Raw genomic sequence first — 576,716 nt, 5'->3', positions numbered from 1 at the left:
ATGAAAGAATAAAAAAAAATCTGTGCATTATAAACAATAAGAATTTTTAAAATGGAATAACGAGGGTGTGATATTCATCTCTTCCCTGTTTTTTAAATTGACATTCTTACATTCTTAAATTGACATTCTTACATTGCCCCACACCTCAGGAAGGACATACTGGCACTGGAGCGGGTCCAGCGGAGATTCACACGGATGATCCCAGGAATGGTAGGCCTGACATACGATGAACGTCTGAGGATCGTGGGATTATATTCATTGGAGTTTAGGAGGTTGAGGGGAGATCTGATAGAAACTTACAAGATAATGAACGGCTTAGATAGGATGGACGTAGGGAAGTTGTTTCCATTAACAGGGGAGACTAGGACGCGGGGGCACAGCCTTAGAATAAAAGGGAGTCACTTTAGAACAGAGATGAGGAGAAATTTCTTCAGCCAGAGAGTGGTGGGTCTGTGGAATTCATTGCCACAGAGGGCTGTGGAGGCCGAGACGTTGAGCGTCTTCAAGACAGAAATTGATAAATTCTTGATTTCTCGAGGAATTAAGGGCTATGGGGAGAGAGCGGGTAAATGGAGTTGAAATCAACCATGATTGAATGGTGGAGTGGACTCGATGGGCCGAATGGCCTTACTTCCGCTCCTATGTCTTATGGTCTTATGGTCTTATTCCTCTAATATCACAGCACACTTCTGATTTAATGGAGGATAGATAACCTGTTTTCATTCACACACTTACAGGAAATATATATGGGTGAGACAGATCAATTTCTCTCTGTGGAACTTCAACTTTAATGACTTAGGCGGCCAGGATTGCCCCCGTTTACTTAACATGCATGAGGGAGAAGAGTTTATATTTAAGGCGGAGACCCTTTTAAGAACACATAATGATGGAGAAAGGAGGACATGGCTATCTGTAGCCATGGTAATGGCTACCCTTTGCTCTGTTTAGAATTAGCATATGTGTTTTGCTAGACATTTCTATTTCAATCTCAGTGATCTCAAGATATCTCTCTTTTTGATCTCTGGCATTTCCTCACTTTACCTATTCATACACTCCATGACCCTGTATTACCATTAATTAATGTCATGCAGCTTTCTATTCTCTTATGAAAAGATCACCCATCATCTAACAATTTCTTTTAAATTGGTTCCAGAATTTCACCAATGTCTCTTCTCTGTTTGCTTGTCCCTCCATTTTGCTTCTGATTTTATGAAAGATCTTGTTCATTTTTCAGTTGTCAGCCCAACCCTTGCACTGACATTTTCGCCACAGTTTCTGATTAATTTTTGCAGTACCTCTGGTTTTATTTTCACTGTGATTTCCCTCATCTCCTTGAGCAAATTGACCTCGGGAAGGACAAGGTATTAGACACTCCGCCTCACTGTTAACCACAGGTACTGGCAGCCTTAAAAGTGGATAAATCTCCAGGTCCAGATGAATTGTGCCCTAGGCTGCTGTGGGAGGCAAGGGAGGAGATTGCAGGGGCTCTGACCCAAATTTTCAATTCCTCTCTAGCCCCAGGGGAGGTGCCAGATGACTGGAGAGCAGCTAATATGGTTCTGCTATTTGAGAAGGGTTGTAGAAATAAACCAGGGAACTACAGACCAGTGAGTCTCACGTCAGTGGTAGGGAAAGTATTAGAGAAACTTCTGAAGGAGAGTGTCTATCTCCACTTGGAGAGGCAAAGCTTGATCAGGGATAGTCAGCATGGCTTCGTCAGAGGGAGGTCATGCCGAACAAATTTGATTGAATTTTTTGAGGAGGTGACCAGGTGTGTAGACGAGGGGAGTGCAGTTGATGTAGTTTATGTGGATTTCAGAAAAGCCTTTGACAAGGTCCCACATGGGAGACTTGTAAAGAAGGTAAATTCACATGGGATACAGGGTAATTTGATAAAGTGGATTCAAAATTGGCTCAGTTATAGGATACAGGATGATGATAGAAGGCTGCTTTAGTGACTGGAAGCCAGTGTCCTGTGGTGTACCACAGGGATCTGTGTTGGGCTCCCTATTATTCATCATGTAGATAAATGACATTGATGACTAGGTAAGGGGTAGGATTAGTAAGTTTGCGGATGCCACAAAGATTGGCCGGGTGGTTAACAGTGAGGCGGAGTGTCTTGGGCTACAAGAAGATATAGACGGAATGGTCAAATAGGCAGATAAGTGGCAGATGGAATTTAACCCTGAAAAGTGTGAGGTGATACACTTTGGAAGGAGTAATTTGAAAATAAAGTACTCAATGAATGGCAGGACACTAGGAAATTCTGTGGAACAAAGGGACCTTGGCGCGTTTGTCCACAGATCTCTGAAAGCGGAAGGGCATGTTAGTAGGGTGGAGACAAAGGCATATGGGACACTTGCCTTTATCAATCGAGGCATAGATTACAAAAGCAGGGAAGCCATGTTGGAGTTGTATAGAACTTTGGTGAGGCCACAGCTGGAGTACTGTGAGCAGTTCTGGTCACCACATTATAGGAAGGATGTGGTTGCACTGGAGGGGGTGCAGAGGAGGTTCACCAGGACGCTGCCTGGGATGGAACATTTAAGTTATGAAGAGAGGTTGGATAGGCTTGGGTTGTTTTCATTGGAGCAGAGAAGACTGAGGGGGGCGACCTGATCGAGGTGTACAAGATTATGAGGGACATGGACAGAGTGGATAAGGAACAGTTGTTCCCCTTAGTTGAAGGGTCAGTCATGAGGGGACATAGGTTCAAGGTGAGGGGCAGGAAGTTTGGGGGGATTTGAGGAAACACTTTTTTACCCTGAGGGTGGTGACAGTCTGGAATGTGCCGCCCGGGAGGGTGGTGGAGGCGGGTTGCCTCACATCCTTTAAGAAGTATCTGGATGAACACTTGGCACATCATCACATTCAGGGCTATGGGCCGAATGCGGGCAGATGAGATTAGGTGTGAGTTCAGGTGTTTCTAATGTGTCGGTGCGGACTCGATGGGCTGAAGGGCCTCTTCTGCACTTCATGGGTCTTTGATTCTCTTCCTTCATTATTAGAACTCAAGCCCAGCCATGCACATCAGCTCCCTGAGTTACCAACACCCTGCCCCATGTACCACAGCTCACTGAGTTACCAACACCCTGCCCCATGTACCACAGCTCACTGAGCTGTCAACACCCTGCCCCATGTACCACAGCTCACTGAGTTACCAACACCCTGCCCCATGTACCACAGCTCACTGAGCTGCCAACATCCTGCCCCATGTACCACAGCTCACTGAGCTGTCAACATCCTGCCCCATGTACCACAGCTCACTGAGTTACCAACATCCTGCCCCATGTACCACAGCTCACTGAGCTGCCAACACCCTGCCCCATGTACCACAGCTCACTGAGCTGCCAACACCCTGCCCCATGTACCACAGCTCACTGAGCTGTCAACACCCTGCCCCATGTACCACAGCTCACTGAGCTGCCAACACCCTGCCCCATGTACCACAGCTCACTGAGCTGTCAACACCCTGCCCCATGTACCACAGCTCACTGAGCTGCCAACACCCTGTCCCATGTACCACAGCTCACTGAGCTGCCAACACCCTGCCCCATGTACCACAGCTCACTGAGCTGCCAACACCCTGCCCCATGTACCACAGCTCACTGAGCTGCCAACACCCTGCCCCATGTACCACAGCTCACTGAGCTGCCAACACCCTGCCCCATGTACCACAGCTCACTGAGTTACCAACACCCTGCCCCTTGTACCACAGCTCACTGAGTTACCAACACCCTGCCCCTTGTACCACAGCTCACTGAGTTACCAACACCCTGCCCCATGTACCACAGCTCACTGAGTTACCAACACCCTGCCCCATGTACCACAGCTCACTGAGCTGTCATCATCCTGCCCCATGTACCACAGCTCACTGAGTTACCAACACCCCGCCCCATGTACCACAGCTCACTGAGCTGCCAACACCCTGCCCCATGTACCACAGCTCACTGAGTTACCAACACCCTGCCCCATGTACCACAGCTCACTGAGCTGCCAACACCCTGCTCCATGTACCACAGCTCACTGAGCTGTCAACACCCTGCCCAATGTACCACAGCTCACTGAGCTGCCAACACCCTGCCCCATGTACCACAGCTCACTGAGCTGTCAACACCCTGCCCCGTGTACCACAGCTCACTGAGCTGCCAACACCCTGCCCAATGTACCACAGCTCACTGTGCTGCCAAAACCCTGCCCCATGTACCACAGCTCACTGAGCTGTCAACACCCTCCACCATGGACTGGCAGTGTGTGGATTCATAGCTGTATCCCTCTCCTGCGGTCTTATTGCCCGGACAGTCTGGGCAAACACAGAGCCGGAGTAAGCTTCTTCTACACAAAAAAGAACAGATGGAAGGGAATGTCACTCTGAACCACTCGTATTAATGTCCCATGTTCATTAATGTTCATGTTGCAGCTTTATAGAACCTTCGTTCGGCCACACTTGGAATATAGTGTTTAATTCTGGTCGCCACACTACCAGAAGGATGTGGAGGCTTTGGAGAGGGTACAGAAAAGATTTACCAGGATGTTGCCTGGTATGGAGGGCATTAGCTATGAGGAGAGATTGGAGAAACTTGGTTTGTTCTCACTGGAGCGATGGAGGTTGAGGGGAGTCCTGATAGAAGTCTACAGGATTATGAGAGGCATGGACAGAGTGGATAGTCAGAAGCTTTTTCCAAGGGTGGAAGAGTCAATTACGAGGGGGCATAGGTTTAAGGTGCGAGGGGCAAGGTTTAAAGGTGATGTACGAGGCAGATCTTTTACACAGAGAGTAGTGGGTGCCTGGAACTTGTTGCCGGGGTAGGTAGTGGAAGCGGATACGGTAGTGACTTTGAAGGGGCATCTTGACAAGTACATGAATAGGATGGGAATAGAGGGATGTGGTCCCCGGAAGGGTAGAGGGTTTTAGTTAAGTCGGGCAGCATGGTTGGTGCAGGCTTGGAGGGCCGAAGGGCCTGTTCCTGTGCTGTAATTTTCTTTGTTCTTTGTTCTTTGTCCCAGAGGCCAGTCACAGAGCAACATTGTTGGAGGCAAGGGGCAGTTTATGCATTTGTTCCTTCATCAGCAAGGATGGAGTGGAACAGGATTCTTCAACACAATAAATAAGTAAGAGAATTTTCTAAACCTGCAACACGGAGATAACAGAGACACCTATGTAAGACTCTTATTTGTTGACTACAGCCTTTAGCACCATTATTCCTATGAAACTCATCTCCAAACTCCGTGGCCTGGGCCTCAGCTCCTCCCTATGCGACTGGATCCTGAACTTCCTAACCCACCGACCACAATCAGTAAGGATAGGCAACAACACCTTCTCCACGATCATCCTCAACACTGGTGCCCCACAAGGCTGTGTTCTAAAGCCCCTACTATACTGTGTGGCCAAATCCCCTCCCCCAATGCAATTTTCAAGTTTGCTGACGACACCACCACAGTGGGTCGGATCTCAAACAATGACAGACAGAGTACAGGAATGAGATAGAGAATCTGGTGAACTGGTGCGGCGACAATAATCTCTCCCTCAATGTCAACAAAATGAAGGAGATTGTCATCAACTTCAGGAACCGTAGTGGAGAACATGCCCCTGTCTGCATCAACGGGGATGAAGTAGATATAGTTGAGAGCTTCAAAGTTTTTAGGTGTCCAGATCGCCAACAACATGTCCTGGTCCTCCCATGCTGACACTATAGTTAAGAAAGCCCACCAATGCCTCTACTTTCTCAGAAGACTAAGAACATTTGGCATGTCAGATACGACTCTCACCAATTTTTGCAGATGCACCATAGCAAGCATTCTTTCTGGTTGTATCATAGCTTGGTATGGCTCCTGCTCTGCCCAGGACTGCAAGGAACTACAAAAGGTTGTGAATGTAGCCCAATGCATCGCACAAACCAGCCTCTCATCCATTGACTCTTCCCGCTGCCCCGGCAAAGCAGCCAGCATAATTAAGGACCCCACGCACCCCGGCCATTCTCTCTTCCACCTTCTTCCGTCGGGAAAAAGATACAAAAGTCTGAGGTCATGTACCAACCGACTCAAGAACAACTTCTTCCCTGCTGCTGTCAGACTTTTGAATGGACCTACCTTGCATTAAGTTGATCTTTCTCTACACCCTAGCTATGACTGTAACACTACATTCTGCACTCTCTCCTTTCCTTCTCTATGAATGGTATGCTTTAGAATCTTAGAATCCCTACAGCACAGAAAGAGGCCATTCGGACCATCGAGTCTGCACCGACCACAATCCCACCCAGGCCCTACCCCCATATATTTACCCACTAATCCCTCTAACCTATGCATCCCAGGACACTAAGGGCAATTTTTAGCATGGCCAATGAACCTATCCCGCACATCTTTGGACTGTGGGAGGAAACCGGAGCACCCGGAGGAAACCCACGCAGACACCAGGAGAATGTGCAAACTCCACACAGACAGTGACCCAAGCCAGGAATCGAACCCCGGTCCCTGGACCTGTGAAGCAGCAGTGCTAACCACTGTGCTACCGTGCCGCCCTTTGTCTGTATAGTGCACAAGAAACAATATTTTTCACTGTATCCCAATACACGTGACAATAATAAATCAAATCAAATCAAATCAAACCAATGTGGATCGGATTGGAGGAACTGAAATGCTTTTTCAATCCTCAAAAGCTGAAGAACTGATACAGATTCGATACATTAACTGTATTTCACTCTCCACAGACGCTGCCAGACCTGCTGAGATTTTCCATCAATTTCTGCTTTTGTCTCAAAAGATTAATTATTTATCCTTTGAATTCTGATCAATATTACAAACTGACCTGTGACCCTGATGTCCACTTCCTTCTCATCAATTCCATATGGATTGGTAGCTGTACATTTATAAATTCCTTGATGTTCTGATGTTGCGTGGAAAATACGGAGGATTCCAGGAGGAGCAATCTCGACGTTGCTGCCATTACTGGGATCTTCCCATTTTAATGTAGGTGTGGGATTTCCATTGGAATTGCAGATCAGTGTAACCTCATCACCTTTACTGACACTTACTGGAAATCCTGACACAGTTTTGTTATTTACTGAAATGGTTGTGTCTCCTGGTTTATCTGGAAAAGAAAAGTGAAATAGTATGAAAAAGAAGGTGTTTGGAGAAGCAGTAGTGATGGGACACAAGTTCAACCCCATTGCCAGTGAGTTCCCAATTCCAGCCGTGTCAGTGTGGGACATTGAATCCCCACAGGTGTGAAAGAGGCCATTTGGCCCATCGAGTCTGCACTGACTCACCGAAAGATCATCCCTGCCAGTCCCTCCCTTCCACGCTATCGTCTTAACCCCATGCATTTACCATGGCTAGTCCACCTAACCTACACTTCTTTGGACACAAAGGGGCAGTTCAGAATGCCCAATCCACCTAATCTGCACATCCTTTGACAGTTTGAGGAACCCGGAGGAAACCCACACAGACAGGGGGTGAACATGCAAACCCCACATGGAGAGTCACCCAAGGCCAGAATCGAGCCCAGGTCCTTGGCATTGTGAGGCAGCAGTGCTAACCACTGTGCCAGCTTGCTACCCTTCATCAGCAAGGATGGAGTGGAACAGGAAACTTAAACAAAATAAATAAATAACACAATTTCACAAACCAATGGACATTCAGGATTTAATGGGAGGAACTGAACTGATTTTTCAATCCTCCAAAGATTAATTATTTATCCTTTGAATTCTGATCAATATTACAAACTGACCTGTGACCCTGATGTCCACATCCTTCTCATCAATTCCATATGGATTGGTAGCTGTACATTTATAAATTCCTTGATGTTCTGATGTTGCGTGGAAAATATGGAGGATTCCAGGAGGAGCAATCTCGACGTTGCTGCCATTACTGGGATCTTCCCATTTTAATGTAGATGTGGGATTTCCATTGGAATTGCAGATCAGTGTAACCTCATCACCTTTACTGACATTTACTGGAAATCCTGACACAGTTTTGTTATTGACTGAAATGGTTGTGTTTCCTGGTTTATCTGGAAAAGAAAAGTGAAATAGTATGAAAACGAAGGTGTTTGGAGAAGCAGCAGTGATGGGACACAAGTTCAACCACATTGCCACTGAGATCCCAATTCCAGCTGTGTCAGTGTGGGACACATTCCACAGTCTGTCCAGAAACCAAGGCCTAGAAACTCAATGGGTGGAATTTTATTTGAAAAAATTCAAAGTGCTGAACAAGCGTGAAAACGGGGGAGAATCCACACCAATTTTAGGGTGAGCTCGAGTGGCAATCATATGGCACTTAGTGAAAAAGAAAAGCCCAGGTACGATTCTCGTTATTAGGGGAGGGGCGGGGCCTAATCTCACCAGTGAAGCCTGCTCCTGAGCTTTAGGGGCACCATTGCGCATGCGCCCTGATTTCCCGGTGAACTGGGCGATCTCCTACTGGCCGCTCCCCCAACACTCCTCCGCACGGACATCAGGACCCACCACTGATCATTCCCTGTGCCAGTCTCCCCACCCCCCCCCACCTCCCCCCCACCCCTGAACCCTGATCACCGTCCCCACTGATCAAACCCCCCTGTAGAGGAGTTTCCCCCTTCCCTCCCCACCTAGAGAGCACCTCTCCTCAGGCCCCACCCCCTTGGCACTGCCCCTGTCACTGCCCCCGACTACCAGGAGGATTCAGTGGCCTGTAGCCTCACTGGTGAAGTCTGCATTTGTCTAAACGATTGGTGGTTGTATCCTGAATGATTATTTTTAGATGTTTCCCATCATTGGAATTCATTTTTATGCTTGCTGCTAATCTCATTAAATATTCGCTGTTGCTTCTCTTATTTGCTTTTTCTGTTTTCCATTGCATTATCCACCTGACATCTGTCAGAAGCACACCTTTGCGTCCTCATTTTATTTTCATACTGTTTTCTATCCCCTATTTTGAATTTTCATTGTATTTAATATTTCAGACAGTGGGACAAGCTGGTGAGATAGGGTGAGAGGCGGGAAATCAGGATGGCGCCCAGTTTTTTGCTCTCGCGATCTTACCAGAACTGATTTGCCAGCAAAATCAGCGGCCAGAAAGAAGGTGAAGCCGATTTCAATATTCATGACATTATTTAAGTGTCATTAGTGAGCCCCCGTTGGTGGGGACCATATGTTGTCCTTGCCAGTGAGGACCTTGACCAGTGATGGGCGAAGTACAAGTGAGCTCGTAGCGGTCATGTCGAACGTCCTTAGCCTCCTGAGAAAAGTAGACGCGTTGGTGGACTTTCTTAACTATAATGTCAGCGTGGAGTTTTGCGTCCAGTTCTGGCCACACTTCTGGACAGATGTGAAAGCATTTAAGTGGGTGCAGAAAAGATTCATGAGTATTATTATTGGGATGAGGAACTTCAGTTACCAGGATAGATTTTAGAAGTTGGGACTATTTTCCTTGAATTCAGATGGCTGAGGAGATATTTGATAGAGGTATTCAAAATCATAAAGGGTCCAAACATGTAGATAGGGAGAAACTGTTCCCATGCATGAACAGATCAAGAAAGAGAGGACACAGGATTAAGGTGATTGACAAAAGTGACATGAGGAATAACATTTTCACGCAGTGTGTTTAAGATTGGGACTGGACTGCCGAAGAGTGAGGTGCAAGCAGATTGACGTATTCAAACTGATCACCCCTTCCTTCCTACTCTGACCGATCCCACTTGCAGTTGGCAGCGGGTTCCCCCCCACTAATCGCACCCCCAATAGGCCGTGCTCCCCCAGTATGCCCTGCCCCTCTAGCCCCGCTCCCTTAGCACTGCCCGGTGACCGGTGGGCAGTGCCAAAGTGCCCAGTGGAGAGTGCCAGTTTGCCCCTTGGGCAGTGCCAGGGTGCCAGGCTGGCCACTGCCCGAGTGGCGCCCTCTCTTGCCACTGACCTCCCGGAGGGGAGCCTCAATGGCCTCTGTCCGTACCAGCGGAGTCACAAAACTTGTTCCTCGTTAGTGGGGAGTAGTTGTAAACCCCACTGGAGGAACCACTCCCGGCAGGGCAGTGTGGAGGGGAGAGACGCTAGTGTGCCCAGTGATACCGTCTCAGGCCTGCTAATTATTTTAATAATTTTAATATGATAATCAGCCCCACGCAGGAGTTGATTACACTTTAAAAAAGCACTTGGGAGACTCACAACCAGCATAACACCAGCCATGAACCTTACTAAGACCCCCTGCTGGTGTCTTCAGCCCGCTGGGCTGCTTAAGCATGTGGGAGAATCCCTGGCCGATATCTTTCCCAAAATTTCATTTGATATTGCTTATTCAGTTTATGCGACAGTGTGATGACACTATGCCTTTAAGAAATGTATTTTTAATCATATTTCTTGTGAGGGGTATGTTTAAAATTCAGCTCTGTTTTACACGGTGCCGATTTGTCTGCACCAGGCAGCTCACGTGCTGAGATTGCAGGCTAATGATTGGTTTTAACTGGGGATGTGTTTGTTTTAATCTGAGCTAATGCATTTTTTGTTTATTTGGCTTTTCCCCGGGGTTTCAAAGTCAGGTTTAAGTTAGGTTAATTGACAGAGGCAGAGCCATGTGAATGGGTGGAGCAAAGCTTGTAGGGAAAGTACACATTTCACTTTTATTTTCAAATAGTCAGTTTGTGCCTGGTCCTGAAAGAAGCAAGAGGTGTCTCTCTCTGTTTCCCTCTCTCTGGAGGCTGCTGTTTGGGGCTGTCAGAAGACAGGTGTCTCTTTCTCTGACTCTCTGTCTTTAGGACTGCTAACAAGTACAAGCACGTGGGCCAGTGATGTTTGCTAACTGATTTTGAAGAGGAGTTTACATCTATAAGAGGAATATTACTTGAATTGGAACTAATAGAGATAACATAGCAGTTAAGTATTGTATCATGTCATGTTTAAGTCCTTCAATTGGTAAGTTAAGCTAATTCATTTGTTATAGTTAAACTGTATTGTTAAATAAAATTTGTTTTGTAAGAGCTTCCTAGTATGTCAATTGAATCACACCTGGAGTGAAATACTTTATCCTCACACTAATGCCAAAGTTGGGGTCTAGTCAGGCTTCATAACATACTCTGGGGTTTCTGCTCTGGCACTCTAACAACAATTTTACCAATTTGTACCTCTACATGAATATTCCAAACATACAAACAAGGAGCAGGAACAACCTGCCTTCCCCCAAAAATCTATCACCCCCTTGCTTACCAAGAATCTATCCTCCTCTGCCTTAAAAATATTCAGACTCTGCTCCCGCCACCTTCTCAGGAAGAGAGTTTCATAAACTCGCCACCTTCTGAGAGAAAACATTATGCTTCATCTCTGTTTTAATTGGGTGATCCTTTATTTTTAGCAGTGACCCCTAGTTCTCTAGAGCAAGCATTCTCTCCACACCCACCCCGTCAAGATCCCTCAGGATCTTATATGTTTCAATCAAGTTGCCTCTGGGTGGCAAAGTGGTTAGCACAGCTGCCTCACAGCGCCAGGTACCCAGGTTCGATTCATGGATTGGTCACTGTCTCTGCGGAATTTGCACATGTCTGCGTGGGTTGCCTCTGGGTGCTCCAGTGAATACAAGCCTCGCTTGTCCAATGTTTCCTCATAAGACAGCCAGCACAGTGCGGGTATCAGTCTGGTAAACCTTCTCTGAATTGCTACCAATGCATCTATATCTTTCCTTAAATAAGGTGACCAATGCTCCAAATGTGGTTTCACTGGTACCCCGTACAAGTGAAGCATAATCTCCATACTTTTGTATTCAACACCCCTCGCAAGAACTGATAATATTCTATTAACTTTCCGAATTACTCCCTGTGCCTGCATACTAGCCATTTGTGATTCATACACGAGGGCACCCAAGGTCCCTATGCACCTCAGAGCTCCCCAATCTTTCACCATTTAGATAAATGCTTATTTTCATTCTTCCTGCCAAAATGGACAATTTCACATTTTCTCACATTATAATCCAATTGGTCCACTGATCTTTGCCCACTCACTTAACCTATCGATATATTTTTGTAATCTCCTTACTTTCATCAAAAAAATTGGCAACCATTTCTTCAATCCCTTCATCCAAGTCATTTATATAAATTATAAACAGTTGAGGTCCCAGCACTGATTCCCATGACACATCGCTCGTTACACAACTTGCCAACCTGAAGAAGACCTATTTATGCCTACTCTCAGTTTCCTGTTAGCCAGCCAATCTTCTATCCATGCTAGTATGTAATCCCCTATAACATGAGCTTTGATTTTCCACAATAACCTTTGATGTCGCACTTTATAAAGCACCTCATCGACATCTAAGTACAGTACATCCACTGACAAACTGGGAAGCTTTTATCAAAACAAACGTTATTTAATAACACAGTGTAATTATAACAAATGTATTGGCTTAACTTCTCATGCTTGAACAATATTTAAACATGACAAGATACAATTTTTAGCTGCTAACCTATCACCATGAGTTCCAGTCAAGCAATATTCTTCTTACAGACTCAAATATCTCTTCAAAAGTAGTTAGAAAAACACAGGTATGCTCGCTTGTCATAGGTTAACAGTCCTGGAGCAGAAGAGGGATTTTAGTACAAGGTTAAGTTGAAGAAGCTGGTGTTGTTCTCATTGGTGCAATCGAGTTCTCATTGGAGACAGAGGTGTACAAGTTTATGCTAAGTTTAGATGAGGTAGATAAAAAAAATTGTTCCATTAGCTGATGATTCAAAGACCAGAAATTACAGATTCAAGGTTTTGAACATGAGGCGCAGGTATGAGGTATGAGAAACGACTTTTTTACTCAGTGACAAGTTATGACCTGGAACTTGCTGACTACTAGGGTGGGGACGTGATGACAATCAATGATTTCAGAAGAAAATTGGCAGTACATGAAGGAAATAAACTTTCAGATCTACAGGGATAGAGAGAATGAAAGTGACTGGCTTGCTTTACAAAGAGCTGACATAAACTCAATATGCAGAATGACCTCCTAATGTGCTATAATGACTCTGTGACTCTATCAAGAAACAAACCTATTACTATATAAATGCTACTTACAGTGAGTTTGCAGAGTCACAGAGGAGTTTGCGATTATTTTTCTGTCGCTAGAGCCCGAATCCACTTCGGCCAAGCAGGTGTACACCTGTCCATCATCTGACACACTTGCAGTGAAACTGAAGACATTCCTCAATCTTTTCTCTTCATCTGGATAACCTTGTTCTCCTGTGGAACTGTTCTGAACAATCTCACTCCCCCTCAGCCATGTGAGTATGAGTTTATTGTTTGGATAGACCCTCGGACCAATGCACTCCAGACTATATGTTCTGTTAGCTTCCAGCACATCCGGAGGTGAAGTAATGTTTATCTCTCGATCTGTTAAAGGGAGTTAACACAGTTAACAGAATTCCCTGAAATAATCAATCTAAATATTTATACCATTCTCCCTGAATTTCAAAAGGGGTTACCACTGCTGCCTCACAGCTCCAGGGACCCAGGTTCAATTCCAGTCTTGGGTCACTGTCTGTATGGAATTTGCACGTTCTCCCTGTGTCTGCGTGGGTTTCCTCCATGTGCTGCAGTTTCCTCCCACACTCCAAAGATGTGGAGGGTAGATGGATTGGCCATGCTAAATTGCCCCTCAGTGCCCCAAAATATGTAGGTTAGATGGATTTGCGATGGTGAATGCATGGTTACAGGATTAGGGCAGAGTAGAGGGCCTGGGTGTGATGTCGGAGTGTTGATGCGGACTTGATGGATTGAATGGCTTCTTCTGCACTGTAGGGATTTTATCCTATTCTATTCTATGAACTTCCAGCACTTCAGGAGGTGAAGTAATGTTTATCTCTCAATCTGTTAATACAGAATCACAGTTAATAGAATTCACTGAGAAAATGTGTGGAATTTAATTTAGCCTGCTGTTGTGACATCAGGAGAATCAGGTGGGAGGCAGCATTGTATTCCTGGCATCAGCAAAACTATCCCCAATTAAGTTGAAGGCAGGGAGGGTCCGACATGGGTATCATACCTGTTGGTGGTGGGACGTCTATTAGATTAATTAATGAACCATTTGACACAAATGATCTCTGAGCTAACCAGAATTCAGTGGTGCATTCAGGTATTGATCAGGACTTGTATGATTCTCACATGCACACCATCTCCCCACCCCCACCCCAACCACCCACTGCTTGGCTACCTCATAAGTCCTGTCAGGTTTGCCTGTGGCCGCTTGGGGTTGCAGGGGAGGTTGGTAGTGGTGCCTTCTTTGACAGATACTCATTGTCTGATTGAGGGATCTGACATTGAGAAGGAGATGCTGCTAAAAACTAAGCTTCTGCTCTTCTCTCTGACCATCCCTGCTTCCACCACGCACATCTCCCCATCCCTGCCCACTCACCTGTGTCCAGGGATCTAGTGTTTTTCCTCAGGCTAAGTCTTGGAGCAATGCTGGCAGGAAACATTGTTTCCACACATACAGCTGACAGTGGACAACTGGCCAGCTGCATCAGTGGCCAGCAGCTTTCAGTGGATATCAACCACCCTGGGCCCCTTAAGATAATTTTCTGTCGCGGGCACTTAACTGTGGCCAATGTGCCCGCTGAGGTGAGGAATGGAATTGCTCTGCACCCAAAAGTGACACTGCTGGCCAGTGTGCCAGTGTGTGGACAATTCCCAGCACTGGGCTGTTCAGCCAAGGTGGATACAGACCCTGAAATGTTCCCCACACTCAGGCAGGTAACCAATTAGATTCATTCATAGCCTTGTTATGAGCAATTAAAGGAGGCCAGCTGGAATTTTCCAGCCATCCTCCAGTTTTCCAACACAACAAGGGCTGAATGACTGCCTGGTGGCATGTACCTCGAGGCAGATTGGAGTGCCAGCACTCCTGGCATACCTGTAGGCCCTCCCTGTCTGCCATGTAGCAAACTCCCCATGGCACTCCATACTATTAGCCTAGCTGCTGTCTTTTCTCTTTTTTAATTAAGCCTTCCAAACAATTGGTGCTTGTGGACAAGTCAAAGACTGATTTGTGTATCTATTTGAACTGACTTCTCATTTCTAATCTGTGTGAATGTATGAGCATGTGTTTTATTAATTTTCTTGCATTTATTAGCTAATAAACACTCTTTCTTTAACTCAAGAAAGCCTGCTTAAATTGACTCCTTTTAAAACATAAGTACATTGGGACTGGGAAATGGGGAGGGATCCTTTTTGAAGCAATCTTGTTGTAACCAACCAAGGAGATTGAATAAAGAAAGGGAGCCAGCTCATCCATCCTCAGCCAGAGGTATACATATCTGGGGGTATCCCATCCAGAATTTAACAAATTGGGACTTGTGCTGAGATAGTTCCCACAGAGGGTATGGAGTGCAACAAATTTGGGGACCTCACCTGGGGACCTCTTGAAACAATGACTTGGATGGAGGAACTGAAGAGATGGTTGCTAAATTTGCTGATGCCACAAAGATAGGTAGGAAGGTAAGTTGCGAATAGGATGTAAGGTGAGTTAAAAAGGGACATAGATAGGTTAAATAAACAACCAAAGGTTTGGCAGATTGAATATAATGTGAGAAAGCATGAACCTGCCCATTTTGGCAGGAAGAATAGAAAAGCGAAATATTATTTAAATGGAGAGAGAGTTTCAAAAGTTGGTGGTACAGAGGGATCCAGGTGTTAAAGTACAAGAAGTTAGTATGCAGGTACAGCAAGTGATTAGGAAGGTCAGATGGAATGTTGTCATTTATTACACGGGGTATGGAATATAAAAACAGAAGTTTTAATGTAGTAGTACAGGATATTGGTGAGACCATATCAGGAGTATTGTGCGCAGTTTAGGTCTATTTAAGAAAGGACATAATTGCTTTCTCTGCTGTTCAGAGCAGGTTCACAATCGATCCCTGGGATGGGAGAGGGTGATCTTATGAGGAAAGATTGGAGAAGTTGGGTCTGTATCTATTTGAGCTGAGAAGATTGAGGAGCAAACTTCTTGAAATGTGTAAGATCCTGAGGGGACTCGACAGGGTAGAAACTGAAAGGATGAATACTCTTGTGAGAGAGATTAGAACTAGGGGACACAATTTCAAAATAAGGGCTCTCCCATTTAAGATGGAGATGAGAATTTTTTTCTCTCAGAGATTCTTCAATCCGTGCAACTCTCTTCTCCAGTGAACAGTGGAGGCTGGCTCATTGAATAATTATAAGGTGGAAGTAAGTAGATTCCTCTTGTCTAACAAAGAAATCAACGGGCATCGGGGGTCGGCAGAAAAGTGGAGCTGAGGCCACAAACAGATGAGCCAAGATCCTGTCGAATGGTTGAGCAAGTTCAAGTGACTGAATGGCCTTCTCTTGCTTCTAATTAATATGTGGAGCATGGACATCTTCAATACCTGAGGAGTTGCAAGTGAAATAGAACACTGTGCAATCATTAGCAAACAACCCTACTTCTGCCTCTGTTGAATGGAAAGTCATTGATGAAGCAATTAAAGATGGTTGGTAAGGCACGTTCTTGAGGAACTTCTGTAACAATCAGATTTAGCTTGTATCTTGTTGACAGCACATAGAACCATGGAAAAGTTACATCACAGAAGGAGGCCATTTGGCCTATCATGTCTATGTCAACCCGAAGACACCCAGGTGCTCTCTCTAATCCCACCTTCCATGGTAAATGCGCAGGCTTATGGGGATAGGGACGGTCTTGGTTAAAATGCTCTTATGGAGAGTTGGTGCAGACTTGATGGGCTGAATGGCTTTTTCTGCACTGTAGAGATTCTATGGTATCTTGTTTGCTTGACCGTTTCTTGATGTCACATGGAACAAATTGAATTTGCTGAAGCTTTGTATCTATTCTGATGGGAACTCAGGAGAAGGCCGACATGGATCATTTGCTTAGTATTTTTGGCTGAATATGTTGCTAACACTTTGGCACATTCACACAAGTGCTGATCTCTGACAACATTGGGTATGGGGACATTTGTTGAAACTCCTCCTCCCATTAGTTATTCAATTGTCGACCAGAATCCACAATGGGATGGTTAGGACTGTGGTATTGTTGCTCCCTTTGCTCCCTTTAGAGCAAAAATTTACCAAACTGAGAAGGACCTAAAAAATAAATGGACCCAATAAATGCTGGCCAGCCAGCGATGCCCATGTCCCATCAATGAATAAAAAAACACCTGAGGACAATTCAGCTGCTATATTGTGAAAGCGTCAACGTCCTGAGGTGAGATAAAGGCAGTTTGTATTTGGATAAGGAAGATGAAAAGGTGGATAAAGTAACAAATGATGCTTTTTCAAACACTGCTCAGGTACTTGAGTTTCCAAAGGTTTCACTATATCTTTACTCAAAAGGCCAGCTCAATGATACACAATGGAATGGTAGGTATGAACTTTCTGCTATAGACTCTAAGATCTGTTTCACCTGCTTCTTCAATCAATGACTGATTATTAATCCAGCTGAGAACAGGATCAAACTGTGTCTGATCCACTTTAGACCACTCTGACCAGCACCGGGCTACCCTAAATCAGTCAGATTCTGGTTCTCACTAAAGACTTTCCCCTGACACCAGCTTCCTTTAATGCCGGGTAATCAACTATGTTAGAACAAGAGTTTTCACTTACTGTATACCGTGACCACCATTTTCTCCTCCTTCAGCTGAGAACTCTCCGATTTACAGGTCACAGTGCATGGTGCTGCAAAATCCCATGTGTGGACACTCGGGAAATAGTCTGTGTACCAATTACTGCCAGTTGTTCTGTGATGCTGTGTCCCTGGTTTATATTCCACATTGATTATTGGGTCTGTACATGTGGTAGTACAGTTCACCTCTAAAGAATCTCCAAATTCCACAGCTGAGGGGTTTGTGTTGACTCTAATCTCAAATCCAGTTACAATAGCTGCCAAGGAAACAAATTAGAATAGATGCAGGAAAAGAAAATGCATTTAATTACAAAATTCATCATTAACTCTCCACAGTAACGGCAGTTTCATTTTGAAACCATGCACTTTTACATGGGAAACTGATGGAAATTAAATCTGGATCTGTAAAGAAAACAACAGGAGGTAGCTAAGAATTCAAATTCACGAACTGCTGTGAAACCCAGCGGCTAATAAATGTATTTACCGATTGATAGAGTTAAATTTGCTGTAAAAGTGTAAAGAGCTGTAAATGATGCAAGTGTTAGTTTAGCCTTGGGTTCAATAAGCAGGCATTAGAAAGACCCAATAATGTGGCAACAACGACTGCAATATGGAAGGGAAAGCAGCAGATTGCGAATATTTACAAGATCACACAATAGGTTCAGATAAAGATAGCTCTCTCCATCTTACTGTCCACATTTAGTCATTTCAAATGCAGTGATGTACAAGATAATTCTTCTGGTGCAGGCCACTGCTTGAGAGGAGGTCATGATGTGGAGATGCCGGCGTTGGACTGGGGTGAACACAGTAAGAGTTTTAACAACACCAGGTTAAAGTCCAACAGATTTATTTGGTACCAAATAAACCTGTTGGACTTTAACCTGGTGTTGTTAAAACTCTTACTGAGAGGAGGTCAACAGAAGAATGGACAAGTTCAGCACCCTTAGCATTTCAGCATTTAAAAAGTAGGAAAATGGGCTAAAATCAAGATCTGTCCTCCGGGTGAGTGCGGCCTGAGGCTGGGATAGGGAACACTTTTATATCAATAGTGTGACATTCTTACAGTCCACAGATTAAAGCCGCTCAGTTTACTAACAGCAATACTGAAAACCCTTGCATTTATATCGAGCCTTTAACATGGTAAAATGTCACAAAGTGACAGGAGTGTTATTAAAGAGTGTTATTAAACTGGATACTGTTTCCATTACCCAGTAGGAGGGACAGGAAGGAATGTGTGAATGACAGAGGCACTGGCCTGCTTTGAAGCGCCCAGGAATTCTTTGTGTGACAGCATGATCACTGAACTCTAATGCTTCGCCCACTTCAATGTTCCTCATTGCAGCCTCGTACAGATCTGCACAACTGCTGGTTTCATTGTGATGCCAGTAACAACACGCACTAACCGCCAGCAAGACGAAGTCCACTTGGAAACTTTGTTATTTTATAAAATACTCTGGGGACCGTTTCATTGAGTCAAATGTCCGGCCTGTTGTTCCTAAACTGACCAGAGTTGGGGTGAGTGTGGAACCTCCGTTCAAGGAATCCGCCCCGAGCACTGCAATGAAGCCAGCACCTTAAAAAATCATAGAAACCCTACAGCACAGAAAGAGGCCATTCGGCCCATCGAGTCTGCACCGGCCACAATCCCACCCAGGCCCTACCCCATATCCCTTCTGTCTTCTTCTGCCCTCAGAGTACAGAGGAACGGCCACTGCTCTCAGTGTTTTATACACTAGTAAAATAATGGCAGAACAGAATGTGTCAAAGTCACAAATGAGGCTTTTAGTCGGTGTTGAGCCCCTGTCCCCGACTCGCCGGAGCGGGGCTTTGTAGTTCTTTATCGCTGGAAGAAATCAGACATCCCCAAAGTAATGTTTCCCAATGCTGAATTTAAACAGAATAGGAAATTCCACCAAATTAACCATCAGGCAAAGTGTAGCCACTCTGAATATAATGCAAATAGGAATTGACATTGTTTATTTTATCCTACCTGTTATACTGAAAATTACCGGGGAAATGTAAATACATCCAACCGCTGAATTCAGTTTAAAATCCATAATTGCGGAGTTTGGAGAGAATGGTTCCTCACGGTTCCCCCAGGCTGTAGTCTGAAACTGAAAGAGCTCTTCCTGTCTCTGAGAGAGATTCCGTTATGGATCATTGTGATGGAATGCATTACCTTTCCGGGACAAGTTTGGGACTTACTGTGGGAAATTCCAACAGTACTTTCATTTCACCATTAATCAGGCTTTTAAAAGTTATTTTTCCCACTTTCTCTGAAAGAGTGGAGAGTGTTTTAAGGCATAGCATCAATGGGTTTAAGGCTCATGTTAAGAAAAACATTGTTGCCATAAGGAGTTTAAAACTCACCGTGAGACAGTGGGGACCAGAATGGAATGTGTCTGTGTACGAATTTTAGACTCTGAGATTCAGGCTGCCGCCCCTGGCGCTTTCATAGAGTCATAGAATCCCCACAGTGCAGAAGGAGGCCATTCAGCCCATCGAGTCTGCACCGACAACCATCCCATCCAGAAACTATCCCCATTACCTCACGTATTTTCCTTGCAAATCCCCCAACACTAAGGGAAAATTCAGCATGGCCAATCCACGGAATCTGCACACCTTTGGACTGTGGGAGGAAACTGGAGCACCCGGAGGAAACCCAGACGAGATACTGAATATGTGCTGTAAATACTGTAACACTTCATGAATATAACTTCCATTGTGTAAAAATGCTGGACAAACTCAGCAGGTCTGGCAGCATCTGTGGAGAGAGAAACAGAATTCATGTCCATCTATCTGGTCTTTATTTTAGTGCTTTTATTTGATTCCATTCTATGAAGCTGTTTCTCTGCAATCTCTCAAGATATTTGCACAAATAAACTAACATTCAGGATAATAATGTAACAACTGTTTGGGCAAAATAGTAATTTTCATAGCCCACCAATGTGGTGTATTTGAACAAATAAACTTGTTTTTGAAGAAATATTGTACTAAAACACTTTGCTTTAACAGTGAATTAAGATCAAATGCAAATGCTGGATTAATTATGTTTTTAAACTAATGTCTGCTCTGAAAGTAATTGTTCCCTCACCCCTGTTTTCAATGTTCTTGCTCTCATCAGACCATCCACTGTCTCCCATTCGTGCTGTTGATGGTACAATTCCCTGAAGTCTAAAGGATCATGATATGTACCCAGCATTACCCACTTATTCAGCACCAGATCAGCTCACCCGTATTAAATTCATCATTGAGTCACTCTCCTCACCTAAAACCTATCTCGACAGAATTGCCCTAAATTTCAAGGATACCCGTCACTCCTTCAGCTCTCTGAATTCACCTGTTGTCCTTGCTGACCTACACTGTCTCAATGTCCTGGATTTTTCATCCATCAGGCAGGCCTGGGAATGGGCACAAAATGCACTCCGAGCCATCAACAGCCACCAGAACGTCATTTCACGCTGGCTGGACAATTACTGGGCAGCCAGGATCTGAAAGCTGAACCGTTGATCCTGTTAATGGGTGGGGACACATATATGGGGCAGGCTCAGTGGAAGTTCACACATGGAGGTGTCCTATCTGATAACTGCCAGAACAGTGAGATAACTTCATAGGATGAAGTTGTGATGAGTCGAGAGTTTCTGAATCCCGTGAGGTTTCGGTATAAAAGAGCTGTCAACCAACTTTTGTGACCCTGGTCCTCAAGTTGCAATCAGGAGAAGCAGTAGAAGATGTAGAAGTTATTGAATAGGCAGCTGAAGGTGCCAAATACTCCTGCTCCTAATGCATATGTACATATGTGCATAACTGAGGAATCAAATGAATACTTTGCATCTGTCTTTACCAAGAAAGAAAATACTACCAGACCATGGTGAAAGAGGGGAAATTCAGTTACTAAAAGGGTTTAAAATTGATAAGGAGGAGGAATTGGACTAGCTGCCTGTTCTTAAAGGGACAAAGCACCAAGGATACTGAGGGAAGTGAGAGTAGAAATTGCAGAGTCACTGGCCATAAATTTTCAGTCTTCCTTGGACTCAGGGAAGATGCCAGCGGACGGGATGATTGCAAATGTCGCATCTTTGTTCAAAAAAGTTGTGTAAGGGTAAACTCAGCTACTACAGGCCAGTCAGTTTAACTTCAGTGGTGCATAAACGTCCAGAAACAATAATTCAGAGTCACATGGATTAATGCGGGTTAATCAAAGAAAGCTAGCACAGATTTGTTCAGGGAAAATCATATTGAATTAATTTGCTCGAGTTTTTGGAAGAGGCATCAAAGAGGGTTGATGAGGGCAATGCTGTTGATGTGGTGTATATGGACTTCCAAAAGGCATTTCATACAGTGTTACACAACAGGAAATAAAAAGGAACAGTGGCAAAATGGATACTGAATTGGATGAGTGACAGGAAACAGAGTAGTAGTTAATGGATGTTTTTTGGGTGGAGGACGGTTTGTAGTGGAGTTCCCTAGGGTCAGTGTTCAGACCCTTGCTTTTCCTGATATGTATATTAATGGCCTAGACCATGGTGTACTAGGCATAGTTTCAAAATTTGAATTTGGATGCACTGAATTATGAAGAGGATAGTGTAGAACTTCAAAATGAGATCGACAAGTTGATGGAATGAGTGAAAATTGAAAATCAATGCAGGGAATGTGAAGTAATTAATTTTGGCAGGAAGAACATGAAAAGACAACATAAAATAAAGGGTACAAATCTAATGGGGGAGCGAGGGCAGAGGGATCTGGATATATATGTGCATAAGTCATTGAAGGTGGCAGGATAGAGCAAGGTGGTCAATAAAGCACGCAATATTTTAGCTTTATTAATAGGGGCTTAGAGTACAAGAGTAAGGAGGTTATGTTGATCTTATATAGGACACTAGATCGGCCTCAGCTGGAATATTGCATCCAGTTCTGGGCGCCACTCTTTGGGAAGGACGTGAAGGCATTGGCGAGAGCGCAGAAAAGAATGGTTCCCGGGGTGAGGAACTTCAGTTGTGAAGATAAATTGGAGAAATTAGAACTCTTTTCCTTGTAGAAAATAATGCAAGAAGGAGATTTGATCGAGATATTGAAAATAATGATGTCTCTGGACAGAGCAGAGCAAACTGCTCCCACTTGTGAAACGATCGAAAATGAGATGGAACAGACTTAAAGTAATTGTCAAAAGAAGCAAATGCAACATGAAGAAAATCTTTTCATGCACTGAGTGGTTAGGTTTTGGAAAGCATTGCCTGAGTGTGTGGTGGAAGCAGTTCAAATGATGCATTTGAAAGGAAATTAGGTAGGGGAATGACGCATTCAAGCATGATGAGCAAAATTGTCTCCCTTCAGTGTTGTTACAATTCTATGATGGTAGGGCAGTCACTTCCTGATTCCCGAAAGCCTCTCCACCATCCAGAAGGGATATATTCAGGAGTGTGCTTGAAATTAATACTGGAACAACATTCAAGAAACGCAACCCAATTCCAAGCAAAGCTGATTCAATATCCACCCTCCTATCACCATCTCATTGTGGTTCTAGTATGCACCATTTACACAATGCACTGAAGCAAGTCACCAATGTGCTTTTGAAAGTACCTCCCTTCCCTGTTGGAGGGAAAAGTCATATTTTCTACCAATTATTCATTTGTCATTGTTAGGCAGAACAAACAAAGAACAAAGAAAAGTACAGTACAGGAACAGGCCTTTCGGCCCTCCAAGCCTGCGCCGATCATGATGTCTGCCTAAACGAAAACCGGATGCACTTATGGAGTCCATATGCTTCCATTCCCATCCTATTCATGTATTTGTCCAGTTGCCCCTGAAGTGCAACTATCGTGCTTGCTCGCACCACCTCCCTGGGCAGTACGTTCCAGACATTCCACCACCCTCTGCGTAAAAAACTTGCCTTGCACATCTCCTCTAAACTTTTCCCCACACACCTTAAACCTATGTCCCCTAGTACTTGACTTTTCTACCCTAGGAAAGAGCATCTGAGTATCCAAGGCAAGGACTTCTGAATTATTATAATGCAACAATCTTCTTGCCTGTTTCATAGTCACTTACTACTTTGCCTCCTGTTATCCACATGAATGCCCATTCATGTCTGCTTGTACTGGCTGTAATGTATGACAAACTGAGTCCTCCTCAAATATCTCACCTTTCTTCAGTAGCTCCCACCTCTTTTCACATTGATTTCAAAATCTTCATCATTTTCAAATCCTTTCATGGTCTCACCCAATCTTACCTCTGTCAGCTCCTCACATCTTTCACTCCTTTCCTTTGGCTCACCCGCCAGACCCTACTCCCCCTGGAGGTAGATCCTTGTTGACCTTTGCACTGTGGAATTTTTATCCTGAAAGGCAGCGCCTGGATCTGCTGTTTCTCATCTTCAATATTCATATTTATGGGTTATGTAAAGTTTATTTATTATTAGTCACAAGTGGACTTACATTCACACTGCAATGAAATTACTGTGAAAATCCCCTAGTCACCACACTCTGGCGCCTGTTCGGGTACACTGAGGGTGAATTTAACATGGCCAATGCACCTAAACCAGCACATCTTTGGACTGTGGGAGGAAACCGGAGCACCTGGAGGAAACCCACGCAGTCAAGGGGAGAACGTGGAAACTCCACACGGACAGTGACCCAAGCCGGGAATCGAACATAGATCCCTAGCACTGTGAGGCAGCAGTGCTAACCACTGTGCTACCGTGGTTTGATTACAGGAACAAGAAAATTGAAAGAAGGTACAGTATCTATTTCTCCCAGCGTTTGTGAAATGCTTTGGGACATTTTGCCACATTAAAACAAGTTGCTGCTCAAATTTGATCTTGTATTACAAAGAACATGGTAAACAGGAATTAGATGTGACATAGATTGCATGGCAAATGCCATCTTGCTCCACACCCTCTCCTGTCTGGTGCCCAATGACCAAAACACAGCCTTTCAGTTTTGTCTGTCATTTCTTTCCAGTCTTCACCTTCCACTTTTGGAAAACAGAAGGAAATATCTTTTGAATTTTTCCAAGATCTTTAACCTTCCATTTTGCCATTTCCTTGTCCAAAACATGACTCTCCGCCCTGCACATGTTGAACGCTATCCCTGAGACAGTGCAGAGTTATAACAATAAGCTGATCATGAGAAATGGTTTGCATTCAGAAAATGGGCCTTTGCAATTTGCACTAATTTCTCGCCTGTCACAATGGAATTGCAAATACATTAGAAAATCTGTGACTGGAAACAGCTGATCTTCCTTTATTAGATATTGAAAAAATTAGGAAGAATGATGGTTACAGCTGACGCAGATATATTACTGCACTAATACATCTCCACTACTTTGCTATCACCCATTTACAAGCAATCCATTTGCTGGAACTACATTTGCTTATTGCATTCTCTGACTTTCCTGGGCTCTGCAGTTTAAACTGTTTGAACTCACATAAATGGAAGATGCAAATCCAAGGTTTTATTCGCAGTAAAAAAGGGAGATTTTGATAATACGTACCAAATTCTGCAAAGTTGCTGCTAAAAGACCAATGCAATAACTTCTCTGATGACCCTATTTTTCACTGAAGTCTCCCAAGACTTTTCATTTCTCCCGCTGTTGGTTATTCAAAAGCGGAATCATTACGGTGATGGGACAGAGGGGTTCATTTGCCGCAGGTAATCAGATTTGCTGTGTACTATCAGGCTATCCTGGCAGCCAGTTCTTTAAACTGAAAGATCCAAGATAAACATGATGTTCAGTCACCAAATCTCACAAAGATGAAGTGTGGTTTTGGAAATTAGATTAATTTTAACCTCAGTTTATACAAAGGAATTCCAATTGCTTATTTTTGGACTAGATATACTGTTATCGGCTAACTATGGGCAGTGGATTCAGAGAAATAGAGAAACTGACTAAACAGGTCTTTGAGGACTGGGGTTTGTGTTTGAATGAGCTACCTAAACACTCTTTGCAGCATTTTTCCATTATAATTTATTATTCACAGGTCTGCAGCACACTGAGACAGCTCCACAGTGGCTGTACCCATGAGGGAGTCATGATGTGGAGATGCCGGCGTTGGACTGGGGTAAACACAGTAAGAGGTTTAACAACACCAGGTTATGAAACTCATCTCCAAACTCCGTGGCCTGGGCCTCAGCTCCTCCCTATGCGACTGGATCCTGAACTTCCTAACCCACCGACCACAATCAGTAAGGATAGGCAACAACACCTTCTCCACGATCATCCTCAACACTGGTGCCCCACAAGGCTGTGTTCTAAAGCCCCTACTATACTGTGTGGCCAAATCCCCTCCCCCAATGCAATTTTCAAGTTTGCTGACGACACCACCATAGTGGGTCGGATCTCAAACAATGACAGACAGAGTACAGGAATGAGATAGAGAATCTGGTGAACTGGGGCGGCGACAATAATCTCTCCCTCAATGTCAACAAAATGAAGGAGATTGTCATCGACTTCAGGAACCGTCGTGGAGAACATGCCCCTGTCTGCATCAACGGGGATGAAGTAGATATGGTTGAGAGCTTCAATGTTTTTAGGTGTCCAGATCGCCAACAACATGTCCTGGTCCTCCCATGCTGACACTATAGTTAAGAAAGCCCACCAATGCCTCTACTTTCTCAGAAGACTAAGAACATTTGGCATGTCGGCTACGACTCTCACCAATTTTTGCAGATGCACCATAGCAAGCATTCTTTCTGGTTGTATCATAGCTTGGTATGGCTCCTGCTCTGCCCAGGACTGCAAGGAACTACAAAAGGTTGTGAATGTAGCCCAATGCATCGCACAAACCAGCCTCTCATCCATTGACTCTTCCCGCTGCCCCGGCAAAGCAGCCAGCATAATTAAGGACTCCACGCACCCCGGCCATTCTCTCTTCCACCTTCTTCTGTCGGGAAAAAGATACAAAAGTCTGAGGTCATGTACCAACCGACTCAAGAACAGCTTCTTCCCTGCTGCTGTCAGACTTTTGAATGGACCTACCTTGCATTAAGTTGATCTTTCTCTACACCCTAGCTATGACTGTAACACTACATTCTGCACTCTCTCCTTTCCTTCTCTATGAATGGTATGCTTTGTCTGTATAGTGCACAAGAAACAATATTTTTCACTGTATCCCAATACACGTGACAACAATAAATCAAATCAAATCAAATCAAACCAATGTGGATCGGATTGGAGGAACTGAAATGCTTTTTCATTCCTCAAAAGCTGAAGAACTGATACAGATTCGATACATTAACTGTATTTCACTCTCCACAGACGCTGCCAGACCTGCTGAGATTTTCCATCAATTTCTGCTTTTGTCTCAAAAGATTAATTATTTATCCTTTGAATTCTGATCAATATTACAAACTGACCTGTGACCCTGATGTCCACTTCCTTCTCATCAATTCCATATGGATTGGTAGCTGTACATTTATAAATTCCTTGATGTTCTGATGTTGCGTGGAAAATACAGAGGATTCCAGGAGGAGCAATCTCAACGTTGCTGCCATTACTGGGATCTTCCCATTTTAATGTAGGTGTGGGATTTCCATTGGAATTGCAGATCAGTGTAACCTCATCACCTTTACTGACATTTACTGGAAATCCTGACACAGTTTTGTTATTTACTGAAATGGTTGTGTCTCCTGGTTTATCTGGAAAAGAGAAGTGAAATAGTATGAAAAAGGTGTTTGGAGAAGCAGTAGTGATGGGACACAAGTTCAACCCCATTGCCAGTGAGTTCCCAATTCCAGCCGTGTCAGTGTGGGACATTGAATCCCCACAGGTGTGAAAGAGGCCATTTGGCCCATCGAGTCTGCACTGACTCACCGAAAGAGCATCCCTGCCAGTCCCTCCCTTCCACGCTATCGTCTTAACCCCATGCATTTACCATGGCTAGTCCACCTAACCTACACTTCTTTGGACACAAAGCCCATGCCCAATCCACCTAATCTGCACATCCTTTGACAGTTTGAGGAACCCGGAGGAAACCCACACAGACAGGGGGTGAACATGCAAACCCCACATGGAGAGTCACTGTTGTAGGTAAAAAACCTCTGACACTATTAGTGGTTCAAAATACAGTGTTTATTTTCACAATTGTGGGAGAAGTGAGGTTCCTAACAGTGGACCCAGGCCTTCTCTTCGAACACAAGTAAGAACAGAGTTTATATATGTCCCTGTTCCCGCCCTCATTACATTGCAATTTTCTGAGATGGCTGTCATTGTTCATGGTGAGATTCTTGTTGGTTTAGCAGTATCTTCCTCTGCGTAGTTTGTTCAATCTCCAAGGCCACGATTGTTCGTCATTTATATCCTTGAAACAACATCACAGGTTTTGCACAAACAAGTTAACTAATATACACACAGGTTTGTATAATACTTTATATCAGGATAAGATGAATAACGTATGATGAATATATATATATATTAATCTATGGTGATTCAAAGACAGAAGGCATACATGTCAACTCCATTGTGTTAAACAAAGGTACATAAAAATGGAGACTGTTTCGCTTATTTCGAGCTGGGTTAATTGCATTTCTTGATAACAAATGGAGACAGAGGAATAGCTGTTCCTCTTATCTGGCACAGACATGAAAAACACCGAACTCTGACGAAAACATGAACTCTGCAGTGTTCTCAACAAAATCACAGAGTTCGGGTCTTAATGCTTAAGTGTGACAAAGTTCATTAACCCATTCCCGACTTCACTCCCCCCTTCTGGTCGGATGCCAGGTCCAAACATGGCACCTATGACCAACTCAGAACCATATGTTATCGGGGAATGGGCCTAGCTCCTTAGTCGGGAGGTCTGCTCCCTCCACCTGTACACTTGCGACTGTCATAATTCGCGCTGTTACTGTTTTGCAACAGGCGTTCAATAATGCCACACAAACACAGCAAGTAATTACAATTACAATTAATACAATCAATCCATGCATCAGGTATGAATCCCACGACCCGAATCATTGCCCCAGTCAGCCCGGAGGGTTATAATCATGATATTGGTTCCCTTCTTCCTGTATTGCTTTTGCTACTTGTTTAATATGATCTGCTAAGCGAGTTATATTCTCAGAAGCTTCGGGAATATACGTACAGCATTTCGAGCCAACTATGGCATATGTTCCACCTTGGGAGGCTAGCACATAATCGAGTTCCAAACAGTTCTGTAACGCCACAGTTCGAATAGCTACGACCTCTGCTGACATTTCAGAGATGGCCGTGCTCACCTCCTCGAACCCATCCTTAGTCTTATTTGCAACTTTCTCTAGGGTTGAGGCCATCCGTATAAGTTCCTGTGCTGCCTTTGCCGTCCCAAAAAATGGGTAGGTTATCATGAAGAACTGTTCTGTCTCACTAATGGCTCGCTTAGCCCTAAGCAGGTGTATCTCGGGGTGGTCCCGTAAGTCAATGTAATGGTGAATATAAGGCACCACATATGCCAAATAGCACGATCCTGTCCAATTCCAGGGAAGCCACGGATAGGCATTTTTTCCACAGACAAAATAGGTAACATTATATGCAGTCATCTCGCTTATATAAGCGGAGGAGAGGTTAACCGGGACGGTGGCTATGGGGCACTGGATTGTGACCTGTATCATGGCCTCAGCGTCATTAGTGATATCAATCTGCTGTATACAGTAGTTACGGCCAACAGGTATGGTTCCATTTCTTATCAGGCAGATAGATCCCCTCTGTTTATTTTTCACAATGAAGTAGGGTGGGGAATCTGATCTGTCGTAGCTGGGCTGGTAATTCTTCTTAAAGGACGATAAAGTGCACCCTCCGCCCCCTAGCCTTGAAACAACATCACTGTTGCTGATACCCTGCATAGTGGTACCCGATGGGGTTTTAAATATCAGTTGCCTTGTCCCTTTCTGGGTTCCATTCCTTATTTAAAACCCATTCAATTACTTCTGGAGCTGATAAAGGGATAGGGAATAAAGGATTTCCTCCCTTTCCTCCGTGCGTGGGAGTGTGTGAACAGACCCAGCACTTGCTCAGATTCGATTGTGATGCATACAGATAAGACATATACACAAAGGTGTTCATACAATAGACAGAGTCATCATTACAGAGATGATCACTGTGCTTCATCCCTAACTCCTCATAATTCAATTTATATTCTCCCGCTATGGCTAACAGGGCCAGAGTTGTGATCATGAGCATGAGAAGCATCTTATCACTTACTAATATCCCGCGCGACTGTTATACAATGGTTCAAAGGCTATATTGCCCACGCGCAAAGTTTCTGCGCGCCCGTTCAGCTTGCTTGGAGGTCAGTTGTTGTTTGTTTATATCTGCAATTGGAGTATATCACATATTTTTCCAATTAATTTCAGCATATTCAACTGAGTATATACAGGCACAGATATCATACTTCATGCGGCTCATTTCATTTTTGTACTAGCCCTGATTTGTTAGGTAATATTTTTACTAGGACATCCCACTGTTGGGACTGTCAGGGAGCATTTCAAGCTCTCTCTGCATCTCTTATTTCTTGATTGTCTTTTACCGATTTATGCATCCCTTTTAGTTGGGTGCTTAGTTCCAAAACATATCTCCTGATTTTATCTTTTAGTGGACCTACATCGGTCCCACCTGTTATGATGCTTTCTGGTAATTGCGTCGTCCGACCTGTCATTAGCTCATAAGGGGTTAATCCAGTTGTTTGGTTTGTAGCGACCCTTAATCTCATTTAGTATGGTGGGCAATACCTTCATCCACGTTTTATTTTCCCGATGTCTGTATGGCCTTCGCCAGTGCAAAGTATTTTTGCCCAATGTAATTAATTGTGCTATGCTTTAAGTTAATTGAAGCTAATTTGGCCTCAGCAGCTTGGAATCCTGAGTCCAACTTAGAAACTTAGCTGCATTCTCTGAAAGTACAATGTAAGGTAAACAAACTTTCTCATGGCCAAGTTGTTGATGTAGCTGGAGACTGCTTGTATGTAATAATAATATCTAATTTAGTTATGCTTTAGAAACAGATGTTTTTTTTAAAATCTCAGCGCTGGGTTTTGGTTGGTCTCTCTCTCTCTCCTTTTTCTAAAATAACCGTTATTTCAAAAGCAATACTTAAAGAAAGGCATATTTACTTCAGATCAGTCGAGTTTATTCTGAAGAAATAAACAGACCCTTCAGTTGGCTTGCTGCAAATCAAACAACACTTTGCACTGGCTGCAGCCGGACATTCTATCAAAAGACATCGCTTTTCTCATTTAAATCACATACCATACTACTCCGATCTTTGTATGATGTATTCTTACATTATATCAAATTTGATCATTTGTTTGTCCACATTTGAAAGTGCAATGATTAAGCAGAAATGATTCTTCTATAGACAGATTGTCTCACAAGGTAAACACCAGTGTTTTGTGGTCATAGATGCCAATTGTATGCTGCCATACACAGCTCTTTAAAAACACAGATAACCGAATAAGCCGTTTGTTGTGTGCAGTCGAATGCTGCAAGATTTTTGAGTCTGGCTGCAAAGCCAGTCTTCAACTCTTTTTTTTTCTCTCTCTCTCTCTCTCTTACGTAATCCGGTTTCACTTCCTGTCATGTGAATGTTAATTGTGCAAGCTATTACAAATTATGCCAAAGAATGGTTACATGTTTGGAATAATGAGCCTTTTTTTTCACAGACTTATGTTTTTATCAATACACAATATATATTATATCGGGTATCTCAAAACCCTCTTAATTTAATTTTTAAATTAATCTGTTTCCATTTTTAAACTGAGCTCCAGATCAGAATTCCTTCAGAACGATAACAAGCACAATACATATAACAATAACAAGAGTTACTTGATTAGAAATGTTTTGGTTTGCTTCCTAGCTGGCTAGGTTTTAAGCTTTGCAGTGTTCTTAGATTTGGAAAACCTAGAACAATAGATGGAACAATTCCAACGGCAGTCACCCAAGGCCAGAATCGAGCCCAGGTCCTTGGCTTTGTGAGGCAGCAGTGCTAACCACTGTGCCAGCTTGCTACCCTTCATCAGCAAGGATGGAGTGGAACAGGAAACTTAAACAGAATAAATAAATAACACAATTTCACAAACCAATGGACATTCAGGATTTAATTGGAGGAACTGGACAGATTTTTCAATCCTTCAAAGATTAATTATTTATCCTTTGAATTCTGATCAATATTACAAACTGACCTGTGACCCTGATGTCCACTTCCTTCTCATCAATTCCATATGGATTGGTAGCTGTACATTTATAAATTCCTTGATGTTCTGATGTTGCGTGGGAAATACGGACAATTCCAGGAGGAGCAATCTCAACGTTGCTGCCATTACTGGGATCTTCCCATTTTAATGTAGGTGTGGGATTTCCATTGGAATTGCAGATCAGTGTAACCTCATCACCTTTACTGACATTTACTGGAAATCCTGACACAGTTTTGTTATTTACTGAAATGGTTGTGTCTCCTGGTTTATCTGGAAAAGAAAAGTGAAATAATATGAAAAAGGTGTTTGGAGAAGCAGCAGTGATGGGACACAAGTTCAACCCCATTGCCAGTGAGATCCCAATTCCAGCTGTGTCAGTGTGGGACACATTCCACAGTCTGTCCAGAAACCAAGGCCGAGAAACTCAATGGGTGGAATTTTATTTGAAAAAATTCAAAGTGCTGAACAAGCGTGAAAACGGGGGAGAATCCACACCAATTTTAGGGTGAGCTCCAGTTGCAATCATATGGCACTTAGTGAAAAAGAAAAGCCCAGGTACGATTCTCGCTATTAGGAGAGGGGCGGGGCCTAATCTCACCAGTGAAGCCTGCTCCTGAGCTTTAGGGGCACCATTGCGCATGCGCCCTGATTTCCCGGTGAACTGGGCGATCTCCTACTGGCCGCTCCCCCAACACTCCTCCGCACGGACATCAGGACCCACCACTGATCGTTCCCTGTGCCAGTCTCCCCACCCCCCCCACCTCCCCCCCGCCCCCTGAACCCTGATCACCGTCCTCACTGATCAAACACCCCTGTAGAGGAGTTCCCCCCTTCTGAGAGAAAACATTATGCTTCATCTCTGTTTTAACTGGGTGACCCTTTATTTTTAGCAGTGACCCCTAGTTCTCTAGAGCAAGCATTCTCTCCACACCCAGCCCGTCAAGATCCCTCAGGATCTTATATGTTTCAATCAAGTTGCCTCTGGGTGGCAAAGTGGTTAGCACAGCTGCCTCACAGCGCCAGGTACCCAGGTTCGATTCACGGATTGGTCACTGTCTCTGCGGAATTTGCACATGTCTGCGTGGGTTGCCTCTGGGTGCTCCAGTGAATACAAGCCTCGCTTGTCCAATGTTTCCTCATAAGACAGCCAGCACAGTGCGGGTATCAGTCTGGTAAACCTTCTCTGAACTGCTACCAATGCATCTATATATTTCCTTAAATAAGGTGACCAATGCTCCAAATGTGGTTTCACTGGTACCCCGTACAAGTGAAGCATAATCTCCATACTTTTGTATTCAACACCCCTCGCAATAACTGATAATATTCTATTAACTTTCCTAATTACTCCCTGTACCTGCATACTAGCCATTTGTGATTCATACACGAGGGCGCCCAAGGTCCCTATGCACCTCAGAGCTCCCCAATCTTTCACCATTTAGATAAATGCTTATTTTCATTCTTCCTGCCAAAATGGACAATTTCACAATTTCTCACATTATACTCCAATTGGTCCACTGATCTTTGCCCACTCACTTAACCTATCGATATATTTTTGTAATCTCCTTACTCTTATCAAAAACATTGGCAACCATTTCTTCAATCCCTTCATCCAAGTCATTTATATAAATTATAAACAGTTGAGGTCCCAGCACTGATTCCCATGACACATCGCTCGTTACACAACTTGCCAACCTGAAGAAGACCTATTTATGCCTACTCTCAATTTCCTGTTAGCCAGCCAATCTTCTATCCATGCTAGTATGTAATCCCCTATAACATGAGCTTTAATTTTCCACAATAACCTTTGATGTCGCACTTTATAAAGCACCTCATCGACATCTAAGTACAGTACATCCACTGACAAACTGGGAAGCTTTTATCAAAACAAACGTTATTTAATAACACAGTGTAATTATAACAAATGTATTGGCTTAACTTCTCATGCTTGAACAATATTTAAACATGACAAGGTACAATTTTCAACTGCTAACCTATCACTATGAGTTCCAGTCAAGCAATATTCTTCTTACAGACTCAAATATCTCTTCAAAAGTAGTTAGAAAAACACAGGCATGCTCGCTTGTCATAGGTGCCAGTCCTGGAGCTTCTAGAAAGTCTTTTGGAGAGAGAGACACACACAGAGAGACACTGCTTTCACTGAAAGCCCAGGCAGCAACTGCTTGTATTTTAAGATGAAAATGAAACTGGTCTGTCCCTGCAAGACCCTGGTCTGTCCCTGCAAGAAACTGGTCTGTCCCTCCTCCCGTTAAGAACACAAGTCTATCCCTGTCAATCAATCTAATCAAAACTCTACTTGAAACCCCAGGCAAAACCTAACTAAACACAAAAGTAATAGCTCTGCTTAAACAAACACTCTGTTGTGGGGAAATTAAAGAAATGGTTACCTGGCACACAAAATGGTTACCTGGGAAGGGACATTAAACAGGCACTAGCTTTTAGCATAGACAAGTTACTTAAAGTTAAAACCTGCAGGAACCGAAATGCTGCAGGAAGCTAGTCAGAGTTTAAGGCACTTTAAAGATAAGAGCAGACCCAGAACAATGAATCTGGTAAACAAGATCAGCCACAGATGGGAACATAAATACATAAGTGCAACAACATCAGCCACTGAATGTATAGATCGAAACCAGTCATTGATAGAGGAAATGTATCCATTCTATGAACAATGCTATGTTAACTGCCGATGTCTGTACCTGTCTGCTTGTAACGATGTGTTAACTACCGATGTCCATAATCTGACTACTCAACCTATAACGATGTGTTAAACGGCTAATGTCCGGACTACCTATTGTCTAAAAGGTATAAAAATGATCAACTGCTATTGTGTAGTTGAGAAGGTAGCTGCCAAGTACTGCGGAGTACCAGTGCTTTCTCCCAAAGCTTCGTATCCGAAATAAAACTGTATTGTTGAACCTCCAAGTCTGACTCCGGTGGTAAATTTCCCACAACAACTCCATGTCTTAAATAAGTACTATCTGGTTCTCCCAGCTAACTAATTTAAAGATTTCCCTAGACAAACCGCCACCCTGCTAAACATACCCCTTACAAGAAACATGATATAAATATATTTCCTAAAGGCCATCACAACTTTATAAAACTCTATTTAGGCCAGAATTAGAGGATTGCATCCACCTTTGGTCACCATTACTTAGTGAGGATGTAAGAATGGTTGAGAAGGTACAGAAGAGGGATTTTAGTACAAGGTTAAGTTGAAGAAGCTGGTGTTCTCATTGGTGCAATCGAGTTCTCATTGGAGTTTGTGGGGAGACAGAGGTGTACAAGTTTATGCTAAGTTTAGATGAGGTAGATAAAGAAAATTGTTCCATTAGCTGATGATTCAAAGACCAGAAATTACAGATTCAAGGTTTTGAACATGAGGCGCAGGGAGGGTATGAGAAACAACTTTTTTACTCAGTGACAAGTTATGACCTGGAACTTGCTGACTACTAGGGTGGGGACGTGATGACAATCAATGATTTCAGAAGAAAATTGACAGTACATGAAGGAAATAAACTTTCAGATCGACAGGGATAGAGAGAATGAAAGTGACTGGCTTGCTTTACAAAGAGCTGACATAAACTCAATATGCAGAATGACCTCCTAATGTGGTATAATGACTCTGTGACTCTATCAAGAAACAAACCTATTACTATATAAATGCTACTTACAGTGAGTTTGCAGAGTTACAGAGGAGTTTGCGATTATTTTTCTGTTGCTAGAACCCGAATCCACTTCGGCCAAGCAGGTGTACACCTGTCCATCATCTGACACACTTGCAGTGAAACTGAAGACATTCCTCAATCTTTTATCTTCATCTGGATAACCTTGTTCTCCTGTGGAATTGCTCTGAACAATCTCACTCCCCCTCAGCCATGTGAGTATGAGTTTATTGTTTGGATAGACCCTCGGACCAATGCACTCCAGACTATATGTTCTGTTAGCTTCCAGCACTTCCGGAGGTGAAGTAATGTTTATCTCTCGATCTGTTAAAGGGAGTTAACACAGTTAACAGAATTCACTGAAATAATCAATCTAAATATTTATACCATTCTCCCTGAATTTCAAAAGGGGTTACCACTGCTGCCTCACAGCTCCAGGGACCCAGGTTCAATTCCAGTCTTGGGTCACTGTCTGTATGGAATTTGTACGTTCTCCCTGTGTCTGCGTGGGTTTCCTCCATGTGCTGCAGTTTCCTCCCACACTCCAAAGATGTGCAGGGTAGATGGATTGGCCATGCTAAATTGCCCCTCAGTGCCCCAAAATATGTATTGAATATAATGTGAGAAAGCATGAACCTGCCGATTTTGGCAGGAAGAATAGAAAAGCGAAATATTATTTAAATGGAGAGAGAGTTTCAAAAGTTGGTGGTACAGAGGGATCCAGGTGTTAAAGTACAAGAAGTTAGTATGTAGGTACAGCAAGTGATTAGGAAGGTCAGGTGGAATGTTGTCATTTATTACATGGGGTATGGAATATAAAAACAGAAGTTTTAATGTCGTTGTACAGGATATTGGTGAGACCATATCAGGAGTATTGTGCGCAGTTTAGGTCTATTTAAGAAAGGACATAATTGCTTTCTCTGCTGTTCAGAGCAGGTTCACAATCGATTCCTGGGATGGGAGAGGGTGATCTTATGAGGAAAGATTGGAGAAGTTGGGTCTGTATCTATTTGAGCTGAGAAGATTGAGGAGCAAACTTCTTGAAATGTGTAAGATCCTGAGGGGATTAGACAGGGTAGAAACTGAAAGGATGAATACTCTTGTGAGAGAGATTAGAACGAGGGGACACAATTTCAAAATAAGGGCTCTCCCATTTAAGATGGAGATGAGAATTCTTTTCTCTCAGAGATTCTTCAATCCGTGCAACTCTCTTCTCCAGTGAACAGTGGAGGCTGGCTCATTGAATAATTATAAGGTGGAAGTAAGTAGATTCCTCTTGTCTAACAAAGAAATCAACGGGCATCGGGGGTCGGCAGAAAAGTGGAGCTGAGGCCACAAACAGATGAGCCAAGATCCTGTCGAATGGTTGAGCAAGTTCAAGTGACTGAATGGCCTTCTCTTGCTTCTAATTAATATGTGGAGCATGGACATCTTCAATACCTGAGGAGTTGCAAGTGAAATAGAACACTGTGCAATCATTAGCAAACAACCCTACTTCTGCCTCTGTTGAATGGAACGTCATTGATGAAGCAATTAAAGATGGTTGGTAAGGCACGTTCTTGAGGAACTTCTGTAACAATCAGTTTTAGCTTGTATCTTGTTGACAGCACATAGAACCATGGAAAAGTTACATCACAGAAGGAGGCCATTTGGCCTATCATGTCTATGTCAACCCGAAGACACCCAGGTGCTCTCTCTAATCCCACCTTCCATGGTAAATGCGCAGGCTTATGGGGATAGGGACGGTCTTGGTTAAAATGCTCTTATGGAGAGTTGGTGCAGACTTGATGGGCTGAATGGCTTTTTCTGCACTGTAGAGATTCTATGGTATCTTGTTTGCTTGACCGTTTCTTGATGTCACATGGAACAAATTGAATTTGCTGAAGCTTTGTATCTATTCTGATGGGAACTCAGGAGAAGGCCGACATGGATCATTTGCTTAGCATTTTTGGCTGAATATGTTGCTAACACTTTGGCACATTCACACAAGTGCTGATCTCTGACAACATTGGGTATGGGGACATTTGTTGAAACTCCTCCTCCCATTAGTTATTCAATTGTCGACCAGAATCCACAATGGGATGGTTAGGACTGTGGTATTGTTGCTCCCTTTGCTCCCTTTAGAGCAAAAATTTACCAAACTGAGAAGGACCTAAAAAATAAATGGACCCAATAAATGCTGGCCAGCCAGCGATGCCCATGTCCCATCAATGAATAAAAAAACACCTGAGGACAATTCAGCTGCGATATTGTGAAAGCGTCAACGTCCTGAGGTGAGATAAAGGCAGTTTGTATTTGGATAAGGAAGATGAAAAGGTGGATAAAGTAACAAATGATGCTTTTTCAAACACTGCTCAGGTACTTGAGTTTCCAAAGGTTTCACTATATCTTTACTCAAAAGGCCAGCTCAACGATACACAATGGAATGGTAGGTATGAACTTTCTGCTATAGACTCTAAGATCTGCTTCACCTGCTTCTTCAATCAATGACTGATTATTAATCCAGCTGAGAACAGGATCAAACTGTGTCTGATCCACTCTGACTGGCACCGGGCTACCCTAAATCAGTCAGATTCTGGTTTTCACTAAAGACTTTCCCCTGACACCACCTTCCTTTAATGCCGGGTAATCAACTATGTTAGAACAAGAGTTTTCACTTACTGTATACCGTGACCACCATTTTCTCCTCCTTCAGCTGAGAACTCTCCGATTTACAGAGCACAATGCATGCTGCTGCAAAATCCCATGCGCGGACACTCGGGAAATAGTCTCTGAACCAATTACTGCCAGTTGTTCTGTGATGCTGTGTCCCTGGTTTATATTCCACATTGATTATTGGGTCTGTACATGTGGTAGTACAGTTCACCTCTAAAGAATCTCCAAATTCCACAGCTGAGGGGTTTGTGTTGATTCTGATCTCAAATTCAGTTACAATAGCTGCCAAGGAAACAAATTAGAATAGATGCAGGAAAAGAAAATGCATTTAATTACAAAATTCATCATTAACTCTCCACAGTAACGGCAGTTTCATTTTGAAACCATGCACTTTTACATGGGAAACTGATGGAAATTAAATCTGGATCTGTAAAGAAAACAACAGGAGGTAGCTAAGAATTCAAATTCACGAACTGCTGTGAAACCCAGCGCTAATAAATGTATTTACCGATTGATAGAGTTAAATTTGCTGTAAAAGTGTAAAGAGCTGTAAATGATGCAAGTGTTAGTTTAGCCTTGGGTTCAATAAGCAGGCATTAGAAAGACCCAATAATGTGGCAACAACGACTGCAATATGGAAGGGAAAGCAGCAGATTGCGAATATTTACAAGATCACACAATAGGTTCAGATAAAGATAGCTCTCTCCATCTTACTGTCCACATTTAGTCATTTCAAATGCAGTGATGTACAAGATAATTCTTCTGGTGCATGCCACTGCTTGAGAGGAGGTCATGATGTGGAGATGCCGGCGTTGGACTGGGGTGAACACAGGAAGAGTTTTAACAACACCAGGTTAAAGTCCAACAGGTTTATTTGGTACCAAATAAACCTGTTGGACTTTAACCTGGTGTTGTTAAAACTCTTACTGAGAGGAGGTCAACAGGAGAATGGACAAGTTCAGCACCCTTAGCATTTCAGCATTTAAAAAGTAGGAAAATGGGCTAAAATCAAGATCTGTCCTCCGGGTGAGTGCGGCCTGAGGCTGGGATAGGGAACACTTTTATATCAATAGTGTTACATTCTTACAGTCCACAGATTAAAGCCGCTCAGTTTACTAACAGCAATACTGAAAACCCTTGCATTTATATCGAGCCTTTATCATGGTAAAATGTCACAAAGTGACAGGAGTGTTATTAAAGAGTGTTATTAAACTGGATACTGTTTCCATTACCCAGTAGGAGGGACAGGAAGGAATGTGTGAATGACAGAGGCACTGGCCTGCTTTGAAGCCATGATGTGGAGATGCCGGCGTTGGACTGGGGTGAACAAAGTAAGAAGTCTCACAACACCAGGTTAAAGTCCAACAGGTTTATTTGGCAACAAATACCATAAGCTTTCGGAGCGCTGCTCCTTCGTCAGATGGAGTGGAAATGTGCTCTCAAGCAGTGCACAGACACAGAAATCAAGTTACAGAATACTGATTAGAATGCGAATCCCTAAAGCCAGCCAGGTCTTAAAGGTACAGACAATGTGTGTGGAGGGAGCATTAAACACAGGTTAAAGAGATGTGTATTGTCTCCAGACAGAACAGCTAGTGAGATTCTGCAAGCCCAGGAGGCAAGCTGTGGGGGTTATTGATAGTGTGACATAAATCCAACATCCCGGTTTAGGCTGTCCTCATGTGTGCGTTCAGGCAAGCGTTCTCCAAGGCGTTCTCATAAGACAGCCAGCACAGTGCGGGTATCAGTCTGGTAAACCCTCTCTGAACTGCTCCCAATACATCTATATCTTTTCTTAAATAAGGTGACCAATGCTCCAAATGTGGTTTCACTGGTACCCCGTACAAGTGAAGCATAATCTCCATACTTTTGTATTCAACACCCCTCGCAATAACTGATAATATTCTATTAACTTTCCTAATTACTCCCTGTACCTGCATCCTAACCATTTGTGATTCATACACAAGGGCACCCAAGGTCCCTATGCACCTCAGAGCTCCCCAATCTTTCACCATTTAGATAAATGCTTATTTTCATTCTTCCTGCCAAAATGGACAATTTCACATTTTCTCACATTCTACTCCAATTGGTCCACTGATCTTTGTCCACTCACTTAACCTAGCGATATATTTTTGTAATCTCCTTACTTTCATCAAAAAAATTGGCAACCATTTCTTCAATCCCTTCATCCAAGTCATTTATATAAATTATAAACAGTTGAGGTCCCAGCACTGATTCCCATGACACATCGCTCATTACACAACTTGCCAACCTGAAGAAGACCTATTTATGCCTACTCTCAGTTTCCTGTTAGCCAGCCAATCTTCTATCCATGCTAGTATGTAATCCCCTATAACATGAGCTTTAATTTTCCACAATAACCTTTGATGTCGCACTTTATAAAGCACCTCATCGACATCTAAGTACAGTACATCCACTGACAAACTGGGAAGCTTTTATCAAAACAAACGTTATTTAATAACACAGTGTAATTATAACAAATGTATTGGCTTAACTTCTCATGCTTGAACAATATTTAAACATGACAAGGTACAATTTTCAACTGCTAACCTATCACTATGAGTTCCAGTCAAGCAATATTCTTCTTACAGACTCAAATATCTCTTCAAAAGTAGTTAGAAAAACACAGGCATGCTCGCTTGTCATAGGTGCCAGTCCTGGAGCTTCTAGAAAGTCTTTTGGAGAGAGAGACACACACAGAGAGACACTGCTTTCACTGAAAGCCCAGGCAGCAACTGCTTGTATTTTAAGATGAAAATGAAACTGGTCTGTCCCTGCAAGACCCTGGTCTGTCCCTGCAAGAAACTGGTCTGTCCCTCCTCCCGTTAAGAACACAAGTCTATCCCTGTCAATCAATCTAATCAAAACTCTACTTGAAACCCCAGGCAAAACCTAACTAAACACAAAAGTAATAGCTCTGCTTAAACAAACACTCTGTTGTGGGGAAATTAAAGAAATGGTTACCTGGCACACAAAATGGTTACCTGGGAAGGGACATTAAACAGGCACTAGCTTTTAGCATAGACAAGTTACTTAAAGTTAAAACCTGCAGGAACCGAAATGCTGCAGGAAGCTAGTCAGAGTTTAAGGCACTTTAAAGATAAGAGCAGACCCAGAACAATGAATCTGGTAAACAAGATCAGCCACAGATGGGAACATAAATACATAAGTGCAACAACATCAGCCACTGAATGTATAGATCGAAACCAGTCATTGATAGAGGAAATGTATCCATTCTATGAACAATGCTATGTTAACTGCCGATGTCTGTACCTGTCTGCTTGTAACGATGTGTTAACTACCGATGTCCATAATCTGACTACTCAACCTATAACGATGTGTTAAACGGCTAATGTCCGGACTACCTATTGTCTAAAAGGTATAAAAATGATCAACTGCTATTGTGTAGTTGAGAAGGTAGCTGCCAAGTACTGCGGAGTACCAGTGCTTTCTCCCAAAGCTTCGTATCCGAAATAAAACTGTATTGTTGAACCTCCAAGTCTGACTCCGGTGGTAAATTTCCCACAACAACTCCATGTCTTAAATAAGTACTATCTTGTTCTCCCAGCTAACTAATTTAAAGATTTCCCTAGACAAACCGCCACCCTGCTAAACATACCCCTTACAAGAAACATGATATAAATATATTTCCTAAAGGCCATCACAACTTTATAAAACTCTATTTAGGCCAGAATTAGAGGATTGCATCCAACTTTGGTCACCATTACTTAGTGAGGATGTAAGAATGGTTGAGAAGGTACAGAAGAGGGATTTTAGTACAAGGTTAAGTTGAAGAAGCTGGTGTTCTCATTGGTGCAATCGAGTTCTCATTGGAGTTTGTGGGGAGACAGAGGTGTACAAGTTTATGCTAAGTTTAGATGAGGTAGATAAAGAAAATTGTTCCAATAGCTGATGATTCAAAGACCAGAAATTACAGATTCAAGGTTTTGAACATGAGGCGCAGGGAGGGTATGAGAAACAACTTTTTTACTCAGTGACAAGTTATGACCTGGAACTTGCTGACTACTAGGGTGGGGACGTGATGACAATCAATGATTTCAGAAGAAAATTGACAGTACATGAAGGAAATAAACTTTCAGATCGACAGGGATAGAGAGAATGAAAGTGACTGGCTTGCTTTACAAAGAGCTGACATAAACTCAATATGCAGAATGACCTCCTAATGTGGTATAATGACTCTGTGACTCTATCAAGAAACAAACCTATTACTATATAAATGCTACTTACAGTGAGTTTGCAGAGTTACAGAGGAGTTTGCGATTATTTTTCTGTTGCTAGAACCCGAATCCACTTCGGCCAAGCAGGTGTACACCTGTCCATCATCTGACACACTTGCAGTGAAACTGAAGACATTCCTCAATCTTTTATCTTCATCTGGATAACCTTGTTCTCCTGTGGAATTGCTCTGAACAATCTCACTCCCCCTCAGCCATGTGAGTATGAGTTTATTGTTTGGATAGACCCTCGGACCAATGCACTCCAGACTATATGTTCTGTTAGCTTCCAGCACTTCCGGAGGTGAAGTAATGCTTATCTCTCGATCTGTTAAAGGGAGTTAACACAGTTAACAGAATTCACTGAAATAATCAATCTAAATATTTATACCTTTCTCCCTGAATTTCAAAAGGGGTTACCACTGCTGCCTCACAGCTCCAGGGACCCAGGTTCAATTCCAGTCTTGGGTCACTGTCTGTATGGAATTTGTACGTTCTCCCTGTGTCTGCGTGGGTTTCCTCCATGTGCTGCAGTTTCCTCCCACACTCCAAAGATGTGCAGGGTAGATGGATTGGCCATGCTAAATTGCCCCTCAGTGCCCCAAAATATGTATTGAATATAATGTGAGAAAGCATGAACCTGCCGATTTTGGCAGGAAGAATAGAAAAGCGAAATATTATTTAAATGGAGAGAGAGTTTCAAAAGTTGGTGGTACAGAGGGATCCAGGTGTTAAAGTACAAGAAGTTAGTATGTAGGTACAGCAAGTGATTAGGAAGGTCAGGTGGAATGTTGTCATTTATTACATGGGGTATGGAATATAAAAACAGAAGTTTTAATGTCGTTGTACAGGATATTGGTGAGACCATATCAGGAGTATTGTGCGCAGTTTAGGTCTATTTAAGAAAGGACATAATTGCTTTCTCTGCTGTTCAGAGCAGGTTCACAATCGATTCCTGGGATGGGAGAGGGTGATCTTATGAGGAAAGATTGGAGAAGTTGGGTCTGTATCTATTTGAGCTGAGAAGATTGAGGAGCAAACTTCTTGAAATGTGTAAGATCCTGAGGGGATTAGACAGGGTAGAAACTGAAAGGATGAATACTCTTGTGAGAGAGATTAGAACGAGGGGACACAATTTCAAAATAAGGGCTCTCCCATTTAAGATGGAGATGAGAATTATTTTCTCTCAGAGATTCTTCAATCCGTGCAACTCTCTTCTCCAGTGAACAGTGGAGGCTGGCTCATTGAATAATTATAAGGTGGAAGTAAGTAGATTCCTCTTGTCTAACAAAGAAATCAACGGGCATCGGGGGTCGGCAGAAAAGTGGAGCTGAGGCCACAAACAGATGAGCCAAGATCCTGTCGAATGGTTGAGCAAGTTCAAGTGACTGAATGGCCTTCTCTTGCTTCTAATTAATATGTGGAGCATGGACATCTTCAATACCTGAGGAGTTGCAAGTGAAATAGAACACTGTGCAATCATTAGCAAACAACCCTACTTCTGCCTCTGTTGAATGGAAAGTCATTGATGAAGCAATTAAAGATGGTTGGTAAGGCACGTTCTTGAGGAACTTCTGTAACAATCAGCTTTAGCTTGTATCTTGTTGACAGCACATAGAACCATGGAAAAGTTACATCACAGAAGGAGGCCATTTGGCCTATCATGTCTATGTCAACCCGAAGACACCCAGGTGCTCTCTCTAATCCCACCTTCCATGGTAAATGCGCAGGCTTATGGGGATAGGGACGGTCTTGGTTAAAATGCTCTTATGGAGAGTTGGTGCAGACTTGATGGGCTGAATGGCTTTTTCTGCACTGTAGAGATTCTATGGTATCTTGTTTGCTTGACCGTTTCTTGATGTCACATGGAACAAATTGAATTTGCTGAAGCTTTGTATCTATTCTGATGGGAACTCAGGAGAAGGCCGACATGGATCATTTGCTTAGCATTTTTGGCTGAATATGTTGCTAACACTTTGGCACATTCACACAAGTGCTGATCTCTGACAACATTGGGTATGGGGACATTTGTTGAAACTCCTCCTCCCATTAGTTATTCAATTGTCGACCAGAATCCACAATGGGATGGTTAGGACTGTGGTATTGTTGCTCCCTTTGCTCCCTTTAGAGCAAAAATTTACCAAACTGAGAAGGACCTAAAAAATAAATGGACCCAATAAATGCTGGCCAGCCAGCGATGCCCATGTCCCATCAATGAATAAAAAAACACCTGAGGACAATTCAGCTGCGATATTGTGAAAGCGTCAACATCCTGAGGTGAGGTAAAGGCAGTTTGTATTTGGATAAGGAAGATGAAAAGGTGGATAAAGTAACAAATGATGCTTTTTCAAACACTGCTCAGGTACTTGAGTTTCTAAAGGTTTCACTATATCTTTACTCAAAAGGCCAGCTCAACGATACACAATGGAATGGTAGGTATGAACTTTCTGCTATAGACTCTAAGATCTGCTTCACCTGCTTCTTCAATCAATGACTGATTATTAATCCAGCTGAGAACAGGATCAAACTGTGTCTGATCCACTCTGACTGGCACCGGGCTACCCTAAATCAGTCAGATTCTGGTTTTCACTAAAGACTTTCCCCTGACACCACCTTCCTTTAATGCCGGGTAATCAACTATGTTAGAACAAGAGTTTTCACTTACTGTATACCGTGGCCACCATTTTCTCCTCCTTCAGCTGAGAACTCTCCGATTTACAGAGCACAATGCATGCTGCTGCAAAATCCCATGCGCGGACACTCGGGAAATAGTCTCTGAACCAATTACTGCCAGTTGTTCTGTGATGCTGTGTCCCTGGTTTATATTCCATATTGATTATTGGGTCTGTACATGTGGTAGTACAGTTCACCTCTAAAGAATCTCCAAATTCCACAGCTGAGGGGTTTGTGTTGCTTCTGATCTCAAATCCAGTTACAATAGCTGCCAAGGAAACAAATTAGAATAGATGCAGGAAAAGAAAATGCATTTAATTACAAAATTCATCATTAACTCTCCACAGTAACGGCAGTTTCATTTTGAAACCATGCACTTTTACATGGGAAACTGATGGAAATTAAATCTGGATCTGTAAAGAAAACAACAGGAGGTAGCTAAGAATTCAAATTCACGAACTGCTGTGAAACCCAGCGGCTAATAAATGTATTTACCGATTGATAGAGTTAAATTTGCTGTAAAAGTGTAAAGAGCTGTAAATGATGCAAGTGTTAGTTTAGCCTTGGGTTCAATAAGCAGGCATTAGAAAGACCCAATAATGTGGCAACAACGACTGCAATATGGAAGGGAAAGCAGCAGATTGTGAATATTTACAAGATCACACAATAGGTTCAGATAAAGATAGCTCTCTCCATCTTACTGTCCACATTTAGTCATTTCAAATGCAGTGATGTACAAGATAATTCTTCTGGTGCATGCCACTGCTTGAGAGGAGGTCATGATGTGGAGATGCCGGCGTTGGACTGGGGTGAACACAGGAAGAGTTTTAACAACACCAGGTTAAAGTCCAACAGATTTATTTGGTACCAAATAAACCTGTTGGACTTTAACCTGGTGTTGTTAAAACTCTTACTGAGAGGAGGTCAACAGGAGAATGGACAAGTTCAGCACCCTTAGCATTTCAGCATTTAAAAAGTAGGAAAATGGGCTAAAATCAAGATCTGTCCTCCGGGTGAGTGCGGCCTGAGGCTGGGATAGGGAACACTTTTATATCAATAGTGTGACATTCTTACAGTCCACAGATTAAAGCCGCTCAGTTTACTAACAGCAATACTGAAAACCCTTGCATTTATATCGAGCCTTTATCATGGTAAAATGTCACAAAGTGACAGGAGTGTTATTAAACAGTGTTATTAAACTGGATACTGTTTCCATTACCCAGTAGGAGGGACAGGAAGGAATGTGTGATTGACAGAGGCACTGGCCTGTTTTGAAGCGCCCAGGAATTCTTTGTGTGACAGCATGATCACTGAACTCTAATGCTTCGCCCACTTCAATGTTCCTCATTGCAGCCTCGTACAGATCTGCACAACTGCTGGTTACTGGCATCACGCCAGTAACAACACGCACTAACCGCCAGCAAGACGAAGTCCACTTGGAAACTTTGTTATTTTATAAAATATTCTGGGGACCGTTTCATTGAGTCAAATGTCCGGCCTGTTGTTCCTAAACTGAGTAAGAAGTTTAACAACACCAGGTTAAAGTCCAACGGGTTTATTTGGTAGCAAAAGCCACACAAGACCAGAGTTGGGGTGAGTGTGGAACCTCCGTTCAAGGAATCCGCCCCGAGCACAGCAATGAAGCCAGCACCTTAAAAAATCATAGAAACCCTACAGCACAGAAAGAGGCCATTCGGCCCATCGAGTCTGCACCGGCCACAATCCCACCCAGGCCCTACCCCATATCCCGTCTGCCTTCTTCTGCCCTCAATTCCATCGCTGAACGATAGAGTACAGAGGAACGGCCTCTGCTCTCAGTGCTTTATACACTAGTAAAATAATGGCAGCACAGAATGTGTCAAAGTCACAAATGAGGCTTTTAGTCGGTGTTGAGCCCCTGTCCCCGGACTCGCCGGAGCGGGGCTTTGTAGTTCTTTATCGCTGGAAGAAATCAGACATCCCCAAAGTAATGTTTCCCAATGCTGAATTTAAGCAGAATAGGAAATTCCACCAAATTAACCATCAGGCAAAGTGTAGCCACTCTGAATATAATGCAAATAGGAATTGACATTGTTTATTTTATCCTACCTGTTATACTGAAAATTACCGGGGAAATGTAAATACATCCAACCGCTGAATTCAGTTTAAAATCCATAATTGCGGAGTTTGGAGAGAATGGTTCCTCACGGTTCCCCCAGGCTGTAGTCTGAAACTGAAAGAGCTCTTCCTGTCTCTGAGAGAGATTCCGTTATGGATCATTGTGATGGAATGCATTACCTTTCCGGGACAAGTTTGGGACTTACTGTGAGAAATTCCAACAGTACTTTCATTTCACCATTAATCAGGCTTTTAAAAGTTATTTTTCCCACTTTCTCTGAAAGAGTGGAGAGTGTTTTAAGGCATAGCATCAATGGGTTTAAGGCTCATGTTAAGAAAAACATTGTTGCCATAAGGAGTTTAAAACTCACAGTGAGACAGTGGGGACCAGAATGGAATGTGTCTGTGTACGAATTTTAGACTCTGAGATTCAGGCTGCCGCCCCTGGCGCTTTCATAGAGTCATAGAATCCCCACAGTGCAGAAGGAGGCCATTCAGCCCATCGAGTCTGCACCGACAACCATCCCATCCAGAAACTATCCCCATTACCTCACGTATTTTCCTTGCAAATCCCCCAACACTAAGGGAAAATTCAGCATGGCCAATCCACGGAATCTGCACACCTTTGGACTGTGGGAGGAAATTGGAGCACCCGGAGGAAACCCAGACAGATACTGAATATGTGCTGTAAATACTGTAACACTTCATGAATATAACTTCCATTGTGTAAAAATGCTGGACAAACTCAGCAGGTCTGGCAGCATCTGGGGAGAGAGAAACAGAATTCATGTCCGTCTATCTGGTCTTTATTTTAGTGCTTTTATTTGATTCCATTCTATGAAGCTGTTTCTCTCAAGATATTTGCACAAATAAACTAACATTCAGGATAATAATGTAACAACTGTTTGGGCAAAATAGTAATTTTCATAGCCCACCAATGTGGTGTATTTGAACAAATAAACTTGTTTTTGAAGAAATATTGTACTAAAACATTTTGCTTTAATAGTGAATTAAGATCAAATGCAAATGCTGGATTAATTATGTTTTTAAACTAATGTCTGCTCTGAAAGTAATTGTTCCCTCACCCCTGTTTTCAATGTTCTTGCTCTCATCAGATCATCCACTGTCTCCCATTTGTGCTGTTGATGGTACAATTCCCTGAAGTCTAAAGGATCATGATATGTACCCAGCATTACCCACTTATTCAGCACCAGATCAGCTCACCCGTATTAAATTCATCATTGAGTCACTCTCCTCACCTAAAACCTATCTCGACAGAATTGCCCTAAATTTCAAGGATACCCATCACTCCTTCAGCTCTCTGAATTCACCTGTTGTCCTTGCTGACCTACACTGTCTCAATGTCCTGGATTTTTCATCCATCAGGCAGGCCTGGGAATGGGCACAAAATGCACTCCGAGCCATCAACAGCCACCAGAACGTCATTTCACGCTGGCTGGACAATTACTGGGCAGCCAGGATCTGAAAGCTGGACCGTTGATCCTGTTAATGGGTGGGGACACATATATGGGGCAGGCTCAGTGGAAGTTCACACATGGAGGTGACCTATCTGATAACTGCCAGAACAGTAAGATAACTTCATAGGATGAAGTTGTGATGAGTGGAGAGTTTCTGAATCCCATGAGGTTTCGGTATAAAAGAGCTGTCAACCAACTTTTGTGACCCTGGTCCTCAAGTTGCAATCAGGAGAAGCAGTAGAAGATGTAGAAGTTATTGAATAGGCAGCTGAAGGTGCCAAATACTCCTGCTCCTAATGCATATGTACATATGTGCATAACTGAGGAATCAAATGAATACTTTGCATCTGTCTTTACCAAGAAAGAAAATACTACCAGACCATGGTGAAAGAGGGGAAATTCAGTTACTAAAAGGGTTTAAAATTGATAAGGAGGAGGAATTGGACTAGCTGCCTGTTCTTAAAGGGACAAAGCACCAAGGATACTGAGGGAAGTGAGAGTAGAAATTGCAGAGTCACTGGCCATAAGTTTTCAGTCTTCCTTGGACTCAGGGAAGATGCCAGCGGACGGGATGATTGCAAATGTCGCATCTTTGTTCAAAAAAGTTGTGTAAGGGTAAACTCAGCTACTACAGGCCAGTCAGTTTAACTTCAGTGGTGCATAAACTTCCAGAAACAATAATTCAGAGTCACATGGATTAATGCAGGTTAATCAAAGAAAGCTAGCACAGATTTGTTCAGGGAAAATCATATTGAATTAATTTGCTCGAGTTTTTGGAAGAGGCATCAAAGAGGGTTGATGAGGGCAATGCTGTTGATGTGGTGTATATGGACTTCCAAAAGGCATTTCATACAGTGTTACACAACAGGAAATAAAAAGGAACAGTGGCAAAATGGATACTGAATTGGATGAGTGACAGGAAACAGAGTAGTAGTTAATGGATGTTTTTTGGGTGGAGGACGGTTTGTAGTGGAGTTCCCTAGGGTCAGTGTTCAGACCCTTGCTTTTCCTGATATGTATATTAATGGCCTAGACCATGGTGTACTAGGCATAGTTTCAAAATTTGAATTTGGATGCACTGAATTATGAAGAGGATAGTGTAGAACTTCAAAATGAGATCGACAAGTTGATGGAATGAGTGAAAATTGAAAATCAATGCAGGGAATGTGAAGTAATTAATTTTGGCAGGAAGAACATGAAAAGACAACATAAAATAAAGGGTACAAATCTAATGGGGGAGCGAGGGCAGAGGGATCTGGATATATATGTGCATAAGTCATTGAAGGTGGCAGGATAGAGCAAGGTGGTCAATAAAGCACGCAATATTTTAGCTTTATTAATAGGGGCTTAGAGTACAAGAGTAAGGAGGTTATGTTGATCTTATATAGGACACTAGATCGGCCTCAGCTGGAATATTGCATCCAGTTCTGGGCGCCACTCTTTGGGAAGGACGTGAAGGCATTGGCGAGAGTGCAGAAAAGGATGGTTCCCGGGGTGAGGAACTTCAGTTGTGAAGATAAATTGGAGAAATTAGAACTCTTTTCCTTGTAGAAAATAATGCAAGAAGGAGATTTGATCGAGATATTGAAAATAATGATGTCTCTGGACAGAGCAGAGCAAACTGCTCCCACTTGTGAAACGATCGAAAATGAGATGGAACAGACTTAAAGTAATTGTCAAAAGAAGCAAATGCAACATGAAGAAAATCTTTTCATGCACTGAGTGGTTAGGTTTTGGAAAGCATTGCCTGAGTGTGTGGTGGAAGCAGTTCAAATGATGCATTTGAAAGGAAATTAGGTAGGGGAATGACGCATTCAAGCATGATGAGCAAAATTGTCTCCTTCAGTGTTGTTACAATTCTATGATGGTAGGGCAGTCACTTCCTGATTTCCGAAAGCCTCTCCACCATCCAGAAGGGATATATTCAGGAGTGTGCTTGAAATTAATACTGGAACAACATTCAAGAAACGCAACCCAATTCCAAGCAAAGCTGATTCAATATCCACCCTCCTATCACCATCTCATTGTGGTTCTAGTATGCACCATTTACACAATGCACTGAAGCAAGTCACCAATGTGCTTTTGAAAGTACCTCCCTTCCCTGTTGGAGGGAAAAGTCATATTTTCTACCAATTATTCATTTGTCATTGTTAGGCAGAACAAACAAAGAACAAAGAAAAGTACAGTACAGGAACAGGCCTTTCGGCCCTCCAAGCCTGCGCCGATCATGATGTCTGCCTAAACGAAAACCGGATGCACTTATGGAGTCCATATGCTTCCATTCCCATCCTATTCATGTATTTGTCCAGTTGCCCCTGAAGTGCAACTATCGTGCTTGCTCGCACCACCTCCCTGGGCAGTACGTTCCAGACATTCCACCACCCTCTGCGTAAAAAACTTGCCTTGCACATCTCCTCTAAACTTTTCCCCACACACCTTAAACCTATGTCCCCTAGTACTTGACTTTTCTACCCTAGGAAAGAGCATCTGAGTATCCAAGGCAAGGACTTCTGAATTATTATAATGCAACAATCTTCTTGCCTGTTTCATAGTCACTTACTACTTTGCCTCCTGTTATCCACATGAATGCCCATTCATGTCTGCTTGTACTGGCTGTAATGTATGACAAACTGAGTCCTCCTCAAATATCTCACCTGTCTTCAGTAGCTCCCACCTCTTTTCACGTTGATTTCAAAATCTTCATCATTTTCAAATCCTTTCATGGTCTCACCCAATCTTACCTCTGTCAGCTCCTCACATCTTTCACTCCTTTCCTTTGGCTCACCCGCCAGACCCTACTCCCCCTGGAGGTAGATCCTTGTTGACCTTTGCACTGTGGAATTTTTATCCTGAAAGGCAGCGCCTGGATCTGCTGTTTCTCATCTTCAATATTCATATTTATGGGTTATGTAAAGTTTATTTATTATTAGTCACAAGTGGGCTTACATTCACACTGCAATGAAATTACTGTGAAAATCCCCTAGTCACCACACTCTGGCGCCTGTTCGGGTACACTGAGGGTGAATTTAACATGGCCAATGCACCTAAACCAGCACATCTTTGGACTGTGGGAGGAAACCGGAGCACCTGGAGGAAACCCACGCAGACACGGGGAGAACGTGGAAACTCCACACGGACAGTGACCCAAGCCGGGAATCGAACATAGATCCCTAGCACTGTGAGGCAGCAGTGCTAACCACTGTGCTACCGTGGTTTGATTACAGGAACAAGAAAATTGAAAGAAGGTACAGTATCTATTTCTCCCAGCGTTTGTGAAATGCTTTGGGACATTTTGCCACATTAAAACAAGTTGCTGCTCAAATTTGATCTTGTATTACAAAGAACATGGTAAACAGGAATTAGATGTGACATAGATTGCATGGCAAATGCCATCTTGCTCCACACCCTCTCCTGTCTGGTGCCCAATGACCAAAACACAGCCTTTCAGTTTTGTCTGTCATTTCTTACCCGTCTTCACCTTCCGCTTTTGGAAAACAGAAGGAAATATCTATTGAAATTTTCCAAGATCTTTAACCTTCCATTTTGCCATTTCCTTGTCCAAAACATGACTCTCCGCCCTGCACATGTTGAACGCTATCCCTGAGACAGTGCAGAGTTATAACAATAAGCTGATCATGAGAAATGGTTTGCATTCAGAAAATGGGCCTTTGCAATTTGCACTAATTTCTCGCCTGTCACAATGGAATTGCAAATACATTAGAAAATCTGTGACTGGAAACAGCTGATCTTCCTTTATTCGATATTGAAAAAATTAGGAAGAATGATGGTTACAGCCGACGCAGATATATTACTGCACTAATACATCTCCACTACTTTGCTATCACCCATTTACAAGCAATCCATTTGCTGGAACTATATTTGTTTATTGCATTCTCTGACTTTCCTGGGCTCTGCAGTTTAAACTGTTTGAACTCACATAAATGGAAGATGCAAATCCAAGGTTTTATTAGCAGTAAAAAAGGGAGATTTTGATAATACTTGCCAAATTCTGCAAAGTTGCTGCTAAAAGACCAATGCAATAACTTCTCTGATGACCCTATTTTTCACTGAACTCTCCCAATACTTTTCATTTCTCCCGCTGTTGGTTATTCAAAAGCGGAATCATTACGGTGATGGGCAGAGGGGTTCATTTACTGCAGGTAATCAGTTTTGCTGTGTACTATCAGGCTATCCTGGCAGCCAGTTCTTTAAACTGAAAGATCCAAGATAAACATGATGTTCAGTCACCAAATCTCACAAAGATGAAGTGTGGTTTTGGAAATTAGATTAATTTTAACCTCAGTTTATACAAAGGAATTCCAATTGCTTATTTTTGGACTAGATATACTGTTATCGGCTAACTATGGGCAGTGGATTCAGAGAAATAGAGAAACTGACTAAACAGGTCTTTGAGGACTGGGGTTTGTGTTTGAATGAGCTACCTAAACACTCTTTGCAGCATTTTTCCATTACAATTTATTATTCACAGGTCTGCAGCACACTGAGACAGCTCCACAGTGGCTGTAACCCATGAGGGAGCACATGGGAAGCGCCGGCCTACACCCTTCCTTTTCTCCACTCCCGCCCTTTCCTGCTCTCCCTGGTGGCGTTCCGCCTTCCCAGCGTGTGTTTCACATGGCTGCCCATTAATTGGCCAGCCAGCGTGAAATTGAGTTCCGCGGGCCACGAATGGCTTGGAGTGCATTTTGTGCCCACTTCCAGATCTGCCTGATGGGTGAAAAATCCAGGCCATTGAGACAGTGTAGGTCAGCAAGACATTCAGAGAACTGAAGGAATGATGGGTATCCTTGAAATTCTGGCGAGATAGGTTTTAGGTGAGGAGAGTGACTCAATGATGAATTTAATACGGGTGAGCTGATCTGGTGCTGAATAGTGGGTAATGCTGGGTACATATCATGATCCTTTAGACTTCAGGGAATTGTACCATCAACAGCACGAATGGGAGACAGTGGATGGTCTGATGAGAGCAAGAACATTGAAAACAGGGGTGAGGGAACAATTACTTTCAGAGCAGACATTAGTTTAAAACATAATTAATCCAGCATTTGCATTTGATCTTAATTCACTATTAAAGCAAAACGTTATTGCAATATTTCTTCAAAAACAAGTTTATTTGTTCAAATATACCACATTGGTGGGCTATGAAAATTACTATTTTGCCCAAACAGTTGTTATATTATTCTCCTAAATGTTAGTTTATTTGTGCAAATATCTTGAGAGATTGCAGAGAAACAGCTTCATAGAATGGAATCAAATAAAAGCACTAAAATAAAGACCAGATAGACGGACATGAATTCTGTTTCTCTCTCCCCAGATGCTGCCAGACCTGCTGAGTTTGTCCAGCATTTTCTGTTTTGTTTGAGACAATGGAAGTTACATTAATGAAATGTTACAGTATACACAGCACATGCTCAGAAAACATTAGTGATGATAGTTCAAAAATGCAACTGTTCGAAAATATACATTGATAGTAACAATATTTATGCCGCAACAGAAACAGTGCATTGTGTGGTATAAATAACTGGCATTTATATAACATATGTAGTAAAATTTCTTCAGCATCTTCACAGGAGAATTTTCAAACAAAATGTATCACTGAGTCACATTAGCAGATATTAGGATAGAAAGAGTAAGAATTGCTTTGATGTTATGTCTTTCAATGACCACATGACATTCCAAAGCTCTTTCAGCTGGTGTTTTTTGAAGTTTTCTCACTGTTTTACTGTGGAAATACAGCAGCCAGTTTGTGTACAACAAGCTCCCACAAACAACAATGAAATAACCAATAGATATGGGTGAGATCTTCTAGCCGTTCACACGGGCAGGATCCCCTGCTCCTGCCGATGGCACACCCCCGTTGTGTGTTTCCCTGCGTCGTGGGGTAGATTCAATGGGAAATCCCATTGACAGTGTGGGGATCAGAAGATTTCGCTGCCAGTCAATGGTGGGCCACCGCCTGCCACTGAGAAGCACGCTGCAAGCGGGGAGGCCGGAGAATCTCATCGTGGAGCCCCGTCAGATCCTACTTTGGTGAAGACTGGGGTCAAATAAAGCTATGTCATTGCACCAATTCTCTTCCATTTTCTCAGCTGCAATAATTAACCTCACCACAGGTATGGAGATAATCTACAGAACAGACAAAAAACTGTTCAATCTATGCGCTTTAAACCCAAAACTAAAGTCACTCCAATTGAGCTCAGAACACAGATGACACTTGTGCGTGCGCTCACTAGCAATTCCAGGTCATAGTCAAATTTTTCATCATGGAGTAGGGCTTAATGTCCAGGCAGCTGAAGACACAGCGACTAATGGCAGGGCAAAGAAAATTGGGTTGTGCAACAGACCAGAATTAGAAGACTGCAGAGCTCTCTGAAAGTTATAAGGCTGAGGGTGTTAAATCTCTGAGTACTGAGGGATTTCTTCAAGATCTATTCCACAGCCAGGAAGCACATATCTTTATTCAATCTACTCGTTCCGTACTCCAAATGTTGACTGTCTACTCCGGGCGGTTCCCAAGCAGCTTACCCCACATCCCAGATCACACGACCCGTTCCCTTAAAGGGGCTATGCCCCAACAAACATAACACCCCCCTCCAAACAAAAATCTCCCCCATAACAGCAATGGCATACTTCAACTATTTACATACAATTATACTTTGTTTTCTGTACATAACACAAATACTTGGTGAGGTACCCACAGTATATTTACAGTATGATACAGTCCATAGTCAGTTCCCCACTCTGACATCCATTTTACACAGACATGATCAATCCTGGGGGGATGACAATCCCATAGGGGTTGTTTCCTGGGAACTGGATTCAGCCTTAGGTTCCTCTCCAGCAAGCGTGGTCTGGATGAAGCCAGCAAAGGTGGCCCCTCTTCCCGCATGTCATCAGCCATCAATGTCGAGTCCCTAGTTCCCTCTGTGGATGGAGGAGCTATCCAGGGCTTCCTCTCCTGGTACTTCTGCTGGCACTGTTCGAAGCACCTCCAAACTTGTAGGGGTCCTTACCGCTTGGTGTGGAGCCAGTACCAACTTATCCTTCTGAAACGCCCTCAGCTTGGCATGTTCAGCTCGATGATGCATCTGCACCTCCTGGTTCCTCACTGCCACTTGTCTCATCTCAGGCCTCAGTAGGTCTCCCAAACATCAATGCCACCGGGCAGCATTTCCTTGTTGCACGGGGAGGTGTTCCTGTACACACTCAAGAACTGGTTTAATCTTTGCATCAATGACCCTCCCCCATGAAGCCCCCAATGAATGTTCACAGTAAGAAGTCTCACAACACCAGGTTAAAGTCCAGCAGGCTTATTTGGTATCATGAGCTTTCAGAGCGCTGCTCCTTCATCAGGTGAGCCCACCTGATGAAGGAGCAGCGCTCCGAAGGCTCGTGCTACCAAATATGAATGTGCGTTGACGGCCACTACAGCCACTGCTACTGGCCCTGCAAAACCTATGTGGACTCACTTCCAGTGCGATGCAAGTGCTGCCTTCTGGATCTTGGCACACGACTGCTTTCTCCTCAATGCAGCCATCGACCTTTGGCCATCACACATAACTATGCACCACCTCTTTCATCCGCACCACCCCTGGGTGCCTTTGGTGCAATTGCTTCAACACCTTCCTCCTCAAGGACTGGGGAATGACGATCCGCATATCCCACAGTCAACGATCTTCCTGCGCTGGCAATTTCCACTGTTGACTTAAATATGGTCTCAGTTCTGGAGCCTTCAGTTGACTTGTCCACCCCTTGTGGACCGGATTGACTACTTGACTCAGTATGGGATCGTTTTTTGTCACTTGTTTCACTTTAGCAGCTGTAATTGGTAGCTTATCATCTTGTGCAAAGTACATGATCTGGATAACCTCATCTGGGATCTCTTTTTGACATGGCAACAGCAGTCTGGATAACGCATCCGCATTTGATGTTGCTCTGACTGTCGATAGTGGATTTCATATGAATGGTCTGACAATATAAACGCCCATCACTTCAACCGAGCTGCGGCCATAGATGGAGGTCCCAAAATCTTGGTCTGCTGTCTGTGGTCCATCAGCAAGACAAACTTCCTGCTGTACAGGTAGTGGTGGAACTTGGTCACGCCAAAAATGATGCCCAATGCCTTCGAGAGTGAACATCCCATGGGATATCACCTCTCCTACCATACAGTGACGCATCACAGGTCAGATGTCGAGGTAACTTGTGGTTGAAATGGACTAAGACACTGGACTCCTTCAATACTTTTTCGCTGCTTGGTAAGCCTTTTCACACTCCGGCGCCCACAGCCACATCTTCCCCTTCATCAACAACCAGCAGAGGCACAAACTTGCCATAATAATTTGAGTCCCAGGAAAGACCTCAGCTGGGACACATTTTCCAGTCTCGGCGCCTCCATTATGACTGCTACCTGCTTTGGTGCTATATGCAACCCTTCACCATCGATAACATGACCTAAGTACTCGACTAAGTCCTTAAAAAACTTACACTTGTCTTTCCTAATCTGCAGTCCATGTTCCTGCAATCTCTTCAACATCTCTTCTAAGTTCCGCAAATGTTCTTTGTCTGTGGAACCCGTCACCAGGATGTCATCCAAGTAACATTGGACTCCTGAGAGACCATTCAAAATCTGATCCATTGCTCTTTGTTTAATATGGTCTAACCCTTTTGGGTGATGATGGTTAATGGTGGCTGAGAGCTTTCGGCCACCCCCACCTGCAAATACACTCGTGAGAGATCTATTTTGGTAAACTTCTGACCACCAGCAAGGCCACTAAATAAGTCTTCAATAAGGGGCGATGGATATTGATCCGCACATAAGTCAGAGTTCACGCTGACTTTAAAATCCCCACAGAGCTTCACTGATCCGTCAGTCTTCATGACAAGAATGGTGGGTGTGCCCACTCACTCTTGGCCACTGGTTCCAATACCCCCAAACATACTAATCTCTCGAGCTCAGCCTCCACCTTGGGTCTAATTGGGTCCGCAACTCCACTTTCCTGCCTGTTCTCCATAACCCCTAACTCTCCTAAAATGTTTCTATCTCAAATATCTCAGGCAATGATTCAAAATTCAAAACATTCACCACCCTCCAAGAAGTAATTTGTCTCATTGCCATCTTATATGAGCAATTCCTTATTCTAACGCTGTGCCCTGTAGTTCCAGATTGTATCACAAGGTTAAAGATAGTGAAGGTCGAGGTCTCGGAGACATCTAAACACAAGGATGACAATTTTAAAATTTGTGTCTAGTCTTGATTTCATCTGTTTGCGCAATTGATTTTAATTCTTTCACAGGATATGGGCATCGCATTGCACATGGCACACATTATGTAATTAGTTCAGTCACAACAGGTGTAGATTAGGCTTCATGTCAGCTAGTGGAAAAGCCAGTTGCTTTCACAGAGCTCTTTTGTTACCAGTGCCGACCCCATCTGGATACCACAGTCCAGGTGACTATCCAATGTTTGTGGAAATTAAAGTCAAATTTTAACCACAATAATTCAAAAATAGACCAACAATACAGAGGATTGTCAGTAATGAGCTGTCTTTACAGTTAGTACATTAATTACCATGAATAATCTTTAACACTGCAATGAGCAGTGTCCCTCAGTAACAATATTAACACCAAGATCTTTGAAATTTCTCAAAGAAAGGGAATGTAATCATTTTATTTGTAAAATCCGTTTGTAGTTTTTCCATCAGGATATGGATCAAGTTCAAGGTGTTCACTTCCATTGGGGATCTGTGGATTGTTGTTGGGTTTTGCTTTGTATACTTTATATAATCCTCTTTTATGGCCTCTACATTTCCAGTACAAGATAAAGGCTGTGATTATGATGAATGATAATATTCCTGCCATCACTACACCTGGTATACATGTTTCACCTATGAAAACATTCAAAAACATAGTTAATCAAATCTTTGGCACTCCCAGGGCAATATATATATATGACAAAGCAAAGCAAAATCTGTTACAAACAATGTTTTTTTTAATAGAATGTCTATTGTGCTATATTCACTCTTCCCCATTTCTCAACTTCAGCTCCTTTCATTTTTCCCACACCACAGGGCACGTCTGATTTTTATGGAGGACAGTTCTAGGTCCCTATCTTTTTACCATACACATCTACAGGAATGATCTGTTAGTGATGCAGATCAATTTCTCTCTGTAGAGCTTCAACCTTAGTGATGTCAATATTGCCTCCATTTTCTTCCCTGGCATGGGGGATAAGAGTTTATATTTAGAACAGAGAATAATAGGAAAAGGTGTGGGTGGGGGAGGGGAGTGGGGGGTCGGGGGGGGGGGTCGGGGGGGGGTGCTAAGAGGTGTTGGTAGCCATGTTATTGTCTTTCCGCCCCCTCCCCCCTCTTTTTGGAAGTTTTTGTTTAGGCTTTTCTATTTCAATCACAAACCTGATTCACAGGTGTTCAAATTTTTAATCTCTCCCAATTTGTCACTTGATCAAATCATACTTTAGTTCCCACATTTGTAGGCAAGATGGTTTCCTAGAGCTGTATGTTGAGGAACCAACTAGGGAATGCGCTATTTTAGATCGAGTATTGTGCAATGAAAAAAGGTTGATTAATAATGTTGTTGTAAAGGAGCCTTTAGGAAAGAGTGATCATAATAGGATAGAATTTTACATTAAGTTTTAAAGTGAAGTAGTTCAATCAGAGACTCAGGTCTTAAGTCTAAAGAAAGGAAACTATGAACGTATGCTGGGCATATTAGCTATGGTAGATTGGGAAACTATTTTTCAAAGCACGATGGCAGACAGGCAATGGCTAATATTTAAAGAACCAATACATAGGCCGGAATTCTCCAGCTGTTCATGCCCCACTGTCACTGCCAGCAAGAATGGAGAATTTGGCCCTCAGCGGATGCATTGGTTATAACTTTCCAAAAATCCTTGGATTCTGGAGAAGTACCGGAGGATTGAAAAACTACCAATGTGACACCCCTATTCAAGAAGGGAGGGAGGCAAAAAGCGGGTAACTATAGTGTGACTAACCTAACATCTAACATGAGAAAAATGTTGGAATGAATTATTAAGAAAGCAATGGCTGCACGTTTGGAAATCATAATCTAATCAAGCAGAGTTAGCATGGCTTCATGAAAGGGAAATCACGTCTGATCAATTTGTCAGAGTTTTTCAAAGACGTCTCAACCAGAGTGGATAGAGGGGAACCAGTAGATGTATTGTATTTGGACTTCCAGAAGGCGTTCGACAAGGTACCTCACAAAAGGTTAAGTTACAAGGTAAGAGCCTATGGTATTGCAGGTAGTATATTGGTATGGATAGAGAATTGGCTGATGGGCAGGAAACAGCGAGTGGGGATAAGGGGTTCTTTTTCAGGTTGGTGACCTGTAACCAGTGGAGTTCCACAGGGATCAGTGCTGGGACTGCGTCTGTTTACAATATATATTACTGACTTGGAGGAAGGAAGCGAATGTATTGCAGCCAAATTTGCAGACAACATAAAAATTGGTGAAAAAGCAAGTTGCGAGGGTGATACAAACAGTTTCCAAAGAGATATTGATAGGTTAAAGAGGGGCTTAGGAGAACTAGGAGGGGACACGAGAAGTCCTTGGCGGGTCGGATCAAGAAAAACCCCAAGGCTTTTTACTCTTATGTGAGGAATAAAAGAATGACCAGGGTGAGGTTAGGGCCGGTCAAGGACAGTAGTGGGAACTTGTGTATGGAGTCAGTAGAGATAGGCGAGGTGATGAATGAATACTTTTCTTCAGTGTTCACCAAGGAGAGGGGCCATGTTTTTGAGGAAGAGAAGGTGTTACAGGCTAATAGGCTGGAGGAAATAGATGTTCGGAGGGAGGATAAACTGAAGGTCGATAAGTCCCCTGGGCCTGATGAAATGTATCCTAGGATTCTTTGGGAGGCAAGGGATGAGATTGCGGAGCCTTTGGCTTTGATCTTTGGGTCCTCGCTGTCCACGGGGATGGTGCCAGAGGACTGGAGAATGGCGAATGTTGTTCCTCTGTTTAAGAAAGGGAATAGAAATGACCCTGGTAATTATAGACCGGTTAGTCTTACTTCGGTTGTTGGTAAATTGATGGAAAAGGTCCTTAGAGATGGGATTTACGACCATTTAGAAAGATGCGGATTAATCTGGGATAGTCAGCACGGATTCGTGAAGGGCAAGTCGGGCCTCACAAATTTGATAGAATTTTTTGAGGAGGTAACTAAGTGTGTTGATGAAGGTAGGGCAGTTGATGTCATATACATGGATTTTAGTAAGGCGTTTGATAAGGTCCCCCATGGTCGGCTTATGATGAAAGCGAGGAGGTGTGGGATAGAGGGAAAGTTGGCTGATTGGATAGGTAACTGGCTGTCTGATCGAAGACAGAGGGTGGTGGTGGATGGAAAATTTTCGGATTGGAGGCAGGTTGCTAGCGGAGTGCCGTAGGGATCAGTGCTTGGTCCTCTGCTCTTTGTGATTTTTATTAATGACTTAGAGGAGGGGGCTGAAGGGTGGATCAGTAAATTTGCTGATGACACCAAGATTGGTGGAGTAGTGGATGAGGTGGAGGGCTGTTGTAGGCTGCAAAGAGACATAGATAGGACGCAAAGCTGGGCTGAAAAATGGCAAATGGAGTTTAACCCTGATAAATGTGAGGTGATTCATTTTGGTAGGACTAATTTAAATGTGGATTACAGGGTCAAAGGTAGGGTTCTGAAGACTGTGGAGGAACAGAGAGATCTTGGGGTTCATATCCACAGATCTCTAAAGGTTGCCACTCAAGTGGATAGAGCTGTGAAGAAGGCCTATAGTGTGTTAGCTTTTATTAACAGGGGGTTGGAGTTTAAGAGCCGTGGGGTGATGCTGCAACTGTACAGGACCTTGGTGAGACCACATTTGGAATATTGTGTGCAGTTCTGGTCACCTCACTATAAGAAGGATGTGGAAGCGCTGGAAAGAGTGCAAAGGGGATTTACCAGGATGCTGCCTGGTTTGGAGGGTAGGTCTTATGAGGAAAGGTTGAGGGAGCTAGGGCTGTTCTCTCTCGAGTGGAGGAGGCTGAGGGGAGACCTAATAGAGGTTTATAAAATGATGAAGGGGATAGATAGAGTGAACGTTCAAAGACTATTTCCTCGGGTGGATGGAGCTATTACAAGGGGACATAACTATAGGGTTCGTGGTGGGAGATACAGGAAGGATATCAGAGGTAGGGTCTTTACGCAAAGAGTGGTTGGGGTGTGGAATGGACTGCCTGCAGTGATAGTGGAGTCAGACACTTTAGGAACATTTAAGCGGTTATTGGATAGGCACATGGAGTGCACCAGGATGATAGGGAGTGGGATAGCTTGATCTTGGTTTCAGATAAAGCTCGGCACAACATCGTGGGCCGAAGGGCCTGTTCTGTGCTGTACTGTTCTATGTTCTATGTTAAGTAAGTGAATAAAATGATGGTAAATGGAATATAATGGGGGAAAATGTGAAGTTGTTCATTTTGGAAGGGAGAACAAAAGAACAGAGTATTATTTAAATGGAAAAAAACTGCAGAAAGCTGCAACACAAAGGGACTCATGCACAAAACACAGAAAGCTAGCACACAGGTACAGCAGGTATCAGGAAGACTAATGGAATGTTGGCCTTTATTTCAAGGGGGTTGGAGTGTAAGAGTCGGGAAGTCTTGCTGCAGCTGTACAAGGTACTGGTGAGACCACATCTGGAGCACTGTGAGCAGTTTTGATCCCCTTATTTAAGGAGAGATATTATTTCATTGGAGACAGTTCAGAGAAGGTTCACCAGAATGGTCTCTGATATGGAGGGATTGTCGAATGAGGAAAGGTTAAACAGGTTGGGACTCTACTCATTGGAATTTAGAAGAATGAGAGGTGATCTCACTGAAACATATGGGATTCTTAAGGGGCTTGGCAGGGTAAATACTGAGAGGATGTTTCCCCTCATGTGAGGGTCTAGGACCAGAGGGCATAAACTCAGAATAAAGGGGTGCCAATTTAAGACTGAGATGAGGAGGAATTTCTTCTCTCAGAGGGCGGAGAGTCTTTGGAACTCCTTGCCACAGAGAGCTGTGGGGGTATAGTCACTGTGTATATTTAAGGCTGAGATAGATAGATTTTTGATCAGTGAGGGAATCGAGGGTTACGGGGCATGGGTAGGAACGTGGACATGAGGAATGTCAGATTGGCCGTGATCCTAGTGAATAGCAGAACAGGCTCGAGGGACCAAATGGCCTCCTCATGCTCTTATGGTCTAATGGTCTTATTCTAGCCTGAATAATTGTTTCTAGAAGCTTTCCCACCACCAAAGTTAAACTGCCTGGTCTGTAATCGTTGAGCTTATTCTTACAAGCATTTGTGAACAAGAGCATAATGTCTGTAATTCATCAGTCCTCTGGCACTTCCCACGAATCGAGAGAGTACAGCAAAATTTGGCCAATGACCCCACAACTTTCCCTCTCGCTTTCTTCAATATCCTTTGATGCATCTCATCCAGTCCTGGTGCCTTATCAATTTTGAATCTTCCCAGTGACAGAATTTCATCATCTGTCACCCTGACTTGGGTAGCATCTGCTTCCAGATGAGTGATTTCCCTGAATTCTTACTGACTTCAGTTTTTGCTATGGCTCACTGATGCCACATTCAGTCAAATACTTCCTCAATGTCAAAGTCTGTGGGTGGGGCTTTCCGACTGTGTTTGCTCCAAAACCAAAAAATCCTGTCCGAGGTCAACAGACCTTTGCATGTCCCCAGCCCGCTCCAATTTCCTTGGAGGGCGGGATGGGAAAATTCCTCCCAAGTATCTCTGGTTTCATTTTTCACTGATTTCAATCGCCTCTCCCCTCACTGTGAGAATTGAAGACCAGCAATGCACTGCAGCTCATTGAGTTACCAACACCCTGCCCCATGTACCACAGCTCACTGAGCTGCCAACACCCTGCCCCGTGTACCACAGCTCACTGAGCTGTCAACACCCTGCCCCATGTACCACAGCTCACTGAGCTGCCAACATCCTGCCCCATGTACCACAGCTCACTGAGCTGCCAACACCCTGCCCCATGTACCACAGCTCACTGAGCTGCCAACACCCTGCCCCATGTACCACAGCTCACTGAGCTGCCAACACCCTGCCCCGTGTACCACAGCTCACTGAGCTGCCAACACCCTGCCCCATGTACCACAGCTCACTGAGCTGTCAACACGCTGCCCCATGTACCACAGCTCACTGAGTTACCAACACCCTGCCCCGTGTACCACAGCTCACTGAGCTGTCAACACCCTGCCCCATGTACCACAGCTCACTGAGTTACCAACACCCTGCCCCGTGTACCACAGCTCACTGAGTTACCAACACCCTGCCCCATGTACCACAGCTCACTGTGCTGCCAACACCCTGCCCCGTGTACTGGCAGTGTGTGGGTTCACAGCTGTACCTCCTCTCTTGCGGTGTTACTGCCCGGGCAGTCTGGGCAAACACAGAGCCGGAGGAAGGTGTTTCTACACAAAAAGGAACAGGAAGTGTCACTCTGAACCACTTGTACTAATGTCCCAGAGGCCAGTCACAGAGCAACATTGTTAGAATCAGCGAGTTTGTCCATTTGCCTCTTCATCAGCAAGGATGGAGTGGAACAGGAGTCTTCAACACAATGGCCGGAATTTTACCGGCCCACCTGCCAGGGGAATCGGAGCAGGCGAGGGGTGGAGTGTGGGAAGGTCCGTTGACCTCGGGCAGGATTTGATGGTTTCAGGATGGGTAAGGCTGTAAAAACTCAGCCAATGAATAAAGAGAAGTTCCTAAACCAATGTGACACTCAGGATTGGGTTGGAGGAACTGAAATGCTTTTTCAATCCTCAAAAGCTGAAGAACTGATACAGATTCGATACATTAACTGTATTTCACTCTCCACAGACGCTGCCAGACCTGCTGAGAATTTCCATCAATTTCTGCTTTTCTCTCAAAAGATTAATTATTTATCCTTTGAATTCTGATCAATATTACAAACTGACCTGTGACCCTGATGTCCACTTCCTTCTCATCAATTCCATATGGATTGGTAGCTGTACATTTATAAATTCCTTGATGTCCTGATGTTGTGTGGGAAATACGGAGAATTCCAGGAGGAGCAATCTCAACGTTGCTGCCATTACCGGGATCTTCCCATTTTAATGTAGGTGTGGGATTTCCATTGGAATTGCAGATCAGTGTAACCTCATCACCTTTACTGACATTTACTGGAAATCCTGACACAGTTTTGTTATTTACTGAAATGGTTGTGTCTCCTGGTTTAGCTGGAAATGAAATAAAAAGATTAAAATACCCAGTCACACTCGCAGAGTCAATGATGCAGTTTTAGACTGGCTGAGTGCCCAAACTTAACCACATATTCATCTTCTAAGAACCATTTCAAAACAGCTAAACGTTTCAGTTGCAGCTTTCAGTGCTGTCACTGCCTGAAAATGACTCCTTGGCCTCGGTTCTTTTGTATAGTCAAATAGTGTTTTTGTGTAAATGTAAGTCCTCGGAATTGGAAGTCCCTTCACCAAAATTTCTTTCTGTACAAGATCCAACAACACTACACAGAGTGCTCCCAGTCTGCATCCGGAGTGTCAGAGGAACTGACACTCTTTTTTAAATACAGAGCATGGGGCTTCCTGATTGGACCATCAATTTGGCCCTTTATCAGGGAGTTCATATTCAAGCAGGCCCACCTCAATTGCCTGGTTAAAATCATTACAGTAAATACAAAATCAACATGGCAGCCACTGGGCTGAATCTTCTGGTCCTTCCTGCCGGCTGAATCTTCTGGTCCCCCCGCTGCCAGGGCGGGTTTCCCAGTGGCGCACTGGCATACAATACAAAACGTGATTGACGTCGGCAGGATTGGCCGCTGGCCAATGACAAGCCACCTCTGCCACTGGAAAACTGTAGAGATTTGCATTCTAATCAGTATTCTGTAATTTGATTTCTGTGTCTGTTTGCACTGTTTGAGAACAGATAACCACTCCATCTGACGAAGGGGCAGCGCTCCGAAAGCTTATGGTATTTGCTACCAAATAAACCTGTTGGACTTTAACCTGGTGTTGTGAGACTTCTTACTGGAAAACAGGCCATGGGGGTTCACTGAAAATCGGATTGCTTAAAAACATCACAATGCTCAGAATAAAGGAAGATTCAAATGTTACATTTCCTGTAATATGTTACTCACATGAAATGACTGCACTTACAGTGAATGAATGCTTTCTTCTATATTCATTGGTGACTGTGCTCTTGAACAGACCACCCTGCTGCATTGATACTAATGGGATGTGGAGAATCTCTCTGCTGAGTATCTTTCCATCTTTGGTCCAGAACGTCTGGGGAACTGGAGGCAGAAATCTCCCATCTGGGACTAAATCCCATGGCGGTGACAGATGTGTTTCCCACTGTGGGGAATCACGGGAGACCATACCATGCCTTACAACCCCCAACCTTGTTTGTTATGAATCTGGGGGTTTAGCGCCATGTTCTGTGGCGGGGCGGGCTTGATTGCACACATCCCTCCTTCATATCTGGGTGCCCTTTTGAAAAGGCAGCCAACATCACTGACCCACCATCGAAGAAAGAAGGTGGATCTCCAGGAATACACTGAGGTTGGACGATGGAATCCCTCGATGACACTGAAGATGGACGATCCACCTAATAGATGCTCTCCCCACCCAATGCTGTGTTGTTCCAGGGTTCAGGGTCATTGACGGCCTCTGTGTTAATTCTGGAGGCAGCCCCAGGCATTCTTCAGGTAAGTTCCAACTTCTGTACGCTACATTGTTCCAGACATGTTCTGGACTAGTGTACTTTCCTACTGATGTCACAGAGAATCAAGCATGGGGGAGAATTCTAGTCAGGTCTTTAACTGCATCCATTATCTGGATGTATATCAGTTTCACACTGGCCATGAGCAAGTTTCGGCATCCGCCCTGGTGAACTCCGGTAAAAGATACCCTAGGGGATTCATGTCAGCATAAAACTGATTTCTGGGCCTGGGAAAATCCCACCCTGGATTCCCACAGTATTCTAAATGTGGCCTCAATGGTACCTTGTACAGTTGCAGCAACACCTCCGTATCTTTATACTCCAGCCCCCTTGAAATAAAAGACAGCATTCATTTGCCTTCCTTATTACCTTCTGCACCTGTAGGCTAGCTTTCTGGGTTTCATGCACAAGGACACCCAAGGACAAGGACACTTTGTGCTACAGATTTTCTGCCCATTTATTTAACCTATCAATATCTCTGTTAGCTATTTATTTCCTCCTTATATCCTGCCCTCCCTCCCACCATTGTATTGTAAAGGGAAAAATACAAGGGAGCACACTTTAAAATGGCTGCCTGGCACATAACGGGTTAACTGGGAAAGAAGCCAGAAAGCAGACACAGGCTCCCGCTGTTCAGAAATCACTTTAAATCAAAACCTAACAGACAAGCCATTCCCAAATCACAGACAGTGACTCATAGCAAACAAACACCTCAGGAAGCCAAGCCAAGGGTCAAGACATCTTTTAAGATCAGGAAAACCCGAAACAAAGAGCTTAGATTAACGTTAGGGAAGCAGGAAAATATGAATGCGAGGAAACCAATTAGCACCTGAATGAGACGAAACTGACCATTGACAGATACAGACATGAGGAAATGTACCCATTCATATTATGTTAAATGTCTATACCTGCTTGTACTCGCTTAAACATGAAGGGATGTACCCATTCATAAAATGTTAAATGTCTATACCTGCTTGTACTCACTTAAACGATGTGATAATGTTCGAATCACCGGTTTACCTATTGTGTAAAGGGTATAAAAATGAACCGCTCCCGACATACTAGTGAGAAAAGGTGTTCTACGAACAATGTGCCTTCACTCCCAGAGCTCCGTTTAATAAATCGTATTTTCTGAATCTCGAAGTCTGACTACTAGTGGATTTTTCCCACAACAATTGGCGTAGTCGGCAGGATCCTATTACTGGTGAGACCGATTGGCCACGGTCGCAACCGGGGTAGAGATCGCGGAATCTGTAAGAGTCGGACTGGATCAGAAAATACGGTTTATAAGGGGGAAATATTTGTACTGTGTATTTGTGATAGTATTTGTTATAGTGATAAGTACTAACTGCTGATAGTAATAAATAACTGTGATTTGTGCTGATCGACAAAAGGACAAGGTAGTGCCTGTCTCAAAACCTCTGCCTTAGACTGGCTATTAAGAGCAGAAATCTGCCACGTGAAGGTGAGGAATTGAAGTGAGTGAGAGACACCAAGGGCACTAAAGGATTGTGAAGCACAAAAGGGCAGAAGTCGGTTTAACATCACCCTCTGTAGTGGCGAACAGACGCAGAGTTGCCAGCTGATTGCCTGAAAGTATTGAGAAGTTGAGAACTGTACTGTCAATGTTGTGAAAAGCGGGGCGGAACAGGAGTTTGATCAACTCTGACCTAAACTGGACTCCGGTGGAGAAGCACATTGCCGAAGTGGTAATCGTGGAAGCTGTGAGTATAACTTGAAACCCTGTAACGGCAGTGAAACACGGTGTGAGAATAGTAAAAGTGGCCGGGGGTAGTGAAGTCCCTACGGTAGTTAGCACACTTTACTAAAGAATAATCGTGGCCGGGGTTAGTGAAATCTGCGAAATGGCAGATAGTGAAGTTAAAAGGGGATCTGCAGGTTCCCTAATTGAAATCTACATGACAGACAGGAAGGAGTTAATAAAGAGAATGCAAAAGGATGGCTGGGATACTTCTCAAACCTTAGAGCAGCAGAGAAAGTGGATAGATAAAGAAAAAAGAAACAGAACGAAGAAAATAGGAATAATGTTAACAGATCAGTTAGCAGGTCTAATTGAACAAGTAGTTGCCTCTATGAGGAAATGGAGGGAAGATAAAGAAAGAATTAGAGAATTAGAATCCCGAGTGAGGGAACTGGAAAAACAAAATCAGGTTTTAGAAAGGCAATGGGGAGGAGAAACTGATCCTCTACCTTCTTATGAGTCTACCCAGCAAGGACCAACCGCTCCCTCAGAAGAATGGGAACAGCTGGAACACAACTTAGCGCCCATAACTAGAGGGGGGACAGCAGCGCGACCAAAGGCAAATTATAAACCCTTTACCCCAGGTGAGAGACAGCAGATAATGGCTTCCCTGGGCAAATTACAAACTAGAAGCGCAAACACTACATTCTGGGAAGAATTAGACACAATCTGGGTCGGACATCAATTACACCTAAGAGACGTACACCAGCTGGTCAGGGCAGCCTGTCCAGCGGATAAGTGGAGGCAGGTAGCAGGGGGACCCGTTGCCCCTATAGCACAGGATTATAATGGGGGACGGTGGACACATGTAATTCCCCTAACAGCAGAGATAGATGCCCAACAGGCACCCTTCTTACAGTTTAAAGAAGAAATTCAGAGGGTCTTAGGGATTGCTCCCACTAACTGGAGCAGAATTACCACCACAAGGCAACTAAAGGGAGAAGGAGCCTCTGAGTACGGGGAACGACTGTTCCGGATATACCAAGAGTGCTCAGGACAAGGGAATCCAGGGCGAGGAGATCGAGCGTTCATCCAGGCTTTTAAGGATGGACTCTCTAGTTCTCACCAGGTCATCCTAAAAATGGGAGTGATTATGTCCCAAGATTACGATGAATTGGTAGAATGGGCTAGTGGCATACCTGGAGATGGATAGGAGAGATCTTAGTTTTTGTATTTCAGTGTGTTTGTGAGATCTGGTAGCTTGTCGAATGTAGGTGGTTGTTGTTGTATTAGATTGAGAGCAGGGAGCTGCAGAAGCCTGTTTGTTCCTGTGGAATGTCTGTTGCAGGCAGTGGGTGCAGTGCATTGCACCTTGGTTTAGCCTCAGGGGGGCTGGGGGAGCGTTAAAACTGTTAAAGATTAAAGTGATAAGATTCCTTGAATTTACTTCTGTTTTGAGTTAATTACAGTTTGGAAGAAAGAAGAATAAAAGCGACTGTCTTAATCAACGTTCTGTATTCTCTTTGAATGTTTTATACTCATCCCAGTTTGAAATGATAAGTTTGAATGAAAAAGGATGTGCTGTGGAATGACTTTTGGAAGCTTCCATGTGTGTCTGTGTGTGTTTAAACAAAGTGGTTGCGTGGATGTTTTGTTGTTGTTTGCTTTAATGTTTTAATGTTAAGAAAGGATTTAAACCTTGGAAGGAAGCATGTGCTCTTTCCTTTGTCTTGAAGTAGAAATTATAAGAGTTAGTTGAGGAGTTAAGAGAAGAAAATAAGTTATTTTGTGGAAAGGTAGAAAAGCAGGAACAAAAGACTGAGGTAAACATATTGTCTATGAGTCAGTTTAAAGTATATCAAGTCAGTGAAATACAGTATTAATCGCAGAATATCGCGATTTACGAACGTCAGATAGTTTAGTATTCTGAACTAGTTAAAATTATGTATTGCCGTCGGAATTTCATGTGCCATTTATTGTTCAAGGTTTGCCAAATATAAAAACACTGCAAAGCTGAAAACCTAGCCAGTTAAGAAGCCAAAATGTTCCTAATCAAATAACTGGTATGTATTGTACCTACTTTGATTTTGAGTCGGCGCCTGTTATTTTTCCTAGAGTGTGGGGGTTTTGATCTGGAGCTCAGTTTAAAAATGGAAACGGCTTGAATTAAAAGGGTTTGGATATCACGGTTACGATGTGTAAAGTGGTATGATACAACTGCCGCTTGATTATTTTTAGTATACAGTATAGCACTGCCATATAGACACAAGAATAACATCAAATCCTGAAAAGCCTTAACCAACTTTATATTCATATACTATATTGTGTATTGATAAAGACATAATTATTTTGTGAAGTACTGTGGTGCGGCGCTTGCACGCAAACAAATGATCAAATTAGAGATAATGTAAGAGTACATCATATAAAGATCGGAACTGTATGGCATGTGATTTTAATGGGGAAAGCGATGTCTTTTGATAAGATTATATACAAATGAAACTGCAGCCAAATAAAAAAGGCCAGTACAAAGTGTTATTTAATTCACACTAAGCTTTCTATGGAAGGGGGATATATAGTTAAAATGTATAATGCACTAGCTAAAGCCATACAAACATCAGGGAGAAGGTGGACAGAGGCATTGCCCACTATTTTAAAGAAATTAAGAGCGACCACAAACCGGACAACCAGATTAACCCCTTATGAACTAATGACAGGACGGGTGATGCAATTACCAGAAAGCATCATAACAGGTGGGACCGATGTCGGTCCACTAAAAGATAAAATCAAGAGATAGGTTCTGGACCTGAGCACCCAGCTAAAAGGGATGCGCAAATTGGTAAGAGATAATCAGGAAATAAAAGACGCAGAGAGAATGCTGGAAATGCTCCCTGACGTCCCAACAGTGGGAAGTCGCGTCCTAGTGAAAACACTACCTGACAAACCAGGGTTTGCACCAGAAGTGGAATGGGCCATATGAAATTATAATTAGTGGGGACACCTGTGCCTGTATAGACATAAGAGGGAAAGGTGTCTGGAAGCACTGGACGCAGCTGAAATTACACAAAGGAGATAAGTAGCTAAATTGATGAACTAACAGAACTGCTTTCCTCAACACAGGCAAAGACTGCAAACAAGAGCCGGCGTGCGCGGGTTAATAAATAAAATAACTTGTAAAAAATTGAATTATAGTGTTAAGTTTTATGACTGTTGCGGATATGTATGTAATCACGTATGTAACTGTATTATTTTGTGTTGTGGCAACTGTAAATTTGACTGGGCTGGAAGATAATTTGTTTTACAAAGCTCACATACATTTACACGGGAATCGAACTGTATGTTACCCATTAACACAATCTGTAGAAGCCCTATTTGTAGCCACCCCTGGGTGGACCCCTCATCAGAGACACCCTGTAAGGGACAAATTGGCAAATATAAAAGAGGTTTACAGGGGAGATGTGTGGGACTTGTAAACCCCACAGATCCTACATGCGGGGGGTCCCAAAAGGAGGGAGGAAAAGCTTGCCCAGATACTGCAAGCTATCCGCTTTGTTTCACGGGGCAGGGATGGGGATGTGCCTATGCCTTAGTCCCCAAGAATGATTCTTGTGTACAGACACAGTGTGTCCGTCAACATTGTCGGATTAACAAGGGACAGATTACTTGTATTTGTGATGAACGGAAATGTTTAAATATAACCGCGGGAAGACAGCTTATTTGCGGGCAATATAATGGAACTCACGTAAGCTCAGCCAAATGGACATACCCCTTTGATACTTACCAGTTGGTGGGATCAAACGGGAAGCCAAATAAACTGAACAATTGGCAGTATGAGCAAACTCATAATCAGGACACTAAATGTTACCGGGCTAAGAAGGGGTATGTATTCCTCTTCAATAGTACCTACATGACAGAAACACCAAACCTCCCAAACTGTTTTGCGGTAGGAACAATCGGGCCACTGACTGTTTCATGCCCTCAGAAGGGGTACATTCGGAGGAGAATAGTAACCCGGGCTATTAGCAGAGAATTCTGCGCTGACTGGGAAGCCCCGGGTACACTGGGATCCTCACTGGGGTATGGGTTCCTCGGAGCTTTATCTCTAGGGGGGTCAGCCGGGGTAATTGGAGCAAAGAATAGAAACCATATTGTTTGTGGACTAACAATCCTGGGAAACAGCACTTCAAAAGCATTGGAGGCTGTTAACCAAGAAATGGCTGAACTAAGATTGTATGCTCAGCAGACACGATACGCAGTGGACTACCAGTTAGCACAACAAGGGGGAGTATGTGCAATCATAGGCAACAAATGCATAACCCATGTCACAGATGAGTCTTACAATATTACACAGGTCATCAATGACATCAGGACGCAACTTGATAACTTTAGACAGGGACCCAAGAGAGGAAGTAGTTGGCTGGCATGGCTGGTGGGAGAGTCCTGGGAATCGTACCTGTTACATGGATTGGTCATACTCATTGTCATTATACTTGTCTGTTGTCTGACTGTGGGATGCCTTAAAGTCTGTTTTAAAATAATGTTGACAAGAATTGTGCCAGGAGCCAGTGTGTACATCGAAGAAGAGCCCCTAATGAAGATCCCCGAAGACGTCAGAAGAACTGAAGATACTGGAAGAAATGAAGACATCAAAAGATGCAAAGAAGGAGAGAAGAACGAAGACCTGTATATGTGAATGTATGATTGTTGGTCTGGGGATTGTCCAAGCTATAATCCGACCAAAAAAAGGGACTGTAAGGGGAAAGATACAAGGGAGCACACTTTAAAATGGCTGCCTGGCACATAAAGGGTTAACTGGGAAAGAAGCCAGAAAGCAGACACAGGCTCCCGCTGTTCAGAAATCACTTTAAATCAAAACCTAACAGACAAGCCATTCCCAAATCACAGACAGTGACTCATAGCAAACAAACACCTCAGGAAGCCAAGCCAAGGGTCAAGACATCTTTTAAGATCAGGAAAACCCGAAACAAAGAGCTTAGATTAACCTCAGGAAAAGCGGGAAAATATGAATGCGAGGAAACCAATTAGCACCTGAATGAGACGAAACTGACCATTGATAGATACAGACATGAGGAAATGTACCCATTCATATTATGTTAAATGTCTATGCCTGTTTGTACTCACTTAAACGATGTGATAATGTTCGAATCACCGGTTTACCCATTGTGTAAAGGGTATAAAAATGAACCGCTCCCGACATACTAGTGAGAAAAGGTGTTCTACGAACAATGTGCCTTAACTCCCGGAGCTCCGTTTCATAAATCGTATTTTCTGAATCTCGAAGTCTGACTACTAGTGGATTTTTCCCACAACAGTATCATGGGAACCTTTGCAAGGATTCAGAGAAGGGAAATTAAGAACAAGAGGAAAAAACAGTAAGAAGAATAAGGAAAGTGACGGGCAGAGAAATCAAGGGCCAGAGTCAGATAAGGACCGAATAAAAACTAGTAGGAAGGGGAAAAGAAATGTTAAAAGTGCCCACCTTCAGGTTTTGTACCTGAATGCTTGGAGCATTTGAAACAAAATGGATGAATTAGTTGCACAGATAGATGTAAAGAGGTATGATATTGTTGACATTACAGAGACGTGACTCCAAGGTGAGTAAGGATGGGAACTAAACATTGAGGGCTATTCAGACAGACAGAAAGGAAAAGGTGGTGGAGTTGCATTGTTGATCAAAGATGACATTGATACGATATTGAGGAATGATATTAGCATAGATGATGTGGAATCTGTATGGGCCGAGTTAAGAAACAACAAGGGGCAAAAAACATTGGTGAGGGTGGTTTACAGACTACCAAACTGTCATGGTAATGTTGGTGTGGTGAACCATAGCTGGTTATCACTATGGGTACTTGTACATATGTTACTCTTGTTACTGTTGGGGTTAGGGTTGGGGTGTTCCACCTGTTGGTATTGTTCTGTGGTACACTCCGTTTGGCTCCACCTTCCTATAGGAGTATAAAGGTCACTGCACTTCCTAGTGACCCTTTAGTCTGGGATTGTATTGTTAAGCAGTATGCTCTATTCTTGTTGCTAATAAAAGCCTTTATTCCCGGGTACGATCTAGCCTCCCGAGTGGATTAATCGCGCATCAGTTGGGAAAAGCACTAGACAGGAAATCAGAGAAGCATGTGTTAAAGGAACATCTGTGATTATGGGCGACTTTAATCTGCATATAGATTGGGAGAGTCAAATCAGTTACAGTACAATAGAGGAGGAATTTCTGGAGTGTATACGGGATGGTTTTCTGGAGCAATACATTGAGGAACCAACAAGGGAGCAGACCATCTTGGGCTGGGTGTTGTGCAATGAGAAAGGATTAGTTGGCAATCTAGTTGTGAGAGAACTCTTGGGTACGAGTGACCATAATATGGTAGAATTCTTTATCAAGGTGGATAATGATGTAGTTGATTCTGAGACCAGGGTCCTGAATCTCAATAAAGGTAACTATGATGGAGTACAATATAAAGGAGTACAATATAAAGGCAAAGGCTCTTAGTACTGTAGAGGATCAGAAGGACCTTGGGGTCCGGGTCCATAGGGCTCTAAAATCGGCCCCGCAGGTGGAGGAGGTGGTTAAGAAGGCGTATGGTGTGCTGGCCTTTATTAATCGAGGGATTGAGTTCAGGAGTCCGGGGATAATGGTGCAGCTATATAAGACCCTCGTCAGACCCCACTTGGAGTACTGTGCTCAGTTCTGGTCGCCTCATTACAGGAAGGATGTGGAAAAGATTGAAAGGGTGCAGAGGAGATTTACAAGGATATTGCCTGGATTGTGTGGCATGCCTTATGAGGATAGGCTGAGGGAGCTCGGTCTTTTCACCTTGGAGGGACGTAGGATGAGAGGAGACCTAATAGAGGCATATAAGATGTTGAGAGGCATAGATCAGGTGGACTCTCAGAGGCTTTTTCCCAGGGTGGAAATGGCTGCTACAAGATGACACAGGTTTAAGGTGCTGGGGGGTAGGTACAGGGGAGATGTTAGGGGGAAGTTTTTCACACAGAGGATGGTGGGCGAGTGGAATCGGCTGCCATCAGTGGTGGTGGAGGCAAACTCAATAGGGTCTTTTAAGAGACTCCTGGATGAGTACATGGGACTTAATAGGATGGAGGGTTATAGGTAGGCCTAAAAGGTAGGGATATGTTCGGCACAACTTGTGGGGCCGAAGGGCCTGTTTTGTGCTGTAGTTTTTCTATGTTTCTATGATGGTCTGAGGCATGAATTGGCCATGATGGACTGGGAAACATGATCGAAAGAAAAGACAATGGACAGGCAATGGCAGGCATTTAAAGAACAAATAGAACATAGAACATAAAACAGTACAGCACAGAACAGGCCCTTCGGCCCACGATGTTGTGCCGAGCTTTATCTGAAACCAAGATCAAGCTATCCCACTCCCTATCATCCTGGTGTGCTCCATGTGCCTATCCAATACCCGCTTAAATGTTCCTAAAGTGTCTGACTCCACTATCACTGCAGGCAGTCCATTCCACACCCCAACCACTCTCTGCGTAAAGAACCTACCTCTGATATCCTTCCTGTATCTCCCACCACGAACCCTATAGTTATGCCCCTTTGTAATAGCTCCATCCACCCGAGGAAATAGTCTTTGAACGTTCACTCTATCTATCCCCTTCATCATTTTATAAACCTCTATTAAGTCTCCCCTCAGCCTCCTCCGCTCCAGAGAGAACAGCCCCAGCTCCCTCAACCTTTCCTCATAAGACCTACCCTCCAAACCAGGCAGCATCCTGGTAAATCTCCTCTGCACTCTTTCCAGCACTTCCACATCCTTCTTATAGTGAGGTGACCAGAACTGCACACAATATTCCAAATGTGGTCTCACCAAGGTCCTGTACAGTTGCAGCATAACCCCACGGCTCTTAAACTCCAACCCCCTGTTAATAAAAGCTAACATACTATAGGCCTTCTTCACAGCTCTGTCCACTTGAGTGGCAACCTTTAGAGATCTGTGGATATGGATCCCACGATCTCTCTGTTCCTCCACAGTCTTCAGAACCCAACCTTTGACCCTGTAATCCACATTTAAATTAGTCCTACCAAAATGAATCACCTCACATTTATCAGGGTTAAACTCCATTTGCCATTTTTCAGCCCAGCTTTGCGTCCTATCTATGTCTCTTTGCAGCATACAACAGCCCTCCACCTCATCCACTACTCCACCAATCTTGGTGTCATCAGCAAATTTACTGATCCACCCTTCAGCCCCCTCCTCTAAGTCATTAATAAAAATCACAAAGAGCAGAGGACCAAGCACTGATCCCTGCGGCACTCCGCTAGCAACCTGCCTCCAATCCGAAAATTTTCCATCCACCACCACCCTCTGTCTTCGATCAGACAGCCAGTTACCTATCCAATCAGCCAACTTTCCCTCTATCCCACACCTCCTCACTTTCATCATAAGCCGACCATGGGGGACCTTATCAAACGCCTTACTAAAATCCATGTATATGACATAGGTGAACTCCAGAAATTGTTTATTCCTGTTTGGCGCAAGAATGGTAAGTTAACTGTGGCCAAACCATGGCTTACAAGGGAAATTAGTGATAGTACTAGATTCAAAGAAGAAGCATACAAATAGCAAAAAAAAATCAATAGACTTGAGCACTGCGGGCAGTTTAACATTCAGCAAAGGCAGACCAATGGTTTTAAGAAGGGGAAAATAGAATATGAAAGTAAGCTAGTGGGGAACATAAAATCTGACTGTAAAAATTTGTAAAGAGGAAAAGATTGACAAAAACAAAAGTAGGCCTCATACATTCAGAAACAGGGAAATTCATAATGGGGAACAAAGAAATGGCTGAGGAACTAAATTTGTACCTTGTTTCTGTTTCCATAAATGATGACATGAACAACATACCAGAAATTCTGAGAAACACAAGTTTTAGTGAGGAGCTGAAAGTATGAGTAGAGAAATGGTTTTGGGGAAGTTAATGGGATTGAAGGTGGATAAATCTCCAGGGTCTGATAATATTCATCCCGGAGTACTTAAAGAAATGGCCTCAGAAATGGTAAATCCATTGGTGGTCATTTTCCAAAATTCTTTGGACTCTGGAATGGTTCCTACAGATTGGAACAGATGTATCCTGCTAATCAAAAAGGGAGGTAGAGGGAAAACAGGGAACTATAGATTAGTGAGCCTACCATCGGTAGTCGGGAAGTTGCTAGAGTCCATTATCAAGGTTTCCATAGCACAGCATTTGGAAAGCAGTGGTATAATCAGACAAAGTCAGCATGGATTTGTGAAAGGAAACTCATGCTTGACAAATCTACTAGAAATCTTTGAGGATTTAACTGGTAGAATTGACAAGGGAGAACTGGTGGATGTGGTTTATTTAGCTTTTTAGAAAGCTTTCAACATGGTCTCACATAGAAAATTACTATGTAAAATTAAAGCACATGGGATTATGGGTAGTGTCTTGAGATGGTTAGCAGATAGGAAGCAAAGAGTTGGAATAAATGGGTCTATTACCGACTGGCAGGCAGTGACTAGTGAGGTTCCGCAGGGATCTATGCTAGAACCCCAACAGTTCACATTATATATTAACAACTTGGACAAGGGAATTAAATGTATGGTCTCCAAATTTGCAGATGATACAAAGTTGGGTGGGTGGGTGAGCTGTGAGGAGGATGCAAAGATGCTTCAGCATGATTTGGACAGGTTGAGTGAGTGGGCGTATGCATGACAGATACAGTATAACGTAGATAAATGTGAGGTTATCCACTTTGGTAGCAAAAATAGGAAGACAGATTATTATTTGAATGGTGTAAATTGAGAAAGCTGGATACTCAGAGAGACCTGGGTGTCCTCGTGCATCAGTCTCTGAAAATAAGCTTCAGGCTCAGCAAGCAGTGAAGAAGGAAAATGGTATGTTGGCCTTTATAGCGTTCAACCATGCAGTTGAGTATAGGGATGTTTTGCTGCAATGAAACAGGGCATTGGTGAGGCCACATCTGAGGCCCTATTTTACCATTTTGATTCTAAGTGCTGGGCAGACTTGAAACTGGGAGTGTTTCAGATCCGACTTTTAGATCTGTTCAAAGGTGCCCCCATACGCACTCTGCCTGCAAAAATATCAGCACAAGCCTGTGGGCGGAGCTTAACGCGCCCAAACCCCTACAGCTCCAACCGGAACCTCCAACCGTGCATGGGCAGAAAAAAATGATAGAATGCGGCTCCCTACCACATCCCTCCGGGGCCGGATGATGTCTCCCTCTGGCCACCACAGACATTGCCCCATCTCCAAAACATTACTGACCCCCTTATCCCCCCACCTCCTCCGCCACCCAGACCGATCGTGGCCCCTTCCCATTTCCCCTCCACTGATCTCAGGCAGAGTGACAGCGGACCCCTCCTTCCCCCTCTCCCCCACCGATCTCAAACTGAGAGCCGTTGGACGCTCGGCACTTACCTCCTCACTAACTGGAGCGCCCAAATTGGACTTTTGTGGAGCACCAATTCTGCATGGTTGAACGCGGTGGTAAAGAGGGAAGTGCCAGTAAGGTTGGGCATGCAGCTCATTCAGTCAATTTAAATGCATGCAAATGTTTTGGGCGTGGTCCCAATAGCAGCCATTTTCAGGCTTTGGTAAAGGGGGAACCGGCACGGAGGCGGGTGCGGATCATGCTCCTCGTCTCACGCCCGACTTTACCAAGTTTTCACGCCCAAAAATGGGTGCAACACGATGGTAAAATCGGGCCCCTGGAGTTTTGTGAGCAGTTTGGGTCTGAGGAAGGATATCCTTGCTACAGAGGGAGTGCAGCAAAGGTTTACCAGGCTGATTCCTGGGATGGCAGGTCTGTCATATGAGGAGAGACTAAACTGGTTAGGATTATATTCACTGGAGCTTAGAAGAGTGAGAGGGGATCTCATAGAAACTTATAAAATTCTAACAGGGTTAGACTGGTAGATTCAGAAAGAATGTTCCCAATGGTGGGGGAATCTAGAACTAGGGGTCATAGTTTGAGGATAAGGGGCAAACCTTTTAGAACTGAGGTGAGGAGAAATTCCTTCACCCAGAGAGTGATGAATGTGTGGAATTCACTACCACAGAAAATAATTGAGGCCAAAACATTGTGTGATTTCAAGAAGAAATTAGATATAGCTCTTGGGGCTAAAGGGATCAAGGAATATGGGGGGAAGGTGGGATCCGGGTATTGAATTTGATGACCAGTCATGATAATGCATAACAGTTACCTGCAGTAGCACTCACACCTGGAGTTGCCATTGTTCGATATTTATAACACTGAAAGATATGTTATACAGATCTGTTAGTGCCAGCCAAGCTGTGGAACTGTTTTCTGTTTTTGAAGTCAGCCTTGTGTAAGCCAGCAGCTCCATTACAGATCCACTGGGTGGCATTGTATAATAAATTTCCAACAGAGCCTCTCACTGCAATTCAGAAAATGGCTATTTCAAACTTCCATTTCCCCAAAGACTGGATCCCACCTGAACAAAATGGTGGGCCCCGCAGATATTGCATCTTTAATATCAGCACAATGAAAAATGGGAACCAAGAGTGTACCAGGCATAGATTCCATTCACTTCATATTTCCCCAACACTATACTCCACAATGAACTCAGGAATATACATTACCTCATGTCAGGAATATACATCACCACATGGTCAGAACATTGAATACAGGAGTTGGGACGTCTTGTTGAAGTTGTACAAGACATTGGTAAGGCCACACTTGGAATACTGTGTACAGTTCTGGTCACCCTATTATAGAAAGAATATTACGAAACTAGAAAAAGTGCAGAAACGATTTACTAGGATACTACCGGGACTTGATGGATTGAGTTATAAGGAGAGGCTGGATAGACTGGGACTCTTTTCTCTGGAGCGTAGGAGGCTGAGGGGTGATCTTATAGAGGTCTATAAAATAATGAGGGGCGTAGATCAGCTAGATAGTCAATATCTTTTCCCAAAGGTGGGGAGTCTAAAACTGGAGGGCATAGGTTTAAGGTGAGAGGGGAGAGATACAAAAGGGTCCAGAGGGGCAATCTTTTCACACAGAGAGGGTGGTGAGTGTCTGGAACAAGCTGCCAGAGGTAGTAGTAGAGGCGGGTACAATTTTGTCTTTTAAAAAGCATTTAGACAGTGTGGTAAACCACTGTTAGCTTATTGCCTGTGTGTGTGTGACATGCCTGGACATGCCCCTGCCGGCCCTGCCTGGAACTCCTCCCCCCCTGGTCCAGGTATAAAGGTGACTGCTCCCCACCCCCTGCCTCAGTCTCTGGACCAGTTCATCGGCATGGGTGTGCTCCAAGTCTTTTGCTAATAAAAGCCTATTTGTTCTTGCATACAAACTAGTCTTTGCTTGATTGACGGTGCATCAGACAGTTACATGGGTAAGATGGGTGCAGAGGGATATGGGCCAAATGTGGGTAATTGGGACTAGCTTAGGGGTTTAAAAAAAGGGCGGCATGGACAAGTTGGGCTGAAGGGCCTGTTTCCATGCTGTAAACCTCTATGACCTCTCTCTGCTCCTGACGGGAATTCCACATTTCAGCATGAGCTCAAATTCCCAGTGATTCTCCACTTCTCTGCTGCACTCCCATTGACAAACCCCTGAACCCACTTCACCCATCTCAGGCCAGCGTATCTTAGATTTATTACAAACTCAAATTAGATGAAACATTAGAAGAGCAATAAGCTGCAGAGGACTGGAAGAGGCAAATCGCACAGGAATAACGAATATTCCGGAAATAGGAGGGATCGGAGAGTGAGGTAATCTAAAATTGGAGGGAATTCTCCTGCCATTCACGCCAGCGTGATTCTCCAGCACACTGGCAGTGTACCCCCTCCCACTGGACACGCCCCTGCGTGTGTCACTGCGGCGTGGGGTAACGTCAATGGGCAATCCCATTGTCAGCAGCAGGCCCAGAGAATCCTGCCACCAGCAAACAGTGCGCCACCTCCCGCTGCTGAGAAACATGCACTGGGAGGCCAGAGAATCCCCCCCCACCCCCGGCCCCGGCCCTGCCACCGCAAGCTTTGGAGCATACATGCTCATTTATAAAGCATGGTAAATAAGGTTGGTGAGCTACATGGAGAAGAAACATAGAAAAACTACAGCACAAAACAGGCCCTTCGGCCCCTCAAGTTGTGCCGAACATATCCCTACCTTTTAGGCCTACCTATAACCCTCCATCCTATTAAGTCCCATGTACTCATCCAGGGGTCCCTTAAAAGACCCTATTGAGTTTGCCTCCACCACCACTGACGGCAGCCGATTCCACTCGCCCTCCACCCTCTGTGTGAAAAACTTCCCCCGAACATTTCCCCTGTACCTACCCCTGATGCGCGATATAACTCACGAGGCTAGAGATGCTCGAGGAAATAAAGGCTTTTATTGACTACTACAATAGAGCTACCATATATAATACACGATCCCAGACTGAGGGGTCCCAGACAGAGCAGTGACCTTTATACCTCTCCCAGGAGGCGGAGCCCGACTGGGATGTACCATAATAACTATAATACAGGTAGAACAGCCCAACCCTAACCCCAACAGTAACATGTAGAACAACCCAACCCTAACCCCAACAGCAACATCTATACAGACTCATAGTACTGGCCAGACCCTGGCTCAGTACTACCTGGTGGGAACCAACGATGGTTCACCACAACCCCCCAGCACCTTAAACCTGTGTCCTCTCGTAGCAGCCATTTCCACCCTGGGAAAAAGCCTCTGAGAGTCCACCCGATCTATGCCTCTCAACATCTTATATACCTCTATTAGGTCTCCTCTCATCCTACGTCTCTCCAAGGAGAAAAGACCGAGCTCCCTCAGCCTATCCTCATAAGGCATGCCACTCAATCCAGGCAACATCCTTGTAAATCTCCTCTGCACCCTTTCAATCTTTTCCACATCCTTTCTGTAATGAGGCGACGAGAACTGAGCACAGTACTCCAAGTGGGGTCTGACGAGGGTCTTATATAGCTGCATCATTATCCCCGGACTCCTAAACTCAATCCCTCGATTGATAAAGGCCAGCACACCATACGCCTTCTTAACCACCTCCTCCACCTGCGGGGCCGATTTTAGAGTACTATGGACCCGGACCCCAAGCGAAGTGATGTATTTTGGTAGAACTAACGTAGGGGGGAGCTATACGATAAATGACAGAACCATAAAGGGTGTAGATACGCAGAGGGACCTGGGTGTGCAAATCCACAGATCCTTGAAGGTGACGTCACAGGTGGAGAAGGTAGTGAATAAGGCATATGGCATGCTTGCCTTTATAGGGCGGGGCATAGAGTATAAAAATTGGGGTCTGATGTTGCAGTTGTATGGAACATTGGTTCGGCTGCATTTGGAATACTGCACCCAGTTCTGGTCGCCACACTACCAGAAGGACGTGGAGGCTTTAGAGAGAGTGCAGAGAAGGTTTACCAGGATGTTGCCTGGTATGGAAGGGCTTAGTTATGAGGAGAGATTGGGTAAACTGGGGTTGTTCTCACTGCAAAGACGGAGGATGAGGGGTGACCTAATAGAGGTGTATAAAATTATGAAAGGCATAGATAGGGTGAACGGTGGGAAGCTTTTTCCCAGGTCGGTGGTGACGTTCACGAGGGGTCATAGGTTCAAGGTGAAGGGGGGGAGGTTTAACACGGATATCAGAAGGACGTATTTTACACAGAGGGTGGTGGGGGCCTGGAATGCGCTGCCGGGCAAGGTGGTGGAGGCGGACACACTGGGAACGTTTAAGACTTATCTAGATAGCCACAAGAACGGAGTGGGAATGGAGGGATACAAAAGAATGGTCTAGTTTGGACCAGGGAGCGGCGCGGGCTTGGAGGACCGAAGGGCCTGTTGCTGTGCTGTATTGTTCTTTGTTTGTCCTTCTGATCTTCTACAGTACTAAGAGTCTTTCCCTTTATATTGTACTCCTTCATCCCATTTGACCTGCCAAAATGGACCACTACGCATTTATCTGGGTTGACGTCCATCTGCCACTTCTCCGCCCAGTCTTGCATCCTATCTATGTCCCTCTGTAACTTCTGACATCCTCCAGACTATCCACAACCCCACCAACCTTGGTGTCGTCGGCAAACTTACCAATCCATCCCTCCACTTCCTCATCCAGGTCATTTATGAAAATGACAAACAGCAAGGGTCCCAGAACAGATCCCTGGGGCACACCACTGGTGACCGACCTCCATTTAGAAAAAGACCCATCTATACCCACTCTCTGCCTCCTTTGGGCAAGCCAGTTCTGGATCCACAGGGCAGCAGCCCCTTGGATCCCATGCCCACTCACTTTTTCTAGAAGCCTTGCATGGGGGACCTTATCGAACGCCTTGCTAAAATCCATATAAACCACATCTACCGATTTCCCTTCGTCAATGTGTTTAGTCACATTTTTGAAGAACTCCACCAGGCTCATAAGGCACGATCTGCCTTTGACAAAGCCATGCTGAGTATTCTTGAGCATACTAAACCTCTCTAAATGCTCAGGCACAAATGACCACATGAAGTGACAGAAAGAGAAACCTTGCTTAAAGGAGGAAAATTGGAAATTTATTAGTCCTGGTTACAATTGCAGTGTTAATGTAAGCCTACTTGTGACTAATAAATAAACTTTAACTTTAAGACATTCAGGAAAGAAAGGAAAAGAAAAAATGAAGCCGTGATATGTGATATATATTTGTGATATTTATAAATGATTTGGAAGAAGGTGTAACTGGTGTTATCAGCAAGTTTGTGGATGACATGAAGATGGCTGGACTTGCGGATAGCGAAGAGCATTGTCGGACAATACAGCAGGATATAGATAGGCTGGAAAATTGGGCGGAGAAATGGCAGATGGAATTTAATCCAGATAAATGCGAAGTGATGCATTTTGGAAGAACTAATGTAGGGGGGAGTTATACAATAAATGGCAGAGCCATCAAGAGTATAGAAACACAGAGGGACCTAGGTGTGCAAGTCCACAAATCCTTGAAGGTGGCAGCACAGGTGGAGAAGGTGGTGAAGAAGGCATATGGTATGCTTGCCTTTGTAGGACGGGGTATAGAGTATAAAAGCTGGAGTCTGATGTTGCGGCTGTATAGAACGCTGGTTAGGCCACATTTGGAGTACTGCGTCCAGTTCTGGTCGCCGCACTACCAGAAGGACGTGGAGACTTTAGAGAAAGTGCAGAGAAGGTTTACCAGGATGTTGCCTGGTATGGAGGGTCTTAGCTATGAGGAGAGATTGGGTAAACTGGGCTTGTTGTCCTTGGAAAGATGGAGAATGAGGGGAGACCTAATAGAGGTGTACAAGATTATGAAGGGTATAGATAGGGTGAACAGTGGGAAGCTTTTTCCCAGGTCGGAGGTGACGATCACGAGGGGTCACGGGCTCAAGGTGAGAGGGGCGAGGTGTAACTCAGATATCAGAGGGACGTTTTTTACACAGAGGGTGGTGGGGGCCTGGAATGCGCTGCTAAGTAGGGTGGTGGAGGCAGGCACGCTGACATCGTTTAAGACTTACCTGGATAGTCACACGAGCAGTCTGGAAATGGAGGGATACAAACGAATGGTCTAGTTGGACCAAGGAGTGGCACAGGCTTGGAGGGCCGAAGGGCCTGTTTCCTGTGCTGTACTGTTCTTTGTTCTTTGATGAAAGAAACGTAATAGCATTGGAGAGTGATGATGCTGGAATTTTATATTTCCTGGGTGTGGGCAGGGGAATGTAAAAAAAGCCAGGTCGGATGCTGGGGGTTTGTACCATGCCCACCACATACCTGCCTCCATTAGTATTTTAGCAGTGGCAGGGTAGGTGTTGGGTGGCATACCACCCACCCTTGAGCAAGTGCCCAAGTAAGAGCCTCTTCCAGGCACAGCCGGTGATAGTGAGGACGCCACATGATTGTGGGGTTGCACGACAGTTACGGCAGCAGGGTTCCACCTGCTGCTACTGCCCTATGTCCAAAGGAGGATACCCAACCAGTGGAAAAGGAGCCACATCTTGATTACACCCTCACCTGGCCTCCCAACCCCCATTCCCATCCCACATCAAGGCTTTCCTGACTGGCCCTGCCGATCTGCACCATCTCCCTGCTTCACTGCCCGGCTTCACTCTTTCCAGTCCAGGACTAGCTCTGTGGCCACCACTCCCAGTGCAAGAGCTGTTGGTCCTCTGACTGGCTGAAGCTATTGAAGGCATGACATCAGCCACAACCTAAAGCAAATAATTTCCTGACCAGCACCAAATGGCTTCATGGCTTCCAGGGCCAGAGTGGCAGCTTTAGCCTGACTTTCCAGCCAGTGGATGGGGCCACTACCCCCACATTAAATCATGTCTCAAGGTGGTTGAGGGACAACAGAATCTGCTTGTTCAGAATTAAGGATCAATTGAAGAGATATTATGCTCCTGATTGGACAGTATAGACCTCCAAATAGTGGCAAGGAGATAGAGGGTCAAATTTTCAGACAAATTACAAGATGCAAGAACTACACAATAATAATAATGGGGGGACATCAATTTTAGAATGTGGGAGACCAGTCAGGAGTGCGATAGAATAATTAAGTCAGGATAGAAAAAAGATGAATGGTGAACATTGGTGTTTCCTCGGGCTCAATATTAGGATTGCTGCTTTTTTCTATATACTGTACATTAATAACCTCAACCTGGGCAAACAAGGCACAACTTTTGCAGATGATACAAAACTTGGAAAAAATAGTAAAGAATGAGGAGTACATTAACAGGCCTTTCTTTGGAGGACATAGACTAGTGAGATGGGCAGATCTGTGGTCGATAAAATTTAATGCAGAGAAGTGTAAAGTGATACCTTTCCATGTTCTTCCTACTGAAGTGTAATATGAATTAGATGGCGCAAATATAAAAGGGATGAAGGAATGGTGAGCTGTGGGTGTTTATACAGAAATCTTTGACAGCAATTGGATCAGTTCTGAAGATTATTAGAAAATAATATGGAACCCTTGGCTTTATTTTAGAGGCATAGAGAACAAAAGCAAGGTAGATATGCTAAACGTATATAACCTTATAAATCACTAGCTAGGCCTCAGCTGGAGGACTATATTCAATTCTGGAAATAACACTTTTAGAATGCCTTGGAGAGGATGCAGAAGAGAGTTGTAGAATGGTACAAGGGATGAGGGATATGTGGAAAGCCTGAAAAAGCTGGGATCGTACCTCTTAGTACAGTGAAAGCCAAGAGGAGATCTGACCAAAGTGTTCAAAATTTTGAACCAATTTAGTAGAGAAATAAGGAGAAGCAGTTTTCAGTGGCAGAGCGTTGACCAGGGACCCAGATTTAAAGTGATAAGAAAGAGAACCAGAGGTCAGATGTGGAAACTACTTTCTGAAACAACAATTGGTTGTGATCTGGAATGCATCGCCTATAAATACAGTAGAAGCAGATTCAATAGTGACTTTCAAAAGCGAGTTAGATAATTACTTGAGCTACATACACACATGTAAATCAGGAGCAGGATTAGGCCATTCGGCCCCACCATTCAATAACATCGTGGCTGATCTCTTTGTGGCATCACCTCCACATTCTGTAAACACCCAATTTTCAGTACAATCTTTCTCCACAAGGTTTGGGTAATTAGATCTGTCCTTCAGTAGTGCTCATAAGCTAAACGTTAACCACTCATTCTTCACAGCCATGTATAATTACCTCCATTGAAAATACTATTCTAACATTCTCCATCCCTCATTAAATAGGTTCTATTATTATCGTTTACATTACAGCAGCCCACTATGGCTCAGTTTTCCCCACACCTTTCCATGTGGATGTGTCTTGTCTTCACTTAATATCTTTCCCACTGGTCTATCCAGGACATGCACCTTGTTATATAGAGGACTGAGGACACTCATAGAAATCATAGAATTCCTACAGTGCAGAAGGAGGCCATTCGGCCCATCAAGTCTGCACCGACCACAATCCCACCCAGGCCCTACCCCCACATATTTACCCACTAATCCCTCTAACCTACGCATCTCAGGACTCTAAGGGGCAATTTTTTTTTTTAACCTGGCCAATCAACCTAACCCGCACATCTTTGGACTGCGGGAGGAAACCGGAACACCCCGGAGGAAACCCACACAGACACGAGGAGAATGTGCAAACTCCACACAGACAGTGACCCGAGCCGGGAATCGAACCCGGGACCCTGGAGCTGTGAAGCAGCACTGCTAACCACTGTGCTACTGTGCCGCCCACTCACTCAGACGATTGCACTTTGTGGCACAATGCACTGGCATAGTTATGCACAGTGGCGGGAATTTTCCCACCTCACCCACAGCTGGGATTCTCCAGTTTTGCTACTGGGAACAGAGATTTGGCTGAGTGCCAAATTCTCCATTCTCACTGGCAGCGGTAGAGGAATGTGCAGGACCAAGAGTTCCAGCCAGGGTTTCCACATAGCCTATCCTGTAGCTTGTGTTTCTCTTCAACCAAAAAGAACCACTGGAAAGCAGACTATGTGTGAAGAACATATGAATTAGGAGCAGGAATAGGTCACTTGGCCCTTTGAGCTGGTTCCCTCTTTCAATGATTTTGCAGCTGATCTGATTGTAACCTTAACTCCACATTCCCATCTTTCATCCCCTTGTTTATCAAGAATCTATCTAGCTCTGCCTTAAAAATATTTAAAGGCTCTGCTTCCACTGCCTTTTGAGGAACAAACTTCCAGAGCCTCAGAACCCTCAGAGAAATGAATTCTCCTCACCTCTGTCCTAAATTGGTGACCCCTTACTTTTAAACAGTGACCTCAGTTCTAGATTCTCCCACCAGAGGAAACAACCTTTCCACATCCATCGTATCAAGATCCCTCAGGATTTATATGTTTTAACCAAATTGCCTCTTACTCTTCTAAACTCCAGCAGATACAAGCGTAGCCTGTCCTACCTTTCCTCATAAGACAACTCTCCCATTCCAGCCATTGGTCTGGTAAACCTTCTCTCAACTTCCAAGAGATCAATTAAATTTGTTTAGGCCTGGAAGAAAAATTGTCATGAGACTTTCATTGGTCTCTATTTAGAAAATGATGCTACTTACACAAGACTTGGAGGGTGATAACCTGTTTTTTAACAATAGAGCTTGTCATTGGCTGAACTTGAAGTTTCATTTCAGCCTCACATATGTACTGCTGTTTATCCAGCTGTGCTTGTACATCGAGAGTATGATAGATAGTGAGCCCAGTATTGCTCAATTCATTCACTAACACGTCACTTCCATTCTTCAATCTGAGTTGAAGTTGTCCTGAGACGTTAAACACACTGCACGTAATATTAACCCGGTTTCCTACAAGGGTGACTGGTACTTGGATTTCAGGTTCAGAGAAAACTGTAAAAATAATAGAAAGACATGATTAGAAATATTCCCAAAGTTTATCTTGCTGCCCCTCATTGCGATAATAATATTGAGACAAAGGAGGGTATGCTCATTGCTTACTGCTCACTATCCACCTCACTGATGTATCAGATAGATGTCCCAGGCCTCATGGCATCTTTCACAGGGACATAGGAAATAGGAGCAGGAGTGGCCATATGGCCCTTTGAGTTTTCTCCGCCATTCAACTAGATCAAGGTTAACCTTCTACCTCAACTCCATTTTCCCCACTTTCCCCACATCCCTTTATGTCTTTAATATCTAGAAATCTATGGACCTCTATCTTGAACTTACTTAATGACTGAAACTCCACAGCCCCCAGGATAGAAATATAGAAATTAGGAGCAGGAGGAGGCCATTTGGCCCTTCAAGCCTGCTCTGCCATTCAGTATGATCATGGCTGATCCTCAGTCTCAATGCAATATTCTCACTTTCTCCCCATAATCCTTGATGCCATTAAAATCTAAAAGAGATCTATCTCTTTCTTGAATACATTCAGTGACTTGGCCTCCACAGCTTTCTGGCGTAGCGAATTCCACAGGTTCACCACCCTCTGAGTGAACAAATGTTTCCTCATCTCAGTCTTAAATGGTTCACCCCTTTATCCTGAGTTTGTGTCCCCTGGCTAGATTCCCCATCCAGGGAAAACATTCTCCTTGCATCTAGTCTGTCCAGTCCTGTTAGAATTTTATATGTTTCAATCTGATCTCCTCTCATCTTTCTAAACTCTAGTGAATGCAGGCCCAGTCAAACCAATCTGTCCTCATAGGACAGTTCCACCAACCCCGATATCAGCCTAGTGACCCTCCGCTGCACTCCGTCTATGGCAAGTATATCTTTTCTTCGGTAGGGAGATCAAAACTGCACACAATACTCCAGGTGTGGTCTCACCAAGGCTCTGTATAACTGCAGTAAGACATCCCTACTTCTGAACTCAAATCCTCTTACAATGAAGAACAACATACCATTTGTATTTCTAATTGTTTGCTGAACCTTCCTCTCCATTTTCATTGATTGGTGTACAAGGACACCCTTTGTCCTTGTACATCCACACTTCCCAATATATCACCATTTAAATCATACTTTTCATTTCTGTTTTTCATATCAAAGTGTATAACTTCACATTTAGCCACATTGTACTGTATCTGTCATGTGTTTGCCCATTCAATCAATTTGTCTAAATCATCTTGAAACTTCCTTGCATCCTCCTCACAACTACAATTCCATCCCGTTTTGTGTTGACAGGGAATTTGGAAATTTTATATTTGGTTCCTTCATCCAGGTCACTTATATATTTTGTGAACAGTTGGGACCCAAACACTGATCCCTGTGGTACCCCACTAGTCACTGCCTGCCACTGGGAAAAAGACCTATTTTTTCCCACTCTCTGCTTCCTGTCTGTCAACCAATTCTCGATCCATGTCAATATATTATCCCTTTTCCCATGTACTTTAATTTTGCCCACTGACCTCATATGAGAGATCTTATCAGAAGCCTTCTGAAAATCCAGATACACCACATCCACTGGCTCTCCCTTATCTATTCTACTAGTTACATTCTCAAAAAACATCAGGGTACGATTTTCCTGGGCTGCTGTGGTGCTCGATTAGCACATCAGGCCAGGAAATACCAGCAGGAGGGGTTACAGGGATAGGGCGGGGGTGGGCCAGAATAAGATGTTCTGTTCGAGAGTTGGTGCAGGCTTGATGGGCCGAATGACCTCCTTTTGCACTCAAGGGATTCTGTGATTCTATGATCAGCGTGAGGCGATGCACTTGGGCAGGACAAACAAGGCAAGGAAATACATGATAAATGGCAGGACCTTAGGAAACACTGAGGACCAGAGGGATCTTGGTGTGCATGTACACGGTCCCTTCAGGTAGGTGAATAAAGTGGTTAAGAAGGCATATGGTATTCTTGGCTTCATTAGCAGAGGCATAGAGTTTAAGATCAGGGAGGTTACGCTGGAACTAAGTAAAACGTTGTTAGACCAGAGCTAGAGTATTGTGTGCAGTTCTGGAATCCACAGTATAGGAGGGATGTGATAGCACTGGAAAGGGTAGAGGGATTTACCAGGATGTTGCCTGGACTGGGGTTATGAAGAAAGGTTGGATAGACTGGGGTTGTTTTCATTCAGAAGACTGAGGGGGAACATGATTGCAGGGTGTAGAATTATGAGGGGCACAGATAGAGTATGATGTGGAGTATGACAGAATTCCCACTCACCTGAAGAAGGGGCTTGGAGCTCCAAAAGCTTGTGTGGCTTTTGCTACCAAATAAACCTGTTGGACTTTAACCTGGTGTTGTTAAACTTCTTACAGATAGAGTAGACAGGAAGAAACTTTTTCCCCTGGTGGAGGGATCAATGACCAGGGGGCATAGATTTAAGTTAAGGGGCAGGAGGTTTAGAGGGGATGTGAAGAAAATCTTTTTCACTAAAAGGGTGGTGGGAGTCTAGAACTCACTGTCTGAAAGATGGTAGAGGCAGAGACCCTCACAACATTTAAGAAGTATTTAGATGTGTACTTGTGATGCCAAGGCACACAAGGCTATGGACTAAATGCTGGAAAATGGATTGGAATAGTTGGGTGGTTTGCCTTTGACTGGCATGGATGCAATGGTCCGAAGGGCCTTTTTTAGTGCTGTAGACCTCTAGGGACTGTCTGATAGATGATTATTTTTAGTGGAATTAATTAAAATATCATTCTAGCCTTACCAAATATATAATCTTCATCACTGAACATAACTCTTTCTCTTGCTAAGTAATGATTTCTTTAGTTAAGATGAAACAGATCACTGTGTTTGCAATCCAAACTACGCAGTCACTGGTTTCAACATTTTCTTATGATCCTCAAGTGTCAGCAACATTTCCTGAAAATCAGGCAATAGCAAGTGTCACAAATACTCTCTGAAGCAGCTTCTCTTTGATTACATCGGATATATGGCCCAGCAACAGGCCCTCCCGCCCAATTAGCCATCTCTTATGTTCCACTCAGGCTCATTATCTGAATATGTAAACGCGTCAATAAACTTCCAAACTCAATGGGAGGGATTTTATTGTTTGAAATGATGTAAATCTGACACGCTGCAATATTAACTACCATGAACTATCCGAACGTTATCTGATTGTAATGAACAAAAGAACAAAGAACAGTACAGCACAGGAAACAGGCCCTTCGGCCCTCAAAGCCTGTGCCGCTCCTTGGTCCAACTAGACCAATCGTTTGTATCCCTCCATTCCCAGGCTGCTCATGTGACTATCCAGGTAAGTCTTAAACGATGTCAGCGTGCCTGCCTCCACCACCCTACTTGGCAGCGCATTCCAGGCCCCCACCACCCTCTGTGTAAAAAACGTCCCTCTGATGTCTGAGTTATACTTCGCCCCTCTCAGCTTGAGCCCGTGACCCCTCGTGATCGTCACCTCCGACCTGGGAAAAAGCTTCCCACTGTTCACCCTATCTATACCCTTCATAATCTTGTATACCTCTATTAGATCTCCCCTCATTCTCCGTCTTTCCAAGGAGAACAACCCCAGTCTACCCAATCTCTCCTCATAGCTAAGACCCTCCATACCAGGCAACATCCTGGTAAACCTTCTCTGCACTCTCTCCAATGCCTCCACGTCCTTCTGGTAGTGCGGCGACCAGAACTGGACGCAGTACTCCAAATGCGGCCTAACCAGCGTTCTATACAGCTGCATCATCAGACTCCAGCTTTTATACTCTATACCCCGTCCTATAAAGGCAAGCATACCATATGCCTTCTTCACCACCTTCTCCACCTGTGTTGCCACCTTCAAGGCTTCAATGCTGCCAATAAACAGGATTCTTACCATACACCATAATGAAAATGGTGTTATTCTTTGGTGGAACTGATGGATACTCCTCAAAATCAGCCGTACAGACAACTTCCGTCAGACCCGACACCTGTGGTGTCCATGCTGCTGTTTCCCGGACCGTATTGGAATTTGGTCTTGTTGTCGTTGAATTCAGTTCTTTACCATCCTGAGACCATCTTACCCTCATTTTCTCAGCAGGATAGACATTCGAGACTTCACATGTTAACGTGGTTTCTCGCTTCACTTCTATGGGTCTTTTGTCAAGGATTCTAGGCGGATCCATAAAAGCTGCAACACGGATAAGAAATTCACTTCATTTGGATTTTTGCTGTGATGCGTTTGAATTCCTAAAGGACAGAGCGGAAACTGACCCACACAGCCAATACACACATTGCAGGAATCCATCACACTTGCTCACTGTGAGAAAACCAGAGCCATCATCAGAGGGTCACATTCTTTATTTTTGAAATTTATTCTGCAGACAGCCCAAGTATCTAACTCTACTACTTTTGCATCAGTCACTATGAGTAGAACAGGCTGATGTACTCACTAATTTTCCTTTACTGTGAGCTTTAATTGAATCTGTCTACACCATCCCAGTTGAGGCTTGGATGTCAGTGTGTGGGGTTCTGGGTGTGAGCCTTTCCAGTTTGTTTTGTTCTCCCTGCATCACGAGATTGGCTGATCTGCTCCATGACCATCACCTCCTCTGACTACTGAGATGTGGAAGGCAGCCAGATGGATTTCCTTTAGACATTTCTGTCACTGTGAGGAAACCTCTGACAGTGAAGAAAGCAGGAGAGTGATAGTAACATCAGCACGTGGGCCATTCTGGAAATAAACATACCTTGCACCAATTTGTTTGTTGTAATCGTAAGACCATAAGATATAGGAGTAGAATTAGGCCACTCGGCCCATCGAGTCTGCTCCGCCATTCAATCATGGCTGATATTTTTCTCATCCCCATTCTCCTGCCTTTTCCCCATAACCTCTGACCCCCTTATTAATCAAGAACCTATCTATCTCTGTCTTAAAGACACTCTGTGGAGATGCCGGCGTTGGACTGGGCCACAGCCTTCTGCAGCAAAGAGTTCCGCAGATTCACCACTCTCTGGCTGAAGAAATTCCTCCTCATCTCTGTTTTAAAGGATCGTCCCTTTAGCCTGAGGTTGTGCTCTCTGGTTCTAATCAGCAGAAGGAAAAGTCATTTGGACCTAAAGCTTGTTTCACTTATTGGTTATCTCTCAGAGTCTAGTATCTCTGCATTGCCTGAAAGAATATTCTGAGTAAAATATACCTACTATTATCTTCTTCTCTCTCATAGGGCTGGCTTTAGTGTTCCTCTCTCTCCCTACGCTGTAGAGTTGGGTTTGATTTTTGACTACCCAGGGAACGTATGTGGAAGGGGTTGTGGTTGTCGAGATTAATGGAAGTTTGCTATGAAAATAATGGCTTGTACACCTCTGGGATTCTCTGCTACGTTCAATGTTTAAGGGTGTGTGCTGAGAGAAAGGTGGAGAAGCCAAGAGCCCATTCACCTTAAATTAATTGCCCATAAAGCTCCATGAGGAGCTGGGGAAGGCCACAACAGTCTGGTGCAAGTTAGTGCACAGCAGTTGCAATGTGGGAAGCCATCACTTCATGCTAATGGTCAAATCCTTTTTCCCATATAGGGTTTCTATGTCAGCGTGGGTGTAGTACCTTCTTGTTCTCTGGTTTACTACTCGTCTCACCACGTTTCTGCTGGCCGTCTGATCTCCTGCCTTCTCTGTTTTGTAATGCAGCTGTAAATCCATGGGATTTGTACTCAGGAATCAGTTCCCATCTTTGGAAGGACTTAATGCCACTGAGCCAGTGCCAAACTCACCAGAGGCCCAAACAGAAGCTGCATTTGAGGAAAGCATACCAGGAACGTGGTTGGGATCCAGGAATGATCCAGATGTCAGGTTGCCATTCCCAGATTGAGGATCGAGCCCCTGAGCACGGCTGGGCCTTGGATGTCCTTTTGGAGTCAATTTTTAATAACACTCAGATTGGCGTAACAGATGTTGCGAAATGCTTGTTGCTCCTAGCTTTCAAACTAAGTTTTGAATGCTCCCTGACCCATTGAAAGATGTGTGGATAATTTACAGTTAGAAGTTTAACAACACCAGGTTAAAGTCCAACAGGTTTATTTGGTAGCAAAAGCCACACAAGCTTTCGGAGCTGCAAGCCCCTTCTTCAGGTGAGTGGGAATTCTGCTCACAAACAGGGCATATAAAGACACAGACTCAATTTACATGAATAATGGTTGGAATGCGAATACTTACAACTAATCAAGTCTTTAAGAAACAAAACAACATGAGTGGAGAGAGCATCAAGACAGGCTAAAAAGATGTGTATGGTCACGGGCATTCGGCCTCTGATATTCGGGTAAGCGTTCTCCAAGGCGGCCTTCGCGACACACAACGGCGCAGAGTCGCTGAGCAGAAACTGATAGCCAAGTTCCGCACACACGAGGACGGGATATTGGGTTCATGTCCCACTATTTGTAACCCCCACAGAGTTTCACTGGCTGTCTTGTCTGGAGACAATACACATCTTTTTAGCCTGTCTTGATGCTCTTTCCACTCACGTTGTTTTGTTTCTTAAAGACTTGATTAGTTGTAAGTATTCGCATTCCAACCATTATTCATGTAAATTGAGTTTGTGTCTTTATATGCTCTGTTTGTGAACAGAATTCCCACTCACCTGAAGAAGGGGCTTGCAGCTCCGAAAGCTTGTGTGGCTTTTGCTCCCAAATAAACCTGTTGGACTTTAACCTGGTGTTGTTAAACTTCTTACTGTGTTTACCCCAGTCCAACGCCGGCATCTCCACATCATAATTTACAGTTACACATTGAACAAATTAGAAAGCTTCATGATCCAAGATGTGCAAATTTTATCCATCAAATTTTGTGGTGTGGAAATAACAGGAACTAATGAGAAGTGCATTGCTATAATATTTCCCCTTATTTATCCTCTACAAATTAGAGATAATTAACCCATTCTTAAAAAGAGGCCAGTGTTTCTCACTCAAATGGAACTTACAGCAAGTTTGCAGAGTTACAGAGGAGTTTGCGATTAGTTTTCTGTCGCTAGAGCCCGAATCCACTTCGGCCAAGCAGGTGTACACCTGTCCATCATCTGACACACTTGCAGTGAAACTGAAGACATTCCTCAATCTTTTATCTTCATCTGGATAACCTTGTTCTCCTGTGGAATTGCTCTGAACAATCTCACTCCCCCTCAGCCATGTGAGTATGAGTTTATTGTTTGGATAGACCCTCGGACCAATGCACTCCAGACTATATGCTCTGTTAGCTTCCAGCACTTCCGGAGGTGAAGTAATGCTTATCTCTCGATCTGTTAAAGGGGAATCACAGTTAACATAGAACAGTACAGCACAGAACAGCTTGACGGAATTCACTGGAATAATCTCCCTGAGCACTCTCTGTTCCAGCTCCTCGCACACTGGGTGGAATTGTACTGTCTTGCCCTTGCCCATCGATAGGCGGAGCGAGACAATAAAATCATGCGTGGGCTGTGAAATCAGGACCATGCCCGATTTCTCGGCTCTCGCGATCTTACCAAAATCGGATTTCCGGCAAGGTCAGCCACTTGCCTATTTCTGTCAAGAGGCTGAATAAATTATTTAAATATATGATGCATGCCATCAGCACGTGATTAGTGAGCCCGGCACGCAGTTGTCCTGGTTCACTTGCCTTTATGGCCTCGCCGGGAAAGGTTCCCTCCGGCGAGGAAAACACCTGCTCCCCATGAACAGGGAACAGTTGTGTTGCCCTTGTCGGTAGAACCGGAGGCCATTGAGGCCAACGGCAAAGGGGGGTGCCCCTTGGGCAGTGCCAACCTGACAATGTCAGCCTGGCACCTTGGCATTGGCAGCCTGGCACCTCAGCAATGCCCACCAGGCATTGGGGCAATTGGTGGGGGAGAGGAACGTGATTGGTCTGGGCGGTGGGGGTGCAGCGGGGCTATGTTTCCGGACGGTGTGGGACTCACGATTTGCCATGAGCCCTTGCGATTGCGGGCAGGAGGTGGGGAGTTGGTTGAAGCTGGCTGCAACAGCAGGGGCCTGACAGCTCTCCCTCTCTCTACTATTGTGCATGTGCAGCATCAGAGGTCTACACGTGTGCAAGAGCTCCCACTACTGTTGCTATTGTGCATGTGCAGCATCAGAGGTCTACACGTGTGCAAGAGCTCCCACTACTGTTGCTATTGTGCATGTGCAGATACAGAGGTCTGCGCATGAGCAAAAGCTCCCTCTGCTGCTCGCTAATAAATTAAGCCCCGCCCACTGCCTGTGGCAACTAGAAATGGTCGAGCCCATTTGTTCATGCACTATGTGCTCAAGATTGGGTGTAAAAACTAGCTCAAAAAACAGATCCGCAACTCTCCCAGTTTCACACCAGCTGGACACTTGGAATCATTCTCATAAAATTCCATGCATGGGTAGTGTAACGTGTAAGAAGGATTTGTTCCAACAAATATTCAATCTCCCCCCATTAAGAATTAGTATATTGAACCCTCTTCATTCTAAATTACCAACATCAGGAATAATTAAATCATTAATTGTAAACAACAGCAATTGGCATTAACATAGAGCCTTTAATGTAGTAAAAATCCCTAAGTCCAACACTGGAACATTACCAAAAAACTTTAACACCAAGCCTAAGAAGAAGGTATGAGGGCAGATGTCCCAAAGTTTGAACAAAAGGGCAGATTTTTAGGAGGAGAAAGATAGATAGCTAGAGAGATAGAAAGAGACAGCGCGCAAGAACAACAGAGAGATGTAGGGAGTGATTCCAAAACCCAGAACCTCAACCATTGAAGCCATAGTTGCGACCTATGGAGTTAAAGTCAGATGCAGAATTGAAGCAGGGCCGCAATCAGGCAGGGCTGTCGAGCTGGAAGAGGTTCCAAGGAGAGAGGCGGCATCATGGAGAGTTCTGGATGTTTATTTTAAACCACCCAGCCGTGTATTGGTGAGGTAATGAACTGTGAAACTAATCTTTTCACTCAGAAACAAACAGGAAGGAAAGGCTAACAATGATGACATGGCAGGAGGAAGGAGAAATTCGGAGAATTAGGGACTGGTCTTGGTGGGTCATTATGCTGCATCTTTTGGCTGGGCTTAAAATTCTGAGATAAAGAATGTTACTTATCATAATCTATTGCAACATCACAGCATTTCAGTAGGGAGCTACTCGACCTGTATTCTTTATTACTAAGCATCAGCTCGTTAGAAGAGTTTTCACTTACTGTAAACAGTGATCACTTTGTTTGCAGTCTTTGCTCCTTTGCAGTTCACATAACATGGTACAGAGATATCCCATGCTTTGACACTTGGGAAAAAGTCAGCTATCCAATTATCACTGGAATTTCTGATAGGATCTGTCCCTGATTTATACTCCACCGTAATTAATGGCTTAGGAAATGCACATGTTGTGCTGCAGTTTATCTTCAGTGAGTCTCCAAATTCCAGCACTGGGGGGTTTGTGTCAATCAAAACCTCAAAGCCAACCACGTTTTCTGCCAATAAAAAAACAAAGTAAATACAGGGACATGGAAGCCATTCAATGTCGGATGTATTCTGAATAACTTGCAGAGGTAAAACAAAAACAAGCCTCTCGTCAAAATAGAACATATTGACCTGAAGTAATTTGGAGGCTCTCAAAACTTAACATTATCAAGTTAATTTTAATAAGTAAGTCAGGCAGCAAATACAGGTCAATGCAGAAATCAGGAAGTTGCTGTCCAAGTTGTCCTACTCTTCAGCCATTTAAAGACATGAAGATTGTAAAGTTGAGGTACAAATTCACAAGCGATTGTCCATTCCAGTGGATTTCTATTAGTCTTAATTCATGCAAAAGGACTTGTCTTGTATTGTTGGCTTTTACAAGTTTGGAGTTTCATTCTTTCAGATTTTAATTGGTTTTGAAAACTCAATTTTTAAAAACTTTTTCTTACTCTATTGCCTTAATCTCATCTTTCATTTCCTTGATTTGAATTATACACATGATTTGACCTTCAAATAAATATACTTATACTCTTGATTCAGACTAATTGGCTGAAATTTTAGGTGAAGGCTGGAGTCCCACCACAGGGACCAAAGGTGGAAACCAATCATCTCACCCCACCTCCCCGCCCTGGTCAGGGCAGCAGGATCTGGGGTTGCATTTTGCCAATAGAGGCCAATTAACAGACCCACTCCCAAGAGCTGCCGACAAAATGCCACCCCAGGGAATTGTCACCCTCAATGCTTGGCCTCAAAGACATGTATGATTCTCTTAAGAACTGGAGCCTGGCAGGCTGGCCTGGCAACTAGGAAAGTGGAGAGGAAGGTCTTCATGACAGGAGAGGAGGGGGGGGAGGTGGCCTTGTGTGCTGGGGGTTCCCCATACCTGTCCGGGGGAGGGGTTTCCCTTGCCCACATTGGGGGAGGTTCTCCTTATCCATAGGGTGAGGGTTGCACTCGAACATATTGAGTGGCGGAGTTCCCCTTATCCATGGTACGGGATATATTTTTATTATTGCACTTTGGAGTGCCTTTTAAAATGGTGTCCCAATGTCTGCAGAGCCAGTGTTGCCGGCTCTAATAGACCCCACCCTGTGAGTGTGACATTGTGGGCCCAGCCAGCTGATGTCCTCTGCACACAGAGCTGCAGACTATTGTGAGAAAATCTAGCTGTGCAGCCTGCAAGCTGCATATCAGTTTTCTTGCCTCATTCAGAACTCCATGCAAATAACTGAAAATTATGCCCCTTGTCTTTCTAGATGACAACAGTCACGGGTTTGGGAAGTGCTGTCTAAGGAGACATGATGACTTCCTACAGTGCATTTTGTAGTTGCTATACACTTCTACCACTGTACACCAGAGGTGGAGGGAGTGAATGGTTCAAGTGACCGATTGGATGTCAAACAAGCTTTGTCCTGTATGGTGTCAAACTTCTTGAGTGTTGTGTTGCTCTCATCACTCATCCAGGCGAGTGGAGAGCATTCATCACCCTCCTGACTTGTGCCTGTAGATGCAGGACCAGATTTGGGAAGTCTGAGTTACTCTCCACAGAATGCCCAGTCTCTGACCTGCTTAGGTACCACAATATTTATATGGTTAATCCAGTCCCGTTTCTGGTCATTAGTAACCCTCAGGATGTTAATAGTGGGGGATTCAGTGATGGTAATGCCATTGGATGTCAAGGGGAGATGGTGTGATTCTCTCTTGTTGGAGATGTTCATTACATGGCACATCTTTGGCTTGAATGTTACTTGCCACTTGTCAGCCCAAGCCTGGATATTGTCCAGTTTTTCCTGCATATGGGCACAAACTACTTCAGTATCTAAGGAATCACGAATGGTACTGAAAATTATGCGATCATCAGCAAATATCCCCACTTCTGACTTTATTTTGGAGAGAAGGTCATTGGTGAGGCAGCTGGAGATGGTTGGGCCTAGAACACTATCCTGAGGAACTTGTGCAGTGATGTTCTGGAGCTGAGATAACTGACCTACAACAACCACAACCATCTTCTTTTGTGCCAAGTATGACTTCAACAAGTGGATTGCCATTGATTGCAGTTTTGTTCAGGCTCATTGATGCCATCCTCAGTGAAATGCTGCCTTGATGTCAATGGCAGTCGCTATCACCTCACCTCTTCAGCTCAGCTCTTTTGTCCATGTTTGGACTTTAAAGGCTGGAGTGACGTCAAGAGCTGAGTGGCCCTGGCTGAACCCAAACTGAGGGTCAATGAATAAGTTAATGCTGAGTAAGTGCCACTTGATAGCACTGTGGATGATCCCTTCTATAATTTCCCTGATCATCTGATGGGGTGATAATTGGCAAGGTTGGATTTGTCCTATTTTTGTGTACAGGACATTCCTGGGCAATTCTCCACATTGCTGGGTAGATGCCAGTGTTGCAGCTGTACTGGAACAGCTTGGCTTGTGCAGTTGTTCTGGAGCACAAGTCTTCAATACCTTCTCTCTGTATAACCATGCATGTTCTTCCTTTTCAGATAATAATCCAATTCCCTTGACTGCCTTGACTGAACTTACCACCACCACAATGCCAGGCAGTGTATCCCAGATCTCAGCTGCATAAGACAGTTTCTTCTCATGTCTCCATTGCTTCTTTTGCTAATTACCTTAAATCTGTGCCTTCTGGTTCTTCATCCTTCCATCAGTAAGAACAGTTTCTCTGCATTAACTTTATCCTGCTCATTCCACCAACGTGTCCAAGTTCTATATTATCCTCCTCACCGGTCACAATGCTACCAGGTTTTGTATCACCTGCAAATTTTGAAATTGCGTCCTGTACACCAAAATAGGTCATTTCTATACATAAGGAAAAACAAGGATCCCAACACCAACCACTGGGGAACTCATTCTAAATCTTCCTTCTTTACAAAAACATCCATTAACCACTTTGTTTCCTGTCACTCATCCAATTCTATGTCCATTTTGCCACTGCTCCTTTTATTCCATGAGCTATAATTTTGCCCACAAGTCTGTTGTGTGGCACTGTAGAAAATGTCTTTTGGAAATCCATATACAACACATCAACCTCACTGGCCTCATCAAACCTCCTTTCAATTCTCCAGAGATGTAACTGGGGTTTTAAGGGAGTACTAACTTGCTAATCACTACTGAACAGCCACACTCATTTATACGTGGAATATCACATTTCTCCATGATGATAAAACATTTACATTTTTGATTTTGTTAAAGTTCATATAAAGTTCACAATCCAATGTGTATGCCCCAATCATTGATGTTGCTCTGTGGAAGTTTTTAAAGTACAAACTTGATGTTGCCTTTGACTTTCTGGTTTGCAGTTTGAATATTTCAGGATTAACTGCATGCCATCATCGTTACTGGACACTTGGAAATTCCCAGGGCTTGACATTGCGAAAAGGGAAATTCATTGCCACATTTTGATGGGCGGTTTTCTCTGCAGTCAGAGGCGAACTTCATCCACAAAACCAGGGTAAAGACAAACTGCCCACCCGTGTAGAACCCAAAGGATCACTCATTGTTACTGATCTACTGGAGTGCTGAAAACTGAAGGTCCGGGACGTCTGTGTACACAATCGCCCATATACCGCACAATCACTCCCTCACTTACAAATCAGCTACAAGAATCTGGATAACAAGCCTGGCAACCTCCCAGCTCGCTTTTACTGAAGAGCGACTTTAGCTCCCTTTGATGTCAGTCCCAAAGCTGTACAGGCGCCGTTAAACCAGATCCCCATTTCCCGAACCCATTACAGCTTCCTCTGTGCTGCAGCTTGTTGCATGTTGGGTTTTATGTAGTCACAGAATCGTCAGAGTGCAGAAGATGCCATTCGGCCCATCGAGTGTTGCACTGGCTCTCTCAGAAAGAGAAAGCAAGACAAACTCTCTCGATAAGCTTGTGGAGTACCGTTTGTTTCTTGAAACTGGAGCTGGATCGTTGCAGAGGAATGTACAGAGGAATGCAGAGTTAAATCTAATATCTCTGGATACTGCTTCTTTACTAACACTGACACACAAATTATCTGTGGCGCAGAGACCTCTTCTTCAACTGAGTGAAAAACAGCGTTACTATTCTCAATGGAATCTCAGTGTGACCAATGACTTCCCGGAGAAACTGCTTCATTTGCTCGGGCTAACGTGAGCAGAGGTTGCCCGTCAGTGGGAAACAACTTATAATCTATAATAAATGTATTACTACAAAACACAAGAAACATGGAGGGGAGGGGGGGGGGGGCGTTAGTTAATGCGATACTCTTTTATTACAAGACAACATAGGTGTGAATCGGAACAACATTTCAAACCTGAACTTAAATAAATCATTCTCTTGGCTTCTTTGAGAACATTGCAGAAACTTGCCCAATATTCTTGTTCCAGATGTTAATGAAGAACTAATTACATGGCAGGAAAGTTAATAGATTACAAAACAAAGGCACTGAATTGTCCTAACTCCAAACGTTGTCGATACAGTACGAATTTACCCCGAAAATAATACCAATATATTTTAAATAGTGTTTCTTTTACCTACTTGTCACAGTAAAAATCAAAACGGCGAAGAAGAAACTGGAACCATCAGCTGAAGTGAGGCTGAAATCCATGATTCTGATTTTGAGACAGGAGGCAATGCCGTCGGAAACTCACTTCAATGGTAATGGAAGTCCTTTCCCGGAAACGATAGGAATCTATCCGCAGAATTCCAGACTCTACAAACTGGCAAACTGCAAGCGAAAGGTTATTGCAATCTGCACAGGCGGTCAGATAATAAAAGCAGAAATAAACTCCACAGATATAATCTCTGCATGAAATGGGGAAGAGAAGAGAGTTCTGATTCTGGTTACTCCCATTGAGAGGAAGAAAATGCTGCGGTTACCCACATACTCCAGAAACATCCTGATTGAGGTTCCCTCCTCATTCCCAGTCACTCATTGAGGTTCTCTCCTCATTCCCCAGTCACTCATTGAGGCACTCTCCTCATTCCCACTCATTCATTGAGGCTCCCTCCTCATTCCCAGTCACTCATTGAGGTTCCCTCATTCCGAGTTACTCATTGAGGCTCCCTCCTCACTCCGAATCACTCATTGAGACCCCCTCTTCATTTTGAGTCACTCATTGAGGCTCCCTCCTCATACCAGTCACTCATTGAGGTCCCCCCTTCATACCGAGTCACTCATTGAGGCTCCCTCCTCAGCCCGAGTCACTCATTGAGGTTCCCTCATTCCCAGTCACTCATTAAGGCTCCCTCCTCATTCCGAGTCACTCATTGAGGCTCCCTCCTCATTCCGAGTCACTCATTGAGGTTCCCCCATTCCGAGTCACTCATTGAGACTCCCTCCTCACTCCAAATCACTCAATGAGGTTCCCTCATTCCTAGTCACTTATTGAGGCTTCCTCACTCCGAATCACTCAGTGAGGTTCCCTCATTCTGAGTCCCTTATTGAGGCTTCCTCATTCCGAGTCACTCATTGAGGCACCCTCCTCACTCTGAGTCGCTCATTAAGGTTCCCTCATTCCAAGTCACTCATTGAGGCTCCCTCATTCCGAGTCACTCATTGAGGTTCCCTCATGTCGAGTCATTCATTGAGGTTCCCTCATTCCAAGTCACTCATTTAGGCTCTCTCCTCATTCCCAGTCACTCATTGAGGTTCCCTCATTCCGAGTTACTCATTGAGGCTCCCTCCTCACTCCGAATCACTCATTGATACCCCCTCTTCATTTTGAGTCACTCATTGAGGCTCCCTCCTCATACCGAGTCACTCATTGAGGTTCCCCCTTCATACCGAGTCACTCATTGAGGCTCCCTCCTCACTCCGAGTCACTCATTGAGGTTCCCTCATTCCCAGTCACTCATTAAGGCTCCCTCCTAATTCCGAGTCACTCATTGAGGTTCCCTCATTCCAAGTCACTCATTGAGACTCCCTCCTCACTCCGAATCACTCAATGAGGTTCCCTCATTCCGAGTCACTCATTGAGGCTTCCTCACTCCGAATCACTCAATGAGGTTCCCTCATTCCGAGTCACTCATTGAGACTCCTTCATTCCGAGTCATCCATTGAGGCTCTCTCATTCTGACTCATTCATTGAGGCTCCCTCATTCCGAGTCACTCATTGAGGTTCCCTCATACCGAGTCACTCATTGAGACTCCCTCATTCCAAGTCACTCATTGAGGTTCCCTCATGTCGAGTCATTCATTTAGGCTCTCTCCTCATTCCGAGTCACTCATTGAGGCTTCCTCACTCTGAATCACTCATTGAGGCACCCTCCGCACTCTGAGTCGCTCATTAAGGTTCCCTCATTCCAAGTCACTCATTGAGGCTCCCTCATTCTGAGTCACTCATTGAGGTTCCCTCATGTCGAGTCATTCATTGAGGTTCCCTCATTCCAAGTCACTCATTTAGGCTCTCTCCTCATTCCGAGTCACTCATTGAGGCTTCCTCACTCCGAATCACTCAGTGAGGTTCCCTCATTCCGAGTCCCTCATTGAGGCTTCCTCATTCCGAGTCACTCATTGAGGCACCCTCCTCACTCTGAGTCGCTCATTAAGGTTCCCTCATTCCAAATCACTCATTGAGGCTCCCTCATTCCAAGTCACTCATTGAGGCTTCCTCACTCCGAGTCCCTCATTAAGGTTCCCTCATTCCAAGTCACTCATTGAGGCTCCCTCATTCCAAGACACTCAGTGAGGTTCCCTCATTCCGAGTCACTCATTGAGGCATCCTCTTTCCGAGTCACTCATTGAGGTTCCCTCATTCCGAGTCACTCATTGAGGCTCCTTCATTCCGAGTCACTCATTGAGGTTCCCTCATTCCGAGTCACTCATTGTGGCTCTCTCATTCCGAGTCACTCATTGTGGCTCTCTCATTCTGAGTCACTCATTGAGGTTCCCTCATTCCGAGTCACTCATTGAGGTTCCCTCATTCTGAGTCACTCATTGAGGTTCCCTCATTCTGAGTCACTCATTGAGCTTCCCTCATTCCGAGTCATTCATTGAGGCTCCCTCGTTCCGAGTCACTCATTGAGGTTCCCTCATGTCGAGTCATTCATTGAGGTTCCCTCATTCCGAGTCACTCAATCAGGCTTCCTCACTGCGAATCACTCAGTGAGGTTCCCTCATTCCGAGTCCCTCATTGAGGCTTCCTCATTCCGAGTCACTCATTGAGGCACCCTCCTCACTCTGAGTCGCTCATTAAGGTTCCCTCATTCCGAGTCACTCATTAAGGTTCCCTCATTCCGAGTCACTCATTGAGGTTCCCTCATTCCGAGTCACTCATTTAGGCTCTCTCCTCATTCCGAGTCACTCATTGAGGCTCCCTCACTCCGAGTCACTCATAGAGGTTCCCTCATTCTGCGTCACCCATTGAGGCTCCCTCACTCCGAGTCACTCATAGATGTTCCCTCATTCCGAGTCACTCATTGAGGCTCTCTCATTCTGAGTCATTCATTGAGCTTCCCTCATTCTGAGTCACTCATTGAGACTCCCTCATTCCGAGTCACTCATTGAGGTTCCCTCATACCGAGTCACTCATTGAGACTCCCTCATTCCGAGTCACTCATTGAGGTTCCCTCATTCCGAGTCACTCATTGAGGCTCTCTCATTCTGAGTCATTCATTGAGCTTCCCTCATTCTGAGTCACTCATTGAGACTCCCTCATTCCGAGTCACTCATTGAGGTTCCCTCATGTCGAGTCATTCATTGAGGTTTCCTCATTCCGAGTCACTCATTTAGGCTCTCTCCTCATTCCGAGTCACTCATTGAGGCTTCCTCACTCTGAATCACTCAGTGAGGTTCCCTCATTCCGAGTCCCTCATTTAGGCTTCCTCATTCCGAGTCACTCATTGAGGCTCCTTCACTCCGAGTCACTCATTGAGGTTCCCTCATTCTGAGTCATTCATTGAGGTTCCCTCATTCCAAGTCACGCATTGAGTCTCCCTCCTGACTCGGAATTACTCATTGAGGTTACCTCATTGCGAGTCACTCATTGAGGCTCCCTCATTCCAAGTCACTCATTGAGGCTCACTCCGAGTCACTCATTGAGGTTCCCTCATTCCGAGTCACTCATTGAGTCTCCCTCCTCACTCGGAATCACTCATTGAGGTTACCTCATTCTGAGTCACTCATTGAGGCTCCCTCATTCCAAGTCACTCATTGAGGCTCACTCCGAGTCACTCATTGAGGTTCCCTCATTTCGAGTCACTCATTGAGGCTCCCTCATTCTGAGTCACTCATTGAGGTTTCCTCATTCCGGGTCACTCATTGAGGCTCTCTCATTCCGAGTCACTCATTGAGGTTCCCTCATTCCAAGTCACTCATTGAGTCTCCCTCCTCACTCGGAATCACTCATTGAGGTTACCTCATTCCGAGTCACTCATTGAGGCTCACTCCGAGTCACTCATTGAGGTTCCCTCATTCTGAGTCACTCATGAGGCTCCCTCATTCCGAGTCACTCATTGGGTTTCCCTTATTCTGAGTCACTCATTGAGGCTCACTCCAAGTCACTCATTGAGGCTCCCTCATACCGAGTCACTCATGAAGGCTTCCTCCTCACTCCGAGTCACACATTGAGGCTCCCTCATTCCGAGTCACTCATTGGGTTTCCCTTATTCTGAGTCACTCATTGAGGCTCACTCCGAGTCACTCATTGAGGTTCCCTCACTCCGAGTCACTCATTGAGGTTCCCTCATTCTGAGTCACTCATTGAGACTCCCTCATATCAAGTCACTCATTGAGGCGCCCTCATTCTGAGTCACTCATTGAGGTTCCCTCATTCCGGGTCACTCATTGAGGCTCTCTCATTCTGAGTCACTCATTGAGGCTCACTCCGAGTCACTCATTGAGGCTTCCTCATTCCGAGTCACTCATTGAAGTTCCCTCATTCCAAGTCACTCTTCGAGTCTCCCTCCTCACTCTGAATCACTCATTGAGGGTCCCTCATTCCGAGTCACTCATTGAGGGTCCCTCATTCCGAGTCACTGATTGAGGTTCCCTTATTCCGAGTCACTCATTGAGGTTCCCTCATTCCGAGTCACTCATTGAGGTTCCCTCATTCCGAGTCACTCATTTAGGCTCTCTCCTCATTCTGAGTCACTCATTGAGGCTTCCTCACTCCGAATCACTCAGTGAGGTTCCCTCATTCCGAGTCCCTCATTGAGGCTTCCTCATTCCGAGTCACTCATTGAGGCACCCTCCTCACTCTGAGTCGCTCATTGAGGTTCCCTCATTCCGTGTCACTCATTGAGGCTCCCTCATTCCAAGTCACTCATTGAGGTTCCCTCATTCCGAGTCACTCATTGAGGTTCCCTTATTCCGAGTCACTCATTGAGGTTCCCTCATTCCGAGTCACTCATTGAGTCTCCCTCCTCACTCTGAATCACTCATTGAGGCTCCCTCATTCCGAGTCACTCATTGAGGTTCCCTTATTCCGAGTCACTCATTGAGGTTCCATCATTCCGAGTCACTCATTGAGGTTCCTCATTCCGAGTCACTCATTGAGGCTCCCTCCTCATTCCCGGTTACTCTTTCCAGGTACCTCCTCATTCCCGGTTACTCTTTCCAGGTACCTCCTCATTCCCGGTTACTCTTTCCAGGTACCTCCTCATTCCCGGTTACTCTTTCCAGGTACCTCCTCATTCCCGGTTACTCTTTCCAGGTACCTCCTCATTCCCGGTTACTCTTTCCAGGTACCTCCTCATTCCCGGTTACTCTTTCCAGGTACCTCCTCATTCCCGGTTACTCTTTCCAGGTACCTCCTCATTCCCGGTTACTCTTTCCAGGTGCGTCCTCACGCCCGGTTGCTGGTTTCTGGTATCTCAGATTATCCTATCTCAATGTTAGGTGTGGCTTGAAAAAAGCTGCTCCAGCCATTGCCAATATTAAAACTCTGGATTCATTCATACCAGCGTTTGCTAATCTGTCTCAAAACCTAAACTAAGGTCATGGTTTAGTGAGTGGCAGTGCTTTGCAGACTTGGACAACTGATAACAGGCACCTCCAAGCACCTGAGATGTACCAGTGGGGCCTCTGCAAGATCCTCCAAATCTGGTAGCAAGTAAGAGGGTCTAAAACAACGCCTTCTTCCAAGCCAACCTGCCGAGCAGTGGGGCACTGTAGAGGGAAAAATACAAGGGAGCACACTTTAAAATGGCTGCTTGGCGCATAAAGGGTTAACTGGGAAAGAAGCCAGAAAGCAGACACAGGCTCCCGCTGTTCAGAAATCACTTTAAATCAAAACCTAACAGACAAGCCATTTCCAAATCACAGACAGTGACTCATCGCAAACAAACACCTCAGGAAGCCAAGCCAAGGGTCAAGACATCTTTTAAGATAAGGAAAACCCGAAACAAAGAGCTTAGATTAACCTCAGGAATAGCAGGAAAATATGAATGCGAGGAAACCAATTAACACCTGAATGAGCCGAAACTAACCATTGATAGACACAGACATGAGGAAATGTACCCATTCATAAAATGTTAAATGTCTATACCTGTTTGTACTTGCTTAAACGATGTGATAATGTTCGAATCACCGGTTTACCCATTGTGTAAAGGGTATAAAAATGAACCGCTCCCGACATTCTAGTGAGAAAAGGTGTTCTATGAACAATGTGCCTTAACTCCCGGAGCTCCGTTTAATAAACCGTATTTTCTGAATCTCGAAGTCTGACTACTAGTGGATTTTTCCCACAACAAATTGGCGTAGTCGGCAGGATCCTATTACTGGTGAGATCGATTGGCCACGGTCGCAGCCGGGGTAGAGATCGCGGAATCTGTGACAGTCAGACTGGATCAGAAAATACGGTTTATAAGGGGGAAATATTTGTACTGTGTATTTGTGATAGTATTTTGTTATAGTGATAAGTACTAACTGCTGACAGTAATAAGTAACTCATTTGTGCTGATCGACAAAAGGACAAGGTAGTGCCGGTCTCAAAACCTCTGCCTTAGACTGGCTATTAAGAGCAGAAATTTGCCACATGAAGGTCAGGAATTGAAGTGAGTGAGAGACACCAAGGGCACTAAAGGATTGTGAAGCACAAAAGGGCAGAAGTCGGCTTAACATCACCCTCTGTAGTGGCGAACAGACGCAGAGGTGCCAGCTGATTGCATGAAAGTATTGAGAAGTTGAGAAATGTACTGTCAATGTTGTGAAAAGCAGGGCGGAACAGGAGTTTGATCAACTCTGACCTAAACCGGACTCCGGTGGAGAAGCCCATTGCCGAAGTGATAATCGTGGAAGCCGTGAGTATAACTTGAAACCCTGTAACGGCAGTGAAACACGGTGTGAGAATAGCAATAGTGGCCGGGGGTAGTGAAGTCCCTACGGTAGAGAGCACACGCTGCTAAGAATAGTAATAATGGCCGGGGGTAGTGAAGTCCCTATGGTAGATGGCACACTTTACTAAAGAATAATCGTGGCCGGGGCGGGGTTAGTGAAATCTGCGAAATGGCAGATAGTGAAGTTAAAAGGGGATCTGCAGGTTCCCTAATTGAAATCTACATGACAGACAGGAAGGAGTTAATAAAGAGAATGCAAAAGGATGGCTGGGATACTTCTCAAACCTTAGAGCAGCAGAGAAAGTGGATAGATAAAGAAAAAAGAAACAGAACGAAGAAAATAGGAATAATGTTAACAGATCAGTTAGCAGGTCTAATTGAACAAGTAGTTGCCTCTATGAGGAAATGGAGGGAAGATAAAGAAAGAATTAGAGAATTAGAATCCCGAGTGAGGGAACTGGAAAAACAAAATCAGGTTTTAGAAAGGCAAGGGGGAGGAGAAACTGATCCTCTACCTTCTTATGAGTCTACCCAGCAAGGACCAACCGCTCCCTCAGAAGAATGGGAACAGCTGGAACACAACTTAGCGCCCATAACTAGAGGGGGGACAGCAGCGCGACCAAAGGCAAATTATAAACCCTTTACCCCAGGGGAGAGACAGCAGATAATGGCTTCCCTGGGCAAATTACAAACTAGAAACGCAAACACTACATTCTGGGAAGAATTAGACACAATCTGGGTAGGACACCAATTACACCGAAGAGACGTACACCAGCTGGTCAGGGCAGCCTGTCCAGCGGATAAGTGGAGGCAGGTAGCAGGGGGACCTGTTGCCCCTATAGCACAGGACTATAATGGGGGACAGTGGACACATGTAATTCCCCTAACAGCAGAGATAGATGCCCAACAGGCACCCTTCTTACAGTTTAAAGAAGAAATTCAGAGGGTCTTAGGGAATGCTCCCACCAACTGGAGCAGAATTACCACGACAAGGCAGCTAAAGGGAGATGGAGCCTCTGAGTACGGGGAACGACTGTTCCGGATATACCAAGAGTGCTCAGGACAAGGGAATCCAGGGCGAGGAGATCGAGCGTTCATCCAGGCTTTTAAGGATAGACTCTCTAGTTCTCACCAGGTCATCCTAAAAATGGGAGTGATTATGTCCCAAGATTACGATGAATTGGTAGAATGGGCTAGTGGCATACCTGGAGATGGATAGGAGAGATCTTAGTTTTTGTATTTCAGTGTGTTTGTGAGATCTGGTAGCTTGTCGAATGTAGGTGGTTGTTGTTGTATTAGATTGAGAGCAGGGAGCTGCAGAAGCCTGTTTGTTCCTGTGGAATGTCTGTTGCAGGCAGTGGGTGCAGTGCATTGCACCTTGGTTTAGCCTCAGGGGGGCTGGGGGAGTGTTAAAACTGTTAAAGATTAAAGTGATAGGATTTCTTGAATTTACTTCTGTTTTGAGTTAATTACAGTTTGGAAGAAAGAAGAATAAAAGCGACCGTCTTAATCAACGTTCTGTATTCTCTTTGAATGTTTTACTCTCATCCCAGTTTGAAATGATAAGTTTGAATGAAAAAGGATGTGCTGTGGAATGACTTTTGGAAGCTTCCATGTGTGTCTGTGTGTGTTTAAACAAAGTGGTTGCGTGGATGTTTTGTTGTTGTTTGCTTTAATGTTTTAATGTTAAGAAAGGATTTAAACCTTGGAAGGAAGCATGTGCTCTTTCCTTTGTCTTGAAGTAGAAATTATAAGAGTTAGTTGAGGAGTTAAGAGAAGAAAATAAGTTATTTTGTGGAAAGGTAGAAAAGCAGGAACGAAAGACTGAGGTAAACATATTGTCTATGAGTCAGTTTAAAGTATATCAAGTCAGTGAAATACAGTATTAATCGCAGAATATCGCGATTTACGAACGTCAGATAGTTTAGTATTCTGAACTAGTTAAAATTATATACTGCCGTCGGAATTTCATGTGCCATTTATTGTTCAAGGTTTGCCAAATATAAAAACACTGCAAAGCTTAAAATCTAGCCAGTTAAGAAGCCAAAATGTTCCTAATCAAATAACTGGTATGTATTGTACCTGCTTTGATTTTGATTCGGCGCCTGTTACTTTTCCTAGAGTGCGGGGGTTTTGATCTGGAGCTCAGTTTAAAAATGGAAACGGCTTGAATTAAAAGGGTTTGGATATCACGGTTACGATGTGTAAAGTGGTATGATACAACTGCCGCTTGATTATTTTTAGTATACAGTATAGCACTGCCATATAGACACAAGAATAACATCAAATCCTGAAAAGCCTTAACCAACTTTGTATGATATATTCATATACTATATTGGGTATTGATAAAGACATAATTATTTTGTGAAGTACTGTGGTGCGGCGCTTGCATGCAAACAAATGATCAAATTAGAGATAATGTAAGAGTACATCATATAAAGATCGGAACTGTATGGCATGTGATTTTAATGGGGAAAGCAATGTCTTTTGATAAGATAACATACAAATGAATGGATGTCCAACTGCAGCTAAAAAAAAAGGCCAGTACAAAGTGTTATTTAATTCACACTAAGCTTTCTATGGAAGGGGGATATATAGTTAAAATGTATAATGCACTAGCTAAAGCCATACGAACATCAGGGAGAAGGTGGACAGAGGTATTGCCCACCATACTAATGAAATTACGAGCTACCACAAACCGGACAACCAGATTAACCCCTTATGAACTAATGACAGGACGGGCGATGCAGTTACCAGAAAGCATCATAACAGGTGGGACCGATGTCGGTCCACTAAAAGATAAAATCAAGAGATACGTTCTGGACCTGAGCACCCAGCTAAAAGGGATGCGCAAATTGGTAAAAGATAATCTGGAAATAAAAGACGCAGAGAGAGAGCTGGAAATGCTCCCTGACGTCCCAACAGTGGGAAGTCGCGTCCTAGTGAAAACACTACCCGACAAACCAGGGTTTGCTCCAAAGTGGAATGGGCCATATGAAATTATAATTAGTGGGGACACCTGTGCCTGTATAGACATAAGAGGGAAAGGTGTCTGGAAGCACTGGACGCAGCTGAAATTATACAAAGGAGATAAGTAGCTAAATTGATGAACTAACAGAACTGCTTTCCTCAACACAGGCAAAGACTGCAAGCAAGAGCCGGCGTGCGCGGGTTAATAAATAAAATAACTTGTAAAAAATTGAATTATAGTGTTAAGTTTTATGACTGTTGCGGATATGTATGTAATCACGTATGTAACTGTATTATTTTGCGTTGTGGCAACTGTAAATTTGACTGGGCTGGAAGATAATTTGTTTTACAAAGCTCACATACATTTACACGGGAATCGAACTGTATGTTACCCATTAACACAATCTGTAGAAGCCCTATTTGTAGCCACCCCTGGTGGACCCCTCATGACTTATATACTGTAGATACATCAGAGACACCCTGTAAGGGACAAATTGGCAAATATAAAAGAGGTTTACAGGGGAGATGTGTGGGACTTGTAAACCCCACAGATCCTACATGCGAGGGGTCCCAACAGGAGGGAGGAAAAGCTTGCCCAGATACTGCAAGCTATCCGCTTTGTTTCACGGGGCAGGGATGGGGATGTGCCTATGCCTTAGTCCCTAAGAATGATTCTTGTGTACAGACACAGTGTGTCCGTCAACATTGTCGGATCAACAAGGGACAGATTACTTGTATTTGTGATGAACGAAAATGTTTAAATATAACCGCGGGAAGACAGCTTATTTGCGGGCAATGTAATGGAACTCACGTAAGCTCAGCCAAATGGACATACCCCTTTGATACTTACCAGGTGGTGGGATCAAACGGGAAGCCAAATAAACTGAACAATTGGCAGTATGAGCAAACTCACAATCGGGACACTAAATGTTACCGGGCTAAGAAGGGATATATATTCCTCTTCAATGGTACCTACATGACAGAAACACCAAACCTCCCAAACCGTTTTGCGGTAGGAACAATCGGGCCACTGACCGTTCCATGCCCTCAGAAGGGGTACATTCGGAGGAGAATAGTAACCCGGGCTATTAGCAGGGAATTCTGCGCTGACTGGGAAGCCCCGGTACACTGGGATCCTCACTGGGGTATGGGTTCCTCGGAGCTTTATCTCTAGGGGGGTCAGCCGGGGTAATTGGAGCAAAGAATAGAAACCATATTGTTTGTGGGCTAACAATCCTAGGAAACAGCACTTCAAAAGCATTGGAGGCTGTTAACCAAGAAATGGCTGAACTAAGATTGTATGCTCAGCAGACACGATACGCAGTGGACTACCAGTTAGCACAACAAGGGGGAGTATGTGCAATCATAGGCAACAAATGCATAACCCATGTCACAGATGAGTCTTACAATATTACACAGGTCATCAATGACATCAGGAAACAACTTGATAACTTTAGACAGGGACCCAAGAGAGGAAGTAGTTGGCTGGCATGGCTGGTGGGAGAATCCTGGGAATCGTACCTGTTGCATGGATTGGTCATACTCATTGTCATTATACTTGTCTGTTGTCTGACTGTGGGATGCCTTAAAGTCTGTTTTAAAATAATGTTGACAAAAATTGTGCCAGGAGCCAGTGTGTACATCGAAGAAGAGCCCCTAATGAAGATCCCTGAAGACGTCAGAAGAAATGAAGATACTGGAAGAAATGAAGACATCGAAAGAAGCAAAGAAGGAGAGAAGAACGAAGATTTATATGTGTGAATGTATGATTGTTGGTCTGGGGATTGTTAAAGCTATAATCCGACCAAAAGGAGGGACTGTAGAGGGAAAAATACAAGGGAGCACACTTTAAAATGAAAATACAAGAAATCACACTTTAAAATGGCTGCCTGGCACATAAAGGGTTAACTGGGAAAGAAGCCAGAAAGCAGACACAGGCTCCCGCTGTTCAGAAATCACTTTAAATCAAAACCTAACAGACAAGCCATTCCCAAATCACAGACAGTGACTCATAGCAAACAAACACCTCAGGAAGCCAAGCCAAGGGTCAAGACATCTTTTAAGATAAGGAAAACCCGAAACAAAGAGCTTAGATTAACCTCAGGAAAAGCGGGAAAATATGAATGCGAGGAAACCAATTAACACCTGAATGAGCCGAAACTGACCATTGATAGATACAGGCATGAGGAAATGTACCCATTCATAAAATGTTAAATGTCTATACCTGTTTGTACTTGCTTAAACGATGTGATAATGTTCGAATCACCGGTTTACCCATTGTGTAAAGGGTATAAAAATGAACCGCTCCTGACATTCGAGTGAGAAAAGGTGTTCTACGAACAATGTGCCTTAACTCCCGGAGCTCCGTTTAATAAATCGTATTTTCTGAATCTCGAAGTCTGACTACTAGTGGATTTTTCCCACAACAGGCACGAAGCTCTCAAACGCAGCTCTGTTGGGTAGGTTATGCCACTTGTGTGCCTGACACCAGTCCTGAAGCAGCTGCTCTATTCGAATCTTAGTTACGGCAGGAGACGCCCAGGAGGACATTGGAAATCCTTTAGGGAAGTCATTCCTGAAGAGGTCAAACATTCCTGCTGATAAGTGTGACCAACCAATATGGAGAAAGCTCATTCAGAAAGGCACTGAACACATTAAGACAAACTTTCATTGGGAAAATGCGAAGGGAAGGCCAGGTGTCAGAGGAAGTGCACATTGGTATTCGAATGCGGATTACAGGGTCAAAGGTAGGGTTCTGAGGAATGTGGAGGAACAGAGAGATCTTGGGGTTCATATCCACAGATCTCTGGAGGTTGCCACTCAAGTGGATAGAGCCGTGAAGAAGGCCTATAATGTGTTTGCGTTTATTAACAGGGGGGTTTGAGTTTAAGAGCTGTGGGGTTATGCTGCAACTGTACAGGACCTTGGTGAGACCACAGTTGGAATATTGTGTGCAGTTCTGGTCACCTCACTATAAGAAGGATGTGGAAGCACTGGAAAGAGTGCAGAGGAGATTTACCAGGATGCTGCCTGGTTTGGAGGGTAGGTCTTATGAGGAAAGGTTGAGGGAGCTCGGGCTTTTCTCTTTAGAGCGGAGGAGGTTTATAAGATGATGAGGGGGATAGATAGAGTGGACGTTCAGAGACTATTTCCTCGGGTGGATGTAGCTGTTACTAGGGGGCATAACTATAAGGTTCGTGGTGGAAGATATAGGAGGGATGTCCGAGGTAGGTTCTTTACTCAGAGAGTGGTTGGGGTGTGGAATGGACTGCCTCCTGTGATAGTGGAGCCGGACACTTTAGGAACTTTCAAGCGGTTATCGGATAGGCACATGGAGCACACCAGGATGATAGGGAGTGGGATAGCTTGATCTTGGTTTCGGAAAAGGTTCAGCACAACATCGTGGGCCGAAGGGCCTGTACTGTGCTGTACTGTTCTATGTTCTATGTTCTATATGTAACCCTCAAAGTTATCTATCTACTCAATCCTTGAAGCAGCACCTGCCTCACATGTGACAGAGTCTGCAGACCGTGCACAGGACTTACCAGCTATTCAAAACCCAGTGTGGAAACAAATATCCTCAATCCCGAGGGATTGCCTGGGAGAAGAAGACTGTAGTTACATTGTCAATAACACCAGAGGGAGCAGTCTATTTGGAGATAGCAAAAACAGCCTTGAAAATCAGGACATTAGTAAACAATTTGTATCAGTCTTCACTGTGTAGAATGAGAATAAAGTGACAAGTGGCAAAGGTAATGGGGAAAATCATGAGGCAAATAATAGATAAATCTCCGGGATTTCCGTCCTACTGGACAACTTGAAAGTGCTGTACATGTAGAACCTGAGAAGCAAGCAACCTTCTGCACAGACTGATTCTATCCACTAAGATACCTGTGAAAGCAGCCTCTGGAAAGTCATAGAAACTGGTCAAATTCTAACTGGGTTAGACAGGGTAGATTCAGAAAGAATATTCCCAATGATGGGGGAGTCCAGAATTAGGGGGTCATAGTTTGAGGATAAGGGGTAAACCCTTATCGTAAATTAATATTTCTCATCAGTATTTACTGTTGAGGAAAGGCATGGATATTAGAGAACTTGGGGAAATAAATAGTGATGTCTTAAGGAGTGTACATATTACAGAGAAGGAGGTGCTGGAAGTCTTAAAGCACATCAAGGTAGATAAATCCCCGGGACCTGATGAAGTGTGATGCACCAGCAATTGACGAGGACTCCAGCGAGTGAGTGAAAACAACAGGCTTTTAATCGCAAAGAACTGGAACACACCCTTGTAGCTAGCCTGGCCCAGACTGAGGCAGAGGGGAGGAACTGTTACCTTTATACCTTGATCATGTGGAAAGGGAGGAGTCTCGGGTCAGGTGCAGCAGGGGTGTGTCCAGGCATATAATACATAGTTACAGTGGGTCACCACATTCACCCCCTGTTTAAGAAAAAGAGTCCGGCGGGGGTGAGATGGGTGGAACAATATATACAGAGGCACGAAAATATATACAAGAGTCACGGCTGAAGTAAGACGTCGACCCCTCACAGGTTCAGCCTGTCGGGCGGTTTGATCCGTCGCTGCGACCGCCATAGTACTGGTTGTGGTGTTGTTTCAGGTGGCAGGGTGAAACCGCTCGAGTCCGCCGTCATCCCTCCTGGTCGGGTCCTGCGTGGTGACTCTGGGGGCTCAGGCGAGCTGCATGCAGGGGACAAAGAAGTAAGCGGACCTGGTGCTACCTGAACAACAGAGGGGTCTAGGGATGTGGGATGGGAGGTCATAGTGGGCTCCGGGGCACCCGCAGGTGCCAGGTCCCGGATAGAGACCGTGTCCTCCCGCCCATCGGGGTACGCCACATAGGCATATTGGGGGTTGGCGTGGAGGAGCTGGACCCTTTCAACCAGGGGGTCCGACTTATGGGGCCGCACATGCCTCCGGAGCAGAACGGGGCCTGGGTATGTCAGCCACGACGGTAGTGAGATCCCCGAGGAGGACTTCCTAGGGAAAGCAAACATCCGCTCATGAGGGGTGGCATTGGTAGCCGTACACAGGAGTGACCTAATTGAGTGCAGTGCATCAGGGAGGACCTCTTGCCAGCGGGTGACTGGAAGACCTTTAGACCGTAGCGCTAGTAAAACGGCCTTCCAGACTGTCGCATTCTCCCTCTCTACTTGTCCGTTTCCCCTGGGGTTGTAGCTGGTAGTCCTACTCGAGGCTATGCCTTTAGAGAGTAGGTACTGACGCAGCTCATCACTCATGAAGGAGGATCCCCGGTCGCTATGGATGTAGCTAGGGAAACCGAACAGGGTGAAGAGGCCGTGCAGGGCCCTGACGACCTTGGCTGAAGTCATATCCGGGCAGGGAATGGCGAAAGGGAATCGGGAGTACTCATCTATAACGTTGAGGAAATAGATGTTGCGGTCAGAAGAAGGAAGGGGCCCTTTGAAATCAATGCTGAGGCGTTCAAAGGGGCGGGTGGCTTTGATGAGGTGTGCCCTGTCTGGCCGATAGAAGTGCGGCTTACACTCCGCGCAGACCGGGCAGTGTCTGGTTATAGACCGGACGTCCTCAACAGAATAGGGCAGGTTATGGGCCTTAATGAAATGGTAGAGCCTGGTGACCCCCGGGTGACAGAGGTCATTGTGGAGAGTCTGTAGCTGGTTCACTTGTGCGCTGGCACATGTTCCGCGAGACAGGGCGTCCGGAGGCTCATTGAGCTTCCCGGGCCGGTATAAGATATCATAATTGTAGGTGGAGAGCTCAATCCTCCACCTCAGTATCTTATCGTTCTTAATCTTGCCCCTCTGCGCGTTGTTGAACATAAAAGCCACCGAACGTTGGTTGTGAGCAAAGTGAACCGTCGGCCAGCTAAGCAGTGGCGCCAGTGTCGCACTGCTTCAACGATGGCCTGAGCCTCCTTCTCGACAGAGGAGTGTCGAATTTCCGAGCCTTGGAGGGTTCGTGAGAAGAAGGCCACGGGTCTGCCCGCCTGGTTAAGGGTGGCGGCCAGGGCGAAGTCAGACGCATCGCTCTCCACCTGGAAGGGGATTGACTCATCCACAGCGTGAATTGTGGCCTTCGCGATGTCCGCTTTGATGCGGTCGAAGGCCAAGCGGGCCTCTCCCGACAGGGGAAAAAGCGTGGATTTGATAAGCGGACGGGCCTTATCCGCATAAGTAGGGACCCACTGGGCGTAGTATGAGAAGAAGCCCAGGCACCTCCTCAATGCTTTGAGATTGGTGGGAAGGGGAAGTTCCAGGAGGGGACGCATGCGGTCAGGATCGGGACATATGACCCCGTTTTCCACTACATACCCCAGGATGGCGAGGCGGTGAGTGCGGAAGACACACTTCTCCTTATTGTAGGTCAGGTTAAGGAGAGCGGCCGTGCGGAGGAATTTATTGAGGTTTGCGTCGTGGATCTGCTGATCATGGCCGCAGATGGTGACGTTATCCATGTACGGGAAGGTGGCCCGCAGCCCGTTCTGGTCCACCATTCGGTCCATTTCACGCTGGAAAACCGAGACCCCATTGGTGACGCTGAAGGGGACCCTAAGGAAGTGATAGAGGCGGCCATCTGCCTCGAAAGCAGTATATTTGCAGTCCTCCAGGCAGATGGGGAGCTGGTGGTAGGCCGATTTAAGGTCAATAGTGGAGAACACCCGGTATTGCGCAATCTGATTGACCATGTCAGATACGCGCGGAAGGGGATACGCGTCCAGCTGCGTGTACTGATTGATGGTCTGACTGTAATCGATGACCATACGGTGTTTCTCCCCAGTTTTGACCACCACCACTTGTGCTCTCCAGGGGCTAGTACTAGCCTCAATGATCCCTTCCTTCAGGAGCGCTGGACCTCGGACCAAATGAAGGTCCTGTCCCCCGCACTGTACCGTCTGCTCTTGGTGGCAATAGGCTTACATTCGGGGGTGAGGTGTTCAAATAGTGAGGGAGGGGTGACTTGAAGGGTCGAGAGGCTACAGGTGGTGCGCAGTGGGCAGTCTAAGAACGGTGGGTTGCAGACGGAGAGCGGGGGAAGAGGCCCGTTGTACTGCAACGTGACACTCCTGAGATGGGTCAGGAAATCGAGCCCCAGGAGTACAGGAGCGCAGAGGTGTGGCAGCACCAGGAGCTTGAAATTTTCGTACTCGGTCCCCCGAACCGTAAGGGTCTTGGAAACATAGAAAACTACAGCACAAAACAGGCCCTTCGGCCCCACAAGTTGTGCCGAACATATCCCTACCTTTTACGCCTACCTATAAACCCTCCATCCTATTAAGTCCCATGTACTCATCCAGGAGTTTCTTAAAATACCCTATTGAGTTTGCCTCCACCACCACTGACGGCAGCCGATTCCACTCACCCACCACCCTCTGTGTGAAAAACTTACCCCTAACATTTCCCCTGTACCTACCCCCCAGCACCTTAAACCTGTGTCCTCTCGTAGCAGACATTTCCACCCTGGGAAAAAGCCTCTGAGAGACCACCCGATCTATGCCTCTCAACATCTTATATACCTCTATCAGGTCTCCTCTCATCCTACGTCTCTCCAAGGAGAAAAGACCGAGCTCCCTCAGCCTATCCTCATAAGGCATGTCACTCAATCCAGGCAACATCCTTGTAAATCGCCTCTGCACCCTTTCAATCTTTTCCACATCCTTCCTGTAATGAGGCGACCAGAACTGAGCACAGTACTCCAAGTGGGGTCTGACGAGGGTCTTATATAGATAGCTGCATCATTATCCCCGGACTCCTGTGATCCTCCACAGTACTAAGCGTCTTTCCCTTAATATTGTACTCCTTCATCCCATTTGACCTGCCAAAATGGACCACGACGCATTTATCTGGGTTGAAGTCCATCTGCCACTTGTCCGCCCAGTCTTGCATCCTATCTATGTCCCTCTGTAACTTCTGACATCCCTCCAGACTATCCACAACCCAACCAACCTTCGTGTCGTTGGCAAACTTACCAACCCATCCCTCCACTTTCTCACCCAGGTCATTTATGAAAATGACAAACAGCAAGGGTCCCAGAACAGATCCCTGGGGCACACCACTGGTGACCGACCTCCAATTAGAAAAAGACCCATCTATACACACTCTCTGCCTCCTTTGGGCAAGCCAGTTCTGGATCCACAGGGCAGCAGCCCCTTGGATCCCATGCCCTCTCACTTTTTCTAGAAGCCTTGCATGGGGGACCTTATCGAACGCCTTGCTAAAATCCATATAAACCACATCTACCGCTTTCCCTTCGTCAATGTGTTTAGTCACATTTTTGAAGAACTCCACCAGGCTCGTAAGGCACGATCTGCCTTTGACAAAGCCATGCTGAGTATTCTTGAGCATACTAAACCTCTCCAAATGCTCATAAATCTTGTCCCTCATGATCTTCTCCATCAGCTTCCCAACCACTGAGGTTAGACTCACCGGTCGGTAATTTCCTGGGCTATCCCTTTTTCCCTTCTTGAAAATAGGAACCATATCCGCAATCCTCCAATCCTCTGGCACCTTTCCCGTCTCCATCGACGACGCAAAGATCATTGCCAGAGGCTCTGAAATCTCTTCCCTCGCCTCCCACAGTAACCTGGGGTACATCCCATCCGGACCCGGCGACTTATCTATCTTGATGCCATTTAAAGATTCCAGCACAACCTCTTTGTTAAATTCCACATACTCAATCTTTTCAGTCCACCGCAAGCCCACAGTACATCCACCCATGTCCTTCTCCTCTGTGAAAACCGAGGCAAAATACTCATTAAGCACCTCTGCCATTTCTACTGGTTCCGTACTGATTTTCCCGCCTTCACCTTTTATAGGCCCTATTCCTTCACGTCTCATCCTTTTACTCTTCACATATTTATAGAACGCCTTAGGGTTTTCCTTAATTCTACTTGCCAAAGCCTTCGCGTGACCCCTTCTGGCTCTCCTAATTTCCTTCTTTAGTCCCTTCCTACAAGCCGTATACTCATCTAGATCCCTATCTTCACCAAGCTCTCTGAACCTTTTGTATGCTTTCCTTTTTTTCTCGACTAGGTCCCGCACAGCTTTCGTGCACCACAGTTTCTTTAACCTACCAACTACTCCCTGTCTGCTCGGAACATTGTCCTGTAGAACCCTAGACAGACATTCCTTGAAAAACTGCCACCTCTCTTCAGTCAGATTTCCCCGAGAATACCTCCTTCCAATTTACTCCTCTAATTTGCTGCCTTATGTCTTCATGTTTCCCCTTACTCCATATAAACGCTTTCCTATCTTGCCTGATCTTCTCTTTTTCCAACGCAAGCATAAAGGAGATAGAGTTATGATCGCTATCCCCAAGATGCTCTCCCACTGAGAGATCTGACACCTGTCCAGGCTCATTGGTCAGTATCAGATCAAGTACCGCCTCTCCTCTTGTAGGCTTGTCCACATGCTCTGTCAGGAAACCCTCCTGAACACACCTAACAAACTCCTCCCCATCCAATCCTCTTACCCTAGGGATATTCCAATCTATGTTTGGGAAACTAAAGTCTCCCATCACAACAACTCTGCTATTATTGCAACTCTCCAGGATCTGTTTCCCTATCTGCTCCTCCACCTCCCTGTCACTATTGGGCGGCCTATAGAAAACTCCCAGCAAAGTGTTCGACCCCTTCCCACTCCGAACTTCCACCCACAGAGACTCTGTAGACAATCGCTCCACAGCATACACCTTCTCTACAGCTGTGACACTATTCCTGATCAGCAGTGCCACTCCACCCCCTCTCTTGCCTCCCTCCCTGTCCTTCCTGAAACATCTGAATCGCGGCACCTGGAGTATCCAGTCCTGTCCCTGAGACATCCAAGTCTCCGTAATGGCCACCACATCACACTTCCAGGCATCGATCCACGCTCTGAGCTCATCCCCTTTATTCACTATACTCCTGGCATTAAAGTAAACACATCTCAATCCTTTTGTCTGAGCTCTCCCCTTCTCTATCCCCCGTCCATCCTCACTCTTGCACTGTCTATAACCCTTCTCTGTTTGCGAGCTAACTTCCTCGCTCCCAGTCACCTCGTCTTGATCCCCTCTCCCCAACCTATCTAGTTTAAACTCTCCCCAGTAGCCTTAGCCAACCTTCCCGCCAGGATATTCGTCCCCCTGGGATTCAAGTGCCACCCGTTTTTTGTGTACAGGTCACACCTGCCCCTAAAGAGGTCCCAATGGTCCAGGAACCTGAATCCCTGCCCCCTGCACCAGTCCCTCAGCCACACATTCATCCTCCACCTCACTCCATTCCTGCCCTCACCCTCCCGTGGCACAGGCAGCAATCCTGAGATTACTACCTTTGCTTTCCTCCTCCTCAGCTGTCTCCCTAATTCCCTATACTCTCTTTTCATGACCCCTTCCCCCTTCCTTCCCACATCAGCAGTACCAATATGTACCGCTACCTCTGGCTCCTCTCCCTCCCCCCTCAGGATTTCTGGGAGTCGACCAGCGACATCCTGGATCCCGGCCCCAGGGAGGCAGACCACCATCCGAGACTCCCGCCTGCCTCCGCAAAAACGCCTGTCCGACCCCCTTACCATCGAGTCCCCGATTAACACTGCCTTCCTCCCCTTTTCCTTAGCCCTCTGAGTTCCAGGACCAGACTCCACTCCGGAGACACGGCCACTGCTGCTTCCCCCAGGCGGGCTGTCCCCCCCAGCAGTACTCAGGCAGGAGTACTTGTTGTGTAGGGGCACATCCACCGGGGTGCTCTCAATCACCCGAGCTTTACCCTTCCTGGCCGTCACCCACTTGGCCTCCACGCATGGCCCTGGTCTGACCACCTGATGATAGCTCTTGTCTATCACCTCCTCATTCTCCCTTAACAGCCTAAGATCCTCGAGCTGCAGTTCCAGCTCCTTAACACGGGCCCTCAGGAACCGCAGCTCGACACACCCCTCACAGATGTGGATGTCCGGGAGGCCAGGTGCCTCCAGGACCTCCCACATCCTACACTGGGAACAACACACTGGCTTCACACTCATATTTGCCCCTTTATACCAAGGTACACAGAGAAAAGTAAATAAGAATGAAAGGAAAACCTCACCCCCTGCTCGCCCTGTCCCCCGAAGCCCTGTGAGCCAAAGCCCTTATAGCTCACACTCTGCTCCCTGCTCACTACGCTGCCCGCTCCCGACGCTGCCCGCTGTATACTGCAGCCTACCTTTTATACTTCGTGCGCTTAAAAAACCCTTCCCAGACTCCTTAGCGGCCCCCTTCCGGTTTTCAGTTTAAAATTAAGAAAAATACTGCTACAAAAATAAAGGCAAAAAAAACACACTAACTGACTAAATAAATAAATATTTAAATCTCTCACCAGCACTCCTGCCACAAATCACTCCCTCTCTGCTTGCTCCAGTGGAACCACACAGTACCCGAGGACATCCACCGAGCGGGACTTTGAGGCCAAGGAAATGGTTTGTTTAACTGGCCACACGGAAAGGGCGTCGCGGCTCACCGTATCGGGGTGGATGAAACTCTCCGTACTCCCGCAGTCGAACAAACAATTTCCCACGTGGCCGTTTACCTGGATGTCCATCATGGACCTGGCGAGTTGATGTGGACGGGATTGATCTCGCTGGACAGCTGCCACCGTGGATCCTGGAGGGTGGTCGACCGCAGTTGCCGGCGTCCAAAATGGCGGCTCCCTTGTCTCACATGCGGTCGATGGCGTCCAAAATGGCGGCTCCCTTGTCTCACACGCGGTCGATGGCGTCCGAAATGGCGGCTCCCTTGGGTCGCACGTGGCACTGTTTGGCTTTGAGGACGACTTTGCCCTGCAGACTTTAGCACAGTGGCCCTTCTTCCCGCACCCAGAGCAGAACACCTCCCTCGCCGGGCAGCGTTGTCGGGGGTGCTTCCCCAGGCCGCAAAAATAACACTTCGGACCTGCAACAGCCGCAGCAGTCGAGTCGTTGGTGAGGCGCGGTGTGGCGTACGTCTGCGGCCCTCCTAGATACTGGGGTGGCAGCGGCCGTGGTGCCCACGATGCAACCGTGTGGTCGGGTGCGTAAGCCTCGAGGTTACGGGAGGCCACCTCTAAAGATTCAGCGAGCGCCACTGTTTTTGGTAGGTCCAGCCCACCTTGCTCCAGCAGTCGCTGCCAAATGTAGTTGGACGCGATGCCCGTAACATAGGCATCGTGGATTAAGTCCTCCGTGTACTGCCCGGCGGATACAGCCTTGCAGTTACAGGCCCTGCCGAGTACCCGTAGTTCGCGGAGAAACTGTGCACTCGATTCTCCCGGCCGTTGTCTTCGAGTAGCCAGAAGGTGTCTGGCGTAGACTTCATTTGTCTGTTTACGATACTGGCTCTTTAGGAGCTCGAGCGCGTCCCTGTACGTCTCAGCGTCACGGATGGTGGCATAAACCACATCGCTTACCCGGGCGTGGAGCACGTGCAGCTTGTCTGATTCGGACTGGACGACAGCGGAGGCTTCGAGGAAGGCTTCAAAGCACTTCAGCCAGTGATCGAAGCTGTTAGCCACTCCCACAGCTTGCGGATCCAGGTCTAACTTATCCAGGTCTAAATTTGTTCCATCCTAGGAGTTTTGTTTTTCTTTGCGATTAAAATTGATGCACCATCAATTTACGAGGACTCCAGCGAGTGAGTGAAAACAACAGGCTTTTAATCGCAAAGAACTGGAACACACCCTTGTAGCTAGCCTGGGCCAGACTGAGGCAGTGGGGAGGAACCGTTATCTTTACACCTCAATCAAGTGGAAAGGGAGGAGTCTCGGGTCAGGCGCAGCAGGGGTGTGTCCAGGAATATAACATGTAGTTACAGTGGGTCACCACAAAGTGTATCCCAGGACGTTGTGGGAGGTTAGAGAGGAAATTGCAGGTCCCCTTTAATTTGAATCATCGACAGCCACAGGTGAGATGCCTGAAGATTGGAGGGTGGCAAATGTTGTGCCTTTGTTCAAGAAGGGCTGCAGGGAAAAGCCTGGGAACTACAGGCCGGTGAGCCTCACATCTGTAGTGGGTAAGTTGTTAGAAGGTATTCTGAGAGACAGGATCTACAGGCATTTAGAGAGGCAAGGACTGATTAGGGACAGTCAGCATGGCTTTGTGAGTGGAAAATCATGTCTCACAAATTTGATTGAGTTTTTTGAGGGAGTAACCAAGAAGGTAGATGAGGGTAGTGCAGTCGATGCTGCCTACATGGACTTTAGCAAGGCCTTTGACAAGTTACCGCATGGTAGGTTGTTGCATAAGGTTAAGTCTCACGGGATCCAGGGTGAGGTAGCTAAATGGATACAAAATTGGCTTGACGACAGAAGCCAGAGGGTGGCTGTAGAGGGTTGTTTTGTTTTTCAAACTGGAGGCCTGTGACCTGTAGTGTGCCTCAGGGATTGGTGCTAGGTCCACTGTTATTTGCTATTTATATTAATAATTTTGATGAGAATTTAGGAGGCATGGTAGTAAGTTTGCAGATGACACCAAGATTGGTGGCATAGTGGACAGTGAAGAAGGTTATCTCGGATTGCAACGGGATCTTGATCAGTTGGGTCAGTGGGCTGACGAATGGCAGATAGAGTTTAATTTAGATAAATCTGAGGACTTACTCAGTTAATGGTAGGGCGTTGAGGAGACTTAGAGAACAAAGAGATCTAGGAGCACAGGTTCATAGCTCCTTGAAAGTGGAGTCACATGTGGACAGGGTGGTGAAGAAGGCATTCGGCATGCTTGGTTTCATCGGTCAGAACATTGAATACAGGAATTGGGATGTCTTGTTGAAGCTGTACAAGGCCACACTTGGAATGCTGTGTACAGTTCTGGTCACCCTATTATAGAAAGGATGTTATTAAAATAGAAAGAGCGCAGAAAAGATTTACTAGGATGCTACCGGGACTTGAGTTATGAGGAGAGGCTGGATAGACTGGGACTTTTTTTCCTGGAGCATTGGAGGCTGAGGGGTGATCTTGTAGAGGTCTATAATGAGGGGCATAGATAAGGTAGATATACAACATCTTTTCCCAAAGGTAGGGGAGTCTAAAACTAGAAGGCATAGGTTTAAGGTGAGAGGGGAGAGATACAAAGGGCCCATGGAGGCAATTTTTTCACTCAGTGTCTGGAACAAGCTGCCAGAGGCAGTAGTAGAGGTGGGTACAATTTTGTCTCTTGAAAAGCATTTAGAGTTTCATGGGTAAGATAGGTATAGAGGGATATGGGCCACGTGCGGGCAATTGGGACTAGCTTAGTGGTAAAAACTAAGTGGCATGGTAGGGCCGAAGGGCCTGTTTCCATGCTGTAAACCTCTATAACTTTATAACTGAGGTGAGGAGAAATTTCTTCACCCAGAGGGTGGTGAATGTGTGGAATTCACTACCACAGGAAGTAGTTGAGGCCAAAACGTTCTCTGATTTCAAGAAGAAGTTAGATATAGCTCTGGGAGCTAAAGGGATATGGGGGGAAGATTGGATATTGAATTCGATGATCAGCCATAATCAAAATGAATGGCGGAGCAGGCTCGAAGGGCCAAATGGCCTCCTCCTGCTTCTAGTTTCCGTGTTTTTCATTTTTAAGTAACAAGGCATTGTGGCTGGGCTATTTTTTTAAATTGAATTTCTCAATCCCGGAGTAAGAAAATACACACACACAACACACACACACACAATACACACAACACTCAGACAACACTCACACAGTACACACACACACAACACACACACAGACACACACACAACACTCAGACAACACTCACACAGTACACACACACACAATACACACACACAGACACACAACACACACACACACAATACACACAACACTCAGACAACACTCACACAGTACACACACACACAACACACACACACAGACACACAACACACACACACACAATACCCACAACACTCAGACAACACTCACACAGTACACACACAATACACACAACACACACACAACACTCAGACAACACTCACACAGTACACACACACACAACACATACTCACACAAACATATGCAACACACACAAACACACATGCGCACACATATACAAACACACGCGCGCACACATACACACACACAGACAAACACACACAGATTCAACAGACACACATATACATGCACCCGCCCTACACAGACTCACACAGACATACAGACATAGATGCATACAGACACACACACAGACACATGCACAGAAAAATTGCTCAGAGATGACAGTGACTTTGGTGTTTAACAGGTGTTGAAACATTAGGGACACAATCCTAACTTAAGCCTTGTAGCTGGTGGAGGGGCTTTCAAGGCTGAGGAGGTGAGCAGTCCACAGAATCCAGCTAGCTGTTGTAACTTTGTTTTTAATATTCCTGGTCCACAAGTCTCGGTTAAATTGTGACTTCTGGGTGCTTGATGGTGAGGAATCCAGTGATGTGGGTGTATCTCAATCTCGAGTAGAAAATGTTGGGGTCTTTTTTTGATGAAGATGGTCATTGCCTGGAACTGAAGAAGCATGAATATTGTTCTTGTACCACTGGACTGGTGTTCCAGTCCTTCTGTAGCTGAGCACGGCCCACTGCATTCTTGGAGCAGTTGTGGATGAACAGAATATTGTCTCATTTTGAATTTATGGTCGTTAATTTATTTATACAACAAGGGAAGATGGGTGTCATTGGAATACAAGGATTGGCTTTCAACAATCACAATCCTGAACATCTGTGTCAGCTATGCCTCAGTCATGGAAGATTTTTTCCTTGATGCCTGTTGGGCTCAGTTTTGCTCAGATGGCAACAGTCATTAAACACCACCTGGATGTCAGTTTCTGGTGAATGATAATTCCAGGGATGATGATGGTGGGAGATTCAGCAATGGTAAGGATCGTGGGACAAAATACATTGAAGCTGCAGTGATGAGAAAGGAAGCTTTATTTATTTTTACCTATCCTATCTATTTTTACGACCCTATCCACAGGTGGATAGGGTCGTAAAGAGTGCCTTTGGTACATTGGCCTTTATAAATCGGAGTATCGAGTATAAAAGTTGGAGTGTTATGGTAAGGTTATATAAGGCATTGGTGAGGCCGAATTTGGAGTATTGTGTACAGTTTTGGTCACCTAGTTACAGGAAGGATGTAAATAAGATTGAAAGAGTGCAGAGAAGGTTCACAAGGATGTTGCCGGGACTTGAGAAGCTGAGTTACAGAGAGAGATTGAATAGGTTGGGACTTTATTCCCTGGAGCGTAGAAGATTGAGGGGAGATTTGGTAGAGGTGTATAAGATTTTGATGGGTATAGATAGAGTGAATGCAAGCAGGCTTTTTCCGCTGAGGCTAGGGGAGAAAAAAAAACCAGAGGGCATGGGTTAAGGGTGAAAGGAGAAAAGTTTAAAGGGAATATTAGGGGGGGCTTCTTCACGCAGAGAGTGATGGGAGTGTGGAATGAGCTGCCGGATAAAGTGGTAAATGCGGGGTCACTTTTAACATTTAAGAAAAACTTGGACGGGTTCATGGATGAGAGGAGTGTGGAGGGATATGGTCTAAGTGCAGGTCAGTGGGACTAGGCATAAAATGGTTCGGCACAGACAAGAAGGGCCAAAAGGGCCTGTTTCTGAGCTGTAATTTTCTATGGTTCTATGGTTCTAAGAGATAAAATGTGCCAGGCTTCTTTGTCCATCTTTATTGTTTGATTTTATAAACTGAACTCTGGCCTTATTTCCTATCTGTGTCCTGACAACACAATAGAGATCACAGCAGAATAAGGTTGTTTGACCCGTTCAGTTTGTGTTAGCATTTATCCTCCCCATAAGCAGCGGTTCTGATAAACTGTGCCCACCCAAGTTCCCCTGAGACTTTATCACCTCTCACTTTGTTGCTTCAATGACTAACTCTGCTCCATAACCTCACAGTCTCCTGTGTAAAGACATTTTCCTGATCTATGTCCTAAATCTCCTCCATTCAATCTTATTTACAAATCTTATTTCTTGGTTAAAGATCCTTTCAAGCACTGGGAACAATCTGTTTCTATCTACACAACTCCATTGTTTTTTAATTTTAAACACCTCCATCAAATCGTCCCTAAGCTCCTCTGTCCTAATAAAAATTGACTCTGTGGTTTGTTGTCTATTGTCAGAGTGCTCCAAAAACAGACACCAATGGAAACAAGAACTTATTTTGACTTTAACTAAAGTTTCTTATAAGGTGTGCATTAATATTTTGCAGTTCAATAGTGGGCGATTCCACATTGCTGGAACATTAAACTTGTTCATCTCATCTGCAATATATTTTGCTTATTTTTAACATTTAAATTTATTGTATTCAATCGTGGGATTGGGTATCACTGGCTCGGCCAGCGTTTTTTGGGCATCCTTTATTGAACTGAGTGACATTTCAGAGTCAACCACATTGCTGTGGATCTGGAATCACATGTAGGCCAGACCAGACAGATTTCCTTCCCCAAAGGACATTACTGACCATATGGGTTTTTACAACAATTGACAATGGTTTAATTTCAGATTTTTATTGAATTCAAAATTCACCATCCGCTCCGGTTGGATTCAAACCCGGGTCCCCAGTGCATTTACTCTGGGTCCAGTGACAATACCACGATGTCATCACCTCCCCACAAACGCACCTGTAAAAGCAGCAATATCACAGCATTCTTGCTGATGATGCTATAGGCTGTAGCCAGATGTGTAATTAGCAGAAAGGGAAGAATATCCAGCCTGGCAGTCTTTGTTCACACCTTCCTGTAGCGTGACAGCACTGGGCTATGTTCATCATAACTGCTCTTTATGTAGCAATGAAATCATGTGGCCAGGAGTGAAAATAGAAACCTGACCGCAGAGACCGGCTTCTGTATTGTCACATTATGAATTCTTCTGTCTTTACAGAAGACAGACTGAAAAACACTCAAGTGGGCCAAGATTCAAATGTAAAACAAACTGATATATTGCGCATGATATGTAGAAATTCAGAGAATTTAGGTTTTACACTGAAGAATATCTTTACTTTTCTCCAATACAGTGAAAGGAAGTAAAACACAATGCTCACTTTCCAGATGCAGATTCACGTTGCCTGCCCTGAGCTAACTGTACAACCATCAATAAGTAGTGGCTTCTACAGAAAAATGGAATAATATGAGACAATGTTAACGCTACTTTTGAAAATAAAATTTTGAAAAGTTACTTCATCTAATATTTCCAATTGATCTTTCTTTATTATTGACAAAATCAAAAACCTTTAAACAAAATCCCAAGGAGTAATCACATTGCTTTTTGTCACTATTTACAATCTTTTTTTACTTTTACAATCCTGTTGTGCCTTTGTTTAAAAAGGGCTGCAGGGAAAAGCCTGGGAACTACAGGCCAGTGAGCCTCACATCTGTGGTGGGTAAATTGTTGGAAGGTATTTTGAGAGACAGGATCTACAGGCATTTAGAGACGCAAGGACTGATTAGGGACAGTCAGCATGGCTTTGTGAGTGGAAAATCATGTCTCACAAATTTGATTGAGTTTTTTGAAGGGGTAACCAAGAAGGTAGATAAGGGCAGTGCAGTTGATGTTGTCTACATGGACTTTAGCAAGGCCTTTGACAAGGTACCGCATGGTAGGTTGTTGCATAAAGTTAAATCTCACAGGATCCAGGGTGAGGTTATCTAAATGGATATAAAATTGGCTTCTTGACAGAAGCCAGAGGGTAGTTGTAGAGAGTTGTTTTTCAAACTGGAGGCCTGCGACCAGCGGTGTGCCTCAGGGATCAGTGCTGGGCCCACTGTTATTTGTCATTTATATTAATGATTTGGATGAGAATATAGGTGGCATGGTTAGTAAGTTTGCAGATATACCAAGATTGGTGGCATAGTGGACAGTGAAGAAAGTTATCTCCAATTGCAACAGGATCTTGATCAATTGGGCCAGTGGGCTGATGAATGGCAGATGGAGTTTAATTTAGACAAATGCAAGGTAATGCATTTTGGTAGATTGAACCAAGGCAGGACTTACTCAGTTAATGGTAGGGCGTTGGGGAGAGTTACAGAACAAAGAGAGCATAAGGTACAGGTTCATAGCTCCTTGAAAGTGGAGTCACAGGTGGACAGAGTGGTGAAGAAGGCGTTCGGCATGCTTGGTTTAATCGGTCAGAACATTGAATACAGGAGTTGGGACGTCTTGTTGAAGTTGTACAAGACATTGGTAAGGCCACACTTGGAATACTGTGTGCAGTTCTGGTCACCCTATTATAGAAAGGATATTATTAAACTAGAAAGAGTGCAGAAAAGATTTACTAGGATGCTACCTGCACTTGACGGATTAAGTTATAAAGAGGCTGAAGAGACTGGGACTTTTTTTTTCTCTGGAGCATAGGAGGCTGAGGGGTGACCTTATAGAGGTCTATAAAATAATGAGGGGCACAGACAAGGTAGATAGTCAATATTTTTTCCCCAAAGGTAGGGGGGTCTAAAACTAGAGGGCATAGGTTTAAGATGAGAGGGGAGAGTTACAAAAGTGTCCAGAGGGGCAATCTTTTCACACACAGGGTGGTGAGTGTCTGGAACAAGCTGCCAAAGGTAGGAGTAGAGGCGGGTACAATTTTATCTTTTAAAAAGCATTTAGATAGTTACATGGGTACGATGGGTATAGAGGGATATGGGCCAAATGCAGGCAATTGGGGTTAGTTTAGCGGTTTAAAAAAAAAGGGCGGCATGGACAAGTTGGGCCGAAAGGCATGTTTCCATGCTGTAAACCTCTCTGCCTGTACAAATCTGGAACCATTCTGTCACATTAAGTGCCATCTGTCTATTCACTAAATTAGTATAGCATTAATGAATGTACATTTACCAACATTTAACCCAGGCATTTATATTTTTTCTACTCTTGCAATAGCAATGCAGAAACAAGCTCATCTGGGGGAGGCAGCATCATAGTGGTATTGGCACTGGACTAGTAACCTAGAATAAGATCTGGGGACTAGGGTTCAAATCCCACCACGGCAGATGGTGAAATTTGAATTCAATAAAAACATCTGGAATTAAAAAGTCTAATGGTGACCATGAAATCATTGTCAATTATCAGAAAAACCCATTCACTAATCTCCTTTAGGGAAGGAAATCTGCCATGCTTACCTGGTCTGACCTACATGTGACTCCAGAGCCAAAGCAATGTGGTTGACTCTCAAATACCCTCTGAAATGGAGGGAGTTAGGAATGGGCAATAAATGCTGACTCAGCCAGCGACATACACATCCAAATCATGAATTTTAAAAAAGAAGGCATGACTTTTAAATGGAATGTGCGCCTTGGTCCAAGTATCCAATACCCTATAATCCCACTTTGTCTGAAGGCAAAAGAAATCAACTAATGCATAACAAAATGATTGATTTTGTTGTTGCTTTTCCTACACCACACCTATATGCACAAGATCCATAGCCAGATTTTCCTGGAACAGGTTGCTAGCCTGTCACCAGAGGCATTTAGGTCGAGGAGGCCGATTAGCTCAGTTGGTTGGATGCCTGATTCATGATGCAGAGCAATGGCAACAGCGTGGGTTCAATTCCCGTACCAGTTGAGGTTATTCATGCCTTCTCAATCTTGCCCCTTGCCGGAGGTGTGGTGCTCCTCAGGTTAAAATCACCACCATCAGCCGAAGGTCATGTGGGACTATGGCGACATTACCATAACTTGAGGGACGTCACTCCACATCAAACACAGCTGACCAGGAGTCCCTCCTGCTCTTGCCACCTGCCATTGGCATGTGTTGGAAGAATTTTGCAGATTAATACTCAAAGTGTTAAAAACACACTTTCAAGTTCTGGGGTGGGACTCAAACCCAGAGGCAGGGACACTATCCAATGCGCCACAAGATGTCCTTATAAAACTGTAGGTATACCATTAAGGTATCATTCATTAGTTACATAAAAATTATTTTAGTTAAAGATAAATTTCTCTCCTAAGGGATAATTCTGTAATACAGTGAATGGAGTAGCTCTTAAGTGGGTGGAGGCGGAGAGATTCTTTCCACTTAGTAAGGAAGTTAAAACTAGAGGACACAGCCTCAAAATAAAGGGGGGTTGGTTTAAGACAGAGTTGAGGAGGAACTTCTTCTCCCAGAGGGTGGTGAATCTCTGGAATTCTCTGCCCACTGAGGTGGTGGAGGCTACCTCGCTGAATATGTTTAAAGCGCGGATGGATGGATTCCTGATCGGTAAGGGAATTAAGGGTTATGGGGATCAGGTGGGTAAGTGGTACTGATCCACGTCAGATCAGCCATGATCTTATTGAATGGCGGGGCAGGCTCGAGGGGCTAGATGGCCCACTCCTGCTCCTATTTCTTATGTTCTTATGTTCTAAGTAGCATGTGTCTAAGAACTGGGTGACAGTATTATAGCCCTGTTACTGATCAGCGCTCGCTCTGTGAATAGTTCCCTGCTGACAGCATAGAATCAATCTCATGTGAGCTGGAAAGAAAATTCCTGTAACTTTTCCACAGAAAGGTTGGGGAAATATGGAACACCACCCCAACAGGCTGAGGATGCTGGGGCTCAACTCAAAAAATATCAAGACAGAAATAGGTAACTGATTGGAACAAAAGCAAGTACATGGAGTTAAGGTAGAGATCAATCATGATCCAAATGAATGGAGACAGGCCCAAGACATTGAATGGCCAATGGTGTCACTGTACCTCTGTGCTATCATTGATTCTAAGATGTTTGAGTTCAGATGATCCTCCAGTATGTGAAAATAAGATAATTTATAAAAACAAATGATTCATTAAACTCCCCAAAATCGAGAGTATATTACATATAAAGTACATCAATCGTCTCCTCGACTTTCTGGCTTCTGGCAAGTGGTATTTGTTAGAACCCCAGCTGATGTTACCACTGGACAAGTTGATCCCAGGGTGCACTCTTGCTTCATAGAATAGAATAGAATCTTAGAATCCCGACAGTGCAGAAGGAGGCCATTTGGCCCACCAACCACAATCCCACCCAGGCCCTATCCCCATAACCCCACATAATTATCCTGCTAATCCCCTGACACTGAGGGTTAATTTAGCATGGCCAATCCACCTAACCCACACATCTTTGGACTGTGGGAGGAAACCAGAGCACCCGGAGGAAACCTACACAGACACGGGGAGAACATGCAAACTCCACACAGACAGTGACGCAAGGCCAGAATTGAACCCAGGTCCCTGGCGCTGTGAGGCGGCAGTGCAAACCACTGTGCCACCGAGCTGCCTGGCTTGATCGATATTAAATTTTATTTTTGTTTACAAACATAGAGGGCAGCTACTGACCAGAGTTATAGAGACTGCTGATGTAGTTTTGGGAAAAGAGTAAAACACTTACTGAACAAGGAAAGCACTATATTACACTATTCCTTCATGCACAACTATAACTTTATCATATACACACAAAATTGTAAGGATAACAAAAGGTACCAATTTAGCTTATACTCTAATGTTCATGGTGAGTACACAGAACATGTAAACCATCTGGCAAACTGTGACAGATGGCACCAAAGTAGATGCTATGGCTTTCTCACCAACTTCCCCGGATACTTGTCATACCAGGAGCCAATTGGTTGCACTGAGACTCTGTCTTTCACATGAGGGGTTTCCAATCGTTGCTCTTAAAGAACTCTCTTTGGACTTCTTTCCCAAATAACACTTTCTCTTGGATGTCTTTGTCGAGGATTCACCTCCAAGGTTGCAACAGCTCCTTCTGATGTTCCTGTCCTCTGGACCACCACATGTGTTCCAGCTTTGCCTTCCATGCAATCTCTTAGATATTATGTCAACAGAACACTAGTGCTTCACAGGTCCACAGTAAGGAGGTATAGACCTTCAGCTCTCTCTCTCGTCTCCGGCTTCTTGCAAGCCTATATTGCTTCCTATTTGCTTTCTGCAACTTTGTCTTTTATCTTGGAGACCTTTTCCTCTAAAACTCACTCTTCACTTCACTGAACAAGATCTGTGCACAATGCCTGTACTTGTTCCTTGACTTAGCTGTTGTCTTGGGATTTTATCCTCTCTATCCCTGGTTTCTGGAACTTTCTTCTTTAGTTTGGGACATGTTCTCTGTCCCTTTGCATGCCCTGCCTGTGCCAGAAGTTTCTATGAGCTGGTGTTTTCTTCTGGGTCTTTCTCCAACTGAATTAAAACTGCTTTTTTCTGTCTCTGTTGACCCCTTTAGACTAAGAAAAATAGTTTTCCTTAGTCTAAAAGTTATTAAAACCTCATTAAAATTTACATCTCCTTTAAAGTCCTTTACAGTGAATTTAAAACTCAAGTTGCCTCAACACACAACTGCAGAAATATAAACTAAGCTTAAACTTGAAGGGAACACATAATCTTAAAGCTCCAGCTTACGTGCAACACACACAAATACAAACATCATTGCCACAAATTTGCATAGCCATTCACCATGAGTGCAAAAGCGAAACCCAGAAAACGAGAATTTTGCCAGCAAGCTCTTGTTTCCGGATTCTCCCTGTGCCTCCCCTGCTGGGATGTGAGGAGGAAGGCTGGAAGCCTCATTTCAATATGTTTAAACACAATTAGCATGCGTTCCACCCACATTAGGAACTTCCTCTTTGCTGATGTGATGTCACATTGGTGAGGTTTACAACTGTGATGCGCGATAAATCACACGGGAGGCTGGATGTACCCGGGAAATAAAGGCTTTTATTGCCAACAATAACGGAGCTACTATATACAATATACAATCCCAGACGAAAGGGTCACCAGGCAGAGCAGTGACCTTTATACCTCTCCCGGAAGGCGGAGCCAACTGGAGTGTACCATAGGACTATATTAACAGGTAGAACAGCCCAACCCTAACCCCAACAGTAACATATCTACAGACTCATAGTACTGGCCAGACCATGGCTCAGCACTCCAACAATGGTTCACCACAAACTGCTTTTATAAAAATGGGAACCGAGGTGAAGGGAACTCGCCCGGGGGTGCATCAGTAGGTTTAACCCCCCCGGGGGGAAAGGGACATGAATGGGGCAGTATCCTAGCACTGCCCCTTGGCACTGGCAATGCCAAAGAGCTCCAGTGGGGAGGTTGGGTTCACCTTATCGGTTGGGAGGGTTCCCCTTGTGCATGTGGAAAGAGGCTTTCCCGTGTCCATGGAGGAGATGGGGTGAGGGGGGGCGGGCTGGGGGTGAAGTTCCCCCATTTCCAATGGGGAGAGTCTCCCCTGTGCGATTTGAAGTGGGCGGGGGGCGGTTTCTATATTGCCTTTTTGAGATTGGGGGGCCCTTAATTCGGGATTCCCGGCTGCTGGCTCTTTCCAGTCCCGCCCAGCCAGTGTTACGGCATGGGTCACCTCCAGAATTGTTTCTGCACAGACTGCTGGATTATCCGGCGGGAAGACTCGGCTGTGCATCCAGAAAGTTGCACGCTGTGTGTTTTTTTTACACTCTGTGCAGAGCGTGGAAAATTCCAAACAATAACCAAAAAGTACAGCCCAGATTTTCCAGCCTCACCCGCTGCTAGGATTGTCCGGTCCCTCAGCTACAAATGGCTGAGTGCCAAATTCTCCATTCTCACTGGCAGTGATGACGTGGCATACGACATTGGAGAACCCCAGCCTAACTCTATTTCCAAACACATTCTACCCTACAAACAGTCATTGCACTCAATAAGGAAAATGTCGTTTCAGTTTCTTGATTAAACAATCACCAAATGTCTTTTTGGCTAAATTTGTTTGCATTTGTTGTTGTCCCATGGTATTATTGGCTCATATTATTCAGAGGGATAGTATTCTGATTTCCATTGCACACCAGTGAATTTCTGGTAACATCATAGATCCCTTTTCTTTTGGCAGTGTACAAACACCAGGACAGCATGGCGATTAAAATGATGACGATTGAGATGATTATGATGATTGTTGCATAAATTGGCCAGCTAGCCTTTATTTCATCTGTAAAAACATGAATAAAAATACAAATCAGTTGATTTCAAAGCAAAATATTCTGAAACTCCTGATAATTTCCAAGATCCATAGCTCATTTACAATATGAAAATATTTACCAGGTAAACTGCAGTAGTTCAGAAATGCAGTTCAGCACTACCTTCTCAAAGGTCATTCTCAAGGGATGGGCATTAAGTGCTGGCTGGGCCAAAGACACAAGCATCCCGTGAAAGAATAAATAAATATATTTCATGGAATCCCCAAGTCTGCATATTCTCAACTATTGGCTGTATTTCAAGTTGTATTCTTTAACTTATTTAACTCCAGCCCACAACGTGGACCATTCTGAGTTGCTCATACACTCCTTGTCCCTCTGATGCATCTAGTTCATTTATTTATTTGATCCATTCTCCTCCACAACCTCTGATGATGAGTGAACAGGATTTGGTGTGGGTGAGTTTCAGATGACCTCAAGTTTATGTCGGGTAGAAGTCAAAATGGCAGCCATAAGGAATAGCGGGGGTTTCAGCAGCAGACTAATTCAGGCAGTCCATCAACCTTACACAGATGAAAATAGTGATCTTAGTAATGGTGTGGATATGTGGTTGAAAGCACATGAAATAAGATACCAGGGCCCGGACTTTTGCTGCTCAGGCAGGTAGCTCAGGTCAGGAAATTTCCCAAGTTGCTGGACTGATTTTGGTAGAAAAGCCCTGAATGGCGCAATTTTCTGTCAGGCCGGGGGGGCTGTGGTATAAAATTGGGCCCACTGCTCCTGGAAGCAGATCAGAAGTGACCGCAGAGGTGGCTGAAGGCTGGTTAAAAGGCCTACATTGGTTCTCTGGAATATTGCCCCTGTTGTATTAAAGGCTATTCAGACATTCATCCCTACTTTTCAAACCCCTCACTCCCCATGGCCCCTTAGACTCCCATACCAACTCAATGACAATTCATGCCTGCCATCCACCCCAGTTTGATCCCTCATACCCTTCATGCCAAATTATGACTCTTCTAGGATCATTAATCCAATATACATTCTGTACAGAATCCATGGACCCTACTGTAACTGGCATATGTAAAACTGCCCTGTTAAAAGAATACAACCATTCACAAATCTTCTTTGGAAAAATACTGCAGTTCCTACAATGCTATAAAACTGTCGGTATTTAAAGTATAAATAACAGAAGGTTCATAAGCTTTTGCAAGTAAATATTGAGACATCGACAAAAGAGATCACAGAAAGAATAACTTAATATAATCACTTAAAGATGTCAATCAAGCAAAGTTGACTATTTTCTCTACATGTCAAAACAGAATCCTCCTGAAAAATTCCATTCATGCAACTGGCATCTCACCCAGCAATCCTAATGAGGAAGGGTTTAAGAATTTTCAGTAGAAGTGGATGGCCTCATTAGCAACATTTAACAGGCATCTTGACAGATACATGAATGGGCAGCGAATAGAGGGATACGGACTGCGTAGAGGGAAAAGGCCTTTAGTTTAGAAAGGTGTGACATGTCGGCACAGGCTTGGTGGGCCAAAGGGCCTGTTCCTGTGCTGTACTGTTCGTTGATCTTTGTTATGCCTGCTTGGCTGAGAGCCAGGGCTCGTGAATGAATTAGAGTATCTTGGGCCAATGGGCGTGGAAAGGGCATGAGCTAAGAGTATGAAAGGCCATTGGGTTTGGGTGGGGCCATGAATTGGCATTGAGTTAGTATGGAGGCTAAAAGAGATCATGGAGTTTTATGAGGACCATGATGTCTCATGGGGAGCATGGGTGCTCATGGATAAGTTGGCCCAACTCCATTAAATTTGTTGACAGTGTGGGCTAGGATTTACTTACCCCTGAAATAAAGCTGGCCGGGTCGGGAGGGGTGCACAATGCAGTCTTGCTCCCCTCTCCTTATTCTCTGCCGGCAAAAATAGGGGCATCAGGAATGACGTTTGGAATCCTTGGAATTTACTCCAATCTGCCATGTTTAAAAGGCTCCAGAATCATTGCAAAAATTGGGACCAAGGACTAGAAAAATTTTACTTTGCAGCAAAAGGAATAGCAATGGTTAGGAAATGACCTCTTTCCAATATTCCCAATCTCCTTTCACAGTTTCTTTAAAACCTACTTCTTTGATTAAGCTTTTGTCACCAATCCAAGGCTTGGTACCATGAGGTTAGTAACAAAAAAAAAAACTGCTTCTGTAAAACACCTTGAGTGCTTAGGAATGCAAGTAGAGGAATGCATTTTCCAAAATTTCACTGATACTTCCTCTCCGTTTGCTTATCTCTCCAGTTTGATTTTATGAGAGATCTGGATCATTTTTCAGTTTTCATCGAAAAGCATTCACTAACACTAACAATGTACCACAGCTCACTGAGTTACCAACACCCTGCCCCATGTACCACAGCTCACTGAGTTACCAACACCCTGCCCCATGTACCACAGCTCACTGAGTTACCAACACCCTGCCCCATGTACCACAGCTCACTGAGTTACCAACACCCTGCCCCATGTACCACAGCTCACTGAGTTACCAACACCCTGCCCCATGTACCACAGCTCACTGAGTTACCAACACCCTGCCCCATGTACCACAGCTCACTGAGTTACCAACACCCTGCCCCGTGTACCACAGCTCACTGAGTTACCAACACCCTGCCCCGTGTACCACAGCTCACTGAGTTACCAACACCCTGCCCCATGTACCACAGCTCACTGAGTTACCAACACCCTGCCCCATGTACCACAGCTCACTGAGTTACCAACACCCTGCCCCGTGTACCACAGCTCACTGAGTTACCAACACCCTGCCCCATGTACCACAGCTCACTGAGTTACCAACACCCTGCCCCATGTACCACAGCTCACTGAGTTACCAACACCCTGCCCCGTGTACCACAGCTCACTGAGTTACCAACATCCTGCCCCATGTACCACAGCTCACTGAGCTGCCAACACCCTGCCCCGTGTACCACAGCTCACTGAGCTGCCAACACCCTGCCCCATGTACCACAGCTCACTGTGCTGCCAACACCCTGCCCCATGTACCACAGCTCACTGAGCTGTCAACACCCTGCCCCGTGTACCACAGCTCACTGTGCTGCCAACACCCTGCCCCGTGTACTGGCAGCGTGTGGGTTCACAGCTGTACCTCCTCTCTTGCGGTGTTACTGCCCGGGCAGTCTGGGCAAACACAGAGCCGGAGGAAGGTGCTTCTACACAAAAAGGAACAGGAAGTGTCACTCTGAACCACTTGTACTAATGTCCCAGAGGCCAGTCACAGAGCAACATTGTTAGAATCAGCGAGTTTGTCCATTTGCCTCTTCATCAGCAAGGATGGAGTGGAACAGGAGTCTTCAACACAATGGCCGGAATTTTACCGGCCCACCTGCCAGGGGAATCGGAGCAGGCGAGGGGTGGAGTGTGGGAAGGTCCGTTGACCTCGGGCAGGATTTGATGGTTTCAGGATGGGTAAGGCTGTAAAAACTCAGCCAATGAATAAAGAGAAGTTCCTAAACCAATGTGACACTCAGGATTGGGTTGGAGGAACTGAAATGCTTTTTCAATCCTCAAAAGCTGAAGAACTGATACAGATTCGATACATTAACTGTATTTCACTCTCCACAGACGCTGCCAGACCTGCTGAGATTTTCCATCAATTTCTGCTTTTCTCTCAAAAGATTAATTATTTATCCTTTGAATTCTGATCAATATTACAAACTGACCTGTGACCCTGATGTCCACTTCCTTCTCATCAATTCCATATGGATTGGTAGCTGTACATTTATAAATTCCTTGATGTTCTGATGTTGCGTGGAAAATACGGAGAATTCCAGGAGGAGCAATCTTAACGTTGCTGCCATTACTGGGATCTTCCCATTTTAATGTCGGTGTGGGATTTCCATTGGAATTGCAGATCAGTGTAACCTCATCACCTTTACTGACATTTACTGGAAATCCTGACACAGTTTTGTTATTTACTGAAATGGTTGTGTCTCCTGGTTTATCTGGAAAAGAAAAGTGAAATAATATGAAAAAGGTGTTTGGAGAATGTGGTGAACCATCGTTGGTTCCCACTAGATAGTACTGAGCCAGGGTCTGGCCAGTACTACAAGTATGTATATATGTTGCTGTTGGGGTTAGGGATGGGTTGTTCTACTTGTTGCTGTTGGGGTTAGGGTTGGGCTGTTACACCTTGTATTATAGTTATTATGGTGCATCCCAGTCGGGCTCCGCCTCCTGGGAGAGGTATAAAGGTCACTGCTCTGTCTGGGACCCCTCAGTCTGGGATCGTGCATATAATTAGTAGCTTCGTTGTAACAGCAAATAAAAGCCTTTATTTCCTGAGCATCTCAAGCCTCGTGTGTGATAACGCGCATCAATTTTATTTGCTGTTACAACGAAGCCAGTAATTATATACACGATCCCAGACTGAGGGGTCCCAGACAGAGCAGTGACCTTTATACCTCTCCCAGGAGGCGGAGCCCGACTGGGATGTACCACAATAACTATAATACAAGGTGTAACAGCCCAACCCGAACCCCAACAGCAACAAGTAGAACAACCCATCCCTAACCCCAACAGCAACATATATACATACTTGTAGTACTAGCCAGACCCTGGCTTAGTACTATCTAGTGGGAACCAACGATGGTTCACCACAGAGAAGCAGCAGTGATGGGACACAAGTTCAACCCCATTGCCAGTGAGTTCCCAATTCCAGCCGTGTCAGTGTGGGACATTGAATCCCCACAGTTCTGAAAGAGGCCATTTGGCCCATCGAGTCTGCACCGATTCTCCGAAAGAGCATCCCTGCCAGTCCCTTCCTCTGCGCTATCGTCTTAACCCCATGCATTTACCATGGCTAGTCCACCTAACCTACACTTCTTTGGACACAAAGGGGCAGTTTAGCATGCCCAATCCACCTAATCTGCACATCCTTTGACAGTTTGAGGAACCCGGAGGAAACCCACACAGACAGGGGGTGAACATGCAAACCCCACATGGAGAGTCACCCAAGGCCAGAATCGAGCCCAGGTCCTTGGCATTGTGAGGCAGCAGTGCTAACCACTGTGCCAGCTTGCTACCCTTCATCAGCAAGGATGGAGTGGAACAGGAAACTTAAACAAAATAAATAAATAACACAATTTCACAAACCAATGGACATTCAGGATTTAATGGGAGGAACTGAACTGATTTTTCAATCCTCCAAAGATTAATTATTTATCCTTTGAATTCTGATCAATATTACAAACTGACCTGTGACCCTGATGTCCACTTCCTTCTCATCAATTCCATATGGATTGGTAGCTGTACATTTATAAATTCCTTGATGTCCTGATGTTGCGTGGGGAATATGGAGAATTCCAGGAGGAGCAATCTCGACGTTGCTGCCATTACTGGGATCTTCCCATTTTAATGTAGGTGTGGGATTTCCATTGGAATTGCAGATCAGTGTAACCTCATCACCTTTACTGACATTTACTGGAAATCCTGACACAGTTTTGTCATTTACTGAAATGGTTGTGTTTCCTGGTTTATCTGGAAAAGAAATGTGAAATAGTATGAAAACGAAGGTGTTTGGAGAAGCAGCAGTGATGGGACACAAGTTCAAGCCCATTACCAGTGAGTTCCCAATTCCAGCCGTGTCAGTGTGGGACACATTCCACAGTCTGTCCAGAAACCAAGGCCGAGAAACTCAATGTTGCAAAACAGGTACCTCCGGTCCAGTATGGTGCTGGGAGTGCACAGCCCATCATATTAGATCAAGCTGCTCCTTAGTAATCCAGAACACACACTGGAATTATTTAAAACAATGAATAAAATATTCAGATTAGTATCTTATGCTCATTGTATCAACCTTTTGTGATATCAAAAAAGGCTGAAGGCATTGGATGCTGTGAAGGCTATGAGCCCTGGTAATATTCTACTACAGTCATGATGTGGAGATGCCGGCGTTGGACTGGGGTAAACACAGTAAGAAGTTTAACAACACCAGGTTAAAGTCCAACAGGTTTATTTGGTAGCAAAAGCCACACAAGCTTTCGGAGCTGCAAGCCCCTTCTTCAGGTGAGTGGGAATTCTGCTCACAAACAGAGCATATAAAGACACAGACTCAATTTACATGAATAATGGTTGGAATGCGAATACTTACAACTAATCAAGTCTTTAAGAAACAAAACAACATGAGTGGAGAGAGCATCAAGACAGGCTAAAAGGATGTGTATTGTCTCCAGACAAGACAGCCAGTGAAACTCTGTGGGGGTTACAAATAGTGGGACATGAACCCAATATCCCGGTTGAGGCCGTCCTCGTGTGTGCGGAACTTGGCTATCAGTTTCTGCTCAGCGACTCTGCGCCGTCGTGTGTCGCGAAGGCCGCCTTGGAGAACGCTTACCCGAATATCAGAGGCCGAATGCCCGTGACCGCTGAAGTGCTCCCCAAGTGCTCTTCACAGCACGGGACCTTCAACCGATGCTATACACTAGATACATCGATGACATTTTCTTCCTTTGGACTCATGGTGAACAATCACTGAAACAACTCTATGATGACATCAACAAGTTCCATCCCACCATCAGACTCACCATAGACTACTCTCCGGAATCGGTTGCATTCTTGGACACACGCATCTCCATTAAGGACGGTCACCTCAGCACCTCACTGTACCGCAAGCCCACGGATAACCTCACGATGCTCCACTTCTCCAGCTTCCACCCTAAACACGTTAAAGAAGCCATCCCCTACGGACAAGCCCTCCGAATACACAGGATCTGCTCGGATGAGGAGGATCGCAACAGACACCTCCAGACGCTGAAAGATGCCCTCATAAGAACAGGATATGGCGCTCGACTCATTGATCAACAGTTCCAACGCGCCACAGCGAAAAACCGCACCGACCTCCTCAGAAGACAAACACGGGACACAGTGGACAGAGTACCCTTCGTCGTCCAGTACTTCCCCGGAGCGGAGAAGCTACGGCATCTCCTCCGGAGCCTTCAACATGTCATTGATGAAGACGAACATCTCGCCAAGGCCATCCCCACACCCACACTTCTTGCCTTCAAACAACCGCACAACCTCAAACAGACCATTGTCCGCAGCAAACTACCCAGCCTTCAGGAGAATAGTGACCACGACACCACACAACCCTGCCACAGCAACCTCTGCAAGACGTGCCGGATCATCGACACAGATGCCATCATCTCACGTGAGAACACCATCCACCAGGTACACGGTACATACTCTTGCAACTCGGCCAACGTTGTCTACCTGATACGCTGCAAGAAAGGATGTCCCGAGGCATGGTACATTGGGGAAACTATGCAGACGCTGCGACAACGGATGAATGAACACCGCTCGACAATCACCAGGCAAGACTGTTCTCTTCCTGTTGGGGAGCACTTCAGCGGTCACGGGCATTCGGCCCCTGATATTCGGGTAAGCGTTCTCCAAGGCGGCCTTCGCGACACACAACGGCGCAGAGTCGCTGAGCAGAAACTGATAGCCAAGTTCCGCACACACGAGGACCGCCTCAACCGGGATATTGGGTTCATGTCCCACTATTTGTAACCCCCACAGAGTTTCACTGGCTGTCTTGTCTGGAGACAATACACATCTTTTTAGCCTGTCTTGATGCTCTCTCCACTCATGTTGTTTTGTTTCTTAAAGACTTGATTAGTTGTAAGTATTCGCATTCCAACCATTATTCATGTAAATTGAGTTTGTGTCTTTATATGCTCTGTTTGTGAACAGAATTCCCACTCGCCTGAAGAAGGGGCTTGGAGCTCCGAAAGCTTGTGTGGCTTTTGCTACCAAATAAACCTGTTGGACTTTAACCTGGTGTTGTTAAACTTCTTACAATATTCTACTACCACAGAAAGTAGTTGAGGCCAAAATGTTGCGTGATTTGAAGAAGAAATTTGTACGGCCGCATTTGGAGTATTGTGTGCAGTTCTGGTCGCCACACTACCAGAAGGATGTGGAAGCTTTGGAGAGAGTGCAAAGAAGGTTCACCAGGATGTTGCCTGGTCTCAAGGGCGTTGGCTATGAGGAGAGGTTGAATAAAGTAGGATTATTTTCACTGGAAAGACGGAGGCTAAGGAGAGATATGATAGAGGTCTACAAAATTATCAGAGGCAGAGACAAGGTGGATAGTCAGAGGCTTTTTCCCAGGGTGGAAGTGTCAATTACAAGGGGGCTCAGTTCAAGGTGAGAGGGGGAAAGTTTAAGGAGATGTTTAGGTTACGTTTTTCATGCAGAGAGTGGTGGGTGCCTGGAACGAGCTGCCAGAGGTGATGGTGGAAGCAGGAACATTAGCAACATTTAAGAGGCATCTGGATGGGTTCATGAATAGGGAGGGAATAGAGGGATACGGACCGAGTAAGGGCAGAAGTTTTTTTTATAGTTTAGTTGGGGCATCATGATTGGCACTTGTGGTTGATGTTTCTTCAAATACGATATATTCCTGATCACTGTGTATCATTGTGTCTACACAGCTTAGAGGAACATTTGTGGATAGAGAACGTGAATCACTTTGATGAAATGATTATCTGATAGGTGATTTGTTCGTTGATCCCAGATGGGACGTACCCCGGGTTACTGTGGGAGGCGAGGGAAGAAATTGCAGAGCCTCTGGCGATGATCTTTGTGTCGTCGATGGAGACGGGAGAGGTTCCGGAGGATTGGAGGATTGCAGATGTGGTTCCTATATTCAAGAAAGGGAATAGGGATAGCCCAGGAAATTACCAACCGGTGAGTCTAACCTCAGTGGTTGGTAAGTTGATGGAGAAGATCCTGAGGGACAGGATTTATGAGCATTTAGAGAAGTTTAGTATGCTCAAAAGTAGTCAGCACGGCTTTGTCAAAGGCAAATCGTGCCTTACGAGCCTGGTGGAGTTCTTTGAAAATGTGACTAAACACGTTGACGAAGGAAAAGCAGTAGATGTGGTTTACATGGACTTCAGCAAGGCGTTCGATAAGGTCCCCCATGCAAGACTTTTCGAGAAAGTGAGAGGGCATGGGATCCAAGGGGCTGTTGCCTTGTGGATCCAGAACTGGCTTGCCTGCAGAAGGCAGAGAGTGGTTGTAGATGAGTCTTTTTCTGAATGGAGGTTGGTCACCAGTGGAGTGCCCCAGGGATCTGTTCTGGGACCCTTGCTGTTTGTCATCTTCATAAATGACCTGGATGAGGAAGTGGAGGGATGGGTTGGCAAGTTTGCCGACGACACGAAGATTGGTGGTGTTGTGGAAAGTTTGGAGGGATGTCAGAAGCTGCAGAGTGACATAGATAGGATGCAAGACTGGGAGGAGAAGTGGCAGATGGACTTCAACCCGGATAAATGTGTAGTGGTACATTTTGGCAGGTCAAATGGGATGAAGGAGTACAATATAAAGGGTAAGACTCTTAGTACTGTAGAGGATCAGAAGGACCTTAGGGTCCGGGTCCATAGGATTCTTAAATTGGCCTCGCAGGTGGAGGAGGTGGTTAAGAAGGCGTATGGTGTGCTGGCCTTCATCAATCGAGGGATTGAGTTTAGGAGTCCGGGGATAATGATGCAGCTTTATAAGACCCTTGTCAGACCCCACCTGGAGTACTGTGCTCAGTTCTGGTTGCCTCATTACAGAAAGGATGTGGAAGCCATAGAAAGGGTGCAGAGAAGATTTACAAGGATGTTGCCTGGATTGGGTCGCATGCCTTATGAGGATAGGTTGAGGGAGCTCGGTCTTTTCTCCTTGGAGAGACGAAGGATGAGAGGTGACCTGATAGAGGTTTACAAGATGTTGAGAGGTATAGATCGGGTGAATTCTCAGAGGCTTTTTCCCAGGGCTGAAATGGTTGCTACGAGAGGACACAGGTTTAAGGTGCTGGGGAGTAGGTACAGAGGAGATGTCAGGGGTAAGTTTTTCACTCAGAGGGTGGTGGGTGAGTGGGATCGGCTGCCGTCAGTGGTGGTGGAGGCAAACTCGATAGGGTCTTTTAAGAGACTTCTGGATGAGTACATGGGACTTAATGGGATTGAGGGTTATCGGTAAGCCTATATATAAGCCTAGGTAGGTAGGGACACGACTGGCGCAACTTGTGGGCCGAAGGGCCTGTTTGTGCTGTGGTTTTTCTATGTTCTATGTTCTACCATAATGAAAATGGTGTTATTCTTTGGTGGAACTGATGGATACTCCTCAAAATCAGCCGTACAGACAACTTCCGTCAGACCCGACACCTGTGGTGTCCATGCTGCTGTTTCCCGGACAGTATTGGAATTTGGTCTTGATGTCGTTGAATTCAGTTCTTTACCATCCTGAGACCATCTTACCCTCATTTTCTCAGCAGGATAGACATTCGAGACCTCACATGTTAACGTGGCTTCTCGCTTCACTTCTATGGATCTTTTGTCAAGGATTCTAGGCGGATCCATAAAAGCTGCAACACGGATAAGAAATTCACTTCATTTGGATTTTTGCTGAGATGTGTTTGAATTCCTAATGGACAGAGTGGAAACTGACCCACACTGCCAATACACACATTGCAGGAATCCATCACTGAACCCCGCCAGTGTGAAAGACTCCTGGCGGGGTGGGAGATGCTTTCGGGCACAGACAATTCCGTGCTGGGCCCGATAATCACATTTAAAATAAGATTTAAGTTACTTACTGTGGTGAACCATCGTTGGTTCCCACTGGATAGTACTGGGCCAGGGCTGGCCAGCACTATGGGAATGTATATAGGTTACTGTGGGATTGTACTAATGTTGTTGTTGGGCTAGGGTGGGATTGATACACCTGTGGTTGTTACTGTTGTGGCACATCCCAGTCGGGCTCCGCCTCCTGGGAGAGGTATAAGACCCCCTGCTCGGACGGGACCCCTTCAGTCTGGGATAGTGTGTTAAAGTTCTGATAGTTCCATTGTTAGTTAATAAAAGCCTTCTTTTACCGAAGCTTTGAGCCTCGTGTCCAATTGATGCGCATCAGTTACCTCTCCTCCCACCTGTTTCCAGTGCGGTCCCGATTGCGCCTGTTCTCCAGCTGTGGGAGATGCGCCTGCATCGGGAACGCGTGCACGAATCCCACGAAATGGCCGACACGCGATTCTCCCATCCCGATGCACCAAAGAATGTGCGTGTCGGGATGGGAGAATCGGGCTCCTCGTCTCAGTAACACTGCCCATGAAACTATCACTGATTTTTCTAAAAACCCATCTGGTTCACGAATGTCCTTTAGGGAAGGAAATCTGCTGTCCTTACCTGGTCTGGCCAACATGTGACTCCAGAGCCACAGCAAAGTGGTTGACTGGCTTTTAATTGTCCTCTGAAATGGGCCAGCAAGCCACTCAACTGGCCAACAAGTGCTGGCCTTGCCAGTGGCACCAATGTCCCATTAAAGAAGAAAGAAAACAAGTTGACGGGGTTGCCTGGCTATTCTTGCTCCAATTCCTCAAGTTCTTATGTCTTGCAAAATCATTCTCGGTCCTTTCAAACTAATTTTGCACATTCCCCGGCTGACTAAAAAACTAAAACTTCCAGTTACACTTTGGGGAAATAAGAGCATTGCAAATTTGCTCCTGGATTCAAGATGCACAATTTTTGATCCAATGATTTTTGTGCAATGGATAAAACAGGAGCTACTGAGAAATTTATTGCTAGAATGCCTCCCATTACTTATTCTCCACAAATTAGAGATATTAAACCCATTCTTAAAAAAAGGAGAGTGTTTCTCACTGTGGTGAACCATAGATGGTTACCACTATGGGTACTTGTACATATGTTACTCTTGTTACTGTTGGGGTTAGGGTTGGGGTGTTCCACCTGTTAGCAGTGTTCTGTGGTACACTCCGGTTGGCTCCGCCTTCCTATAGGAGTATAAAGGTCACTGCACTTCCTAGTGACCCTTTAGTCTGGGTTAGTATTGTTAAGCAGTATGCTCTATTCTTGTTGCGAATGAAAGCCTTTATTCCCGGGTACGATCTAGCCTCCCAAGTGAATTAATCGCGCATCACTCACGCAAGTAGAACTTACAGTGAGTTTGCAGAGTTACAGAGGAGTTTGCGATTAGTTTTCTGTCGCTAGAACCCGAATCCACTTCGGCTGAGCAGGTGTACACCTGTCCATCATCTGACACACTTGCAGTGAAACTGAAGACATTCCTCAATCTTTTATCTTCATCTGGATAACCTTGTTCTCCTGTGGAATTGCTCTGAACAATCTCACTCCCCCTCAGCCATGTGAGTATGAGTTTATTGTTTGGATAGACCCTCGGACCAAGGCACTCCAGACTATATGTTCTGTTAGCTTCCAGCACTTCCGGAGGTGAAGTAATGCTTATCTCTCGATCTGTTAAAGGAGATGAGCAGGAATTATGGAAACAGAATATATCTGAAAGCTTCTCTTCACTTCTCCTTTCACTCATCACACACCATTTTCACCAAGTTTGTCAATAGTCAATGTGTACAATAGAGGCTATTAGAACATAGAACAGTACAGCACAGAACAGGCCCTTCGGCCCACGATGTTGTGCCGAGCTTTATCTGAAACCAAGATCAAGCTATCCCACTCCCTATCATCCTGGTGTGCTCCATGTGCCTATCCAATAACCGCTTAAATGTTCCTGAAGTGTCTGACTCCACTATCACTGCAGGCAGTCCATTCCACACCCCAACCACTCTCTGCGTAAAGAACCTACCTCTGATATCCTTCCTATATCTCCCACCACGAACCCTATAGTTATGCCCCCTTGTAATAGCTCCATCCACCCGAGGAAATAGTCTTTGAACGTTCACTCTATCTATCCCCTTCATCATTTTATAAACCTCTATTAAGTCTCCCCTCAGCCTCCTCCGCTCCAGAGAGAACAGCCCTAGCTCCCTCAACCTTTCCTCATAAGACCTAGCCTCCAAACCAGGCAGCATCCTGGTAAATCTCCTCTGCACTCTTTCCAGCACTTCCACATCCTTCTTATAGTGAGGTGACCAGAACTGCACACAATATTCCAAATGTGGTCTCACCAAGGTCCTGTACAGTTGCAGCATAACCCCACGGCTCTTAAACTCCAACCCCCTGTTAATAAAAGCTAACACACTATAGGCCTTCTTCACAGCTCTATCCACTTGAGTGGCAACCTTTAGAGATCTGTGGATATGGACCCCAAGATCTCTCTGTTCCTCCACAGTCTTCAGAACCCTACCTTTGACCCTGTAATCCACATTTAAATTAGTCCTACCAAAATGAATCACCTCACATTTATCAGGGTTAAACTCCATTTGCCATTTTTCAGCCCAGCTTTGCATCCTATCTATGTCTCTTTGCAGCCTACAACAGCCCTCCACCTCATCCACTACTCCACCAATCTTGGTGTCATCAGCAAATTTACTGATCCACCCTTCAGCCCCCGCCTCTAAGTCATTAATAAAAATCACAAAGAGCAGAGGACCAAGCACCGATCCCTGCGGCACTCCGCTAGCAACCTGCCTCCAATCCGAAAATTTTCCATCCACCACCACCCTCCGTCTTCGATCAGACAGCCAGTTACCTATCCAATCAGCCAACTTTCCCTCTATCCCACACCTCCTCACTTTCATCATAAGCCAACCATGGGGGACCTTATCAAACGCCTTACTAAAATCCATGTATATGACATCAACTGCCCTACCTTCATCAACACACTTAGTTACCTCCTCAAAAAATTCTATCAAATTTGTGAGGCACGACTTGCCCTTCACGAATCCGTGCTGACTATCCCGGATTAATCCGCATCTTTTTAAATGGTCATAAATCCCATCCCTAAGGACCTTTTCCATCAATTTACTAACCACCGAAGTAAGACTAACCGGTCTATAATTACCAGGGTCATTTCTATTCCCTTTCTTAAACAGAGGAACGACATTCGCCATTCTCCAGTCCTCTGGCACCATCCCCGTGGACAGCGAGGACCCAAAGATCAAAGCCAAAGGCTCTGCAATCTCATCCCTTGCCTCCCAAAGAATCCTAGGATACATTTCATCAGGCCCAGGGGACTTATCGACCTTCAGTTTATTCAAAACTGCCAGGACATCCTCCCTCCGAACATCTATTTCCTCCAGCCTATTAGCCTGTAACACCTTCTCTTCCTCAAAAACATGGCCCCTCTCCTTGGTGAACACTGAAGAAAAGTATTCATTCATCACCTCGCCTATCTCTACTGACTCCATACACAAGTTCCCACTACTGTCCTTGACCGGCCCTAACCTCACCCTGGTCATTCTTTTATTCCTCACATAAGAGTAAAAAGCCTTGGGGTTTCCCTTGATCCGACCCGCCAAGGACTTCTCGTGTCCCCTCCTAGCTCTCCTAAGCCCCTTTTTCAGCTCATTCCTTGCTAACTTGTAACCCTCAATCGAGCCATCTGAACCTTGTTTCCTCATCCCTACATAAGCTTCCCTCTTCCTTTTCACAAGACATTTCACCTCTTTCGTGAACCATAGTTCCCTCACTCGGCCATTTCCTCCCTGCCTGACAGGGACATACCTATCAAGGACACCCAGTATTTGTTCCTTGAAAAAGTTCCACTTTTCATTGGTTCCTTTCTCTGACAGTTTCTGTTCCCAATTTATGCCCCCTAATTCTTGCCTAATCGCATCATAATTACCTCTCCACCAATTGTAAACCTTGCCCTGCCGTACGGCCCTATCCCTCTCCATTGCAATAACAAAAGACACCGAATTGTGGTCACTATCTCCAAAGTGCTCTCCCACAACCAAATCTAACACTTGGCCCGGTTCATTTCCCAGTACCAAATCCAATGTGGCTTCACCTCTTGTTGGCCTATCCACATATTGTGTCAGGAAACCCTCCTGCACACACTGCACAAAAACTGCCCCATCCGAACTATTTGACCTACAAAGGTTCCAATCAATATTTGGAAAGTTAAAGTCCCCCATGACAACTACCCTGTGACCCCCACACATATCCATAATCTGCTTAGCAATTTCTTCCTCCACATCTCTATTACTATTTGGGGGCCTATAGTAAACTCCTAACAACATGACCGCTCCTTTCCTATTTCTAACCTCAGCCCATATTACCTCAGTGTGCAGATCCCCCTCGAAGTGCCTTTCCGCAGCCGTTAAACTATCCTTGATTAACAATGCCACTCCTCCACCTCTTTTACCAGCTTCCCTACACTTACTGAAACATCTATACCCCGGAACGTCCAACAACCATTCCTGTCCTTGTTCTACCCACGTCTCCGTAATGGCCACAACATCGTAGTCCCAAGTACCAATCCACGCCCCAAGTTCATCTACCTTGTTCAGGATGCTCCTTGCATTGAAGTAGACACACTTCAACCCACCTTCCTGTCTACCGGTACCCACCCTTGACCCTGATACCTTCCCCAATACCTCACCACCCTCACTGACTTCTGGACTACAACTCCTTTTCCCACTCCCCTGACAAATTAGTTTAAACCCCCCTGAAGAGCCGTATCAAATTTCCCTCCTAGGATATTCTAATCAAAAATGTTCCTCTGGTCCACAAGCCCTATCCAAACTCTGCTTCAACTATTCTCTGCACTTTGTACTCAGCCTTGAGTAATGATCTTGGACTTTGATTATAATTAACAATGATGAAAAATGAAACTATCATGGAATAAAATGACAGGGCACAATCTAAAGTTGAGTGGCAGACATAGAAATTAGAAAGATTTTTATTTGGGGTGGAAGAGCGATCCTGTGCTGGTCAGGTCATTAGATATGCATGTGCAAGTAGCTTGGTGAATCTTGCAGGGATAGGAAAGAAGTCGCAGTTTGCTTCCTTACGTCAGGGGTCAAAACAACCCCATTCCAGACATCCGAAAGTGACTCCAGCATCACACACATCTGCCGGTAGCTGCACCACCCCTGATATACCCGTATTCAGGCTAATCGCTGTGGCACTGGTACCTGGGCACTAGTATTCTGATCTTCTTCTGGCTCTACTACCTCTTGCTGTTAATGGACCTGTGCTAACCTGCGCTGGAGTTTAGAAGAGAAAGAGGCAACCTGATTGAAACGTGTAAGATCCCGAAGGGTCTTGACAGAGTGGATCTGGAGATGATGGGGGGAATTTTCCCATCCCACCCTCCACCGGATTGTAGCGAGCAGGCGGGCGGGACCATGCAAAGGATAGCTAGATTTTTCAACAGTAAAGGAGAGTTATGGTGAGCGGGCGGGTAAGTGGAACTGAGTCCACAAAAAGATCAGCCATGATCTTATTGAATGGTGGAGCAGGCTCGAGGGCTCGTGGCCCACTCCTGCTCCGAGTTCTTATGTTCTTATGCAAAGGTCCGTTGACCTCATGCAGGATTTTCCGGTTTCGGGACGAGCGCGGCCAGAAAATCCCGCCCGATACTTCCTCTTGTGGAGGATTCTGGGACTAAGGGCCACTGTTTAAAGATAATGGGTCACCCTTTTAAGAAAAAGATTGGGAGATGTTTTTTCTCTCAGGGACCATGAGTCTTTGGAGAGAGTCTTTGAATATTGTTAAGGCAGAGCTTAGACAGATTCTTGATAAATAAGGGGGTGAAAGGTCATCAGAGGTGGGGGAATGTGAAATTGTGGTTACAATCAGATCAGCCATGATCTTATTGAATGGTGCAGCAGGCTCAAGGAGCTGAATGGCTCTGAATTCTATTTATATGTTCCTCCACATCTGGACCACAGTGAGTAGAACAGCAGGATTGTCTGGAACTGGCATCATCTCTGTCTGAGTGGATGAGTGAACAAATTGCAAAGATACATCGACACAGCACACTCATTCTAGTTTTGCCTCCATCTCTGAGTCTTTAAGCCAATGCTAAGCCCTATTCTTGGCATCATCTAGACTTGGGTCTCCCCACCCCGCACCTACAAGGTGAAGGACATTCTGGAGGACTGCAGATTAGTTTTCTTCTCTTTCATACCTCAGTGTCCTTGGGGATTGACCAGGGTAATAACAGCCATTTGCGAGGCCCTTCCCACGTCCCACCCGAAAAGAGACTGCTCCCCCATCCATAGAACCATAGAACCATAGAAAATTACAGCTCAGAAACAGGCCTTTTGGCCCTTCTTGTCTGTGCCGAACCATTTTATGCCTAGTCCCACTGACCTGCACTTGGACCATATCCCTCCACACCCCTCTCATCCATGAACCCGTCCAAGTTTTTCTTAAATGTTAAAAGTGACCCCGCATTTACCACTTTATCCGGCAGCTCATTCCACACTCCCACCACTCTCTGCGTGAAGAAGCCCCCCCTAATATTCCCTTTAAACTTTTCTCCTTTCACCCTTAACCCATGCCCTCTGGTTTTTTTCTCCCCTCGCCTCAGCGGAAAAGCCTGCTTGCATTCACTCTATCTATACCCATCAAAATCTTATACACCTCTATCAAATCTCCCCTCAATCTTCTACGCTCCAGGGAATAAAGTCCCAACCTATTCAATCTCTCTCTGTAACTCAGCTTTTCAAGTCCCGGCAACATCCTTGTGAACCTTCTCTGCACTCTTTCAATCTTATTTACATTCTTCCTGTAACTAGGTGACCAGAACTGTACACAATACTCCAAATTTGGCCTCACCAATGCCTTATATAACCTTACCATAACACTCCAACTTTTATACTCAACACTCCGACTTATAATGGCCAATGTACCAAAGGCACTCTTTACGACCCTATCCACCTGTGACGTCACTTTTAGGGAATTCTGTACCTGTATTCCCAGATCCCTCTGTTCAACTGCACTCTTCAGAGTCCTACCATTTACCCTGTACGTTCTACTTTGATTTGTCCTTCCAAAGTGCAATATCTCACACTTGTCTGCGTTAAATTCCATTTGCCATTTTTCAGCCCATTTTTCTAGTTGGTCCAAATCCCTCTGCAAGCTTTGAAAACCTTCCTCACTGTCCACTACACCTCCAATCTTTGTATCATCAGCAAACTTGCTGATCCAATTGACCACATTATCATCCAGATCATTGATATTGATGACAAACAACAATGGACCCAACACCGATCCCTGTGGCACACCACTAGTCACAAGCCTCCACTCAGAGAAGCAATCCTCCACAACCACTCTCTGGCTTCTTCCATTGAGCCAGTGTCTTATCCAATTTACTACCTCCCCATGTATACCTAGCGACTGAACCTTCCTAACTAACCTCCCATGAGGGACCTTGTCAAAGGCCTTGCTGAAATCCAGGTAGACAACATCCACCGCCTTCCCTTCATCCACTTTCCTGGTAACCTCCTCGAAAAACTCTAATAGATTGGTCAAACATGACCTACCACGCACAAAGCCATGTTGACTCTCCCTAATAAGTCCCTGTCTATCCAAATATTTGTAGATCCTATCCCGTATCACACCTTCCAATAACTTGCCCACCACCGACGTCAAACTTACTGGCCGATAATTTCCCGGATTTCTTTTGGAACCTTTTTTAAACAACAGAACAACATGAGCCACCCTCCAATCATCCGGCACCTCCCCCGTGAATACTGACATTTTAAATATGTCTGCCAGGGCCCCTGCAAGTTCAACACTAGCTTCCCTCAAGGTCCGTGGGAATACCCTGTCCGGTCCTGGGGATTTATCCACTCTGATTTGCCTCAAGACAGCGAGCACCTCCTCCCCTTTAATCTGTAAAGGTTCCATGGCCTCCCTATGGCCTTTCCATCAAATGCTGGAAAGATTTCATGAACCGACAACAACCTTGGCAGTTCCATGGTGCGTTTGAATTTTGCCAGCGCATCTTCTACCCTCCCTTTGATACCCACCAAGTGGCCCCATCACCCTATAGAATCAACACCTGTCATACTTGACCCATCTGTAAGCTTTCAAACTCCCCCTCTTGGACCTTGTTGCTATTTATGTGGACATTCCTGCTCTCCCCCCAACTCCATAACCATTTATATACACATGCCCTCTTGATACTAAACCCTCCTGTTCTCAAGGCCAGCTAGACCCTGACTTTCTGCGACTTCCCCAGTAAGACCATCCACTACCTCCCCTTGAGCCTAGAACGTCCACCCTATTGATCCAACTCCCCTGACTGTCAATTTACTGTCTGCCTTATTCAACCCCTTAGGCCCAAAGTCTTGACATCATCGACCATACCCTTTAGACCCATCTCTCTACACGGCTCACTGCCCAGAAAGCCCATCCACCACCCTACAACTGGACCGAGGCCTGTGTGACATGCTTACCCCTCCCAACATGTCCTAGACAATCTGACATCCTTCCCCGGACATCCTTGCCACCCCTGTCCAGCTCCCATGCAGCTTGGTCTACTGGCACCCAACCTCAATCAAGATCATAGAATCATAGAATCCCTACAGTGCAGAAGGAGGCCATTCGGCCCATCGTGTCTGCACCGACCACAATCCCTGAGTTTGACCCCAGGCCCTACCCCCACATATTTTACCCGCTAATCCCTCTAACCTACGCATCTCAGGACTCTAAGGGGCAATTTTTTTTTTAACCTGGTCAATCAACCTAACCTGCACATCTTTGGACTGTGGGAGGAAACCGGAGCACCCGGAGGAAACCCACGCAGACACGAGGAGAATGTGCAAACTCCACACAGACAGTGACCCGAGCCGGGAATCGAACCCGGGACCCTGGAGCTGTGAAGCAGCAGTGCTAACCACTGTGCTACCGTGCCGCATCTGACATTTATGTGCATTCTCCAAAAAGGACAAAGCAGCAATTACTCGCTCAAGTTCCAAGAAGAAGACCTCACCAGCAGCACACCATTTATATGCAGTCGTGAATCTGAACGCACAAATTTCTCTCTATTGGAGAGTATAATTTGAAAGGGGCGCTTAATTCCAGCATAATGGCCGAATAATGAGAATTCATGACTTCTAAAATTGGGGGGGAACGATTTTCCCCCCAAAAATCAAAGTGTCCAACAGGCAGGAAGACCTCCCGTTTTCCCGCCCGCTTTTTGGTTGACTTGTGTCTCGGTTAGATAGGGCACTCTGTGCAATACAGAGGCTGTCAGGTGACTCATGCCAGTAGCGGGCGGAGCCTAAACCTGCTGGAGAGGAAGGCAGCAGAGTACTCGGGGGCCATTCATTGGGCATGCATCGATCTCCCAGTACACTGGGAGATCAATTGACATCCCCCCCACCCCAATGGCCAGCCCCGGCCTTTGATGGCTGGTCCCGATCCATGCTCGTCGGCCCACCAGTACCCCCCACCCCCGATACAGACTTCCCTCTTTCCCTTCCCTTCTACCTGTCCCCCGTCTGACCACCCCCGACTGGCCCCACCCCTGAGGCCTTGCCCCATTGGCGCTGCCTGCAGTGTCAGGCTTGCAGTGCCAGGGTGCCAGGTTGGCAGTGCCAGGCTGGCACTGCAACTCCCCCGTGCCCAACCTCAGGGGGGCCTCAATGGCCTTTGGTCCCACAAGCGAGGCCATCACATCTGGTCCGCATTGCTATACCGCCTAGGAGGAAAAGGACAGCAGATGCTTGGAAACATCCATTTCCCACCACCAAGTTCAGGATACTTTTCACCGTCTAAAAATGTTTAGACTGCCTTTCGCCCAAATTTCTATTTTCCATTCACATACAGAACAAGAGTTTTCACTTACTGTATACCGTGACCACCATTTTCTCCTCCTTCAGCTGAGAACTCTCCGATTTACAGGTCACAGTGCATGGTGCTGCAAAATCCCATGTGTGGACAGTCGGGAAATAGTCTGTGAACCAATTACTGCCAGTTGTTCTGTGATGCTGTGTCCCTGGTTTATATTCCACATTGATTATTGGGTCTGTACATGTGGTAGTACAGTTCACCTCTAAAGAATCTCCAAATTCCACAGCTGAGGGGTCTGTGTTGATTCTGATCTCAAATCCAGTTACAATAGCTGCCAAGGAAACAAATCACAGTAAATCCATGGATATTGATCCCATTCAGTGTTGCACTTATTGAGGGTAACTCCTCAAGGGAAAAGCACATTTTCTAACTACCCAATTAAGCAGGCCTCTCTCTAAAACAAGGCACTGATTATGTGAAATTCATAGAATCATGGAAATGTACAGCACAGAATGAGGCTATTCAGCCCATCAAGTCTGCTCACATTAAAATAGAGCTATCCAGCCTGACCCTGCTGGGTAGACCTGCCAATTTCAGCAATTCAAGAGCATACCCAAGTGGTTTTTAAATGTGTTGAGGTTTCTGCCTTTACCACCCTGCAGGCAGTGAGTTCCAGGCCCCCACCACTGCCCACTTAGTGAAAAGATCCCACCACAATTCCTCTTTAATCCTTCTCCATATCGCTTTAAATCGGCGTCCCTGCCTATTGACCTCCCTGCTAAGAGAAAATAAGTCCTTCAGAGTCACTCTATCCAGGCCCCTCATAATTTTACACACCTCAATCTTCCCACAGCTGCTTTATTCCAAAGAAACAATCCCAGCCTATCTGGTCTTTTCTGATAGTTAAAATTCTCCTGTCCGGACGACATGCTTGGAAGTCTTTTCACACCCTCTCTGTTGTTTCCACATCCTGTTTGAACCGCTGTGATCAGGACTGTGTGCAGTACTTTAACTGAGTCATAGCCAGTGTTTTATACAGTTGTAGCATATCTGCTCTTATCAGCAATTTTTTGGCTGAAAAGGAAAAGTATTCTTTATGTCTTCTTGTCACCTTGTCTACCTAACTGCTACCTTCAGTGTTTGTGGACATGTACTCCAAGTTTTTCCACTCCTTTAACTTCTAACTATCCAAACATTATTACTTAGTCTCCTCTGGCCTTACGCATCCTCCCTAAATCCTCCCTCACACTCCTCTGGGTTGAATTCTACCCACCTGACCAGCCCCTTGATCTCTCCCTGCAGTCTACAGCTTTCTTCCTTATTATCGACCGCACAGCCAATTTTTTCATCACCTGCAAAATTGTAATCATGTCCCCTATATTTAATTCTAAAACGTTGACATATGCCATGGAGAAGCAAGGTGTCTTTTACTGAGTTCTTTACATCTCACTGTAAACTGCTTTCCTGTCACAAAAACACCCTCTGGCTGATACGCTTTGCTTCCTGCCACTGACCACATTTTTATAGAATTTTCTTTCATAGAATCTCTACAGTGCAGAAGGAGACCATTCGGCCCATCGAGTCGGCACCGACCACAATCCCACCCAGGCCCTATTCCCGTAACCCCACACATTTACCCTGCTAATCCCCCTGGCACTAGAGTTAATTTAGCACGGCCAATCCACCTAACCCACTCATTGTTGGACTATGGGAGGAAACTGGAGCAACCAGAGGAAACCCATGCAGACATGGGGAGAATGTGCACAGACAGTGACCCAACGGCGGAATTGAACCCCCCCCGGGTCCCTGACGCTGTGAGGCAGCAGTGCTAACCGCAGTGCCAACATGCCACCCCAATCTTCCACTTTTCCTTAAATCCCATTGGCTTTTACTTTTCTGACCAAGCTGCCGTGTGAGGACTCTTCGAAAACCTTGCTTAAAGCCACGTAGACCTCATCAAGCACTCTACCTTCATTGACATTTCTTAAAAAAATTCAATTAACTTGGTCAGATTCAACCTTCCATGAACAAATCCATGCTGATTAACTGTGATCAACTTCTGCCATCATTTCATGTGGAACCATTTGAAATTACTCATAAAAAGTCCAGGTTGAGTGCTTCCCTTCATTCATTGGTGTGGAGAATATCATTTTACCAGATGTAGGGAAGAGGATACCAACCTGCCACTCACACTCCAATGTACCTGGCCCTGATATATCTTGATGTGGAGATGCCGGCGTTGGACTGGGGTGGACACAGTAAGAAGTCTCACAACACCAGGTTAAAGTCCAACAGGTTTATTTGCTACCAAATAAACCTGTTGGACTTTAACCTGGTGTCCTGATATATCTAAACATAGGTCTTCCTTTCTTTCCAAGGCCCTCTCAGGAGAGCAACATAGCCTTCAATTTTCTCCTCAGAGGACATCAGGTTGCCCAGGATTAGAAATGCAAGCAACAGGATGTCTGCAGCCACTCACCTCTCTGGCCACAGAGGAGTTTGCACCTTAAAAGCACTAAGCACATGTGAGGAAAATGCAAGTACAGAACAGTCGGAAGCAAAAGTGGGCTGGCTTGTGTGCACTTAATATTGTTGCAGCAGAACAGAACTTACGCTGGTATGGTTTCTTATTTTTAGAGGTTAATGTCACACAGGAAAGGCCGTTGTCTAACTGATGACTTATCTACAAATGGCTGTTATATATCCTGGCTGAAAGTTGAAAATATACCCTGAAGCAAGGTATAGTCTAGAAAATCTCTTCCTTTTCCCAGCACACAAAACAGTGAACACGGAAGGGGATCGCAGTAATTGTGAAACAGACACATGGATCACAAGGCAAACTAATGTTATATGTTTACCAATGACTGTAGGACTAATTTAAGGTGCACTTGTGAATGCACATATATCTTGAATAGCTGCCTGCTTTTATTTCTTTTCGACCTTTTTCACCATCAGTTAAATTTCTATTTCCCGTCATCAAACTGAAACCTTGCAGTATGACAGGAACCCAGTACATCAAAACAAATGGAAGCAGAAGTAGGCCACGCGGCCCTTTGAACCTGCTCCTTCATTCATTCTGATCATGGCTAATCATTAAATTCAACATCCTGATCCCCCCCTTTCCCTCCATATCCCTTTAGCCCCAAGAGCGAAATCGACTTCCTTCTTGAAATCACACAACATTTTGTCTCCAACTACTTTCTGTGGGAGTGAATTCCACACGTTCACCACCCTCTGGGTGAAGAAATTTCTCCTCCCCTCAGTTCTAAAAGATTTACCCCTTATCCTCAAACTATGACCCCGAGTTTTGGACTCCCCGACCTGTAATGGTTGATTGCAGAATAAAACCAACAAGTATCATTTCAACTGTGTTGATGCAAATACCATTTCATACTATTTGAGGCTCTGAAAATAAATAAAATTTTCTTATATTTAAAAGCTCTTTATAGAATCATAGTCACACCCACCTGTTACAATGGAAAATGTGAAAAGCCACAGGCACTCAACCGGTGAAATTAGTCGAAAATCCATCATGATTGAATTTCAAAAAAGATGTGCTCTGGATCCACAATAACCCTAAAAGCTCAAACCTTTAGAGTATTTGACTAAAGCTACAGTACTTCCCTGGCATTACATCAATTTATTCACGGAGCAATTGAGAGCTTGAGTTGAGTAGCGTCACTTCAAACAGCATCTACCAACCCTTCCGGTAGAATCAACTGTCAACTGACAAGAATTTAGGGGATTTCTGCACTCATCCTGTTCTTTTCAGCTTGCAGAAATCTATACATCCACAGTTTCTGTTTCATTGTGTGTTCAGAGTCAAAATGGGGTTCTTCGGGGTTTCTCTGGGTAAACTAGTCAAGACTAGTTTGTTAAAACCATTATTATTTATTTATAACTTGACGTACTGGTTGCATGGCCTGGCCTGGCCTGGCCTATTCAGACACAATGTAAATGGGATGAAGTATCATATTTTGCAATATTTTTCAAGTAGCACTGTGATATATTGTGAACCAGGCTTGTGTGTGTGTGTGTGTGTGTGTGTGTGTGTGTGTGTCAGGGGGTGACTAATTGAATTAGACTGAAGACAGTTAGACTGCAAATTGAAGGCTGCATGAGCCCACTCACCTGAAGAAGGGGCTTAGAGCTCCGAAAGCTTGTGTGGCTTTTGCTACCAAATAAACCTGTTGGACTTTAACCTGGTGTTGTTAAACTTCTTACTGAGTAGGAGTGGCCATGAGATCCTGAAGAGCATGTGCGCTGAACTGTGCTGTGAAGAAAGCTGTTTAGTACGGTACATACTCTTGCAACTCGGCCAACGTTGTCTACCTGATACGCTGCAAGAAAGGATGTCCCGAGGCATGGTACATTGGGGAAACTATGCAGACGCTGCGACAACGGATGAATGAACACCGCTCGACAATCACCAGGCAAGACTGTTCTCTACCTGTTGGGGAGCACTTCAGCGGTCACGGGCATTCGGCCTCTGATATTCGGGTAAGCGTTCTCCAAGGCGGCCTTCGCGACACACGACAGCGCAGAGTCGCTGAGCAGAAACTGATAGCCAAGTTCCGCACACACGAGGACGGCCTCAACCGGGATATTGGGTTCATGTCACACTATTTGTAACTCCCACAGTTGCGTGGACCTGCAGAGTTTCACTGGCTGTCTTGTCTGGAGACAATACACATCTTTTCAGCCTGTCTTGATGCTCTCTCCACTCCCATTGTTTTGTTTCTTAAAGACTTGATTAGTTGTAAGTATTCGCATTCCAACCATTATTCATGTAAATTGAGTCTGTGTCTTTATAAGCTCTGTTTGTGAACAGAATTCCCACTCACCTGAAGAAGGGGCTTAGAGCTTCGAAAGCTTGTGTGGCTTTTGCTACCAAATAAACCTGTTGGACTTTAACCTGGTGTTGTTCAACTTCTTACTGTGTTTACCCCAGTCCAACGCCGGCATCTCCACATCAAGAAAGCTGTTGGCAGCCACTTGCAGATACAACAACACAATTGTTGTATCTCGGCCTTTTGGCTGAGATCAAGTGTAGTTATGCGGATGCTGCACTTGGTTGAGGTCATTGGGTTGCATTTAAGCTTCATTTTCATATGAAGCAATTTTTAAAAGCAGCATCTCGGCCTTTTGGCTAAGATGCAAATGAGATCAAACCTTGAAGGAGGAAACCTCCGCCGACTCCAATCAGCTTGGCTCATGTAGATCAGGCCCAAGACAGGGTAAAGGGTCGCAGACCCTGTCTTGTCAGCCTGGATCGGAAATGTCTCAACTGGTTGAGACTCTGAATTGGACTTGATTTGATTGAATTGGAAAAGTATAAAAAAAACACAATTGTTGTATCTGCAAGGTTTTGATGGGACTGGTTTTTCCAGTACTGAGTGAGAGAGGGAGAAGTCTATGAAATTCTTCCCCTGTTGCAACAGAGGATGCTTGTTGTAATCTGACGGTAAAGTCTTGTGGAGAAAATCTGAACATAGTCGAATTAAAGGGGTGTTTGCTTCTGAATTTAACTCAGCAGAGTTCAGGGTGTTTAAGTCAAATACAGAGACCACGATCTTACCATTTCGCCCGATCGGCCAATGGGTACAGCGAGCCGATAAGAACACGAGAGATTTCCCGCCTTTTGCGGTCTTACCGGAACCGGATATCCGGAGGCAGAAAGTCTCACACCTGAAAAAGACATGAGACTGATCTCAACATTAAAATACTATTCAAAGGAGAATTTAAATATGACGAAAGAGCCCCGGCCGCAGTCATCTGAGCTCACTGGCCTCTGCGGCTTCACCGGTCAATGTACTCTCCGGCGAGGATGACATATGGTCACCATCAAGGAGACCAGAAGTCATTGCCTCGCCAGGAGGACCAGAGGCCATCGAGGCTCTCCTAGGAGGTCAGGAACACAGGGGGCTGCCTCTTGGACAGTGCCAATTTGCCACTGCCCATCTGACATTCCGGCAGTGCCCATTGGGCTCTATGGTACTGCTGGTCCGTTACACTGACAGTGCCCACCAGGTGGTGCAAAGAGGATGGGGCCCTGGAGGAGCACGCCAATTGTAGGGTAGACACGCTGTACGCCCTGAAGCAGCGATCGGGGACACACTGCGCACTCTGTAACAGCGATCGGGGACACACTGCGCATTCTGTAACAGCGATCGGGGACACACTGCGCACTCTGTAACAGCGATCGGGGGGACACTGCGCACTCTGTAACAGCGATCGCGGGGGACACTGCGCACTCTGTAACAGCGATCGGGGGGACACTGCGCACTCTGTAACAGCGATTGGGGGGACACACTGCGCACTCTGTAACAGCGATCGGGGGGACACTGCGCACTCTGTAACAGCGATCGGGGGGACACTGCGCACTCTGTAACAGCGATCGGGGACACACTGCGCACTCTGTAACAGCGATCGGGGGGACACTGCGCACTCTGTAACAGCGATCGCGGGGGACACTGCGCACTCTGTAACAGCGATCGGGGGGACACACTGCGCACTCTGTAACAGCGATTGGGGGGACACACTGCGCACTCTGTAACAGCGATCGGGGGGACACTGCGCACTCTGTAACAGCGATCGGGGGGACACACTGCGCACTCTGTAACAGCGATCGGGGGACACACTGCGCACACTGTAACAGCGATCGGGGACACACTGCGCACTCTGTAACAGCGATTGGGGGGACACACTGCGCACTCTGTAACAGCGATTGGGGGGACACACTGCGCACTCTGTAACAGCGATTGGGGGGACACTGCGCACTCTGTATCAGCGATCAGGGGAGACACGCTAAACGCCCAGAAGCAGCGATCGGGGGGACACTGCGCACTCTGTAACAGCGATTGGGGGGACACTGCGCACTCTGTAACAGCGATCGGGGGGACACACTGCGCACTCTGTAACAGCGATCGGGGGGACACACTGCGCACTCTGTAACAGCGATCGGGGGACACTGCGCACTCTGTAACAGCGATCGGGGGGACACTGCGCACTCTGTAACAGCGATCGGGGGGACACTGCGCACTCTGTAACAGCGATCGGGGGGACACTGCGCACTCTGTAACAGCGATCGGGGGGACACAATGCGCACTCTGTAACAGCGATCGGGGACACACTGCGCACTCTGTATCAGCGATCAGGGGAGACACTGCGCACTCTGTAACAGCGATCGGGGGGACACATTGCGCACTCTGTAACAGCGCTCGGGGACACACTGCGCACTCTGTAACAGCGATCGGGAGGACACACTGCGCACTCTGTAACAGCGATCGGGGGGACACACTGCGCACTCTGTAACAGCGATCGGGGACACACTGCGCACTCTGTAACAGCGATCGGGGGGACACACTGCGCACTCTGTAACAGCGATCGGGGGGGGACACAATGCGCACTCTGTAACAGCGATCGGGGGGACACACTGCGCACTCTGTAACAGCGATCGGGGGGACACACTGCGCACTCTGTAACAGCGCTCGGGGACACACTGCGCACTCTGTAACAGCGATTGGGGGGACACTGCGCACTCTGTAACAGCGATCGGGGACACACTGCGCACTCTGTAACAGCGATCAGGGGGACACACTGCGCACTCTGTAACAGCGATCGGGGGGACACACTGCGCACTCTGTAACAGCGATCGGGGACACACTGCGCACTCTGTAACAGCGATCGGGGGGACACACTGCGCACTCTGTGACAGCGATCGGGGGGACACTGCGCACTCTGTAACAGCGATCGGGGGGACACACTGCGCACTCTGTAACAGCGATCGGGGGGACACACTGCGCACTCTGTGACAGCGATCGGGGGGACACTGCGCACTCTGTAACAGCGATCGGGGGGACACTGCGCACTCTGTAACAGCGATCGTGGGGACACTGCGCACTCTGTAACAGCGATCGGGGGGACACACTGCGCACTCTGTAACAGCGATCGGGGGGACACACTGCGCACTCTGTATCAGCGATCGGGGGGACACACTGCGTACTCTGTAACAGCGATCGGGGACACACTGCGCACTCTGTAACAGTGATCGGGGGGACACTGCGCACTCTGTAACAGCGATCGGGCGGACACTGTGCACTCTGTATCAGCGATCGGGGGGACACACTGCGCACTCTGTATCAGCGATCGGGGGACACACTGCGTACTCTGTAACAGCGATCGGGGACACACTGCGCACTCTGTAACAGCGATCGGGGGGACACACTGCGCACTCTGTAACAGCGATCGGGGGGACACACTGCGCACTCTGTAACAGCGATCGGGGGGACACACTGCGCACTCTGTATCAGCGATCGGGGGACACACTGCGTACTCTGTAACAGCGATCGGGGACACACTGCGCACTCTGTAACAGCGATCGGGGGGACACACTGCGCACTCTGTAACAGCGATCGGGGGGACACTGCGCACTCTGTAACAGCGATCGGGGGGACACTGCGCACTCTGTAACAGCGATCGGGGACACACTGCGCACTCTGTATCAGCGATCAGGGGAGACACGCTAAACGCCCAGAAGCAGCGATCGGGGGGACACACTGCGCACTCTGTATCAGCAATCGGGGGGACACACTGCGTACTCTGTAACAGCGATCGGGGACACACTGCGCACTCTGTAACAGTGATCGGGGGGACACTGCGCACTCTGTAACAGCGATCGGGCGGACACTGTGCACTCTGTATCAGCAATCGGGGGGACACACTGCGCACTCTGTATCAGCGATCAGGGGAGACACGCTAAACGCCCAGAAGCAGCGATCGGGGGGACACTGCGCACTCTGTATCAGCGATTGGGGGGACACACTGCGTACTCTGTAACAGCGATCGGGGGGACACTGCGCACTCTGTAACAGCGATCGGGGGGACACTGCGCACTCTGTAACAGCGATCGGGGGGACACAATGCGCACTCTGTAACAGCGATCGGGGACACACTGCGCACTCTGTATCAGCGATCAGGGGAGACACTGCGCACTCTGTAACAGCGATCGGGGGGACACATTGCGCACTCTGTAACAGCGCTCGGGGACACACTGCGCACTCTGTAACAGCGATCGGGAGGACACACTGCGCACTCTGTAACAGCGATCGGGGGGACACACTGCGCACTCTGTAACAGCGATCGGGGACACACTGCGCACTCTGTAACAGCGATCGGGGGGACACACTGCGCACTCTGTAACAGCGATCGGGGGGGGACACAATGCGCACTCTGTAACAGCGATCGGGGGGACACACTGCGCACTCTGTAACAGCGATCGGGGGGACACACTGCGCACTCTGTAACAGCGCTCGGGGACACACTGCGCACTCTGTAACAGCGATTGGGGGGACACTGCGCACTCTGTAACAGCGATCGGGGACACACTGCGCACTCTGTAACAGCGATCAGGGGGACACACTGCGCACTCTGTAACAGCGATCGGGGGGACACACTGCGCACTCTGTAACAGCGATCGGGGACACACTGCGCACTCTGTAACAGCGATCGGGGGGACACACTGCGCACTCTGTGACAGCGATCGGGGGGACACTGCGCACTCTGTAACAGCGATCGGGGGGACACACTGCGCACTCTGTAACAGCGATCGGGGGGACACACTGCGCACTCTGTGACAGCGATCGGGGGGACACTGCGCACTCTGTAACAGCGATCGGGGGGACACTGCGCACTCTGTAACAGCGATCGTGGGGACACTGCGCACTCTGTAACAGCGATCGGGGGGACACACTGCGCACTCTGTAACAGCGATCGGGGGGACACACTGCGCACTCTGTATCAGCGATCGGGGGGACACCCTGCGTACTCTGTAACAGCGATCGGGGACACACTGCGCACTCTGTAACAGTGATCGGGGGGACACTGCGCACTCTGTAACAGCGATCGGGCGGACACTGTGCACTCTGTATCAGCGATCGGGGGGACACACTGCGCACTCTGTATCAGCGATCGGGGGACACACTGCGTACTCTGTAACAGCGATCGGGGACACACTGCGCACTCTGTAACAGCGATCGGGGGGACACACTGCGCACTCTGTAACAGCGATCGGGGGGACACACTGCGCACTCTGTAACAGCGATCGGGGGGACACACTGCGCACTCTGTATCAGCGATCGGGGGACACACTGCGTACTCTGTAACAGCGATCGGGGACACACTGCGCACTCTGTAACAGCGATCGGGGGGACACACTGCGCACTCTGTAACAGCGATCGGGGGGACACTGCGCACTCTGTAACAGCGATCGGGGGGACACTGCGCACTCTGTAACAGCGATCGGGGACACACTGCGCACTCTGTATCAGCGATCAGGGGAGACACGCTAAACGCCCAGAAGCAGCGATCGGGGGGACACACTGCGCACTCTGTATCAGCAATCGGGGGGACACACTGCGTACTCTGTAACAGCGATCGGGGACACACTGCGCACTCTGTAACAGTGATCGGGGGGACACTGCGCACTCTGTAACAGCGATCGGGCGGACACTGTGCACTCTGTATCAGCAATCGGGGGGACACACTGCGCACTCTGTATCAGCGATCAGGGGAGACACGCTAAACGCCCAGAAGCAGCGATCGGGGGGACACTGCGCACTCTGTATCAGCGATTGGGGGGACACACTGCGTACTCTGTAACAGCGATCGGGGGGACACTGCGCACTCTGTAACAGCGATCGGGGGGACACTGCGCACTCTGTAACAGCGATCGGGGACACACTGCGCACTCTGTAACAGCGATCGGGGACACACTGCGCACTCTGTAACAGTGATCGGGGGGACACACTGCGCACTCTGTAACAGCGATCGGGCGGACACTGTGCACTCTGTAACAGCGATCGGGGGGACACACTGCGCACTCTGTAACAGCGATCGGGGGGACACACTGCGCACTCTGTAACAGCGATCGGGGACACACTGCGCACTCTGTATCAACGATCGGGGGGACACACTGCGCACTCTGTAACAGCGATCGGGCGGACACTGCGCACTCTGTAACAGCGATCGGGGACACACTGCGTACTCTGTAACAGCGATCGGCGGGACACACTGCGCACTCTGTATCAGCGATCGGGGACACACTGCGCACTCTGTAACAGCGATCGGGGACACACTGCGCACTCTGTATCAGCGATCGGGGGGACACAATGCGCACTCTGTAACAGCGATCGGGGGGACACACTGCGCACTCTGTAACAGCGATCGGGGGGACACACTGCGCACTCTGTAACAGCGATCGGGGACACACTGCGCACTCTGTAACAGCGATCGGGGACACACTGCGCACTCTGTAACAGCGATCGGGGACACACTGTGCACTCTGTAACAGCGATCGGGGACACACTGTGCACTCTGTAACAGCGATCGGGGGGACACTGCGCACTCTGTAACAGCGATCGGGGGGACACTGCGCACTCTGTGACAGCGATCGGGGGGACACTGCGCACTCTGTAACAGCGATCGGGGGGACACTGCGCACTCTGTAACAGCGATCGGGGACACACTGCGCACTCTGTAACAGCGATCGGGGACACACTGCGCACTCTGTAACAGCGATCGGGGGGACACACTGCGCACTCTGTAACAGCGATCGGGGACACACTGCGCACTCTGTAACAGCGATCGGGGGGACACACTGCGCACTCTGTAACAGCGATCGGGGACACACTGCGCACTCTGTAACAGCGATCGGGGACACACTGCGCACTCTGTGACAGCGATCGGGGGGACACTGCGCACTCTGTAACAGCGATCGGGGGGACACTGCGCACTCTGTAACAGCGATCGGGGACACACTGCGCACTCTGTAACAGCGATCGGGGACACACTGCGCACTCTGTAACAGCGATCGGGGGGACACACTGCGCACTCTGTAACAGCGATCGGGGACACACTGCGCACTCTGTAACAGCGATCGGGGGGACACACTGCGCACTCTGTAACAGCGATCGGGGACACACTGCGCACTCTGTAACAGCGATCGGGGGGACACACTGCGCATTCTGTAACAGCGATCGGGGGGGACACACTGCGCACTCTGTAACAGCGATCGGGGACACACTGCGCACTCTGTAACAGCGATCGGGGACACACTGCGCACTCTGTAACAGCGATCGGGGACACACTGCGCACTCTGTAACAGAGATCGGGGGGACACACTGCGCACTCTGTAACAGCGATCGGGGGGACACACTGCGCACTCTGTAACAGCGATCGGGGACACACTGCGCACTCTGTAACAGTGATCGGGGACACACTGCGCACTCTGTAACAGCGATCGGGGACACACTGCGCACTCTGTAACAGTGATCGGGGACACACTGCGCACTCTGTAACAGTGATCGGGGACACACTGCGCACTCTGTAACAGCGATCGGGGACACACTGCGCACTCTGTAACAATGATCGGGGACACACTGCGCACTCTGTAACAGCGATCGGGGGGACACACTGCGCACTCTGTAACAGCGATCGGGGGGACACACTGCGCACTCTGTAACAGCGATCGGGGACACACTGCGCACTCTGTAACAGCGATCGGGGGGACACAATGCGCACTCTGTAACAGCGATCGGGGACACTGCGCACACTGTAACAGCGATCGGGCGGACACACTGCGCACTCTGTAACAGCGATCGGGGGGACACACTGCGCACTCTGTAACAGCGATCGGGGGGACACACTGCGCACTCTGTAACAGCGATCGGGGGGACACACTGCGCACTCTGTAACAGCGATCGGGGGGACACACTGCGCACTCTGTAACAGCGATCGGGGACACACTGCGCACTCTGTAACAGCGATCGGGGGGACACAATGCGCACTCTGTAACAGCGATCGGGGGGGACACACTGCGCACTCTGTAACAGCGATCGGGGACACACTGCGCACTCTGTAACAGCGATCGGGGGGACACAATGCGCACTCTGTAACAGCGATCGGGGGGGACACACTGCGCACTCTGTAACAGCGATCGGGGGGACACAATGCGCACTCTGTAACAGCGATCGGGGGGGACACTGCGCACTCTGTAACAGCGATCGGGGGGACACACTGCGCATTCTGTAACAGCGATCGGGGGGGACACACTGCGCACTCTGTAACAGCGATCGGGGACACACTGCGCACTCTGTAACAGCGATCGGGGGGACACACTGCGCACTCTGTAACAGCGATCGGGGACACACTGCGCACTCTGTAACAGCGATCGGGGGGACACAATGCGCACTCTGTAACAGCGATCGGGGACACTGCGCACTCTGTAACAGCGATCGGGGGGACACACTGCGCACTCTGTAACAGCGATCGGGGGGACACTGCGCACTCTGTAACAGCGATCGGGGGGGACACACTGCGCATTCTGTAACAGCGATCGGGGGGGACACACTGCGCACTCTGTAACAGTGATCGGGGGGGACACACTGCGCATTCTGTAACAGCGATCGGGGGGGACACACTGCGCATTCTGTAACAGCGATCGGGGGGGACACACTGCGCATTCTGTAACAGCGATCGGGGGGACACACTGCGCACTCTGTAACAGCGATCGGGGGGACACACTGCGTACTCTGTAACAGCGATCGGGGGGACACACTGCGTACTCTGTAACAGCGATCGGGGGACACACTGCGCACTCTGTAACAGCGATCGGGGACACACTACGCATTCTGTAACAGCGATTGCGGGGACACACTGCGCACTCTGTAACAGCGATCGGGGGGACACTGCGCACTCTGTAACAGTGATTGGGGGGACACACCGCGCACTCTGTAACAGTGATCGGGGGGACACACTGCGCACTCTGTAACAGCGATCGGGGGGACTCACTGCGCACTCTGCAACAGGGATCGGGGGGACGCTGCGCACTCTGTAACAGCGATTGGGGGGACACTGCGCACTCTGTAACAGCGATCGGGGGGACTCACTGCGCACTCTGTAACAGTGATTGGGGGGACGCTGCGCACTCTGTAACAGCGATCGGGGGGACACACTGCGCACTCTGTAACAGCGATCGGGGGGACACTGCGCACTCTGTAACAGCGATCGGGGACACACTGCGCACTCTGTAACAGCGATCGGGGGGACACACTGCGCACTCTGTAACAGCGATCGGGGGGACACACTGCGCACTCTGTAACAGCGATCGGGGGGACACACTGCGCACTCTGCAACAGGGATCGGGGGGACGCTGCGCACTCTGTAACAGCGATCGGGGGGACACACTGCGCACTCTGTAACAGCGATTGGGGGGACACTGCGCACTCTGTAACAGCGATCGGGGGGACACACTGCGCACTCTGTAACAGCGATCGGGGGGACACACTGCGCACTCTGTAACAGCGATCGGGGGGGGACACTGCGCACTCTGTAACAGCGATCGGGGGGACACTGCGCACTCTGTAACAGCGATCGGGGGGACACTGCGCACTCTGTAACAGCGATTGCGGGGACACACTGCGCACTCTGTAACAGCGATCGGGGGGACTCACTGCGCACTCTGTAACAGCGATTGGGGGGACGCTGCGCACTCTGTAACAGTGATCGGGGGGACACACTGCGCACTCTGCAACAGGGATCGGGGACACACTGCGCACTCTGTAACAGTGATCGGGGGGACACTGCGCACTCTGTAACAGCGATCGGGCGGACACTGTGCACTCTGTATCAGCAATCGGGGGGACACACTGCGCACTCTGTATCAGCGATCAGGGGAGACACGCTAAACGCCCAGAAGCAGCGATCGGGGGGACACTGCGCACTCTGTATCAGCGATTGGGGGGACACACTGCGTACTCTGTAACAGCGATCGGGGGGACACTGCGCACTCTGTAACAGCGATCGGGGGGACACTGCGCACTCTGTAACAGCGATCGGGGGGACACAATGCGCACTCTGTAACAGCGATCGGGGACACACTGCGCACTCTGTATCAGCGATCAGGGGAGACACTGCGCACTCTGTAACAGCGATCGGGGGGACACATTGCGCACTCTGTAACAGCGCTCGGGGACACACTGCGCACTCTGTAACAGCGATCGGGAGGACACACTGCGCACTCTGTAACAGCGATCGGGGGGACACACTGCGCACTCTGTAACAGCGATCGGGGACACACTGCGCACTCTGTAACAGCGATCGGGGGGACACACTGCGCACTCTGTAACAGCGATCGGGGGGGGACACAATGCGCACTCTGTAACAGCGATCGGGGGGACACACTGCGCACTCTGTAACAGCGATCGGGGGGACACACTGCGCACTCTGTAACAGCGCTCGGGGACACACTGCGCACTCTGTAACAGCGATTGGGGGGACACTGCGCACTCTGTAACAGCGATCGGGGACACACTGCGCACTCTGTAACAGCGATCAGGGGGACACACTGCGCACTCTGTAACAGCGATCGGGGGGACACACTGCGCACTCTGTAACAGCGATCGGGGACACACTGCGCACTCTGTAACAGCGATCGGGGGGACACACTGCGCACTCTGTGACAGCGATCGGGGGGACACTGCGCACTCTGTAACAGCGATCGGGGGGACACACTGCGCACTCTGTAACAGCGATCGGGGGGACACACTGCGCACTCTGTGACAGCGATCGGGGGGACACTGCGCACTCTGTAACAGCGATCGGGGGGACACTGCGCACTCTGTAACAGCGATCGTGGGGACACTGCGCACTCTGTAACAGCGATCGGGGGGACACACTGCGCACTCTGTAACAGCGATCGGGGGGACACACTGCGCACTCTGTATCAGCGATCGGGGGGACACCCTGCGTACTCTGTAACAGCGATCGGGGACACACTGCGCACTCTGTAACAGTGATCGGGGGGACACTGCGCACTCTGTAACAGCGATCGGGCGGACACTGTGCACTCTGTATCAGCGATCGGGGGGACACACTGCGCACTCTGTATCAGCGATCGGGGGACACACTGCGTACTCTGTAACAGCGATCGGGGACACACTGCGCACTCTGTAACAGCGATCGGGGGGACACACTGCGCACTCTGTAACAGCGATCGGGGGGACACACTGCGCACTCTGTAACAGCGATCGGGGGGACACACTGCGCACTCTGTATCAGCGATCGGGGGACACACTGCGTACTCTGTAACAGCGATCGGGGACACACTGCGCACTCTGTAACAGCGATCGGGGGGACACACTGCGCACTCTGTAACAGCGATCGGGGGGACACTGCGCACTCTGTAACAGCGATCGGGGGGACACTGCGCACTCTGTAACAGCGATCGGGGACACACTGCGCACTCTGTATCAGCGATCAGGGGAGACACGCTAAACGCCCAGAAGCAGCGATCGGGGGGACACACTGCGCACTCTGTATCAGCAATCGGGGGGACACACTGCGTACTCTGTAACAGCGATCGGGGACACACTGCGCACTCTGTAACAGTGATCGGGGGGACACTGCGCACTCTGTAACAGCGATCGGGCGGACACTGTGCACTCTGTATCAGCAATCGGGGGGACACACTGCGCACTCTGTATCAGCGATCAGGGGAGACACGCTAAACGCCCAGAAGCAGCGATCGGGGGGACACTGCGCACTCTGTATCAGCGATTGGGGGGACACACTGCGTACTCTGTAACAGCGATCGGGGGGACACTGCGCACTCTGTAACAGCGATCGGGGGGACACTGCGCACTCTGTAACAGCGATCGGGGACACACTGCGCACTCTGTAACAGCGATCGGGGACACACTGCGCACTCTGTAACAGTGATCGGGGGGACACACTGCGCACTCTGTAACAGCGATCGGGCGGACACTGTGCACTCTGTAACAGCGATCGGGGGGACACACTGCGCACTCTGTAACAGCGATCGGGGGGACACACTGCGCACTCTGTAACAGCGATCGGGGACACACTGCGCACTCTGTATCAACGATCGGGGGGACACACTGCGCACTCTGTAACAGCGATCGGGCGGACACTGCGCACTCTGTAACAGCGATCGGGGACACACTGCGTACTCTGTAACAGCGATCGGCGGGACACACTGCGCACTCTGTATCAGCGATCGGGGACACACTGCGCACTCTGTAACAGCGATCGGGGACACACTGCGCACTCTGTATCAGCGATCGGGGGGACACAATGCGCACTCTGTAACAGCGATCGGGGGGACACACTGCGCACTCTGTAACAGCGATCGGGGGGACACACTGCGCACTCTGTAACAGCGATCGGGGACACACTGCGCACTCTGTAACAGCGATCGGGGACACACTGCGCACTCTGTAACAGCGATCGGGGACACACTGTGCACTCTGTAACAGCGATCGGGGACACACTGTGCACTCTGTAACAGCGATCGGGGGGACACTGCGCACTCTGTAACAGCGATCGGGGGGACACTGCGCACTCTGTGACAGCGATCGGGGGGACACTGCGCACTCTGTAACAGCGATCGGGGGGACACTGCGCACTCTGTAACAGCGATCGGGGACACACTGCGCACTCTGTAACAGCGATCGGGGACACACTGCGCACTCTGTAACAGCGATCGGGGGGACACACTGCGCACTCTGTAACAGCGATCGGGGACACACTGCGCACTCTGTAACAGCGATCGGGGGGACACACTGCGCACTCTGTAACAGCGATCGGGGACACACTGCGCACTCTGTAACAGCGATCGGGGACACACTGCGCACTCTGTGACAGCGATCGGGGGGACACTGCGCACTCTGTAACAGCGATCGGGGGGACACTGCGCACTCTGTAACAGCGATCGGGGACACACTGCGCACTCTGTAACAGCGATCGGGGACACACTGCGCACTCTGTAACAGCGATCGGGGGGACACACTGCGCACTCTGTAACAGCGATCGGGGACACACTGCGCACTCTGTAACAGCGATCGGGGGGACACACTGCGCACTCTGTAACAGCGATCGGGGACACACTGCGCACTCTGTAACAGCGATCGGGGGGACACACTGCGCATTCTGTAACAGCGATCGGGGGGGACACACTGCGCACTCTGTAACAGCGATCGGGGACACACTGCGCACTCTGTAACAGCGATCGGGGACACACTGCGCACTCTGTAACAGCGATCGGGGACACACTGCGCACTCTGTAACAGAGATCGGGGGGACACACTGCGCACTCTGTAACAGCGATCGGGGGGACACACTGCGCACTCTGTAACAGCGATCGGGGACACACTGCGCACTCTGTAACAGTGATCGGGGACACACTGCGCACTCTGTAACAGCGATCGGGGACACACTGCGCACTCTGTAACAGTGATCGGGGACACACTGCGCACTCTGTAACAGTGATCGGGGACACACTGCGCACTCTGTAACAGCGATCGGGGACACACTGCGCACTCTGTAACAATGATCGGGGACACACTGCGCACTCTGTAACAGCGATCGGGGGGACACACTGCGCACTCTGTAACAGCGATCGGGGGGACACACTGCGCACTCTGTAACAGCGATCGGGGACACACTGCGCACTCTGTAACAGCGATCGGGGGGACACAATGCGCACTCTGTAACAGCGATCGGGGACACTGCGCACACTGTAACAGCGATCGGGCGGACACACTGCGCACTCTGTAACAGCGATCGGGGGGACACACTGCGCACTCTGTAACAGCGATCGGGGGGACACACTGCGCACTCTGTAACAGCGATCGGGGGGACACACTGCGCACTCTGTAACAGCGATCGGGGGGACACACTGCGCACTCTGTAACAGCGATCGGGGACACACTGCGCACTCTGTAACAGCGATCGGGGGGACACAATGCGCACTCTGTAACAGCGATCGGGGGGGACACACTGCGCACTCTGTAACAGCGATCGGGGACACACTGCGCACTCTGTAACAGCGATCGGGGGGACACAATGCGCACTCTGTAACAGCGATCGGGGGGGACACACTGCGCACTCTGTAACAGCGATCGGGGGGACACAATGCGCACTCTGTAACAGCGATCGGGGGGGACACTGCGCACTCTGTAACAGCGATCGGGGGGACACACTGCGCATTCTGTAACAGCGATCGGGGGGGACACACTGCGCACTCTGTAACAGCGATCGGGGACACACTGCGCACTCTGTAACAGCGATCGGGGGGACACACTGCGCACTCTGTAACAGCGATCGGGGACACACTGCGCACTCTGTAACAGCGATCGGGGGGACACAATGCGCACTCTGTAACAGCGATCGGGGACACTGCGCACTCTGTAACAGCGATCGGGGGGACACACTGCGCACTCTGTAACAGCGATCGGGGGGACACTGCGCACTCTGTAACAGCGATCGGGGGGGACACACTGCGCATTCTGTAACAGCGATCGGGGGGGACACACTGCGCACTCTGTAACAGTGATCGGGGGGGACACACTGCGCATTCTGTAACAGCGATCGGGGGGGACACACTGCGCATTCTGTAACAGCGATCGGGGGGGACACACTGCGCATTCTGTAACAGCGATCGGGGGGACACACTGCGCACTCTGTAACAGCGATCGGGGGGACACACTGCGTACTCTGTAACAGCGATCGGGGGGACACACTGCGTACTCTGTAACAGCGATCGGGGGACACACTGCGCACTCTGTAACAGCGATCGGGGACACACTACGCATTCTGTAACAGCGATTGCGGGGACACACTGCGCACTCTGTAACAGCGATCGGGGGGACACTGCGCACTCTGTAACAGTGATTGGGGGGACACACCGCGCACTCTGTAACAGTGATCGGGGGGACACACTGCGCACTCTGTAACAGCGATCGGGGGGACTCACTGCGCACTCTGCAACAGGGATCGGGGGGACGCTGCGCACTCTGTAACAGCGATTGGGGGGACACTGCGCACTCTGTAACAGCGATCGGGGGGACTCACTGCGCACTCTGTAACAGTGATTGGGGGGACGCTGCGCACTCTGTAACAGCGATCGGGGGGACACACTGCGCACTCTGTAACAGCGATCGGGGGGACACTGCGCACTCTGTAACAGCGATCGGGGACACACTGCGCACTCTGTAACAGCGATCGGGGGGACACACTGCGCACTCTGTAACAGCGATCGGGGGGACACACTGCGCACTCTGTAACAGCGATCGGGGGGACACACTGCGCACTCTGCAACAGGGATCGGGGGGACGCTGCGCACTCTGTAACAGCGATCGGGGGGACACACTGCGCACTCTGTAACAGCGATTGGGGGGACACTGCGCACTCTGTAACAGCGATCGGGGGGACACACTGCGCACTCTGTAACAGCGATCGGGGGGACACACTGCGCACTCTGTAACAGCGATCGGGGGGGGACACTGCGCACTCTGTAACAGCGATCGGGGGGACACTGCGCACTCTGTAACAGCGATCGGGGGGACACTGCGCACTCTGTAACAGCGATTGCGGGGACACACTGCGCACTCTGTAACAGCGATCGGGGGGACTCACTGCGCACTCTGTAACAGCGATTGGGGGGACGCTGCGCACTCTGTAACAGTGATCGGGGGGACACACTGCGCACTCTGCAACAGGGATCGGGGGGACGCTGCGCACTCTGTAACAGCGATCGGGGGGACACACTGCGCACTCTGCAACAGGGATCGGGGACACACTGCGCACTCTGTAACAGCGATCGGGGGGACACTGCGCACTCTGTAACAGCGATTGGGGGGACGCTGCGCACTCTGTAACAGCGATCGGGGGGACACTGCGCACTCTGTAACAGCGATTGGGGGGACGCTGCGCACTCTGTAACAGCGATTGGGGGGACGCTGCGCACTCTGTAACAGCGATCGGGGGTACACTGCGCACTCTGTAACAGCGATTGGGGGGACGCTGCGCACTCTGTAACAGCGATTGGGGGGACGCTGCGCACTCTGTAACAGCGATCGGGGGGACACTGCGCACTCTGTAACAGCGATTGGGGGGACACTGCGCACTCTGTAATAGTGATCGGGGGACACACTGCGCACTCTGTAACAGCGATCGGGGGGACACACTGTGCACTCTGTAACAGCGATCGGGGGGACACACTGCGCACTCTGTAACAGCGATTGGGGGGACACTGCGCACTCTGTAATAGTGATCGGGGGGACACACTGCGCACTCTGTAACAGTGATCGGGGGTACTCTGTGCACTCTGTAACAGCGATCGGGGGGACACAATGCGCACTCTGTAACAGCGATCGGGGGGGACACACTGCGCACTCTGTAACAGCGATCGGGGACACACTGCGCACTCTGTAACAGCGATCGGGGGGACACAATGCGCACTCTGTAACAGCGATCGGGGGGGACACACTGCGCACTCTGTAACAGCGATCGGGGGGACACAATGCGCACTCTGTAACAGCGATCGGGGGGGACACTGCGCACTCTGTAACAGCGATCGGGGGGACACACTGCGCATTCTGTAACAGCGATCGGGGGGGACACACTGCGCACTCTGTAACAGCGATCGGGGACACACTGCGCACTCTGTAACAGCGATCGGGGGGACACACTGCGCACTCTGTAACAGCGATCGGGGACACACTGCGCACTCTGTAACAGCGATCGGGGGGACACAATGCGCACTCTGTAACAGCGATCGGGGACACTGCGCACTCTGTAACAGCGATCGGGGGGACACACTGCGCACTCTGTAACAGCGATCGGGGGGACACTGCGCACTCTGTAACAGCGATCGGGGGGGACACACTGCGCATTCTGTAACAGCGATCGGGGGGGACACACTGCGCACTCTGTAACAGTGATCGGGGGGGACACACTGCGCATTCTGTAACAGCGATCGGGGGGGACACACTGCGCATTCTGTAACAGCGATCGGGGGGGACACACTGCGCATTCTGTAACAGCGATCGGGGGGACACACTGCGCACTCTGTAACAGCGATCGGGGGGACACACTGCGTACTCTGTAACAGCGATCGGGGGGACACACTGCGTACTCTGTAACAGCGATCGGGGGACACACTGCGCACTCTGTAACAGCGATCGGGGACACACTACGCATTCTGTAACAGCGATTGCGGGGACACACTGCGCACTCTGTAACAGCGATCGGGGGGACACTGCGCACTCTGTAACAGTGATTGGGGGGACACACCGCGCACTCTGTAACAGTGATCGGGGGGACACACTGCGCACTCTGTAACAGCGATCGGGGGGACTCACTGCGCACTCTGCAACAGGGATCGGGGGGACGCTGCGCACTCTGTAACAGCGATTGGGGGGACACTGCGCACTCTGTAACAGCGATCGGGGGGACTCACTGCGCACTCTGTAACAGTGATTGGGGGGACGCTGCGCACTCTGTAACAGCGATCGGGGGGACACACTGCGCACTCTGTAACAGCGATCGGGGGGACACTGCGCACTCTGTAACAGCGATCGGGGACACACTGCGCACTCTGTAACAGCGATCGGGGGGACACACTGCGCACTCTGTAACAGCGATCGGGGGGACACACTGCGCACTCTGTAACAGCGATCGGGGGGACACACTGCGCACTCTGCAACAGGGATCGGGGGGACGCTGCGCACTCTGTAACAGCGATCGGGGGGACACACTGCGCACTCTGTAACAGCGATTGGGGGGACACTGCGCACTCTGTAACAGCGATCGGGGGGACACACTGCGCACTCTGTAACAGCGATCGGGGGGACACACTGCGCACTCTGTAACAGCGATCGGGGGGGGACACTGCGCACTCTGTAACAGCGATCGGGGGGACACTGCGCACTCTGTAACAGCGATCGGGGGGACACTGCGCACTCTGTAACAGCGATTGCGGGGACACACTGCGCACTCTGTAACAGCGATCGGGGGGACTCACTGCGCACTCTGTAACAGCGATTGGGGGGACGCTGCGCACTCTGTAACAGTGATCGGGGGGACACACTGCGCACTCTGCAACAGGGATCGGGGGGACGCTGCGCACTCTGTAACAGCGATCGGGGGGACACACTGCGCACTCTGCAACAGGGATCGGGGACACACTGCGCACTCTGTAACAGCGATCGGGGGGACACTGCGCACTCTGTAACAGCGATTGGGGGGACGCTGCGCACTCTGTAACAGCGATCGGGGGGACACTGCGCACTCTGTAACAGCGATTGGGGGGACGCTGCGCACTCTGTAACAGCGATTGGGGGGACGCTGCGCACTCTGTAACAGCGATCGGGGGTACACTGCGCACTCTGTAACAGCGATTGGGGGGACGCTGCGCACTCTGTAACAGCGATTGGGGGGACGCTGCGCACTCTGTAACAGCGATCGGGGGGACACTGCGCACTCTGTAACAGCGATTGGGGGGACACTGCGCACTCTGTAATAGTGATCGGGGGACACACTGCGCACTCTGTAACAGCGATCGGGGGGACACACTGTGCACTCTGTAACAGCGATCGGGGGGACACACTGCGCACTCTGTAACAGCGATTGGGGGGACACTGCGCACTCTGTAATAGTGATCGGGGGGACACACTGCGCACTCTGTAACAGTGATCGGGGGTACTCTGTGCACTCTGTAACAGCGATCGGGGGGACACACTGCGCACTCTGTAACAGCGATCGGGGGGACACACTGCGCACTCTGTAACAGCGATCGGGGACACACTGCGCACTCTGTAACAGCGATCGGGGGTACTCTGTGCACTCTGTAACAGCGATCGGGGGGACACACTGCGCACTCTGTAATAGTGATCGGGGGGACACACTGCGCACTCTGTAACAGCGATCGGGGACACACTGCGCACTCTGTAACAGCGATCGGGGGGACACACTGCGCACTCTGTAACAGCGATCGGGGGGACACACTGCGCACTCTGTAACAGCGATCGGGGGGACACACTGCGTACTCTGTAACAGCGATCGGGGGGACACACTGCGCACTCTGTAACAGCGATCGGGGGGACACACTGCGCACTCTGTAACAGTGATCGGGGGTACTCTGTGCGCTTTACAACAATGATCGGTGGGGACACGCTCTCCACTCTATAGCAGCGGTCAGGGTGAAGCTGTGCCCTCTGCAACAGCGATTCTCCGGTTTGTGTACAGGGAGGAGTTCAGCTGCACAGCCTCAGAATAGCTGGGGGTTGGGCCGGGGGGTGATCAGATGGCCCATGCCAGTGGGGTGTCGGGGCATTTGTTCAAGGCAGAGGGGGGATTGGTCGCTGAGACCTGCGGTTGTTGGGAGAGGCAATGACTGACGGATCTCTGTGTTCACAGAGAACCTGACCAAGCACAATGGCACCCTAGAACCATAGAACCATAGAAAGTTTCAGCTCAGAAACAGGCCTTTTGGCCGTTCTTGTCTGTGCCGAACCATTTCATGCCTAGTCCCACTGACCTGCACTTGGACCATATCCCTCCACACCCCTCTCCTCCATGAACCCGTCCAAGTTTTTCTTAAATGTTACCATTTACCACTTTATCCGGCAGTTCATTCCACACTCCCACCACTCTCTGCGTGAAGAAGCCCCCCCTAATATTCCCTTTAAACTTTTCCCCTTTCACCCTGAACCCATGCCCTCTGGTTTTTTTCTCCCCTCGCCTCAGCGGAAAAAGCCTGCTTGCATTCATTCTATCTATACCCATCAAAATCTTATACACCTCTATCAAACCTCCCCTCAATCTTCTACGCTCCAGGGAATAAAGTCCCAACCTATTCAATCTCTCTCTGTAACTCAGCTTCTCAAGTCCCGGCAACATCCTTGTGAACCTTCTCTGCACTCTTTCAATCTTATTTACATCCTTCCTGTAACTAGGTGACCAAAACTGTACACAATACTCCAAATTCGGCCTCACCAATGCCTTATATAACCTTACCATAACACTCCAACTTTTATACTCGATACTCCGATTTATAAAGGCCAATGTACCAAAGGCACTCTTTACGACCCTATCCACCTGTGACGTCACTTTTAGGGAATTCTGTACCTGTATTCCCAGATCCCTCTGTTCAACTGCACTCTTCAGAGTCCTACCAGTTACCCTGTACGTTCTACTTTGATTTGTCCTTCCAAAGTGCAATATCTCACACTTGTCTGCGTTAAATTCCATTTGCCATTTTTCAGCCCATTTTTCTAGTTGGTCCAAATCCCTCTGCAAGCTTTGAAAACCTTCCTCACTGTCCACTACACCTCCAATCTTTGCATCATCAGCAAACCTGCTGATCCAATTTACTACATTATCATCCAGATCATTGATATAGATGACAAACAACAATGGACCCAACACCGATCCCTGCGGCACACCACTAGTCACAGGCCTCCACTCAGAGAAGCAATCCTCCACAACCACTCTCTGGCTTCTTCCATTGAGCCAGTGTCTAATCCAATTTACTACCTCCCCATGTATACCCAGCGACTGAACCTTCCTAACTAACTTCCCATGAGGGACCTTGTCAAAGGCCTTGCTGAAATCCAGGTAGACAACATCCACCGCCTTCCCTTAATCCACTTTCCTGGTAACCTCCTCGAAAAACTCTAATAGATTGGTCAAACATGACCTACCACGCACAAAGCCATGTTGACTCTCCCTAATAAGTCCCTGTCTATCCAAATATTTGTAGATCCTATCCCTTATCACACTTTCCAATAACTTGCCCACCACCGACGTCAAACATACTGGCCGATAATTTCCCGGATTTCTTTGCTGCTGCTGTCTGTTGGCTTTCAGGAGCTTCAGCTCCATCCCTCCACGCTGCCGGTGAAATGGGACTCGTTCAGTTTAGGAAACCTGGTCGGCATGGTGAAAATCAGATTTTGCTTCATGTTTTTCACAGAGTGAGAGAAGAGTCCATTTTTAGCTTACCCAAAAAAAGCACGATTCTCTGCCCTTGATTTGGTAAGATTATCCTGAGAGATTTGGTTCAGGAGTTTGTCAAGATGTGTGTCCCCCCCCCCCCCCCCCCCCCCCCCCCCCCCGGCTATAACAACAACGTGCATTTATATAGTACCTTTAACATAATAAAGCAAAACCCAAGGCACTTGACAGGAGCACCAAACTAAAACTGAAACCAAACCTCATGTGGAGATATTCGGACAAGTGACCAAAACTCATCAAAGAAGTGGGTTTTAAGAATGCCTTAAAAGGAAGGAAGTTAAGTTGAGAAAGTTGAGGCCAGCAGGCTCAGAGTACTGAGCAAATGGGACTTGGGGCGAGCTGGGAAACAAGAAGAGTTTGAATTATGGCAAGTCTGTGGGGGGCAGAATGTGGGAGGAATGCCTGCCGTGTTTTGGAATTGTCAAATCGAGAAGGCACGTGTGGTCTGAATAAAGGGGAGTCAGTGAAAAGATTTGTTCAGGTCTCAGGTAGGAAACAAAAATACATGGCTTGGAAAATCTTTCAGAAATAAATCAATGAGCAATGTTTACAGACTCTTAAAAATTCACAAATTCTTTAGGCTTGCTTTGATCAGAAGCAGTTTCAGCTTGTTACAGCTCAGATAGCCTGGAGTGAAGGAATGAACCAGAGTCTTTATATACATACACAATTGTGTTCAAAAAAGAAAATACAGTCATAGAGGTTTACAGCATGGAAACAGGCCCTTCAGCCCAACTTGTCCATGCCGCCCCTTTTCTTTAAACCACTAAGCTCGTCCCAATTGCCCACATTTGGCCCATATCCCTCTATACCCATCTTACCCATGTAACTGTTTAAATGCTTTTTAAAAGACAAAATTGTACCCGCGTCTACTACTACATCTGGCAACTTCTTCCATTAAAATGTTTCATTAAAAAGCACTATTGATGTTTCAAAGCACTTTAACAGCCAATGAAGTCTCTTTTAAATTGTAGACACTGTTGTAATGTAGGAATGTACAAAGACATCATACATCATGGATTTCCACATCAGTCACCACAGATTCAGACTGATCCTATGTTTATGAGCATATCTTAACTCCCAGTTAATGCCCTGATGCGCGATTAATTCACTCGGGAGGCTGATCGTACCCGGGAATAAAGGCTTTTATTAGTAACAAGAATGGAGCATACTGCTTAACAATACAATCCCAGACTAAAGGGTCACCAGGCAGTGCAGTGACCTTTATACTCCTATAGGTAGGCGGAGCCAACCGGAGTGTACCACAGAACAATACCAACAGGTGGAACACCCCAACCCTAACCCCAACAGTAACAAGAGTAACATATGTACAAGTACCCATAGTGAGAACCATCTATGGTTCACCACATGCCCATCACATGAATATAATTAAACACAAAATTAAAATTCATAATTAATACGGAAACTCGTGAATATGGATCTGTGTGACCCAAAGAGCCGAGATAACTTCAGGAATCTCACATAATAAAATCAAAATACTGCAGACGCTGGAAATCTGAGATAAAAACAGAAAAGGCTGGAAAAGCTCAATGGATCTGGTGGGTTCTGTGGAGAGAGAAACAGAGAGTACGGATGGAATACTCCCATTTTGAGACAAAGGTTGGGAATTTCTGCTCCTGTTTGTCTCGGGTGGGTTTGGCAATGGGAGCAGAAGGTCTTACTGGAAGTCCAAATTGTGATTCACGCCAGTGTAAACACAGGAAGCAAAGGGGTGCAGTGAGGAGGGTTTCTGGTGAACAATTGTGCGCTGGGGCAGCATTTAAAAATGGCACCCCGATCTTCGAGAAACTAAATTGCTGGTGGGATGGGTTCAGTCAGAGCCTAACCAGCGTTATGTTGTGGGAACCGCGCCCACCCCCTTGAGGCTTGTGAGCCTGAGTCCCAACCTATACAGCAGAGAAAGCTGGCCATTGCTGCCAGCGGCTTCAATGCCACTTTTCCCAGCTGCTGTCTGCCTTTGTCGATATCCGGGAAAATTCTGCCCGCCGTGCCATGGTGGGTGTCGGGAATGTGGAGTATTTCCTGCTGCAGCCGGAAGGAAAACATGCCGGGGGGGGGTGGGGTGGCGGTGGTCAGGCCTCCATCTGCATCCTATTAACAGGATGTAAATCTGGTTCACTCCGGCCTCTGATAGGTTCTCCGATTCACCATGGTGGACACAGCAGAAAATCCTGCCTTAAATTCACACCGGCCTGAAATGGATGTCTGAACTCCTGCCACATTAACATAAGAACATAAGAACTAGGAGCAGGAGTCGGCCATCTGGCCCCTCGAGCCTGCTCCGCCATTCAATAAGATCATGGCTGATCTTTTTGTGGACTCAGCTCCACTTACCCACCCGCTCACCATCACCCTTAATTCCTCTATTGTTCAAAAATGTATCTATCCTTGCCTTAAAAACATTCAATGAGGTAGCTTCAACTGCTTCACTGGGCAGGGAATTCCACAGATTCACAACCCTTTGTGTGAAGAAGTTCCTCCTCAACTCAGTCCTAAATCTGCTTCCCCTTATTTTGAGGCCATGCCCTCCTAGTTCTAGTTTCACCTACCAGTGGAAACAACTTCCCTGTTTCTATCTTATCTATTCCCTTCATAATCTTATATGTTTCTATGAGGTCTCCCCTCATTCTTCTGAATTCCAATGAGTATAGCCCCAGTCTACTCAGTCTCTCCTCATAAGCCAACCCTCTCAACTCCGGAATCAACCTAGTGAATCTCCTCTGCACCCCGTCCAGCGCCGGCATATCCTTTCTGGTGGCCTCACCAGCACCTTATACAGCTGCAACATAATCTCGCTGTTTTTAAACTCCATCCCTCTCGCAATGAAGGACAAAATTCCGTTTGCCTTCTTAATTACCTGCTGCACCTGCACACCACTAGTCACTGATCGCCAACCAGAAAAACACCCATTTATCCCCACTCTTTGCTTTCTGTTAGTTAACCAATCCTCTATCCATGCTAATACATTACCCATAACACTGTGCACCTTTATCTTATGTAGCAGCCTTTGGTGCGGCACCTTGTCAATTGCCTTCTGGAAATCCAGATACACCACATCCACAGGTTCCCCATTGATCACTGCACATGTAATGTTCTCAAAGAATTCCACCAAATTAGTCAAACATGACCTGCCCTTCATGAACCCATGCTGCGTCTTACCAATGGGACAATTTATATCCAGATGTCTCGCTATTTCTTCCTTGATGATGGATTCAAGCATTTTCCCGACTGCAGAAGTTAAGCTAACCGGCCTATAGTTACCCGCCTTTTGTCTACCTCCTTTTTTAAACAGTGGCGTCACATTTGCTGTTTTCCAATCTGCGGGAACCACCCCAGAGTCCAGCGAATTTTGGTAAATTACCACTAGTGCATTTGCTATTTCTCCCGCCATCTCTTTTAGTACCCTGGGATGCATTCCATCAGGACCAGGAGACTTGTCTACCTTTAGCCCCATTAACTTGCCCAACACTACCTCTTTCGTGATAATGATCGTTTCTAGGTTCTCACCTGCCATAGACTTCCTGTCATCAAATTTTGGCATGTTATTTGTGTCTTCCACTGTGAAGACCGACACAAAATACCTGTTCAATGCCTCAGCCATTTTCTCATTTCCAGTTATTACATCCCCCTTCTCATCCTCTAAAGGACCAATGTTTACTTTAGCCACTCTTTTTCGTTTTATATATTTGTAGAAACTTTTGCTATCTGTTTTTATATTCTGAGCTGGTTTACTCTCATAATCCAGCTTACTTTTCTTTATAGCTTTTTTTGTGGCTTTCTGCTGACCTTTAAAGATTTCCCAATACTCTAGGTTCCCACTAATCTTTGCCACTTTGTATGCATTTTCTTTCAATTTGATACCCTCCTTTATTTCCTTAGATATCCATGGCATTATATACATTCTCCTCTCCCGTGGCCAAAATCAAACACGCGGCAAGAGCATGGGAGAATTCCACCCAATGTTTCCCGTGCAATGTGCCTCTTCTTCAGGAATCTCATGACCAGGTAATGAATCTCCTCGCCATTTTCACCATGTTTATACTATTGAAGTGCTGCGGAAATGGATTTTAGCCAGGAACTCAGATTTGCACTCCTGTCTGCCTTTCCCTCATTTCCCTCACATTCTCACAATCACTTTGCTCCTTTCCATGGTCCGCCCAGTGCAACCCATTCGACTTGTTGCAACTTGCATCTGTCAGCCAGTGGCACTGTTTTGCTTCGGCCAGTGGCACTGTTTTGTTTCGGCCTGCTATCCACTAGTCCTACGATAGACCCACACGCAATTCAATCCAAAAAGGCAGCTTCTCTGCAATGTGGGTGAAATCCCTGTGAACTCCAATCCCGTTTCTATCTGTTTTGTGAAAGAGTTAATCACCCTTTATCAGACATCTCACCCATTTCAGTAAGGACAGATGTGGCTGCTGAGGTGAGGCTACAGTGGAGGGAGGTGTGTTGGTTGCAGAAGTTTGATGTTCAGGAGGGATTCTGCTGAACATCTTCTACACCTCAGGTTAGAGCCTGTCAGTATTGGCAGCAGCTGAACCCAGAATAACTGGGCTTCATTGAATCAGTTTCTACTCTGTTTCAATGTTGGCCTCAGCCAAGGTTCGAAACAACTTCTTCAGTCCAGCTTTAGTGCAGCAAGGAACGATTTGTTCTTTGTTTTGGAATTAAGTCAATTCTTTTTTTCTTTCCGTTACCTTACAAGATCAAGAAAAACTCTCAATTTCCTATGATTTAAAATTGTCTATTAAAACAAATACAGGAAACAGTGCAAAATGAATTACACAATTTATACTGTTAGACAGCTGTCTAATAAGACTAAATACAGGAAGTTTTGCATACTGCTAGCTTCAATTACCATGTGAAGAGAAGGGCTCTCTCAGGGATTACTTAAAGCACACTTTGACTTTTCAGCAGTTGGAGAATACTGGAGTTGATGAAGGCCATTTGGCCCACCTTAACATACTGCGAACCATGCTGATTTTAAATGTCAGAGATTCCCAAAACTCAGAATGGTAACTTGGAACACTGGTTCTTAGTGGTGTATGTGCTTTTTTTGGTATAATATGAAGATCGAAGTACAACCCAGTGAGGTAACAACCCAGTCATTGTGTGAACAATTAATAAAGAATATTTTTTTAGAAACACACATGACAAGGAACACCGTGACACTTAAGGATGTTGATGACTACACACATATAATTTTACATGAATCTACGGGCCCAATTTTACCATCGTGTTGTGCCTGTTTTCAGGCCTGGAAACTTGGTAAAGTCTAGTGCGAGGCAAGTAGTGCGATCTGAGCCCACCTTTGTGCCGGTTCCCACTTTACCAAGGCCCAAAAATGGTCGCGATCGGGACCGCGCCCGAAACGGGCCCGACGGCCATTTAAAAGCATTCGCACGCATTTAAATTGAATTAATGGGCTGCACACCCAACTTTACCGGCACTTCCCCCTTTACCACCACGTTCAACCCATCCGGAATCGGCGCAAAACAGACATGCTCCATACAAGTCCGATTCGGGCGCTCCATCAGTGAGGGTTAGTGAGGAGCTGAGTGCCGAGCGTCCGACAGCTCTCTGCTTGAGATCGGGGAGGGGGGGAGTGGGGGTCCGCTGCCACTCTGCCTGAGATCAGTGCGGGGAAAGGGGGAGGGAGGATCACTCTGCCTGAGATCAGTGGGGGGAGGCGCGATGAGTCTGGGTGGCGGAGAGGGTAGGGGAATAAGGCGGTCAGTAAGGTTGTGGGTGTGGGGCAATGTCTGTGGGGGCCAGGGGGAGGCATTCTCCGGCCCGGGAGGGATGTGGCAGGGGAGCAACAGTCTTATCATTTTTTTCTGCACATGCGCAGTTGGAGGCGCCGATCGGAGCTGCAGGATTTCGGGCACGTTAAGCACCACCCACCAGCTTCAAGCAGCGCGATTCAGACTCGCTGATATTTTTGTAGGCAGAGTGCGTATGGGGGTGCCTGAGAACGGGTCTGAAACACTCTCAAGTCCGCCCAGCACTTAGAATCAAAATGGTAAAATAGGGCCCTATCTCTTGGTTCCCAGCTACCTATGTTTTCAGAACTGTGAGACACCCCTTTTCAAACAACATCCAATATTAAGTAACTCTATAGGCTAAATCATAGAATCCCTACAGTACAGAATGAGGCCATTCGGCCCATTGAGTCTGTACCGACCACAATCCCACTCAGGCCCTATTCATGTAACCCCACACATCCACCCTGCTAATCCCTCTGACACTAAGGGAAAATTTAGCACGGCCAATCCACCTAACCAGCACATCTTTGGACTGTGGGAAGAAACCGGAGCACCCGGAGGAAACCCATGCAGACACGGGGAGAATGTGCAGACTCCACACAGACAGTGACCCAAGGCCGGAATTGAACCTGGGTCTCTGGCGCTATGAGGCAACAGTGCTAACCACTGTGCCACCATGCCGCCCAGCAAATAATTACCACGATCAGGGTAAGGTGGCCACATCTGGGAAATAGTTTTCCAGTCAGGGAAGTCACTGTCCTCCTTGGATGAAAAATTCAAGTTTCTCAACTCTGACCTCACATTTCAGTCTGACACTTTGAATCATTCAGATTAACTCTAAATGATCTGCGGGAGAGATTTGTGATCTGCTCTTGTACATGTCTTATTGATCACATTCTTCCAAATTCCCGGCCAATATATCTTTGTCTTACTTCCCTGAGCTCAAAGACAGCCCTTCGCAGATCTGCTAAGTCGGGGAAATTTCATGCCAACCCAAAAATAGGATTTGCGCTGGGCGTTAAACAGTTTGGGATCTGCCCAATCCCTTCCCGCTGGTGCAAACCAGATCTTACCCAGAACTCAGAGACTCGTAAAGTCATACAGTGCAGAGAAGGCCCTCTGACAATAACACTATCCACCACTAAAGGCACGCTAATCCTATTTTCCTGCACTTGTCCCATATCCTTGAATAGAGTCATAGGACTCAAACCTTATTTGCATGACTTTGTCATAGAAATCATAGAAACCCTACAGTGCAGAAGGAGGCCATTCGGCCCATCGAGTCTGCATCGACCACAATCCCACCCAGGCCCTACCCCCACATATTTACCCGCTAATCCCTCTAACCTACACATCCCAGGACTCTAAGGAGCAATTTTTAACCTGGCCAATCAACCTAACCCGCACATCTTTGGACTGTGGGAGGAAACCGGAGCACCCGGAGGAAACCCACGCAGACACGAGGAGAATGTGCAAACTCCACACAGACAGTGACCCGAGCCGGGAATCAAACCCGGGACCCTGGAGCTGTGAAGCAGCAGTGCTAACCACTGCGCTACCGTGCCGCCCCCGTGTGATCCTCCCCCCTCCCGGAATGTTCTGTACCCTTCAGCGGGAGGTTACGTCGACGCAATTCACTACTGGTTCCTTAAAGTGTGGACCATGGATTGCAAGGGCGAACGAGGAGGTGAGTACCGCTCAGAACTTACCTTCAGAGTGCACAAAAGGACGTCAGCTGCTGCCATAGTACAGGGTGGGTGGCCTTCAAGGGTGCAGCGACTTGGGAAGGCTCGGATTGGGCTGGGCTGCAGGTCCTCAGCTCAGGGTCCTCTGATGGAGGTGGGGTCACATGTCTTGTTCTCGCTCTGCCTGCTGAAAGGCCTTTGAGGTATTTTGTTTCAGGTCAGTGTCAAAGGCCAGTAATGTCGCACTGGTTACTCTGCTCTCTGTCTACTTGAAAGGCTTTGTGGTTTACTGTTCACCTTCCATCCCAGGCCCCACTAACAATTACATGCGTCAGGTCCGGTAGCTGTGGCCCAACCAAAGGAGCTCGTTAGGTGTGAACACAGCTCTTCACACTGCATAAACTTTGAACTGCTTCCCAGAAGGAGCTTCTCCAATGTCATGAAAATTAGAAGGGCTTTTTTATCATCTTCTGTCTGAACTGCAGGCCATTCCTGGAAGCTAGTTTCCACCATACAACTGGGTGCGTCCACTCAGAGATTATACTGCAAGTGTCTCTCAATGGGGACCTTTTCACAGCCACTCTTATTCTCTACATGAGCGCCAGGGAGCTGAGCACAATCTGCCATGTCTTACTGCCAATGGCCTGGGGTATCAGGGCCCTTCCTGGGTGGGAGGGACTCTCACAACTGAAACCAGCCAGTCCCTTGTCACTCAAAGAGAGAAGGTGGGACAGACATCCTGAAGGTGAGGGAGGGGGAGTAATATACGACTCCCAATTGGACTATAAGTCATTATTCATACGCTGACTGCCCAGGTGCATTGAATATGATAACATAACAGCAGTATTCGCGAGGTGTGCAAGCCTGAGTGTCCATGGTGCATGCTGGTCTGGCCCTATTCTGCATCTGAGAGCACTTGTGTCATCCAATCAATAGAAATTGAATCGCACCAAAACTGAGGGGTTGGGAATGACACTCACTTTTTTTTCTCTGGAGCGTAGGAGGCTGAGGGGTGATTTTATAGAGGTCTATAAAATAATGAGGGGCACAGATCAGCTAGATAGTCAATATCTTTTCCCAAAGGTAGGGGAGTCTAAAACTAGAGGGCATAGGTGTAATATTCATCCAATCAATTGGCCATCATCATCTCACCTTCACCACTCTCCAAGTCAGGGTTAGGGGTCCAATTGTTTATTGCCAAGGGTTAAACGTTGGGGTCTGGGCAGCCAGAGGCGTGGGATTACGCCTTGCACCAGTGATCACCCAACTGAACTGGAGGCTGTAAGAGGCACACGCCTCATCATGTGAAGGGACGTTACAGCTGGGTGGGAGGCTACGATGAGGCGACACAAGCAAAGCCTGTGGCCGTTGAGGCGATGAAGTGTTAATGGCCAGCAGCCAATTGAGGGACGAATGTCCCAGAGACAGTGTAGGGCTGTCAGCCTCCAGAATCATGAGGACAAGGGGTGTTGGGAGGGATTGAGGGGCCCAGGATGGATAATCTTGCAGTTGAGCTGCAATCATCCTAATTAATGCTGTGGCGATGACAGATGTTGCCACCTGCAGCAAGGCCAACCCAGCCTGGAGGCCGCACGAGGACAGCAGCGGGGGCTGCTGGTCAGGGCCAGGACCCAGCCACCCAGAAAGCTGAGGAGGGGGGCCGGAGGAAAGCGGAGAAGGAGACCCTTGGCTGTTCGGGGCCCACATGTCCTACAATGAACTGTTGGACACCATTTGCTGCCAAAGACTCCACCTAAACAGGGAGATGGTGTGGTACCTGTATCACGTTCTCACAGACCTGGCACCTCGGGGAGTAGGACACCCATTTCTGGTGGCCGTGAAGGTCACAACAGCTCTGAAATGTTTCGCCACCGAATTATTCAAGGGTTCAGGTGGGGACTTGTGTGGTATCTCAATTCTCAGCCCACAGATGCTGTATATGCCCGGGCATCCCAGTACATTCATTTTGACCTGGAGAAGGACAAACTATATGCTCAGGCTGCAAGCTTTGCCACCATCGCTGGCATGCCTCAGGTGCAGGGGGCGATTGATGGCACACATTGCAAGTCCCATGGCATCAGGGAATGCGGCCATTCATTTTCTCGCAGCCAGTCCCAGGTGTAGGGCTCCCGGCACTGACTGCGGCAGCTACTGCTTTTCAGGCTACATTTGCCTTGTTGCTTCAGAGCCTTCTGCCCTTTCGGGGGTACAGGATGGCCCACCTCTCCCCAATGGTGTCCAGAAGCCTTCTGAGATCTGCCTCCAGGAAGCATGGATCTGCTCTCGATGCTGGTGTGACTGGCTGCGAGTGCAGAGGGAGCGTTTCAATGCAGCTCCCCCTTGTTAACAGTGCACAGTTGCGGGCCAGTTCAGGTGAGTCACTCACCTGGGGACCCCAAATCAGCGGGTTCATGTGGGGCTGCTTCTAGTGCAGGAAGTGCGGGAAGATTGCGATCTGATTGGCGGTGGCACACCGGGTCTCTCGCTCAAAATGAATTACAGCAAAATCTTTCTGCCCGTTACGCCGGCGCGGTTTTACAGTCCCGTCCACAGCATACCCCCGCCACGGGTTTCACAACAGCACGGGGTGTGTTCAACAGGAAACCCCGTTGAAAATGGCGGGACCATAACATCACGGCACCAGCGAGCGGCACACCATCTCCTGTGGCTGTGAAACATGCCACGAAGGGGAAGGAAAATTCCACCCTGTCATTTGTTTAGCAAATTGAATCCACGGTTTAACATCAACTTCCTGGTTAATGCAGCCTGTCTTCAGTATAACACCCAAGTTTCGCACCAATAAGGGTTTAGTTTAAAACAGCCCTGATTTCCCTTCTCACCACATGTCAGAAAGATGTTTTCATTTTGACTTCCCCCTCAATAAGTGAATTATGGAGTCATAAAATCATAGAGGTTTACAGCATGGAAACAGGCCCTTCGGCCCAACTTGTCCATGCCGCCCTTTTTGTTTAAACCCCTAAGCTAATCCTAATTGCCCGCATTTGGGCCCATATCCCTCTATACCCATCTTATCCATGTAACTGTCTAAATGCTTTTTAAAAGACAAAATTGTACCTGCCTCTACTACTACCTCTGGCAGCTTGTTCCAGACACTCACCACCCTCTGTGTGAAAGAATTGCCCCGCTGGACCCTTTTGTATCTCTCCCCTCTCACCTTAAACCTATGCCCTCTAGTTTTAGACTCCCCTACCTTTGGGAAAAGATATTGACTATCTAGCTGATCTGTGCCCCTCATTATTTTATAGACCTCTATAAAATCACCCCTCAGCCTCCTACGCTCCAGAGAAAAAAAAGTGTGAGTGTCATTCCCAACCCCTCAGTTTTGGTGCGATCCAATTTCTATTGCATAGCAAATTCGAGAAAGGATGAACTCAAAGGAACGAAGTCACCAATTAGTCCCAGTGTATTCATGAAGTGAATTCATGAAGTATTCATGAAGATAGAACAAGAATCATTAACAGGTCAAAGATAACAGAATTTAAAAAATAGTTTCACACGAGTCCAGAGCCCAGAATCAAAGTCCAATGGCATATTCCTTCACAGAACTTGACAGGTTGAAAACTGATGCTGGATAATTCACTTTTCCAGTAGAGTTGACTTCCATCATTAGGTACTCTCCAGGGATTAATTAGTATTCTAGGAATTGGTACAGAAGTTCCAAAGTTCCAGTCAGAATAATATTGATTGGGACAAGCATTCAAAGCTGGACAGAACTCTTTTTCTGTGCTTGATAGACAGAAGATGGCAGACTGCTTTGCAGTATAGGAAGGCGGTATAATTTGTTCTCCCAACTCGGGGCTATGTCGCATGATTCCCATCTCTCCCACTTTGGCTTTGACAAAGGGCATTTGTTCCTGTAGTGATCCAACCATTAAGAATTTGAAAGGTTGATGGGTCCTTTGTTGGAGCAGTCTAGTTGACTCTGGTGGACAAGCCTCACATGTGAAATGTAGATTTGTCTAAATCCCTTTTAATTTGGTTTCTGCAGCCCACATGTTCATTACTGTCTCTCCAGAGATAACAAAGTGTCAGCTTCTCTGATACTGCCAAAAAGTTCCTTTCGTTTGAAAGTCACAGCCAGGCGTGGCTTCAGTCATTTTCAAGTCTTTGTCTGTTGTGAATACTGTAGCCGGCTACAAGGGCTAAATGGTCTACTCTGTATTCATTGGAGGCTTAGCAGTGAAGGAATAAACCCCAATGGTAAAGTGATTAAAATTCGATACATGCAAGGAGCCAGGCGTGGACGGATTTTTGAGAGTTATAGCTGGCGAAGGTAACATATATAGAAAGGGGTGAATTTGGGCATCGTTCTCCTGTTCAACGATAGGGGTGGGCGAACCACTACACAAACTCAACCCCATTATCTGTCCCCAGAGTAATTGGAAATAGTGTTTTGAAATTGGTGAATCTTGATTCACAATCTTATCCTTTGCAGCTTATGGTTTTAGCTCCTGATATGGATTTCCACTGGGAACCTGTGGGTTGTTGTTGGGCTTTGCATTTTGTAGTTTGTAGTTTCCAGTTTTCTTACCATAATTATACAAGTAATAAATGACGGCTCCTGTTGTAAGGGCAAGTGCAGTTACCACTGAGACACTTGCTGCAACTGTCATTGCTGTTTTATCTGTGGGGAGAAATGGAAGTTGAATAAAATGATTTGTTAAACTTTGTTTGCATATATATATTTAAAATAACACACTCTGATGAGCATTTTAAGCTGCTGATGCCAGATACACATTTTTCTCCACGTGTGTCCAATCAGAGCTATATGTTTTAAAGCCACTGGCAATTATATGGTCATTTGACAGAGAGTATTTTCATAAGTTTAGCAGCTAAAGTCTATTAACTGTTACTGAAGCCTCTCGCAGAGAATGAAACGGGCGGCACGGTATGAATGGGCGGCACGGTGGCACAGTGGGCGGCACGGTGGCACAGTGGTTAGCACTGCTGCTTCACAGCTCCAGGATCCCGGGTTCGATTCCCGGCTCGGGTCACTGTCTGTGTGGAGTTTGCACATTCTCCTCGTGTCTGCGTGGGTTTCCTCCGGGTGCTCCGGTTTCCTCCCACAGTCCAAAGATGTGCGGGTTAAGTTGATTGGCCAGGTTAAAAATTGCCCCTTAGAGTCCTGGGATGCGTAGGTTAGAGGGATTAGCGGGTAAAATATGTGGGGGTAGGGCCTGGGTGGGATTGTGGTCGGTGCAGACTCGATGGGCCGAATGGCCTCCTTCTGCACTGTAGGGTTTCTATGTATGTTCTATGAAACATTCAATGACTTTCACACAGTGTCTCTGCCCATAACCTTACCATTGACAACCGTGTGTAACTCCTCCACTGAGCTCCACACCACACGTAAAACACATCCGCAGACCAAAATTCTGCAACTAAATGGATGTTTAACTTGAAAACTAACAGAACAACAAACAAGAGCCCTGCCACCTTCAACAATTTGTGTACAGATACCAGAGGTCTCAGTGTTCCTATATCCCTGTTTAGAATGGTGCCTTCTATCTTATATTGTCTCTCCTCATTCCACTTAACAAAATATATCACTTTGTTCTTCTCTGTGTTAAATGTTATCCATTTCACCAATCTCTCTGGGTCCTCTTGGAGTCTGTCACTGTTCTCACAGTTCACTATACTTTCACATTTTGTGTCTGCTGTTAAATTTGAAATTGTGGCCTGTACACCCAGACCAAAGTTAACAGAGGAAGAGCAGCAGCTGCACTGTCAGAGGAAATCTAATTGGTCGAATGAAGTGCAAGATAGTTGCTGCTCAGACTTACGTCACTTATCAGCCATTAAATCATAATCTGTTCTTTCTTGTCTATGGACAGCATCTTTGATTCTGGAATAAATAAGTAAAGTCGCCATAGTCCCAGATGACCATCGGCTGTGACTGGTGTTGCTTTAACCTGAGGATCACCACACCTCAGGCGAGGGGCAAGGTTGAGAAGATGGGGTCTTCATGAATAACCTCAGCCGCTATGGGAATTGAACCCGCGCCATTGGCATCCCTACACATCACAAACCAGCTGTCCAGCCAACTGAGCTAAACTGACCCCCATTATACATGGTTGACAGGAGCAGAAATGACAGTGACTTCTAAGTGTAGAGCTGGCCAAGTGTACTCACGGACTGTTCAGCTCATTATCAATCCATCTGCGAAGAGCTTGGCGACTCTCGCAATGGAGGTGGGCAGGGGTTCACCATTCCCTTGCTTACCTCAGCGGGCCAATGGTCTTAGCACCATATTTAAAGTGCTCATGGACAGTCATTCATTCAGCGCCAGCCAGGGGCTTGGATTCCAAACCCATTCTAACATCCCAGCGCAGATAACATGTGGCCCTGCAGAGCCTCCCTCCCCTGTCTGTCCCTCAGTCCACCCTTCCCCACTGATCCTCCCTCCCCTGTCTGTCCCTCAGTCCACCCTTCCCCACTGATCCTCCCTCCCGTCGATCCCTCAGTCCACCCTTCCCACTGATCCTCCCTCCCCTGTCCGTCCCCCAGTCCACCCTTCCCCACTGACCCTCCCTCTCCTGTCCGTCCCCCAGTCCACCCTTCCCCACTGACCCTCCCTCTCCTGTCCGTCCCCCAGTCCACCCTTCCCCACTGATCCTCCCTCCCCTGTCCGTCCCCCAGTCCACCCTTCCCCACTGATCCTCCCTCCCCTGTCCGTCCCCCAGTCCACCCTTCCCCACTGACCCTCCGTCCCCTGTCCATCCCTCAGTCCACCCTTCCCCACTGATCCTCCCTCCCCTGTCCATCCCCCAGTCCACCCTTCCCCACTGACCCTCCGTCCCCTGTCCATCCCTCAGTCCACCCTTCCCCACTGATCCTCCCTCCCCTGTCCGTCCCCCAGTCCACCCTTCCCCACTGACCCTCCGTCCCCTGTCCATCCCTCAGTCCACCCTTCCCCACTGACCCTCCGTCCCCTGTCCATCCCTCAGTCCACCCTTCCCCACTGATCCTCCCTCCCCTGTCCGTCCCCCAGTCCACCCTTCCCCACTGACCCTTTGTCCCCTGTCCATCCTCCAGTCCACCCTTCCCCACTGATCCTCCCTCCCCTGTCGATCCCCCAGTCCACCCTTCCCCACTGACCCTCCCTCCCCGGTCCCTTCCTTGTGCAGGCCCCACTCAGCTGAGACTACTGGAATCTAACCTCAATCAAGAGGCTGATGTTTTTGTACGCTCCCCAAGAAAGACAAAGCAATGTCTGCTGACGTCAAAGTCCAGGAAGAAGACTGCCTTGCCAGATACACGCCACTGATTCGCAGCCATAAATGTGAACACGCACAAATGTCCTGCTGATGGGAAGCTCACTTGGAGGAAGAACTTAATTCCAGCATGCATGACATGCAAACACGTGACGAAAGGTCTTTTTGACACTGTTCATTGTGAAACTCAATCAGCTATTAAAGCCCCGAGCACGTAAATGGAAAAGTTCACCCACGTTGAGAAACTGGTTTTCGAGCTCCCTCTAAATGAATTCCTTCCCCAGCCCCCTGTTGCAGGCAGGCCTGGAGGAATCCGGCCTATGAATTCCTTCACTTTCTTTTCAACTTGCTGAAATTCCTGTTGGCCTATCTACAAGATCCATTGATGCAGCTTGTCCCAACCTTTGCACTAATCCATTCATTTATTTCTCGAACACTTTTCGATGTTTTTTGTTAGCAGTGTATCATAGAAATCATAGAAACCCTACAGCACAGAAAGAGGCCATTCGGCCCATCAAGTCTGCACCGACCACAATCCCACCCAGGCCCTACCCCCATATCCACCCGCTAATCCCTCTAACCTACGCATCTCAGGACACTAAGGGGCAATTTTAGCATGGCCAATCAACCTAACCCGCACATCTTTGGACTGTGGGAGGAAACCGGAGCACCCGGAGGAAACCCACGCAGACACGAGGAGAATGTGCAAACTCCACACAGACAGTGACCCAAGCCGGGAATCGAACCCAGGTCCCTGGAGCTGTGAAGCAGCAGTGCTAACCACTGTGCTACCGTGCCACCCCATAAATGAAGTTGTTGTGAGAGGGTGGATACTTCACCCTCTTTCTCCCTCAGAGTTCCACAATTCAAACTCAACCCTTTGTCCTTCTTAATAAACCCAGTAGTATGCAAATAGTATTGGTGCAGATTCATTCTCTATCCAACATTCTTTCTCTTATTGAGCTGCTCTTTAAGATTATGATGATTATAGCCATATCCTGATTTCTAGTATTTAAATAATTGCAGCAGTAACTAGCATTTACATCTAGCTAACATGCAAACATGCTGTACATTTCTAGTGTTAAGAATGATGAAGTTTAACTGCAGGAGTCTATGGATAGTACAGTGACCTCCATAATATATTGCATTGGTAGTATAGAGTACCACAATTTTGACGTAATCATCTAGGCAAATGTGTACTGTGGAGGCAAAATGCTCTGTTGCACAAGAGGAAGGGTGCTTTTGAATGTGTTTAGAATGTGGTTAGAATGAAACAGAAAGAGACATCGGAGCAAGTCTGATCTTGCAGATAGAATCCTTTAAAGCAGAGACTAAAAGTAAGCAGAATAAAACCTAATTCTCTAAAGAAGATTGCTGGGTTCAGGCTGTTTGCAATATCACCCCAATTGTAAATCACATCAGGTTCTACAGATTTAACCGTCTGGCAAGAATAAACAGTTTAATTAGTGAATTCAGAAAGCTTATTAACCATTAAATGGTAACAAGGTAGAAAGATAAAAAGTAGTGTCAATGAACAATAATTAACAGTAATTAACGGTCTGAGGAGAAAACTTCACTTTAACAATTGTACAGACTTTTCCCCACTCTCCTCGGTCAGGCTGAGACGTGAAGTGAAAGTGAATAACATGTTAACAAAGATGACTTGGCGAGACCTTTAATTTATACTTTAAAGAGCCCATCTTAACCATTTGTTGAATTGTCAATTGGTCTATAATTTGTCAGTAATGAAATAAGAGCTATCCCATTGGTTTTAGCTAATTACGTACATTGTCTTAAACAATAGCTTCTCTCAGGCCAACTCAAGATAAGAGATATCGCTTATGTGTGGTACAATAATTGATTAACATAACTGTCTGTCAATTTATAATTTAGACATCCTGAATAATTTTTAATTCCAATTCTCTTCCTGCACCGAGTGGTGCATTAAGGGAGACTTTGTCTGTTTCCATAACTAGTAATTCCTGGAACAGGTCACTAGCTTCTCATCAAAGGCTTATAGCTTAAGAGGCTCCATTCTACATCAAGCATGTCTGACCAGTGTCTCTGCCACTCTAACCGCCAGACAATTAGAGTGTTGGAAAGATTTTGCAGGTTGACACTCAGCCTGTTTAGCCACATTCCTTGGCCAAGTTTTGGGGTTGGAGTCAAACCCGGAACTTCTACCTCAGGGACGCTACCTCCTGCGCCAGAAGACCTCTTCAGCCTGAATAAAGCCCTATTCATCCAGTCAGTCAAAATAAACAAAGTTCATGTTATCTTCCCAGCCTGCCTGGGAAAACAGCATTTTACAATCATCATTTAATACAAGTAATCTTAGAATCAAGACTAAGTGTTTATCATTATAAAATGTTCTAAACTTGTTGTGTTTCAGGTATTTTCAGCCTTACTAATAGATATATTGATTAATTCCTTATTATTTAATTGCCTCACAATTAATGTTCTCTATGTAACTGTTTGGCTAGTTGCCAATAATATAATAACTGGTTTTGTTCTTCAAATTGCTTCTTATCTCAGTGTTTACACAAAATGCCTCTTGACCGATGTTATGTTTACTACGTTAAGTAGCAGACAGGTTCACACTCCAAAATGATTGTCACATGACAAGTATTGATTTTGAAACCACCAACAGTGCTTATGTTTTTTCTTTAAAGTAGCAATTTCAGGCTTACATTGAACTTTTAATCAATTATCATTGAGATTGCCAACTAACCTTCCACACTAACGTTCACAGTCTTCCTATCAGCTCCGAGTTTATTAGTGGCTGTACATTTATATATTCCATTGTTTTTTGTTGTGGCATCTGAAATGTGGAGGACTCCAGAAGAGTTCATCACTACATTGCTTTGTTTTGGATATTCCCATGTCAGATTTGGCCGTGGATTTCCTTGAGAGTCACAGATTAATATAATACTGTCTCCATTACTGAGATGGACTGGGGACTCGGAGATTGTTTTGTTATTCGCTAACACGGTTGTTCCCATAGGCTTATCTGTAAAAGAAAATGTTGTAAAATGAAATGAAAAGTTACCTTTATTTGATTTTGTTAAAGAGCAATGTCTCCTTTTAATGGAAATATTTTGTGTGATGCATGAGGCTTCCGCAGAAATGATTCTGTGCCCAGATTTTTTCCATTGCATAAGAACAGCCAGAGGGAACTCCCCATCAAATCTTGCTTCTTCCAAATGAGAAATTGCAGAAGTGTAATTGGTCTGCTGGAATTTGGAACTGTATCAGAGCATCCGGGCAAACAGGAGAAACACACAATGATATTACCAATGCAAAACACCAATAGACTGTCATTTACTTCTATATATATTCCTCCCCCCCAAAAAAGTAAGACTACATTTAGATCAGACAGAATATCTTAAATAAATATCTCAAAGCTTTTAGAAATACTCTGAAGTAGATTGACTGTAATATATTTCCAGACTTTAAAGGTGATAAGGGATATGGGGACAGCGCTGGAGTATGGCATTCAGATAGATAGTTCATGATTCCAAATAAACCAGTTGGACTTTAACCTGGTGTTCAGAGACTTCTTACTGTGCCCACCCCAGTCCAACGCCGGCATCTCCATATCATCACTCTAACAACATAGAATATGATCAACTAAACATGGTTCACCTGGAACTTACAGTGAGTTTGCAGAGTCACAGAGGAGTTTGCGATCATTTTTCTGTTGTTCGGGCCCAAATCCACTTCAGCCAAGCAGGTGTACACCTGTCCATCATCTGACACACTTGCAGTGAAACTGAAGACATTCCTCAATCTTTTATCTTCATCTGGATAACCTTGTTCTCCTGTGGAATTGCTCTGAACAATCTCACTCCCCCTCAGCCATGTGAGTATGAGTTTATTGTTTGGATAGACCCTCGGACCAATGCACTCCAGACTATATGTTCTGTTAACTTCCAGCACTTCCGGAGGTGAAGTAATGTTTACCTCTCGATCTGTTAAAGGAGAGTCACAAGTTAACAGAATTCCCTGAAGTTTTGTACTGAGCACCACGGAATCCCTTCCTTTCAAAATAGTCACTCTCACTATGGGGTCATAGAGGCTTACAGCATGGAAACAGGCCCTTCGGCCCAACTTGTCCATGCGCCTTTTTTTTTTAAACAACTAAGCGAGTCCCAATTGCCCACATTTGGCCCAAATCCCTCGATATATGCTAAACGTGTGCACCAAACTAAAGATTTGTCCCAACCACACTTGCACCTTGTGGTTCATTATCTCTCATTAAGGATCGGCAGTTAATTTGGAGATTGTTCAGTCAGCTGTCCTGAAACCTGGCCGTCCGATTGTGATACTGAAATCACCATAATCATCAATAACATTCATGGAAGTGTACATCAAGATGAAACACTTGCTACTGAGCCAGTCCACAATGCACATCTTCACTGGGTAGAGAATCAATTCCTCAATAGCCTCTGTTCCGTGTTGAGCCAGCCCATTGTGGATTAGTGTTAATTTGATCTGGATTCGCCTCAGATTCAAATTGTAACTGGATTGTGAAGAATATTGTTCAAACATTTTAAAATTCTGTCACTGTCGCAGAAAGCTGGTGTCGCAGAGCGAGAAACGGTGGAGAAACTTTGTTAGAAAATACTCCTCCATCGCCTCATCCCTGTGATTTCTAGCAACTCCCTCAGCAACTGGAAACCTGGTAATTTTAAACCAAGTCCAAGTATTCTCACCACTCTCACCCTGCACCAGATGCCAATAGTGATCGGTAAGTCATCATTTGACCTTTTTGAGACTATGGGAAGGTTAAGATGGACGCTAAGAGATGATTCATTTCTTCTCTCCAGACCCTCTCGCTTTGGTTTTCTCATTTGTTTGAGAGTCTGATTATGTGGGAGCCTCAGGAAGAATTTCTGGTCACAGTCTGTGCTCAGTGGACATTTTCCCTGAATTTGCTGCAATGATTTTTGCAACTTTTAAATATTAATAAATTGAAAGCCAAATTGTTGAAATGGACTGGGACGGGGAACATTTCTTCATGTGAAGTAATTTAATGTCACAGGTGCAACTGTGTACAAATTTCTACATTTTGATAAATAGCCCCATTATGAACTGATATTTATCTATCATCTGTTTCACCCATTCTGGGTGCTTCATAATCCCAGCTGAGATTAGTGCCTCACTTTGTGTCATCCAATTTCGTAATACATTGCAGATTATCAGCACAGCAATATTAAGATGTCCTGAATCAAACGCTTTCTGTACAACCCTAAGTATATCACTATTTCTTTTGTATGTTAATACAACATTTTTACTTACTGTATACAGTCACAGCCTTCTCCCGTTGGGAAGGCTCTGATTGGCATTTTACAACACACGTCATTCTCACAGACCACGACTGGATATTTGAAGAATAAAGTGCACACCATTGTTCACCACATGTTTTGTTGTCCTCTTTCATTCATAGAAATCATAGAAATCATAGAAACCCTACAGTGCAGAAGGAGGCCATTCGGCCCATCGAGTCTGCACCGACCACAATCCCACCCAGCCCTACCCCCACATATTTACCCGCTAATCCCGCTAACCTACGCATTTTAGGATTCTAAGGGGCAATTTTTAACCTGGCCAATCAACCTAACCCGCACATCTTTGGACTAATCTAATTCCTTCGATTATTATTTTATCTGTTGGACATGTTGTGCTGCAGTTCATCGTCACAGAGTCTCCAAATGCCACAGCTGGGGGGTTTGCATTGATCTGCATTTCAAATCCAGCAATAATGTCTGCTGACAAAACAAAACACTCATTACAGGGATTTGGAATTCACCGAGAACAAGGACAATAGTGAACAGATCCCCAAGCCTGTCAAAAAGGGGAATATGTTGGGATGGAAAACTGAACTCAAAAAAGCAAATTTTTGAAATATTCATCAGTTCAGACAGCATCTGTGGAGAGAAACAGTGTTAACGTTTACAGCCAATGACCTTGTCAGAATTGGACCAGTTCATTGCTTGATTCATTAATTTCTATCTTAAATTACTTCAGTGCATTTCTGACCTAAATCTTTCTTACATTTGGACAGAATCATGAATCATCTGTCTGATAGCTGCACTGGCTGCATTATATCTTTTGTTTTAGTCTGGGGTAGTCATTTGAGAGATATCACACACCATCTGTAACATTTTATTGTGGAATTCCTTCCAGTCCTTGCAGATGAGAGTATGCATCAATGCACTGAGATGATGCTCTATAGACCAATTACCATACTCCATGATTTCCAAGTTGCTGACCTTGTCCAGCCAAGAGATGTTGGTAATATGTCTGAGACAGTGACCATGGAAATTGTTCAGTCTTTTCTCCTGCCTCGCATGCACTATCCAGGTCTCACCCTTTAGAGGAGTGCGCTGAGGCTTTCTCAGTCAGGTTGCTGTTATCACAAACTCTCTTACTCAGCTTGGGCTTAACAGCTACAGATTTCACAATGTGTGTGTGTTCATTTCACCATCAAGTGACAGATTGTTCGTGATTGTGGAGCTTTGATATGTGAAGCAATCAATAACTTCCAGCATCACATTGTCAATGTTGCTAGTGGTGGTATGGTAACATCCTGGATCATGCCATTCTCCCCATGATATTCAATGACATTACTATTGGTGAACCCCCACTTTCTTCATCCAGGGAGTTATCATTGACCAGAACCTGAACTGGACTAGCCATATAAATACTATGGTTTCAAGAGCATGTCAGAGACTGGAAATTCTGCAGTGAGTAACTCATCTCTGTCTCCCCAAAGCCTGTCCACAAGACACAAATCAGGAGTGTGATGGAATACTCTCCACTTGCCTGAATGAGTGCGGCTCCATCAACACTCAAGAAGCTCAACACTGTCCAGGACAATGCAGCCCATTTGATTGACATCCCATCCACCATCTTAAATGTTCACTCCCTTCACTACCAACGCAGTGTTAGCAATGTGTACCATCTACAAGATGCACTACAACAACTCACCGAGGCTCCTTAGACATCCCCTAACAAACTCACAACCTCTGGCACCTAGAAGAAGAGCAGCACATCGATAAGAACACCACAACCTGAAAGTTCCTCTCCAAACCACTCACCATCTTGATTTGGAAATATATCACTGTAGCTGGGTCAATGCCAGTGTGACAGCACTGTGGGTTCCTACACGGCAGGGACTGCAGTGGGTCAAGACAGCAGCTCACCACCACCTTCTCAAAGGCAATTCGGGTGAGCAATTGTTACGATCGCAGTTGATGTTATAAGTGGATGGGAAGTTTCCCGAATAGAGCTCTGGCTCAAAAGACTGCTACTTTTACTTTTTTTAGGAAATGTGGAGGAACTGTCACAGGAGCCCTAATTAGTTTCAATAACAAAATAATTAAACATGGAAAAATGGGATTATGATAAAATACTTCTTTACTCCCCCTTTAATTTAACAATTACTCACAGATTTTAAGATTAACACAGATTATAAAATACACCTGTAGTTACAATGCTTGAATAGAACATAGAACATTACAGCGCAGGACAAGCCCTTCGGCCCTCGATATTGCGCCGACCAGTGGAACCAATCTAAAGCCCCTCTAATCTACACTATTCCAATATCATCCATATGTTTATCCAATAACCATTTGAATGCTCTTAATGTTGATGAGTCCACTACTGCTGCAGGCAGGGCATTCCATGCCCTTACTACTCTCTGAGTAAAGAACCTACCTCTAACATCTGTCCTATATCTCTCACCCCTCAATTTAAAGCTATGTCCCCTCGTGCTAGCCAACACCATCCGAGGAAAAAGGCTCTCACTATCCACCCTATCTAATCCTCTGATCATCTTGTATGCCTCTATTAAGTCACCTCTTAACCTTCTTCTCTCTAACGAAAACAACCTCAAGCCCCTCAGCCTTTCCTCATACGATTTTCCCACCATACCAGGCAACATCCTGGTAAATCTCCTCTGCACCCTTTCCAACACTTCCACATCTTTCCTATAATACGGCGACCAGAACTGTACGCAATACCCCAAATGCGGCCGCACCAGAGTTTTGTACAGTTGCAGCATGACCTCCTGGCTCCGAAACTCAATCCCTCTACCAATAAACGCTAACACACCGTACGCCTTCTTAACAACCCTATCAACCTGGGTGCCAACTTTCAGGGATCTATGCACATGGACACCCAGATCCCTCTGTTCATCCACACTACCAAGTATCTTACCATTAACCCAGTACTCTGTATTCCTCTGTATTAATTATGAATTAACACACAAAGCGCACAAACTGGCCATGATCGAACACACACACTCTGTTCTGAACCCAAGTTACTGTCTGTGGATTTCTCCTCCCAATTCCCTCAGATGATTGTTGTGTGAGATGTTTCCAAACTCCACTCCCAAAAACACAAGCTTCGTTCAACATAATCATAGAATCATAGAAACCCTACAGTGCAGAAGGAGGCCATTCGGCCCATCGAGTCTGCACCGACCACAATCCCACCCCACATATTTACCCGCTAATCCCTCTAACCTACACATCCCAGGACTCTAAGGGGCAATTTTTAACCTGGCCAATCAACTTAACCCGCACATCTTTGGACTGTGGGAGGAAACCGGAGCACCCGGAGGAAACCCACGCAGACACGAGGAGAATGTGCAAACTCCACACAGACAGTGACCCGAGCCGGGAATCGAACCCGGGACCCTGGAGTTGTGAAGCAGCAGTGCTAACCACTGTGCTACCGTGCCGCCCTATGATGTATTCCAACATCCAGTCCAGGTTTTCCAAATTACACTTTTAAACAAAGCATCTGCTCCACTTTGAACTGTGGATCCAGTCCAAGATTTTACACCACCCCCTTTAGGTTTCCTTTGTCTTGACTGCTGTGCAAAACTGTTCACAATTAATGCTTGATTCCAAGACTCTTGTAAAATTGCATCAAATGTTTAATTTACCTCTGAAGTCTGCTTTCCCACCTGTTTGCTGCAATTGTCTCTTTAACTCAGAACACTCTGTTTACTTTTCCTTGAATTCTTCTGAACAATACCTTAATCTATTAACTTCAGTTGTCTTAAGGCGTTCTTTCTGTCCCAGTTCCCTTGCTTTCTAGACTGTACCTGGTTCTCTAGAAAGTCAGCCTCTTTGGAGCTCCTGTCCTGTCCCTTCTTTCTTCTTGCAGAACTCCCTGGTGTCCTGTCCCCAGCTGCAATACACCCAGCTAAAACTAAGAACAAAAAAGCCTTTTTTCCCTTAAAAGGGCCTCCAATTGCTAAACAATGCCTGCATACTTCTGCTGACCTAATTACTCTTCACGCCATAGCCCTCTTTAAGCACAATAGAACCACAGTTGGATTTAATTAACCTCACATAGAAATCATAGAAACCCTACAGTGCAGAAGGAGGCCATTCGGCCCATCGAGTCTGCACCGACCACAATCCCACCCAGGCCCTACCCCCACATATTTTACCCACTAATCCCTCCAACCTACACATTTTAGGATTCTAAGGGGCAATTTTTAACCTGGCCAATCAACCTAACCCACACATCTTTGGACTGTGGGAGGAAACCGGAGCACCCGGAGGAAACCCACGCAGACACGAGGAGAATGTGCAAACTCCACACAGACAGTGACCCGAGCCGGGAATCGAACCCGGGACCCTGGAGGTGTGAAGCAGCAGTGCTAACCACTGCGCTACCGTGCCGCCCTCATATACCAACATCTTTGTCCAACATTAACGATAGCTTCTACCCTTCCAGGCACTGAAACATGAAATGAAACCTACTTGAAACTATCTTTTTTTTCTAATGTTTACCAATACAAATTTTGTAAAATTATATATTTTTCCCTATCAAAATAAATGTTGGCTTAGTAAACCACACCACCTCCCTTTAACAAATAATAATTACAAAATGAGATTTGTTGTCCTGATGTTGATGGTCAAACTCTTTACAGATGTGTTAGATTCTGTTCATTTGCCACTGAAGGTATTCCTCAGTATGGAATGTTAGTGTGGCATCCTCAGCAGAAAGCAAATCTCTGAGGGGAATTGAACCGTTGTTTTGGGTCTCAGGCGAGCAAAGGCTGAACAGCTTTCTGTAAGTTCCCATATGTACGTAGAAGCCCTCAGTAGATGAACTGAAGACACAGAGAATCATAGAAACCCTACAGTGCAGAAAGAGGCCATTTTGTCCCTTCGAGTCTGCACCAACCACGATCCCACCCAGGCCGTACCCCCAAATCCCTACATATTTACCCGCTAATCCCTCTAACCTACGCATCTAGGATACTAAGGGGCAATTTTAGCATGGCCAACCTAACCCGCACATCTTTGGAGTGTGTGAGGAAAACTGAGCACCCGGAGGAAACCCACACGAGGAAACCCACGCAGACACATGACAGCAGCAAAGTGAAGAATATAGCAAAGAAAGTATGTGCCAGAATGCTGCCCTGTTTGATCCCACTGTGGATCTCAAAAGGTTCCAATGTTGCCCCGTCATAGCTGACCGTACCCATCATGTCATGGAAAGAGGAGATCACATCCAGCGGCTTCGGCAGGTAGCCAGTTTTCTCCAGCAGCTAAAATAGACTGTGCATGCTCACGTGGCAAAATGCTTTGCTGAGAGTGCTGAAGGCAATATGTAATGGTCTCCTTTCCTCACAGCATTCCTCTTGCAGCAGCCAGACCGAGAAGATCATCTCAATTCTCGACCTTCCAACTCTGAAACCACACTGAGATTCGGGGTAGATGCCTATTGGCCAGGATCTGCAGTCTAACAAAGGCAAATCCATTCCCCACTATTCTCCGCAGGGAAATGTCTTGATGGCTGCTGCAATTGCTGAGGTTGCCATTGTTCTTGGATGGATTCACAACCTTTGCATTACACATTCTGGGGCACTGCCTCCTCCCTCCAATAGAGAAGTTTGTACAGGATGTGCAGGAGGTTTTTTTTAAATTCATTTAGGATATGGGAGATCTGATTAGGCCAGCAGTTATTGCCCATCCCTAGTTGTCCTTCAGAAGGCAGTGATGAGCTGCCTTCTTGAACTGCCATGATGTAGAGATGCCGGCGTTGGACTGGGGTGAACACAGTAAGAAGTCTCACAACGCCAGGTTAAAGTCCAACAGGTTTATTTGGTAGCAAATACCATAAGCTTTCGGAGCGCTGCCCCTTCGTCAGATGGAGTGGAAATTTCCTGGCGTTGTGAGACTTTAACCTGGTGTTGTGAGACTTCTTACTGTGTTCTTGAACTGCTGCAATCGGAGGCGTAGGCACTCCCACATGTGTGTGATTTGGGTTGGAGTTCCAGGATTTTGACCCGGTGATAGTGAAGGAACGACGATATATTTCCAATTCACAATAGCGAATGACTTGGAGGGGAACATTCAGGTGGCAGCTCTGTCCTTCTGGATGGTAATGATTGTGGGAATGGAAGGTGCTGCCTAAGGAACCTTGGTGAGTTCCTGCAGTGCACCTTGTACATGATACACACGGCTGCCACTGTGTGCCAATGGTGCAAGGATTGAACGTTTGTGGTTAGTTTTGGTAATCCCTGCTTGAGTTCCCTGCATCAGAGCCTGACAGGCAGACTTTCTATGCTGTCTAGAGCGACAGTGTTCTTCCAGGAGTATAACTGAATGTAGTGTTTCCCACCCATCTCTATGACTGTTTATTGCAGTTAGTACTGACTCCCCCATCCCTGCCCCGCTTTTATTTTCAACAGAGCATTTCTTTTTTGCAGTATTCCCTGCTGAAGGGCATCAGGACATTCTGGCCAAGTTGTAACTAATAGTGATTGGCACACAACCTTGCAATCTGTTGGACTTTGTTCAAGCATCTCTCGGTGTATTCAGATTCTTCTCACTCTGATCTCTCCTGTAATTAGTGAGAGTGGATCACTCAGCTTCAATGGCAGTGACGTTGGCCTTTAACCAGTCAGGGTTTTTCTGCTCTTGTTTCCCATATGTTGAGAGTGTAGATGGCGTCTCAAAGCATGTCCCACTTTGTTTCTGCACTGTGTGTGAATCTGGAAAGCATTTGTCAATTGAGTTGTGAAAGTGTTTTTTTTTCTGGATAGGAAGTATGGCTGACATTGATATGAGGATGGTATTTCTGCTTTGAATGTAGAAGCATCAAGGGTTGCATTCCCATTCTAGACCAGGGAGAAGACTATGGAAGCTGCATGTGTTGAGAATACTGTTCAGAGAGTCGTGTCTGATGGTGATTAGATCCAGATGGTGCCTATGCACTCATCTTGGACAACTTGTGGCATGGTTTGTTCTGAATGAAAGTGTTAGTTGCACAAAGACTCAAGGAGTCTCTGTCTCATTTATATTTCCCAGGCTATGAAGTCCAAGGCAGTAGGGTAATGTTTCATGGTCCTTTCCCACACTTGCTTTGAAATTCCCCAGTAGGTAAAGACATTCTGACTTATGGATTCCACTGATGGTGGAGTCAGGTCCTTCTTTTGCCTCTGTGCTGAAGGACAGCATCGCAGCTTGGAAACTCATGAAGTTAACGAGTCCTGTATGAGTTGAGAGGTAGATAGAGAGAACACATTCTGAATGATTTGGAGAAGTTCTATCATCTGGAGCAGCTAAGCCCTGCTTACACATTTCCGCTAATGAACAGGTAATGTTTATCTTTCAGTGATCCACTCTTGCCAGATCTTGTCTCTTGTATGGAAGCTATGTCAATTTTCATCCGATCAAGTTTCATGTCAATCACATCTGTCCTGCGCACATTATCGACCGTATACAAGTCTGCTCCACCTCCTCCATAAGAATGGAAAGCTGAGGAGAGAGCCTGTGGGGAGGTTTGGGATGTGTGTGCAGGTCTAACCAAGGAGGAGACAGTGAAAAAAAATTCGTTCAGCGCTCAGTAAGAAATCAGTCACAAAAAGAAGCTTGAAAGAATGGGGGCGATTCTCCCAAAAGTGCTGAATTGGTGGGAAAACTGTTCAAGATCCTGACTGCTTTCTCAGTTCAGCTTCTCACTCGAATCTCCGCACTCTGTGCACTGCAGAGATCCCAATTGTGAGTCTCATTAAAACCCCAGGGGGGCGGGGCCTATTTGCGCCGGAGTTTGACAGTTCTGGAACTCTGCGCATGCGCAGTGGCCCCGATCTGTCAGACTCACTATTTGCTAGTCAGCCCAGGACCTCCACAGTGTTGCCCCTCCAGCACCCCCGCCATGGCCCCATCGTGGTCCTCACAACAATTCCCAGGCCAGTCCTGACCCCCCCATCCTGGAGCGCCCCGATGTACAGCACCCCCCCTCCAGGGTCAGACCCCACCCAGGAGGCAGGCCCCTCCCCGGCAGACCACGTTCCCCCCTCCCCATCGCTGGCCTCCCTTCATCCAAGACCGATCGCCATGCAGAGTGGCAGTGGGACCTCCCACCCCAACCGATCACCCCTAGGCCCTGCCCACAATAGGCCCCGCCCCTTGGCACTGCCCGATGGGCACTTTGCCTCTTGGGCAGTGCTAGGGGGCACAGGCTGGCATTGCCAGGGTGCCCATGCCTATGGGGCACCACCCCTCCGCTGCCCGACCCCCTGGGGGGCCCGATTGCCCCCCCCCCTTCATTCCGGCGGGATCTCCCGCTAGTTCCCCGAACGTGGGGAGCTATTCCAAATCCCGCCGGAGTGAAGTATTCCTGGCGGGGTGGGAGATTCAAATCGGGACCTGAAAGGTTCCAATAGTGACATTTAAAATGCATTTGGAATACATTTAAAAAAGATTTAAATAACTTACCTGCCTTCCTACCGGTTTCCAGCGTGGTCTGGTCTCCAATTGTTCTCTGACTCTGGGAGATGAGCATGCGTTCCCGGCGCATGCACAAATCCCGGAACAAGGCCGACGACGCGCATCTCCCACCGCGACCCGCCAGAAAAGTTGCGGGTCGGGATGGAAAAATCACCCCCAATGTTTCCAAATTACAGGAATCAATCAAATTCCTCACTCAGCGAGCAGCAGTGGGTTACAACTCAGATAGGCATGGAGTGAAGGATAGAACCAGAGTCTCATCTTTATATACTTACAAGCTTTTATTCGGAAAGAAAGCCTTGCATGAAGCATCATTGATTACTTTAAAGCTCTTTACAGCCAATGAAGTCTCTTTTAAAATTGTAGACATTGTTGTAATGTAGAAATGTACAAAAACATCTAACATCATGGATCGCCACACCAACTATTACAGATTCAGACTGATCCTATATTTATGAGCACATCTGAATCCCCAGTCAATACCCATCATGGGATATAATTAAACACACAATATATTCTACCTCATAAATCTGAATCTAAGTGACCCTAAATAGAAAACGTTGCTTCGATTTGTACCATGTGACTGGAACATAATTTAATGATGTTTGTTATATGCATGTGCTTTCAGGTGAACGTGAGGTAGAGCAAATACAAACCAGACCAATTTCTTCCAAAATACGAAATATCAACACCATCATCTTTAACGTCTTACACATCGAGGTAATGAACTTTATTGCTATTATTGGAATGGCACGGAATTAAATTTTAGCTCTCAGGATCATTGAATAAGCCTAAACAACGCAGGAAGTCTTGCACACTGCTCACTTCAATCACCACAGAAAGAGAAGAAACTAAAAGCACATTCTGACAATTTAGCAGTTGCAATATAGGAGTTGAAGGAGGCCTTTCAGCCCATTTTAAAAATGAATGAGGGTTTGGTCTCAATTACCTGATCCAGAAATTCCGTTTATCACTTTTGGTGTGATGAACTTTCCAACACCTTTGCTAAGTTAGAGGATTCTTAAGTTTTTTAACTCTGACCTCACATTTTAGTCTGATAGCAATCATTCAGATTAACTCCAAACTATCTGCAGGAGAGATTAGTGATCTGGTTCTCTGCTCGTCTCATTTCATCATATTCTTCCACGTTCCCAACCATTACAGTGGTTTGCTTAGTCATGCTTCCAAGTTTAACATCAACTTGCTAGACAACGCAGCCCTCCTTCAGTATGACACCGAGTGTCAACCTAGATCCTGTATATAGTACCTTTCTGGGCAGGGCATCTCAACTAGTGGATTGTGTAACAGGCTCCAGGGGCTAAATAGTTTACTCCTGTTTTTCTATTCCTCAGAGGCTTTGAATTGAAGGAATGAAATGCAATGGTTAATGGTAAGAATGATGTGGAGATGCCGGCGTTGGACTGGGGTAAACACAGTAAGAGTTTTAACAACACCAGGTTAAAGTCCAACAGGTTTATTTGGTAGCAAATGCCATTAGCTTTTGGAGCGCTGCTCCTTTGTCAGATGGAGTGGATTTCCACTCCATCTGACGAAGGAGCAGCGCTCCGAAAGCTAATGGCATTTGCTACCAAATAAACCTGTTGGACTTTAACCTGGTGTTGTTAAAACTCTTACTAATGGTAAGAAGCCAGACTTAGACCAACGTAAGCATCTCAGAGTTATAGCTGGTGAAAGTTAAAGATAGAGAGAGGAGAGAAGCCATTCTGAAGGATTAGAATCATAGAATCATAGAATGATTAGCCGGAGAACCAGCACACAAACTCAACCCCTTTCCCCAGAGCAGTTGTCAATTTAAAAGCAATATTTCCAATCTTGTTTCACAATCTTAACCTTTGCAGGTTATGGTTTTAATTCCTGATATAGTTTCCACTGGGAACTTATGAATTTTTTCAGGCTTTGCATTTGTAGCTTGCATTTTCCAGTTTTCTATTTCTTTTTCAAGTAATAAATGACGGCTCCTGTTGCAAGGGCAAGTGTAGCCACCACTGAGACACTTGCTGCAGCTATAATCACTGTTTTATCTGTTGGGAGAAATGGAAGTTGAATGAAATGATTTGTTAAACTTTGTTTGCATATATATATTTAAACTAACACACTCTGATGAGCATTTTAAGCTGCTGATGCCAGATACACATTTTTCTCCGTGTGTGTCCAATCAGAGCTATATGTTTTAAAGCCACTGGCAATTATATGGTCATTTGGCAGAGAGTATTTTCATAAGTTTAGCAGCTAAAGTCTATTAACTGTTACTGAAGCCTCTCGCAGAGAATGAAACATTCAATGACTTTCACACAGTGTCTCTGCCCATAACCTTACCATTGACAACCGTGTGTAACTCCTCCACTGAGCTCCACACCACACGTAAAACACATCCGCAGACCAAAATTCTGCAACTAAACGGATGTTTAACTTGAAAACGAACAGAACAACAAACAAGAGCCCTGCCACCTTCAACAATTTGTGCATGTATACCTGAGGTCTACCTGTTTGGAATTCTACTCTCTATTTCCTCTTACCAAAATTATCCTTTGCTCTTCTCGGTGTTAAATGTTACCTGTCCATCCATTTCACCAATCTGTCTGGGTCCCTCTTAGCGTCTGTTCACTATACTTTCACATTTTATCTCATCGTCCAATTTTGTAACTGTAACCAAATCTAAGTCATTAAATATAGATCAAATGAAGCAGAGGTCAGATTGGTGTAATGAGATTGGCAGGAGGTGTTAACCAGCAGTACTGGCCATGGCTGCAATGTCAGCCTGAATAGAATTGGTCTAATCAGGTCCATTGGTCTAATGGAGTTTAACCCTGATAAATGTGAGGTGATTCATTTTGATAGGACTAATTTAAATGTGGATTACAGGGTCAAAGGTAGGGTTCTGAAGACTGTGGAGGAACAGAGAGATCTTGGGGTCCATATCCATAGATCTCTAAAGGTTGCCACTCAAGTGGATAGAGCTGTGAAGAAGGCCTATGGTGTGTTAGCTTTTATTAACAGGGGGTTGGAGTTTAAGAACCGTGGGGTTATGCTGCAACTGTACAGGACCTTGGTGAGACCACATTTGGAATATTGTGTGCAGTTCTGGTCACCTCACTATAAGAAAGATGTGGAACCGCTGGAAAGAGTGCAGAGGAGATTTGCCAGGATGCTGTCTGGTTTGGAGGGTAGGTCTTATGAGGAAAGGTTGAGGGAGCTAGGGCTGTTCTCTCTGGAGCGGAGGAGGCTGAGGGGAGACTTAATAGAGGTTTATAAAATGATGAAGGGGATAGATAGAGTGAACGTTCAAAGACTATTTCCTCGGGTGGATGGAGCTATTACAAGGGGGCATAACTATAGGGTTCGTGGTGGGAGATATAGGAAGGATATCAGAGGTAGGTTCTTTACGCAGAGAGTGGTTGGGGTGTGGAATGGACTGCCTGCAGTGATAGTGGAGTCAGACACTTCAGGAACATTTAAGCGGTTATTGGATAGGCACATGGAGCACACCAGGATGATAGGGAGTGGGATAGCTTGATCTTGGTTTCAGATAAAGCTCGGCACAACATCGTGGGCCGAAGGGCCTGTTCTGTGCTGTACTGTTCGATGTTCTAATCAGTATCTAGTTACTGTTCATGTTTACACCATTTATCAGCCAATAATATCATGATCTGTTCTTTTTGTCTTTCACTTTCTCTCCAACTGTCCAAATCCCCGAGTGTCTACAAAAATCCATCTCTTTGATCAAGCTTGTGGTCACTTGTCTTAACTTTTCTACTAAATCTTGCATCTGTTCATTGCTTTCTCTGAACACTTTGAGATGTTTTTTGTTACCACTTTTATAGATGAAGTTATTGTGAGAAGATGCTCTTGATCCACAGCAGATTCAACACTTGTATTGTTGCACCTTTGCCATTCTTCATACAGCTACTAGGATGCAAATAATATGTGTAGATTCATTCTCTATCCAACGTTCTTTCTCCAACTGAGCTTTTCTTCTAGATTAGACTCATTTGGAAAAAACCTGAGTCCTAAAACATTTTGATTGTAAATATCATTTGCAGCTAGCTGACATGAAAATGTAAAATTAAATAGAATGTTTCTTAAACTGCAAGAGATTAAGGATAGCCAAGTGAGTTCCTGTAATGCTTTGGCATTGCAATTCTGAATAAAAACAGATAAATTCTGGCAGCATCTGTGGAGAGAGAAATGATTAATTTTTTGAGTCAAATGACTCTTCTTCGGAACTGGAACACTGCAATCTTGATGTCGTCATCCAGGTGAACATGTAGAGTGGAGCAAAATACTCCCTGAAATGTAGGGAAAGCTGATTAACCACTGCTGACTGTGTTGGTGGTCAGAATGAAACATGGGAGCAAGTTAGTTCTGATCTCGCAACTACAATCCTTTGATGCAGAAATAAATGTAAACAGAATAAAGGTCAGCGCTTAAGCTTTTTCTTTGAAACAGTGATTTCAGGCTTACATTGAACTTTTAATCAATTATCATTGAGATTGCCAACTAACCTTCCACACTAACGTTCACAGTCTTCCTATCAGCTCCGAGTTTATTAGTGGCTGTACATTTATATATTCCATTGTTTTTTGTTGTGGCATCTGAAATGTGGAGGACTCCAGAAGAGTTCATCACTACATTGCTTTGTTTTGGATATTCCCATGTCAGATTTGGCCGTGGATTTCCTTGAGAGTCACAGATTAATATAATACTGTCTCCATTACTGAGATGGACTGGGGACTCGGAGATTGTTTTGTTATTCGCTAACACGGTTGTTCCCATAGGCTTATCTGTAAAAGAAAATGTTGTAAAATTAAATGAAAAGTTACCTTTATTTGATTTTGTTAAAGAGCAATGTCTCCTTTTAATGGAAATATTTTGTGTGATGCATGAGGCTTCCGCAGAAATGATTCTGTGCCCAGATTTTTTCCATTGCATAAGAACAGCCAGAGGGAACTCCCCATCAAATCTTGCTTCTTCCAAATGAGAAATTGCAGAAGTGTAATTGGTCTGCTGGAATTTGGAACTGTATCAGAGCATCCGGGCAAACAGGAGAAACACACAATGATATTACCAATGCAAAACACCAATAGACTGTCATTTACTTCTATATATATTCCTCCCCCCCCAAAAAAGTAAGACTACATTTAGATCAGACAGAATATCTTAAATAAATATCTCAAAGCTTTTAGAAATACTCTGAAGTAGATTGACTGTAATATATTTCCAGACTTTAAAGGTGATAAGGGATATGGGGACAGCGCTGGAGTATGGCATTCAGATAGATAGTTCATGATTCCAAATAAACCAGTTGGACTTTAACCTGGTGTTCAGAGACTTCTTACTGTGCCCACCCCAGTCCAACGCCGGCATCTCCATATCATCACTAACAACATAGAATATGATCAACTAAACATGGTTCACCTGGAACTTACAGTGAGTTTGCAGAGTCACAGAGGAGTTTGCGATTAGTTTTCTGTCGTTAGAGCCCAAATCCACTTCGGCCAAGCAGGTGTACACCTGTCCATCATCTGACACATTTGCAGTGAAACTGAAGACATTCCTCAATCTTTTATCTTCATCTGGATAACCTTGTTCTCCTGTGGAATTGCTCTGAACAATCTCACTCCCCCTCAGCCATGTGAGTATGAGTTTATTGTTTGGATAGACCCTCGGACCAATGCACTCCAGACTATATGTTCTGTCAGCTTCCAGCACTTCCGGAGGTGAAGTAATGTTTATCTCTCGATCTGTTAAAGGAGAGTCACAAGTTAACAGAATTCCCTGAAGTTTTGTACTGAGCACCACGGAATCCCTTCCTTTCAAAATAGTCACTCTCACTATGGGGTCATAGAGGTTTACAGCATGGAAACAGGCCCTTCGGCCCAACTTGTCCATGCTACCTTTTTTTTTTAAGCTAGTCCCAATTGCCCACATTTGGCCCAAATCCCTCGATATATGCTAAACGTGTGCACCAAACTAAAGATTTGTCCCAACCACACTTGCACCTTGTGGTTCATTATCTCTCATTAAGGATCGGCAGTTAATTTGGAGATTGTTCAGTCAGCTGTCCTGAAACCTGGCCGTCCGATTGTGATACTGAAATCACCATAATCATCAATAACATTCATGGAAGTGTACATCAAGATGAAACACTTGCTACTGAGCCAGTCCACAATGCACATCTTCACTGGGTAGAGAATCAATTCCTCAATAGCCTCTGTTCCGTGTTGAGCCAGCCCATTGTGGATTAGTGTTAATTTGATCTGGATTCGCCTCAGATTCAAATTGTAACTGGATTGTGAAGAATATTGTTCAAACATTTTAAAATTATGTCACTGTCGCAGAAAGCTGTTGTTGCAGAGCGAAAAACGGTGGAGAAACTTTGGGGGCAATTCTCCCATTGTGACTTGCAAATTATCTGGCGGGTCCAGTCAGGAGAATCGGGTGTCAGCCATTTTGCGGGATTCACGCATGCGTTCCCAACGCACGCGCATTTCCCTGAGCCAGGGAACAGTCGCAGCCTGGACCACACTGGAAACCGCAGGAAGGGAGGGAAGTGATTTGAATCTGTTTTTAATATATTTTAAATGTGATTATCGATCCCGGCACAGAACTTACCGATCCCGATTGAATCTCCCACCCCGCCAGGAGTACTTCATTCCGGCGGGGTTTACAGTAGCGCCCCACATTCGGGGAACTGGTGGGAGACCCCGGAGTGATGGGGGGGGGGGGCAATCGGAGCCCCCCCGGAGGGGCGGGCGGTGGGGGTGGTAGTGCCCCCTGGGCACGGGCACCCTGGCAGTGCCAGCCTGTGCCCTCTGGCACTGCCCAAGGGGCAAAGAACCCATGCCCAGGGGGCACCTTGGCACTGCCCACCGGACATCGGTCAGTGCAATTGGGGCCAAGTGTGGGCGAGGCCTAGGGGCGATTGTTGGGAGTGGGGGGACCCGCTGCCACTCTGCATGGGGATTGGTCTGGGCTGGAGGGAGACCAGCGATCGGGGCGGGCGTCGTGGTCTGCCGGGGGGAGGGTCTGACCCTGGGGGGGGGGGGGGGGGGGGGGGGGGGGGAACACGCCACTGCTGGTGGGAGGAGGGAGGGAAAAGAGGTGGGTGGGCTGGACATCGGGGTGTTCTGGGACGGGGAGTGGGGGGTGTCAGGGCTGGCCCGGGAATTGTTGTGGGGCCGCGATCGGGCTGTGGGGGCAGCACTGCAGGGGTCCCGGGCTGGCCAGTGATCGAACTGTCCAGCAAACGGGGAGACTGACAGATCGGGGCCACTGTGCATGCGCAGAGTTCCAGAACTATCAGACTCCGGTGCGAATAGGCCCCGTCCCCCTGGGTTTTTAATGAGATTCACGATTGTGACCTCTGCATTGCACAGAGTGCGGAGATTCGAGTGGGTAGTTGCACTGAACAAACAGTCATGATCTAGAACAGTTTTCCACCAATTCAGCACTGAGAGAATCGCCCCTTTTGTTTGAAAATACTCCTCCATCGCCTCATCCCTGTGATTTCTAGCAACTCCCTCAGCAACTGGAAACCTGGTAATTTTAAACCAAGTCCAAGTATCCTCACCACTCTCACCCTGCACCAGATGCCAATAGTGATCGGTAAGTCATCATTTGACCTTTTTGAGACCATGGGAAGGTTAAGATGGACGCTAAGAGATGATTCATTTCTTCTCTCCAGACCCTCTCGCTTTGGTTTTCTCATTTGTTTGAGAGTCTGATTATGTGGGAGCCTCAGGAAGAATTTCTGGTCACAGTCTGTGCTCAGTGGACATTTTCCCTGAATTTGCTGCAATGATTTTTGCAACTTTTAAATATTAATAAATTGAAAGCCAAATTGTTGAAATGGACTGGGACGGGGAACATTTCTTCATGTGAAGTAATTTAATGTCACAGGTGCAACTGTGTACAAATTTCTACATCTTGATAAATAGCCCCATTATGAACTGATATTTATCTATCATCTGTTTCACCCATTCTGGGTGCTTCATAATCCCAGCTGAGATTAGTGCCTCACTTTGTGTCATCCAATTTCGTAATACATTGCAGATTATCAGCACAGCAATATTAAGATGTCCTGAATCAAACGCTTTCTGTACAACCCTAAGTATATCACTATTTCTTTTGTATGTTAATACAACATTTTTACTTACTGTATACAGTCACAGCCTTCTCCCGTTGGGAAGGCTCTGATTGGCATTTTACAACACACGTCATTCTCACAGACCACGACTGGATATTTGAAGAATAAAGTGCACACCATTGTTCACCACATGTTTTGTTGTCCTCTTTCATTCCTTCGATTATTATTTTATCTGTTGGACATGTTGTGCTGCAGTTCATCGTCACAGAGTCTCCAAATGCCACAGCTGGGGGGTTTGCATTGATCTGCATTTCAAATCCAGCAATAATGTCTGCTGACAAAACAAAACACTCATTACAGGGATTTGGAATTCACTGAGAACAAGGACAATAGTGAACAGATCCCCAAGCCTGTCAAAAGGGGAATATGTTGAGGATGGAAAACTGAATCTGAGTAAGATCTTAAAGTGACATCTGTGCCCAGAGTGCAGGAAGGCATGGCACCATTGGAGAAGAATACCCAGCATCATCCATTCAAACCTCCAGATCTTTCTTGGGCCAAAGAAAATGAGCAGACTCCTGGGATGATGTTTCCCAGACTTTGAAAGCAAGCCTTCAGCATTTCAGCGATTCCTCCATTTATCAGTCTATTAGCTGCATGGGCTACTTTATATCTTCTGTTTTAGTCTGGGGTAGTAATTTGAAAGATAGCATCTGTAAAATATTATCGTGGAATTCCTTCCTGTTTTTGTGGATGAATATATGCATCAATGCACTGGTAGGATGGACTATAGACCCTTCAGTGCAGTGAACCCCTTTCTCTTTGCTGCCTGGTTATGTGACAAAGCTAAAGTAGTGTGTTCTTTTCTTTACAGTGCATTGTTTTTAAGTTAAGTTTATTTGTTAGTGTCACAAGTAGACTTATATTAACCATGCAATGTCGTTACTGTGAAAATCTCCTCGTCGCCACACTCCGGCACCTGTTCGGGTAACACTCAGGGAGAATTTAGCACGGCCAATGCATCTAACCCGCACGTCTTTCGGACTGTGGGAGAAAACAGAAGCACCCGGAGGAAACCCACGCAGACACGGGGAGAACGTGCAGACTCCACACAGACAGTGACCCAAGCCAGGAATCGAACCCGGATCCCTGGCACTGTGAGGCAGCAGTGCTAACCACTGTGTCACCATGCAGCCCATTGGCCAGGTAAATACATACTCTACTGCTCACCATCCTATAATAGAGATTCTCCTGTAGCTTTTGAAAAGAGACTAAATAATTAATTTCATGCTAGTGGTGAATTTTATAGCCACAGCAAGTGTCACAAATGAAAGCGGGTTTGAGATCTTCATGTAATGTTTTACAGAGAAGGCCAATAATACCTTTTGAGAAATGAACTCTTATGATGCAGAGTCCCTCTGTGGTCCTCCCAGGGTTTGTGCTGCTTTGAAATTCTCTGCTGGGGTTAATATCTGCTGGGCTGTATCTCCCATCATGGTGCCCAGTTCCTCAGCCCTGCAACCTGTACTGCTCTATCACCTCCTCCACAGAAATGGCAGAGAGTGGAATATGGATCTTTGATTTGATTTGTCACATGTATTAGTATTAAGTAAAAAGTATTGTTTCTTGTGTGCTATACAGACAAAGCATACAGTTCATAGAGAAGAAAATGAGAGAGTGCAGAATGTAGTGTTACTGTCATAGCTAGGGTGTAGAGAAAGATCAACTTAATATGAGGTAGGTCCATCCAAAAGTCTGACAGCAGCAGGGAAGAAGCTGTTCTTGAGTCGGTTGGTACGTGACCTCAGACCTTTGAATCTTTTTCCCTACAGAAGATGGAAGAGAGAATGTCCGGGGTGCATGGGGTCCTTAATTATGCTGGCTGCTTTGCCAAGGCAGCAGGAAGTGTAGACAGAGTCAATGGATGGGAGGCTGGTTTGAGTGATGGGACTGGGCTTCTTTCAGGACCCTTTGTAGCTCCTTGCAGTCTTGGGCAGAGCAGGAGCCCATACCAAGCTGTGACACAACCAGAAAGAATGCTTTCTATGGTGCATTGCAAAAGTTGGAGAGAGTTGTCGAGGACATGCCAAATTTCCTTAGTCTCCTGAGATGGTAGAGGCACCGGTGGGCTTTCTTAGATCACTCAGATGGCCTGAACAAGGAGGAGGAAATGAAAATTTAGAGCAGGCCAAAGTTAAAAAGCAAGCTGGAGAAAGGCCTGAAAATAAAACTCTGAGTTGTGAAGATCAAGAAACAAAGTTTAGAGGCTCTTCACTCCTCCACTGATCCAGTGACAGAAGCAGCTGCTGTGTGCTACAGCCACGTAGCCACATAGCCATGGAGTGAAAAATACAAGCAGAGTCTAGTCTTTATACACTGACAAGCAAATTCCCAAAAGAAAGACTTGCATTCCTATAGCACTGTTACGTCTTCTGGTTCTCAGGTGTTCAAAATAATCGCACGTTTGAATCAAAATGCTCAAGCTTCAGTGAATGTAATTCTTACAGCTCTCCATGTGGTTGCTGCTCTGATACAGTAAGAAGTCTCACAACAACAGGCTAAAGTCCAACAGGTTTATTTGGTAGCACAAGCTTTCAGAGCGCTGCTCCTTCATCAGGTGAGTGGGAGTCAATGGTCCATCTCTCACGTGATGAAGGAACAGCGCTCCGAAAGCTTGTGGCTCGTGCTACCAAATAAACCCGTTGGACTTTAACCTGGTGTTGTTAAACTTCGTACTGTGTTTACCCCAGTCCAACGCCGGCATCTCCACATCATGGCTCTGATACATTACAGTTAGCTGTGTGTTCAGGATCAGTGCAACAATGACTGTGTCATCCTGGGCATGATGTGGAGATGCCGGCGTTGGACTGGGGTAAACACAGTAAGAAGTTTAACAACACCAGGTTAAAGTCCTGGTTAAAGCTTGTGTGGCTTTTGCTACCAAATAAACCTGTTGGACTTTAACCTGGTGTTGTTAAACTTCTTACAGTGTCATCCTGGGCATACATTCACATCACAATTCATTCCTAACTGTTTATACAAATAATATAAAATCCCTTTTCAAAATAATAATGAACAGTTATATCGATATAGAAGCATTCATTTTTAAAAATCTAAACGAAAGAAGATTAACAATTGACTTTTCAATTCAACTGAACACCTTAAGGATATGTTATAACTTGTTTTACTTTTAAAAAAATATTATTCAAGGTATAGCTTGAGTGGTGAGTTGAATAAGAGAACAAAGAATAGCACAGCAACAGGCCCTTCGTCCCACCAAGTCTGTGCCGACACAGATGCCTCTCTGATCTAATAATTTCTTGCCTCTACATGGTCCATATCCCTCTATTCCCTGCCTATTCATGTATCTATCCAGATGCCTCTTGAACATTGTTCATAGAATCTGTTTCCACCACCTCCTCTGGCAGTGCGTTCCAGGCATTCACCACCCTCTGTGTGAAAAACTTGCCTCTTACATCTCTTTTAAACTTTCCCCCCCTCACTTTCAACCAATGCCCCCGAGTAATTAACCCTTCGACCCTGGGAAAAAGACAATGGGCCCGATTTTACCAAAATCGTGGTAAAGTTGGGCGTCGGGTGTCGGGCCTAAAACGCGGTCCAGACCCGACCCAAGGCCAATTGCGCCTTTACCAACGGCCAATCCGGGCGCCGATCCGGCGCATAATTTGTATGCATTTAAATCGGCATAATGAAGCCCGCGCCCAACTTACCCAAGGATTCCCACTTTATGAGGTTCCGATCCGATCGGCATTTACCGTGTTGCTGAATTCAAGTCCGATAGGGCTTCAACTCAGCAACTGAACTGGTGGATTGCCCCCGACCACCCTCTGCAGACCGCCCCCCCCCACCCCCCGGGATCGGACACCCCGGGCCCCCAACCTACCTTGATCGCTGGTGTCCGCCGAAAGCATCTTGCGATCCTGGATCCAGGCCTTGCTCCGGGAGTCCTGATGGTAGGATGACGTCTCTTCACTGTGGGGGGGGGGGGGGGGGTGATGTGACGTCTCTGCCCCTGGGGGGCGGGGAGCGGTAACATCACATTCTCCACCCCCCCAGGGAAGAGACATCACATCCCCCCCCCCCCCCTTCAGGGAAGCGACGTCAGATCCGCCCCCCCATGGAAGAGACGTCACATCTCGCGCCCCCCCAAACCAGGGAAAGTCAAAGGCGGCGCAGACAGCAATGCTGTCAGCGTTGCCTTTGACTCTCGCGCTCGGGCGCACTGAGCGCTGTCGGCTCCGGGCTGCGCAGTTCGGCGCTCCGACAGATGCAAATGCGCTAGGCCCCGCCCACTGGACCCTCGCCGAAAAAAGGCGTATGGGGGCGCTGCTGCCGGGCGTGGGTCTGATTTACGACCGCACCTGGCACTTAGAGCCGATTTGGTAAAATCGGCCCCAATGAAGAGTGTAGGAGGGCGTGCCAGGAGCTGCACATTGCATAGGTGTCAACCTGGTGAACCTACAACACAGGACTACATGTGTGTAAAACAAATCAGCATGAGATAGACACAGCGCAGCAGTCTCACGAATAATGGATCAGATCTAAGCTCTGTAGTCCTGCCACATCCAGTCATGAATGGTGGTGGAAAATTAAACAACTAACCAAAGTTGTCTTGATTAGTCTACTCATCATTCTACTCTAGAACATCAGCAATGTGATGGAAGGAGTCATTAACAGTGCTGTCAAAAAGCTCTTAGACAATAATAACCTGCTCACTAATGCTCCGTTTGTGTACCACCAGGGCTATTCAGCTCCTGACCTCATTATACTCTTGGTCAGAACATGAACAAAAAAGTTGAATTCAAGAGTTGAGAGAGTGACTGCCATTGACATCAAGGCAGCATTTAACTGACGTGTCACCAACAAGCCAAACTGGAGTCAATGGGAAATGCTCCCACTGGAATCCATGACCAAATGCAGCAAGACCTGGGCAATATTCAAGGTTAGGCTGATGAGTTGCAAGGAACAACTGTACCACACAAGTACCAAGCAAAGTCCATCTCGCATTTTCAAAGGCATTACCCTCACTGAATCACCCCACTGTCAATACTGACCTGAAACTGAACTGGACAGCATGTAAATACTAAGGCTACGAGAGCAGGTCAGAGGCTGGGACTCCTCCAGCGAGTAATTCACCTCCTGACTCCCCAGAGCCAGTTCACCATCTACAAGGCATAAGTCAAGAATGTGATACAACACTCTTCACATACATGGATGGGTGCAGCTCCAACAGCACTCGCAAAGCTCAACACTGTCCAGGACAAAGCAGCCCTGCTTGATTGGCACCCCATCCACCACCTTAAACATTCAGTCCCTTCACCATGACACACTAGCAGCAGTGCGTGCCATCTACAGAATACACTGCAGCAACTCAACAATGCTCCTTTGACTGCACCTTCCAAACACACCTTCCTGACTCTAACTACAAGACTTCTTCACCGCACAGGACCTTCAACCGATGCTATACACTAGATACATCGATGATATTTTCTTCCTTTGGACTCATGGGGAGCAATCACTGAAACAACTCTATGATGACATCAACAAGTTCCATCCCACCATCAGACTCACCATGGACTACTCTCCGCAATCGGTTGCATTCTTGGACACACGCATCTCCATTAAGGACGGTCACCTCAGCACCTCACTGTACCGCAAGCCCACGGATAACCTCATGATGCTCCACTTCTCCAGCTTCCACCCTAAACACGTTAAAGAAGCCATCCCCTACGGACAAGCCCTCCGAATACACAGGATCTGCTCGGATGAGGAGGATCACAACAGACACCTCCAGACGCTGAAAGATGCCCTCATAAGAACAGGATATGGCGCTCGACTCATCGATCAACAGTTCCGACGCGCCACAGCGAAAAGCCGCACCGACCTCCTCAGAAGACAAACACGGGACACAGTGGACAGAGTACCCTTCGTCATCCAGTACTTCCCCAGAGCAGAGAAGCTATGGCATCTCCTCCGGAGCCTTCAACATGTCATTGATGAAGACGAACATCTCGCCAAGGCCATCCCCACACCCCCACTTCTTGCCTTCAAACAACCGCGCAACCTCAAACAGACCATTGTCCGCAGCAAACTACCCAGTCTTCAGAACAGTGACCACGACACCACACAACCCTGCCACAGCAACCTCTGCAAGACGTGCCGGATCATCAACATGGATGCCATCATCTCACGTGAGAACACCACCTACCAGGTACACGGTACCTACTCTTGCAACTCGGCCAACGTTGTCTACCTGATATGCTGCAGGAAAGGATGTCCCGAGGCATGGTACATTGGGGAAACCATGCAGACGCTACGACAACGGATGAATGAACACCGCTCGACAATCACCAGGCAAGACTGTTCTCTTCCTGTGGGGGAGCACTTCAGCAGTCACCGGCATTCAGCCTCGGATCTTCAGGTAAGCGTTCTCCAAGGCGGCCTTCTCGACACACGACAGCGCAGAGTCGCTGAGCAGAAACTGATAGCCAAGTTCCGCACACATGAGGACAGCCTAAACCGGGATGTTGGATTTATGTCACATTATCAGTAACCCCCACAGCTTGCCTCCTGGACTTGCAGGCTATCCTGTCTGGAGACAATACACATCTCTTTAACCTGTGCTTAATGCTCCCTCCACCCACATTGTCTGTATCTTTAAGATCTGGTTGGCTGTAGGGATTCGCATTCTAATCAGTATTCTGTAACTTGATTTTGTGTCTCTGTGCACTGTTTGAGAGCACATTTCCACTCCATCTGACGAAGGAGCAGCGCTCCGAAAGCTAATAGTATTTGCTACCAAATAAACCTGTTGGACTTTAATCTGGTGTTGTTAAAACTCTTACTGTGTTTACCCCAGTCCAACGCCAGCATCTCCACATCACATTCTAACTCTACCATCCAGAAGGACAAGGACAGCAGATGCATGGGGACACCACCATCTGGAAGTTTGCTTCCAAGCTACACACCATTGTGACTGTTCCTTCACTGTCGCTGGGTCAAAATCCTGAGACTCCCTCCCAAACAGCACTGTGGCTGTACCTACACCATGTGGACTGCAGCGGTTCAAGCAGGCAGTTCCCCACCACCTTCTCAAGGGCAATTAGGAATTGGCAATAAATGTTGCCTCTACATTCTATGAAGGAACAAAAGAAAATGCTCCATCTGGTACATTTGGATTCATTGTTCTGTGATTAGTTGGCACACTGCACAAACAATGTTAGAACATAGAACAGTACAGCACAGTACAGGCTTTTCAGCCCTCGATGTTGTGCCGAGCTTTGTCCGAAACCAAGATCAAGCTATCCCACTCCCTAACATTCTGGTGTGCTCCACGTGCCTATCCAATAACCACTTGAATGTTCCTAAAGTGTCCGACTCCACTATCAAAGCAGGCAGTCCACACCACACCCCAACCACTCTCTGAGTAAAGAATCTTCCTCAGACATCCTTCCTGTTGTCCGTGTTGTTCCTGGTGTAGCTGGAGTCCTGTTTGATTTAGATAATTTATGTCACTGACTGATTGCTGAAGCTGTCTATGTTGTCTCCTGTAGCAATAACAAACATAGGGTATCTTCTAGCATCATGTCTCTCTTCCTGGCTTGTATTTCAGGGTGAGATTGTTTTTTAAGTGTATTTATTAGTGTCACAAGTAGGCTTACATTAACACTGCAATGAAGTTATTGTGAAAATCCCCTAGTTGCCACACTCCAGCGCCTCTTCGGGTATACGGAGGGAGAATTTAGCACTGCCAATGCACCCTAACCAGCACGTCTTTCGGACCATGGGAGGAATCCAGAGCACCCGGAGGAAACCCACGCAGACAAGGGGAGAACAAGCAGACTCCACACAGACACTCAAGATGGGAATTGAACCTGGGTCCCTGGCGCTGTGAGGCAGCAGTGCTAACCACTGTGCCACCATGACTCTGAAACCTTAAGAGGAACTCAATGCTGATTTAAGAAACAAAGAAAAACTACAGCACAAACAGGCCCTTCAGCCCCACAAGTTGTGCCGAGACCTTCTAGGCCTGCTTATAACCCTCCATCCTATTAAGCCCCATGTACTCATCCAGGAGTCTCTTAAAAGTCCCTATTGAGTTTGCCTCCACCACCACTGACGGCAGCCGATTCCACTCGCCCACCACCCTGTGTGAAAAACTTCCCCCTAACATTTCCCCTGTACCTACCCCCCAGCACCTTAAACCTGTGTCCTCTCATAGCAGCCATTTCCACCCTGGGAAAAAGCCTCTGAGAGTCCACTCGATCTATGCCTCTCAACATCTTATATACCTCTATTAGGTCTCCTCTCATCCTTCGTCTCTCCAAGGAGAAAAGACCGAGCTCCCTCAGCCTATCCTCATAAGGCATGCCACTCAATCCAGGCAACATCCTTGTAAATCTCCTCTGCACCCTTTCAATCTTTTCCACATCCTTCCTGTAATGAGGCGACCAGAACTGAGCACAGTACTCCAAGTGGGGTCTGACGAGGGTCTTATATAGCTGCATCATTATCCCCGGACTCCTAAACTCAATCCCTCGATTGACAAAGGCCAGCACACCATACGCCTTCTTAACCACCTCCTCCACCTGCGGGGCTGATTTTAGAGTCCTATGGACCCGGATTTTGCTGATGAAGTTCCTCCAGTGGACAATGATCACTCTCTGCTGCCTCCCATAGAGATGTGTAGGCAATTTCTCACATCACTGCACAATGACAAGGTCCTGAAATTCAGCTAATGATTTTATCACTCGTTTCTCAACTCTGACCTCACATTTCAGTCTGACACTTTGAATCATTCAGATTAGCTCTAAATGATCTGCGGGAGAGATTTGTGATCTGCTCTTGTACATGTCTTATTGGTCATATTCTCCCAAATTCCCGGCCAATATATCTATTTCCCTTGTCTTGCTTCCCTGACAGGGTGTCAGTTTAATATCAGCTTCTTGGATAATGCAGCCCTCCTTCAGTATGTCACCGAATATACTTGAGATAGTTAAAATTGCAAAAGCAAATTGATGAGCAGCCTTTCAGCATCTCTTGATGGGCACCACCCACCCATTCCAAACCCAGTCTGATTCATAGAGAATGCAGCAAGTGCAAAAGGCTTTCAGCTTCCATCTTGTATTTCATGGTCCAATGAACATGATCAGATATTTACATTGATAAAAGTTCCTAATCTTACAGCACAGCTGGAGGCTATCCCCCGTGCTGACTATATGGAAGATCCATTTTGTTCCAGCTCTTTCTGCATTTCAACCACACACTGTTTCTCTCGGTAAGTTCCTTCAGAATGTGTCTCTCGATCTCTCCAGATCACAACTCCCCATCTAAAACAAAAGTTTCTCCTGGTGTTTTGGCAATTTGGTTTATTTAATAGTTCATTTGCAATTGATTTCAGTAAAATTAGAAGTTATTTGCTCAACTGAACAGTTAATGGCACCAGCCAGGCTGACGCTGCTAAAAGCTGCTGACTCCAAATCTGAATGGGTCAGACTTGTGGGCAAGTCTGTAGCCCCACGACTTGTCTGGGCTTGCACAATCTCACTAACTGTCCTGTCTGAAGACAATACACATCTCTTTAATCTGTGCTTAACCCTCTCTCCGCTCACATTGTCTGTATCTTTAAGACTTGATTACCTATAAAGACTCACATTCCAATCATTATTTTGTAAATTGAGTTTGTGTCTTTATATGCCCTGCTTGTGAACAGAACTCCCACTCACCTGACGAAGGGGCAGCGCTCCGAAAGCTAATGGCATTTGCTACCAAATAAACCTGTTGCACTTTAACCTGGTGTTGTGAGACTTCTTACCAGACTTGTGGAGCCAGCACGCAGCAATGTCCCTCAACCCTGCAGCTACTCCCCCCGTGACCCGGAGCAAAGGAAAGCTGCTGTTCACAACGGTGAAGGATTGGACCGAGGCCGCGGGAGGCTGAGATTTTTGATCAGACACTGGGCAAGAGGTGAGGAGAACTCGTCTGCCTTCAGTCGGAATGTGAGAGATGCCATCCAAGTTTAAAAACCAAACGTTTTAAAAACTAGCCAGGCCTCAGTGGGGACAGCAGTGACAGTCCCAGACACTGCGAGGAATCGCTGCCAGTCAGTGATATTGCTATACGAGCTGTATCACCGCGAACAACCCCAACAGCACAGACTGAATAAAAATGCAGTTACCTGTGACAGTAAAAAGCAAGGTAAAAAAGCAGGAATCTCCAAACCGCGAAGTGAGTCTGAAATCCATGGTCAAATCGTTACAAACGCGGAATCTTGAGAGAAATATTTAATCCCAAACTGGAGTGAAGCCAATAAGCGGTAAATAAAGAGACAGATAGTTCCAAACAGGGGATTTATGCGGACTGCGCCTTTTATCCTGGGACAGACCCTGCCTGCTGGTGGAAATGAGGGCAGTTCTGCCAGTAATTGTTTAGTTATTTCCGGTTTCCACCAAAGATGGAACAAATTAAAGATCTGAATGTAACATTTGCACATCCCACCTCACTGGAAGGTGTTTATTATTTAAAAATATTTCCGGCTAACTGAAATGCATTAAAGTGATTTTGATTCGGATCAAGTTAATATGGAATTGGCTGCAGTTATATGAAGCAGCATATTCCCCACACCGGGACTTAGTCATCCTCATCCCACAAAGACTATTATTTCTATTTCCCTGGGAGGGAGAGTATCTTATACAAATATCGATGGCATTATAAATCGTGAACGGATAAAACTTTTTTAAAAATTCTTTCACGAGTTGCTGCAGTGCATCTTGTAGGTGTTACACAGGCTGCCACTGAGCTGGTGGAGGGAGTGAATGTTGAAGGTTTGTGAATGAGGTGCCAATCGAGCGGGGCTGCTTTGTCCTGGTTGGTGTAGAGCTTCTTGAATGTTGTTGGAGCTGACCTGGTCCAGACAAGTGGAGAAAATCCCATCACACTCCTGACTTGTGCCTTGTAGGCGGTGGACAGGCTTTGGGAGTCAGGAGGTGAGTTACTCCCATTTTGATTTGATTTATTATTGTCACATGTATTAGTATACACTGAAAAGTATTGTTTCTTGCACGCTATACAGACAAAGCATGCCGATCATAGAGAAGGAAGGGAGAGAGTGCAGAATGCCCTCCTGCATTCTGCACTGAACCAGATTTGATCCCCCAGTTTGATGGTAATAGTAGATGGTAATAGTAGATGGTAATAGTAGAGTGAGGGTTTTGCTGCACCACCAGGTTATGGATTGGGGATGAATACAGTTCTGCTGTTGCTGATGGTTCACAGTGTCTTGTGGATGCCCAGGTTTGAGTTGCTACATCTGTTTGGAATCTATCCAAGATAGCCTGGTGGTAGTAGAGAGTGTGAAGAAAATGGAAAAGAACAAAGAAGGCTGCGAGGAGATTTGATAATGCAAGGGAGTGGGATTACTTAGAATGCTCTTTCAGAGAGACAGTATAGAGTCGATGGGCCAAATGGCCTTCTCATAGAATCTTACAGTGCAGAAGGAGACCATTCGGCCTTCGAGTTTGCACCGAACACAATCCCGCCCAGGCTCTATCTCTGTAACCCATGTATTTACCCTAGCCAGCCCCCCTGACGCTAAGGGGCAATTTAGCATGACCAATCCACCTAACCCTTTGGACTGTGGGAGGAAACCGGAGCACAGTTTCCAGGAAGAACATGCAGACTCTGCACAGACAGTGGCCCGAGGCTGGGAATTGAACCCAGGTCCCTGGCGCTGTGAGGCAGCCGTGCTAACCACTGTGCCACCGTGCCGCCCATATTTTGCTTTGCACAAAATTATGTCAATTTCTCAGTGAATATATTCAGGTTTTTGGTGGTTTCCCACTGATCCTGAAATGGAAAACACCGCAAAAGTGTTTTCAAAACTCTTATTCTATTTTCTACCTATGAAAAGACTTGCCATAGTGAAGCATTACTGAACACATATTGGTCTAAAATTTATAAAATACCCAGTTTTACCCCACACTTTATTATTTGCATGCCCATTAGAAATGTTCTGACATTCCTCACTCATGCATCTTTTAGTTAGATGATCAGTAAAGGAGGTGAAAGGGGCGGATTTCACAGTTATTCTGACTGTCTCGGTGTTTCATAATGAGTTGTGGTAGGAATTGTCACACTTGCCGCTTCTGACTTTGACAAACAAATCGTTGGCAAACACACAGGTTCTGAAGTCCCCATTCTGGGAAGCAACGACTTAAAATACCCAGTCCCCACAAATGCGAGAGTTCCCAAAAGAGGCCAGGACAGAACTAGCAGCAAGTATGTCACTTAAAGCAAGTTTCACATTGAGGAGTCTCCAAGTTAAAACGGTAGCTATTCAGAGATGGAACCCACTCTGATAAATGGTCACCCAGACTCAAAATGTTGGCTCTATTCTCCCTCCACACAGATGCTGTCAGACCTGCTGAGATTTTCCAGCATTTTCTGTTTTTGGTGCTGAGATGGAAGCAATTCTTTGATGTGTGGCACCATGTTGTGGGTTCAGTGTTTGAAACATCCAACATGAAGACATTCCTTCCAGAGGGCGGTCAGCCTGTGGAATTTTCTACCGCAGAAAGTAATTGAGGACAAAACATTGTATGTTTTCATGAAGTGGTTAGAGATAGCACTTGAGGCAAGGGGTTCAAGGGATATGGGGAGAAGGCTTTTGAGTTGGATGATCAGCTGTGATCGTAATGAATGATGTGGAGATGCCGGCGTTGGACTGGGGTAAACACAGTAAGAAGTTTAACAACACCAGGTTAAAGTCCAACAGGTTTATTTGGTAGCAAAAGCCACACAAGCTTTCGGAGCTCCAAGCCCCTTCTTCAGGTGAGTGGGAATTCTGTTCACAAACATCGTAATGAATGGCAGAGCAGGCTCGGAGGGCCAAATGGCCTCCTCCTGCTCCTATCTTCTATGTTTCCAGGCAATAGGCACACTTTAGCTCAGAATATCTCATCCTAAATGGACATAGAAAGACTGCATTTATAGAATGGTACCACATGGAAGGAGGACAGTTGGTCCATCGTCCTGTGCTGGCTCTTTCAAAGAGTTATTCAAATAATCCCACTCTCCTGTTCCCCTCCATCCCTTTGTTTTCCTCCTTTAAGCAATTACCCAATTCCCTTTTGAAAGTTATTATTCAATCAGCTTTCAGGCAACACACAGCGGGATCAGGACACCTCACTGATTGTTATTCTTCCTGCAATCAGCATACATTTGATTACCAATCCTTTTGCCACTAAAGACAGGTTCTTACCGGGCACAGGAGAGTCAGTGAGCAGGCAGTTAGACCTCCCAGGCTAGGGGAGAGTCAGTGAGCAGGCAGGTAGGTCTCCCAGGCTAGGGGAGAGTTAGTGAGCAGAGAGGTAGATCTCCCAGGCTAGGGGAGAGTTAGTGAGCAGAGAGGTAGGTCTCCCAGGCTAGGGGAGAGTTAGTGAGCAGAGAGGTAGATCTCCCAGGCTAGGGGAGAGTCAGTGAGCAGGCAGTTAGACCTCCCAGGCTAGGGGAGAGTCAGTGAGCAGGCAGGTAGGTCTCCCAGGCTAGGGGAGAGTTAGTGAGCAGAGAGGTAGATCTCCCAGGCTAGGGGAGAGTTAGTGAGCAGAGAGGTAGGTCTCCCAGGCTAGGGGAGAGTTAGTGAGCAGAGAGGTAGATCTCCCAGGCTAGGGGAGAGTCAGTGAGCAGGCAGGTAGGTCTCCCAGGCGAGGGGAGAGTTAGTGAGCAGAGAGTTAGATCTCCCAGGCTAGGGGAGAGTCAGTGAGCAGGCAGGTAGGTCTCCCAGGCTAGGGGAGAGTCAGTGAGCAGGCAGCTAGAGCTCCCAGGCTAGGGGAGAGTTAGTGAGCAGGCAGGTAGATCTCCCAGGCTAGGGGAGAGTTAGTGAGCAGGCAGGTAGATCTCCAAGGCTAGGGGACAGTCAGAGAGCAGGTGGGTAGATCTCCCAGGCTAGGGGAGAGTCCGCGAGCAGGCAGATAGATCTCCCAGGCTAGTGGAGAGTCAGTGAGCAGAGAGGTAGATCACCCAGGCTAGGGGAGAGTCAGTGAGCAGAGAGATAGATCTCCCAGGCTAGGGGAGAGTTAGTGAGCAGGCAGGTAGATCTCCAAGGCTAGGGGACAGTCAGAGAGCAGGTGGGTAGATCTCCCAGGCTAGGGGAGAGTCAGTGAGCAGAGAGATAGATCTCCCAGGCTAGGGGAGAGTCAGTGAGCAGGCAGGTAGATCTCCCAGGCTAGGGGAGAGTCAGTGAGCAGAGAGATAGATCGCCCAGGCTAGGGGAGAGTCAGTGAGCAGGCAGGTTGATCTCCCAGGCTAGGGGAGAGTCAGTGAGCAGGCAGGTTGATCTCCCAGGCTAGGGGAGAGTCAGTGAGCAGAGAGATAGATCTCCCAGGCTAGGGGAGAGTCAGTGAGCAGGAAGGTAGATCTCCCAGGCTAGGGGAGAGTCAGTGAGCAGGCAGCTAGACCTCCCAGGCTAGGGGAGAGTCAGTGAGCAGGCAGGTAGATCTCCCAGGCTAGGGGAGAGTCAGTGAGCAGGCAGGTGGATCTCCCAGGCTAGGGGAGAGTCAGTGAGCAGGCAGGTGGATCTCCCAGGCTAGGGGAGAGTCAATGAGCAGAGAGATAGATCTCCCAGGCTAGGGGAGAGTCAGTGAGCAGGCAGGTAGATCTCCCAGGCTAGGGGAGAGTCAGTGAGCAGAGAGATAGATCTCCCAGGCTAGGGGAGAGTCAGTGAGCAGGCAGGAAGATCTCCCAGACTAGGGGGAGTCAGTGAGCAGGCAGGTAGATCTCCCAGGCTAGGGGAGAGTCAGTGAGCAGGCAGCTGGATATCCCAGGCTAGGGGAGAGTCAGTGAGCAGAGAGATAGATCTCCCAGGCTAGGGGAGAGTCAGTGAGCAGGCAGGTAGGTCTCCCAGGCTAGGGGAGAGTCAGTGAGCAGGAAGGTAGATCTCCCAGGCAAGGGGAGTGTCAGTGAGCAGGCAGGTAGATCTCCCAGGCTATGGGAGAGTCAGTGAGCAGGCAGGTAGATCTCCCAGGCTAGGGGAGAGTCAGTGAGCAGGCAGGTAGAACTCTCAGGCTAGGGGAGAGTCAGTGAGCAGGCAGGTAGATCTCCCAGGCTAGGGGAGAGTCAGTGAGCAGGCAGGTGGATCTCCCAGGCCAGGGGAGAGTCAGTGAGCAGGCTGGTAGATGTCCCAGGCTAGGGGAGAGTCAGTGAGCAGGTAGGGAGATCTCCCAGGCTAGGGGAGAGTCAGTGAGCAGAGAGATAGATCTCCCAGGCTAGGGGAGAGTCAGTGAGCAGAGAGATAGATCTCCCAGGCTAGGGGAGAGTCAGTGAGCAGGCAGGTAGATCTCCCAGGCTAGGGGAGAGTCAGTGAGCAGAGAGATAGATCTCCCAGGCTAGGGGAGAGTCAGTGGGCAGGCAGGTAGATCTCCCAGGCTAGGGGAGAGTCAGTGAGCAGAGAGATAGATTTCCCAGACTAGGGAGAGTCAGTGAGCAGGCAGGTCGATCTCCCAGGCTAGGGGAGAGTCAGTGAGCAGAGAGATAGATCTCCCAGGCTAGGGGAGAGTCAGTGAGCAGGAAGGTAGATCTCCCAGGCTAGGGGAGAGTCAGTGAGCAGGCAGGTAGATCTCCCAGGTTAGGGGAGAGTCAGTGAGCAGGCAGGTGGATCTCCCAGGCTAGGGGAGAGTCAGTGAGCAGGCAGGTGGATCTCCCAGGCTAGGGGAGAGTCAATGAGCAGAGAGATAGATCTCCCAGGCTAGGGGAGAGTCACTGAGCAGTCAGGTAGGTCTGCCAGGCAAGGGGAGAGTCAGTGAGCAGAGAGGTAGATCTCCCAGGCTGGGGGAGAGTCACTGAGCAGGCAGCTGGATCTCCCAGGCTAGGGGAGAGTCAGTGAGCAGAGAGATAGATCTCCCAGGCTAGGGGAGAGTCAGTGAGCAGGCAGGTAGATCTCCCAGGTTAGGGGAGAGTCAGTGAGCAGGCAGGTGGATCTCCCAGGCTAGGGGAGAGTCAGTGAGCAGGCAGGTGGATCTCCCAGGCTAGGGGAGAGTCAATGAGCAGAGAGATAGATCTCCCAGGCTAGGGGAGAGTCACTGAGCAGGCAGGTAGATCTCCCAGGCTAGGGGAGAGTCAGTGAGCAGAGAGATAGATCTCCCAGGCTAGGGGAGAGTCAGTGAGCAGGCAGGAAGATCTCCCAGACTAGGGGGAGTCAGTGAGCAGGCAGGTAGATCTCCCAGGCTAGGGGAGAGTCAGTGAGCAGGCAGCTGGATATCCCAGGCTAGGGGAGAGTCAGTGAGCAGAGAGATAGATCTCCCAGGCTAGGGGAGAGTCAGTGAGCAGGCAGGTAGGTCTCCCAGGCTAGGGGAGAGTCAGTGAGCAGGAAGGTAGATCTCCCAGGCAAGGGGAGTGTCAGTGAGCAGGCAGGTAGATCTCCCAGGCTATGGGAGAGTCAGTGAGCAGGCAGGTAGATCTCCCAGGCTAGGGGAGAGTCAGTGAGCAGGCAGCTGGATATCCCAGGCTAGGGGAGAGTCAGTGAGCAGAGAGATAGATCTCCCAGGCTAGGGGAGAGTCAGTGAGCAGGCAGGTAGGTCTCCCAGGCTAGGGGAGAGTCAGTGAGCAGGAAGGTAGATCTCCCAGGCAAGGGGAGTGTCAGTGAGCAGGCAGGTAGATCTCCCAGGCTATGGGAGAGTCAGTGAGCAGGCAGGTAGATCTCCCAGGCTAGGGGAGAGTCAGTGAGCAGGCAGGTAGAACTCTCAGGCTAGGGGAGAGTCAGTGAGCAGGCAGGTAGATCCCCCAGGCTAGGGGAGAGTCAGTGAGCAGGCAGGTGGATCTCCCAGGCCAGGGGAGAGTCAGTGAGCAGGCTGGTAGACGTCCCAGGCTAGGGGAGAGTCAGTGAGCAGGTAGGGAGATCTCCCAGGCTAGGGGAGAGTCAGTGAGCAGAGAGATAGATCTCCCAGGCTAGGGGAGAGTCAGTGAGCAGAGAGATAGATCTCCCAGGCTAGGGGAGAGTCAGTGAGCAGGCAGGTAGATCTCCCAGGCTAGGGGAGAGTCAGTGAGCAGAGAGATAGATCTCCCAGGCTAGGGGAGAGTCAGTGGGCAGGCAGGTAGATCTCCCAGGCTAGGGGAGAGTCAGTGAGCAGAGAGATAGATTTCCCAGACTAGGGAGAGTCAGTGAGCAGGCAGGTAGATCTCCCAGGCTAGGGGAGAGTCAGTGAGCAGAGAGATAGATCTCCCAGGCTAGGGGAGAGTCAGTGAGCAGGAAGGTAGATCTCCCAGGCTAGGGGAGAGTCAGTGAGCAGGCAGGTAGATCTCCCAGGTTAGGGGAGAGTCAGTGAGCAGGCAGGTGGATCTCCCAGGCTAGGGGAGAGTCAGTGAGCAGGCAGGTGGATCTCCCAGGCTAGGGGAGAGTCAATGAGCAGAGAGATAGATCTCCCAGGCTAGGGGAGAGTCACTGAGCAGTCAGGTAGGTCTGCCAGGCAAGGGGAGAGTCAGTGAGCAGAGAGGTAGATCTCCCAGGCTGGGGGAGAGTCACTGAGCAGGCAGCTGGATCTCCCAGGCTAGGGGAGAGTCAGTGAGCAGAGAGATAGATCTCCCAGGCTAGGGGAGAGTCAGTGAGCAGGCAGGTAGATCTCCCAGGCTAGGGGAGAGTCAGCGAGCAGAGAGATAGATCTCCCAGACTAGGGGGAGTCAGTGAGCAGGCAGGTAGATCTCCCAGGCTAGGGGAGAGTCAGTGAGCAGGCAGCTGGATATCCCAGGCTGGGGGAGAGTCAGTGAGCAGGCAGGTAGGTCTCCCAGGCTAGGGGAGAGTCAGTGAGCAGGAAGGTAGATCTCCCAGGCAAGGGGAGAGTCAGTGAGCAGGCAGGTATATCTCCCAGGCTAGGGGAGAGTCAGTGAGCAGGCAGGTAGATCTCCCAGGCTAGGGGAGAGTCAGTGAGCAGAGAGATAGATCTCCCATTCTAGGGGAGGGTCAGTGAGCAGGCAGGTAGATCTCCCTGTCTAGGGAGGATTCAGTGCGCAGGCAGGTAGATCTCCTAGGCTAGGGGAGAGTCAGTGAGCAGGCAGGTAGATCTCCCATTCTAGGGGACAGTCAGTGAGCAGAGAGGTAGATCTCCCAGGCTAGGGGAGAGTCAGTGAGCAGGCAGGTAGATCTCCCATTCTAGGGGAGGGTCAGTGAGCAGGCCTTTGACATCCTTTCTAAAGTGTAATATCTAGAATTGAAATAGAATTGCAGTGACTAATAGAGGTTCCATTGAAGGAATTTCAGGGGAAATTCTGATGTTTCATTTAAGTTTGAGAACTGAAATTGGCAGTTCCCACCCAGTTTCCTTTGGACAGTAGCCACTCTGTTGAAACTTAATAGAAGTTTTATTTTCAGCATGATCCATGCTTAAGATAAAAATATGTTTCCTTTTCCTATCTGGAGAGAATCTTGTGTTGTGTGAGTCATACCCATTTCAGAGATCCTGTCCTGAAAGGGCTTCCTTCCACCAGCGCAGTCAAGCCAACATGCAGCTTCTTTCATTGAAGATCCAGTGTGGATTTATAGAATCATAGAATTCCTACAGTGCAGAAGGATGCCATTCAGCCCATTGAGCCTGCACCGACTCTCCGACAGAGCATCTTGCCCAGGCTGACCTCTCCACCCATTCCCTTAACCACCCGCATTTACTCCTAATCCCATGCTAACTCTTACCTACACATCTTTGGACACTGAGGGGCAATTTAGCTTGGCCAATCCACCTAACCTGCACCCAGAGGAAACCCACACAGACACGGGGAGAATGTGCAAACTCCACACTGTCGCCCAAGGCTGGAATTGAACCTGGACCTTTGACGCTGTGAGGCTGCAGTGCTAACCACTGCGCCACTGTGCTGCACCTTTCAGGGACAGAATTAAGGATTGGGTCACGGGAATCTCAAGATGCAATTTACCCACATCTCCTTGCTCTGGTGCAAACATCATGAAAAATTTATGTTGAATGGCTGCATGTCTGAGTAAGGAGTGCAAAATCATCAGAGATCAACTGTCGAAGCGAAACTGCACCACTTAGTTTGCACCTCTTAAAGAGGAAGGACATTTTGGAACAGGAGCTTGAAGCCATTCTGGAAGCCACTTTGACACAGAAACGGCAGGAAGCAGCTCCTAGGGCCCAAGGCTTTCTTATATAGCACTGAAGGTCTTTGTGCAGGAAGGAAGAGATCCTCAATACACAAGTGCGAGGAGGCCCTCCAAGAAGGTTACGGAAGCAGGCAGCTGTGCAGATCGACACCGACAGTGGAGCCCCTGTATCCTGGATGCAATGTCAAAAGAAATTCACTGACCCTATACAAGTTGTCAAGGGCAGTGAATGTATCTTCAAATGCCATTTTGCACCAACTGCACCACTAGCCTCACTGCTAGTGCACCAGGCCCCACATCAAAAACAAACAAAGATAACTCAGACCTAACATTCCCTTTGAAGTTTATTTATTAGTATCACAAGTAGGCTTACTGAAACACTGCAATGAAGTTAACATTTATAGCTTCTGCTCATTCTCACACACTTATCATAGAATGGCCACAACGCAGAAAGACGCCATTCAGCCCCTTGTGTCCGTGCCGACTTTCTGCAAGAACGACTCAGCTAGTCCCACTCCCTTGCCCTTTCCCTGTAACCTGCAAATTCTTCTGACACAGATAATTATCCAATTCCCTTTGGAAAGCCATAATTGAATCTGCCTTTACCACACTTGCAGACAGTGAATTCCAGATTCTAACCACTCACTGCATAAAGATGTTTTATCCCACGTTACCTTTGGTAATTTTGCTATTCACTTTAAACCCATCTTGCAGTTCTCAGCCCTGCTGCCAGTTTCTCTCAATCTACTCTGTCCAGGTCCCTAGTAGCCCCTAATTTTGAATTCTTCTATCAAATCGTTCAACCTTTTCTTCTCCAAGGATAACAACTCGAGCTTCTCCAATTTATGCACACAACTGAAGTTCCTTATCCTTTGAACCATTCTGGTGAATATCTTTTGGACCCTGTAATGCCCTCATATTCTCCCTAAAGTGGGGTGCCCAGAATTGGACACAATGCTCCAACTGAGGCCAAGCCAGTGTTTTATAAAAGTTTATAGAACATAGAACAGTACAGCACAGTACAGGCCCTTCGGCCCTCGATGTTGTGCCGAGCTTTGTCCGAAACCAAGATCAAGCTATCCCTCTCCCTATCATTCTGGTGTGCTCCACGTGCCTATCCAATAACCGCTTGAAAGTTCCTAAAGTGTCCGACTCCACTATCACAGCAGGCAGTCCATTCCACACCCCAACCACTCTCTGAGTAAAGAACCTACCTCAGACATCCCTCCTATATCTTCCACCACGAACCTTACAGTTATGCCCCCGAGTAACAGCTACATCCACCCGAGGAAATAGTCTCTGAACGTCCACTCTATCTATCCCCCTCATCATCTTATAAACCTCTATTAAGTCGCCTCTCATCCTTCTCCGCTCTAAAGAGAAAAGCCCTAGCTCCCTCAACCTTTCCTCATAAGACCTACCCTTCAAACCAGGCAGCATCCTGGTAAATCTCCTCTGCACTCTCTCCAATGCTTCCACATTCTTCTTATAGTGAGGTGACCAGAACTGCACACAATAGTCCAAATGTGGTCTCACCAAGGTCCTGTACAGTTGCGGCATAACCCCACGGCTCTTAAACTCAAACCCCCTGTTAATAAACGTTAACACACTGTAGGCCTTCTTCATGGCTCTATCCACTTGAGTGGCAATCTTCAGAGATCTGTGGATATGAACCCCAAGATCTCTCTGTTCCTCCGCATTCCTCAGAACCCTGCCGTTGACCCTGTAATCCGCATTCAAATTTGTCCCCCCAAAATGAATCACCTCGCACTTATCAGGGTTAAACTCCATCTGCCATTTTTTGGCCCAGCTCTGCATCCTATAAATGTCTCTTTGCAGCCTACAACAGCCCTCCACCTCATCCACTACTCCACCAATCTTGGTGTCATCAGCAAATTTACTGATCCACCCTTCAGCCCCCTCCTCTAAGTCATTAATAAAAATCACAAAGAGCAGAGGACCAAGCACTGATCCCTGCGGCACTCTGCTGGTAACTGGTCTCCAGTCTGAAAATTTTCCATCCACCACCATCCTCTGTCTTCTATGAGATAGCCAGTTACTTATCCAATTGACCAAATTTCCCTCTATCCCACACCTCCTTACTTTCTTCATGAGCTGACCATGGGGGACCTTATCAAACGCCTTACTAAAATCCATGTATACGACATCAACTGCTCTACCTTCATCTACACACTTAGTTACCTCCTCAAAGAATTCAATCAAATTTGTGAGGCAAGACTTACCCTTCACGAATCCGTGTTGACTATCCCGGATTAAGCTGCATCTTTCTAAATGGTCATAAATCCTATCCCTCAGGATCTTTTCCATTAACTTACCGACCACAGAAGTAAGACTAACTGGCCTATAATTACAGGGTCATTTCTATTTCCTTTCTTGAACAGAGGAACAACATTCGCCACTCTCCAGTCCTCTGGCACTATCCCCGTGGACAGTGAGGACCCAAAGATCAAAGCCAAAGGCTCTGCAATCTCATCCCTTGCCTCCCAAAGAATCCTAGGATATATCCCATCTGGCCCAGGGGACTTATCGACCCTCAGGTTTTTCACAATTGCTAATACATCTTCCCTCAGAACATCTACCTCTTCCAGCCTATCAGCCTGTATCACACTCTCATCCTCAAAAACATGGTCCCTCTCCTTGGTGAACACTGAAGAAAAGTATTCATTCATCGCCTCTCCTATCTCTTCTGACTCCATGCACAAGTTCCCACTACTATCCTTGACCGGCCCTAACCTCACCCTGGTCATTCTTTTATCTCTCACATAAGAGTAAAAAGCCTTGGGGTTTTCCTTGATCCGACCCACCAAGGACTTCTCATGGCCCCTCCTAGCTCTCCTAAGCCCTTTTTTTAGCTCATTCCTTGCTACCTTGCAACCCTGAACCTTGTTTTCTCATCCTTACATACGCTTCCTTTTTCCTCTTGACAAGACATTCAACCTCTTTTGTGAACCATGGTTTCCTCACTCGGCCATTTCCTCCCTGCCTGACAGGGGCATACCTATCAAGGACACACAGTATTTATTCCTTGAACAAGCTCCACTTTTCATTTGTGCCTTTCCCTGACAGTTCTTGTTCCCATCTTATGCTCCCTAATTCTTGCCTAATTGCATCATAAATCTTAATTTCCTTGTTTTTGTACTTCTGTGCCTCTATATATAAGCCCAGGATATTTATTAACCACTTTCTCAACCTGCCCTGCCATGTCCTGCATCCCCTTCAGAATTGTCCTCTTTATTTTACATTGCCTCTCTTCATTCTTCCTACCAAAATGTATCACCTCACACTTTTCAGCATTAAATATAATCTATCACATGTCTGCTGATTCCACCAACCTTCTTTGCCCTCTTGAAATCCATCATAATCCTTCTCAATACTGTTCTCAATACTCCTAGCTTTTGTGCCTTTTGTAAAGTTTGAAATTGTGCTCTGTACACTCAACTCCCGATCACTAATATAGATCAAGAAAAGCAATGTTTCTAATACTGATTTCTGGCCATTGTGTACCTTCCTTGTGACACTAGTAAATAAAGTTTAAAAAGCCTTAAAACAACTGTTCGCCGTGGCTGGAATTTTACCAGCTCTCCCGCCCTGGAATCGGGGCGGGCGAGGCTCACTGAACAGAATTTTCCATTGGCTTTGGGTGGGATTTTATGAGCCTCGCCCGTGCCAGGTCATAAAATCCCGGCCCATGTGTCTGCCTTTCCTGTCACTCAGTTGGCTCTGTGTATAAATGCCACTATCCCCTTTATTTCATGGCCTTTAACTTTACTGACAAGCCTGTTCTCAAATGCCTTTTTAAAGTCCATGTACACTATATAAACTGTATTATCTTCATCGACTTTCCCTGTTACCTCATGAAAAAACGAAACCATGTTAGTTGAACCTGGTTTACTTTGATTAAAACCATGCTGGGTTTCCATAATTAATTCACATTTGTTCAAGTAATTATTAATTTTGTCCCCATTATCAGAATATTCCCACCACTGAGGGACAAACTGGCCTGTAATTGCTGGACTTATCCTTTATTGAAAAAGGGTTTAATGTTTGTAATTCTCCAGTCCTCTGGCACCACCCCTGTATCTAGAGTATTTGAAGTTTTTGATCGGTACCTTTGCAATTTCCACCCTGTTTCCTTCAGTATTTTGATGCGTCCCAACTTGGTGAATGATCAATTTTACATCCAGCAACCTCAGTAATACCTCATCTTTATCAATTTTAGTCCATCCAGTATCTCAGCTACCTTCTCTTTCATTCTGATTTTGGCAGCATCTTCTTCATTGGCAGATCTAAAATATTAATCTGGATCTCAGCCACGCTGTCTAACTCTTTTTGGCCCTTTATTGGCACACCCCTCCTTTTACTGCTCTTCTCATTCTCTCTTTGCTCCTCGTGTTTCTTAGTTCACTTCCCCTTTGAGTTTTTTATATTCGGTCTGTTTCTCATTTGGAATTCTCAACCTGACATATATTCATCCTTTATCTATTTTTCTTTCTTTGTTATCATCTGGGGAGCTCTGGATTTGGTTAAGACCATAAGGAATAGGAACAGGAGTAGGCCGTTTGGTCCCTCGAGCCTGCTCTGCTATTCAATAGGATCATGGGGGATCTGACATTCCTCACATCCACGTTCCTGCCCATTCCCCATAATCCTCGATTCCCTCACTGATCAAAAATCTATCAATCTCAGCCTTACATATACACAGTGACTATACCCCCACAGCTCTCTGTGGCAAGGAGTTCCAAAGACTCTCCGCCCTCTGAGAGAAGAAATTCCTCCTCATCTCAGTCTTAAATTGGCACCCCTTTATTCTGAGTTTATGCCCTCTGGTCCTAGACCCTCCCATGAGGGGAAACATCCTCTCAGTATTTACCCTGCCAAGCCCCTTAAGAATCCTGTATGTTTCAATGAGATCACCTCTCATTCTTCTAAATTCCAATGAATAGAGTCCCAACCTGTTTAACCTTTCCTCATTCGACAATCCCTCCTCACTGGGGATCATCCGAGTGAACCTTCGCTGTCTGTGTGGAGTTTGCACATTCTCCCCGTGTCTGCGTGGGTTTCCTCCAGGTGTTCCGGTTTCCTCCCACAGTCCAAAGATGTGCGGGCTAGGTTGATTGGCCATTCTAAATTGACCCTTAGTGTCCCGGGAGGCATAGGTTAGAGGGGTTAGTGGGTAAATATGTAGGGATATGTGGATAGGCCTTGGGATTGTGGTTGGTGCAGACTCGATGGGCCAAATGGCCTCTTTCTGCACTGTACAAAGTGACCAGAATGGTTGACGAGGGAAGGGCCGTGGATGTCCTCTATATGGACTTTAGTAAAGCGTTTGACAAAGTCCCTCATGGTAGGCTGGTGAACAAGGTTGGATCTCATGGGATAAAGGGGGAGGTGGCTAGATGGGTGGAGAACTGGCTTGGTCACAGAAGACAGAGGGTGGTAGTGGAAGGGTCTTTTTCCGGCTGGAGGCCTGTGACTAGTGGTGTTCCGCAGGGCTCTGTATTGGGACCTCTGCTGTTTGTGATTTATATAAACGGTCTGGAAGAAGGTGTAACTGGGGTGATCAGTAAGTTTGCGGACGACACAAAATTGGCAAGACTTGCAGATAGTGAGGAACATTGTCAGAGGCTACATAAGGATATAGATAGGCTGGAAATTTGGGCAAAGAAATGGCAGATGGAGTTCAATCCTGATAAATGCGAAGTGATGCATTTTGGTAGAAATAATGTAGGGAGGAGTTATATGATAAATGGCAGAACCATAAAGGGTGTAGATACGCAGAGGGACCTGGGTGTGCAAGTCCACAGATCCTTGAAGGTGATGTCACAGGTGGAGAAGGTGGTGAAGAAGGCATATGGCATGCTTGCCTTTATAGGACGGGGCATAGAGTATAAAAGTTGGGGTCTGATGTTGCAGATGTATAGAACGTTGGTTCGGCCGCATTTGGAATGCTGCGTCCAGTTCTGGTCGCCACACTACCAGAAGGACGTGGAGGCTTTGGAGAGAGTACAGAGGAGGTTTACCAGGATGTTGCCTGGTATAGAGGGGCTTAGTTATGAGGAGAGATTGGGTAAACTGGGGTTCTTCTCCCTGGAAAGACGGAGGATGAGGGGAGACTTAATAGAGGTGTATAAAATTATGAAAGGCATAGATAGGGTGAACGGTGGGAAGCTTTTCCCCAGGTCGGTGGTGACGTTCATGAGGGGTCATAGGTTCAAGGTGAAGGGGGGGAGATTTAACACAGATATCAGAAGGACATATTTCACACAGAGGGTGGTGGGGGCCTGGAATGCGCTGCCAGGCAAGGTGGTGGAGGCGGACACACTGGGAACGTCTAAGACTTATCTAGATAGCCATATGAACGGAGTGGGAATGGAGGGATACAAAAGAATGGTCTAGTTGGACCAGGGAGTGGCACGGGCTTGGAGGGCCGAAGGGCCTGTTCATGTGCTGTATTGTTCTTTGTTCTCTTTGTTCTTTGTAGGATTCTATGATTCTCTAAACTGTCTCCAATGAAATATCTCTCCTTAAATAAGGGGATCAATCTGCTCACAGTTCTCCAGATGTGGTCTCGCCAGTACCTTGTACAGCTGCAGCAAGACTTCCCGACTCTTATACTCCAACCCCCTTGAAATAAAGGCCAACATTCCATTATCCTTCCTGATTACCTGCTGTACCTGTGTGCTAGCTTTCTGTGTTTTGTGCATGAGTCCCTTTGTGTTGCAGCTTTCTGCAGTTTTTCTCCATTTAAATAATATTCTGTTCTTTTGTTCTCCCTTCCAAAATGAACAATTTCACATTTTCCCACATTATATTCCATTTGCCATCATTTTGCCCACTTATTTAACCTATCAATAACTCTTTGTAAACTGTTTGTATCCCTCTCACAACTTGCCTTTCGGCTGTTTTTATGTTGTCTGCAAATTTGGTTGCAATACATTCACTTCCTTCCTCCAAGTCAGTAATATATATTGTAAACAGATGCAGTCCCAGCACTGATCCCTGTGGAACTCCACTGGTTACAGGTCACCAACCTGAAAAAGAACCCCTTATTCCCACTCGCTGTTTCCTGCCCATCAGCCAATTCTCTATCCATGCCAATATACTACATCCATGCACTCTTATGACTTAACCTTTTGTGAGGTACCTTGTTGAATACCTTCTGGAAGTCCAAATATAACACATCACTGGGTTCCCTCTATCCACTCTGGTTGAGACTTCCCCGAAAAGCTCTAATAAATTAGTCAGATATGATGAAGCCATGCTGCTTGATTAGATTCTTAATTTCCAAATGTAGGGGGGAGTTATACAATAAATGGCAGAGTCATCAGGAGTATAGAAACACAGAGGGACCTAGGTGTGCAAGTCCACAAATCCTTGAAGGTGGCAACACAGGTGGAGAAGGTGGTGAAGAAGGCATATGGTATGCTTGCCTTTATAGGACGGGGTATAGAGTATAAAAGCTGGAGTCTGATGATGCAGCTGTATAGAACGCTGGTTAGGCTACATTTGGAGTACTGCGTCCAGTTCTGGTCGCCGCACTATCAGAAGGACGTGGAGGCATTAGAGAGAGTGCAGAGAAGGTTTACCAGGATGTTGCCTGGTATGGAGGGTCTTAGCTATGAGGAGAGATTGGGTAAACTGGGGTTGTTCTCCCTGGAAAGACGGAGAATGAGGGGAGATCTAATAGAGGTGTACAAGATTATGAAGGGGATAGATAGGGTGAACGGTGGGAAGCTTTTTCCCAGATCAGAAGTGACGTTCACGAGGGGTCACGGGCTCAAGGTGAGAGGGGCGAAGTATAACTCAGATATTAGAGGGATGTTTTTTACACAGAGGGTGGTGGGGGCCTGGAATGCGCTGCCAAGTAGGGTGGTGGAGGCAGGCACGCTGACATCGTTTAAGACTTACCTGGATAGTCACATGAGCAGCCTGGGAATGGAGGGATACAAACGATTGGTCTAGTTGGACCAAGGAGCGGCACAGGCTTGGAGGGCCGAAGGGCCTGTTTCCTGTGCTGTACTGTTCTTTGTTCTCTTTGTTCTTTGCTGCTATTATTTCCTTAATAATTAATTCCAACATTTTTCCAACAATAGATGTTGGGCTAATTGGCCGATAATTACTTGTTTTTTGCTCCCTGCCTTTTCGAATAGGGGTGTCACATTGGCAGTTTTCCAATCCTCCAGAATCCAAGGATTTTTGGAAAATTACAATCAATGTATCCACTCTGTATCTACTTCTTTTAGGATCCTAGGATGCAAGCCATCAGGGCCAGGGGACGTATCTGCCTTTAGCCCCGTTAGTTTGTCTAATACTACTTCTCTCATGATGGTGATAGTAGTTACTTCCTCCCCTGTATTTGTTCGTATTAATGGGATGTTCCAAGTATCTTTCGTTATACTGAGCCACTTGACCAGTTAATTTCCCAGAACCAGATCCAGAAGTGCCTCTTTCCTCGTTGGCCTTGAAACATAATAAAAATTCTCCTGAGCACACTTCTGAAAGCCTTTCTGTCCTTTACACTATTACTATCACAGGTGAAATTTGGATAATTGAAGTCTCCCATTATAACTACAAGATGGTCTTTGGTCCTCCATATCCTACCTAACACTGCTGTAAATCTCACAGACAAATCTCCCAGGCTTGCTCACACATTCAGCTCTTCAGCAAGACAGGCACGCCAGTGAGATAGATTGTCACACACTCACTGATGCACTGCCCCCTCTCTTATAGGATAAGGTGGCACATATCTTCTCTCCTTTAAACCTTGCTCATCGCGCCTTAAACCTATGCCCCTTTGTGTCCTTTGACACTGAATCTGAAAGGGCAGAGTGAATCCAGCCAAGCCTGTGACACTGAAGCTCAAAGCACAGAGTGAATAAAGCTGTTAGAAATGTTGTTACATTTGCGGTTACCTCTAAATAAAAACACAATAAAAACCTGTTTGAAGCAGAATGGATTAATTCAGTAGCCTGAAAGCTCAAGCTATTATCTCGAGTTATCTCCCTGCTTGTCTGCAAGAAGGTGGTGCAAAGGCTGGTTCGTTTCAACAAGTTGTATCTTTACAGTTGTTATTTTTGACATCTCAACTCAAACCATTGTTTGATTAAACTTTCCTTTAATCCAATTCATAATCATCACTGAGGCATTTTACTCAAGTATTGAAACTTTACACACAAATGCCAATTTAGTAAAGAAAACACATTAAAGTTCTTACACAAATTCTTTATTGCACACAAACATCCATACGTAAAGATATATATATTTACATTCTTATAACATTTATTTTAACAATGGGGTTAGGGGGATTAGTGGGGTAAATGTGCGCAGTTACAGGGATAAGGCAGGGGTTGGGCTTGAGTGAGATACTCTGTCAGAGAGTCAATGCAGACTCAATGGGCCAAATGGCCTCCTTCTGCACTGTAGGGATTCTATGATTCTGGCTGACTAATATCCTTCAGGCGAGGAAATTCAGCACCTTGGTTAGACCACATCTGCTGGAGTATTGCGTGTTGTTTTGGTCTCCCTGCAAAAGAAAGGGTATACTTGCCATTGAGGGAGTGCAGCGGAGGGTCACTAGGCTGATACCGGGGTTGGTGGGACGGTCCTATGAGGACAGATTGGTTTGTCTGGGCCTGCATTCACTAGAGTTTAGAAAGATGAGAGGGGATCTAATTGAAACATATAAAATTCTAACAGGACTGGACAGACTGGATGATTTCCTTGGTTGGGGAATCTAGAACCGGGGGACACAGTCTCAGGATACAGGATAGACCATTTAGGAATGAGATAAGAAAATAATTCTTCTCTCCAAGGATAGTTAACCTGTGGAATTCTCTGCCACAGAAAGCTGTGCAAGCCAAGTCACTGAACAGAAAGAGATACATGTTGTTTTTGATTTTAATGACATCAAGGGGAATAAATGTGAATATGACATTAAGATAAACTATAGTCTTATTGAATGGCAGAGCAGGCTCGAAGGACCAAATGGCCTGCTCCTACACCTAGTTTCTATGCTTCTATGAAATCTGCCATCCTTATCTGCTCTGGTCTGCATGTGACTCCAGACCCACAGAAATGTGGTTGACTCTTAACTGACCTGAAAATGACATGATTGAAATGTATAAAATTATGAGGGGCATTGAAAGATTGGAAAGGAAGGAACTTTCCCCTTGATGGAAGGGTTAATGAATAAGGGACATAGATTTAAGGTAAGGGGTAGGAGATTTAGAGGATAACGTTTTTCACCCAAAGAGTGATGGGAGTCTGGAACTCACTGGGCCTGATTTTACCATTGCGTCTGGGCGTGAAAACTTGGTAAAGTCGGGTGTGAGGCCATTAACGTAATCCGCGCCGCGTCCACACAGATGCCCACTTTACCAAGGCCCGAAAATGGCCGTAATCCGATTTGCACCTGAAATGGGCGCAACGGTGATTTAAATGCATTTGCATGCATTTAAATTGAATTAATGGGCTGCCTGCCCAACTTTACCAGCATTTCCCCCTTTACCATCGCGTTCACCTGTCCAGATTCGGCTAAAGGTCTGTTTCAGGCGCTTCAGCTTCTGAAGAGGTAAGTTCAGAGCTTCCAACAGCTCTCTGACTCAGATCGATTGTTGGGGGTGGGGAGGAGGAGGAGGGAGGCGGGCCAGATCATTCTCTGGTGAGGGTGGGGGGAGGGAGGAGGGAGGCCCGATCGTTGTCTGGTGGGGGGGGGGATGGGGGAGGCCCGATCATTCTGTGGGAGGGGGGAGACCCGATCATTCTCTGGTGGGGGGGGGAATTAATTCCATCCCATTACATTTCTAATTCTGATCATCCCTGTGATAAATGCTACTTAGATTATATTTCACTTGCCATGAATGTTGTTTTTTTTCCCCTACAGCAGCAAGTTCCGAAGAAGCAGAAATTATCATTACCATTTCCCAATTATCTTCTAAACTTGGAAATGCAGCTCTTAGAATTTACTGCAAGTTGGCTGTTGCTATAAACAATTCGAAAGGTTGTTGAACCAAGCAGCGGTTGTTTGTACACGCACCTATATGCTTCATTACACAGCTTCAATAGAGGTCTGGATATGTACCTGGGTGGATTTTGCAAGTACAGGCAGCAGAGAGAAGGGATTCCACAGCTAGAATAATGCACGTGCACTTAATGAGTGAAACTCTCAAAGTACTCGGCTGTGAATATGTGAAATATACTGGGAGGGAGGCCAGATGGATCTCTGGTGGGGAGTCCGCTGCCACTCTGCGGGCGATCGGTGGTGGGGAAAGGGGGCAGAGGGTCGCGATCAGTCTGGGTAGCAGGGGGGGCGTGGGTGGATAAGGGGGACAGGTATGTTGTGGGGGTGGAGTGATGTCTGTGGGGCCATAACTACAAGATGGTCTTTGGTCCTCCATATCCTACCTAACACTGCTGTAAATCTCACAGACAAATCTCCCGAGCCACTTTATCCGCTTTTTGCGGCCCGGGAGCGATGTGACAGAGGCGCGATTTTCAAATTTTTTTCCTCACTGCGCGTGCACAGTTCAGAGCTCCGATCGTTTCGGGTGTGCTAAGCCCCGCCCACAGTGCGATTCAGACCTGCGATTCTTTTTCAGGCTAAGTGTGTATGGGGGCGCCTGAAAGCAGTTTTCCAAGTCGGATCTGAATTGCGCCCAGATTCAGCACTTAGAATCAAAATGGTAAAATTGGGCCCACTGTCTGAAAGGGTGGTGGAGGCAGAGACCCTCATAACTTTTAAGAAGTATTTAGATGTGCACTTGCGATGCCAAGGCATGCAAGACTATAGGCCAAGTACTGGGAAATACTACAGTTAGGTGGTTTGTCTTTGACTAACACAGGTGTAATGGGCCGAAGGGCCTCTTTCTGTGGTGTGCCCCTCTATGACTCAATGACCCTCTGAAATGGCCAAACAAGCCACTCAGTTCAAGGGTAATTAGGAATGGGCAACAAATGCTGGTCCAGCCAGCGACACCCACATCCTATGAAAGAATAAGTAAAGAACAACCTTTCAAACAGCTTCTATCCAGATGTGGCTCTTTTATCTTCCCTCATATGTCTGCGCTCTGATACTATGGATGAGGCTTGTGGTTCCTCGGTCTGTGAGATGTGCTTCATTATCCAGAATGTAATCTGAACAGGGCTCTTTCAGATTAATCACCACTTCCTCTGAGCCATAAAATACTGCCTCAAAGCTGCTTGTTGATCAATCTTTATTGCTTGCAAAAATTAAGCTTCAATTCTATTCAGGGGCCGAGGTTTCTTTCAGTTTAATTCTAAACTATTTTCAATTTTTTTTTCACTTTATATTTCTCTTAAATTTGAAATGTGTCTGAAATTTTATTACATTTTCTTCCCTTACAAACTGTATCCAACTAATTCTCTAATTTCTGAACTTCCTCCTCTGCTTTCATTGTCTCTCTCGGTTTGGCATTATTTGCAAATTTGTCCAGAGTTCAGAATCCAAATCATTTGAATGTAAATCAGAAACAGTGGACATTACAATTTGGAGCCCCAGTCAGTTCCCTCCCACACCAACACCGCATTTCCTGTTGATCTTCCTTCTGAATTGGAAACTTTTATGAAAGCACAGAGGCAGCAAATGAGAGGAGGTGGGAAGGAGAGAATAGAAGAGAAGATCTCTTCTCTTACCAGTCTTGCCAAGGGCGGCACGGTGGCACAGTGATTAGCACTGCTCTCTCACAGCACCAGGCATCCGGGTTCGATTCCACGCTTGGGTGACTGTCTCTGGGAGTTTGCACGTTCTCCCCGTGTCTGCGTGGGTTTCCTCTGAGTGCCCCGGTTTCCTCCCACACTCCAAAGATGTGCGGGTTAGGTTGGTTGGCCGTGCTAAATTGACCCAAGTTTCAGGGGGAATATCAGGGTAAATATGTGGGGTTATGAGGATAAGGTATGATTGTTGTCGGTGCAGGCTTGATGGGCTGAATGGCCTCCTTCTTTACTGTAGGATTCTATGATTCTCTGATCTGGGATGGACAGGGAGACAGAGTGATTAAATTACAAAAAGATAAGTATTTGAGGATAAAGAGTGTGATATTGGGATAAGTAAAGAAGTAAAATCTGGTTGCATTAATCTTGAATATCTCATGATTCTGCTATGGGTGGCCAGTTCTGTCCAAATCAACCCATCACCAAGATTTGACAAAAGCAAAATACTGCGGATGCTGGAATCTGAAACAAAAACAGAAAATGCTGGAAAATCTCAGCAAGTCTGACAGCATCTGTGGAAAGGGAATAGAGCCAAACTTTTGAGTCTGGATGACCCTTCAAGGATTATATTTTTTCTCCACAGATGCTGTCAGCCCTGCTGACATTTTCCAGCATTTTCTGTTTTTGGGTCAGGATTTGACAGCTGGGCACAGAAGGGTAGATGTCTGATACTGCCACACACCCAACAGCGCAATAATGTTCTGGAATTTCTCGGCTCTTTTTGTCCTGATGCATTTTCTATTTTTATATTTTAATATAGAAAACACATAGAAATTATACCAGAATCTATCCACCCTGTAGCTGTTTATTATAGAAGGTTGAATTAAGTTAGTAGCTGTTTTTCCTTCACCTACTTGGCTCACTCCATCATTTATACTCCTGCAAAGAAACACAAATGAACAAATATAAACCAATTCACTCATTGGAAGTCCCTTAAAGGGACCCTGTAACTAAAAGCAAAACGACCAATGGAAAGTGAATTGCATTGAAATATTGAAATGCTGAATTGGTGGGAAAACTGGTCTCGATCATGACTGTTTTTTCAGTACAACTTCCCACTCAAATCTCCCCTCTCCGTGCACTGCTGAGGTCCCAATCGTGAGTCTCATTAAAAACCCAGGGGGGCGGGGCCTATTCGCGCCGGAGTTTGACAGTTCTGGAACTCTGCGCATGCACAGTGACCCCGACCTGTCAGGCTCCCCGTTTGCTGGCCAGCCTGGGACCCCCGCAGTGCTGCCCCTCCAGCCCCCCGTCATGGCCCGATCGCAGCCCCCACAACAATTCCCAGGTCAGTCCCCACGCCCCGGAGCGTCCCGATGTCCAGCCCACCCCCCCCCCCCTCCCCCCCAGCAGTGGTGATGTCCTCATCCCGGCAACCTCCCTCTGCTGGCCCCCCTGGGAGTCAAACCACCCCCCCCTCGCCCCCTGGGAAGCAGGCCCCCACCAGCAGACCACCTCCACCCACCCTCGCTCCAGCCCAGGCCGATCCTGTCTGCAAAGTGACAGCGGGACCCCCTCACTCCCACCAATCGCCCCTCGGCCCCAATAGGCCCTGTATCCTTGGCACTGCCCGATGCCTGATGGGCAGTGCCAAGATGCCCCCTGGGCATGGGCACTTTGCCCCTTGGGAAGTGCCAAGGGCCACAGGCTGGCACTGCCAGGGTGCCCATGCCCAGGGGGCACCACCCCCCTGCTACCTGACCCCCTGGGGGGCCCGATTGGCCCCCCCCCTTTATTCCGACAGGGTCTCCCTTTGGTTTCCCGAATGTGGGGAGCTATTCTAAACCCTGCCGGAATGAAATACTCCTGGCAGGGTGGGAGATTCAATCGGGCCCGGCAAGCTCCCAATAATCACATTAAAAAAAGATTGAAATGACTTACTTGTCTTTCCGCTGGTTTCCAGTGTGGTCTGGACTCCGACTGTTCTCCGGCTCTGGGAGACACGCATGGGTTCCCGGCACATGCGCAAACCCGGAAAAAGGCTGGCGCAATTCTCCCGACCGGACCCGCCAGAAAAGGTGCGGTTCGCGGATGGGAGAATTGGGCCCTTTAATTCCAGGCCTGATGTTGCACAACAGTTCCTGTGTTGCTCACTTTTGCTGCAGGCTTCTGAGCATTCCGTCAACACAGTGTGCTCCTTCTCCAGGGACACCTCGTGTGAATGTAGCCATGGAAAAAGGGCAGACAGACGGAGCATTAATAAAATGATGGAAGGGGTCATCGACAATGCTACCAAGCAGCACCTGCTCAGTGACGTACAGCTTGGGTTCCGCCAGGGTCACTCAGCTCCTGACCTCATTACAGCCTTGGTTCAAACATGGACAAAAGAGCTGAATTCTAGAGGTGAGGTGAGAGTGACAGCCCTTGACATCAAGGCTGCATTCAACCGAGCGTGGCAGCAAGGAGCTCCAGAAACTGGAATCAATGAGTATCAGGGGGCAAACTCTCTGCTGGTTGGAGTCATACCTGGTACATAGGAAGATGGTTGTGGAGGGTCAGTCATCTCAGCTCCAGGACATCTCTGCAGGAGTCCCTCAGGGTAGTGTCCTCGGCCCAACAATCTTCAGCTGCTTCATCAATGACCTTCCCTCCATCATAAGATCAAAATTGGGGATGTTCGCCGATGATTGCACAATGTTCAGCACCATTCGCGACTCCTCAGGTACTGAAGCAGTCCACGTTTAAATGCAACAAGATCTGGACAATATCCAGGCTTGGGCTGACAAGTGGCAAATAACATTCACGCCACACAAATGCCAGGCAATGACCATCACCAATAAGAGACACTCTAACCACCGCCCTTTGACATTCAATGGTGTAACCATCACTGAATCCCCCACTGTCAACATCCTTGGGGTTACCATTGACCAGAAACTCAACTGGACTCACCACATAAACACAGTGGCTCCAAGGGCAGGTCAGAGGCTAGGAATACTGCGGCGAGTAACTCACCTCCTGACTCCCCAGAGTCTATCCACCATCTTTAAGGCACAAGTCAGGAGTGTGATGGAATACTCTCCACTTGCCTGGATGGGTGCAGCTCCAACAACACTCAAGAAGCTCAACACCATCCAGGACAAAGCAGCCCCGCTTGATCGGCACCACATCTACAAACATCCACTCCCTCCACCACCGATGCTCAGTAGCAGCCGTGTGTACCATCTACAAGATACACTGCAGCAACTCACCAAAGATCCTTAGACAGCACCTTCCAAACCCACAACCACTTCCATCGAGAAGGACAAAGGCAGCAGATACATGGGAACACCACCACCTGCAAGTTCCCCTCCAAGCCATTCACCATCCTGACTTGGAAATATATCGGCCGTTCCTTCGCAGCCGCTGGGTCAAAATCCTGGAATTCCCTCCCTAACGGCATTGTGGGTCAACACACAGCACGTGGACTGCAGCGATTCAAGAAGGCAGCTCACCATCACCTTCTCGAGGGCAACTAGGGATGGACAATAAATGCTGGCCAGCCAGCGACACACTTGTCCCACAAATGAATAAAAACTATAACCACCTCAGCCACCCACTCACTGCCTGTTAGTGGCCACCTTTGACAGGCCCAGCAGCAGGAGGTCCTCCAGCCAGCCCACCCCGTCCATATCAGGTAGCAAAACAACAGGAGCATGGGTCAAAAATGCAACCAGAAATTGACTTTACCATTTATTCTGGAGTTCCCAGTCCATGCAAACTCAACTCCATCCCTCTTCCTTTTTTAAGTGTATTCATGGCATGTGAGTTTTGCTTGAAAGGCCTGCACTTGTTACCCACTTGTATGCAATGGTTTGCTCGGCCATCTTACAGGGTGCTTACAGGGTGCTGTTCTGTGGTTAGCACTGCTGCTTCACAGCTCCAGGGTCCCGGGTTCGATTCCCGGCTCAGGTCACTGTCTGTGTGGAGTTTGCACATTCTCCTCGTGTCTGCGTGGGTTTCCTCCGGGTGCTCCGGTTTCCTCCCACAGTCCAAAGATGTGCGGGTTAGGTTGATTGGCCAGGTTAAAAATTGCCCCTTATAGAGTCCTGAGATGCGTAGGTTAGTGGGATTAGCGGGTAAATATGTGGGGGTAGGGCCTGGGTGGGATTGTGGTCGGTGCAGACTCGATGGGCCAAATGGCCTCCTTCTGCACTGTAGCGTTTCTATGATTCTATCTATGATGTGGATGGATAAGCACGGCCAACTTCCTTCCCTAAGAACCAGATGGGGTTTTTTTCATTCCTGGGATGAATCGGATCAGCTATCTGCTTCACGGAGCCAGATTCCTTTAAATCTCCAAAGAGCAGAGAATTTGTGGCCACGTTGATATTTTGCATAATGGAGGAGGCCTCCCTGCTGCAGAATGGGTGACCATTGGAGCCGGAGTCTCCAGCTCTCATTGACTGAATGAGGGGCCACTGGATCTGATGGCCCTGTACCTCATTGACGGATCTGCAAGCATGAAAGACCCCAATCTCAGCCAAGCCTGAGAAAGAGTTTCTCTTCCTGCTGCCCTAGATCTCCTTTACTGCATTGCTAAGCACCCTGATTAGGGTGGACATGAACAAGCAGTCCCTGACCTACCTCAGCAGCACCCAGCTCTCCCTGTGGTTACAGGCTAATTTCCAGAAGATTGCTGAACTACAGGCAGGTGTGGGATTGGGAGCCCCGTTCCGAAACCCGTGGCAAAATCCAGCCCCCCATGTTTGCAACTTTGAAATGACCTTCCAGCTAATAATTCCAGCAGCACCAAGATCATCTGTTTTCAGCTCTGTAAGATTGCTTCCCTTCCCTCACGTCTCAGCTTGTTTGTGGCTGAAACCTTTATTCAAAATTCTCCTGCCTGACTGGCACCAAGTTCTATCAATCAATTTCTCATGTGCTCACTAACCTACTTTCACTTCCTGTCAAGTGACGTCTCGATTTTTAGAATCTTATCCTGATTTTCAAATCGCTTCATAGCCTCAACCCGTTTCTATTAATCTACTCCAGCCCTCTAAGATATCCTCCAATTATGACCTCTTGAACATCACTCCACCATTGGTAACCATCCCTTTAGCTGCCTGAGGCCTAAACTCTGAAATTCCCTCCCTAAACATCTCATAGAATAGAATCATAGAATCCTTACAGTGCCATTCGGCCCATCGAGTCTGCACTGACTCTCCGACAGAGCATCTTATCCAGGTCCACTTTCTGCCCTATCCCCGCAACCCCATACATTTACCCCGCTAATCCCCCTAACCTACACACCTTGGGATTGAGGGAGGAAACAAGAGCACCCGGAGGAAACCCACGCAGACAGACGGAGAATGTGCAGACTCCATACAGACAGTGACCTGAGACTGGAATTGAACCCGGGTCCCTGGCGCTGTGAGGCAGCAGTGCTGACCACTGTGCCGCCGTGCCGTCCTCTCTCTACCTCTCTTCTCCTTTAAAACACTTCTTCAAATCTACTTCTTTGATCACGTTTTTGTTCACCTGGCCTAATAACTGCTTATGTGTCTCAGTGTCAAAGGTTATTACTATGTTCAAGGCCTTATATAAATATATGTTGTCGTGTCAAAGAACAAAGAACAAAGAAAATTACAGCACAGGAACAGGCCCTTCGGCCCTCCAAGCCTGCACCGACCATGCTGCCCGACTTAACTAAAATCCCCTACCCTTCCGGGGACCCTCTATCCCCATCCTATTCATGTATTTGTCAAGACGCCCCTTAAAAATCACTACCGTATCCGCTTCCACTACCTCCCCGGCAACGGATTCCAGGCATCCACTACTCTCTGTGTTAAAAAATCCGCCTCGTACATCTCCTTTAAACCTTCCCCCTCACGCCTTAAACCTGTGCCCCCTAGTAATTGACTCTTCCACCCTGGGAAAAAGCTTCTGACTATCCACTCTGTCCATGCCTCTCATAATCTTGTAGACCTCTATCAGGTCGCTCCTCAACCTCCGTCACTCCAGTGAGAACAAACCAAGTTTCTCCAACCTCTCCTCATAGCTAATGCCCTCCATACCAGGCAACATCCTGGTAAATCTTTTCTGTACCCTCTCCAAAGCCTCCACATCCTTCTGGTAGTGTGGCGACCAGAATTGAACACTATATTCCAAGTGTGGCCTAACAAAGGTTCTATAAAGCGTTAACATGACTCGCCAATTTTTAAATTCAATGCCCCGGCCGATGAAGGCAAGCATGCCGTATGCCTTCTTGACTACCTTCTCCACCTGCATTGCCACTTTCAGTGACCTGTGTACCTGTACACCCAGATCCCTCTGCCTATCAATACTCCTAAGGGTTCTGCCATTTACTGTATATTTCCTATCTGTATTAGACCTTCCAAAATGCATTACCTCACATTTGTCTGGATTAAACTCCATCTGCCATCTGTCCGCCCAAGTCTCCATCTTAAATCATTGAAAAGCAGTTTTTAACTATTGCAGACTCCAATGTCTCAGGTTTGGAATAATTCTGCTGTGATGTCTTTGGATAGTGTGGAGGAGGATGACTCTCCAGGGGTAAGCCACAGTGACCAGGTCACTGGCACAGAGTCAGGCTCTGTGGCCCGGAAAGGAAAGAGAGGGGTTAGGAGAGCAATAGTGGTGGGGGATGTGTCGGTTAGAGGCACGGACAGGCGATTCTGTGAGTGCGAACGGGACTCCAGGATGGTAGTCTGCCTACCTGGTGCTGGGGTAATGGATGTCTCCAAGCGGATAGGAGGCATCTTAAAAGGGGAAGATAAAGAAACGGATGTCATTGTACACATTGGTGCAAATGACGTAGACAGGAAGAGCAGGGGGATCCTACGAGAGCAATTCAGGGAGTTGGGAAATAGACTAAAAAGTAGGGCCTCCAGGGTGGCCATCTCTGGGCTGCTCCCAATGCCTCGTGCCAGTGAGGCTAAGAATAGGGAGTTAGTACAATTGAATGCTTGGCTAAAGGACTGGTCCAGGAGGGAGGGCTTCATTTTCCTCGATCAATGGGAAGTTTTCAGGAGAGGATGGCACCTGTACAAGAAGGACAGGTCACAACTAAGTTGGAAGGGCACGAATATCCTGGCTGGGAGTTTTGCTAGTGCAGTTCGGGGGGGTTTAAACTAGTATGGCAGGGGGGTGGGGATCAAAATATTAGGTCTACAAGTGTAGAGGCTGGGGACAAACTTGGGGCTGGGACAAGGCTGGCAAAGAAGAAGAGCACTCTGGGGGAGGATGACCTCACTGGGCCTGGAGGTCTGGAGTGCTTATACTTCCATGCAAGGAGCTTGGCAGGTAAGACAGACGAACTTAGGGCCTTAATGTTCACGAGGAATTTGGATGTGGTTGCGGTGACAGAGACTTGGTTGAAAGAGGGACAGGACTGGCAGCTGAATATTCCGGGGTACAAGTGTTTTGGGCGAGACAGAGGAGGGGCCAAAAGAGGTGGGGGAGTAGCGGTATTAGTTGGAGAGCATATTACAGCGGTGCAGAGGGAGGACAGTTCAGAGGGGTTGTGTAACGAGTCACTCTGGGTGGAGCTTAGAAACAGGAAGGGCGCAGTCACTATGTTGGGGGTATACTACAGGCCCCCCAACAGCCCAAGGGAAGTGGAAGAACGGATATGTCAGGAGATACTGGATAGGTGAAGGAAAAATAGGGTTGTTGTAGTGGGAGACTTCAATTTCCCTGGTATAGACTGGAAATTGCTGAGAGCTGGGACTCTGAATGGGGAGGAATTTGTAAAATGCGTACAGGAGGGTTCTTTGGAACAATATGTAGATAGCCCGACTAGAGAGGGGGCTATACTGGACCTCGTACTGGGGAATGAGCCCGGTCAGGTCTTCAACGTTTCGGTAAGGGAACATGTGGCAAATAGTGACCACAATTCTGTTAGCTTTAGGATAGTGATGGAAAAGGATGAGTGGTGTCCCAAGGGTAAGGTGTTGGATTGGGGGAAGGCTAACTTTAGTGGGATTAGGCAGAAATTGGCAGCTCTTGATTGGGAGAGGCTGTTTGAGGGTAAATCCACATCTGGCATGTGGGAGTCTTTTAAGGAACAGTTGTTAGGGCTATAGGACAGGCATGTGCCTGTAAAAAAGGACAGGAAGGGTAGGATTCGAGAACCGTGGATAACCAGGGAAATTGAGGGACTGGTCAAAAAGAAAAGAGAGGCGTATGTTAGGTCCAGGCAGCTAAAAACGGAGGGAGCTCTGGAGGAGTACAAAGAAAGTAGGAAAGAACTCAAACGGGGAATTAGAAGGGCAAAAAGGGGTCACGAAATGTCCTTGGCAGACAGGATTAAGGAGAATCCCAAGGCATTTTATTCATACGTTAGGAACAAAAGGGTTGTCATGGAAAAAATCGGACCTCTCAGGGACAAAAGTGGGGAATTATGCTTGGAGCCCAAAGAAGTAGGGGAGATCCTAAATGAATACTTTGCGTCGGTATTCACAAAGATGAGGGATGTGTTGACTGGGAGTGTCTCGGAGGGGAGTGTTGAACCGTTGGAGAAAATCTCCATTACAAGGGAGGAAGTGTTAGGTTTGTTAGAGAATATAAAGACTGAAAAATCCCCAGGGCCTGATGGAATCTATCCAAGGCTGCTCAGGGAGACGAGAGATGAAATCGCTGGGCCTCTGACGCAAATCTTTGTCTTGTCACTGGACACAGGTGAGGTCCCAGAGGATTGGAGGATAGCTAATGTGGTCCCGTTATTTAAGAAGGGTAGGAAGGATAACCCGGGTAATTATAGGCCGGTGAGCTTGACGTCCGTGGTGGGGAAGTTGTTGGAGAAGATTCTTAGAGATAGGATGTATGCGCATTTAGAAAGGAATAAACTCATTAACGATAGCATGGTTTTGTGAGAGGGAGGTCATGCCTCACTAACCTGGTGGAGTTTTTTGAAGAAGTGACTAGAATGGTTGACGAGGGTAGGGCCGTGGATGTCGTCGATATGGACTTTAGTAAAGCGTTTGACAAAGTCCCTCATGGTAGGCTGGTGAAAAAGGTTGGATCTCATGGGATAAAGGGGGAGGTGGCTAGATGGGTGGAGAACTGGCTTGGTCACAGAAGACAGAGGGTGGTAGTGGAAGGGTCTTTTTCCGGCTGGAGGCCTGTGACTAGTGGTGTTCCGCAGGGCTCTGTATTGGGACCTCTGCTGTTTGTGATTTATATAAACGATCTGGAAGAAGGTGTAACTGGGGTGATCAGTAAGTTTGCGGACGACACAAAATTGGCAGGACTTGCAGATAGTGAGGAGCATTGTCAGAGGTTACAGAAGGATATAGATAGGCTGGAAATTTGGGCAAAGAAATGGCAGATGGAGTTCAATCCTGATAAATGCGAAGTGATGCATTTTGGTAGAAATAATGTAGGGAGGAGCTATACGATAAATGGCAGAACCATAAAGGGTGTAGATACGCAGAGGGACCTGGGTGTGCAAGTCCACAGATCCTTGAAGGTGACATCACAGGTGGAGAAGGTGGTGAAGAAGGCATATGGCATGCTTGCCTTTATAGGACGGGGCATAGAGTATAAAAGTTGGGGCCTGATGTTGCAGATGTATAGAACGTTGGTTCGGTCACATTTGGAATGCTGCGTCCAGTTCTGGTCGCCACACTCCCAGAAAGACGTGGAGGCTTTGGAGAGAGTACAGAGGAGGTTTACCAGGATGTTGCCTGGTATGGAAGGGCTTAGTTATGAGGAGAGATTGGGTAAACTGGGGTTGTTCTCCCTGGAAAGACGGAGGATGAGGGGAGACTTAATAGAGGTGTATAAAATTATGAAAGGCATAGATAGGGTGAACGGTGGGAAGCTTTTCCCCAGGTCGGTGGTGACGTTCACGAGGGGTCATAGGTTCAAGGTGAAGGGGGGGAGGTTTAACACAGATATCAGAAGGACATATTTTACACAGAGGGTGGTGGGGGCCTGGAATGCGCTGCCGGGCAAGGTGGTGGAGGCGGACACACTGGGAACGTTTAAGACTTATCTAGATAACCATATGAACGGAGTGGGAATGGAGGGATACAAAAGAATGGTCTAGTTTGGACCAGGGAGCGGCACGGGCTTGGAGGGCCGAAGGGCCTGTTCCTGTGCTGTATTGTTCTTTGTTCTATGGGATAGTGACGTATTTTAAAAAGCAAAGAAAACATTGCTTCACAATTATTCCATCAACCTGTGCCATCATCCTACACACAAAACAGAGACAATGCATTTGCCTGGTCATTATAATTCCTTTGAATTCTGGAGTTGTGATTCATGAGATCGAAGCTTCTCAGAAAAGCCTTTTACTGCATTTCCACAGAAACACATGGTTTCCTGACGAATGTTATGGATTGCAGCTGTGGTTACGGAGAACACAGAAGGACTTTGGAGATGTCAATTCCCATCAGCCCAGAAACATAAATTGTAAAGCAGGTAGGAAGCACATAACTGTCCCAAAGTCATCATTTCCTGAATGAATTTTACATCTGTTGTTTACAGAAGTGTTTTTGTTCTTGGATTCTCACACAGGGAGTCAAAAAATTGAGTTATGAGTCGAGCTTAACAGAACTGAACCTGTTCTCAATGCAGAAAATTGAAAGGTGCTTTGTTGCAGCTTTTTAAAAAGTTAACAAAGATAAAGAACAAAGAAAAGTACAGCACAGGAACCAGGCCCTTCGGCCCTCCAAGCCTGCACCGACCATGCTGCCCTGAATAATAAAGAAACCTTCTGCCCTTACTCGGTCCGTATCCCTCTATTCCCTCCCTATTCATGCACCCATCCAGATGCCTCTTAAATGTTGTTAATGTGCCCGCTTCCACCACCTCCTCTGGCAGCGCGTTCCAGGCACCCACCACTCTCTGCATGAAACATCTCCGCTCGCACATCTCCCTGAAACTTTCCCCCTCATCTTGAACCTGTGCCCCCTTGTAATTGACACTTCCACCCTGGGGAAAAAGCCTCTGACTCTCCACTCCGTCTGTGCCTCTCATCATTTTGTAGACCTCGATCAGGTCTCCACCTTAGCCTCCGTCTTTCCAGTGAAAACAATCCTAGTTTATTCAACCTCTCCTCATAGCCAACACCCTCGAGACCAGGCAACATCCTGGTGAACCTTCTTTGCACTCTCTCCAAAGCTTCTACGTCCTAGCAGTGTGGTGACCAGAACTGCACACAATACTCCAAATGCAGCCTAACCAAGGTTTTATATAGCTGCAACATGATTTCCCAACTCCTGTACTCAATACCCCGGCTGATGAAGGAAGCATGCCCTATGCCTTCTTAATCACCTTGGCCACCTGTGTTACCACTTTTGGGGAACTGTGGACCTGCACGCCCAGATCCCTCTGTATGTTAATGTTCCAAAGGGTTCTGCCATTTACAGTATAATTCATACCTAAATTTGATCCTCCAAAATGCATCACCTCGCATTTGTCCGGAGTAAACTTCATCTGCCATGTCTGTGCCCAAGTCTCCAATCTATCTATATCCGGTTGTATCCTCTAACAATCCCTAGCACTATCAGCAAACTTACTAATTAGCCCACCCAAATTTTCCTCCAGATCATTTATATATATTACAAACAACAGAGGTCCCAGCACTGATCCCTGCGGAACACCACTAGCTACAGATCTCCATTCTGAAAACACCCTTCCACCGCTACTCTCTGTCTTCTATAACCAAGCCAGTTCTGTATCCATCTAGCCAGCCCACCCCGAATCCCATGTGATTTTAGTTTTTGTACCAGTCTGCCATGTGGGATCTTGTCGAACGCCTGACTAAAGTTCATATAAACTACATCCACAGCCCTTCCCTCATCAATTATCTTTGTCACCTCTTCAAAAAACTCAATCAAGTTGGTGAGACATGACCTTCCCCGTACAAAACCATGCTGCCTGTCACTAACTAGTCCATTTTCCTCCAAATGTGCAAACATCCTGTCTCTCAGTATCTTCTCTAAAAGCTTCCCCACCACTGACGTCAGGCTCACCGGCCTATAATTTGCTGGATTATCCCTGCTTCCTTTCTTAAATAAGGGAACAACATTGGCTATTCTCCAATCCTCTGGGACCTCGCCTGTGGTCAAAGAGGATGTGAAAATAGAACAGTACAGCACAGAACAGGCCCTTCGGCCCACGATGTTGTGCCGAGCTTTATCTGAAACCAAGATCAAGCTATCCCACTCCCTATCATCCTGGTGTGCTCCATGTGCCTATCCAATAACCGCTTAAATGTTCCTAAAGTGTCTGACTCCACTATCACTGCAGGCAGTCCATTCCACACCCCAACCACTCTCTGCGTAAAGAACCTACCTCTGATATCCTTCCTATATCTCCCACCACGAACCCTATAGTTATGCCCCCTTGTAATAGCTCCATCCACCCGAGGAAATAGTCTTTGAACGTTCACTCTATCTATCCCCTTCATCATTTTATAAACCTCTATTAAGTCATCCCTCAGCCTCCTCCGCTCCAGAGAGAACAGCCCGAGCTCCCTCAACCTTTCCTCATAAGACCTACCCTCCAAACCAGGCAGCATCCTGGTAAATCTCCTCTGCACTCTTTCCAGCACTTCCACATCCTTCTTATAGTGAGGTGACCAGAACTGCACACAATATTCCAAATGTGGTCTCACCAAGGTCCTGTACAGTTGCAGCATAACCCCACGGCTCTTAAACTCCAACCCCCTGTTAATAAAAGCTAACATACTATAGGCCTTCTTCACAGCTCTGTCCACTTGAGTGGCAACCTTTAGAGATCTGTGGATATGGACCCCAAGATCTCTCTGTTCCTCCACAGTCTTCAGAACCCTACCTTTGACCCTGTAATCCACATTTAAATTAGTCCTACCAAAACTGCCATTGTAATATCTTTATCCAAAAAAAGAGACAAAAGAATGGATAACTATAGGCCAGTTCGCTTAACATCTGACATTGGGAAAATGTAGTGCCTATTATCAAGGATGTAATAGAAGAGCATTTAGATCATAGAACATGAATGGAGTGGGAATGGAAGGGTACAAAAGAATGGTCTAGTTTGGACCAGGGAGCAGCGCGGGCTTGGAGGGCCGAAGGGCCTGTTCCTGTGCTGTATTGTTCTTAACAGTACAGCACAGAACAGGCCCTTCAGCCCATGATGTTGTGCCGAGCTTTATCTGAAACCAAGATCAAGCTACCCCACTCCCCATCATCCTGGTGTGCTCCATGTGCCTATCCAATAACCGCTTAAATGTTCCTAAAGTGTCTGACTCCACTATCACTGCAGGCAGTCCATTCCACACCCCAACCACTCTCTGTGTAAAGAACCTACCTCGGACATCCTTCCTATATCTCCCACCACGAACCCTATAGTTATGCCGCCTTGTAATAGCTCCATCCACCCGAGGAAATAGTCTTTGAACGTTCACTCTATCTATCCCCTTCATCATTTTATAAACCTCCATTAAGTCTCCCCTCAACCTCCTCCGCTCCAGAGAGAACAGCCCTAGCTCCCTCAACCTTTCCTCAGAAGACCTACCCTCCAAACCAGGCAACATCCTGGTAAATCTCCTCTGCACTCTTTCCAGCGCTTCCACATCCTTCTTATAGTGAGGTGACCAGAACTGCACACAATATTCCAAATGTGGTCTCACCAAGGTCCTGTACAGTTGCAGCATAACCCCACGGCACTTAAACTCCAACCCCCTGTTAATAAAAGCTAACACACTATAGGCCTTCTTCACAGCTCTATCCACTTGAGTGGCAACCTTTAGAGATCTGTGGATATGGACCCCAAGATCTCTCTGTTCCTCCACAGTCTTCAGAACCCTACCTTTGACCCTGTAATCCACATTTAAATTAGTCCTACCAAAATGAATCACCTCACATTTATCAGGGTTAAACTCCATTTGCCATTTTTCAGCCCAGCTTTGCATCTTATCTATGTCTCTTTGCAGCCTACAACAGCCCTCCACCTCATCCACTACTCCACCAATCTTGGTGTCATCAGCAATTTACTGATCCACCCTTCAGCCCCCTCCTCTAAGTCATTAATAAAAATCACAAAGAGCAGAGGACCAAGCACTGATCCCTGTGGCACTCCGCTAGCAACCTGCCTCCAATCCGAAAATTTTCCATCCACCACCACCCTCTGTCTTCGATCAGACAGCCAGTTACCTATCCAATCGGCCAACTTTCCCTCTATCCCACACCTCCTCACTTTCATCATAAGCTGACCATGGGGGACCTTATCAAACGCCTTACTAAAATCCATGTATATGACATCAACTGCCCTACCTTCATCAACACACTTAGTTACCTCCTCAAAAAATTCTATCAAATTTGTGAGGCACGACTTGCCCTTCACGAATCCGTGCTGACTATCCCGGATTAATCCGCATCTTTCTAAATGGTCGTAAATCCCATCCCTAAGGACCTTTTCCATCAATTTACCAACCACCGAAGTAAGACTAACCGGTCTATAATTACCAGGGTCATTTCTATTCTCTTTCTTAAACAGAGGAACAACATTCGCCACTCTCCAGTCCTCTGGCACCATCCCCATGGACAGCGAGGACCCAAAGATCAAAGCCAAAGGCTCTGCAATCTCATCCCTTGCCTCCCAAAGAATCCTAGGATATATTTCAGCAGGCCCAGGGGACTTATCGACCTTCAGTTTATTCAAAACTGCCAGGACATCCTCACTCCGAACATCTATTTCTTCCAGCCTATTAGCCTGTAACACCTTCTCTTCCTCAAAAACATGGCCCCTCTCCTTGGTGAACACTGAAGGAAAGTATTCATTCATCACCTCGCCTATCTCTACTGACTCCATACACAAGTTCCCACTACTGTCCTTGACCGGCCCTAACCTCACCCTGGTCATTCTTTTATTCCTCACATAAGAGTAAAAAGCCTTGGGGTTTTCCTTGATCCGACCCGCCAAGGACTTCTCATGTCCCCTCCTAGCTCTCCTAAGCCCCTTTTTCAACTCATTCCTTGCTAACTTGTAACCCTCAATCGAGCCATCTGAACCTTGTTTCCTCATCCCGACATAAGCTTCCCTCTTCCTTTTCACAAGACATTCCACCTCTTTCGTGAACCATGGTTCCCTCACTCGGCCATTTCCTCCCTGCCTGACAGGGACATACCTATCAAGGACACCCAGTATTTGTTCCTTGAAAAAGTTCCACTTTTCATTCGTTCCTTTCCCTGACAGTTTCTGTTCCCAACTTATGCCCCCTAATTCTTGCCTAATCGCATCATAATTACCTCTCCCCCAATTATAAACCTTGCCCTGCCGTACGGCCCTATCCCTCTCCATTGCAATAACAAAAGACACCGAATTGTGGTCACTATCTCCAAAGTGCTCTCCCACAACCAAATCTAACACTTGGCCCGGTTCATTTCCCAGTACCAAATCCAATGTGGCCTCACCTCTTGTCGGCCTATCCACATATTGTGTCAGGAAACCCTCCTGCACACACTGCACAAAAACTGCCCCATCCAAACTATTTGACCTACAAAGGTTCCAATCAATATTTGGGAAGTTAAAGTCCCCCATGACAACTACCCTGTGACCCCCACACATATCCATAATCTGCTTAGCAATTTCTTCCTCCACATCTCTATTACTATTTGGAGGCCTATAGTAAACTCCTAACAACGTGACCGCTCCTTTCCTATTTCTAACCTCAGCCCATATTACCTCAGTGTGCAGATCCCCCTCGAAGTGCCTTTCCGCAGCCGTTAAACTATCCTTGATTAACAATGCCACTCCTCCACCTCTTTTACGAGCTTCCCTACACTTACTAAAACATCTATACCCCGGAACGTCCAACAACCATTCCTGTCCTTGTTCTACCCACATCTCCGTAATGGCCACAACATCGTAGTTCCAAGTACCAATCCACGCCCCAAGTTCATCTACCTTGTTCAGGATGCTCCTTGCATTGAAGTAGACACACTTCAACCCACCTTCCTGTCTACCGGTACCCATCCTTGACCCTGATACCTTCCCCAATACCTCACCACCCTCACTGACTTCTGGACTACAACTCCTTTTCCCACTCCCCTGACAAATTAGTTTAAACCCCCCTGAAGAGCCGTATCAAATTTCCCTCCTAGGATATTGGTGCCCCTCTGGTTCAGGTGCACCCCGTCCTGTTTGTACAGGTCCCACCTTCCCCAGAATGTGTTCCAATTATCCACGTATCTGAAACCCTCCCTCCTACACCATCCCTGCAACCACATGTTTAACTGCACTCTCTCCCTGTTCCTCAACTCGCTATCACGTGGCACCGGCAATGTACCAGAGATGACCACATGTTTTGTCTTGGCTCTCAGCTTCCAGCCCAGCTCCAGAAATTCCTGCTTTAAATCCCCGTCCCTTCTCTTACCTATGTCGTTGGTACCAATGTGTACCACGACTTGTGACTGTTTCCCCTCCCCCTTCAGAATCCGGAAAACACGGTCTGAGATGTCACGGACCTTGGCATCCGGTAGGCAACATACCATCCGTGAGTCTCTTTTGCTGCCACAGAACCTCCTATCTATCCCTCTAACTAACGAGTCCCCAGTGTGAAGATATCTGTTAAGGCCCTAGCTATTTTTCCCCTTGTCTCCCGCAGTAACCTGGGATCAATCCCATTCGGCCCCGGGGACTTGTCTACCTTAATGCAATTCTCTTTTGATATCTTGATATTCTCTAGAGCATTCACACACCCATCCCTAACTTCAACATCCGTCATGTCCTTCTCCTTGGTGAATACCGATACAAGTATTCATTATGGATATCACCCACTTCCTGTGGCTCCATGAATAACTTCCCTCCATTGTCCTTGAGTGGGCCTACTCTTTCTCTTGATATCCTCTTGCTCCTAATGTTTGCATAAAAAGCCTTGGGATTCCCCTTGACCCTGTTTGCTAAACACTTCATGGCCCCTTTTAGTCCTCCTAATTCCGCATTTAAATTCCTTCCTACTTTCACTGTACTTCTCAAGAGCTTTGTCAGTTTTTAGATGCCTGGCCCTATCATATGCTTCCTTTTCCCTTTTGACTCAGCTTACAATTTCTCTTGCCATCCATGGTTCCTGAATCCTGCCATTTCTATCCCAGATTTTGGGGGGGGACATGCCTGTCCTGCACTTCAATCAACTGGCCTTTAAAAGCCTCCCATGTGCCAGATGTGGATTTGCCCTCGAATAGCCGCCCCCAATCCACACTCCCCAGCTCCTGTCTAATCTGGATGTCATTGGCCCTCACCCAATGAAGCTAGGATGGTGTCAGTGCTAAATTTAACTGTGAAACCCTGGCCAAAGTTGATGAGAAGTTTCGAAGAATTCTGCACCCGACCCCACAAAGTGCGAGCTAGGTGTAAATCTAGCTTCATTTGTTAATATTTGCTTTTTATTTCCATTTAAAATGAATAGAAACACCTCCTGAAACCGACAGTAAAGATTATCTTCGGTCGTGGGGTAAACAACACAATTTAATTCGCTGATAAAGACAATTTTTCAATTTCCTTAAACCAAAATGTCGAAGGATTGAATTAGCCTTGTTGTGAACCTGATCAGTTAAAATAAAGTTAAAGTTTATTTATTAGTCACAAGTAGGTTTACATTAACACTGCAATGAAGTTACTGTGAAAATCCCCTAGTCGCCACACTCCGGCGCCTGTTCGGGTTACACTGAGGGAGATTCCACATGGCCAATGCACCCCAACCAGCACGTCTTTCAGACTGTGGGAGGAAACCAGAGCCCCCGGAGGAAACCCACGCAGACACGGAGAGAACATGCGGACTCCACACAGACAGTGACCCAAGCCGGGAATCGAACCTGGGTCCCTGGCACTGTGAGACAGCAGTGCTAACCGCTGTGCCACCGTGCCACCCTGTGAAGTGAAGTGTTTTAAACACTTGACCTCTCCAACTGGAGAGAATCAATCACCCTTTCACTATCAACATCCTAGGGGTTGCCATTTGGCCATTGAGCCTGCAATCCCACCCAGGCCCTATCCCCGTAACCCACATATTTACCCTGTTAATCCCCCTGACACTAGGGTTAATTTAGCATGGCCAATCAACCTAACCCGCATATCTTTGGAGTGTGGGAGGAAACCGGAGCACCCGGAGGAAACCCACGCAGACACGGGGAGAATGTGCAGACTCTGCACAGACAGTGACCCAAGCCGGGAATTGAAACCAGGACCCTGGCGCTGTGAGGCCGCAGTGCTAACCACTGTACCACCGTGCCACCCCGTCTAATGTACACACATCGGGTGGAATTTTCCTGTCCTACCTGCCACGGGAATCGTAGCGGGTGGGACATGGGCCATGCAAAGTCTGCTGACCTCGAGTGGATCTTCCAGCCAAGGAGTGAATGCGGCTGGAAAATCCCATCCATCCTGTTTCACACACCTAGGTCACCAAATTCAGACATGAGTGAAGGTAGCTGCTGCTTTATATTGGCTGCCTCTGCAAAATAAAGAAGAAATAGTATTGGAGGGAGTAGGCTATTTGTCTTGGGAAGAAAGGAAAGCAGGAGCACAAAAAGGATTTCTCTGTTTTTCAAACAAAGAACAAAGAACAAAGAACAATACAGCACAGGAACAGGCCCTTCGGCCCTCCAAGCCCGCGCCGCTCCCTGGTCCAAACTAGACCATTCTTTTGTATCCCTCCATTCCCACTCCGTTCATATGGCTGTCTAGATAAGTCTTAAACGTTCCCAGTGTGTCCGCCTCCACCACCTTGCCCGGCAGCGCATTCCAGGCCCCCACCACCCTCTGTGTAAAATATGTCCTTCTGATATCCGTGTTAAACCTCCCCCCCCTCACTTGAACCTATGACCCCTCGTGAACGTCACCACCGACCTGGGGAAAAGCTTCCCACCGTTTTCATGTTCTACCATGTTTGGGGGCGGCACGGTAGCACAGTGGTTAGCACTGCTGCTTCACAGCTCCAGGGTCCTGGGTTCGATGCTCGGGTCACTGTCTGTGTGGAGTTTGCACATTCTCCTCGTGTCTGCGTGGGTTTCCTCCGGGTGCTCCGGTTTCCTCCCACAGTCCAAAGATGTGCGGGTTAGGTTGATTGGCCAGGTTAAAAATTGCCCCTTAGAGTCCTGAGATGCGTAGGTTGGAGGGATTAGCGGGTAAATATGTGGGGGTAGGGCCTGGGTGGGATTGTGGTCGGTGCAGACTCGATGGGCCGAATGGCCTCCTTCTGCACTGTAGGGTTTCTATGAGTCAGCTTGTTTTTACTTGTTGGATATTTATTACGCATCAGGGAATAAATTACAAGAAGTGACTACATTTCTCTGACAGATTTTGAACGATGCAAAGCCTCTGTGGAGAAGTACTTGGATTTTGTTATTTCTCAGATTCTCCTTATAAAGAAGGTCAGTGCCGCTTTCTAATTGTGCAACAGTTTGTTTTTTTGGCAGTCAAAGGCGACAGGGTGACGCAGTGACAAACAAGAATTCAAATCATGAAAAGAATGATGTTGTCTGCATTTGGAGAGGGATTTAAAGACCTCTGTTTGCTTGTAATATGGATTGAATTAAGTTTTTGATTTGTAGGGAATCAGGATTGCCTGAACACAGGATAAACTGCAGCAAGCAAACACAGGCCCAGAAACTCAATTAGACTTCTTTTCAGACATGGAACAGTCAGCATCCTGGGAAACACTTCAAAGGCTTGAGTGAGTAATATTAAAATCTCCATCTACAGGTCAATAGCTTTCAAAATAAACTCTAAATTCCCACTGACCAACTTAAAGGGAAGCAATTCTTCCAAAAGTGCTGAATTGGTGGGAAAACTGTTCTCGATCCCGACTGTTTTCCCAGTTCAGATTCTCACTCGAATCTCCGCACTCTGTGCACTGCAGAGGTTCCAATCATGAATCTCATTAAAAGGGGCTCAGAGCCTCGAAAGCTTGTGTGGCTTTTGCTACCAAATAAACCTGTTGGACTTTAACCTGGTGTTGTTAAACTTCTTACTCTCATTAAAACCCCAGGGGGGCGGGGCCTATTCGCACCGGAGTCTGACAGTTCTGGAACTCTGCGCATGCACAGTCGCCCCGATCTGTCAGACTCCCCATTTGCTGGGCAGCCCGATCGCTGGCCAGCCCGGGACCCCTGCAGTGCTGCCCCCTCCAGCCCCCCCCCCCAACGGCCCGATCGCAGCCCCCAAGACAATTCCCGGGCCAGCCCTGATCCCTCCTGTCCTGGAGCGCCCCGATGGACAGCTAACCCTCCCCACAGTGGCGATCCCCCTACCCCACTCACTCCGGCAGGCACCCCTCACCCGCTGATCCCCCCCCTCAGGGTCAGACCCCCTACCCCCCCACCCCCAACCCCCGGGAGGCAACCCCCCCTCCGGGAGGCAAGCACCCCCCCCCCACCCGGGAGGCAGGCCCCAATCACTGCCCTCCCTCCATCTCAGACTGATCGCCATGCAGAGTGGCAGCGGGACTCCCCCACCCCCACCGATCACCCTTAGGCCCCGCCCACAGTAGGCCCCACCCCCTTGACACTGCCTGATGCCCGATGGGCAGTGCCAAGGTGCCCCCTGGGCAGTGGGCACTTTGCCCCATGGGCAGGACAAGGGGGCACAGGCTGGCACTGCCAGGGTGCCCATGCCCAGGGGGCACCACTCTCCGCCTACCGACCCCCTGGGAGAGTCCCAATTGCCCCACTTCATTCCAGCGGGGTCTCCCGCTAGTTCCCCGAACGTGGGGAGCTAGTCTGGAATGAAGTACTCCTGGCGGGGTGGGAGATTCAATCGGGACCGGCAAGTTCCCAATAATGAAATGCTAAACATATTTAAACTACATTTTAAAAAGTTTCAAATGACTTACCTGTCCTCCCGCCGGTTTCCAGCGAGGTCTGGTCTCCGACTGTTCTCCGGCTCTGGGAGATGCGCATGCGTTCGCGGCACATGCGCAAATTCCGGAACAAGGCCAGGAACGCGCATCTCCCAGCCCGACCCACCAGAAAAGTTGCGGGTCGGGATGGGAGAATCGCTCCCGAGATTTCCAAGTTTTAAGCCCTTTCCTGTGAAAGGTGAATTAAGATCCACCTTGACAAACATTACTTAGTGGACACCTAATACCGAAAAGATGTCCCTTGTTAGTGGAAAATTCCATGCCACATTTAAACTTTACTGCATTCTCTCTGCAGTCTTTACAGGAAACAATTTGGAATTACTCCCAGCTTCTCCCAAGCTGTCGTATTCCCATTTTGCGGAGTTGTAGTTTCCGGTGATTGTCAAAAGTCCTTTCACTCAGACTTCTGAGAAATCACAAACCAGCTTCCAGCAGCACAGTCTGATCATTACTTTCCCTGCCACGCCAGCATAATTCTTCCAATGTCCTTAAATTTCCACGAGTTCCAACTCTTTACCCAGGGAATGTATTCTCACCCTCATTCTGTTAGAGAGCTAACATATTTTCCCTGCAGCTGCTCTCTCTCTCTGTCTGCCCAGGTAGCTGGGAGTCCATTAGTTCTCACAAAGCAAGAACATCTGCCTTTCCTTTTGTATTCAGGTGTGCAATAGGTCACTTGGGTTTCATTAACTCTGGATCTCAGACATCTGCTCCATGACAATCATCACCTGCAGAGTCCAATACAATTTCATGCCACCTGCTTTCTCATGGCCTGGTGTTTTACCTTAAATTAAGAAAGACAATGTAAACGATACATTGGGCAGCACAGTGGCACAGAGGTTAGCACTACTTCCTCATAGCGCCAGGCATTTGATAAGGTGCCCCATGCAAGGCTTATTGAGAAAGTGAAGGGGCATGGGATCCAAGGGGACATTGCCTTGTGGATCCAGAACTGGCTTGCCCACAGAAGGCAAAGAGTGGTTATAGATGGGTCATATTCTGCATGGAGGTCGGTCACCAGTGGATTCCGGCCTTGGGTGACCGTGTGGAGTTTTCACCTTCTCCCCTTGTGTGTGTGGGTTTCCTCCGGCTGCTCTGGTTTCCTCCCTGCTCCCTTCCTCCCATCCTCCAAAGATGTGTAGATTAAATGGATTAGCCATGGTAAATGTGTGAGGTTGTGAGGATGGGGCTGAGGGGAGGGCCTGGGTAGGATGCTCTTTCAGAGACTCAATAAGCCGGATTGCCTCCATCTGCTCTGTAGGGATTCTATGATCTATCTATGACTACCATCACACAAAGAGTAAGGGTCCCAGAACAGATCCCTGGGGCACTCCACTGGTGACCGACCTCCATGCAGAATATGACCCATCTATAACCACTCTTTGCCTTCTGTGGGCAAGCCAGTTCTGGATCCACAAGGCAATGTCCCCTTGGATCCCATGCCCCTTCACTTTCTCAATAAGCTTTGCATGGGGCACCTTATCAAATGCCTTGCTGAAGTCCATATATACTACATCTACTGCTCTTCCTTCATCAATGTGTTTAGTCACATCCTCAAAAAATTCAATCAGGCTCGTAAGGCATGATCTGCCTTTGACAAAGCCATGCTGACTATTCTTAATCATATTATACCTCTCCAAATGTTCATAAATCCTGCCTCTCAGGATCTTCTCCATCAACTTACCAACCCCTGAGGTTAGACTCACTGGTCTATAATTTCCAGGGCTATCTCTACTCCCTTTCTTGAATAAAGGAACAACATCCGCAATCCTCCAATCCTCCGGAACCTCTCCCGTCTCCATTGATGATGCAAAGATCATCGCCGGAGGCTCAGCAATCTCCTCCCTCGCCTCCCACAGTAGCCTGGGGTACATCTCATCCGGTCCCGGCGACTTATCTAACTTGATGCTTTTCAAAAGCTCCAACACATCCTCTTTCTTAATATCTACATGCTCAAGCTTTTCAGTCCGCTGCAAGTCTGCACTACAACCACCAAGATCCTTTTCCACTGTGAATACTGAAGTAAAGTATTCATTAAGTACCTCTGCTATTTCTTCCGGTTCCATACAAACTTTCCCACCGTCACACTTGATAGGTCCTATTCTTTCACGTCTTATCCTCTTGCTCTTCACATACTTGTAGAACGCCTTGGGGTTTTCCTTAATCCTGCCTGCCAAGGCCTTCTCATGACCCCTTCTGGCTCTCCTAATTTCCTTCTTAAGATCCTTCCTATTAGCCGTATACTCTTCTAGATCTCTAACATTACCTAGCTCCCTGAACCTTTTGTAAGCTTTTATTTTCTTCTTGACTAGATTCATTACAACCTTTGTACACCACGGTTCCTGTAACCTACCATAACTTCCCTGTCTCATTGGAACGTTGCTGTGCAGAACTCCAGACAAATATTCCCTGAAAATCTGCCACATTTCTTCCGTACATTTCCCTGAGAAAACCTCTTTCCAATTTAAGCCTCCAATTTCCTGCCTGATAGCCTCATAATTCCCCTTACTCCAATTAAACACTTTTCTAACTTGTCTGATCCTATCTTTCTCCAATGCTATTGTAAAGGAGATAGGATTATGATCACTATCTCCAAAATGCTCTCCCACTGAGAGATCTGACACCTGACCAGGTTCATTTCCCAATACCAAATCAAATACAGCCTCTCCTCTTATAGGCTTATCTACATACTGTGTCAAGAAACCCTCCTGAACACACCTAACAAACTCCTCCCCATCTACACCTCTTACTCTAGGGAGATTCCAATCAATATTTGGGAAATTAAAATCTCCCATCACGACAACTCTGTTATTATTTCACCTTTCCAGGATCTGTTTCCCTATCTGCTCCTCAACATCCCTGTTACTATTGGGCGGCCTATAGAAAACACTCAGTAAAGTTATTGACCCCTTCCTGTTCCTAACCTCCACCCACCGAGACTCCGTAGACAATCCCTCCATGATGTCCATCTTTTCTGCAGCCGTGACACTATCTCTGATCAACAGTGCCACTCCCCCACCTCTTTTGCCTCCCTCCCTGTCCCTTCTGAAACATCTGAAACCCGGCACTTGAAGTAACCAGTCCTGCCCCTGAGTCATCCAAGTCTCTGTAATGGCCACCACATCATATTTCCAAGTAGTGATCCACGCTCTAAGCTCATCCACTTTGTTCGCAACACTCCTTGCGTTAAAATAGACACATCTCAAACCTTCGGTCTGTGCACTCCCCTTCCCTATCACCTGCCTATCCTCCCTCTCACACTGTCGGCAAGCTTTCTCTATTTGTGAGCGAACCTCCTCTCTCCCAGTCACTTCAATTTGATTCCCACCCCCCAACCATTCTAGTTTAAACTCTCCCCAGTAGCCTTAGCAAACCTCCCCGCCAGGATATTGGTCCCCCTGGGATTCAAGTGCAACCCGTCCTTATTGTACAGGTCACACCTGCCCCAAAAGAGGTCCCAATGATCCAGAAACCTGAATCCCTGCCCCCTGCTCCAATCCCTCGGCCACGCATTTATCCTCCACCTCATTCCATTCCTACTCTCACTGTCGCGTGGCACAGGCAGCAATCCCGAGATTACTACCTTTGCGGTCCTTCTTCTCAACTCCTTTCCCAACTCCCTATATTCTCCTTTCAGGATCTCTTCCCTTTTCCTACCTATGTCATTGGTACCAATATGTACCACGACCTCTGGCTCTTCTCCCTCCCACTTCAGGATATCTTGGACGCGATCAGAGACATCCCGGATCCTGGCACCAGGGAGGCAAACTACCATCCGAGTTTCTTGTCTGCGTCCACAGAATCGCCTGTCCGACCCCCTCACTATAGAGTCCCCTATTAATACTGCCTTCCCCCTCCTTTCCCTCCCCTTCTGAGCTACAGGGCTGGACTCTGTGCCGGAGGCACGGCCACTGTTGCTTCCCCCAGGTAGGCTGCTCCCCCCCAACAGCACTCAAACAGGAGTACTTATTGTTAAGGGGCACAGCCACTGGGGTACTCTGTAGTACCTGACCTTTCCCCTTCCCCTTCCTCACCGTGACCCACTTGTCTGCCTCCCGTGGCCCCGGTGTGACCACCTGCCTGTAACTCCTCTCTATCACCTCCTCATTCTCCCTGACCAGACGAAGGTCATCGAGCTGCAGCTCCAGTTCCCCAACGCGGTCCCTTAGGAGCTGCAGCTCGACGCACCTGCCGCAGATATGGACGTCCGAGAGGCTCGGAGACTCCAGGACCTCCCACATCCGACACCGAGAACAACAAACTGGCCTCGCACTCATAATTCCCCCTTTCTTCAAATAACACAGGAAAAACTAAGAACTAAACCTACCCTGCCTCGCCCGTTGAGCCAAAGCCCTTCAGCCTTCACTCTGCTCCCTCTCACTCTGCCGCCCGCTCACAACGCTGCCCGCTGGATAGAGCAGACTCCTCTTCAAAGGAAAAAAAAACTTCCCAGGTGTCACTGGGGCCTACTTCCGGTTTTACCCTCCCAGCTGCCTTCAAGAAAACAAAACACTCTGAAAATAGAGTAATTTAAAACACCTCTTACCCACTAGCTCTCCTCTCCTGAAAACACCACTCTGGCTGCTCCACTGGAACAATGAGCTGGAACAATATTACAAACAGCAGAGGTCCCAGCACTGATCCCTGCGGAACACCACTAGTTACAGACCTCTATTCAGAAAAACACCCTTCCACCGCTACCCTCTGTCTTCTATGGCCAAACCGGTTCTGAATTTATCTAGCTAGTTCACCCCTGATCCCGTGTGATTTAATCTTTTGCACCAGCCTGCCATGAGGAACCTTGTCGAATGCTTTACTAAAGTCCTTGTAGACAACATCCACAGCCCTTCCCTTGTCAATCATTTTTGTCACCTCCTCAAAAAACTCAATCAAATTAGTGAGACATGACCTCCCCCGTACAAAACCATGCTGTCTGTCGCTAACAAGACCATTCAGTTCCAAATGTCTACAAATCTTATCCCTAAGAATCTTCTCCAAAAGTTTCACTATCACTGACAGCAAGCTCACTGGCCTATAATTACCCGGGTTATCCTTGCTCCCCTTCTTAAATAATGGGACAACATTGGCTCCGATCCTCTGGGGCCAACGAGGAAACAAAGATTTCTGTTAGAGGCCCAGCAATTTCCCAGCAGTAAGAATGTTACAAAGCTTCAATACAGCTGATTTAGAGAGAGGGCAATCTACAGGATATTTCATTCCTTGTCACTATCTAATTGCATCTACTGGGGTAACAAATGAAAACAGCATTACCAGTACTCATGAGCAAGGCTCCTACATGAAGAATAGGACATGATATTGGAAGCAAATGTCACTGTGGGATGAATCTTCCCTCTGAGGGAAGGAAACAAAGATTGGGATTGTTTCCAGGTGTCCTCGGAGCTAGCGTGGATGCAGCCACTTACAATGAATGTCACAGGGACATTCCATTGATTCCCATCAACAGAAAGATGACAGTCAGATCCAGCCTATCCAACTTCTCCTTATAATTCAAACCCCCCAGTCTCTTGACACTGAAGAGCTATTCAGAGACTTGCCAGCTAAAGAGGAGCAGTAGGCAGTAGAAGGTAAGTAGGGGAGAGGGTGTCTCCAATTTGAAATACCCTCTCTTCAGAGTTTATTGAACACAAAACTAGGAAATGAGAGCCATATCACCTCTGCTGTGCGGCACAACTGTTGCTGCACTCAGACGGGCAGAGGCAGGCTCTAGGTCTGCCAAGAGAACTGGACCGCCTTGCCTGATGCTGGAAGGCTACACCCAGGCTCCTAAACTGGCTCGCGTTGCCTCCTGGAACCTGGAGGTCAACAAAAAAGTCCTGGTTGGCCTCTTTTAATTAGGCTGACAAGGCTCCCAACCAGCTCCAAGTGAGCAGGTAGCCTAGCTCCTTCAGGAAGACAACCCCGAATGAGGGATAGAAGCTGAGAACCAGCATGTTATTTTAGATCCGACCCGCCTTGATTTGGGGCCAAAACACCACCCCGTGGCTTCAGGAGAGAGGAGAATTGTTAGACAAATAAAAACATTCACTCTGCAGCCATTGGAATGTTATGGGTTAAGTGGTGAAGAATGTTGCCTTCCTGTCTTGCTAATAAACAAAATTTCCTCCTGACAATAAAAGTCATTGAAGGAAGTGTTCAAACTTGAGTTGCCTGAGTGACAGAACACAACAGAGAGGGCCAAATCATTCACTTATCTCAGTTAGCAGATGCAATCTTCATGAGAATTAACAGCTCAGGTCAAGGTTCATGCATGGCATTTTGTGCAGGATATATCTCTGACAATCTGATCATTTCCTGGTTTCCCAAAATTGTTTACCCATTTAAAGGTCTCATCATCTTCAAAGTGCTTAGTGTTGGAAGGGGTGATCTAAAAGCAGACGAGGGTTGCTACAATGTTGATGACTTCTGATTTATTATTATTGGAGGCAGGGAGGGTCCCAGTGGACTGGAAAGTGGTAATGTAACACCGCTGTTTAAGAAGGGAGGGAGGCAGCAGACGGGAAATTATAGGCTGGTTAGCCTGACTTCAGCCATTGGCAAGATTTTAGTGTCCATTATTAAAGATGAGATCACGGACTACTTGGAAGTGCATGATAAAGTAGGACTGAATCAGCACAGCTTCATCAAGGGGAGGTCATGTCTGACAAATCTGTTAAAAGTTCTTTGAGGAGGTAACAGGGAAGTTGATAAAGGAGAACCAGTGGACATAATTTATTTAGATTTCCAAAAGACCTTTGACATGGCACGGTGGCACAGTGGTTAGCACTGCTGCTTCACAGCTCCAGGGACCTGGGTTCGATTCCCGGCTTGGGTCACTGTCTGTGTGGAGTTTGCACATTCTCCTCGTGTCTGCGTGGGTTTCCTCCGGGTGCTCCGGTTTCCTCCCACAGTCCAAAGATGTGCGGGTTAGGTTGATTGGCCATGCTAAAATTGCCCCTTCGTGTCCTGAGATGCGTAGGTTAGAGGGATTAGTGGGTAAATATGTAGGGATATGGAGGTAGGGCCTGGGTGGGATTGTGGTCGGTGCAGACTCGATGGGCCAAATGGCCTCTTTCTGCACTGTAGGGTTTCTATGATTCTATGAAGGTGCCGCATAGGAGACTGTTAAATAAGTTAAGTGCTCGTGGTGTTAATGGTAAGATCCTGGCATGGATAGAGGATTGGCTGACTGGCAGAAGGCAGAGAGTGGGGATAAAGGGGTCTTTTTCAAGATGGCAGCCGGTGACTAGTGACGTGCCTAGGAGTCGGTGCTGGGACCACAACTTTTCACATTAATGATTTGGAAGAAGGAACTGAAGGCACTGTTGCTAAGTTTGCAGCTGATACAAAGATATGTAGAGGGACAGGTAGTATTGAGGAAGCGGGGGGCTACAGAAGGACTTGCACAGGTTAGGAGAGTGGGCAAAGAAGTGGCAGATAGAATACAATGTGGAAAAGTGTGAGGTTATGCACTTTGGGAGGAGAAATGGAGGATAGACTATTTTCTAAATGGGGAAATGCTTAGGAAATCAGAAACATAAAAGACTTGGGAGTCCTTGTTCAAGATTCTCGTAAGGTTCAGTCGGCAGTTAGGAAGGTAAATGAAATGTTAGCATTCATGTAGAGAAGGCTAGAATACAAGAGCAGGGATGTACTTCTGAGGCTGTATAAGGCTCTGGTCACACCCCATTTGGAGTATTGTGAGCAGTTTTGGACCCCATATCTAAGGAAGGATGTACTGCTCTTGGAAAGGGTCCAGAGGAGGTTCATAGAATGATCCCTGGAATGAAGAACTTGTCGTATGAGGAACGGTTGAAGACTCAGGGTCTGTACTTGTTGGAGTTTAGAAGGATGAGGGGGGATTTTATTGAAGCTTACAGGATACTGCGAGGCCTGGATAGAGTGGACGTGGAGAGGATGTTTCCACTAGTAGGAAAAACTAGAACCAGAGGGTACAACCTCAGACTAAAGGGCGATCCTTTAAAACAGAGATGAGGAGGAATTTCTTCAGCCAGAGATTGGTGAATCGGTTTCATTCTTTGCCGCAGAAGGCTGTGGAGGCCAGGTCATTGAGTGGCTTTAAGACAGAGATAGATAGGTTCTTGATTAATAAGGGGATCAGGGGCTATAGGGAAAAGGCAGGAGAATGGGGATTAAAAAGATATCAGCCATGATTGAATGGGGGAGCAGACTCGATGGGCCGAGTGGCCTCATTCTGCTCCTATGTCTTATGGTCTTATTAATGACAACATTAACATAAATCACTGCTGAATAACTCATTGCAAATCAAACATCCAACTGTTTTGACTGGGCACCTATAATTAACATGCTGAATATGTTTGAAGTGAGAACTTTTAGATACTGCTCCAAAAGCGCAGAAGAAGGCCCTTCTGCCCATTATGCCTGTGCAGGTTCTCTGGGAGAGTGACATAATTAGTCCCACATTCTGAATATTTTTCCTTTCAATTATACCTCCATTTATTTCATTCATTCAAGGGACACGTCTGTCACTGGCTGGACCAACATGTGTTGCCCATTTCTAACTGCCCCTGAGAATATACTGGTTCTTGACCCACTGTAGTCCATGTGGTGTAGGTATACCCACAGTGCTGTTAGGGAGGGAGTTCTGATGTTAATGTTGAATCTCTTTCACTATCGTTTCATTCAGCTGTCATAATAATGAATGAAAAACACTTAATTACACCCAGACATATTGAACTTTAAATAAGAGCTGTGAGTTTTTTAAAAAATGGACACACAAACCAAAGATGGCTAAGGATGTAAAGTCAGCCACTGGCTGGATTGCTGCTGGGTGATTCTTTGAGAGACGATGGAACCACACCCTGTTTTCCAGACACATATACTTCCAAAGCATACAGAAACTAATTGCCATCACCGGTGGAGACAATAGGAGATAATGGAAGATAGGTATCATCTCAACAAGAAATATCTCGTGTATAATGTTCGAGACAGATCTGTGGATTTTGCCTTCGAGGAATGTGCAAAGACAAGGATAAAAACCAGCTGAAAAGCTGGCCCAGGTGTGAGTGTATGAACTAGTGTTGGAGGTGTTAGAACATGTGTGACTCTGAAGAGAAAGGCCAGCCCGCATCAACATTCCTGCAAAGGTTTTGTTCAGGTACCTCTCCCTCTCTTTGACTGTGGAAGTAAACCAAGTCATCAAAGATCGTAGCTGCAAAGGAAACTGGGAAGCTTCTTGATGCGCGATTAAATCACTCGGGAGGCTAGATTGTACCCGGGAAATAAAGGCTTTTATTACTGACAAGAATGGAGCACACTATATACAATACAATCCCAGACAAGGAGACAGGCTCAGGAGAATCACACGCCGCAATGCTATGTTTGGGGAGTGGTTTGGTCCTGCAGACTTTGACATAATGCCCTTTCTTTCCGCACGCGGAGCACAATACCGTTCTAGCTGGACATCGCTGCCGAGGGTGTTTCGCCAATCCACAGAAGTAACACCGCGGGCCTCCTGGAGCTGCCGCCGTCGTCAGGTCCGAGGTTGGGAACACAATCGCGCAGTTTTTCGGAGCCGCTGAATAAAGTAGAGTCGGTGGCTGTACTTGCCATGATGTTCCCACGTGGTCGGTGGGGTACCTTTCTAGGCTTCTGGAGGCCGTCTCCATAGCGTCGGCCAATTCTACTGTCTTAGCGAGGTCTAGATTACCTTGCTCTAGCAGCCAGAGGCGAATGTACGACGAGCCGATTCCCGCCACGAACGCATCGCGGATCAAGTCGTTCGTATACTGGGCCGCTGACACTGGCTTGCAGTTGCAGGCTCTGGCTAGCTGCTAAAGTTCACACAGGTACTGTTCTGTCGTTTCGCCGGGCTGCCGCCGTCGAGTGGCGAGAAGGTGTCGAGCATGGATCTCGTTTGGCGGTTTGTTGTACCGTTTCTTAAGTAGTTCGATGGCCCCTTTGTAGTCTTGGGCATCGCAGATTGCTAAGTATACGGTGTCGCTTACCCTTTATACCTTTATACTTCAGGCAGTGCAGTGACCTTTATACTTCCCCTGGTAGGCGGAGCCAACTGGAGTGTACCACAGAACAATATCAACAGGTAGAACAGCCCAACCCTAACACCAACAGTAACTACAGTAACATATCTACAAACCCCCATAGTGCTGACCATCCATGGCTCAGCACTCATAGTGGTAACCAACTATGGTTCACCACATTCACCCCTCCTTTAAAACAAAGGCCGGTGGGGCAAAAAAAACCAGAACAACTGTTCATATAATCACAAGTTCAGTCGTATTGGAGGACCGTACCGTCTCTGCGACCTCCTCAACACTGGCGGTAACGCCGGTTCTGGTAACCGTGGTGACCTTCTCTCCAAGGCGGTGTCCAGTGACTCCTCCAGTTCCTCACGGACAGGTGGACCACGAGGTGGCGATAATCTGCTGGACTCGAGCACGCCTCGAGGTGGTGACAATCTCCTGGACTCAGGCAAGCTGTACACGGGAGTAAGAGGATTAAGTGGTGGTCCCGATACTGCCCGCGCCGTGTCAGGAAGGGAGATAAGGGTCGGGGGGTCCCTAACTAGGGGTGTGGGAGCGACTGGGGTTTCCAAGTCCCCTGCAGGCGCCAGATCTCTAATAGAGACCGTGTCCTCTCGCCCGTCAGGATATGCCACATAGGCATATTGAGGGTTGGCGTGGAGGAGATGGACCTGTTCAACCAAAGGGTCGGACTTGCGGGTCCTAACATGCCGCCGCAGGAGGACAGGTCCTGAGTGCGTCAACCAAGACGGTAATGAGGTCCCAGAGGAAGACTTCCTAGGGAAGGAAAACATTCTCTCATGTGGAGTAGCGTTGGTTGCCGTACACAGGAGTGAGCGGATAGAATGGAGCGCATCAGAGAGTACCTCTTGCCAACGGGAGACTGGAAGACCTTTAGACCTCAACGCCAGTAAGACAGCCTTCCAGACTGTAGCATTTTCTCGTTCAACCTGTCCGTTACCCCTAGGGTTGTAACTCGTAGTTCTACTTGAGGCAATCCCTTTTGAGAGCAGGTATTGCCTCAAGTCGTCACTCATGAATGACGAGCCCCTATCATTGTGGATATAGCTGGGGTAACCGAACAGGGTGAAAAGATCCCGTAATGCTTTGATGACCGTGGCAGTGGTCGTATCAGAACAGGGAATGACAAAAGGGAATCGTGAGTACTCGTCAATCACATTGAGGAAGTACACGTTCCGATCTGTCGAAGGAAGGGGGCCCTTGAAGTCCACACTCAGTCTTTCGAAAGGGCGAGTGGCTTTAATGAGGTGTGCCCTGTCAGGTCGGTAGAAGTGCGGTTTGCATTCAGCACATACCTGGCAGCTTCGGGTTATGGACCTGACATCCTCCACTGAGTAGGGGAGATTCCGGGCCTTTACGAAATGGAAGAGCCGAGTGACCCCTGGATGGCAGAGATCATTGTGGAGGGCCTGTAATCGATTCTCCTGCACACTTGCACATGTTCCACGCGACAGGGTGTCTGAGGGCTCATTGAGCTTCCCTGGATGGTACATGATATCATAATTGTAGGTGGAGAGTTCGATTCTCCACCTCAAGATTTTATCATTTTTGATCTTACCCCGTAACGTGTTGTTGAACATGAACGCCACGGACCGCTGGTCCGTGAGCAGGGTGAATCGTTTTCCCGCCAAGTAATGGCGCCAATACCGAACGGCCTCCACAATGGCCTGGGCCTCCTTTTCCACTGCAGAGTGTCGAATTTCGGGGCCTTGGAGGGTGCGAGAGAAAAAGGCGACTGGCCTGCCCGCCTGGTTAAGTGTGGCGGCCAGGGCGAAATCAGATGCATCACTCTCCACCTGAAAGGGGATGGACTCATCAACAGCGTGCATCGTGGCTTTCGCGATGTCGGCTTTTATCCCTTCAAAGGCTAAGCGAGCCTCTGTTGCTAGGGGAAAGGAGGTAGACTTGATGAGTGGACGGGCTTTGTCCGCATAATTGGGAACCCACTGTGCATAGTATGAGAAGAAGCCTAAGCATCTTCTCAGTGCTTTGATGCTAGTGGGCAGGGGGAGTTCCAGGAGGGGACGCATACGGTCTGGATCAGGGCCAAGGACCCTGTTTTCCACCACGTATCCGAGAATTGCTAAATGGCGCTTGTGAAATACGCACTTCTCCCTGTTGTAGGTCAGATTCAGGCGAGACGCAGTGCGTAAAAATCTAAGGAGGTTGGCATCGTGGTCCTGCTGGTCATGGCCACAGATAGTGACGTTATCCAGGTACGGGAAGGTAGCCCGCTGCCCGTTTTGGTCCACCATTCGGTCCATTGCACGCTGGAAGACCGAGACCCCATTCGTGACGCCAAAGGGAACCCTTAAAAGTGATAAAGACGACCATCCGCCTCAAAGGCTGTGTATTTTCGGTCCTCTGGGCGAATGGGGAGCTGGTGGTAAGCTGACTTCAAGTCAATGGTGGAGAACACCCGGTACTGCGCAATCTGGTTGACCATGTCAGATATGCGCGGGAGAGGATACGCATCCAGCTGCGTGTATCTATTAATGGTCTGACTATAGTCTATGACCATCCGGGGTTTGTTTCCAGTTTTAACCACCACTACTTGCGCTCTCCATGGACTAGAGCTAGGTTGGATGATCCCTTCCCTGAGGAGCCGCTGAACTTCAGATCGAATAAAGATCCAATCCTCAGCGCTGTAACGCCTGCTCTTGGTTGCGATGGGCTTGCAGCCTGGCACTAGATTCTCGAATAAAGATGGTGGGGTGATTCTGAGTGTCGAGAGGCTACACGTGGAGCGCGCTGGGCAATTTGGAGGCTGCTGTGCTCCCACTGAAAGTGGAGGGAGTGGCCCATCGTACTGCAGGGTTACACTCCTCAGGTGGACCATAAAGTCTAGTCCCAGGAGCATCGGAGCGCAAAGGTGCGGTAACACAAGGAGCCTGAAGTTCTCGTAAACTGTGCCCCGCACTGTCAGGTTGACCACGCAGCTCCCTAGCATGGTAACAGACCGGGACTTCGACGCCATCGAAATTGTCTGTCTGACAGCCCGTACTCGGAGACCGCACCATTTCACGGTGTCAGGGTGAATGAAGCTCTCCGTGCTCCCGCTGTCAAACAAACAATGAATTTGGCGTCCATTTACCTCTATGTCCATCATAGACTTGTCGAGTCTGTGAGGCTTGGCCTGGTCCAGGATGATTGACGCCACCGTTGGGTCTTGGGTGCCACTGCAGGCAGCTGAGATGGTTGATGATGATGACCCCTGCTGGTCGTCCGCGGTCGGTGCCGACCAAAATGGCTGCGCCCATGGATCGCACGTGGTCGGTGTCGCTAAAAGTGGCGGCCCCTGCAGGTCGCACGTGTCTTGCTTCTCCGTCGTCAGGAATGGCGGCGCTCTGGAATCGCACGTGGTGGAAGACCTCGAAGACGCTGGAGACCAGGAGACAGGCTCAGGAGAATCACACGCCGCACTGCTATGTTTGGAGGGTGGTTTGGTCCTGCAGACTTTGGCATAATGCCCTTTCTTTCCGCACGCGGAGCACAATACCGTTCTAGCTGGACATCGCTGCCGAGGGTGTTTCGCCAATCCACAGAAGTAACACCGCGGGCCTCCTGGAGCTGCCGCCGTCGTCAGGTCCGAGGTTGGGAACACAATTGCGCAGTTTTTCGGAGCCGCTGAATAAAGTAGAGTCGGTGGCTGTACTTGCCACGATGTTCCCACGTGGTCGGTGGGGTACGTTTCTAGGCTTCTGTAGGCCGTCTCCATAGCGTCGGCCAATTCTACTGTCTTAGCGAGGTCTAGATTACCTTGCTCTAGCAGCCGGAGGCGAATGTACGACGAGCCGATTCCCGCCACAAACGCATCGCGGATCAAGTCGTTCGTATACTGGGCCGCCGACACTGGCTTGCAGTTGCAGGCTCTGGCTAGCTGCTGGAGTTCACACAGGTACTGTCCTGTCGTTTCGCCGGGCTGCCGCCGTCGAGTAGCTAGAAGGTGTCGAGCATGGATCTCACTTGGCGGTTTGTTGTACCGTTTCTTAAGTAGTTCGATGGCCCCTTTGTAGTCTTGGGCATCGCAGATTGCTAAGTATACGGTGTCGCTTACCCTCGCGTGGAGGACCCGCAGTCTATCGGCGTCGTTTTGAATGGCTGTTGAGGCATCGATGTAGTCTTGAAAACACTTTAACCAATGGTCGAAAGTGTTCGACGCTCCTGCCGCACGTGGATCTAAAGTAAGCCGATCGGGTTTCAACATTTGCTCCATGGTTTTCAAAATTTTGTCAGTAATAAAATTGATGCGCGATTAAATCACTCGGGAGGCTAGATTGTACCCGGGAAATAAAGGCTTTTATTACTGACAAGAATGGAGCACACTATATACAATACAATCCCAGACTAAAGGGTCACCAGGCAGTGCAGTGACCTTTATACTTCCCCTGGTAGGCGGAGCCAACTGGAGTGTACCACAGAACAATGTCAACAGGTAGAACAGCCCAACCCTAACACCAACAGTAACTACAGTAACATATCTACAAACCCCCATAGTGCTGACCATCCATGGCTCAGCACTCATAGTGGTAACCAACTATGGTTCACCACACTTCTCAGCCAAACTGCAGAACACATGAATCTTAAAACTGACTGTGTGTGATGGAATACTCTCCACTTGTCTGGATGAGTGTAGCTCCAACAACACTCTAGAAAATCAACACCATCCAGGACAAAGCAACCTGCTCGATTGACACCCCATCCACAAACATTCACTCCCTCCACCACTGACACTCAGTGGCAGCCGTGTGTACCATCTGCAAGATGCACTGCAGTAACTCCTTCAACAGCACCTTCCAAACCCGCGACCTGTGCTGTCTAGAAGGACAAGGGCAGCAGATACATGGGAACAACACCAATTGCAAGATCCCCTCCAAGCCACTACCATCCTGACTTGAAAATATACTTCATTGTCGCTGGGTCAAAATTCTGGAACTCCCTCCCTAATAGCAGTATGGGTGTACCTACACCACATAACAGTTCAAGGAAGCAGCTCACCATCACCTGGAGGGCAAATAAGGATGGACAATAAATGTTGGCCTAGCCAGAGATACAGCATCCCATGAAATACTTTTGACACTCATTTTTAAAACAATCCTCTGTGGAGACAGCTGTCTGCTATCACTGAAACATTTTGTAAAGTAGGATGTATTCGAACAATTTCCCTTAAGAACCCATAATATCATAACTGACATTTTAAAAACCCTCAGAGCGAAAAGCAGAGTTGAGCAACTGAACACTGAAATGGTGAAAGCAATTTCCTGTATGAAGTCAGTCACAATGTGTGTGATACTTTGTTCCTGTTGTACTTGTATCTTGCATTTGTAAAATTAGGTATTGATATTGGAGAAAACTGACAAATCTATCCAAATTTTACTTTAGCTTGTAGCAATTTGGTCGGAAGTTTCAGCTCCTGCACCAGCGGACACATTTTCATTTCATTTTCATTCAGAAAGTTCATTTCCTCCACTCTTATGAGTTTTTTCGTCTTTTGCTGCTGCATCCTAAAAGCTTGATGTGGAGATGCCGGCGTTGGACTGGGGTGAACACAGTAAGAGTTTTAACAACACCAGGTTAAAGTCCAACAGGTTTATTTGGTAGCAAATACCATTAGCTTTCGGAGCGCTGCTCCTTCGTCAGATGGAGTGGAAATGTGCTCTCAAACAGGGCACAGCGACACAACATCAAGTTACAGAATACTGATTAGAATGCGAATCCCTACAGCCAACCAGATCTTAAAGATACAGACTATGTGGGTGGAGGGAGCATTAAGCACAGGTTAAAGAGATGTGTATTGTCTCCAGACAGGACAGCCTGCAAGTCCAGGAGGTAAGCTGTGGAGGTTACTGATAATGTGACATAAATCCAACATCCAGGTTTAGGCCGTCCTCATGTGTGCGGAACTTGGCTATCAGTTTCTGCTCAGCGACTCTGCGCTGTCGTGTGTCGTGAAGGCCGCCTTGAAGAACGCTTACCTGAAGATCAGAAGCTGAATGCCCGTGACTGCTGAAGTGTTCCCCCACAGGAAGAGAACAGTCTTGCCTGGTGATTGTCGAGCGGTGTTCATTCATCCGTTGTCGTAGCGTCTGCATGGTTTCCCCAATGTACCATGCCTCGGGACATCCTTTCCTGCAACGTATCAGGTAGACAACGTTGGCCGAGTTGCAAGAGTAAGTACCGTGTACCTGGGAGATGGTGTTCTCACGTGAGATGATGGCATCCGTGTTGATGATCCGGCACGTCTTGCAGAGGTTGCTGTGGCAGGGTTGTGTGGTGTCGTGGTCACTGTTCTCCTGAAGGCTGGGTAGTTTGCTGCGGACAATGGTCTGTTTGAGGTTGCGCGGTTGTTTGAAAGCAAGAAGTGGGGGTTTGGGGATGGCCTTGGCGAGATGTTCGTCTTCACCAATGACATGTTGAAGGCTCCGGAGGAGATGCCGTAGCTTCTCCGCTCCGGGGAAGTACTGGACGACGAAGGGTACTCTGTCCACCGTGTCCCGTGTTTGTCTTCTGAGGAGGTCGGTGCGGTTTTTCGCTGTGGCGCGTCGGAACTGACGATCGATGAGTTGAGCGCCATATCCTGTTCTTATGAGGGCATCTTTCAGCGTCTGGAGGTGTCTGTTGCGATCCTCCTCAGCCGAGCAGATCCTGTGTATACGGAGGGCTTGTCCGTAGGGGATGGCTTCTTTAACGTGTTTAGGGTGGAAGCTGGAGAAGTGGAGCATCGTGAGGTTATCCGTGGGCTTGCGGTACAGTGAGGTGCTGAGGTGACCGTCCTTAATGGAGATGCGTGTGTCCAAGAATGCAACCGATTCCGGAGAGTAGTCCATGGTGAGTCTGATGGTGGGATGGAACTTGTTGATGTCATCATATAGTTGTTTCAGTGATTGCTCACGATGACTCCAAAGGAATAAAATATCATCGATGTATCTAGTGTATAGCATCGGTTGAAGGTTCTGTGCGGTGAAGAAGTCTTGTTTGAACGTGTGCATGAAGATGTTGGCATATTGAGGTGCGAATTTGGTCCCCATGGCTGTTCCGTGTGTCTGGATAAAGAACTGGTTGTTGAAGGTGAAGACATTGTGGTCCAGGATGAAGCGGATGAGTTGTAAAATTGCATCTGGAAACTGGCAGTTGACGGCGTCAACTGATAGCCAAGTTCTGCACACATGAGGACGACCTAAACCGGGATGTTGGATTTATGTCACATTATCCGTAACCCCCACAGCTTGCCTCCTGGACTTGCAGGCTGTCCTGTCTGGAGTCAATACACATCTCTTTAACCTGTGCTTAATGCTCCCTCCACTCACATTGTCTGTATCTTTAAGATCTGGTTGGTTGTAGGGATTCGCATTCTAATCAGTATTCTGTAACTTGATTTTTGTGTCTCCGTGCCCTGTTTGAGAGCAGATTTCCACTCCATCTGACGAAGGAGCAGTGCTCCGAAAGCTAATGGTATTTGCTACCAAATAAACCTGTTGGACTTTAACCTGGTGTTGTTAAAACTGTTCCTAAAAGCTTCCCAGTCTCTGGTCTCCCACTATCCCTTGCCACTTTGTACATTCAGCTTTTCAATGTAACATTGTCCTTGACCTCTTTGTTAACGATGGATTTTACTTCTTTCTTGTGGAATCCTTCCTTTTTTTTGGGATAAACTCTTGCTGATGACCAACTGTTTGAATATCTGCCACTGCTCATCTCCTGGCCTGTGTCTCAGCTTGTTTACCCAGCTCACCTTAGACAACTCCTCCCCCACACCATTATAATTGCTCTTGGAGCGTTACCCTGGGTTACTCGATTATCATCCCAGTGACACTATTACTGACCCCACCACCTCCCCATTCTGAGTAATATTAGAATTCCCCCAGTGCACTGACAGGGCAGACTGATTGAGATCGGATGAAAGTTTATCTTTAGCAAAGAGGGAAGCAACGACAAGCGAGGGTATTTCCACTAACTGACCTTTTGTTTAATCATGGTGGCTCACTCAGCGTTACATGAGAGAAATTACTGACAAAGCAAAACTCCTGTTTTCCATAATCAGAGAATACATTCACAGCCTTGAGCCAGTTGATGTGAAACACAGCTGGATTTTGTGCTGGACACGTTAGGACAAGCTGAACTGAATCACTTCACTCTCAGACAGGAAATTCCACTGAAATATTACAAATTGTGAAAACATCACATGTTGATCTGAGTAATGAGTTACAGAGGAACCATTTGGCAATGCCAAGCCCCGATTTGTGTGTGTGTGAGGCTGTATTATATCAGTGTGTGTGTGTGTGAGAGGCTGTATTATATCAGTGTGTGTGTGTGTGAGAGGCTGTATTATATCAGTGTGTGTGTGTGTGTGAGAGGCTGTATTATATCAGTGTGTGTGTGTGTGAGAGGCTGTATTATATCAGTGTGTGTGTGTGTGTGAGAGGCTGTATTATATCAGTGTGTGTGTGAGGCTGTATTATATCAGTGTGTGCGGTCACACACAAGCAGTCAATATTTTGGAACATTGCTGTTTAGTTGAGATTTTAAGGAGAGGGTAATGCTGTTTTTCAAATCTCCATGGTTAGGAGATACAGCTTTTAACATAACAAAGAGCACCAGGTGAGAGTGGGGGTGATTCTCCGACCACTCCATGGCTGGCGCAGATCAGGCTGAACCCAGAAAGAAGCATGCAGGCTGAAGAATTGGTTTCACACTCAGTGCCAAACAGATTGCAATCATTCCAATGCACAAAACAGATCAAACCCAGAGAGGACACAAGGCCAACTTGCGAGAGATTGATTGGCTGAATTTCAATCCCAATTTCAATGTGTGGGAACGGCACACGGATGTCCCTCCCCCGGGAATGGTGCCCCCCTTTCTGGCGGGAGGTCACCCCAGCACGAATCGCCACTGATTTCCATCAGCAGAGAGCTGGCGTGATGGCCACACTGAGGGGGTTGGAGGCCATTGAAGACACCGAGGGGGCCGGGGACATGGCCAGGCGGTGCCCATCTCAGTGTATATTAGGCACCAAGGGAGTTGCCACAAGGCACCCCTTGCAAAATGTCGCCGAAGCGCTCAGAAGCCAGGCCCACCGGCGTATTAGGATATAATACAACCTCTCCCACACACACTGATATAATACAGCCTCTCCCACACACACTGATATAATACAGCCTCTCAGACACACTGATATAATACAGCCCCTCACACACACACTGATATAATACAGCCTCTCCCACACACACTGATATAATACAGCCTCTCAGACACACTGATATAATACAGCCCCTCACACACACACTGATATAATACAGCCTCTCCCACACACACTGATATAATACAGCCTCTCACACACACACTGATATAATACAGCCTCTCCCACACACACTGATATAATACAGCCCCTCACACACACACTGATATAATACAGCCTCTCAGACACACTGATATAATACAGCCCCTCACACACACACTGATATAATACAGCCTCTCCCACACACAATGATATAATACAGCGTCTCACACACACACACTGATATAATACAACCTCTCCCACACACACTGATATAATACAGCCTCTCAGACACACTGATATAATACAGCCCCTCACACACACACTGATATAATACAGCCTCTCCCACACACACTGATATAATACAGCCTCTCAGACACACTGATATAATACAGCCCCTCACACACACACTGATATAATACAGCCCCTCACACACACACTGATATAATACAGCCTCTCCCACACACACTGATATAATACAGCCTCTCACACACACACTGATATAATACAGCCTCTCCCACACACACTGATATAATACAGCCCCTCACACACACACTGATATAATACAGCCTCTCAGACACACTGATATAATACAGCCCCTCACACACACACTGATATAATACAGCCTCTCCCACACACAATGATATAATACAGCGTCTCACACACACACACTGATATAATACAGCCTCTCACACACACCGATATAATACAGCCTCTCCCACACACAATGATATAATACAGCGTCTCACACACACACACTGATATAATACAGCCTCTCACACACACACACACTGATATAATACAGCCTCTCACACACACACACTGATATAATACAGCCTCTCACACACACACACTGATATAATACAGCGTCTCACAGACACACTGATATAATACAGCGTCTCACACACACACACTGATATAATACAGCCTCTCACACACACATTGATATAATACAGCCTCTCACACACACACTGATATAATACAGCCTCTCACACACACTGATATAATACAGCCTCTCCCACACACACTGATATAATAAAGCCTCTCTCACACACACTGATATAATACAGCCTCTCACACACACACTGATATAATACAGCCTCCCACGCACACACTGATACAATACAGCCTCTCACACACACACTGATATAACACAGCCTCACACACACACACTGATATAATACAGCCTCTCACACACACACTGATATAATACAGCCTCTCACACACACTGATATAATACAGCCTCTCACACACACACTGATATAATACAGCCTCTCACACACACACTGATATAATACAGCCTCTCACACACACTGATATAATACAGCCTCTCACACACACTGATATAATACAGCCTCTCACACACACACTGATATAATACAGCCTCTCACACACACACTGATATAATACAGCCTCTCACACACACACTGATATAATACAGCCTCACACACACACTGATATAATACAGCCTCTCACACACACACTGATATAATACAGCCTCTCACGCACACACACTGATATAATACAGCCTCTCACACACACACTGATATAATACAGCCTCTCACACACACTGATATAATACAGCCTCACACACACACTGATATAATACAGCCTCTCAAACACACACTGATATAATACAGCCTCTCACACACACACTGATATAACACAGCCTCTCACACACACACTGATATAATACAGCCTCTCACACACACACTGTTATAATACCTCTCCCACACACACACTGATATAGTACAGCCTCTCACACACACACTGTTATAATACCTCTCCCACACACACTGATATAATTCAGCCTCTCACACACACACTGTTATAATGCAGCCTCTCACACACACACTGATATAATACAGCCTCTCACACACACACACTGATATAATACAGCCTCTCCCGCACACACTGATATAATACAGCCTCACACACACACTGATATAATACAGCCTCTCACACACACACACACACTGATATAATACAGCCTCTCACACACACACACACTGATATAATACAGCCTCTCACACACACACACACTGATATAATACAGCCTCTCACACACACACACACTGATATAATACAGCCTCTCACACACACACTGAGATAATACAGCCTCTCACACACACACACACTGATATAATACAGTCTCTCACACACACACACACTGATATAATACAGCCTCTCACACACACACTGATATAATACAGCCTCTCACACACACACTGATATAATACAGCGTCTCACACACACACTGATATAATACAGCCTCTCACACACACACACACACTGATACAATACAGCCTCTCACACACACACACACTGATATAATACAGCCTCTCACACACACACACTGATATAATGCAGCCTCTCACATACACACACTGATATAATACAGCCTCTCACACACACACTGATATAATACAGCCTCTCACACACACACTGATATAATACAGCCTCTCACACACTCACTGATATAATACAGCCTCTCACACACACTGATATAATACAGCCTCTCACACACACACACTGATATAATACAGCCTCTCACACACACACTGATATAATACAACCTCTCACACACACACACACACTGATATAATACAGCGTCTCACACACACACACTGATATAATACAGCCTCTCACACACACACATTGATATAACACAGCCTCTCACACACACACACACTGATGTAATACAGCCTCTCACACACACACACACACTGATATAATACAGCCTCTCTCACACACACACTGATATAATACACCCTCTCACACACACACTGATATAATACAGCCTCTCACACACACACACACTGATATAATACAGCCTCAGACACACACTGATATAATACAGCCTCTCCCACACACACTGATATAATACAGCCTCACACACACACTGATATAATACAGCCTCTCCCGCACACACTGATATAATACAGCCTCACACACACACTGATATAATACAGCCTCTCACACACACACTGATATAATACAGCCTCTCACACACACACTGATATAATACAGCCTCTCACACACACACACTGATATAACACAGCTTCTCACACACACACTGATATAATATAGCCTTTCACACACACTGATATAATACAGCTTCGCACACACACACTGATATAATACAGTGTGTCCCACACACACTGATCTAATACAGCTTCTCACACACACACACTGATATAATACAGCCTCTCACACACAGACACTGATATAATACAGCTTCTCACACACACACTGATATAATACAGCCTCTCACACACACACTGATATAATACAGCCTCACACACACACTGATATAATACAGCCTCTCCCACACACACTGATATAATACAGCCTCTCCCACACACACTGATATAATACAGCCTCTCACACACACACTGATATAATACAGCCTCTCACGCACACACTGATATAATACAGCCTCTCACACACACACACTGATATAATACAGCCTCTCACACACACACACTGATATAATACAGCCTCTCACACACACACTGATATAATACAGCCTCTCCCGCACACACTGATATAATACAGCCTCTCACACACACACTGATATAATACAGCCTCTCCCGCACACACTGATATAATACAGCCTCTCACACACACACTGATATAATACAGCCTCTCACACACTCACTGATATAATACAGCCTCACACACACGCTGATATAATACAGCCTCTCACACACACACTGATATAATACAGCCTCTCACACACTCACTGATATAATACAGCCTCTCACACACACGCTGATATAATACAGCCTCTCACACACTCACTGATATAATACAGCCTCTCACACACTCACTGATATAATACAGCCTCTCACACACACACACTGATATCACACAGCCTCTCACGCACACACACTGATATAATACAGCCTCTCACACACACACTGATATAATACAGCCTCTCACACACACACTGATATAATACAGCCTCTCACACACACACACACACTAATATAATACAGCCTCTCACACACACACACACTGATATAATACAGCCTCTCACACACATACTGATATAATACAGCCTCTCACACACACACACACACTGATATAATACAGCCTCTCACACACTCACACACACACTGATATAATACAGCCTCTCACACACACACTGATACAATACAGCCTCTCACACACACACTGATATAATACAGCCTCTCACACACATACTGATATAATACATCCTCTCACACACACACACTGATATAACACAGCCTCTCACGCACACACACTGATATAATACAGCCTCTCACACACACACTGATATAATACAGCCTCTCACACACACACTGATATAATACAGCCTCTCACACACACACACACTGATATAATACAGCCTCTCACACACACACACACACACTGATATAATACAGCCTCTCACACACATACTGATATAATACAGCCTCTCACATACACACACTGATATAATACAGCCTCTCACACACACACACACACACTGATATAATACAGCCTCTCACACACACACTGATATAATACAGCCTCTCACACACACACACACACACTGATATAATACAGCCTCTCACACACATACTGATATAACACAGCCTCTCACGCACACACACTGATATAATACTGCCTCTCACACACACACTGATACAATACAGCCTCTCACACACACACTGATATAATACAGCCTTTCACACACTGATATAATACAGCCTCTCACACACACTGATATAATACAGCCTCTCACACACACACTGATATAATACAGCCTCTCACACACACACTGATAAAATACAGCCTCTCACACACACACACACTGATATAATACAGCCTCTCACACACACACTGATATAACACAGCTTCTCACACACACACTGATATAATACAGCCTTTCACACACACTGATATAATACAGCTTCTCACACACACACTGATATAATACAGCGTCTCCCACACACACTGATCTAATGCAGCTTCTCACACACACACTGATATAATACAGCCTCTCACACACACACTGATATAATACAGCCTCTCACACACACACTGATATAATACAGCCTCTCACACTCACTCACACACTGATATAATACAGCCTCTCACACACACACTGATATAATACAGCCTCTCACGCACACACACTGATATAATACAGCCTCTCACACACACACTGATATAATACAGCCTCTCACACTCACTTAGACACTGATTTAATACAGCCTCTCATACACACACTGACATAATACAGCCTCTCACACACACACACACTGATATAATACAGCCTCTCACGTACACACACTGATATAATACAGCCTCTCACACACACACTGATATAATACAGCCTCTCACACACACACTGATAAAATATAGCCTCTCACACACATACTGATATAATACAGCCTCTCACACACAGACACTGATATAATACAGCCTCTCACACACACACTGATAAAATATAGCCTCTTACACACACACTGATATAATACAGCCTCACACACACACTGATATAATACAGCCTCTCCCGCACACACTGATATAATACAGCCTCTCACACACACACTGATATAATACAGCCTCTCCCGCACACACTGATATAATACAGCCTCACACACACACTGATATAATACAGCCTCTCACACACACACTGATATAATACAGCCTCTCACACACACACACACTGATATAATACAGCCTCTCACGTACACACACTGATATAATACAGCCTCTCACACACACACTGATATAATACAGCCTCTCACACACACACTGATATAATACAGCCTCTCACACACACACTGATAAAATATAGCCTCTCACACACATACTGATATAATACAGCCTCTCACACACACACTGATAAAATATAGCCTCTCACACACACACTGATATAATACAGCCTCACACACACACTGATATAATACAGCCTCTCCCGCACACACTGATATAATACAGCCTCACACACACACTGATATAATACAGCCTCTCACACACACACTGATATAATACAGCCTCTCACACACACACTGATATAATACAGCCTCACACACACACTGATATAATACAGCCTCTCCCACACACACTGATATAATACAGCCTCACACACACACTGATAGAATACAGCCTCTCACACACACACTGATATAATACAGCCTCACACACACACTGATATAATACAGCCTCTCACACACACACTGATATAATACAGCCTCTCACACACACACTGATATAATACAGCCTCTCACACACACTGATATAATACAGCCTCTCACACACACTGATATAATACAGCCTCTCACACACACACTGATATAATACAGCCTCTCACACACACACTGATATAATACAGCCTCTCACACACACACTGATATAATACAGCCTCACACACACACTGATATAATACAGCCTCTCACACACACACTGATATAATACAGCCTCTCACGCACACACACTGATATAATACAGCCTCTCACACACACACTGATATAATACAGCCTCTCACACACACTGATATAATACAGCCTCTCAAACACACACTGATATAATACAGCCTCTCACACACACACTGATATAACACAGCCTCTCACACACACACTGATATAATACAGCCTCTCACACACACACTGTTATAATACCTCTCCCACACACACACTGATATAGTACAGCCTCTCACACACACACTGTTATAATACCTCTCCCACACACACTGATATAATTCAGCCTCTCACACACACACTGTTATAATGCAGCCTCTCACACACACACTGATATAATACAGCCTCTCACACACACACACTGATATAATACAGCCTCTCCCGCACACACTGATATAATACAGCCTCACACACACACTGATATAATACAGCCTCTCACACACACACACACACTGATATAATACAGCCTCTCACACACACACACACTGATATAATACAGCCTCTCACACACACACACACACTGATATAATACAGCCTCTCACACACACACACACTGATATAATACAGCCTCTCACACACACACACACTGATATAATACAGCCTCTCACACACACACTGAGATAATACAGCCTCTCACACACACACACACTGATATAATACAGTCTCTCACACACACACACACTGATATAATACAGCCTCTCACACACACACTGATATAATACAGCCTCTCACACACACACTGATATAATACAGCGTCTCACACACACACTGATATAATACAGCCTCTCACACACACACACACTGATACAATACAGCCTCTCACACACACACACACTGATATAATACAGCCTCTCACACACACACACTGATATAATGCAGCCTCTCACATACACACACTGATATAATACAGCCTCTCACACACACACTGATATAATACAGCCTCTCACACACACACTGATATAATACAGCCTCTCACACACTCACTGATATAATACAGCCTCTCACACACACTGATATAATACAGCCTCTCACACACACACACTGATATAATACAGCCTCTCACACACACACTGATATAATACAACCTCTCACACACACACACACACTGATATAATACAGCGTCTCACACACACACACTGATATAATACAGCCTCTCACACACACACATTGATATAACACAGCCTCTCACACACACACACACTGATGTAATACAGCCTCTCACACACACACACACACTGATATAATACAGCCTCTCTCACACACACACTGATATAATACACCCTCTCACACACACACTGATATAATACAGCCTCTCACACACACACACACTGATATAATACAGCCTCACACACACACTGATATAATACAGCCTCTCCCACACACACTGATATAATACAGCCTCACACACACACTGATATAATACAGCCTCTCCCGCACACACTGATATAATACAGCCTCACACACACACTGATATAATACAGCCTCTCACACACACACTGATATAATACAGCCTCTCACACACACACTGATATAATACAGCCTCTCACACACACACACTGATATAACACAGCTTCTCACACACACACTGATATAATATAGCCTTTCACACACACTGATATAATACAGCTTCGCACACACACACTGATATAATACAGTGTGTCCCACACACACTGATCTAATACAGCTTCTCACACACACACACTGATATAATACAGCCTCTCACACACAGACACTGATATAATACAGCTTCTCACACACACACTGATATAATACAGCCTCACACACACACACTGATATAATACAGCCTCACACACACACTGATATAATACAGCCTCTCCCACACACACTGATATAATACAGCCTCTCCCACACACACTGATATAATACAGCCTCTCACACACACACTGATATAATACAGCCTCTCACACACACACACTGATATAATACAGCCTCTCACACACACACTGATATAATACAGCCTCTCCCGCACACACTGATATAATACAGCCTCACACACACGCTGATATAATACAGCCTCTCACACACACACTGATATAATACAGCCTCTCACACACTCACTGATATAATACAGCCTCTCACACACACGCTGATATAATACAGCCTCTCACACACTCACTGATATAATACAGCCTCTCACACACTCACTGATATAATACAGCCTCTCACACACACACACTGATATCACACAGCCTCTCACGCACACACACTGATATAATACAGCCTCTCACACACACACTGATATAATACAGCCTCTCACACACACACTGATATAATACAGCCTCTCACACACACACACACACACTAATATAATACAGCCTCTCACACACACACACACTGATATAATACAGCCTCTCACACACATACTGATATAATACAGCCTCTCACACACACACACACACTGATATAATACAGCCTCTCACACACTCACACACACACTGATATAATACAGCCTCTCACACACACACTGATACAATACAGCCTCTCACACACACACTGATATAATACAGCCTCTCACACACATACTGATATAATACAGCCTCTCACACACACACACTGATATAACACAGCCTCTCACGCACACACACTGATATAATACAGCCTCTCACACACACACTGATATAATACAGCCTCTCACACACACACTGATATAATACAGCCTCTCACACACACACTGATATAATACAGCCTCTCACACACACACACACACACTGATATAATACAGCCTCTCACACACATACTGATATAATACAGCCTCTCACATACACACACTGATATAATACAGCCTCTCACACACACACACACACACTGATATAATACAGCCTCTCACACACACACTGATATAATACAGCCTCTCACACACACACACACACACTGATATAATACAGCCTCTCACACACATACTGATATAACACAGCCTCTCACGCACACACACTGATATAATACTGCCTCTCACACACACACTGATACAATACAGCCTCTCACACACACACTGATATAATACAGCCTTTCACACACTGATATAATACAGCCTCTCACACACACTGATATAATACAGCCTCTCACACACACACTGATATAATACAGCCTCTCACACACACACTGATAAAATACAGCCTCTCACACACACACACACTGATATAATACAGCCTCTCACACACACACTGATATAACACAGCTTCTCACACACACACTGATATAATACAGCCTTTCACACACACTGATATAATACAGCTTCTCACACACACACTGATATAATACAGCGTCTCCCACACACACTGATCTAATGCAGCTTCTCACACACACACTGATATAATACAGCCTCTCACACACACACTGATATAATACAGCCTCTCACACACACACTGATATAATACAGCCTCTCACACTCACTCACACACTGATATAATACAGCCTCTCACACACACACTGATATAATACAGCCTCTCACGCACACACACTGATATAATACAGCCTCTCACACACACACTGATATAATACAGCCTCTCACACTCACTCACACACTGATTTAATACAGCCTCTCACACACACACTGACATAATACAGCCTCTCACACACACACACACTGATATAATACAGCCTCTCACGTACACACACTGATATAATACAGCCTCTCACACACACACTGATATAATACAGCCTCTCACACACACACTGATAAAATATAGCCTCTCACACACATACTGATATAATACAGCCTCTCACACACAGACACTGATATAATACAGCCTCTCACACACACACTGATAAAATATAGCCTCTTACACACACACTGATATAATACAGCCTCACACACACACTGATATAATACAGCCTCTCCCGCACACACTGATATAATACAGCCTCTCACACACACACACACTGATATAATACAGCCTCTCACACACACACACTGATATAATACAGCCTCTCACACACACACACTGATATAATACAGCGTCTCACAGACACACTGATATAATACAGCGTCTCACACACACACACTGATATAATACAGCCTCTCACACACACATTGATATAATACAGCCTCTCACACACACACTGATATAATACAGCCTCTCACACACACTGATATAATACAGCCTCTCCCACACACACTGATATAATAAAGCCTCTCTCACACACACTGATATAATACAGCCTCTCACACACACACTGATATAATACAGCCTCCCACGCACACACTGATACAATACAGCCTCTCACACACACACTGATATAACACAGCCTCACACACACACACTGATATAATACAGCCTCTCACACACACACTGATATAATACAGCCTCTCACACACACTGATATAATACAGCCTCTCACACACACACTGATATAATACAGCCTCTCACACACACACTGATATAATACAGCCTCTCACACACACTGATATAATACAGCCTCTCACACACACTGATATAATACAGCCTCTCACACACACACTGATATAATACAGCCTCTCACACACACACTGATATAATACAGCCTCTCACACACACACTGATATAATACAGCCTCACACACACACTGATATAATACAGCCTCTCACACACACACTGATATAATACAGCCTCTCACGCACACACACTGATATAATACAGCCTCTCACACACACACTGATATAATACAGCCTCTCACACACACTGATATAATACAGCCTCACACACACACTGATATAATACAGCCTCTCAAACACACACTGATATAATACAGCCTCTCACACACACACTGATATAACACAGCCTCTCACACACACACTGATATAATACAGCCTCTCACACACACACTGTTATAATACCTCTCCCACACACACACTGATATAGTACAGCCTCTCACACACACACTGTTATAATACCTCTCCCACACACACTGATATAATTCAGCCTCTCACACACACACTGTTATAATGCAGCCTCTCACACACACACTGATATAATACAGCCTCTCACACACACACACTGATATAATACAGCCTCTCCCGCACACACTGATATAATACAGCCTCACACACACACTGATATAATACAGCCTCTCACACACACACACACACTGATATAATACAGCCTCTCACACACACACACACTGATATAATACAGCCTCTCACACACACACACACTGATATAATACAGCCTCTCACACACACACACACTGATATAATACAGCCTCTCACACACACACTGAGATAATACAGCCTCTCACACACACACACACTGATATAATACAGTCTCTCACACACACACACACTGATATAATACAGCCTCTCACACACACACTGATATAATACAGCCTCTCACACACACACTGATATAATACAGCGTCTCACACACACACTGATATAATACAGCCTCTCACACACACACACACACTGATACAATACAGCCTCTCACACACACACACACTGATATAATACAGCCTCTCACACACACACACTGATATAATGCAGCCTCTCACATACACACACTGATATAATACAGCCTCTCACACACACACTGATATAATACAGCCTCTCACACACACACTGATATAATACAGCCTCTCACACACTCACTGATATAATACAGCCTCTCACACACACTGATATAATACAGCCTCTCACACACACACACTGATATAATACAGCCTCTCACACACACACTGATATAATACAACCTCTCACACACACACACACACTGATATAATACAGCGTCTCACACACACACACTGATATAATACAGCCTCTCACACACACACATTGATATAACACAGCCTCTCACACACACACACACTGATGTAATACAGCCTCTCACACACACACACACACTGATATAATACAGCCTCTCTCACACACACACTGATATAATACACCCTCTCACACACACACTGATATAATACAGCCTCTCACACACACACACACTGATATAATACAGCCTCAGACACACACTGATATAATACAGCCTCTCCCACACACACTGATATAATACAGCCTCACACACACACTGATATAATACAGCCTCTCCCGCACACACTGATATAATACAGCCTCACACACACACTGATATAATACAGCCTCTCACACACACACTGATATAATACAGCCTCTCACACACACACTGATATAATACAGCCTCTCACACACACACACTGATATAACACAGCTTCTCACACACACACTGATATAATATAGCCTTTCACACACACTGATATAATACAGCTTCGCACACACACACTGATATAATACAGTGTGTCCCACACACACTGATCTAATACAGCTTCTCACACACACACACTGATATAATACAGCCTCTCACACACAGACACTGATATAATACAGCTTCTCACACACACACTGATATAATACAGCCTCTCACACACACACTGATATAATACAGCCTCACACACACACTGATATAATACAGCCTCTCCCACACACACTGATATAATACAGCCTCTCCCACACACACTGATATAATACAGCCTCTCACACACACACTGATATAATACAGCCTCTCACGCACACACTGATATAATACAGCCTCTCACACACACACACTGATATAATACAGCCTCTCACACACACACACTGATATAATACAGCCTCTCACACACACACTGATATAATACAGCCTCTCCCGCACACACTGATATAATACAGCCTCTCACACACACACTGATATAATACAGCCTCTCCCGCACACACTGATATAATACAGCCTCTCACACACACACTGATATAATACAGCCTCTCACACACTCACTGATATAATACAGCCTCACACACACGCTGATATAATACAGCCTCTCACACACACACTGATATAATACAGCCTCTCACACACTCACTGATATAATACAGCCTCTCACACACACGCTGATATAATACAGCCTCTCACACACTCACTGATATAATACAGCCTCTCACACACTCACTGATATAATACAGCCTCTCACACACACACACTGATATCACACAGCCTCTCACGCACACACACTGATATAATACAGCCTCTCACACACACACTGATATAATACAGCCTCTCACACACACACTGATATAATACAGCCTCTCACACACACACACACACTAATATAATACAGCCTCTCACACACACACACACTGATATAATACAGCCTCTCACACACATACTGATATAATACAGCCTCTCACACACACACACACACTGATATAATACAGCCTCTCACACACTCACACACACACTGATATAATACAGCCTCTCACACACACACTGATACAATACAGCCTCTCACACACACACTGATATAATACAGCCTCTCACACACATACTGATATAATACATCCTCTCACACACACACACTGATATAACACAGCCTCTCACGCACACACACTGATATAATACAGCCTCTCACACACACACTGATATAATACAGCCTCTCACACACACACTGATATAATACAGCCTCTCACACACACACACACTGATATAATACAGCCTCTCACACACACACACACACACTGATATAATACAGCCTCTCACACACATACTGATATAATACAGCCTCTCACATACACACACTGATATAATACAGCCTCTCACACACACACACACACACTGATATAATACAGCCTCTCACACACACACTGATATAATACAGCCTCTCACACACACACACACACACTGATATAATACAGCCTCTCACACACATACTGATATAACACAGCCTCTCACGCACACACACTGATATAATACTGCCTCTCACACACACACTGATACAATACAGCCTCTCACACACACACTGATATAATACAGCCTTTCACACACTGATATAATACAGCCTCTCACACACACTGATATAATACAGCCTCTCACACACACACTGATATAATACAGCCTCTCACACACACACTGATAAAATACAGCCTCTCACACACACACACACTGATATAATACAGCCTCTCACACACACACTGATATAACACAGCTTCTCACACACACACTGATATAATACAGCCTTTCACACACACTGATATAATACAGCTTCTCACACACACACTGATATAATACAGCGTCTCCCACACACACTGATCTAATGCAGCTTCTCACACACACACTGATATAATACAGCCTCTCACACACACACTGATATAATACAGCCTCTCACACACACACTGATATAATACAGCCTCTCACACTCACTCACACACTGATATAATACAGCCTCTCACACACACACTGATATAATACAGCCTCTCACGCACACACACTGATATAATACAGCCTCTCACACACACACTGATATAATACAGCCTCTCACACTCACTTAGACACTGATTTAATACAGCCTCTCATACACACACTGACATAATACAGCCTCTCACACACACACACACTGATATAATACAGCCTCTCACGTACACACACTGATATAATACAGCCTCTCACACACACACTGATATAATACAGCCTCTCACACACACACTGATAAAATATAGCCTCTCACACACATACTGATATAATACAGCCTCTCACACACAGACACTGATATAATACAGCCTCTCACACACACACTGATAAAATATAGCCTCTTACACACACACTGATATAATACAGCCTCACACACACACTGATATAATACAGCCTCTCCCGCACACACTGATATAATACAGCCTCTCACACACACACTGATATAATACAGCCTCTCCCGCACACACTGATATAATACAGCCTCACACACACACTGATATAATACAGCCTCTCACACACACACTGATATAATACAGCCTCTCACACACACACACACTGATATAATACAGCCTCTCACGTACACACACTGATATAATACAGCCTCTCACACACACACTGATATAATACAGCCTCTCACACACACACTGATATAATACAGCCTCTCACACACACACTGATAAAATATAGCCTCTCACACACATACTGATATAATACAGCCTCTCACACACACACTGATAAAATATAGCCTCTCACACACACACTGATATAATACAGCCTCACACACACACTGATATAATACAGCCTCTCCCGCACACACTGATATAATACAGCCTCACACACACACTGATATAATACAGCCTCTCACACACACACTGATATAATACAGCCTCTCACACACACACTGATATAATACAGCCTCACACACACACTGATATAATACAGCCTCTCCCACACACACTGATATAATACAGCCTCACACACACACTGATAGAATACAGCCTCTCACACACACACTGATATAATACAGCCTCACACACACACTGATATAATACAGCCTCTCACACACACACTGATATAATACAGCCTCTCACACACACACTGATATAATACAGCCTCTCACACACACTGATATAATACAGCCTCTCACACACACTGATATAATACAGCCTCTCACACACACACTGATATAATACAGCCTCTCACACACACACTGATATAATACAGCCTCTCACACACACACTGATATAATACAGCCTCACACACACACTGATATAATACAGCCTCTCACACACACACTGATATAATACAGCCTCTCACGCACACACACTGATATAATACAGCCTCTCACACACACACTGATATAATACAGCCTCTCACACACACTGATATAATACAGCCTCTCAAACACACACTGATATAATACAGCCTCTCACACACACACTGATATAACACAGCCTCTCACACACACACTGATATAATACAGCCTCTCACACACACACTGTTATAATACCTCTCCCACACACACACTGATATAGTACAGCCTCTCACACACACACTGTTATAATACCTCTCCCACACACACTGATATAATTCAGCCTCTCACACACACACTGTTATAATGCAGCCTCTCACACACACACTGATATAATACAGCCTCTCACACACACACACTGATATAATACAGCCTCTCCCGCACACACTGATATAATACAGCCTCACACACACACTGATATAATACAGCCTCTCACACACACACACACACTGATATAATACAGCCTCTCACACACACACACACTGATATAATACAGCCTCTCACACACACACACACACTGATATAATACAGCCTCTCACACACACACACACTGATATAATACAGCCTCTCACACACACACACACTGATATAATACAGCCTCTCACACACACACTGAGATAATACAGCCTCTCACACACACACACACTGATATAATACAGTCTCTCACACACACACACACTGATATAATACAGCCTCTCACACACACACTGATATAATACAGCCTCTCACACACACACTGATATAATACAGCGTCTCACACACACACTGATATAATACAGCCTCTCACACACACACACACTGATACAATACAGCCTCTCACACACACACACACTGATATAATACAGCCTCTCACACACACACACTGATATAATGCAGCCTCTCACATACACACACTGATATAATACAGCCTCTCACACACACACTGATATAATACAGCCTCTCACACACACACTGATATAATACAGCCTCTCACACACTCACTGATATAATACAGCCTCTCACACACACTGATATAATACAGCCTCTCACACACACACACTGATATAATACAGCCTCTCACACACACACTGATATAATACAACCTCTCACACACACACACACACTGATATAATACAGCGTCTCACACACACACACTGATATAATACAGCCTCTCACACACACACATTGATATAACACAGCCTCTCACACACACACACACTGATGTAATACAGCCTCTCACACACACACACACACTGATATAATACAGCCTCTCTCACACACACACTGATATAATACACCCTCTCACACACACACTGATATAATACAGCCTCTCACACACACACACACTGATATAATACAGCCTCACACACACACTGATATAATACAGCCTCTCCCACACACACTGATATAATACAGCCTCACACACACACTGATATAATACAGCCTCTCCCGCACACACTGATATAATACAGCCTCACACACACACTGATATAATACAGCCTCTCACACACACACTGATATAATACAGCCTCTCACACACACACTGATATAATACAGCCTCTCACACACACACACTGATATAACACAGCTTCTCACACACACACTGATATAATATAGCCTTTCACACACACTGATATAATACAGCTTCGCACACACACACTGATATAATACAGTGTGTCCCACACACACTGATCTAATACAGCTTCTCACACACACACACTGATATAATACAGCCTCTCACACACAGACACTGATATAATACAGCTTCTCACACACACACTGATATAATACAGCCTCACACACACACACTGATATAATACAGCCTCACACACACACTGATATAATACAGCCTCTCCCACACACACTGATATAATACAGCCTCTCCCACACACACTGATATAATACAGCCTCTCACACACACACTGATATAATACAGCCTCTCACACACACACACTGATATAATACAGCCTCTCACACACACACTGATATAATACAGCCTCTCCCGCACACACTGATATAATACAGCCTCACACACACGCTGATATAATACAGCCTCTCACACACACACTGATATAATACAGCCTCTCACACACTCACTGATATAATACAGCCTCTCACACACACGCTGATATAATACAGCCTCTCACACACTCACTGATATAATACAGCCTCTCACACACTCACTGATATAATACAGCCTCTCACACACACACACTGATATCACACAGCCTCTCACGCACACACACTGATATAATACAGCCTCTCACACACACACTGATATAATACAGCCTCTCACACACACACTGATATAATACAGCCTCTCACACACACACACACACACTAATATAATACAGCCTCTCACACACACACACACTGATATAATACAGCCTCTCACACACATACTGATATAATACAGCCTCTCACACACACACACACACTGATATAATACAGCCTCTCACACACTCACACACACACTGATATAATACAGCCTCTCACACACACACTGATACAATACAGCCTCTCACACACACACTGATATAATACAGCCTCTCACACACATACTGATATAATACAGCCTCTCACACACACACACTGATATAACACAGCCTCTCACGCACACACACTGATATAATACAGCCTCTCACACACACACTGATATAATACAGCCTCTCACACACACACTGATATAATACAGCCTCTCACACACACACTGATATAATACAGCCTCTCACACACACACACACACACTGATATAATACAGCCTCTCACACACATACTGATATAATACAGCCTCTCACATACACACACTGATATAATACAGCCTCTCACACACACACACACACACTGATATAATACAGCCTCTCACACACACACTGATATAATACAGCCTCTCACACACACACACACACACTGATATAATACAGCCTCTCACACACATACTGATATAACACAGCCTCTCACGCACACACACTGATATAATACTGCCTCTCACACACACACTGATACAATACAGCCTCTCACACACACACTGATATAATACAGCCTTTCACACACTGATATAATACAGCCTCTCACACACACTGATATAATACAGCCTCTCACACACACACTGATATAATACAGCCTCTCACACACACACTGATAAAATACAGCCTCTCACACACACACACACTGATATAATACAGCCTCTCACACACACACTGATATAACACAGCTTCTCACACACACACTGATATAATACAGCCTTTCACACACACTGATATAATACAGCTTCTCACACACACACTGATATAATACAGCGTCTCCCACACACACTGATCTAATGCAGCTTCTCACACACACACTGATATAATACAGCCTCTCACACACACACTGATATAATACAGCCTCTCACACACACACTGATATAATACAGCCTCTCACACTCACTCACACACTGATATAATACAGCCTCTCACACACACACTGATATAATACAGCCTCTCACGCACACACACTGATATAATACAGCCTCTCACACACACACTGATATAATACAGCCTCTCACACTCACTCACACACTGATTTAATACAGCCTCTCACACACACACTGACATAATACAGCCTCTCACACACACACACACTGATATAATACAGCCTCTCACGTACACACACTGATATAATACAGCCTCTCACACACACACTGATATAATACAGCCTCTCACACACACACTGATAAAATATAGCCTCTCACACACATACTGATATAATACAGCCTCTCACACACAGACACTGATATAATACAGCCTCTCACACACACACTGATAAAATATAGCCTCTTACACACACACTGATATAATACAGCCTCACACACACACTGATATAATACAGCCTCTCCCGCACACACTGATATAATACAGCCTCTCACACACACACTGATATAATACAGCCTCTCCCGCACACACTGATATAATACAGCCTCACACACACACTGATATAATACAGCCTCTCACACACACACTGATATAATACAGCCTCTCACACACACACACACTGATATAATACAGCCTCTCACGTACACACACTGATATAATACAGCCTCTCACACACACACTGATATAATACAGCCTCTCACACACACACTGATATAATACAGCTTCTCACACACACACTGATAAAATATAGCCTCTCACACACATACTGATATAATACAGCCTCTCACACACACACTGATAAAATATAGCCTCTCACACACACACTGATATAATACAGCCTCACACACACACTGATATAATACAGCCTCTCCCGCACACACTGATATAATACAGCCTCACACACACACTGATATAATACAGCCTCTCACACACACACTGATATAATACAGCCTCTCACACACACACTGATATAATACAGCCTCACACACACACTGATATAATACAGCCTCTCCCACACACACTGATATAATACAGCCTCACACACACACTGATAGAATACAGCCTCTCACACACACACTGATATAATACAGCCTCACACACACACTGATATAATACAGCCTCTCACACACACACTGATATAATACAGCCTCTCACACACACACTGATATAATACAGCCTCTCCCGCACACACTGATATAATACAGCCTCACACACACACTGATATAATACAGCCTCTCACACACACACTGATATAATACAGCCTCTCCCACACACACTGATATAATACAGCCTCACACACACACTGATATAATACAGCCTCTCCCGCACACACTGATATAATACAGCCTCACACACACACTGATGTAATACAGCCTCTCACACACACACTGATATAATACAGCCTCTCACACACACACTGATATAATACAGCCTCTCACACACACACTGATATAATACAGCCTCTCACACACACACTGATATAATACAGCCTCTCACACACACACTGATATAATACAGCCTCTCACACACACACTGATATAATACAGCCTCTCACACACACACTGATATAATACAGCCTCACACACACACTGATATAATACAGCCTCTCCCGCTCACACTGATATAATACAGCCTCACACACACACACTGATATAATACAGCCTCTCACACACACACTGATATAATACAGCCTCTCACACACATACTGATATAATACAGCCTCTCACACACATACTGATATAATACAGCCTCTCACGCACACACACTGATATAATACAGCCTCTCACACACACACTGATATAATACAGCCTCTCACACACACACTGATATAATACAGCCTCACACACACACTGATATAATACAGCCTCTCCCGCACACACTGATATAATACAGCCTCACACACACACCGATATAATACAGCCTCTCACACACACACTGATATAATACAGCCTCTCACACACACACCGATATAATACAGCCTCTCCCACACACACTGATATAATACAGCCTCTCCCACACACACTGATATAATACAGCCTCTCCCACACACACTGATATAATACAGCCTCTCACACACACACACTGATATAATACAGCCTCCCACACACACACTGATATAATACAGCCTCTCCCGCACACACTGATATAATACAGCCTCACACACACGCTGATATAATACAGCCTCTCACACACACACTGATATAATACAGCCTCTCACACACACGCTGATATAATACAGCCTCTCTCACACTCACTGATATAATACAGCCTCTCACACACACGCTGATATAATACAGCCTCTCACACACTCACTGATATAATACAGCCTCTCACACACTCACTGATATAATACAGCCTCTCACACACACACACTGATATCACACAGCCTCTCACGCACACACACTGATATAATACAGCCTCTCACACACACACTGATATAATACAGCCTCTCACACACACACTGATATAATACAGCCTCTCACACACACACACACACTGATATAATACAGCCTCTCACACACACACACACTGATATAATACAGCCTCTCACACACATACTGATATAATACAGCCTCTCACACACACACACACACTGATATAATACAGCCTCTCACACACTCACACACACACTGATATAATACAGCCTCTCACACACACACTGATACAATACAGCCTCTCACACACACACTGATATAATACAGCCTCTCACACACATACTGATATAATACAGCCTCTCACACACACACACTGATATAACACAGCCTCTCACGCACACACACTGATATAATACAGCCTCTCACACACACACTGATATAATACAGCCTCTCACACACACACTGATATAATACAGCCTCTCACACACACACACACTGATATAATACAGCCTCTCACACACACACACACTGATATAATACAGCCTCTCACACACACACACACACACTGATATAATACAGCCTCTCACACACACACACACACACTGATATAATACAGCCTCTCACACACACACACACACACTGATATAATACAGCCTCTCACACACATACTGATATAACACAGCCTCTCACGCACACACACTGATATAATACTGCCTCTCACACACACACTGATACAATACAGCCTCTCACACACACACTGATATAATACAGCCTTTCACACACTGATATAATACAGCCTCTCACACACACTGATATAATACAGCCTCTCACACACACACTGATATAATACAGCCTCTCACACACACACTGATAAAATACAGCCTCTCACACACACACACACTGATATAATACAGCCTCTCACACACACACTGATATAACACAGCTTCTCACACACACACTGATATAATACAGCCTTTCACACACACTGATATAATACAGCTTCTCACACACACACTGATATAATACAGCGTCTCCCACACACACTGATCTAATGCAGCTTCTCACACACACACTGATATAATACAGCCTCTCACACACACACTGATATAATACAGCCCCTCACACACACACTGATATAATACAGCCTCTCACACTCACTCACACACTGATATAATACAGCCTCTCACACACACACTGATATAATACAGCCTCTCACGCACACACACTGATATAATACAGCCTCTCACACACACACTGATATAATACAGCCTCTCACACTCACTCACACACTGATTTAATACAGCCTCTCACACACACACTGACATAATACAGCCTCTCACACACACACACTGATATAATACAGCCTCTCACGTACACACACTGATATAATACAGCCTCTCACACACACACTGATATAATACAGCCTCTCACACACACACTGATAAAATATAGCCTCTCACACACATACTGATATAATACAGCCTCACACACACACTGATATAATACAGCCTCTCCCGCACACACTGATATAATACAGCCTCTCACACACACACTGATATAATACAGCCTCACACACACACTGATATAATACAGCCTCTCCCGCACACACTGATATAATACAGCCTCACACACACACTGATATAATACAGCCTCTCACACACACACTGATATAATACAGCCTCTCACACACACACCGATATAATACAGCCTCTCACACACACACTGATATAATACAGCCTCACACACACACTGATATAATACAGCCTCTCCCACACACACTGATATAATACAGCCTCACACACACACTGATAGAATACAGCCTCTCCCGCACACACTGATATAATACAGCCTCACACACACACTGATATAATACAGCCTCTCACACACACACTGATATAATACAGCCTCTCACACACACACTGATATAATACAGCCTCTCACACACACACTGATATAACACAGCCTCTCACACACACACTGATATAATACAGCCTCTCACACACATACTGATATAATACAGCCTCTCACACACACACTGATATAATACAGCCTCTCACACACACACTGATATAATACAGCCTCTCACACACACACTGATATAATACAGCCTCTCACACACACACTGATATAACACAGCCTCTCACACACACACTGATATAATACAGCCTCTCACACACATACTGATATAATACAGCCTCTCACGCACACACACTGATATAATACAGCCTCTCACACACACACTGATATAATACAGCCTCTCACACACACACTGATATAATACAGCCTCTCACACACACACACACTGATATAATACAGCCTCTCACACACACACTGATATAACACAGCTTCTCACACACACACTGATATAATACAGCCTTTCACACACACTGATATAATACAGCTTCTCACACACACACTGATATAATACAGCGTCTCCCACACACACTGATCTAATACAGCTTCTCACACACACACACTGATATAATACAGCCCCTCACACACACACTGATATAATACAGCCTCTCACACACACTGATATAAACAGCCTCTCACACACACACTGATATAATACAGCCTCTCACACACTCACTGATATAATACAGCCTCTCACACACACACACTGATATAATACAGCCTCTCCCACACACACTGATATAATACAGTGTCTCACACACACACACTGATATAATACAGCCTCTCACACACACGCTGATATAATACAGCCTCTCACACACACACTGATATAATACAGCCTCTCACACACACGCTGATATAATACAGCCTCTCACACACACACTGATATAATACAGCCTCACACACACACTGATATAATACAGCCTCTCACACACACGCTGATATAATACAGCCTCTCACACACACACTGATATAATACAGCCTCACACACACACTGATATAATACAGCCTCACACACACCCTGATATAATACAGCCTCTCACACACACAATGATATAATACAGCCTCTCACACCCACACTGATATAATACAGCCTCTCACACACACACACTGATATAATACAGCCTCTCACACACACACTGATATAATACAGCCTCTCACACACATACTGATATAATACAGCCTCTCACACACACACTGATATAATACAGCCTCTCACACACACAATGATATAATACAGCCTCTCACACACACACTGATATAATACAGCCTCTCACACACACACACACACACTGATATAATACAGCCTCTCACACACACACACTGATATAATACAGCCTCTCCCACACACACTGATATAATACAGCCTCTCACACACACACTGATATAATACAGCCTCTCACACACACACACTGATATAATACAGCCTCTCCCACACACACTGATATAATACAGCCTCACACACACACACTGATATAATACAGCCTCTCACACACACACTGATAGAATACAGCCTCTCCCACACACACTGATATAATACAGCGTCTCACACACACACTGATATAATACAGCCTCTCACAGCGACTGGATTAACAATTGGGAAGCTATGTCTGTGTACTGTTTTTTGATTTTAGTAAAGCAGTGGGACGGCTTTTGGAATTTTAATTTGGTGAAATAAATCTGTTAATTTCAAATTAAAGAGGGTTTCATTGGAGGCGGGCCCTGAAAGAACTCAGTTTTGATGTTAACAGCTCTGCCCTCTGCTCCGCTGCCCTATTGCACAGCACTGTTTTGGATTTATTTGTTGGCCATTTGATTTTGTGACTTGCTGGTTAATTTGCTGTGAATCATGTGGTTTGAATTGCAATGGAATGTCCCATGCTGACCATGGTGTTGTGCCAATTCTTTCCCACTGGTTAACAAGGCCAGTGCTGAACTTTAATCTCCCTCATGAAACTGATGAAGAACTTTGTAAAACTGATAAGTTCCCAGAAATAAATCATGCTGCCTCAGAAGGTACTCTGTTCCGTTTTGTGCAGCAGTCACTCCTATTAAAATCCCACAGTGTTACCCTCTGGTTTCAGCTGTGTTAACTAGTTTAACACAGTAAGAAGTTTAACAACACCAGGTTAAAGTCCAACAGGTTTATTTGGTAGCAAAAGCCACACAAGCTTTCGGAGCTCTTAGCCCCTTCTTCAGGTGAGTGGGAATTCTGTTCACAAACAGAGCTTATAAAGACACAGACTCAATTTACATGAATAATGGTTGGAATGCGAATACTTACAACTAATCAAGTCTTTAAGAAACGAAACAATGTGAGTGGAGAGAGCATCAAGACAGGCTAAAAAGATGTGTATTGTCTCCAGACAAGACAGTCTTGATGCTCTCTCCACTCACATTGTTTCGTTTCTTCAAGACTTGATTAGTTGTAAGTATTCGCATTCCAACCATTATTCATGTAAATTGAGTCTGTGTCTTTATATGCTCTGTTTGTGAACAGAATTCCCACTCACCTGAAGAAGGGGCTTGCAGCTCCGAAAGCTTGTGTGGCTTTTGCTACCAAATAAACCTGTTGGACTTTAACCTGGTGTTGTTAAACTTCTTACTGTGTTTACCCCAGTCCAACGCCAGCATCTCCACATTTTAACTAGTATAAGGCAGGGGAGGCACTTGTGCTTCTTAATTAATTGAGGGGATGGGGGAAGGCATCAGCCTGAATACTCTTGACCCCTATTGGAAATGCAGGTTTTGAATGTCAGCTTAATACAAGATAAGGTTCAGCTGCAATGTTTCCCTTAGCCTGGCCTCAAGCGTTTAGCTGCCTTGACTCTCTGACACTCCTGTGTAACACTCTGTATCGTTACTCTAAGTTGCTAAAGTTTTCAGGACTTACCCTTCATCCCACACAAAATATAACAGCGGTAAATGTTGAGGGTAGATTGTCAGTACCTTCTTTAAGGGCACTGTAAGTATATTATGACCAGAATTAAGGTGAACCTATGAGAATCCCATCTCACCACAGCTAAGGTTTTTTAACTCAATTTTTTAATATTCATTCGTGGGACACGGGCGTCGCTGGCTGGCCAGCATTTATTGCCCATCCCTAGTTGCCTTTATAGGGCAGTTTAGAGTCAACCACATTGCTGTGGCTCTGGAGTCACATGTAGGCCAGACCGAGTACAGACGGCAGATTTCCTTCCCTAAAGGACATTCGTGAACCAGATGGGTTTTTCTGACAATTGACAATGGGTTTCATGGTCATCAGTAGATTCTTAATTCCAGATATTTTTTATTGAATTTAAATTCCACCAGCTGCCGTGGCGGGATTCGAACCCGGGTCCCCAGAACATTCGCTGAGTTTCTGGATGTGGAGATGCCGGCGTTAGACTGGGGTAAACACAGTAAGAAGTCTCACAACCCCAGGTTAAAGTCCAACTGGTTTATTTGGAATCACAAGCTTTCGGAGCGCCGCTCCTTCATCAGGTGAGTCAAGGAACAGCGCTCCGAAAGCTTGTGATTCCAAATAAACCAGTTGGACTTTAACCTGGTGTGAGATTTATTACTGTGAGTTTCTGGATTAATAGTCTAGCGATAATACCTCCCCTTAATGATAATCCATTTACTGAATCAGCCATGATCTTGTTGAATGGCGGGGCAGGCTCGAAGGGCCAGATGGCCTACTCCTGCTCCTATTTCTTATGTTCTTATGTTCTTATGAATAGTTACCGAGGAAGGGTATTGGAGTAGACAATATAAATGTATACAAGCTATACAATCTATACAATGAAATATATCCAATTGGATGTTCTCTGGATGCTTGGAATTGAGGGATGTGTGTGGGGGAGGAATCGGGGGATCTACCATTTCGGGAGGTGTTTGTTGAACCTCCTGGTCCATTGTTCATTCATATTATTTATGTTTATACTTCCTGTCGATATGAGAATGGCATTCACTCAGACACAAGGGCACAAATGTTGCCTGTCAAATCCCATCTTTTCATCTGAAATCAGTTTCAGGGAGCAGCAGGAGATTGGAGATGTAGCTCAAGCTCCCTCTGGTGAGCGAGTGTGTCATTACTGTCAGTGCACAGCTGGACTGTGTACAGTGCACCGTGTACAATTACAGCATACATTGAACAGTGTACAATTTACAGAGCACCATGTACAATTTGCAATGTATAGTGTACAATTGCAGTGTACCGTGTACAATTACAGTGTACATGTAAAATTACAGTGCACGGTGTACAACTGCAGCACACAGTGTACAATTGCAGTGAACCATGTGGCCTCCACCACCACTACCGGCAGCCGATTCCACGCACCCACCACCCTCTGAGTGAAGGATTTACCCGTAACATCTCCCCTGTACCTACTCCCCAGCACCCTAAACCTGTGACCTCTTGTGGCAACCATTTCAGCCCTGGGTAAAAGCCTCTGAGAATCCACTCTATCAATACCCCTCAACATCTTGTACACCTCTATCAGGTCACCTCTCATCCTTTGCCTCTCCAAGGAGAAAAGACCAAGCTCTCTCAACCTATCCTCATAAGGCATGCCACCTAATCCAGGCAACACCCTTGTAAATCTCCTCTGCACCCTTTCTATGGCTTCCACATCCTTTCTGTAATGAGGCGACCAGAACTGGGCACAGGTGGGGTCTGACCAGGGTCCAGCTAACCAGGGTCTGACCAGATGCAGCATTATCTCCCGATTTCTAAACTCAATTCCTCTATTGATGAAGGCCAGTATTCCATACGCCTTCTTAACCACAGCCTCCACCTGCGACGCTGCTTTGAGCGTCCTATGAACCCGGACCCCAAGATCCTTCTGATCTTCCACACTGCCAAGTGTCTTATCATTAATATTATATTCTTTCATCCTATTCGACCTGCCAAAATGAACCACCACACACTTATCTGGGTTGAAGTCCATCTGCCACTTCTCCGCCCAGTCTTGCATCTTATCTATGTCTCGCTGCAACTGCTGACATCCCTCTACACTATCCACAACACCACCAACCTTTGTGTCATCAGCAAACTTGCCAACCCATCCTTCCACTTCCTTATCCAGATCATTTATAAAAATCACAAAGAGCAAGGGTCCCAGAACAGATCCCTGGGGCACTCCACTGGTGACCGACCTCCATGCTGAAAAAGACCCATCTACAACCACTCTGCCTTCTGTGGGCAAGCCAGTTCTGAATTCACAAAGCAATGTCCCCTTGTATCCCATGCCCCTTCATTTTCTCAATGAGCCTTGCATGGGGCACCTTATCAAACGCCTGGCTGAAATCCATATAAACTACATCTACCGCTTTTCCCACGTCTATGTGTCTAGTTACATCTTCAAAAAATTCAATTAGGCTCGTAAGGCATGATCTGCCTTGGACAAAGCCATGCTGGCTATTTCTGATCATACTATTCCTCTCCAGATGTTCATAAATCCTGCCTGTCAGGATCTTCTCCATCAACTTACCAACCACTGAGGTTAGACTCACCGGTCTATAATTTCCTGGGCTATCTCTTCTCCCTTTCTTGAATAACGGAACCACATCCGCAATCCTCCGGAACCTCTCCCGTCTCCATTGATGACGCAAAGATCATCGCCAGAGGCTCAGCAATCTCTTCCCTCGCCTCCCACAGTAACCTGGGGTACATCCCATCCGGTCCCGGCGATTTATCTAACTTGATGCTTTTCAAAAGCTCCAATACATCCTCTTTCCTAATGTCCACATGCTCAATCTTCTCAATCCACTGCAAGTCTGCACTGCAACTACCAAGATCCTTTTCCACTGTGAATATTTATTGAGTATCTCTGCCATTTCTACCGGTTCTATACTGACTTTCCCACCGTCACATTTGATAGGTCCTACTCCTTCACATCTTATCCTCTTGCTCTTAACATACTTGTAGAATGCCTTGGGGTTTTCCTTTATCCTGTCTGCCAAGGCCTTCTCATGACCCCTTCTTGCTCTTCTAATTTCCCTCTTAAATTCCTTCCTACTAGTTGTATACTCTTCTAGATTTCTAACATTACCTAGCTCCCTGAACCTTTTGTAGGCTTTTCTTTTCTTCTTGACTAAATTCATTACAGCTTTCGTGCACCATGGTTCCTGCAACCTACCAGAACTCCCCTGTCTCATTGGAATGTTGCTGTGTAGAGCTCCAGACAAATTTTCCTTGAAAATTTGCCACATTTCTTCTGTACATTTCCCTGAGAAAACCTCCTTCCAATTTATGCCTCTAATTTCCTGCCTAATAGCCTCATAATTGCCCTTACTCCAAATAAACACTTTCCTAGCTTGACTGATCCTATCTCTCTCCAATGCTAATGTAAAGGAGATAGAGTTATGATCACTATCCCCAAAATGCTCTCCCACTGAGAGATCTGACACCTGCCCAGGTTCATTCCCTAATACCAAATCAAGTACAGCCTTTCCTCTTGTAGGCTTATCCACATATTGTGTCAGGAAGCACTCCTGAGCACACCTAACAAACTCCTCCCCATCTAAACCCCTTACCCTAGGGATATTCCAATCGATATTTGGGAAATTAAAATCTCCCATCACGACCACTCTGTTATTATCACATCTCTCCAGGATCTGCTTCCCAATCTGCTCCTCCACATCCCTGCTACTATTGGGCGGCTTATAGAAAACACCCAGTAAAGTTATTGACCCCTTCCTGTTGCGAACCTCCACCCACAGAGATTCCGTAGACAATCCCTCTGTGGCGTCCATCTTTTCTGCAGCCGTGACACTATCCCTGATCAACAGTGCCACTCCCCCACCTCTTTTGCCTCCTTCCCTGTCCCTCCTGAAACATCTGAAACCCGGCACTTGACGTATCCAGTCCTTTCCCTGAGATAACCAAGTCTCTGTAATGGCCACCACATCACACTTTCAAGTAGTGATCCACGCTCTAAGCTCATCCATTTTGTTCACGACACTCCTTGCGTTAAAATACACACATCTCAACCCTTCGGTTAGTGTGCAGTGTACAATTACAGTGAACCGTATACAATTGCAGTGTGCAGTGTACAATCACAGTTCAGTGTACAATTGCAGTGTACAGTGTGCAGTGTACAATTGCAGCATACAGTGTACAAGTACAGTGTACCATGTACAGTTGCAGTGTACAGTGTACAATTACAGTGTACAGTGTACAATTGCAGCATACAGTGTACAATTACAGTGTACCATGTACAGTTGCAGTGTTCAGTATACAATTGCAGTGTACAGTGTACAATCACAGTTCAGTGTACAATTGCAGTGTACAATGTGCAGTGTACAATTGCAGCATACAGTGTACAATTACAGTGTACCATGTACAATTGCCGTGTACAGTGTCCAATTGCAGTGTACAGTGTACGATGTACAATTTACAGTGTACAATTGCAGTTCACAGTGCACAATTGCAGTGTACACTGAGAGAACTTGGTCTCTAAGCAATTACCCACTGCTTTCCTCCTCAATCCTGAGATCTATGACCACCAAATTCCTGGCTCTGACCTGCAATCCCCAACTCCAGCCTCACTGTGTGAGGGACTGGGGGCCTAGAAGTGGAGATCGGTGGGGGCTTCCCGATTGTGGTGACTGCTCAGTCAGGCATCAGGACTCAGTAAAGGCTTTCACCCGAATCCTCACCTGGGTGAAGCTTCCAGATTTCCTGGTGCTCAGTGAACCCGGCTGACCCGAATTCTAACTAAGAAGCAGAACGACAATAGATTTCAGAGCATCATCATCATGTTTAATGCTTCAGTCTGATTCTGAGTAGCAGATTAACTTCCCCTTCACCTTCTGTTCCAGTCTCAAGTCAAAATCAGCTAGTTCGATGTGGGGTTGGGTCAAGAAATAGATTCTCAGGTTTTCTGAATCGCCAACAGACCTGTTTTTAGGTTAAAATCCAGCCCCTCCCCCACTTCACCTTTGCTGCTTTTAAACTACACAGGAACTGAGGAACCGAGACTCAAGATGCAACTCTTTATTCCTCATTACCAAAGATTTTGTAAAAAGGGAACATCTAAAAGTAACTGTCTAAACTATTTCAATGAACCATTTCCCAGCAAGTAGGCGCAAACGTGTGGGAGTTTACAGCAGTGTTTCTCGTTTTGGGTCAGCACCCAATATCGTTATTAAATATTTGGTTCTGACCCCACGTCATGTTGGCAGCAGTTCCCTTTCTTTGATTTTTGCTAAATTTGCCCATTAGTATCCAGAGGACTGGCTCGGGTGTCTGGAGAGTCACAGAGGCAGCTGCAGCCTGTTGGTGCGGGTAAGGACGAACAAGGTGCTATTATAATTCAGCCCTCAGTCACTGAATAAAGGGGGAATCTGCAGCCAGACTTTCCTTTACACAGCTTTATTCACAAAACCCGCAGAACACAAGTACAGACTCCCTTTTCCTCCCCTCCCCGTTTCTCATATTTACTGAAGGGTGCTGGAGGGCAGGGTTTATGGAAGGCCATTCCACCAGGCTGAACCCTATTGCAATTACAGGTAAGGAATGGAATTTTTAAAAATCAGTGCGTTAGTCTCTGCATTCCAGTATAACCTCAACCTTATTATCTTCAGAAAATCAGGCCTAGACTGTGGGAAATAGAAAACCCATCTTCAGTTGTGAAAGGTAACTCCAATTGCCAGTCCTTTCCACAGGATTAAACCAGAATTACTGAGACTCTGGCCAGTTGGTTCAAATTATTACAAATATTTCTTTCACAAATTAGATATTGGCTTCTGAGAACACTGGCGAGAAGGGTTTTATTATCCTCATTTAGACCTGATTCGTGAAATGACAGAGAAAGGGGTAAACTGGCAGAGGTTGGGTTAAACTGGCAGGAATAGGGTTATACTGACAGAGATAGGGTTAAACTGATAGGAATAGGGTTAAACTGACAGAGATAGAGTTAAACTGGCAGAGATAGGGTTAAACTGGCAGAGATAGAGATAGAGGTAAACTAACAGAGATAGAGTTAAACTGACAGAGATAGGGCTAAACTGGCAGGAACAGGGTTAAACTGGCAGAGATAGGGTTAAACTGGCAAACATAGGGTTAAACTGGCAGACGTAGGTTTAAACTGACAGAGATAGGGTTAAACTGGCAGAGGTAGGATTAAACTGATAGGAATAGGGTTAAACTGACAGAGATAGAGTTAAACTGGCAGAGATAGGGTTAAACTGGCAGAGATAGAGGTAAACTAACAGAGATAGAGTTAAACTGACAGAGATAGGGCTAAACTGGCAGGAACAGGGTTAAACGGACAGAGATCGGGTTAAACTGGCAGAGATAGGGTTAAATCGGCAGAGATAGAGGTAATCTGACAGAGATAGGGCTAAATTGGGAGAGATCGGGTTAAACTGGCAGAGATAGGGTTAAACTGGCAGGAACAGGGTGAAACGGACAGAGATAGGGTTAAACTGGCAGAGATTGGTTTAATTGGCAGGCATAGGGTAAAACTGACAGAGATTGGGTTAAACTGGCAGAGATAGGGGTAAACTGACACAGATAGGGTTAAACTGGCAGTGATAGCGTTAAACTGACAGAGATAAGGTTAAACGGACAGAGATAGGTTAAACTGGCAGAGATTGGGTTTAACTGGCAGGAATAGGGTTAAACTGGCAGGAATAAGGTTGAACTGACAGACGTAGGGTTAAACTGGCAGAGATATCGTTACACTGACAGATACAGGGTTAAACTGACAGGAATAGGGTTAAACGTGCCGAGCTATGGTTAAACTGACAGAGATAGGGTTAAACTGACAGAGATAGGGTTAAACTGGCAAATATAGGGTTAAACTGACAGAGATAGGGGTAAACTGACAGATAGGGTTAAACTGGCAGAGATGGGGTTAAACTGACAGAGATGGGGTTAAACTGACTAGGAAAGGCTTAAACTAGCAGAGGTCAGGTTAAACTGGCAGAGATAGGGTTAAACTGACAGAAATAGGGTTCAACTGGCAGAAATAGGGTTAAACTGGCAGAGATAGAATTAAACTGACAGGGACAGGCTTAAACTGACAGAGATAGGGTTAAACTGGCAGATATAGGGTTAAACTGGCAAAGACAGGGTAAAATTGGCAGAGATAGGGTTAGACTGGCAGACATAGGGTTAAAACGACAGAAATAGGGTTACCCTTATAGAGATAGGGTTAAACCGACAGAGATAGGGTTAAACGGGCAGATATTGGGTTAAAGTGGCAGATATAGGGTTAAACTGACAGAAATAGGGTTAAACCGAGAGAGATAGGGTTAAAGCAAGAGAGATAGGGTTAAACTGGCAGAGATGGGGTTAAACAGGCAGAGATACGGTTAAACAGACAGATACAGGGTTAAACTGACAGGAATAGGGTTAAACTTGCCGAGCTATGGCTAAACTGACAGAGATAGGGTTAAACTGGCAGAGATAGGGTTAAACTGACAGAGATAGGGTTAAATTGAGAGATATAGGGTTAAACTGGCAGAGATAGAGGTAAACTGACAGAGTTAGGGTTGAACTGACAGAGATAGGGGTAAACTGGCAGGAACAGGGTGAAACGGATAGAGATAGGGTTAAACTGGCAGAGATTGGGTTAAACTGGCAGAGATAGGGGTAAACTGGCAGAGATAGGGGTAAACTGGCAACGATAGGTGTAAACTGACAGGGATAAGGTTAAACTGGCAGAGGTAGGATTAAACTGATAGGAATAGGGTTAAACTGACAGAGATAGAGTTAAACTGGCAGAGAGAGGGTTAAACTCACAGAGATAGGGTTAAACAGGCAGTGGTAAGGTTAAACTGGAAGAGATAGGATTAAACTGACAGGGAAAGGCTTAAACTGACAGAGATAGGGTTAAACTGGCAGAGATGGGATTAAACTGGCAGAAATGGGATTAAACTGGCAGACATAGGGTTAAAATGACAGAAATAGGGGTAAATGTACAGTGATAGGGTTAAACTGACAGAGTTATGGTTGAACTGACAGAGATTGGGGTAAACTGGCAGGAACATGGTGAAACGGATAGAGATAGGGTTAAACTGGCAGAGATAGGGTTAAATTGAGAGAGATAGTGTTAAACTGGCAGAGATAGGGTTAAACTGGCAGAGATAGAGGTAAACTGACAGAGTTATGGTTAAACTGGCAGAGACTGGGTTAAACTGACAGCGATTGTGTAAAACTGGCAGAGATAGGGGTAAACTGACACAGATAGGGTTAAACTGGCAGCGATAGCGTTAAACTGACAGAGATAAGGTTAAACGGACAGAGATAGGTTAAACTGGCAGAGATTGGGTTTAACTCGCAGGAATAGGGTTAAACTGGCAAGAATAAGATTGAATGACAGAAATAGGGTTAAACTGGCAGATATAGGGTTAAACTGACCGAAATAGGATTAAACCAAGAGAGATAGGATTAAACTGAGAGAGAGAGGGCTAAACTGGCAGAGATAGGATTAAACTGGCAGAGATAGAGGTAAACTAACAGAGATAGAGTTAAACTGACAGAGATAGGGGTAAACTGGCAGGAACAGGGTTAAACGGACAGGGAACGGGTTAAACAGGCAGAGATAGGGTTAAATCGGCAGAGATAGAGGTAATCTGACAGAGATAGGGCTAAATTGGGAGAGATAGGGTTAAATGGCAGAGATAGGGTTAAACGGATAGAGGTAGAGGTAAACAGACAGAGATAGGGTTAAACTGGCAGGATCAGGGTGAAACGGACAGAGATAGGGTTAAACTGGCAGTGATAGGGGTAAACTGGCAGGAACAGGGTGAAACGGACAGAGATAGGGTTAAACTAGCAGAGATTGGGTTAAATAGGCAGGCATAGGGTTAAACTGACAGAGATTAGGTTAAACTGGCAGAGATAGGGGTAAACTGACACAGATAGGGTTAAACTGGCAGTGATAGCGTTAAACTGACAGAGATAACGTTAAACGGACAGAGATAGGTTAAACTGGCAGAGATTGGGTTTAACTGGCAGGAATAGGGTTAAACTGGGAGGAATAAGGTTGAACTGACAGAAATAGGGTTAAACTGGCAGAGATAGGGTTAAACTTGCCGAGCTCTGGTTAAACTGACAGAGATAGGGTTAAACTGGCAGAGATAGGGTTAAACTGACAGAGATGGGGTTAAACTGACTGGGAAAGGCTTAAACTAGCAGAGGCCGAGTTAAACTGGCAGAAATAGGGTTAAACTGGCAGAGATAGGGTTAAACTGACCGAAATAGGATTAAACCAAGAGAGATAGAATTAAACTGAGAGAGATAGGGCTAAACTGGCAGACATAGGGTTAAACTGGAAGAGATAGGGTTAAACTGACCGAAATAGGATTAAACCAAGAGAGATAGAATTAAACTGAGAGAGATAGGGCTAAACTGGCAGACATAGGGTTAAACTGGAAGAGATAGGGTTAAACTGACAGAGATAGGGTTAAATTGAGAGAGATAGGGTTAAACTGGCAGCAATAGGGTTAAACTGACAGAGATAGGGTTAAACTGGCAGAGATAGGGTTAAATCGGCAGAGATAGAGGTAAACTGACAGAGATAGGGCTAAATTGGGAGAGATAGGGTTAAACTGGCAGCGATAGGGTTAAATTGAGAGAGATAGGGTTAAACTGGCAGAGGTAGGATTAAATTGAGAGAGATAGGGTTAAACTGGCAGAGGTAGGGTTAAGCTGGCAGAGATAGGGTTAAACTGACAGAGAAAAGGTTAAACTGGCAGAGATCGGGTTAAACTGGCAGAGATCGGGTTAAACTGACAGTGATAGGGTTAAACTGGCAGAGATAGGGTTAAACTGACAGAGATCGGGTTAAATTGAGAGAGATAGGATTAAACTGGCAGAGATTGGGTTAAACTGGCAGAGATAGGGGTAAACTGGCAGAGATAGGGTTAAACTGGCAACGATAGGTGTAAACTGACAGGGATAGGGTTAAACTGGCAGAGGTAGGATTAAACTGATAGGAATAGGGTTAAACTGACAGAGATAGAGTTAAACTGGCAGAGAGAGGGTTAAACTCACAGAGATATGGTTAAACTGGCAGAGGTAGGGTTTAACTGGAAGAGATAGGAATAAACTGACAGGGAAAGGCTTAAACTGACAGAGATAGGGTTAAACTGGCAGAGATGGGATTAAACTGGCAGAGATGGGATTAAACTGGCAGACATAGGGTTACAATGACAGAAATAGGGGTAAACGTACAGTGATATGGTTAAACTGACAGAGATAGGGTTAAACTGGCAGATATAGGGTTAAACTGACCGAAATAGGATTAAACCAAGAGAGATAGAATTAAACTGAGAGAGATAGGGCTAAACTGGCAGAGATAGGGTTAAACAGGCAGAGATAGAGGTAAACTAACAGAGATAGAGTTAAACTGACAGAGATAGGGGTAAACTGGCAGGAACAATGTTAAACGGACAGAGATTGGGTGAAACGGGCAGAGATAGGGTTAATTTGAGAGAGATAGGGTTAAACTGGCAGAGATAGGGTTAAATCGGCAGAGATAGAGGTACAATGACAGAGATAGGGCTAAATTGGGAGAGATAGGGTTAAACTGGCAGCGATAGGGTTAAATTGAGAGAGATAGGGTTAAACTGGCAGAGATAGGGTTAAACTGGCAGAGATAGAGGTAAACTGACAGAGTTATGGTTGAACTGACAGAGATTGGGGTAAACTGGCAGGAACATGGTGAAACGGATAGAGATAGGGTTAAACAGGCAGAGACTGGGTTAAATTGGCAGGCATAGGGTTAAACTGACAGCGATTGGGTAAAACTGGCAGAGATAGGGGTAAACTGACACAGATAGGGTTAAACTGGCAGCGATAGCGTTAAACTGACAGAGATAAGGTTAAACGGACAGAGATAGGTTAAACTGGCAGAGATTGGGTTTAACTGGCAGGAATAGGGTTAAACTGGCAAGAATAAGATTGAAATGACAGAAATAGGGTTAAACTGGCAGATATTATGTTAAACTGACCGAAATAGGATTAAACCAAGAGAGACAGGATTAAACTGAGAGAGAGAGGGCTAAACTGGCAGAGATAGGATTAAACTGGCAGAGATAGAGGTAAACTAACAGAGATAGAGTTAAACTGACAGAGATAGGGGTAAACTGGCAGGAACAGGGTTAAACGGACAGAGATCGGGTTAAACTGGCAGAGATAGGGTTAAATCGGCAGAGATAGAGGTAATCTGACAGAGATAGGGCTAAATTGGGAGAGATAGGGTTAAACTGGCAGAGATAGGGTTAAACTGGCAGAGATAGAGGTAAACAGACAGAGATAGAGTTAAACTGGCAGGATCAGGGTGAAACGGACAGAGATAGGGTTAAACTGGCAGTGATAGGGGTAAACTGGCAGGAACAGGGTGAAACGGACAGAGATAGGGTTAAACTAGCAGAGATTGGGTTAAATAGGCAGGCATAGGGTTAAACTGACAGAGATTGGGTTAAACTGGCAGAGATAGGGGTAAACTGACACAGATAGGGTTAAACTGGCAGTAATAGAGTTAAACTGACAGAGATAACGTTAAACGGACAGAGATAGGTTAAACTGGCAGAGATTGGGTTTAACTGGCAGGAATAGGGTTAAACTGGCAGGAATAAGGTTGAACTGACAGAAATAGGGTTAAACTGGCAGAGATAGGGTTAAACTTGCCGAGCTATGGTTAAACTGACAGAGATAGGGTTAAACTGGCAGAGATGGGTTAAACTGGCAGAGATGGGGTTAAACTGACTGGGAAAGGCTTAAACTAGCAGAGGTCGAGTTAAACTGGCAGAAATAGGGTTAAACTGGCAGAGATCGAATTAAACTGACAGGGAAAGGCTTAAACTGACAGAGATAGGGTTAAACTGGCAGTGATAGGGTTAAACAGGCAGAGATAGGGTTAAACTGGCAGATATAGGGTTCAACTGGCAAAGATAGGGTAAAATTGGCAGAGATAGGGTTAGACTGGCAGACAGGGTTAAAATGACAGAAATAGGGTTACCCTTATAGAGATAGGTTTAAACTGACAGAGATAGGGTTAAACTGGCTGATTTAGTGTTAAACTGGCAGATATAGGGTTAAACGGACAGAAATAGGGTTAAACCGAGAGAGATAGGGTTAAACCAAGAGAGATAGGGTTAAACTGGCAGAGATGGAGTTAAACAGGCTGAGATAGGGTTAAATTAAGAGAGATAGGGTTAAACTGGGAGAGACAGGGTTAAACTGACAGAGATAGGGGTAAACTGGCAAGAACAGGGTTCAACGGACAGAGATAGGGTAAAACTGGCAGAGATTGGGTTAAACTGGCAGGAATATGATTAAACTGGCAGGAATAAGGTTAAACTGACAGAGATAGGGTTAAACTGGCAGAGATGGGGTTAAATGGACAGAGAGCGTGTTAAACTGGCAGTGATAGGGTTAGACTGACAGAAATAGGGTTAAACTGCAGAGATAGGGTTAAACTGGCAGATCTTGGGTTATACTGACATAAATAGGGTTAAACTGAGAGAAATAAGGTTAGACTAAGAGAGATAGGGTTAAACTGACAGTGATAGGGTTAAACTGGGAGATATAGGGTTAAACTGACAGAGATGGGGTTAAACTGGCAGATATAGGATTAAACTGACAGAGATAGGGTTAAACTGACAGAAATGGAGTTAAACTGGCAGAGATCGGTGTATACTGACAGAGGTAGGGGTAAATTGGCAGAGATAGGGTTAAACTGACAGAGATAGGGTTAAACTGTCAGATTTGGGTTAAACTGGCAGATGTAGAGGTAAACTGACAGAGATAGTGTTAAACTGACAAAGGTAGGGTTAAACTGGCAGAGATAGGGTTAAGCTGGCAACGATAGGTGTAAACTGACAGGGATAGGGTTAAACTGGCAGAAGACAGGGTTCAACTGGCAGAAATAGGGTTAAACTGACAGAGATAGAGTTAAACTGCAGAGATAGGATTAAACTGACAAGGAAATGCTTAAACTGACAGAGATAGGGTTAAACTGGCAGAGATAGGGTTAAACTGCCAAAGATAGGGTTAAACTGGCAGAGATACATAGGGTTACAATGACAGACATAGGGTTAAATGTACCGAGATAGGGTTAAACCGACAGAGATAGGGTTAAACTGGCAGATATACGGTTAAACTGGCAGATATAGGGTTAAACTGACAGAGTTTGGGTTAAATTGGCAGAGATTGGGTTATAGAACATAAAACATAGAACAATACAGCACAGAACAGGCCCTTCGGCCCACGATGTTGTGCCGAGCTTTATCTGAAACCCAGATCAAGCTATTTCGTCCCTATCGTCCCGAAGTACTCCATGTGCCTATCCAATAGCTTCTTAAATATTCCTAAAGTTTCTGACTCCACTATCCCTGCAGGCAGTCTATTCCACACCCCAACCACTCTCTGAGTAAAAAACTATATACTGGCAGCAATAGTGTTAAACTGACAGAGATAGGGTTAAACTGGTAGAGATAGGGTTACACTGACAGAGATCGAGTTAAACCCTCAGTGATAGGGTTAAACTGGCAGAGATAGGGATAAACTGGCAGACACAGGGTTAAACTGACAGGAATAGGGTTAAACTGACAGAGATAGGGTTAAACTGGCAGAGATAGGGTTAAACTGGCAGAGGTAGGGGTAAACTGGCAGAGATAGGGTTAAACTGGTAGATACAGGGTTAAACTGACAGAGATAGGGGTAAACTGACAGAGATAGGGTTAAACCGATAGAGGGAGCATTAAACTGATAGGAATAGGGTTAAACTGACAGAGATAGGGGTAAACTGACAGTTGATATATCCATTCTGAGTTGATACCAGAGATGAGGGGTGTAGATTATGAGGAGAGATTGAGCAGATTAGGTTTGTACTCGTTGGAGTTTAGAAGGCTGAGGGGTGATCTTATAGAGGCATATAAGATAATGAAGGGGCTGGATAGGGTAGAAGTGGAGAGATTCTTTCCACTTAGAAAGGAAACCAGAACTAGAGGGCACAGCCTCAACATAAAGGGGGGTCAGTTTAGGACAGAGTTGAGGAGGAACTTCTTCTCTCAGAGGGTGGTGAATCTTTGGAATTCTCTGCTCACTGAAGTGGTGGAGGCTACCTCGTTGAATATGTTTAAGTCACGGATAGATGGATTTCTGATCGGTAAGGGAATTAAGGGTTATGGGGAGCAGGCGGGTAAGTGGAACTGATTCACTTCAGATCAGCCATGATCTTATTGAATGGCCGGGCAGGCTCGAGGGGCTAGATGGCCGACTCCTGCTCCTATTTCTTATGTTCTTATGTTCTTATAGCGTTAAAATGGCAGATATAGGGTTAAACTGACAGTGATAGGGTTAAACTGACAGTGATGGGGTAAACTGACAGAGATAGGGTTAAACTGACAGGAATAGGGTTAAACTGGCAGAGATGGGGTTAAACTGACAGGAATAGGGTTAAACTGGCAGAGATAGGGTTGAACCAGCAGAGATAGGGTTAAACTGACAGGAATAGGGTTAAACTGGCTGAGATAGGGTTAAACTGGCAGAGACAGGGTTAAACCGGCAGATATAGGGTTAAACTGACAGAAATAGGGTTAAACTGGCAGAGATAGGGTTAAACTGACAGGAATAGGGTTAAACTGGCAGAGATGGTGTTAAACTGGCAGAGATAGGGTTAAACTGGCAGAGATCGGGTTAAATTAGCAGTGATAGGGTTAAGCCAGCAGCTCAGACACTGCCAGGGTTTCTGCTGCTGAGCCAGTATTTGATGTCAGTCAGTGTGTGTGGATTATTTGCATTAGTCTGTACTGGGCTTCAGACATGTTGCAACTGATTTGGAAATGTTTATTTGTGAGAACTTGCAGGCAATGGGAAAGAGCCATACACACCGACCTTGGAGTTAGGATGGTGCAGAGTAAAGCCAGATTAGAACCAGCAGCCTTCACTTATTAACCCAATCAGAGATTCAGGACTCCTTTAGCCAGAGAAAGTTTGGTGTGAATGTGGAACTCATTACCACAAGGAGTGTGTGAAGTGAATATGTATTGAACAGAAAGCGAAGTGAGTTTGTGAGGGGGAAAGCACTAGAAGTTTGTGCTGATGGGTAAACTGATGTAGTGTGTGCTCGTGTGGAGCAGAAACACCTGCATGGAGCAGCTGGGCTAAATGGCCTCTTTCTGTGCTTTCTATTCTATGTCATGTGACTATATCTGCCGTACTTCATTCACCAATGCCATTCACCCAGTCAATGTGCAGCTGAGCCACAGTCAGAGGGATAGACTCCTGTCACTGGCTGTTGCACTGTCATATAAGTCCCTTATTCCATAATACCAAGGTTATAGAAAGGACACAGGTAGTGCATGCACAGCTGCACGGTTCATATGCATTTCAGTCCTGGCAGATCCTATCACTGCATAACGCAAAGATCCGGACTGCGGTGCGGTACGATGCGATGCCCGCGTCAGAGCCTTCGGTGAGCACAGATGTGTCTTCCGCAAGCAATGATTCAGATGTTTCAATAGATTGCCATACTCGGCACAGAAAGTCTCAGACTGTTTCTTATCACCTTGGTCTTTAATCTTTATCACTGTGACGCAGACTGGGACGGAAACCAGAGAGCCAGGCCACAGCAAAATCAAATTAATCTTCAATAAAAACCCCGTCTGACAGTGTGTACAGGGTATATCCATTCTGAGTGTGTACATAACAGGGTATATCCATTCTGAGTGTGTACATAACAGGGTATATCCATTCTGAGTGTGTACAGTACAGGGTATATCCATTCTGAGTGTGTACAGTACAGGGTATATCCATTCTGAGTGTGTACAGTACAGGGTATATCCATTCTGAGTGTGTACAGTACAGTGTACATCCATTCTGACAGTGTGTTCAGTAGTACAGGGGTACATCCATTCTGACAGTGTGTACATTACAGGGTCTATCCATTCTGAGTGTGTACAGTACAGGGTATATCCATTCTGAGTGTGTACAGTACAGGGTATATCCATTCTGAGTGTGTACAGTACAGGGATATCCATTCTGACAGTGTGTACAGTACAGGGTATATCCATTCTGACAGTGTGTACAGTACAGGGATATCCATTCTGACAGTGTGTACAGTACAGGGTATATCCATTCTGACAGTGTGTACAGTACAGGGATATCCATTCTGACAGTGTGTACAGTACAGGGTATACCCATTCTGACAGTGTGTACAGTACAGGGTATATCCATTCTGACAGTGTGCACAGTACACGGTATATCCATTCTGACAGTGTGTACAGTACAGGGTATATCCATTCTGACAGTGTGTACAGTACAGGGATATCCATTCTGAGTGTGTACAGTACAGGGTATATCCATTCTGAGTGTGTACAGTACAGGGTATATCCATTCTGACAGTGTGTACAGTACAGGGTATATCCATTCTGAGTGTGTACAGTACAGGGTATATCCATTCTGAGTGTGTACAGTACAGGGTATATCCATTCTGACAGTGTGTACAGTACAGGGTATATCCATTATGAGTGTGTACAGTACAGGTATCCATTCTGACAGTGGGTATAGTACAGATATCCATTCTGACAGTGTGTTCAGTAGTACAGGACTATATGCAGTGTATAGTGCAATAGGAATAGCTAATGTGCCATCCTGGCATCACAAGAATGGCTGCAGAAACACTTGTCTGTTCCCCTGACTGATGGATTTCGTATCCTGATTGCTTTTCTGATCCTCCGATCGACCCTATCCCACCCTCCAGCAAGGACAGCCCAAACCATCCATGGTGCCAAAGATTTGACTCTGGGTCAATAGAATCATCACCCCTAATAGAACTGAATACTGATTAGAGTGGAATATACAGCATGCGTGTGTTTGCCCAGGATATGAGAAGCATCCTGGAGTTCCCACATGAAACAGGATGTGCATTCAATGGGACTGGGGTTCTCTGCTAAGTCTGTATCTATTAGACTACTATCTAAATGCACCAGAAATAAAATTAACACATGTCCCGCTGTGAACAAGGGAAATCATTCACCAAACTGCTGCTCCCCTTTGCATTGGTCTTACTTTCCTTTTAACCTCCCTCACTGACCCCCTTGCCCCTCACACCTCCCTAGCTTGGCTCAGCTGAGCGTGAGCGCTCTCAGCTTTTGAGTTTGGGTATTTCCCATTCAATTTCAACTCCCTGCAGTTGGCACTTTCACTGAATTCCACTGGAAACTGTGGGATTGCGGATGGAGAGCGCCGGCAATAACCCCGGAATCACTGGGGAAACACAGGGTGCAACGAGGGGGAGCAGCCGAGTCTTTCTGGATGGAAATATTAGGATGGGCCGGTCGATCCTCCTCATCAGTAATTACATACCTTATCGTGAAATTGGCATTCTGACACAGAGAAGTCAGAGGATGTGGGTGTGTGAATAGGAAATATCACATTGCAGGAGGAGCTGATGGCCTAGTGGTATTATAGAACATAGAACATTACAGCGCAGTACAGGCCCTTCGGCCCTCGATGTTGCGCCGACCAGTGAAACCAATCTAAAGCCCCTCTAATCTACACTATTCCAATATCATCCATATGTTTATCCAATAACCATTTGAATGCTCTTAATGTTGACGAGTCCACTACCGTTGCAGGCAGGGCATTCCACGCCCTTACTACTCTCTGAGTGAAGAACCTACCTCTAACATCTGTCCTATATCTCTCACCCCTCTCACCCCTGATGTTATAAGAAGAGAAATTCCTCTTGATAGATACACTTTGGTGGATAACAACATACTGCTGTTTAAATTCAGATAGCAGACAATTCGGGAAACAATCTTGAAATAATTCATCAGCATTGGGGCATTCAACAACTAATTTCATGAGTATGAAACAATCCCACAATGCCTCTAACATGCAGAGTTATACTTTAGATTTAGTACAATGATTTCATATATGCATATATGTGTATGTATATAATATGTACACACACACTCTAAGTCTATTAGCCAATGAGTCAATATTCAATCATATGAATCCACACCTTTTGGTTGATAATTGGAAATTTGAGATGCAATTTTATTTTTCCATCACCATGTTAGCAATACACAAAATCTGACGAAGGAGCAGCGCTCCAAAAGCTTATGGCACTTGCCACCAAACAAACCTGCTGGACCCCAACCTGGTGTTGTGAGACCTCCCACCGTGAGCAACAAACAAATGCAGAATAAGACCTGAAGCAAGCTAGAAACCCCAGCAATACTGGCACCCCCTTCCCCAGAGTATAAAAAGGAAAGTCTTCTTGCTGTCTCTTTTGTTATCACCACTGAAGAAGGGAAAGGGTTAATGTTTTTTGTACTCAATGTATTTTGTACATTATCACTAGACTAGTAATCCAGAAACTCAGCTCATGTCCTGGGGACCCGGGTTCGAATCCCACCATGACAGATGGTGGAATTTGAATTCAATAAAAACTATCCAGAATTAAGAACCTATTGATGATCATGAAACCATTGTCGGAAAAACCCATCTGGTTCACTAATGCCCCTTTAGGGGAGGAAATCTGCTGTCCTTACCCGGAGGGGTAATATATATATATCCCCCATCCAAATTTTTGACTGTCAGGTTTTTAGTTCCTGCGATTATAGTTTTGACATTACCTTCCAAAGGGAATTCCTCCAATTCTGTGCAATGTTCAGATGAAAACAAGATGAAAGAAAGGATCCAAGGCTGCTCCAGAGGCAGATTAGCTGCACCCAACGTTGCCCGTGCAAGTCACATTCATAAGGAGGGGCATATCTGCCATGGAATGTGAGAGAAGAGTTGCCAATACAAACTTCTTTTCACTATGGTTGGTTTCCCAGATTTAGTAATCTCCTTGAATCTTATTTCCAACCAAGTTCCACCACGGGGACAATTCTGCCAAGTTCACCACAGATCTCTGAACATTTGAGCATCAACAATCCAGTTACAGATCACAAATGTATTATCCAGGTCACTAATTGCTCACTAGGACACTGTAGTTTAATTACCTTTCCCATAGATAATTAGACAGCACAAAGAAGATGATACATTATTTTCAGTTTGCAAGATTCTCCCAAGTCCATCCTCCCCGCCCCAACCAGAGATCCATCTGAGCTCCCCCCCCCCCCCGCCCTCCGGCGGACGCCAGCGGAAGGCCAGGAAGGTGCTGCAGGCTCTCGAAGGACTGCAGGTCGGAAGGATGGTGGAGGGAGACCAGCGATCGAGGTAGGTTGGGGGATGTGCTCTGCCGAGGGGGGCCTGCCTCCTAGTGGGGGTCCGATCCCGGGGGGTGTTGGGGGGGGGGGGTGAGTCTGCCGAGGGGGGCCTGCCTCCCAGAGGTGTCTGATCCGGGGGGGGGGGGGGGGGGTCTGCCGGGGTGGTTAGCGGGGGGGTCTGCGAAGGATGGTCGAGGAGGATGGTTACTTCACAAGGGCAGAGAGGGCTTCAGAGGTTCCCCTGCAGAATAGAAATCCGCTTTGGATTTTTATTCTGCAGGTCACTTACAGCGCAGATCCGGAATGGACCAGAAGACGGTAAAGTGGGATTTGGCGGTAGAGTTGGGCGCGCGGTTCATTAAGTCGATTTAAATGCATGCTAATGCATTTAAACCGTCAGGCCGCCCGATTCGGGTGCGGACCGGACCCGTGCCCGAATCGGGTGTCGGTAAAGCCACGATCTGCTCGGATTCGGGTGCAGATCGCGTTAAAGGCCCGACACCCGAATTTACTGTGATTTTGCACCCGAAAACGGGCACGAAATTTTGGTAAAATAGGGCCCTGTGTCTATCTCCAGGGTGATCCTGAAAAGTCATGATGTGGAGATGCCGGCGTTGGACTGGGGTAAACACAGTAAGAAGTTTAACAACACCAGGTTAAAGTCCAACAGGTTTATTTGGTAGCAAAAGCCACATTATCTTAGCCACAAAAGCTTGTGTGGCTTTTGCTACCAAATAAACCTGTTGGACTTTAACCTGGGGTTGTTAAACTTGATCCTGAAAAGCCCAGTGACCACAGCAGTTGTTGTTTTTCTCTAACAAATTCTAAAAAAAGTAATTAGAAAGTTAATAAGTATTTGCCTTCGGCTTCCCTTTCCCCGTCTGTTAAAGCCGAGCATTCAAAAACTGACCATGCAGGAAATTAAAGCAAAATTTCTAAATAAAAAACAGAAATAAATCTGAGAAATTTGAAGGTGAATTGGACATTTCTATCAGCAGATGGCACTGTTGCGCTGTGTAACCCATCAAACTCAACCAAGCACAAACAGTAAAATAGAGGCTTTGGCTTCAGACACCCACAACGCAGAGAATCAAATTTAAATGGTGTTGTTTGAGAGATTGGCCAGGCTGGATATTAGAGATCACTCCCCTGATTGTATGCAAAGTAATCCCCTGGGATCTTTTATATCTGTCTGCGTGGCAGATGGCGTGAGTTCATGAGCAGCAGAATTTAACATTACTAATCGCAAAGTGTGAAAAATAATAAAGCTGTTTCTCTGGTGCAGCACTGGTCTTTCAAGTACACTTTTCCTACTTATACAACTGCACAGCATCCTGCAATGCAAAGCTTCTTCAGCCACCTGAGCCAAGGTCAAATGGACAAAGTCCCCTTCACTCACTACGTTCTTTCTCTCTCTTAAAGATGACAAAGCCATCTTTAACACTGCAAAGAATTTCAACAACTCCTCAACCAGGAAGCCACAGTGCCAGTTGATGCGATAAGTTAATAATTACTCAAATTAAAAGTGGAAATTTTAGTGACACGTGGCTTCTCAGGTTCAGCTGCTGTCAGCATTTTTCAGGAGGTCAGGAGCATTGAATGGATCCCTCCCAGCTCAGCACTGTCCGTCTATCAGTCAGTCCACTCCTCACTGTAAGAAGTCTCACAACACCAGGTTAAAGTCCAACAGAGTTTATTTGGTAGCACGAGCTTTTGGAGCGCTGCTCCTTCCTCAGGTGAGTCCTCACTGCATCATCACCACTAACACCACCTGGGCTGTAAATGTTTCAGAGAAATTCCGTTCGCAATGCCTCTGCTGTATCCTGCGGATCCAATGGGAAGATGTTTTAAACAAGCCCGTGTGTCCTTTTTGAAGCCAGCTCCATAGGCATTCGGGTAAAACTCCTGTAAACTAGACTGCAGGCTATCGGCAAATACCCGGTGCTACAATCCATGAGAGAACCACCATCAGTGGGAGAGCTGCAACAAACGGATGGAAATAAAACCTGTGGCCCCATTGGCTTTGCAGCCAATGTCTTCAAAGCCAGGACAGCTTTGCTGACATCAAGTCGCTATCCACTCATCCTATGGATTTGGGAGGGAAATAGAATGACCCTCCCCCACCTACCCACCAACAGCCCCCCCTCCAACCCCCCCCCCACCTACCCACCAACACCCCCCCCACCTCCCCCCCCACCTACCCACCAACAGCCCCCCCTCCAACCCCCCCCCCCACCTACCCACCAACACCCCCCCCACCTCCCCCCCCACCTACCCACCAACACCCCCCCCACCTCCCCCCCCACCTCCCCCCCCACCTACCCACCAACACCCCCCCCACCTACCCACCAACACCCCCCACCTCCCCCCCCCACCTACTCCCCCCACCTACCCACCAACACCCCCCCACCTCCCCCCCCACCAACCCACCCCCCCCCCCCCACCCCACCCCCACCCCCACAACTTCAGAAATGCAACAATTGTAATTACCTTCAAGAATGGAGGTAAATTATGCTGTGGAAACTATCGAGATGTTTGTAAAATCCTGACTCACATTCCCCTGAATTGCCTGTTTTCTGTGACTGCGGAAGTGCTCCCAGAGACACAGGGGAATTTCTAACATGCTCGTTGCTGGCAGCCGAATCCAAGACAAATGTTGACATTGCGTTCATCGACCTGAGCAAAACTCAGTAAATCCTCAGGAGTTATGTATTGTGCTCCAACGACTTGGACACCCAAGAAACTTCTTCACAATCCTCCAACTGCTTCCTGGCGGTGTGGCTGCAACTGTGTTGAGTGAGAGATCTGAAACAAACTCCTTCAAATCTCCAGACCGGGATCAAGCAAGGGTGTGTGATAGCCCCCATCCTGTTCACAAGCTGCATGACAGTGACTATTCACTGCCCTCTGGTCTGAGTATTCAATACCACCTCGCTGGAAATTCTAATTTCATTAGCCTTCATGCTAAATCTCAACTACCCACCATAGGCACACATGGTGTATGGTTTGTGGATGACTGCAGTGTTGATGCCACTCTGCACCAGATGTGTAAGTAATTCTTGTTCTCCTTTGTGTTCAAGATGTTCTTGAATGTTGTCAGTTATCGACTCAGTCCTGGACAGCTAAATCTTCTCCATATATACTGAGGGAGAGATTATGGAAAATGTTGAACATTTCCAATAGTTTGGCAACCACCTCTCTCAAAAGACAACCAGTGATAAGGAGATTCAAGACCTGATCAGCTGTGCCCACTCAGTTTTTTACAGACTCGTCAACAAAGACCTCCGCAACTCAACAAGGATCCTCATCACGGAGCACTTGTCATCATCACAGTGAGATCTAGACGGTGTATGAACAACACAAGAGTGTCAGAGAAATTCTGTCAGTAAAGCCTCCACCACATTCTCCAAAGTTAATGGGAGGACCATTGAACAAACACTAATGTCCTTCTTGAAGTCAAGTCCAAAGCAGTCAGGAAAATCTCCTGGAAAATCAACTATCATGGACCGGACATTGTGTCTCGATGGCGGAAAGTGGTCTCTCCAGCCAGGTCCTATTCTCTCAAAGGGTCAGTGTTCCAGGGAGGACAAAGAAGATGCTTCATAGACACTCTGACCATCTCCTCGCAGTGTGGCAGCACTGACGTTAATGATTGGAGGGAGCTTGCTATCAACCATTCAGAATGGAGACAACCTACCCATCAAACTGCATCACGCTTTGAGCCTCTACACCTCAATGATGAGGCAGAGAGATGGCAGAGAAGGAAAGAAAAGGATGTGAATCCTGCTCTCCGGATCCCACTACCTGGTGGGACATTGTGCTCCCTGCGCCCAAAGATCCATGGGTGGAGAACCGGCCTGTTCAGTCACATGAGGACCCACGCCATACTGAATAGACACCATCCTCAAATCGAGGGAGCGGCCACACCGACATCCACCATCAAGCCACTCGCTCTGTACTTCTGCTGGTTCTGGATTTGCACTTTCACTCAATACTACCCAAGATATCCCATAAAAAAGGATATTACAACTGTATTTAGACAGTCATTCAGACCTCCAAAGGATCCAAGTGAATTTTGCACAAACAACATGTAATGTAAACATCTGCACAGAGTGGTTGGAGTTGATCAATCCCACCGTCTGAATGATCTGTTAGAAAACTAGTGGCCAAACACAAAATCCACTCAGCAACCTACAGAGGCAGCAGTAAGCGAACCAAACCCTGTAGCAAACGGAATAAAGCTAATAAATGCTTCCTCCAAAATAGAAATACTTCCTCCAGATTCTCCAAACTGTCTCTCCAGCTCCACAAGCTGCAGTTTGCTGGAATTGCCATTTAACACAGAGGAGGATTTTCCCCCAAAGTTACAGCAGGAGAGCAGGAAAAGTCCCGAGGAAATTCCCTTTTTCTTGTAGCACAGCATGAAAATAAAGGAAAATAAAATTGATAATTGGATACAGTTAGAAAGTCGAAGCTTGTCCATTCAGGGTCTAGCACCAGGAATGATGGGCTGAATGGTCTCCAGCTTGCTTGGATATATGTGATATGTGACATAAAAGCAGCTTTCTGAAGGATGTATCAAACTGAGGCTAGAATCCAGCCATATTATTAGAATGCAACACAGGGGGCTATATACTGTAGATACCACCTCAGTCATTCTCAAACCTCTTTGCTTCAGGAATTCCTTTTCAAATGAATTAATAATCACGGACCCAATCTAAATTATAAAATATATTCAATGCATAATACCTGGGCAAATTTGAACCTTGTGACTCTTTGAGTTCAAGTATTACTTACATATGTTTAAAACCCCCACCGTTCAACAAGGATGAGTGAACCCACCTGATGCCCACTATCGGCCTTGGTAACTGTGGATCGACCTACCTTCAGCAATAACGGAGCAGGAGTAGGCCATTTGGCCCCTCGCATGTGCTTTACCATTTAACTAGAACATGGCTAATCTTCTACCTCAATGACATCTCCTTGCACTATTCCTGAATCCCTGATGTCATTGTTATCTCTCAATCTATCAGCCTCTGCTTTGAACACACTCAATCACTCTGACTCCACAGCCACTTGGTGCAGAGAATTCTCCCTCCCTAACAACACTCTGGGTGTCCCTACATTACACGGACAGCAGCGCTTCAAGAAGGCAGCTTCTCAGCATCTTAAAGGCAATTAGGGAATGTCTGATGGGGACAGTGTAGAGGGAGCTTTACTCTGTATCTAACCCCGTGCTGTACCTGTCCTGGGTGTGTTTGATGGGGACAGTGTAGAGGGAGCTTTACTCTGTATCTAACCCTGTGCTGTACCTGTCCTGGGAGTGTTTGATGGGGACAGTGTAGAGGGAGCTTTACTCTGTATCTAACCCCGTGCTGTACCTGTCCTGGGAGTGTTTGATGGGGACAGTGTAGAGGGAGCTTTACTCTGTATCTAACCCTGTGCTGTACCTGTCATGGGAGTGTTTGATGGGGACAGCGTAGAGGGAGCTTTACTCTGTATCTAACCCCGTGCTGTACCTGTCCTGGGTGTGTTTGATGGGGACAGTGTAGAGGGAGCTTTACTCTGTATCTAACCCTGTGCTGTACCTGTCCTGGGAGTGTTTGATGGGGACAGTGTAGAGGGAGCTTTACTCTGTATCTAACCCCGTGCTGTACCTGTCCTGGGAGTGTTTGATGGGGACAGTGTAGAGGGAGCTTTACTCTGTATCTAACCCTGTGCTGTACCTGTCATGGGAGTGTTTGATGGGGACAGCGTAGAGGGAGCTATACTCTGTATCTAACCCCGTGCTGTACCTGTCCTGGGAGTGTTTGATGGGGACAGTGTAGAGGGAGCTTTACTCTGTATCTAACCCCGTGCTGTACCTGTCCTGGGTGTGTTTGATGGGGACAGTGTAGAGGGAGCTTTACTCTGTATCTAACCCCGTGCTGTACCTGTCCTGGGTGTGTTTGATGGGGACAGTGTAGGGGGAGCTTTACTCTGTATCTAACCCCGTGCTGTACCTGTCCTGGGAGTGTTTGATGGGGACAGTGTAGAGGGAACTTTACTCTGTATCTAACCCCGTGCTGTACCTGTCCTGGGTGTGTTTGATGGGGACAGTGTAGAGGGAGCTTTACTCTGTATCTAACCCCGTGCTGTACCTGTCCTGGGAGTGTTTGATGGGGACAGTGTAGAGGGAGCTTTACTCTATATCTAACCCCGTGCTGTACCTGTCCTGGGAGTGTTTGATGGGGACAGTGTAGAGGCAGATTTACTCTGTATCTAACCCCTTGCTGTCCCTGTCCTGGGAGTGTTTGATGGGGACAGTGTAGAGGGAGCTTTACTCTGTATCTAACCCTGTGCTGTACCTGTCCTGGGAGTGTTTGATGGGGGGACAGTGTAGAAGGAGCTTTACTCTGTATCTAACCCCGTGCTGTCCCTGCCGTGGGAGTGTTTGATGGGGACAGTGTAGAGGGAGCTTTACTCTGTATCTAACCCCATGCTGTACCTGTCCTGGGAGTGTTTGATGGGGACAGCGTAGAAGGAGCTTTACTCTGTATCTAACACCGTGCTGTACCTGTCCTGGGAGTGTTTGATGGGGACAGCGTAGAGGGAGCTTTACTCTGTATCTAACCCCGTGCTGTCCCTGTCCTGGGAGTGTTTGATGGGGACAGCGTAGAGGAAGCATTACTCTGTATCTAACCCCGTGCTGTACCTGTCATGGGAGTGTTTGATGGGGACAGCGTAGAGGGAGCTTTACTCTGTATCTAACCCCGTGCTGTACCTGTCCTGGGAGTGTTTGATGGGGGACAGTGTAGAGGGAGCTTTACTCTGTATCTAACCCTGTGCCGTACCTGTCCTGGGAGTGTTTGATGGGGACACTGAGGGAGCTTTACTCTGTATCTAACCCCCGTGCTGTACCTGTCCTGGGAGTGTTTGATGGGGACACTGAGGGAGCTTTACTCTGTATCTAACGCTGTGCCGTACCTGTCCTGGGAAAGTTTGATGGGGACACTGAGGGAGCTTTACTCTGTATCTAACCCTGTGCCGTACCTGTCCTGGGAGTGTTTGATGGGGACACTGAGGGAGCTTTACTCTGCATCTAACCCTGTGCCGTACCTGTCCTGGGAGTGTTTGATGGGGACACTGAGGGAGCTTTACTCTCTATCTAACCCTGTGCCGTACCTGTCCTGGGAGTGTTTGATGGGGACACTGAGGGAGCTTTACTCTGTATCTAACCCTGTGCCGTACCTGTCCTGGGAGTGTTTGATGGGGACACTGAGGGAGCTTTGCTCTGTATCTAACCCCGTGCCGTACCTGTCCTGGGAGTGTTTGATGGGGGTCAGTGTAGAGGGAGCTTTACTCTGTATCTAACCCATGCTGTACCTGTCCTGGGAGTGTTTGATGGGGGACAGTGTAGAGGGAGCTTTACTCTGTATCTAACCCCGTGCCGTACCTGTCCTGGGAGTGTTTGATAGGGACAGTGTAGAGGGAGCTTTACTCTGTATCTAACCCCGTGCTGTACCTGTCCTGGGAGTGTTTGATGGGGACAGTGTAGAGGGAGCTTTACTCTGTATCTAACCCCGTGCTGTACCTGTCCTGGGAGTGTTTGAAGGGGACAGTGTAGAGGGAGCTTTACTCTGTATCTAACCCTGTGCTGTACCTGTCCTGGGAGTGTTTGATGGGGACAGTGTAGAGGGAGCTTTACTCTGTATCTAACCCTGTGCTGTACCTGTCCTGGGAGTGTTTGATGGGGACAGTGTAGAGGGAGCTTTACTCTGTATCTAACCCCGTGCTGTACCTGTCCTGGGAGTGTTTGATGGGGACAGTGTAGAGGGAGCTTTACTCTGTATCTAACCCCGTGCTGTACCTGTCCTGGGAGTGTTTGATGGGGACACTGAGGGAGCTTTACTCTGTATCTAACCCCGTGCTGTCCCTGTCCTGGGAGTGTTTGATGGGGGACAGTGTAGAGGGAGCTTTACTCTGTATCTAACCCCATGCTGTACCTGTCCTGGGAGTGTTTGATGGGGACAGTGTAGAGGGAGCTTTACTCTGTATCTAACCCCGTGCTGTACCTGTCCTGGGAGTGTTTGAAGGGGACAGTGTAGAGGGAGCTTTACTCTGTATCTAACCCTGTGCTGTACCTGTCCTGGGAGTGTTTGATGGGGACAGTGTAGAGGGAGCTTTACTCTGTATCTAACCCTGTGCTGTACCTGTCCTGGGAGTGTTTGATGGGGACAGTGTAGAGGGAGCTTTACTCTGTATCTAACCCCGTGCTGTACCTGTCCTGGGAGTGTTTGATGGGGACAGTGTAGAGGGAGCTTTACTCTGTATCTAACCCCGTGCTGTACCTGTCCTGGGAGTGTTTGATGGGGACACTGAGGGAGCTTTACTCTGTATCTAACCCCGTGCTGTCCCTGTCCTGGGAGTGTTTGATGGGGGACAGTGTAGAGCGAGCTTTACTCTGTATCTAACCCCGTGCTGTACCTGTCCTGGGAGTGTTTGATAGGGACAGTGTAGAGGGAGCTTTACTCTGTATCTAACCCCGTGCCGTACCTGTCCTGGGAGTGTTTGATAGGGACAGTGTAGAGGGAGCTTTACTCTGTATCTAACCCCGTGCTGTACCTGTCCTGGGAGTGTTTGATGGGGACAGTGTAGAGGGAGCTTTACTCTGTATCTAACCCCGTGCTGTACCTGTCCTGGGAGTGTTTGAAGGGGACAGTGTAGAGGGAGCTTTACTCTGTATCTAACCCTGTGCTGTACCTGTCCTGGGAGTGTTTGATGGGGACAGTGTGGTGAACCATCGTTGGTTCACCACTGGGGTTGTTATTGTGTTACTGTTGGGCTAGGGTGTTGTTGTTATGGGGGTTGTACTATGTTGTTGGGTTAGGGTGTTTACCTGTCCTAAGTGTTATCATGGCACACTCCAGTGGGGTCCCGCCTCCGGTGGCAGGGTATAAGACCCCCTGCTCCGGCAGGACCCCTTCAGTCTGAACGGGTGAATTTGTGTTAGTAGTTTCATTGTTAATGTATTAAAGCCTTCAGTTCTAAAGCCTTGTTTCCGGGTGCTCATTGAGGTGCATCAATTTAATACATTAACTGAGAATATGGAACAGATCCTAAAACCGGATCGTCTGACACTGGACCCACGTGCGGTCGGTGCAGCTAACACGTTCGAACATTGGTGGAAGTGCTTCGAGGACTACCTGGCAGCCTCGGTAGCTATCACTACAGACAGTGATAGACTCCAGGTCCTCCACGCAAGGGTAAGCGACACGATTTACCTAGCCATTCGTGCAGCTTCCACTTACCAGGGTGCCGTCGAGCTCCTAAAGAATAGGTACATTACGCCACCCAACGAGATTCACGCTCGTTATCTCCTCGCTACACGACGTCGGCAGTCGGGCGAGACCATAGAAGACTACGCCAATGAACTCCTGCAGCTTGCCAGGGGTTGTGACTGTAAGGATGTCTCCGCCGAGCAGTACATGCAAGACCTCGCCCGAGACGCGTTCGTAGCAGGGGTAGGGTCCTCGTACATCAGACTTAAATTATTAGAAAAGGGGAAACTCAACTTGACCCAGGCAATGGGGATGGCCGTGAGGTTGGAGGCGGCGTCGAAGAGCTTGGCGCTGTACCCCGAGGACCACGTGCAGTCAACGTGGTTGGAGCAAGCTCTGCTCCCTCCTCGCCCCGCGAACCCGCGCTCCCAGATCGATTCGACGACGGCGGCAGCTCCAGGTGGCCAGCGATGCTATTTTTGCGGTGGGGCCAAGCATCCACGGCAACAGTGTCCGGCAAGAACGGCAATCTGCAGCCAGTGCGGTAAAAAAGGCCACTACGGCAAAGTCTGCAGGTCCAAACCTAAAAACGGCAGTGCAGCTTGTAACCCTCCAGAACGGAGACCATCTCTTTCGGCGCTGCAGTACCCACGAGGTCCGACCACGTGCGATCTCAGGACGGCGCCATCGTGGCAGACAGAGGAGGAGGAAGACCACCAGGAGTCGCTGCGCTTGGAGCCCTCGGCCACATGCGATTCATGGGGGCGGCCATCATGGTCCACGACGACTAGGAGTGACCAGCAGGGGTCCTCAGCATCCACATCGGCAGCATGCAGCAGCGACCAGCAGGGGTCCTCAGCATCCACATCGGCAGCATGCAGTGACGCCCAGGGGCCAACGGTGGCGTCGATCTCCCTGGATCAGACCAGGCATTACAGACTGGAACATTCTATGATGGAGGTAAAGGTTAGTGGCAGAACTGTGAATTGTCTGTTTGACAGTGGGAGCACCGAAAGTTTCATACACCCTGAAACTGCTAAAAGGTGTGGACTCCGGGTTCTCCCTGCCAAACAGACAATTTCCATGGCATCACAGTCCCGGTCTGTACCGATCCAAGGACGATGTATGGTAACTCTTGAGGTACAGGGCACAGTTTACGAGCAATACAGGCTCCTTGTGCTACCTCACCTTTGCGCGCCAATTCTCCTCGGACTAAACTTTATGGCCCACATGAGGAGTGTGATCCTACAGTACGGTGGGCCACTCCCTTCACTGGCAGTAGGGAACCAGCCGCAGCCTCCAAATTGCCCAAAGCGCCCCGCGTGCAATCTATCCACCCTGAAGATCACGACACCATCCCTTTTTAAAAATCTGGTACCTGGCTGCAAGCCCATCGCTACTAAAAGTAGGCGTTACAGCGCTGAGGACCGGATCTTTATTAGATCTGAGGTTCAGCGGCTCCTCAAGGAAGGGATCATACAGGCCAGTGCTAGTCCGTGGAGAGCGCAGGTCGTGGTAGTCAAAAGCGGGAACAAACCTCGGATGGTCATCGACTATAGTCAGACCATTAATAGATACACGCAGCTGGATGCGTATCCTCTCCCGCGCATTTCTGATATGGTCAATCAGATTGCGCAGTACCGAGTGTTTTCTACCATAGACCTTAAGTCCGCCTACCATCAACTCCCCATCCGCCCAGAGGACCGACAATATACGGCTTTTGAGGCGGATGGTCGTCTATACCAATTCCTCAGGGTTCCATTTGGTGTCACCAATGGGGTCTCGGTCTTCCAGCGTGCTATGGACCGAATGGTGGACCAGAACGGGTTGCGGGCTACCTTCCCGTACCTGGATAACGTCACCATCTGCGGCCATGACCAGCAGGACCACGACACGAATCTCCAACACTTTCTACGCACTGCATCTCGCCTGAATCTGACCTATAACAGGGAGAAGTGCGTATTCCGTACGCGTAAGTTAGCCATCCTCGGATACGTGGTGGAAAACGGGGTCATTGGCCCTGATCCAGACCGTATGCGCCCACTCACTGAACTTCCCTTGCCCGCTAGCACGAAAGCACTGAGGAGATGCCTCGGGTTCTTTTCGTATTATGCACAGTGGGTCCCCAACTACGCGGACAAAGCTCGTCCGCTCATTAAGTCCACGACCTTCCCACTTACGCCGGAGGCCCAATTGGCCTTCAAGGTTTTGAAAAGCGACATCTCGAAAGCCACGATGCACGCGGTGGATGAATCCATCCCTTTCCAGGTGGAGAGTGATGCATCGGACTTCGCCCTAGCCGCCACACTAAACCAGGCAGGCAGGCCCGTCGCGTTTTTTTCCCGCACCCTTCAAGGCCCAGAGATTCGGCACTCAGCGGTGGAAAAGGAGGCTCAGGCCATTGTGGAGGCAGTCAGACACTGGCGCCATTACCTGGCAGGTAAGCGGTTCACCCTGATCACGGATCAACGATCCGTGGCGTTTATGTTCAGTAACACGCAGAGGGGCAAGATCAAGAACGATAAGATCTTGCGGTGGAGAATTGAGCTCTCCACCTATAATTACGATATTATGTATCGTCCAGGGAAGCTCAATGAACCCTCGGATGCCCTCTCGCGCGGAACATGCGCCATCATGCAGGAGGACCGCTTGAAGGCACAATGATCTGTGTCATCCTGGAGTCACCAGACTCTACCACTTCATAAAAGCCCGCAACCTACCCTACTCGGTGGAGGAGGTCAGGTCAGTTACTAGAAGTTGTCGGATTTGCGCAGAATGCAAACCACACTTTTATCGACCAGACCGGGCACATTTGGTCAAGGCCACTCGCCCTTTTGAGAGGCTGAGTGTAGATTTTAAGGGCCCCCTTCCCTCAACGGATCGGAATGTCTATTTTCTTAACATAATAGACGAATTTTCCCGGTTTCCGTTTGTTTTCCCCTGTGCGGACACGTCGACTGCCACCGTCATCAAGGCATTCAGTGAGCTTTTTACCCTGTTCGGGTACCCCTGCTATATTCATAGCGACAGGGGCTCGTCGTTCATGAGCAACGACTTGAGGCAATTCCTGCTCTCATTCGGGATTGCCTCTAGTAGAACCACGAGCTACAACCCTAGGGGTAACGGACAGGTGGAAAGGGAGAATGCTACAGTCTGGAAGGCTGTCCTACTGGCACTGAAATCCAAGGGCCTTCCAGTCTCCCGGTGGCAGGAGGTCCTTCCAACTGCGCTCCATTCTATCCGCTCCCTCCTGTGTACGGCAACCAATGCTACTCCCCACGAGAGGATGTTCTCATTCCCTCGGAAGTCGTCCTCGGGGACCTCATTGCCAGCCTGGTTGACGTACCCAGGACCCGTCCTTCTGCGGCGCCATGTGAGGGCTCGCAAGTCCGACCCCTGGGTCGAACCGGTCCAACTCCTCCACGCCAACCCTCAGTATGCCTATGTGGCATATCCGGACGGGCGAGAGGACACTGTCTCCATTAGAGACCTGGCGCCCGCAGGGGACGTAGCAACTCCTGTCGCTCCTATTCCCCCAGTCACAGATCCACTACTCCTCATTACTTCCCCAGACGTGGCGCGGTCAGCACCGGGACCAGTGCATAACACTTTTACTCCCATGTACAGCTTGCCTGAGACTCGGAGATCGGCGCCACCATCATCACCACCACCACCACCAAACGTTCCAGGATCCCCTACACCATCGCCTCATCAGGGCCGGCCGGCCCGGGAGTCTTTGAGGGGACAGCCAGATGTTGCTTTGAGAGAGCCACCGCAAGCACCTGCTCCGGTTTCGCAACCGGTGTTGAGAAGATCGCAGCGTCGGTGTGGTCCTCCAGACCGTCTGGACTTGTGAATCCTGTTATTTTTTTTGTCATTGTCTGTTTTCATCCACCCCGCCACCTTTGGTTCCTAAAGGAGGGGTGAATGTGGTGAACCATCGTTGGTTCACCACTGGGGTTGTTATTGTGTTACTGTTGGGCTAGGGTGTTGTTGTTATGGGGGTTGTACTATGTTGTTGGGTTAGGGTGTTTACCTGTCCTAAGTGTTATCATGGCACACTCCAGTGGGGTCCCGCCTCCGGTGGCAGGGTATAAGACCCCCTGCTCCGGCAGGACCCCTTCAGTCTGAACGGGTGAATTTGTGTTAGTAGTTTCATTGTTAATGTATTAAAGCCTTCAGTTCTAAAGCCTTGTTTCTGGGTGCTCATTGAGGTGCATCAGACAGTGTAGAGGGAGCTTTACTCTGTATCTAACCCTGTGCTGTACCTGTCCTGGGAGTGTTTGATGGGGACAGTGTAGAGGGAGCTTTACTCTGTATCTAACCCTGTGCTGTACCTGTCCTGGGAGTGTTTGATGGGGACAGTGTAGAGGGAGCTTTACTCTGTATCTAACCCTGTGCTGTACCTGTCCTGGGAGTGTTTGATGGGGACAGTGTAGAGGGAGCTTTACTCTGTATCTAACCCTGTGCTGTACCTGTCCTGGGAGTGTTTGATGGGGGACAGTGTAACGGGAGCTTTACTCTGTATCTAACCCCGTGCTGTACCTGTCCTGGGAGTGTTTGATGGGGGACAGTGTAGAGGGAGCTTTACTCTGTATCTAACCCCGTGCTGTCCCTGTCCTGGGAGTGTTTGATGGGGGACAGTGTAAAGGGAGCTTTACTCTGTATCTAACCCCGTGCCGTACCTGTCCTGGGAGTGTTTGATGGATCTGAGTAGAGTGAATGTTACTGTGTAACATGACTAAGTTTGGAGTGTGTCTCAGGGTCGAGCAGTTCCCCGGCCCCCACGTTGAGTTGTGAGAAAATGTTATACTGTCACGTTAAACAGGATCAATTCAGCATTCCCCTTTTACTCAATTCGAAATCCAAGACAGACAGACTGTGGGCAAAGTGTTCTGTCCCAGCTGGCCATGTGATTTGAAAAAGTGGGATCAAGGGGTGAATCTTTGACTTGGGACATCCCAGGAATCGGTGCACTTCCCTGCTACTTGACTGGAAATAAGAACATAAGAACATAAGAAATAGGAGCAGGAGTAGGCCATCTAGCCCCTCGAGCCTGCCCCGCCATTCAATAAGATCATGGCTGATCTGGCGTGGATCAGTACCACTTACCCGCCTGATCCCCATAACCCTTAATTCCCTTACCGCTCAGGAATCCATCCATCCGCGCTTTAAACATATTCAGCGAGGTAGCCTCCACCACCTCAGTGGGCAGAGAATTCCAGAGATTCACCACCCTCTGGGAGAAGAAGTTCCTCCTCAACTCTGTCTTAAACCGACCCCCCTTTATTTTGAGGCTGTGTCCTCTAGTTTTAACTTCCTTACTAAGTGGAAATAGCATTTGCTAAGTGGCAGGAATTCTTTGGCATTACATGGATGTAATGGATGGTGGCTGGGTTGAATGAGGACTGCACTGTGCAGAAGATATCCAGTTGCCTTTTGTCAGGCTAAGTTTGTTCTAGTTTTGTTTGGGCTCCATGTCACGCCTGCTTTACAGTCAGATCTCTGCTGGATGATAAGTATGATTGCAACATATTTTCTGGAAGTTGGTGCGAGTTTAAAGAACTGTGAATTAAGATGTCAGAATTAATGAGTGTAAACAGTACATACTGGCTGAATCCCACTGTCATAACACTGAGTCTGCCCGTTTGACTGCAGACTAGATCCAGCTGGTGATTCTGTTTGTTGGCAGCTCAAGTAATGTAAATGGACATGCAACAAGTTTTATAAAACCATTGTTTCATAAAATCCCTGCAGTGCAGAAGGAGGCCATTTGGCCCATTGAGTCTGCACCGATTCTACGACAGAGTGTCTTACCCAGGCCCTTTCCCTGTAACCCCACACATTTACCATGACTAACCCATCCAACCTACGCATATTGCGACACTAAGGGTCAATTTAGCACGGCCAATCCACCTAATCTGCACATCTTTGGAGTGTGGGAGGAAACCGGAGCACCCGGAGGAAACCCACGCAGACACGGAGAGAATGTGCAGACTCCACACAGACAGTGAGCCAAGGTTGGATTTGAACCCGGATCCCTGGCACTGAGACAGCAATGCTAACCACCTTACCATACAACCATAGGAAAGGCCATCCGGCTCATCTTGCCCATGCCAGCCCAGGAACACCCACGTGCCCTCTTTAATCTCACCTTCCTGCACCCGGCCCATATCCGGGGGGGTGGCGGCACGGTAGCACAGTGGTTAGCACTGCTGCTTCACAGCTCCAGGGTCCCGGGTTCGATTCCCGGCTCGGGTCACTGTCTGTGTGGAGTTTGCACAGTCTCCTCGTGTCTGCGTGGGTTTCCTCCGGGTGCTCCGGTTTCCTCCCACAGTCCAAAGATGTGCAGGTTAGGTTGATTGGCCAGGTTAAAAATTTCCCCTTAGAGTCCTGAGATGCGTAGGTTAGCGGGATTAGCGGGTAAATATGTGGGGGTAGGGCCTGGGTGGGATTGTGGTCGGTGCAGACTCGATGGGCCGAATGGCCTCCTTCTGCACTGTAGGGTTTCTATGGTCCCTGTAGCTTACAGCATTTCTGTGTGTTAAAGATCCAGGTACTTTTTAAAAGAGTTTAGGGTCTCTGCCTCCACCACCAACTCAGGCAGCGAATTCCAGACACACACCACCCTCTGTACATAAACAGTTTTTTCTCATGTTCCTTCTACACCCACTGCCACTTATCTTGAATCTATGTCCTCTGGTTCTAGAATTCTCCACCAAGGGAAACTGTTTTATCCAGTCCACTCTATCTCTCCCCTCATACTGCCAGGAGAATTTTCAAGAGACGGGCTGTACCCCGCATCTCCAGCATTTTAATTTCAAATTTCTGGCATTTGCATATTTCCTTTATCATCTTGCACTGTCATCGCTGCATCACCAAGATTAGTAAGAAGTTTAACAACACCGGGTTAAAGTCCAACACGTTCATTTGGTAGCAAAAGCCACAAGCTTTCGGAGCCTTAAGCCCCTTCTTCAGGTGAGTGGGAATTCTGTTCACAAACAGGGCATATAAAGACACAAACTGTGTAACCAAGATTACACAGAGATTAGAGACAAAGTGCAACAGAGCAAAAATAGACAAATATTCCACTTGGAGGTGCATCAGAAACTAAACCCCTCAGTAATGTCAGAGCAGAACACATCAGCACCAACTGTTAGTAACAAACAACCCCCGGAACACAAGTACACCTATAATCGGTAAAACAGTCAGGAGAATCTCAGAGAAGCCAGCAGGAGCTAGAGGGAACACAGAACATGTGAGGAATGATAAGCAGTGATCAGTGATAGAAGCACATCGCCTGACAGTGAAACCTCCTTTGAAAGGGAGACTCCCAGATTGTTTCTGTGCGTTAGTCTGAAGGCTCTCACTGTTATCTGCAGCCTGCATCATACTGGCATGTAGGAGACGGCTGTATCGCCTGCTCACGTGACTGTTTCCACACCTCATTTACCAAGTATAATGTAGCAATTAAATCCCACAAACTGGTTGCAGACGTTGACTGTCTGGAGAGTGTCTGGGGCACTGAGTGACAAACTACAGAGTCTTCACTTCAAACAGCACTCACAAGCCATGGTTTCTATTCAAATAAACAGAACTTTATGACAACAATCTGTCCATACCTGGATAACTGAGAAACACCAGCTGGGAATTCTAAACTTACTGTGACTGCCAAACTCACATTCCATCTTGTATGGTCAGTGTAATTAGTGAGGTTTTTGTGGCACATTATAACGGTTTGTTCACCCTTGCTGATTAGGCCTCACCTCTTTTCTTCTCCCTGGCATGAACACAAAGATTGAAAGGACAGGCAGACCTGTAACTGTGAGCTGTGAGGAATCCTTCCTTCTCCTTAATGGATCGACCTTGGTGAGTGTCCACTTTAACACACAAGCTTACTCCCCTGCAACAAGCCTGCTCAGTGCTGAACTCTCCCCTACCCCAGCCAGCATACAGCTGAGAGTGTGGAGCGTGTATCAAAACGTACCTCGATGGGCCGAATGGCCTCCTTCTGCACTGTTGGGTTTCTATGATTTCTATGACCTGAAGCCCCGATCACCATTACAGTAAAGAGGAAAATCCACAAACCCATGAAATCTGAAATGTAAGCACTGAAATTACACAGCACAACACTCAAAATCAAAAAGACATCTTAATGCTTTCACTGGGAATGTTGCACATTTCCAGAATTTTCTGCTGCTTCGTATTCTTCTAAACTATGTGAATCTGAGTAATAACCACACAGAACTCGTCTGAGTTTAGACAAATTCCCATTCTAGCTAAACAACAAGATATTGCTCATCAGAGAATTGACCAAATTATATCAGCAGAGATCAAGCATCCCACTAAACTAAATAACACCATTAAACTAGACTGGGGCCAGAATAGGGAGTGACCACATTCATATGTGATTAAGTTGATTCATTCATGGCACTGTGCACATTAGTCTGGGCTCTGGAACATTGTTGTGGTATTTCACTATTACTCAGGCTTCCCTTTAAGACTATTTCCTGGGGAATTTCAGTGAGGAAATTATCTGAATAGACAAACTTTGAGGTCAATTAAAGAGAAGTTATTGTTACAATAGACTTAGATTAAACATTCTCATCGATGTTCTCGCACCTCCCACCTCACCTTCCTACAGTGGAGTGCATTTCCTAAATAGTCCAAGGAGACTGCTGCTCAGTATTGTGCCTTGGATCTAAGGGTCTGAGGCAGGAAGGCAAGAGAGAGGCCACCTCCTGCTCACTTTCTCCTGCAGTTTAATGATCTTTGGAGCCTCTCCCAGCAGCTGGCTCCAGAACTGCAGGCTTCTCCTCTCCCAAATCCTTGGGATGGGAGGGAGTGTAAATAGGCAGAATGTGCTCCACACTCTGGCTGCACTGGAATCCCACCACATTTCAACTGGACCTTGTTATCCCAGTCAACAACAACAACAACAATTAACATTTATATAGCACCACCGCCTGCAAATTCCCCACCAAGTCACTCATCATCCTGACTTGGAAATACATCGCCATTCCTTCACGTCGCTGGATCAAAATCCTGGAACCCCCTCCCGAACAGCACTGTGGGTGTACACAGACTGCAACGGCTCAAACCCCCTCCCGAACAGCACTGTGGGTGTACACAGACTGCAACAACTCAAACCCCCTCCCGAACAGCACTGTGGGTGTACACAGACTGCAACAACTCAAACCCCCTCCCGAACAGCACTGTGGGTGTACACAGACTGCAACAGCTCAAACCCCCTCCCGAACAGCACTGTGGGTGTACACAGACTGCAACAACTCAAACCCCCTCCCGAACAGCACTGTGGGTGTACACAGACTGCAACAGCTCAAACCCCCTCCCGAACAGCACTGTGGGTGTACACAGACTGCAACAGCTCAAACCCCCTCCCGAACAGCACTGTGGGTGTACACAGACTGCAACAACTCAAACCCCCTCCCGAACAGCACTGTGGGTGTACACAGACTGCAACGGCTCAAACCCCCTCCCGAACAGCACTGTGGGTGTACACAGACTGCAACAGCTCAAACCCCCTCCCGAACAGCACTGTGGGTGTACACAGACTGCAACAGCTCAAACCCCCTCCCGAACAGCACTGTGGGTGTACACAGACTGCAACAACTCAAACCCCCTCCCGAACAGCACTGTGGGTGTACACAGACTGCAACAACTCAAACCCCCTCCCGAACAGCACTGTGGGTGTACACAGACTGCAACAACTCAAACCCCCTCCCGAACAGCACTGTGGGTGTACACAGACTGCAACAACTCAAACCCCCTCCCGAACAGCACTGTGGGTGTACACAGACTGCAACAGCTCAAACCCCCTCCCGAACAGCACTGTGGGTGTACACAGACTGCAACAACTCAAACCCCCTCCCGAACAGCACTGTGGGTGTACACAGACTGCAACGGCTCAAACCCCCTCCCGAACAGCACTGTGGGGTGTACACAGACTGCAACAACTCAAACCCCCTCCCGAACAGCACTGTGGGTGTACACAGACTGCAACAGCTCAAACCCCCTCCCGAACAGCACTGTGGGTGTACACAGACTGCAACAGCTCAAACCCCCTCCCGAACAGCACTGTGGGTGTACACAGACTGCAACAACTCAAACCCCCTCCCGAACAGCACTGTGGGTGTACACAGACTGCAACGGCTCAAACCCCCTCCCGAACAGCACTGTGGGTGTACACAGACTGCAACAACTCAAACCCCCTCCCGAACAGCACTGTGGGTGTACACAGACTGCAACAACTCAAACCCCCTCCCGAACAGCACTGTGGGTGTACACAGACTGCAACAACTCAAACCCCCTCCCGAACAGCACTGTGGGTGTCCACAGACTGCAACGGCTCAAACCCCCTCCCGAACAGCACTGTGGGTGTACACAGACTGCAACAACTCAAACCCCCTCCCGAACAGCACTGTGGGTGTACACAGACTGCAACAACTCAAACCCCCTCCCGAACAGCACTGTGGGTGTACACAGACTGCAACAGCTCAAACCCCCTCCCGAACAGCACTGTGGGTGTACACAGACTGCAACAGCTCAAACCCCCTCCCGAACAGCACTGTGGGTGTACACAGACTGCAACAACTCAAACCCCCTCCCGAACAGCACTGTGGGTGTACACAGACTGCAACGGCTCAAACCCCCTCCCGAACAGCACTGTGGGTGTACACAGACTGCAACGGCTCAAGAAAGCAGTTCATCACCGCCTTCATATTGCTCCAGCAGCATTATCTCTAAATGTTTCTTCTATTTTTAACGCTCGCACCCACCGAGCATAATGACTTTGTTTCACCCTTTCAAATTCAATGTAAGTCTGTCCAGACTGTTTCCTTAGAGCTCGGAATTTCAGTCTGTAAGCTCCAGTACCAGCTCGTGAGCACCCAAACTAGCTTTCTTCATGTCTCACAGTCCCCCAGACCTTCACTCTGAGAAAGACACACAGACTTCACCAGCCCTACCTACAGTCTAGCCTGTAAGAGCAGAGTCCAAATGTGGCCATTTCATCTGTTTAGCTATTTCCTCAAAAGCGCAGAAAAATGTCTCTGCATCTCATTCCAATTTGGGGACAGCTTTGTACAGAGCTGAACTTCTCTCTACTGGTTTCCCGACTAGAACCACCTTTCTGTGCTGTTTGTTGGAACCTTTCAGCTTCTGCCGTCTGTGTGTGACATCGGAAGCCTTCCGGTCTCCTCTTTCTTCCCTTGTGCCTTGTTCCATTGTGTGGGAAACTCAAAGAAGTCTTCACCTCAAAGTGACACCGACTCTGTTGGAAGGGTGAGAAATCTGAGAAAGGTTAGATGTTTTCACTGCAATAAACTGGGCCATAGAAGATCATTTTACTGGGGGATTAAATAGTTGCCAGTTGAGGTTATCAACCTTAAACAGGGAATAAAGAGACCAGACAGAAGAAAGCTAGAGAAGCCAGTCAGATTTTGACACAAAGAGAAGCAGCAGACACCAGGGACAAAAATGTGTGCACCAATTGTAGAGGGACAGAGTGACCTGCAGGCGGCAGATGTATTTAAAGATTTTGCATGTACTGGTAAAGTATTTCCATGTGGACAGGATAGGACGGGAGAATAAAGCTTAAAGAGTAGCTTGAAGACAGGGGATATAGTGTTAGAAACCTTGCCCATTGCAGACATTCAATTCATTGCAGGGAATGATGTAGCAAGATCACAGATGGTAGTGCTGCCTTCTGTATTTGAACAGCTGATAGAGGATCCAGCCTCAGAGAAATTACCAGCAGACCATCCTGGGACATTTCTGCGATATGTATTGATGAGATCAGAGGCTCATAAGATAAGAGAAAAGAGAGCGGAGTTGTGAGGCCAGTGACATCTGGTTATCTTATACAACCTTTAGCAGGACAAGTGAGGAAGCAGCAGACACACAGAAAGAGACCGATTTGTTCAATTCAAAGAGTTTGACTGAATGACAGCAGAGTGACTCAAAATTAAAACAAATCTACCAGACCACTTACTCAGCATTGGGAGCTCAAAACATTCTCCAGTGTTATTGTGTTCAGGTTCACATATTAATGAGAAGATGGCGACCATCACACGATAGTGCAGAGGACAAATGGGCCAAAGCACACCAAACATTACCTTCCGAGTACAGAAAATAAACTCTGAGGATAGCTGTTGATATTCCATTAGGGGGGACTCCTCGGAATAAAGAAAAGCCAAGACAAAAATCTGAAGACAGTTTTACTGGCCCGGAGGACACAAGGATGCCGCCACCTTTTATTAACCCTGTCACCTCTGTCAGCTAATAGGGAAACTGCAAGCTGTAATCAATCCCTCACCTCTGATCCCTATCCCAGGCTTTCAAGAAGCTTTTACAAGGGTCCTAATCGATTGCATTGGGCTGTCTCTGAGAACACAATATGGGAATAAATATTTGCTTACTGTCATGGACATATCGAACTGACTGCTTACCCTTCAAAACCACTACAGCTAGGAGAGGAGTTAACCAGCTTCTTTACTAGATAAGGTTTACCAAAGGAGATACAATCAGAGCAAGGGTCAAATTTTATGTCAGGGCTACTCACAGAAGTCATGAATAGCCTGGAGATAAAAAAGTTCAGATCATCAGCTTATCATTCAGAGCCCCAGGGAGCATGAGAGGGGCGGCACCAACATTTGAAAACCATGATGATAGTTTATAGCCAAGATTACCCTCATGATTGGGACAAAGGGATTCTAGTTTTATTATTTGCGATCAGGGATGCACCAAATGCGTCGACCAAATTTATTCCATTTAAATTGATAAGAAGGCCCAGAGTTACAGTTTGGCACAAGGAGAGAGTGTTCATATTATTACCTGTGCCAGGTGAACCCCTGACGGCTAGATTCACATAGAAAGGAGATTGAACGAGGTAAACTATCTGGTGCGCAATTCACACACAGAGTGTGCCATGTGAACATGCTAAAGAAGTATTGGAATAGAGGAGAGGAGAACAAGCATGAAGCCTTGATAATAACGAAGCAGGAGGAAGAAGAGCGGTTAAATTGTGACAGTAACTTCTCTATAATTCATTTAGACAATGAGGAAGTACTGGAGAATTTAAACCAATGGTTAAGTCATTTCCCAGATAAGAGGCGAAGCGTACTGACAGAGTCAACGTATTCCTATAAATGTATTTGTGGAAATAAACTATGTAGAACGGGGTTAGCAACGCATGACGTAGATGTGGGGGACACTGTTCCCATCAAACAACATCCATATATGTTAAATCCGGCTATGTTATCACAGATACAGAAGGAAACTGAGTATATACCTCAGAATGACATGACTGAATTGAATTCCAGTGACTGGAGCTCCCCTTTCATCATAGAACATAGAACATTACAGCGCAGTACAGGCCCTTCGGCCCTCTATGTTGCGCCGACCAGTGGAACCAATCTAAAGCCCCTCTAATCTACACTATTCCAATATCATCCATATGTTTATCCAATGACCATTTAAATGCCCTTAATGTTGGCGAGTCCACTACTGCTGCAGGCAGGGCATTCCACGCCCTTACTACTCTCTGAGTGAAGAACCTACCTCTGATATCTATATCTATCACCCCTCAATTTAAAGCTATGTCCCCTCGTGCTAGCCATCACCATCCAAGGAAAAAGGCTCTCACTATCCACCCTATCTAATCCTCTGCTCATCTTGTATGCCTCTATTAAGTCATCTCTTAACCTTCTTCTCTCGAACGAAAACAACCTCAAGTCCCTCAGCCTTTACTCATAAGACCTTCCCACCATACCAGGCAACATCCTAGTAAATCTCCTCTGCATCCTTTCCAATGCTTCCACATTCTTCCTATAATGCGGCGACCAGAACTGTACGCAATACTCCAAGTGCGGCCGCACCAGAGTTTTGTACAGCTGCAACATGACCTCCTGGCTCCGAAATTCAATCCCTCTACCAATAAAAGCTAACACTCCGTACGCCTTCTTAACAACCCTGAGTGCCAACTTTCAGGGATCTATGCACATGGACACCGAGATCTCTCTGTTCATCCACACTACCAAGTATCTTACCATTAGCCCATAACTCTGTAATCCTGTTACTCCTTCCAAAGTGAATCACCTCACACTTTTCCGCATTGAACTCCATTTGCCACCTCTCAGCCCAGCACTGCAGCTTATCTATGTCCCTCTGTAACCTGCAACAACCTTCCGCACTGTCCACAACTCCACCGACTTTAGTGTCATCCGCAAATTTACTAACCCATCCTTCTACGCCCTCATCCAGGTCATTTATAAAAATGACAAACAGCAGTGGCCCCAAAACAGATCCTTGTGGTACACCACTAGTAACTGAACTCCAGGATGAACATTTCCCATCAACCACCACCCTCTGTCTTCTTATAGCTAGCCAATTCCTGATCCAAACCGCTAAATCACCCTCAATCCCATGCCTCCGTATCTTCTGCAATAACTTATCGTGGGGAACCTTATCAAGCGCTTTACTGAAATCCATATACACTACATCAACTGCTTTATCCTCATCCACCTCTTTGGTCACCTTCTCAAAGAACTCAATAAGGTTTGTGAGGCACGGCCTACCCTTCACAAAACCGTGTTGACTATCCCTAATCAAATCATTCCTTTCTAGATGATTATAAATCCTATCTCTTATAATCCTTTCCAATACTTTGCCCACAACAGAGGTAAGGCTCACTGGCCTATAATTACCAGGGTTGACTCTACTCCCCTTCTTGAACAAGGGGATAACATTTGCTATCCTCCAGTCTTCTGGCACTATTCCTGTAGACAATGACGACATAAAGATCAAAGCCAAAGGCTCTGCAATCTTCTCCCTAGCCTCCCAGAGAATCCTAGGATAAATTCCATCCGGCCCAGGGGACTTATCTATTTTCACACTTTCCAGAATTGCTAACACCTCCTCCTTATGAACCTCAATCCCGTCTAGTCCAATAGCCTGTATCTCAGTATTCTCCTCGACAACATTGTCTTTTTCCTGCGTGAATACTAACGAAAAATATTCATTTAGCGCCCCTCCTATCTCTTCAGACTCCACGCACAACTTCCCACTACTGTCCTTGACTGGCCCTAATCTCACCCTCGTCATTCTTTTATTCCTGACATACCTATAGAAAGCTTTAGGGTTTTCCTTGATCCTACCTGCCAAAGACTTCTCATGTCCCCTCCTGGCACTTCTTAACTCTCTCTTTAGGTCCTTCCTGGCTAACTTGTAACTCTCAAGCGCCCTAACTGAGCCTTCACGTCTCATCTTTAGATAAGTCACCTTCTTCCTCTTCACAAGAGATTCAACTTGTTTAGTAAACCACGGTTCCCTCGCTCGACCACTTCCTCCCTGCCTGACAGGTACATACTTATCAAGGACACGCAGTAGCTGTTCGGAACACACCACCAGAAAAGAGATTTTCAGGTTTCTGGGCATGAGTGGATTTTCCTGTGAGTTAGTGCCAAACTTTAACAGTGTGGTAGCACCACCCACAGAGCTCTTGAAGAAGAACAAGCACTTTAACTGAGGACTGTCAAACAGCATTCAACCCTTTAAAACCATGTTGAGGACAAACCCCAGTGTTAGCATTAAATTACGACAAGCGGTTTAAACTGGCGGTGGATGCCAGCAACACTGGTGTCGGAGCCGTGTTATTGAAAGAAGACAAACCTGGTCTTGAGAAGCCTGTGGGGTATTTTCAGGGAAATTAAACCATCACCAGCAGCAACAGTGTCTGACCATTGAGAAAGAGGCTTTAAGCCTGGCACTGGCATTACAACATTTCAAGATTATATGTTGCCAGCAACCCTGCCAGACGATCATATTTATATAGACCACAACCTTCCTGAAATTCCTGGAGATGTTTCGAGATCGGAATTCTCAGTCATTCTGATGGAGTTTTTATTGCAAACATTTAACTTAAAAATCTTTCATGTGGCTGGGAGAGGAAACATCATTGCAGACACTTACCCCGAGTATAAAACATTCTGGGAACCGTGGGTGGAGGTTTTCTGGGGTATAATCTGTGTTAATGCATGTTTTTGAATTTTGTAATTTTTACTAAGATATAATGATAATAAAGGATTGTGAAATGAAACATCTTTCAAATTAAGACATTTCATTTTATTAAAACGTGTCATGGATCTGCCTCGCGACAGCAATAGCCATCATTCAAAAGGGATGAGATGCGACTTTTCCCAGTAATGAGATTAGCAGGCACCCAGACAGAATCAAGCAAAAACAGCCCTATCATCAAATAGCCCTTATCTCGATGGCTGAGAGAGCTGGGGAGGGGTGCAGATGCTACTTTTGAGAGTCGCAGAATGTGAGAGATGCAGCCAGCCCAGATACATAGAAGAGGAACCAGGGTATAATTGCCCGCACCTGCAGAAGCAGACTGGCCAGTTTAACTTCACAGTAGTGAGGACATTTTAACATCAAAGAGGTTGTAGAATCAGGGTAGTGCCGGAACCTTCAATAAGGCAGTTTAAATATCTTTGTTGGACCAGGAAAAAATGTTTCCCAGGCTTGATCCTCAGCCTTTTACTGTGTGGTAACAATAAGCTGAACTTGATTTATAGATTTATTTAATTTGGATGTTGTTTGGAAAGGGGGAAGTCTTAAGGAGTTAAGGGATTGTAGATATACATTGGAACAAGTGGGTAATTTCTACATAAACCACGCGTAGGTTTAATGATTTATATGTTTAATTGTCTTAGAATATTATAGTCCTATCCATGTGTATTTGTCTTTTCTTTAATGTAATAAATAGTTTTTAGCAGTTGTTACATGACAGCCAGGCTGGTTATTCTCACTGGGGTTTCACATGATTCCTCACAACTTCCCAAAATCAAAACTATACACCACCATGAAGCCATGTTTCAAGTTGAGACACCCTCCCAGATAACATCTGCATGGTTTGTGACAGGGAGCAGCACTAACCCTTGTAAATGGCCTTCTCCGATCCCACAAAGGCCACTGTCAACTGCAAGGATTATGGCGTGTCCTCCACCATTTCAGCTGCCTCTAAAGGTTTGTCACTGTCCACTGCCTGCTCCACGATGTCATGCCAGCTGTGATCCTGACCACCAGACCCATCATAGCCCCACTTCACGTTCAGTCTGGGGTCAAACCAGGACGTGTCATCACACTGACGTTTTTCCCTATCGTCTCGACATTGCGGTTCAACACCACCTTCAGTGTGCCAGGACACCACCTTCAGTGTGCCAGGACACCACCTTCACTGTGCCAGGACACCACCATCAGTGTGCCAGGACACCACCTTCAGTCATTTGAGGAAGAGAGTTTGAAGACCAGGACCTCAGAGTCACCTCTTGTATCGCTCAGAGATGGGGACGATGTACAACAGGCACCTCTAAACCCTGGAGAAGTACGACCAGCACTGCCTCCACAAGATTCCGCAATCCATTGGCAGGATAGGCGCACCAAAGCCAATGTTCTCATTCAGGCTAACATCTCCAGCTTCGAGGTACTGACCACGTTCAATGCTGGGTGGGCCACAATGTCCACATGTCTGACATGAGACTCCCAAAACAAGAGCTTTACTCAGAACTTCAACACGACAAGCAAGAGGGCAGAGAAAACGTTTCCCAGACACCCTCAAAGCCTCCTTGAAAAATTGCAATATCCCCAATGGCAGCTGGGAATCCCCGGCCCGAGACCACCTGAAGGGGAAGGAGCTGAACACCTCGGCTTTCATTACCAAGAGCAAGCTGAAACCCAGCGTCGACAGTGAAAGGGACTTGTGGTAACCCGGGCACCCTCCCTGGCCCCCACTCCCCCCCAACCTGGGCATCCCCCTTCCCGGACACTTCCCCCATCCGGGCACGCCCCCACCCAGGCACTGCCCCTACCAGGGCACCCTCCTCCTGCGCACCCCCCCACTCGAACACTGCCCCCACTCGAGCACCGTCCCCACCCAGGCACCACCCCTACCTGGGCACCCCTCCCCCTCCCCCCCCCCCCCCCCCGACCCAGGCACCCCCACCCGAGCACCTCACCACCCGGGCACCCCACCACCCGGGCACCTCCCACCCGAGCACCCCACCACCCAGGCCCCCCCCCCCCCTCCCCCCCACCTGAGCACCGCCCCCACCCGGGCATCACCCCCATTCGGGCACCCCACCCACCTGGGACCCCCACCACCCCCCCCCCTCACCTGGGACCCTCCCACCCACTCTGACAACCAGCCTCTGCTGCTCCTGTGACAGTGTCTGCAGGTCACACATTAGACTCCTCAGTCACCGAAGAACTCATTTCTAACGTGGAAGCAAGTCACCCTCATCCCTGAGGGACTGACAAGATGAGGGCTATCGGTGTACTGGCTTTCTGTGGAGTATGTGCCCAGCTTGCTGTGCACTTTGGTGAGATGCAGTCATGTATTTGAGAATGAATATTGTCATCCCATGTTTCATCCACTCTGCAGAGCTTGTGAAGTTTTCTCAAAATTCTCAGAGATATTTATAGCATCAACTTCCTGTCTGAATACCAAACTCTGCCAATAGTCCAGTGTCTCTTTATTGGTTGAGGATATTTTGGAATGACCTCATAAATCAGTAAAATCCTTTTTGAAGTTCTAACTTTTAGCTTTCAGTCCAAAGGGCTGTTGGAATTGTGTGTACAGTGCTGGAAACAGTCTGATGTATTTTATGATTTGTGTATCCTCTCCCCATATTTATTCTTCCTCCTATCTCTTCTCAATCTTACCCTTCCTGTGAACTCCAGATCCACAGCCTCAGTTGAAATCTGGACTATTCAATTGTCTGATTGCCCTTCTTTACAGTAAGAAGTTTAACAACACCAGGTTAAAGTCCAACAGGTTTATTTGGTAGCAAAAGCCACACAAGCTTTCGGAGCTCCGAAAGCTTGTGTGGCTTTTGCTACCAAATAAACCTGTTGGACTTTAACCTGGTGTTGTTAAACTTCTTACTGTGTTTACCCCAGTCCAACGCCGGCATCTCCACATCTTGCCCTTCTTTAGCCAGTTCAGCTGGAGAATCAGCAACTCTGAAATCCGTTCTGTTTTGGCTTCTTTCAAAACAGCTCCAAAATCTATCTGTTTACCCAGGTTTCCCACATACCTCCTCATCTTCGCTTTCCATAGAACCATACAATCTTAGTGCATTATTTGAATCAAAGGTGTTAAATATATATGACCTTACTATTGGCTGCGAGATTTCTCCCACTTGCCTAGCCCTGGGAGGTTCAAGTTGACAGCCCCAGAATACCTGCCTTCAGCCTTACAATATAGCACAGTGTGGTCTCCAACACATTGCTCCCTAACTGAGGGTGAGAATTGAGCAGAGGTGGAAGATTGTCCCTGTGTCTTTGTACCTCACAACATTCCATGTTAGTGCAGTATGCTGTGTTATTATGGAATACGGAATCTCCTAGCTCCACCCCTCACCCTCATCATCCCCAGCTACTATTACACTGAACCATTAGACTGCTTGAACATCAAATCCACATCCAGTGCATTCCCAAGCTTGCTTCTTTCCACCTTAGATAGTTGCTTGCCTCTGTTCTGACATTATCCTCAGCACTCCTCAAACCCTCAATGCTCACCTTCAGATTTGACTTTTACAAAGTTCCCCCTCATCACCCTCCAAAACAAAGCTTTAACTACTTTCAAACTCTGCTGTTCCCATCTTCACCCACACAGTGTCTCTCTCTCTCTCTCTCATTACTCCAGTACTTTCTGATCAAAACTGTTTCCTCATCCTCCAGGCCATTCATTTCAAAACCCTCATAGCCTCATTCATCTGCAGTCTACATCCCAGCTCCTCCAACTCCACCCATACTACATGTCCCTCATACTTCCTTCCCCACACGCAGGGCAGCATTCTCCAGCCCTTCCGCCAGCGGTGGGTTTCTTGGTGGCTTGGCTGGCAAGCAACGCAAATGACCACTGACTTCAGCGGGTCCAGAGGATCCTGCTGTGGCCACTGGTGAGCCACCTCTGCCACCAGAAAGCCCGCCTGCCCGCCATGTGGGGGCCAGAATATCCCAGCTGCATCATCCCTCACCCCTCATCACCCCTCACCCTCACCCCCGTCACCCCCCGTCACACCCCGTCACCCCTCATCACCCCCCATCACCCCTCATCACCCCACATCACCCCTCACCCTCATCATCCCTCATCACCCCGTCACCCCTCATCACATCTCATCACCCCACATCACCCCTCATCACCCCTCATCACCCCTCACCCTCACCCCCGTCACCCCCCGTCACACCCCGTCACCCCTCATCACCCCCCATCACCCCACATCACCCCACATCACCCCTCACCCTCATCATCCCTCATCACCCCCTCACCCCTCATCACATCTCATCACCCCACATCGCCCCTCATCACCCCACATCATCCCTCATCACCCCACATCACCCCTTATCACCCCTCATCACCCCTCATCACCCCCCATCACCCCTCATCACCCCGTCACCCCTCATCACCCCCCATCACCCCTCATCACCCCGTCACCCCTCATCACCCCACATCACCCCACATCATCCCTCATCACCCCACATCATCCCTCATCATCCCACATCACCCCTTATCACCCCTCATCACCCCACAGCATCCCACATCACCCCTCATCACCCTTCATCACCCCACATCACCCCCTCGTCACCCCCGTCACCCCTCATCACCCCTCAAAACCACTCTGCACTCGAGAATATCTTCATACTCACCTCCAGCTGTGAAACCTCTCTAACTGCATCTTGCCTTATTCTCTCTCCATTTTGCCATTAGATCGATAACTTTGAAAAAGAGATACAAATTTTCCAGTGAACAACGCAAAATAATCACATGACAAGATTTCACATTTCAAGACTCTCACTGTAACAAACAAATTAATATTAACGTCAACTAAACATTACTCAGTAGGCATCAATAACTAAATTACAGTAAGGGTGTTCGCTATTAACTTCTAAACACAACTGAAAACCCCACCCCGTGTTTGCATATTAAACCATGCTGTCAGCAGAAATGTAGTTAGAACATAGAAAAACTACAGCACAAACAGGCCCTTCGGCCCACAAGTTGTGCCGAACACATCCCTACTTTCTAGACCTACCTATAACCCTCCATCCTATTACGCTCCATGTACTCATCCAGGAGCCTCTTAAAAGACCCTATTGAGTTCCATCACCACTGACGGCAGCCGATTCCACTCGCCCACCACCCTCTGTGTGAAAAACTTACCCCTAACATCTCCCCTGTACCTACCACCCAGCATCCTAAACCTGTGTCCTCTCGTAGCAGACATTTCCACCCTGGGAAAAAGCCTCTGAGAGTCCACCCGATCTATGCCTCTGAACATCTTATGTACCTCTAATAGAGGTCCTCTCATCCTTCATCTCTCCAAGGAGAAAAGACCGAGCTCCCTCAGCCTATCCTCATAAGGCATGCCTTATGTTGTTTAAGGTACCAAGGTCTTCCCAGATTTAACAGGATCCCTTTTCCCTGCCCCACCAGTGTGAATCTTGCAACACCCCTTTAAATCAAGTGCCCTTCACTCAATCTTCTAAGCGTAATCAAATGGACTTCCAGTAGCAAGACACCCTCTGGTAACTCCTGTCTTTAATTCTCCACAATCATCATTTCTTTGGATAAGAGGTCTGTCCTCACCAGCACTTTTCTTGGAGGTCAACCCAGAATAGTCCTTTTCCTCTGACTGGCATAGCAGCATCTGTTGTGGGTCTTCAAGGAAGGGCAGAAGGTTTATTTTCAGTTTAGTTAGGGCATCATGATCAGCACAGACGTGGAGGGCCGAAGGGCCTGCTCCTGTTTTATACTTTTCTTTGTTCTTTCTTGTTCTTCCCCAAATCTTTCTGTCTCTGATTGACTCTCTGGGTGGGATTTTCCAGCCGCGCTCACCCCAAGGCCAGAAAATCCTGCCCGAGGTCAACGGACCTTTGCATAGTCTGTGTCCCACCCACTACGATTGCCATAGCGGGGGGACAGGAAAATCCCGCCATGTGAATCTGCAGTAAGGGCAGCTGTTTCTTTCTTTGTTTCAAGATGTCAAAATATGCACCTTACTTCAATAAGTTTCGATTTGCATTTCTGTCTCCATAACAAGCAAGTCACATGGCCTTGTCTTCAGGCAGACTTCATACAAGGTCATATGCTCTTCTCTAAACTATTCTATTTTGTACTTGACTTAAAGGAAACAGTTTAAAACATAACCATCTCATAGAGTTCAACTTTCAGAACAATGACCTCAGGCCAATTTCCTATATTAAAGATGGTTTATAATATATGTTCTCACATTATTACTAATGAAAGGGAGAAGAGCGGATCTAAGACTAGTATTTTGAACTTAAATGAGGGTAACTATGTGGACATGAACGTTGAGCTAAGTGAAGTGAACTGAGACTCTAGACTAGGGAATAGATCAGCAGAGAAGCAGCGGCAGACACATTTAAGGAGAAATTTCAGAATACTCAGAATAATTATATTGGAACTATAAAGAAAAATTCTAATGGAGGAGCCACTATCTGTGGTTAACTGAAGAAATAAAGGAAAGCATCAAACTAAACAAGGCTATAACTGCACAAAGATGAGTGTCAGATCAGATGATAGATCAGAATATAAAGAACAGCAGAGAATGACTAGAAGATAAATCAGGAGAAAGAAGTTGAAATATGAGCATAAACTAGTTAGAAACATGAAAACAGGCAGGAAAGGGGGAATTTTCCCTTTTCTTTCTGAGCTGTGACAAAGGGTCATCTGGACTCAAAACGTCAGCTCTTTTCTCTCCTCACAGATGCTGCCAGACCCGCTGAGATTTTCCAGCACTTTCTCTTCTGGTTTCTCTTTTCTGCACAGGGTGAATCAGAAAAAGTGTATTCATGACAGATGTCAGGTGGATAATACAATGGAGAACACAGTTGAATATAGAAGATCAAGCGGGGAGGCAAAAAAGTAAGCAAGAAAAACAAAGAGAGAGTATGAAAAGAGACTGGCAGCTAACATAAAAGAGAATGGTAAAGTCTTCTATAGGCATATCAACAGTAAAAGGAGGATAGGGCCAAACAGGGACCAATAAGTGGTTTACACATGGAAGCAAAGGGTATACTGAGGTATTAAATGAATACTTTGCATCAATCTTTACAAAGAAAGAAGATGCTACCTAGGCCATGGAGGTAATTAATACACGAGAAGGATTTAAAAGTTAATAAGGAGGTGATATTGGATAGGCTGTTCATACTTAAAGTTGATAAAGATGTGATGTGACCAGATGTGATACATCCAAGGGTACTGAGAAAGTGAGTGTGGAAATGACGGAGACACTGTCCATCACTTTTCAGTCTTCCTTAGACTTAGGGATGGTGCCAGAGGACAGGAGAATTGCAGATGTTACACTCTATCTAGTGTTACCTGCGGTCCCCAGGCAAGGTTCCAATTTGCTATCCCGAGTGACGAGGGATGAACTAGATCCCTTTCTTTATTCAACCCCCTAAGTTAGTCACAACAAAATTAGTTTAAAAGGATCCCTTCCCTTACAGATACCTTTTCCCAGCTCAATATTTCTGTTGATCAGGCTGGAGGAAGGTTTGTCGCGGAGAATCCCAGGAGCAGCATTGGGGTTTTTGCTCTTCCTGATACTTATTAATGAGCTAGACTTTGGTATATGCAGCACAATTTCAACATAACATGAAACTTGGAAGCATTGTGAACTGTGAGGAATATAGTTTCAAAGGGATATAGACAGGTTGATGCAACGGGTAGACAAGTCACAGATAAAGTTCAATGCAGAGAACGTGAAATGATTCATTTTGGTAGAACGAACATGGCCACACAATACAAAATAAAGAGCAGAACTCTAAAGGGGCTGCAGGAACAGAAGGACCTGGGTGTGTGTGTGCTTACGTCACTGAAGTGGCAGGACATGTGGAGAAAGCATATCGTATTCTGGACTTTATTAACAGGGGCATAGAGTACAAGAGCAGAGGTTATGTTGAACTTGTATAAGACACTAATTCAGCCTCAGCTGGAATATTGCTTCTGGTTCTGAGTCCCACACTTTAGGAAGGATGTGAAGCATTGGAGAGAGCGCGGAGAAGATCCGCAAGAATGGTTCCTGCGATGAGGGAGTTCAGTTATGAAGATAGGCTGGAGAATTTGGGCCTGTTTTCCTTGGAGAATAGAACATTGAGATGAGATTTGACAGAGGTATAAAAATCATGAGGGGTCTGGACAAAGTAGATAGGAAGAATATGTTTCCACTCAAGAATGAGAGGGCAGAAATCTAACGTAATTAGCAAAAAAAGCAAAAGCAATATGAGGAAATCTTTTTCACAGAGTGGTTAGGGTCAGGAATGCACTGCCTGAGAGTGTGCTGGAGGCCGGTTTAATCGAGACACTCAAAAGGAAATTAGACTGTCATCGGGAAGGGTAGAATGTATATGGTTTTGGGGAGAAGGCAAGGGGAATGACCCTAGGCAAATTGCCCTTCAGAGAGCTGGTGCGGACATGATGGACCAAATGGCCTCCTGTGCTGCAACAATTCTGTGATTCTATGATTTGAAGTAACTTAAAGTGCCAGTCTGACCAACGAGAGGGCGTGCCGTGGCAACGTAACATGGCTGCAGCTCGTGAACGTAAAATAACAATTGGCTGAAATAGATGCCATTAATCCAGAAGGGCGGAAGGATGACCTTTCACCTCTAGGAGCCAGGGCTGAATCCACTCTAGGGAATTGAAGGGGATAGTATATTGAATCAATCCACTTCGTCTCCAGGAGCTGAGAGTAAATCCAACTGGCTCTATTGTAATAAAAGCCCCCTCACTAATTTAACTGTGACTTATCTCAGTCCAGGGACAACCCTCAAATTTACCATTTGTAGAAGTTCACAGTGACAAGGGATCTGTGAGCAGGAACTCAAAGAGAACACTGCAACTAATTATAGTTTTTCTTTTCAAGTAGCACTTGATGGTGGGCTGAGTAGGAAGTGTACCTCAGTGAGTGTCTGTAGAACTCTGTGAGCAGAATGGGAAGCTCAAATCTAACTCCAGCTCAAACAGAATGAAGGGAACTTTAAGAGAGAATCCAAAATTACAGCCATTCAAATGGTTCATGCGTTTACCAAGGTTATTAGACTCCCCCGATCATTAAAGCACCAACTCTGCACTGTGAATCCGGTGAATCTTTGACCTGCATAAAGTTAATGTGTGAAATAAAGCCTCAGTACAAACAACCACAATGTTCCTTTTTGTGTTGAAGCATTGTCGCTTTGATGTGAATCTGCTTTGCTCAGTGTTATAACCGCAAGTACTCAACAGATGCAGAGCTCTTCAGATGCTGGATAGGAATCCGAGAGCACTGTCAGGTACCATGTCCGAGTTTCACTCAAATGAATAACCAAACTGCTGATATGTACACAAGAGAAAAGGACATTTTTAAAAAGTTACACATTGGCATGCTCTAAATTCTGACAGTTTCGTCTTCATTGACTCAAATTCCCTCAGTGCTCGTATGCCAGCTGCACGAAAGTAGCACAGAGAGCAATTCAGTATTAATTTGCTGATAGTTTGCACAAAGACCTCAAAGCATAACCCCTGCTCTATAAATCACTTGTTTGTTCCGTAAGGATTGCAATTAGAGAAGAGTAAAGTCCAGTTCACCTTGACCACATTTTCTTCACATTAACAGAGTTATGGAAACTATCAATAGGTTTGTTCAGAGCAGAAGTCCAGCCACATGTGCTTCGAAGAGAAGACATCAGACTTCAGAGATCTGAAAATTCCAAAACAACAACGCAATGACTCTCACTGGGGTACAATTCCACACACACTGACTCTCACTGGGATACAGTTCCACACACACTCTCACTGGAGTACGGGTTCCACACACACTGACTCTCACTGAGATACAGTTCCACACACACTGACTCTCACTGGGGTACAATTCCACACACACTGATTCTCACTGGGGTACAGTTCCACACACACTGACTCTCACTGGAGTACAGTTCCACACACACTGACTGTGGTGAACCATCGTTGGTTACCACTGTGGGGTTATTCCAATGTTGCTGTTGGGTTAGGGTGTTGACACTGTGGGGTTGTTATAATGTTGTTGTTGGGCTAGGTGTTTACACTGTGGGATTAATATACCTGTGGTGGATGCTGTTATGGCACATCCCGGTCGGGCCCCGCCTCCTGGAAGAGGTATAAGACCCTCTGCTCAGGCGGGACCCCTCCAGTCTGGAATGGTGTACTCGTGTTTAAATAGTTCCATTGTTTGTCAATAAAAGCCTTCAATCGCTGAAGCCTTGTACCTCGTGCTTGATTGTCGCGCATCAATTTTATTGACAAACACGAAACTCTCGACAGTAAAGAGAGTATGGAGCAAATGCTGAAACCAGAGCGTCTGACGCTGGACCCACGTGTGGTCGGCGTCTCTAATACCTTCGACCACTGGCTGAAGTGTTTCGAGGACTACCTGGCAGCCTCTGCAGCAGTTACTACGGATAACGACAAACTCCAGGTCCTCCATGCGAGGGTAAGCGACACGGTCTACCTCGCGATTCGTGCGGCCACCACTTACCCGAGGGCCCTCGAGCTCTTGAAAAAGCGATACACAAGACCACCCAACGAGATCCACGCTCGTTACCTCCTCGCTACACGACGTCGGCAGTCGGGCGAAACCATGGAGGACTACGCCAATGAGCTCTTGCAGCTTGCCAGGGGCTGCGACTGCAAAGCTGTGTCGGCTGAGCAGTACATGTACGACCTCGCCCGAGATGCGTTTGTGGCAGGGGTAGGGTCTTCGTACATCCGGCTCAAGCTGTTGGAGAAAGGGAATCTCAACCTGACCCAAGCGATGGAGATGGCTGAGATGCTGGAGGCGGCGTCGAAAAGCTTGGCTCTGTATCCAGAAGACCACGTGGAGACAACGTGGCAGGAGCAGGCACAAATCCCTCCTCGCCCCACGGGCTCGCGCTCCCATATCGACCCGACGACGGCGGCAGCCCCAGGCGGCCCACGGTGCTATTTTTGCGGAGGAGCCAAGCATCCACGGCAACAGTGTCCAGCTAAAACGGTGATCTGCAGTCAGTGCGGTAAAAAGGGGCACTACGCGAAAGTCTGCAGATCGAAGCCCAAGAACGGCAGTGCAGCCTGTGACCCTCCAGAACGGAGACAATCTCCATCGGCGTCGCAGTACCCACGAGGTCCGACCACGTGCGAACCCAGGACGGCGCCATCGTGGCTGACGGAGGAGGAGGATGACCACCAGGAATCGCTACGCTTGGCGCCCTCACCCACGTGCGATTCATGGGGGCGGCCATCTTGGTCGACGACGACCAGGAGCGACCAGCAGGGGTCCTCAGCATCAACCTCGGCTGCCTGCAGTGACGTCCAAGGGCCAACGGTGGCGTCGATCACCCTGGACCAGGCTAAGCATCACAGGCTTGACTGTTCAATGATGAACATCAAGGTAAATGGTCGTACTGTGTATTGTCTGTTTGACAGTGGGAGCACCGAGAGTTTTATTCACCCTGACACTGCAAAGAGGTGTGGACTCCGGGTTCTACCTGCCAAACAGACAATTTCTATGGCATCACGGTCCCGGTCTGTACCTATCCAAGGACGTTGTGTGGTAACTCTGGAGGTGCAGGGCACAATTTACGAGCGATACAGGCTCCTTGTGTTGCCGCATCTTTGCGCGCCAATTCTCCTCGGACTAAACTTTATGGTCCACATGAAGAGTGTGATCCTACAGTACGGTGGGCCACTCCCTTCGCTGGCAGTAGGGAATCAGCCGCAGCCTCCAAATCGTCCAAAGCGCCCCGCATGCAATCTTTCCACACTAAAGATCACCACACCCTCTTTATTTAAGAATCTGGTACCAGGCTGCAAGCCCATCGCTACTAAAAGTAGGCGTTACAGCGCTGAAGACCGGATCTTCATCAGATCTGAGGTTCAGCGGCTCCTCAAAGAAGGGATCATACAGCCCAGCGCTAGTCCGTGGAGAGCACAGGTCGTGGTGGTTAAAAGCGGGAACAAACCCCGGATGGTCATCGACTACAGTCAGACCATTAATCGTTATACGCAGCTGGATGCGTATCCTCTCCCGCGCATATCTGATATGGTCAATCAGATTGCGCAGTACCGGGTGTTCTCCACCATAGACCTTAAGTCCGCCTACCACCAACTCCCCATCCGCCCAGAGGACCGACAATACACGGCTTTTGAGGCGGATGGTCGTCTGTATCAGTTTCTTAGGGTTCCATTTGGTGTCACCAATGGGGTCTCGGTCTTCCAGCGTGCTATGGACCGAATGGTGGACCAGAACGGGTTGCGGGCTACCTTCCCGTACCTGGATAATGTCACCATCTGCGGCCATGACCAGCAGGACCATGACACAAACCTCCAGAACTTTTTGCGCACTGCGTCTCGCCTGAATCTGACCTATAACAGGGAGAAGTGTGTATTCCGTACGCGCAGGTTAGCTATCCTGGGATACGTGGTGGAAAACGGGGTCATCGGCCCTGATCCAGACCGTATGCGCCCCCTTACTGAACTTCCCTTGCCCGCTAGCGCAAAAGCACTGAGGAGATGCCTCGGCTTCTTCTCTTATTATGCGCAGTGGGTCCCCAACTACGCGGACAAAGCCCGTCCGCTCATCAAGTCCACGACTTTCCCACTCACGCCGGAGGCCCAATTGGCCTTCAAGGCTTTGAAAAGCGACATTGCGAAAGCCACGATGCACGCGGTGGATGAATCCATCCCTTTTCAGGTGGAAAGTGATGCATCGGATTTCGCCCTGGCCGCCACACTAAACCAGGCAGGCAGGCCCGTCGCGTTTTTTTCCCGCACCCTTCAAGGTCCCGAAATTCGGCATTCAGCGGTGGAGAAGGAGGCCCAGGCTATTGTGGAGGCCATCAGACACTGGCGCCATTACCTGGCGGGGAAGCGGTTCACCCTGATCACGGATCAGCGATCCGTGGCGTTTAGGTTCAGTAATACGCAGAGGGGCAAGATCAAGAATGACAAGATCTTGCGGTGGAGAATTGAGCTCTCCACCTATAATTACGATATTATGTATCATCCAGGGAAACTCAATGAGCCCTCGGATGCCCTCTCGCGCGGAACATGCGCTACCATGCAGGAGGACCGCTTGAACGCCCTCCATAATGACCTGTGCCATCCTGGGGTCACTCGGCTCTACCACTTCATAAAAGCCCGCAACCTGCCCTACTCGGTGGAGGATGTCAGGTCAGTAACGAGAAGCTGTCGGATTTGCGCGGAATGCAAACCGCACTTTTACCGACCTGACCGGACACAATTGGTCAAGGCCACTCGCCCCTTCGAGAGGCTGAGTGTGGATTTTAAGGGCCCCCTTCCCTCAACGGACCGGAACGTGTACTTTCTCAATATCATAGATGAATACTCCCGGTTCCCGTTTGTTGTCCCCTGTGCGGACACGTCGACTGCCACGGTGATCAAGGCATTCCGTGATCTTTTTACCCTGTTCGGGTACCCCTGCTACATACATAGCGACAGGGGCTCGTCGTTCATGAGTAACGACTTGAGGCAATTCCTGCTCTCATACGGGATTGCCTCTAGTAGAACCACGAGTTACAACCCTAGGGGCAATGGACAGGTGGAGAGAGAGAATGCTACAGTCTGGAAGGCTGTCCTATTGGCGCTGAAGTCCAGGGGCCTTCCAGTCTCCCGTTGGCAGGAGGTCCTTCCAAATGCGTTTAATTCCATTCGCTCCCTCCTGTGTACGGCAACCAATGCTACTCCCCACGAGAGGATGTTCTCATTCCCTCGGAAGTCGTCCTCGGGGATATCTTTACCAGCCTGGTTGACGTACCCAGGACCCGTCCTTCTGCGGCGACATGTAAGGGCCCGCAAGTCCGACCCCTTGGTCGAACCGGTCCAACTCCTCCACGCCAACCCTCAGTATGCCTATGTGGCATATCCTGACGGGCGAGAGGACACAGTCTCGATTCGAGACCCTGGCGCCCGCAGGGGACGTAGCAACTCCTGTCGCTCCCATACCCCCTGTCACGAATCCCCTATCACTTATTTCTTCCCCGGACGTGGCGCGGTCAGCACCGGGACCAGTGCATAACAGTTATACTCCCATGTACAGCTTGCCTGAGACTCGGAGATCGGCGCCACCACAGAAGGTACCGGGATCCCCTGCACCACCGCTTCACCAGGGTCAACCGGCCCGTGAGTCCTCGAGGGGACAGCCGGACGCTGTTTTGGAGAGAACGCCACCGCAAGCACCTGCTCCGGTGTCACAACCGGTGTTGAGGAGATCACAGCGACGGTGCGGTCCTCCAGACCGTCTGGACTTGTAGATTTTTTTGTATATATGTAGTCTGTTTTCGCACCCCGCCGGCCTTTGTTTTCAAAGGAGGGGTGAATGTGGTGAACCATCGTTGGTTACCACTGTGGGGTTATTCCAATGTTGCTGTTGGGTTAGGGTGTTGACACTGTGGGGTTGTTATAATGTTGTTGTTGGGCTAGGGTGTTTACACTGTGGGATTAATATACCTGTGGTGGATGCTGTTATGGCACATCCCGGTCGGGCCCCGCCTCCTGGGAGAGGTATAAGACCCTCTGCTCAGGCGGGACCCCTCCAGTCTGGAATGGTGTACTCGTGTTTAAATAGTTCCATTGTTTGTCAATAAAAGCCTTCAATCGCTGAAGCCTTGTACCTCGTGCTTGATTGTCGCGCATCACTGACTCTCACTGGGGTACAGTTCCACACACACTGACTCTCACCGGTGTACAGTTCCACACACACTGACCCTCACTGGGGTACAGTTCCACACACACTGACTCTCACTGGGGTACAGTTCCACACACACTGACTCTCACTGGGGTACAGTTCCACACACACTGACTCTCACTGGGGTACGGGTACCACACACACTGACTCTCACTGGGATACAGTTCCACACACACTGACTCTCACTGGGATACAGTTCCACACACACTGACTCTCACTGGTGTACAGTTCCACACACACTGACTCTCACTGGGATACAGTTCCACACACACTGACTCTCACTGGGATACAGTTCCACACACACTGACTCTCACTGGGATACAGTTCCACACACACTGACTCTCACTGGGATACAGTTCCACACACACTGACTCTCACTGGAGTACAGTTCCACCCACACTGACTCTCACTGGGATACAGTTCCACACACACACTGACTCTCACTGCGATACAATGCCACACACACTGACTCTCACTGGGGTACGGGTACCACACACACTGACTCTCACTGGGGTACGGGTACCACACACACACAGTGACTCTCTTGGCCCTCGCATATCCCCCACTCTACCATTACCACCAAACGCGGAGATCAACCTTGGTTCAATGTGGAGTGCAGGAGGACATGCTGGAACATTATCAGGCATCAAAATGAGGTGTCAACCTGGTGAAACAACATCACAGAGCTACTTGCGTGCCAAACAGCATAAGTAGCGAGTGATAGACAAAGCTAAGTGATACCACAACCAACGGAAGAGGTCTAAGCTCTGCAGTTCTGCTACATCCAGTCATGAATGGTGGTGGACAAGTAAACAACTCACTGGAGGAGGAGGCTCCACAAATATCCCCATCCTCAATGATGGAGAAGCCCAGCACACCAGTGTAGAAGAATAAGATTGAAGCATTCGCAGCAATGTTCAGCCAGGAATGCTGTGTGGATGATCCATCTCAGCCTCCTCCAGATGTCAGATCAGAGATGCCAGTCTTCAGCCAATTTGATTCACTCCACGTGATGTCAAGGAACGGCTGAAGGCACTGGATCCTGTAAAGGCTATGGCCCTGACAATATTCTGGCAATAGTTCTGGAAACCTATGCTGCAGGACTTGCTGCTCCCCTCGCCAGAACAATTACAACACTGGCATATAGCCGGCAATGTGGAAAATTGCCCAGGTATGTTCTGTACACAAGGAACAGGACAAAGTCAACCTAGCCAATGACCCCCCCATCAATCTTAAGTAATGGGTCATCAAAAGTGCTATCAAGTGGCACACAATGACCTGCTCAGTGATGCCCAGTTTGGGTTTTGCCAGGGTCACTCAGCTCCTGACCTCATTACAACCTTGGTTCAAACATGGACAAAAGAGCTGAATTCCAGAGGTGAGGTGCGAGTGACAGCCCTTCACATCAAGGCAGCATTTGACCGAGTGAGGAATCATGGAGCCCGAGCAAAACTGGAATCAATGGGACTCAGCAGGAAGCCCTCTGCTGGTTGGAGTCATTCCTGGCACAAAGGAAGATGGTTATGGTGATTGGAGGTCAATTATCTCAGCTGCAGGACATCACTGCCGGAGTTCTTCAGGGTAGTGTCTTCGGCTCAACCACCTTCAGCTGCTTCATCAATGTCCTTCCCTTCATCAGAAGGTCAGAAGTGGGGATGTTCGCTAATGATTGCAAAATGTTCAGCACCATTCACAACTCCTCAGACACTGAAGCAGTGCATGTATAAACGCAGCAAGACCTGGACAATATCCAGGCTTGGAATGACAAGTGGCAGAAGATGACATCTTGAAGGAAGGTGAACCTAACCATCGCCCCTTGATATTTAATCGCATTACCATCGCCAAATCCCCTGCTCTCAACATCCAGACCAGGAGCTGAACTGGACTAGCATATAAGATATTTGGATGAGAATGTAGGAGGTATGGTTAGTAAGTTTGCAGATGACACTAAGATTGGTGGCATAGTGGACAGTGAAGAAAGTTATCTCCAATTGCAACGGGATCTTGATCAATTGGGCCAGTGGGCTGACGAATCGCAGATGGAGTTTAATTTAGACAAATGCAAGGTGATGCATTTTGGTAGATTGAACCAGGGCAGGACTTACTCAGTTAATGGTAGGGCGCTGGGGAGAGTTACGGAACAAAGAGGTCTAGGGGTACATGTTCATAGCTCCTTGAAAGTGGAGTTACAAGTGGACAGAGTGGTGAAGAAGGCATTCATCATGCTTGGTTTCATCGGTCAGAACATTGAATACAGGAGTTGGGACGTCTTGTTGAAGTTGTACAAGACATTGGTAAGGCCACACTTGGAATACTGTGTGCAATTCTGGTCACCCTATTATAGAAAGGATATTATTAAACTAGAAAGAGTGCAGAAAAGATTTACTAGGATGTTACCAGGACTTGATGGATTGAGTTATAAGGAGAGGCTGGATAGACTGGGACTTTTTACTCTGGAGTGTAGGAGGCTGAGGGGTGATCTTATAGAGGTCTATAAAATAATGAGGGACATCGATCAGCTAGATAGTCAATATCTTTTCCCAAAGGTAGGGGAGTCTAAAACTACAGGGCATAGGTTTAAGGTGAGAGGGGAGAGATACAAAAGTGTCCAGAGGGGCAATCTTTTCATACAGAGGGTGGTGAGTGTCTGAGATAGTAGTAGAGGCGGGTACAATTTTGTCTTTTAAAAAGCATTTAGACAGTTACATGGGTACGATGGGTATAGAGGGATATGGGCCTAATGTGGGCAATTGGGATTAGCTTAGGGGTTTAAAAAAAAGGGCGGCATGGACAAGTTGGGCCGAAGGACTGTTTCCATGCTGTAAACCTCTATGACTCTCTAACTCTATCAGTACTGTGGCTACAGGAACAGGTCAGAGGCTAGGAATCCAGGGACAAGTAACTGCCCAAAGCCTATCCACCATCAACAAGACACAAGTCAGGAGTGTGATGGGATACTCTCCTCTTGCCTGGATGGGTGCAGCTCCAACAACATCAAGAAGGTTGACACCATCCAGGACAAAGCAGCCCACTTGATTGGCACCCCTTCCACAAACATTCACTCCCTCCACCACCAACACACAGTAGCAACTATGTGCCAAGTACAAGAGGCATGGCAGGAACTCACCAAGGCAGCACCTTCCAAACCCACAACCGCACCCATCCAGAAGGACAAGCAGATACCTGGGAACACCACCACCTGCAAGTCCCCCTCCAAGTCACTGCCATTCTGACTTGGAAATATATCACCGTTGCTTTATTGTCACTGGATCAAAGCCCTGGAACTCCCTTCCTAACAGCGCTGTGGGTGTACCTGTACCTCAGGGACTGCAGCAGCTCAAGAAGGCAGCTCACCACCACCTTCTGAGGGGCAATAAATGCTGGTCTAGCCAGTGACTCCCACATCCTGTGAATGAATACAAACAATCTCACTACAAACCAATCTCAAACCAAGACCACGAAATATCAAGCTCCAAATACCACTTCCAGCAAGTCGTCTGATATTGGCTCTACGTAACAATATCCAAGTTAGTGTCTGTGAGCTTTCGAAGGTGGGGGAGCAGTAGGAGTTAAACCACTTACCATTAATTTATTATCTTACTGTTCCAAGAAATTAACCTGCTCACGTGGCAAAGAGAGAGAATTATTTCAATGTGAAATGACAGGAAATGGTATTTTTTCACAACCAGTGACTGCATCATTCGCACTCGGACTGTTCAGCGAGTTATCAGTGTCAGTTTGTGCTGGCTATTGTTTTTTGACAAGAGAGGGTAAAGGGCTAAATTCAACTTCAATCTGAAACGTTTGACATTTCATCTGGAAGTATGAATTCATGAGACGGTCCCTAAAATCCTGATTGACCGAAACACTGCAAGCAAGGCTCCTGTGGAAACATTATCATGCAAGATCAGAAATTTGGTTAAAGTTACAACTAATGATTACTCATATTGTTGGAATAAATTAGGTTTACTTTGCTCAATGTTACTTGCTTGCTCTTGCCTTTGCAGATTCGATTCATTACAAGTTCACGCAGTTAGAGCAGTCATACCAAACCTGAGGAGAGAGGAACAGAGTTCTGATGAAGGGGCATCATCAACCTGAAACATTAACTCTGTTTCTCTCTCCACAGGTGCTGCCAGATTTGCTGAGGTTTTCTTGCATTTTCTGTTTTTATTTCAGATTTCCAGCACCTGCAGTTTTTTGCGTTCATCCTCTTTTGTGGCGATGTTTTGGAATTTGAAGAAGAGATTTCTTTACCTTTTCAGTGGAGGGACATGAAATAAACATTCAGAACGATCCCTATGGAACAGTGGGTTAGCACTGCTGCCTCACAGCACCAGGGACCCGGGTTCGATTCCCGGCTTGGGTCACTGTCTGTGCGGAGTCTGCACATTCTCCCCGTGTCTGCGTGGGTTTCCTCCGGGTGCTCCGATTTCCTCTCACAGTCTGAAAGACATGCTGGTTAAGTGCACTGACCATGCTAAGTTCTCCCTCAGTGTTACCCGAACAGGCACCGGAGTGTGGCGACTCAGGGATTTTCACAGTAACTTCATTGCAGTGTTAATGTAAGCCTTACTTGTGACACTAATAAATAAACTAAATAGATAAATATTTCTGACACAGTTAATAACTTAACACAAAATGGCTGCACCAGACAGCAGAGTGATTCACATGTGTGGGGGATTACTGATGAACTCCTCAACACGAGCTGTTTACACAAGGATTCGAAAGGAACAAGCAACAGAGCATTGATGAGAGAGGAAATCAGGAACACACTCCAACGGAACTTAGGACTTAGGAATGGGAATAAGCTATTCGGCTCTTCGAACCTGTTCTGCCATTCAGTACGATCTGAGCTGGTTGTGGTCTCAGTTCCATTTTGCTGTCTGCCCCTCCAATACCCTCGACACCCTTATCAAAATCTGTCCAATTCCGCCTTGAACAAATTCAATGATCCAGCTTCCACTGCTCTCTGGGGAAGAGACTTCCACAGACCAATGACCATCTGAAAACAATAATCTCTCACCTCCGTCTTAAAAGAGAGACCTCTTATTCTTAATTAGTGTTCCCTGGCTCTAGTCTCCCCCACAAGAGGAAACATCTTCCCGGTATCTACACTGTCAAGTCCATCTCAGGATCTTATATGTTTCAATAAGATCACCTCTCATTCTTGTAAACTCCAATGGATATTGGTTCAACCTATCCAGCCTTTCCTCATAGGATAAACCCTTCTTTACAGGAATGAGTCGAGTAAACCCTCTCTAAACTGCTTTTAACACAACTGTATCATTTTTCAAGACGAAAACTGTACACAATACTCCAGATGTGGTCTCACCAAGGCCCTGTACAGGTGCAGTAAAACTTGCCTACTTTTAGATTCCATTTCCTTTGCAATAAACACTAAAATTCCATTTCCCTTCTGAATCACTCAATCTATCTGCAAACTAACTTTTTGTGATTCCTGTACCCAGACACCCAGATTTCTCCGTACCACTGAATTCTGCAATCTCTCTCTGTACTGCTTATCTATTCTTCCTGCCAAAGTGGACAAGTTCACATTTACCCACATTATACTACATCTGCCAAAGTCTTGCCCACTCACTTGACCTGTCCATATCCCTTTATAGACTCTCTACCTTCTCCTAACAACTTATTTTCCTATCTTGGTGTCATTGGCAAATTTAGCTACCATACATTTGGTCCCTTCATTGAAGTCATTGACATTGGCTTTAATTAGCTGAGGCCCCATCGCTGATCCCTGTGGAACTCCACCAGTTACGTCTTGCGAACCTATAAAAGACACATTTATCCGTACACTCTGCTTGCTGTCAGATAACGAATTGTTTATCCATACTAATATGTTGGCACCACACCAACTTCTCTTAACTTGGGTTGTAATCTTTGATATGAAACCTTATTAAATGCCTTTTCAAAATCCAAGTATACCACATCAACAGGTTCCCCTTATCCACATTGTTACTTCCTCAAAAACTCTAATGAATTAGTTAAACATGATTTCCCTTTCACAAAGCCATGTTGACTCTGCCTGATCATATTATAATTTTCTAAGTATCCTATCGTAACCCCCTTAATAATAGATTCCAGCAATTTCCTTGTGACAGTCATTAGGCTAACTTAATAGCCTCCTGCTTTCTGTCTCCTTTTTTTCTTGAATAAAGGTGCTAGAGTTACTATTTTCCAGTCCACTGGAACCCTTCCAGAATCTAACGCAGTTTGGAAGATTATAACCAATGCCTCTATTATCTCTGCAGCCACAGGATGCAGGCTATCATGTCCTGAGGACTTGTCAGCCTTTAGATCAAGTAGCTTTCCCAATATCTTTTCCTTGGAGTCTCCTTACCTTTGACCCTTGAGTTTCAAGTGCCTTTGGGAATTTTTCTAAGTCTTCTACCGTGAAGACAGTCCCAGAATATCTGTTCAAAACCGCTGCCATTTCCTTGTTTTCATAAGAACATAGGAGCAGGAGTAGGCCATTCGGCCTGTCAAGCCTGCTCCCCCTATTCAAACAGATCATGGCTGATCATCCATCTCTATGCCATTTCGCTTTATTATCCCCATACCCCATGATGTCATTAGTCTCCAGGAATCGATCTATTTCTGGCTTGAATACACTCAATGATTGAATTTCCCCAGCCTTCTGGACTAGAGAATTTCAAAGATTCATCACCTTCTGAATGAAGAAATTCCTCCTCACCTTAGCCCTGCCCTTTATTTGAGACTCACAAGTGAACAGAGATGTCCTATCCACATCTACCTTCTCACACACTGTAAGAATGTTGTACATTTCAATGGGATCACCTGTCACTCTTCAAAACTGTTGAAAGATAGGTCCTGTTTCCTTAATCACTCCTCATAGGACAATCCCATCATCCCAGGTATTAGTCTGATGGACATCCATTTCACTCCCTCTACTCTTAGCTAAGATTTGATGTGATTTGATTTATTATTGTCACAGGCATTAACATACAGTGAAAAGTATTGTTTCTTGCGTGCGATACAGACAAAGCATACCGTTCATAGAGAAGGAAACGAGAGAGTGCAGAATGTAGTGTTACAGTCATAGCTAGGGTACAGAGAAAGATCAACTTAATGCAAGTCTGACAGCAGCAGAGAAGAGGTTGCTCTTGAGTCGGTTGGTATGTGACCTCAGACTTTTGTATCTTTTTCCCGAAGGAAGAAGGTGGAAGAGAGAATGTCCGGGGTGCGTGGGGGGTCCTTAATTATGCTGGCTGCTTTGTCGAGGCAGCACGAAGTGTAGACAGAGTCAATGGATGGGAGGCTGGTTTACGTGATGGATTGGGCTACATTCATGACCTTTTGTAGTTCCTTGCAATCTTGGGCAGAACAGGAATCATACCAAGCTGTGATACAACCGGAAAGAATGTTTTCTATGGTGCATCTGTAAACGTTGGTGAGAGTCGTAGGTGACATGCCAAATTTCCTTAGTCTTCTGAGAAAGTAGAGGCGTTAGTGGGCTTTCTATAGTGTCGGCATGGGGGGACCAGGACAGGTTGTTGGTGATCTGGACACCTAAAACCTTGAAGTTCTCGACCCTTTCTACTTCGTCCCCATTGATGTAGACAGGGGCATGTTCTCCTTTACGCTTCCTGAAGTCCTAGCTAAGAAGACCAATACACAATGCTCAACAAGAATCTATACAATTCAACAAAACATTTTTACTCTTGCAGACTGTACTGGAAGGGAGGAAGATATAGTTAAGAAGAAAGGGTAGATAGTTTTCTGATCGATAAGGGAATTAGGGGATATGGGGAGCAGGCGGGTAAGTGGAACTGATTCGCTTCAGATCAGCCATGATCTTGTTGAATGGCGGGGCAGGCTCGAAGGGCCAGATGGCCTACTCCTGCTCCTATTTCTCATGTTCTTATGTTCTTAATAGTGATGAAGGATTCATTATTTAGGGGAACAGACAGGCGTTTCTGTGGCTGTAGATATGACTCCAGGATGGTATGCTGCCTCCGTGGTGCCAGGGTCAAAGATGTCACATAGAGCAGTTACAGGACATTCTTCTGGGGGAGGGTGAACAGCCAGTGGTTATGGTCCACATTTGGTACCAATGATTTACGTAGGAAGGGGGATGAGGTCCTGCAATCAGAATTTAGGGAGCTAGGTAGAAAATTAGCAAGCAGGACCTCAAACATAGTAATCTCTGGATTACTTTCAGTGCCACATGCAAATGAGTATAGAAATAGGAGGTTAAGGCAGATGAATTCATGGCTGGAAAGATGGTGCAGGAGGGAGGGCTTTAGATTCCTGGGACACTGGGACTAGCTGTATGGGAGATGGCACCTGTACAAGCCAGATGGGTTGCACCTGAACAGAGCTGAGACTCCTTGTGAGGCGCTTTATTCTTGCTGTTGGCAGCATGGATTTCTAAAGGGGAAATTGTGATTAACTAATTTGCTGGAGTTTTTGAGTTGGTTCAGCTGTGGAATACACTGCCTGGAGTAGAGGCATTCCAGAGAGTTTTAGATGATTACTTGAATAGAAACAATGTGCAGGGGTACGGGGAAAAAGGCAGTGGGGATGGCACAAAAACATAATGCTCGTTTGGAGAGCCAGTGCAGACACGATGGGCCAAATGGCCTCCTGCATAACAGTTCTGTGACTGTGTGATCTTTGTACGCCTCAGGAATCAGTTCCACCGCCGATGGTTTTTGTGTGTAGCACATTGTAAATCCCTGCTGGCAATTTCACGGTGATCAGTCCAAGCTTTAGGCTTGTTTCAGCTGAAACAAATGGCTGCTGTGTTCCATCTCTGATCTGGAACTCCAGCTCTTCCTTCTTCCCATTGCTTTGGGCTGTTAACTCATTTGTCCTCTCGGTATGATGCCATCACTTAGCATTAATCTTACTTTCAAGGGCTTCATTTGCAGTTTGCCAAGCGAAGCCACTTCACACAGATCTGTGGAAGACATTGTGGGCCCGATTTTACCATTTTCATTCTAAGTGCTGAATCTGGGCTCAATTCAGATCCGACTTGGAAAACTGCTCTCAGGCGCCCCTGCACTTAGCCTGAAAAAAAATCGTGGGTCTGAATCACGCTGTGGGCGGGGCTTATCGCGCCCGAAACGCTGCAGCTCCCATCGGAGCTTTGAACTCCGCATGCGCGGTGAGAAAAAAATTTGAAAAATGCACCCCTGTCACATCGCTCCCGGGTCACAAAAAGCAGATAAAGCGGCCCGGGAGCGAAAAGCAGGAGCAATGGCTCCCACAGATATCGTCCCACCCCCACAACATAACTGTCCCCCTTATCTACCCAACCCCCACCCCCCGCTACCCAGATCGATCACGACCCTCTGCCCCACTTCCCCCACCGATCACCCACAGAGTGGCAGCAGTCCCTCCTGCCCCTGTTCCCCCCCCCACTCCTACCATAGATACATTTGACCTGCCTACCTTCCCTTCCACCACTGATCTGAGTCAGAGAGCTGTTGGAAACTCTGAACTTACCTCTTCAGAAGCTGGAGCGCCCGAAACAGACCTTTTGCCGAGCAGGTCTGTTTCACGCCGAATCCGGACGGGCGAACGTGATGGTAAAGGGGAAAATGCTGGTAAAGTTGGGCGGGCAGCCCATTAATTCAATTTAAATGCATGCAAATGCATTTAAATCGCCGTTGCGCCCGTTTCGGGTGCGGTTCGGATGGTGGTCATTTTCGGGCCTTGGTAAAGTGGGCATCTGCGCGGACACGGGCGCAGATTGTGCTAATCGCCTCACGCCCGACTTTACCAAGTTTTCATGCCCGAAAACGGGCGTGGCGCAATGGTAAAATCGGGCCCTATGTTGCTTGAATGTCTATTTGGCATTTTTTAGTGGCTTGATACATCCCCTCTGCAGTTATCATGGTAACAGACTGATGCGCGATATAACACACGAGAGGCTGGATGTACTCGGGAAATAAAGGCTTTTATTGCCAACAATAACAGAGCTACCATATACAGTATACGATCCCAGACTAAAGGGTCACCAGGCAGAGCAGTGACCTTTATACCTCTCCCAGGAGGCGGAGCCGGCTGGGGTGTACCATAAGGACTATATTAACAGGTAGAACAGCCCAACCCTAACCCCAACAGTAACATATATACAGACTCATAGTACTGGCCAGACCATGGCTCAGCACTACCTGGTGGGAACCAACAATGGTTCACCACACAGCCACAAACCATTTATCACTTGACCGAACCAACTTGTACAGTTCTTCATCACTGTACTGGTCTGCTGAAATCTCTCCAGTGGCCACCTGTATGGGCTTGCTTTTCCTTTTTCTGATCAAACACTTGCATGCAAAATGATTCTGCTTCTGTTAAAATGCTGCTTTCTCCACGCTGGGCAATTCTTTTCCTGTGCATGCTTTTCCTCTGCGGTACTTGCATCCTGTCCTGTGTCTGCGATTGTTCTGTTCTTTTGGCTTGGACAGTCTCTCAGCATAACATATCTCCTGGTTGACTCAACCGTACACAGGCTCTAGCTGCTGTTTCAGAACTTCTGCATTTCGACACATGTCTATCACTTTCTTTAGCACCAGTTTCTCATCTTGCAGTAGACTTTCTCCTACCGGGGGGTCTCTCACGCCTAAGACTAATCTATCTTTTAGATGTTGAACTTTATATGATTCAACCACCTGCGTTACTACATACCATTCAATAATCTCAATTTCACTCTGAACCGCAGTGCTGAATGCAGACGTTCAAATGCAACCTTCACTCAGGTTCAAAATGTGCATTCAAGGCTTTCAAACTCTGCCATCTGTTGGTTTTACACATCTGTTGGTGGCATACACTTTGCAGCAGCCCTCCCCAGGAGTGTTAGGAGTGTGGCTACTCATATATCCGGGCTTGTTAACGAACACTATTGCAATTTCAGAATTTTGCCATTGTAAGTGGAAGAACTACTAGTTTTGCCATTCATAATTTTTCAATTGGATTGGAGGTGGGTTTGGAAAATTTACTGCAGCCATTTTTACTCATTCTAATTTACTTGCAGCCTTTGTGTTTCCTTTATCTTTTTTAGCTGTTTTTGTTTTGCCAATTTTGAACCTTTCTGTATTCCTTGGATCTCAGTGTCCTCTCTGCTCCTTTGTCAGGGATCAATAATCTATTTTCATCCCACGTCTGGCACCATGTTTCATATACAGGGACAGCAGTGAGTGCTGAGCCCAAAATAAAACTGGACATTTGAAATTAAAGAATTGAGCACTCTAAATTAGACCACAGTCAGTTCCAGAAAATAGCCAAAGTTCGAATATACAGAACTCAGACAGGTCTGGACCCACCCTATCATAGATCATAGAACATAGAATCCCTCCAGTGCAGAAGGAGGCCATTCGGCCCATCGAGTCTGCACCAACAACAATCCCACGCAGGTCCTACCCCTATAACCCCACATATTTACCCTGCTAATCCCTCTAACCTATGCATCCCAGGACACTAAGGGGCAATTTAGCATGGCCAATCAACCTAACCCACACATTTTTGGATTGTGGGAGGAAACCGGAGCACCCGGAGGAAACCCACACAGACCCGGGGGGGGGGGGGGGGGGGGGGGGTGGAGGGTGGCGGTGGGGGGGAGCTCAGGTGTCCTGTCAACAGGTCATCAACTAGACCATTGGGCACTGAGACCCCTCCCTTTCCGAGACCCCAGTGGCAAAACGCCAAGGGCAGGTAGGGAATAAAAGCACGAGGCCACAGGGGGATAAAATAGGCATTCTGGACATCTTGGGAGTGAAGACTCGAGACGGGAGACGACCAAGACCAGACCAGAGAAGGAAGGAAAGAAACAAGGAAGGAACGGCCAGTGAAAATCACCTTCACGAAGACAAACCAGAGGGACTCATGGACTGGATCTACAGCCTCCCAAGCCATCTTTATGGGTAGAATAGCTGAACCCTGGGTGTTTCTTGTGTACATAGTGGGTAATTTACAGGTTAACTATATTTAATAAAGTTTGTTGCGTTATATATCTGCGTCGGTAACTTATTCTTCTCATTAATAAAGGCACCTGGGTAAAACTTTGATGAAGAAGTTGGTTGAAGGATCTGAACTGAACAGATACAACAGCTGTTTTCCTCAGTGTCTATTTCTGTGAGAGGCTTTATTGATCTTCTGATGTTTGCCTCCAGAGGCAGCCTCAAAGCATAGTCACATGACTACGGAGAACTATATGTGTCAATCAGACTGGTCGCATTGTAAATCCCAATCACACCATGTGTGTGGGCAATCACCAGGACAGGATCATTCTGATCACCTTGCCACAGGTCAGTCTGATTGCAATAGGTATCAGGGCAAGCAGTTAGAACTGGCTTTACTTTCTCAATGTGGGTTCTGCAGGAGGGTTCGGAAGTAATTGGAACGCTGCTTGGTTATGAACACATTCTCCTTCATACTTTGGGTAGCAGACCACAATCAGACCCCATCAATGTTACCCACCTCCATTATATGATTATCAATGTTGTCTCATTTTACACTGTAATGAATACCTCCTCATCTTACTGTATCATTAACGCAGCACCCTGATCCCACAATACCATTAACACACCCTGATCCCACACTATCATTAACACACCCTGATCCCACACTATCATTAACACACCCTGATCCCACACTATCATTAACACACCCTGATCCCACACTATCATTAACTCACCCTGATCCCACACTATCATTAACACACCCTGATCCCACACTACCATTAACACACCCTGATCCCACACTATCATTAACACACCCTGATCCCACACTATCATTAACATACCCTGATCCCACACTATCATTAACACACCCTGATCCCACACTATCATTAACACACCCTGATCCCACACTATCATTAACACACCCTGATCCCACACTATCATTAACATACCCTGATCCCACACTATCATTAACACACCCTGATCCCACACTATCATTAACACACCCTGATCCCACACTATCATTAACACACCCTGATCCCACACTATCATTAACATACCCTGATCCCACACTATCATTAACACACCCTGATCCCACACTATCATTAACACACCCTGATCCCACACTATCATTAACACACCCTGATCCCACACTATCATTAACACACCCTGATCCCACACTATCATTAACATACCCTGATCCCACACTATCATTAACACACCCTGATCCCACACTATCATTAACACACCCTGATCCCACACTATCATTAACACACCCTGATCCCACACTATCATTAACATACCCTGATCCCACACTATCATTAACACACCCTGATCCCACACTATCATTAACATGCAGCACCCTGATCCCACACTATCATTAACACACCCTGATCCCACACTATCATTAACACACCCTGATCCCACACTACCATTAACACACCCTGATCCCACACTATCATTAACACACCCTGATCCCACACTATCATTAACACACCCTGATCCCACACTATCATTAACACACCCTGATCCCACACTATCATTAACACACCCTGATCCCACACTATCATTAACACACCCTGATCCCACACTATCATTAACTCACCCTGATCCCACACTATCATTAACATGCAGCACCCTGATCCCACACTATCATTAACACACCCTGATCCCACACTACCATTAACACACCCTGATCCCACACTATCATTAACACACCCTGATCCCACACTATCATTAACACACCCTGATCCCACACTATCATTAACTCACCCTGATCCCACACTATCATTAACACACCCTGATCCCACACTATCATTAACACACCCTGATCCCACACTATCATTAACACACCCTGATCCCACACTATCATTAACACACCCTGATCCCACACTATCATTAACATACCCTGATCCCACACTATCATTAACACACCCTGATCCCACACTATCATTAACACACCCTGATCCCACACTATCATTAACTCACCCTGATCCCACACTATCATTAACACACCCTGATCCCACACTATCATTAACACACCCTGATCCCACACTATCATTAACACACCCTGATCCCACACTATCATTAACACACCCTGATCCCACACTATCATTAACATACCCTGATCCCACACTATCATTAACACACCCTGATCCCACACTATCATTAACACACCCTGATCCTTCTGTGCTGAACACAAATTTATGCTTTCTCTGATGGGAACTGGCTCAAGCCCAGCCAAGTATGACATTCCCCCTCTCCCCGTCCTCCAGTCCTCTGGCTGATCTTCCTCTGATGGACTCTGGCAGGAGCTCCAGGTTGTCAGGGATTAATCATTGGATTGGATAGCAACATCTGATACACACATTGGCCCATTCTTGGAGCTAGCCTGGGATTCACTCCGCAATCTGCACAAGAGATCCAGCCGCTGATTGCTGAAAGGCAAGGACATGATTTTGCTGTCAGACACTTCTAGTAACTTGCAGATGTTTTAATTCAATTGAAAATGGAACTTTATTCTAAAAAGTTCAACAACTCCAATCTCACCAAACCAGGATAGTGCTTCTTCATTCAGAACCCGGTAACCTGTGGCTAATCCACACGAAGATGATCCAAATAGTCAATAAACAGGGACCGAGAAATGAGGCCACATAGCCCTAGTTTCAGCTGTTCGGAACGACAGTGGGTTAAAGATTCATAGCCAACACTAAGGGGTATGTGATTGTGAGGTGGCCTGTGCGGAGAGGCCTCTTTAAACTTTTACATTCATTAAGTTCCTATCGATTGTCCTCTCCACTCTCATCTCTAACAATTGGTCACTGTCAGCCTCTTCAACCTCCAGCTGAGCTTCTGACCCCCTGTCCTCTCCGTCACAAAGATTACCTACCTCCCCCCTCTGTAACATCGCCCATTTCCAACACACCCACCCACCCCTGCATTAGTCTATCTGCTGTTGAAATTTTCATCCATGCTGACTGTGTGAAGTCTTTGTCAGACACCTCACACTGAAGCATCCTGTCCCCATTTTTGGGCCTTGGTCAGTGGCTACACAGTCTAATGTCCAGGATCGCATCTGGCTAGAATCATCTTTGTACAGCTAAGCTACAAGTCAAAGGGTTCTATGTAGTACAATCTGTCTTATTTGATGACATTGAATATATTGAACTATTTTATAAATAAAGGTCCCTGAATCTGCAAACCCTTTTTCGTATGATAAACTGCAGCAAAATATTCTCCCATCAGCATTACTCTATTTGAGGGTCAGTGAACTAAGAACAGTTTTATTTTATAAACTGAATGTGAGCCAACATTATCCCTAATTGCCCTTGAACTGAGTTTCAGAGTCAACCATATTGCTTTGGATCATGTAAAGAACATTAGTGAACCAAAGGGGTTTTTACAATTGACAATTTCACATTAATGCCAGATTTTTACCTGAATTTAAATTTCACCATGTGCTGTGGTGGGACTTGAACCCGGGACCCTAGAACACAATGCTGGGTCTCTGGATTACTAGTCCTGTGACAGCACTACCATGCCACCACCTCTCCTGAGTAGGAGATGAAAGTGACTCTTGGTGATTGCAGTGGTGCTTTACATCTCATTGTCAATCAGACTCTGCAGGAGAAACATTAAATAGTTTCCTTCCCTCAGAGATTGCAGACACTCTGGAGCCAGCGTCCTCATTAACTGACTTCATAAACCCACATCAGCTTCAGGTTCGTATTGTTGCATCTTTGTCCCCAGCTATCCCTTGGTACTGCTCCGAACAAAACTAAATCTGTCAATCTCAGACTTGAAAGCTTCAATTGTTTCAAGATCCATTGGTATTTTGGGAGATTTCCACCACACTTTGGGTGGAAAATACTTCCTGATTTCCCTCCTGAACAATCCTCCTTGCAATCGTTTTAAGATTGTTCCTCTTATCTCGATTTCTCTGAGGGAATAGTTACCCTGCTTTTAGACAGCGGAATCCTTTTTTTTTCCATTTGCTGTCGATCCAGTTCTTGCTGTGTTGACCTTTACAGGAATTTTACAGTTAAAGGAATAAATAGAGCTGAGGATCAGACTCGGAGCAGGGTTAAGAACACATTGTTCAACTGAGCTGACTGAAGGGTGGGAATTTACCCTGGAATCTTGGATTGAGGAAAAGAAGGGTAAGGGAGCGTTCTGAGCTATTCCACACCCAGCCTGGATTCAGCTGGAGAGGATTTTGAAAAGCTATTTTATTTCTGAGATGTTTGAGCTGTATGTTATAATCCATACTTCCTCCTCAGCAGGAGGACAGGGCTGAACTTGGCTTATCTCTCCCTCAGCTTGTACATGAGGGAGGGACAGAGGAATGGTAAAAGCTGCATTCGGACAGGAGTTCGCACTAATACCTCACTGTCCCCAACGATCACAGTGATCAGTGCGGGTCCTGCAGCCATTACCAGTTGGGCAGGCATTCGAAACGCATTCTGCCATCTGCTCAGAGTTAAAAGCAGAACAGCTGCAAGTGTTTTAAGACAAAAAAAAAATTTGACAAAAATATGTTTTGTGTTCCTCGAGTCTGGAAGTTTAACTTGGCAACGGTCCATTTCTTTGTGCTCTGACTTACTCCCTGTCCTGGGAATGTTAACTGGCAAAAGCAAGTGAATGCTTTTGAAAATAAACTGGCCTGGATTTTAACTGGCAGTGGGAAAGCTGGCTCTAGTCAATATCACACCCGCAGTCAGCAGAATGGATCCCACCCAATGTTGACATTTAAATCCACTAGCTGACAGAAGGGGATGGAACCCCCGCGTCAGCATTAGGTAGGTATCGGGATTGAGATTGGGGTCGATTCTCCTTTGCAAAGAGAGGGGAGTCTGTGGCAAGACTGGCTTAAGCCAACTCTATGGGTGCCTCCGAGCCTCACCAAGGAAAGTAAAAAGTGACCTTTTGGAGCCTCTTTTGGCTCCTCTTCGGCTTAACACCAGCTGGAGGAGAACCAAAGGAGCCTCTCTACTCAGGCCACCAGTTCAAATTACAGTCAGGTTCCACAGACTGTCTCTGGGATTCTACATGTAGATATAGAGAAAGATACCAGCAAGTTAGGCTTAGTGTAGTAGGTTAAAATTCAGAACAGTTTGATCTGGGCGATTTTAATTGCCTGCCTACCTGTTTCTACCACGTGAAACTGATGAAAGTCACACAATGGCTAGGTAATGCTTTGATCAGTGTGTGGTGTCAAGTGTACTTTTGATTGAATAATATTACGAGTTTCAGATTCCAGCTTGTGGCACAGGTGGGAACTGAGTTTAGACCAAGCCAGTTATCTCTTACAGAATAGCAGCAGTGATGATAGGGGATGGGACAGCAAGTAACTCACTTCTTCTGTAGGTCAGAGTATGTGGGGGTTCCTTCCCTCACCTGCCCCATTTCACCTTCAATTGGCCAACATCTCTCTATACTGGCCCATTTCTCTGTCCTACCCATTTCTCTGATCTAGAACTCTCACAGTTTCTCCATTATTCAAGCTTCTTCCAGAAATATGGTTACCTCCATTTCTATTTCCATCAACAAACTCTATCCCAGAGTTAGTCATGCTGCCATATTGTGAGATGCTCCAGATGAACTTTAAGGTCCTGCAGTTTGAGTAAGACCAGAAGATGTACTCCACTCCCTCACTGTGGAAGGGAGAACGTCATCAGGCCTGAACTACCCACACAGGTTTCATTCTAAACAGTGGTACCCTCATTTCTCGACACATTCCTTCCAAGCACCGCTCCCGCTGAGAGCATGGCACTAATTAAACTGTGTGGGTAGTGCATCTGCTTCAATGCAAGGAGCATAACGGGAAAGACAGATGAGCTTAGAGCCTTAATGCTTGCGCAGAACTTGGATGTGGTTGCAGTGACGGAGACTTGGTTAAAAGAAGGACAGGACTGGCAGCTGAATATTCCGGGGTATAAGTGTTTTAGGCGAGACAGAGGAGGGGCTAGAAGAGGTGGGGGAGTAGCAATACTGGTTAGGGAGCATATTACAGCGGTACAGAGGGTGGCAATTTAGAAGGATCATGTAATCGAGGAAGTGACAAAAACGGTTGACGAAGGAAGCGCCGTGGATGTCGTCTATATGGATTTCAGTAAGGCATTTGACAAAGTCCCTCATGGCAGGTTGGTTAAGAAGGTTAAGGCTCATGGGATACAAGGAGAGGTGGCTAGATGGGTAGAAAACTGGCTTGGCCACAGGAGACAGAGGGTAGCAGTCGAAGGGTCTTTTTCCGGCTGGAGATCTGTGACCAGTGGTGTTCCGCAGGGCTTTGTACTGGGACCTCTGCTATTTGTGATATATATAAATGATTTGGAAGAAGGTGTAACTGGTGTTATCAGCAAGTTTGCGGATGACACGAAGATGGCTGGACTTGCGAATAGCGATGAACATTGTCGGACAATACAGCAGGATATAGATAGGCTGGAAAATTGGGCGGAGAAATGGCAGATGGAATTTAATCCAGATAAATGCGAAGTGATGCATTTTGGAAGAACTAATGGAGGGGGGAGTTATACAATAAATGGCAGAGCCATCAAGAGTATAGAAACACAGAGAGACCGAGGTGTGCAAGTCCACAAATCCTTGAAGGTGGCAGCACAGGTGGAGAAGGTGGTGAAGAAGGCATATGGTATGCTTGCCTTTATAGGACGGGGTATAGAGTATAAAAGCTGGAGTCTGATGATGCAGCTGTATAGAACGCTGGTTCGGCCACATTTGGAGTACTGCATCCAGTTCTGGTCGCCGCACTACCAGAAGGACGTGGAGGCTTTAGAGAGAGTGCAGAGAAGGTTTACCAGGATGTTGCCTGGTATGGAGGGTCTTAGCTATGAGGAGAGATTGGGTAAACTGGGCTTGTTCAACCTGGAAAGATGGAGAATGAGGGGAGACCCAATAGAGGTGTACAAGATTATGAAGGGTATAGATAGGGTGAACAGTGGGAAGCTTTTTCCCAGGTCGGAGGTGATGATCATGAGGGGTCACGGGCTCAAGGTGAGAGGCGCGAGGTATAACTCAGATATTAGAGGGATGTTTTTTACACAGAGAGTGGTGGGGGCCTGGAATGCGCTGCCAAGTAGGATGGTGGAGGCAGACACGCTGGCATCGTTTAAGACTTACCTGGACAGTCACATGAGCAGTCTGGGAGTGGAGGGATACAAACGAACGGTCTCGTTGGACCAATGAGCGGCACAGGCTTGGAGGGCCGAAGGGCCTGTTTCCTGTGCTGTACTGTTCTTTGTTCTTTGTAATGAGACACTGTGGGTAGAGCTCAGAAACAGGAAGGGCGCAGTTACTATGCTGGGGGTATACTACAGGCCTCCCAACAGCCCACGGGAATTTGAGGAACAGATATGTAAGGAGATTCTGGACTGGTGCAGAAAAAATAGGGTTGTTGTAGTGGGAGACTTTAATTTCCCTTATATAGACTGGAAATCCCTTAGGGCTGGGGGTCCGGATGGGGAGGAATTTGTAAAATGTGTCCAGGAAAGTTCTTTGGAACAATATGTTGATAGGTCCATCTAGAGAGGGAGCTATACTGGACCTAGTACTGGGGAATGAGCCCGGTCAGGTCATCAAAGTTTCAGTGGAGGAACATGTGACAAATAGTGACCACAATTCTGTAAACGTTCGGATAGTCATGGAAAAGGATGAGTGTTGTCCTATGGGTAAGGTGCTGAATTGGGGGAAGGCTAACTACAGCCGGGTTAGGCAGGATTTGGTGGCTGTTGATTGGGAGAGGCTGTTCGAGGGTAAATCCACATCTGGCATGTGGGAGTCTTTTAAGGAGCAGTTGATAGGAGTGCAGGACAGGCATGTGCCTGTAAAAAGGGAGGACAGGAAAGGTAGGATTCGAGAGCCATGGATAACCAGATAAATTGTGGGTCTAATCAAAAAGAAAAAAGAGGCATACATAAGGTCCAGGCAGCTAAAAACAGATGAAGCACTAGAGGAATACAGAGAAAGTAGAAAAGAACTCAAACAGAGAGTTAGAAGGGCAAAAGGGGGTCACGAAATGTCCTTGGCAGACAGGATTAAGGAGAATCCCAAGGCATTTTATACATACATCAGGAACAAGAGGGTTGTCAGAGAAAGAGTCGGACCTCTCAAGAACAAAGGAGGGGAATTATGCTTAGAGTCCAAGGAAGTAGGTGAGATCCTAAATGAATACTTTGCATCAGTATTCACAAAGGAGAGGGACACATTGATTGGTAGTGTCTCAGAGGGATGTGTAGACCCGTAAGAACAAATCTCAATTACAAGGGAGGAAGTGTTAGGTGTTTTAGGAAGCATTAAGGTAGATAAATCCCCAGGGCCAGATGGCATCTGTCCTAGATTACTGAGAGAGACAAGAGATGAAATTGCTGGGCCTCTAACAGAAATCTTTGTTTCTTCATTGGACACAGGTGAGGTCCCAGAGGATTGGAGGATAGCAAATGTGGTCCCGTTATTTAAGAAGGGTAGCAAGGATAACCCGGGTAATTATAGGCCGGTGAGCTTGACGTCCATGGTAGGGAAGTTGTTGGAGAAGATTCTTAGAGATAGGATCTATACACATTTGGAACTGAATAATCTCATTAGCAATAGACAACATGGTTTTGTACGAGGGAGGTCATGGCTCACAAATTCGGTTGAGTTTTTTGAGGAGGTGACAAAAATAATTGACGAGGGAAGGGCCGTGGATGTCCTACATGGATTTTAGTAAAGTATTTGACAAGGTCCCTCATGGCAGGCTGATGCAAAAGGTTAAATCTCACGGGATTAAAGGTGAACTAGCTAGATAGGTACAGAACTGGCTTGGCCATAGAAGACGGAGGGTAGCAGTCGAGAGGTCTTTTTCCGGTTGGAGGTCTGTGACTAGTGGTGTTCTGCAGGGCTCTGTACTGGGACCTCTGCTGTTTGTGATATATATAAATGATTTGGAAGAAGGTGTAGCTGGTCTGATTAGTAAGTTTGCGAATGACACAAAGATTGCTGGAGTTGCGGATAGTGATGAACATTGTCAGAGAATACAGCAGGATATAGATAGGCTGGAAAATTGGGCGGAGAAATGGCAGATGGAATTTAATCCAGATAAATGCGAGGTGAGGCATTTTGGTAGAACTAATGCAAGGGGGAGCTATACAATAAATGGCAGAACCATCAGGAGTATAGACACACAGAGGGATCTGGGTGTGCAAGTCCACAGATCCTTAAAGGTGGCAGCACAGGTGGAAAAGGTGGTGAAGAAGGCATATGGCATGCTTGCCTTTATTGGACGGGGCATAGAGTATAAAAGTTGGCATATGATGTTGCAGTTATATAGAATGTTAGTTAGGCCACATTTGGAATACTGCGTCCAGTTCTGGTCGCCACACTACCAGAAAGACGTGGAGGCTTTGGAGAGAGTGCAGAAAAGGTTTACCAGGATGTTGCCTGGTATGGAGGGTATTAGCTATGAGAAGAGATTGAGTAAACTAGGGTTGTTCTCCCTTGAAAGACAGAGGTTGAGGGGCGACTTAATAGAAGTTTATAAAATTATGAAGGGCATAGATAGGGTGAACAGTTGGAAGCTTTTTCCCAGGTCAGAAATGACAAACACAAGGGGTCACAAGTTCAAGGTAAGGGGGGGGCAAGGTTCAATACAGATATGCGGGGGACGTATTTTACACAGAGGGTGGTGGGGGCCTGGAATGCACTACCAAGCAAGGTGGTTGAGGCAGACACGCTGGGATCATTTAAGACTTATCTAGATGGCCACATGAACAGACTGGGAATAGAGGGATACAAACGGATGGTCTAGTTAGGAACACATGATCGGTGCAGGCTTGGACGGCCGAAGGCTGTATTGTTCTTTGTTCTAAACAATCCAGTGCAGCGGATTCTCCGGCTGGATCTTCATATCCACTCACAATCACGGAGCTTTTAAAACCCAAGCTCAAAAAACTACCCTTGCCACTACCTTCCTGAAGTACCTCAATTTCTCTCTTTCATTTGTCATGATTTCGACATTGTGGCTCTCAGCCCATTACTGAAATGTTTCCTCTTCTGTAAAAGGTACTCAAATTGGATGGAAAGGCATTCTCCACATTCTCTTCTCTCATGTTACTCACAGTCAGGGTCACAACAATGACCCCAGTCCAGCTGCATGAACACAGCCCAGCATGCTCAATACTGTCACAAGAGGAGAGGAAGGCCATTCGTCTGAGGCCTGAGAGCAGGAATCAGCTAAACAGCAAACGTTTCATATTCAGCCCCTCAGACTGTCCATATAAGATTATTGAATATCTGGTTTCCTGCTCCACAGGCAGAGAAATGTCTTTTGTGGAAGTGGTGTGGGTTTATTCGGAATGAGTGAAGCAGCCCTCCATCCGCAGGGAATTGTGGTATGGAAGCAGAAGCCCTGTGTGCCCTTTTAGGAATATCTGCCAGGAATGCATGAAATCAGACTCCGCATCAATCACTGGAAGAGTGCCGCGGGGAATACTTATTTTCCGGTTGCTAGAATGTGAGAGGAGTCTGGGCAATGTACAGCTGCCCTGTAAACTGGCTTCTTGTCACTTTTCTGAATATTGACTCTGTGGCTTCTAACATTTATTCAGTCTCCAGGAGCTGACATTCACACACACACACACACACGCACAAAAACCAACATCGAAATAGTTCCCTTCTCACTTTGAAATTGCTATAATTTTTAACAGAAAAACAATGCGTACTTGGGAATTGTATATTTCTGCAGTTTAGGTTCATTAAAGCAGTCTTCCGTTTATTTACTGCTCCTCAGGGAAATCCTTGCTATTCCCCCAGTCACTCTCACCCTCTCTCAGCCCTGGGTTTATCTGGAGCCTCCACTGCTTATTCAGTGTAATCAAGAAACTAACACATTTCCACCAACACCACTTTACTGAATAAATACATGGTTTCAATGTGGTTGGAGAAATTACTGGCACAGCAAGGTGAACTCAGGAGCAGTTCCGACTTGTTAGTGAGTGTAGGGTGTTAGAGAAACTCAGGCTGGACTGGGTGAGTTTGGCTCAAAGCTCTCCTGCTCAGTTGAGTGTTTTCTGAACACTGGGTTACTCACTTACTGGCCTTGCTGCTCACTCATCGAGCCTGAGTACTACTTCCTGCCTGTTTACTCCATGGAGCTCACGGCCATGCTTCCCTTTGCTTAGTAAGAAGTTTAACAACACCAGGTTAAAGTCCAACAGGTTTATTTGGTAGCAAAAGCCACACAAGCTTTCGGAGCTGCAAGCCCCTTCTTCAGGTGAGTGGGAATTCTGTTCACAAACAGAGCATATAAAGACACAAACTCAATTTACATGAATAATGGTTGGAATGCGAATACTTACAACTAATCAAGTCTTTAAGAAACAAAACCAACATCGAAATAGTTCCCTTCTCACTTTGAAATTGCTATAATTTTTAACAGAAAAACAATGCATACTTGGGAATTGTATATTTCTGCAGTTTAGGTTCATTAAAGCAGTCTTCCGTTTATTTACTGCTCCTCAGGGATCCTTGCTATTCCCCCAGTCACTCTCACCCTCTCTCAGCTCTGGGTTTATCTGGAGCCCTCCACTGCTTATTCAGTGTAATGATTAGTTGTAAGTATTAGCATTCCAACCATTATTCATGTAAATTGAGTTTGTGTCTTTATATGCTCTGTTTGTGAACAGAATTCCCACTCACCTGAAGAAGGGGCTTGCAGCTCCGAAAGCTTGTGTGGCTTTTGCTACCAAATAAACCTGTTGGACTTTAACCTGGTGTTGTTAAACTTCTTACTGTGTTTACCCCAGTCCAACGCCGGCATCTCCACATCATCCCTTTGCTTACACAGGACGTGTGTCAGCCACTCCAAATGCTTCTGCACCTGTCTGCTCACCGGCCTGCCCCACGTTCGCAGCAGCGTGGCCACCTTACTCAAGTACAAGTTTGACCACCTGCATTGAACCACAGCGGGTAGTCAGTGACTAGCAAGCTTCCTTATTCAACCTTGAACTGCAATCTCACCAAGAGTTCCCTGACCCTAGTGCTGTTACGTAATGTCCCTCACAATTACTGCCCTCTGCACGCCCTCTTACACTGCTTTCTCTTGACAGTAAGGCTTTTCGTGCCTTCTGAACTGACCCTCGGCCCAAATTTCCATCTCAGTTACCCATGCAGGATCTGGCCAGTAACCTCTTCCTCCAGCCTTCATACCTGCCAGCTCACCTCTGGAAAGGACCTGAAGGTTGAATGTGGACTTACATTTTAGTGTCATAAAATGTCAATCAAAACGAGTGCTACATTGTCAGAGGTGCTGTCTTTCAGTGAAATGTTGGGCCAAATCTTGTGCTCTTATTGGTGGTGAGCTTAGAAGCAGGAAGGGCATATAATTAATTGTGATGGTGACACATAAGAACATAAGAAATAGGAGCAGGAGTAGGCCATCTAGCCCCTCGAGCCTGCCCCGCCATTCAATAAGATCATGGCTGATCTGAAGTGGATCAGTTCCACTTACCCGCCTGATCCCTATAACCCCTAATTCCCTTACCGATCAGGAATCCATCTATCCGTGATTTATACATATTCAACGAGGTAGCCTCCACCACTTCAGTGGGCAGAGAATTCCAGAGATTCACCACCCTCTGAGAGAAGAAGTTCCTCCTCAACTCTGTCCTAAACTGACCCCCCTTTATTTTGAGGCTGTGTCCTCTAGTTCTAGCTTCCTTTCTAAGTGGAAAGAATCTCTCCACCTCTACACACCCAAACTCTACTGTCTTCCCATCTCTGTCCAAATTGAATTCTGGAAGGAAGGTCGATGGTCGACCTTCCCACCCCACTGCCTGTTGAGGTCCTTCAGTTAAGGACCAATTAAGAGCTTCATCCCACTGCTTGTCAACATAGTGTGCATGACAGGCATTGAGCAGCCAGCTTCTCACCTCTCGAGAGACTCAACATCTCGCCCAGTAACCCCCTCCCCCCCAACCCCTGCAAAAGCACACCTCCCATCACATTGCTCACCTATGAACTGGGTCGCTCGGCAACCCAGGGACAAGATGTCCTTCCGGCAGCAGGCACCTCCTCCCTGAACACAAGAACTGGCTACCTCTGACTGGCTGGCAGCTCTTAGTGGGCGAGGGGTCAGTGTACCTCTGGCCTCGCCACTGCCTGATTAGCTTGTGGTCTGTCAGGCCTTTGCAGGAACAGGCAGCGTGGCTCTCTCTGCTGGCTGTCCAGCCGGTTAAGTGATCACCAAGATTCCATCCATTGATTCAATGAATTGTGAATAGTGGAGCTCCCATATTGCCTGCGTCCTTGCGAATATTCCTTCCTTAACCAGAACACATTAATTAGACAATTCAGCTGGCTGAAGCTAAGCTCTAGAATTCTCTCCTTAAACTTGTTTGTCTATTTACATCTCAGTACGAAGTCTCACACCAGGTTAAAGTCCAACAGATTTATCTGGAATCACGAGCTTTTGGAGCGCTGCTCCTTCATCAGGTGAGTGGAGAGGTAGTTTCACAAACATGGCATATATAGACACAATGCGGAGATGCCGGCGTTGGACTGGGGTGAACACAGTAAGAGTTTTAACAACACCAGGTTAAAGTCCAACAGGTTTATTTGGTAGCAAATACCATTAGCTTATGGTATTTGCTAATGGTATTTGCTATCAAATAAACCTGTTGGACTTTAACCTGGTGTTGTTAAAACTCTTAATATATAGACACAGACACCATTGCAAGATAGTGGTTGGAATGCCATTCTTATTGGCTCAGTGTCAATCTGTCATCCTCCTGTGATGTGCCAAGTTGTTTTACTCCAGTGAAGATACAAGTAAAGATTGGTCATTCATCCGACACCTTGTTCTGTACAAAGTGACAGCTACATTTTTCTGCATTACAGTAAACAGTGATTGGTGGGTTGTGAAACACTTTGAAATCTCTTGACGATGTCTTGAGGAATTGTTAAGATGCTGCATAAATGCAAGTTCTTTTTTCAACAGCAGCTGGTTCTGAGACATACAAAAGCTGTGCAGTATCAAATGGGAATGCGATCTTCCCTCTTTTTACCCAGCACGTGTTGTTCTCATTATATTAACCAAAATATTTTATAAATTTGGTTAGAGTACAATTTTTTAACTTTTAAAATGGCAATTTTCCAGGAATTCTCTGTTGCACTGAGTAAACCTATCCTGTCTAACTGATTCAACAAACCAATCTTCATATAGCTGAGAGTTTGAAAATCTCAAATATTTGCATATTTGTATTTGCATCTATCTGTAACCCGATAGACACACGCAGAGTAACTGACATTTCCAGGGAAATTCCTCTGTTGTTTGGTGTGGGGATGGCAGTTTGAAGTGTGATGAATGATCCAGACGAGGAGGAACCTTTGTACACTCTTCACATTTAATGTCCTGATCTGAGTAACTGATTGAAAAGGTAACTACATCACTGGGATGCTTGATTCTGTTAACCCTTCCAGTTCCAGCTCGGAACCAGTCCCACAGCTGATTATTTCTATCCAGAACCTTCAAATACTTCATACTTTGGGAAAGAGCTGAGCATCTCAATCCCACTGTTCATTCAAGAACTATTTTCAAAGCACAGTAAAAACAGCCATGAGGACATGTCCAGGTTGAGTGATTCCGGACTTGTCAATACCTTGTTCTGTGCTTGCTTCTCCTCCTGTGTGTGCCCTGTTAGAATCCTTTCGGTCTGACTCTGCCATGTCTGAAACACAGGAAGAGTTTTAACAACACCAGGTTAAAGTCCAACAGGTTTGTTTGGTAGCAAATGCCATTAGCAAATGCGAATGGAATTTGCTACCAAATAAACCTGTTGGACTTCAACCTGGAGTTGTTAAAACTCTTACTGTGTTCACCCCAGTCCAACGCCGGCATCTCCACATCATGTCTGAAACATCCAGACTGCTTTGGTCAAGCTGTCACCATCATTTCACAAACTCATCAAAAAGCAGCATGGAATCTGGCTACATATCTTCACAAAATCGATTCCAGAGACTCAGGTGATTTATTTTGTGGTCTCTGCACAGAGGGGGACAACCTGCACATCTGGAAAGCAATGTAGTTTGTTGAAGTGAATCAGGACGCACCAAGATCACTTGGGGAATTTACAGGGACTAGTGTCCATTTACAGAAACTCAAATATAACGGTCACCCCAGACTCGTTGTCTGCGAACTTGAAATTTAACAAAGAGGGATGTGAAGGGACCATTTTATCAGAAGCAGGTATGAACAACCACAATGGTTCATTCCCATTGAGGGACAATGACTATAACATTGAAACATTTTTTATTCAATGGAAGTATTGATTTTCTGGTCACATGATGAAACTGGCTTGAAGTAGTTAATATTTTATTCTGATTGCAGCCCAGCAGGTCTGTTTAGGATACAGAGATTTGAGGGAAACTAGTGTAGTGAGGTAAGGCTTGACCTCTGGTCAGTGAACAAAGGTTTATTAACAGAACAACTAAACACATTACAGAGCAAAGAAAAAGGTCTTGGAACGCCAAAGGCCCCAAACGCCGACTGCAGGAACAAGCCCAGTCAAGTCTGAGTGAATCCCCAACTCGGCTCCCGATTGGACCAGCAGGTCATATGACCCTTTTATGGAAAGTTAAAGTTTATTTACTAGTCACAAGTAGGCTTACATTAACACTGCAATAAAGTTACTGCAAAATTCCTCTAGTCGCCTCACTCCTGCACCTGTCCGGGTCAATGCACCCTAACCAGCACATCTCTCAGGAACCTCCCCTTAAAAGAACAAAGAACAATACAGCACAGGAAACAGGCCCTTCGGCCCTCCAAGCCTGTGCCGCTCATTGGTCCAACTAAACCATTCGTTTGTATCCCTCCACTCCCAGACTGCTCATGTGACTATCCAGGTAAGTCTTAAACGATGCCAGCGTGTCTGCCTCCACCACCCTACTTGGCAGCGCATTCCAGGCCCCCACCACCCTCTGTGTAAAAAACGTCCCTCTGATATCTGAGTTATACCTCGCCCCTCTCACTTTGAGTCCGTGATCCCTCGTGATCGTCACCTCCGACCTGGGAAAAAGCTTCCCACTGTTCACCCTATCTATACCCTTCATAATTTTGTACACCTCTATTAGGTCTCCCCTCATTCTCCGTCTTTCCAGGGAGAACAAGCCCAGTTTACCCAATCTCTCCTCATAGCTAAGACCCTCCATACCAGGCAACATCCTGGTAAATCTTCTCTGCACTCTCTCTAAAGCCTCCACGTCCTTCTGGTAGTGCGGCGACCAGAACTGGATGCAGTACTCCAAATGTGGCCTAACCAGCATTCTATACAGCTGCAACATCAGACTTCAACTTTTATACTCTATACCCCGTCCTATAAAGGCAAGCATACCATATGCCTTCTTCACCACCTTCTCCACCTGTTCTGCCACCTTCAAGGATTTGTGGGCTTGCACACCTAGGTCCCTCTGTGTTTCTATACTCTTGATGGCTCTGCCATTTATTGTATAACTCCTCCCTACATTAGTTCTTCCAAAATGCATCACTTCGCATTTATCTGGATTAAATTCCATCTGCCATTTCTCCGCCCAATTTTCCAGCCTATCTGTATCCTGCTGTATTGTCCGACAATGTTCATCGCTATCCGCAAGTCCAGTCATCTTTGTGTCATCCGCAAACTTGCTGATAACACCAGTTACACCTTCTTCCAAATCATTTATATATATCACAAATAGCAGAGGTCCCAGTACAGAGCCCTGTGGAACACCATTCAAGTCAACACCAAATTCATCAGCCGCACTCACAAGACAGCCCCGAACATCACCCAAGCACAACGTAACGCCATCCACACTCTCAAGACCAACCGCAACATTGTCATCAAACCAGCAGACAAAGGAGGGGCCATCGTCATACTGAACAGAATGGATTACTGCAAAGAGGTGTGCCGACAACTCAACAACGAGGAACACTACAAACAGTTACCTGCAGATCCAACCAAAGAACACACCCGTCAACTCAACACTCTGATCAAGACCTTTGATCCGGACCTTCAGAACACCCTGCGTGCTCTCATCCCACGTACTCCCCGCGTTGGAGATCTCTACTGCCTCCCGAAGATACACAAGGCAAACACACCCGGCCGTCCCATCGTATCGGACAATGGGACCCTGTGCGAGAACCTCTCCGGCTATGTCGAGGGCATCCTGAAACCCATTGTACAAAGAACCCCCAGCTTTTGTCGCGACACGACGGACTTCCTACAGAAACTCGGCACACATGGAGCAGTTGAACCAGGAGCGCTCCTCGTCACAATGGATGTCTCGGCACTCTACACCAGCATCCCCCATGACGATGGCATTGCTGCAATGGCCTCAGTGCTCAGCGCCAACAACTGCCAGTTTCCAGATGCAATTTTACATCTCATCCGCTTCATCCTGGACCACAATATCTTCACCTTCAACAACTAGTTCTTCATCCAGACACACGGAACAGCCATGGGGACCAAATTCACACCTCAATATGCCAACATCTTCATGCACAGGTTCGAACAAGACTTCTTCACCGCACGGGACCTTCAACCGATGCTATACACTAGATACATCAATGACATTTTCTTCCTTTGAACTCATGGTGAACAATCACTGAAACAACTCTATGATGACATCAACAAGTTCCATCCCACCATCAGACTCACCATAGACTACTCTCCGGAATCGGTTGCATTCTTGGACACACGCATCTCCATTAAGGACGGTCACCTCAGCACCTCACTGTACCGCAAGCCCACGGATAACCTCACGATGCTTACAACTAATCAAGTCTTTAAGAAACAAAACAATGTGAGTGGAGAGAGCATCAAGACAGGCTAAAAAGATGTGTATTGTCTCCAGACAAGACAGCCAGTGAAACTCTGCAGTTCGAGGCAACTGTGGGGGTTACAAATAGTGTGACATGAACCCAATATCCCGGTTGAGGCCGTCCTCGTGTGTGCGGAACTTGGCTATCAGTTTCTGCTCAGCGACTCTGCGCAGTCGTGTGTCGCGAAGGCCGCCTTGGAGAACGCTTACCCGAATATCAGAGGCCGAATGCCCGTGACCGCTGAAGTGCTCCCCAACAGGAAGAGAACAGTCTTGCCTGGTGATTGTCCAGCTTCCACCCTAAACACGTTAAAGAAGCCATCCCCTACGGACAAGCCCTCCGTATACACAGGATCTGCTCGGATGAGGAGGATCGCAACAGACACCTCCAGACGCTGAAAGATGCCCTCATAAGAACAGGATATGGCGCTCGACTCATTGATCAACAGTTCCAACGCGCCACAGCGAAAAACCGCACCGACCTCCTCAGAAGACAAACACGGGACACAGTGGACAGAGTACCCTTCGTTGTCCAGTACTTCCCCGGGGCGGAGAAGCTACGGCATCTCCTCCGGAGCCTTCAACATGTCATTGATGAAGACGAACATCTCGCCAAGGCCATCCCCACACCCCCACTTCTTGCCTTCAAACAACTGCACAACCTCAATCAGACCATTGTCCGCAGCAAACTACCCAGCCTTCAGGAGAACAGTGACCATGACACCACACAACCCTGCCACAGCAACCTCTGCAAGACGTGCCGGATCATCGACACAGATGCCATCATCTCACGTGAGAACACCATCCACCAGGTACACGGTACATACTCTTGCAATTCGGCCAACGTTGTCTACCTGATACGCTGCAAGAAAGGATGTCCCGAAGCATGGTACATTGGGGAAACTATGCAGACGCTGCAACAACAGATGAATGAACACCGCTCGACAATCACCAGGCAAGACTGTTCTCTTCCTGTTGGGGAGCACTTCAGCGGTCACGGGCATTCGGCCTCTGATATTCGGGTAAGCGTTCTCCAAGGCGGCCTTCGCGACACACGACTGCGCAGAGTCGCTGAGCAGAAACTGATAGCCAAGTTCCGCACACACGAGGACAGCCTCAACCGGGATATTGGGTTCATGTCACACTATTTGTAACCCCCACAGTTGCCTCGAACTGCAGAGTTTCACTGGCTGTCTTGTCTGGAGACAATACACATCTTTTTAGCCTGTCTTGATGCTCTCTCCACTCACATTGTTTTGTTTCTTAAAGACTTGATTAGTTGTAAGTATTCGCATTCCAACCATTATTCATGTAAATTGAGTTTGTGTCTTTATATGCTCTGTTTGTGAACAGAATTCCCACTCACCTGAAGAAGGGGCTTAGAGCTCCGAAAGCTTGTGTGGCTTTTGCTACCAAATAAACCTGTTGGACTTTAACCTGGTGTTGTTAAACTTCTTACTGTGTTTACACCATTGGTCACAGACCTCCAGCCAGAAAAAGACCATTCGACTGTTACCCTCTGTCTCCTGCGGCCAAGCCAGTTTTCTACCCATCTAGCCACCTCTCCTTGTATCCCATGAGCCTTAACCTTCTTAACCAACCTGCCATGAGGGACTTTGTCAAATGCCTTACTGAAATCCATGTACACGACATCCACGGCCCTTCCTTCGTCAACCGTTTTTGTCACTTCCTCAAAAAACTCCACAAAATTGGTAAGGCACGACCTCCCTCTCACAAAACCATGCTGTCTGTCACTAATGAGATTGTTCCGTTCTAAATGCGCATACATCCTGTCTCTAAGAATCCTCTCCAACAACTTCCCTACCACGGACGTCAAGCTCACTGGCCCATAATTATCCGGGTTATCCCTGCTACCCTTCTAAAATAACAGTATCACATTCGCTATCCTCCAATCCTCAGGGACCTCACCTGTGTCCAATGAAGAGACAAAGATTTCCGTCAGAGGCCCAGCAATTACATCTTTTGTCTCCCTGAGCAGTCTAGGATAGATGCCATCAGGCCCTGGGGATTTGTCAGTTTTAATGTTACCTAAAAAACCTAACACTTCCTCCCTTGTAATGGAGATTCTCTCTAACGGGTCAACACCTCCCCCTGAGACACTCCCAGTCAACAAGTCCCTCTCCTTTGTGAATACCGATGCAAAGTATTCATTTAGGATCTCCCCTATTCCCTTGGGTTCTAAGCATAATTCCCCTCCTTTGTCCCTGAGAGGTCCGACTTTTTCCCTGACAACTCTTTTGTTCCTAACATATGAATAAAATGCCTCAGGATTCTCCTTAATCCTGTCTGCCAAGAACATTTCGTGACCTCTTTTTGCCCTTCTAACTCCCCGTTTGAGTTCTTTCCTACTCTCTCTGTATTCCTCCAGAGCTCCATCTGTTTTCAGTTGCCTGGACCTAACGTACGTCTCTCTTTTCTTTTTGATCAGATCCTCAATTTCCCTGGTTATCCACGGCTCTCGAATCCTACCTTTCCTGTCCTTCCTTTTTACAGGCACATGCCTGTCCTGCAGCCTTATCAACTGTTCCTTAAAAGACTCCCACATGCCAGACGTGGACTTATCCCCGAACAGCCTCTCCCAATCAACGGCCACCAATTCCTGCCTAATCCGGCTATAGTTAGCTTTCCCCCAATTTAGCACCCTACCCTTAGGACAACATTCGTCCTTGTCCATTACCATCCTAAAGTTAACAGAGTTGTGGTCACTATTTGCCACATGTTCCCCTACCGAAACTTTGATGACCTGACCGGGCTCATTTCCCAGAACTAGATCCAGTATAGCCCCCTCTCTAGTTGGGTTATCTACATACTGTTCCAAACCTTCCAGTACGCATTTTACAAATTCTTCCCCATCCAGACCCCCAGCCCTAAGCACTTTCCAGTCTGTGCCAGGGAAATTGAAGTCCCCCACTACAACAACCCTATTTTTTCTGCACATATCCAGAATCTCCTGACATATCCGTTCCTCCACTTCCCGTAGGCTGTTGGGTGGCCTGTAGTATACCCCCAACATAGTGATTGCACCTTTCCTGTTTCTGAGCTCCACCCACAGCGACTCATTACATGACCCCTCTAAATTGTCCACCCTCTGCACCGCTGTAATATGCTCCCTAACTAATACCGCTACTCCCCCACCTTTTTTAGCCCCTCCTCTGTCTCGCCTAAAACACTTATACCCTGGAATATTCAGCTGCCAGTCCTGTCCTTCTTTTAACCATGTCTCCGTCACCGCAACCACATCCAAATTCCGCGTAAGGCCCTAAGTTCGTCTGTCTTACCCCGTTACGCTCCTCGCATTGAAGCAGATGCACTCCAGACCTCCAGGCCCACTCAGGTCATCCTGCTCCAGAATGCTCTTCTTCTTAGCTAGCCTTGCCCTGGCCCCCAGTTCGACCCCAGCCTCAGTACTTACTGACCTACTGTTTTGATCCCCACCCCCCTGCCGCACTAGTTTAAACCCTGCCGAAACACTCTAGCAAAACCCCCAGCCAGGATATTTGTGCCCTTCCAGTTAAGGTGTAACCCATCCTTTCCGTACAGGTGCCATCCTCTCATGAAGACTTCCCAATGATCTATGAATTTGAAACTATCTATGAATTAAAGGGCTCCGACACCACATTAACCATCTCTCACCCAGCACAAGGGACAATTCTCAAAAGTCACTTTTGGCAGAGGATTGTTTATTCACATTGTGATGGTATTTGTCCATCTTGGGAGATGATGGACTGCGCCCAGACTGTATCTCACTTTTAGATTGGCTGTTATGGCTGCAGAAGCTGATTGGTGAATGGCAGTCCCTTTCGCAGCTGGCACAGCTGAATAGTGTTGGTCCAAAGTTGACTGATTTCTTTCCACCTGGCCAGCAGCTAACCAATGAGATGCAATGATCTCTGTCACCATTGGGAGTAACCCCTGGTGCTGTATGCTAATAGAGTGAGAGTTTATAATCAGTAACTGTCTCTGCCCATGTTGTACCAATGTAAACCATAACGCTGGGGTTCCCTCTCCACGGTACAGGCCCGGCAATTGGTATGGAAACCCCAAGTTGCCCAAGGATATGGAGTATGGATATGGAGTATGGATATGGAGTATGGAGAATTGGTATGGAGACCCCAAGTTGCCCAAGGATCAGAACCCTACCTCCTCTCAGCATTGTTCACTTAGAACAAAGATCAAAGAAAATTACAGCACAGGAACAGGCCCTTCGGCCCTCCAAGCCCGCACCGACCATGCTGCCCGACTGAACTAAAACCCCCTACCCTTCCGGGGACCATATCCCTCTATTCCCATCCTTTTCATGTATTTGTCAAGACGCCCCTTAAAATCACTATCGTATCTGCTTCCACTACCTCCCCCGGCAGCGAGTTCCAGGCACCCACCACCCTCTGTGTTAAAAAACTTGCCTCGTACATCTTTCCTTTAGTCCAAAGGAAAGCATGAAAGCAGTACGGTTTGATAGCAGCTCTGCTGCAGTTGTTGCTGGAAAGCAGCCTGATATCTGCCGACAATACGCCACCGTGGATTTACCATCAGGGTTTGCTCTCTTAGCCTTCCTGTCTCCTGGGACACCCAAAAGACAGCGGGGATATTTACCCATAGCTATGGATCTAGTTTGTGGGGACCAGGGTGTAACCACGCACCAGTGAGCCTGTATGCCACACATCAGGGAGCCAGGCCTCCTCCTAGTTCCCTGTCATTTAGCATGAGTCTGCAAGGTACCCTGTTTACATATGTCACCATGTGGAGGCACTATACGTATGGCTTGCTGAGGAAGACGCCATGTGCTGGCGGGAGAGGCCTTTCACTGCTCGACAGAGATGAGAGCCAGGCTCCCATTAGAGGTATTTTTGGAGCAATTGCCTTGACTATCCTTTGTCATATCTCATTTCCAGTAGGTTCTGAGGGAACTCATTTCATTTATAGACTGCTATGTTTTTTTCACCTCTGTCCCTTTCCTCTGCAACATTTCCTGGCTAAAAAAAACGGACTCAAACCGACTGTTGAAGAAGTGGATTTCACTGAGCTTTGAACTGATCTGGTGACCTACCAAAACACTTCAAGGGGGTTCCACCCTTGTTACTGGGCAGGAACATTGGAAAATCCTGCACAGTAAATATTGCCACAGACCGCTAACTTGCATAGCACACGCAATGATCGGATTTCACAAAGCCTCCCCTTGGAAGAAAGAAAGCTTCATTACACTGATGGTTTCTTTACAATGGCTTTACAATCTTTTACAAGAAGCACTTATCATAAACTTCGAACACAAGAAACTAGAACTTTTATCAATCTGACATGATAATCTCTCCAACTCTGCACCCTATTCACTGAATCCCAGCTGATGGTTTATCAGACTAAGTACGATAATGTCTATCCTTGAATATCTGTTGACACTGAGCTGGACTTCAAATCTCAAATTCCGTTGCTAAACCAGCCAATGCCAATTCTGTGACATCTTCTGCCTCCAATTATTGTTCTCACTGCTTTTGAAATTTGCAGCAATGTTGTTGTCACTTCCAGTTTTGTCTTTTCCAACACTCGCCTTGTCCCTGAATATCGTGTACCCATCACAAACACAAATAAACCCCTACATCGTGTCGTGGCTAAGTCCCATTCACCAATCACTCTCGTCCTCACTGATCCGCATTGGCTCCATTTCTCCCAATTCAATGAGTTGTCTCAGTTATAAATTTCTCCAAGGCATTGCCATTCTGCCTCTGCCACATCTTGATTCCGGCATACCCTTCCTGCACTCCTCCAACAGTGGCCTTGGTCTCTGCAACATTGTGTAACAGCCCCCCCCCCCGCCCCGTTTTACTAACTCTTTCCCCATTTTCCAAAGGCTTCCCAAAATCTATCTCTTTGAATAAGCTTTGCTCACATTCACAGCTCCATCCTTTATTGCGAATATAAGAGCATAAGAAATAGGAGCAAGAATAGACCATTCGGCCCATCGAGCCTGCTCCACCATTCAATGTTACTGCTGGTAATGCTTATCTGAATGAGCAAACTAACCATTTTAAAACCGTATGAGCTAGTGATCTCTTCTCGGCTGCTCTATTTTGTTTGTGACCATCTCACAGGGCTATAAAGTATTTGACAGAGATCTCCCCTCTGAAAAGATGTGTAAGAGTGCACAGCCTTGATCATATTGAATGGTGGAGCAGGCTCGAGTGGGCTACTCCTGCTCTTGGTTTCTATGTTTAACAGTTTTGGATTACGTTATGGCATGCTGTCTACCCATTTTTACAGTAAGAAGCCTCACACCAGGTTAAAGTCCAACAGGTTTCTTTGGAATCACGAGCTTTCGGAGCGCCGCTCCTTCATCAGGTGAGAGTCGCGCCCAGACAACGGGAGCTTATAAAAACCTGCTTCTCACAAAGACCGGTGTTGTCGGTGTCGAGGTGGAGATTGCCTCGTTGTAAACCACAGGCATGGCCCTTCTCTTTGGTACACGTGATAACCCACACGAGGTTCATGGGGAATCACTGATTGATCTGTCTGCGAGGCTGGTTGAGTATGAGTTCCCCTGGTAACAGGCAGTGGCCTGCCGAGCTGGAACTCATTACCTGAGCTTTTATAAGGCAGGCCCAGCTGAACTGTAGTCCCAGACAGGGACTAGTGTGTGTACATAATGGTAAGGGTTTTACTTTGCATTTTATAACTATGTTCCTTTCCAGTCGGGCTTCCTGAGTCATTACAGTACACAATATCGGCATTACAGTACACAATATCGGCATTACAGTACACAATATCAGGACGACGGAGGTTGAGGGGCGATGTGATAGAAGTCTACAAGATTATGGAAGAGTCAATTACTAGGGGGCACAGGTTTAAGGTGCGAGGGGCAAGGTTTAAAGGAGATGTACGAGGCAGGTTTTTTTACACAGAGGGTGGTGGGTGCCTGGAACTCGCTGCCGAGGGAGATAGTGGAAGCGGATACAATAGTGACTTTTAAGGTGTGTCTTGACAAATACATGAATAGGATGGGAATAGGGGGATATGGTCCCCGGAAGGGTAGGGGGTTTTAGTTCAGTCGGGCAGGATAGTCGGTGCAGGCTTGGAAGGCCGAAGGGCCTGTTCCTGTGCTGTAATTTTCTTTGATCTTTGTTCTTTGATTACAGTACACATCATCAGGATTACAGTACACAATATCAGGATTACAGTACCCAATATTGGGATTACAGTGCACAATATTGGGATTACAGTGCACAATATTGGGATTACAGTACACAATATCAGGATTTCAGTACACATCACCAGGATGACAGGACACAATATCGGGATTACAGTCCACAATATTGGGATTACAGTACACAACATCAGGATTACAGGACACAATATCGAGATTACAGTACACAATATTGGGATTACGGTACACAATATTGGGATTACGGTACACAATATCGGGATTACAGTACACAATATTGGGATTACAGGACACAATATCGAGATTACAGTACACAATATTGGGATTACGGTACACAATATCGGGATTACAGTACACAATATCGGGATTACAGGACACAATATCGAGATTACAGTACACAATATTGGGATTATGGTACACAATATCGGGATTACAGTACACAATATCAGGATTACAGTGCACAACATCAGGATTACAGTACACAATATCGGGATTACGGTACACAATATCGGGATTACAGTACACAACATCAGGATTACAGGACACAATATCGGGATTACAGTACACAACATCAGGATTACAGGACACAATATCGGGATTACAGTACACGATATTGGGATTACGGTACACAATATTGGGATTACGGTACACAATATCGGGATTACAGTACACAATATTGGGATTACAGTACACAATATTGGGATTACAGTACACAATGTCGGGATTACAGTACACATCATCAGGATTACAGTACACAATATCGGGATTACGGTACACAATATTGGGATTACAGTACACAATATTGGGATTACAGTACACAATATTGGGATTACGGTACACAATATCGGGATTACGGTACACAATATTGGGATTACGTTACACAATATTGGGATTACGGTACACAATATCGGGATTACGGTACACAATATCGGGATTACGGTACACAATATCGGGATTACGGTACACGATAACGGGATTTTAGTGATGGCAAACAGGCGTTTGGCTGAATTGCTGCAGTGTTGTTACAATTGCCAACTTCCAATCTACTGAGAGCGTTCCAGAATGTGAGGAATTTTGGAAAATTGTAAGCAGATTGTCTCTGCAGCTATCTTGTTCAGAACCCCAGGATGTAGACCATTAGTCTCGGCAAATTGTTGGATTTTAGTCTCTTGAATTTGCCCAATGCTCGTTCTCTGCCCCTTTCAGCCTCTATTGTAAATTTATCAAGGCTCGAAGCTGGGATTGAGGGTCTCACACCAGCCAGAGCTGGAGGGAAAAATCAACAGGTGACATTAATTTCCCTAATTTAATCACTTATTCGCCCCAAGGTTCTCATCGATTTCCAGTCTGGAACCTGTGTGTTCTGCAGTGAAGAAAGACACTAAATATTTGTCCAATGTGTCCGCCACTTCCTCATCCCTCATGATACTTTCTCCGTTTCTAAGGGACTAACATTTACTTTATCTACTCTCTTTTCTATGTACTTGTAAAAGCTCTTAAAATCGATTTTTATATTCATAGCAGGTTTAGCCTCATAGTCTATTTTTTCCCTTATCAGCTTTGTGAGGCGGCACGGTAGCACAGTGGTTAGCACTGCTGCTTCACAGCTCCAGGGTCCTGGGTTCGATGCTCGGGTCACTGTCTGTGTGGAGTTTGCACATTCTCCTCATGTCTGCGTGGGTTTCCTCCGGGTGCTCCGGTTTCCTCCCACAGTCCAAAGATGTGCGGGTTAGGTTGATTGGCCAGGTTAAAAATTGCCCCTTAGAGTCCTGGGATGTGTAGGTTAGAGGGATTAGTGGGTAAAATATGTGGGGGTAGGGCCTGGGTGGGATTGTGGTCGGTGCAGACTCGATGGGCCGAATGGCCTCCTTCTGCACTGTAGGGTTTCTATGATTGTGAGGCCTTTTGCTGGTTTCTAGAACATTTCCAATCTTCAGACTTACTATTATCCTTTGCAACATGATAAACCTCTTCTTTTAATCCAATACTACCCTTGACTTCCTTTGTAAATACTCGGGCATTTGTGCTATTCTTTAGTAAAGCAGGCTGGGGTGTTTTACTACAGCAGTCACGCTGTACAAGTTGTTTTGTGTATCCAAAGGTAACTGAGAACAGATGGGACTTTCAATCAGAGGAATGGAATACAGAGACAGTCATTGTGGAGGTTGGCACTGCCTGCAGCTGTGGTGAGAAGTCAAAGGGAAAATCCCAACCCTCTGACTAAAACTCCATTGATACTGAGGGCAGGATTTTCCATCCCCACTCACTGGCAGGATCATCCAGTCCCCCCGAATCTCCATGGACTTCTGGTTGCATTGCTGAATCTCCCGCACTGGGTCCCGCCACAACAGGGTCGGAAATCCCAGCCCGATTTACCACAAAATCTTAACCAAAAAATGGCAGTTTTTCCGGCATGAAAAACAGAGTCTTTCTCTCCGGCAGTGATGCCGTGTTTTTGAACCCAATCTTATGCCTCAAACAGCGATCATTTCGAGAATCACACTGCTCCTGTGGCGTGTTCCCTCTGATTTGCCCGCTCCGCAACAACTGAACTGCTGCAATCACTGGGGAGCTCCGCATAAACGGGTCCCAGCACTTGTTCCACAACAACTGCAGGGAATGGCAGCCAAGAAGGCAGCGCTTTTCAGAGGGGGCCCTCACCAGGATGCTGGATAGAGTGCAGCAGAGGATGGACGCATTCTACCCTGCTCCAGGAGACGGTGTTCCACCAGGGTCACCACACCCGCCTGGGATGCAGTGGAAGCCCTGGTCAGTGCGAACGCACTGCAGAAGACAACGGGGCAGCAGTGTCGGAAGAAGGTGGATGATCTTCATCACCCAGCCAGGATAAGTGAACCATCCCCAGTCTCCCACTTGCACACTCCCTCAAAACCCAATCCTTTCTCTCCTCAATCACCTTGGTCTTTGCCAACAACAGGCACCAGATTCCCCCCTCCCTCCCACAATCACCATTTCCCCGAAGAACTGCTTTGCTCCAGCTTCCTCCCAAACCCCACGCCTGCCGCATCTCATCATCATCTTAAATGCCAACACTCCCACCTACACTCTTCCTCTTTGTGACATTGCAAGACAAACTTAACCACAACAGACATGAGTGGGCACGGCCAGCTGTGAGTCATGCTGAGTTGAGAACCCTCGTGTTTTCAGAAGCGAATCCTCGAGCTGGCTGGGGAGGAGGAAGCAGCAGAGAAATGTGAGAATCCTCAACACAGATGCTGTGATTCTCAAACTGAGTAAACGATGTTCCCTCTGTATCCGCCGTAACGCACTGATGCCCGTTGTCCCTCCTCTTGCAGGCTGGCCAGCGGAACAGGCCCAACAGGATTTTTTAATCCTTCCACCCCTGGACCCATCAGACCTCAGCAGGGGAACTTCTTCAACCCCGCCACTGAAAAGGTATCACAGCTATCACCTGCACCCAGCACCAGCGCAGATACTCAGGAAGGGATGACAGCATCTCTCCTCGGAGTGCAGGGCCGATTGGAGGAGTTCCATCGCCTTCTATCCATGGAGGTGATGCTGCCATCACTGCAGCAACACTGTGAGGGTGGCGTCCAGTGGAAAACTTGGCGTAGGCCGGTACTCCACGGCAGGAGATGTCTGCACCATGGCTCAGCTTGTGACCTCCGTGTCTGAGGGCGTGAGCTCCATTGTGCAGGGTGCATGGTGAAGGCACTGGTCAGAGTCCACGAGTATCAGCACCAGAGGACGGCGGGGCTTCTGGATCTCACTCCAGCTGCCCCCCCCCCGCCATCCCACAGAGGAGCACAGGAGCCCCCCCCCCCCCCCCCCCCCCCCCGAGGAAGAGACACCCCAGCCTCCCCTCACTAGTGGCTACGCTATTAACGAAAGAGGAGCGGCAGGAGTACAGCTTGGGGCCCTCCAGCCAGTGGAGCATGGACATCTCCAGCCCCTGATACCAAGGAGAGCAGTAGTCAAACATCCGTGCTGCCCGAAAGCAGGCCCGGGACCTTGGCTTGCGAAGGGTTAACAGTCGGCCTCCACTAAACAGCGGTGCTTTTTGGCTGCACACCATTTAATGGCGTGAACGCGAGTGAGGGGAGGCTGGGTGTCTGTTCAGCCGAGTCTCGGCCTCTTGTGGCAGGGGAGGTAGAGCTGAATGGTGAGGCCAGCGGTTAGCATGTCCCGCTCATTCCCAGAGTGCACCCTGTTTCTCCCGGGTCACACGGGGCAGAGCTGAGCGGCCTTCCGTGGCCCACTGAGATGTCCCGGGACACACGGGCACCCCTGGCAATTGGTTATGGCCTCTCGGGCAGCCTTTCCCCTTCATCCTCACACCGCTGCCTGAGTGAGCTTCCAATCACACTGCAGTCATCCTCCTCATCGGAGTGCGAGGCCATTCTGCCTGCATGAGGGGAGACACAGCCCACTCCTGAATACCCTACTCTGCCCTTACCACCCAGCTTGTCATGGGACCCCCACCCGGGTAACTTACAGCTGCTCTCCCAGTGCTGAGCCTCTTGATTTCAATCCCTCCCACCCTCTGGCCAGCCCCCATTGGGGAAGGGGCGCTCCCTCAGCTGTGATATGGACAGGAACCCAGGAAGGAGGACAAGGGAAGCGCTGTCTGCGTACCAGCCTTCACAACCCCTTTAAAGCAAGGGATACCCCGAAATGAAGGGAAAATAAGGCCTGCAAGTGACCCCTCCCCCCGATATGGCGATTGTGGGACCCCCCCCACCCCTGAGTCGCCCATTATCTGTGGGCCCCCCATCCTCTCCATTGGCCCTGTGCAGGGAATACCCCAAGCTGTTGTCAATGATTGGGGAGAGGGCACTCATGACGACAATGCTGATGTATTAACATGAGTTTTCTGCGATCCGGCGGCCTGTTTCACACTACCTCCCGGTGAGGGTCCAGGAAGATCGGAACTCGGAAACTCACCAGCGCAAATCATGCTTTCTGGATTTTGAGGGTGCGCCGCTGTACCGGCAGGGGGAGAGTGTGGGCTCAGAGTTATCCTTGTCCCTCTGAATTACCCCGATCTCACAGCAAAGATATTACACCTGGCCTCAGTGCTATTCGCTTCGGAAGCATTTCCACAGCAGAAACATTTAGCTATGCATTCATACACATCCAGGTCGATAGACAACCACTTAATGTTCTTCTGCAAAAGAGCAGGGAGGCTAATAAACTCTTGAAATCATTTTAAAATGATTGCACTTTTGCTGCAATAAACACGTTTGTAAAGAGATGCTTTTAGTGGTTACGTACTTTATTACTGAAGACAGCTTTGACCTGGTTCTTGGCAATTGCTGCCAATTGCTGGTCTCCCACTCAGATCACTGACATCAGACGGTAAATGGACCCCGTCACTAAAGAGAAGCAGATGGTGTGTTCCCGGCGGGCCATTGGCCAGGGTGGGTCGGAGGAAGTGTTTATGTGGGGCCACAGCTTTCTCCTGTGGCTTGCCCTGAAAATGAGGCACTGGGAAAAAGCGGCAAATGGAAAGAAAGACAAACAAGGTAAAGGACAAACAACGTGGGAAGCATTAGCAGCAAACAACCAAACTCAGAAAAAAGGAGAATCAGGAGGAAAGAACAAAGAAGAAATGTAGACGTGAAAATAGAGAGTGACGAGAGAAGACCCAAAATCTCAACGACAGCCAGAGTCCAGCTGCTCCACTAAAGATACCGATAGCAAAAAAAACACTCCACTCTCACTCCCCTCGCACTCCACTCTCACTCCCCTCGCACTCCACCCTCACTGCCTCACTCAACCCTCACTCCCCTCACACTCCACTCTCACTCCCCTCACACTCCACTCTCACTCCCCTCACACTCCACTCTCACTCCCCTCACACTCCACTCTCACTCCCCTCACACTCCACCCTCACTGCCTCACTCAACCCTCACTCCCCTCACTGCCTCACACTCCACCCTCACTCCCCTCACACTCCACCCTCACTGCCTCACACTCCACCCTCACTGCCTCACACTCAACCCTCACTCCCTCACACTCCACCCTCACTGCCTCACACTCAACCCTCACTCCCCTCACTGGCTCACACTCAACCCTCACTCCCCTCACTGCCTCACACTCCACCCTCACTCCCTCACACTCCACCCTCACTGCCTCACACTCCACCCTCACTCCCTCACACTCCACCCTCACTCCCTCACACTCCACCCTCACTGCCTCACACTCCACCCTCACTCCCTTACACTCCACCCTCACTGCCTCACACTCCACCCTCACTCCCTCACACTCAACCCTCACTCCCTCACACTCCACCCTCACTCCCTTCGCACTCCACCCTCAGCCCCTCACTGCCTCACACTCCAGCCTCACTCCCCTCACTAACTCACACTCCACCCTCACTCCCCTCACTAATTCACACTCCACCCTCACTCCGCTCACTGCCTCACACTCCATCCTCACTCCCCTCACTAACTCGCACTCCACCCTCACTCCGCTCACTGCCTCACACTCCATCCTCACTCCCCTCACTAACTCACACTCCACCCTCACTCCCCTCACTAATTCACACTCCACCCTCACTCCGCTCACTGCCTCACACTCCGGGCCTGAAACTGGGAGTGTTTCAGATCCGACTTTTAGACCCGTTCTCAGGCGTCCCATTCACACTCTGCCTGAATAAATAGCAGTGATTCCGAATCGCACTGCAGAAGCCTGTGGGCGGGGCTTATCGCACCCGAAATCCTGCAGCTCCGTTTGGAGCCTCCAACTGCGCATGCGCAGAAAAAAATGGAAAAACGTTCCCCTGTCACATCGCTTCTGGGCCGGATAATGCCTCCCCCTGGCCCCCAAAGACATTGCCCCAACCCCACAACATTAATGACCCCCTTATCCCCACACCCCCAGCTACCCAGACCGATTGCGGCCCCCTGCTCCCCTTCCACCCCAACCCATCGCACGCAGAGTGGCAGCAGACACCCCTGCCCCCGCCCACCACAGAGCAATCTGACCCACCTCCCTCCCCCCCCACCAGACAGCGATCCGACCCACCTCCCCCCCCACCAGAGAGCGATCTGACCCACCTCCCCCCCCCCACCAGAGAGCGATCCGACCCACCTCCCCCCCCCCCCCACCAGAGAGCGATCCGACCCACCTCCCCCCCCACCAGAGAGCGATCTGACCCGCCTCCCCTCCCACCCCCACCACCGATCTGTGTTAGGGAGCTGCTGGAAGCTCTGAACTTACCTCCTCAGAAGCTGGAGCGCCCGAATCAGACCTTAGCGGACCATGTCTGTTTTACACCGAATCTGGCCGGGAAACGCAGCAGTAAAGGGGGAAGTGCCGGTAAGTTTGGGCGTCCAGCCCATTAAGTCAATTTAAATGTATGCAAATGCATTTAAATTACCGTCGTGCCCGTTTCGGGCGCGGTGCTGATGGCGGCCATTTTCAGCCCTTGGTGAAGGGGGAACGGGCGTAGAGCCAGACGCGGATCACGCCCGGCTTTACCAAGTTTTCACTCCCGAAAACGGGCAGAACTTGATGGTAAAATCGGGCTCTCTGTCTCCTGGTCTCTTTTGCCTGTAGGTGATGCTGTTCTATATTGTCTCTTGCAGGAATTGGTCGCTTTGTTCTTAGATAGTTGCTGAGCCAAATGATGGCGCAATGCTGAATTCCTATGTTCTGTACCATAGCATGTAACAGGCCTCAATAAATCTGCTTGATTCTTTCGCTTTGCCACAGCCTTCTCTCAGTCACCCATTCACATTGTTCATTCTGGTCCTTAGCAGTGTTAGTACGAAGCTTGAGCCTAGACTCAATTAGCGCTATTTGCTACTCCAGTCATTCTACTAATGTGGAACAGCCATAAGAACGCTGGCTGAATCTCAATGCAGCTTCTACAGACAGTGAGACCCTTCTTCAGCTCTGGGCTGGGTTTTCATTTGAACTGCAAACGTTACAAGCCAATGTGTCGTCAGTCCCTTTGTACAGGGCTTGTGTTCAGTATTGTGGATTTGTGCAGAGTGAGAAAATTAACAGAGAGAAACTGAGCCCCACACACAGGCTGCCCACAGCTGAGGGAGACACATGTTGTGTGGAGCAGTTTAAACTATCAATGCAACACAAAACACATGGACATGCGTCTTTTACCAGCAAGAAAATTAAAGCAAGCTGTGTCACCATGGAAATATTGCAAAATTCCCCCAGCAAATTTCAAAACATTCTATTAAAAATCCAAGATTATTTACTGCAATAAACTTTCAGCTATCAAATAATCTGCTTATTTCTGCACTTTTTACTGATGCCCATGAGTCATTCCTTCAGCATTTTCCAAACTTCCCACTGAATTAATTGTGCTCTTAATTAGTCTCACTGGTGAGGCCCAGCTCTTACACAATGCCGTGTGCCTGTTGCTGCATTCAAATCAAAGTGACTTTTCAGGTAAGTGAATCAAACCGTGGGCAGAGTTTTCCTGTGCTGGCTCGAGCGAGGAAAGCAGCCCGCCTGAAGCACCGCAGGCTTTCCTCACCATCCTGTCCATCCTGGAGTCGTACCCCACACCGTCACGCTGACAGGGCAAGACCTGGAAAAGCTGGTAGCATCGGCTTTCCAGCGGTTGGTGCGACTTTTGTGACGCGCATGTCAGAGGCAGTGCCAGGGGCAGTGTCAGGGGCAGTGTCAGGGGCAGTGTCAGGGTCAGTGTCAGGGTCAGTGTCAGAGGCAGTGCCAGGGTCAGTGTCAGGGACAGTGTCAGAGGCAGTGCCAGGGTCAGTGTCAGGGTCAGTGTCAGGGGCAGTGTCAGGGTCAGTGTCAGGGGCAGTGTCAGGGTCAGTGTCAGGGGCAGTGTCAGAGGCAGTGCCAGGGGCAGTGTCAGGGGCAGTGTCAGGGGCAGTGTCAGGGTCAGTGTCAGGGTCAGTGTCAGGGGCAGTGTCAGGGGCAGTGTCGGGGCAGTGTCGGGGACAGTGTCAGGGTCAGTGTCAGGGGCAGTGTCAGGGTCAGTGTCAGGGGCAGTGTCAGGGGCAGTGTCAGGGTCAGTGTCAGGGGCAGTGTCAGGGGCAGTGTCAGTGTCAGTGTCAGGGGCAGTGTCAGGGACAGTGTCAGGGTCAGTGTCAGGGACAGTGTCAGAGGCAGTGTCAGGGACAGTGTCAGAGGCAGTGTCAGAGGCAGTGTCAGGGACAGTGTCAGGGTCAGTGTCAGGGACAGTGTCAGAGGCAGTGTCAGGGGCAGTGTCAGGGGCAGTGTCAGGGTCAGTGTCAGGGGCAGTGTCAGAGGCAGTGTCAGGGACAGTGTCAGGGTCAGTGTCAGGGACAGTGTCAGAGGCAGTGTCGGGGGCAGTGTCAGGGTCAGTGTCAGGGACAGTGTCAGGGACAGTGTCAGGGACAGTGTCAGGGACAGTGTCAGGGTCAGTATCAGGGGCAGTGTCAGAGGCAGTGTCAGGGTCAGTGTCAGGGACAGTGTCAGTGTCAGTGTCAGGGGCAGTGTCAGGGTCAGTGTCAGGGACAGTGTCAGGGGCAGTGTCTGGGGCAGTGTCAGGGTCAGTGTCGGGGGCAGTGTCAGAGGCAGTGTCAGGGACAGTGCCAGGGGCAGTGTCAGGGACAGTGTCAGGGGCAGTGTCAGGGGCAGTGTCTGGGGCAGTGTCAGGGTCAGTGTCAGGGGCAGTGTCAGAGGCAGTGTCGGGGGCAGTGTCAGGGTCAGTGTCAGGGGCAGTGTCAGGGTCAGTATCAGGGACAGTGTCAGAGGCAGTGTCAGGGTCAGTGTCAGGGACAGTGTCAGGGTCAGGGGCAGTGTCAGGGGCAGTGTCAGGGTCAGTGTCAGGGGCAGTGTCAGGGACAGTGTCAGGGTCAGTGTCAGGGGCAGTGTCAGGGTCAGTATCAGGGACAGTGTCAGAGGCAGTGTCAGGGTCAGTGTCAGGGACAGTGTCAGGGTCAGTGTCAGGGTCAGTGTCAGGGGCAGTGTCAGGGACAGTGTCAGGGTCAGTGTCAGGGGCAGTGTCGGGGGCAGTGTCAGAGGCAGTGTCAGGGTCAGTGTCAGGGGCAGTGTCAGGGACAGTGTCAGGGGCAGTGTCAGGGTCAGTGTCAGGGGCAGTGTCGGGGTCAGTGTCAGGGTCAGTGTCAGGGTCAGTGTCGGGGGCAGTGTCAGGGGCAGTGTCAGGGTCAGTGTCAGGGGCAGTGTCAGGGTCAGTGTCAGGGTCAGTGTCAGGGGCAGTGTCAGGGACAGTGTCAGGGGCAGTGTCAGGGTCAGTGTCAGGGTCAGTGTCAGGGTCAGTGTCAGGAGCAGTGTCAGGGACAGTGTCAGGGTCAGTGTCAGGGACAGTGTCAGAGGCAGTGTCAGGGACAGTGTCAGGGTCAGTGTCAGGGTCAGTGTCAGGGGCAGTGTCAGGGACAGTGTCAGGGACAGTGTCAGGGTCAGTGTCAGGGGCAGTGTCGGGGCAGTGTCAGAGGCAGTGTCAGGGACAGTGTCAGGGTCAGTGTCAGGGACAGTGTCAGGGACAGTGTCAGGGTCAGTGTCAGGGGCAGTGTCAGGGTCAGTGTCAGGAGCAGTGTCAGGGACAGTGTCAGGGTCAGTGTCAGGGACAGTGTCAGGGTCAGTGTCAGGGGCAGTGTCAGGGACAGTGTCAGGGACAGTGTCAGGGTCAGTGTCAGGGGCAGTGTCAGGGACAGTGTCAGGGACAGTGTCAGGGGCAGTGTCAGGGTCAGTGTCAGGGTCAGTGTCAGGGGCAGTGTCAGGGACAGTGTCAGGGTCAGTGTCAGGGGCAGTGTCATGGTCAGTGTCAGGGGCAGTGTCAGGGTCAGTATCAGGGGCAGTGTCAGGGTCAGTGTCAGGGGCAGTGTCAGGGGCAGTGTCAGGGGCAGTGTCAGAGGCAGTGTCAGGGGCAGTGTCAGGGTCAGTGTCAGGGACAGTGTCAGGGACAGTGTCAGAGGCAGTGTCAGAGGCAGTGTCAGGGGCAGTGTCAGGGTCAGTGTCAGGGGCAGTGTCAGGGTCAGTATCAGGGGCAGTGTCAGGGTCAGTGTCAGGGGCAGTGTCAGGGGCAGTGTCAGGGGCAGTGTCAGAGGCAGTGTCAGGGGCAGTGTCAGAGGCAGTGTCAGGGGCAGTGTCAGGGTCAGTGTCAGGGACAGTGTCAGGGACAGTGTCAGAGGCAGTGTCAGAGGCAGTGTCAGGGGCAGTGTCAGGGTCAGTGTCAGGGGCAGTGTCAGGGTCAGTGTCAGAGGCAGTGTCAGGGGCAGTGTCAGGGTCAGTGTCAGGGGCAGTGTCAGAGGCAGTGTCAGGGGCAGTGTCAGGGTCAGTGTCAGGGACAGTGTCAGGGACAGTGTCAGAGGCAGTGTCAGGGGCAGTGTCAGGGTCAGTGTCAGGGACAGTGTCAGAGGCAGTGTCAGGGGCAGTGTCAGGGGCAGTGTCAGGGGCAGTGTCAGGGTCAGTGTCAGAGGCAGTGTCAGGGTCAGTGTCAGGGGCAGTGTCAGGGGCAGTGTCAGGGTCAGTGTCAGAGGCAGTGTCAGGGACAGTGTCAGGGGCAGTGTCAGAGGCAGTGTCAGGGTCAGTGTCAGGGGCAGTGTCAGGGGCAGTGTCAGGGTCAGTGTCAGGGGCAGTGTCGGGGGCAGTGTCAGGGTCAGTGTCAGGGGCAGTGTCAGGGTCAGTGTCAGAGGCAGTGTCAGGGGCAGTGTCAGGGTCAGTGTCAGAGGCAGTGTCAGGGGCAGTGTCAGGGGCAGTGTCAGGGTCAGTGTCAGGGGCAGTGTCAGGGGCAGTGTCAGGGACAGTGTCAGGGGCAGTGTCAGAGGCAGTGTCAGGGTCAGTGTCAGAGGCAGTGTCAGGGGCAGTGTCAGGGGCAGTGTCAGGGTCAGTGTCAGGGGCAGTGTCAGGGGCAGTGTCAGGGACAGTGTCAGGGGCAGTGTCAGGGTCAGTGTCAGGGGCAGTGTCAGGGTCAGTGTCAGGGGCAGTGTCAGGGTCAGTGTCAGGGGCAGTGTCAGGGGCAGTGTCAGGGGCAGTGTCAGGGGCAGTGTCAGGGGCAGTGTCAGAGTTTCTGACCTTCTTGGGCCGACACCTTGCGGATTTGGAAGGTGCTGTGGAAGGAGACTTGGCAAGTTACTGCACTGCATCTTGCAGCAAGAGTGGTGGAAAGAGTGAATGTTTAAGGTGCTGGTTGGAGTGTTGATCAAACAGGCTTGGAATCAAGAGTTGGGTTACTCACCACAGAATTCGCAACCTCTGACCTTTTAGCCCCAGTATTTATTTGGCTGGTCCAGTTAACGTCTGGTTAATTGTGGTCGCCGGGATGTTGATGGTTGAGGTTTTTGACAGTGGCAATGCCATTGGAATGCCATTGGAAATACTCATTAACTTCTACATGTATGCGATAAACATTATTTGCTACTTACCTCAATATCGATTGTGTATTTTCACCAATTTTAAATCTGAGATTGATAGATTTTTTTGTTCACCAAAGGTAGGAAAGGATATGGGACAAAGTCACACATTATAGAGTTACAGATCAGACATGATCACATTGAATAGTGGACTCATCTCAAGGGGCTAAATAGCCTCCTCCTGTTTCTGTGAGCACGCAGTTCACTGCGATAGGCAACACCAGCCTGAATCCTGTCAGCTTCTCTGTTTAATACTTGCAAACTCCAACAAGTTTGCAGTTTTTGGTTAATACTGATGAGTATTCTGGGTAGGGTGCAGTGAACGTGTTGGAGGAGAAAGTTAGGGATCTTTGAGTGAGACAGGTTTGAGTCAAAAGCCTGTGTTGAGCATTCTGAAGTGGTGAAAAGGTTAAATAATCCTTGTGCACGCAACAATGTGAACTTTAACATCCTTACATCGCTGACAGCAACTTGGAAAAGTGGATTTCCAAGATGAAGCAATTATTTATGCGTAGGAGCAGAAATTGTTTCAGTTTAAGAGCTCAGAGCTCAGCCCCTTGAGAGGGTGCTCACATCAAAATAAAAACAGCCGTGCTTGCTGCCAACCCAGTCACATATCCCAGAATCTCTGCCTTCACTTACTTTAATTCCTTCCAATGCTTTAGGGAGAGTTTTACAGCTCAGAAAGAGGCCCTCCAGCCCATGGTGTCAATCTAGGCCTTCCTATGCTGTAAATATGGGTCCTTCCTGCCCCACCACTTCTAATGATTTGATTTGATTTGAGTTATTATTGTCACATGTATTGGTATACAGTGAAAAGTATTGTTTCTTGCGCGCTACACAGACAAAGCATACCATTCATAGAGAAGGAAAGGAGAGGGTGCAGAATGTGGTGTAACAGTCATAGCTAGGGTGCAGAGAAAGATCAACTTAGTGCGAGGTAGATCCATTCAAAAGTCTGACAGCAGCAGGGAAGAAGCTGTTCTTGGGTCGGTTGGTACGTGACCTCAGACTTTTGTATCTTTTTCCTGAAGGAAGAAGCTGAAAGAGAGAATGACCGGGGTGCGTGGGGTCCTTAATTATGCTGGCTGCTTTGCCAAGGCAGTGGGAAGTGTAGACAGAGTCAATGGGTGGGAGGCTGGTTTGCGTGATGGATTGGGCTACATTCACGACCTTTTGTAGTTTCTTGTGGTCTTGGGCAGAGCAGGAGCCATACTGTTGTAGGTAAAAAATACCTCTGAGACTAGTCTGAGTCACAATACTGAAAGGCTTTATTCTCACAAGCTTGCGGGAGAACCTGACCCCTGAAAGCGGAAGTCATAGTTCTCCCTGAACATAGAAAAGTGGGGATATATATACCGCATGGCTCCCAATACTAGTCACGAAGCAAACTCCAGACCAGTCACGACTCAAAAGTACAATTCACAACTGCTGGTCACGAAACAAACTCCGGTTTCCTGCTCTTCTGCAGTTTCCCCTTTGAAGTTACCGGCGCAATTGCAGCTGTCCCAGCGGGGAGTCCCAGCGGGGAGTCCCAGCGGGGAGTCCCAGCGGGGAGTCCCAGCGGGGAGTCTTCCTATCAAACGGCCGTATCGCACTCCACCTCATGTAATTGCTTTCTTTCCTCAAACGACACACAAGCTTGTAGAAAAGGTAAAACTTTACAATTAACATTCACACTGACTGTCTATCGTTATAAGAATAAGAGGGTAAAGAATGAATAACTTGTATTAATGTCAGGAGTAGTCTAAACAAGGGGAGATTAGCCACAATGAAGGGTTATTTTGGTGATACATTCTAAGTACAAAGTTCAACTTTTTAGGTACAAAATACATTAACCCTTTCCCTTCTTCAATACCAAGCTGTGATACAACGAGAAAGAATGCTTTCTATGGTGCATCTGTAAAAATTGGTGAAAGTCATAGCTGACATGCCAAATTTCCTTAGTCTTCTGAGAAAGTAGAGGCGTTGGTGGGCTTTCGGAACTATAGTGTCGGCGTGGAGGGACCAGGACAGGTTTTTGGTGATCTGGATACCTAAAAACTTGAAGTTCTCGACCCTTTCTACTTTGGCCCCATTGATGTAGACAGGGACATGTTCTCCTTTATGCTTCCTGAAGTCAATGACAATCTCCTTCGTTTTGTTGACATTGAGGGAGAGATTATTGTTGCCGCACCAGTTCACCAGATTCTCTATCTCATTCCTGTACTCTGTCTCGTCATTGTTTGAGATCCGACCCACTACGGTGGTGTCGTCAGCAAACTTGAAAATCACATTGGAGGGGAATTTGGCCGCACAGTCATAGGTGTATAAGGAGTATAGTAGGGGGCTGAGAACAGTCTTATGGGGCACCGGTGTTGAGGATGATTGTGGAGGAGGTGTTGTTGCCAATCCTTAATGATTGTGGTCTGAGAGTTAGGAAGTTCAGGATCCAGTCGCAGAGGGAGGAGCAGAGGTCCAGGCCATGGAGTTTGGAGATGAGTTTTGTGGGAATAATGATGTTGAAGGCTGACATAGGAGTCTGACATAGGTGTCTTTGTTATCTAGGTGTTCCAGGGTTGAATGCAAGGCCAGGGAAATGGCGTGTGCTGTGGACCAGTTGCGGCGGTGGAGGAACTGTAGTGGATCCAGGTAGTCCGGGAGGCTGGAATTGATTTGTGCCATGACTAACCTTTCGAAGCACTTCATAATGATGGATGTCAGAGCCACTGGCCGATAGTCATTAAGGCACGCTGCTTGGTTTTTCCTAGATACTGGGATGATGGTCGTCTTCTTGAAGCAGATAGGGGCCTCAGATTGTTGTAAAAAGAGGTTGAAGATGTCTGCGAATGTCCCCGCCAGCTGATCCACGCAGGATCCGAGTGCACGTCTGGGTACCCCATTCAGGCCAGTCGCTTTCCGTGGGTTGACCTTCGAGAAAGCTGTTCTGACATCTCTAATGGTGACCTCAGATAAAGGTTCATCCAGGGCTTCCAGGGCGGAGGGCATGCTCTCGCTGACCTCTTGCTCAAAACGGGCATGGAATGCATTGAGCTCATCAGGGAGGCGAGGTGTGTTGGAGCCGGCGATTTTACATGCCTTCATCTTATAGCCTGTTATGTCTTGCAGACCTTGACATAGTCGGCGGGGGTCGGTGCGGCTAGTCTGGGACTCTAGCTTGGTCTGGTACCGTCTTTTGGCATCATTGATGGATCTCCTTAGATCGTATTTGGCTTTCTTGTATAGGCAGTAATAAGTCTCACAACACCAGGTTAAATCCAACCGGTTTATTTGGTAGCAAAAGCCACTAGCTTTCGGAGCGCTGCTCCTTCATTAGGCGAGTGGGAGTTCTGTTCACAAACAGGGTATATAAAGACACAAACTCAATTTACAAAATAATGGTTGGAATGCGAGTCTTTACAGGTAATCAAGTCTTAAAGGTACAGACAATGAGAGAGGGTTAAGCACAGGTTAAAGAGATGTGTATTGTCTCCAGACAGGACAGATAGTGAGATTTTGCAAGCCCAGGCAAGTCGTGGGGGCTACAGATAGTGTGACACGAACCCAAGATCCCGGTTGAGGCCGTCCTCATGTGTGCGGAACTTGGCTATCAGTCTCTGCTCAGCGACTCTGCGTTGTCGTGTATCGTGAAGGCCGCCTTGGAGAACACTTACCCGAGGATCAAAGGCCGAATGCCCATGACCGCTGAAGTGTTCCCCAACAGGAAGAGAACACTCTTGCCTGGTGATTGTCGAGCGGTTTTCATTCATCCGTTGTTGTAGCGTCTGCATGGTCTCCCCAATGTACCATGCCTCGGGACATCCTTTCCTGCAGCGTATCAGGTAGACAACGTTGGCCGAGTTGCTTGTGTATGTACCGTGTACCTGGTGGATGGTGTTCTCACGTGAGATGATGGCATCCGTGTCGATGATCCGGCACGTCTTGCAGAGGTTGCTGTGGCAGGGTTGTGTGGTGTCGTGGTCACTGTTCTCCTGAAGGCTGGGTAGTTTGCTGCGGACAATGGTCTGTTTGAGGTTGTGCGGTTGTTTAAGGCAAGAAATGGGGGTGTGGGGATGGCCTTGGCAAGGTGTTCGTCTTCATCAATGACATGTTGAAGGCTCCGGAGGAGATGCCATAGCTTCTCCGCTCCGGGGAAGTACTGGATGACGAAGGGTACTCTGTCTGCCGCGTCCCATGTTTGTCATCTGAGGAGGTCGGTGCGGTTTTTCACTGTGGCGCATCGGAACTGTCGATCGATGAGTCGAGTGCCATATCCTGTTCTTATGAGGGCATCTTTCAGCGTCTGGAGGTGTCTGTTGCGATCCTCCTCATCCGAGCAGATCCTGTGTATACGGAGGGCATGTCCGTAGGGGATGGCTTCTTTAACGTGTTTAGGGTGGAAACTGGAGAAGTGGAGCATCGTGAGGTTATCCGTGGGCTTGCGGTACAGTGAAGTGCTGAGGTGACCGTCCTTGATGGAGATGCGTGTGTCCAAGAATGCAATCGATTCCGGAGAGTAGTCCATGGTGAGTCTGATGGTGGGATGGAACTTGTTGATGTCATCATAGAGTTGTTTCAGTGAGTGTTCACCATGAGTCCAAAGGAAGAAAATGTCATTGATGTATCTAGTGTATAGCATCGGTTGAAGGTCCTGTGCGGTGAAGAAGTCTTGTTCGAACCTGTGCATGAAGATGTTGGCATATTGAGGTGCGAATTTGGTCCCCATAGCTGTTCCGTGTGTCTGGATGAAGAACTGGTTGTTGAAGGTGAAGACATTGTGGTCCAGGATGAAGCGGATGAGTTGTAAAATTCCAAAAGCTCGCATTCCAACCATTATTCTGTAAATTGAGTTTGTGTCTTTATATGCCCTGTTTGTGAACTGAAATCCCACTCACCTGATGAAGGAGCAGCGCGCGCTCCGAAAGCTAGTGGCTTTTGCTACCAAATAAACCTGTTGGACTTTAACCTGGTGTTGTGAGACTTCTTACTGTGTTTACCCCAGTCCAACACCAGCATCTCCACATCTTTCTTGTATAGGTCAGTGTCGCCTGACTTGAATGCCTCAGACCTGGACTTCAGCAAGCAGCGGATATCCCTGTTCATCCATGGTTTCCGGTTGGAGAACACACGGATTTGCTTCTTTGGCACACAGTCTTCTACACACTTACTGATGAAGTCAGTTACTGTAGTGGTGTACTCGTTCAGGCTGGTGGCAGAGTTTTTAAATACTGACCAGTCCACTGACTCCAAGCAGCCCCATAGGAGATCATCCAATTCCTCAGATCAACTTTGCTTGACTCTCTTTGATGGATTCTCCCGCTTCAGTTTTTGCCTGTAAGCCGGGAGCAGGAGCATAGTCTTGTGGTCTGATTTGCCAAAGTGTGGGCAGGCGATGGAGCAGTAGACATGTTTGATATTTGTGTAGCAGTGGTCTAGGATGTTTGGGCCTCTGGTGGAGCAGGAGACGTATTGGTGGTAACTTGGTAGGACGCTCTTGAGCTTGGCCTGATTGAAGTCCCCAGCCACGATGAACAAGGCCTCGGGATGTTATGTCTCAAGGCTATTCGTAGTGGTGAATATTTTTTCCAGCGCAATCTTCACGTCCGCATGGGGTGGGATGTAAACTGCCGTCAGAATAACGGAGGTGAACTCCTGCGGATGGTAGTAGGGGCGGCATTTTAGCATCAGATATTCTAGGTCTGGGGAGCAGGGTCCCATTCAGAATTTGAGAGTCATTCCCTCATTGTCAGCTGTAGCCTCTCCATTACAGAGATTGATTGAGTTCTTTGGATGAGGAAGCATTTTGCTTACTCAGAAACCAACCATCCTGGATTTCCTCACTGGAGTGTAGCCCAGTGATACTGGCTGGACAGTGCACGCCAGTGGCTGTATGTTGGGAATGGGATCAGCTGCAATTCTCAGCAACATTTGAATAGCGAAACCTTACCGTCTGTGCTCATACATGAAGGATGGCAACCTGGCCAAGGCACTGGGAGGTAACCAGAACCCCTGTAAGAGTCAACACCCTGAGGAGAGCTAACAAATGATTTGAGGTGGAAATCGATTTAAATTGGTTCTGAGACCACATCACCAAGTGAGATTACAATCCTCTCACTCTCACAAAGGTGGGTTTGGTGTGGAAATGAATTATCAGGGATGATAGACAAGATGCATTGTCCAATCAGTGAAGCTCAGACTAACAAGAAAAACATAAGTGGGAAATATTGTAATTCTAATGAAATTCCCACTTTGAGCAGGAAGTAGAGCAGTGTGAGTAAGGGATCTGGAAACAATTTTCCACCTCACAAGATCAAACATTCAGACACAAGAACCCAGCACAGTGCGGTGGCCTCATAAGCAGCGGGAGCAGGAGCATACTGCTCAGTGAGCCTGTTTCGTATGGTTATGCTACTCAACTAACAACCCAGATACTGTGAGCTCAAAGTCCCATCATAACATGATGTGGAGATGCCAGCTTTGGACTGGGGTGGGCACAGTGAGAAGTGTCACAACACCAGGTTAAAGTCCAACCTGATGAAGGGGCAGCGCTCCGAAAGCTCGTGATTCCAAACTTTAACCTGGTATTGTGACACTTCTTACTGGGCCCATCATAGCATGTAACTTGCGGATAGCGAAGAGCATTGTCGGGCAATACAGCGGGATATAGATAGGCTGGAAAATTGGGCGGAGAGGTGGCAGATGGAGTTTAATCCGGATAAATGCGAAGTGATGCATTTTGGAAGAAATAATGTAGAGAGGAGTTATACAATAAATGGCAGAGTCATCAGGAGTATAGAAACACAGAGGGACCTAGGTGTGCAAGTCCACAAATCCTTGAAGGTGGCAACACAGGTGGAGAAGGTGGTGAAGAAGGCATGTGGTATGCTTGCCTTTATAGGACGGGGTATAGAGTATAAAAGCTGGAGTCTGATGATGCAGCTGTATAGAACGCTGGTTAGGCCACATTTGGAGTACTGCGTCCAGTTCTGGTCGCCGCACTACCAGAAGGACGTGGAGGCGTTAGAGAGAGTGCAGAGAAGGTTTACCAAGATGTTGCCTGGTATGGAGGGTCTTAGCTATGAGGAGAGATTGGGTAAACTGGGGTTGTTATCCCTGGAAAGACGGAGAATGAGGGGAGATCTAATAGAGGTGTACAAGATTATGAAGGGGATAGATAGGGTGAACGGTGGGAAGCTTTTTCCCAGATCAGAAGTGACGTTCACAAGGGGTCACGGGCTCAAGATGAGAGGGGCGAAGTATAACTCAGACATTAGAGGGATGTTTTTTACACAGAGGGTGGTGGGGGCCTGGAATGCGCTGCCAAGTAGGGTGGTGGAGGCAGGCACGCTGACATCGTTTAAGACTTACCTGGATAGTCACATGAGCAGCCTGGGAATGGAGGGATACAAACGATTGGTCTAGTTGGACCAAGGAGCGGCACAGGCTTGGAGGGCCGAAGGGCCTGTTTCCTGTGCTGTACTGTTCTTTGTTCTTTGTAACATTCAATAAATCTGACACCAGATTAGAAATAGCATGAAAACGGTCATATTGTTGCAAAAACACAACTAAATCAGTTCAGCGAAGGGCCCTTACTCTGTCACTCTTACATGTGACACCAGGCCAACACTAAGTTCCTTCAGAGTTGTCCGAGGTTAAAGGAATGCTTTTAGCCAGACTGCTCTGACCCAGGGTGGGATCAGGCTGGTTTGCTGGAGTTTGGTGCGTGTTCATTCCAACTTAGTGAGTTACAGCTGACATACATTTCTCCTCTTCAGTTCCAAAGAAGAGTCATATTGGACTCCCTGCTGCCAGACCCGCTGGGATTTTTCCAGCACTTTCTGTTTTTATTTTAGATCCCAAGCATCTGAACTATTTTACTTTTGAGGGAAAAAGGTGCCTTTCTTAGTGCTTTACCTAAACTCATTACTTTCTAATGATGGATTTTTGAAGTGTATTCATTGTTGTAAGATAATAATTTTTTTGCATTCATTCACAGGATGTGGCTTCACTGGTTGGCCAGCATTTATTGTCCATCTTTAATTGCTCTTGAGAAAGTGGTGGTGAGCTGCCTTCTTGAACCGCTGTATGCATGTGCTGTAGGTACACCCACAGTGCTGTTAGGGACGGAGTTCCTGGACATTGGCCCAGCGACAGTGAAGGAACAACAATATATTTCAAAATCAGGATGGAGAGTGATTTGGAGGGGAACCACCAGGTGGTGGTGTCCCAGGTATCTGCTGCTCCTGTCCTTGTAGATAGTAGTGGTCATGGGTTTGGAAGGTGCTGCCTAAGGAACCTTGGTGAGCTCCTGCAGTGCATCTTGTAGATGGTACACACGGCCCTCGCTGTGCGTCAGTGGTGGAGGGAGTGAATGTTTGTGGATGGGACACCAATCAAGCGGGGCTGCTTTGTCCTGGATGATGTCAAGTTTCCTGAGTGTTGTTGGAGCTGCACCCATCCAGGCAATGGAGAGTATTCCATCATACTCCTGACTTGTGCCTTGTAGATGGTGGACAGGCTTTGGAGAGTCAGGAGATGAGTTACTCATCCCAGGATTCCTAGCCTGCCCTGGTAGCCACAATATTTATATTGCTAGTTCAGTTCAGTTTCTGGTCAATGCTAATCCCCAGGATATTGATAGTGGGAGATTCAGCGATGGTAATGCCATTGAATGCCAAGGGGCGATGGTTAGATCCTCTCTTGTTGGAGATAGTCATTGTCTGGTACTTGTGTGGCACGAATATTACTTAACTAACATTAATGTCTAAACCTACAAGTCAATAACAACAAATAGACCACACACTTCCACTTGCTGCGATGGTGAAAACAATGACAGCAGATAATCCACATTTTAGAAAGCAGAAACCATGTGCTTTTGTGGATCACTTTGTGACAATGGAAGAGTGATGTCCTCAGTCTCCAGGTCCAGCCAATCACCATCTTTAGGATCTACTTTTCTGTGCAGAACTTATTCTCCCAAACAGTGCTGACAGAATGTCTGTTGGTGATGCTGTCTTTATGTCATATTAAATATAATGTAATATTTAAACAAAGTAAAAACAAATCTCAGATAGAGAGAAAAGATCTCACAGTATTACTTGAGCAACAGGCAAGCTCTCTCCAGCATTCCGGCTAACATTCCTCCCTCAACTGACACCAAAAACAGATGATCTGGGCACTTGACCTGGGATGAAGGAGTCTGTCTTATGAGCAAAGGTTGAGCGAGTTGAGCCTACACTCATCGGACTTTAGAAGATTGAGAGGTGACCTTATTGAAACATGGGAGGCAACAGCACTGGACCAGAAATCCAGAGACCCAGGGTAATGTTCTGGGTACCTGGGTTGGAATCCCACCACAGCAGAAGGTGCAATTTAAATTCAATAAAACATCTGGAATTAAAAGTTTAACGGCTGTCATAAAAACCCATCTGGTCACTCATGTCCTTTCGGGAAGGAAACCTGCTTACATGTGATTCCAGACCCCATAGCCATGTGGTTGACTCTTAAATGGCCTAGCAAGCTGCTCAGTTATATCCAACGACCATATAACTGCGGGATTTGACAGGGAAGATGCTGAGAGGATGTTTGCTCTTGTTAGGAATCTAGAATCAGGGGATAAGGGATGGATCATTCAGGGCTAAGAGGAGTAAATATTTCTTTACTCAACAGGTCCTGAAATTTTGCAATTTTCTACCTGGAGATGTGGATGCTCCAGCATTGAAAACACTTGAGGCTGGGATAGACGGACTTTGGGTTTCAGGGATATGGGAGTGAGTGGGAAAGTGGAGGTAAGGCTCAGGGTGCTGTGGGGTTTAGTCCTGTTCCTATTTCTTACGTTTGTATGTTGACACAACACTGTTTTTGGGATCTTGTTATGTGCAAGTTAGCTGCCATATTTCGTACATTACCACAGTTCAGAGATGATTAACTGGCTGTAAAATGCTTTGGCTCATCCTATGGTCGTGAATGGTGCTATAGGAATTAAATACTCCATTGGAGACTGAGGAAAGGTTGGAAACCAGATCGAACCTTGGAATAAAGGAAGGATCAGGTATAAGAAACAGTAAAAAAAGTGACAGAGAATATTAAATAGTCAGGCAACTGAAAAAAAGACAAATGGACAAGAACTATTTTTAGGGTTCAAAAGGGACTATTTCACTTGTCCAGAACAGAATGCAATGACACAGCCCACAATCCTTGGAGTAAATTCAAGGTTGATCTGCTGGAACAAGGACCCAGGTATTTACTGGAGATGTGTTTATGAGTGAGGAAGAGAAGTCCACTCGATGCTGTACAGTTTTGACAACACAGCATGCCTTTTATCAAGCAAGTTCCTGTCCAGAAGCCAATCTGATCAATAAGACTTGTATCCTTTTCAGGTAGGGAGGACACTACAGCCCAGAACAAGACGAAAACCTTTTTCTGGGTTAGTGGTAACATGGTAGAGTGGGAAGGGCAGGATCGTTGCGGGAGGGGGCAAATGGTTGTTTATCCCAATTGGGGATCTGAGGGTAGGAAGAGAAGCTTGGTGGGCAGGGAGGAGGTACTCCAATTCCTTCTGATTTGATTTGAACTTGATTTGATTTATTATTGTGACATGTATTAACATACAGTGAAAAGTATTGTTTCTTGCGCGCTATACAGACAAGGCATACCGCTCATAGAGAAGGAAACGAGAGAGTTGCAGAATGTACTCACGGAATGAACCCACAAGCAGTGTTGTAAAAGCACTTTTCCCATGAAAGCAATCCTCACCCCCTCCGGTTGTTGTGTTTTCTGTGTCCCAGACAGAGTGAAACTGCAAAAAAAAGGTTAAATCTGAGGCACTCAACCTTGTTATAATAATGAAATGATCAAACCCAGTTTATTTATTACTGGGTTTATTTAAGTTGTTGTCAGCATGTGGGTGGCCCCATTGATTGCCAACTCTCGTGGTCCTGAGAGCAGTGGTGGGCTTTCTTGATGCAACTGTGTTACACTTGAGTGAGAGTTTAATTCGCAGGATTTCAGTTGCGAGCCCAGGACTAAACCCAATGCTTTACTGAACCCAAAAGGACAGTCATGCTTTGCCACATGGGGAGATCATTTTGCTGACTTACACAGACCTATATTGATGTCATTGCGTTTTATAAAGTGCCTACACTAAAGCTTTTAGATCTTAAATTGCATATTCTAAATTTCACACTATTCTCCGTACGTTGACATCAAGAATGATGGTAGAATGCAGGCCAACAATTTACAATGCCAGATTGTGTCCAGTGAGATTGCTTTGATCATTGTGTGTTTGAATGCTCTGTATGAAATGTGACTGCATGAGATATTGGAACATATGAAACGGACACTCTCCACTATTCCTTTGTAAGGTGGGACCTTTGGATATTTTGTTAGATTAAATATAAGTTGTCGTGTTCGATTCAAGGGTTGTTACTTTAATATTCACAATGCAAAGTAATTGGTTTATAACAGTCAGGAATGTGCCTCACTGTTTTTATACATTTGTGATCTCAGAGACACAACAGTTTCATTTTGTGTGTATGAGTTTAGAATTTGACATTCCTAACGTGTTATCGCTGTTAGAGCAGTAAATCTGCTTTTCTCATCACCATTTGTAGTAATGACTCACTTGTTCCAGATTTAGTGGCTACGTCTCATGAAGTGGATCGTGCTGTTGCTGTAAGTAGTGCCGGGTAATACAGCCTGACTATTCCATTACCAAACACACAACAGCAGGACCAAGAATCCCCACAGTTCAGATAGAGGCCATTCAGCCCATCGAGCCTGCATCGACCACAATCCCACCCAGGCCCTATCCCCGTGACCCCATATATTTACCCTGCTAATCCCCCTGACACGAAGGGGCAATTTAGCATGGCCAATCCACTTAACCTGCACTTCTTCGGAGTGTGGGAGGAAACCGGAGCACCCGGAGGAAACCCACGCAGACACGGGGAGAACGTGCAGACTCCACACAACCAGTAACCCAAGGCAGGAATTGAACCCGGGTCCCTGGCGCTGTGAGGCAGCAGTGCTAACCACCGTGCCGCCCTAATTATGCAGAATCTTCTCAGTACTTTGAATTTCTCACTGGTTGTCAGTGATATCAATTAGCATGAAGGAGCCATGTACATCGGGGGATATTACAGGCTTCAGCTTGTTCAGTGCCGCTTAGCATCTCACTATCTCTCTCTGCACACTGCTTGATTTACTGATATTTTGTATATTGGAACAAATCCAACTTTGCAGAAATCACTCAGATCAAATATTTCAATGTGCTCATCCTATCTGCGGTTGCGAGTCATCCAAAGGAATAGTGGAGAGTGTCCGTTTCATATGTTCCAATATCTCATGCAGTCACATTTCATACAGAGCATTCAAACACACAATGATCAAAGCAATCTCACTGGACACAATCTGGCATTGTAAATTGTTGGCCTGCATTCTACCATCATTCTTGATGCCAACGTACGGAGAATAGTGTGAAATTTAGAATATGCAATTTAAGATCTAAAAGCTTTAGTGTAGGCACTTTATAAAACGCAATGACATCAATATAGGTCTGTGTAAGTCAGCAAAATGATCTCCTCATGTGGCAAAGCATGACTGTCCTTTTGGGTTCAGTAAAGCATTGGGTTTAGTCCTGGGCTCGCAACTGAAATCCTGCGAATTAAACTCTCACTCAAGTGCTGAATTTCAATATGATTAGCGGGCCCAGGACAGTATTCTCTGTACCGGTGACCGTCTCCCCACCCCGCAGCGAGTGGTTCCCTCCAGTGGGGTTTACGAGGGCTACCCACTAATGGGGAACAGGCATCCTCATGTCACTGGTGGGGACAGAGGCCATTGAGGCCCCCCAAGAGGTCAGAGGCAGCCTGGCAGTGCCAGCCTGGCACCCTGGCACTGCCCACTGGGCAACTGGGTGGGGGCCGGGGCTGGCCATCCGGGTGGGGGTAGTTGGGGCTGGCCATCGGGGTGGGAGGGGGTTGGGGCTGGCCATCTGGGTGAGGGGGGTCGGGGCTGGCCATCGGGATTGGGGGGGTCAGGGCTGGCAATGCAGGGTGGGGAGGGTCAGGGCTGGCAATTTTAGGGTGGGGTCAGGGCTGGCCTGGGAGGGGGTGGGGGTATATCGGGGCTGGCCCGGGGAGGTCTGGTAGGCCTCTGAAAGACCAGTGATCGGGAGAACGGCAATGGGGGGGCCACTGTGCATGCGTCCATCTCCGCATTGACAGACCAGCGCATGTGCTGTGGCTTGTTCAGCGCTATGCTGCCAGCCTCTCGGGAGGGAATAGGCCCCATGCACCACTTACCCGAGGGAATCACGCTGAGGCACAACTTGTTGGAGATTCATTCTGGTAAGTATGTCCAAAAAACAGGCAGGAAATACTCCCGTTTTTCGATTTATCTTGGAAGAATCCCGGCCGATAGTCAGTGTAGCACGGCCATGCTAGTAAATTCATTAACAAAAGCAGATAGCAATGATATACAGTTTTGCTATAAATAACGCAAGGAATCTCACTGATACAGGGTGACATACAGTGAATTATTGCATTAATTTTGATGTAACCTTGGCATGAGCTTCCTTTGGCTGTAAGAGAACTTCTGATGTTCTGGTCCACACCGAGCCTGCTGACTGCTGCCTCACTAAGGTCACTGGGCTGGGCACATCAATCAATGTAAGTTAGAAGCACCTTGGTGTCGGCTGGATTTTGAGTGTGTACTAGATTTCACGTTGTCATATGTCGACACAGTTTCTATTCTGCATCAGCTCGAGGCTGTGATGTGGACTGTCGGAGCATTCAGAGAACTCGTCTGTGTACAGAGTGTGATTCACTAACTGATGGAGACTGATGTCGTCACTAGACTCTGCGATGACCCATGATAAGATAGAGTCAAAATGGAGTAGGAGGCAGCTGATAAGGAATATACAGATCAGGAACAAGACTTAGCCACTCAATGCCTTGTGGAGTGTGGAAAATGCACAACAGTTCATAGCGCAGAATAAAACTACCTTGCTACAACTTACTGTTTATTTCTCAACTTTCCTCCTTCTGTTCCTTGCAGAGGTGCAGACAATACCTAAATACCTCACACAGACAGTACTCTGGTACCTCACACAGACAGTACCTCAGTAACTCACATATACAGTACCCTCACACAGACAGTACTCTGGTACCTCACACAGACAGTACCTCAGTAACTCACATATACAGTACCCTCACACAGACAGTGCTCTGGTACATCACAGAGACAGTATTCTCAGTACCTCAGACAGAGACTATTTTTAATAAATATGTCAAATGCTACTACACTCGGCAGTAACTGGATGGGTGATCAGGAATGACAATTCAGTTTCTGCTCTTCCTAACCAAGTGACAATCTGACCAAGTGCAGCATCTGTGGATGGGATTAGCATAGACTGGTGATGGAAGCTGAGATCTCTCTGGCCTGTGTACTTCATGGTGTACTTTAGCCCTCAGCTGAGTACTACCATAAAATGGTTCGTACATCAGTGAACAATGTGCAGGTGGCGGGAGTAACCCCTCCCCTCTCACACTGGGAGTTTGAATTCATATCCACTTATCCGTCAGTAATTCCTCTTGTTTGCGGGCTTTTCCTGGCTAATCTTTCCTCCCACATCAATGTTTCCTGCTGGACTTGCTGATTTTCAACATTCCAGCTTCCTTGATCAGTTAAAGGCTGAGATTCTTTGCATTTATGTTATTAAAAAAAAACGGAACTTTTATCCTGGGACAGGAGGGGTGATTATATTGTCACAGCAGACACTCAGCCATGTTCTCTGTGTGTTTATGTTGGAGATGCTCAGTTCTGTACCTGTTCCAGCTCTGAGGGGGTGGAATCTTTCACAGACAAAACACTGCTGTGTTTGTACATGCACCAACAGGCCAGATACACCTCGAATGGGCGCTGCCACCCGACACACCTGAATCGTATTCACTGCAACGAAGAAGCTAGGAAGTTGCAGCATGATTTATCCATTCAAGGTCTGAAGATACTGGCCTATAGGAGAGGACCCTACCCAACATTATCGGTAGGATATTTTTCATATGGTTTATAAAACTGGTTATATTACAGCAGAGGCAATGTAAAGTGATGCACCTTCTCTTCCATGTTAATATCAATCCTAAAAACCCATATAGGAACAGGAGTAAACCAGTTCCAAAGCAGAGTTGTATTGGACTTGAAGCATTGGCTCTGTTTCTCTCTCCACTGATGCTGGCTGGCCTGCTGAGGTTTTCCAGCACTCTCTATCTTTATTTCAGCCTCTGCAGTATTTTGCTTTTAGGAATTGGAGCCGGAATTCTCCAGCTGTTTAAGCCCCACTATTCACCGCAGCGGGGTTGGAGAATCCGGCCCATTATGTATATTTAAAGCTGAGATAGATTTCTGATCAGTAAGGGAATCGAGGATTACGGAGAAAGGTCAGGAAAGTGGACGAGAGGAATGCTGGATCAGCCATGATCCTCTTGAATGGCGGAGCAGGCTTGAGGGACCGAATGGCCTACTCCTGTACCTAATTCTGATGGTCTTATGGTATTATTATACTTTAGAAAAAGGATGAGTTTTCTGGCCATTCACACCAGCGGGATCCTCTGGTCCCGCTGCAGTGAACGGACATTTTCCTCGCTTGCAGTCAGGGAGGGAGCGAACAGCCGGAAAATTCAGCCAAGATCCTATTGAATGGCAGAGCAGGATTGGGGGATGGAGTGGGAGGTCGTGAATGGCCGGAAAATTCCTGCCAACATTTCTCACACACTAACTGCTGCCTTCCATCGAAAAGTTGGAAATGTTTAGTTGGGACATGGCCCCTACCGTGCTGCTCTCTACGTTGTCTGCTCTGTCTCCTGAGCTAGGTTGTGTCTGTAAACTGCTCTTGACCAGAAACCTGGTGCAAATAACCTTTCATAGAATGGTGTTCATAGAAATCCTACAGTGCAGAAAGAGGCCATTTGGCCCATCGAGTCTGCACCGACCGCAATCCCACCCAGGCCCTACCCCCACATATTTACCCGCTAATCCCTCTAACCTCCGCAACTCAGGACTCTAAGGGGCAATTTTTAACCTTGGCCAATCAACCTAACCCGCACATCTTTGGACTGTGGGAGGAAACCGGAGCACCCGGAGGAAACCCACGCAGACACGAGGAGAATGTGCAAACTCCACACAGACAGTGACCCAAGCCGGGAATCGAACCCAGGTCTCTGGAGCTGTGAAGCAGCAGTGCTAACCACTGTGCTACCGTGCCGCCCACATTTCAATCTCTCTGCACAATATAATCCAATTGGTCATTAAACCTCAGTGCTCTAGAACTAGCAATGTAAATTCTACTCCAAGCTAAAACAAAAATAGACACAAATGGGTCAGAAAACTGCATTGTGTTGTGAAATTGGCATTTACCTTCTCAGTGCTGGGCAAACACTGGCAGCTGGGTTCAGAGTGGTTACCCGAGTGCGGTCAGTTCGAAGATGTACCCTGTCAGTGTGAGCAAAGAACAAAGAACAGTACAGCACAGGAAACAGGCCCTTCGGCCCTCCAAACCTGTGCCGCTCCTTGGTCCAACTAGACCAATCGTTTGTATCCCTCCATTCCCAGGCTGCTCATGTGACTATCCAGGTAAGTCTTAAACGATGTCAGCGTGCCTGCCTCCACCACCCTACTTGGCAGCGCATTCCAGGCCCCCACCACCCTCTGTGTAAAAAACATCCCTCTAATATCTGAGTTATACTTTGCCCCTCTCACCTTGAGCCCGTGACCCCTTGTGAACGTCACTTCTGATCTGGGAAAAAGCTTCCCACCGTTCACCCTAACTATCTCTTTCATAATCTTGTACACCTCTATTAGCTCTCCCCTCATTCTCCGTCTTTCCAGGGAGAACAACCCCAGTTTACCCAATCTCTCCTCATAGCTAAGACCCTCCATACCAGGCAACATCCTGGTAAACCTTCTCTGCACTCTCTCTAACGCCTCCACGTCCTTCTGGTAGTGTGGCGACCAGAACTGGACGCAGTACTCCAAATGTGGCCTAACCAGCGTTCTATACAGCTGCATCATCAAACTCCAGCTTTTATACTCTATACCCCGTCCTATAAAGGCAAGCATACCATATGCCTTCTTCACCACCTTCTCCACCTGTGTTGCCACCTTCAAGGATTTGTGGACTTGCACACCTAGGTCCCTCTGTGTTTCTATACTCCTGATGACTCTGCCATTTTATTTAAAGGTCAGTAAGTGTGAACGTGGCCACTAGCCTCTGCCACATTTTACAGTGGATAATATTCTCAAAAGCCTGCAAGCACTCTGCTACAGAGCTTGGGCCCCTTTGAAAGAGTTCTCCCAACCCTTGGTGGGGAATAGGCTTCAGAAGATGGGAGAAAATTCTACCTGCAGACTTCCATTGCAGAGGCAGGGGGTCTCCAGCTTCAACAACTCACTTCTGTGTCTGCTTGCCTTGGGCTCCAGTTTGGGGCGAAAGCATCCTGTCGCCTGTCCACAGGTGTCATCCGATTCTGCATCAATCCTAACAGCTTGGATTCAAATCAAAACCAGCAGAGGTCAGAGCATGTCAGCTACAATATGATTTTAGATTTCAAAATGATATCTGAAATAAAAACGCTGGAAATATTCATCAGAATCTTCATCATCTGAAGAAACGAGTGGCAGCTGAATGATTGGAATGGAGACCGGCAGGATCAGTATACAACAAAAGATATACAACTGAAAGAATTTCTCTCTCCAATTACTGACCAATCAACTATGCTTGTTCGGCATTTTCTAATCTGTTGTTATCATTCCTGGATTGGCACTTCATCGGAGAAATCTGATCCACATAGTGTGTGTGCCTGTGTGTGTGACCTTTGTCTATAAGTAATGGTAATGTTGGCAGTAAGACAGTGGGTGGAATTCTCGTGTTTTGAGACTAAGTGCAGTGGCGTAAAGCTCCAACGGTGCCTGTCTCGCTGACCAGATATTGCGCTTGGAACCTCATTAATTATACAAATCGTGTTCCCCTCCAAGGCATCTGGCGGGCCAGCCAATTATTTGTCCACCTGCTGTCAGGTTTGAAGGTCGTGGCGCCATATTTAAACTAGTCCAGCATACTCATATCATTCTCTCCAGACCACCTGTCTTCACCAGACTGTGCAGGGTGGCAGAGGAAAACCTCAAGAGGAAGTTTAAGTTTAGTGTCACAGGTAAGGCTTACATTAACACTGCAATGAAGTTACTGTGAAAATCCCCTCGTCGCCACACTCCGGCCCCCTGTTTGGATTACCCCCTGTTTGGATTACACTGAGGGAGAATTTAGCACGGCCAATCCACCTGACCAGCACGTCTTTCCGACTGTGGGAGGAAACCGGAGCACCCGGAGGAAACCCACGCAGACACGGGGAGCACGTGCAGACTCCACACAGTCACCCGAGGCCGCAATTGAACCCGGGTCCCTGGCGTTGTGAGGCAGCAGCGCGAACCACTGTGCCACCGTGCCACCCTGTACACACTGTAAGGAGTAGGACATGGCTGCGGGATTGCTGCCACTCAGAGGTATGTCTGGAAGCATGTCCAGCAATGTTAAACATTACGATATTTGGCAGTGTGTAGTTTCAGTTTTATTATTGCTCCCTCTGCTCCTTGCTTCTAATCCCACCCTTTTGCTAATATTCTCTAACAGTCCCTCAGTGGTTCCTGGCTGCAAATCCGTTAATAATGACCCGCACATTTCTGCCAATGCTGGAAACATGCTGTCTCCATGTGTATGAAGAGCTTACCTCACCATCATTCTATTTTCCAGTATGTCCCAGTGCCAATTTATCACCATGAAACTCTATCCTCCCTTCCCCCACAACTCAGTGAAGATTAAATGCTGCAGAACAAGCTACAATCAATTCACACACATTACTGCAGCTCCTTTCCCAGGAAATCTGAAACCTGAAGACAATCTCAGCTGGTCTGTTTGAAAGCTTGGAATAATTTAGTGTCAGGAAGTGTGGGCTGAACATGTCATTCTAGCCGTGTGTGAGTCACCCCTTCTGCAATTCAGTTCTGGAGCAGCCTCAAAGCTGCTGTGTTCCAGCCGAGAGGATCACAGGACAGTGAGTGTCCAAGACACATCCACATACTGGCTGGAGAACAACCCATCTCCACCCTGCTGGAGGAATATATCAGCGTGTTGCTCATGCCAGCCGAAGGAGCAGCGACCTAACCACTGACATCCAGTTAATGCTGACTGGAGCTGGAGTGTGGCTCTGGCTGAGGATGGTACAAAACCCAGTTCAATCCTATCCTGTATTGACCCAAACCAAAAAACAGAGAGATCCATCCCATGGAACCAGTGTGATTAGGGCATGGGGTGGAGGTTTACCCAGACCACCACTGAGCTAAAGATGGTGAAGGTAAAGTGATCAGGGACACCGTTTAAAATGAAGAGCTGAAAGAAAGCAGGGCTCTGTGGAGCTTCCAATCACCTTGTCTTATCTGAGCTGCAATTTCAATAAAAAGAGATTTAGTTGAGGAATAAGAGTAAATGGGAAGGAACAGTAAAGGCTGCATTCACTGCTCACAAACAGCCTCACACAGCCTCAATCATTCCAACTGAACACTATTGAAAGTTAAGGGCGAAAGTTTATACTTACACAGTTCTGTAGCAGTGCGGACAAAAGCAGGAATTGAGGAAAGTTCGAACAATGAGAATACTCAGCAAGTAGCGTGTCAAGGAGCGTGTAATCCATAGTGTAATACACACAGTGTAATCACAGCAATTAGTGTCAAGGAGAGTGTAATCCACAGTGTAATACACACAGTGTAATCACAGCAATTAGTGTCAAGGAGAGTGTAATCCACAGTGTAATACACACAGTGTAATCACAGCAATTAGTGTCAAGAAGAGTGTAATCCATAGTGTAATACACACAGAGTGTAATCACAGCAATTAGTGTCAAGGAGAGTGTAATCCACAGTGTAATACACACAGTGTAATCAGAGCAATTAGTGTCAAGGAGAGTGTAATCCATAGTGTAATACACACAGTGTAATCAGAGCAATTAGAGTCAAGGAGAGTGTAATCCACAGTGTAATACACACAGTGTAATCACAGCAATTAGTGTCAAGGAGAGTGTAATCCACAGTGTAATACACACAGTGTAATCAGAGCAATTAGTGTCAAGGAGAGTGTAATCCATAGTGTAATACACACAGTGTAATCACAGCAATTAGTGTCAAGGAGAGTGTAATCCACAGTGTAATACACACAGTGTAATCAGAGCAATTAGTGTCAAGGAGAGTGTAATCCATAGTGTAATACACACAGTGTAATCACAGCAATTAGAGTCAAGGAGAGTGTAATCCACAGTGTAATACACAGAGTGTAATCACAGCAATTAGAGTGTCAAGGAGAGTGTAAACCACAGTGTAATACACACAGTGTAATCACAGCAATTAGTGTCAAGATGAGTGTAATCCTTATTGGCTCTGCTCAAGCTTTTCACATTGGTGATGGGACAGTCCGATTGACAGATGATAATGGAGATGCTGCACAAACTCACAGAGGGAGATACTTCAACCCCAGTGTTATATTTACTGGGAATCCGAACTCCAGTGTGACGCTTACTGGGAATCTTAACTCCAGTGTTACACTTACTGGGGATCCTAACTCCAGTGTTACACTTACTGGGAATCCTAACTCCAGTGTTACACTTACTGGGAATCCTAACTCCAGTGTGACACTTACTGGGAATCCTAACTCCAGTGTTACACTTACTGGGAATCCTAACTCCAGTGTTACACTTACTGGGAATCCTAACTCCAGTGTGACACTTACTGGGAATCCTAACTCCAGTGTGACACTTACTGGGAATCCTAACTCCAGTGTTACACTTACTGGGAATCCTAACTCCAGTGTTACACTTACTGGGGATCCTAACTCCAGTGTTACACTTACTGGGAATCCTAACTCCAGTGTGACACTTACTGGGAATCCTAACTCCAGTGTTACACTTACTGGGAATCCTAACTCCAGTGTTACACTTACTGGGAATCCTAACTCCAGTGTGACACTTACTGGGAATCCTAACTCCAGTGTTACACTTACTGGGAATCCTAACTCCAGTGTGACACTTACTGGGAATCCTAACTCCAGTGTGACACTTACTGGGAATCCTAACTCCAGTGCTACACTTACTGGGAATCCTAACTCCAGTGTTACACTTACTGGGGATCCTAACTCCAGTGTTACACTTACTGGGAATCCTAACTCCAGTGTGACACTTACTGGGAATCCTAACTCCAGTGTTACACTTACTGGGAATCCTAACTCCAGTGTTACACTTACTGGGAATCCTAACTCCAGTGCTCCGCTTACCGGGAATCCTAACTCCAGTGTTACACTTACTGGGAATCCTAACTCCAGTGTTACACTTACTGGGAATCCTAACTCCAGTGTGACACTTACTGGGAATCCTAACTCCAGTGCTACACTTACTGGGAATCCTAACTCCAGTGTTACACTTACTGGGAATCCTAACTCCAGTGTGACACTTACTGGAAATCCTAACTCCAGTGCTACACTTACTGGGAATCCTAACTCCAGTGTTACACTTACTGGGAATCCTAACTCCAGTGTTACACTTACTGGGAATCCTAACTCCAGTGTTACACTTACTGGGAATCCTAACTCCAGTGTTACACTTACTGGGAATCCTAACTCCAGTGTGACACTTACTGGAAATCCTAACTCCAGTGTTACACTTACTGGGAATCCTAACTCCAGTGTGACACTTACTGGGAATCCTAACTCCAGTGCTACACTTACTGGGAATCCTAACTCCAGTGTTACACTTACTGGGAATCCTAACTCCAGTGTGACACTTACTGGGAATCCTAACTCCAGTGCTCCGCTTACCGGGAATCCTAACTCCAGTGTTACACTTACTGGGAATCCTAACTCCAGTGTTACACTTACTGGGAATCCTAACTCCAGTGTGACACTTACTGGGAATCCTAACTCCAGTGCTACACTTACTGGGAATCCTAACTCCAGTGTTACACTTACTGGGAATCCTAACTCCAGTGTTACACTTACTGGGAATCCTAACTCCAGTGTTACACTTACTGGGAATCCTAACTCCAGTGTTACACTTACTGGGAATCCTAACTCCAGTGTGACACTTACTGGAAATCCTAACTCCAGTGCTACACTTACTGGGGATCCTAACTCCAGTGTTACACTTACTGGGAATCCTAACTCCAGTGTGACACTTACTGGGAATCCTAACTCCAGTGTTACACTTACTGGGAATCCTAACTCCAGTGTTACACTTACTGGGAATCCTAACTCCAGTGTGACACTTACTGGGAATCCTAACTCCAGTGTTACACTTACTGGGAATCCTAACTCCAGTGTGACACTTACTGGGAATCCTAACTCCAGTGTGACACTTACTGGGAATCCTAACTCCAGTGCTACACTTACTGGGAATCCTAACTCCAGTGTTACACTTACTGGGGATCCTAACTCCAGTGTTACACTTACTGGGAATCCTAACTCCAGTGTGACACTTACTGGGAATCCTAACTCCAGTGTTACACTTACTGGGAATCCTAACTCCAGTGTTACACTTACTGGGGACCCTAACTCCAGTGTTACACTTACTGGGGATCCTAACTCCAGTGTTACACTTACTGGGAATCCTAACTCCAGTGTTACACTTACTGGGAATCCTAACTCCAGTGTGACACTTACTGGAAATCCTAACTCCAGTGCTACACTTACTGGGGATCCTAACTCCAGTGTTACATTACCGGGAATCCTAACTCCAGTGTTACACTTACTGGGAATCCTAACTCCAGTGTTACACTTACTGGGAATCCTAACTCCAGTGTTACATTACCGGGAATCCTAACTCCAGTGTTACACTTACTGGGAATCCTAACTCCAGTGTTACACTTACTGGGAATCCTAACTCCAGTGTTACATTACCGGGAATCCTAACTCCAGTGTTACACTTACTGGGAATCCTAACTCCAGTGTTACACTTACTGGGAATCCTAACTCCAGTGTTACACTTACTGGGGATCCTAACTCCAGTGTTACACTTACTGGGGATCCTAACTCCAGTGTTACACTTACTGGGAATCCTAACTCCAGTGCTACACTTACTGGGAATCCTAACTCCAGTGCTCCACTTACTGGGAATCCTAACTCCAGTGCTGCACTTACTGGAATCCTAACTCCAGTGTTACACTTACTGGGAATCCTAACTCCAGTGTGACACTTACTGGGAATCCTAACTCCAGTGTTACACTTACTGGGAATCCTAACTCCAGTGTTACACTTACTGGGAATCCTAACTCCAGTGCTACACTTACTGGGAATCCTAACTCCAGTGCTCCACTTACTGGGAATCCTAACTCCAGTGCTGCACTTACTGGAATCCTAACTCCAGTGTTACACTTACTGGGAATCCTAACTCCAGTGTGACACTTACTGGGAATCCTAACTCCAGTGTTACACTTACTGGGAATCCTAACTCCAGTGTTACACTTACTAGGAATCCTAACTCCAGTGTTACACTTACTGGGAATCCTAACTCCAGTGTTACACTTACTGGGAATCCTAACTCCAGTGCTGCACTTACTGGAATCCTAACTCCAGTGTTACACTTACTGGGAATCCTAACTCCAGTGTGACACTTACTGGGAATCCTAACTCCAGTGTTACACTTACTGGGAATCCTAACTCCAGTGTTACACTTACTGGGAATCCTAACTCCAGTGTGACACTTACTGGGAATCCTAACTCCAGTGTTACACTTACTGGGAATCCTAACTCCAGTGTTACACTTACTGGGAATCCTAACTCCAGTGTTACACTTACTGGGAATCCTAACTCCAGTGTGACACTTACTGGGAATCCTAACTCCAGTGTTACACTTACTGGGAATCCTAACTCCAGTGTTACACTTACTGGGAATCCTAACTCCAGTGTTACACTTACTGGGAATCCTAACTCCAGTGTTACACTTACTGGGAATCCTAACTCCAGTGTTACACTTACTGGGAATCCTATTTTTTCCTCTTACTCTTACCTTGAAGGACTGGAGAACAGGACCCTGACTCCACAGGAGAAGATCTCTGGAAAAATGATCTTTCTCTGTGACATTTCCCAGACATGGTCCTCTGGATTAGGAGAAATCTGGTCACAGAGGCCCCCTATTACATATTAGTCAAACATATCTTTCAGAGGAATATTTGCAGGATTCTTGAAGATGGCCTCAGTCTGTACCTCTCTCGCTCCTTAGGTACGATGCCCAAAGAGAATTAATGTTGCTCTAATGGCATGCATGGATCATCTTCGTTGGTGGCTCATGCACCTAGTTTGTGAAGCTGTTGAAAATGAACGTTCTTTGCTTACCTCGATTTCTTTTACCATCAATCTTTCCCATCCGCATCAGACTTTCGCATTCATGACATGCCTAAGAAATTTCAACTGTCTCTCTCTAATCTCTCTTTCTGATCTTGGTCATCAGAATTGGTCTCAGCTTTTACCAGCACCTCTTCATTGATAGCATGACTTGTCCAAGATATGACTAAGTCTGCAATACCATCTTTTAAAATGGATGTTTGAGCTGTAGGTAATGCCAATGTTATTGGCCCACCTCTAGCTGCTCATGAGAAGTTGGAATGTTGTGTGAGTTGGTACTTGGAGGAGAATATGGAGGAGATGGGTTTCCCATGCTTCTGCTGCTGTTGCCCATCTGGATGGTGTGGGTCACAGGTTTGGTAAGTGCTGCCTCAAGAAGCTTCGGTGAGTTGCTGCAAACTATCCTTTACTGAAGATTTTCACAGTTGGGGTACTGAGAGATTTCTTTACTGATCGATTACCCGATGTCTGAATGAATGAAAGGACCTAGAAACAATTCTTTTGGGTAGAATTAGTAGTCACATGGAAAAACGTGGGTTGATTGGGAAGGGCCAGAATGGATTTCTAAAGGGGAAATTGTGTTTAATTTACTTGCTGGAGATTTTTGATGAGATAACAGAAAGGGTTGATGAGGGTAATGCTGTTGATATGGTGTATTTGGGCTTTCAGAAGGCATTCGACACAGTGCCACACAACAGACTTGTGAGAAAAGTTATAGCTCATGGAATAAAAGGGGCAGTAGCAATATAGATGCAAAATGGGCTGAATAATAGAAAGCAGGGAGTGATGGGCAATGGATATTTTTCAGGCTGGAGGAAGGTTTGCAGTCATGATGCTCATTTGGAGAGCCAGTGCAGACATGATGGGCCAAATGGCCTCCTTCTACACCATAACAATTCTGTGTTTCTGTAGAATAAGATGGGATGACTTATGCTGACCAGTTGATATGGGACACCCATGTTTGGGAAAGGTTTGGCAGAATTTTACAGTAAGGTGCAAATTGAAATGTAATATTTCAAACCAGATTTAACCTCAGTGTGAGGAGAATTATAGCACAGGCTGTCAGAAAACAGTGTAAGTGCCACTGCCTAGCAAGAACAGAGGCAGGTGCACAAGTTAGATCTTGTGGTCTTGGTGATCTGAGCCAGCTAACTGAGTGTTTGTTCCACAGAATTGATGGTAGGGTTGGAGTGGGTTAGATAGTGTTGTGCTGGATGATGTTGTATAATAGTCAGCAGCCTGAATGGTGTAATGGTGGTAAGTTGCAAATGTCCATGCAGTGCACTTTGACTTTACAGTTGGACAAAGGGCTGAGTTCTGAGCAATACAAGAGTGACACAGACGCTTGCCTGATATCTGAACTGCTGCTTCCACACAATGCAGCTCAAACTGGGAAGGACTCAGTCTGACCATTGAAAAATTCAAGCTGCTTTGAAAAACCACTTGTACGATGTGCATGAACTGGGTTACTCGATTTGATGGAACTTGAACGCAAACACAAGAAATCCATCCGGCTGTGTTTGAGGTAAAATGAAGTGAAGACGGGTTTCTGGGGTGAGCTTTGATTCGCACTATCACAGAGGTTACACAACATACTTAATTACATTGTGTGGTTGTGACTATAGAATCATAGAATCCCTGCAGTGCAGAAGGAGGCCATTCAGCCCATCGAGTCCGCACCGACCACAATCCCACCTAGACCCTGTTCCTGTAACCTCACACATTTACCCTGCTAATCCCCCTGACATTAGGGTTAATTTAGCATGCCCAATCTGTAACCTGCACATCATCCATAATGAGATTAGTTTGCTGGAGTTTTTAAAATCATGCAGCCAGCACTGTGCAGACATATGGCTACACTAAAATCTGCAACTAGGGATCTGCCTGTTATCCCACTGACTCCAGTCTGCACTGGCACAGCGCACCGAATGCTCACAGAGTGATTCATTGTACCTATGTCATATGTCTGAGCCTCTGCACTATGTCCCAGAGGTGGATCCTTGCCTTTTCAAATCTGATTTATTGGAGTTGTTGATGTGCACAGGCAATGGCCAAGGTCCAGCAGGAAAAGTGGTAATAAAATACATCCCTACAATCAGTGAGAGGGGAAACTGGGCAGGCACCTAACTCAGTCCATTAGGACACAGAGACAGCCACACCTTCCTAGTGAACATGTTACAGTGCGCAGTGTAACAGCAGTTAAAGCTCCTAACAGTGAAAGCAGGTCACTGCAGCTAAGAGACTCCTTTCAATCCTAATCGAACAGCAGAATACTGCTAATGCTGGAAATCTGAAATAAAAACGCATCTTCCCCCTTGCTCCCCTCTCAGTATTCCTAAGGGACCATGCCCTCTAGGATACCCTGGTCAACTCCTCAATCACCTCCAACACCCCATCCTCTTCCCACAACTCTATCCATGCGAACCTGGGAGATGTACATCGGAATTTTACCACCCCGCCTGCCATGGGAATCAGAACGGGAAGGGGGAGGTCAATGGGAAGGTCTGTTGACCTCGAGTAGGATTTTCGTTTCGGGACCAGCGAGGCCATAAAATCCCATCCGTAATACCTTAACCTCCTCTCCCCACAACGCCCAGGCCCCAAACACCCCTTCCCGGTGAAACAGTGATTTATACGTATTTCTTTCAATGTAATCGACTGTAATTCACTGCTCACAATGCCGTCTTCCTCTACACCGAGGATACCAAACGTGATTGGGTGACCACTTTCATTCAGCCTCCAGTAGCTTCCACAGCAATGACTTCCTGTCATTTTAATTCCCCACCTTTCTCTCACACTGACATCTCTGTCCTTGTCTTGTTGCACCGTTCCATGTTAGGGACATTACAGCCTTCTGGACTCAACATTAAGTTTAACAATTTCAAACTGTGAAGTCTGTTCATTTTCTTTCTATTTTGTTTCCTTTCCTTCCCAGATTATTTTTTTCTTTTGGGCAGAAACACACCTGTGCCAAGCACATCTTTTGTTTCATTGTTTTGTCATGTTCCCAGCATATTACAGACTTTCTATCAATACTTGATCATTTTAAACGCTGAGCAAAAGGCTGCAGAATATGGGGTCATCTGGCTTTTGGGGGGGGATTGAAACCACTCCCCTTTCTCAAGCGAGAACAAAAGGAACCTTCCAGATTGATGTTGTATCAATGCCCTTTCCTGAAATTAATTCAAAACGGAAATTTCAAGCATTCAAACACAAAGGTTCTGGTTGCTTCACACTTGATGCCAAATGACAATGCAGAATGATTGGAATAAACAGATACGTCAGCCTCCTTTTGGAAAAACTTGTGGAAGTCACATGAAGGAAACCATTTTGGTTCTCTGCCCTTGAAAACAGAAAGAGGCTGCTGGGAGACAGAGAGAATTTCACCAAAGGCCATCAAGCAGCTCAGCCAATGTACTAAACAGCAATACCCTAAAAGTGGGAGAAGGACTCACCGCCCGGGAACCAAACTCCTGGAAATTTGACCACAAGAATCTTCACCACATTCTGAGAATCCTCCACTCTACCGGACTTTCACTTCGACTAAAGCATCACCTTTGTCTACCAAACTACAGGTTGCAACAAAAATAGACTGAGGCTGGAATTTTCCAGCCTGGTTGTGGCGGCACCGATTCGGCAACCCAACCACTGACTTTCAGCAGAACTGGAAAAATCCAGCGACAAGCAGGCCAGAAAATCCTGCCCTGAAATAATTATAAATTTCAATCGTAACATTTAACTTTAATCTGCGTTTAATCTTTGTGTGTGTCAGAGTGTGTGCAAGGATCCTATATCCAATGAGTGATGAGACGTCCTGATTTAACGTCCTGTGCTAGCGTGTGTTCAGAAATTACCTCCCTTATCTTTCAAACCTCATAAAAAGCTTGCTGCTGGAATTATTAATTGGGTCACACACTCTGAGGGGAAGAAACACGCACCTTTTTTTCATACCAACATACTGATCATGGGCAGTAACAGCTTCCTTTCTTGCCTCATCTTTGGGCCAGAATTTCCTGGCTCCCCGGTGTCGCTTTTGGCGGGCACCCCAAAGATGGGCTGGGTAAATCCTCTTGGCAGTCGCCACGTAAGGCTTTACCTGGCAGTTATCTAGAAGGGCTATCTTCCCCTGGACAACTGCACTGAGCTGGGAAATGTCTGACAAAGCGATTTAAATCACTAACTCCTGCCAGTTTTACCCTCCTAGCTACTCTGAAAAAGAGTCAAAAGGAAAAAAAAGCACTTGTAACTATTTTAAAGACTCAGACCGAGCCCCGCATGGGACCTCCCCCCAAGGAGAGACCCACACCACCTTCACTCCCAACACCCCAGCGACCCTTTACACCAACCCTACTCCTCCAAACCTCCAGGGGAGCCCCCACACCATCTCCACTACCGGCCCTCCCCCTCTCCCTCCCCCAGGAAGCCCCACACCACCCCTCACACCCCCAGAGACCCTCCCACGCCACCCCCACTCCCGACCCACCAGGGGACACCCCCAACCCAACCTCCATTACCGACCCCCTCCCCAGAGAGCCTCACGCCACCCCTCACACCCCCAGAGACCCTCCTCTGCCATCCCCACTGCTGACCCACCAGGGGACCCTCCACACCACTCCACCCCCTCAGAGGATTCCCACACATTCCCCAACCAAGCATTGCCATGATCCAGCCTGACTGCTGCAGTTCGAGGAGAGGGGTGGGAGGTTTGGGGGGATTTGAGGAAAATTGTTTTTACCCAGAGGGTGGTGATGGTCTGGAATGCGCTGCCTGGGAGGGTGGTGGAGGCGGGATGCCTCACATCCTTTAAAAAGTATCTGGATGAGCCCTTGGCACGTCATAACATTCAGGGCGATGGGCCAGGTGCTGGCAGATGGGATTAGGTGGACAGGTCAGGGCCTTTCATGTGTCGGTGTGGATCGATGGGCCGAAGGGTCTTTACAGTACTGTAGGATTCTGTGATTCTGAGAGGAGGCGAATTGGAAAGGCAGCTGAGGCATCAAGGGTCTCTTCCAGAAAGTGTAATCTGATCAGTAATAAACTGTCCAGGAAATGTGGGCCTGCTAAAAAAAATCCCCTTATCAAATGATCACACAGACTTGTGTTTTTACGCACTTGAAATACTTGCTGCACAATCTTCACACCCCCTGTCTGCTCTCAGTGTTCAGAAGTTTCAGTTCAGTCATACTTCACTTCATCGTAGACATCTGGTTAGACATGAAAGAATCATAACTGTGAACCAGTCAAATCCAAGCCCGCTTTATCTTTGAACTTTAATATGTCCAATTCAAAGCTTTCTATGTGTGCAGTAATGTAACAAAGGTACGCAGTGTTAGAGACTAACAGCAGCAACTGCTCTCATTTTAAACTGTCTTATACGCTCAAGCCCAGTGACAGATTGCGATAGAATGGTTACAAAAGATTCGATTGTGTCCAGACTATTCAGACAAATACCTTACGTACAATCTATCCTATCCTTGACTTCACCCTATTAAATGTCCTTATACACCCCATGCTTGGTGAGACGACACCTAGAATACTGTGGGATATGTGGGACACTCTGTTCCAGTTCTACTCAGGCCCTCTCCCTGTATTTCCTGTATATCAATGATTGGATCAGAGCCACTTTCTGTTCTCGTTTGGACCTGAAAATAATTGTCAGTTTTGCTTCCAATTTCCACCCATCTCTCACCTCCACAGGATCCGTCTCTTACACATCCCTTCCCTTCTGTGACCTCTGTCTCCATTTCTTGTGATAGACTATCATTGTAAGCCACAGCCACCAGCAAGCATTTGCATTGCCCTGCAAATAGCCACGTGCAGATATATTCTCGATCTCTCTCTCTCTCTCTGACTGTGAAAGTCAGTTCTCAGCAAGGATTGCAGATGAAAAGAGAACTGGGAAGCTTCTCTGTGTAACTACAGAACACTGGAATCGCAATACCCATTCCTTCCCTGCTGAAGTCAACTTTACTTAAACCTTGCAGCTGACTATTCGCCTACTGAAGTCAACTTAATTGGAATCTCAAATCTCAATGGCTGCAATGCTTGATCATCTACTTCTCAGCAGTCAAGGGCTGTTCCGTACACCTGTCATTTATATTCACTTACATTGAATTCAATTCTCCATTCTAATCTGTATGAATATATCTGCATGTGTTTTACCATTTCCTTGCCTTTGGTAATTAATAAGCTCTATCTTTAACTCAAAATTGACTCATTTTTAAAGCATTGGATGTGGGAAAAAGGTATCCGTGAAAAGGGATTCTTTTTAGATTACATCTTGTTGTGAGCAATAGAGGGAGTTGAATAAAGACAGGGGGCCAGGTTATCCCTTCTCATTCGGGATTGTGACAAGTTGGGGGTTTTCCACCAGATGGTGATGAATTGAGGGATCTCACCGAGATCAACAACTTTGGGAAACCTTCCCTGGGTGGGTCAGTACAATGTACCCTTTGTTTGGTTTAGTCTACTGTATTCACTGCTCACAATGTGGTCTCCTCTACACCCGGGAGACTAAACACAGGCTGGGGAACACTTTGCAGAACATCTTCACTCACTCCGCAGGCATCATCCCAATCTCCTGCCACTTGTTATTCCAATTCACCACCTGCCTTTCGTGCTCTGTCCTCCGCCTGCTACAGCGTTCTAGTGAAACGCAATGCAAACTGGAGGAACAGCACCTCATCTTCCAAATAGGTACTTTACAGCCTTCTGGACTTAATATTGACCTCAGATCATTAACTCTGTGTCCCATTTTGATTTTTTCCACCCCTCTCCCCTCCCCCCGCAACTCTCCGCAATTTCCAGTCTGTATCCTGTCCTTGTGTTTTGTCATCAGAATGTGCTTCTGCTATCTTGCTTTCAAACAGGGCTGACCTTTATATTGCTACCAACACCAGCTGTAATACAATCATTACCATTTCCTTTGTCTTGTGTCCATGTATCTTTGTCATTTAACCTCTCCCACCCTCTAACCTATCCCCAACCTTCTATATTGCTCCATCCCCACACCCACTTTTCAACATCATAATGCTCTTCATTCTCCTTCCTCTCTTCAGCTCTGAAGAAGAGTGATAAGAACTTGAAACCTTAACTCTGTTTCTCTCTCCACAGATGCTGCCAGATGTTTTTGCAGCATTTCAGAATTCCAGCGTCCACAGTAATTTGGTTTAATCCTCGAATATTGTGTGCTGTTTTGGTCTCCATATCTAAGAATCTAGTTGCACTGGAGGTGAACAGCAAAGGTTCACTAGATTAGTTCCCGAGATTAGAGAGCTGTGCTTAGATGAGAGGCTGAGTAAATTGGGCCTATTATCTCTGATATTTAGAAGAATGAGAGGTGATCTCATTGAAACATTTAAGATTATGATGGAGTTTACAGAGTTACAGGCTGTTTATCCCTGGCTAGAACAAGATAATGGGTTGATAGTTGAGGATTGCGATGATGAGGAATCACTTGAAGGGTTGTGAACCTTTGGAACTCTATCCTAAAGGGTTGTGGATGTTCCATTGCTGAATATATTTCGAGACAGATAGGCGATGTTTGTTTTCTCAGGGATATGAGGAGAGGCTGGGAAAGTGGGGTTGAGGCAGGAGATCCAATTTAATGGGGCAGGCTTGAGGGCTGTCTGGTCTGCTCCTGCTCCAATTTATTCTCTTCTTATCTGTCCTATCATGGACTCTACAAATCCATTTAACTTTCTTGCACAGCCCAAGTGCGCTCCATTCTTTACTAGCCTGATGAAATTGTTCCATTTCTACGTGATGGGGATTAAAATGGGCTCATTGCCGATCACTTCAGTGAAATCTCCCGCACACCCTTCCCTCCAGTGGAAGTCTGGAAGGTCTACTGCGTGCTTGAAGCATTTCAGCATCTTTGATTTGTCCCTGGTGACTGAGGCAAAGGATCGGTTGCACAAAGCCAGTGGGATTCTCTGATATGGGAGCCGTGCCTAGATATTGTCTAAACTGAGTGTGGGTGGAGCAGTGTGTTAGAATATTAAAAGATTTTGTCAGGACTGGACTGGCCAGCTGGTTGGAATCTATTCCCAAGTATTCATTTCCTGTTCTCTGCCACGTCACGCCGAGGAGGCATGAAGCAGAGTCCAAATACCCCCCATGGGTGGAGAGGAAATCAGTCTGAACACTTGGAACACTGGGGACAGCGGAGCAGCCGGACAGATTTCCACAGAGCTCAGAACAAACTAACAACTAAAGAGAAAAATAGTAAAAAGCCTTCCAAGTTGTGACCTTGTTTCCCTATAATCTCTGCCACAATGTCTTTGCAGTTTAACTCTGCCTTCCTGACTCTGGCCTATCTCATTATTTTAGTTGAAAGGATGCTGGACCAGCCTCAGCTATTCACATTCATTCTTCAACGGCCTCCCATTTCCTACACTCTTTAAACTACAGTTCATCCAAAACTCTGGTGCCTGTAACTATAACGAATAGCACCGGGTCCAGCAATGCCTCGATTTTAAAATCCTCATCCTTCTCTTCAAATCTCTCCTTGGTCTTGCCCCATGCTATCTGCTCCAGCCCACAACCCTCGAATATCTTTGCATTCCACTAATTCTGACCTCTTCTGCATCCCTGGTGTTAGTGACTGGATCATTGGTGGCCAAACCTTCAGCTACTGAGGTCTGAATGTTTGAACATAAGAACATAAGAAATAGGAGCAGGAGTAGGCCATCTAGCCCCTCGAGCCTGCCCCGCCATTCAATAAGATCATGGCTGATCTGACGTGGATCAGTACCACTTACCCGCCTGATCCCCATAACCCTTAATTCCCTTACCGATCAGGAATCCATCCATCCGCGCTTTAAACATATTCAGCGAGGTAGCCTCCACCACCTCAGTGGGCAGAGAATTCCAGAGATTCACCACCCTCTGGGAGAAGAAGTTCCTCCTCAACTCTGTCTTAAACCGACCCCCCTTTATTTTGAGGCTGTGTCCTCTAGTTTTAACTTCCTTACTAAGTGGAAAGAATCTCTCCTCCTCCACCCTATCCAGCCCCCGCATTATCTTATAAGTCTCCATAAGATCCCCCCTCATCCTTCTAAACTCCAACGAGTACAAACCCAATCTCCTCAGCCTCTCCTCATCTCCGGTATCAACCTGGTGAACCTTCTCTGCACTCCCTCCAATGCCAATATATCCTTCCTCATATAAGGGGACCAATACTGCACACAGTATTCCAGCTGCGGCCTCACCAATGCCCTGTACAGGTGCAGCAAGACATCCCTGCTGGGAAAGCAGCCCCTTGCCTCTCCCATTAAAACTTACCTTTAGCCAACCTTCTGGTCAACAGCTTATCTTTGGCCAGAATTCCCAGCCCTGCAGCGGGGCCAGCGAGCCATTGAATCCCCCTTCACATCAATGGGACCAGCAAATGCGGCTGGAGGAAAGGAAAGTTCCAGCTTTTACGTTGTCCAGTTTCAATTCTTCTCCATGTGAAGCATCCTTCGATATTTTTATTACATCATATAAATGCACATTACTTTTCTTTAAATTCAACTTCTTCTTGTGTTGAAGTTATAACACGGAAAGGTAGTAAGTGCCAACCACTCACCTCCGAGGCTTGACACATGCAGTAGTCAGACATAGACGCTGAACAATTTAGTGTCTGGCCAACTATGGGGAAACCCCATCTATACTGGCTTTAGTGACACCACTGCTCTGTGTGAGTGCATCTCTCAGAGTATAAAAGGAAAATGACTGTACAATGTTTCCTAGTATGACAACTATGCAAAATATCATTTGTTTCCCTTTATTCTCTCCTCCCCCTCAGTTTTCTGGCTTTCTTTGACAGGAACTGATCTTTAAAAATGTATTCTTTCAATGAGTGGTTTGCTCATTTCAGAGGGGAAGTTAGGAGGCAACCCCGTTGCTGTAGGTCTGGAGTCACATGTAGGCCAGACCGGATAAGGACGGCAGATTTCCTTCCCTAAAGGACATTAGTGAACTAGGTGGGTCTTTAAGACAATCGGTGATGGTTTCATGGTCATCATTACAGAGACCAGCTTTACAATTTTAGGTTTATTAACTGAAGTTGAATTCCACTAGCTGCCATGGTGGGATTTGAACTCGTGTTACCAGGGTATTATCTTGGGCCTCTGGATTATGAGTCCATTGACACTGGATGATTCTATTGGACTGCTCCATTCAAGTGATGCCCTCCCTTGGCAGTAGGTGCCAGTGGAGCTCAGCTTGATCTATCCATGCCTGGAATCTAGCTTTACACGGACACGTTCTAGTATCCTGCTAGAACAACTGGAGCTTTCTCATCCATTGCAGAGACTTCTCATTCAGTTGGAGATGCCGACTGGATAACACAACGCATTCTTCCTGCTATCAACCAAGCCAATGTGTGAGAGTGCCAGGTTTCTTGACAATCACTCACTCTTAGTATCCAGCTAACAGCTTTATACAGAAAAAGGCAGTGTGTACAAAATTTGCTCATCTACAAAGAAGAGGTTAAACAACTTTGGGTGCTTGTGAAAGGTTCCAGCTCAAAGCAGGGTAGCACAGAGGAGTTTGTGTGATCCGACAGATCCAAAATAAGGATGAAGTGATGGGGAATTATGAGAGAGTGGAATGATTCCAGACCCTTAGAAGTTCAGTGCATGTTTAACCCAAACAGTTTCATTGCTGATGTGGAACTAACGACTTTCTGTAGGTTTAGACTTTACTCCTTTTAAAAGTGCTTGAGTGAGGAGAAATCTGATAGGCAGGGATATAGGGTGGAGTATTATTACTGAGAGTGGAGTATTATTACTGAGAGTGGAGTACTGTTACTAAGGGCCGGCACGGTGGCACAGTGGTTAGCACTGCTGCCTCACAGCACCAGGGACCCGGGTTCAATTCCAGCTCTGGGTGATGTCTGTGTGGAGTCTGCACATTCCCCCCATGTCTGCGTGGGTTTCCTCCGGGTGCTCCGGTTTCCTCCCACAGTCCGAAATGTGGAGGTTAAGGGGAAATGGCAGGGTGACGGAGATAGGACAGTGAGTGGGCCTGGGTAAGATACTCTGTTAGAGAGTTTATACAGACTCAATGGGCCGAATGGCCTCCTTCTGCACTGTAGGTAATCCATGAAGGGTGGCGTATTATTAGTTAGGATGGAGGCGCTCATCCTCTCCCCCAGGCCCTCACACACACCCTCGACCTCACACACATTCCCTCACCCTCACATACAGTCCCTCACCCTAACACACACTCCCTTGCCCTCACACACTCTCGCCTTCACACACGCTCTCTTGCCCTCACACGCACTCCTTCCCTCTCACACTCCCTCCCTCACACACCCTATCTCACACACTCTCCCTCACACACCCTATCTCACACACTCTCCCTCACACACCCTATCTCACACTCCCTCCCTCACACACCCTATCTCACACACTCTCCCTCACACACCCTATCTCACACACTCTCCCTCACACACCCTATCTCACACACTCTCCCTCACACACCCTATCTCACACACTCTCTCTCACACACCCTTTCTCACACTCCCTCCCTCACACACCCTATCTCACACACTCTCCCTCACACACACCCTCTCTCTCACACACTCTCCCTCACACACCCTATCTCACACTCCCTCCCTCACACACCCTATCTCACACACTCTCCCTCACACACCCTATCTCACACACTCTCCCTCACACACCCTATCTCATACTCCCTCCCTCACACACCCTATCTCACACTCCCTCCCTCACACACCCTATCTCACACACTCTCCCTCACACACACCCTCTCTCTCACACACACTCTCATACACACACTCACACACATACACACACACACCCCCCTCTCACACACCCTCTCACACACACTCTCTCTCACAAGCACACCCATTCCCTCGCTCACGCACACACTCTCTCTCACACACACACATTCTCTCTCACACACACACACACACTCACCCTCACACACACACACTCACCTTCACACACACACACATTCTCACTCACACACACACTCACCCTCACACACACACTCACCCTCACACACACACACTCACCCTCACACACACACATTCTCACTCACACACACACTCACCCTCACACACACACTCACCCTCACACACACACATTCTCACTCACTCACACACACACACTCACCCATTCTCACTCACACACACACACTCACCCTCACACATTCTCACTCACACACACACACATTCTCACTCACACACACATTCTCACTCACACACACACATTCTCTCTCACACACACACACTCACTCTCACACACACACATTCTCTCTCACACACACACTCACTCTCACACACACACATTCTCTCTCTCACACACACACACTCACTCTCACACACACACATTCTCTCTCACACACACGCACTCACCCTCACACACACACATTCTCTCTCACACACTCACTCTCTCACACACACATTCTCTCTCTCTCACACACACACATTCTCTCTCTCACACACACACATTCTCTCTCTCACACACACACTCACTCTCACACACACACATTCTCACTCACACACACACACTCACCCTCACACACACACATTCTCTCTCACACACACACACTCACTCTCACACACACACATTCTCTCTCTCACACACACTCACTCTCACACACACACATTCTCACTCACACACACACACTCACCCTCACACACACACATTCTCTCTCACACACACACACTCACTCTCACACACACACATTCTCTCTCTCACACACACTCACCCTCACACACACACATTCTCTCTCACACACACACACTCACCCTCACACACACACATTCTCTCTCACGCACACACATTCTCTCTCACACACACACACTCACCCTCACACACACACATTCTCTCTCACACACACACATTCTCTCTCACACACTCACTCACTCTCACACACACACATTCTCTCACACACACACATTCTCTCTCTCACACACACACACTCACTCTCACACACACACATTCTCACTCACACACACTCACCCTCACACACACACATTCTCTCTCACACACACACACTCACACTCTCACACACACACATTCTCTCTCTCACACACACACATTCTCTCTCACACATACACATTCTCTCTCACACACTCACACTCTCACACACACACATTCTCTCTCTCACACACACATTCTCTCTCTCACACACACACATTCTCTCTCACACACACACACACTCTCACACGCACACATTCTCTCACACACACACACTCACTCTCAAACACACACATTCTCTCTCTCACACACACACTCACTCTCACACACATTCTCTCTCACACACACACACTCACTCGCACACACACATTCTCTCACACGCACACACTCACTCTCACACACACACATTCTCTCTCACACACACACTCTCACCCTCACACACACACATTCTCTCTCACACACACACTCTCACACACACACATTCTCTCACACGCACACACTCACTCTCAAACACACACATTCTCTCTCTCACACACACATTCTCTCTCTCACACACTCACTCTCACACACACACATTCTCTCTCTCACACACACACATTCTCTCTCACACACACACTCTCACCCTCACCCACACACATTCTCTCTCACACACACACTCTCACACACACACATTCTCTCACACGCACACACTCACTCTCAAACACACACATTCTCTCTCTCACACACACATTCTCTCTCTCACACACTCACTCTCACACACACACATTCTCTCTCTCACACACACACTCACTCTCACACACACACATTCTCTCTCACACACACACTCTCTCTCACACACACACACATTCTCTCACACGCACACACTCACTCTCACACACACACATTCTCTCTCTCAAACACACACATTAGGGCCCAATTTTACTATTTTGATTCTAAGTGCTGGGCGGACTTGAAACTGGGAATGTTTCAGATCCAACTTTTAGACCTGTTCTCAGGCGCCCCTATACGCACCCTGCCTGAAAAAATATCAGCAAGTGCGAATCGCGCTGCAGGAGCCTGTGGGCGGGGCTTAATGCGCCCGAAATCCTGCAGCTCCAACTGCGCGTGCGCAGAAAGAAAAATGATAGAATGCGGCTCCCCTGCCACATCTCTCCCGGGCCGGATAATGCATCCCCCTGGTGACCACAGACATTGCCCCACCCCCACAACATTAATGACCCCTTTATCCCCCCACCCCCCAGACCGATCGTGGGCCCCTCCTCATTCCCCCCCCCCCCTCCTTCGCCCCCCACTGAACTCAGGCAGAGGGGCAGCGGACCCCCCCCCTCCCCCCCCCCCCCCCGGTCTCAAGCAGAGAGCCCGTTGGATGCTCGGCACTTACCTCCTCAGTAACTGGAGCGCCCAAATCGGAGTTATATGGAGCATGTCTGTTTTGCGCTGATTCTGGACGGGCGAACGCGGAGGTAAAGGGGGAAGTGCCGGTACAGTTGGGCGTGCAGCCCATTAAGTCAATTTAAATGAATGCCAATGCATTTAAATGGCCTTCGTGCCCGTTTTGGGCGAGGTCCTGGTCGTGCCCATTTTCAGGCCTTGGTAAAGGGGGAACGGCTGTGGATTGCGCTACTCGCCTCAGGCCCGACTTTACCAAGTTTCCGCACGCAGATACGGGTGCAATGCAATGGTAAAATCGGGCCCATTCTCTCTTGGACACTCACTCACACACACACAGACACTTTCACACACACACACTCACACACACACACACTCACACACTCACACACACAGACACTTTCACACACACACACTCACACACACACACACACACTCACACACTCACACACACTCACACACTCACACACTTTCACACACACACACTCACACACACACACTCACACACACTCACACACTCTCACACACACACTCACACACTCTCACACTCTCACACACACTCTCACTCACTCACACACTCTCACACACACTCACACACTCATACACTCTCACACACACGCTCACACACTCACACACACTCTCACACACACTCTCTCACACACTCACACTCACTCACACACTCACACACTCTCACACACACACTCCCTCACACACACTCACACACACTCACTCACACACTCCCTCACACTCTCTCACACACACACTCTCTCACACACACTCTCTCACACACACACACTCACTCACACACTCTCACACACACTCTCTCACACTCACACACACACTCCCTCACACTCCCTCACACACACTCCCTCACACACACACACACACTCACTCACACTCACACAATCTCTCTCACACACACACACACACTCACAAACTCTCTCTCACACACTCCCTCACACACACTCACACTCCCTCACACTCACACAATCTCTCTCACACACACACACACACTCACACACTCTCTCAGACACACTCCTTCACACACACTCACACACACTCACACACTCACACACTCTCACACACTCTCACACACTGACACACACACTCCCTCACACACACACAATCACACACACACACTCCCTCACACACACTCACTCTCCCACACACTCACGCACTCACACACACACACACACTCTCTCACACACACACACACACACACACTCTCTCACACACTCACACACTCTCTCACACACACACACACTCTCACACACTCTCTCACACACTCACACACTCTCTCACACACACTCTCACACACTCTCTCACACACACACACACTCACACACTCTCTCACACATACTCTCACACTCACGCACACACACTCTCTCACACTCTCTCACACACTCACACACACTCTCACACACACACACACTCTCTCTCACACACACACTCACACACACTCTCACACACTCACACACTCTCACACTCACACACTCACACACACTCACACACACACACACACACACTCACACTCTCTCACACACTCTCTCACACACTCACACACTCTCTCACACACACACACACACTCTCACACACACACTCTCTCACACACACTCTCTCACACACACACACACTCTCACACACTCTCTCACACACTCACACACTCTCACACTCACACACTCTCTCACACACTCACACACTCTCTCACACACTCACACACACTCTCACACTCACACACTCTCTCACACACTCACACACTCTCTCACACACTCACACACACTCTCACACACACACACTCTCACACTCTCTCACACACACACTCACACACTCACACACTCACACACTCTCACTCACACACACACACACACTCACACACTCTCTCACACACTCACACACTCTCTCACACACTCACACACTCTCTCACACACTCACACACTCTCACACACTCACACAAACAGACTGAAAGTCAGAACAATGCGCAGGAGATGGAGTATACAGACAGATACAGCATAGATATATTGGAGGACAGACTGTAACAATGACCCCCACGCACACACACACACACACACAGTAAATACTCACAGCAATGGGTGAAGTTGGACATTTCAGTAACATAAGCACTGGAAATTAATCCCAGTCAAAAATGTGCTTTGCGGTAAATGCCCATTGCTTCAGCAGTGATATTAGGATAGATTGTGGTGAGCTCAGGATTGTGTAACTAACTGCTGCTGGTGTGTTTGTTGCAGATATGCAGCTAGTTAAGAAACCAATGCCGTTACTTTTTTGAGTGATTTACGATGATAATGCCAACTTATATTTGTATCACATCATTCACAGAGAAAATATCTCCAGGAGATCCACAGAGGCATCATCAAGAAATGGACACATAAGTCAAAGAAGAAGTGATGAGTGTGTCTTACATGTAAGGAGGAGGTGTGTTTGAGGCAGGATTCAGAGCGTGAGGCCTAGATGGTTGACTGTGCAGCAGCCAATGTTGGGATGAAGGCAGAGGGGCAAATGGCCACAAGAGGGGCAGAATTCTCCCATTTTCAGGTTAAGTGCCCACGCCAGTGGGAAAAAGGGAGTGATTCACCACGTAGGCATGAGGGTGACCCAACCGCCCCCATCACCCTCCGGTCAGGCTACTAAGCTCCCTACCCCTGCAGACCCCCATCAGATCCCCCACTCAGGCCCCCTCCCCTTCAGATCCTCCCACTCATCCCCTCCCCCTACAGACCTCCTCTCTGGCCTCTCCCCTTCAGACCCCCCCCCCCCCCCACTCAGGCTCCCCCTCTCAGACTGGGTGGTCCAGTATGTCCAACAGTGCACTCAGCCCCAGTGTATGCATCCAGCTTTGATTTGACGTCTCTGAGCCTTAAACCTTGGAAACCCTCTCTATTCCATTGGAAAACTTTGATCTCTGTCAGTTTCAACTTCAAAGTGCAGTGCTTTGAAAGAGTCTTCCATTGAGAGCTTAATGTATTTCTGCTTGGCCTCCAGTTAGCTACATTTATTTACATTTCCCTTTATGCTTGAATGCATCCCAAGTACCTCCAATGTTTCTAACCGTATTGTTTACATAGACTCTAAGCCTGATTGACAGCTTTGGTTTTTTCAAAGGGAACACTTGATTTAACTTCATCTTCTGCAGACCACTTCTTCCCATTAAAAAACCTGGCGGCAGCAGAGGGGCAAATGGGCATTGGACATACCCCCTGGACCCCAGGGCCAGGGCAGGGAGTCAGTGCCAAGGTGCCAGGTGGTAGTGCACCATTGGGACTGCTAAGGCATATAGCCTGAAGGTGAGACTGAGTGGGGATCTGAGGGGGAGGGGCTGATTGGAGGTCTGAGTCTGAGTGGGGGTCTGAGGCTGTGGGGGTGCGAGTGGCAGGGCGGGAGAATCCCAAAAGCCCTCACACCCAGTGGGAATCCCAATTTTAGCCCCTGTGCCCGATTCAGTGGGCAATCGGGATTCCCACCATTGGTAACCGGGGACAGTGAATTCCACCTCCCCCTCCCCTCCCCCACAACCACCATTTGGAGAAACAGAAAGTTTGGGACAGAGTGTAAGGCTGGAGAAGATTACAAAAATAAGGATCATTTTTAGTTGGCGGTTTTGTGAGGGCTGCAAGTCGTAAGAACATGAGAAATAAAAGGAGGAGGAGGCCATTCAGCCCTTCGACCTGCTCCGCCATTCACTAAGGTCACAGCTGATCTAATTGTGGCCTTAACTCCATGTTCCAGCTTTTCTCGAAGCCGCCGATTCCCTTCAGAAAGCTGTCTAACTTAGCAGAGAATATATTCAGTGATTGCTTTCTGGGGAAGAGGAATCCACAAACTAATGATTCCCTGAGAGAAGAAATTCCTCCTCATCTCTATCTTATCTGCCCCTTATTTTGGAACTGTGCCCTCTGGTTCCAGCTTCCCCTATGAGATGAGTCATCCTCTCAGCATCTATCCCCTCAAACCCTCTTACACTTTTCAATAAGATCGCCAGTTATTCTTCTAAACTCCAGTGGGTCTAAGTCCAACCTGTTTAACCTTTTTTTCATCAGGCAACCTCATCATCAGCCGAGTGAACCTGTTCTGAACTGCCTCTAATGCAAGTAAATCGGAAACCAAAAGTGTACACAGTATTCCAGGTGCAGTCTCACCAATGGCCTGTATAGTTGTAGCAAGATTTCCCTATTTTCATACTCCATCCCCTTTCGTGTGGGTTAATGTAGTGAGTGTCAGTTAAGGGAAGACAGGGATGATAGGTGACCAGACTGAAGCGTAGATAGAATACGCACAGCAGAGCTTTGGTTGGAAAATAGGAAGCCGAACAGGAAAATATGGGCGGCACAGTGGTTAGCATTGCTGCCTCACAGCGCCAGGGACCCAGGTTCGATTCCGGCCTCGGGTCGCCGTCTGTGCGAAGTTTGCACATTCTCCCCGTGTCTGCGTGCGTTTCCTCCGGGTGCTCCGGTTTCCTCCCAGATGTGCGGGTTACACGGATGAGCCACGATAAATGCGGGGTTACGGGGGGGGCAGGATGCCTGGTTGGAATTCTATTGGATCAAAGCTAAGTGGTGAGAACGGCCTGATTGAGGGATTCGGTGACAGATGGGCTTATAGAAGATGGCCAATGCTGTGAAGGTTTTTGGTCTTTTGAGGGTAAAAGTTTATTTACGATTAAACAGGATTCAGAGCTTTGCAAAGTCTAATTCTAATGAGTTGTTCCCAATGTTTAACGGAGGAAATTGCAGTTTATCAAAGGTTGGATGGTGGGAAAGCAATGTAATTAGTGCCAAAGATTAGTTGGTGCAATATGTAGGTGGCAGCCAGCGAATGTTTTAGCAGTCACATTTATCACTCCATTCACGGCGACACATGACTAAGGGTATGAACAGGATAAGCCTTTAGACTTGGTTCTTGGCCTTCAGGGGGTTCTCAGGAATTCCGGGATCATTATCTGGCGTGCTTGGTAATTGAATGGGGGTTTTTGTTGAACCTATTTCCATGGATTGTGATAGTTGAAGATAAACATAGTTGGATTGAAAGGATGTGTCACAGTCAACTGCCTCTTCAGCATATGGAATGGTGAACCATACATTCATATTGAAGATGCCCCTCACTGGTTAGATGAAGTTTGGGTGTTTTTGGGCAGGTTGGATGATGCAGAAGGAGTCTGTGTCCTGATCATTCTGACTAATCAGCTCGCTTTACCCTGGCAAAAGCCTGAGATGAGGAGATTGCCAGGCAGAAACTAGAGGCTTGGAGCTTGTTCAAGTCAGAGTTCAGGTCAAGAAAAATTGCATCATAATTTTAAACATTAAAAGTTCACCTAAAGGTAAACGAAAGGGGCTCTCCAATAAAATAAACCCATATATTTTATCTCTTCCTCTTTTTAACAACACGTTATGAACAAAATGTCAATTTCAATTGGTGTTTGGAGCACAGGATGGCTCTGGGAGAAGCTGGGAAATAGTGTGGCTGTCCCCATATTCTGTTCAACTGGACAGATGTTTGTTTTGTGAAGTAGCCCCATAAACAGTGAGCCTCACGATGAGCACACAGCTGGAGCAAGCTGGACAAAGAGCTTCCCTCCTCCACTGCATTGACCATGTTTCAATGAAGGTTAGTCTCTGTTCCGGGGCTCAAGCTGAGGAGAACATCCCTTACCCTCAGCTTGTACACAAAGACAGATTGCAAAGTTTCTGCTGCTGAATCTAAAAAAGAAAGAGGGTTTGAGGCAGGAAGTAATATTAATATTATTCCCCATTCTGCAAGTTGATATATTTTCATAGTTTTCACTGTTTCTGAGAAGCTGTTCTGGTCATCAAAGGGTTAGTGCCCCACTCTGAATGCTTTTTAAACTAGCCCTTCTCATGCTGCCTATGATTTCAGTGTGTGCTGACACAGACTTCCCCATACCAGGCAGCATCCAAGCAAGCCAGAGCTATATCCTTTCCAAAACCTCAATATCCTTTCTTTGGTCTGAAGCTGGATACTACCCACAGTGCGCTAACTGATGCCTGATTCAAACTTAGCAGCTTTTAGATTCCCTCCATTTTATGATTTAAACCTAGAAACAGCTTTGTCACCCGAGGTTTGAAGTTTATTTATTATTGTCACAAGCAGGCTTACATTAACACATTACTGTGAAAATCCTCTAGTCGCCACACTCTAGCGCCTGTTCGGGTAACACTGAGGGAGAATTTAGCATGGCCAATGCACCCTAACCAGCACGTCTTTCGGACTGTGGGAGGAAGCCGGAGCACCCGGAGGAAACCCACGCAGACACGGGGAGAACGTGCAGACTCCGCACAGACAGTGACCCAAACCGGGAATTGAACACAGGTCCCTGGCACTGTGAGGCAACAGTGCTAACCCACTGTGCCACCGTGCCACCCCATGTGTCTTTAATGTCCTGAGGACCCAACGATCTCTCAAATATCTCTTCATTTCCACAGCCACCGAGTCTATTCCTCTTCATGGTATTACTGTTGTTATTTTGACTAAATTGCATTACTTCACACTTACTGATACGGAATCCCAGTTGCCGAGTTTTAACCCAGTCGCTCATCTTATCAAATTTTCTTTTTTCCATTTTCCATGGCCTACTACCGAATCATATTGCAGTTTTCACACTAAGCCTCGGTATCCAGTCAGCAGACTCTATAAATGAATCTTATGGGACACCACATCTCATTTCCAACTATACTAACTGCTCCGGACTATTTCTCCTTTCTAACTCCTCCAAACTAATCCCGTGCTCTGTATTTTCTCCCTTAATCTAAAACACTCTTGGCACATAGACACTCTTGTTAATGGGGCTGATTGCGAGCATCAGTCTTTACAAAGATAAGGTGCTATTTCCCACAAATTGTTCCTCTTTGATGGTTTCTCAGTATTTCACATATCCTAACTGCCTATTGGTTATGTAACAAGCTGCACATTATGTAAGCCTAACATCTGCTGGAGGTTCCCCTCTCTATTTAGCTGCAGCACTTTAGATATTCTTAGTCTATAGAACAATTTACAGAGAAGGAGCATTGAGCGAAGCTTCATCCAGCACCGGGGCACAACTTTGTGCTCCTGCTTTTCTACCTCTTGACTGGAAAGCGGAGGGACAGATAAACCAAGATCTTACCCACAGGGAGGCAGGGAATATTTTTAATTCTCACCTTGTGAACTTCCTACAGTCTGGTTATACAGAATCAAAGGCAGCAGGCTGAAAACAGTTGTGAATTTACAGTTTGATTTGAGGAAATGGCTGAATGAGCTTCCCAAAAAAACTGTGACAAAAGTCAAGCAGTTTAGTCTAAAATGTATGATAGTTCCAATCACTGTAAGGAGTTTACTAAAAACTAACTTCACTCAGTTATTATATCACAGCTTAAACTGAAGCACTTGTCATAATATTTAAGCCAAATTGTTGTCTGACGGAGGAACCAATCCATTCAATTCAAAGATGGGAATTTTGTGTGATTTATTCAATGATATGTTTAGTTTGCAGCTCCTTCAGAATTTGATTTGATTACTTAAGTTTACCAGCTCCTTCCTGAAGGTGTTTATGAGCCTGATTTCTATCACCGTGCGGCTGTGTGGAACCAAAGGCAGACAGCCAGACCAGATCATATTCACAAGGTGAAAAAAAATCACCACCTCATAATATTCTTTATATCAGAGCGCAAATTGGCAAACTATTTATTATTCCAAACTAGCAACTACAGTAAAAAAATGTGTGTGTCTGTGTGTGCGTATGTGTGTGTCAGTCTGCGTATGTGTGTGTCAGTGTGTGTGTCAGTGTGTGTGTGTCAGTCTGCGTATGTGTGTGTCAGTGTGTGTGTCAGTGTGTGTGTGTGTCAGTCTGCGTATGTGTGTGTCTGTGTGTGTGTCAGTGTGTGTGTCAGTGTGTGTGTGTCAGTGTGTGTGTGTCAGTGTGTGTGTGTGTGTGTGTCAGTGTGTATGTGTCAGTGTGCGTGTGTGTCAGTGTGTGTGTGTGTCAGTGTGTGTGTCAATGTGTATGTGTCAGTGTGTGTGTCAGTGTGTGTGTGTGTCAGTGTCAGTGTGTGTGTCAGTGTGTGTGTGTGTGTGTGTCAGTATGTGTGTGTGTCTGTGTGTGTGTCAGTGTGTGTGTGTTTGTGCGTGAGTGTGTGTGTGTGTCAGTGTGTGTGTGTTTGTGTGTCAGTGTGTGTGTGTGTGTCAGTGTGTGTGTGTCTGTGTGTGAGTGTGTGTGTGTCAGTGTGTGTGTGTGTCAGTGTGTGTGTGTGTGTCAGTGTGTGTGTGTGTGTGTGTCAGTGTGTGTGTGTTTGTGTGTGAGTGTGTGTGTGTGTCAGTGTGTGTGTGTGTGTGTGTGTCAGTGTGTGTGTGTGTGCGTGTCAGTGTGTGTGTGTCAGTGTGTGTGTGTGTGTGTGTGTGTGTGTGTGTGTCAGTGTGTGTGTAAAACAGTTTAAATAAAGTCTAGTGTGGTCACATTTTGCAATGTTCTAAGGATGAGTCAGACTTTAGAGAGTTCAGGATAGAGCCAGCATTTGAAGTAATGTGAAAAAGGGTTTTCAAGTTGTTCCTTATGTATGTTATCAATTTACCCAGATATCTAGCAAGGGAAAAGCACACAGGATCACAGCTCTGAGAATATCTGAAATCCAGAAACACTGACACTGTCCCTTTAAGAAGTCTCACAACACCCGGTTAAAGTCCAACAGGTTTATTTGGTAGCAAATACCATAAGCTTTGTCCCTTTAATGCAGTGACCCCACCTCTTTGGCACACTGAGACTGCCCTTTGAAGCGACCATGGAGCAACATCTCTCTGTGCTCGAGCTAACCTGTGTCTCTAACAGTTCAGAGCAGGCGTGGATGTAGTCTCTTCTCAGTCTCTCTCCCTTTGTTTGGACTGTGAACTTTGCCCAGGGCCTGAGCTCACTGCTATCCTCAGGAGAACTGCTACGTGGAATGTGTGGTGAGTGTTGAAATGTTTGCTGTTGAGAAACCTTGTGTCCGGGAGGGAGCAAGTACCTCACTGACTGCTCCAGGCCCTTATCGTTGACAAACTATCCAATTTAATGATCTGACTTGATCATTTCCAATGTGACATCATTGTTCCAGCCCTCCTGAAACAGGCACAAAGTTCACTGGGGATTACCCTCGTTTGTGATTTGCAAGCGGCAATTTCTCCTTGACAGATAGAAAAGACATTACTGGAATGTATATAAATGATTGAGTGCAGAGCTTTGTATAAAGGCAGGTGCAAACACCCTAATGTCTCCACATTTTCCCAAGAAGAGACCAGTGTTTAATTTGTCGTTTTACTCTGATTCAGTTGAGAGAGGCTCTCCTGTTTAGCTCTCCAGCCCTGATGTAGGGAGGATTCTGACTGATTCTAACCTCCCCTCCTGCAAGTCCAGAAACCCAGAGCCAGATTCACTGTGAAATGCAAACTCCAATGGTAAGGTTAGAAAGCAAGCTGCACTGTGCTGTCATTGGGAGGCAATCACCACTTTATGCTGGATTACACAGGAATACAGAGGAAACCTCCTCACTGGGTTACAATTCCTGCAATAGAGATCGGCCTGAAGGAGGGACTGAGATTCCGATCGTGATTGTGCCTGTCTGAAGCAAGATATGTCACTGAAAGAAACAAGAATCCTTCCAAAAATGTACACATTGCCAATGGGAATATAAAGTTAGGGTTAACAAATCTGTTAGGATGACAATGCAGTAACTGATCCCCACTGAAAAATACAGCAACCTCAAGGATGTTGCCACAACAGATGTTGTAAGAAGCCAATTCTGTTTTAACAACTTAAACAGATTCTCAGGAAACAGCTACATAAAAGAACCAAACCATCTACAATTGTACCCCAGTGAGAACCCCAGTGAGAGTCAACGTGTGTGGAACTGTATCCCAGTGAGAGTCAGTGTGTGTGGAACTGTATCCCAGTGAAAATCAGTGTGAGTGGAACTGTACCCCAGTGTGAGTCAGTGTGTGTGGAACTGTATCCCAGTGAGAGTCAGTGTGTGTGTGGAACTGTATCCCAGTGAGAGTCAGTGTGTGTGTGGAACTGTATCCCAGTGAGAGTCAGTGTGTGTGGAACTGTATCCCAGTGAGAGTCAGTGTGTGTGGAACTGTATCCCAGTGAGAGTCAGTGTGTGTGTGGAACTGTATCCCAGTGAGAGTCAGTGTGTGTGGAACTGTATCCCAGTGAGAGTCAGTGTGTGTGGAACTGTATCCCAGTGAAAATCAGTGTGAGTGGAACTGTACCCCAGTGTGAGTCAGTGTGTGTGGAACTGTATCCCAGTGAGAGTCAGTGTGTGTGGAACCCGTACCCCAGTGAGAGTCAGTGTGTGTGGAACTGTACCCCAGTGTGAGTCAGTGTGTGTGGAACTGTATCCCAGTGAGAGTCAGTGTGTGTGGAACCTGTACCCCAGTGAGAGTCAGTGTGTGTGGAACTGTACCCCAGTGTGAGTCAGTGTGTGTGGAACTGTATCCCAGTGAGAGTCAGTGTGTGTGGAACTGTATCCCAGTGAGAATCAGTGTGTGTGGAACTGTATCCCAGTGAGAATCAGTGTGTGTGGAACTGTATCCCAGTGAGAATCAGTGTGTGTGGAACTGTATCCCAGTGAGAATCAGTGTGTGTGGAACTGTATCCCAGTGAGAGTCAGTGTGTGTGGAACTGTACCCCAGTGTGAGTCAGTGTGTGTGTGGAACTGTATCCCAGTGAGAGTCAGTGTGTGTGGAACTGTATCCCAGTGAGAGTCAGTGTGTGTGTGGAACTGTATCCCAGTGAGAGTCAGTGGAACTGTACCCCAGTGAGAGTCAGTGTGTGTGTGGAACTGTATCCCAGTGAGAGTCAGTGTGTGTGTGGAACTGTATCCCAGTGAGAGTCAGTGGAACTGTACCCCAGTGAGAGTCAGTGTGTGTGGAACTGTATCCCAGTGAAAATCAGTGTGAGTGGAACTGTACCCCAGTGTGAGTCAGTGTGTGTGGAACTGTATCCCAGTGAGAGTCAGTGTGTGTGGAACCCGTACCCCAGTGAGAGACAGTGTGTGTGGAACTGTACCCCAGTGTGAGTCAGTGTGTGTGGAACTGTATCCCAGTGAGAGTCAGTGTGTGTGGAACCTGTACCCCAGTGAGAGTCAGTGTGTGTGGAACTGTACCCCAGTGTGAGTCAGTGTGTGTGGAACTGTATCCCAGTGAGAATCAGTGTGTGTGGAACTGTATCCCAGTGAGAATCAGTGTGTGTGGAACTGTATCCCAGTGAGAATCAGTGTGTGTGGAACTGTATCCCAGTGAGAGTCAGTGTGTGTGGAACCCATATCGCAGTGCGAGTCAATGTGTGTGAAACTGTACTCCAGTGAGAGTCAGTGTGTGTGGAACCCATACCGCAGTGCGAGTCAATGTGTATGAAACCCGTACCCCAGTGAGAGTCAGTGTGTGTGGAACCCATACCGCAGTGCGAGTCAATGTGTGTGAAACTGTACCCCAGTGAGAGTATCCTGCTGGTAATACAATAGCTGATAATAAGATAGAAGCAGGGAAGTTGTTTCCACTGGTGGGTGAAACTAGAACTAGGAGGGCATGGCCTCAAAATAAGGGGGAGCAGATTTAGGACTGAGTTGAGGAGGAACTTCTTCACACAAAGGGTTGTGAATCTGTGGAATTCCCTGCCCAGTGAAGCAGTTGAGGCTACCTCATTGAATGGTTTTAGGGCAAGGATAGGTAAATTTTTGAACAGTAAAGGAATTAAGGGTTATGGTGAGTGGACGGGTAAGTCCACGAAAAGATCAGCCATGATCTTATTGAATGGCGGAGCAGGCTCGAGGGGCCAGATGGCCTACTCCTGCTCCTGATTCTAATGTTCTTACGTTCTTAACCCATACCCCAGTGAAAGTCAGTGTGTGTGGAACCCATACCCCAGTGAGAGTCAGCGTGTGTGGAATTGTACCGCAGTGAGAGTCAGTGAGTGTGGGACTGTTTCCCAGTGAGAGTCAGTGTGTGTGGGCCTGTACCGCAGTGAGAGTCAGTGTGTGTGGAACTGTACCGCAGTGAGAGTCAGTGTGTGTGGAACCCATACCCCAGTGAGAGTCAGTGTGTGTGGAATTGTACCGCAGTGAGAGTCAGTGTGTGTGGAATTGTACCGCAGTGAGAGTCAGTGAGTGTGGGACTGTATCCCAGTGAGAGTCAGTGAGTGTGGGACTGTATCCCAGTGAGAGTCAGTGTGTGTGGGACTGTATCCCAGTGAGAGTCAGTGAGTGTGGGACTGTATCCCAGTGAGAGTCAGTGTGTGTGGGCCTGTACCGCAGTGAGAGTCAGTGTGTGTGGAACTGTACCCCAGTGAGAGTCAGTGTGTGTGGAACTGTATCCCAGTGAGAGTCAGTGTGTGTGGGACTGTATCCCAGTGAGAGTCAGTGTGTGTGGGCCTGTACCGCAGTGAGAGTCAGTGTGTGTGGAACTGTACCCCAGTGAGAGTCAGTGTGTGTGGGACTGTATCCCAGTGAGAGTCAGTGTGTGTGGGACTGTATCCCAGTGAGAGTCAGTGTGTGTGGGACTGTATCCCAGTGAGAGTCAGTGTGTGTGGGACTGTATCCCAGTGAGAGTCAGCGTGTGTGGAATTGTATCCCAGTGAGAGTCAGTGTGTGTGGAACTGTATCCCAGTGAGAGTCAGTGAGTGTGGGACTGTATCCCAGTGAGAGTCAGTGTGTGTGGGACTGTATCCCAGTGAGAGTCAGTGTGTGTGGGACTGTATCCCAGTGAGAGTCAGTGTGTGTGGGACTGTACCCCAGTGAGAGTCAGCGTGTGTGGAATTGTACCGCAGTGAGAGTCAGTGAGTGTGGGACTGTACCCCAGTGAGAGTCAGTGTGTGTGGAACTGTACCCCAGTGAGAGTCAGTGTGTGTGGAACTGTACCGCAGTGAGAGTCAGTGTGTGTGGAACCCATACCCCAGTGAGAGTCAGTGTGTGTGGAATTGTACCGCAGTGAGAGTCAGTGAGTGTGGGACTGTATCCCAGTGTGAGTCAGTGTGTGTGGGCCTGTACCGCAGTGAGAGTCAGTGTGTGTGGGCCTGTACCGCAGTGAGAGTCAGTGTGTGTGGAACTGTATCCCAGTGAGAGTCAGTGTGTGTGGAACTGTACCGCAGTGAGAGTCAGTGTGTGTGGAACTGTATCCCAGTGAGAGTCAGTGTGTGTGGAACTGTACCGCAGTGAGAGTCAGTGTGTGTGGAACTGTATCCCAGTGAGAGTCAGTGTGTGTGGAACTGTACCGCAGTGAGAGTCAGTGTGTGTGGAACTGTATCCCAGTGAGAGTCAGTGTGTGTGGAACTGTATCCCAGTGAGAGTCAGTGTGTGTGGAACTGTACCGCAGTGAGAGTCAGTGTGTGTGGAACTGTACCCCAGTGAGAGTCAGTGTGTGTGGAATTGTACCGCAGTGAGAGTCAGTGAGTGTGGGACTGTACCCCAGTGAGAGTCAGTGTGTGTGGAATTGTACCGCAGTGAGAGTCAGTGAGTGTGGGACTGTATCCCAGTGTGAGTCAGTGTGTGTGGGCCTGTACCGCAGTGAGAGTATCCTGCTGGTAATACGCTCTAGTCTGTGTTATTCCACATGTAATATGCTGCTTCTATGTTCCCCTGCCTGTAATGGACTCTTGCCTGTGCTATGCACCTGTAACACTCTGCATCACTAATATGTGAAGAAAATGTAAAATGAATACAAACGGGAGAATTGTTTTGTGATTTAGATTCTGCTGTTGAACATTGTAAGATTTCTGACCTATTTCTTGTTCTTCTGTTTCATTTTCCATACTTGTAAAAGACGCTTTGATATACCCGTCTGAAGTTAGGTCAGGCTGAGGTCAGTATTAGGTCACCTGCAATAACCTCTTTCAGCTCAGAGAAACCACTAGACTCTGAGTGCAGAGCAGTGTCTCAGTGTGAACTCAGAGCAGTGCCTTCTTGCTTTGTCTCTGTGGCCCCAACACACGTAGTAATAAATGTTGTGTGTTATGTAAAGTTGGACACTCAGTTGCCTACATTTTTACTGACTTCAGCACTGTGAGCGGTTGGGAAATGCCTTGCAGGGACGAACATTCTCCCGCCCAGCTGGTGTAACGGAGGAAATGGGTGGGATTCTCCCGGGCTGCCCTTGACAGTTTTGGTGGCAGAGGGAGGGGAGAATCCCGCTGGAGCTGCAGCGTTGGAAAGCGGCCGGTGTGAAAACAGTTTGAAACTCTCCCAGTTACAGGTTAACGGTGACTCAGCTATCTTGTTGCCTGCTGATGTGAATTCCATTTACATCATTTAACCTAATCAATGCTCATTAAAACATTTGCTCAGTAGAATCTCGCCAGGCCACCCAGCCTTGCTTCATGCCTGCAGGAAATTGGGTTGCCCTCAAACCCGTTCAAAAGTTCCCTGCACAAAGCGTTCCTCAGTCTTCAAGGCATTTTGTGGTGAGTCCAACATATATAGCCCACCTGGCATAACGCAGCACCTAACACCAGTCTGCTAGTGCAGACTGTAGCTACTCTCCAGCTCCACGCCAAGTTGGTCTTTATGGAGAGCACTGTGCTGCTGGACTCACGGACAGACTCGGACCTGTACTGCCCCCGAGATTAGGGAGTACGGAGTCTTCCGTTCCCAGTGCCACACACCATTGGCTGCACGGCACCATGCTAAGGAACTCACACAGCCTCCACTCCAACAGCCCGAAGCTGAACTTGGGGTGGGGTGTGAGGTGAGAGGGGGGTTGGAGCTAGCAAAAACAAGGGGGGCAATGTGGGATGCAAGGGCAGGAGGAAAGGAAAACACAATGGGGGGCAATGCAGAAAGAGATATCCAAGGAGTGAGGGTGAGGACTCACGATGACAGGCAGAGGGTCGAGGCAGATGAGAATGACAAACAGTGGAAGGCACAGGGAAGACCCAAGGGGAAGGAAACTTGTCCCCAACAAGGCTGCAGGAAGTGCTGACAATCAAAGAGGTTAAAAAGTTACCACACCATTTACTGGGAGGAAATTCGGGCAGATTCCAGAATATGGAATGGGGGCTTGTTAGCCAGGCTCGTGAAGGACGGTTCACGCCAGCACTCAGCAGCTGGGACTGTAATTATTTGGGAGGGTCACTGTTGTCCTTAGTCTTCTACAGTCAGCGGGGTGCCACCCCAGCGCACTCCTGCCACTTCTTCATTGGTCCCAGGCACAGAATGGGTGCTAAGGAGTCAGTTCAGGATTCACGGAGACATCCCTTGGCAGACTGCGGGATGCTGTGAAGGAATGTCATCAACTCTCCTTCCCGCATCAAAGGAAGAAACATTGGAGCAAAGTCCCCAGAGCTGCATGGGAGCCGGTGACAGCGGCGATAAGCACCAGCCTCCCTGCAGAGCAGGATGGACATCCCATGCTGCCAGGCAATGAATGATCTCCTCCATTCAGCCAGTGTAAATCAGCCTCTTCACCTATCACCACTCACCCACTGGGCAGAGCTTTGCAGTCTATACCCTGAGTGCTGGCTGCGGTGAGTAAACCAGCGCGTAGCTCTCCAGTGGCACAGCCGAGTTTTCTCTCCAGATTCTCTGGCACTCTGCGCAAAGCGAATCTGAGGGCATAGTTTCCACTGTCAGGCGCGGTGGGCCTGATGAAGCCAAAAACGCTAGCTCCACACAGGTCGAGCAGGATAACCTGATCTCCGATAAAACAATACACCTCCCCCCAACAGACACCAGGGACTTGCCACAAGCCAAGAGGCAATTCCCCCCACCCACCACCGTCCCCCCCACAAAAGCACTGGGGCAACTCCACCCCCCAGAAGCACTGGGCAACTCCCCCCCCCCCCACAGATAATGGGAGCCCTCCTCAACAGGGCTCCCCAAAGGCTCTGCCCCAACACTGCCGGGTTGGCACTGCTAAGTTGGCTCTATCGGAGGCAATGTCAGGTGGCACTGTGAGGATGTCAGGAGTAGTACCAGGGTACTGCCCCAGGCATGTCCTTCTCCCCCCACAGTGAGTTTCCCTCAACTGCTTCCCATTTTTCATAGCTGTTGCGAACTTTGCCAGTATGTTGTCACGTCATGAGGGGGGAATTCCTTACCTGTGAGGAACATTTGGGGGGAAAAGTCCTTTAACTACACTGACTGCAACTTGCTCTCAGAAGATTTCTTCATGAAGTGCCGCTGAGACAATGGTGTTTATCTTCCACTGGAAGGCTGGATGCACAGTCCAGCGCCAGTTAAATAAAGGTAATTACAGGCGCATGAGGGAGGAACTGACAAAAATCGACTGGAAGCAGAGCCTAGTGGGAAAGACAGTAGAACAGCAATGGCAGGAGTTTCTGGGAGTAATTGAGGACACAGTGCAGAGGTTCATCCCAAACAAAAGAAAGGTTATCAGAGGGGGGATTAGGCAGCCATGGCTGACAAAGGAAGTCAGGGAATGCATCAAGGCAAAAGAGAGAGCCTATAATGTGGCAAAGAGTAGTGGGAAGTCAGAAGATTGGGAAGGCTATAAAAACAAACAGAGGATAACAAAGAGAGAAATAAGGAAGGAGAGGATCAAATATGAAGGTAGGCTAGCCAGTAACATTAGGAATGATAGTAAAAGTTTCTTTAAATACATTAAAAACAAACGGGAGGCAAAAGTAGACATTGGGCCGCTCCAAAATGACGCTGGTAATCTAGTGATGGGAGACAAGGAAATAGCTGAGGAACTTAATAAGTACTTTGCGTCAGTCTTCACAGTAGAAGACATGAGTAATTTCCCAACAATTCAGGAAAGTCAGGGGGCAGAGTTGAATATGGTTGCCATCACAAAGGAGAAAGTGCTAGAGAAACTAAAAGGTCTGAAAATTGATAAATCTCCGGGCCCAGATGGGCTACATCCTAGAGTTCTAAAGGAGATAGCTGAAGAAATAGTGGAGGCGTTAGTTATGATCTTTCAAAAGTCACTGGAGTCAGGGAAAGTCCCAGAGGATTGGAAAATCGCTGTTGTAACCCCACTGTTCAAGAAGGGAACAAGAAAAAAGATGGAAAATTATAGGCCAATTAGCCTAACCTCAGTTGTTGGCAAAATTCTAGAATCCATCGTTAAGGATGAGATTTCTAAATTCTTGGAAGTGCAGGGTCGGATTAAGACAAGTCAGCATGGATTTAGTAAGGGGAGGTCGTGCCTGACAAACCTGTTAGAGTTCTTTGAAGAGATAACAAATAGGTTAGACCAAGGAGAGCCAATGGATGTTATCTATCTTGACTTCCAAAAGGCCTTTGACAAGGTGCCTCACGGGAGACTGCTGAGTAAAATAAGGGCCCATGGTATTCGAGGCAAGGTACTAACATGGATTGACAATTGGCTGTCAGACAGAAGGCAGAGAGTTGGGATAAAAGGTTCTTTCTCAGAATGGCAACCGGTGACAAGTGGTGTCCCGCAGGGTTCAGTGTTGGGGCCACAGCTGTTCTCTTTATATATTAACGATCTAGATGACGGGACTGGGAGCATTCTGGCCAAGTTTGCCGATGATACAAAGATAGGTGGAGGGGCAGGTAGTATTGAGGAGGTGGGGAGGCTGCAGAAAGATTTAGACAGTTTAGGAGAGTGGTCCAAGAAGTGGCTGATGAAATTCAACGTGGGCAAGTGCGAGGTCGTACACTTTGGAAAAAAGAATAGAGGCATGGACTATTTTCTAAACGGTGACAAAATTCATAATGCTAAAGTGCAAAGGGACTTGGGAGTCCTAGTCCAGGATTCTCTAAAGGTAAACTTGCAGGTTGAGTCCGTAATTAAGAAAGCAAATGTAATGTTGTCATTTATCTCAAGAGGCTTGGAATACAAAAGCAGGGATGTACTTCTGAGGCTTTATAAAGCACTGGTTAGGCCCCATTTGGAGTACTGTGAGCAATTTTGGGCCCCACACCTCAGGAAGGACATACTGGCACTGGAGCGGGTCCAGCGGAGATTCACACGGATGATCCCAGGAATGGTAGGCCTGACATACGATGAACGTCTGAGGATCGTGGGATTATATTCATTGGAGTTTAGGAGGTTGAGGGGAGATCTGATAGAAACTTACAAGATAATGAACGGCTTAGATAGGATGGACGTAGGGAAGTTGTTTCCATTAACAGGGGAGACTAGGACGCGGGGGCACAGCCTTAGAATAAAAGGGAGTCACTTTAGAACAGAGATGAGGAGAAATTTCTTCAGCCAGAGAGTGGTGGGTCTGTGGAATTCATTGCCACAGAGGGCTGTGGAGGCCGAGACGTTGAGCGTCTTCAAGACAGAAATTGATAAATTCTTGATTTCTCGAGGAATTAAGGGCTATGGGGAGAGAGCGGGTAAATGGAGTTGAAATCAACCATGATTGAATGGTGGAGTGGACTCGATGGGCCGAATGGCCTTACTTCCGCTCCTATGTCTTATGGTCTTATGGTCTTCTCCATGTGCTATCTGTAAGGCTGCCAGATCATTGGCTGGTGCTCCCTCACAGTGACAGTACACGTCAGTTAGGCCGGTGTCCTCTTGGTAATGAGGGCATCCCCACAATGCTCAGGACCAGCACCCCACCCAGTCACTGTGAACACCTGACCTCAGCACGGGGAAGCCAGCGGCTCAACCTTAACATGTGTAGCTGCATCCAGAGACACTGATCCTCAGGACACTCTTAAGTAAAGAGGAGCCCAGATATCAGGAGAAATGAGATTGTCCACATCTCCCTGACAGGACGCTGGTCAATGGGAGTTCACAAGCTCCCATCAGCCAGACGGGAGACAGACACTGGCAGCAGCTCTTTCAGGACCAATGCACTGTCCCCACTGCAAGTCCCCATCATCCTCCTGCAATGTTGGGAGGCAAACACTCCCTTCCCCTGACATGAGCCAGATCAGTGAGGGGGGTTGCTGCCAATAGCTGGACGGGAAAGGACATCAGCTTGATGGGACATTATAATCCGCCCTAATCCTCATCACTGATGAAGCCAGAGGCTGGCTATGAAGGTGTCCTGAACTCTCCAGCCCCTTCTGGCCATTGCCACTGCCTGGTGGCCTTCCTGCACTCCCTCCAGAACCTTCTCTTTGTCATCCACCTTGACATCCTCTTCATCAGAGACGTGCCATTCATTCACCTCTTCCTCAACCACTTCCTCCCCCATTGAGTGCCTGGTTATGGAGGGTGCAGCAGCAACGATGGGTAGCACTCTCTGGGGTCTATATTGCAGGGCTTACCGGACCGATCCAGGCACTGGAATCACATCTGCAACATTCCAATCGTCTCCTACACTAAAGCAAAAGTAGCAACATGAGCCTCCTTATATTGTGTCTCTGATGCACTCTGTGGCCTCTGCACAGGCATCATCAGCCACGTCCTCAGGGAGCCAACCCTGTAGCTGTTGTTCTCCCTCAAAACATTAGGTATCTGAGAGTGGCTAAGGATGAAGCTGTCATGGCATTCCCGGGAACTAGCACACAGCTGGAGGATGTGCTTTGTGTTGTCACAGAGCAGCTGAACATTGAGGGAGAGGAAGCCCTTGTGGTTGATAAGCTGCACTCTTGATGCCACAGGAATCGGAGAGCCCCGAGATTGCAGTCAATGGCAGCCGGCACCTGTGGAAAGGCTGCTATATGAACCATTCCCATGATCCTGGCCAGCCTGATCCTGGTCCGAATGGATGTCATTGTGAGCCTTTGTGAGGAGTGCATCTGCCTTGATATAGCTCTGAGTGGAGGCCTGCAAGATGCTGCAAAGGTCACCGGTGGAGACCTGAAAGGAGGCAGGCGTGTAAACATTGAGGGCGGCAGTGACTTTCAAAGCCACAGTTAGTGAATGCCCCAAGTCCATGCGCTGCTAACTCCTGGAGAAGGTCACACAGGTGAACCATCAGGTCCCTGGACCGGCCAAGTCTTCTCCAACACAGGTTCTCGCTCTTCCTTCTCGAGGAAGGTCAGGTACTATCTGGAGACCCTCGGCCACAGAAAGTGCCTCCGAGCAGCTGCTCTCTGGGGTCCCTCCTGTGGCAGCAAGGTAGGCCCTGCCACCCCTTCCTCCTCAGGGCTCTGCTCCTGCATCTACACCTCCATTGGTATCTTCTCTCCTCTTCCACTGGCTTCATTTCTTGTCTCTCACGCTACTCACAGCAAGGGAAGAAAGAGAGAGTGAACATTGAGGAATCACCCCCATGGGTTAATCCTCTGCTCATTCACCCCAGGGCATCATCTCAATGGTCAGTGACAACTGGCCATCACATTGAGAACAGAATGGACACGACACGTGGAGATTCACACGGATGATCCCAGGAATGGTAGGCCTGACATACGATGAACGTCTGAGGATCGTGGGATTATATTCATTGGAGTTTAGGAGGTTGAGGGGAGATCTAATAGAAACTTACAAGATAATGAACGGCTTAGATAGGATGGACGTAGGGAAGTTGTTTCCATTAGCAGGGGAGACTAGGACGCGGGGGCACAGCCTTAGAATAAAAGGGAGTCACTTTAGAACAGAGATGAGGAGAAATTTCTTCAGCCAGAGAGTGGTGGGTCTGTGGAATTCATTGCCACAGAGGGCTGTGGAGGCCGAGACGTTGAGCGTCTTCAAGACAGAAATTGATAAATTCTTGATTTCTCGAGGAATTAAGGGCTATGGGGAGAGAGCGGGTAAATGGAGTTGAAATCAACCATGACTGAATGGTGGAGTGGACTCGATGGGCCGAATGGCCTTACTTCCGCTCCTATGTCTTATGGTCTTATGGACCTCACACCACCCTTTCCCCCCTCAGCCTGACCGAGTGGCCACAGCTGGGGAGATTCTCCCGAGTTCTCAGGTAAAGCGCAGGCACCTGCCCCTTGGAGCACTGTGAGGCCCGGTGCACTGCCCTGTCAAGGGGTGGAAAAGTCCTGTAAAGATGCTGCAGCTGCCACACCTGATGGAGCTCGGTGTGTATTAGCTGTTGTTATTTGTCGGGGAGGGTGTATGTGTTCATCCTCTCAGCACAAGGTGCAGGGAAACCATGGCATTCACAGAATAGGGAGCTCCACACACAAAGAGTTCATTGCTGTTCGGTAATCAGTTACACTCACAGACATCAGTGGTGAGTAAGTGGGTATAATTGGCTCAGCTATCAAACTCAAGGAATGTTTATAAACAGTTGGTCAATAATCCGGTTTATTTGATTAAGTTTAATTGGTTATTTGATTAATTGAAAACAGGAATAATCTGGTAGGTAAAGGCATGCTCAACGATGCCACACCTCGCGATTAAAGTGAACATGCTCACTCATGAACCCACAAGCACAGCCGCTACATCTTGCTGGATTCTTCAGGCCTTATCTATTTGACACCGACTGAACTTAGCAGCCCAGGCTGCCCTCCCAGTGTCAGGGCACTTCACATAAGGCAGAGGCGCACCTGGTGAATCCTGCCTCAAGATGGTGCAGCTTTAGAAGTGGCTGCCTTCCCCTCTTGATGATGAGTGCTTCCCCCTACAATCAGAGGCCAAACCATTCCATCTTCTATCGAATAAACAAGTGTCTTCCTGACACCCACCCCGTCCTGCGCTTGATACCCAGAGTAACTCCCCCTGCTGCAGCCCCCAATCCCCCCCGATACCCAGAACAACTCCCCCTACTGCAGCCCCCAATCCCCCCCGATACCCAGAACAACTCCCCCTGCTGCAGCCCCCAATCCCCCCCCGATACCCAGAACAACTCCCCCTGCTGCAGTCTCCAATCCCCCCCGATACCCAGAACAACTCCCCCTGCTGCAGCCCCCAATCCCCCCCGATACCCAGAACAACTCCCCCTGCTGCAGTCTCCAATCCCCCCCGATACCCAGAACAACTCCCCCTGCTGCAGCCCCCAATCCCCCCCGATACCCAGAACAACTCCCCCTGCTGCAGCCCCCAATCCCCCGATACCCAGAACTCCCCCTGCTGCAGCCCCCAATCCCCCCCGATACCCAGAACAACTCCCCCTGCTGCAGTCTCCAATCCCCCCCAATACCCAGAACAACTCCCCCTGCTGCAGTCTCCAATCCCCCCCGATACCCAGAACAACTCCCCCTGCTGCAGTCTCCAATCCCCCCCGATACCCAGAACAACTCCCCCTGCTGCAGTCTCCAATCCCCCCCGATACCCAGAACAACTCCCCCTGCTGCAGCCCCCAATCCCCCCCGATACCCAGAACAACTCCCCCTGCTGCAGCCCCCAATCCCCCCCGATACCCAGAACAACTCCCCCTGCTGCAGTCTCCAATCCCCCCCGATACCCAGAACAACTCCCCCTGCTGCAGCCCCCAATCCCCCCCGATACCCAGAACAACTCCCCCTGCTGCAGTCTCCAATCCCCCCCGATACCCAGAACAACTCCCCCTGCTGCAGCCCCCAATCCCCCCCGATACCCAGAACAACTCCCCCTGCTGCAGCCCCCAATCCCCCCCGATACCCAGAACAACTCCCCCTGCTGCAGCCCCCAATCCCCCGATACCCAGAACAACTCCCCCTGCTGCAGCCCCCAATCCCCCGATACCCAGAACAACTCCCCCTGCTGCAGCCCCCAATCCCCCGATACCCAGAACAACTCCCCCTGCTGCAGTCTCCAACCCCCCCCAATCTGCTCCTGTGTTCCTGATCTCTGGGCGCGGGGGGGCAGGGAGGACTAGGGGAGGAAAGCGGAGGAGGGAAGGGGAGGGGGTGGAAGAGAGGGGAGAGGACGAGGGGAGGAAAGGGGGGAGGGTGGGAGGAGAGAGGAGGTGGGGATGGGGGGAGAGGGGGGTGGTAGAGGGGTGGGAGAGCGGGGGGAAGGGGAGAGAGGGGACGGGGGCTGTTACTGATCTCTGAGGGGGTGCTGTTACTGATCTCTGAGGGGGTGCTGTTACTGATCTCTGAGGGGGTGCTGTTACTGATCTCTGAGGGGGTGCTGTTACTGATCTCTGAGCTGTTACTGATCTCTGGGGGGGCTGTTACTGATCTCTGGGGGGGGCTGTTACTGATCTCTGAGGGGGTGCTGTTACTGATCTCTGAGGGGGGCTGTTACTGATCTCTCGGGGGGGCTGTTACTGATCTCTGGGGGGGGCTGTTACTGATCTCTTGGGGGGGCTGTTACTGATCTCTTGGGGGGTGCTGTTACTGATCTCTGGGGGGCGGGGGTGCTGTTACTGATCTCTGGGGGGTGCTGTTACTGATCTCTGGGGGGGGGCTGTTACTGATCTCTGGGGGGGGCTGTTACTGATTTCTTGGGGGGGCTGTTACTGATCTCTGGGGGGCGGGGGTGCTGTTACTGATCTCTGGGGGGGCTGTTACTGATCTCTGGGGGGGTGGTGGGGCCGTGCTTGATGTTGGGTTGTGCTGTGTTACTGATCTCCGGGGAGATTTGACACTCTGTAAGAAGGTTTATTTTGTCAGTCAGTTGAGCAGTAATATCCTGCTGACCTGTATTTTATTCACTGTTTCAGTCTCTGAACAGTTGCAGAGAACAAAGAACAAAGAACAATACAGCACAGGAACAGGCCCTTCGGCCCTCCAAGCCCGTGCCGCTCCCTGGTCCAAACTAGACCATTCTTTTGTATCCCTCCATTCCCACTCCGTTCATATGGCTATCTAGATAAGTCTTAGACGTTCCCAGTGTGTCCGCCTCCACCACCTTGCCTGGCAGCGCATTCCAGGCCCCCACCACCCTCTGTGTGAAATATGTCCTTCTGATATCTGTGTTAAACCTCCCCCCCTTCACCTTGAACCTATGACCCCTCGTGAACGTCACCACCGACCTGGGGAAAAGCTTCCCACCGTTCACCCTATCTATGCCTTTCATAATTTTATACACCTCTATTAAGTCTCCCCTCATCCTCCGTCTTTCCAGGGAGAACAACCCCAGTTTACCCAATCTCTCCTCATAACTAAGCCCCTCCATACCAGGCAACATCCTGGTAAACCTCCTCTGTACTCTCTCCAAAGCCTCCACGTCTTTCTGGTAGTGTGGCGACCAGAACTGGACGCAGTATTCCAAATGCGGCCGAACCAACGTTCTATACATCTGCAACATCAGACCCCAACTTTTATACTCTATGCCCCGTCCTATAAAGGCAAGCATGCCATATGCCTTCTTCACCACCTTCTCCACCTGTGACGTCACCTTCAAGGATCTGTGGACTTGCACACCCAGGTCCCTCTGCGTATCTACACCCTTTATGGTTCTGCCATTTATCGTATAGCTCCTCCCTACATTATTTCTACCAAAATGCATCACTTCGCATTTATCAGGATTGAACTCCATCTGCCATTTCTTTGCCCAAATTTCCAGCCTATCTATATCCTTATGTAGCCTCTGACAATGCTTCTCACTATCTGCAAGTCCTGCCAATTTTGTGTCGTCCACAAACTTACTGATCACCCCAGTTACACCTTCTTCCAGATCGTTTATATAAATCACAAACAGCAGAGGTCCCAGTACAGAGCCCTGCGGAACACCACTAGTCACAGGCATCCAGCCGGAAAAAGACCCTTCCACTACCACCCTCTGTCTTCTGTGACCAAGCCAGTTCTCCACCCATCTAGCCACCTCCCCCTTTATCCCATGAGATCCAACCTTTTTCACCAGCCTACCATGAGGGACTTTGTCAAACGCTTTACTAAAGTCCATATAGACGACATCCACGGCCCTACCCTCGTCAACCATTCTGGTCACTTCTTCAAAAAACTCCACCAGGTTAGTGAGGCATGACCTCCCTCTCACAAAACCATGCTGACTATCGTTAATGAGTTTATTCCTTTCTACATGCGCATACATCCTATCTCTAAGAATCTTCTCCAACAACTTCCCCACCACGGACGTCAAGCTCACCGGCCTATAATTACCCGGGTTATCCTTCCTACCCTTCTTAAATAACGGGACCACATTAGCTATCCTCCAATCCTCTGGGACCTCACCTGTGTCCAAAGACGAGACAAAGATTTGCGTCAGAGGCCCAGCGATTTCATCTCTCGTCTCCCTGAGCAGCCTTGGATAGATTCCATCAGGCCTTGGGGATTTGTCAGTCTTTATATTCTCTAACAAACCTAACACTTCCTCCCTTGTAATGGAGATTTTCTCCAACGGTTCAACACTCCCCTCCGAGACACTCCCAGTAAACACATCCCTCTCCTTTGTGAATACCAACGCAAAGTATTCATTTAGGATCTCCCCTACTTCTTTGGGCTCCAAACATAATTCCCCACTTTTGTCCCTGAGAGGACCGATTTTTTCCCTGACAACCCTTTTGTTCCTAACGTATGAATAAAATGCCTTGGGATTCTCCTTAATCCTGTCTGCCAAGGACATTTCGTGACCCCTTTTTGCCCTTCTAATTCCCCATTTGAGTTCTTTCCTACTTTCTTTGTACTCCTCCAGAGCTCCCTCCATTTTTAGCTGCCTGGACCTAACATATGCCTCTCATAGAACATAGAACAGTACAGCACAGAACAGGCCCTTCGGCCCACGATGTTGTGCCGAGCTTTATCTGAAACCAAGATCAAGCTATCCCACTCCCTATCATCCTGGTGTGCTCCATGTGCCTATCCAATAACCGCTTAAATGTTTCTAAAGTGTCTGACTCCACTATCACTGCAGGCAGTCCATTCCACACCCCAACCACTCTCTGCGTAAAGAACCTACCTCTGATATCCGTCCTGTATCTCCCACCACGAACCCTATAGTTATGCCCCCTTGTAATAGCTCCATCCACCCGAGGAAATAGTCTTTGGCCAGTCTTTTTGACCAGTCCCTCAATTTCCCTGGTTATCCACGGTTCTCGAATCCTATCCTTCCTATCCTTCTTTTTTACAGGCACATGCCTGTCTTGCAGCCCTAACAACTGTTCCTTAAAAGACTCCCACATGCCAGATGTGGATTTACCCTCAAACAGCCTCTCCCAATCAAGAGCTGCCAATTTCTGCCTAATCCCACTAAAGTTAGCCTTCCCCCAATCCAACACCTTACCCTTGGGACACCACTCATCCTTTTCCATCACTATCCTAAAGCTAACAGAATTGTGGTCACTATTTGCCACATGTTCCCCTACCGAAACTTTGAAGACCTGACCGGGCTCATTCCCCAGTACGAGGTCCAGTATAGCCCCCTCTCTAGTCGGGCTATCTACATATTGTTCCAAAGAACCCTCCTGTACGCATTTTACAAATTCCTCCCCATTCAGAGTCCCAGCTCTCAGCGATTTCCAGTCTATACCAGGAAATTGAAGTCTCCCACTACAACAACCCTATTTTTCCTGCACCTATCCAGTATCTCCTGACATATCCGTTCTTCCACTTCCCTTGGGCTGTTGGGGGGCCTGTAGTATACCCCCAACATAGTGACTGCGCCCTTCCTGTTTCTAAGCTCCACCCAGAGTGACTCGTTACACGACCCCTCTGAATTGTCCTCCCTCTGCACCGCTGTAATATGCTCTCCAACTAATACTGCTACTCCCCCACCTCTTTTGGCCCCCTCTGTTGTTAAAACTCTTACTGTGTTTACCCCAGTCCAACGCCGGCATCTCCACATCGTGTTTGATGGGGACAGTGTAGAGGGAGCTTTACTCTGTATCTAACCCCGTGCTGTGCCTGTCCTGGGAGTATTTGATGGTGACAATGTAGAGGGAGCTTTACTCTGTATCTAACGCCATGCTGTACCTGCCCTGGGAGTGTTTGATGGGGGACAGTATAGAGGGAGCTTTACTCTGTATCTGACCCCGTGCTGTACCTGTCCTGGGAGTGTTTGATGGGCATGATGTGGAGATGCCGGCGTTGGACTGGGGTAAACACAGTAAGAGGTTTAACAACACCAGGTTAAAGTCCAACAGGTTTATTTGGTAGCAAAAGCCACACAAGCTTTCGGAGCTGCAAGCCCCTTCTTCAGGTGAGTGGGAATTCTGTTCACAAACAGAGCATATAAAGACACAGACTTAATTTACATGAATAATGGTTGGAATGCGAATACTTACAACTAATCAAGTCTTTAAGAAACAAAACAATGTGAGTGGAGAGAGCATCAAGACAGGCTAAAAAGATGTGTATTGTCTCCAGACAAGACAGCCAGTGAAACTCTGTGGGGGTTACAAATAGTGTGCCATGAACCCAATATCCTAATATTAGTTGTAAGTATTCGCATTCCAACCATTATTCGTGTTTGATGGGGACAGTGTAGAGGGAGCTTTACTCTGTATCTGACCCCGTGCTGTACCTGTCCTGGGAGTGTTTGATGGGGACAGTGTAGAGAGAGGGAGCTTTACTCTGTATCTAACCCCATACTGTACCTGTCCTGGGAGTGTTTGATGGGGGACAGTGTAGAGGGAAAGAGTTGGGGTGGAGGATGGGGCAGAGCAGGCAGGGTGATGGGGGGGAGGGGCATTGGAGATGGAGGGCTGAGGAAGGAGTTGGAGAAAGGCGGTGAATTGGAAAAGGAGCTGGTGATGTGGCTGCTCCAGCCCCCTCTATCTCTCTCTCTCAGTATTGAATGTGCTCAGTAAATCGGTGCTGATTTCTCTGAGACTCCAGCAGTAATAATCCTCTATTCCGCCCCCTGTCAGGCCGGCTCCAGGCAAATCAGCACAGAATCCCGGACACACAAATGACCAGGAGCTGCTGATGTGAAACAGACTCGGGACAAAGCCTTCAGCTGGGCTTGGATACCAGGGAAGGCTGGGCAACTTCCACAACTCACAGAGACAGAGCGACACAAGCTGCTTCTCGAGGGAAGGGGTGGGCGGTGAGTGAAGTTTCTGGTGAGCGGTGAGGAGTTGGATGTGAGCGCACACACACAGAGACTGAGATCCGGATCGGTAACGGTAAGACATTACTGCTCTTTCTCGGCCGCTTTGTTCGCAGTTTCCCTGACAGTCCTGCAGGTCTCGCCTTTTAATTCCAGGTTGGAAGCCGGGTCTCAGAAATGTTGAGCAGATGTAACATTTCTGAAAGTTTCCAGTCCCTGTGAAGGTTAGTGCTGAGGATTTACTGTAAATCTTTGATTCAGTTCAAACACTGGCTGATCCTTCAATGCCCTGTATTGCAACTCCAGTTAGTCCCTCTCATGATTTCTGCCTTTCTCAGCTTCCAGCTTTCCCCTGCTTCATTGTCTTCCAGGATTTTTTTCCCCTTGATTTGGATAGTTTGAGTTTAGAACTGGGCTGATCTCTCTGCCTTTCAGGAAGGATCCAGGCTGGGGGAGAGACGGGGGCTGGGTTAACATTAATGGAGATTTCAGACTGAAATGGAACAAGGGATCTGGATGAGGTTAGCAGTAGAGGCCAATGGAAGGGTGGATTCTGGCAGGAGTTAGTCCAGATCCACTCTGAAAGCTCCTCCCCAAACTCAGAATCATTTCTGAAACCTCTCCTTCACATCTGTCCCAATATCTCTTTCACAGTCTGGTCATTTGAGGGATGCTTGATTACGTTAAAGGTGCTAGTTAAATGCAAGTTGTTGCTGAACATTTTCGTTGCTATACAAGGCGAGTGTTCCCAGAGGAGTCTCAGCCACTCAGGTAGTCAGAGCTAAACACTGGGATAACTCCAGTCACAAGGGAGCAAATCACAGGCTGCTGAGAGACCGACAGGAGCATTCTGCAGCTGGCGAGAGAGTGGCGAAATGGGCCAGTTCTAGAAATGGACGGTTTATTCTTGAAGGTTCTGCACTGAAGGTGGAGTGGGGAAACACAGAGAGAAGACTGCCGACTGGAGCAGGCGGGGCCCACTGTGGAATATAGAAGCAAAGCCAGCAGGTCAGTGAGGCGTCAGACATGTGATCAACGCCAAACATTCAATAAGATGTGGAAAAGTACAGACATACATCACACACACTGCCCCAGAGACACACACATCACCCGCACTGCCCCATACAGACACACATCACCCCACACTGCCCCATACAGACACACACACTGCCCCATACAGACACACACACTGCCCCATACAGACACACACATCACACACACTGCCCCATACAGACACACACATCACACACACTGCCACATACAGACACACACATCTCACACACTACCCCAGAGACACACACATCACACACACTGCTCCAGAGACACACACATCACACACACTGCCCCATACAGACACACAGATCACACACACTGCCCCATACAGACACACACATCTCACACACTGCCCCATACAGACACACAGATCACCCACACTGCCCCAGAGACACACAGATCACCCACACTGCCCCATACAGACGCACAGCACCCACACTGCCCCATACAGACACACACATCACCCACACTGCCCCATACAGACACACACATCAAACACACTACCCCAGAGACACACACATCACACACACTGCCACATACAGACACACACATCTCACACACTACCCCAGAGACACACACATCACACACACTGCCCCATACAGACACACACATCACCCACACTGCCCCATACAGACGCACAGCACCCACACTGCCCCATACAGACACACACATCACCCACACTGCCCCTAACAGATTGTGCCTCACTATTGGGATGGGAAATCGCTGATAATGTGCGGAGATTAAGAGATGGGCTCGGGTGATGGTGCCTCAGTAGAGGGTGGGAGGAGTTGGGAATTTCCTAATCTATACTCCGTTGGGTCTACGAGTGTACACAATCTGTTGGTGCAGAGGAAGCTATCACGTAGTTTGCGAAGTGTTAATCAGATTTATAGCATTGATTATACAGAGCTGTCAGATTCAGAAAGTCTTCTGCAGTTGTGTGGGAGGCAGATTCCCTCACCTCCCCGGCCCCACGCCGGAGTGCTGCGAGTCATTTCCACCTCGCCTTTTGGATGAGGTGATTACTGGTCCAGCTCTTGCCTGATGGAATTCAGGAAATCAGCATTCGCTGCCCGACAGAGCGCTCTGTTCCAGGGGCCCAAACCTGGGTTTGGACTTGAACTTCACGTTGAGCGTCTGGCTCCTCCCGAATGCATTTAATTGGAACCTGTTGACTTTGGACACCATGGCCCAATGGTGTGAGCTTCTGACACAGAGTGGGCCTGAGTGTCAGCAGGATGCTCATGTACAGAATCTCGCACTATCAAGGAAGATGCTGCAGTTGCTAGGTTTTGCGGATGAAGTGTCACCAGTTTTCTATGTGGGGCAGCTTGTCAGTGACTTTTCAGTTCGCTGGCGAATGATGAAAACATCCAACCAGACAAACCAGTGACCTTCCTGCCCCTTTTGCTCAGTGTCCTGCGTCTTTACAATGAAATGAAATGACAGAACTGAACAGGAGTGACAGGGCAGGCTGGCTCTAAGCTGGCTGGCTCTAAGCTGGCTGAGGTGTGCTCCAACAAAGAGGAATTGAAAATGATGAAGTGGTTTTAAAGTGTATCTATTAGTGTCACAAGGTGGCTTACATTAACACGGCGATGAAGTTTACTGTGAAAATCCCCTAGTCGCCACACTCTGGCGCCTGTTCGGGTACATTGAGGGAGAATTTAGCACGGCCAATCCACCCTAACCAGCACACCTTTCAGACTGTGGGAGGAAACCGGAGCACCCGGAGGAAACCCACGCAGACACGGGGAGAACGTGCGGATTCCGCACAGGCAGTGACCCAAGCTGGGAATCGAACCCGGGTCCCTGGCGCTGAGAGGCAGCAGTACGAACCTCTGCCGCTGTGCTGGTTTTCTGGGGTAGACATAGTGGAGATGTTTGTGGAGAAATATTCGCCAATAAATCCAACGGGGGAATTCAGAGAGGTGAGAATGTGGAACTCGCTACCGGAGGGAGCTTGAGACTAACAACAGACATAAAAACATAGAAAATAGGAGCAGGAGGAGGCCATTCGGCCCTTCGAGCTTGTTCCGCCATTCATTATGATCATAGCTGATCATCCAACACAATAGCCTGATTTACCCAGCTCCCCTCCCATATCCTTTGGTTACCTTCACCTCAAGTGCTATATCTAACTGAGATGCATTTAAGGGGGAAACTGGGTAAACACATGAGGGAGAAAGGAATAGAAGGATAGCTGGACAAGGTGTGTTGAAGTAATAAAAACAGAAAATGCTGGATAAACTCAGCAGGTCCAGCAGCACCTGTGGAGAGAGAAACACAGTTAATGTTTCGAATCTGTATGATCCTTCTGCGAAAAGTAGAAGGGTCATACAGACTCTGTTTCTCTCTCCACAGATGCTGCCAGACCTGCTGCGTTCATCCAGCATTTTCTGTTTTTATTTCGGATTTCCAGCACTGAATGCATTGAATTAAAGCTGGAGGAGACTCGTGTAGAGGGTGAATACCAATAGCCATTAGGCTGAGTGAGAGATACAGAGATCAGAGTCTCTGAACTGATGTGCAACTCGGGAATAAGTCTTTCAAGTCACCTACAATCCCAAGGGACTGCCGAAGAAGTTATTACTCAGCCACAGCCCCCAGAACTGACACTGGTCTGATGGTATTAAAGAGGTTGTCTATGCCACAGTGTGTCTGTCTGGCACACTGTCAGATCACTGTTAGCCACCTAGCTCTATGCCAAGGCCCATCTATAGGCCTCTAGATGCCAGTGTATCCTAAATGAATGTTTCTGACAGAAATCACAAAGCAAATCCCTGTGCACACTGCTCCCTCACATAGCCTGTAAAACTAACAACTTCCCTTTTATTCCTCACATCATCACAGGAGTTCATGTTACATAGTTTTACTCTGTAACTTGATTTACCCCTCACCGTAACTCTGATATACCCCACACTGTAACTCTGATATACCCCACACTGTAACTCTGATATACCCCACACTGTAACTCTGATATACCCCACACTGTAACTCTGATATACCCCACACTGTAACTCTGATATACCCCACACTGTAACTCTGATTTACCCCACACTGTAACTCTGATTTATCCCACACTGTAACTCTGATTTATCCCACACTGTAACTCTGATTTACCCCACACTGTAACTCTGATTTACCCCACACTGTAACTCTGATTTACCCCACACTGTAACTCTGATTTACCCCACACTGTAACTCTGATTTACCCCACACTGTAACTCTGATTTACCCCACACTGTAACTCTGATTTACCCCACACTGTAACTCTGATTTACCCCACACTGTAACTCTGATTTACCCCACACTGTAACTCTGATTTACCCCACACTGTAACTCTGATTTACCCCACACTGTAACTCTGATTTACCCCACACTGTAACTCTGATTTACCCCACACTGTAACTCTGATTTACCCCACACTGTAACTCTGATTTACCCCACACTGTAACTCTGATTTACCCCACACTGTAACTCTGATTTACCCCACACTGTAACTCTGATTTACCCCACACTGTAACTCTGATTTACCCCACACTGTAACTCTGATTTACCCCACACTGTAACTCTGATTTACCCCACACTGTAACTCTGATTTACCCCACACTGTAACTCTGATTTACCCCACACTGTAACTCTGATTTACCCCACACTGTAACTCTGATTTACCCCACACTGTAACTCTGATTTACCCCACACTGTAACTCTGATTTACCCCACACTGTAACTCTGATTTACCCCACACTGTAACTCTGATTTACCCCACACTGTAACTCTGATTTACCCCACACTGTAACTCTGATATACCCCACACCCCTCACTGTAACACTCTCTGATATACCCCACACCCCTCACTGTAACACTCTCTGATATACCCCACACCCCTCACCGTAACTCTCTCTGATATACCCCACACCCCTCACCGTAACACTCTCTGATATACCCCACACCCCTCACTGTAACACTCTCTGATATACCCCACACCCCTCACCGTAACACTCTCTGATATACCCTACACCCCTCACTGTAACACTCTCTGATATACCCCACACCCCTCACTGTAACACTCTCTGATATACCCCACACCCCTCACTGTAACACTCTCTGATATACCCCACACCTCTCACTGTAACACTCTCTGATATACCCCACACCCCTCACTGTAACACTCTCTGATATACCCCACATTCCTCACTGTAACACTCTCTGATATACCCTACACCCCTCACTGTAACACTCTCTGATATACCCCACACCTCTCACTGTAACACTCTCTGATATACCCCACACCCCTCACTGTAACACTCTCTGATATACCCCACATTCCTCACCGTAACTCTCTCTGATATACCCCACACCCCTCACCGTAACTCTCTCTGATATACCCCACATTCCTCACTGTAACACTCTCTGATATACCCCACATTCCTCACTGTAACACTCTCTGATATACCCCACACTCCTCACTGTAACACTCTCTGATATACCCCACACCCCTCACTGTAACACTCTCTGATATACCCCACATTCCTCACTGTAACACTCTCTGATATACCCCACACCCCTCACTGTAACACTCTCTGATATACCCCACACCCCTCACTGTAACACTCTCTGATATACCCTACACCTCTCACTGTAACACTCTCTGATATACCCCACACCCCTCACTGTAACACTCTCTGATATACCCCACATTCCTCACTGTAACACTCTCTGATATACCCCACACCCCTCACTGTAACACTCTCTGATATACCCCACATTCCTCACTGTAACACTCTCTGATATACCCCACACCCCTCACTGTAACACTCTGATATACCCCACACCCCTCACTGTAACACTCTGATATACCCCACACCCCTCACTGTAACACTCTGATATACCCCACACCCCTCACTGTAACACTCTGATATACCCCACACCCCTCACTGTAACACTCTGATATACCCCACACCCCTCACTGTAATACTTTCACTGAATATTTGAATGGAAGAGAATGTTGGAATATTGGAGAAACAGTGGGCTAACCACAGGCTATTGTTGATGCAGCGTACAGACAGATGGATTGCTTTCCTCAGAAGGGCCACTATAGAGTGGGTCATGTTTCTCAGGTGGTCTGGAGCAGTTCTGATCTTTATTTCCAGCCTGTCTCTAACACTGCAGACCAACAGATATCTAAAACATTCAGATTTTTTTCAAATTTGGATAAGGGTTTAGAACCTGAATTCATTTGGTTTAGGCCGCTACATCCTCTTGATGAGCCGGCCTAGCCCCTGTGCCCAGACTCCCAGCTTCTGAGTACTGCTCAAGGACAGTCACTGACCCTTCCCCAAGTGTCATATGATGGGATTGCTGGTGCCATAAAGAAATTGAGTTATCGCCTGTCACAATCACAGATAATTTCAAAGTGCTTTACAGAAGATGATGTACATTATAATTTTAAAAATAATCTTTTTGTATCATTAATTTTATCCATGGAACATGAGTTACTGTCATTCTGCAGCAACCTTTTACTGTTCCAGTTTATAGTCAGTGCGAAAGTGGAAGTTGAGAGAAGGCAGTCCGTCTGGCTCCATGTCACAGGCTGTGTGTATTTATAAAACTGGCTAATCACAAGCTGAACACTCTGCATGACAGAGTTTCCTTAAAAGCACTGAGGGCTGTGCATATTTGTGTCACCCTTATGAATGTGCCTGGTGTCAGATATGTATATGTGTACTCACTCACGTGGCTAACTTCACGTACCTGGGACTGGCAAGAACAAAACCAGTAACGCAGTGGAATATACAGAATGTTAGTATTTATAAAATGGACGGAAAAGGAGAAAATTGAAGTTAAATTCTAAACTATTCTCAGTAATAACATGAATTATGGCACAGTGGTTGGCATTGCTGCCTCACAGCTCCAGGAACCCAGGTTCGATTCCTGGCTTGGGTCACTGTCTGTGTGGAGTCTGCACATTCTCCTCGTGTTTGCGTGGGTTTCCTCCGGGTGCTCCGGTTTCCTCCCACAGTCTGAAAGACGTGCTGGTTAGGGTGCATTGGCCGTGCTAAATTCTCCCTCAGTGTACCCGAACAGGCACCGGAGTGTGGCGACTAGGGGATTTTCACAGTAACTTCATTGCAGTGTTAATGTAAGCCTACTTGTGACTAATAAATAAACTTAAATTTATGAATTACGAGCTCCACTAAAAGTCCTATATTTACAGACATAATCTGCAGGACCACTATCTGTGGACAGAAGACCAGCTACCATGCTAACACATCAGCTTAGAATGACACGGCAAATCACTCTGTATCCTTAACAAATGGGTCAATGGTTGTCAAATCATTGTCTCGATTTGAGGATGGTGTCTATTCAGTATGGCGTGGGTCCTCATGTGACTGAACAGGCCGGTTCTCCACCCATGGATCTTTGGGCGCAGGGAGCACAATGTCCCACCAGGTAGTGGGATCCGGAGAGCAGGATTCACATCCTTTTCTTTCCTTCTCTGCCATCTCTCTGCCTCATCATTGAGGTGTAGAGGCTCAAAGCGTGATGCAGTTTGATGGGTAGGTTGTCTCCATTCTGAATGGTTGATAGCAAGCTCCCTCCAATCATTAACGTCAGTGCTGCCACACTGCGAGGAGATGGTCAGAGTGTCTATGAAGCATCTTCTATGTCCTCCATGGAACACTGACCCTTTGAGAGAACAGGACCTGGCTGGAGAGACCACTTTCCGCCATCTAGACAGTGTCCGATCCATCGTAGCTGATTTTCCAGGAGTTTTACCTGACTGCTTGAAGAGCTGACTTCAAGAAGGACATTAGTGTTTGTTCAATGGTCCTCCCATTGACTCTGGAGAATGTGGTGGAGGCCTTACTGATGGAATTTCTCTCTTCCGAGGGTAACTGTCTGAACAAGCCTGGAAATAATCCCAGCTCCTTATTTCAACCACATAATTGGCAATGAATTTCTGCGGGGAAATGGTGTGTGAGCTGTAGAGGTCTGAGTCAACATTCTTTACTCTCCGTGGAGAGAGTAGTTGGGTCTTGTTCCTGAGTAGTAACTGTTCATGCTGCAGGTTGGGGCATCTGTATCCGGGCAAGCTCTCTCTTACACAGCTTTGTCAATGCCGGATCAGTGAGTACCTGATCTAATGGTGTCCACGCTTGACCTCTGCTCCAGCCAATTCCTTCTCCACATTAAATTCCTCGTTGGCATTGCTGTTTGCAGAAGTTCCATCAATCTCACTTTCCTCCTGTTGATCACTTGGTCAGATTCCTGGTTTGAGTTAGTGGTGCCTTGTGTGCAGGTTTCTCAGATCTTCAGTCGAGTTGGTATTGGGGGAGGTGAGTGCGATAACAACGTTCAGACTCTGTATAAAGCGGCTTTGTTTGAACAATTTCCTGTTCAGCATCACTCAGTGACATCTTGCCTCAGTTACCTTCACCTCTGCACGTTGTCATTAGCAAATCAGCCTGGAATGCATTCAGTGTTTAGATTGAATGCCAGAACAAACGGCTAGCTGTGCTGTCGGAGCAAATAATGGAGGATTTGTCTGAGTCGACCCACCAGGGTCAAAAGAATTTCACATATACCTTGTCTGCAAATTATGCACAGACTTCTTAAACATGCATCAGACATCTACGTGCTCTCTGAAAGAAGAGGAAATAATTTGTGAAACTGAACCTTAACAGCCAAGCCATCTCTGAGAAATGCTGAGAGTGAGATTCTCTTTCTAAAGTTGTGGTACAATGAGAGAGACAGCCAGCTATTCTGCTATACTGAATGGTGTGAGACAGAGCAAGGGCTGTCTTCAATGAGAGAAGCTGTAATTTCAGAAGTTTCCTGTCTGAGGAGCTACTCAATACCGCTTGTGTTCAGTGAGAAATCCGTGGGACAGGCACAGCTCCAGGGAGCAGAGCTTGAAAATGGTGTGGGTCAGAGAGGCTAGTTCTCCTCCACACCCTCCTCGAGCAGATGGAGCTTGATTATGTCAAATCCTGCCGGCTTGTGATGGGTTCCAGACTGTCTGCACATGAAGCTGACCCTGTCACCTTTTCATTCTCACCAGCACTGGGCCAAACTTCGCAACTTCCTAGCTGTATCTCCAAGGGTGGGGGTACTGGTGAGGAGGGGGAGAGTGGGGTTCATTCACTGTCACTCTGACAATGCCTGGATAGGATGCTCTTTCGGAGAGTTGCTGCACACCCGATGGGCCAAATGGCCTCTTTCTGCACTGTAGGGATAATATGGAAGCCAGCAGCCCCAGGCTAATATTTACTAAAATATCCAGTAAAGTGTTGCTAAACTAGCTCAGCACATGATTCTGAGCAAGAAGGTCTTAAGTTCAAGTTATTCAGACTGGTGTGATGAATGACTCCTCTCCCTAATGTGAAAGGAGGATGTGTAATTACAGCCCTTGTTTGAGCAGGCAAGAGTTATAACAACAATCCAGCATTGCACGGTATAGGGTATATCGATAACATTGCCCTGTGTACAGCATAGGGTATATCGATAACATTGCCCTGTGTACAGTATAGGGTATATCGATAACATTGCCCTGTGTACAGTATAGGGTATATCGATAACATTGCCCTGTGTACAGTATAGGGTATATCGATAACATTGCCCTGTGTACAGTATAGGGTATATCGATAACATTGCCCTGTGTACAGTATAGGGTATATCGATAACATTGCCCTGTGTACAGTATAGGGTATATCGATAACATTGCCCTGTGTACAGTATAGGGTATATCGATAACATTGCCCTGTGTACAGTATAGGGTATATCGATAACATTGCCCTGTGTACAGCATAGGGTATATCGATAATATTGCCCTGTGTACAGTATAGGGTATATCGATAACATTGCCCTGTGTACAGTATAGGGTATATCAATAACATTGCCCTGTGTACAGTATGAGGGTATATTGATAACATTGCCCTGTGTACAGTATAGGGTATATTGATAACATTGCCCTGTGTACAGTATAGGGTATATCAATAACATTGCCCTGTGTACAGTATGAGGGTATATTGATAACATTGCCCTGTGTACAGTATAGGGTATATTGATAACATTGCCCTGTGTACAGTATAGGGTATATTGATAGCATTGCCCTGTCTACAGTATAGGGTATATTGATAACATAAGAACATAAGAAATAGGAGTAGGCCATCTAGCCCCTCGAGCCTGCCCTGCCATTCAATAAGATCATGGCTGATCTGAAGTGGATCAGTTCCACTTACCCACCTGATCCCTATAACCCCTAATTCCCTTACCGATCAGGAATCCATCTATCCGTGATTTAAACATATTCAACGAGGTAGCATCCACCACTTCAATGGGCAGAGAATTCCAGAGATTCACCACCCTCTGAGAGAAGAAGTTCCTCCTCAACTCTGTCCTAAACTGACACCCCTTTAATTTTGAGGCTGTGCCCTCTAGTTCTAGTTTCCTTTCTAAGTGGAAAGAATCTCTCCACCTCTACCCTATCCAGCCCCTTCATTATCTTATAGGTCTCTAAAAGATCCCCCCTCAGCCTTCTAAAATCCAACGAGTACAAACCCAATCTGCTCAGTCTCTCCTCATAATCAACACCCCTCATCTCTGGTATCAACCTGGTGAACCTTCTCTGCACTCCATCCAAGGCCAATATATCCTTCCGCAAATAAGGGGACCAAAACTGCACACAGTATTCCAGCTGCGGCCTCACCAATGCCCTGTACAGATGCAGCAAGACATCTCTGCTTTTATATTCTATCCCCCTTGCGATATAGGCCAACATCCCATTTGCCTTCTTGATCACCTGTTGCACCTGCAGACTGGGTTTTTGCATCTCATGCACAAGGACCCCCAGGTCTCTTTGCACAGCAGCATGTTGTAATTTTTTTCCATTTAGATAATAATCCAATTTGCTATTATTTCCTCAAGTGAATAACCTTGCATTTGTCAACGTTATACTCCATCTGCCAGATCCTCGCCCACTCACTCAGCCTGTCCAAATCTCTCTGCAGACCTTCTATGCCCTCCACACGATTCACTTTTCCACTTATCTTTGTGTCGTCTGCAAACTTTGTTACCCTACACTCAGTCCCCTCCTCCAGATTGTCTATGTAAATGGTAAATAGTTGAGGCCCCAGTACCGATCCCTGCGGCACGCCACTAGTTACCATCTGCCAACCAGAAAAGCACCCATTTATTCCGACTCTCTGCTTCCTGTCGGATAGCCAATCCCCAATCCACGCTAACACCCTACCCCCAACTCCGTGTGACCCAATCTTCTTCAGCAACCTTTTGTGAGGCACCTTATCAAACGCCCTTTGGAAATCCAAAAACATCGCATCCACCGGTTCCCCTCCGTCAACCGCACTGGTCACATCTTCATAAAAATCCAACAAGTTTGTCAAGCACGACTTTCCCCTCATGAATCCATGCTGCGTCTGCTTAATCGAACCATTCTTATCCAGATGGCCTGCTATTTCTTCTTTAATGATGGATTCCAGCATTTTCCCAACTACAGACGTTAAGCTAACCGGCCTGTAGTTACCCGCCTTTTGTCTATTTCCTTTTTTAAACAGCGGCGTAACATTAGCCGTTTTCCAATCCGCAGGCACTACCCTAGAATCCAACGAATTTTGATAAATAACCACTAACGCATCCGCTATTACCTCTGACATTTCTTTCAGTACCCTGGGATGCATTCCATCCGGGCCCGGGGACTTGTCCACCTTCAGTCCTGTTAGTCTACCAAGCACTGCCTCCCTGGTAACATTAATTGTATTGAGTACCTCTCCTCCTACCAACCCTCTATCGTTAATATTCGGTAAACTATTTGTGTCTTCCACCGTGAAGACCGACACAAAAAACTTATTTAAAGTTTCAGCCATTTCCTCATTTCCCACTATTAAATCCCCCCTCTCATCCTCCAAGGGTCCAACATTCACTCTTGCCACTCTATTCCTTTTTATATATTTGTAAAAGCACTGCTGCTGAGAATCTCTCCCTCTCTCCTGCTCCAGTCGAACAAATGAGGCCAGACCCCCCAGGTAACTGACTTTTATATTTAAAAAAATAACATTGCCCTGTGTACAGTATCGGGTATATTGATAGCATTGCCCTGTGTACAGTATGAGGGTATATTGATAACATTGCCCTGTGTACAGTATCGGGTATATTGATAGCATTGCCCTGTGTACAGTATGAGGGTATATTGATAGCATTGCCCTGTGTACAGTATAGGGTATATTGATAGCATTGCCCTGTGTACAGTATAGGGTATATTGATAACATTGCCCTGTGTACAGTATGAGGGTATATTGATAATACTATCCTGTGTACAATAGAATCAGGACTAAGTCTGCAATGTACAAAGTGGTAAACGGAACTAAGTATAAAATCTGTAATTGTGAATCTGGAGACTTCAGTCCATACAATCTGTCCATTGTTTAGCTCCATCTGTGAGGAAAGCTGCTGATCCCAATGGGCTTGTATTGCAATCAGACAGAACTGGAACTTCCATCTTAAACAGACATAATATCTATTATACACTGCTTTATCTTCATGGCTGCTTGTGCATGCTATAAAAGATTCATTCAGCACTGAGCTGACCTATACAATGGGGCTTTATAAAAATACCAGCACAGACTGTGAGCTGACCCAATAACCTTGTTTGTTATTATCCATTACATCCTTTTGGTTTTAACCCCAAAATGTCAACCCTTCCTACATTTTAGAATATTTATTTTCTTTCCTTTAATGTGTGATTGCCAATTTTAAACTCGAATAGCCGCTGGGAGCTGAGGTGAGGACAGTGTAGAGCCTGATCCTGTTGACATGTATACTGATGTGGAGATGCCGGCGTTGGACTGGGGTAAACACAGTAAGAAACATGTATACTGTCCTGGACAAGCCTGGTCAATCCCTGCCCACCTCCCAATCCACTGGCTTCAAAATCTCCATCCTCTGCACCCTGGCTGCAATGCTGCATCTATAAGATGCCCTGTCACCAAGGCTTCTTTGACAAGCCCTCCCAAACCCCCAACCTCATCTCCTAAGGTTGAAGCTAAGCAGGCACATGATAACGTCAGCACCTCGAATGACTCTCCAGGTCATACACCATCCTCCGTTAGAAACATATTGCCACCCCATCATCACTGCTGGGTCAGGGTCCTGGAACCCTCTATCTAACAGCTGTGGAAGGACTCTCAGCACACAGACTGGAGCAATTCAAGAGTAAAAGGGGTTATGCCATCTTAAGGCAATTAGGGATAAGCAAGAAATGGCACCCTCCCATCCTGAGAAGCGGGTGTATTAGTGTCAGGCTGGAGCAGAGATTGTGGTTGCAGTTGAGAGTCCATGCCATTGTTAATACTGAATGGGGCCTTGGAGCACAGAGGGATAAACGGGCAGTCATTAAAAACTCAAACTGTTAAAAGCCCGGAGCTGTGGTAACTGTAACCCCCTCCGTGCTCCTCCCTCGTCTTAGTGTCGTCCCTCCGCACTCTTTGTCCCAGTGGGTTTTCTGAGATGCAGATTGCCTCCCATTATCCCACAGTCTGAGGATTAGCCACTCGCCACATCCCTAAACTTCAATTCGAGAGGGCCAATTTAAAGGGTGAAGCTCGAAGCCAAGTCTCTATCTTCTGAAACTTCATCACTGGCATCAAGACAACTTTGCTAAGATTACACTGAGCTAAAAAAAACATTGTCAGATAACCACAGAGTTTCTGAAACAGAAATAATGTGATTTTATCATCTCAAATAAGTCCAAGTTAAATCCGTCTGTATGACTCAAATTATGAGGATGAAAGTTTCAAGATTTAGAGAGCAGATTAAATGGTCATATTAAATGGGCTGTGGAAGGAATAAGCTCAATAGGATGGTTTTTACTTCAAACAGCTGAGTTCCCTTTACCTCTGCTGTTGTGTTGCTAATAACATGCCGCTCAGGAGTTGTCATTGAGATAATGATGAAGAAACGTGAGAGGTTTTAACATTCCCCAGCGTGGGCTGGCAGACATCAAACCGCGTAAAAACTCCAAATCCGATCACAGCTCTGAGTGAGAGGTCAAAGCTAACACCAAGTGTATCATGAGAGTTAGCTCACCTAGCTGTTGACTGCTATCTGTGATTTCCTCAACAGCAGAGGAGGGCAGCGGCCCCAACAGTTGCAAAGATGGAATAAGGCTGCAACAGGGAAGTAGCCCCAGTCTTCAAGGGCTGCCATATCACTGAATCTGGCCACCAACCGCCAGGAGCCCCACACTAAATACCGTCACACGCAGGCTACCTATGAATATGCCTCCTTCAACTTTTTGCCTCTCCTCCTCCTTAACCATCCATCCCACCCAAAGGGTGACATTCTTGGCCCCCTTAATGTCTGTTTACTCAGTGCAAAGTGTGAAACTCCATGAGCCACCCATTTACATAGCGGATAAGAAGTCATCATAGATCCTAGAATCATAGAAACCCTACAGTGCAGAAGGAGGCCATTCGGCCCATCGAGTCTGCACCGACCACAATCCCACCCAGGCCCTACCCCCACATATTTACCCACTAATCCCGCTAACCTACGCATCTCAGGACTCTAAGGGGCAATTTTTAACCTGGCCAATCAACCTAACCCGCACATCTTTGGACTGTGGGAGGAAACCGGAGCACCCGGAGGAAACCCACGCAGACACGAGGAGAATGTGCAAACTCCACACAGACAGTGACCCGAGCCGGGATATAAAGTCATATAAAGAATAAAAGTGCTGGGAAATTAGGATATATATTATATATATATATATAGTGTATTTATTAGTGTCACAAGTAGGCTTACATTAACACTGCAATGAAGTTCCTGTGAAAATCCCCTAGTCGCCACACTCCGGCACTGTCCAGGTACACTGAGGGAGAATTTAGCATGGCCAATCCACCTGACCAGCGCATCTTTCAGACTGTGGGAGAAAACCGGAGCACCCGGAGGAAACCCATGCAGACACGGGCAGAATGTACAGACTCCACACAGACAGTGACCCAAGCCAGGAATCGAACCTGGGTGCCTGGCGCTGTGAGGCAGCAGTGCTAACCACTCTGCCACCATGCTGCCCTATGTTTTGCTTCATAGACCGGTTCTGCAAAATCACCACCAACTAAATCAGGCAAAGGAGAGGATCACTGCCACTGCTGCCTGACTGAGCAGGAGTCTCTGTCACTCTGCTCGGCTCTCTCCAGCACTGTTCAAACATCTTCCCTATGGAGTTTAGAGTACACTGACTGTAGAACAGTGTAAAATTAGCAAAGTTACAGTCAATGACACAGGATGGGGGAGGAATACAGTGTGAGGGAGCTGGATTAACAGCAGTAGAGATACAGACAGTAACGCAGGGTGCTGGGGAAGAGGGGTTACTGAGCTCGATAGTATGCAGCAGGGAATCTGGAATGCTGTCGGGATTGGAAAGTTTTATCTGTGTGAATGTAATCATCTTCTTTGCACTCGTGTCAGATCAATGATTTCCTGTTGATACTGCCATAAATAAAACATAAAGAAATCTGGCACTGAAGTATCCTAGTTCGATTTCAGTGAGTATGTCCTGAGGATGACTCTCATTCTGCGGGATGGCAGCTCACCCATTCACTGAGTGTTATTGTCAGAGTCAAGTGCAAGTGAAAATTCACAATACTGGGTGTGGGGAATACACAGCTGTTGTTAAAGTCACTACAAATAGAGAATGTATGTTTCCAAGTGGAAGGAAGTAGGAATGTGAAGCTAAAATGACACATTCTGTAACTCCGTACATTCAGCACCCACCAACTAGTGGCACCAGGAAGTTGCTAAGAACAACTATGAGTGATAAGTAGTGATGAACTAACTAAGGGCAAGTCCTCTGGTCATTCCTCCACACCGTGTGGTCTTGTACTGTTCCCGAGTTGTTCGTAAGAACTTCTCATTTTTCAATTTCAATGAGCAACGTGACGAGAGATCTATAAAAACTCCGGAATGTGGGCGTCGCTGGCTAGGTCAGCATTTATTGCCCTGGAGAAGGTGATGGTGAGCTGTTCTCTAAAACTGCTGCAGTACTTGTGGTGTAGGTACACCCACTGTGCTGTTGGAGAAGGAGTTCCAGGATTTTGACCCAGCGACAGTGAAGGAACACTGATGTATTTCCAAGTCAGGGTGGTGTGTGGCTTTGAGGGGAACTTGCAAATGGTGGCGTTATCATGCATTTCTGCCCTTGTTCTTCTAGGTGGTAGAGGTTGCACTGCGGCGAGTTCCTGTAGTGCATCTTGTAGCTGAAAAACATGCTGCCACTGTGTGCGGTGGTGGAGGGAGTGAATGTTGAAGGTAGTGGGTGAGTGTTATCGAGAGAGCTGCTTTGTCCTGGATATTGTCAGGCTTCTTAAGCGTTATTGGAGCTGCACTCATCCAGGCAAGTGGGAGTATTCCATTACATTTCTGACTTCTGTGAACAGGCTTTGGGGATTCAGGAGGTGAGTTATTCCCCACAGAATTCTGAGCTTTTGACCTGCACTTGTAGTTACAGCATTTATATGGCTGGTCCAGTTCAGTTTCTGGTCAATGGTAACCCCAGGCTGCTGAGAGTGAGGGATTCAGCGATGGTAATGCCATTGACTGTAATGGGGGAATGCTTAGATTCTCTCTTGTTGGAGGTGGTGATTGTCTGGCACTTGTGTGGTGTGAATGTTACTTCCATCACTTTGCTGACCATTATGAGGAGACTGATGGGGCAGTAATTGGCTGGATTGGATTTGTTTTTATGGACAGGACATACCTGGGTATCTTTAAACGCTTTGGGTAATGCAGGCAGGGGGTGCAGCTAGTTCTGGAGCTAGGATGTTGTCAGGGCTCTGCACTTTCTTGCTGCCTTCCTCGTGTGCTTAAAGGAAACATATTGGGAAGTCTTCCTCTCAAAGTCTTCCTTCCACCTGAAAGCAGCCACTTGTCCCTCACGTTCCAGCTCTTCCACCACCACCTGAAAATTCCCTGGTTCCTCCGATGGCGTGGCTCATAGTGGTGAATACGGGACTTTTGCATGAGCCCATGGTTCCATAGCGAACTCTGCAGCTATTCTAAAAGAAATGGTGCCTTTACAAAAAGGCTAAGACGTCTGGAACGAGTAGGCCTGGACCTGCCAGAGGAAAGTAAAGAAAGCTCTCATCAAAGCAAGGAAAGAGTGTGGGGGGATTTCCTCCGTCCCTCCCGCCACGAGAATCGTAACGGGCTGAGGCGGGGGGGGGAGACCATGCAACGGTCCACTGACCTCAGGCGGGGGATTCTCCGGTTTTGGGGTGAGCTGGGCCGGAGAATCCCACCTGAGTATCTTACAGTCTCTCTTGAGGAGAATCCTAAAAACTTCTGGTCATTCATTAAGAAAAAGTAGGAATTTCAGATATTAAAATAGACACTAGAATTAACTATGATCCTAAAGGTGAAGCAGAAGCACTAAGTGGTAAATCTACCAGTATATTTACCAGAGAAGATTGAACACATACCCAGCTTAGACACTGATTCTACTCATTGGATTTTAGAAGAATGAGAGGTGATCTCACTGAAACATTTAAGATTCTTAAGGGGCTTGACAGGGCAAATGGTGAGAGGCTGTTTCCCCTCGTGGGAGAGTCTGGACCAGGCAACATTGTCTCAGAATAAAGCAGCACCAACTTAAGACTGAGATGAGGAGGAATTTCTTCCCCAACAAATCCAACAAGTAGTTAAGAAGAGAAACAGCATTTTGGTCTTTATTGCAAAGGGGTTGGAGTTTAAAAATAGGGAGGTTTTGTTGCAACTGTACAGGGTGTTGGTGAGGCCTCACCCAGAAAGCTGCGTACAGTTATGGTCCCCTTACCTTTAAAAAGGATATAGTAACATTGGAGGCAGTCCAAAGGAGATTCACCAGGCTAATTCCTAAGAAGAGAGGGTTGTCCTATCAAGAAACACTAAATAATCTGGGTCTGTATTCCTTAGAGTTCAGAAGAATAAGGATATAAGATCCTGAGGGAGCTTGACAGGGTAGATGGTGAGATGTTTTCACTAGTGGGAGAGTCTCGAACAAGGGGACAGAGTTACAAGATAAAGGACCGGTCATTTAAAACTGAGATGCATAGAAATTTCTTCTCACAGAGGGTGGTGAATCTCTGGAATTCTCTGCCCCAAAGGGTGGTGGAGGCTGGATCAAAGTGGATGATGATAAATATTTGATAGTTTAAGGAATAGAGGGTTATGGGGAAAAGAACAAAGAACAATACAGCACAGGGACAGGCCCTTCGGCCCTCCAAGCCCGTGCCGCTCCCTGGTCCAAACTAGACCATTCTTTTGTATCCCTCCATTCCCACTCCGTTCATATGACTATCTAGATAAGTCTTAAACGTTCCCAGTGTGTCCGCCTCCACCACCTTGCCTGGCAGCGCATTCCAGGCCCCCACCACCCTCTGTGTGAAATATGTCCTTCTGATATCTGTGTTAAACCTCCCCCCCCCCCTTCACCTTGAACCTATGACCCCTCGTGAACGTCACCACCGACCTGGGGAAAAGCTTCCCACCGTTCACCCTATCTATGCCTTTCATTATTTTATACACCTCTATTAAGTCTCCCCTCATCCTCCGTCTTTCCAGGGAGAACAACCCCAGTTTACCCAATCTCTCCTCATAACTAAGCCCCTCCATACCAGGCAACATCCTGGTAAACCTCCTCTGTACTCTCTCCAAAGCCTCCACGTCCTTCTGGTAGTGTGGTGACCAGAACTGGACGCAGTATTCCAAATGCGGCCGAACCAACGTTCTATATATCTGCAACATCAGACCCCAACTTTTATACTCTATGCCCCGTCCTATAAAGGCAAGCATGCCATATGCCTTCTTCACCACCTTCTCCACCTGTGACATCACCTTCAAGGATCTGTGGACTTGCACACCCAGGTCCCTCTGCGTATCTACACCCTTTATGGTTCTGCCATTTATCGTATAGCTCCTCCCTACATTATTTCTACCAAAATGCATCACTTCGCATTTATCAGGATTGAACTCCATCTGTCATTTCTTTGCCCAAAAGGAGCTGAGGCCAGCATAGATCAGCCATGATTGTATTGAATGGAGGCTTGAATGGCCTGGTGGCCATTCTTGTGACTATTTCTTGTGTTGTTCTTGTGTTCTCTCAAAGCGGTATGAGTCATTGGAACTCCTTGCCACAGAGAGCAATGGGGGCAGAGTCCTTGTGTATATTTAAGGCTGAGATAGATTTGTGGTCAGTAAGGGAATCGAGTTACAGGGAAAGGGCAGGAAAGTGGACATGAGGAATGTTGGTTGGATCAGCCATGATCCTAATTTGACAAAGTTCCTCATGAAAAGGTCCTGTCCTAACTTCACTGATATGGAATCAGGGTGACTTTATTAAATTGGATCTGGCACTTGCTACCCAACAGAAGACAGAGTGGCGTGCAATAGGGAATTATCATCTCCCAGAGATGGAGTTCCCCAGGGAACCAAATTGGGACTTGGCTTTTCCTGATATCTGTTAAACGACCTTCCCAACAGGATGTGACTATCTGCCGATGACTGTGTGGTTGAGGCATCAAGAAAAGCACAAGATCGTATCGGTTCATAGCTGCCCACATCCCGTACATGGCTTTTAAAAAATTGAATGTCATCTTCCACTGTCCTCCATTTAACAAATCCAGATCTTGCTGTAATCAAATTCCCCAACATGTCAACTTTTAAAATCTTCAATGGGAATTCCACATTCATCAGCAAACGCCAAAACGAGCAGGGTTCTGGGATTTCTGAGCAATCCAGGAATCTCTGTTATTGCAACAAAAATATCAGAGTTATAGCTTCCCATCACCAGGGCTACCATCCCAGCAGCTCAGGCCTGCTTTAGCCAGCACTACCCTTCTAAAGGGTGGTGAAATAGAGATGTTAGTCTGTGATATCAAAGAATAAAGAAAATTACAGCGCAGGAACAGGCCCTTCGGCCCTCCAAGCCTGCACCGACCATGCTGCCCGACTGAACTAAAACCCCCTACCCTTCCCGCGACCATATCCCTCTATTCCCATTCTATTCATGTATTTGTCAAGACGCCCCTTAAAAATCATTATCGTATCTGCTTCCACTACCTCCCCTGGCAGCGGGTTCCAGGCACCCACCACCCTCTGTAAAAAAAAAAAACTTGCCTCGCACATCTTTAAACCTTGCTCCTCACACCTTAAACCTGTGCCCCCTAGTAATTGACTCTTCCACCCTGGGAAAAAGCTTCTGACTATCCACTCTGTCCATGCCTCTCATAATCTTGTAGACTTCTATCACGTCGCCCCTCAACCTCTGTTGTTCCAGTGAGAACAAACCAAGTTTCTCCAACCTTGACATCGACACAACTAAAGCAGAAACAGAAGTCATGTGTTCATACCTGCTGCTAATGCTCTGGGTTTCAGTGATCACACTGTCAATCTGTGCAGTAATCCCAAGCCACCAGCCCCAGTCAATGAATTGAATCCAGTGTCTGCCATTCTGTGGCAGTTTACCAGGATCTGATTTAAAGGGTAATTTGAGTTCCACCTCAGCTCTGCCATCGTGTAATGTGGTAAACCAGTCATTAAAGTGGAAAACGCAGCTGGCCCAAAGTCTGCCTCTGATTCAACCTTGAGAGGAAGTGACAGAGTGAGGCAGTGGGATAGGCTCCCAGTTAAAACAACCAACACTGAGTCAGCAGAAGGGGCTGAGTAGGAAAGGGACTGAGAGGAGCTCGCTTCACTACAGAAAAACAACACAATGCAGCAGGGTGGGCTGTTGCTCGGACACTGGAGGGGTCTTGATAGGGATGAAGCATCAATCAGGATCTATTGAGTAGGATGGATTTAAACAAAGTGTAAATCAAGGAAAAGCGACAAAATGTACCCAGCTTCTCTGCAGAGGATCAGTGAGCTGTCAGATAGATCAAAGTAGGGATGGTTTGTAGAACCAATTGAATAGCATTGGATTGCCAGACACCAATGAAACTTCAGTGATGAATAAAGCTGTTTTCTAAATGTTGTGGACAATGCATCCACCATGGTGAAAACAGACTGCTTTTCACAATTCCTATTTTATTGACAGTTCTTTAAAGAATATTAGTAAGCTCCATCTCGTAAAAGAAAATCTCAGAATCCTGCTGTGGTAATTTGTAGACTCTAGTTACGGTAGGCACACAGTCTGGTCTCTATATTGCTTTGGAGAAGTACAAAAATTGCTTTTATTTTTTTCATGGGAGGTGGGTATCACTGGCAAAGCCATCGTTTGTTGCCCATCTCTAATTATCCTTGATTTGGGTGGTTTGTTAGGCCATTTCAAAGGGCAGTTTGCTGTGGATCTGGAGTCACATGAAGGCCAGACCGGGCAAGGACAGCAGATTTCCTTCGCTAAAGAACATTAGTGAACGAGATGGGATTTTACAACAATTGGTTTCATGGTCACCATTACCAAGACGAGCTTTATATTCCAGATTTTATGAAGTTAAATTCCACCATTAGTCTGGGCCTCTGGATTACTAGTCCAGTGACATTACCACTGCACCCTATTTACACAGATGATTCTGGAGCTGAGAGGTTATAACTGTCTGTGAAGATTGAACAGACGCAGAATCTTCTTGAGAAATGGCCAATCAACCTTACCCGCACATCTTTGGAGTGTGGGAGGAAACTAGAACATCCAGAGGAAACCCATGCAGACACAGGGAGAACGTGCAAACTCCACACAGACAGTGATCCGAGGCCGGAATTGAACCTGGGTCCCTGGAGCTGAGAGGCAGCAGTGCTAACCACTGTGCCACCGTGCCTTCCCATTTTCTGTGCCATTTTCCCAATCTATCAAATATTTATCCACCTCCACTTTAAATACTTCTAATGATCCAGCCTCCACCACCCTTTGGGGCAGAGAATTCCAGAGATTCACCACCCTCTGTAAGAAGAAACTTCTACGCATCTCAGTTTTAAATGACGATCTCTTTATGTACTGTAATCACATAATAAATTCCTGAAAATACATGAAGCATTTGAAAGAGAAATGGCAAGTTAATCTGAACAGAGAGGAATAATGAAGGGAGGAACACTGCTTAGCTCTGGGGCAAATAGCTATCAGTTATTGCTGAAGGAGGTAGTTGGTGCATTTCACACTAATAGGCCTTTATGTAATAAATCACTCCTCTCTTTTAGTTAGGAACAGGAATATTACTGAAAACGTGTGTTAAATTCTGCCCCATTGTAAATCATGTTGATATTCCAGAAACCAAGCCAATCTGCCTTCAAAATCCTTCACTTCAACTGGACTGGAATTCAGGGTCATTGTGTGAATACAGCAAAGGAAGCTTTACTCTGTATCTAACCCCGTGCTGTACCTGTCCTGGGAGTGTTTGATGGGGACAGTGTAGAGGGAGCTTTACTCTGTATCTAACCCCGTGCTGTACCTGTCCTGGGGGTGTTTGATGGGGGACAGTGTAGAGGGAGCTTTACTCTGTATCTAACCCCGTGCTGTACCTGTCCTGGGAGTGTTTGATGGGGGACAGTGTAGAGGGAGCTTTACTCTGTATCTAATCCCGTGCTGTACCTGTCCTGGGAGTGTTTGATGGGGACAGTGTAGAGGGAGCTTTACTCTGTATCTAACCCCGTGCTGTACCTGTCCTGGGAATGTTTGATGAGGACAGTGTAGAGGGGGCTTTACTCCGTATCTAATCCCGTGCTGTACCTGTCCTGGGAGTGTTTGATGGGGACAGTGTAGAGGGAGCTTTACTCTGTATCTAACCCCGTGCTGTACCTGTCCTGGGAGTGTTTGATGGGGACAGTGTAGAGGGAGCTTTACTCTGTATCTAACCCCGTGCTGTACCTGTCCTGGGAATGTTTGATGGGGACAGTGTAGAGGGAGCTTTACTCTGTATCTAACCCCGTGCTGTACCTGTCCTGGGAGTGTTTGATGGGGACAGTGTAGAGGGAGCTTTACTCTGTATCTAACCCCGTGCTGTACCTGTCCTGGGAGTGTTTGATGGGGACAGTGTAGAGGGAGCTTTACTCTGTATCTAATCCCGTGCTGTACCTGTCCTGGGAATGTTTGATGGGGACAGTGTAGAGGGAGCTTTACTCTGTATCTAACCCCGTGCTGTACCTGTCCTGGGAATGTTTGATGGGGACAGTGTAGAGGGAGCTTTACTCTGTATCTAACCCCGTGCTGTACCTGTCCTGGGAATGTTTGATGGGGACAGTGTAGAGGGAGCTTTACTCTGTATCTAACCCCGTGCTGTACCTGTCCTGGGAGTGTTTGATGGGGACAGTGTAGAGGGAGCTTTACTCTGTATCTAACCCCGTGCTGTACCTGTCCTGGGAGTGTTTGATGGGGACAGTGTAGAGGGAGCTTTACTCTGTATCTAATCCCGTGCTGTACCTGTCCTGGGAATGTTTGATGGGGACAGTGTAGAGGGAGCTTTACTCTGTATCTAACCCCGTGCTGTACCTGTCCTGGGAATGTTTGATGGGGACAGTGTAGAGGGAGCTTTACTCTGTATCTAACCCCGTGCTGTACCTGTCCTGGGAATGTTTGATGGGGACAGTGTAGAGGGAGCTTTACTCTGTATCTAACCCCGTGCTGTACCTGTCCTGGGAGTGTTTGATGGGGACAGTGTAGAGGGAGCTTTACTCTGTATCTAACCCCGTGCTGTACCTGTCCTGGGAATGTTTGATGGGGACAGTGTAGAGGGAGCTTTACTCTGTATCTAATCCCGTGCTGTACCTGTCCTGGGAATGTTTGATGGGGACAGTGTAGAGGGAGCTTTACTCTGTATCTAACCCCGTGCTGTACCTGTCCTGGGAATGTTTGATGGGGACAGTGTAGAGGGAGCTTTACTCTGTATCTAATCCCGTGCTGTACCTGTCCTGGGAATGTTTGATGGGGACAGTGTAGAGGGAGCTTTACTCTGTATCTAACCCCGTGCTGTACCTGTCCTGGGAGTGTTTGATGGGGACAGTGTAGAGGGAGCTTTACTCTGTATCTAACCCTATGCTGTACCTGTCCTGGGAATGTTTGATGGGGACAGTGTAGAGGGAGCTTTACTCTGTATCTAACCCTATGCTGTACCTGTCCTGGGAATGTTTGATGAGGACAGTGTAGAGGGAGCTTTACTCTGTATCTAATCCCGTGCTGTACCTGTCCTGGGAGTGTTTGATGAGGACAGTGTAGAGGGAGCTTTACTCTGTATCTAATCCCGTGCTGTACCTGTCCTGGGAGTGTTTGATGAGGACAGTGTAGAGGGAGCTTTACTCTGTATCTAATCCCGTGCTGTACCTGTCCTGGGAGTGTTTGATGAGGACAGTGTAGAGGGAGCTTTACTCTGTATCTAACCCCGTGCTGTACCTGTCCTGGGAGTGTTTGATGGGGGACAGTGTAGAGGGAGCTTTACTCTGTATCTATCCTCGTGCTGTACCTGTCCTGGGAATGTTTGATGAGGACAGTATAGAGGGAGCTTTACTCTGTATCTAACCCCGTGCTGTACTTGTCCTGGGAGTGTTTGATGAGGACAGTATAGAGGGAGCTTTACTCTGTATCTAACCCCGTGCTGTACTTTCCTGGGAGTGTTTGATGAGGGACAGTGTAGAGGGAGCTTTACTCTGTATCTAACCCTGTGCTGTACTTGTCCTGAGAGTGTTTGATGAAAATTAGATTGGAGTAATTTCTCACCATATGTTTTGAATTGAAGATGATTTTTCTACTGCCTTGAATTGAGTCCATTTTAAGCATGAGGCACACTCCATTTACGGATCTGCCTGTGCTCTGTGCAGCCAAGCTGCGTGTCTTTAAATCAAAAAGTTCTGGTTGCTATTGTCTGACAGGAAATATGGAATGCTCATTATTAACCTCGAGTAAATTTGTTGCTGGGCTTCACATCAGAGGGAATAAGCGAATTGTGCCGAGCGAGGGCCAAGGGTAATGAGGATAAATTAGAGCAGAAAAAACTGTGTCTTTGCCTCTGAACTAGCTTTCTTAGCTCGCTGAGTTAGTCAGCCTTCAATTCCACAAACTCTCTCAGCAATGGACAGGACAGGAAGAAATCCGTTAGGTCTGCTTGTTGGTCCCAGTGTTTGGAAAGAGTATATTCCATGGCACCTCTTGTACCCTATTTACATTTATCCAACTGGCAGTTTCTGACTTACAGAATCACAAGTCTGCATTGCTGTTCAATTTATATTTTCTCCCCTCTGCAAGTAGTTAAGCCTTTATGCTCACTTCGAAGATTGTTGTAGAAATTGTGACCATGTTAAAGGTATTTACAGTCACAAACCTTCAGCATCTTCACTAATCTTGTACGGTCATGGCTGTGCTTTCCTGTGTAAAATATTCTGTTTCTAAAGCTCCTTCTCATAACTCAGGGGCCTAGGTCCAGTGGCCCAGATCTCACTGCGAATCATGTGGAATAATATTCAGCTCCTTTCGCTTACAAAAACTCTCTGCTTCTTTTTGTTCAGCCAGTTTCAGCCAGTGCATTCCACCAAATCATGACTTCCAACCTTGTGGACTGATCTCCTGGGTGCATTCTCTCAAAAGCTTTGCTGAAATTGATCTAAATGAGTTGACTGAGCTCCCTGTACACATCCAGTTGTGAATGGTGATGGACAATCAGACAAGATAGGTGGCACAGTGGTTAGCGCCGCTGCCTCACAGCGCCAGGGGACCTGGGTTCGATTTCCGGCTTGGGTCACTGTCTGTGCGGAGTCTGCACGTTCTCCCCGTGTCTGCGTGGGTTTCCTCCGGGTGCTCCGGTTTCCTCTCGCCAGATGTGCTGGTTTAGGTAGATTGGCCATGCTAAATTTCCCCTTAGTGTCAGGGGGATTAGCGGGGTAACTGCCTGGGGTTATGGGGTTAGGGCCTGGGTGGGATTGTGGTCGGTGCAGACTCGATGGGCCGAATGGCCTCCTTCTGCACTGTCGGGATTCTATGATTCTAAGTAACAGTTGGAGGAGGCTCCACAAATATCTGAATGCGGTGGGGGGGCAATGGTTGTGGAACAGACAGCACATCAGTGCTAAAGATAAGGCTAAAACATTGGCAGCCATAGTCAACCAGACGTGCCGAGTGGATGATCCGTCCCTGCCTCCTCCAGAATTCCCCAGCATCGCAGATGTCAATCTTCAGCCAATTCGATTCACTGCACGTGATTTTAAGTGAGAGTTTTAGCAACTCCAGGTTAAAGTCCAACAGGTTTATTTGGTAGCAAATAAACCTGTTGGACTTTATTTGCTTTGGTGTTGTTAAAACTCTTACTGTGTTTACCCCAGTCCAACGCCGGTATCTCCACATTGTGACATTAAGAACAGATGAAGGCGCTGGATCCTGCAAAAGCTATGGGCCCCTGACAATATTCCAGCGATAATATTGGAGACTTGTGCTCCAGAACTAGCCGTGTTCTGAGCCAAGCTATTCCAGTTCAGCTACAACACTGGCAGCCCAAACTGAATGTGGAAAATTGTCAAGGAAATTTGTCCACAAAAAGCAGGCCAAATCATTCATTCCTAAAGGAATGACAAGAGATTTGTCAGCCCACATTCATCCAATACACTCCAGCTTGATAAAATCCGTTCTGAACTCCATATTGGACGTGAAACCATAACTCACTCTCTTCGTAGAAGCTGAGATTTTATTTCAGAATGCTAGCATCTGCAGCATTTTGCTTTGATTTGACTAAATCCAGTCCACTTGATAGAGTCATAGAATCCCTACAGTGCAGAAAGAGGCCATTCAGCCCATCGGGTCTGTACCGACCACAATCTCACCTAGGGCCTTATCCCCGTAACCCCTCATATTTACCCTGCTAATCCCCCTGACACTTGGGTTAATTTGACATGGCCAATCAACCTAACCCGCACATCTTTGGAGTGTGGGAGGAAACCGGAGCACCCGGAGGAAACCCACGCAGACACGGGGCGAATGTGCAAACTCCACACAGACAGTGACCCGAGCCGGGAATCGAACCCGGGACCCTGGCGCTGTGAGGCAGCAATGCTAACCATTGTGCCACCCCCTTCCCCCTCCCCCCCTCCCCCCCTCCCCCCCTCCCCCCCTCCTTCCCCTCCTTCCCCTCCTTCCCCTCCTCCCCTCCCTCCCCTCCCTCCCCTCCCTCCCCTCCCTCCCCTCCCCTCCCTACCCCCCCTCCCTCCCCTCCCCTCCCCCCCCCTTCCCCCCCCCCCCCCCTCCCCCCTCCCCCCCTCCCCTCCCCCCTCCCCTCCCCCCTCCCCTCCCCTCCCCCCTCCCCTCCCCCCCTCCCCTCCCCTCTCCCCCTCCCCTCCCCCCCTCCCCTCCCCCCCTCCCCTCCCCCCCTCCCCTCCCCCCTCCCCTCCCCCCTCCCCTCCCCCTCCCCTTCCCCCCTCCCCTCCCCTCCCCCCTCCCCTCCCCTCCCCCCCCTCCCCCCCCGACAACAGCTAACAACACCACAGCTAGCACCTTTAAAGAAGGAAAGACTTGCATTTAGATAGCGCCATTCATGACCTCCAGACATCCTAATGTACTCGACAGCCTATGAAATCATTGTAAAGTCTGCTAGTCAGTGTTGGAATGTGGGAAATATGGTAGCCCATTGGATCACAACAAAGACCATAGAGTGAATGTAGGCAGGTCTGTTGCAGTAGGATTTCTGTAATGCCGCAGAATGTGATGAAGAAATAGTCATCAAAGATTGGGGAAATTCTGAATTACAGAGTAACAGAGAAAAACAGAGTCAGTTGCTGCAGCTTTCCAATGTTTTTAATTTATTTATTAGTGTAAAGGGTACTTATCAGAGTTTTCCCTGGCTAACCTTAAAGTCAGGATCTTACTGATGAAGCTTTCCACAGATATGAGATGTAGCTGCTGCTACATTAGTCTTTGCTGCTGCCCAGAGTCTGCGACTATTACTGGGGCAATGCACAGAGTCACTCCCAGGCTAAGCGATAGTGAATCAGTATCTGCCAGCTTAGACTGTGTGCTGGGATAAGAAGGTTCAGCAGCTGAATTTGCCAAAAACGAACAAAACAGCACGCTCAGTACAGACACTGGGACTTGCCGTCACATAGGGTGAGTGAGCAGCAGAGTGGAAAATCCCAGTGTGGGTTTTAACTAAGCACTAATGTCAGAGTGAAAATGTTCTAAAAACTCCAATGACATCATCTGCCTGTCCTCCAGCTGAGTATAAACATTGCCTGACCTTGCTGAGGTCCCTTTTCCTATACTGCCATACTTTCCCCTTTCTGTCCAGGGGAGAAGGGTAAGATCCCTCACCCAGGCGCCCTGCACCAGAAGGTAACGAGAGCTCTCTCCCTCTCACAGGAAGTCATCCTGGTTTGATACTAACAGTCAGCATGACATACAAGCTGACTCCCTGGCACAAGAGCATGTTATACAATGTGTATGAGAATGTATGCCAACCCCCTGCCACCACTCTGACCAAATTAGTTACTTCAAACCAGCTGAAATGATGATACAGCGAATAGAGGATACAGCATCTTAGAGAAATAAAAACAGAAAATGCTGGAAATATTTTAAAAACTGAGAGAGGTCATTAACAGCGCATACTCAGCAATAACCTGCTCACTGACGCTCAGTTTGGGTTCTGCCAGGGGCACTCAGCTCCTGACCTCAATTACAGCCTTGGTTCAAACACAGACAAAACAGCTGAAGCGAGAGTTACCGCCCTTGACGTCAAGGCAGCATTTGACAAAGTGGCATCAAGAAGCCCTCGCAAAACTGGGGCTCAGTGGGAATCGAAGGGGAAACCCTCCGCTGGCACAAAGGAAGATGGTTGTGATGTTTGAAGGTCAATTATTTCAGCTCCAGGACACCTCTGCAGGAGTTTCTCAGGATAGAGTCCTAGACCCAACCATCTTCAGCTCATCATAGAATCCCTACAATGCAGAAGGAGGCCATTCGGCCCATCGAGTCTGCACCGGCCACAATCCCACCCAGGCCCTAGTCCTGTAACCCCACATATTCACCCTGCTAATCCCCCGACACTAAGGGGCAATTTAACATGGCCAATCAACCTAACCCGCACATCTTTGGACTGTGGGAGGAAACCCATGCAGACACGAGGAGAACGTACAAATTCCACACAGACTGTGACCCGAGGCCGGAGTTGAACCCAGGTCCCTGGTACTGTGAGGCAGCAGTGCTAATCACTGTGCCACTGTACCGCCCCAGCTGCTTCATCAATGACCTACCCTCCATCATAAGGTCAGAAATGGGGATGTTTACTGATGACTGCACAATGTTAAGCACCATTCGCGATTCCGCAGATACTGAAGCAGTCCATGTACAAATGCAGCAAGACCTGGACAATATCCAGGCTTGGGCTGACAAATGGCAAATAACATTTGTGGCACACCAGTACCCCGTAATGACCATCACCATTAAAGAGAGGATCTAACCATCGCCCCTTGACATTCAATGGCATTACCATCGCTGAATCCCCCCACTATCAACATTCTGGGGGTTACCATTGACCAGAAATTGAACTGGACTAGCCATATAAATACTGTAGCTACCATAGCAGGTCAAAGGCTAGGAATCCTGCAGTAACTCACGTCTGACCCCCCAAAGCCTGTCCACCAGCTGCAAGGCACAAGTCAGGAGTGTGATGGAAAACTCCACTTTCCTGGGTGGGTGCAGCTCCAACAACACTCAAGAAGCTCAACACCATCCAGGACAAAGCAGCCCTTGATTGCTACCCCTTCCACAAACATTCACTCCCTCCACCATTGACGCACAGCGGCAGCCGTGTGTACCATCTACAAGACTCACTGCAGCAACTCACTAAGGTTCCTTGGGCAGCACTTTCCAAACTCATGACCACTACCATCTAGAAGGTAAAGAGCAACAGATACCTGGGAACACCTCAACCTGGAGGTTCCCTTCCAAGTCACCCTCCATCATAATTTGGAAATATATCGTCCATTCTTCACTGTCGCTGGGTCAAAAGCTTGGAACTTCCTCCTTAACAAACCTGTGGATGTGCCAACACGTCAGGGACTGCAACAGTTCGAGAAGGCAGCTCACCACCACCTTCTCAAGGGCAACTAGGGATGGGCAGTAAATGCTGGTCTAGCCAACGACACCCACATCCCATAAATGAATATAAAAAACAGAGAAAGTGAGAATTATTACAATGACGGAGAGAGTGAGAATTATAGATACAGTCCTAGATTTTCCCAAAGCCTAGAGGATCTGGGGATCTTTAAAAATGGTTTTTGGGACCTGGATCGAGAAGCCCCATCTGCATTTCTAACAGCCCCTGCTGGGGGCAGAACTTGACTCTCTCACATAAGGGAAACCAAGACTTAACCTCGCCAATCGAACTCAGTGTGAGTTCAAGAGTAGAATGAAATGCTCGTGAAAGGTCTGTAGAACAGTCAAATTATTTAAAGAGCCTGCCCATTAAAAATCAAAAAGGCCTGCCTAGGTCTATGAATCAAATCTTGCCTGCAGTTTCAATAGCTTTGCATTGACATTACCTAAGTGCTGTCATTATTGCATTATTACTGCCCGACTGCTTTCTGCAATCTATTATTTCAGTGTGGGAGGGGATGTAAGTACAAAGTTTGGTGATCAGCTCAAATAGGTTATTAAAAGTTTAATGTGGGATCAGGAATACAAATGTTTGTTTTTAGAATCATACAGCGCAGAAGAGGCCCTTCGGCCCATCAAGTCTGCACTGACACGCAAGAAACATCTGAACTCCCACCTAATCCCATCTGCCAGCACTTGGCCCATAGCCCTGAATGTTGTAACGTGCAAAGTGCTCAGCCAGATACTTTTTAAAGGATGTGAGGCAACCTGCCTCCTCCACCCTCCCACGCAGCGCCCTCTGGGTAAAAAGGTCTTTCCTCACATCCTCCCCTAAACCTCCTGCCTCTCACCTTGAACCTTTGTCCCCTCGTGACTGACCCTTCAACTAAGGGGAACAGCTGCTCCTTATCCACTCTGTCCATGTCCCTCATAATCTTGTACACCTCGATCAGGTCTTCTCTGCTCCAATGAAAACAACCCAAGCCTATCCAACCTCTCTTCACAACTTAAATGTTCCATCCCAGGCAGCGTCCTGGTGAATCTCCTCTGCACCCCCTCCAGTGCAACCACATCCTTCTGATAGTGTGGCGACCAGAACTGCTCACAGTACTCCAGCTGTGGCCTCACCAAAGTTCTATACAACTCCAACATGACTTCCCTGCTTTTGTAATCTATGCCTCGATTGATAAAGGCAAGTGTCCCATATGCCTTTTTCACCACCTTACTAACATGCCCTTCTGCCTTGATTTTTTAAAAAATTTGACGTATTATTGTCACATGTATTAACATACAGTGAAAAGTATTATTTCCAGCGCGCTATACAGACAAAACATACCGTTCATAGAGAAGGAAAGGAGAGGGTGCAGAATGTAGTGTTACAGTCATAGCTAGGGTGTAGAGAAAGATCAACTTAATGCGAGGTAAGTCCATTCAAAAGTCTGACAGCAGTAGGAAAGAAGCTGTTCTTGAGTCGGTTGGTACGTGATCTCAAAAGTTTGCATCTTTTTCCCCATGGAAGAAGGTGAGAGAATGTCCGGGGTGCGTGGGGTCCTTAATTATGCTGGCTGCTTTGCCGAGACCGTAGGAAGTGTAGACAGAGTCAATGGATGGGAGGCTGGTTTGCGTGATGGATTGGGCTACATTCACGACCTTTTGTAATTTCTTGCGGTCTTGGGCAGAACAGGAGCCAGACCAAGCTGTGATACAAGAAAGAATGCTTTCTATGGTGCATTTGTAAAAGTTGGTGAGAGTCATAGCTAACATGCCAAATTTCCTTAGTCTTCTGAGAAAGTAGAGGCGTTGGTGGGCTTTCTTAACTATAGTGTCGGCATGGGGAGACCAGGACAGGTTGTTGGTGATCTGGACACCTAAAACCTTGAAGCTCTCGACCCTTTCTACTTCGTCCCTATTGATGGAGACAGGGGCATGTTCTCCTTTACACTTCCTGAAGTCAATGACAATCTCCTTCGTTTTGTTGACATTGAGGGAGAGATTATTGTTGCTGCACCAGTTCACCAGATTCTCTATCTCATTCCTGTACTCTGTCTCATCATTGTTTGAGTTCCGACCCACTACGGTGGTGTCATCAGCAAACATGAAAATCGAATTGGAGGGGAATTTGGCCACACAGTCATAGGTGTATAAGGAGTATAGTCGGGGGCTGAGAACACAGCCTTGTGGGGCACCAGTACTGAGGATGATCGTGGAGGAGGTGTTGTTGCCTATCCTTACTGATTGTGGCCTGTGTGTTAGGAAGTTCAGGATCCAGACTCAGAGGGAGATGCCGAGGCCCAGGCCACGGAGTTTGGAGATGAGTTTCATGGGAATAATAGTGCTGAAGGCTGAGCTGTAGTCAATACATACGAGCCTTCAGAGATCTGTGGACAAACGCGTCAAGGTCCCTTTGTTCCACGGAACTTCCTAGTGTCCTGCCGTTCATTGAGCACTTTCTTGTCAAATTACTCCTTCCAAAGTGTATCACCTCACACTTTTCAGGGTTAAATTCCATCTGCCACTGATCAGCCCATTTGACCATTCCGCCTATACCTTCTTGTAGCCCAAGACACTCCGCCTCACTGTTAACCACCCGGCCAATCTTTGTGTCATCCGCAAACTTACTAATCCTACCCCCCCACATAGTCATCATGTCATTTATATAAATGACGAATAATTGGGGACCCAGCACGGATCCCTTTGGTACACCATTGGACAATAAGGGTTTAAATAATTGAGGAAATTTAAATGTAAAGAATAAGTTTTCGTGGAGTTAGATTTTCTCCTCATCTCTATCTTCAATGGGAGACTACTTATTTTTAAACTGTGTCCTCTAGTTCCAGTCTCTTCCAAAAGGAGAAACATCCTCCCAGCATCCACCCTATCAAGCTCCTTCAGGGTCTCTTTCAATAAGATCACCTCTCATTCCAAAGGATAAAAGTCCAACCTGTCCCAACTTTCTTCATGATAACCCCTTCATCCCAGGAATGAACCTTCTCTGAGCTGCTTCTAATGTCATTATATCTTTTTTTAAATAAGGAGACTGAAACTGCACCCAATACTCCGGATGTGATCTCACTAAGGCCCTGTACAGCTGCAGTGAAACTTCCCTTACAGTAAACAACAATGTTCTATTTCCCTCCCGAATCACTCACTGTATCTGCAAACTAACTTTCCTGACTTATGTACCAGGACACCCAGATCCCTCTGTACCACCAGGTTCTGCAATCTCTCTCCATTTGAATAATAGGTTGTTTTTCTATTCTTCCTGCAAATTGGACAAGTTCATATTTTCACACATCATACTCCACCTTCCAAATTTATGCCCGTTCATTTAACTTGTCTAAATCCCTTTGTAGCCTCCTTATGTCCTCTTCAGAACTTCCTTTCCTACCTATCTTTGTGTCATCAGAAAATTTAGCTACCAAGGTGCTGACTCTTCCTGAATACCCTTCCATGGACTTTGGACTTCTCCAGTCGCCTGTCCAATTGAATGAGTGACACAGTGAGTAGGATATCACTGTCCTGACCTCATCACAATATACATAAATGTGCACTTTTCAGCAGTTTCTGGATAGGTATCGGTTACTGGAACCATTTCCTCTTTCCTAGTGCAGGGAGTTGGAGGACAATTGTAACACTCCTGTGAGAAACACTTTCACCAGGGTGAAAGCTGGGACATTCTGACTTGTGTCTTTGTCCCAGATTGGATTTGAGCCATGACTCGTTTGCTGCACATCTGTGATGTGGCTAACTCCTCGCAGGGGGACATTTATCTAATTCTTTTTATAGATGTGATCTGGGTACTTTGGTTCTGAGTGACTGAATCAGTCAATTTTCCATAAAAGGAACTTTATACAAACAAGTAAAAGCTGAAATGATTGAGTAACTAACCTGCACTCAGCTGTGTGGAGGAGGTGAAGGAAAAGTGAGGGGGTAACCGTAGGAGGAGTGTGGGTGTATCAGATTCCCATTCATGTACTGATTGAAAGATATGAAATTTGAATTGTTATTTTTAAAACATTAACAACAGCTGCATTTTGACAAAATGCTGATGTTGTTATTTGTGCTTGTACAGAGGCAGTGTACGAATCAGTCATCTCCTCACACTCTTCCATTTGTTTGGCAAAATGATTAAAAGTAAATCCTTGTTTCCCTTTCCACTTCTCAGATTTTGGTCTCAGTTTAAAGGAAGAGTGTGTTAGCATTTATTCTCTGGCAATGACGCATGAATGAGTGGGTTATTTACTGAACAGAGGCGCGGCTGAATAAAACCAAAGGGGTCACATTTGGTGTTTTAAATGTGTTTTGAGTTACCTCTCTCTGCTGTCTCAATAGAGATGATGTAGATAGAATCATAGAATCCCGCCAGTGCAGAAGAAGGCCATTCAGCCCATCAAGTCTGCACCGACCACACTCCTATCAAGGCCCTATTCTCGTAACCCCTCATATTTACCCTGCTAGTCCCCCTGACACGAAGGGGCAATTTACCATGGCCAATCCACCTGACCCACACATCTTTAGACTGTGGGTGGAAACCGGAGCTCCCGGAGGAAACCCACACAGATACGAGGAGAACGTGCAGACTCCACACAGACAGTGACCTGAGGCCAGAATTGAACCCGGGTCCCTGGTACTGTGAGGCAGCAGCGCTAAGAGTGTCATCTATTCATTCAGCTCGGTGATGATGATTCTCAGACTGAATTCCCTGAGCGCTGGTGAGTCAGTGCCAGCCCCTCTCAGGCCCCAGTGCAGCGCCAGCCCCTCTCAGGCCCCGGTGCAGCGCCAGCCCCGCTCAGGCCCCAGTGCAGCGCCAGGCCCCAGTGCAGCGCCAGCCCCGCTCAGGCCCCAGTGCAGCGCCAGCCCCGCTCAGGCCCCAGTGCAGCGCCAGCCCCGCTCAGGCCCCAGTGCAGCGCCAGCCCCGCTCAGGCCCCAGTGCAGCGCCAGCCCCGCTCAGGCCCCAGTGCAGCGCCAGCCCCGCTCAGGCCCCAGTGCAGCGCCAGCCCCGCTCAGGCCCCAGTGCAGCGCCAGCCCCGCTCAGGCCCCAGTGCAGCGCCAGCCCCGCTCAGGCCCCAGTGCAGCGCCAGCCCCGCTCAGGCCCCAGTGCAGCGCCAGCCCCGCTCAGGCCCCAGTGCAGCGCCAGGCCCCAGTGCAGCGCCAGCCCCGCCCAGACCACAGTGCAGCGCCAGGCCCCAGTGCAGCGCCAGCCCCGCTCCAGGCTCCAGTGCAGCTCCAGGCCCCAGTGCAGCGCCAGCCCTGCTCAGGCCCTAGTGCGGCTCCAGCCCCCAGTACAGCTCCAGCCCTGCTCAGGCCCCAGTGCAGCTCCAGCCCCACCCAGGCCCCAGTGCAGCTCTAATCCCGCCCAGGCTCCAGTGCAGCTCCAGCCCTGCCCGGGCCCCAGTGAATGTGCCCAGCTGTTTGGGTGTAACATTATTACTCTGGGAATTCTGCTTGCTGGGTCAGTTTGGGAGTTGGATGAACAGAGGCCTGGGGTGCAGTCTCCCTCCCTATTGGCTATGAAGGGATTGACAAGTATCCCTCATGTTATAACTTCCTCTCGTTGTTTGTTTTACTCTGAAATGTTCAGGACATGTTTTTCCCTGGACTGACCTGTTCCACTCAGTCTCTCCCCCAGTGACTCTATGCCTCAATTTTCCAACTCCAGTGGAGGCTGGTTCGATTCCAAATGCCCATCCAGAGCATTGACATCATTCTCTCTCTCTCTCTGACCTCCCCAGTGTGGATATGTGATGTGCTTTTGTCATGTTATGTTTCTCCCAAAAGTCCCTAACTTATCTTTGTTGATTCTTACAGGCAATGAGGAGAGTTCTTCAAACTTGCCAAACCTGTGAACCTCCATTCTTTGGCTGAAAGTGGTGTTATAAAGACAGAAATCATTATGCCATCGACGGAATCAACTGCCTAAGCGTGGTCTGAGAATTTTGTAGAAATGGGGGACATGCCATGCACTGTGTCCAAGAGCTATTTTAACGATTATTACAACAAGGATTTAATAAAATTTCATTATAACCTAACTGGGAAGCTCGAGGATCCCAAGTATAACAACCAGAAACTGAGAAGCAGCTCTGTTGTCTTTATCATTTTGTGTTCCTTCATCGTGCTTGAAAACCTACTTGTCCTGGTGGCCATCTGTAGATATAAGAAGTTCCACTCAGCCATGTTTTATTTCATTGGGAACCTGGCTCTCTCTGACCTGTTTGCTGGTGTCGCTTATATTTTCAACATTGTGTTCTCGGGCAGCTGGACCATGAAGCTGACCCCCCTGCAGTGGTTTTTCCGGGAGGGCACTATGTTTGTCGCATTGACCGCGTCGGTCCTCAGTCTGCTGGCCATCGCGATCGAGAGACATGCTGCCATTGTGAAAGTCAAACTCTACAGCGGTGACAAGAACAGTCGGATGTGTTTGCTGATTGGAAGCTGTTGGATTGCCTCCGTGCTGCTGGGTGGGCTGCCTATAATGGGCTGGAACTGCTTGTGCCACATGAAGGGATGTTCCACCGTGCTCCCTCTCTTCTCCAAGAATTACATTCTGTTCTGTATCACCATCTTCAGTGTCATCCTTCTGTTGATTGGTATCCTTTATGTGCGAATTTACCTGATTGTCCGATCCAGTCACTGTGAGACCGCAGCTCCACAGACCCTGGCCTTGCTGAAGACAGTGACCATTGTGCTGGGAGTGTTTATTATTTGCTGGGCCCCCACCTTCATCATGTTATTGCTGGACTTTGCCTACACGGAAAGTGAATTGAAGATCCTGCACAAAGCAGAATATTTCCTGGCCCTGTCTACCCTCAACTCTGCCATGAACCCCATCATTTACACGCTGAGGAGCAGGGACATGCGCAGAGCCTTTCTGCGTGTCCTCTGCTGCACAATGGAAAAAAGGATGGAGAGCTGCTTCCCTAGTCTTCGTCATCCCAGTACCTTGGACCGTTCTTACCATAAACACGTGGGAGCAGATTCGCCAACCATGCCGGAATGCACAACCTTCGTATGAGGGTCCTGTGCTGCACGAGGGGCTGAGGGCGAGAAGTGATCCGACACAGACATCGACATGTGCACTCCACGTTCGCCCACCAGAGACAAAACACATCCTTGATCGGTCGCCAAGCCCACAGGATCCGCTGGCTCGAGCAAATGGTGGGCAAGTTGGATATAACACTCGATACATTCCCTTCTCCAGTGTGACGCTTGGCAACCAGTCAGCCGACCGGTGGGATTTATTTTTGCCGCTGCGGAAACAATATGGTACCAGCCAATCAGAAAGGAATGCACATTGCCGCAATAACTGACTGCTCAGCTGTAGCACCGAGTTTGCAAAGTCTGTCGCCCAAAGCAGCCCAGAAATCCCAGCGACCCCACTGACTGACAACATTGAACAGCAGATAGCCAATAGGGAACTGTGTCTGTATCCACCCGTTGGCCATATTTCCATGCTGAGGGTGATTTAATATAGAGGCTGGAGGGAGATGATAAAACATTCTTTGGGATAACACAAACTGTTCCTTCTCTCATCCCACGTCAGTGCTAGACCGACCCTGAGAGAAATTCAGTGGGGCTGGCACTAACCATTGCCCCCTCCCCAATGGGGCCACCCTGTTACCAATGGCACCGCCCCCTCTCCAACTGGAACCACCCCTTCCCCAATGGCACCCGCCTACCCCGATGGGCACTGCCCTTCCCTGGGGGGGCAATGCCCTCTGCCTGGCATTGGCCGCTGCCCAATGGTTAGACAGTACCGAGCTCTTTACGGTGGGCAACTGTGAAATTGTTGCCCTCACACTAACACATGATGGAGAGTGTGGACTCCTAGGGGGAAGATTTGGTAATAGTACTGTTGGCTAAACCCTATTGGACTATCTCTCAATTGCCTTGGCAATAACATTACTGACAGTATGTATATTGAGTAAACTATTAGTTAAGTGACATGAGTAGATAAAAGATTCATTGCTGCTGGCCAATACCAGCTTCAACATAGAATATTCTAATTGTATTTTAAATGTTAAAGTTGAAATCAGGTTTGTTTTTACAATTCTGTAGTTTGGGCAGGAGCTTTGATTTCTGTCATTTATACAGTCACTGTGTCTCCATCTGAGCAGCTGTTTAATATCAGCATGTTTTATGATGTTTCCATGCAATCTCTGTTGTTTGGACTTTCTGTTCCGTAGACATTTCCAAAGTATTGAGCAGAGAAACGTTACAACTGAGTCTAAAACTGATGCAGTAATCCTTAACCTGATAGCATTGACAGCTGGGATCTGACCCCGGACTCCAATTCTATGAACAGTGGAGACAGTGGCATAGTGGTAATGTCATTGGACGAGTAATCCAGAGGCCCTGGTTAATGTTCTGGACCGATATGCGCGATCTTCTTGGAGATCCTCTCCACTTGGAGCCGGCAGTTTGCGGTGTCGATGGTAGTCATGATGTGGAGATGCCGGCGTTGGACTGGTCCAGTCCAGTCCCCAGTCCAACGCCGGCATCTCCACATAATGTTCTGGAGACATAGGTTCCAACCCCACCGTGACAGCTGGCAAAATTTAAATTCAGTTAATCTGGTGACCATATCATCAATTATTGTAAATCCCATCTGGTTCACTAATGCCCTTTTAGGGAAGGAAATCTGCCGTCCTTACCCGGTCTGGCCTACATGTGACTCCAAACCCACAGCAATGTGGTCGACTCTTGACTATCCTCTCAGCAAACTACTCAGTTCAAGGGCAATTAGGGATGGGAAACGAATGCTGGTCCAGCCAGTGACACCCAAACACATGAAAGAATAAAGGAATATCCAGTTATCAGCTTCTGATTAGACAATGATGGTTGAGGTGAAAATGTCCAAAAGTCTGCTGGGATTGCCTTTCCCATAAAAATAACTCCAATGTAAAAGTTTAATGGAGCTATGTTGTCCATATTTCCCCAAGTGATGGAGGCAGTAAGCAATCAGTGTTTAGGTGATGTTACTAATGGCCAATGAGCAGCACTCTGCACATTGCTGACTGTAATGTTGTTTAAAGAGAATGGTCCACTATCGAGAAGGCTGTCTACAGTACGGGCTGTCTACAGTACGGGCTGTCTACAGTACGGGCTGTCTACAGTACGGGCTGCCCCTTTGAAATGAAGTTAATTTTAACTTGGTTGTATAGTTTGAATGTTTTAAGTGGCAACACTACAGCTGGAGCCAGCAATTAATTGTCAGTTGTTTAATGTGTGTATGTCTCTGTACAGAATTCAAGTATAGAACGGTAAACGGTACGAAAACTAATCAGTGACTCTTCACTGAGATTAACCACAGTTAATAAACTTTTTTCTAAAAAAAAAACATCCTGCCTTGGTGTTTGGTTCAGTTTCAGCTGCTGAAATGGAAAGATGGTGAATTTCTTTAACCTGAAGAAAGCTGGTGAGGAGAGGATCCAAATAAGGATCTGGAATCAGTGTGACCTGAGCACACTGCAGAGGGAGTGAGATGGAGATGGGCCTCGTTTGACACTGACAGTACTTATGGATTCAGCCTCATTCCCTCTTCTCTCTGTGTGTCTCTCTCGCTCCAACTGCTTTGCTTCACATCAAGAGGCTGTTCCTGGGCTGAGAGTGTACATTTTCCAATTGGAGTTCAAACAAGGCTCAAATCTCACTGCGTGCAGCTCAAAATAGCAACTGAAATCGAACATCAGTTAGCACCTGATAACATCTGTGCAAATGTCATGCAATTAGGGGATAGAAATGGACAGTGCGTAGGGTGGGTAATATCGGGGCACCACCAGCTGTTCTCGGGAAGCAATGACTCACTGATACCATCAGCTTGGATAATTTAATCAAAGCCTCTCTCTGATGCTACTTCTGATATCTCGCTGCCTCAGTACAGGAGCCCAGAAACTGATTCTAAATTAAAAATCAGTTCACTTTTCCTTTCCGCTCTTTCAGGGAGAAAGGCAGACGTGAGTTTGATTATCTGATAGGTGTTGGCATCTTTCCCAGAGTTTAGGAATCACTCCGCAAAGTGCTTCACACTCAATTATTTTTGAACTGTAATCACTAGAATACAGAGCAGCCAATCTGTGCAAAGCAAGATTCCATAATAACCAAATAATCTCTCTTTGTGATGTTGGAGGGATAAATATTGGCTGGGACACAGGATGATCTCCCCGCTCTCCAAAATCATGCCATAGAAGCTTTTACATGAATGTGAGGGAACCTCGGTTAGATGTCTTTGCCTCTGAACAATGCAGCACTCCTTCAGCACCACATTGGTTCAATTTCTCTTAGCCATAAGCTGCAAGTTTAAGTTCCACTCTGGGACATTTTAGCCACAGAAGGAGGGTTTGTAACACGGTACAACACGATCCCTGGTCACTCACGCTAACCAGAGGAAAGAAATATCAAATGATGAGGTGATCGCAATCTGCCCTGAACCTGCCCAGACTTTCTGAATTCAGCAAGTAACTGAAGATTCAAACCAGCCTTTGCCTGGGGGATTTCTAACAGCACACAGGTGTCTGACTGATCGAGTGTAGCAGTGAGTCAGCGTTGCTACCCCTTTCACTCACCCATTTCCTATTTCAAAGTCAGGGCCTTTCCGTGCTTGCATGGCTTAGCTGCTTTGTGTCACGTCCAGGTGCCACGTTTCATTTCTTCAGTATTTTGTAAGCAGAAAGTTTCTTCCTTCAAACTTCTGTATTTTTATAGTTCGGCCAATCATCTCAATGCAGGACATTGCTGGAGGACTTCCTCAGTGTCCTGGGCCCAAGCATCTCCAGTTGCTTCATTAACAACCTTCCCTCCGTCATGTCACAGTGGGGATGTTCACTGATGATTGCACAGTGTTCAGTTCCAGCCACAACTCTTCAGGTACTGACGCAGTCCTTGGCCGGAACCTTCTTGCTGTTCACACCGCTGGGATCTGGGATCTGTCAGTGGTGAAACATGCGGTGAGTTGCTTGGTAAATCCTGCCCCTTGTCTATATGCAGCAAAGTGCCAGGCAACAGCTGTCTCAAAAAGCGAATCTAACCATCTCCCCGTGACATCAATGGCATTGTCATCACTGTGGTCACATCAGCAGGTCAGAGGCTGGGAATTCTGTGGAAAGTAACTCACTGCCTACCTCTCCAAAGCCTGTTCATCTACAAGGCACAGCCACATGCCTGGATGAGTGCAACCGCAAGAACACTCAAGAAGCTCAACATCAAAGGACAAAGCAGCTCGTTCAAGGCGACGGCTCCCTGCCATCTTCAAGCACAGTTTATGGACTGGCAATAAATGCTGTCCTTGCCACTGACATTCAAATCTCATGAACAAATATGAAAAGTTTATAGCAGGTCGCAGTGTAACAGGCCCACTGGAGAGGGATGACCATCATGCAAGAGAAGAGCCACAGACAAAAGATTGGCCCAAGACAACACAATCCAACTGCAAGAATTGAATCTTCCAAACTTCCACCATGACTAGGGAGCAAGACACAGTGATCTGCTTGACCAGTGCCCAGACACGTGTGACGAGTCTATGTTACACAGGCCATGATTTGAGCTCTGATCTCAGTGTGTTTGACTCAGTAGCACCCTATCCTCAGTCAGAGGCAGTGGGTTCAAGTCCAGGTCCATAGACATGAGCGTATAATCCAGGTTGGTATTGCTGTACTTGTTTGCTTGTTTTGTAACTCCACACTTTTTTTACTTTGGGGAATAGTGGGGAAGTGTTGGGAGATGGTTAGATTCGCTTTTTGAGACAGCTGTTGCCTGGCACTTTGCTGCATATAGACAAGGGGCAGGATTTACCAAGCAACTCACCGCATGTTTCACCACTGACAGATCCCAGATCCCAGCGGTGTGAACAGCAAGAAGGTTCCGGCCAAGGACTGCGTCAGTACCTGAAGAGTTGTGGCTGGAACTGAACACTGTGCAATCATCAGTGAACATCCCCACTGTGACATGACGGAGGGAAGGTTGTTAATGAAGCAACTGGAGATGCTTGGGCCCAGGACACTGAGGAAGTCCTCCAGCAATGTCCTGCATTGAGATGATTGGCCGAACTATAAAAATACAGAAGTTTGAAGGAAGAAACTTTCTGCTTACAAAATACTGAAGAAATGAAACGTGGCACCTGGACGTGACACAAAGCAGCTAAGCCATGCAAGCACGGAAAGGCCCTGACTTTGAAATAGGAAATGGGTGAGTGAAAGGGGTAGCAACGCTGACTCACTGCTACACTCGATCAGTCAGACATCTGTGTGCTGTTAGAAATCCCCCGGGCAAAGGCTGATTTGAATCTTCAGTTACTTGCTGAATTCAGAAAGTCTGGGCAGGTTCAGGGCAGATTGCGATCACCTCATCATTTGATATTTCTTTCCTCTGGTTAGCGTGGGTGACTAGAGATCGATTAAAATTGACCAAACTGCACATACAACTTGTCTGTCTGTGTCCCACTTTTATTCCGAGCCTTGATGCGAGGTCACCGAGGAGGTGAGAAGTGGCTGAAGTTTAAAGACATGTAGATTATAGAAGTGGGTTTGGTGTGAGAAAGTTCGTCATTTTAACGTCTTTGAAAATCAGTTAAATATGAGACAAGAGTGCATTATCTTCACAGGTGGAAATATCGCGTATTGGCAGAGAGCCAAAAGGGAAGGAGAGAAGGGCTTTAGTGAGGGAGCTTCAGAATGAACCGAGACTCAGAGCACGGGCTGACTATGAGAGGATGAGATGAGACTCTGGAGGGACTGAGAAGCTGGGACAATTCAATGAGTCGGCTGGGTCAGCACAGTTGGGGGTGATGGATATGTTGGGCGGCTCCAGCGGGATCAGAAGGTGATGATAGAATTGATAGGGTTTCAATGGAAGAACAGACGTGGGTGATATCTTGGCAAAGAAAGTAGATCAATTCCACATATGGTCACAGTCTTGGGGGATGAAGAATTCTACAATTGAAGCAGTGATGGAGGGAGGAGAAACAATTTGTTAAAGAAGGTTCTTAGGGTTAAGGAGCAACAAAAAGAAGAAAGCTTGTAAAAAAGAAACACTGAGAGAAACGCTCATCTATTTTACAAGCATTCTCTTGTATCCTATATAAACTCAAAGAGCCTGAAGACATCCGATCAAATTTATCTCTTCCTGAAAACTGGAGACAGATCCTCATCTCAAACAGGAAGATTCATCTGGTGGAAGCTTCAACTATGGAGACCTCGAGACAGTGTGCGAAAGAAACACTGGGACTCTGACACTGGCGCACTGGTCAGGTACTGGGACCCAGACACTGGAGCACTGGTCAGGTACTGGGACCCAGACACTGGCGCACTGGTCAGGTACTGGGACCCAGACACTAGCGGACTGGTCAGGTACTGGGACCCAGACACTAGCGCAGTGGTTAGGTACTGGAACCCAGACACTGGCGCAGTAGTCAGGTACTGGGACCCAGACACTGGCGCAGTGGTTAGGTACTGGGACCCAGACACTGGCGCACTGGTCAGGCACTGGGACCCAGACACTGGCGCACTGGTCAGGTACTGGGACCCAGACACTGGCGCACTGGTCAGGTACTGGGACCCAGACACTGGCGCACTGGTCAGGTACTGAGAAGTCTCACAACACCAGGTTAAAGTCCAACAGGTTTATTTGGCAGCACGAGCTTTCGGAGTCTCAGGCTCCTTGAGACTCCGAAAGCTTGTGCTGCCAAATAAACCTGTTGGACTTTAACCTGGTGTTGTGAGACTTCTTACTGTGCCCACTCTCGTCCAACGCCGGCATCTCCACATCACAGGTACTGAGACCCAGACACTGGTGCACTGGTCAGGTACTAGGTCCCAGACACTGGACACTGGTCAGGTACTGGGTCCCAGACACTGGACACTGGTCAGGTACTGGGTCCCGGACACTGGTCAGGTACTGGGTCCCAGACACTGGACACTGGTCAGGTACTGGGTCCCGGACACTGGTCAGGTACTGGGTCCCAGACACTGGACACTGGTCAGGTACTGGGCACTGGTTAGGTACTGGGGTCCAGACACTGGAACTCTGGTTAGGTGCTGGGGTTGAGACACTGGAACTCTGGTCAAGTACTAGGGTAGTCATGATGTGGAGATGCCGGCGTTGGACTGGGGTAAACACAGTAAGGAGTCTAACAACACCAGGTTAAAGTCCAACAGGTTTATTTGGTAGACTCCTTACTGCAAGTACTAGGGTCCAGACACTGGGTTCTGGTCACTGTCATACAGCCATTTCACTGTTGTGCAGAGAGACATTTGAAACTGGCCAGCTGATAAGCTTACATTTTCCTCAGTTATTAAGAGCCGTGAAGATCAGAATCAGCTTTGACAGTCCGAGGGACTCTCTCACTTCCTGTAAATTGACACCTTGGTAAAGCTGATGTTCCAGGCGACAGAATCTACCCCTAACACGCCCCCAGCTCCAAACCAACCAATCATTCTCATGCAGTAACACTGCTATTTAACTGTCCAGTAGTTGCTGCAACCATGCTCCCCTCAAGTGGACAAGAACAACTGCAGCAACACTTTATTAGCTGCTCAGTGACACCAGGATCCAGTGACACCAGGATTCAGTGACACCAGGATTCAGTGATGGGAGGCCCAGGATCCAGTGACACCAGGATCCAGTGCTGGGAGGCCTGGGATCCAGTGACACCAGGATCCAGTGCTGGGAGGCCTGGGATCCAGTGACACCAGGATCCAGTGCTGGGAGGCCCGGGATCCAGTGACACCAGGGTCCAGTGAAACCAGGATTCAGTGATGGGAGGCCCAGGATCCAGTGACACCAGGATCCAGTGCTGGGAGGCCCAGGATCCAGTGACACCAGGATCCAGTGCTGGGAGGCCTGGGACCCAGTGACACCAGGATCCAGTGCTGGGAGGCCCAGGATCCAGTGACACCAGGATCCAGTGCTGGGAGGCCTGGGACCCAGTGACACCAGGATCCAGTGCTGGGAGGCCTGGGATCCAGTGACACCAGAATCCAGTGAAATCAGGATCCAGTGATGGGAGGCCCAGGATCCGGTGACACCAGGATCTAGTGATGGGAGGCCCAGGATCCAGTGACACCAGAATCCAGTGAAACCAGGATCCAGTGATGGGAGGCCCAGGATCCGGTGACACCAGGATCTAGTGATGGGAGGCCCAGGATCCAGTGACACCAGAATCCAGTGACACCAGGGTCCTGTGATGGGAGGCCCAGGATCCAGTGACACCAGGATCCAGTGACACCAGGATCCAGTGCTGGGAGGCCAAGAATCCAGTGTGGATGCTGACTCCTTGCCAGTGAGAACGACTGGATTATGATCAGGAGTAGGAACTTTGTTGATTTTATTTATTTTTTGTCCAGAGGCACTGAGGCTAATTCCCCGTCCCAGCATTGCTCGGCGTGGAAGAGGCCACCATTGAAAGCTGCAGCTCCCCTCACTCGCCGACTCTGATCAGGACCTTTATCTGGGTTACTGCCTTTGTGTTTTAACCCCTGAATTTTCAGATTTATTTTCTTAGCAGAATTGCCCTGCTATTTAATTCATTCCAGAGATTACTGGTCTGTTTGTGCCTGCAGTTTCCCAGTTGAATGCAATGTGGGTTTGTCAGGGTTAAACTGCTTTGAGCTGTGAATTGGCGAGTTGCTGTTTCTGGCTCCGGTTGACTCTGATGTGCTCGAACTCTCTCTGGTTATGGGAAACATCCTGTTCAGATTCAAATAAACAGAGAACTCCGAGTAACTGGGATTGGGTTACAAGAGAAGATACTACAAATCCTGGCGAAGGAATAGTGACAGCTTGATATTAATCGCAGGAAGCACAAAAGCAGCTCCCGCGGGACGGGAGCTCGTAACTGGTTAAACTATACCCAGCTAAACCAAGTGAACTTTCTGTCAAATCAAACCATGCAATCAATGTATTGTCTGGAAATACAAGGGAGCATCTGTTGACTCGGTTAGTCCAGCAGTTTTTAGTGGAACTAATCAGGGTCGGGTTTTTATTCAGACACTCCTTCTGTTCTCATTAATGAGAGGAAATGTCTGCTGGGAACATGAGGTCGATCAGGAGCCATTAATAAACTGCCGGGAGTTAGGAATTGAGTCACTGTCTTTGGAGCAATCCCAAACTTCTTCCTGTAGTCACAGAGCAAGAAACTCCACACTCCACTTACACTCTCACTCCAGATTCTCACTGGAGTGAGGGGGATTAGTGTTGGGGGAGGGGGTAACTCCCCATGGCACGGTGTCACAGTGGGTTGGCACTGCTGCCTCACAGCACCAGGGACCCGGGTTCGATTCCCAGCTTGGGTCACGGTCCGTGTGGAGTCTGCACGTTCTCCCCGTGTCTGCGTGGGTTTCCTCCGGGTGCTCCGGTTTCCCCTCTCAGTCCAAAGATGTGCGGGTTAGGTGGATTGGCCCACGCTAAATTGCCCCTTAGTGTCAGGGGGATTAGCAGGGTAAATAAGTGGGGTTATGGGGATAAGGCTTGGGTGGGATTGTGGTCGGTACAGACTCGATGGGCTGAATGGCCTCCTTCTGCACTGTAGGATTCGATGATTCGATGAACTCACGGCGAGTGTAGTCGGAGGTTAGAGTCAATATGGTTTTAAAACGTATTTTTGTTCAGGATGTGCGTGACTCTCGCAAGACCACACAAATAGACGCTCCCTCAGATGGAGCAGTTTGCTGCTCTGTACAGCAGAGCTGGAGAGATCTGTCTGGGATGGCTAGGGGCAGCCTCTCTATCTGAAGGACATTAAGTGAACCCATTGAATTATAACAACAAACTTTTATACCTCTTACAGTCTTTTACAGGAAGGTGCATCAGAACACACACACAACTCACTCACACTCTCTCTCGCTCTCTCACTCACTCACTCACTCACACTCTCGCACACATGCACACACATACCTCTTACAGTCTTTTACAGGAAGGTGCATCAGCACACACACACAACTCACTCACTCACACTCTCTCCCTCTCTCGCTCTCTCTCGCTCTCTCACACACTCACTCACTCACACAGACTCTCACACACGCACACATTCACACGGATTCTCTCACACACACACACACTCTCTCTCTCACACACAGACTCACACACACTCACAGACTCGCAGACAGACACATACACACGCACAGACATATGCACACACAGACAGGCACACAAACACTGACACATACACACCACTGAGAGTGACACATAGAAACTAGAAGCAGGAGGAGGCCATTCGGCCCTTCGAGCCTGCTCCGCCATTCATTCTGATCATCAAATTCAATATCCTGATCCCCCCCCTCCTCCCATATCCCTTGATTCCTTTAGCCCCAAGAACTTTATCTAATTTCTTTTTGAAATCACACAATGTTTTGGCCTTAACTACTTTCTGTGGGAGTGAATTCCACACATTCACCACCCTCTGGGTGAAGAAATTTCTCCTCACCTCAGTTCTAAAAGGTTTATCCCTTATCCTCAAACTATGATCCCTAGTTCTGGACTCCCCCACCATCGGGAACATTCTTGTACATATACAAGTAGACTCTCAGACACAGACATAGATACATACAGACACCTACTGACACATAAATAGAGACACACGCTTACACATACTAACACACACACACACATACACAAATTGACAATCAGAGACACCAAAATATACACAGACACAGATAAACAGACACACACAAACATACAAACACTGACATACACCCCACACAGACAAACATAGGCATAATACAGACATACACACAGACAGAAGGACACAGGTAGATACACATGCGTAGACACACACATCCGCACACATTGACATATCTACAGACTCAACGCAAACATACACGCACACAGGTATTCACACATACATGCACATAGACATACACACATGGAGAGAGTCTCACTCACACACACACACACGTGCATGCACAGACAGCCAGACACAGGCAAGATTAGATTACTAATCCAGAGGTTTAGCAAAGTTCAAATCCCAGCTGGGGAATTTCAAATCCGTAACAAACAAATCTGGAATAAAAAGCTAGTTTCAGTACTGGATACCACTGGATTGTGGGGAAAACCCATCTGGTTCACTAATGTCCTTTCGGGAAGGAAATCTGCCATCCTTACCCGGTCTGGCCTACATGTAACTCCAGAGCCACAGCAATGGGGGTTGACTCTGAACTGCCCTCTGAAATGGCCGAGCGAGACACTCAGTCTAACAGCAATTAGGGATGGGAACAAAATGCTGTCGGCAACACCCATGTCCGATGAATGAATTAAAAGAAGATTATATGCATAGACAGACACGGACTGACAGAGGTGGATAAACACAGGGAGACACACACATTATAAACAGAATGTGAGGTTTTCCCAATTTCTACATTATAAGTAACTTCCTGATGAAATGAATGCCAATTTTGGGAGTGTCCTGTGCTTCCCTGGTCTGAGCTGAATCCAAGAAAAAGCAGTTGACATTGGAGCTGAGAGTTAGGGAGATTTCCCCTTCCAGGTCGGTGGTGTGACCTTACTGAGAGCTCAGGTTACAGATGGCAATTAGTTCACGTGGGAGTTTCTCGGAACCTCACATCACAGGGGCCCCTTTGCCAGGTGTGACGTGTAGGAGAGCAAAAGATCAAAGTGTCTTCTTGGTTTCTACAGAGTTGAAGAAAACATTTTGTGATTTTGAATGTGGAAAGAATGTGTCAGTGAATTTCCTATCCTGCGCTTGTCATGGCATTAAATGCTGTTATCGCTATCATCGTAAGAAGTTTAACAACACCAGATCATCGCCAGTGAAGACTCATTGCATTGAGCGCTGCACACCGACAGGAAACAGATCACACAGGTGTGAAGAGGATCAAAGATATCTGATTTTAAATAGGCAACCTGCACACAGACAAAATAGCAGACAAGATATTCTGTTTCACTTTTTTTATGAACTCATTCACAGGATGTGGGCAACATTGACAAGGTCAGCATTTATTTCCCATTTCGAATTACCTTTGAGAATGTAGCGAGGAGCCGCTGCAGTCGAGGTGGACCAGGTACTGCAGTGAGGGAGGGAGTTCTGGACCCAGGGACAGTGAAGAAACAGTGAGATAGTTTCGGGTTAGGGGTGATGGTATGTGGTCTGGAGGACAATTTGAGTGGCTTTTGCTACCAAATAAACCTGTTGGAAGTGGAAGAACGGATATGTCAGGAGATACTGGATAGGTGCAGGAAAAATAGGGTTGTTGTAGTGGGAGACTTCAATTTCCCTGGTATAGACTGGAAATCGCTGAGAGCTGGGACTCTGAATGGGGAGGAATTTGTAAAATGCGTACAGGAGGGTTCTTTGGAACAATATGTAGATAGCCCGACTAGAGAGGGGGCTATACTGGACCTAGTACTGGGGAATGAGCCCGGTCAGGTCTTCAAAGTTTCGGTAGGGGAACATGTGGCAAATAGTGACCACAATTCTGTTAGCTTTAGGATAGTGATGGAAAAGGATGAGTGGTGTCCCAAGGGTAAGGTGTTGGATTGGGGGAAGGCTAACTTTAGTGGGATTAGGCAGAAATTGGCAGCTCTTGATTGGGAGAGGCTGTTTGAGGGTAAACCCACATCTGGCATGTGGGAGTCTTTTAAGGAACAGTTGTTAGGGCTGCAGGATAGGCATGTGCCTGTAAAAAAGAAGGAAAGGAAGGATGGGATTCGAGAACCGTGGATAACCAGGGAAATTGAGGGACTGGTCAAAAAGAAAAGAGAGGCGTATGTTAGGTCCAGGCAGCTAAAAATGGAGGGAGCTCTGGAGGAGTACAAAGAAAGTAGGAAAGAACTCAAACGGGGAATTAGAAGGGCAAAAAGGGGTCACGAAATGTCCTTGGCAGACAGGATTAAGGAGAATCCCAAGGCATTTTATTCATACGTTAGGAACAAAAGGGTTGTCAGGGAAAAAATCGGACCTCTCAGGGACAAAAGTGGGGAATTATGTTTGGAGCCCAAAGAAGTAGGGGAGATCCTAAATGAATACTTTGCGTCGGTATTCACAAAGGAGAGGGATGTGTTTACTGGGAGTGTCTCGGAGGGGAGTGTTGAACCGTCGGAGAAAATCTCCATTACAAGGGAGGAAGTGTTAGGTTTGTTAGAGAATATAAAGACTGACAAATCCCCAGGGCCTGATGGAATCTATCCAAGGCTGCTCAGGGAGACGAGAGATGAAATCGCTGGGCCTCTGACGCAAATCTTTGTCTCGTCACTGGACACAGGTGAGGTCCCAGAGGATTGGAGGATAGCTAATGTGGTCCCATTATTTAAGAAGGGTAGGAAGGATAACCCGGGTAATTATAGGCCGGTGAGCTTGACGTCCGTGGTGGGGAAGTTGTTGGAGAAGATTCTTAGAGATAGGATGTATGCGCATTTAGAAAGGAATAAACTCATTAACGATAGTCAGCATGGTTTTGTGAGAGGGAGGTCATGCCTCACTAACCTGGTGGAGTTTTTTGAAGAAGTGACCAGAATGGTTGACGGAGGGAAGGGCCGTGGATGTCGTCTATATGGACTTTAGTAAAGCGTTTGACAAAGTCCCTCATGGTAGGCTGGTGAAAAAGGTTGGATCTCATGGGATAAAGGGGGAGGTGGCTAGATGGGTGGAGAACTGGCTTGGTCACAGAAGACAGAGGGTGGTAGTGGAAGGGTCTTTTTCCGGCTGGAGGCCTGTGACGAGTGGTGTTCCGCAGGGCTCTGAATTGGGACCTCTGCTGTTTGTGATTTATATAAACGATCTGGAAGAAGGTGTAACTGGGGTGATCAGTAAGTTTGCGGACGACACAAAATTGGCAGGACTTGCAGATAGTGAGGAGCATTGTCAGAGGCTACAGAAGGATATCGATAGGCTGGAAATTTGGGCAAAGAAATGGCAGATGGAGTTCAATCCTGATAAATGCGAAGTGATGCATTTTGGTAGAAATAATGTAGGGAGGAGCTATACGATAAATGGCAGAACCATAAAGGGTGTAGATACGCAGAGGGACCTGGGTGTGCAAGTCCACAGATCCTTGAAGGTGACGTCACAGGTGGAGAAGGTGGTGAAGAAAGCATATGGCATGCTTGCCTTTATAGGACGGGGCATAGAGTATAAAAGTTGGGGTCTGATGTTGCAGATGTATAGAACGTTGATTCGGCCGCATTTGGAATACTGCGTCCAGTTCTAGTCGCCACACTACCAAAAGGACGTGGAGGCTTTGGAGAGAGTACAGAGGAGGTTTACCAGGATGTTGCCTGGTATGGAGGGGCTTGGTTATGAGGAGAGATTGGTTAAACTGGGGTTGTTCTCCCTGGAAAGACGGAGGATGAGGGGAGACTTAATAGAGGTATAAAATTATGAAGGCATAGATAGGGTGAACGGTGGGAAGCTTTTCCCCAGGTCGGTGGTGATGTTCACGAGGGGTCATAGGTTCAAGGTGAAGGGCGGGAGGTTTAACACAGATATCAGAAGGACATATTTTACACAGAGGGTGGTGGGGGCCTGGAATGCGCTGCCGGGTAAGGTGGTGGAGGCGGACACACTGGGAACGTTTAAGACTTATCTAGATAGCCATATGAACGGAGTGGGAATGGAGGGATACAAAAGAATGGTCTAGTTTAGACCAGGGAGCGGCACGGGCTTGGAGGGCCGAAGGGCCTGTTCCTGTGCTGAATTGTTCTTTGTTCGACTCCTTACTGTGTTTACCCCAGTCCAATGCCGGCATCTCCACATCAGGGCAATTTGAGGGCTGTGATATTCCCACACTGTGACTTTACACCCAGCAGGTGGCAGCCTTTAGCCGGGTGCGAACCCATTGAGGTTTCTGCTGTTTGGGGTAAGTGTGTCTGGGGCTGTGAGCAGTACAAAGAGTCCCAGCTACGGATCGTCAGTAAAACTACACACAGCCAACTATAGAGCTTGATGATGAACATGACTGCCAACGTGCTGCAGCTGACTTACACAGTGAGACTAACTGTGCTGAGACCACCCTGTGCTGTCTGACAGAATGGACTCTGTACTGGGAACAGCCCAGACACACTGAGCCCAAACAGCAGCAACCTCACTGTGATCACACCGAGCTAAAGGCTGCCACCTGCTGGATTTAAAGTCACAGTGCTGCAGCTCTTGTCGAATGTCAGTGAAATTGCTACATTAACTTAACGCGGTCATTCTTACAAAGATAATTACAAATTCATGGAGGTCTGCAGTGACATTTTGGGCTCCTAGTCATCACTATTGAGGGAGAAGGTGACTGCAGTTGAACGTTGCCATAGAACGCAGTAAATCTTTCTACTCTCCTCAGGGAAACTGGCTGGGCTGTTTGGTCAGACACCTCTAACACCTTAAATCCAATCCAACAGGCTCACATCTCTGCTGCCTGTAGGGAATGAAACTGCAGGGCATTCGTAATCTCATTCCTGCAGCTCCTAACTACAATGGGTCGTGAACGAAGCCCAGTCCATCACGCAAACCATCCTCCCATCCATTGACTCTGTCTACACTTCCCGCTGCCTCGGCAAAGCAGCCAGCATAATTAAGGACCCCACGCACCCCGGACATTCTCTCTTCCACCTTCTTCCATTGGGAAAAAGATACAAAAGTCTGAGGTCACGTACCAACCGACTCGAGAACAGCTTCTTCCCTGCTGCTGTCAGACTTTTGAATGAACCTACCTTATATTAAGTTGATCTTTCTCTACACTCTAGCTATGACTGTAACACTACATTCTGCACCCTCTCCTTTCCTTCTCCCCCTATGTACTCTGTGAATGGTATGCTTTGTCTGTATAGTGCACAAGAAACAATACTTTTCACTGTATCCCAGTACATGTGACAATAACAATTCCAAATCAAAGAACTGCTAACATGGCCCAAGAATGTGTTTGCTTTTTTATCTCTGTGCTTTCTATTTATTTAAAACAGCGACTGATGAGTCAGTCAGTAGCTCCCTCATCTCTGAATCAGATTATTGTCGTCTCAAATCTGTAACTCAGAGTCATGGGCACAAAATATACTGGCTGACTTTGAAGCCCAATACTGAGAGGATACTGGAGGTGACAGCCGCAGGCGCATGTCAAAGGTACCATGGTACTGTTTCAAAGAGCAAGGGAGTTCTCTCCAATGTCCTGACAACAGTTTTATCTCAAAACAAACACCTCCAGGAACAGGCTGGTTATTCCCTCGCGTCTCTGGTTAGCAGAATGGCTGGAAATCCAGCCTGAGCCAGCTTGGCCAGGACTCATGCGTCACACCATTGCCCCAGCACTGAAACCAGCAGAGGAGCCACATTGTGATATAATTCAGCATCTAACTTGGCATGACGTCACGTTCATCTCCACTACCACTCCTTTGGCCAGGGTTCCTGCCCTAATCATCAGACCCTTCGCCTGTCTCCAATATTCTCCCTCCATCCAGGCCTCGCCTAGACCATGATCCCACCAGCGCACAGCAAGCTGTGGTATCGCGGGCCATCACCGACCTCATCTCCTCTGGAGATCTCCTCTCCAAGCCTCCAGCCTCAACCTCACCCAAACCCGAACAGCCTGCTTCTAACCCCTTCCCAAAATACACAAACAGGGGGCCATGCTCAGCCTCTTTCAGCCTGGTCCGGCTGCACTGAACTGACTCCTCAACATCGAGACTCTACTTTGTCCTCCCCCTGCCCAGTCCTTGTTGACTCTCATTAATGACGAGAGATCTGAGTGAGAAGACTCTGACCGCACTAAGAGCCGCTCAAAGTACAGTGCAACAGACCGCCCAGTTGTGCGTCAGAGACTACCAGTTATAACTTTGCCAAGATATCCAGATGTCCTTTGACACACGGAACATGGGCATGTATGAAGGCATCCAGATGACAATAGATCCACCAGCAAAAGAATTGGCCTGTTTGCAATGGGCAAAGCTCCAGGTGATGGTGTTTTACCAACTCAAGCACAGGAAAGCCGGACTCCTGCAGCGCCTGCACTGGAAGAGATGCACACTCCCATTCACCCTTACTGTGAGCTCTTGGCTTCAGGGTTTTTATAAAGGACAAACTCACACAACCACAAACTTGCTCATTAAACAAATGCTCCTAATGCCCAAAGAGCTCTAAACAAGTGTAATGACGCCACACAATACTTGAAACCACAACTTATTAATAAAAGTTTCCACTGAGAAACCACAGGCAAAACCCCACATTTCTGACCTGAGCTTCCCTTGGTCTAACTCAAACCCCCTGAGGATTATCTGCTATCCTAAACCTGCCTTTAATCCTAATATCCCTTGGATCTGGCTGATACTTACAGCTGCCCACGTGGTTAGTTGTAGGGCCACGGATCAGGGCGACCCGTCCTGACTCTCCTTGGAGACTGCAGTCCCAATCCTTCAGGCCGATATCACCACGGCCTGGCTGAAAACACTGACCATCCCAAACATGCCTGGTCTTGCCTGGGCTGAAAGTAGGCCTGCATCAAGGTGACCCGCCCTGACCCTCCTTCCGAATGCAGTGCCAGACCCCACAGCCTTGGCCTTTCAATTCCCAAACCTTACCGACAATATCAAAGCCCATTTCCTGAAGACACTCTGTTTGGATGGTTGGCGTTTAGTATCTTTTTAACCCCTTTCGCCTGGTTCCTGCCTTGGTCCAGACAAACCAATTCATCGTGATAAAGGCAAAGTACTGCCTGAAACAAAAACAGAAAATGCTGGAAAATCTCAGTGCGGCTGACAGTATCTGTGGAGAGAGAATAGAAAGAAGTCTCACAACACCAGGTTAAAGTCCAACAGGTTTATTTGGTAGCACAAGCCACTAGCTTTCAGAGCGCTGCCTCTTCATCAGGTGAGTGGGAATTCTGTTCACAAACAGGGCATATAAAGACACAAACTCAATTTACAAAATAATGGTTGGAATGCGAGTCTTTACAGGTAATCAAGTCTTAAAGGTACAGACAATGTGAGTGGAGAAAGGGTTAAGCACAGGTTAAAGAGATGTGTATTGTCTCCAGACAGGACAGTTAGTGAGATTTTGCAAGCCCAGGCAAGTCGTGGGGGTTACAGATAGTGTGACATGAACCCAAGATCCCGGTTGAGGCCGTCCTCATGTATGCGGAACTTGGCTATCAGTTTCTGCTCAGCGACTCTGCGTTGTCGTGTGTCGTGAAGGCCGCCTTGGAGAACGCTTACCCGAAGATCAGAGGCCGAATGCCCATGACCGCTGAAGTGCTCCCCCACAGGAATACTGCGTCCAGTTCTGGTCGCCACACTACCAGAAGGACGTGGAGGCTTTGGAGAGAGTACAGAGGAGGTTTACCAGGATGTTGCCTGGTATGGAGGGGCTTGGTTATGAGGAGAGATTGGGGAAACTGGGGTTGTTCTCCTTGGAAAGACGGAGGATGAGGGGAGACTTAATAGAGGTGTATAAAATTATGAAAGGCATAGATAGGGTGAACGGTGGGAAGCTTTTCCCCGGGTCGGTGGTGACGTTCATGAGGGGTCATAGGTTCAAGGTGAAGGGGGGGAGGTTTAACACAGATATCAGAAGGACATATTTTACACACAGGGTCATGGGGGCCTGGAATGTGTTGCCGGGCAAGGTGGTGGAGGCGGACACACTGGGAACGTTTAAGACTTATCTAGACAGCTATATGAACGGAGTGGGAATGGAGGGATACAAAAGAGTGGTCTAGTTTGGACCAGGGAGCGGCGCGGGCTAATTGTTCTTTGTTTCTCGTTTCAAGGCTTCATTCTATGATCATCTTGCTGGTGCCAGTACAGAGCGAGACTGCGGATAGTTGGTAACCTGTCTCGGGGGCAGGGAATTCAGATGGTGTTCGTAAAGCAGAAGTGGAAATGAATAGGGTTGGGAAGCATTTTCTGATCAGGGCCAGTGTGATCTCCTGGACTCGTTTCGATCGCCTCAGGGGGTCGGAGAGGAATTTCCCAGATTTTTTTTTCCCCATATTGGCCCTGGGGTTTTCACTCTGGGTTTTCGCCTCTCCCTGGAGATCACATGGTCTGGAATGGGGGTTGGGGGTGAGTTAATAGGTTGTGATGAACAAAGCATCGTAGCTGTGAGGGACAGCTCGGTGGATAGGATATTAGGATGTAGATAGGCTGGAAAATTGGGCGGGGATCCTGGATTCAGGATTCAATCCTGGACCGGGGAGCGGCGCGGGCTTGGAGGGCCGAAGGGCCTGTTCCTGTGCTGTATTGTTCTTTGTTCTTTGTTCTTTGTTTTGTTCTTTGAAGAGAACAGTCTTGCCTGGTGATTGTCGAGCGGTGTTCATTCATCCGTTGTCGTAGCGTCTGCATGGTTTCCCCAATGTACCATGCCTCGGGACATCCTTTCCTGCAGCGTATCAAGTCGACAACGTTGGCCGAGTTGCAAGAGTATGTACCGTCTACCTGGTGGATGGTGTTCTCACGTGAGATGATGGCATCCGTGTTGATGATCCGGCACGTCTTGCAGAGGTTGCTGTGGTAGGGTTGTGTGGTGTCGTGGTCACTGTTCTCCTGAAGGCTGGGTAGTTTGCTGCGGACAATGGTCTGTTTGAGGTTGTGCGGTTGTTTGAAGGCAAGAAGCTAGTGGATGTTGCTGCCAAATAAACCTGTTGGGATTTTAACCTGGTGTTGTTAGACTTCTTACTGTGCAAAGCCATACAAACATCGGGGAAAATGTGGACAGAAGTATTGCCCACTATATTAATGAGGCTAAGAGCTACCACAAACCGGACAAATCGTCTTCATCGTCTTAATCTCTGTATGGCTTTAGCCAGTGCATTCTTAAGTGCTGTATTCATACGTTCCACCATTCCAGAATTCTGTGGGTGGTAAGGGATGTGGAATTTTTGTTTTATCCCCATCAATTGGCACACTGTTTTTATCACCTTTCCAGAGAAGTGCGTCCCTTGGTCCGAATCGATTTGTAGGGGTACACCCCATCTCTTCTGCCAATATTCTAGCCATCGTGGTAGCAGTACAATTTGCAGTAGGGAACGCTTCTACCCACCTGGTGAACTGGTCTATAATAACCAGACAATAGGTTTTGCCATGGGATTGTGGTACTGGCCCTGTGAAATCTATTTGCGGATGTTCCCAGGGTCCCTTTGGTCTCGGCTGGTGTCCCATTTTAATTTTTATGGGTTGACCAGGGTTGTGTTGCGCGCACGTCACGCATCGGTGACAGTGTCGGGCTATATCTCTTCCCATTCCTTTCCTATACTAGTTATCATGGCCTCTCTACCCGCATGTGAGAGTCCATGGTGTAGTTCCAATAGGGTGTTTTGTCTGCACTCTGGTGCTATTACCTTATCTTCTCGTCTCCAAATGCTATCAGTCCCTTTGACTGCTCCCTATGCTTCCCACTTCTCCTTTTCCTCTTTCGAGGTATCCTCATGTAAGTCCCGAATATCTATTTCTTCTCCTGTCTGTTCTGTTACCGCTATTGGCAGCTCGCCAATTGTTTCCTGTTCTAAGGCTAACTGTGCTGCTCTATCTGTGGCTTGGTTCCCTTTGAACTTTAACCAGTCCGGGTTATCTCTTCCTAGTTCTTTCTGGTGTGCTTTGATTTTGATTACTGCGGCTTCTCACTAGCTTTTAACAATGCCTCAATTCTTTGTTGGTGTTTAATAGGAGTTCCTCCCGAGGTTATGAACCCCCTTCTACCCCATGCTGACATGTAGTCATGTATTGCCCCGAACGCGTAGCGACTGTCTGTATAGATGTTCACCGTTTTACCTTCAGATAACTCTAGTGCCTGTGTGAGTGCCACTAGTTCTGCCACTTGCGCGGATAGACCTCCGTCAATCCTTTCTGACCTTACTGTCTCTAATTTGTCATTTACTACTGCCCACCCTGTCCGGGGTGATCCTTCCACATATTTGCGTGAACCATCTACAAAAAGGGTCTCCTCAGCTGTTGTTAAAGGTACATCCTTTAGCCTACCCTCTCCTACGTCCATATCTATATCCCCACAATTGTGTGGCTCTCCTGTGTCTAAAATCCCTTCTGCTGAGTTATTTCCTGTGTCCCTTATTATTATCATGGATTTGCCTGGAGGTAGGAGGACAGCTTCTCATTTAGCCCTTCTCATGTTTGAGACTGACCTTAGTTTTCCCGTGTTCAACATTTCCACCAAGGTGTGTTTGGTGTGAAGGATTATATTCCCTGCCATGATTATTGGCTCGCTAACCTTTACAGCCAGGCAGCGCAATCCAAGGCGGCTATGCACCTTGGCAGTCCGGTGACTACCGGCCCTTCTGCGGTTGAATAGTAACCTATGGGTCTCCTTTTGTCGCCATGGTCCTGTGTTACCACTGCGGAATAGAACCCTCCCTCATTACTACAATGGATGTGGAAGTCTTTATTGGAATCTGGTAATCCTAGTCCAGGGGCTGATAGGTTCTGTTTTTAGTTTAGTGCAAGCCTCTTCCTGCTCGGGTCCCCATTCTATGGGATTTAAAGCTGGTTTTCCCCCTTTGACTAGTCTTTATATAGGTTCTGCCAATTTTGCGAATTCTGGGATAAAACTTCGGCCATAATTAAACAGTCCCAGCACCTTCCTGACCCCTCTTACGGTGATGGGCCGCGGCATTTGTTGTACCGCCTTCTTTCGGTCTGTTGGCATCTCTTTAAGCCCTTGTGATATTAGGTGTCGTAGGTACAGGTCTTGTGTTTTCCCGATTTGTGCCTTTTTGGGGCTCACCTTTAACCCTGCAGTTTTTAGTTTGTTTAATACTAGATATAGTGCTTCTTGATGTCCTGACTTGGATTCTGAAGCTATTAAGATATCATCTACATATTGTAGGATCGTCCTACCCTCTGGCAGTTCGACCCTGTTCAGGATGTCACTCATTACTCGATGGAAGATAGCGGGGCTGTTGTGGAATCCCTGCGGTAGGCGAGTCCAAGTGTACTGTTTGTCTCCCACTGTAAAGGCAAATTTGTCGTGGGATTCAGGATCCAATGGTAAGGACCAGAATCCGTTGGCTATGTCCAAGACTGTGAATATTTTATGCTCCTGTGACAGTCCATTCAGGATTGTCGAGGGGCTTGCTACAATGGGTTGCAACTTGGACGTGACTTTATTGAGTCCGGTGTAATCTATCGTGAGCCTGTAGCTTCTGTCAGGTTTGCTCACTGGCCATGTTGGGGAGTTAGTGGTGCTCGCGGTTTCTCTCAGAATCCCCCTTTCCACTAACCCTTTAACTATCTCATCTACAGCTGCCTCTGCCTCTGGTTTTATTGGGTATTGTCGGTGGGGCTTCTGCTCCGGTCCAGGTACCTTTATTGGGACCGTTTTAGTTAAGCTGGTATCTAACTTTGTTTTAGCCCATACTCCGGGGACGGAAGCACAGATGGCTCCGAACCCTCCTGTCTCTAATTCCCAATTTCTGGTGGTGACTGTGGCCACCTTAATAGTTTCGAGGTGACTTGTGAGTTTCCCTATTCTAGTTTTCCGACCGTCCTGACTTGGCCAAATTAATTCTCCCTTTCCACAGTCTATCAGAATCTCATATTCTTTCATCAAATCATTTCCCATTATTGTACCCTCGTTATTTTTACACACATAAAACCTCATCGGTATATACAAATTATTTATTTCTACTAACGTGGTCTCGCTCAGGTAGGCGGGTGTTTTGTTCCCTCCTATCCCGGTCAGGTAAATCATTTTACTTGTAGTGGGTAAGGGTAGGTCGGTGACAGATATGGATGCTCCTGTGTCCACCAGCATCTCACATTGCCTGCCCCCTACTAGTGCAGACACATAAATCCTTCCTTCTTTCTTACCCTTATGAATGGGGGCTGCAGACTGTCAATCTTGCTGACCTCGGAGGTTCCTTGGTTCCTCCGGTTCTGCTGTGGTCATGGATCGGGTCGGGGGTCTCCCATGTTTATCACTGCTTCTGTGTCCATGTTTATTACAGTGGCTGCAATGTTTCCCACTGCTCCCAAATCTGTTTCCTTTCCTTGGGACCCCTCGCAAAGTGCCCTTGTCGGCCACAATTGTGGCAAGTTAGTTTGGACTTAGTTCCGTTCCCGTTACTGTAAGCGGCTACTCTTTCTAGCCTTGCTCTTGTCTGGGATTTCTCCTCTCCGCCTCCCGGTAGGCCACTAGCCCATTCTCCCAATTCATCGTAATCTTGGGAAATAATCACTCCCATTTTTAAGATGGTTTGGTGAGCACTAGAGAGCCCATCCTTGAAAGCCTGGATGAACGCTCGATCCCCACGACCTGGATTCCCTTGCCCTGAGCATTCCTGGTATACTTGGAACAACCGTTCCCCGTACTCAGAAGCTCCTTCCCCCTTTAGCTGCTTGGTTGTGGTAATTCTGCTCCAGTTAGTAGGAGCATTCCCTAAAACTCTCTGAATCTCTGCTTTAAACTGGGTGAAGGGTGCCTGTTGGGCATCTATTTCTGATGTTAGGGCGACTACATGTGTCCAATGTCCCCCACTATAATCTTGTGCTGGAGGAGAAGCGGGTCCACCTGCTACCTGTCTCCACTTATCCGCTGGACATGCTGCCCTGACAAGTTGGTGTATGTCTCTCTGGTGTAATTGGTGTCCTCCCCAAATTGTATCTAATTCTTCCCAGAATTTAGTGTTTGCGCTTCTAGGATGTAATTTGCCCAGGGAAGCCATTATCTGCTGCCTCTCACCTGGGGTGAAGGGTTTATAATTTGCCTTTGGCTGCGCATCTGTTCCCCCTCGGGTTACTGGCGCTAAGTTGTGTTCTAGCGCTTCCCACTCCTCTGGAGGAGCAGTTGGGTCCCTGTCGTGTGGACCCATAAGGAGGTAGAGGAACAGTTTCCCCTCTCCATCGATTCTCTTCTAACACTTGGTTTCGTTTCTCCAGTTCCCTTACTCTGGATTCTAACTCTCTAATCTTTTCTTTATCTTCAATCCACTTTTTAGTAGAGGCGACTACTTGCTCAATTAGTCCAGCTAACTGATGTACTAATTATACCCCTGTCTTCTTTGTCTTGTTTCTCTTTTCCCCATCTATCCACTTTCTCTGCTGTTCTAAGGTCTGAGAAGCATCCCAGCCATCCCTTTGCATCCTCTTTATTAACGCTTGCCTGTCTGTCATGTGCACTTCAATAAGAGATCCTGCAGGTCCTCTCTTAACTTCTTTATCTGCCATCACGCAGACTTCACTACCCCCGGTCACTATTGCCTCCTTGGCAATGTGTTTTAAGCACCGTACAGCCACGATTACTCCCGAGTAAAAGTGTGCTCTCTACTGTAGGGACTTCACTACCCCCGGCCACTATTACTACTCTAGCACCGTGTTTCACTACCATCTCAGGGTTTCAATTTATACTCACGGCTTCCACTATTACCACCTCGGCAATGTGTTTCTCCACCAGAGTCCGGCTCTAGGTCCGAGTTGATCAGCTCCTTTTCCACCCCGCTTTACAACATTGACAGTCCAGTACCCAACTATACAAACTTTCATGCAAACAGATAGCAACTCTGCGTTTGTTTGCCACTACAGAGTTTGATGTTAACCGACCTTTGCCACTTGTGCTTCACAATCCTAAGTGCCCTTGGTGCCACTACGCCCACTTCAGGGTCCTGACCTTTGCGTGAGGGATTTACCCTCTTAACCGGTCTAAGGCTGTGCGTTTGAGACAGGCACTTCCTTGTCCTCTAGTCGGTCGGCACAAGTAACAGTTACTCATCACTATCAGCAGTTAGTACTTATCACTATACCATATACAATCAATACTTATCACTATAAATACCCCTTAATTTTTAACCCCTTTTAAACTGTATTGTTGACACCGTCTGACTCCCACAGATTCAGTGATCTCTACCCCGGCTTTCCGATCGTGGCCAATCGATCGAACTTACCAGCAATGAGATCCTTGCCAACTACGCCAATTGTTGTGGGAAATTTATCACTTCGGAGTCAGACTTGGAGGTTTCAATAATAGTTTTATTTCGGTCAAAGCTTTGGGAGAAAGCACTGGTACTCCGCAGTACTTGGCAGCTGCCTTCTCAACTACACAATAGCAGTTGATCATTTTTATACCTTTTAGACAATAGGGAGTACGGACATTAGCCGTTTAACACATCGTTCCAGGTTGAGTAGACAGATACGGACATCGATAGTTAACACATCGTTACAAGCAGACAGGTATGGACATGGTCAGTTAACATATCATTGTTCATAGAATGGATACATTTATGCAGTTATGTCCTCTATCAATGACTGGTTTCGATATATACATTCAGTGGCTGATCTTGTTACATTTATGTATTTATGTCCCCATCTGTGGCTGACCTTATTATCAGACTCTTTGTTCTGGGTCTGCTCTTATCTAAAGTGCCTCAAGCTCTGACCAGCTTCCTGCAGCAATTCAGATACTGCAGGTTTTAACTTTTTGTGTAACTGTCTGTGCTAAAAGCCAGTGCCTTTTAATGTCCCTTCCCAGGTACCATTTTGTGTCCATCACTTTAATTCTACCATGACAGAGGGGATTTCGATCCTATAGCACAAGCTTCTGTCTCTGTTGGAGGGAGGAGCAATGCCCCAGAATGTGTAATGCAAAGGTTGTGGGTCCATCCAAGAACAATGACGACCTCAGCAATTGCAGCAACTATCAAGACATTTCCCTGCAGAGAATAGTGGGGAATGGATTTGCCTTTGTTAGACTGCGAGATCCTGGCCCAGTTTGGGTCACTGTCTGTACGGAGTCTGCATGTTCTCCCCGTGTCTGCATGGGTTTCCTCTGGGTGCTCCGATTTCCCCCCACAGTCCGGAAGACGGGCTGGTTAGGTGGATTGGCTATGCTAAATTCTCCCTCAGTGTACCCAAACAGGCACCAGAATGTGGCGACTAGGGGATTTTCACAGTAACTTCATTGCAGTGTTAATGTAAGCCTACTTGTGACACTAATAAATAAACTTTAAACTTAAACACATTGTGAAATCTGCAGCTGTTATGCCCAAGTTGAGTAAGAGAGTTTGTGATAACAGCAACCTGACTGAGAAAGCCTCAGCGCACTCCTCTAAAGGGTGAGACCTGGATAGTGCATGCGAGGCAGGAGAAAAGACTGAACAATTTCCATCGTCACTGTCAGACATATTATCAACATCTCTTGACTGGACAAGGTCAGCAACTTGGAAATCATGGAGTATGGTAATTCCACTCAGCATACACTCATTGCCAAGATAATCTGAACTAATGCTGTTCTGCTGTTTCCCCCTGGGATTTTGCAGAGTGGGGCTTCATTGGGATGATTGACAAGTATGGCCATGTGACGGGGAAGCTGGGCTTTTCCACAGAATATTCAAGCTTAAAGGCTGCTTTTGAGTTAAGGGAGAACAGTCTCTCTTTTTTTCTCTCTCTAAAGTTGGTGACTGGAAGCTGCCAGAGACTAAGTTTACCTCTCTGAGGTTTTGCTGTTTGGAAGATATATATACCCTTCCCTGAAAACTGCTGTCGGGATCTCTGTCAGAAGTGTTACTAAGCTGTAAAGCCAGCATCGCATGAGCATTCTTGTTTTAGTACTGACTAATTCTGAGGAAGGGTGTATGACTATGAGGTATTGCTTTAAATTGGGACAATAGAGGTGGCTAGCTATTGAGAGTTAAGTATTTTAATTGGTAAAGGTTATGCTAATTCTTCTTGTTATATTCTAACTGTGTTCTTAAATAAACTTTGTTTGATAAAAGCTTCCTAGAGGGTCAGTTGAATCATACCTGGCGTGACACACCCTGTGCTCACCCTAATGCCCAAACCAAATGTAAAATAGGCTAACTTCACAAAACACCCTGGGAGTTTCTGTCCTGGGTCTTCACAGGAGATACACTGCATGAATTCCACCACTTCCCATGCTACCACTGAGAAACTATGACAAAGTTTCTGCAGGCAGGGGATACCTGAAGCCCTGGACTCTGACAATGGCATTGCCTTTCCAAGCACTGAGTTTCAAATCTTCATGCCTTCCAACGGAACCAAACACATTAGGACAGCACCCTTTCACCCATCATCGAATGGGTTAGCCGAACGAGCATTGCAGGCTTTTAAGCTCGGCATGAAGAAGCAACCAGCAGCGTCCATAGAGACCAAACCGGCACGATTTCTATTCAACTGCAAGACCACCCCTCACACAATGCCAGGAATCACCCCAGCGGAATTATTCATGGGACGGAAACTTCAGACAAGGTTAAGCCTATTGTTCCCAAATCTGGTGGGGAGGGCGGAGTCCCAAGAAGAGAGCGAGAAGAACTATGATTCTGTAAGGGCAGACAGAACATTCAAAACCAGCGACCCAGCCCATGTGGGGAACTTTGGGAACGGCTCAGTCGAGTCCCCAGGATTGTAACTGGGAAAATGGGACCCGTGTTGTATGAAGTCCCAGTGGTGACCAAGCTCATTCCAATCAGAAAAAATATATCATTAAACAAATAATCAGCAATTTAAAAAGCAGCAAAAGCTGGGAATCAGTGCTTCCACCACCTGCAAATACTCTGATGCCGCGGGGAAGGTCGATCCAGGGAGCCGCTGCTGAAAGTTTTAAAACACAGAATGGCCGGAGTCTGCCAAATCTCACTGAGAATTCAACAGTGCCATCTCAGATTTCCTCGCAGCGTTTAAAACTTTAACACACTTTTATTTTTAAATGAAAATGGATCAAAGATCAACCTTACCAGGCCAGTTTGGATGTATCCAAGGCTCAGACCAGTCACACAATTAGGGACATTGGAGAAAGAGATTCCTTAGATACGTGATTGCCTCAGATCTAAACAAAAAGACAGAAGATGAACAGGTTAACACAATGCTTTATTCAGAAGGAACAATAGCTGACTATATTATAGCTGGACAAGGAATCAAAGCATCATTTGACACAAATTTTAATTTGAGCAGTAACCAGACCATTGAAAGAGCAAAGTTTACCATAGGTCTAACAGAGAACTTGTTGATTCCTTCATTAATGAGCTAAACAGAATGGATGAAGACTGTGACTGTGGGGACCTGCTGCCTCACAGCACCAGGGACCCGGGTTCGATTCCCGGCTTGGGTCACTGGCTGTGCAGAGTCTGCACGTTCTCCCCGTGTCTGCGTGGGTTTCCTCCAGGTGCTCCGGTTTCCTCCCACAGTCCAAAAGACGTGCTGGTTAGGTGCATTGGCCGTGCTAAATTCTCCCTCAGTGTAACCCAAACAGACGCTGTAGTGTGGCGACTATGGGGATTTTCACAGTCACTTCATTGCAGTGTTAATGTAAGCCTACTTGTGACTAATAAAATAATAAACTAGAATTATTGTTGGAGTGACAGCTGATGCACTCTCCAGCAGAGAGAAGATTTGACCCTTGAAAAGACTACTGAGATAGTCAGACAATCTGAAATCTATTCCCAGCACACATCTATCTTGAGGGATGAAAGCAACCCCCTATCCACTACTCCCCACGCTGTGATGTAAAGGAACATGATCTCCGTCTAGAGGGCAGTCATGTGTTGGACAGAGACATGTGTATGAGGAAGCATGGAGACAGCTCCTAGCTTATTTAACCTTTATACTATTTATAATTGTGTATGGTTATGAGTAATTAATAAACTCCTACTGTTAAACTATACAGGACTAGAAACTGTGAGATCTACTGGACTACACACATCTTACAATATCTCCCAGTTTATCCGTCTGTCATATCTGCTCTCATGATGCAACTTTTTTTGCCAGTGCTTTTGAAATGTCTTCCTTTTTCCTCAACTAAGAATCCCCCCACCATGGCCCATTTCCTGAACTTCTGCACTCACACCTTCCCAGAACCATGACAGGATTCCCCTAGTTATCACCTTCCACCCACCAGCCTTCGTATTTAACAGTTTTCGCCACCACCTGACTCATCTGCCCCTCTCCCCACCTTTCAGCATTCCAAAGGGACTGTCACCACTGTGACACCTTAGCCCACTCCTCAATCACCACCGACACACCCTTCCCTTCCTACGACATTTTCTTATGTAAGCACAGGAAATGGGACCCCTGCCCATTTACCCCCTCCTTTCACATCTTCCAGGTGAAGCAGTCATTTATTTCTTTCAATTTAGTCTATTGTATTCGCTGCTCACAATGCGATCCCGAGGCGAGGAGGCCGAATGAAGATTGAGTGACCGCTTTGCCAAGCACCCTTGTTCAGACCACAGCCATGACCCTGAGTTCCTGCTGGCTTGCCCTTTTAATCCTCCACCTTGCTCTCATGCTGATATATCTGTCCTTCGCCTCCGACACTTTGCATACTTTGATCTTAGTCTTGTTTTTTTGCTTTTGGGCGCCTACTGTTCATTGTTCTGCCATTCAAACTCATCTTTTGTTTCTTTACTTTTTAAAAAACTCTTTCGTGGATTGTGGGTGTTACCAGCAAGGCCAGTATTTGTTCTCCATCCCTAATTGCCCTTGAACTGAGTGCCTCACTCAGCCATTCAGAGAACTTTGAGAGTCAACCACATTGCTGTGGCTTTGGAGTCACATGTAGGCCAGACTGGGTAAGGACGACAGATTTCCTTCCCCAAAGGGCATTAGTGAATCAGATGGATTTTTATGACAATCAATGATAGTTTCATGGTCACCATTACTGAGATTAGTTTTATATTCCAGACTTTTATTAATTGAATTTAAATCCCTCCAGCTGCCATGGTGGGATTTGAATGCTTGAGCCTGGGGCTCTGGAAGACGAGTCCAGTAACATTACCCCCGTCTCCCCCAGCTTGTCCCATTATCATTCCCATCGGGGGTGGCACAGTAGTTAGCACTGCCGCCTCACAGCGCCATGGACCCAGGTTCAATTTCCGGCTTGGGTCACTGTCTGTGTGGAGTCTGCACATTCTCCCCATGTCTGCGTGGGTTTCCTCCGGGTGGTCTGGTTTCCTCCCACACTCCAAAGATGTGTGGGTTAGATGGAATGGCCATGCTAAATTGCCCCTTAGTGTCAGGGGGACTAGCTAGGGTAAATACATGGGGTTATAGGAATAGGGGCTGGGTGGGATTGTGGCCGGTGCAGACTCGATGGGCCGAATGGCCTCTTTCTGTACTGTAGGGATTCTACGATTGGCTTGGCACCAACAACTCTTTGGTTATTTATCGTCTTGCGGTCTGTCACAGGAAAGATTGGTGAGAATGATGCTGGGAATGAGGAAGGGAGAAGGCCGGCTGTGGCACAAAGTGAACTGGCCATAGCAGGGGGGGCTAGTAGAGCACAGTGGGCAGAATGGCCTTCTCTGTTGCTATCACAATTCTGGGATTCTGTCCCTGCCCCATTTCACCTTAAATCCTGTTTAAGCTCGAGTATTTCTGATGGAGACTCTCTGAGCTGGGACATTACTGAGGTGGGACATTAACTCCTAGCCCACCGCCGCCATCTTCTCTTCCCCATCTCTGCTGGGGCTCGGTTACCAGGGGGCGGGGCCGGTTACCAGGTGCGGGGTTCGGCAGTCAGGAGGCGGGGCCCAGTTGTCGGGGGCGGGGCGCGACGTGTTTGCGTCATGACGGGGAGTGCGCGCCTGCGCAGTGAGGGTACCATCGGGAGCGGGTAAAATGGCGGCGGGTTTGGGGTGGGTGGGTTGCTGTGGAAACGGGGCCTGGGTCTCACCTGCAGTCTGGGCCGGGGTATTACCGTTTACCCCGGGACCCGGCTCTCCCTTCTCCCCTCTGGGAGGAGCCTGGCCGATGTTCGCCCTGAACTGGGGGAGAGAGAGAGAGAGAGCCACTCCTATAGGCTCTGACCCGCAATAAACCCCTCCCCACTTCCCTCTCTCCCCCCCCCCCCCCCCTCAGGCACTGTCATCTGTGTGTGTGTGTCTCTCTCTATGTGTCTGTGTCTCTCTCTATGTGTCTGTGTCTCTCTCTATGTGTCTGTGTCTCTCTCTATGTGTCTGTATGTCTCTATGTGTCTGTATGTCTCTATGTGTCTGTGTCTCTCTCTATGTGTCTGTATCTCTCTCTATGTGTCTGTGTGTGTGTCTCTCTCTATGTGTCTGTGTGTGTGTCTGAAGCTGGGCACATTGCTGCAAAGTTCACTCTGAGTTTCTTCTTGTCACCACCAGGTTAAAACTCTTACTGTGTTCACCCCAGTCCAACGCCGGCATCTCCACATCATTTCTTGTCCACAGGGGTTTGGATTGGAGAGGAACCTATTTCCTGCAATTGGACGGAAAGCTCAGAGATAGCCAATGGTAAATTTGTTATTCAAGCAGTTGTTTTGAATATTTATGCACAGAATATCAATCATTATTGTCTATCTGAAGGCCAAGGATGTGTGGTCTTTTCCTTTGAGAGCTGTGTGCTGTTTAAGCTGGTAAAGTTCAGCCCTGCCTTTAGTGCTGTTTGATCTTCAGACACATTGTGAGTTCTTGCTGAAATTGGCAGGTTGAGATATGACCTTTGAATCTTTTATCTTATGAATGTTTGAAGGTGGATAAGAATTATTTGTTTTTGTAATTAGTTACAAGTTTAAGATGTGCAGGAAGACATGAACCTATATAAATGTTACCAATGCTTTGAATCCAGAATCAGTCTGACCACTCACTCCAAATCTCTGCATCAACAACCGGCCTGCACTATTTCTTGTGATTTACTCTTTGCTCAGAGAGATGAGTTGCTGCAGCAAGCCAGGCTGCCTGACTGTGAGGCAAGTTGCCCTGACCTGTGATGGGACTCGGCTTTAAATCGTTTCTCGAGACTCTTTCCAAGGTATTGAGGCAAACCGTCTCTCCAGATGATCAGGGTTTGATCAGTCCCAAGGTCTGACTCCTGGTTTATGTCCAGACAGTGCCTGAGAAGCGAGTTTTGGTCTCACATTTCAATGGGGTAACTTTTGGGCAAACCCCAGTCAGGGTTCCTGTTTTTCCACTCTATCAGGAACTGCCAGTATGGATACCAGTGAGAACTGGCCTAGGCTCCGCTGTTAAATTCCCTTTTTCAAATACTCCGCTAGCGTTAGTACCTGGAATCCTGCGAAGGATGCACAAGTCAGTGATGTACAAAGTGCAACCAGCAATCAACTGAGGAGCAGGAGTAAGCCATCAACTCTGTTCTGCCATTCAATACAATGATGGCTGATCTGATTGTGGTCTGAAGTCTACATTCTGCTTACCCCCGATAACCTTTGACTCACTTGTTAGTCAGGTGTCTTTGTTAGTTCGGAATCTATCTGCCTCTGTTGCTGCGTCCACTGCTCGCTGCGGAACAGAGTTCCAAAGATTCATAGAAAGTCATATAAAACCTCCAGTGCAGAAACAGGCCATTCAGCCCATCGAGTCTGCACCGACCACAATCCCACCCAGGCTCTACTCCCATATCCCTACACGTTTACCCGCTAATCCCTCTAACCTACACATCTCAGGAGACTAAGGGGCAATTTTAGCATGGCCAATCCACCTAACTCGCACATCTTTGGACTGTGGGAGGAAACCGGAGCACCCGGTGGAAAGCCTCACAGACACGAGGAGAATGTGCAAACTCCACACAGACAGTGACCCAAGCCGGGAATCAAACCCAGGTCCCTGGAGCTGTGAAGCAGCAGTGCTAACCACTGTGCTACCGTGCCACCCCATCACCTTCAGAGAAAAAAATTCTTCTCATTTCCATTTTAAATTGGAGGCCTTTTATTTTTAATGTCTTCAAATTCCAGTCTCTCCCACAAGTGGAAACATCTTCCCAGTATTGACCCTCTCAAACTCCCTCGGGATTTTGTATGTTTCAATAAGTTCATCTCTCAATCTTCTAAACTCCAGTGGATATAAGCTCAATCTGTTTAAGTTTAAAGTTTACTTATTAGTTCACAAGTAGGCTTACATTAACACCTCAATGAAGTTACTGTGAAAATCCCCTAGTTGCCACACTACGTCGATGCCTGTTCAGGTACACTGAGGGAGAATTTAGCATGGCCAATGCACCTAAGCCACACATCTTTCGGACTGTGGGAGGAAGCCCATGCAGACATGGGGAGAACGTGCAGACTCTACATAGACAGTGACCCAAGTCGGGAATCGAACCTGGGTCTCTGGTGCTGTGAGGCAGCAGTGCTAACTTCTGTGCCAACATGCTGCCCTATCTCATCCTTGTAAGATAACCCTCTCCCATCCCAAGCATCAGCTGAGTGAGCCTTTTATGAATTGCTCCTAACACATTTATATCCTTTCTTAAATAAGGAGACCAAAACTGTACACAGTATTCTGGATTTGGTCTCACCAGCGTCCTGTACAACTGCAGCAAACCATGTATATAAATACTTTTATATTGCATTCCATATACAACATTCCATTTCCCTTTTGATTTATTATTGTCACGTGTATACAGTGAAAAGTATTGTTTCTTGCATACTATACAGACAAAGCAGATCCGTTCAAAGAGAAGGAAACAAGAGAGTGCAGAATGTAGTGTTACTGTCATAGCTAGGGTGTAGAGAAAGATCAACTTAATGCGAGGTAGTTTCATTCAAAGTCTGACAGCAGCAGGGAAGAAGCTGTTTTTGAGTTGGTTGGTACGTGACCTCAGATTTTTGTATCCTTTTCCCGATGGAAGAAGATGGAAGAGAGAATGTCTGGGGTGCGTAATTGTGCTGGCTACTTTGCTGAGGCAGCGGAAAGTGTAGACAGAGTCAATGGATGGGAGGCTGGTTTGCCTGATGGATTGGACTACACTCACGACCTTTTGTAGTTTCTTGCGGTCTTGGGCAGAGCAGGAGCCATACCAAGCTGTGATACAACCAGAAAGAATGCTTTCTATGGTGCATCTGTAAAAGTTGGTGAGAGTCGTAGCTGACATGCCAAATTTCCTTAGTCTTCTGAGAAAGTAGAGGCGTTGGTGGGGCTTTCTTAACTATAGTGTCGGCATGGGGGGACCAGGACAGGCTGTTGGTGATCAGGACACCTACAAACTTGAAAGCTCTCGACCCTTTCTACTTCGTCCTTGTTGATGTAGACAGGAGCATGTTCTCCTTTACGCTTCCTGAAGTCGATGACAATTTCCTTCGTTTTGTTGACATTGAGGGAGAGATTATTGTTGCTGCACCAGTTCACCAGATTCTCTATCTCTTTCCTGTACTCTGTCTCGTCACTGTTTGAGACCTGTCCCATTACGGTGGTGTTGTCAGCAAACTTGAAAATCAAATTGGAGGGGAATTTGGCCGCACAGTCATAGGTGTATAAGGAGTATAGTAGGGGGCTGAGAACACAGCCTTATGGGGCACCGGTGTTGAGGATGATCGTGGAGGAGGTGTTGTTGCCTATCCTTACTGATTGTGGTCTGTGAGTTAGGAAGTTCAGGATCCAGTCGCAGAGGGAGGTGCTGAGGCCCAGGCCACGGAGTTTGGAGATGGGTTTCATAGGAGTAATGGCGTTGAAGGCTGAGCTGTAGTCAATAAATAGGAGTCTGACATAGGTGTCCTTGTTATCTAGGTGTTCCAGAGTTGAGTGCAGGGCCAGGGAAATGGCATCTGCTGTGGACCTGTTGCAGCGGTAGGCAAAATATAGTGGATCCAGGTAGTCCGGGAGGCTGGAATTAATTCATGCCATGACTAGCCTTTCGCAAAACTTCATAATGATGGATCACTCATAACTCGCTGTGTCTGCATGCTAACTTTTCCTGACTCATGTACCAGGACACCCAGATCCCTCTGCAGCACTGAGTTCTGAAATCTCTCTCTCTCTCTCTTTTATTTTGCTTTTCTATTCTTCGTGCCAAAGTGGAAAGTTCACATTTTCCCACATTATACTCTGCCAGTTTTTCCCACTGCTTAACCTTAATATGTTTCCTTATTCCCCTTTGTGTCACCACAAATTTAACTACCACACATTCACTGCTTCATCCAAGTCATTGATATAAATTGTAAATAGTTGAGGGCCCAGTGCTGATTCTCTTATCACTTTGCCAACCTGAAAGTGACCCATTGTGCCTACTCGGATTCCTGTTGGTTGACCAATCCTCTATCTCTGCTGAGATGCCACTCCTACATCACAAGCTCTTATTTTGTGTGGCACCTTGTCAAATCGCTTCTCGAATTCTGGCCTCTAGGGAGGAGAGGAGTGCATTCAAGGGAAAAAGATCTTTCTAATTATAGGACCATTTTTCTTTCTCCAACAGGGGGAACGGAAAGGCGTGAATAAGTATTACCCTCCAGACTTTGATCCTGTCAAGGTAAGAGTTTGCTGGGTTTGAGGTGAAGTTCTTGGAGTAGTGTGTGAGAGTTACTGTATCCACAAAGATATTTTCATAAGCAATCATCCCTCTATATATGGCCAGAAGCGAGGAGATTCGCTGAAACATTCGGTACCATACACAGCTCTTCAGATACTGAAGTAGTCCGTGTCTAAATGCAGCAAGACCTGCACAGCATTCAAGCTTGGGCTGCTAAGAGACCAGCAACATTTGTGCCACATGTACCAGGCAATAGCCGTCTCCAAAAAGAGACAATCTAACCATCTCGCCTTTACACTCAATGGCATTGCCATTACTGAATTCCCCACTATTAATATCTGGGGCTTGCTATTGACCAAAAACCAAACTAGACCAGTAACAAATCAAACAGAGAATGCTCAGCAGATCAGGCAGCATCTGTGGAGAAAGGTTAACTCTTTCAGGCTGATGTTCTGATTACTGTAGCTACAAGAACGGGTTAGAGGCAGGGTGCAGTAGGTGACTCACCACCTGACCTCCGAAAGCCTGTCATCTACAAGGCACAGGTCAGGAGTGTGATGGAATACTCTCCGCTCGCCTGGATGAGTGCAGCTCCCACAACGCTCAGGAAGCTCGACACCATCCAGTGTTTCCAGCTTCGTTGGCCCCATTCACCACCTTCAACATTCACTCCCTCCACAGTGACAGCCGTGTGTCCCATCTACAAGATTTACTGCATTGACTCTCCAAGGCTCCTTCGACAGCAGATTGCAAAGCCTCATGCACTATCGCCTGGGAGAATAAGGGCGGCAGGTACATGGGAACACCACGAGTTCCCCTCCAAACCTGACTGGGAAATATATCGGCCGTTCCTTCACAGTCACTGGGTTGAATGGTGGGGTGGGGTGGGTGGGGTGGGGCGGGGTAGGGGGTGGTGGTGGGAGGTTAGGTTGCTGATGAATCTGCTCAGACATTAAAGCTGTGATGTCTTTACTTCCAATTTCTCAACAATGTTAATGTGTCTTTCAACCCTGGCAGCATGGCTCCCTCAACAAATACAGGAACAGCCACCCTTTGCGGGAAAGGGCCCGGAAACTCTCCCAGGGGATCCTCATTATCCGGTGAGTCCCTGCTTTCAGTCTGATATTCCAGCCTACCCAATTTCTACTGCATTTAGAGCAGTGCGGTGAGGGCGACAGGTCCCGGTATGTGTGTCTGGAGCTGGGGGGGGCGGCTCCCGGTGTGTGTGTCTGGAGACCGGGGGGGGGGCGGCTCCCGGTGTGTGTGTCTGGGGGGTGACGGCTCCCGGTGTGTGTGTCTGGGGGGTGACAGCTCCCGGTGTGTGTGTCTGGGGGGTGACGGCTCCCGGTGTGTGTGTCTGGGGGGTGACGGCTCCCGGTGTGTGTGTCTGGGGGGTGACGGCTCCCGGTGCGTGTGTCTGGGGGGGGTGACGGCTCCCGGTGTGTGTCTGGAGCTGGGGGGGCGGGGGGGGGCGGCTCCCGGTGTGTGTGTCTGGAGTTGGGGAGAGTGACGGCTCCCGGTGTGTGTGTCTGGAGACCGGGGGGGGGTGACGGCTCCCGGTGTGTGTGTCTGGAGACCGGGGGGGTGACGGCTCCCGGTGTGTGTGTCTGGAGACCGGGGGGGGCAGCTCCCGGTGTGTGTGTCTGGAGGTGGGGGGGGGTGACAGCTCCCGGTGTGTGTGTCTGGAGGTGGGGGGGGTGACGGCTCCCGGTGTGTGTGTCTGGGGGGTGACGGCTCCCGGTGTGTGTGTCTGGGGGGTGACGGCTCCCGGTGTGTGTGTCTGGGGGGTGACGGCTCCCGGTGTGTGTGTCTGGGGGGTGACGGCTCCCGGTGTGTGTGTCTGGAGGGTGACGGCTCCCGGTGTGTGTGTCTGGGGGGTGACGGCTCCCGGTGTGTGTGTCTGGAGGTTGGGGGGGGTGACAGCTCCCGGTGTGTGTGTCTGGAGGTTGGGGGGGGTGACAGCTCCCGGTGTGTGTGTCTGGAGACCGGTGAGGTGACGGCTCTCGGTGTGTCTGTCTGGAGTTGGGGAGAGTGACGGCTCCAGGTGTGTGTCTGGAGTTGGGGAGAGTGACGGCTCCTGGTGTGTGTGTCTGGAGTTGGGGAGAGTGACGGCTCCTGGTGTGTGTGTCTGGAGTTGGGGAGAGTGACGGCTCCTGGTGTGTGTGTCTGGAGTTGGGGAGAGTGACGTCTCCTGGTGTGTGTGTCTGGAGTTAGGGAGAGTGACGGCTCCTGGTGTGTCTGTCTGGAGTTGGGGAGAGTGACGGCTCCTGGTGTGTGTGTCTGGAGTTGGGGAGAGTGACGGCTCCCGGTGTGTGTGTCTGGAGTTGGGGAGAGTGACGGCTCCCGGTGTGTGTGTCTGGAGTTGGGGAGAGTGACGGCTCCTGGTGTGTCTGTCTGGAGTTGGGGAGAGTGACGGCTCCTGGTGTGTGTGTCTGGAGTTGGGGAGAGTGACGGCTCCCGGTGTGTGTGTCTGGAGTTGGGGAGAGTGACGGCTCCTGGTGTGTGTGTCTGGAGTTGGGGAGAGTGACGGCTCCTGGTGTGTGTGTCTGGAGTTGGGGAGAGTGACGGCTCCCGGTGTGTGTGTCTGGAGTTGGGGAGAGTGACGGCTCCTGGTGTGTGTGTCTGGAGTTGGGGAGAGTGACGGCTCCCGGTGTGTGTGTCTGGAGTTGGGGAGAGTGACGGCTCCTGGTGTGTCTGTCTGGAGTTGGGGAGAGTGACGGCTCCTGGTGTGTGTGTCTGGAGTTGGGGAGAGTGACGGCTCCCGGTGTGTGTGTCTGGAGTTGGGGAGAGTGACGGCTCCTGGTGTGTGTGTCTGGAGTTGGGGAGAGTGACGGCTCCTGGTGTGTGTGTCTGGAGTTGGGGAGAGTGACGGCTCCTGGTGTGTGTGTCTGGAGTTGGGGAGAGTGACGGCTCCTGGTGTGTGTGTCTGGAGTTGGGGAGAGTGACGGCTCCTGGTGTGTGTGTCTGGAGACCGGGGGGGGTGACGGCTCCTGGTGTGTGTGTCTGGAGTTGGGGAGAGTGACGGCTCCTGGTGTGTGTGTCTGGAGTTGGGGAGAGTGGCGGCTCCTGGTGTGTGTGTCTGGAGTTGGGGAGAGTGACGGCTCCCGGTGTGTGTGTCTGGAGTTGGGGAGAGTGACGGCTCCTGGTGTGTGTGTCTGGAGTTGGGGAGAGTGACGGCTCCTGGTGTGTGTGTCTGGAGGCGGGGGGGGGGGTGACGGCTCCTGGTGTGTGTGTCTGGAGGCGGGGGGGGGGGTGACGGCTCCTGGTGTGTGTGTCTGGAGGCGGGGGTGATTGACTACATGCTGTGGTTTGATGTTACAGAGCTCCGGAAGCCGCCTTGTTTCTGATTATTTGCTGTTTTTTGAGCTCCTATTGATGTCAGGGTGACCCAGTTAAGCGGGAGATTTGACCAATGGCTTCTGTCCAGCCAAACCTGTGTGGGGAATGGGGTGAGGCTTGGTTGGTTTGGCAGTCTTGCCCCTGTTAGCCCCGATACATGTCCTGCCAATGCTCACTGTGCAAGCTCACACTTTGCCCGGCTGGTGCAGCAGAAAGGGGCCAGATTCTGTGGACATGGAAGTTCAGGGTAAGCAAATCATTATCATTCCATTGGAGTCGTTTTGAAGTTTACCTGTATCCAAATCTTGTCTTTCCCTGAAGGTTTGAGATGCCATACAACATCTGGTGTGATGGCTGTGGGAAGCACATTGGAATGGGTAAGTCTGGGGAAATGTGGAGTGTGTGTGAAGAACATAAGAACATAAGAAATAGGAGCAGGAGTAGGCCATCTAGCCCCTCGAGCCTGCCCCGCCATTCAATAAGATCATGGCTGATGTGACGTGGATCAGTACCACTTACCCGCCTGATCCCCATAACCCTTAATTCCCTTACCGATCAGGAATCCATCCATCCGCGCTTTAAACATATTCAGCGAGGTAGCCTCCACCACCTCAGTGGGCAGAGAATTCCAGAGATTCACCACCCTCTGGGAGAAGAAGTTCCTCCTCAACTCTGTCTTAAACCGACCCCCCCTTATTTTGAGGCTGTGTCCTCTAGTTTTAACTTCCTTACTAAGTGGAAAGAATCTCTCCGCCTCCACCCTATCCAGCCCCCGCATTATCTTATAAGTCTCCATAAGATCCCCCCTCATCCTTCTAAACTCCAACGAGTACAAACCCAATCTCCTCAGCCTCTCCTCATAATCCAAACCCCTCATCTCCGGTATCAACCTGGTGAACCTTCTCTGCACTCCCTCCAATGCCAATATATCCTTCCTCATATAAGGGGACCAATACTGCACACAGTTTTCCAGCTGCGGCCTCACCAATGCCCTGTACAGGTGCATCAAGACATCCCTGCTTTTATATTCTATCCCCCTCGCAATATAGGCCAACATCCCATTTGCCTTCTTGATCACCTGTTGTACCTGCAGACTGGGCTTTTGCGTCTCATGCACAAGGACCCCCAGGTCCCTTTGCACGGTAGCATGTTTTAATTTGTTTCCATTGAGATAGTAATCCCATTTGTTATTATTTCCTCCAAAGTGTATAACCTCGCATTTCTCAACGTTATACTCCATTTGCCATATCCTCGCCTACTCACTCAGCCTGTCCAAATCTCTCTGCAGATCTTCTCCGTCCTCCACACGATTCACTTTTCCACTTATCTTTGTGTCGTCTGCAAACTTCGTTACCCTACACTCCGTCCCCTCCTCCAGATCATCTATATAAATGGTAAACAGTTGCGGCCCGAGTACCGATCCCTGCGGCACGCCACTAGTTACCTTCCTCCAACCGGAAAAACACCCATTTATTCCGACTCTTTGCTTCCTGACGGATAGCCAGTCCCCAATCCACTTTAACACACTACCCCCAACTCCGTGTGCCCTAAGGGATGGTGAAGTTTGATGCTCAGACTGGTGTTGAGTCAAGTCAAAGTGGGTGCAGTTAGCTCTGCTCTTTGCGTTTGGTTCCACAAGAAATTTTTGCAGCCATTTTTTTAAGAGGTGCCATCAGGAAGAAAGTGCAGTAGGAACCTCGTGCTGTACCTGTCCCGGGAATGTTTGATGGGGACAGTGTAGAGGGAGCTTTATTCTGTATCTAACCCCGTGCTGTACCTGTCCTGGGAGTGTTTGATGGGGACAGTGTAGAGGGAGCTTTATTCTGTATCTAACCCCGTGCTGTACCTGTTCTGGGAATGTTTGATGGGGACAGTGTAGAGGGAGCTTTATTCCGTATCTAACCCCGTGCTGTACCTGTCCTGGGAATGTTTGATGGGGACAGTGTAAAGGGAGCTTTATTCTGTATCTAAACCAGTGCTGTACCTGTCCTGGGGGTGTTTGATGGGGGACAGTGTAGAGGGAGATTTATTCTGTATCTAACCCCGTGCTGTCCCTGTCCTGGGAGTGTTTGGGGACAGTGTAGAGGGAGATGTATTCTGGGGTTGATGGAGTGACAATGTTTTTTTCCTGGTTCTAGGTGTCCGGTACAATGCAGAGAAGAAGAAGGTTGGGAACTACTACACAACCCCTATTTACAGGTACCATCTACGGCACAATCTGTGTTTCCTGTGCGCTCTGCCTCTCCTCGCTACCTCCCTCCCTCCTTTTCTCCCTCCTCGCTGCCCCCTCCTCCTCTTTCTCCCCTCCCCCCTCTTTCTCTTTACTCAACAAGGATGTGATGTTGGGTGTTCCAGGTTTCGGATGAAATGCCATTTGTGTGTGAATTACATTGAGATGCAAACCGACCCAGCAAACTGTGACTATGTGATTGTGAGTGGAGCACGGCGCAAAGAGGAGCGATGGGACATGAAGGACAATGACCAAATTTTAACCACTGGTTAGTAACCCAAGAGAGGGGAACAGGATACTGTTTGTGGGCTAATGGTTGGCGTGGGGAGGACTGGAGAGTTGGTGCAGGGAAAGCCGGGGGCTGGAGAGTCGGTGCAGGGTGGGGTGCGAGGGTCAGGGCAGGGTGCGAGGGTCGGTGTGGGGAGGGCCTGGGACTGGATGGTCGGTGTGGGGAGGGTCGATGTGGGCAGGTGACTGAGGGACTGGGTGTGAGGCTGGTGCTGTGTTTTCTACATTTAAACACACATGTCATTAATCTTTCAGAACATGAGGAGAAGAAGAAGTTGGAGACGGATCCCATGTATAAGCTGGAACATGGGGTGGATGACCAGGAGAAGCTGAAGATCGCTGTCCCCACCCTGTCCAACATCCAGGAGATGCAGAGTGCCTGGAAAGATGACTTTGCTATTAACAGCATGCTGCGTAAGAAATTCCGGGTATGTCGTTGCTGAGCAATTATCTTCAAACTGTGAAGCTGTCAGTGTAGAGGCACCAGACACGTATTCAACTGAGGGCAACACCAGTCAGTGTCACGGTGTCTGCACCCACCCACCCAGGGCAGTCTGTGTCGGGGTGTCTGTCCCCCTGAGCGTGACGCCAGCCAGTCGGGGTGTCTGCACCCCTCCACTCCCCGAGGGTGACACCAGTCACTGGTCTGAAGGTAGACACACGATCCAAAGCAGAATATCCTTAGTGAAGGCTTGTTTGTTTCCCTGGTGTCCTGACGGGTACTCTATGATTATTTATGCTCTATTAAGGAAACAAAGAGTAGGAATTAATGGGTGCTTTTCAAATTGGCAGGCAATAACGAGTGGGGTGCCACAGGGAACAGTGCTGGGCACCCCAGCTATTCACAATATAAATAATTTGGATGAGGGAACAAAATGTAACACCTCAAAGTTTGCAGATGACACCAAGTTGGGTGGGAGGGTGAACTGTGACGAGGATGCAGAGATCCTTCAGAATGATCTGGACAGGTGGGTGAGTGGGCAACTCAATGGCAGGTGCAGTATAATTTGGATAAATGTGAGGTTATTCACTTTGGAAGCAAAAACAAGGCGGCAGATTACTACCTGAATGGCTGTAAATTGGGAGAGGGGAATGTGCAGCGGGACCTGGGTGTCCTTGTGCACCAGTCACTGAAGGTAAGCATGCAGGTGCAGCAGGTGGTAAAGAAGGCAAATGGTATGTTGGCCTTCATTGTGAAAGGATTTGAATACAGGAGCAGGGATGTGTTGTTGCAATTATACAGGACCTTGGTGAGGCCACACCTAGAGTATTGAGTGCAGTTTTGGTCTCCTTTTCTGAGGAAGGATGTTCTTGCTCTCGAGGGAGTGCAGCGAAGGTTTACCAGGCTGATTCCGGGGATGGCGGGACTGATGTATGAGGAGAGATTGACTAGGTTAGGATTGTTTTCGCTGGAGTTCAGATGAATGAGGGGGGATCTCATAAAGACTTATAAAATTCTAACGGGCCTAGACAGGGTAGATGCAGAGAGGATGTTCCCGATGGTGGGGGAATCCAGAACCAGGGGTCTCAGTCTGAGGATTCAGGGTAGACCATTTAGGACGGAGATGAGACATTTCTTCACCCAAAGAGTGGTGAGCCTGTGGAATTCATTCCCACAGGAAGTAGTTGATGCCAAAACATTGAATTTATTCAAGGGGCGGCTGGATGTAGCATTGGGGCGAATGGGATCGAAGGTTATAGGGAAAAAGCAGGATTAGACTATTGAGTTGGATGATCAGCCATGATCGTGATGACAGAGCAGGCTCGAAGGGCCAAATGGCCTCCTTCTGCTCCTATCTTCTATGTTTCCATTAGTCTTGTAGATTCGTTGTTGGATTAATGTCATCTCCTGTCTCTAGGATGAGAAGAAGGTATTGAAAGAGGTGGAAGAAAAAGATGAAGCTCTTCGGAATAAAGCCTGTCTCAGCATTCCCCTGGTTCAGGAGTCCGAGGACGACAAGCACTTGGCTTCACTTCTCAAATTCCGCACCATGGATTGTAAGTTGGGAGGGATCAATTTATAAAATCATAGAATCCCTCCAGTGCAGGAGGAGTGAATTGAATCATTCAAACAGGAGTTGATATTGTTGTCAAATTGCCCCTTAGTGTCAGAGGGGCTAGCAGGGCAAAGATGTGAGGTTATGGGGCTTAGGTGGGTTTGTTGTCAGTGCGGGCTCAATGGGCCAAATGGCCTCTTTCTGCATTGTAGGGGTTCTGTGAACACTGATCCATTCTATCCCAGGCTCTTTAATAAGAAATGAAATGCTCAGCTAATATTTTGAGGAGACGGGTTAATCTTTGGGTGTTATTTTGGGGAGGTGCTGGGATAGTGTGTGGGGCTTGTTAGCTCGCCACTGGAACAGAGTGAGAGTGTATGTGGATTGTACTCAGTACGTCCTCAATCAGGCGGATGCACTCTGAGTTTTGGCACAGGTCCATGAAGCCCAGGTAACTGGCTTCTTTCCGTACGTGGGAGCATTGAACTTGCCCAGTTTCACTGTCACTGGTGGCTAACTGTCAGGGTTGTGGAAAAATTGTTTGCGCCGTTAGCTGTCAGTCTCCTCATTCACTGAGATTCAGTCTGGATTGCCCTGAGACTATAGGTTTGGAAAGGATGTTCTCGGCTCTGCCTCATTCATGGATAAATCCTCTGTCAGAGCAACCAAGATAGAAGAGAATGTGAGAGGCTGCTTCCCTGAGTGAGGTGTAGTTAGTGACTGGGTGCACATTGTTATTTAACAGGGCTCAGCAGCAGAATAGAAAGGAAAAGGCAGACCGGCACTCGGCCTAGAGCAGTGCATGGAGTTGTGTACGGGACACCAACACACTGGGTGTCAACAAGCCAACATGGTTTTCCTAAAGGGAAATGGATTAGAATTTGTTGAGGATGTAACTAGTAGGGTAGATAAAAGAGAATAAGTAAATGTAGTATATCCACAAGGCATTCAATAAGGTGCCACAAAAATCTTTCTCTACACCCTAGCTGTGACTGTAACACTACGTTCCTCACCCTTTCCTTCTCTATGAACTGTATGCTTTGTCTGTATAGCGTGCAAGAAACCATACTTTTCACTGTATACCAATACATGTGACAAATTAAATCAGAAAAGGTTACTGGGCAAGATAAGGGCTCATGGAGCTGGGGGTAGTATATTAGCCAAGGATTAGAAGACTGGCCAAAATACAGTAAGCAGAGAGTGGGCATAAACGGGGCCTTTTCTGGTTGGCAGGGAGTGGGTGGCGGAGTGCCACAAGGATCAGTGCTGAGGCCTCAACTATTTACAATCAATCTCAATAACTTGGATGAAGAGACAGAGAGTGATGTATCCAACTTTGCTGATGGTACCAGGCTAGCTGGGAAGGTAAGCTGTGGGAAGGACGCAGAAGCTGCAAAAGGATAAGGACAAGTTAAGCAAGTGGACCACAAGATGGCACAGGGCATCTAATGTAGGGAAGTATGAAGTCATTCACTTTGGTCCTAAGAATAGAAAAGCACGGATAGTTTTTAATGGTGTGAGACTTGTAAGTGTTGATGTTTAAAGAGACTTGGGTCTGTCTGTACAAGAAATGAAGAAAGTTATCATGCAACTGCAGCAATCAGGGAGGCAAATGGCATCTGGCCTTTACTGGGGGCTAGAGTACAAGCATAAAGAAATCTTTCTATAGGTGAGACCATGTAAATATGTCGGGATATGGGGATAGGGCCTGGGTGGGATTGTGGTCGGTGCAGACTCGATGGGCCAAATGGCCTCTTTCTGCACTGTAGCGTTTCTATGAGTTCTGGTTTGAGAAAGGATATACTGGCATTGGAGGGGGTACAGCGAAGGTTCACTAAATTGGTCCCTGGGATGAGGGGGGTTGTCCTGGGATGAGGGCCTGAGTAAACTGGGCTTGTATTCTCTGGAGTTCAGAAGAGTGAGAGGCGATCTCATTGAAATGTTTAAAATTCTGAGGCGCTGAGAGGTTGTTTCAGTTGGTCAGCAAACGCTAAAACACAGGGGCACAGTCTCAGGATAAGAGGATGGATCATTCAGGACTCGGAGATAAGGAGAAATGACTTGACTTGAAGGGTTGTGAATCTTTGGAATTCTCTATCCCAAAGAGATGTGGAGGAAAACTTTTTTACCAGAGAGTGGTGATGGTCTGGAATGCGCTGCCTGGGAGGGTGGTGGAGGCGGGATGCCTCACATCCTTTAAAAAGTATCTGAATGAGACCTTGGCACATCATAACATTCAGGGCGATGGGCCGCGTGCTGGCAGATGGGATCAGATGGGAGGTCAGGTATTTCTCCAGTGTCGGTGCAGACTCGATGGGCTGAAGGGCCTCTTCTGCGCTGTATGATTTTATGGAATAGAGGGTTATACTGAGAAAAGATGGGATGATGCTTGCGTGGAGCATAAACATTGGCATGGGCTGGTTAGGCTGATTGTCCTGTTTCTGTCTGTTATATAACAGACTATAGGTCATACCAGCAAGATAGTGATTCTGGTGCTGGTCCCAAACGGATCAGCCATGCTCCTATTGAATGGTGGAGCAGGGGCTGAATGGCCTACTCCTGTTTTTTATGGTCTTGGTATTCCTTACACAGCCTACGAGGACAAGCAGAGAATCAAACGGAAGGAAATCACCTCACGGTCCTGGTTTGCTTCACCCCCAGCTGCAGTGGGAGAGAAGGCTGGCGAGACCTTAAAAAAACTGGGATTGAGTAAAATATCGACGACCAAAACCTTAAACAGCCCAAACGGAATTGCTGCAAGTGACCTGGGAATAATCCGAAGGAAATCGGGAGAATGTTCAGCAAGCCAGAAGCAGCGACCACTCTCAGCCAGCGGAGATCAGGACTCCAGACTGGAGATGAGGAGCAGAGTCGATCACATTGCAGACAGTCCAAGTCAAGAGAGTGACAGCACTTCAAGGGGGGAAACTGGTTTTTCTCTGCAGACTGGGGCTGTGATGGACTCTGAGGCGAATACCAGCTCACTTGTTGCTGATTATTCTGACTCCGGTTCAGATGCAGACATTTCATGAGCTGTGCCTGAATGTAAATAGCAGACAGATATTCCTGATTTATAATTCATTGCTGTGCAATAAATACCCTAATATCAACCCGAGTGTTTTTGAAGAATTCTGTCTGTAT

General features: G+C 46.9%; 7 protein-coding genes across 12 annotated transcripts in view; 2 read left to right on the top strand and 5 right to left on the bottom strand.

Annotated features, from left to right (window-relative positions):
• LOC144507728 (vascular cell adhesion protein 1-like) overlaps positions 1-19,717 on the bottom strand; it is a 22,522-nt gene extending 2,805 nt beyond the window's left edge. Inside the window, exons 1-6 of one of the 3 annotated variants that reach the window (XM_078234977.1) lie at positions 19,580-19,711; positions 17,571-17,846; positions 13,014-13,328; positions 7,727-8,008; positions 6,806-7,087; positions 5,770-5,847 (exon numbers count right to left, since the gene is read on the bottom strand). In XM_078234977.1, the coding sequence (XP_078091103.1) occupies positions 5,770-5,847; positions 6,806-7,087; positions 7,727-8,008; positions 13,014-13,328; positions 17,571-17,846; positions 19,580-19,646 (1,300 nt within the window). In that variant the 5' untranslated portion in view covers positions 19,647-19,711. Of the gene's footprint in view, positions 1-5,769; positions 5,848-6,805; positions 7,088-7,726; positions 8,009-13,013; positions 13,329-17,570; positions 17,847-19,579 lie in introns of all 3 variants that reach the window. The other 2 variants (XM_078234978.1, XM_078234980.1) reach the window with 2 other exon arrangements.
• Positions 19,718-24,534: 4,817 nt separating this feature from the next.
• LOC144507623 (vascular cell adhesion protein 1-like) lies at positions 24,535-55,734 on the bottom strand. The gene is made up of 10 exons (XM_078234778.1): positions 55,624-55,734; positions 47,103-47,247; positions 45,007-45,282; positions 42,355-42,669; positions 38,092-38,367; positions 35,440-35,754; positions 31,739-32,020; positions 26,943-27,224; positions 26,245-26,322; positions 24,535-24,677 (listed from the first exon to the last, which is right to left on the bottom strand). The coding sequence occupies exons 1-10, from the start codon at positions 55,732-55,734 to the stop codon at positions 24,535-24,537; spliced, it is 2,223 nt and encodes a 740-aa protein (XP_078090904.1).
• A 1,728-nt stretch (positions 55,735-57,462) lies between these two features.
• On the bottom strand, positions 57,463-102,720 carry LOC144507727 (intercellular adhesion molecule 1-like). Its single transcript, XM_078234976.1, has 7 exons — positions 102,399-102,720; positions 97,622-97,891; positions 95,390-95,704; positions 92,315-92,608; positions 88,150-88,437; positions 64,602-64,883; positions 57,463-58,494 (listed from the first exon to the last, which is right to left on the bottom strand). The coding sequence occupies exons 1-7, from the start codon at positions 102,466-102,468 to the stop codon at positions 58,277-58,279; spliced, it is 1,737 nt and encodes a 578-aa protein (XP_078091102.1). The 5' UTR covers positions 102,469-102,720; the 3' UTR covers positions 57,463-58,276.
• Positions 102,721-135,708: 32,988 nt separating this feature from the next.
• LOC144507726 (vascular cell adhesion protein 1-like) lies at positions 135,709-230,350 on the bottom strand. The gene is made up of 10 exons (XM_078234975.1): positions 230,146-230,350; positions 220,018-220,281; positions 217,288-217,602; positions 216,364-216,642; positions 203,712-203,839; positions 203,373-203,505; positions 201,728-202,042; positions 142,222-142,503; positions 140,688-140,969; positions 135,709-136,976 (listed from the first exon to the last, which is right to left on the bottom strand). Exons 1-10 carry the CDS (start codon positions 230,210-230,212, stop codon positions 136,786-136,788), a joined length of 2,256 nt encoding a protein of 751 aa, XP_078091101.1. The 5' UTR covers positions 230,213-230,350; the 3' UTR covers positions 135,709-136,785.
• Positions 145,043-161,186, bottom strand: LOC144507518 (intercellular adhesion molecule 4-like). The gene is made up of 5 exons (XM_078234645.1): positions 160,955-161,186; positions 157,543-157,818; positions 148,974-149,288; positions 147,096-147,382; positions 145,043-145,060 (listed from the first exon to the last, which is right to left on the bottom strand). The coding sequence occupies exons 1-5, from the start codon at positions 161,019-161,021 to the stop codon at positions 145,043-145,045; spliced, it is 963 nt and encodes a 320-aa protein (XP_078090771.1). The 5' UTR covers positions 161,022-161,186.
• A 41,003-nt stretch (positions 230,351-271,353) lies between the features above and the next one.
• LOC144507725 (sphingosine 1-phosphate receptor 2-like) lies at positions 271,354-532,958 on the top strand. Of its 3 annotated transcripts, none has more exons than XM_078234973.1 (3): positions 271,354-271,420; positions 493,350-493,607; positions 529,440-532,958. In XM_078234973.1, exon 3 carries the CDS (start codon positions 529,576-529,578, stop codon positions 530,641-530,643), a length of 1,068 nt encoding a protein of 355 aa, XP_078091099.1. In that variant the 5' UTR covers positions 271,354-271,420; positions 493,350-493,607; positions 529,440-529,575; the 3' UTR covers positions 530,644-532,958. The 3 variants fall into 3 exon arrangements, with proteins under 3 accessions (XP_078091099.1, XP_078091098.1, XP_078091100.1); XM_078234972.1 differs by lacking the exon at positions 271,354-271,420 and adding an exon at positions 442,043-442,127; XM_078234974.1 differs by lacking the exons at positions 271,354-271,420; positions 493,350-493,607 and adding an exon at positions 494,370-494,539 and having other exon boundaries at positions 529,440-532,952.
• Positions 532,959-561,062: 28,104 nt separating this feature from the next.
• yju2b (YJU2 splicing factor homolog B) lies at positions 561,063-576,689 on the top strand. Of its 2 annotated transcripts, none has more exons than XM_078234969.1 (10): positions 561,063-561,114; positions 561,629-561,757; positions 565,668-565,721; positions 566,739-566,821; positions 569,382-569,437; positions 571,199-571,259; positions 571,416-571,558; positions 571,834-572,006; positions 573,438-573,576; positions 576,168-576,689. In XM_078234969.1, the coding sequence occupies exons 2-10, from the start codon at positions 561,755-561,757 to the stop codon at positions 576,605-576,607; spliced, it is 1,152 nt and encodes a 383-aa protein (XP_078091095.1). In that variant the 5' UTR covers positions 561,063-561,114; positions 561,629-561,754; the 3' UTR covers positions 576,608-576,689. The 2 variants fall into 2 exon arrangements, with proteins under 2 accessions (XP_078091095.1, XP_078091097.1); XM_078234971.1 differs by having other exon boundaries at positions 576,237-576,679.
• Positions 576,690-576,716: the final 27 nt, after the last annotated feature.

The sequence above is a fragment of the Mustelus asterias genome, chromosome 19, assembly GCF_964213995.1.
Source record: "Mustelus asterias chromosome 19, sMusAst1.hap1.1, whole genome shotgun sequence".
Taxonomy (NCBI): domain Eukaryota; kingdom Metazoa; phylum Chordata; class Chondrichthyes; order Carcharhiniformes; family Triakidae; genus Mustelus; species Mustelus asterias.
The sequence above is the reverse complement of the archived record's forward strand: the minus strand, read 5'-3'. Positions and strand labels throughout refer to the sequence as shown.

Bases quoted from the DNA above. Each gene is read 5' to 3' on its own strand.
- LOC144507623 (XM_078234778.1), bottom strand. From the start codon at position 55,734: ATGAGACAAGTGGCAGTGAGGAACCAGGAGGTGCAGATGCATCATCGA. The intron at 45,283-47,102 runs GTAGGATAAAAT...TTTCCTTGGCAG, and splicing joins GGTAATTTTCAGTATAACAG to CTATTGTAACTGGATTTGAG. The intron at 24,678-26,244 runs GTGAGAGTCGTA...GCACTGTCTCAG, and splicing joins TGGTGCATCTGCAAAAATTG to GGATAGCGTTCAACATGTGC.
- LOC144507727 (XM_078234976.1), bottom strand. From the start codon at position 102,468: ATGGATTTCAGCCTCACTTCAGCTGATGGTTCCAGTTTCTTCTTCGCC. The intron at 97,892-102,398 runs GTAGGTAAAAGA...TTTTATTGGCAG, and splicing joins TTTGATTTTTACTGTGACAA to AAAACGTGGTTGGCTTTGAG. The intron at 88,438-92,314 runs GTAAGAATCCTG...TTATTTTTACAG, and splicing joins CATTTTCATTATGGTGTATG to TTTTCTCTGAACCTGAAATC.
- LOC144507518 (XM_078234645.1), bottom strand. From the start codon at position 161,021: ATGATGGATTTTCGACTAATTTCACCGGTTGAGTGCCTGTGGCTTTTC. The intron at 157,819-160,954 runs GTGGGTGTGACT...TTTCCTTGGCAG, and splicing joins CACATTTTCCATTGTAACAG to CTATTGTAACTGGATTTGAG. The intron at 147,383-148,973 runs GTAAGTTCTACT...TCCGTGTTGCAG, and splicing joins TGTAACTCTGCAAACTCACT to CTTTTATGGATCCGCCTAGA.
- LOC144507726 (XM_078234975.1), bottom strand. From the start codon at position 230,212: ATGGATTTCAGACTCACTTCGCGGTTTGGAGATTCCTGCTTTTTTACC. The intron at 217,603-220,017 runs GTAAGTAAAAAT...CTCCTTTAACAG, and splicing joins GAAGGCTGTGACTGTATACA to ATCGAGAGATAAACATTACT. The intron at 203,506-203,711 runs GTCCAAAGATGT...TGAATGAAAGAG, and splicing joins TAATCGAAGGAATTAGATTA to GACAACAAAACATGTGGTGA.
- LOC144507725 (XM_078234973.1), top strand. From the start codon at position 529,576: ATGGGGGACATGCCATGCACTGTGTCCAAGAGCTATTTTAACGATTAT.
- yju2b (XM_078234969.1), top strand. The intron at 572,007-573,437 runs GTATGTCGTTGC...TCCTGTCTCTAG, and splicing joins TGCTGCGTAAGAAATTCCGG to GATGAGAAGAAGGTATTGAA. The intron at 573,577-576,167 runs GTAAGTTGGGAG...TTCCTTACACAG, and splicing joins CAAATTCCGCACCATGGATT to CCTACGAGGACAAGCAGAGA.